This window comes from Cydia amplana, chromosome 5, assembly GCF_948474715.1.
Source record: "Cydia amplana chromosome 5, ilCydAmpl1.1, whole genome shotgun sequence".
Classification (NCBI taxonomy): Eukaryota; Metazoa; Arthropoda; class Insecta; order Lepidoptera; family Tortricidae; genus Cydia; species Cydia amplana.
In genome coordinates this window covers 7,743,739-8,191,073 of record NC_086073.1, presented here as the reverse complement: position 1 = coordinate 8,191,073, position 447,335 = coordinate 7,743,739, and the positions used below count along the sequence as shown (strand labels likewise).

The following is a 447,335-nucleotide window of genomic DNA, read 5'->3' as shown; positions in this document are numbered from 1 at the left end:
TCCACAACCTCCTTATTTACACGCGAGTCGGGTAACTGTGAAGTTATGCGATCTACTATCAGCGGGCGGATCGAATATTTATAAGAATCATCTAATAAAGATGAAAAGGTGAGCGCGGTATTGCCCTTTGTCTTGAGAGTTATTTCTCCCAAGCCAGAGGCTTCAGTAATATGTAGCGGTTTATTCATAGCAAGCGAAATACGTTTGCAACAAGCGACAGTAATATAGTCCGACATTGATCCCGGATCAATTAACGCGCGAAGGATATGCGTGCGGTTTAAGGAATCAATAACCTTAATTTTAGCGGTTGCGAGTAAAGCGGTGGTTAGGCATGGACCACTATTGTCCTTACATGCCATAGTGCGGATGGATGCGGAATTTACCTCATGAGGAGGCGGCAAGCTATTTTCGACCTTAACTGCGGCAATCGCAGAGTCTACATTAGCTTGAGCGGGGTTATCGGCCCGTACACCTGAACAGGCGGGGGTCGAGTCATAAGCGGTAGCGGGTGCGGGAGTGACAACATTATTTGTTGTCGCGGGAAAACAATTATTAGAAGCGGGTGCGGATACCACTGCACTAACGTTGCAGTGCGATTTCTCTTTCGTATTGAAATGTAACATCGAATGATGTCTCAACGAACAATGAGAACAATGGCGCTTGGAAGTGCAAGCATTCGTCTTATGTTTCACACTTAAGCAGTTGTTACAATAAGCGTTTGATTTTATAAAATTAAACCTGTCGTGCGGTGTCATTTTATTAAAAGATTGACATGAATATAAATGCTCATGTTGTTTATTTTTACACAGTGAACATTTATCGCTAGCGCTTGTGCCGTTGGCCGCATCTGTGTTTACAAACGATTTAGTTTTTTGCAACAAGCGTTGTTTAGCGGAATTATCAACCGGTTTACTAATTGTCGCATTTGGCGAACGGGATAAAACTTTGTTTTGTTCTTTGATAAACTCAATTAAATTTTGATAAGAAGGAATCTTCTCTTTGCGGTATGTAATTTCGAACAATTTAATTGTATCGGAATCCAACTTTTGCAGCGCTAAATGTAACAACATGAAGTCGGTTAAGTCACTCAGATTCAACTGCTTAAGGGCTTCGACAGACGAGTTAAATTTATTTATGAATGAATCCAAGCTGGCGGCGTTGGTTGCGGTTAATTGTTTAAATGTTAGCAGCTGATTAAAATACGCTGACGCTAACGAACGTGGATCATCGTATTTTTGTATTAATGCGTTCCAAATAATTGGATAATTTTCAGCGGTCGTGGGCAAGCCGGAGCAAACATTTGCTGCGTTGCCAATTAATTTGCCAACCAAATAGTACACCTTTTCGCTGTCAGTCAGCGATGCGTTTTCGTGAATAATACTTTTAAACTGTTGGTAAAACAAAGGCCAGTTTTTGACATCTCCGTCAAAAGAAACTAACTCCAATTTAGGCAGGCGGCATTTTGGTTTCGGAGAATTTGCCGGTTCAGAGGGAATCTTGGATTCGTTATCTATCAGAACTTGCTTAATATAACAAAACATTTCTTCAAAGGTCGTCCATGACTCGTAATCTATTTCAGAGTCAGGGTGCAGTTGCAATTGCAATAAATTATATGACTCTAAGACGGCTTGGTAGTCTTCACGCATCTTGTCTAAATTTAATGCACTCGTGTGAAATGCCCTATATTGTGTAGGATCGGTTTCCGCCTTGTAAGCAAGTTCCAAGATGTTTTCTACGCGCTTGTATATAACGTCGCGCCGAACTGTATAGAGGGCTAGCTGATTTTTGTTTGTATTGTAATCATCGCTAGAAAAGCCTTCGCTGCCTTTTCTATTCTTTGAATTCTTTGTCATTTTTATTGAGTAGGTATGAATAAGTTTTGCAATAAAACTAAAATTAAACCGTCGTAAATAAATAATGTACCTACGAGTTATTTGTATGAAGGTGTAGTGTACTATTTAGTTTAGCAATTCGACTAAACGTATTTATAGTATTTATATGGATGGAATAAAATATATGCGATTTAAATAAATGAGTTCCTGTTGAAAATAGGTATACCTAACGAATACTTAGCTGCGGTCAACGCCGTTATATAGCGAACGGAATATTTTTCTACCCGAAATATTTGAGCGAGCGGTGTGGCGTTATACTGTGCCGTGCAATCGTATAGAAGCGAAACGAGCGGAATGAATGAACGTAGCCGAACAAATCCGAACTATCACGAATGACTTGAAATAAGTATTTGCCTATTTCCAAGATGGCTAACAATTATGAAATGTGAACAAAGGAAAAGTGGAACACGTGTATAAGTATGTTTGTCATAAAAATAAAATAAAATAGGTAATAACCTACGATCTATCGTACTTCGCAACGCGGAGCGGAAACAAAATGAAATAACTGCCGATGCGGGAGATAAAATAGGATAATTTGACAGAATATTTCAGTTACAAAGCACAATGACCATATAGCTAGCGGGATATTTATGACAAATGGTTAAAAATCCGGTACGAATGGACCAAAAATTTATGGTAGTGCCTTTAAACCAATATTTATGCGGAAATAAAAATACGCGGGGAAATATGTATGGGAGCCCTCAAGACACCAGAAGGGATTTTAAGTGGACTGTATGTTAGGAAATTAAAATAAGAAAGTACTTGTTTGACGCCCAGATTTAAGGATTAGGAGAAATGCCTGCGCACATACCTGGTGATCTCGTTGTAGGATTCTTCAGCTGGCCAGCACTTTATAAAACCTTTCCCAAACTTCAGCGTCAGTACACCTGTGCCACTTTCACTCCGTTTGTAACAGTTTTTGCTAATTTCACATTACATTTTGATTTATTTCAATTAGAAGATGCGTTTAGGTCCGCATCGATTCAGGAACTGATTCGACAAGATGGCGTCTCATAGGACTGCCGTGAAGCGAGACGGTAATACGGCTTTGTGCGCGTTGGCAAAGGATAGGTAGCTTGGAAGGGTATAGAACGTTTCACAAGTACCTACATTTAAAATAATAGGAAAAAACTACCTTAAATAAAAATATCAAATTTGAAACTCAACAACTATGTTAATTACTAAAAATAATAGAACGAAATAAAAATATGTATAATATAAAAATAAAAACTTATGACTAAGAACTAAAAGCTACGTATTTGGCAGATGTGTGGCCATTGCGAGACGAGGAGCGCAGGTTGCCATGCTCTATTTAGCTCTCCCAATTGCCACCTCCACCCAAAACTTTGTAACCGGGCAGTCGAGGCGCTCGGCCAACACCCTGAGAAGACTGTTGCTGCTGCCGCGCACCCGTCTCAGCATGGAGGCGATTCTTTTCCGCCTAATGGCGAAAAAATAAATACCTATATATACCTATTCCCCAATTATATGAACTTGGCTGACAATATTGTACTTTTTACAATCTTTTAATCAGGATTTACCAGTCTTACGGTAAAATTTTCAACAGATTAGTTTTATAGTCAAAGTATAAACTTATCCCTCTGTCCCCAGTTATCCCACTTGATGGTATGTACCTACTTCAGATTGCCCTGATCCCGAAGATGGACACAAAAATGGACATTAGAATTCACCGACATTCTGAACCGAATACACATTAAGCCCGTCACAGACGGAGCTATAATATATATTAGGTAGGTATATCTTATAGTATACCTACCTCATACACACACGACAACGATACCAAAATATATTTTTTTTTCGTCATAACATAAACCTCGTCGTTGCCTGTCTAGCACCTACATTGTGAGAGAGACGAAATATACCAAAATATATCGTAGACCACTCATTGCGAATTTCCTACTTTCCGCACTTGTATCGTTAATAATTATTTTCCTTTTGGGAAGAACAAGGCCTAAAATTAGCTCAAAATGTATATAAGGTTCATTTATAGCGATTGTCGCCGTGCCAAGGCTAGAACTAGTCAAGTAGCTTGGAATTGGTATTTTAGTACATAACTATGTATTTATATGTATATTGAACTAGCTTACAATTTTTATAATAGATAATTATGTAATGTGTAATGTTTATGGAACTGTGATAAAAAGTGAAATTATTAGAAATACACTGACAAAAAATTATTATTTATTGAAGATGTGTTAAATATTTGTAAATTGGTAAATTATAAATATGCATGTTTGTTTCTGTTAATAATTAAGTTTGTGCAAAATTGAATTAAGCCACGAAAAAATAGCATTTCTAAAAGTATGTACTTATGTTATAATATAATTTTAATTCTGATCATAGTTTTTCTTCTGTGACCTATAAGTTTTCTTATCATATTTACTACGGTACCGCGTAGTAAATTGTGTTGTAGGACTTGTAGGTTATGTAGGTATATACTATCTAAAGAACTCGTAACAGTCTAGTCGTTTTGTGTTTTATTCACAAAGTGCAGCTCTAATGCATTTAGCGCGAGCGCGAAAATGACAAATCTGTGATTTATACAGAGTGGCTTTAAGTCGCTTAATGAACAAACAACTATATATAGGTAAATATGAGGCGATTATTGTGTGAGTCGCTCATATCAATTGCCCCACGCTTCTATAAACAAAATTCTTAACAAGCAGTCAATGAAACGTGAAGGTCTTGGCTCATTGCCGCAACATTATTGTGATACATACGGTGTGTAGGTAGACTGTGTAGTACTAAACCTATAATTACGAACGTAGGAAGTAATGGAGTGTATCCGAAACGCTTATTTAACGCATGCACTGCCAACGTTTTCGTAGCGCTACGCTCGTAGCCGATCCCAGCGTTTCTCGCTTTGTAGAGGAAAGCGACTACGAACAGAGAACCCACCGAGCGGATTACCGGCATTCAATGAGTTTAATTAACACATTCACTGCCAGGAACCCGCCTAGTGGGCGCTCGTAACTTTTGCTCAGATGCCAGACAACCCGCTAGACGGGTTGTTGCTATAGGTACCTACATATAACAACGGGCTACGCCAGTGCTAACCTAGCGGGCGCACATCGCCACGGCTAGCAGGGTTGAAAGTAGTGTTAATTATTATATTATTAAGAGGAGTAGGTAGCTACTGTACTGTTTAGGTAATTATTCGTCTGGCAGTAAATAACATATGTTACCTAGTAACTCGTTGCGTTTAACTTAGGTATTGAGGATTTTAAAGTTACCAAGAGCGCATTTTCTAAATGACGTCTATATAATTTTCTAAGATGGTGACCGTGTATTACTTATTTTTCAGATTCAGATTTTTATTGGTACAAAAAAATACAGATATTTTGTGTATGTTGTCATTCTATGTACCTAATTCGTTTCGGAGGGGGCTTACTAACATTTATCTACTTTGGGTTTCCAAAAGTAAAGTTTTAGAACTTAGTTTGACCATAGAGAAATATAGTAAGAAGAGTGCTCACTCCATACATTAGTTCAGACTATTAATTTTAGTGTCTACATCCAGCATCGAGTAGCGGAACTATCAGTACTGCTACTTGACAATAGATGTAGCACCGACCGGAAAGTCTTATCTCAACAGCATAAGACTTTCCGGTCGGTGCTACATCTATTGCTAAGTAGCAGTACTGATAGTTCCGCTACTCGATGCTAGATCCAGGGGTCGGACAAAAAGTGCGGATGACGTCAAACCACTTATAGGATGATTTCAAATAGTATTTTTGATTTTCATAAACAATTATCACTTATCATTTATCAACCTCTTTATTAAACGATATCGCCACTTGAAATGAGTAAGTACGTTTTTGACTGACACATTGTCAATCAGATGAACAATAAATTGACTTCGTTATTGTTTAGCTATTGTATCTTCACGATTATATTTAGCTAAAATTTAGCTAATTAAAAGTATAATAACATCAAATTATCTTTTTTTATTTTTACTAATCTTACCTACTGTTCCCACTTTTGACTATTAAACCTATTTATCTGAGGATCCCACAGACTTGTTCTAAGTGTTCTAACTAATTTCAAATAATTATACCTTATGGTAACAAGTTTCGTGAAATTTATTTTTCACCTCAGAGGCTCGAACAAGGGTACTTTGCTACTTGTGAACACAGATACACACAGCAAAAACAGTGAGCAAAATCGCATTTTGCTCACTAAGTGAGACAAAATGAGCAAAATGCGATTTTGCTCACTCAGTGAGCAAAATTCGATTTTGCTCACTGTTTTTAAGTAGCAAAGTACCCTTGTTCGAGATGCTGAGGTGAAAATTTAATTGTTGGCATATCTTAAGAAAACATGAGTGAATAGAGGTAAGTGATGAAGAAGGAATACATTTTTCGGGTTCTCTAATATGTTCTCACTGCTGAGGTGAAAAGTTTTGTGAACTACACGAGATCAAAGTTATTTACATCTCGTGCGCTTTTGAGTCCCTTACTACGCTCAAGATTCTAAATTAGATTTGACTCGCTACGCTCGTGAATCTATTATAGAATCTTTCGCTTGCACGGGACTCAAAATAAGCACTCGAAGAAATATCAAACTTTGATCTCTTGTTGTACAAATAACTATTATTCACTACATCACCCTACCACCTGTATTATTAATTCCATGGATTTATTTACGATTATTTTGTTACTTCATTAATACTACTTTGTTACTACATGTCACACGGAAGTTTAAATACGAACTCAAACATCATCCTGTGTGCAAGATTACGTCATTTTTACGTCATCCGCACTTTTTGTCCGACCCCTAGTAGATACTAATAGTCTTTTTGGTACTAAAACTGATGTGTGGAGTGAGCGCTTTATGTATTTTTAACCGACTTCCAAATCTAAAAGGAGGAGGTTATCAATTCTGTTGTATGTTTTTTTTTTTTTTTTTTTTATGTTTGTTACTCCATATCTCCGTCATTACTGGACCGATTTTGAAAATTATTTTTTTGATTGTATGTATATGCATACAGATTGGTCCCGTTTTTGTCAAAACCCAGTTCTGATGATGGGATCCATGAGGAATCGAGGGAACTCCTCAAATCTTAAAGGCACACATATAGTGATTTTTGTATTTTCATCAACAAATCAAGCATATACATAAAAAAAAGTGACATTTGATGAAGTGGAACTGCTGATGATGATCAGAACAGAACTCTTCAACGACGCATAGTTCACGTTTGGCGATTTGTCCTCTTCGTTATGTTTGTTAAGCAAGTTAAGTTTTTAAGCCACAATTTTGTCAAGCTCGAGTTCTGATGATGGGATCCACGAGGAATCGAGGGAACTCCTCCAATCTTAAAGGCATGCGTATAGAGATTTTTGTATTTTCATCAGAAAATCGAGCATTTTCATTAAAAACTGTCGCATTTGATGAAGTGGAACTGCTGATGATGATCATAACGGAACTCTTCAACGACGCATAGCTCGCATTTGGCGATTTGTCCTTTTCGTTATGTTTGTTAAGCAAGTTAGGTTTTTAGGCACATTTATGTCAATCTCAAGTCCTGAACATGGTATCCATGAGGAATCGAGGGAACTTCTCAAATCTTAAAGGCATCCGTATAGAATTTTATATATTTTCATCAGAAAATCAAGCATTTACATTAAAAACTGTGGCATTTGATGAAGTGGAACTGCTGATGATGATCAGAACAGAACTCTTCAACGACGCATAGTACACGTTTTGTGATTTTCAATTTCGATTTTGACTTGGATTGGGCCCCGGACTCCGGACTCGGACCCGTACTCGGACTCGGACCCAGACCCGGACCTTGACCCGGAAAACCACTATGATACCTAAACTAAATCAACCACTATGATTACCATAAAATGTATATTACCAAATAAAGTATAAGCACCGTTAAGTGGGTTAGGCTAGTAGTTAGAGAAGTCGGTTTTTTTCTATTAAAGATTATTTTTCTTAAAAATTATTTTCTCTATGGTTTGACTGCGTTATATTTTAGACCTTTTACATTAAAGCAGAGTGGAAGTGTAATAGATAACGCGATAATAAGTGAAAATTGGTAGATGTACGTATTCTGAACCTGATTTATGGTGAACGCTAATAGGTGCTTACTTACATACTAGTTCGTGCGTGTAATCATCATGAAATCGATGCATTAATTTCGAAAGAAAATTATAACAAGCCATCAATCAATTGTATAACGTAAGCTTTAATCCACCTCGTTAAAACTGCACACAAAGTAATAAATAGTGATTTACATATATAGGTCGCTGTAATCATGACTGTCGCGTTGCTTCACTGACAAATTCACTAGTTGCATTTATCGTATATAATTATACCAATGCATGTTAGGTATTGAAACATCCGTTCCAGATTATGCAAGGTAATAAAAGTGAAGAAAATTCAATTTTCAGCTCATTCACGCGTTATAATAGACGAGTTAAGTTGTCTTAGTAGCTGACCGATATAGGATGTGTTTAAAGGTATATACCTAAGCAAAGCGAACGAAAATTGCACTGTGAAAATGGAACAAGTTTTAATTTTTCTACATACATCCATATAGATAGGTAGGGTATTTTATTTATTATTTTTTTGATAGTTTAAGACAATTTGGTCTATTTTCACAGATTGCATTTATTTATGTATGATGTAATGTTATGTTTTAATGCGGCAATATATTATTTTATATATTGCACAGTCAGCATTATACAGATAGTGATGCAAATCAATAACTTACGACTTAATGATGGCTAAAGCGGCCAAATATCCCGGACACATCTTTATTCCTATAGTAACAAACGTGCCACTGTATTGTGCACTTTGGCCGTTACTAACTATATGTAATGCTGACTGTACTAAGTAATTAAGGAACCCTTTTTACATGTGACTGACGAAGAATCGAGAATATTAGATAAAAAAAAGCAAAGCTCTTCTGGCATATGTACAGTTTACAAAACGCATTAGTACCTATAATAAATTAGATATGTACTTGAGTTTGACAGCTATTTGCCTAGGTATGCTTAATCTTTATGATATTGAATGACCAGGATTATCACTCATGTAAATAAATAATAAACTCGGCAAACATTACGTAAAGTAGCTAATATTACAAAATATCAAATACCTATGGAATGTGTATCCGAACTACTACATACATGAGTGGTATTAGTTAACTTTATTAGTATTTTATAACTATAACGTCTATAACGTCGTTGTCATCGGCGCCTTAAGTAGGTATATATTTCATTCACCAAAAACTCTTTAATTTTCTTCTATTAAATCGTCCTGTGGCTTTGATACAAAATGAATTATCCACGATTGCTGCACTGTTGATCAGAGTGCTGCTGGAATATACAGTATCGCTTAACAAAATGTTGTTGACTCCAAGAAAGAACTAGATCAAGCATATTGTCTTACCACCAACACGTAATACTACCTCTGAATAACTGAATCGTGCTTTTGGCGGTGAGGAATAACAACATCCTTTCTAGGACGTAGAAAAATACACAATATTTTATGTCATACTTATTATAAGCCTGTACAATACCATTTTTTTTTCATCTGAAAATAAATATTTCCCTCTGCAGCAAAAGGTTGGGGTCATTCCAGGTGATTTCAACAAATCGAGTGTGCCGTATGATTTTTGATTTGAATAAAAAAAATTGAGGATATTCTTCATGGTGGCAGAAGTGCTGAACCACCACCAGATTTTTTTTTTATCTTTTAATTTCCAAGGTTTGCCCATTCGAAGTTAACAGTGGGGTTAAATTCCTGCTTGTACAAAATTAGACCTAACTTTTTTTCTATAAAAGGTAACGAAATAATTATTACTTTTTTTGATTAGGTAAGAAATGTGGATATTATACTGTATGACAAAATTTATCTGAATTAACTACAAAAAAAATGGTGACCACCCGAAGTGTATACCTAATTGGTCAATTATTACAATTTTAAATTGGTTCTTGTGCCAACCCTGGTGCATATCAAATATTACTTTTTTCTGAAATATAAAGTACTTGCCGTGTTCATCTTGTAAAATAAATATAATTGTGTTAGATCAATTACATCTAATAGAAAAATATAAGTGAAAATTGAGAAATTCGAAAAATGCTCATATTTGACTCTAAAAAAATCCATGTGGAAGATTCTTAATTTAGCCGTGTAGTGAATAACCGACGCCTCAACCACGCCGTGGTACTGACAAATGGTGTTTATAATTGTAATACCTGTACGTTTAATAAGAAGACTTCTGTCGGTTTCACTTATTTCATTTATTGTTTTGAGTCATGATGACCTCGAAAAAGTCGTTTGATGACAATCTTCCCCTCCAAATATTCCAATTGAACAAGGCTCCATTGTCGAAGTAATTGAATTGTCAAATAAATACTTCTTCTTGTCAGTGATATATAACGAACAGTCAACTATTAATAACACAAGCACTTACTACAAAGAGTTTGCACCACTTCATTATCTCCTAGATAAATACGATTTCCTATAGAACTTCGATAAGGATTATTGGGCCGTTTACTTATGTTCGTAATTTAGCCATGTAACATGCAAATAAAGCTTGTTAACAAGTCAGGAGGCGTCGGTTATTCACTACACGGCTAAATTAAGAAACATTCGCAAGTGATTCACAATCCTTGTCAGGTAACAGTGGATTGTCGAATTTCTACCCTCATTAAATTTACAAATGAAATTATTGCCATGTCAAAAAAAATATTTGAACATAAAAAACGTAAATAATATCCGTATGACCAATTACCGTCCCATTTTTATTAATTTATAACATAAAACATTTTGTATCGATAGTTGTAAAAAGTAGTATGTTAAAAAAATCATATTTCAAAAAATAGGCAAAATAACAAAACTTTTTTTTCTAAATCTAATTAACGAAGATATCTGCTATATTTGCTGACTAAAATCAAATTTTTATTTTATCTTCCACATGGATTTTTTTAGAGTCAAACATGAGCATTTTTCGAATTTCTCAATTTTCACTTATATTTTTCTATTAGAAGTAATTGATCTAACACAATTATGTTTATTTTACAAGATGAACACGGCAAGTACTTTATATTTCAGAAAAAAGTAATATTTGATATGCACCAGGGTTGGCACAAGAACCAATTTAAAATTGCAATAATTGACCAATTAGGTATACACTTCGGGTGGTCACCATTTTTTTTGTAGTTAATTCAGATAAATTTTGTCATACAGTATAATATCCACATTTCTTACCTAATCAAAAAAAGTAATAATTATTTCGTTACCTTTTATAGAAAAAAAGTTAGGTCTGATTTTGTACAAGCAAGAATTTGACCCCACTGCTAACTTCGAATGGGCAAAACTTGAAAATTAAAAGATAAAAAAAAACTGGTGGTGGTTCAGCACTTCTGCCACCATGAAATATATCCTCAATTTTTTTTATGCAAATCAAAAATCATGCGGCGCACTTTTTAATTCAAATTTGTTGAAATCACATGGAATGACCCGAAATTTTAAAGAACGTTTGCGCTTGTGTATGAAAGCCAAATAATTTTTTTTGAACATAATTACTATAATTACCTAGTTTAATTTTAATTAATTTAATGATTGTAGCCTTAGTTTCTCCAAAATGTCTTAGATGCAGTGGGTCACTTTTAACCGTTGTTTAACAATCTACTACCTCAGTAGGTATACATTTCCGTTTCCTCGAAGGAAATTCGGATTACATATAAACTACGATTTGTTAAAAATCGTAGTTGTAAATACGATAGGCTAAGAATAAAAAATCACTAGAAAATTTGCTTTGCGAAATCCGTAGGTATCTAAGTACATACTATACCTACCATACCCATCCAGCGGGGCAAAGCGGCCAGCCTTCTGGGCACCCTACCGAGCGACTACGACTTAGGCCAATTTTTTTATTTTAAAGTTGTAATTTGTTTTACAAAAATAAATATACCTAATAGAATATATTTTTACTGATTAGGTACTGGTGTTATATTGCTCACTCGGCCTAATATTAAATTGTTCTTGGGGAGTTGAAGAATCTACGCCAAAGAAGGGAGCACATCTCGAAGCAGTTATTGAGCCGTCCGATAATTCCTCCGAAGTTGACTTGAACGAAGACTCCTCCATCTGGCAGTTCTGGCGGCCTTGGAAATTATGGAACTGGGGTAATGTTCTGTAAACTGTATGTCACTTGTTATTTTTAGGGTTCCGTACCCAAAGGGTAAAAACGGGACCCTATTACATTACTAAGACTCCGCTGTCCGTCCGCCCGTCCGTCCGTCCGTCCGTCTGTCACCAGGCTGTATCTCACGAACCGTGATAGCTAGACAGTTGAAATTTTCACAGATGATGTATTTCTGTGGCCGCTATAACAACAAATACTAAAAACAGAATAAAATAAAGATTTAAGTGGGGCTCCCATACAACAAACGTGATTTTTGACCGAAGTTAAGCAAAGTCGGGCGGGGTCAGTACTTGGATGGGTGACCGTTTTTTTTTGCTTGTTTTTTGTTCCTTGTTTTGCTCTATTTTTTGTTGATGGTGAGGAACCCTCCGTGCGCGAGTTCGACTCGCACTTGGCCGGTTTTTGTATCTTAACTTAATTTGGACAAAACGTTGCGTAAGACGTGTAAAGTCCAAGACAATATGTGCTATTATCTACGAAAAGGGACCTTATTGCCGATGGCGCTTACGACACTGACATCGATAAGCAAAAAACGTAGTAGTTTAAAATTGGGGATTCTGGCACATGTTTAGTTGTTTTGATTCCCAATTTAGCAATTAAGTTTCTTTGAATGCTGGAACAGTCAATATTGCTGTCTATCCAATGCGGAGGTCAATTTATGTTATGTGACGCTGATGAACTGATCAGTCATGTTGTGTTAGAAAACTTAAATCGGATTTAAAGGTCCCTTTGTAGTTTTTTTATAAATAACTCTTAAACGGTGACCTGTAGCAAAAATGTTCTGATACATAAGTAATCTTCATAAAATTGTCTACATTAAATATTCTATACGCATTTTCGCTAGGATCAATATTAAAAAAAATATTTAAGGGAGAAAGTTAATTATAATCAATTGTTAATATTTTTTGTAAATAACTCGTAAATGGTGGCCTGTAGCAAAAAATGGTCTAATACATAAGTAATCTACATAAAATTTTGTACATTAAATATTCTGTACACTTTTTCGCTGGGATCAATATTAAAAAAAAATTTAAGGGAGAAAGTTAATTATAATCAATTGTTAATATTTTTTGTTAATAACTCGTAAACGGTGGCCTGTAGCAAAAAATGTTCTGAAACATAAGTAATCTACATCCAATTTTCTACATTAAATGTTCTATAAAAAAATTGGGTAGGTTCAATATTTAAAAAATATTTAAGGGAGAAAGTTAATTAATGGGAAGTTAGTGCACTGAGTTGTCCCTTTTGTCCCAGGCGATGCCGCTTGACACAATTGTTCCTTGGATCATACTTAATTGATCTGAAGTCTTAACCTGGATATTAATTTTTGACTTCCCCCCCAAAAAGGGAGAGGAGAAAAGTGGTTCCGGCGGTACACTGCGCTCTGTTTGATATAAAGCCGCAATCCCATGATTGATTGACATACTTGTTCTCCCAGAAGGAGGTTCGTGGGGTATTAGTCTTTGGTACGGTCGTATAGAGGGCGGCTGGGTGACCTCCAGAAAATTCCGACTTTTGGTCTACCGCTTCCGGTCAGAAAAATGTTTGACGGCCCGGCCAAACGGTCGGACCTAGGTGGGGGGTGCTCAACCAAATGTCATAGAGGGACCCTGGCAGTTTTTGACGTCGCCATTTTTTTTTCAAAATGGCCGACTTTTCTATTTTAATTTTTTCAAGTTTGTCCTAGCGCGCTGAAATTTTGGTCACGGAAACTCGGGGTCCCCTAGATTCCTATGAAAAATTCTTTTTTTGAAAAATGTTTTAATTGCGGAAAAACTGGGCACTTTTATTTTGTACGGCAACTTTTAAACGGTGCGTGATAGGTGGGGGGTGCTCGACCAAATGTCATAGAGGGCCTCTAGGGAAATAAAACTGCATTGAAAAAAATCAAAATGGCAGACTTTTTTTTTTAATTTTTTGAAGTTGGTCTGAGCGCGCCGAGATTTGGCATGGCAAGAGATAGAGGCCTCTAGATTCCTATAAAAAAAAATATTTTTGGAAAAAACCCAAGATGGCGGAAAAAATGGCAATTTTAATTTTGTATGGCAGCTTTTAAACGGTGCGAGATGGGTGGGGTTGCTCGACCAAATGTCATAGAGGGCCTCGAGAGTAATGGAATAGGGATGATGACACATGTTGAATTTTATAACAAAATCTAGTAAAATAACGAGCAATTTATGACAATAATGTGGATATTAAAATAAAATATTGAAAAATTACAAAAATACAGGACCTGAAAGTTTCAAAATTTAAGTTTTTTTTTAACTTCCAAAAACGATAAAAGTAAGGGTACCATTCGATTCCTTACATTTTATCCAAAAAAATATTGTATGGCAACTATATACATAAACGCAATATTTCACCGACAAAAACGCAATTTTCTTGTTTTGTCCATACTACTCCATACTACAAGATGGGCTCCCAGAGACCTTGACGTCACGGTCCCTTGCCGTTTTGTATAGGGCGTTTCGCGAGTGAAGTGCGACTGTCGGCCTTTGACTACAATTTCTGACTTTTGTGTTACTTTAATGCAATGGGTCCCATATAGACATTTGATCCTAAAAACAAACCCGATCGATTGATACCATAAATGAAAATTAGTCATGTAGCCTATTGCATTCAAAAATTTTCAAAATGGCCGACTTTTTTTCGGCGCTTCGCCGACGCTCGCTTATCAAGACAGTTGACTTGGTAGAACGCTTGGAAGCGCTGCATTCACGCAGCTCGGCCTTCGGCCTCGCTTTAAATTACTGGGGGTTGCACGCTTGGGAGTCGGTGTGAAGGCTCCGGGCCTTTGGCCCTCCGTCGGGGTCGGCCTTCGGATTCCCAGCCTGGAGCTCGCCCTTCGGGCTCGCTTAACACAGTTTTTGTATAGGATTTTGCTTGGTTCGTCAGTCAGCCGCATGCCAAATCTCAGCGCACTCGGACCAACTTGAAAAAAAAAGTCGGCCATTTTGAAAATTTTTATATGCAATTCCATTTCTCTCGAGGCCTTCTATGACATTTGGTCGAGCAACCCCACCCATCTCGCACCCTTTAAAAGCTGCCATACAAAATAAAAATTGCCATTTTTTCCGCCATCTTGGGTTTTTCCAAAAATAATTTTCTTCGTAGGAATTTAGAGGTCTCTATCTCCTGCTATGCCAAATCTCGGCGCGCTCAGACCAACTTCAAAAAATTAAAAAAAAAAAGTCGGCCATTTTGATTTTTTTCAATGCAGTTTTATTTCCCTAGAGGCCCTCTATGACATTTGGTCGAGCACCCCCCACCTATCACGCACCGTTTAAAAGTTGCCATACAAAATAAAAGTGCCCAGTTTTTCCGCAATTAAAACATTTTTCAAAAAAAGATTTTTTCATAGGAATCTAGGGGACCCCGAGTTTCCGTGACCAAAATTTCAGCGCGCTAGGACAAACTTGAAAAAATTAAAATAAAAAAGTCGGCCATTTTGAAAAAAAAAATGGCGGCCTCAAAAACTGCCAGGGTCCCTCTATGACATTTGCTCGAGCACCCCCCACCTAGGTCCGACCGTTTGGCCGGGCCGTCAAACATTTTTCTGACCGGAAGCGGTAGACCAAAAGTCGGAATTTTCTGGAGGTCACCCAGCCGCCCTCTATACGACCGTACCAAAGACAAATACCCCACGAACCTCCTTCTGGGAGAACAATTATGTCAATCAATCATCGGATTGCGGCTTTATATCAAACAGAGCGCAGTGTACCGCCGGAACCACTTTTCTCCTCTCCCTTTTTGGGGGGAAAGCAAAAGTTAATATCCAGGTTAAGACTTCAGATTAATTAAGTATGATCCAAGGAACAATTGTGTCAAGCGGCATCGCCTGGGACAAAAGGGACAACTCAGTGCACTAACTTCCCCATTAATTAACTTTCTCCCTTAAATATTTTTTTAAACATTGAACCTACCCAATTTTTTATAGAACATTTAATGTAGAAAATTGCATGTAGATTACTTATGCTTCAGAACATTTTTTTCTACAGGCCACAGTTTACGAGTTATTAACAAAAAATATTAACAATTGATTATAATTAACTTTCTCCCTTAAATATTTTTTTAAATATTGATCCCAGCGAAAAAGTGTACAGAATATTTAATGTAGAAAATTTAATGTAGATTACTTATGTATCAGAACATTTTTTGCTACAGGCCACCATTTACGAGTTATTTACAAAAAATATTAAGAATTGATTATAATTAACTTTCTCCCTTAAATATTTTTTTAAATATTGATCCTAGCGAAAAAGCGTATAGAATATTTAATGTAGACAATTTTATGAAGATTACTTATGTATCAGAACATTTTTGCTACAGGTCACCGTTTAAGAGTTATTTATAAAAAAACTACAAAGGGACTTTTAAATCCGATTTAAGTTTTTTAACACAACATGACTGATCAGTTCATCAGCGTCACATAACATAAATTGATCTGAACATTGACTGTTCCAGTATTCAAAGAAACTTAATTGCTAAATTGGGAATCAAAACAACTAAACATGTGCCAGAATCCCCAATTTTAAACTACTACGTTTTTTGCTTATCGATGTCAATGTCGTAAGCGCCATCGGCAATAAGGTCCCTTTTCGTAGATAATAGCACATATTGTGCTTTAAGTTTGACAGCTAAACGAGATGGCGCTGTACGACTCCGTACATTATGCATGCATTATGCGATAACTATTCCATTCTTAGATTTTGACTATTAAAGCTAAAGGTGAATATTTCGATTCGAACCTTAATCTCATAAATCTCTCAAACCACACGGTTGATTTCTCAAAGCGTGCCAGCTGTGCTAATTGAAAGAAAACAAAGCTCGTTCAAAAGCGTTTATTCTAGGGTAAGAGCACCAGTGGCCAGCCAGGTACCAGTGGTCAGCCTTTTGAGTCGTTTATTAACCGACTTCCAAATCTAAAAGGAGGAGGTTATCAATTCGGTTGTGTTTTTTTTTATGTTTGTTACTCCATATCTTCGTCATTACTGGACCGATTTTGAAAATTTTTTTTTGATTGTATGTATATGCATACAGATTGGTCCCATTTTTGTCAAAACCCAGTTCTGATGATGGGATCCATGAGGAATCGAGGGAACTCCTCAAATCTTAAAGGCATACATAGAGTGATTTTTGTGTTTTTATCAACAAATCAAGTATATACATTCAAAAAGTGACATTTGATGAAGTGGAACTGCTGATGATGATCAGAACGGAACTCTTCAACGACGCATAGTACACGTTTGACGATTTGTCATCTTCGTTATGTTTGTTAAGCAAGTTAAGTTTTTAATCCACATTTTTGTCAAGATAGAGTTCTGATGATGGGATCCATGAGGAATCGAGGGAACTCCTCAAATCTTAAAGGCATGCGTATAGAGATTTTTGTATTTTCATCAAAAAATTAAGCATTTTCATTAAAAACTGTCGCATTTGATGCAGTGGAACTGCTGATGATGATCAGAACAGAACTCTTCAACGACGCATAGTTCACGTTAGGCGACTTGTCCTCTTCGTTATGTTTGTTTTGCAAGTTAAGTTTTTAAGCCACATTTTTGTCAAGCTCGAGTTCTGATGATGGGATCCACGAGGAATCGAGGGAACTCCTCCAATCTTAAAGGCATGCGTATTGAGATTTTTGTATTTTCTTCAGAAAATCGAGCATTTTCATTAAAAACTGTCGCATTTGATGGAGTGGAACTGCTGATGATGATCATAACGGAACTCTTCAACGACGCATAGTACACGTTTGACGATTTGTCCTCTTCGTTATGTTTGTTAAGCAAGTTAAGTTTTTAGGCACATTTATGTCAATCTCAAGACCTGAACATGGGATCCATGAGGAATCGAGGGAACTCCTCAAATCTTAAAGGCATACGTATAGAATTTTATATATTTTCATCAGAAAATCAAGCATTTACATTAAAAACTGTGGCATTTGATGAAGTTGAACTGCTGATGATGATCAGAACAGAACTCTTCAACGACGCATAGTACACGTTTTGTGATTTTGAATTTCGATTTTGACTTGGACTGGGCCCCGGACTCCGGACTCGGACCCGTACTCGGACTCGGACCCGGACTCGGATCCGGACCCGGACCCGGACCTTGACCCGGAAAACCACTATGATACCTAAACTAAAAAAAACCGGCCAAGTGGAGGGTTCCGCACCATCAACAACAAACAAGCAAAAAAACGGTCACCCATCCAAGTACTGACCCCGCCTGACGTTGCTTAACTTCGGTCAAAAATCACGTTTGTTGTATGGGAGCCCCACTTAAATCTTTATTTTATTCTGTTTTTAGTATTTGTTGTTATAGCGGCAACAGAAAGACATCATCTGTGAAAATTTCAACTGTCTAGCTATCACGGTTCGTGAGATACAGCCTGGTGACAGACGGACGGACGGACAGACGGACGGACGGACAGCGGAGTCTTAGTAATAGGGCCCCGTTTTTACCCTTTGGGTACGAAACCCTAAAAACCACTATGATTACCATAAAATGTATACATATTACCAAATAAAGTATAAGCTCCGTTAAGTCGGGTTAGGCTAGTAGTTAGAGAAGTCGGTTTTTTTCTATTAAAGATTATTGGTCATAAATATCTGGTATATTTGTTTAAACAAATCGCGAGTAGTCAAATAGGAGCTTTGATTCCTTATTGGTTAATACGTCACACGACAGGTGCGGTGAGGGAACGGGGGGAAGAAATATACTCGTTCATACAGGTGCTGTTTGTCGACGAGTGCAATAGTGTCATGTCCGCCATATTTTTTAATGCAAGTGGTGTTCTCTTAACAGGCAAGAAAAACTATGTTTTAATGTTAAAAGTTATTATTTTTGTTAATGATTGGTTTATTTATTAGTTTATCTATTAAATTGCATTATATTTGAATGAAAATATCAATATTTCACTTATAAATTGAGGGGGCTGGCCACTGGATAACACTTTTTTTCAAAGAATCCAGTGCCCAGCCCCCCACGGCTGACATTTAGGTTATTCGTTTATTTTATTATTTTCGAGCCAATGCGACCGTTAGGACCGTTAAATTTACATTTTCAAATTTAGTTAGGCATGCCCTAGTCAATTTAAAGTAAAACCCAGTAGTCAGCCGTATTTGAAATAACGTTTTAATGCGGCTGAGCACTGGGTTTCGCGGATCCAGTACTCAGCCATTGACCTTGCTTGGTACGTCGCTGCCAAAAATATGTCCACATTTTTAAACCCTATCTCATTGAAATAAGGTTCAAAAGTGTATACATATTTTTGTCGTTAACTATACATAACTATCTTTTTGCTTTTTTCTGGTCGGTATATGACTTTGTTTATTAATGATAATTAGATCTGCATAGACTCGATTAATTATTTTTTACCGAATACCTACTAGGAACATAATTATATATTACCTGATTTACCTCGTTAATTTTTGACGGATTAATTATTACACAATAAATATTGCGATTCTTAGTTTGCAAAAATAGTGTTAGATAATTAAGTACCTATGGCCAACAACTTTCGTGTCATAATAATAATGACTCCACGGCCGATTCGGCCACGGCGACTGCTTCAACTCCGTTGCTGTCTCTGGTGTGAAAACTACAACTAACTACAATAACAATAACTAAAATTATAAATATAAAATAGATATTATAACATCGTTGATTTTGATATATGCAAAAAAAATTAAACTAAAATTAAAAGCTACAACTAACTACAATAACGATAACAAAAATTATAAAGAAAAAATAAATATTATAATATCGTTGATTTTGATATAAATATTAGTGATTTTGATCTAATTATTATGAATTGTTTATATAGGCTGAGTACTGGGTACACATAGGCTGCTTACTGGATTTTGGAGGCTGACTACTGGAGAAAAGTGCCACTTTTTGTTTAAACTTAATTAGAGATATTATAAAGAGGATTGTTGTTTTTTTAAATATTTTGTTTTAAAACTATGATAAACAATTGATCTAACCATGTCATTTGTTTAATTATCCGACTAATCCTGTAGAAATGCCGAACGTTCAAACTTAAAAAAGTCGTTATAAGGCTGACTACTGGTGCCTTTACCCTATCTTTATAGATTAAAAAATCATTTTAGTGTGTTACATGACCCAATTTATAAATCATAAATTGGGCAATGTAACACACTAAAATGGCTTTTTAAACGAGCTTGTTTCTTCTCACTCAAAACGGACACCGTCCTCGCGATGCTCAGCAGTGGGCGATAAATGGCCGATAATGATGACGATTGTAAAAAAAAACAATGCCTTTGTTTAACAAATGATGAGTGAAAACTGTTTACTCCCTTTCCTCATCGTCTTCGGAAAAACATCTGGATAAATACCCGCATTTATTTGTGATTGTGTAGTGTTTATTTCACCACTTTTAACTAGTGAATAGGTACCTACTTATTTACCTACTTCTTTTACCATTTTACTAATAAGTCTAATGACCCATTTTTTCTGCCATAGGTCGCAATTTGATGAACGAAGAATATCATGAAAATGCGAAGAGCAGTTATGGATACGGCAGACACGGGATGTTCCATCGAGACCAAAAAAGATCTAAGATTAAAAACAAAATAAAATTCCTTGTTAAAATACACCAATTTCAAACTTAACGACATTATCTCTTGTCATTAGACTAATGACTATCTAGATTAATTTCCAGATTGTTGTTAAGCCTACTTTTCCTGTAGGAAGTTCTAATAAAATACAGACACGCTAAGGTATGTACAAGTAAAGCGATTGCTGTCTCTACATCTACATTTTTGCTGAACACTTTCTGCAAAGAAGGGTGAAGGAAAGATGACATTATTAGTCAAATTCTTTTCGATTTTTACATGTGGATAAATCGTTTAACTCGTAAATTGCCATACCCTATTTACGTTCAGTCACCTGAGTCACTCTTATGGTTTTAGTATTTAAAATAACCAAACATACATTTTATGACAGTTAAAAGCCCTTTGAATGATGTACGGCGCGCGGTGCGCCGCCCTTTTGAAAAAAATCCAAGTACTTACCTACCTACTGAATCGATAAAAAAACTATTTAATCATTGAACCTTCTCACATAATTTCACGTGAGAATCAGTTGAGAGTTGCGACCAGTTTAATTAGCCTAAGGACCTGTAGAGGAGAACATTCGGACATAGGTACGAAAGCATTTTTGCACAAGCTGAAACGAAGGTCTCGTTGACGCTCAGTCAAAATTTTCTTAGGTAACTATGTTACCATTGTCGCTTGGCTGACGAGACCAAATAACAAAAAAGTTGGTTCACCCTTGTACTTACTACCAAGTGGTAGTAGTGGAAAAATGGTGCCATACCTACATAAAGTTGTTGTTGTCCAGCGGGCCTAAGATGGTCAAGGTGTTATCGTCTGCCATCGTGGCTTATTATTCTCTAATCCCTAAATAATATTATATACTTATTCTAAAGTAACTCTGTTCTCTCTTCACGCTTAAACCGCTGAATCGCTTAAGATGAAATGTGGTATGGAGATAATTCGTGGCCCGGGAGAGGACATACTTGGGCGTTTTTTTGTTGTTGTCCCCTACACTATTTTTTCAAATTGGGATTTTTTATGTTATTTCTACTCAGAATCACGAGCTCTTTCTAGATATCCTAATATTAGAAAAAAAGTGTCCTAAGGTTTTTATTTCCATTACGTCACCATTTTTCATAGACTTTGTATGGCGGTCGCGGAATGGAAAGATCGAAAAATGTATGGAAATTTTGGGACACTTTTTTTCTCCTATTAGGATAGAAAGAGCTCGTGATTCTGAGTAGAAATAACATAAAAAATCCCAAATTTGAAAAAAAAGTGTAAGGGACAACAAAAAAAAACGCCCACGTAGGATAGCTCAATGTAGTCTGTGCGGAAAGAGAAGAGTCGTGGAATGTATGGAGCTCAATACATTCCACGACTCTTCTCTTTCCAAACAGACTCTAGGTAGGTACTATTAATACAATAACCTTCGTGGAGCTTGACTGTCTCACGTCATCAAAGAATAATAATTACGTCACTTGTACGCACATCAAATTGACATCTTGTCATTAACGTTTGCAAATATTAAAGGAGCACTCTATGCTTAATGAGTACCTATTCGTTTTCTATAGTTAATATTTAGTAATAGGATGTTTTACGTGGATACTCAAAGGACTACCACGCGGCGGGACAGCTCCCTCATAACTACCGCTAGAACCTCTTCAGACCGAGACTCTCTATTGACCGTCCGTGGACAATCCAGCGCACATTTAGGCAGCGAGAACGGCAATGTCGCCACAACCGTTCGTCCGAAGGGCTCCGTACAAAAGGAACTAGTAACTTTACTCTTTGAGTCGATGCTTAAACACATTGTGGTGTCTTGGGAGGTTATTAAACCGGAAAAACCTAACTTGGAAATAGAAAAGACGATTAGTGAAGTCACTATTTTCTCTGCTAAAAAGAAAGGAAAAGAACAACCATTTTGTAAGCAATAATGCTTTAGTTTATAATATGTATTATAGTATAGTTTAGGAATAGAATCAAGTCCTCATAATTAGTTAACCTTTTGGACGGCAATGACCGATATATCCGCACCGTAGGTTCAACGCCAAAGACCGATTAATCGGTCACAGACCACAGGGCAACATAGACCTACGTGCATATGCATTAAAGTTCAATTTCAGTTTTGACACTTCGGTGACGTACGTGCCGTCAGCGTGACAGCTTTTGTGTTTGACACGGCGTCGAAAAGGTTAAGGTAAAGTGAGGTGCCTCTAATTAATTGTTCATAATTATGATATTACCAATTGTAAACATCGGTTGATCAAACAATCTCTCCCGCAGTGGAGTGGAATTAACTCTTTGCCGAGGTTTTCCCAAGACCACGGTTCTCTTAACCTTTTCGACGCCGTGTCAAACACAAAAGCAGTCACGCTGACGCCACGTCACCGAAGTGTCAAAACTGAAATTGAACTTTATGCATATGCACGTAGGTCTATGTTGCTCTGTGGTCTGTGACCGATTAATCGGTCTTTGGCGTTGAATCTACGGTGCGGATATATCGGTCATTGGCGTCCAAAAGGTTAATGTACCTAGGTACCCCAATAGCCATTGGGCTACTTCAAAAAATGAGTGTAGTTAAAGATTTTTGAAGGCCAGGCCCCAATTTCACCACGGTGACAGGTGCGACAATTGTAAAACATCACTGTTGCTGACGTCACTGGCATCCATGGGCTACGGTTACCGCTTACCATCGGGTGGGCCGTATTCCTGTTTGCCACCATCAGTGTATTATTAAAAAAAAAATATCGGAAAAAAACAGATATTTCTCTTACCAAGTTTCTGACAATTGTCACAAGAAACACGACAATTGTCACATAATTCCGACACAGAACTCATTTCCTGTCAAGAATTGCCGACAATTCTTTTAAATCTTGTGACAATTGTCAGAAACTTGGTAAGAGGAATGTCTTTTTTTTTCCCATATAATAAAGTTTTTTTTTTAATAATACACTGATGGTGGCAAACAGGAATACGGCCCGCCCGATGGTATAGTTTGTAGCTTTCTATAGACCCGAAGGCTAATCCTATTGTCTATTGTTAAGAAAAACCGCTCGTGCCACGTGCCACAACCATCTGCATAAAAAATCGGTACTTCGGTTACTGAGTGCCGGCGAGTCGAACGCTACAGAACCAGTCTAAAATGTGTCATCGAGATGCGTAACAAAGGCGCGTTACTCGTATCGGAGAGCGCACCTACACTGGTTTTTTGAGCGTTGGACTAGCCCGCGCTCAGGTGCCAAATAGAATAATTAGGACCCTTTTTTGCAGGTAAGTAGCATGTGCGGTTTTACTGAACAATAGACAATAGGATAAGCCTTCGGGGTCTACTAGAAAGCTACAAACTATAAGCGGTAACCGTAGCCCATGGATGCCTGCAACAGTGATGTTTTACGGTATCAGCGTAATTCGTCCCATTCGTTTTTCGTTCATTTCTTATGTCCGTCTCATTCTGTGTTCGTCACTCATTCTTTATTCGTCTCGATCGCTATATGTCCCTATCGTCTTAAGTACAATTATGTAACCTGTCTCTTTCTTAACAAGTCTTTTTCGTTTTTCGTCACGGTCTTCCTAGGACTATGTCTTTGTTTGTGTCTCTCTTTTTTGGTATCATTCGCACTTTATCTTTAGTCACTTTCGTTATTCGTCTCATTCTTTTTTTGTCTTTAATGGTAACTCGTTCCGTTCTTTTTTGGGCACGTTCGCTAATCGTCCCGTACTAGTAGGTCTTAGTTGCTATTCATATGTCCTCCGGATCGGAATTCATAAACAAATTGAAGTTTATATGTCCCGTACATATACAGAACGGAAAAAAATGAGGGCCCTGAAGGGTCTGGGACTTAAGATACTTAAGATAGTTAATTTTTCTCAAGATAAACATTATTTCATATGAAAAAATAAGAATAACTGCATTCATAGTTACAAATAGTGACCGAGACGCAAAACGAATGTAACGAACTTAGAATTAGACTGAAAATCAATGAGACTAATCACGAATGTGACTAATAACGAATGCATGAAAAAAAATGAGACGAATAAGTGAATGAGACAAAAATCGAAAGGGAATAAGAAAGAATGAGTCCTAGGAAGACCGTGACGAAAAACGAAAAAGACTTGTTAAGAAAGAGACAGGTTACATAATTGTACTTAAGACGATAGGGACATATAGCGATCGAGACGAATAAAGAATGAGTGACGAACACAGAATGAGACGGACATAAGAAATGAACGAAAAACGAATGGGACGAATTACGCTGATACCTGTTTTACAATTGTCGCACCTGTCACCGTGGTGAAATTGGGGCCAGGTAACGAGTATGTGACACCTCGCGTCCGATAACGGACTACGAAACCGCTTGTCATCAGGCGATTCGTATACCTACTCGTTGCTTGGTATAAAAAATAATTTTAAATATAGGTACGTATATATCAATAAACTTACATCAAATCAACAAAATACATATACAAGTCATCATCTTCTTCGCGTTATCCCGGCATTTTGCCACGGCTCATGGGAGCCTGCATGGTGTCCGCTTGACAACTAATCCCAAGAATTGACGTAGGCGCTAGTTTTTACGAAAGCGACTGCCATCTGACCTTCCAACCCAGAGGGAGACTAGGCCTTATTAGGATTAGTCCGGTTTTCTCGCGATGTTTTGATAGCCAGGGAAGCTCGCGGACCGCAAGTGACAGGTTCACGGGCCGCAGGTTGCCGACCGCTGTCTTAGCTAGATAATGTAGATACACTATTCAAAGGTATAGGTATTTTAATTACATACTTATCATTCTCTTTTTTTCCAGCAAAAATTACCAAATCTAAAATCAACAGATCGAAGTCGGGTTTGGTTCCGGTACGGTATTTATAAATAAAGCTGTTAATTTAATTTAAATTAACAGGTTGTAGATTAATAGGTAGGTATGCACCTACCTATAACTTTGGGTCAAATCATAGAAGCTAAGTTAGAACCATTTCCTGACACTCGATAGGGTTTAAATTTGGTGTTCAATGGTGACATCCAAATGATCTGAAAAGGAAGACTAGATGTAGCTATGAACTATATCTATGATAAAGCAACGCAACCTCATTTATTATTATTTATTTCGGTTTGTAACCTCATTTAGTTTGGCCACTCAAAACTCAAATATCAGTTGAGTGTCTATTGGCAATGTGCGAAGTCGGTGGAGGGGGAAGTGGCGCTAATCGTCAGAAACACAGGTAATCTTATGAAATGTCCGATATTAGTACCTACTAGCGGCAGCCGCTTGAACTAATTTTACTCCATAAGATTTAACGTAGAAAGTCCGACAAAATGAGGGCAGCACCAGTCGTGCACGTAGCGAATATGTCAGTCAGCATCAAAAGAAGCGGATCAGACTATGCTTCAAAAGTCTCTACCATTCTGTAGTGTAGTGTAATAACAATAACTTAACAAGAGATACATTATAGCTAGATGAACAATTATACTGTGACAGGTAAGTGTGAGTACCTCAAAAGTTTGAATGCGAACTGTAGAGATATACTCGTATATGTTATTGGAAGAGTAAGGGATTATACTTTTGGCACGTTGTTTCATCCGCTATTACTATTGATACTGACTGTACCTACGGCACTCGTCATTGAGTAAGTTGCTTAGGTCAGCATCGTTGGGTTTCTTAGAATCGTCCCAATCTCCCAATGAATAAGTAGATAGTAGAAGACTAGTAAGAAAAGTTTATTTACTTGGTATTAAAGTATTAGACCGGGAGCCACACTGACTTAATATAAAAGAAATAGACACACAAAGCAGAACAAAAACGTCAAGAAATGTGGATCCCAATGATGTTTCGCACCATTTGCATTGATGATAAAAACGCTTACGTAAATTTTGAGTCAAGATAAATGTTTCGTACAGAAAAGAGCTTAATGTCGTAAGCATTAAGTGTCAAATTTGCAAACATAAGTACCAACACTGTTAAAAAATTTAGTCCGATGGCACTAAACGTAACGTATTTACGTCAAACAACGTCAAACGAGAATAATGAACGAATGGAGTCACTTTGGTACACTTTAATATGTATTACTGTACAGGAAAATATTAAAATTGAAGTAATAAATAAAACAAATTTAATTTAATCGGGAGCTCAAATAAAATTAATTCGTGGTTCAAATTCAAACAAATTAAATTTTTAATTCGTAAGTATATACGTCTTTAAATACTAATTTCCTTGAAATAAATTCTACTTATTAAATAACTGTGTATTTCAGATCTACATTTACTCATAGCACGGGTGCACGGGGACATTTAGATATTGATTGGATTTTTTTTATAAAGTCTACCTATACTTTATAAAAAAAAATCCTGTAGTTGTCACTGTGTTCCGACAGGTTTAGCATTTACAGTTAGTTGATATAAGCCCTTATTGGTGGTGTATATGTCGGAAACAGGGAAATGGGCCAAACACACAAGTGCCGTTTTGCCTTGTTTAAAACTGCATCACCCCTATCTCTTGCTATAATTAAATAGCAGTCCACTTTGCACGTCGCATAGGTTTTCTTGGAAATCTTCAATTTAAACATAATATTATTTCTTATGAATTCCATATAAAAATATAAAAAAATATTGACCTCACATCGACTCAATAGAATTTTGTTCCTTGACAAGTGTTGAGTCGCTCACTCGTGAGGCACCTCATTTGTACCACTCATTTTGTTAATTTGTCGCAGTACTTCGTACCGCAAAAATGTCTTACTTCACTCCTCTATTCATTTTACTTAATTCTAAAATTATCTTTCTCCTAAAAGTTCTATTCTTAACCTCCAGAATTGCACTCCAATTAAATGTTACTATTTATTTATTTATAAAGGAAGTGATGAATACATCAATATGTATATACATTAAATATTTTTGTCGCCGTTGGAATTAATGGAATAGTCGACGCTGAAAATATGCTAGTACCTCACCTCATTTGAAGTAAGACATTGTAACACCTCATTTTAGAAAATGAGGTACTCATACAAACTCATTTTAAATTGATGTCCTACCCATCACTACTTGACATCCCTTCTTTGGTACTAACAAATTAATTTATTCAAAACCATAAAATTACCACCAGATTACATAAATTATGCAATGCTATCCAAAGAACTAACCGAAAGAAATACATTCCATCCTTTTTCCTTGTTTTATCATTGTTATTTTTACATATTTTAACGGCACTTTTCGTAATTGTTGACAACTTCACATTTGAGCGTTTCAAACAAGACTAAACGAAAAAGTAATGCATGATCTGTTTTGACATCACTTTTGTGGGGCCATTTTTGGCGGCTGATTGGGTATCCAGTTCTTTATACTATATCAATGGGGAGCCAGGAACAAATTTCCATGACCAATCGCCTCCCGGGCTATAACTCGTATTAATAGTTGTTAACGGCTAAATATGTATGATGAATGAAAAATGGGTTTGTAGTGTTCAATTCGAGCTCTTTCAAATGATATCCCACTCGACCTAGTAACTAGAGTTTGAAATGTTTAAATACATATATATTAAAAGAATGTTTAAATACACATATACCTAAACAGAAAATAAAATTACAATCAAGCCTTAGACATACAACCACGTGGTTAACTAAAGGTCTGAAAAAATCATGCAAAAATAAACGACTACTTAAAATATTCGTAAATAAATCTAAAAACGACATAATCAATAATTACTATAAAAAATACGAAAAACTTCTAAAAAAATGTATATACCAATCGAAAAAGAATGCATACGTTAAGTATATGGGAAAATCAAAAAACAAAATAAAGTCAATGTGGACTATCATAAAGCGCGTAACAAACAGAAACGCAAAAGAACCAAATAAAAACATAACTTTAAAACTCGGGAGTAACATTTTAGAATCGCCCCAGAAAATAGCAGATACATTCAATGAGCACTTCGCAGCGGTGGGTGAGTCATCGTCGCGACCGGCGGCGCAGACTGCACCGGCCATGCCGACCGAGCGCGCGCGCCCCGACCCGCTGCCCGAGCGCTCACGCTCGGCTCTTACCTCCGCGTTAAATTCCATATTTATACATCATACTACTACTCGCGAAATATACAATATTATAAAAAACATGAAAAATAAAAAAAGCTACGGCACAGATGAAATCCCGCCGACATTAATTAAACTCTGCGCCTCAGAACTAAGCACTCCGATAGCTTGGCTAGTAAACCAATCTTATGATGAAGGAACATTTCCGGACGCTCTCAAAGTATCTATAATAAACCCAGTCTTGAAACCAAGTGGCGATAAGTATGATGTAAGTCAATACAGACCTATATCTTTGCTTCCCGCCCTATCGAAAATATATGAAAAAACAATGTCAAATCGTATTTATTCTTTCTTTGAAAAATATGATTTATTAGACACCAATCAATACGGATTCAGAAAGAAACGTTCTACGGTTTTGGCAGTGTACACATTTATACAATCAGCTTTAAATCTAATAGACAAAAAACAATACGCAGTAGGGCTACTATTGGATATGTCCAAGGCATACGATAGGGTGTCCCACTCCATCCTACTAAATAAATTATACGCTATGGGAATCAGGGGTTTAGCATACCAGTGGATAAAATCGTACTTGCAAAACCGGTACCAGCAAGTGCAGATCGAACACTACCATAGAGAATCGAACGAAATTAGAATAGTAAAATCGGAAATGCGCCAAGCTACCTGTTCTGTCCCTCAAGGGTCAGTAATCTCTTGTCTGCTATTTATCGCATATATCAATGACCTACCAAAAACAATAGATACAACATGTATTATGTTCGCTGATGATGTGTCACTACTTTTAAAGACTACAGATAGCACGGAATGTACCGACCGCCTACGGAAAACTCTTGGAGACGTCACTGATTGGCTAACAGACCACAATTTACAGATAAATCTCAAAAAAACTAAAATTATTCAATTTAAACCAATTCAGAAGCAACCCTTGGATATCAAACTAGAAATTAACGGACAGACTATTGAAGAAGTTAGTGAATTTAAATTATTAGGGATAACTGTAGATAGTAGCGTTAACTGGAAAAGCCATATTCAAAATGTAAAAACTAAACTATCACGATTTGTCTATGCGCTAAGTATTTTAAAAAGAAACACAAATTTTGAAACTGCGCTTACAGCATATTTTGCATATGCGTATGCGTGGCTCCGATATGGTGTGGTCTTGTGGTACCCAAGCACTGACGCCAATGATTTGTTTATAATGCAAAAGAAGTGCGTCCGTATTATGACAAACACACGTATACCAAACAGCAGTCGTCCGCATTTCGTAAAACATAGATTACTTACGTTACCGTGTATATATATACTTGAGTCTGCACTTTTTGTTAGAAACCACTCGGAATTGTTTAAAACCAAAGGAGAAGTATGTAAAACTAATAGTAGGTCTAAAAATCAGCTAGCCATACCAAATACCAAATTAACTATGTGCAGAAAGGGGCCCTTGTACCAATGTATTATAATTACAAATAAACTCCCCAACAGTATAAAACAGGAACCGTGCGACAAAAAGTTTAAAAATACGCTTAAAAAGCTTCTTCTAGAAAAATCATACTATACAATAGACGAATTTTTAAATGACCAAACATTGTAATAATGCTATGCTATGTACTTACCCATATTAAACTAATTAAGTTCTATTAAAATATTATTGTAAACATTTATCGACATTTATGCACTCTAAAAACGACATAATAACTAATTAATGTGACCATATTGCTTATTGTTTGAATTTATTTATATATTAACCTGGACATCTATATTTAATATTAATTAGCATGATAATTCATAATTTCTTACTATTCTCATAAAAGGAGTGACATTGAATACTACATAAAGGTCGATAAAGTACAAAATTATGAATAGATTTTATTGCTATTGATATAAGATGCATGCATATACTTACCTAGACTTAAGAAATATTGAGTGCCCTTACAGGGTGTCATGTACCTACCATTCTCAAATCGTAACACCTAATGTAACATGAACATGACTGCAATATAATAAAGAATAAAGAAATAAAGAAATGTTGCCCCCTCTTTATATTGGGCATTTTAATATATAATTAATAAAAAATAAAATAAAAAAACAATTCCAATGTGTTTGGGTTAGCGTTGTTACTGTTCATAACTACATATTCCAAATTTTAAATCTATAGCTTCAGTAGTTCTCGAGATATTTAGCAATGTGACAGACAGACGGACGGACGGGCGGACGGACGGACAGAGTCGCACCATAAGGGTTCCTTTTGTATTACCCTTTTAATACGGAACCCTAATAAGCGCTGGGCCGGGAGGCGATGACTGACGATATATGCTCCTGGCCCGCGGTCTATATTCATCAACTCCAAATTCAAAATTAAATTTTATCTTATCTTATACCTTTAAACGAGCAATTCTTGTATATTTATTCAATATATATATGTCGCAGGGAAATGATCAAAACAGAGATTTGAACAAATCTCTAAGGGATATGATCAAATCACGCAGGATGTTAAAATGGCGAATCCATATCATCATTTCCCTAGAAAAAATCAGTCATTTGACCAAATCACTGACTCTGTTTAGTGAAAAGACAAAATCGGCCAATAAACGCGAAACGCTTTTTCATTTCACTAGATTTGTTTAGGAATTTGACAAAATCCCTAACCACGACAGTAAGTTGACGAAACGAACTCGAAAAGCCAACTAGTTTTATCATTTCGCTAAACAGGTTTAGTAGAGGATATATCATTTCGCTAAACAGGAGTAGGAAGATGGTAGAGGTATATGGTGATTTGATTAAATCTCTGAACGGTTTAGTGAAATGACTAAAAAAAACGCCAAAAAAAAAAAAAAAAAAAGCGCTGGTGGCCTAGCGGTAACAGCGTGCGACTTGCAATCCGGAGGTCGCAGGTTCGAACCCTGGCTCGTACCAATTGATGAGTTTTTCGGAACTTATGTACGAAATATCATTTGATATTTACCAGTCGCTTTTCGGTGAAGGAAAACATCGTGAGGAAACCGGACTAATCCCAATACGGGCCTAGTTTACCCTCTTGGTTGGAAGGTCAGATGGCAGTCGCTTTCGTAAAAACTAGTGCCCACGCCAATTACTGGGATTAGTTGCCAAGCGGACCCCAGGCTCCCATGAGCCGTGGCAAAATGCCGGGACAACGCGAGGAAGATGATATATATATATATATATATATATACCTATATATTTCGGAGATCTCGGAAACGGCTCTAACGATTTCGATGAAATTTAGGTACTAAGTATATGGGGGTTTTCGGGGGCGAAAAAGCGATCTAGCTAGGTCTTACCTCTGGGAAAACGCGCATTTTTGAGTTTTTATATGTTTTTCGAGCAAAGCTCGGTCTCCCAGATATTGATATTTTTAATCAACATATTGTACGTGAACGATTTGTGAACACACGCTTCAGATAGAACCATCAGTGGCGTTCGTTCCGTGGTGGTCAGGGCCGGACGAGCGTGCTGTCATACGCTTCAAAAACGGAAATCTCTACGAAGGGAACATTTCTATGAAGTGCATGCATGGAGAGGGGCGGTTCCAGTGGGCCGATGGGACAGTGTACTTGGTAAGTTAAGAAGGTAGGTATAATGGCACGGGTCACCAATTAGTTTCTTTAGGGGTCGGGTTTTTAAAATAAAATGTAATCGCGGTCCGTTTCTACTTCAGTTTTAATTGGAAATGTAATGTACAGCAAAAACAGGTCGGCCGTCCGGATTCGGACCGCATCGACCGCGGTCCGCCATTTGATGACCCCTGGTATGGTATGCAAATCAAACGGAGATTTACGGCAGTTTATTTAATAAGATCGTGCCGCCCAAAAGTACCAATTTGACTTTATTGAATAGGTAAAGTATTTTTTTAAACGTAGTTCCTTATCGGACGGTTGGCGGGTAGGAGCAAGGCATAATAAAAATTAAGATTTTGCCGTCACAGACCATATTATATATTGCGAAATATGTACAGGTAGGTAACTGTCAGATTTTTTCACAGGATTAAAATTTTAAGAACCCCATTTGAATGATATGTGTTAAAATTGTTAAATATCAAAAGGTGTCGCCATCTACACGAGTATATGCCAAAGGTATGGCGCCATCGCTCGAAAAGATTACAGAATCTTACGCTTACGAAAGATGGCAGTACCTAAATTTACTGTGTATTTTTAGTGACTAATCACTTATTCAGAGGTATAACAGTAACTGTACAAATACTAAACTAAATTAATAACTAGCTGAAATCTAAAATAAACCCTCGAGGCAATGTACTTACCAAGGATGCTGGCGGCATTAGCCCGTATCGCAATGCTGATCGAGGAAGGCAATTTACGTAGCATGCTACGGCATAGCGCTACGAAATGATTCGCACAATAAAATCTGTGCCTCCAGTGTAAAAGGGTTAAACTCAAAAAATTTAATTTTTCAGTAAGGCCAAGAAACGTTTCAAACCGTGTTTTCTCTGCATTCTTTCTAAAATAATAGGTTTTTGTTTTTAGTTTAGATAGTTGAAGAAATTAATTATATTTTTCACCTCGGCAGCTCGAACAAGGGTACTTTGCTACTTAAAAACAGTGAGCAAAATCGCATTTTGCTCACCGAGTGAGACAAAATGAACAAAATGCGATTTTGCTCATTCAGTGAGCAAAATGCGATTTTGATCACTGTTTTTAAGTAGCAAAGTACCCTTGTTCGAGCTGCTGAAGTGAAAACTTAATTGTTGGTATATCTTAAGAAAACATGAGTGAATAGAGGTAAGTGATGAAGAAGGAATACATTTTTCGGGTTCTCTTATATGTTCTCACTGCTGAGGTGAAAAGTTTTGTGAACTACACGAGATCAAAGTTATTTACATCTCGTGCGCTTTTGAGTCCCTTATTACTACGCTCAAGATTCTAAATTAGATTCACTCGCTACGCTCGTGAATCTAGTATAGAATCTTTCGCTTGCACGGGACTCAAAATAAGCACTCGAAGAAATATCAAACTTTGATCTCTTGTTGTACAAATAACTATTGTCATTTAAATTAACCTGACTTATGCGAAAAGTAACAGAAATATCGACTTTGAAAATAAACTTATATCCCTTTTCACAAAAATAATGAATGTGTGAAAGGGTTAAACTGTTAAACTGCACTTTCTCTAGTGTTGCTAAAATCTTTTTGAACTTTTGTATTGTGTAAAGAAACCATTTTGGGAACCGTATATTGCATTTTTTTTTAAATTTATGGTTAAAAAACAAACCAAAATAATAATATCAATGTAGGTAATTACAGAGATACAGAGTGACTTAATTTCTTTAATTCTCTGCTGAAATTGCTAATGGTTCAGTACAACAGGGCAGGTCCCGTAGACAACATGCCAATCGCTAACGCTCCGTAGCGAACGATACGCAACGCTGTCACTGTCGCACTAATAAGGAAGAGTGATAGAGAGACAAAAAACATTTCGCTGTCGAAGCCATAGAAATTGACACCTTGGCTAGGCTAGCTGTTGCACTTGTTGGTTTTTGTCATAGACTAGGAATCCTCTAGACGGAGTTTAGAGCAATTATTTCATGAAACCGATGCTGCCAAAAATACGGGGGTGCGGGGGGACGAGGTGAGCGAATCCCGTGCCGTGATTGGTCCGTTCAAAGACACGGACCAATCACGGCACGGGCTTGACTCGAAGATGGAGTAAAACTACCGTATAAGTGGCAGAGGGGGTAGCGTTACTATGCTCAGTCTAGAGGATGTCTTGTCTGTGGTTTTTGTTCCCCATCTTTGTTTTTTTTTTCTTTTTTTTTCTCCAATTATTTCATAATCAATCTTCCAGATGTCATTTCTTCTACAGGACTTTCTTTTTGATATTTGAATTCGCTCACCTTGATAAACAACAACTTTTCTTTTTTTTTTGTATACGTTTCTCGCAGTATACTTTATTTCACATTGACCAACAAATAAAATTTATATGGAAAGGAATCTAAGTGAACATTAACCATAATCATTAACCTAATTTAGCGAAACTAGATGGTGAAAAACGGTCAAAGTATATTATTTTATACCCCTTTACACATCATGACATCGTTTAAATTGTTTGTGAATAATGAAGAAACATAAGTTTTACTGTTATTCACGAACTAAACCCGGTAGTCGAAATACCTAGATCTAAGTGAATTTTGATTTCTTTACACTGAATGTTTCTTGAAATGTAGTTTATTTACTAAGATTAAACTTTACTTTAACCATTTCGCAACACGATTCTTAAAATTCAATTTTTTAAACGAGATAATATAAAAATAAATCGTTTTGAACATAATGGTTCAGATTTTTGACAAACTTTAACCCTTTTGCACAATCGATATCTCAGAAACTAGAAGTGGTAGGGCAGTGGGTGGGGTGTCAGCACAAAAGATGTAGTTTCGTGAAATAAACCTTTTAGTAGCAAAATTTGTAATTTGGATAAACTCGAGTTAAACCCTTTTACACTGGAGGCACAGAAATAGAAAATCTATAAATAGTTCAATAGTTTAGAGTTTGTTTAGAATAAGCACATACTGAAACTTGTAAACACAAGAACCCGAATTGCATGTTTCGGGCAGCACGCTGGAGTGTGTGAGACTTCAGACTGTAAATTGTATTTCAATTTTTATACTAAGTATAGGTTCCTAGTTAAATCAACGAGTCCATTCTTTTTAGGGGCAATTCAAAAACAACGAAATGGTCGGCAAAGGGATGATCCAATGGAAGAACGACACGTGGTACGAGGGAGAGTTCGCGTGTAACCTGCGTCACGGGCGCGGACTGTACGTGGACTCCCGCGCGCAGGGGTCCTACGTCGGCGGCTGGCACCTCGGCGCCAAGCACGGGGTCGGCACCTTACACTACCCGGGCCGCGGGACTAACTTGTACGACGGCCAGTGGGATCATGTTAGTATACTTGGTCAACCAGATCTTGACAGTAGAAAAAGGTGGCAAATTTGAAAAATGTAGGCGCGAAGGGATATCGTACCATAGAAAATTTGAATTTCGCGCCTTTTTTTACTGACAAGATTTGATTGACCAGCCTATGTAGCCGATTCTGATTTAACGATTTGTTACGATTTTGATACTACCTTGGCGATCGCTCAAGCTGATTGGTGCTTGTGAAATGAAATGAAAGCCGTATCATACATTTGTGTGCGTGAAATGCCTAATGACGATTGTCAAGGTCATTTTATAGCCGTAACCAATAGTCAAATCAGAATCAGCTTCATACATGGCTTCCTACATTATTATTAAGGCTAATAATAATATGTTTATGGCCGCTAGATTATTAAAAAATGTGTTTTTCCAACCAGAATATAAGACATGGAGTTGGATCACGCGAATACTGCCATAATAGTGGCTATAAAGGAGATTGGGACGCTTACATGAGAGAGGGGAAAGGTTTGATGTTATGGCCTAACCATGATGTAAGTTTATCGCAGAGTACATATCTGATATCACATCATAAATAGGTATCTGGGAGACCGAGCTTTAATCGGAAAACATATAAAAACTCATTAAACTCAAGAATGCGCATTTTCCCAGAGATCAGACCTAAATAGCTAGATCGATTTATCGCCCCCGAAAACCCCCCATATAGCAAATTTCATCGAAATCGTTAGAGCCGTTTCCGAGAGCCCCGAAATATATATATAAATAAATAAACAAGAATTGCTCGTTTAAAGGTATTCTAGATAAATATTATTGATTTCGTGGTAGAGGTACCTTGACTTATTTCTGTAACGATTATTTATTAACTCAAACTCAAAACTCAAACTGATGCTATTTTACAGTTCTATAGCGGCGATTGGAGAAACAACGTTATGAGTGGTTTCGGTATTTACATCTGGGACATGTACTGCAACAACTCGATGGCGACGCCGTCGATTAATATCTATCGTGGCGAATGGCACAAGGGCAAACGCCATGGCTACGGGGTCCTGAACTTCGGCTATGGTTTGGGTTCGCATTACAAAGGCGAGTTTAAAGATAACTTGAAGCATGGATCCGGTCAATTAGTCACCAATGATGGTCAGATCATTCGACACAAAGCGTTGTTCCTTGATGATAACCTCGGGCCCCATGAGTCAGATAATGAATGCGAAAAGTACTACTGCGCCCAAACACCTCGAAGTACTACACGTCCTAAACTACCTCAAGTCCAGAAAACAATTGAATTCAACATAAGTGACTCCAGCAGCGTGAGTCTGATTTATCACGTCCATCAGGCTCTAAAGAATATTGATCGAGAAGCCGAAATAAGAGCGGCTATCGTCACTAACTTCATAGAGAACAACAAATATTACCTTGAATTAAACGGCAATACAACTGTTAAACGCAAAGATGAAACGCCAGAAGAAGCAAACTTGAATATCGAAGATTTGATCACTTTTGAGGAAACATCTCTTCGCAAGGCTTTAAGATGTTATGAAACAGAACTAAGGAAAATCTACTTTCAGTATGCAAAGATATGTAATACAGAAGAGATTAGTTTCACTCCTAATCTTATCCGTTTGTATCTTTGGCAGCTGTATTTTGATTGCAGGATTCATGAAAAAGGTTTGACGCTAGTCCAAATAGATAATATATTCTTCAATAACCCTAAATGGATGGCTCGATTTCCTCACAACCCTTTCGAAAAAATACAATTTTGGCAATTTCAGCATAGCCTTATTACTGTAGCGAGCAAGTTGTACGCTAAAACAACATTTCCAGGACCAAAACCAGATACGATTTTAGCCAGTGCGTTTAGAACATTCATGGATAAAGATGTTTTGCCAGGTTCAGCTTGCCATAAAGGTATGTATTTTATAACAAAGCCCTAAGAGCACAATAGTTTGAAATGAAACTTGTATCTGTTTGTAAATATAGTTGGTCAAACCAATTTGTCAGTATTTACCTGATTTATTTGTCTGAGTTTTTTTGTTCCTATTGTAAAATAACAACACCCTTGAAGATATTTATCCATTTATTTTCTTGTCTTGTTCCAATTCACAATAATCTCGTCTTATAACAACCGTTTGCTAGCACGGCTCAACAACCAAAGAGACCCGTCCGCCAAGTGTAGTTTCTTTTTATACCCAACCCATAATAGTCTTCAATTTCAGACTACCCTTAACTGTATAAACGAATTAAGTAGGTATGCTAAGTCTTCAATTTCAAACTACCCTTAACTTTAAGAACGAGTAGGTATGCTAAATACCAAAAACCCTACACTCGTCCATCCTGACTCCGTGTATGTCCTCATACACGTGCCAGGTGGAAACCCTACACTTGGCCGACAAGACTACATATACTACTTAACAGTGGATACACTAATCGCAAACCGATAAATTTCTTGCGATCAGAGTCAATGTATAGGATACGAACCAGTTCTATTCTCGCACCTACTACTTAATTGTGTCAGCACACGAACATTTTCTCGTGGCTTTAACAGTTTCAATCTATAGGATACGAACCAGTTCTATTCTCGCACCTACTACTTAATTGTGTCAGCACACGAACATTTTCTCGTGGCTTTAACAGTTTCAATCGTTTCAATCAGGCATCAGCATGTCAAAATCTCAAAAACATCGTGTAAATAACCTTTCAATAACTTTAACCCTGACAATTAATAAAATATTACTATGGAATCGCACATTTCGTAACTTAAATATGGTATCATTTAACTACTGGAATGAAACTACTTGCGTTAACTGAGATCTACATACTCGAGCTTTGCCTTTTTGTAAACACAATGGAAATTACAATTTCAAGTTCAACAATAAAAATATAAAAGTGAATTAATTACCGCAGTAAGTGTCTTTTAATAATCTCGTACCTTCGCAACGGATAGCGTACAAAGTTATACAAGAAAATAATTATATTCTAATCTATTTTACTCAAGTCTAATTTCAACATAATAATATAATCAATAAGAGACCATCAATCCTCCTCGATCTCTGTTTAATTGTGGTGTTCTGTTCTAGTCAGGCTTATGCTTCAATAACAATAACTCAAATCAATCTCAAATCAATAAATCAAATCTCAAATCAATAAATCAAATCTCAAAACAATAAATCAAATCTCAAAACAATAAATCAAATCTCAAAACGATAAATCAAATCTCAAAACGATAAATCAAATCTCAAAACGATAAATCAAATCTCAAATCAATAAATCAAATCTCAAATCAATAAATCAAATCTCAAATCAATAAATCAAATCTCAAATCAATAAATCAAATCTCGAATCAATAAATCAAATATCGAATCAATAAATCAAATCTCGAATCAATAAATCAAATCTCAAATCAATAAATCAAATCTCAAATCAATAAATCAAATCTCAAATCAATAAATCAAATCTCAAATCAATAAATCAAATCTCAAATCAATAAATCAAATCTCAAATCAATAAATCAAATCTCGAACTAATTAAATCAAATCTCAAAACAATAAATCAAATCTCGAACTAATTAAATCAAATGTCGAATCACATGAATCAAATGACGAATCAAATAAATCAAATGACGAATCAATTAAATCAAATGTCGAATCAATTAAATCAAATGTCGAATCAATTAAATCAAATGTCGAATCAAATAAATCAAATGTCGAATCAAATAAATCAAATGTCGAATCAATTAAATCAAATCTTAAATCAATAAATCGAATCTCAAATCAATAAATCAAATCTCGAATCAATAAATCAAATCTCGAATCAATAAATCAAATCTCGAATCAATAAATCAAATCTCGAATCAATAAATCAAATCTCGAATCAATAAATCAAATCTCGAATCAATAAATCAAATCTCGAATCAATAAATCAAATCTCGAATCAATAAATCAAATCTCGAATCAATAAATCAAATCTCGAATCAATAAATCAAATCTCAAATCAATAAATCAAATCTCAAATCAATAAATCAAATCTCAAATCAATAAATCAAATCTCAAATCAATAAATCAAATCTCGAACTAATTAAATCAAATCTCAAAACAATAAATCAAATCTCGAACTAATTAAATCAAATGTCGAATCACATGAATCAAATGACGAATCAAATAAATCAAATGACGAATCAATTAAATCAAATGTCGAATCAATTAAATCAAATGTCGAATCAATTAAATCAAATGTCGAATCAAATAAATCAAATGTCGAATCAAATAAATCAAATGTCGAATCAATTAAATCAAATCTTAAATCAATAAATCGAATCTCAAATCAATAAATCAAATCTCGAATCAATAAATCAAATCTCGAATCAATAAATCAAATCTCGAATCAATAAATCAAATCTCGAATCAATAAATCAAATCTCGAATCAATAAATCAAATCTCGAATCAATAAATCAAATCTCGAATCAATAAATCAAATCTCGAATCAATAAATCAAATCTCAAATCAATAAATCAAATCTCAAATCAATAAATCAAATCTCAAATCAATAAATCAAATCTCAAATCAATAAATCAAACCTCAAATCAATAAATCAAATCTCAAAACAATAAATCAAATCTCAAAACAATAAATCAAATCTCAAAACAATAAATCAAATCTCAATACAATAAATCAAATCTCAAAACAATAAATCAAATCTCAAAACAATAAATCAAATCTCAATACAATAAATCAAATCTCAAAACAATAAATCAAATCTCAAAACAATAAATCAAATCTCAAAACAATAAATCAAATCTCAAAACAATAAATCAAATCTCAAAACAATAAATCAAATCTCAAAACAATAAATCAAATCTCAAAACAATAAATCAAATCTCAATACAATAAATCATATCTCAAAACAATAAATCAAATCTCAAAACATTAAATCAAATCTCAAAACAATAAATCAAATCTCAATACAATAAATCAAATCTCAAAACAATAAATCAAATCTCAAAACAATAAATCAAATCTTTCTCCTCGTGCAAAGGCTACATACTCGAGCTTTGCCTTTTTGTAAACACAATGGAAATTACAATTTCAAGTTCAACAATAAAAATATAAAAGTGAATTAATTACCGCAGTAAGTGTCTTTTAATAATCTCGTACCTTCGCAACGGATAGCGTACAAAGTTATACAAGAAAATAATTATATTCTAATCTATTTTACTCAAGTCTAATTTCAACATAATAATATAATCAATAAGAGATATCAATCCTCCTCGATCTCTGTTTAATTGTGGTGTTCTGTTCTAGTCAGGCTTATGCTTCAATAACAATAACTCAAATCAATCTCAAATCAATAAATCAAATCTCAAATCAATAAATCAAAACAATAAATCAAATCTCAAAACAATAAATCAAATCTCAAAACGATAAATCAAATCTCAAAACGATAAATCAAATCTCAAAACGATAAATCAAATCTCAAATCAATAAATCAAATCTCAAATCAATAAATCAAATCTCAAATCAATAAATCAAATCTCAAATCAATAAATCAAATCTCGAATCAATAAATCAAATATCGAATCAATAAATCAAATCTCGAATCAATAAATCAAATCTCAAATCAATAAATCAAATCTCAAATCAATAAATCAAATCTCAAATCAATAAATCAAATCTCAAATCAATAAATCAAATCTCAAATCAATAAATCAAATCTCAAATCAATAAATCAAATCTCGAACTAATTAAATCAAATCTCAAAACAATAAATCAAATCTCGAACTAATTAAATCAAATGTCGAATCACATGAATCAAATGACGAATCAAATAAATCAAATGACGAATCAATTAAATCAAATGTCGAATCAATTAAATCAAATGTCGAATCAATTAAATCAAATGTCGAATCAAATAAATCAAATGTCGAATCAAATAAATCAAATGTCGAATCAATTAAATCAAATCTTAAATCAATAAATCGAATCTCAAATCAATAAATCAAATCTCGAATCAATAAATCAAATCTCGAATCAATAAATCAAATCTCGAATCAATAAATCAAATCTCGAATCAATAAATCAAATCTCGAATCAATAAATCAAATCTCGAATCAATAAATCAAATCTCGAATCAATAAATCAAATCTCGAATCAATAAATCAAATCTCGAATCAATAAATCAAATCTCGAATCAATAAATCAAATCTCAAATCAATAAATCAAATCTCAAATCAATAAATCAAATCTCAAATCAATAAATCAAATCTCAAATCAATAAATCAAATCTCGAACTAATTAAATCAAATCTCAAAACAATAAATCAAATCTCGAACTAATTAAATCAAATGTCGAATCACATGAATCAAATGACGAATCAAATAAATCAAATGACGAATCAATTAAATCAAATGTCGAATCAATTAAATCAAATGTCGAATCAATTAAATCAAATGTCGAATCAAATAAATCAAATGTCGAATCAAATAAATCAAATGTCGAATCAATTAAATCAAATCTAAAATCAATAAATCGAATCTCAAATCAATAAATCAAATCTCGAATCAATAAATCAAATCTCGAATCAATAAATCAAATCTCGAATCAATAAATCAAATCTCGAATCAATAAATCAAATCTCGAATCAATAAATCAAATCTCGAATCAATAAATCAAATCTCGAATCAATAAATCAAATCTCGAATCAATAAATCAAATCTCAAATCAATAAATCAAATCTCAAATCAATAAATCAAATCTCAAATCAATAAATCAAATCTCAAATCAATAAATCAAACCTCAAATCAATAAATCAAATCTCAAAACAATAAATCAAATCTCAAAACAATAAATCAAATCTCAAAACAATAAATCAAATCTCAATACAATAAATCAAATCTCAAAACAATAAATCAAATCTCAAAACAATAAATCAAATCTCAATACAATAAATCAAATCTCAAAACAATAAATCAAATCTCAAAACAATAAATCAAATCTCAAAACAATAAATCAAATCTCAAAACAATAAATCAAATCTCAAAACAATAAATCAAATCTCAAAACAATAAATCAAATCTCAAAACAATAAATCAAATCTCAATACAATAAATCATATCTCAAAACAATAAATCAAATCTCAAAACATTAAATCAAATCTCAAAACAATAAATCAAATCTCAATACAATAAATCAAATCTCAAAACAATAAATCAAATCTCAAAACAATAAATCAAATCTTTCTCCTCGTGCAAAGGCTGTCCCTGGTGATCCAGCGTGGCAATGCTGCGAGCATCATGGGCACCTTTGCGCCGGGAACGACTTGAAGCGTTGTCTTTTTTTTTAATTTATAATTTTAATTTGTAATTTTAGATATAAATATTAAATATCTATAAATATTTATTTATAGTTTATTTTTAAGCTTAGTTTTTAATTTTAATTTGTAGTTTTTATTTCAAGGCGTTTTATTATAAATCAAATCTCAATACAATAAATCAAATCTCAAATCAATAAATCAAACCTCAAATCGATAAATCAAATCTCAAATCGATAAATCAAATCTCAAATCGATAATTCAAATCTCAAATCGATAAATCAAATCTCAAATCGAAAAATCAAATCTCAAATCCATAAATCAAATCTCAAATCAATAAATCAAATCTCAAATCAATAAATCAAATCTCAAATCAATAAATCAAATCTCAAATCAATATATCGAAACTCAATAAATCAAAACTCTCAATAAATCAAAACTCTCAATAAATCAAAACTCTCAATAAATCAAAACTCTCGATAAATCAAAACTCTCGATAAATCAAAACTCGAGAAATCAAAACTCTTAATAAATCAAATCTCTCAATAAATCAAAACTCTCAATAAATCAATCAATAAATCAATAAATCAAAACTCAATAAATCAAAAATTGTTTATACGACAACGGTTTCACTCACATGAATTTTTAGTCGCTATTGGCGACATGCTTCGGAAACCAAAACTCTCAATAAACCAAAACTCAACAATACTAACTGATTAATCCAATAACTCATTAATCCAATAACTCATTAATCCAATAACTCATTAATCCAATAACTCATTAATCCAATAACTCATTAATCCAATAACTCATTAATCCAATAACCCATTAATCCAATAACCCATTAATCCAATAACCCATTAATCCAATAACCCATTAATCCAATAACTCATTAATCCAATAACTCATTAATCCATTAACTCATTAATCCAATAACTCATTAATCCATTAACTCATTAATCCAATAACTACTAATCTAATACTAGATACTCGATACTAGATACTCGATACTAGATACTCGATACTAGATACTCGATACTAGATACTCGATACTAGATACTCGATACTAGATACTCGATACTAGATACTCGATACTAGATACTCGATACTAGATACTCGATACTAGATACTCGATACTAGATACTCGATACTAGATACTCGATACTAGATACTCGATACTAGATACTCGATACTAGATACTCGATACTAGATACTAGACACTAGATACTAGATACTCGATACTAGATACTAGATACTCGATACTAGATACTCGATACTAGATACTCGATACTAGATACTCGATACTAGATACTCGATACTAGATACTCGATACTAGATACTCGATACTAGATACTCGATACTAGATACTCGATACTAGATACTCGATACTAGATACTCGATACTAGATACTCGATAAATCAATATTTCATCAATAAATAAATCAACAATATCAATCCAACACATTACCATATCAAATCTTTCATAATATAAATAGTAAAAGTAGGTGTACATGACCTGATGTCCACTGGCGCGTACCCCTCGCTAAGGCTGTCGAAGCCGAAGCGGGGTTACTCCTGACTTTCACAACAGGACTCTGCTTCACTCTGGATTCCTTTTTCACTGCCGTTGTAATTCCAGCTACATTCTGGTGTTCGCAAGCGCCGTTGATCATCATGAGTCATCGTCAGCCATATTCTCCAACAACTCGGTATGAAATGTAAAAGTATCCGGTGTTATATAATACCTATATACTATATCATAATACCTTATACACTTTGAAGGAATTATATATACATAAAATTATGTTTAATGGTAGTTCAAATTATAACCATTCATTTATCTCTAAAACGGTGCATCATAGCGAAACAAATGAATTAAAATTCAAGCCCCCTTTAATGCCCCGTTTGCATAGTAGCCATCTATTTATATTCCACAAATTTTAATATTAAGGATCAAAATCAAAACTCAAATCATCAATTCATTTGCGAGACCTGGTTTTAAATCATAATTATCAATTTATCTCGGAAACTATGCGCCGTGGTGAAAAATAATGAAAATTAAGGCACCCTTTAACACTCCATAACCAACACAAATATCAAGACCCACGTGTTGACATATTCTGCCTAACTTCCACATGTGTGGATAGGTAAGTAGCAAAAGAAGTAACTACCGTCAAGTATCTATTTATTAGGAAGAACACGTGTACTTGATCATCATAATATATTAATAAATTATGTAGGTACTTATTTAAATTAAATAAAAATGTTACCAGTACCATATTTTATACGTAATCCATTAGAATTTTGTATATTTAATTATCTCAAATCTCAGAATAAGGGTCATGTTGTTATCAGTTATCTCACTAAATCGATAATTAATAGTAGTAGGCGTGTACTTACGTTCATCACACTTCTGAAGTGTAAAATAACAACACCCTTGAAGATATTTATCCATTTATTTTCTTGTCTTGTTCCAATTCACAATAATCTCGTCTTATAACAACCGTCTGCTAGCACGGCTCAACAACCAAAGAGACCCGTCCGCCAAGTGTAGTTTCTTTTTATACCCAACCCATAATAGTCTTCAATTTCAGACTACCCTTAACTGTATAAACGAATTAAGTAGGTATGCTAAGTCTTCAATTTCAAACTACCCTTAACTTTAAGAACGAGTAGGTATGCTAAATACCAAAAACCCTACACTATTTAGGAACAAAAAAACTATACTCATCCTTTTCTTTTGGGTGCTAGTACTAGTGTAAGGCAAAGATAGTATGTTTCTCTCTATTTTTGAAATGAGACAGTCATGACACACTGTACCTACCTATTACCTAACCAAAAGTTATTAGGTACTTGTTCCAATTCAATCGCCCTTTAAAGTACTCTGACGGGACATCGGCTTTGACATGATTACTGAGACAGTATAGGTAGTAGGTATAAAGTTATTCTATGATAATTAATAACTTTGTGTTATTATTATCTTACAGGTCACCTTGTGAACGGTTCCGGCGTATACGTGCCCCTGAAAGCCCTGTACGCTCTGTACCGCAGTCTGGGCGAGCCCCACACTGTCCGCACGTTTCTGTGTGCGGTGCTGCGCCCTCACCATGACCTGGAGCACCCGCAGCCGCCTATCGTCGAAGCGCCCGATGAATGCCTTCCGATTGGACGCAACGGCTACGTTTTTGAAGATGATATGATATTCAGCCTTGGTATGTCATTGTATCTAATCGAATAGCTTTGTCAACGTTTGCGAATACAGAAAGAAGCGCATTGAAGCCCAGTCGAGACGGGACATTTTTTTTTCCAATCTGATTAAATTGTACGATCAAATCAGGCCGCACATTAAACTTAAATTTTGTTTGCAGAAGGAGATAATATAAAAAAATGTCCGGATGAAGACTCATATGGCGAGACACAGCTAAAGCTTTTTAATTTTGGTAACCTGTCCTGCAAAATGATTATAAAAATATTTGGTACAATATTTCCTAATGTTTTTGGGAATAATCGCGTTTTGAATTTGGACGTCCAAATAACGTTTTACGAGTTCTTTGAAGCCTTCATCTGTTGTGCTAAGAAGAGTATTCAGCTACAAGAAGAACAGTTTAAAGACGCAACCGCACAAACTATTTTCATGCCGTTCGGACAGATGTAACTTAAAAGTTTAATTTATGTAGACAATCTTCGTGATGAGAGCCTAATAACAAGTGATGGGTTAATACAATATTGAACAGGTCAAGTGTTTTTATTGCACTAAACATGCGTAGGGGAACCTGGGGCATAATAGACACCCGGGGTAATATGGACACCTATTCGCCTGTCCCCACTAGCCCGCACACGCCATAGGCAGTAGCCTGGACGGACATCTATCGGCCCTGTGACCGTGCGGCAAGAGGCAATGGTGGCGTTAGCGCACATATCCGGGAGCCAGAAACAATTTTACGAAAGGACGAAATTGTATAGATCTACCTATATTTTGGTGTGATCAGTAGGTATCTTCTACGTATGTATGTTAAAATTTTATTAGCTATACTTGGTCAACCAGATCTTGTCAGTAGAAAATGGCGGCAAATTGGAAAAATGTAGGCGCGAAGGGATATCGTCTCATAGAAAATTTGAATTTCGCGCCTTTTTCTACTGACAAGATTTGGTTGACCATAAATTTGGTTTGGGTTTGGTTTGGCAAGGTTTGGTTGGCTTTATAAATGTCTTAAATTTTTATTAAACGCCCATCAACGTGCACACTAGCGCCACTGCTAAATAATTGTGATTATTTAAATTTAACGAAAGATATTTTTAAAAAAGGGGGCCGCTACGTACTGTATCTTGTATTAAGTACCTTTTGAATACATCAAACTAGTTTCTATGTTGCTGGATTCGTCAATCTATGAACTCAAAACAAAAACGGCCGTTTTAACTTTGGAGATAAGTTTTGGAGATAAGCGCCAAATTATTGTATGTAAATTACTTATGAATCCAGTATTAAACTGGATTGGGCATGAGTGGTGGGGATAACTGACAGAACGGGATAGTCTTATGTATCTTTCAGTAGGGGTAGCAGCGAAAGCGCTATTATTGTTTGTCTTTGTCACAGTCTCACTTTTTTTATTCCCCACCTTAAATTAGTATGGATGATTGGTCGAATTGATTTGTTGCCGACCATAACAAATAAATTCGACCAATCATAGCGTCGCATTACGTATGTTTTGTCCCTCACGGAGGCACGCGTAGACCACTTCTATAGGATGCTACCTTCTATGAAATTACTGCTGTTATTATAGGCAACCTATTTGCAATGTGTCAAATTGTCAATATAGTTGGTCAAACCAAATTGGTCAGTAAATAAGAACAAAAAAAAACAACGGGTTGCACTCCGGGAGTGCCGACCGAAGTGAAAACTCAATGACATCTTACGTCTTACGGTGTCACGCTGTCTCGAGTTTAACATTTTTTCCCCACCTCAAAAAGTGCACAGCGCCGCTAAAGAAGTTTTCACTTCAAAAATGTGTGGTTTTAGGAAACCATGACGCAAGTGAAACTTTTTTCAGATTGTAGGCATTTATAGAATAACTGTTTTTTTGGGAAATAATAGTAGTTTATGCAACAGTGATATAATAAGGGTTCTTAAAATCCAAGGGTCGAAGTTACAAAACGAGACGTAGTCGAGTTTTGTAAAAAAAGACCCGAGAATTTTAAGAACCAATTATGAGCTGTTGCATACATTACTTTTTCTATGACAGCTGCAGAAAAAAAAAAAAAAAAAAGAGTTATTATTAAAAAAAAAGAGTTATTATTAAAAAAAAAGAGTTATTATTTAAAAAAAATTGAGTTATTATTTAAAAAAAAAAGACTTATTATTAAAAAAAAAGAGTTATTATTAAAAAAAAAAGAGTTATTATTTAAAAAAAATTGAGTTATTATTTAAAAAAAAAAGAGTTATTATTGTAAATGAAAACATACCTCTTTCAATCAAGATGATCGGAACTTGTATCTTTAAAAAAAATAAAGCAGTTGTATTATACTCATAAGATGACTGCTAGCAGTCATCTTATGAGCCTATAGACAAATCATTCAAATGACATTGCTTTAGATATCACTGTCAGTCATTTAATTGACACATTTAAGTGCTGGAGTAGAAAAAATATATTTTAGTGAATATTATATAGAAAAGTTACAAGAGTGATACCGAGAGTACAGAGGGCCTACCGCGAACCACGTTCGACGTGTTGCCTCCCTGTCACACTTACGTACGAATTTACAAGTGCGATAGAGAGGCAACACGTCGAACGTGGTTCGCGGTAGGCCCACTGATACATCCACACTCGGCCGCGGATCGCGGCGCGAAGCCGCGATTCATGGAAAGAAAAGGATGAGTACCTATAGTTTTTTTTGTTCTTATTTACTGACAAATTAGTTTGACATAATACATTGTACAACTGACCTCCTTTAACATATTATTGTACCACATTGACGTTTACATAGTGATTATATTATGGATTATATTGCTCTTTGGTTTAGATTAGATACCTACCTACCCATTACCTACCTGTCTTTGACATTTCCACGGAATTCATTTTAAGCCCAAATAATAACTTGATTTTGTTTATTTTTCCAATAATTTGTGACAATGATCAAGTGCAAGTGGAGTAAACATGCTACTGAAAAGAAGCCCGAGCAGATTTTGTTCTCTAAGAATACGTATCGGCCGCCTAAAGTCAAAGCAGCACACTGGGAGTTTGCCCTGGATGCCGAGAAGAAGGATAACTACGTGTATCGGGATCAACTGAGCAACCATTTGAGTACATACAACCGATGGGGTACACAGGATGTTGGTACAGGAGCGACGGAAACAAGACACATGCTCGCCCAAGTTTTTACTAAAGAAGATCCCGTGTATCCATTTAAACCGCTGGTTAATTTTACGTCTTACCCTTGCACAGAGTATGTTAATAATAATTCAAACTGTAGGTAGAAGTTTGATCTTAATTCTTATAGTAGGAGATCCCGCATATATGGTCGAACTTCACCGATATGTCTGACGGATGAAACTTACATATTATGAAAGAAAATATGTTCCTGAACATAAATAAATAAGGTTGCCTAAAGAAATATGGTCAAGACTATTTTTAATTAATTTTTGAAAAAAAAATTTTTTTCTTCAAATTTCACCGATCTGTCTGACAAACGAAATATACTTGGTCAACCAGATCTTGACAGTAGAAAAAGGCGGCAAATTTGAAAAATATAGGCACGAAGGGATATCGTCCCATAGAAAATTTGAATTTCGCGCCTTTTTTTACTGACAAGATTTGGTTGACCAGCTATAAGTTCTATGGAAAGTATACAACTTGTACAACATAAATCAACTAGGTTGCCTATCTTTTTTCCGTCACTATTATGTGGTTGCCGTGTTTAAACAGGTGAGTTTTTATCGATAATTGCACTCATCTGTCTGACGCTTGAATTATCAAAATGATGGTAATTTTATTGCGAATACAGTGGCATAGGGTTGCCTGCGAAAATCCGGTCACAAATAAGGGTTGCCAGGCTTTTAAATAAAATAAGAAGGGAAGATTTATAGCGATAACTCAAAAACGGCTTAACTGATCACGATTGTTTTAACTTTTATTAAATGTGTTTACTAAGCACTATTTTTGTGATTTTCTTTATATTTTTTGGACCGATGGTTCAAAAGTTAGGAGGGAAAACACATTTTTTTACTTTCGAAGCGTTTATTTCCGAAATAATTCACTTTATCAAAAAATGTTTATTTAAGACTCCTATTCATTTTAACTTACCAATGGAACTTATTTCGTTCGTCAGACAAGTCGGTGAAATTTGAAGAAAAAGATATTTTTTCAAAAAATAATTAAAATTAGCCTTGACCATATTTCTTTAGGCAACCATATTTATTTATGGCCTGGAACATATTTTATTTCATAAAATATAAGTTTCATCCGTCAGACAGGTCGGTGAAGGTCGACCATATATGCGGGATCTTAGACTAATAGGCTTATAGCGATATTTAGATCCAGAAAACAACATGCACCGAACCGAATTTGAAAAATTGCTGATTATAAAGTTATTATTGAATTCCAGTACTCCAAGCAGGAACAGACTGATGAAGAAAGCTAACCTGGCCCAGCTCCCGCCAGATTTCGGGGTGATGGACTACATGACGACACATCAAGACGATTACAGGAACCCCTTCCCGTCCGTACTCAGACCGGTTAGTCACTAAGTATTTACAGTCATTTAGGTAATTATATAGTTTATTTTATTTTATAAGGCACACCAACAGTCCATAAACAAAGCAAGTAAAGTAACGTTAAGACATATTAGTGGAAACGTATAATATTTATGCACCAATAAACAGACGTGCAACAACTTTAAAATAGTTCGATTATACCGATTATGGCGATTAGGTATAACCTGGGTATAACTATCAAAAGGAAAGGGGACGGTTAGGATGAGCCTTACGGGTAATAAGAATGGGACCCTGAGGGGCTACCGCAAAACCGGAATTTCGCAAATTGCGGACATAGGTACATATCTACACTAAAGCTCAAAAATGCTTCTTTTCATCCCAGCAGCACTTGCAAACAGTGATCAATATTCCATCTTGCTGAATTAGGGGTCATCCACTAATTACTTCACACGAATTTCTAGGTTTTTTATACTACTTCGGGAACCTATGGTTTTCGCCGAAGTCACCCTCGCAATGTCGTATTCTACCAGATTCTACCGCGTGACTGCCATTTATTTATATTTGCGGCTCGTGGCTCGGCTCGCGGCGCGTCTCGTGGCTCGCCTCGACCATAGAGAAATATAGTAAGACAAGAGTGCTCACTCCATACATCAGTTAGACTATTAATTTCAGTGTCTACATCTAGCACCGAGTAGCGGAACTATCAGTACTGCTACATCTATTGTCAAGTAGCAGTACTGATAGTTCCGCTACTCGATGCTAGATGCTAATAGTCTTTTTGGTACTAAAACTGATGTATGGAGTGAGCAATCTATGTATTTTTTTCTCTATGCCTCGACACACTCGCGTTCGGCTTGTCATTCGGTTATAAACCTTATGCCGTGCCGTTAGTGTTTATGTGTGTGTATATTAGCTCGAAGAGCTTACGAGCCACGAGGCGACTCACGAGCGCACCGCTTACGCTACGTCTTACGTAGGCGAACAACGCGCGAACGCCGCGCCGCTTCGCGTCTAAATCGCTCACGTACGAGTAGGACATGACATACCTATACGTATCAACGGTTTGTTTCATCCTCGCTGCGCCGCGCCGCGTTCGCGCGTTGTCCGCCTACGTAAGCCGTAGCGTTACACTCGCGTCTCGTGGCTCGCACGACAATGTTAGCCGATTTACATGCTGCTGAACGCGAGTGTGTCGAAGCGAACCACAAGCCGCGAATGTAAACGGCTGTGACACTTCAGCAGTCAGAGCATAATTAACAAAAATAGTGGTACCCTGCAGTACCGCGGCATTAGATGGTACTAGAATTCTAGATTCATGAGTACCGGCCTGATTCGAACAATACTTATAAGAAGTCACAGCGATACGATACCGATCTGTCAGTGTCAAAAGTGCATTTCTTCAACCAAAAAAAGCCATTTTTGACACTGACAGATCGGTATCGTATCGCCTTTACCTTTAGAAGCATTGTTCGAATCGGGCCGTACGTCAGAATGTTTTCCAAAGGTTACTTGACGCTGTGCAAGTACTTTAAATACATAAACTTTTTAGCGCTGTAGACACTACAACTCGCGACGATGTCAAGTCAAGGCGCCTGGGCTATAACCGCTAAAATCGAAGTTCGTCAATTGCGGCATTTTTCTCTGTCACTCTAATTACGCATTACGTCATAATGAGAGTAAAAGAGAAAGATCCCCGCAATTTGCGAAAATCGGTTTTCGCGGTAGCCCCCCTGGGTCCAAGGGTTTTGTGGTTTTGCCCTTCGAGCAACACCGGCTTGCGACTCGAAGGTTTTGTTTGCCCCTTATTATCGTTTTGTGGTGCTGAAAGCATCAAAACTGTTCATTGAATAAGTGATTGTCTGAATAAGGCTAAGAAGTTACTATTTAGCTATATAAAATAATAATGTTCGAATGGCCCAAATAAATGTTGTTTTCAGCTGACAATGCCCACACCTCCATGGCTGCTGAACCGCGTGATCCGTTCGGACATGACGCAGAACTATGGCACCGCGCCGCCGCGCGGGAACTACCAGTGTCTCGACACCCACACTCCCATCGGCCACATCCGCCAACTAAGACTGTTCCGATTCCAGTCATTTGATCCCGCCACTGGTCTCCAAGACTTCCCAACTCTTAAAACAAGCTTAGATAAAAATGACAACACAAATGTTTAATTCAAACCACTTTATGTCAAGAAAGAAATAAAAGAACATGCATAATGAAATTAATAAAACACAACAAAAAAGATAAAACTTAAATCCAACAAAGTATTAACTTAACATAATGTAAGTATGTATTTGTTTGTAATACATTTTAACAGTGTTATTTTATCAACAATCCTTTGCTATGATTAAAAATCTACATATTTCAATGTATTTGTTTTTATTGTATTGAGTAGCAACATCATATTAACTATTTAAACCACTAAAAGCTTTATTATTGACAAATTAATATATGTAGAAAGCAATTAATGCATTCAAAATTAAATAATTTGTTTTATTTTAACATAATAAGGCCACTGCAAGTATTTTCATGTAAATCATGTGAAGGTCTTATCATTTTACCCTGTTATATTATTTGAACTCAATGTAATAAGATTTGTGGTACTGCAGAACTTACTTTTTAGCAAAGTATCGTAAATTACTAGAAAGTCCTGTTTTTCGAATCTGTCATTATATAGTCTAGTTCGAAACAATCAGCCCTTAAACTATAATATGTAAAAATGTAAGAATATAAAACGGAATAAGTTAAACTTAAAAAATCATAGGAAATATCTTTAGTGAGTACGCTTTCTCTTAAAACTTTTTCCTTTCTTGGACTTAAATTTACGTTTAGTTGAGGTGCGATTACTACTAGTCCCTGTGATTTCTTCTGCCAACATGCCAACTGTTGTCAACTTTTTCCTGCGATTTTTCTCAGCTTTAGAGACGGGAAGTCTGGTGAGGTAATCTTCTTCATATTCAATCCGTTCCTGTTCTTGTTTGGATATTGAGTGCTTGACATGATTCCCTGTAGTGACTTCCAGTGGTGCTTCTGAATACTCTTCTCGCAATTCACTCATAACTCTGGAATTAAGGAACTGTTTCTTTGACCTCTCTTTATTTTTCTTGTCATTATCAGCCCTGGATGTGCTCTCTTCAAAATGTACAGCTGCCAGTTTGGGAGGGACATATATATTAGTCCTACTAGAATCCTTCTTAACTTCATCATCTTCTAAGGCATCACTAGAATCATCCTCCTCATCATCAATCTTACTAACTAAATTAGCAGGATTAGCTCTAAATGACTGTGGGTCTTCTTCAGTGGTGGAACCTACTGCTGCAGTTTTGACAAGCTTATCAATTTGGTATTTTAATTTAGAATCTACAGGACGAATCTTTTCAAGCACAGTTCGAATCTCAATGAGCCTATCAATAGATGGATCTGAGTCAATCTTTTCACCAGAGCATTTCCTTAATACAATATATGCCAAGTTTATCAGGTAACTGAGAAGCATTTGGTACTTCATTTCTAAGAAACTCAATCCTTTGTCAGTAGTCATTTCTCCAGTCTTGACACGAAGCAGCATATTATCCACAAGTTGTGAGACTTGTTGTACATTCATGTTCATTTCTTTTAATAAATTGACAGCCTGTGGCAAATCAGGCTGCTCAGTTTCTTCTGCTGCCTGAAAAAATATTGTGTACATTGTTAATCACATTTATACTAATCAAGTGGCGCTACGCTAATCATGGGTTAACACAAAGAGACTGCTTTGCGTCCATTTTGCGTCTGATATCTATATCTATTGGTCAAACTTAAGTTATTGTGCACCATAAATAAAGTTTAAAAAAAAAACTAGGTAAAGTGATCTCTTCTAGACAACCTGAGTAGCAGGGTAGCAGGAAAGTATTTACAACTTTAAAAGGGTAGTGCCGATATACATAATTATACACGTTACACGTATTTTTAACTAAATTGCAGTTTTACATGCAGATTTGTGCATAGGGTGTGCACCCTACCTGTACTGAATACTCAGATTCTAAAAAATCAAATGTTTAATAAGCTATGGTTATGTTTTATTGTTTCAAAAACCATGAATTCGTAAGTAATAACTATAACAAATTGCATTTATATTATAGATATTCGTGAAAACGACAACTGCTGATGTAAGGCTGATGTCTTACGGAAATATTTTCTATTTAATGTAAAGGATACAATAAGTATCGGCCAATTTAAAATCGATACTCCTATAATTCATTAAAAAGATGTGTTATTTTCTCACCTGAACCATGTTGCTGCGGGATTGAATAACCTCTCCTTTCCAAAATTCAACTAAAGAAAATGTTTAAATACTTATTTCACCTGCTGCACACATTCATTCAGGTACTAAATGTGATTTAATATACAAAATAATTATTTTTAATTATTAATAATATAACAAAAGCAAATGTGAAACCGACGCGCACCTTCGTGATTTTTTTTTTCTTTTTACAATTATGGTTTGGATGCGAGTCCGAGTCCTTTAATAGCCGTTTAGACTCTCGCACGAGCCACGAGACGAGCCGCGAGCCAAAGAGTAGTAAAATATATATACTTGGTCAACCAGATCTTGACAGTAGAAAAAGGCGGCAAATTTGAAAAATGTAGGCGCGAAGGGATATCGTCCCATAGAAAATTTGAATTTCGCGCCTTTTTTTACTGACAAGATTTGGTTGACCAGCTATATATGCTCGTGGCTCGCCTCGAGCGCGTAAGCGCGTCGAGCTACTGATTACACTCTCGCCTCGTGGCTCGGCTTGTGGCTCGTTCCGTGGCTCGTAAGCTCGTCGAGTTAATATATTTTAAACATTAACAGCACGGCATAAGGTTTATAACCGAATGACAAGCCGAACACGAATGTGAACGCAAGCGCGCGTCCCGCGCGAGCCTTTTGGCTCGTGCCTAAAAAACCGCTCCTCCACGCGAGCCGAGCCGCGAGACGAGCCACGAGTCCAGCGCTTACACTCTCGTCTCGTGGCACGGCTCGCGAGAGAGTCTTATAGCCAATTTAGACTCTCGCGCGAGCCACGAGACGAGCCGCGAGCCGCGCCACGAGACGCGAGTCCACCGCTTACACTCGCGTTCGGCTTGTCATTCGGTTATAAACCTTATGCCGTACCGTTAGTGTTTAAATTATATTAGCTCGACGAGCTTGCGAGCGACGAGACGAGCCGCGAGCCCACCGCTTACACTCTCGTCTCGTGGCGCGGCTCGCGGCTCGTCTCGTGGCTCGCGCGAGAGTCTAATCTGCCTAAAAAGCGATTTAGACTCTCGCGCGAGCCACGAGACGCGAGTGTAAGCGGTTGGCTCGCGGCTCGTCTCGTGGCTCGCAAGCTCGTCGAGCTAATATAATTTAAACACTAACGGCACGGCATAAGGTTTATAACCGAATGACAAGCTGAACGCGAGTGAAAGCGGTGGACTCGCGTCTCGTGGCGCGGCTCGCGGCTCGTCTCGTGGCTCGCGCGAAAGTCTAAACCGAGTGTAAACCGCTTTTAAAGGCTTCGTCACACAGGCGCGTTTTCCGGGCGGGGCGTGAGCGGAGCGCGCCACTTTTACATATAAAACGCTCATGCCGCGCTCACGCCTCGCCTTGAAAAGCGCCTGTGTGACGAAGCCTTGAACCGGCAGCAAAGTGATAACAAACTATCGCACCGCACCTCGCCCTTGGGCCTTGGTGTGTCGCACCCATAACCCATAAGTGAGAGCTAGAAACAGATGTCTCTTTCTGATGTAAAACTGCAATTTATAGTGTGTCAAAGGACTGTCTCATTTCAAACATAGACAGAGAGAATCATACTATCTTTGTCTTACACTAGTACTAGCACCCAAAAGAAAAGGATGAGTATACTTATTTTTATCCTATTTACTGACAAATTGGTTTGACCAACTATAGTTAAAAATACGTGTAGCGAGAAAGAGACATCTGTTTCTCGCTCTCACTTATGGGAGCGACGAACCAAGGTCATGGTGCGGTGCGATAGTGTATAAAGGACCTTATAAATGCAAAATGTCACCTATTTTTTTATTTTAGTCTGCGTTTAGTTTTTCATTTTCTCAATATTTCTGTCTGTGGTAGTTGTGGTACTTTAAGTACTTTAACTAAATAACTACTTTAGTTTGACTGCTCACTGCGGTATGTATGCGGAATGTCATTGTCATTCCATGTATTTTATCAATAAATATTTAGGAAAATGGATAAAATCTTTATAGTAAGTACTTGTTCTAATTAGTAGCCTAAATATTTACTTTACAGTTGACGTTCTTATTGGTATGGTTTTATTTTTAGGTACATTCCCTCGCGATAATAATCAGCCTCATTCCCTTTAGCAATGGATTTTACGTTCCGGGAGTAGCGCCAGTAGAATTTAAAAAAGGCCAAAGAATTGAAATAAAAGCTGTTAAAATGACCAGCATTCACACCCAGTTACCCTATGAATATTATTCGCTGCCATTGTGTTTGCCAAAGAATGGCACCTTCGTATATAAATCTGAAAACTTGGGCGAGGTATTAAGAGGTGACCGTATAGTAAACACACCATATGAAGTCCATATGGCAGAAACTATCAAGTGCCGACTTTTGTGCCATCAGAAGAATAATCCTATAAATTGGAGTGTAGAGGAATCAGAAAAGGTTGCAAGCAGAATTGAACATGAATATTTCGTTCATTTGTAAGACTTTTCTTTTACTCTATTCTATACCAATGATGTTTAAGGAAACTATTAACTTATATTTTATAATATTTTTCAAGGTTAGTTGATAATTTACCAGTGGCTACTAAGGTACTGAACAGGGATACATCAGGGAGGAATATTGAACAGGGCTATAGACTTGGTTTCATGTACAAAGGAAAAGCATATATTAACAATCACTTGAAGTTGCTCTTAAAATATCACAAACACAGTCAGTAAGTAATATAATTATTATATTTGTGAAATCTTTGTAATACTTATTCAATTGATAGATTAGTTATTTATAATTGTGCTTTTTATTTTCAGGGATTCTTATAGAGTTGTGGGTTTTGAAGTAGAAACAGTATCTGTTGACAAAGATGAACATACTTTTTTGGATGATTCTTGCCAATTTCCTGCGGACCCAAAGCCCCAGCTGGTAAATGAGGACACTGGTACCAAGCTATACTTCACATACTCTGTGGAATGGGGGGAATCTGACATAAGCTGGGCGTCAAGATGGGACATATATTTGGGAATGAAGGATGTACAAATACATTGGTTTTCAATTGTTAACTCTATTGTTGTCTTGTTCTTCTTATCAGGTACTTAGGCATTTAGGCTTGTTTTTATGGTAGTCATAAGTTGCACTAAGTATGTAGAGATTTTGAATGACATGCATTACAAACCAGAATCAAGATGTTGTATGCTCAACACTGGCTGATTGAGACAATCTTTGTGTAACTAAATTACAGAATAACTAATAGTACTACCGTACAGAAAATTCACTCCTTCACAAAAGTCAGATTTAGGTATAAAATTATACCTATATTCGCCGCCTGCAAGCAAAATTATAACCGCACGAACTGTGAATCTTCTTTGCGCACCGCAGTTTTATGACCGAGCTGTGAGTGTCGGCACGGGGTTGTCACTTGACAAGTTTTTGTACCTATACCTACTGATTTATTATTTTTAAGATAAATATGTATGTAATTACAAATGTTGATTCTGTAAACATAATTTTTTTATCCCAAGATAGTATGTCTGATTCTCACGGAAGTAGGTTTCGAAGCCATTGTGAATTTTCAATTTGCGCGAGCGCCACGTGACACGGCTATCGTGCGAGCCGAGCGGCAGCCCACTGCCATAAGCCTGCCCGGGAGGCGCGCCGGCCAAATGTACCTAAATTGCGGACTGACCCCCCTGACTGATCATTTCTATTTCATACACTATTTTTTATATCATTATTATCATTTAAAAGTTAATTATTCCGTGAATGGTCTTATAGTAGTGTTACATTTCAGGCATATTAACAATGATTATGGTAAGGACACTAAGAAGAGATATTGCCCGCTATAATTCCGATGAAAGCATTGATGACATGATGGAGGAGACCGGCTGGAAGTTAGTGCATGGTGATGTCTTCCGGCCTCCGCCCAAGAGGATGTTGTTTGCAGCTGTTATTGGCAGTGGCATTCAAGTATTTTTAATGGCACTCATTACTATCTGTAAGTTAACTATCAAAATTAATCATATTTTTTATTGGTTCAATGGTCAGTAACATAAAATAATAGTTTAAGGGCCACCCCACACTAACTTCTTTTAAGCGTCGGCGTCTAGTCAGCGCTGTGGAAAATGACGTCGCTGCGCAGTTGCGCCAACGTTACGTCGAGCAGCAATCACAAAGTTGACTAGATGCCGACGCTCGGGAAAAGGATACTGTGGGGTGGGTATAAAAGATTATTTTGTAAAAATTTGTTTGTGCATATGGTATAGGTACATACAATTTTTTTGACATAAAATTACTCTTTAATTCACTTTGATTAGTTGAATATTCAACATAAAGATATTAACATGCTGGTTCTGCATGTATACTCTTACAAATCTAGTAAAAACCCCACCTGTGTCAATGTCAGGAAGACCAACATAGTAGAGATTGTGTTGCAAAATTTCATTAATATTTTCTCCACCTTATTAAAAATAACATGTCTTCTCTTAAATTAAGTCTATTATTCATATTAAAAGGACATTTTTGTAATTTTCCAGTTGTGGCCATGCTGGGTATGCTTTCACCTGCCAGCAGAGGTGCACTGATGACCGCTGCTATATTCCTGTATGTGTTCATGGGCCTGATAGCTGGATACTACTCTGCCCGCCTCTACAGCACAATGAAAGGCAAACAATGGAAACAAGCTGCTTTTCTGACAGCCACACTGTACCCTGCCATTGTCTTCGGCACCTGTTTCTTTTTAAACTTCTTTATAATGGGCAAACACTCCAGTGGTGCTGTACCATTTTCTACAATGATGGCATTGTTGTGTCTCTGGTTCTGTATATCACTTCCATTGGTCTATTTAGGGTATTATTTTGGATGTCATCAGAATCAAGCATTTCAACATCCTGTAAGGACCAATTTCATTCCAAGAAAGGTGCCAGAACAAGTCTGGTATATGAATGTTTTTGTGTGGTAAGTTGTTGAACATATTGATTATTTTTAATATTTTTATGACAAGATTTTATACAACAAGAACACTTAAAACAGTATATGGAACAAATAATTGACTATGCTGCCTATGAAGCAGGAAGTCCCGGGTTCGAATCCCAGCACTCAGGGCATTTATTTGTGTGTTAATCAGGAATATTTGTTCCTGTGTTATGTATTTTATTTATCTATACAAGTATGTACCTATAGCGTCGCCTAGTCTAGTACCTACAGTACAAGCTTTGCTTAGTTTGGGGCTAGGTCGATCTTTGTAAGATTGTCCCTAAAATCCCTAAATTTTATTTTCTCAACATCTTTATTAAAAGCCGAAATTAATTTCGCATCTTTCTATTTTCAGTATACTGATGGCTGGCATACTTCCATTTGGGGCTGTGTTTATAGAATTGTTCTTCATCTTCAATGCATTATGGGAGAATCAATTTTATTACCTGTTTGGATTTTTGTTCCTAGTTTTTTGCATATTGGTGGTGTCCGTTTCACAAATCTCAATTGTTATGGTGTACTTCCAGTTATGCGGCGAGGTAAATATACCTAGTGCTTAAATTTTACTACCTATTTATTTAAAAAATGGGGTTATTTACAAGTACCATTTCCATGGAGTAACTCACTGCTACTCCCATTTTCAATAACAAAATTGTATCTAACGTGACCTAACAGCTGACCCTGCTTATGAATATGTCCTGGGTTCTAATCCGGTAAGGGCATTTATTTGTGTGATGAGTGAGACGTGAGACTGATGAGTTTGGATAGTTATTGTTCTATGTTTTATATGTGTCTATGCACAACTAAAGCCTTCTTACTGCGAGACTAACTCAAGTTGTGTAGGATTGCACCATAATACATATTTAAATAGTTATTTACAAAAAATGACTTATTATGATTAAAATCCAATAAATCCTATGCATATAGTCTGCTCCTATTAAAAAGTGTCTCTAATTATTATGTTTCAGGATTATCACTGGTGGTGGAAAAGTTTTATTGTATCTGGGGGCTCTGCAGTCTACATCTTGATTTATTCAATATTTTACTTCTTCACTAAATTGGAGATCACCGAGTTTATACCTACACTGCTTTATATTGGCTACACAGGTAAAAATAACACTAGATATACTTAATAAGTTTTACAGAACATATGGTCCTATTTTCCCGCAGTAGTGCGTAAAATAAATAGCACTTTTCGAAGGGCCATATGTGCTGGAATACGTTGTCCGATACACGTGCGAATAGGTAATTCGCAACTCGTGTCGATTTAAAACACTCCCTTCGGTCGTGTTTTAATTTATCGCCACTCGTTTCGAATTTCCTCTTTTCCGCACTTGTATCGTAAATAACTATTTTATCTGTACTTTTTTCTAATCTAATTGGGTTGGCGGGTCGAAGTGTTAAGCAGATGGCGCCATCATAGCTTGCCCTGTCAATCCCAGCATTGTGTCAAATTTTTGTTTTTTAATGCCCTGGATGCCAGTTCTTTAAGCCGAATCTCATAGAAAAAGGGACAAGCTATGATGGCGCCATCTATGCAAACGTTGCCAACCCCATTATTACGCTATGCGCGCACGAGCATTTTTGTCGCCGCGACTTTGTGTTTTGTCTCTGTGGCACTCAAGTGTCGAAGTCAAGTGCGACAGAAGACAGAGACAAAACACAAAGTCGCGGCGACAAAGTTGCTTGTGCGCGCATAGGGTTACTGCAGCTGTATTTACTGTTTTTAAGTAGAGTCCAGACGAGTTGGGCAAATCGACCGATTTGATCAGGAAAATAATTGGCGCCAATCTCATCTAGCGTCCACACGTACACAAAAATCAGCAATTTAAGTCCTTTATCCATTTTACTGACATTTATCTTTTACTGGCAAATACAATGTTATTTTTTTATTTACAGGTCTAATGGTATTGACTTTTTGGCTTTTGACGGGCACTATTGGATTTTTCGCCGCTTATACATTTATTAGGAAAATTTACGCGGCAGTAAAGATTGACTAGATATAAGAATTTTAATTTATTATTTTGTGGTAATTAATTTTATGTACAATTTTTATTTGTATTGTAATTTATAAATTAATTTAATCGTTGTGTTGATCTGATTGACAAAGAACAAGTGTTTTGAATGAGTTAAGTTCTGTAAATATATGTAGGTCCTCTTACGTGCATTTAGACTATTTAGAGATTATTTTTTGTAATAAAATTTATTTTACAGTCTGTGTCTTAATTTTTGTTTTTTTTATTCACCTGCTATTAATACTGAACTTAAGAGACGTCCGAAGTTACTTGTACTATCCCGCGTTTTTTCATTCGTTGTTTTTATGCTGGATGGCCAGAGGGCCTACGGTGAAAACCGAAATTTGCAAATTGCGGCGATCTTTCTCTTTTACTCCAATGAGGACATAATTAAAGTGACAGAGCAAGATTCCATAAAAATCACCTTAGAAAATTTCAACAGTCTGTTCGGAAAAAGAAGAGTCGGGTAATGTATGGGGCCCCATACATTCCACCACTCTTCTTTTTCCGCACAGACTACCATACGACCGGCTATACAAGTTCAATGTGGCTGTACAAGTGTATACAAGAACAAAGAGTTAACTAGGTAAAAATTGTGGGCTTTTTAGGGTTCCGTAGCCAAATGGCAAAAAACGGAACCCTTATGGATTCGTCATGTCTGTCTGTCCATCTGTCTGTCCGTCCGTATGTCACAGCCACTTTTTTCCGAAACTATAAGACCTATACTGTTGAAACTTGGTAAGTAGATGTATTCTGTGAACCGCATTAAGATTTTCACACAAAAATAGTAAAAAACAATAAATTTTGGGGGTTCCCCATACATAGAACTGAAACTCAAAAAAAAAAAAATCTTCAAACCCATACGTGTGGGGTATGGATAGGTCTTCAAAAATGATATTGAGGATTCTAATATCATTTTTTTCTAAACTGAATAGTTTGCGCGAGAGACACTTCCAAAGTGGTAAAATGTGTCCCCCCCCTGTAACTTGAACGAGATCTAGTAAGTAGTTTTTTTTAATACGTCATAAATCCCCTAAATACGGAACCCTTCATGGGCGAGTCCGATTCGCACTTGGCCGCTTTTTTATATTGTGGCCTGATTTTTTTTTGGTTTTTGAACGTCTTTCGTATAGGCGCTGTAACTTTTACGTCAATGTCAAAATAAATAAGAATGACCGGGGCAGTAGGACGGAATGTCATTTTGGTGATAAATATTATTTTATAACGTAGTAAATTAAGATTCCAAAATTGTATGTACAAAATGGAAACCAAAGTAGCGATCGTCACCGGTGGAAATAGAGGCATCGGGTTCGAGATCGTCAAGGGGTTATGTGCAAAGTTCGACGGTGCTGTGTACCTTACAGCTAGAAACGAAGAAAGGGGAAGACAAGCCGTTAAAAAGCTCGAAGAACTTGGCCTGAATGTGTTATTCCATGTCTTGGACGTTACTAGTGAAGCGAGTGTTCAAGAGTTCGCCACATACGTTTCCACACATCACGCAGGCATAGATGTTCTTGTAAACAATGCTGGTGTTCTTGATTTTGATAAATCTGTTTCATCCTATGAAGACGCAAAGAAACTTATGGATACGAACTTTTTTAGTTTATTAACTATATCAAGAATATTATATCCCTATTTAAAGAACAATGCTCGGATCATTAACATCAGCAGCGACTGGGGCTTGCTTTCCAATATTCGAAAACAGGTTTGGTTAGACACTTTAGTCAAGGATGACCTCACAGTTGAAGAGATTTTACAATTTGTTAATGATTTCTTACAAGCTGCAAAGAATGGTAAAAGTTCATTTGTTGCATTTGCGGGTCATTATGGTGATTACAAAGTTTCTAAAGTCGCTATGTCAGCTTTAACCTTTGTCCAGCAAAGGCTATTTGACGAGCAAGGCAAGGACATAGCCATAAACTGTGTGCACCCTGGGTTTGTCAAGACTGATATGACAAAAGGAATGGGGGACTTCACCCCGGAGAGAGGAGCCCGCGCACCGCTGCACCTGGCACTGGAGGCTCCCCACACACAAAAAGGCACCTTTGTGTGGCACGATTGCCACCAAGTCAACTGGGATGATTAAGGATCAAATGGTTAAAGATTGTTAGAGTTACAACCATGAAAATCCTGTGATAATAGTGTCACATACACTTTAAACAAGTACCTACTATAAATATAAAGAGTTTCCTTTTTAATGTTATGTTTTTATTTATACCTTGAACAAAAGTTTTTACAGTTTGGATGTTATGCTGAATTGTAATTTTATTCAAGTAATAAATGGAAGGTAAAATTGAAATAGCAGTTTAAGATTATTTAGAATTTACATGAAACAGATTATTGGAATGAAATGTAGCTGATAAAAAGGTCAATGCCTGCTTATCTGTTACACAAAGTCTGATAAATTGTGTACTTCTTGATGGTGAGCTATAAATTGTGCCATGTCATAAATTATTTAGGTATAATATTTCATATTCAAATCTAGCAAGCTATCCATGTAATAACATTTTTATCCATATAAATGGTAACAAAATAAATCATAAATCTAACCCTAAATTAGCCTGAGGCGTTGTAATAAAAATTAGAGATGCCACGAATATTCGGCAACTATTCGGTATTCGGCCTATTCGTCCACTTTGCCGAATATTCGGTATTCGGCCGTATGTTGCCTACTACTCGGCCGAATACCGAATATCTGTTGCACCTACTTAAAAAGAAAAATTGCACTATAAAAATAACCAAAACCTATGTAGATATATATTTAGAATGTGTTCTTGGAAAGTTGTTAAATACGAAGACCGTTTTTTGAGCATTGGTTGATTAAAAAACATTTTATTTTTATCATGACTCTAATTAGTTTGACTCTATTCTTTAATTCTGTTCAACAAAAATATATCTTAGCTAACGTCATCTAACGTTGAGCTTTGTTGGCGATCAGTTTTCATCATAATTGTGACTCAAAATGTTCGCATGTCATGCCGAATATTCGGTATTCGGCCGAGAGAGGGGCCGAATATTCGGTATTCGGCCAAAACCACTATTCGGGGCATCTCTAATAAAAATTGCTAATTGATGGCTTCCAAGTTTAAACTTTTAGTATACCATCTACAACCAGTGGTTCCTAACCTTTTCAGTCCGGTCACCCCTATGACTAACTAGGGAACCTGATTTTACCCCTCCTCCGAATGGTAATAAAAAAAACGTTTACGTTTGTTGTATTGTTATGTAGGTTAGCTTATTACCCCCGTAAAATACCAGTTTTACCCCCACGGGGGTAATTACCCGCAGGTTAGGAACCACTGATCTACATGAATAAAAGCAGAATATTAGCTTAGTCTTTTAAAACAATATTGCTAATATTATACATTATTTGCAGGTAGGTTTAATTAGGGTTCCGTACCCAAAGGGTAAAAAACGGGACCCTATTACTAAGACTTCGCTGTCCGTCCGTCCGTCCGTCTGTCACCAGGCTGTACTTATCTCATGAACCGCGATAGCTAGACAGTTGAAATTTTCACAAATGATGTATCTCTTTTGCCGCTATAACAACAAATAAGTACTAAAAATAAAATAAATATTTAAGGGGGGCTCCCATACAACAAGAAACACGATTTTTTTGCTCTATTTTTTGTTGATGGTGCGGAACCCTCCGTGCGCCAGTCCGACTCGCACTTGGCCGGTTTTTTTTTCTACCAACCTGTAAATATTTCAATAGGAACAAGACTGTCAGGCCCTCAGTACACGGCGTCGTAACGTAAGAGACGCGTAAGCGTATCGTAATACGCGCGAGCGCTGCGAGCGGGATGCCGCTATAATACGCGCATATCGTTGTCTCGCTCAAACATAATGGAGCGATCTGCGAATCGCATCCAGCGTGATAACCGCCTATAGAACTTGATTGCCACGGGATTGCCTAATTTATTACGTCAACGAACAAAGTCCTATAATTATAATCCTTTAAGAAAGAGCAAGCCAAAATGACTGCCAAAATACTCATTAAGTAGGACTACTTAATGAGTATATAGGTAGGTATCTCGGTATATTATGTAGGCCTCGTGCATGAACTATATAGGCGGCAGCACAGGAGCTGTCGAGGCGTAAATGTGTCGTTTATGCTTCCGATGTAGCCCACAAGATGGTAGAACCTAATATGCAAAAGGAAACATACCGACGAGAACGGTAGATGGTAGCACTTGCTTTAGCAATGTATATGTGCACATTGTGCACAATTAGGATACCTAGCCTGTAACGATGGTTGTGTGTATGTAAATAAATAAATGTTTCCGATTCAGGTCACAAGGTGGAAGACCCTCCAACGCGCACGGTCCCTATAGGGAAGTGTGTGGCACGAATTGTAAATGACAAGTTTATGCTTCCAATAGTTCCAATGTAGCCCACAAGATGGCAGAATCTACAATCACAAGAAAACGTGCATGAACGGTAGAGGGCAACACTGTTGCCAACACTTGCCTTGGCGTGAATGTATAGTTTATGTTTCCGATTCGGGCCACATGATGGCAGACCCGCCAACTCGCAGACGGAGCGTGCATGAACATGAACTGTGGGGGCAGCACAAGAGCTTGTTCATTGGCACAAAGTGTAAATGTCAAGTTTAAGTTTCCGATGTAGGCCACAAGATGGCAGACCCTCCAACGTGCACGGTCCCATTACATATATAAAGGGCCAATTTCATGTCAATTCATAACTAAAAAAATATTATGTCATGTAGGTAGGTACTCCAACTAAAAGGCCTTACAAAGGTGCAAAATCGATCAAGGGCTATAACCGCAAAAATCGATGTTTGCAAATTGCGGGCATTTTTCTCTGTCAATATAATTACACCTTCATTGGTGTTAAAGAGAACGATCCCCGCAATTTGCGATTTTCGCGGTAGCCGAGGGGCTACCGCGAAAACCTAAGGCTAGCTAAGGAGCTAGAAAAGCTGAGGAGCTAGCTAAGATTCATTTTCATTGCGATAAACCGTTTTAATCGGGGTGTGCAACTATATTTGTTTTATATGGGGGCAAAGTTATTGTTTAACTCTGCGTGCTAAATTTGATACTCAATTAAGCCAGCGAAATGTTACGAAATAGAACCTCAAGCGTAGCGAGTGGTTGAAAAATGAAATGTTGAGCGTTGCGAAGGTTTCAAGGCACGATAGGGTTAAACAAAGAACCGTGTCCCGATTTGGGCCATGGTGCGTCCATTAATGAATCGCATACTAACGGATAGGGGTTTACGAGTACATTCACGGAAAAATAGTTTCATTGTTATTTGAAGTGGGCATATGATTATAGGCAACCCAACACTGGTGGCTTAATTGCGGTTTATATATCTGAAGATTCTTCATGGATACTGTCAAATCTTATAAAATATGTCTCCCATTTCTTTTCATGGACGTTTTATTGGTTGTGTTAGATGCCTTGCATACCCTTATTACCAAATAATGTGCTGATTTGGCCCGGTAGCAACGAGATCGTACCGTGTACCAAAAAGAAGGGGAGAGTTCTCCCCAGGTCCAATCTATGCTATATTTCTTTATGCTCTTAGCAACTAGGGCAAGTTATATATCATTTTTGTATAATTTAGAGACGAGGAATTCATTTTTGAAATAATCGTTATACCTTTTCATACAAATAAACTGATTTTTGCACAGAAAATGAAAATTATAATGTATCTTTTTAGGACAATTTTGGCCTATACATATATATATATCACAGTGAGGCGATTTGTACTAAATAAAAAATAGGACAATTTAGCTCATTTATTCCTTATTCTAAAAAGTATCACTTTATAATAGGCACTCATATATTTTTTTGTGAATAATAATTTGTAGCGCGTAGCGGTGACGATTTCCATTTAAATTGAATCATGGCCAAAGTCAAACATTGTAAAATGTAAAAAAAAACTGAATCTGGCATTTGAAAAGTATGAATACAATGTTTTAATATTTTACAGATAAATGACAGGCGTAATTTTTACAAATGAAATCGGTTTCTGCCACCCTATTATAATGCACTAGACTTGTTTGCTAACAAGGTATGCCCACCAAATACGCTCATAAGAACGATATATTCTATCAATATAGACTATCTACTATCTAATGATATATAAGTTACTTCGGGACGCGACATGGCCCAGAACCCATACTATCCGGGACACGGTTCTTTTGCTACCGAGCGAAACACAAACATTTTTCATCACGCCAAAGCGAGGAAAAGACTATTAACTATAAAACATTACAAATCAAATCCAAATGAACGTTATTAAATCATCACAACTCATCAAAGTTATCACTGAAATGTCAATTCCATCAGCCAACATGAGGAAACAACTTACAATTTTACAATAAATTACTTTGCCACTCTCTTGGATAAAATGATACTTTATCATCCGCTTTGGGGGAATAAAAAGAGCCTTTACTTTACTTTAGTGTGGTGAAAAGAGTACCTATTGTTTTGTTATCTAATCTAATACCTTTAAACGAGCAATTCTTGATATATATATATTTCGGGGATCTTGGAAACGGCTCTAACGATTTCGATGAAATTTGCTATATGGGGGTTTTCGGGGGCGAAAAATCGATCTAGCTAGGTCTTATCTCTGGGAAAACGCGCATTTTCGAGTTTTTATATGTTTTCCGAGCGAAGCTCGGTCACCCAGATATTGTTTCATTATTGGAGAATAGTCTAAATCTTGCTAGAACATTACAGCAAAACGGGTCGGCAAACGTGCAAGTGCTTCGAGTTACATAGTCCGAACGCTACGATGTTCACTTGATTTACTTATGGCAGTTCGTTCATTAGCCTCCATCGCCTTGGTGTTATTTTGATCTACCCTGTGGATTTATCTAATAAATTGACATGTATGACTTCCGAGTCCGGACAATTTCCTAAACTACAATAAGTTTTGCCAGTCTGTATCATAATAACAACTATTTTAAATTCTCAAATTGACCGAGCCCAATTCAGATTTCACAATTTATTATGGTTTCGATACTACCTTGACGATCATCTTGGTGATTCGTGCGCATCTCACAAACGACTTTCACTTCATTTCGCATGCACCATAAATTTGCACAAATCAGCACGAGCGATCATCAAGGTCGTATGTCGTATCAAAACCAGTTCAAACCCATAACGAATTGTTAAATCTCATTCGGGCTCTTGATCTGTACCGGAAAGGGATGCAGTACCTACCTACATGCGGATATCGCTTATAATATAAATCGTCAGGTGACAAGCAAAACTCTCTAATTACTAAAACAAAAATCAACCTTTTTTTTCAAAGTAAAATAATCATTTATTAAACGGCTAATTTGAAAAATGTAGGCACGAAAGGATTTCGTCCCATAGAAAATTTGAATTTCGCACCTTTTTTTACTGACAAGATTGGCTTGACCAGCTATATCTCAGTCTATGTTTGAAATGACACAGTCCTTTGACAAACTATACATATTGGGCTTCAAGCGGGTTCTTAATTTTTGGAACTGGAAGAAGACGCCTATTGATTTTTTAGTCCATTTAGGTGTGACTTATGATCTTTACTACAACAACAACAATACAAAACAGATGTGTACTATTATAACATTATCTACATAATACACACATATATTTGCTTAGGTATTAGACGTAGATACGCCCCTAGTGTCGCGGACTTCCGCGATGCATATATTACACGTAGCAACACATCTAACAAAACTTTACTTGTCTATGGTAAGCAAAGCACACTTCCATTTTTCGCTCGCATGAAGTTTCAATTTTGTTTGTGAACTTATTTGCTATAGAAAGTGTTTGATAATAAAGTGGTTCTAACGAATGCTGGATGCCAACTTCGCACAGCCAGAGCATCGTCGTTTCAAAGCTAAGTATATGTATTTAAAAGAGGACGTGTAGTCCCATGCCCATGTTTCCATATATTTATTAATTTATCAGTGTTCAGTATATGTCGAGATTTTGCATAATATAATTATGGGCGGAGGTGTGCTTGAATGTGTCAGGTCAAGTCGGAGATGCGTCTGCCGACTTGAGCCTTGCCTTCTTATATAAATCGTGGTACGCCCAGCGTCCAATAATCCATTTGCGAATGGTAATGATGGTATACTTACACATAGGCTTGAGGTGCTTAGTTGCGACTAGAGCACGTACCCTTCATGAGGGATAATGGACATAACAAGCACACTCCTAACTTAATGCCAATATATAGATGTATCTGGTTGCGATCAGGTTACATATACTTATGACTGTGGATCAGGTTATGGTTAGCGGCTAGTTTTGGACTGAGCCCTGAACACCCCTCATCTGGTGTGCCAACTGATCAATATATAGATGTATCTGGTTGCGATCAGGTTACATATACTTTATGACTGTGGATCTGATTATGGTTAGCGGCTAGTTTTAGACTGAGCCCTGAACACCCCTCATCTGGTGTGCCAACTGATCAAGATATAGATGTGACTGGTTGCGATCAGGTCACCGCACCCCTCATCTGGTGCAAGGCTTATTTTCTGTGATATAGATGTGACTGGTTGCGATCAGGTCACCGCACCCCTTATCTGGTGCAAAAAGGTTTACTTTCTAAGACAGAGAATTGTGACTATAATGACAGACAGACATGCATACTTATATATGTATATTTGAGTCCTGTGGGACAATGTGGAATCTTACTATGAATATAAATGTCTTGTTGTCTATCCCTATATAATATGATACAAGTTAGGGATAATTTAGTGACCGATGGTCATAAATCTATTTTTTACACAGGTGGTGGCATATGATCAAGTTAGAGCTGGCAGCTACACTTTGAGCTCATGAACAGAGAGAAACACCGCAATCACATCACTATAATAAGGTATGAACTGCATTATCCATAGAACAACCGACCTCTCTCCTAATAATATAAGCGAAGCAGATCAGAGTACTTTAAGATACAAGTATACATGTCAAGTTGATAGTAAACTCATGTTTCATTTAATAAGGTCTTAGAATCTTTAAGTAACTTGAATTCAGGCAATCAATTTATCTTAGCATTTTGTATTAACGTCGATACACCTAGTGTAACCTAGTAAGTCGGTACATACGAGTAGCAAATCTCATTATGGATTTTCCAATGCGTGTGCAGCAGTTTATAAGGTTTCAGTTCTCGTTTGCTGTCCTGCTTCCAATCTACATAATTGCATTACAAAATCGCGATGGCAGGGTAGTAAAGGGTACACAGAAGCCAGACTATTGCTGTGTGGACATACAATGGAGGGAGGCTCATGTCCCTATACAATATATGTATGTAAACTTAGTAATTTACCTCCCTATATACTACCTTCGGTCATGTTTTAATTTATCACCACTAGTTGCGAATTTCCTACTTTCCGCAGTTGTATCGTAAATAACTATTGGTGTACGTCATATCTAGTATTTCTACCCACCTATCCAACGGCCGCATGTATTCGTTTTGTAAGCAATCTACCAATTTGTTTTGTTATCAGTCCATATGATATTAAAAAAATATTTTAGTGCTCCATCCTCACATTAAATCGATGTGTAACACGCGAGGGCCGGCGTATTTTGATTTCGTTACTACATTACTCGACAAAATGAAATGAAAACGACACAAGACAACAAACACTATTAATTCGGAATGATCGTCGGAACGCGGTTAGGTGACGTCACAGAATAAGTACCAGTACCTAATAGTATTAATCATAGATACTATTTAGAGTGTGCCTAACCTTTGATAGTGATTTCACGAAATTATATTGATGACTTTTTTATCTACATACTAGCTTTTGCCCGCGACTTCGTCTGCGTGGAATTAGTAATTAAGGTAGCTATTTATTTTATCTAATCTGCTTTTTGTTGATTCCCCATACAAACTTCCCCCCCATTTCACCCCCTTAAAGGGTGATTGCTGGAATAAAAACTACCCTTTACCCGGGACTCAAAGTATCACTATACCAAATTTCAACTAAATCGTGCACCAGAGCCGGCGCGCGGGCGGTGCTGGACAGTTCCTATCGACAAAGTTTGTTATGCAGTTGTTGTTAATTCCCCATTCAAAATTCCACCCCCTTAAGGGATGATTTCTGGGATAAAAATTATCCTATGTCCTTCCTCGGGACAAACAATCTCTACACCAAATTTCATCTAAACCGGTTCAGCGGTTTAAGCGTGAAGAGGTAACAGACAGACGGACAGACTTTCTTTTATAATATTATTAAGTAAAATTAAGTAATTAAAGTATTGAATACTCAATAAGTATTAAATAGTAAGTATTAAGTATAGTATCTGGGGGCACGGCAGTGCCCCCGCCAAGTAGAGCAAAACAAAGAGGCACGGCCGTACCATCCTTTTCTCGAAGCGATTCAGGCCATTTTCGACGTTCTGTAATTTTGTGCTGGCTGAAGCTAGGACCCTGAATTTTCAGTAATATATAGGGCTTAACATGCTTAAGATATATTCTCAAAAACATCCAATTTGAACTTGTAGTTTAAGAATCTCAAAACTTTTTTGTAGTAGAAGCGTTGCGAGACTTGCACCTTTTTACATGTAATGTTTTTGATGGGTAGATTTAATAGAAGCCTTTATCAATGAGACATATCGGCTAGTTTGGGCCTCTACATTACAAAGTTTCAATAAGTGTTACTAGATATCAAAAAAACTGTTCATGAATTTCGCAGAAACATATACACTACGAAATTAATTAATTCAGCAGTAGTAGAGGTATTTAGGTAGGTTTCCGATGAGACTGAAAAGGGTATAGCCGGGTAAGCATGGCCAAACTGCCCTTAGCGAAAAAAACAATTTCCTTTTACTGGATTATTAACCTATATATAAGTAGTGCTTTCACCAAACATTAAGCCTCAAATGCTTCAGATTTAAAAAAAAATGCAGAAAAAGAAAAATAATTTTTATTTTATTACAGCCAAAGGACTAATCCGATTTCTTTGTAATTTGTGTATGTTGTATATATAATTAAGGTCGCTTTCGGAAAAAAATTATATTGAATTATCTCTTAAAATAATGGTAAAAAATTGAGATGAAAATTTTCAGAAAAATAAAAAAATACGTGCGAGATAGCGACAGTTATCAAATTTACATATTTTATGTAGAATTTAATAATGTTTAACATATATTTTTTTCAAAAATTAAAATTGGGATTAACAGTGTGAAAAACTCGAATTTGTAACATCCCATAATACTCTCTCTTCATACAAGCAAAGCTAAGTAGCCATAAACGAATGAAGTATATTGTGAACGCAGTCTTTACGAATTTCAATTTAGAATGTGACGTATTTTATTCATCAAAGGAACAGACATTTTTCAATCATTAACGCTCTGTATAAAATTCGTGCCTATTTTCCTGTTCCCGCGCTTTTTTTTTTAATCTCTGAATGCCGTTCGCCCTAGCCGCATACAGCCACGGAGTTTAAGGTCCGCGCTCAGCAAAATAAGTTGCGTTCTAAATTCAAATTGCGTTGGGAATATAACTTTCTAGTATAACGTACAAGTTATTTTGTATGAAGAGAAGGTATTATGGGATGTTACAAATTCGAGTTTTTAACACTGTTAATCCCGATTTTAATTTTTGAAAAAAATATATGTTAAACATTATTAAATTCTACATGAAATATGTAAATTTGATAACTGTCGCTTTGCTACAAGTAGCTAAAATTAAGTACATCCGATCGGCCCCAATTTTGGGGAAAGCCATAAGCCGCGCGTGGCGCCGTCGCCACCTAGCGGCCATATCTGTGCTGATCGTAACAGACGCGTTTTGTTAGAGAGTCTTCTGTACTTAGTACTATTATTTATTCTGTGACCTTAGCTAGTCTTGGAATAAATAATGTTCCCCGGACCTTTTAATGGTAGGGCTGATTTTCTTATTAGATTTCCTTCAAAGCTGTTTCGCCTTTACGAATTTTAGTAAATCTTTGAAAAAGTAACAGATACACATTGTTCCTCGCTTCAGGCGTATCAAAGAAAATAGATAGTTTCATAAGAGATTAAATTTATAATATAAGTAGGTACCTAGATACAGATGACCTTGGACAAATTGTGATGTCAAAATGAGATGAATTTTACATCAATGTTTAATAAAATTTTAAACCCACCTTACCTACGTCCGAATCGTACTCCTTGAGTTTTTTAACCGACTTCCAAATCTAAAAGGAGGAGGTTATCAATTCGGTTGTATGTTTTTTTTTTGCTTTTTTTTTTTTTTTATGTTTGTTACTCCATATCTCCGTCATTACTGGACCGATTTTGAAAATTATTTTTTTGATTGTATGTATATGCATACAGATTGGTCCCGTTTTTGTCAAAACCCAGTTCTGATGATGGAATCCATGAGGAATCGAAGGAACTCCTCAAATCTTAAAGGCACACATATAGTGATTTTTGTATTTTTATCAACAAATCAAGCATATACATTCAAAAAAGTGACATTTGATGAAGTAGAACTGCTCATGATGATCAGAACGGAACTCTTCAACGATGCATAGCACACGTCTGACCATTTGTCCTCTTCGTTATGTTTGTTAAGCAAGTTAAGTTTTTAAGCTACATTTTTGTCAAGCTCGAGTGCTGATGATGGGATCCATGAGGAATCGAGGGAACTCCTCAAATCTTAAAGGCATGCGTATAGAGATTTTTGTATTTTCATCAACAAATCAAGCATATACATAAAAAAAGTGACATTTGATGAAGTGGAACTGCTGATGATGATCAGAACAGAACTCTTCAACGACGCATAGTTCACGTTTGGCGATTTGTCCTCTTCGTTATGTTTGTTAAGCAAGTTAAGTTTTTAAGCCACAATTTTGTCAAGCTCGAGTTCTGATGATGGGATCCACGAGGAATCGAGGGAACTCCTCCAATCTTAAAGGCATGCGTATAGAGATTTTTGTATTTTCATCAGAAAATCAAGCATTTACATTAAAAACTGTGGCATTTGATGAAGTGGAACTGCTGATGATGATCAGAACAGAACTCCTCAACGACGCATAGTACACGTTTTGTGATTTTCAATTTCGATTTTGACTTGGATTGGGCCCCGGACTCCGGACTCGGACCCGTACTCGGACTCGGACCCAGACCCGGACCTTGACCCGGAAAACCACTATGATACCTAAACTAAATTAACCACTATGATTACCATAAAATGTATACATATTACCAAATAAAGTATAAGCACCGTTAAGTGGGTTAGGCTAGTAGTTAGAGAAGTCGGTTTTTTTCTATTAAAGATTATTTATTCGGTAGACTAAAATGACATTTCATAGTATGAAATGACATTTTATGTTCATACTATGAAATGTCATTTCAGTCTACCTAATGAAAAAATAGACTTTACCTAAATTGTCATTCAATAGAACTTGCTAACTATGTAAACAAACCGCCATACTAAAATTGACACTGAATGTCAATTTACTAGTAACTTTTGTTTACATAGTTAGCAAGTTCTATTGAATGACATTTTACTTACTCAAAATTTATATGACATTGATCTTTACTTTGACATATTTATCATTTGATTAATATGATGTCAAATTAGTCTGAGTGCATTTGGCTCGGAATGTATTGCGGAGAAACGCTAGTGTCGCTACGGCCAGCAGATGTAAGTTTGCACCTAACTACGTTAACTACCTTATTCAGAGACAACTGATAATTTAGTAGTTAGGTCAGATACCTATAGTATATTGAAATCAAATTGATATCGTATCATATAATTTTGTAGTTATTCTTGTTGGTTAGTTTGTGTCTGCAATTTGTAGGTATTGATGCCTTTTCCGGGTGTATTCCGGGTACTGTAATATGTATTATTACAATTGCCGGAATAAGGATGACTCACGTTAGACCGGGTCGTGTCCGGGCCGGAGCTTCCGTCGCTTCGTTTTCTATGGAAAGCATCACGTGATCACCTGTCATCTGTCATAGAAAAGTAAGCGCCAGAAGTTCCGGCCCGGACACGGCCCGGTCTAACGTGAGTCATCCTATATTGTCATATTATGATTAGGTATTTAGGATAAAAATTACAGTTCATTTAATTTTTCGATATTCGTGCGTAAATCTGGATTGCATGTGACGCGTAGGAATTTCCATGAAATCAAATACAATCACTGGTAAATATTCATATATTAAACTGGCCTAAATAAATTACAAGTCCTTTGAAAAGATACACAAAAACCAAATTGCGTGTAAGTAGCAAGTAAATAGGTAGGTACCTATTCGTAACAACTGTATAAGTATCGCCTCAACGCAATATTACCTCGTATATAGGTAGGTACACAAATGACTATTATTTTCATAGCACTCAAGATTGGTCAAAGGGTTGTTTGCGTTGAATCCTCGAGCAATGCCAAGCAAGCGTAGTAAATATCATAATTGAATTCGGGAACAAAGACAAAGACTTTTTACAAATCAGAACTTACATTTCAGGTTCATAAGGTTTTAATTCGTCATATAATAGGTAGTTAATTGCATTGTACCTACACAAATGTACAGATAAATATTGACACTGGTATGAGTTTTCGTAGCTGGTACTCTTTGGTGTTCTAGCCGTTATCTTCACCAATGTGCAGATTCAACGTGACGCCACACTTGCAATGAGAACACTCATTTATTATAAAATTATACTTGCTAGTTAAATTAACTTAAGCTTAAATTAACTATAACAAAGAAGCGTATATTTAAACCATTGCATCAGGTGCTCGTTATTGCTAGCATAACGTATATTATAATTTATGATATTAAATATTTATCATCACTTTTCGAATTATACCTACCAATATAATTTGCACTATAAACGGACACAGGCTCTAAAATAATATTACAGACGATAGTTATACCTATAGGTACACTTTTAACAACTGCGCTGCCGTTTTCATTTCTTTTGTAGGGTCGTATCAATAAATCAGCAGTGGCCAGTGACTAAAGATAAATCGTGCTTGTGCAAACGACCACTTTACAATTACAATACGTACCCAGTTATTCACATTAATAAGGTTCAGCAGTCTTAAATATTGAAATTTAAATCACCTAGCACCTACCTACTTAAGTAAGATGTGATGTACCGAGTTTTTGTAACTAACTTAAATTGCTAAACAAAGAACATATTGTTATTGGTAAACGCACGAATGGTTCTAAAATCGTTCTGGTAGATAAATTATCACTATGCTTACCTTATGGTATGATATGATTTATATTGTTTTAAGGTCAAATAAATTAAGTTTCAGTTTTTTAAGTTTTAAAAAATCGAAATCTATGCTGGTCAAGTCGGTATGTCATGTAGGTAGTGCAAGTGCAAAATGGCCTGGCCTCGAATGTCCAATTCCTGGAAATTCCATATGCCTCGAATGTCCAATTCCTGGAATGTCCATATACACTTTTTAACCAAGTCGTATTGGTAACGAAGTAAAATTAAAACGGTAACAATACATAGCATTTCTGAATGATCCGTACAAATTTTATTCGTAGTGGTAGGTAAGGAACATAATACCTATACATACGTTTAGTTACCATAGGAAATGAACGGCAGGATATTATGTAGTATTGAACTTTGAACTGGTTACTTAGTATACGACACTTTTGGTATAATTTAGGTAGTTAAATTAGTACTTAATAATGGCCAGAAATATAAAAACCGTTCGCCATAACAATATTCATTCAAAAAATACAATCACATGAATTAGGTACACATGGTATACCTACATTCGAACAATACTTGTTGTATAAAACTTTAGTAATTTAGACTGTAAGTTATACTACATAATAATATATTTAAATGCATAAAGTCATGATTGACTTTGACTATCGAATGATAACAATAGGTAATCCTTACGTACTTAAATTCTTAAATGTATGTCAAACATTACAATATTAATAATATTGTAATGTTTGATAATATTATATTATTAACACAAGTGTAAAGTAATAAGGCATAGATACAATATTTACTGACATCTTATTCTAAATAAATAAAGCGTTTCACACTGACCTAAACCTAAGACACTTTACTTTGGTTTTTAATAGACTATTCTTATATTAATGGTCTGCCTGTTTCTGGCAGGTTTCTGGTATGCACCCTTAAAATTAACTAACTTGTATGTACATATACTTTTATCACGTTGACAAAGGACGGATTAATTGATTTCGGACAATTCGTTTGTACAGCCTCTATTACTACAATGATCTGTGATTTGCTCATCTATTACAAAATACCTGATTGGTTAAGTACAGTTGTTAAATAAATGCCTTTATTATTAACGTATTCCAAGACGTGCAATAAACACGCCAGTTATCATCAGCAATAATTTACTAACTCATTTAGGCGTTATACCTAGGGTAACAACAATTGATAAATATAAGCAGCCTCGGATTCACAGAATCACATATCTAACTAGGGACACAAAGTTAAACAACGATCGTAATGTAAGTACACATTTTGTATTGTGACAGTGCATGAATTACATAAAATTTGCATTATTCGTCAATTAAAGATTCAAATTATTAATATGAGAAGTTCAATGCCGTGTTTATCTTTGGTCACTATAAAAACAATGGAAATAGGTACCTAGTTGACAATGAAATATTCTACCGACTCGTTGTAGTTGTGGTAACAATAATTATAAAGCAGCTGCCCACCGCCGACGACTAGTGAGAAACGAGTAGCGTTGGTAAGTTCTACCTATCTTCACTGGTGAGTGCTTTCTTTTACGAAAATGTAACTATACCCGCCAACAGAGTGCACGACCAGTGATCAACAATTAATATTTGCAATTCTTCTATATGCGTTTTTAGCACGATATAATAGTCGATCGCTAGTCGCGTTCTCGTCCACATTCGGACATTAGTGCTTAAGATAATAAAAATGAGCCACCTCGGCGATTGACTTAGAAATCATAGAAAATTACGATAACACATTAAAAATGTTCAAAGTTTAGTTGGTGACAATAGGCGCGAGAGGTGTAGGCGACTCGTCGCCGTAGTAGCGGTAGCGAAGCGGCGCAGGCGGCGCGTCGGCGTCGGCGTGCTGCGAGTCGCGGTGCCGGCGCAGGTCCACCTTGCGCTGGAACGCTTTATCGCACAATCCGCACGAGAAGGGCTTGTAGCCGGTGTGCTTGCGCATGTGCGTGATCAAATTAGAGCTCTGGCTAAACGCCTTCGAGCACACCACGCACTTGTGGGGTTTCTCGCCTGCAACAAATGTTCTCTATAAATATTTAATCGTATTTAAGTTAGTTATGCGCAAGTGTACATTGCATCGGCCGCTATGTATTCGAAACTCGGTCGAAGATATTTTTCCAATAGCTTCCACTGCTTAGACATCATATCATAGTATGGGAAAACTAAACGGAGCTTGATTTTTAATTATACTTAACTAAGAGTATTTATCTATATTAATATAGAAATTAATGAATACTTCTCATGTCCTGTAGAAGCTTTAGGTAGGTAGTAAGTAGTAAGTAGGTATAAGGTATTAGGTATACCTACGAAACTATTCAGGAGCAAAGTGGTTAACTGAAATTGTTATTATGTATGTATTTAAATTTGAATTTGTGTAAAATTTTGCATGCTAGTACATATATATACATATAGCAGAATATTATTTTATTTTTATTTATAGGAAAATCAGCAACAAATTGACACCTGTGGAAACATATGTACCTACATATTCTATGCAAATAAAGCTATTCTTTTCTATATATTCTACTCTATTTCTGTTGCCGCTATAACAACAAATACTAAAAACAGAATAAAATAAATATTTAATTTGGCAAACGTGTTTTTCTTTCCGTTTTCTGCGTAATGGTACGGAACCCTTCGTGCGCGAGTCCGACACGCACTTGCCGGTTTTTTTTTAATATTCCGCCTCTTTCTATTGATTGACGGAAATGGCTTGCTTGGCTTGCCAAACTATATAAAATAATGCCAAAAACACTACAATTTCTCCATCGGAGTTAGTATTCACAGTAAGGTAATCCCAATGACATAGGTAAGAAAGAGGCACCTGCTTAAACAGTAGGTCGTTGGTTTTTGTGTTCACATAAACTAGAAAGTGCCTAATAAAGGCATTTATAGTAAAATCACTATCTTAATAAAACAATAATTAAATCTAAGTGTCCCATTTTCATATTGGAGACAATAAATCAGAAACAGGTGCGTAACACTTACGCGTTTCAAAATGATTTCGACTTGTATTTAATTATAGCATACGTGGAGCCTACTGACGATGGCGTGCCGTCACCTCGTAATTAGGCTTCTATAAGCAAACCACTACTTGTCATAATCTATCCTCCTTTATTATTTATAGTGAAGTCCTCAAACTGATTTAATATGCAGAATCGTTAAAGGTACACTGACATTTATTAGTATTCGTTCGGAAAGTCAGCTGGAAATAATATTAAAGAATCGATGTTTGTTTGGGATATACCTAGGTAGTCTAAATCAATCTTTTAAAATAAGTGCCCATCAACTGATTGGTAACCATTTGGATTAAATTGTATTCTATAGTTAAATGAAGCTAGCTGGTCAGTTTTAATCAGCAGTATAATAGCGATATGTTATATGCTCACCACAACATGTTAACAAAATGAATAAAATGTATTGTAAAGATAGAACAGGATTTAAGGTAGGTTTTTGCCGGTGGCTGGGCAGTTCGGAGCGCCACGTGAAGGCCTGTGAAGGCTGCGCGGCTAATTGCAGGCCGAGCCGCATTTTGGAATATTGATGATGAGGCATTTATCGGGAGGACGAGAGCCATGTAGGGCCGTTGTAAATCATTGGGAACAGAGCAGCGACGTGACGAGACGTCTCCGGCCAAGACAAATATGTCCGTCACATTTTTTAGGTAATTCGTCTTGTTGAGTTTACTGGAAGTTGTCAGTCCGTTATAAAAAACGTTCCTCTTTGATCGCTGCAGCTTCGATTGCGGTCGCGCACGTAGATAGCGCTAAGTGCCGGCTATAAATAAACCGCCAGAACCAGTATAAGATTTATATAGGTTCAGCTAGTAGTTTTTGTAGGGAGTAGGTACCAATTCCTAGCTAATTAATGTAGAATTGTATTTTTACAGTAGCCCATATTTGGAACATAAAATGAGTCGAGTAAAGAACTTTCAAAAATGAACAACATGAATGATCGTTTAACGACTAACCTAGCCATTGTACATACCTATACATATTGTCCCTACCTACATACCTATACTTATTTAACAAGAACCAGTTTTTTAATATCGATCCTGACATGAAACTAATGTATGATTGGGTATTATTTAAAAACCTAGTGTTAATAGTGTACCACCTCTGGACATGTGTTTGTATTCCGCATTCTCTTTGGGGCCGATTCGGATTTTGAAATAGACATCTGTTAGATATATTTTAGACATCGCCAAGATACGATAACGATATGTTTAAGATCTAACCTGTGAAATTTGACATTTGCGCGATTCTGGAGATACTCTTGAACGCGCGATTTACACAAGATATTGCTTAAAGATCCAATTCACATCTAATAGATATCTAACTCTATTTAAAGTAAAGGTGACATTAGTTGCTCGAATTGCGCTGCAAAAGAGAACTAGTTGAAATCTAAACTATAACGTATCTAGAATGGATCTAGTACGTGTCGTCTCTTGTGAATATCTTGAAGTTCGAATACGGCAGTTTGTTCCAATTATTCTGGTCTTGAGGACCGGCAAAAGAAATGTTAAGAAAATGTTATATTATAAATAGGTATTAACTAATTGTACTAAGTATGATTGAATCAATCATTGGAAATATGACTACGATTTAAACACGGGTTTATACCGGTAATAAATCATTCAATAAAACCAAAATGCTTGCTCATGTCAGTAGGCAGGAACTGACATTTGTTTTGTGGCCCCAGTGAGATAGTCTGCATGAATGAAGAAGGCTTAACGGCGGATCGCGAAGCGATACACCTTCAATTTAATGAACTCGTCTCGGAAGAGGTGCACTTCGGTAATTATCTCGTTCCCAAGCGGCTCGTTAAAACCGATGAAAACGGTTGAATTGTTGAATAATGGTCGTCTTGCGATTGTCGTTTTACTTATAAATTATGCATGATTAAATAATTAACAATTTATATTCTTGTAATAATCTTTACGCTGGTTACTAAATAGCACTTATCCTTATGTGTTATAAGTCTTTCAAAAGATTTATTCAATCGTTTATTCAAATCATCGGAAGACATAAGTAACTATTAGAAAAGTTTGAGTTGGAAATAACAGGGGAGGCTAAGTTGTAGTGACAGTCGAGGTAAAGCGGGCTGTTATGCCTGTTATCGAATGTCACAGCCAGGCGGTGTATCTAATTGGTTAGCATGTAATACCATATTCGACAGATTTTATACAGCATAATTATATCTAATTTCATAATAGTAACATTAAGTAGGTTTATTTAATTACGTATGACAATTAGTCTTCTATTGTTTACGCAAATGAGGTCGTAAGCTCGCAGCTAGGTACCTAAATAAGTATAACTCAACTGAAATCGGACGACTGCTTCTCCATACAAATGTACATAGTCCCCATTTTCCTCCCTGGATATTAACATTATAGAAAATATATTTATGCAATTTAATGTATATTAACGATAGCTATGCCCTTTTGTTTGATTTGTTTATTTTTATAAAAGTTAGGAGCTAAATACTGATTCCATTCCAGTCTTTAAATGCTCCTAACTCATATATTAATTAAAAAATATAGGAGCAAGGGGAATATAATTATGATATACAATAATGTTAATATTCAGAGGGGAAAATGGGAACTACGTTTGTGTAGAAAGGTGATTTCCGGGCGGTCGTCCACTGTCGTCTTAAGTGGCTGAATTCCTTCAATACGGGGATTACCAGTTTCTGATTCAAGTTAAAGTGAATTGTTCCTATTTTCTACTTAAACATTCAATAAGTTATAGCTTTCATACTTTGATTAAGTTGAAATTGAACAAAAGTGGAGGTGTCATAATTTGAATAGTTGGCCAAGTTGTTTCAAACTACGTAATTGCTCTGTATTTTTGCTATTATTGAATATGTAAGTAAGTAACTATCTATGGAAAGGATCACTATCTTTAAATTCATTGATGTGTATAACCACCAGTACAACAAAAAAAAAAGGGAATAGGCGAGTTATATTTATAATTCTAGTCTTCTATAGTGAACATTACAACATACATTCCAAGTGAAATTACTAGGTTATGATTAGGGCTTGCAATTCGAATATTCGAATTGGTCGAATATTCGACCTGTTTTGATATTCGAATATTCGGCCGCTCAGGTTTCGAATATTCGAATATTTTTTATTACTATAATAAAAACTATGTCATCCTCTGTAGTTACAGTTTCTGTGTGTTTTCCGGGTATTTACAGTGAATGAGGAACGGTAGGTACCCAAATAGGTACGTAGGAAATAATATTTTTACTGTATTCCTCTCGATAGACTTCGTGAATACAGTGAAACCTAACTCAATTTAAAAGAAAACGAAATCAAAAAGTATGTTATTTTTACGGTGCGTAAGTTTTAAGTTAAAGGGTCATTCTGTTTATTCAGTACAAGCGTACGTTAAGCGAATTTTTGAAGTCTAAACCTTGCCACTTATCGCAATTCTCAAATTTAATCATACCAAACCTGCTCAACTTGGTAATCTAACCATGCACCTTTAGTTAACGAATAATCCACCCAATAGTCAACTAACTTTTTCCCTTAAATATTCCAATATTATATAATTAGCCGACCATTAGGAATAAAAACTTGCCAAAACAAATAAAGTCAATGAAGATTCAAAATACAATGGAATTAAAGGCCTTAATCTTACATACCTAGGTGTTTGGATGGTTAAAGTTATATTATTTTACGCAACGACGCATTTATTATAAGTTTTATCTAAAAATATTAAATACGTCAAATTTTGGCGTTTTACTTGTTTTTATAAATGTGGGCATCTCATAGTAGGATGATAAAATCTAGTCAATTAAGTGGATTTCGGCCAAATATCATTAGTTTTAGCAATATGTGAAAAAAGCTTTTGAATAAAACGATAATAAACCGATTTCTCGTTCCTTTTCTTATTATTTATAATATTCGAATACGTCGTCAGCAAAAGTCGAATATTCGAATATCTGAAAGTTTCGAATATTTGCAATCCCTAGTTATGATGAGCTGCTGGAAATATCCGATGATTGCCGCGGACGCACCTCTGTACTAGTATAATGTTTCTACTGACCTGTATGTATGTATGTGTGTTTTTTCATGTCGGACTTCTGGTGGAAGCGTTTACCGCAGTACTGACAGGGATAGGGCCGCGTGTCCGAGTGGATGAGGAGGTGCGTCGACAAAGTGCTCGACCGCTTGAAGCATTTTCCGCACTGCTTGCACTGCGACAAAAATACAAGCTATTTAGTAAAGATTTTAATTTTATTGTTTCTCGTAAGCGATCCTTGAAGCTTTTCATAGGTACCTACTTATATCTGTTTGGTGCAAGAGAGATGTATTGGATTCTCGCACGCTAAACGTAATTGCTTTAACACCTTGCTTGACACAAAAGGCTCAAAAGCTTGTAGTTTCAAAGAGTTTTCAGACGATATTTCCGTCCAGCGGGAAATAAACAATTGTACATTCTGTCTCCGACACAGTATAGTTACATACACAAAGGTTGGTAGGTAGATAACTAATATGTTATCTGAGCGTAACATCAAGCGACCGAAGTTGATGAGCGATCCAATAGAGTTTAATTATCTTGATTGATTACAATATTATTGGAAATATATAAATATGTAATAACACTAATAACAATTTTGCAAAACAAAGAAAATATGTGTTCTGATACAAATGATGCGTTAATTATTAATTAGACGAGCAGCCTCGCGGCCGACGGTGTCCATCGCCTTCAGCGGTGACAGCCCGTAATAAACTAATTACAGGCCTTACCCCGGCTTTCTTTGATTTCCTTCCACCCGTGATAGCTAAAAAACATTTTTTCCGTGCCCAGTAATTAGTTTCTATCAACGGGTTATTACACGCAGTAAGTAAAACTCGACGTTGAATTTAAAATACAGCTATGGGTTTTAACTGAGGTTCCTTCGCGATCATTAATTCAGTACGACTGGAGTACCTACTAGCTTTTACTATCAAATTTTACCTAGAGCTTTACCTAAGGAGCGATCAGGTGGTAGCGATTAGATAGTTTAGATCGATTAGTTTATCACAATATAGTAACATCTACGCGGTTCTTAAGTAGGTAGGTAAGTACTTATACCTATATAATTTTTCAATACACTTTGGTTACGTATTTGGAATGATTAATAATTAAGAATTAGTATGTAGTAACTTAAATGACTTTAGTTTGTTATTTTATATTATAGTATGTTATATCGTAAGTAGATAGATACAAAAATATTACCAAGAACCTATTGCGCCATCTTTCAATTCGAGTTGGACTCGAATAGAATATGAATTCTCGGCAAACAAATACTTGCTACTGGATTGTTGGTTCTGGATTAGACAATAGCTTTTCTTTAGATTTATTTAAACAGATGTTTCTGGTATGCCACTGAATAGTTTCGTCACCTGACTGTTGTGTATTCAAACTTCGTTTTTGTGAAGTAAATCCGGGCCACGTAATGTTTCAGTTTTTTTAGTAAATGTAAGTGTACGTATTTCGTGAGTTCCAAATGAATATTTTATCCTTGGGTCTTTTTCCTTAGCCATGCCTGTACCTTTTTACTTATTCATGCAACCTATGAACCTTAAAATATTAATCAGCGCTCTCACGTTTACAATATTTCCGATTCTTCGTAATCTTACAATCTCGACGTTATACCCGTATTAACCGCGCGAAACTTTTACTCGAAAGAATCTGATGAAGCCACAAAAATTAATCGTATTTAGCCTCATTGCAGGAACGATTAAAGGTGTAATGAGGATCGAGTAGCGGCCATAATCAGGCGGTTAGCCGTTAAGTAGGTACGCCCGCGCAATCCGCGCCGTTCGGTGACAGTTGGCCGGGCAGCTGCCTGCACTCGCGCGCACAAAAACTGATACTTTTTTGGCCGCCTTTTTATACAGTCGATGCACTCTCTTATAAACAACACAGGTGCTAGGGGATGACTGTCCACATATGGTTATAAAGGCAATAGGATTCTTCGTAAGCTTGATAGGTAGAATAAGCGAAATAATTAGCTATTTTTTTTATTCAATGTTTATTTATTTATTTATTTAAACTTTATTGCACGATAAAATTTGTACAAATGGAGGACTTAATGTTCAATTTTGTTTAGTAATCTTAACAATTTTTTTCCCTATACTATTAGAACAAATTAAATTATTTTCAGAAAATATTTTAATTTGTTTTTCTTTTAAGTAGAAACACTATATCTTATGTTTTTCTTAGTATATGATATGACATTTACTTCAGATTTTTTTCCTGTCGTATAAAGTATAAATCTAGAAGAAGTACCTGAACTATTAAAAATATCCAACGTTCATCAAATTGAACATAAAAATTAAAAAACCACAAAGTTACTCTAATGATTTTCGAGAGTAAAACGAACTAAGTAAATAGTAATGAATGTATCAGATCGTAATAAACGGCTCGTATTTGATTAAGCACTTAGCTAGATCGTAATGAGAGGCACGCGAGCGCCACGCGCCTCGCGCCGGCGCGGACGCGCCGCGCCGTCCGCCGCGCGCAGCGCGCGAGCCTATGCGGTCCAATGCTAATGGAAACTACGGTGACTGTAATTAGTTATTAGTCAAACAATTTAAAGTTAAAGTGTGAACTTTTGGAGATAAGTAACTTCCATTATAATTAAATTAAGGATTGTTAAAACTTTAATTAAAGTGACACTATTTACCAAGCAAGCTGTTTGGAAGCGTTTAGTACCGCTATATCCGCTTGAACACCGCATACCATAAGTACCCACTGTCGCTTCAATGCTACCACTTAATTTAATGATAAAGTGTGGAAAACATTGAGTGGGGCTGCAACATTTTTATCGCCGTATGACACAAGGTAATTATTTCTCCAATTATAAACAGAGCCGCGCTGTGATATTAAAAGTTGGAATTTTGATTAAAACCGATGCGGATTTTTATAATGGCGGTGTAGAAAAAACGAAAGGTACAAAAATGGCGAGAAGACGAGCAAGGGGCCGCGCCGCGCGACTCGTTTCGAAGCGCGACTACTTATTAAGACAAGGGCAGTTTTTGCTATTTGATTTGTTAAAGAGACTCAAACGGGCTACTGGTTTGCTATTTAAAAACATTTCGAACGGAAACTGGACAGTTATTCTACTGGTTATTCTGGACCCACAGGATGTCGCTTCGCTGATTTCAAAGCTGAAGATTATTTTCGTCCTTTTTCGTACCTACGCTAGACTAAGTATATAGGTATGCAATCTTGAACACACACAAGGCAAAAATATACCTATAGGTACCTAAAAGGATTCTTATTTCGTTTTTCTACTCCAGCACTTAAATGTGTCAATTAAATGACTGACAGTGATATCTAAAGCAATGTCATTTGAATGCTTTGTCTATAGGCTCATAAGATGACTGCTAGCAGTCATCTTATGAGTATAATACAACTGCTTTATTTTTTTTAAAGATACAAGTTCCGATCATCTTGATTGAAAGAGGTATGTTTTCATTTATAATAATAACTCTTTTTTTTTTAAATAATAACTCAATTTTTTTTAAATAATAACTCTTTTTTTTAATAATAACTCTTTTTTTTTAATAATAACTCTTTTTTTTTTTTTTTTTTTGCTGCAGCTGTCATAGAAAAAGTAATGTATGCAACAGCTCATAATTGGTTCTTAAAATTCTCGGGTCTTTTTTTACAAAACTCGACTACGTCTCGTTTTGTAACTTCGACCCTTGAATTTTAAGAACCCTTATTATATCACTGTTGCATAAACTACTATTAGTCCACAATAAAATCACAAGTAATTAATTAAAATCGCAAATAATGGGCCGACTTACTTGAAATGACTTTTCGCTTCTGTTTTCGCTCTTGATGAGTGAGAAATTGAGATCAGCCGCGGGCGTTTGAAGGGCAGCGTAAGGTTGGTGTTGTGGGGTGGAGGGACACCGGCAGGGGTCGGGGGTGGGGGGGCGGTCGGCGTCGGGGCTGGTGCGGCCGCGCTTCACCAGCTCCAGGGGCGCCTCGTCGCGCGGCTCCCAGCGCGGGGACTCGGGCCCGCGCTCGCGCTCGCACGCGCTGCCCGGCGACCAGATCTGACGATTCTTCGTGGACAGGTTCAGCGGCAGCTCCTCGTCGTCTGCAAACAAACTTATCAGTCACTCAACCGTTCTTCACGCTTTAGGCGCAGGTCACAGAGAACGTCTGAAAGACTTCTAAAATCTCTACAGCTGTTCAACGTTTACAGAGAACTACGTCAATGTAAATTAAGTTCATTACAAAATAACTCATTTCGAGAAAAAATAACAGAACTTACAAATATAACTTTTTTAAACTGTGTCTGAGTGCAGGGCTATAACCGCGAAAATCAAAGTTCGCAAATTGTGGGCATTTTTCTCTGTCACTCTAATTACGTCTTCATTGGAGTAAAAGAGAATAATCCCCGTAATTTGCGAAATTCGGTTTATGTGGTAGCTCAGTATGCGGAAACGTCAATAAATGACTAAGGAATACTGGCATTTTGAGCGCTCTTTTACAGAAAGTACAAAAATCAAATTGGTTTAAAATTAGCATACCTATACTTGGTCAACCAGATCTTGACAGTAGAAAAAGGCGGCAAATTTGAAAAATGTAGGCGCGAAGTGATATGGTCCCATAGAAAATTTGAATTTCGCGCCTTTTTTTACTGACAAGATTTGGTTGACCAGCTATATTTATTATTTCCATAATATCGTTTTCAAACATCTCTATTTTCATAAAAAATCGTAACTAGTAGGTCCTAGGTATTATCATCATATCAGATACCTATCTATTTTTTAAAACATATTTAAAAGGCAAAGAAAAAATATTTATTGACATCTAGGTATTAACAATCATGGTGAAATTGGTGAATGATACCTCTAGAGGTGAAATAAAAGTTGCTTAAATATTAATTTTGTCTGAAAACATGACGCACCTGAGCAAGCAAATATTTTAGAGGTTATACTTTACATCTGATTTTTTGTTATTAATTATCGAACCAGACTGGTGATCCAATAAGTTAAAATTTACTTAAATGTGTTTCAGAAATATTCGCGATTCATAATTAATCTTGATAGATAAATGTCTTGTATCAATGGTAGTGTATCACTACGATAAAGTAGGTGTCTACATACATTCTAACCTTTTTGAAGTAGTAGGTAGTAGTAAATTCACTGCGCATGTTAAATAGCTAACACTCATAGTTAGCATTGTAGGTTTTCACTATCTTTACTGCTGAATCTTAACTGGCAGCGACAGGTAGGTACTCAAACGCGACAATTAGAATAAGTAATCAGACCTCGGTCTGGAAAACTCGGTTTTCGCCGAGGAGGTAAACGACTTTTAAACAACGTCGTATCGTACGAGTTATTAATCAGCACCTTACTTACGCCGATAGCTATTCTAATGAGGCGTGTACCGAAAGAGGAAGCCTTGTAAGGAGGCCGAAGTTACATGCGGATGTCGCTACAGGTTTTCGACTGCTTTTAAAGGATTTAGGTTACGTAGCAGATTCGTGGATTTTTTTTTAGTGCGTCAAAGGTCTGTTTGATTTCAAACATAGACAGAGAGAATCTTTGTCTTACACTAGTACTAGCACCCAAAAGAAAAGGATGAGTATAGTTTTTTTTGTTCCTATTTACTGACAAGATATACCTCTGTATGTGCGTTTCTTTACATGCATCAATCATTACAATCAGTTAAAAATACAGCAGAACACCTATTGGATGGCTCCAAAAATATAAGTTACCTATATGGTATACAGATTTTTTAGTAATGGTGAAAATAACTCATTTATTGCATAATAAGTGTTATAAAATGAATATAAAACTAAAATTAAGTATAACTAATACTAAAGCTAAAAAATTAAAAATACCTATCAAAATTTTGCGCCTTTGGTAAGGTGCCCATCACGCAGGCAGCGTTCCCGCGCTGGATTGCTATGGCCAATTAAGTAATTATTAAGTCGAACGTACCAAATGGGAAAGGATATTTACATATTTTTCCGCCTAACGCAATTTAATATATACCTTCTCTAGGTGGCGTGTGTCTGGCAAGCTCGAGAGGAGTTCGGGCGTACTGCGGAGACTGGTGAGGTAGCAGCAGTGGCCAGACACCTCCCCCTGCTCCGTATAGGGCTCCGAGGCCACTACAGTACATCAATGCTCCTAGTTCTGTGTACAATAGTAAACAACGGTTTATTAGTCCATTTAATTTCTAATAAAATATGTGGTAGGTACCTCAGTGAAGTTAAGCGCCATTTCTCATTGTTCGGCCCGTAATAGTGTATAGCAGATGACTCCAATATGTCGGTGACCAGGTTCTATATTAATAGCTACCAGCAACCAATGATTTATAACTCAAGATAGGTTATAGACGTTCCAAAATTGAAGCGCTTAACTTGTGACAAATTGGACAAGTTTCCTTTAGACGCGGCTGGAGAAGCGAGAAATGTGCACGTGCTAACGAGCTCCCGCACACCGAAAGAGAAAGAGACGACCTCATGTTTAACAACGAGTGTGACAAAAATGGATGTAATGAGAAAACTAGTCAAAAATAACAGATTTCTTCGTAGGCACAGAAATAAATATGGAAGTATTTTTTGTGCTCCTCAAGTATGAGTATAACCTATCTATGGTTATATAATATCATTGCCAGCAACAGCCGAACCTATCACGGGTCGGGTCTACATAATATTTTATGATCGGGCAAAACGGCACTTACCCGTGGCTCTAGCATACTGCTTCAGAGCTCTGCCTGCTATCTCGATGTCACCAAGCTGCAGCAAGTGATGGGGCAGAGTCGGCGAGTGTGGCGGCGACTGCGGGGAGGAGGGCGACTGGGGCGACACACTTCGCTCAGGGGAGGGGAAGCGGGGAGCGGGCGGCGGGGACGACAGCTGGAACTGCTCCGCCAGCCGGGAAAGGAGTACGTGCCTGGACATCCTGGAACAAAATAACTACAATGAAGATAGCAACGCCCAATTTAAAGTTCATCAAACTGCGTGAGGAAAATCATTCTTACAGAAACATAAAACATGAAAAAACACATCATTTGGACAAAGGCGAACTTATCTCTTTCAGGGATCTCTTTTCTTCAGTTAGTATTTTCCTTGTGTTTGGGCGTTTTTTTTTGTTGTCCCCTACACTTTTTTTTCAAATTTGGGATTTTTTATGTTATTTCTACTCGGAATTACGAGCTCTTTCTATCCTAATAGGAGAAAAAAAGTGTCCTAAGGTTTTTATTTCCATTACGTCACCATTTTTCATAGACTTTGATGGCGGCCGCGGAATGGAAAGATCGAAAAATGTATGGAAATTTTGGGACACTTTTTTTCTCCTATTAGGATAGAAAGAGCTCGTGATTCTGAGTAGAAATAACATAAAAAAATCCCAAATTTGAAAAAAAAGTGTAGGGGACAACAAAAAAAAAAACGCCCGTTTGTGAAAAATGTGTTTCACTCGGAAGCAAAATTTGTTTTTGTTTTAACCCTCGTGCCTTGAAACCCTCGCAACCACCTTCGTTTGCTCAGGTATCAATATTAGCACGAGGTTAAACAACAACTTTGCCCCCTAGTAAAATAAATAAGTATTATACCCAATTAAGTAGGTAATTGACTAAAAAGTAAAAGTTATGCTTAGATTGATGAATGTACTTAATTGGTGTATTCTCTTTTGTTGACAGCATAACGTGCATAGCAGCAAAACACATTTATCAAGATTTCACAGGCATTAGTGAACGATTCTAAAGTGGCGATATCATCGTAGTTTTCACGTGACCGGCGTCATTACGCCGGCCATCTATTTGTCGACACCGCTCGCCCTGATTAATCCATTCGCTTGTGTTGACAGCGAATCACATTAAAAGCTCAATCAAGTAAATGTAGAATCACAATAATGGAGCGACGCGGCGCCCTCTGCGTACGCGCATTAATAATGCACACTTCAGCAAAAACAATCTTCATTAAACTAACGCACCTCCACCACCCATTTGACCGATGAAAGTGTCTTACGTAAACATCAATTTACGGCTACTATAGCTATTCCCATTACAAATTAACAAAAATATATCATACGTTCACATCAAAATGTCAAAGCAAATCAAAAGTAATGAGTTTTAGGAATGATTTGCCGAAATTATCTAATTACTGTAATGGCGGTACAAATGCAAAGCTGTATGAGTATGTTAGATTAGTTATTCGACCCTATGTTAATCGTTCCAGCGAATGTGCACCTTATAGTTAAGCTCCCGATAACGATCTTATTTATGAAGCGAATTGTGTAATTTCATTTCTTGTCCTACAAATAGGGCAATTGATTCGAGCTATTACAGCTAATTGAGTAACGAGTGAACTTATGGGGGGTTGTGTGTCGCAATTTCTTGTGTCTATAAAGAGTGGTAATTATTTGCAGCCGACTGCTGTCATATTTTTTACTGCCGAGTACCCAGTGGGAACTCGCGCAAGTGTTAAGAAAATCAATCAGCGCTATATAGCATTCGAGAACACCACAAATGCAAAAACAAGATAGGTACCTACTTATAAAAACACGTTGCGAGTTCTGTTAAGAAAGACCATGAATAAGCTGAAATAAAATTTTCAACACGATTGAATTGTACCTATCTGTATAATTAGCCAGTAAAATCGATATGCAAAAACAATACAATCCAGCAGCAATACAGTGAGATAAGTATATCGAATCGAGCTAGGTTTTCACAAATATCTGGACACGACTTTATTGTGACAGCGTTAGGTACTTAATGAAATACATAATTTGATGTATTCATGCGCTCTGTACGTATGAAGAGCGCTCTTAGTTATAGCCTATCCTAGCATTGTTATAATTAGTTGTAGATTCTTATCTAACGTATAATTGCTGTATTATCGATTTCAACACGTTCTAAAGATTGCTATGCTTTGAAATGTCAGCTGGTTGGAAAGCGCTAGAATTACCCACTTCAGTGTAATTTGCAGCGTATAACTTACTACTGGCGGAATGTAGGCTTGAATAAATAATACGCTGAAATTGCCTTCGCTATCACTTATGACTTTTCAATCAACATTTAAGCAGCTTGTACCAGCTTATTATTTCATGATACTTTTGCATATATCTAACTTCCTGCATATGTGAGATGAGATATGACCAAACTAACTGGCCGAATTTCACTCTTAACTTTTTGTTCGTATGAGTAAGAGACGTACGGGCGAACGATAACAAATGACATCATTTTGACAAGGCAGTGATCATATCAAGTGTAAAGGAGAAATCACGTGCCAAATATTAGATGCCGTAGGGATGCAGTTCGGTTTACTAACGAATGGGCCAAAAACGTTTCCCAAAGTATCACATCCCAAACTATGTTTCCCAAATATACTATTTTGACGTGTTCTATACGTTACAATCATTTAAAATATATGTCATAATGACACCACTTTGTCAAAAAAAAATCTAAGTCCCAGCCCCCCCTTTGCTACAGTCCAACCAAAACGTTTGCTAAATAAGTTTTTGTCCTAATAACACAAATGATAATTTGACCAAATAAATTATATGCGAAGTGTAACTTTGCTAAAGGTTCCTTTGAGAAATGAAACTATTGCGATAAGTTTGTTGGGAAGTGAAATTTGGCGAAATGTATTTGGCCCAAACGAAAGTACACCATGCAGTTCTTGCATTATGCGTGGCTCTATATTACAATACAGAGTGATTTTGTTGTTTCGGAGAATAGGTACATAACAAAAACATAATATACCTATGTAGGTCACACTGAATAAGTTTTACTATGGGATTTACCCCGAAAAGTGAAATAGTTATTTGTACAACAAGAGATCAAAGTTTGATATTTCTTCGAGTGCTTATTTTGAGTCCCGTGCAAGCGAAAGATTCTATACTAGATTCACGAGCGTAGCGAGACACATTCAGATGCTTGAGCAGGGCAAGGAGGATATCATGGTCAACGGTATTAAATGTATTCCTTCTTCGTCACTTACCTCTATTCACTCATGTTTTCTTAAGATATACCAACAATTAAGTTTTCACCTCAGCAGCTCGAACAAGGGTACTTTGCTACTTAAAAACAGTGAGTAAAATCGCATTTTGCTCATTTTGTCTCACTCAGTGAGCAAAATGCGATTTTGCTCACTGTTTTTAAGTAGCAAAGTACCCTTGTTCGAGCCGCTGAGGTGAAAAAGTATTAGCGGATTCGCCAAAATGTATAAAACAGCAATTGTTTTCACGTTTTCGGACTGGGTGAAAATGTTCAGTATGTGAACAAAATCGCCTGTAGGTACTGTAGGCAGGGTTGGGCAAAATACTGGCTTCCACGTATTTGAAATACAAATTACAAAATACATTTTTAAAAGTATTTGAAATACAAAATACAAACTACTTTGGTGACGGGTATTTGAAATACAAAATACAAATTACAGTGTTTAAAATAATGTATTTCAATTACAAAATATACCTTTATTTATTTTTTTGTTTAGAATTTAGTTTTAACGTTAACGAATATCCTTTCATATAAACTTATAGGGTCATTGCGCTAGTTTTCGTCTAGCTCTAGTTTACGTCCACTTGACGAAATTTGAATATATACCTACATTCCTGCACAAATTTGGACTGATTTCAATCCTTATGTCTAAGGCGTCTAAGCAATATATCTGTCTACATATAACAATGATATTTCGCAAAAAGGAAGCGCTGGTGGCCTAGCGGTAAGAGCGTGCGACTTGCAATCCGGAGGTCGCGAGTTCGAACCCCGGCTCGAACCAATGAGTTTTTCGGAACTATGTACGAAATATCATTTGATATTTACCAGTCGCTTTTCGGTGAAGGAAAACATCGTGAGGAAACCGGACTAATTCCAATTACGGCCCTAGTTTACCCTCTGGGTTGGAAGGTCAGATGGCAGTCGCTATCGTAAAAACTAGTGCCAACGCCAATTACTGGGATTAGTTTCCAAGCGGACCCCAGGCTCCCATGAGCCGTGGCAAAATGCCGGGACAACGCGAGGAAGATGAAGATTTCGCAAAAAGTAGTAAATTAAAAATGAAATATATATTTGATAATCCGTCAAGTCGTCGAAAACTAGTGCATGGACGGAAACTACTGCAATGACCCTATCCCCTAGATTTAAACGAAAAGTTCCACGCAGAAGTTGACCTAATATAGATCCAGTATCCAGCCAATGAAAATTGTATCTCGGCTGGATCGGAGGTTCGCGGTCGACTCACAGCTTGTGCGAGAGATTAGACATTTTAGGATTATAGAATTTAATAAAATGTATTTATAGAAATGTATTTTGAAGCTTGAAGTATTTGAAATACAAAATACTAAATACATGTGAGTGCAGTATTTGAAATACCAAATACAAAATACTTTTGAGGTAGTATTTGAAATACAAATACAAAATACTAATTTGTATTTCAAATACGTATTTCAAATACATGTAATTGAAATACTGCCCAACCCTGACTGTAGGTATAAGATATAGTGTAACAATAAACCGTTTATAGCTGTTGCGAATTCCTTGAATTAATAATAAATAAGTAAGACATTTTAAATCCAAACTTTCATATAGGTAAATCCTATAAATAAGTACCTACCTAATCTTGCAAGTCGCGGTCTTAAGCCCAATGATATTATATAACCATAGATAGGTTATACTCATACTTGAGGAGCATAAAAAATACTTCCATATTTATTTCTGTGCCTACGAAGAAATCTGTTATTTTTGATTAATTTTCTCATTCCGTCCATCTTTGTCTCACTCGTTGTTAAACATAAGGTCGTCTCTTTCTCTTTTGGTGTGCTCCCTCGTTAGCACGTGCACATTTTTCGCATGTCCAGCCGCGTCTAAAGGGAACTTGTCCAATTTGTCACAAGTTAAGCGCTTCAATTTTGGAACGCCTATAACCTATCTTGAGTTATAAATCATTGCTTAAGCCAGGATATACCACCAGCTCTGTTGCCATAGTATAAGTACTTACATAGATTACCTACGTCTGACTTTGCAGACGGTAGGTATGTTATAGGTCGCGAGTGTTTTCCGCTCGGCACCGAATCAATTGTTTTACTTGTCTAAAACTTGTGTAAACTTTGGTTGCAATGTTTATTTATTGAGGCACGTCAATAAAACCCGCCATCTCGTGAAAATATCGTATACAGAAACGGGTTTTGAATTTTAAAAATCTCATCTGATACGATATTGATTTGACATTATAATTAGAAGTGTATCTCGTTTGCAATAAGTATATAAGTACATATTATATACCCTGTTTTATTTTTCAGATTAAAATTTTTCTAACCTCATAAGTTGTGGTTAATTAACTTTTTCTTCCTAAATGTTAGGATTCCTATAATATCTAATATTGCGGTTCAATAATATGTAAACGAAACTATAATGCAGTACATAGTTACTAAGATTTAATTTTGGAGGATAAAGTTACCTCTACTTTTGAGGTTATAAATATTTAACCTTGGAAAAAAGCAGGCTACTTATAGCGTGACGTCTGGTGTTCTTGAGTTATATGTCAACTCAATATGAAATCAAAATCAGATTTGAATGCTACTCCGGGTCTTCGATACGAAATAAATATTTATTCTGTCTTAATTTATTAAGATCAAAAATATTTTTTATTTTAAATAAACTTATTTTATATTTCAAGATACCATAAAATACACAAAGTAGGTATACAATTACTAAAATAATACTAAAACTATACAATTACTACAATAATACTTAATAATATGAAAATTAAAAAACCATAAAAATAAATAAAATTAACCTTAAAATTTAAATCTGAAACTGTAAATAGATAAAAGTAATCATAAAATAAATACATAAATACAAATTGTTAATTTGTTATTAATTTTATATTTATCGTAGTATTCGTAGTTTCGTAGTCGGTAGTATTATAATCAGGGTTGGGCAAAATACTGGCTTCCACGTATTTGAAATACAAATTACAAAATACATTTTTAAAAGTATTTGAAATACAAAATACAAACTACTTTGGTGACGGGTATTTGAAATACAAAATACAAATTAGTGTTTAAAATAATGTATTTCAATTACAAAATATACCTTTATTTATTTTTTTGTTTAGCATTTAGTTTTAACGTTAACGAATATCCTTTCATATAAACTTATAGGGTCATTGCGCTAGTTTTCGTCCAGCTCTAGTTTACGTCCACTTGACGAAATTTGAATATATACCTACATTCCTGCACAAATTTGGACTAATTTCAATCCTTATGTCTAAGGCGTCTAAGCAATATATCTGTCTACATATAACAATGATATTTCGCAAAAAGGAAAAAGCGCTGGTGGCCTAGCGGTAACAGCGTGCGACTTGCAATCCGGAGGTCGCAGGTTCGAACCCTGGATCGTACCAATGAGTTTTTCGGAACTTATGTACGAAATATCATTTGATATTTACCAGTCGCTTTTCGGTGAAGGAAAACATCGTGAGGAAACCGGACTAATCCCAATGCGGGCCTAGTTTACCCTCTTGGTTGGAAGGTCAGATGGCAGTCGCTTTCGTAAAAACTAGTGCCCACGCCAATTACTGGGATTAGTTGCCAAGCGGACCCCAGGCTCCCATGAGCCGTGGCAAAATGCCGGGACAACGCGAGGAAGATGATGATTTCGCAAAAAGGAAGCGCTGGTGGCCTAGCGGTAAGAGCGTGCGACTTGCAATCCGGAGGTCGCGAGTTCGAACCCCGGCTCGAACCAATGAGTTTTTCGGAACTATGTACGAAATATCATTTGATATTTACCAGTCGCTTTTCGGTGAAGGAAAACATCGTGAGGAAACCGGACTAATTCCAATTACGGCCCTAGTTTACCCTCTGGGTTGGAAGGTCAGATGGCAGTCGCTATCGTAAAAACTAGTGCCAACGCCAATTACTGGGATTAGTTTCCAAGCGGACCCCAGGCTCCCATGAGCCGTGGCAAAATGCCGGGACAACGCGAGGAAGATGAAGATTTCGCAAAAAGTAGTAAATTAAAAATGAAATATATATTTGATAATCCGTCAAGTCGTCGAAAACTAGTGCATGGACGGAAACTACTGCAATGACCCTATCCCCTAGATTTAAACGAAAAGTTCCACGCAGAAGTTGACCTAATATAGATCCAGTATCCAGCCAATGAAAATTGTATCTCGGCTGGATCGGAGGTTCGCGGTCGGCTCACAGCTTGTGCGAGAGATTAGACATTTTAGGATTATAGAATTTAATAAAATGTATTTATAGAAATGTATTTTGAAGCTTGAAGTATTTGAAATACAAAATACTAAATACATGTGAGTGCAGTATTTGAAATACCAAATACAAAATACTTTTGAGGTAGTATTTGAAATACAAATACAAAATACTAATTTGTATTTCAAATACGTATTTCAAATACATGTAATTGAAATACTGCCCAACCCTGATTATAATTCTGTATGAGACGATAACCCTTCGCGTCTACATTTTTTAAATTTGTCGCATTTTTCCAACTGACGGAAATTGCTTCACAGAGTATTTAGTATACTGTATGATATTTGCTATTAAGATCAGCAATTAATCCTTTTATTCCTTTTTTTGTTATAGGTTTAATTTTATTTATATTAAATAGTACCTAGAGTTTTCTTTTCTTCATGATGATGAAATTAGGCAAGCCGATAATAGATTTCCATGGACACCCCAACTGAAAACCACCCTGTCGATCTATCGTAATCTTTTATTTTACTATATGCAATTTTAGTCCTTAACATATTAATATTATTTGTTTCTTTATTATTATTAACTATTGTCAAGGTACGATATTAAAAATATCTATAGGTAGGGGAAACTGGGGAGGGTTGATCACCCCTTTTGTTTTTAGCATACATTTTCTTAACTATTTGTAGTATTGAAAAACTTTATAGACCATACGACTCAGAATTTATCTCTTCATTAGTAGTTTGAATTAGAACAGATTTGTGCAATAAATTAGATCATTATTTAATGAAAACTCATACTGTTGACTTTTACCATGTGTCCCCTATGTAAGGGAGACTTGTTTACCCCTGGTCGGGAGCCTTGATCCTAGGGGGATCAAGTGACCCTGGTTCTTGGGACACATGGTAAACATATTTTTACCATGTCTCCCCATACCAGATTCTCATTGATTATATAACTCGGATCGCTATTAGCAATGCATCCATAATTTGTAAAATACACAGCAAACATATATATATTGCATCTTCCATGCTTTGAAGTTGTATTTCCGGTAATCAGATGTCTAAGCCGAAGGGATCAAGTCTTCCAGATTTGGGGACACTTGGTAAAAAGATTTTAAGTGGCAATGTCATATTTCGAGGGTAGTATCTACATTAATTTATTCACTTTATCTACAGAAAATTAATATATGAAGATATCAAACACAAATTGATCCATAATCTTATACTTTTAAAAAACAATGTAATCGTATTATCCATAAAACAACATAAAATAGGGAATCAATATTTGTACCAAAAAAAAGTAAAAAAAAATCAAAAATCTAAGTTATTAACATAACATTTCTTGTAACAAGCTAATTTTTTTAAAGTTCTTATGAATACCTACAGCAATTTTAAATTTTTTACCCATCACGGTCGTTATTGTTTACTATAATAAATAAGTTTAGAAATTTACTGCTCACGTTTCGAGGACGGTGTTTGAGCTGTATAATCCTAAAATCCTTTCTATGGACCGTCGGTTCTATAGTACATAATGTCGGAAAGCCATTGAAATAGCATTTCATCCATAAAAACAAATATCGCCGGTTGAAAACCAAATATCGTTATAAGTGTTTTTTGTCGACCGAATAACATCCCCTGTGTGTAAAACGTTTAACTTGATAAACAAGACCAAGTACGGGTAGTTCGTAAAATGTTGATGTTAACTTTAGTCAGTCTTTTCAAAGGCCACGGGGATAATTCCGTTTTCGGAGTCGGTTGTATAATTAAAAACTGAATTATACGCCATTAAATTCCGTTTTAATAAACTAAAATGAGTCAAAAACCTTGAAAGTTTAAATCAGTGTTTCTCTGGTCGTACTTTCGCGGCATGATTTACTAAAGAAAAGAAAATATTTATGATAGCTCTATGAATCATTTTGTAAGTAAATTTATTACAATGTATACTTGATCGCTTTGGGGGTGACATGATCCCGGAATCATATCTCCCCTGAAGAAAAAGACAAAGTCTCCCCATACATAGTAAGATTATAAAACGTGCCGTACTCGAAACATGTGTTCGCGTATATCAATGTAATCCAAGTTAATCATCATTTCAATAAACAACAAATAAAATAAGCACACTCACTAACATCATTTCCATCTCATATTATAAAATAAATCCAGTTAAAGCTTACCGAAAATTGAATATAGTACGCAGAAAATCTTTCACCGTCCGCCATTTTTGAACCACTGACTTTTCCGATACAGTGCCATGACAGAACGTGAAGTTAGGAACGAATGAATGAGTGTTACCAGCGCAAAAAATTGTATCTCGTTTGGTTTGATTAAAAATGAAGTTTACCAAGTGTCCCCTAGGGATCGACCCTCCCCACCCTCACCTACCTACTAAAAGAAGGATCAGCTAAGATGATTCAGTAGGTCAGGTAATTTTATTTGATTTAATTTCACAACCTATTACTCGTATACGACACTCGTATTATCACAAACACGAGGACAATTGGAAGGCCTGCCTACTCTCTACATCAGTTATCGATTCACATTTTAATGTCTTTGTTATTAAAACGTCTGTACTTAATTACTCATAAGACAATGTTTTAGCGGCTGACTAAACACAATGAGCGGTATATGAACTTTTGGGTGTTTGTCTGTGCCCTCTGAACTATCTGTGTCGTCGTAGCTCCTGAACGAAAGTTTCAGTCTTCGCAAAGCTTCAATAATGCCCCAGGTAAAACACTGTACATATTTCACATACATATTTTAGGTTATTTATAAAACTGTAATAAACACCGAATAATTGTTTAAAACAGTGATTTGTTCGTGTAAAAATCAAATTATCTTGAGAAGATTAACTTAAGAAGGGCGGGCGGACTTACCTCGTTTGGGCGGGAATCTGCAATTGATTTTCCTATCACATTCACTGCTGCTTCCACTGTAACGTTGACGTCAATGTGCTTAGAATTGATTTCAAATCCACCAATTAATTCTAGATTAAATCATAACTAGAGGTTGTGTTATGTTGGGAGATCGCGAGCGCGCAGGCTGCGACGCTGGCGTACGCTAGAGGTGCGGTGCGTTCGGCGCTCGGCACCTGACTGAGCGGAGGCTCTCGCGCCCCGACCTACCCGACTACAGTACCACTATAACGTTCTTTTTTCAAAACTCTGCTAACAAAAAACGAGCAGGTCGGGGAGGCTGCGCATTAAAGAAATGATTTGATGAAACGGCCACTTGACAGGTGGCTCGCGTCGCGCTCGCCTCGAGTACCAGATAATTGTCGGTTGCACATAGATAGTACGCCGACGGCAAAGAGAAGCCCTGAAAAATTGCTTTTATACATTAATGCCCTCAAATAAGCGGTTGCTGCTTCTGTGACATTAAAGTTCCCCTATTTTGAAGTGCTGCTTTTATCTAGAAGCTGGTTTTTAAATTGCAGTTCAGCTGAACGGCATGTTGCGCTTGCACCTTTGTAACTCTTGATTTTCTTAATAATTTTAAAAGTCAAAACACTTACAAATTATTAGCTAAATATTTTCAAACACGTTAATCGCCGGTTCTTAATACTATGTGTATATGTCGTTATATACGTATGTAATCAGTGGCTAATCCATAAATCCGAATACTGTAATCGTATATGTTGAGATTAGAGGATTTTAGGCGCGCGGGAAGCTCCGTTAGTTCGGACGCGCCCCGCCCACCGCGCCGTATTGGCTGCCGTCTAGCGCTGGGCGTGGCGACGCTTAGATTTGACTTAGGAAAATAACGTGAAAATTTGCTGTGATTTGTTAAGTTTGAGACACTTTGTTGCTTCATTACTACCTATACATATGTACTATGTAATTAGTTAAGAGAGTAGAAAAGACAAAGCAAATCAAATACCATTTTGGATTTAACTTGCATAGTTTTACAACAGTCAATTTTTCAACGCTGAAAAGTATGTAAAAACGGGCCGAGCCGACGCCACGGGAGCAGCTGACCGAGCCTTATTTATTCGCGGCCGTTGTAAGGCGACGTGTACAAAGAAACGAAACATATATCTACTATACCTACTAGAAAAACAGATAGGAATGTTTTAATGATTTTACGTCTGTTTTTGTTCGGTTTACAAAACGAGCTTTAGACCAATAAAACGATATATAAGTAGGTAGGCTTATAAATTACACTTTTGACCTTCTATTTTACTTTATAATTTATTTAAGTAGTGTGTCTACTTACAAAAAAAAAATATCCAAAAATTATTTCATAAAATAATTTGATTTGTTCCCTAGTTAGTTTTGACCTTTTTATTTTCTTAAATAAATATTTCATATCGGGTCTACCGGTGTTGCAGATGAGGCAAGGTTCATTCATTGCCCTACCAAATTTTCTAATCAGGTTCACCAAAATAGTATTTTTTACAGTTAAAATCTTTGTGGCGATACCTAAATACTTACATTGAAATATTTATATTGGCTCGTGTATTTTTTAAGTGTGTGTAAGAGTTGTAAAAATCAGTGCGAAACAAAAAAAAAACACCACCCGACTACGAGTAAAAAAATGAAGTAGTTCTTAGCGTTAATTAATACCTACTAAAGTAATTATATAGTCGATTAACTCTTTGTAATAGCAATCTGGGGAATTCAATTAGGCGTCTAATCTGCTTTGGTTGCATCGTGTTGCGTTACAGGAGCAGGGAGCTTATAGGGCTTCAGGGGAGGTGCTTCAGGCGCGGCGCGTGCAGCTCACAGACTAACGATCACAGAGGTTACATTCTGGTTGCATTGGGTTACCATTTATGTATCACGTGTGACGTTAATATATCAAAGAAGTGACAGAAATCTTACCTATATGGATTGAAACGTACAACTTAGGTATAGGTAATACCTAGAATGATGGTCCCTATAACAGTATTAACAGGTCAGCTCCTGATGACGCTTCTGGGTACAGAGTGAAACATGTCGAGCGTTTTCGACTTAAAATACGTGAGTGACCCGTTTTTAATATATTTAATATGTCTGTGTCTCAAGGAAGTTTTGTTAATAAAATGTAAGGAATAATGGTCTCCTTATTCCTTACTTATTTCCTTTTTGCAAGTTAAAAAAGCTTTGATTTTCAGGTCCTGTAAATATTTTTGTATTACTTCCATATAATATTTTAATATCCACATTATTGTGATAAATTGCTCATTTGCTAGATTTTTTTACTTACATGTGTCATCATCCCTATTCTTTAGGCTCCAAACCAGTCGGTTAAAATTGTATGGAACTTTTAGGTAAAAACATAAACTTAAACTGAGTTGAGATTCTGAATTTTTCAGAAGTCATAAGATTATAGTGACAAGACCATGGAATCACTGTTCGCTAACTACGATGTGTCATAACGGCGAGCGAGTCGCGTGGATGCGCAGGCGTCGCGGAGGGGCGCGCAGGCAGCGGGGGAGGGGCGTCACGGCCCGTTAGCGCGGATCCTCGGCGCGTGCACATGTCGCCCCGGCACGCGCCCAACTTTTTATCATCCTTTTTCTGTTTTTGTTTTCTCCCTTTGTTCGAATTTTGAATTAAATCGGTTTTTTCGATTCGGCATTAATGAAGCTTTGGGTCGGTTGCGATTGCTTTTGTGATTCAGAGATAAAAACGTGGACACACGTTTTTAAACTGAATCGGAATAAGGATCGGAGGGCCTACCGCGAACCACGTTCGACGTGTTGCCTCTCTGTCGCACTTTTAATTTTGTACATAAGTGTGACAGGGAGACAGCACGTCGAACGTGGTTCGCGGTAGGCCCTCTGGATCTTGCATACGATTAATGCGTGCTTAATATTTACTTTCCAGGGCTATAACCGCGAAAATCGAAGTTCGCAATTAGCGGACATCTTTCTCTGTCAATCTAATTACGCCTTCAGTGAAAGAGAAAAATCCCCGCAATATGCGTATTTCGGTTTTCGCAGTATGCCCTCTGTATTCAGTATTCTAAGCGAAAAATGAATGGTTTTATTTGTTCAGACTTTTAATCTGACAGCGCTTAGATTGCATCGCAGTACACATTACAGCTTTTAAAAGTGAAGTCACTAGATAAGTAAATCAAAATAAAACGCCGGGAGGGTATGTTTCAGCTGCGGGCGTACCGGTTTGCGCAGCGCAGGCCGCTGTCGCCGCTCGCCATTCCTCGCAGTCAACTTTTATTAATTGGGCAGATGAGAGCCACGGCTACCATGATGAATACTTCTACCTTATAAGGCCATCAGTTTGCGAAACCTTTTATAGATTCTCAATTAAAAGTGTCTATTATAGTTAATAGGACGCTCGGACATAGTAGTTTATAGAAAAAGGAATATTTGCTTTAAGTACGGGATAAAAAACAGGTAATATAACGGAAAGGACGATTAAGTGGAATAAAATATAGCGTGGGGGTGCGGGTAGCAGGTGGCTGCGGCCTAGTGCGGAGCTCGCGCTGCGCTGGCCTGCCAACGTGCCAACGCCGCTGTGCCCAACTTACTAAACGTCTTTAAGATTTTATTTACTTTTTAACAAGCTTTTTTTATATTTAGAATCGAATATGCTTTATTTTCCGTAAAGTGTACAAATCAAAACTAAAACAGAAGGATACAATTATCTCTTTCATAGTTTTGACCAGAGACAAGAAGAAGACAGACAAATCAATGATAATTTAATCTACGAACCTAATAGGTACCTACCTAAATGTACCTATTCTGCACATAAGCGCATAGTATTTTCGAAATATACAGGAACCTAATTATAATGTAGAGTGCAAGTTTGTGTTCTTCTAATAAGAACCTAATCAGTAAATAAATAAAGCAGCGTAATTAAGATACAATTCTTGAGTAATGTTTTGCAGATTGTTTGTCAAATATTAAAATAATTGTTTAATATAAAACCGGCGCAGTTGTTTTGTTTTTGAATTTGGAACCTTTTGTTAATTTATGAAAGTTCAAAATAGATTGTCACAAGAGGATAGATACCTCTCGCGTCGAATCATGGTCCCTGTGATTTCAAGTCCTCGTTGGGATGAATAAAAAAAATTATTTAACAAATATGTTTTACCGTGTTTTTACTTTATTACTGAGGTAAATGTTACATTTCTAAATAAATTAATGTGCTAAACTTCCGGATTTTACGTGAGAGCTACTGCATACCTACCTACATATAAAACTAAAATGTCATAGATGTAGATCTATGTCATAGAGAGCATCATTCGACGTGAGAGATTAGATGTATCGCCAACATTTGTGTGCGCCGGTCACATCACTACGCACCCTCCTCGGTAGACAAGGCACGGCCAAGACTCCCGACTAGCGGCATGTGCACCCTTAACGGATTTAAGTAAACGCGCGGGTCGCGTGCCGCACAGATGCCTCAGATACCGACCCTGATTTAAATAACCGACTTACCTGTGGACTAAAGCTGTCGTTTCTACTGATGTGCCTAAAGAGGAATCCATTTTAAACGAACTTACAATCCTCCATCGACGTCACAAACCCTTGATACACAACAACTCACCTCCTTGATCATTCTGCTGTGCTTATGTTTAATTAAGTTTTAATAACGAAACCTATGGCCACATCATTATATACCTACCATAGGTAGAATTCCTGCAAAGCGGAGGCTAATTCGAACTTAAATTCCGATATCAAAATGATTTCAATTTGTTATTACCAGGGGTCGGACAAAAAGTGCCGATGACGTAAAAATGACGTAATCTTGCACACAGGATGATGTTTGAGTTTGTATTTAAACTTCCGTGTGACATGTAGTAACAAAGTAGTATTAATGAAGTAACAAAATAATCGTAAATAAATCCATGGAATTAATAATACAGGTGGTAGGGTGATGTAGTGAATAAAATAAATTTCACGAAACTTGCCACAATATTCGAGTAAAGATGACATTTTAGAGCGTTTTCTTATACATTAATAAATATAAATTTTAGCTAAATATAATCGTGAAGATACAATAGCTAAACAATAACGAAGTCAATTTATTGTTCATCTGATTGACAATGTGTCAGTCAAAAACGTACTTACTCATTTCAAGTGGCGATATCGTTTAATAAAAAGGTTGATAAATGATAAGTGATAATTGTTTATGAAAATCAAAAATACTATTTGAAATCAACCTATAAGTGGTTTGACGTCATCCGCACTTTTTGTCCGACCCCTGGTTATTACATATTAGCCCGTGCGTCTCCTGCGTATATTTTAAATGAATTGGCCTCGCTGGCATGTGCAGCCTTAAAGGCCGCTTGCATACGTCCGTTGTTTTTACCGAACAATTGTTCGTGGTATTAGGCGACGATGTCTGGTTTTCTGGGGTGTAGCTGTTGGTAGCCACATATATACCGTATGTACAAAACGACGTAGTCGCGTGGCACGGTCCGTTGGCCGGTGAAAATAACGGCCGTATACAAGCGGCCTAAGGCTGTCTTCAGATTGGGTGCTATAGGTATAGGTACGTGCATATAGTGCTGTCTCCGGAGCGGCGCACGGTGGGCTGGATGGCTCGAATCGCACTTTTTTCAGAAAATCATTTTTTGAAAAATGCTATCCGATAGAGAATTATATAAGGAACAATACATTTTTTCGAAATAAGGCATATTGACAGCAGAAAAAAATTAAGTCGAAAAATAATGTGGAATCCCAAAAAAGACAAACGAAAAAATCAAAAATGTGTGGACTTATTACTGGACTAAAAAAAAACCAGCACCTGTATAAAAAATCTGCGTGTTTTAACCGTGGTACCACGGCTTTTGTACCACAGGGGACCACGGGTAATTTCTTTTCCCCGTAGACTCACTGCACCAAAATGGGACTACGGGTAATTGAAAAGAACTGTCTTTTACCCGTGGACCACCGTTGTCATATTTGGAAGGTTATATAGGTAGGATTAATTATTACATTCTCTTACATTTAATTATTACAAACGGCGTCGTCATTTTACAAACGTGAAACGTTATGTAAATTGCCGAAAGCAAATTGCAAATTTAGTGTTTCTTCTCCAAAAACATTTGCTTCACAACGTAATTAGACGCGGGGCTCCTATTTCTGGGCGGTTTGCCCTTCGGGCATCTGAAGCTACCTAACGAACCTAACCTATCTACTTATACCTACCTACCTACGCTTAAATTGAAGTGGGTCTATGGGGAAATAAATTATCTGAGGAATGACCACGGAAAGTTTCGTATTCAAAAAGATAACTTAAAACTGGAGCAGTGGGTCTACGGGGAAAAAAATTACCCGTGGTCCCCCTGTGGTACAAAAGCTGTGGTACCACGGTTAAAACACCAAAATCCGCTTATCGTTTCCTACTCTATAAAAGTAGAAAAACAAAGTCTTGAAAGGTAGAAGACAGGACCTCTAATAGTTTCTGAGAAACAAGATACCTATTTTTGGGTCCCATACAAAAAAACAGACTTTATTTTTTTCTGCTGTCAATATGCCTTAACTCGAAAAAATGTAATACCACATTTATTGTTCCTTATATAATTCTCTATCGGATAGCGTTTTTCAAAACAATATTTTCTGAAAAAAGTGCGAATGTCCTCTTTTCGAAGCATCCAGCCCACCGTGCGGCGTGCGGATTCTCGCCAGTGTGATTGTGATAGCCGCGTAACGGATTCATGTAAACGTACGCCTCTGACACTGGCCGAGTCTACTGAAGAAATTCACTATCCACAGGGCGCGTAGCCAACTTGTCAATCGTGAACGATCCGTAGCGTATCGTAGTCATCTCTCTTTATCACTCTTCCCCACTAGTCTGACAGTGACAGTTTTATACTTACTTTACTCTTTGGTTATAGGTAGGTACCTAATCGAGTGAAATGTAGGAAGTGTTAAAATAAAATAAATATAATTATAACTAAAAAAGCCCACAATTTTTACCTAGTTAACTCTGCCACTTTAACTCACAAAGTCACAAAGGTTAGTTAGTTAGTTGTTAGTTTCATGTATTAGGCAGGGTAAATTTAGTTAACTATAAAATATTTACTAAATATTAATATAGAAATAATATATAAACCAGTCCCACGCGGTCAAGCCTTTAATAAATTGGTATTAAGTTTAATATTTTCCTATTACCCGCCTCAGTCTAGTGGTATATCGATGATATTTTTAAATCTCAGAATAGCACATAAGTAAATATAAAAAACATGTTTGCTGTGCTAATTGAATTATGTAATCTTTTTTAAATTATATTGATGAATGTTTCTTTTGAAAATTTGATAAAAATTTATTGAGATTAAAAGACAGTATTTTGTACAGATTTAATCAAATCGATAAGTTTAATAACGAGTGCAACTTTGCCCATAAGTACTCTTAATACTTATACGTTTTGTTTTAATATCAAATGCTATCATGGCTTTATACTCGTCTGCAATCATTGCCTTGTAGTGGAACGAGATTATGTATAATGTCAAGCCTGCGTAGCCGCCGCTGTAATCCAGTCATAACCGCTAAAAGGTCTAAGCATATTATATATATATATGGACCTTATCCACATGTAATAGGGTCCTAACTCCATCGCAGACACAAGCCCTGTTTTGTGTTTGAAGACTCGCTAATAAACCAGTAAACACTCATGATTTATACGATCGAATCTCGCAGAAGAGCCATTGGCTTTTATTGCATTATTATAAAATTTATTCTTATTAAAGCTGCCTGGTATTACAGTACTGGGTGAAATATAGCTCATCGATTTATTTTAAATGGCTTGAGAAATTATTTTTAATAAATTTATTTCTGTTTGCAAGTGTTTGTTATATTCATCTCATGAATTCGGTATCTAATCTATTAGGTAAGTATAATTTCAGCTTTTATGATTATTCTCTGCTCTAAAACGGCTCTGGTTAACTTTAAGCTTTGTAAGGAAATTTCTTTGGGTTTACATTGCTCTAAAAGTCTAGACTGGTATTAATTAATCATACCCGTAGTTACTAGAAATATACCTAAGACTTAATTTCTATACGATACGACAGAATAATGTAATGAATGATGATGATACGGTGTCAGTTTTGACTTTGCGCCGTCTAAGAACTATAGGTAGGTACTATATTTAATCGTCTATTATAACTTAGGTGAAAAGACAGACAGGAAGAAGACAGGAAAAGTAATTTCAGCGTTTTGTAAAATTCATCCACTTAGGTGTATTTAATATTATTAGTATAGTATAATAAATTAGTTAAGTTTATATTTTTGTACTTTTTTGTGGCAATAAAGCATTTTCATTTCATTTCATTTATAGGCACCAGATTCTAAACCCGCATAGGTAGCAAACTTTAATAAGGCCGTAATAACTAAGATTACTCGTACAATAGGAACGTCATTAGGTAGTTAAAAGAAGCATTGTACATACTATAGGTAAATGGTTGGCAACTCACGTCCAGTGGAAGTTACATTTACCTACAAAAAATTTTGAATACGATACCTACGCAGCTTTTTTAAAAATGTATACGCAATATTAACATGTAATTTATAAGCGTAAATATTATTTTTCGGACATGAAAGGTTTCTCTATCTTGGAAAGATAGGTTTCCATGTCCGTTCAAATCAGGCACATCGAAACTAAAAATCTGAAAGAATTTCGGTAGGTAAAAAGTACCGTTTTTGGGTGAACGCACAGCCAAAGGTAAAATTTGGGTAAAAAATGCCCACATATCTATAATTACGAAATCGTGATATGGGATTGAAGGTCCCAGGGCAACAGTTAGCCGGAGTCATATGGCGGGCGGCGCGCGTACAGAAACCGTAAAAGATTGTCGAGGGTACGCAATCGCGCTTCGAGCGGTAAGTACTGAGTACAAAGCTGCATTGTGTCGTGCGCAGGCGGCGCACGTTGCACAAGGCCATGGACTCCCATCGGCTTACAAGAGCAGGCGCGGCAAACGAGCAAACCAGTGTAAATATATCCTGAGGATCCGTAACAACTATACGTAACTGGAGAACGGGATTATAGTGGATATTCTGAACGTTTAAGTTTTAAGTGATAGGAACAACGCCCAAGGTACAACTCTTCTGCACTAATTGCGGTCATTCTTGCGCGCTCCCATATTGACTGAGCACATGTTGCCGACTCCGAGGCCGCAGACTGCTGCTATGTTGTGGTTTTCGATTACTGCACGCGTAATTACTACGCACGCTCCCGACAATAACCCTTTTACGCTATTATAATATTTTATAACTTTTATTAATCAATATTAACTTGCCATTAAAAATAAATCAACAGCAGTTACGAGTTGCGGTAGCCGGAACGGCGGGCGTGTGTGCGAATAATCACAAAAGTACAGCTTCGAGGGAGGGTATAAATACTTTCTTGACTTTTGATTATTTCATGCTATCAGGAGCGTACACGGGTCTTTGACAATTTAATAGCATATGCGCGCGCACCTGCCATTGCAAAAAGTAGGCGCACGCTTCAGGCAGTGCGAGGCGCGGAATTCGTCGCCGTGACCATGCCCCTAGCCTATCTTTATACGCTATTTATTGGTAATTGATTGGTAAGGTGTATAGGTACTTTATATCCAGTTTTTATTGCTACGTATACAAAGACGTTTCGCCATTTTAATGTTTGATCTCCCTACATTAATTTCTTTATCCGTAAATGCCGATTTCATAAAAACACACACCTATAAGTTTGTAGCTTTCTAATAGACCCCGAAGGCTAATCCTATTGTCTATTGTTAAGAAAAACCGCTCGTGCCACGTGCCACAACCACCTGCATAAAAAATCGGTACTTCGGTTACTAAGTGCCGGCGAGTCGAACGCTACAGAACCAGTCTAAAATGTGTCATCGAGATGCGTAACAAAGGCGCGTTATCGGAGAGCGCACCTACACTGGTTTTTTGAGCGTTGGACTAGCCCGCGCTCAGGTGCCAAATAGAATAATTAGGACCCTTTTTTGCAGGTAAGTAGCACGTGCGGTTTTACTGAACTATAGACAATAGGATTAGCCTTCGGGGTCTATTAGAAAGCTACAAACTATACTTAAAACAGCCAGTCGTTATATATTATTATAACGTCGATACTGTAGAATTTATTTATAAAACCATGATTTAATAAATCCTATGACATGTGTTTAACGGACGTAGCGGTAAAACTCCTTCGGCAAATACCAAAAGGGGGGATATATATTCAGATTTCAAAAATGCAATACCTATATCATACCAATCTATAGTTAGGGCTGTCATCGCCTATGTCGATGAAGCTGGACAAAATGCGCATATTATTATTTCCCATAAGTACCAGGAAAAGCTGGGGAGACCGGGCGGATGACAATTATATACCTATTTTAACACATTCCTCTTGCACAAAATATACAAGTACGAGTGATACACACCGAGATTGGAAAGTATCGTACTTTTAAATTTTGAATATGTCTGTAGCTTCAGCACGGGCGCAGTGCAGCGCAGTGAAGATGTCTGCGCGAGTTAACGCGCGCCCCGCGGCGGTGCTGCGGTCGCCGCGCCGCTCATGTCCGCTTAATGAGTATTTTAACTACTGCCGCTAAATCATACCCCACGTCCTTCAAGCTCACTGTGCTCTAGCCTTACATGCTACCAGTAATGACGGGTTTCAAGCGATGGAATAGATTTAACATGAAGCCTGGAGCTTGCCTAAGTGCCGCTTGAGATGAAAATAAAAGTGGGGAATGCAGATCGTAAACAGCGACCGTAATCAAGGCTGGGATACATGCTTCGGGTATAAGTGGATATGTAATAAAATTAATATTCAAATCTTTGTCGCTTGAACGAACAAGACCGACTTAATTGTTCGACTTCGTTTGATAGCTCATTTTATGTTCCTTGTACATTTGTATTTTATTTACCTATTCATCTTATTAGTTTATTAACAGATTGCGAGCGTTTTATGGAATTAGCAAAGTTAGCAAACGTACAGAAATTAAAAAATTTCACCACAGATAGTGTCAACGACACAAATGACTAAATGAGGTAATTGTACTAAACTAAATTTTTTGAGGTATACATTATTTGGATGTGATGTGTATTTGAGGAATTCTGGTAGTTTGAAAATGGTATACGTAGAGCATTTTCGTGTTAGAATTTTACATGACTTTCAATGTGTCCTCAGTTCGAGTATTAGGTAGGTATTTTATAATAATAATAATAATCGCTACGTGGTTGGATCAAGGGCCAGATGCAAAAAGGATGAAGCTGAAAGGATGAAGGGAGGGATGAAGGGGCAGATGGGTGGTGATCTTGGACACGGCGCGGATAATCCGCCGGTTCCTCTCTCTGCAGCCCTGACCACCGGCAGCTTGGGCCTTGCCCCGCTGCCGGCGGCATCGGCACTAGGGTTGCCAGATCGAAAGGCGCTATTATCGGGAAAAAATACAAATTTTTCGGGATTTTGGGCCTTAAGTCGGGAAAATGAACCATTCAAATTAAATTAATTGTATTAAAAACAACGATATTATACATTATTGGCACTACGTCAGCTGCTCTGCCCAATCTCGCCACGCGCGGCCCGCGTGCGCGCTGACGGGATCGACGCGGGTCGCTGGTTCGCTCGACGACAGTTCAGAACTTGAAATTATTGTTTTATAACGTGATGCTGTTTTTCGGGACAATTTTCACTTTGTCGGGAATCGGGACACATGCTAAAAATCGGGAGAATCCCGCCGAATCCCGACCATCTGGCAACCCTAGGCGGCACCCTAGGTTAGGGTTTTTATAATGTGTTTATATGTATTTTTTATTGTTTTGTAAGTGTATATATTTTACTTTTATATTCATATTATAAAAACCCTAACTTAAGACGGAAAATAAATAAAGAGATAATAATAATAATATATTTTTATTCAAGCAACATGACTCATAAGCAGGCCTCGGAGTATTTTTAGCACGGTAAGACTAAGGAGAGCTATGGAGTCTTTGTTAACATTAAAATTAAATTCATACTCATACTCATCCTCATTAATTAAGTTCGTCCGAATCGTTTTATAAATACTTAGACTACTTATATGTAATTAATTCTGTTTACATATATTTAATTAAATGTTATATTATAAAAAAGTAATAATATGTATATGTGAATGTTAATATTATTATATTACCCATATTGCAGTGTCATCGCTCCAATATTTTATTTAAGTACTTAACGTACCTACATACTATAATTACTGTTAAGATAAGGAACTATACGTTGTCACTGGCCGCTTTAGATAATGCACTTAATGACATCATATGTCATGTATCAACATATTAAGACGTATGATTTGTTACTTCAATATATTCATTTAAGGCAAATTTCGGAATAAATTGCTGATTTCATTATGACGGATCCACAAATATCTGAAATTTTGCACTGGATTGAACCGTACAAAGATCTTATATACGATCACGAAAAATGTGTAGTAATGTGTGTGTCTTGTGACGTACATCTCACGCAATTAAGACACACTTTTATATTAAAGCATGTCAACAGCATTCTACACAATACAAATTCTCGCCAACGTTCTTCGTTTATACAGCGCTGGATAGAACCCTATGAAGAGTTAGAGTATAATACCGATCAAGCAGTTATATACTGCACTGTGTGTAAAAGTTCTAAATATGTGTATGAGTAAATCAGATGTCACATTATGTCATGAATATATAGTTACGTATTTCGTTATTGTGATGATCGCTGATATTTATTAGGTCTAGAGCTGTACATAATTTACTTGTACTTAATTAATGAGGATGAGTATGAGTATGAACTTAATTTTAATGTTAACAAAGACTCCATAGCTCTCCTTAGTCTTACCGTGCTAAAAAAACTCCGAGGCCTGCTCATAAGGCTGTGAAACATAAAAAGTTAAAATTACAATTAATATTAAAATACAAAATTGTTTAATTTAAGGTATTACCTACTAAAATATAATTGATTTGAGGGAAACATGTCAAAAAATAAAATATTATAAATAATAACAATTAAAATATAATTAAACAATGATTTAAATAATAATATGTCAAAAGAATATTAACATGCCTCCCGACAAATCAACCAATACTTATTTCTCCCATTTTTTGAGACACTGGTGCATGCAATATAATAATAAATTCACTATAACTATAAATGTACATTTGTTTATTTATTACTGCGTGCGTGTATCAGGCAGCAGTTATTCAAATACAGGCAATCAATCCTGTTTGCTAACATTCTCAGAATGCTGTTGGAGCTGGCCCTCACTCCGCGCACAAGGGATGAAGCTAGGATAATGAAGCCCACTTCATGGGTGACTGTGTATTTAGTTAATTGGATTCAGACAACCTTAGGTATCCAAATGAGTCAAGTAAATAATCTTTAATAGAAAAAAACCGACTTCTCTAACTACTAGCCTAACCCACTTAACGGTGCTTATACTTTATTTGGTAATATGTATACATTTTATGGTAATCATAGTGGTTGATTTAGTTTAGGTATCATAGTGGTTTTCCGGGTCAAGGTCCGGGTCTGGGTCCGAGTCCGAGTACGGGTCCGAGTCCGGAGTCCGGGTCCCAATCCAAGTCAAAATCGAAATTGAAAATCACAAAACGTGTACTATGCGTCGTTGAGGAGTTCTGTTCTGATCATCATCAGCAGTTCCACTTCATCAAATGCCACAGTTTTTAATGTAAATGCTTGATTTTCTGATGAAAATATATAAAATTCTATACGGATGCCTTTAAGATTTGAGAAGTTCCCTCGATTCCTCATGGATACCATGTTCAGGACTTGAGATTGACATAAATGTGCCTAAAAACCTAACTTGCTTAACAAACATAACGAAAAGGACAAATCGCCAAATGCGAGCTATGCGTCGTTGAAGAGTTCCGTTATGATCATCATCAGCAGTTCCACTTCATCAAATGCGACAGTTTTTAATGAAAATGCTCGATTTTCTGATGAAAATACAAAAATCTCTATACGCATGCCTTTAAGATTGGAGGAGTTCCCTCGATTCCTCGTGGATCCCATCATCATTACTCGAGCTTGACAAAATTGTGGCTTAAAAACTTAACTTGCTTAACAAACATAACGAAGAGGACAAATCGCCAAACGTGAACTATGCGTCGTTGAAGAGTTCTGTTCTGATCATCATCAGCAGTTCCACTTCATCAAATGTCACTTTTTTTATGTATATGCTTGATTTGTTGATGAAAATACAAAAATCTCTATACGCATGCCTTTAAGATTTGAGGAGTTCCCTCGATTCCTCATGGATCCCATCATCAGCACTCGAGCTTGACAAAAATGTAGCTTAAAAACTTAACTTCCTTAACAAACATAACGAAGAGTACAAATCGTCAGACGTGTGCTATGCATCGTTGAAGAGTTCCGTTCTGATCATCATCAGCAGTTCCACTTCATCAAATGTCACTTTTTTGAATGTATGTGCTTGATTTGTTGATAAAAATACAAAAATCACTATATGTGTGCCTTTAAGATTTGAGGAGTTCCCTCCATTCCTCATGGATCCCATCATCAGAACTGGGTTTTGACAAAAACGGGACCAATCTGTATGCATATACATACAATCAAAAAAATAATTTTCAAAATCGGTCCAGTAATGACGGAGATATGGAGTAACAAACAAAAAAAAATAAAAAAAATAAAAAAATAATAAAAAAATAATAAAAAAAATATAAAAAAAACATACAACCGAATTGATAACCTCCTCCTTTTAGATTTGGAAGTCGGTTAAAAAATCCTAAATGTACACATACCTACATAAATACATATACGTCAGAAAACATGACACCACCACAACCGCAATACAAAACAACCGCGAGCCCAAATTTTCATACTTAAGTATCTACAAAAAGTGCCGGAGTGTAAAAAAGTGTAAATTGCAGGTCCGTAAACAAAATGTGTGCCTACCTAGGCATTGTCAAAAAGAACTAAATAAAGAGGTAAAGATAAAACAAAAAGTCCCAAAAAACTGTAGGCAGGCAGTCATGTCAAAGAAAATAATATTGAAGTAGTCAGGGTAACAAAAGTTTTGGTCTAAATCTATGAACATATTTATGGGACTACTAATTAGGTACCTGATGTAACATGTATTCTCGATCATTGAAAATGTTTTCATTGTAATTCAGCGCGTAAAGCAGAAATTGAATACCGTTTCTCCCGCAAAAGCGTTGTTACAAAGTAGCTGAATGAAATCTGGCCAAATACTCTCTCTCATATACGTAATATGAAAAACGTGTCTTATGCAGGCGCTTGCGGGTACCTACTGGGCCTCCGTGCGTCCTCAGGCTAAGTTTCGTATAACTGATAGCACTAATTTGTCCTCGACAAGACGTATTCGTTCATTTAGTCATTAATAACATTTAAATAAATCGGTTGGAAGAACGGTGCCGATGGAGCGGCGAGCAGGTGCCGCGAAGGCCGGGCTGGGAGCGCCCGGGCGCCTCGCCTCCAGTTAATTGATTCCAATCAAGGCAAGACCCTCGATAATTTTCCCTGGACACAGTCCAGTCTGGTGTGCTTCATAGTTATTAACAGCTGACCGTAACGTTGGTAAGTAACACTTTGCTGGGACCGCAAGTACACATTACAAAAATAAATAAAGGTAGATAGTAAAAATAAAATACATTTGTAGTTTGTAGGTACGTATTAAAGCGCGATGGATCCAAACGATTGCTTTGAGAGAGTAAAGTAAACACTTATTGCTTTTAATTATACATACAATTTAAGTAAATACAGCACATGAAATGGTTAATTACATTTAATTTTTGCCTGTTTAGCGTACTGGGATTTGGAGTCGTAAGTTGGTTCTTTCTTAATAAGTATTTAGTCAACTTTTTTTCAGCATGTAAGTAAATATGTAACGAAAGAATTTTAGCCATTTGGAAGCTTTTTAGCCCAATATTTTAGTAATATACTATCATTAGATTTGGAATTATGGATTAAACAAAAGCGTCAGTAAGTGTTATTGGGTTAGTCCAGGGGGCCGATTTTTGAATTTCGATCGCTCGATTTCGTCACTCGAAAATCGGTGGAAAACGGCGAAATGCTAATTTTTGAAATACGAGCGATCGAAATTTGGAATCTATTGCTATTGACCACTCGATTTCAATTCTATTAGTAGAATTTAAATGCCTAGTAGTGGAGATATTAATTAACGAAATACACGAAATCGAGTGGTCGAAATTCAAAAATCGGCCCCCTGCATGTACTTTATATTTTTATAGTGTATGTACTTAATAGTATGTATATCTACCTACATATATGAAAAGACGGAATAAGTATAATACTTGAAATATCGTAAAATGGTTCCAATTTTAATAATGGAATATAAGTTTCTCAGTATAGCGTTGTTATTTAAAACGCTACGCGAAGTAAATGGTATTATTAGTTCTTTAACTTAAAAGATTCATTAAGTTAATCATTAAGGAGGCTAGCGGAGAGCATTTAAAGACACTCTACGTTACGCTTGTTGTCGAATGCTTCTTAATCAGGGAGCCGAAGTGCTTTTTGCACAAATAACTCGTTAAGATAAGCGCAAGTTATTTCGTTTGCTGGATTCCGTAGATATATAGGTTCAATTTTTTATTCGTTGTACAAACTCGTATAATATTATGCGCTGTTAAACATAATATTCCACTGAAAAGATTCCGATTGGAATAAAATTTACGAATTGATGTCAATTTGATCTCATTTTGATATAACTCGCACATTGGTGCGACTAGGGCTACCATATAAAAAAAATTGTACTACCTTGACGGTAATTTCATTAAACTTTTAGCTAGCTTCATCCAAACTTTTCAGACCAAAAATCCTTACGACAACTTAGGTGTGATTGGAATGCGCTGCGAGCTATAAATATCAAAATCATGATCACATTTCTACAGTTAGAATGTCGCTCTTAAATTTGCAATGGCTACGAATGTGTCGGTAAGCTATTACGCACGCTACGCCGTAGCTGACAATTACCATGCTAATAATAGAATAATAGTAGTAGTAGGTATACTTCTATATTTCCATTAGGTACATTATGACTGCTATGTCATTATTAAATTGTAATGTGGAGTAATTGTTCATGTCATGAGGTGTAACAAGATTTAAAAATATGACCACAATATGATTTAATTCCTTTGCATTCCTTTTCCACATATCCAAGTGTGAAGGTTAAAAAAAACAATTTTACCGACCAATAAAGTAATTTATTTTTGTTCTTTTATCCCATTTTATTTAGGTATCTTTGATTGTATTGAAGACACCAAAAGAAAACGTTACACATACGTTTGTATTGAGTATATTGCAAGGATCAAATTAACAAACTAAAATATAATCATAATCATGAATAAACATTCTGACACAATGCACTTTTTTTGTGAATATTAGGTATCCATCGGGGCGCAAAAGCTAAAGCTAAAGTTATCGTTCGACCGAGGTCAGTGCTACAACTCAAGCTAAGATCTACACGTGTGTTGTCGTGCGGGTCCCTAAGAACAAGCTCCCGACCGCGGCGGGCGCCGCCGTCGAAGCTCCGATTTAATTGCAACCATTAATCCGCGATCACAGATCACTTACCAAACAAACGTACCATTCAGGTAAGACAACACAATATTGCGGATCCCGTACTCATAGCATATTTTACAAATGCTAATTTCAGTTACGACTGTGGGGGTGTCAATCGTTGACTGATGAGTCGGTCAAATGAAAAGTTACGTTTTCATTTTTAGGGTTCCGTAGCCAAATGGCAAAAAACGGAACCCTTATAGATTCGTCATGTCTGTCTATCTGTCTGTCCGTCTGTCCGTCTGTCTGTCCGTCCGTATGTCACAGCCACTTTTCTCCGAAACTATAAGAACTATACTGTTGAAACTTGGTAAGTAGATGTATTCTGTGAACCGCATTAAGATTTTCACACAAAAATAGAAAAAAAACAATAAATTTTTGGGGTTCCCCATACTTCGAACTGAAACTCAAAAATTTTTTTTTCATCAAACCCATACGTGTGGGGTATCTATGGATAGGTCTTCAAAAATGATATTGAGGTTTCTAATATCATTTTTTTCTAAACTGAATAGTTTGCGCGAGAGACACTTCCAAAGTGGTAAAATGTGTGTCCCCCCCCCCCCTGTAACTTCTAAAATAAGAGAATGATAAAACTAAAAAAAATATATGATGTACATTACCATGTAAACTTCCATCGAAAATTGGTTTGAACGAGATCTAGTAAGTAGTTTTTTTTATACGTCTTAAATCGCCTAAATACGGAACCCTTCATGGGCGAGTCCGACTCGCACTTGGCCGCTTTTTACTTTTCGATTGGCCTTATGTGTATCAATAAAAATTGAGTTCTAAAGGAACATAAAATTGTATAAAATTCAACAAAGTGTGTTTCGCGTTGCACTATTTTACATATCAAAGAGCACCTACTTGCTACTTATATATGCTGACCCTAGGCAGCATACATAAGAAGAAGGCAGCTAGGCTTCATAAACGCCGAACCGCGGAGTCTTTGTGAGGTGGTCTATGTCCGCGATCAACCGCTTCCTCTGCGTACGCGCATCCTTTTTATAGACGATTTTACAGTAAGCATTATTATAATAACTAAAAATTACTACAGGACGTGCACATTCGGCCCTTGAGTTTCTGAGCGGTTTCAATTAAACAACTTACTCATAATTATATTAAACAAAAAACCTATTTTAGCGAATTTCAGATACATTCTTATTGTCAAGACAAGTATAATCCCGACCTACTAATGTTATAAATGAGAAAGGAACTCCTGTCTGTATGCTTGTTACAGACTGCTATGAAATTTGTCATGGACATAGTTTAAATCCTAGGAAAGAACATTAGACATCTATTAATCGTTCTTAAGGTGGCAAAAAGGAACGCGGGTCGACGCAGATTAAAGTTTAATAACTAATAAAAATTATGTAAATATGTAATAGGTATATTTACTATGGCAAATTGTTAGGTAAATATCAGGGATGTTGCGAACATCCGCATCCGCAACCGCGGAACTTCCGCATTATTTTCAACATCCGCATCTGCATCCGCATCCGCATAAAATCGATGCGGAGCTTATGCGGATGCGGATGTCGAATAAGTCGGTACAGGAACGTCTTAGCGGCGGCGTAAGTGCTAGGTAATTTCGTCATTACCTATAACGAAATCGTCTAGAATAGTCTAGATCCAGAAAACGCACCTATATTCTTGCTCAAATACTAAACGTTTCGTTTTTTTTTTAAATACAAAAAATGTAATATTTGACGTTTTCTAAGTACCTAATCTTGACATCCGCATCCGCGGATGTGAGCTTTTAAATATCCGCATCCGCATCCGCATCCGCGGATGTCAAAAAATCTGCATCCGCAACATCCCTGGTAGATATTATTACATTAATACAATACATACTTATAAACACCTAATTAAAGAACAAGTATAAATTGCTCTATTTCAAGATCACACCGGGCTCGGTGCGGGTTGACAGTTTAAACACAGTTAATTAGCTAGAACGATTAAAATCGAGAAAAAATGTTAATCAAAGGGCGAGTGTGCTGCAAAGTAGAACTTTCCATACAAGACATATTTAATTATTATAAGGCATACCTAATAAACAAGTAGGTATTCTACTTCTTTGTGCTGTCTAGTGGGTAACCTAATCACATGTATACTAGCTTACATTAATCATTTGAATTACTGTTAGTGTGTGCCTAAGTTTTTATGTAAAGTAGGTACAATTATAGATTTTACATATGAAATGTCTTGAGACTGCACCTATTGTATACTTATGTAAAGAAGGCAGTAGAATTTATATTTAGATGCGTGTAAAGACTTTTGTAAAAGTTTTATTTAATTATTAAGTAATACGTTGTTCAAAATGAATTAGAGTACCTACTTATAGGTTATGCGATGCGTGTGCCGGCGTGCGCACGCGCTAATAATTACAGGCAAAAGGTCGCGCGCGCACATTGCGCCGCGCCGCCTGCGCCGCTTGCGGCATCAATGACATTTGATTATGCGCGCCGCGGAGGTACCGTTAATCTGAAAATTATTATTTAGAGAGCATGATATATGAAACACGAGAAAGACAAACAATGTATGAGTTGAAGAAAGGGATGACCGTGACGAAAAACGAAAAGACCATATTAAGTTACAGACTAACCACAGAAGCTAGACAAAACGCTAATAAGGCGAATAAAGAACGAGTGATGAATTCAGAATAATACGAAATAAGAAAAAACTAAAAACTAATAAGACGAGCGATGATGGTTATTTCGTGATTGCGAAGGACCATCAAATTAAATCATGTGATTTAATTTTATTGCTCGTTTTAACAAAAAATATATACTTACATTATTTTACAATGCTTTTCCATAAAAGGGCATAATCACACTATCGGGCCATTACTTCATCAGTATTCACCGAAGCTTCTATATTTACATAACATATGCATATATATTTTGAATGCATAGGTATCTACTATTTTCATGCATTGCCAGCAATCGCCTACAAAAAACACCCGTCGACTTTTGTAATTACCATATCAAGAATGCGCAAGTATTTGTAGAATCTTTGAGGAGCAATTACTTACACCGCTGCGACTCTATGTGAGTTGAAACAGGACTCCTGCCACTGGCGAGTGTGTAATCGCCTTATCTTATTGCCCTAACAGACTTGTATGAACATTCTTACAATGTATCGTCGCAGTTGTACAAGAAGAGTATTTACTGTTTACCTGTTCTACTTATTAAGTTTTTAATTTGTTTATTAACTTTGGTATTTATGCTTCATTACCTGTAAACAATGTCAACAAACTGATTTTCATAAATTACTTAAAATAAAGCCTCGGAAAAACGTTAAGTGGACTCGTGAAACAACTAAATATATAAATAATTTGGAACATAAAAAGAAATAAAATAATACACACATGCATAGCGAAAAAAAAATTACTGATTTTTAAAAAGTTGTTTTACATATACATTATCTAATAAGTATATGTAATGTTCAAATAGAATGTTTTGGTCAACAGAGGGAATCGCCCTAAAATGTAGGGGATAATTAGAAAATTACATTTTATCCGCAAGTCGCGTAGAATTGACTTTTAAGAAATGATTTCAATGATAAACTCGTGCCACTCGCTACGCTCTTGGTTCGAGTCTTGTTTGCTGGGGTATCAATAATTAACACGAGGAGCTGAACAGCACTGTGCCCTAGCTCTTGTAAAACAAATAAGTATTTACCTACTCAATGTTTCAGATTATGTTGTAAATGTTGCTTATATGTACCTACTTTATACCTAGATAATATTCTGTGCAGTGTTTATTCGTACTTATTACTTGTTGTCGGTCGAAGGATTCCAAGTCACGCAATGCAGTATTTAATTAAAATGCATCAAAAGATAGTTATTTTTTTAAACGTATTCATTTACCAGCCCCGGGTATGGAACCAAAGTAACTAAGTTAATCGCCTCAAAGTATTCATAAATTTATACAGAATGTCTGCATGATCGTTTAAACCAGTAGCAAAATGCTCGTACTTACTTACCACTCAGCGAATCTTTAAAGCTACTTTTTATTTCTGTTTTTTTAGGCCTGGTGATATACAATCAATGAAGAATGTTAAAAAAAGTGAGGAAAATACCTAACGGATTTTTATAGCATGTCGTTGTTTTTTCCTGTTCTGATCCTTAATCCCAAAGGGAGGCAGTGGCATGTAAGCATTAATAGTCGCATAAAGTGCGTTTATTGGCCACCTAAAGCAGATGTGGCGTCCGCAGCGGGTCGGGCGGATTGTCACAATCATAACCAGATGAAATTCACGGTCAGTGGGCTCGTAATTGTGGTGCTGCTGCCCTACCGCTGGCAGGGCTGCGCAACGCCTCTGCGCCTGCTATGTTTCATATACGAGTACGTAGCCTACGTAGGTACGCCATTATTTCCTCCACCCTTTAAAGCAAAAATTTGTGCATACACGCAGTATCTTTTTGGCACTTTTACGATATCTCGTGTAATCAACACTTAAAAAATATTGTATGAAATACATTGTTGCCAACCTAATTTTAATTGTCATATCTGACAGATGAGTGAACCATAGACGTATTTTTTTTTCATTTATTCTTTTCCCGCCCGTACCCTCCATTCTTTGCTACTTCTTGAATGAAAAATATTTGTTAAGTATACAGTTTTTGCTGAACTCCTTACAATTTATGCTGAACTCCTTAAGTAACGCTAGTAAAACAATTGGTTTAGCAATTAACTTGCAAAAAACAAAAATCATGACAAATGTTAAAGATGAACATATTTATTTAGGCAATGAAAAAATCGAAAAACTCGATTCATTCGTTTATCTCGGCAAACAGCTTTCATTCAATCAAAATAATAATTTGGACGAAATAGAGCGAAGAGTCAAAAAGACTTGAAACAAGTTTTGGAGTATGAAAGAAACCTTAAAAAGTGATATGCCACTAAAACTAAAGAAAAGAGTAATCGATTCGTGTTTACTCCCTACACTCACATACGGCAGTCAGACTTGGAAGTTTACATACAAGGCTAAAGAAAAAATTGTTAAATGTCAGAGAGCCATAGAAAGAAATATATTAAACATAAAATTAATCGAGAAAATTAGACACGACCATATACGACAAAAAACAAAATGCATTGATGCTCTAGAATACGCATTAAGATCAAAATGGAAGTGGGCCGGTCACGTGGCAAGAATGCACGAAGAGAAATGGACTAAGATCGTCACGCTGTGGACTAGGCCAAAAGGAACGAGAAGACAGGGCAAACCTAACGCTCGTTGGGCAGACGACTTAAAACGAAAAGTTTATAACTGGCAGGAAGTAGCTCAAGACAGAGCTAAATGGCACGATTTGGAGGAGGCCTTTACCCGAGAGGGGTCCAAACCTACTTAGTTTTAAAGTTATGTAGATAAAATTATTATTTTTTTATGTTAGCTAATTAGTTTTATTTTTTCGTGTACCTATACTTTAGTTGGTTATGGAATAAATGGGCTTTTTATTTTTATTTTATTTATACAATTTTATTTCAAACTACTTGGTCGTAGAAAAAGTATTGTAGGCAACGTTGTTTAACTGAGTCAAAAAATACTCGTGGCGTCTTTATTAACAATTTTCGGCTTCGCCTCAAATTGTTACTCACGCCACTCGCTTTTTTTGACCTCTCTTAAACAACGGTTGCATAAAATACCATTAAAACCTCATGTTTACCAATAACCATTTGCTAATTTAAATGCATTATAGTTTAAAATAATTAGCTTAGTCTCAATGTTCCGAGGACCTGTACTGGAGGTACTACCCGCAGCACAAGCCCGGCGGCAAATTTATTGACCGAGTATTATAGAAATTAACCATTTTAATGGTTAAATTATACGTATATTGATAAATAGCGACCGCAATTTAGGTTTCAAAGTTTTATTTCATCGCCGATAGTATAGGTAGGTACATTCAATTTCATCTCTATTTACCTCGGTTGTGGAAAATAAGCTCCAGAGGTATCGAGGCGGGCAGCCCTGGCGAGCGAGGCGACACGTAATTGCAATCGACCGTCAGTAATCAACCGGCTCCGGCGTTTATCGGAAACATCTTTATTAAATTTATCGAGTCTCCGTCGTCATTGCCACTCAAACTAGGCAAAGAATGTCTCCTAAAAAAATCTTGCGATATCCTTACAAGGAGCTTATTAAAAAAAACCGGCCAAGTGCGAGTCGGACTCGTGCACGGAGGGTTCCGCACCATCAACAAAAAATAGAGCAAAACAAGCAAAAAAACGGTCACCCATCCAAGTACTGACCCCGCCCGACGTTGCTTAACTTCGGTCAAAAATCACGTTTGTTGTATGGGAGCCCCACTGAAATCTTTATTTTATTCTGTTTTTAGTATTTGTTGTTATAGCGGCAACAGAAATACGTCATCTGTGAAAATTTCAACTGTCTAGCTATCACGGTTCGTGAGATACAGCCTGGTGACAGACGGACGGACGGACGGACGGACGGACAGCGGAGTCTTAGTAATAGGGTCCCGTTTTTACCCTTTGGGTACGGAACCCTAAAAACGTTTCTTCAAAATAAATCACATAAAGCTGCTTAATACGGATATTGTTGTGAATATACATAGGTAGAGCTGGTCCAAGGTAAACTCTGCATGGCATATGCAATGACAAAGTGTAGTCATGTCATCATTAATGTAAAATTTATATGAAATATGACGTTTATAATGGCACTCCCTCACTTTGTTTTGTTCAAGTCACTGCAAACTTAACTTAGACGGACTCTAACATATCTAGTTAGATTTAAGAACCATTTAATGTACCTATGTACAGCGAGCTGCAAATGCTGCAATATTGCATTGAATCATTATGAAAGAAATTCACTCATAAAGTGACTATTATGCACTTTTGCAGCTGTATTTGACATTTATTTCAGGATTAGTAAGTGCCATACATACCTATACCCCAAAATTTAGGTACAACTTAAAAATTAACCATTAGGAATTGAAGTCACGTCCAAACACCCGCAATTCGACAGCTGACTGCAACAGCAATTTATTTGCGCCTAAGCCATAAATTCGTCCAAGTCGGATCCAAACTAAGCACATTTTTCACAAAATTACAAGCTTCATGCAGTGTAATCGCCGTGATGCATTCGCGGCTATAAATAAAACGTTTGCGGCGCAAGCGCGTTGAATCGAATCCGACGATGGCTGGAACTCGTCCGAGGAGCACCTGCGACAATTTTTATAGTATAAATTTGCATTAATTCATTTAGGCCTGTTTTCATCGCGACGGCGTATAAATGGGTTAGCCGGTAAGTGGTGGATCTAGCCGGTGGGGACGCGACGGGGCGACGGTGGTGCGAGGGGGAGGGTATAATTGACGGAGTGTGCGCGGGCGTCGCGTCGCAAGAGCCTGTTTTTAATCGTAAAGCGGATTCTGATTATGACTTGATTAGATATGGGTTAGCGGTACTTTATAAAATAAATATAAAGCCAATAATGTGTTCTCTTTTTATTTAATCAAAGAAAGTCTTATGTTTGTACGTCGGTCATTTGTCCATAATCAAGACGTGTTGTTAAATTCAGCAAATCCAAAAAATTTAAACATTGAGGATAATATTAGAACAAATTAAATTATTTTCAGAAAATATTTTAATTTGTTTTTATTTCAAGTAGACACACTACTATATAAATTATATAGAGATGACCCAGTTAGAAAGTTCGAACCATACTGTTCTACCTTAGAGGTGGGCAGGGGGCGCCACAAGCCTTCAGTAAGAAGTGCATATACTTGGAAAAATTCGACCTATGCCGCTGTGGCCCAGTGGCCGAATGGCACAGGTACCTGCCGCGATAGCAGAGGACGCTGGTTCGATTCCAGTCTGGGGCACTGGAGGCCTTGGTCACTTTTTCTTAGTATATGACATTTATTTAAAGTTTATCGAGGTTATACTTTTAAAACATAGGCGTGCAATGACATATAAATATATACCTAAGAACCTAAGACATAATAATGGAAAAAAAATAAAAAAATCTGTGACTTACCAGTACCTGCGCTACTAAATCTTGATAAATCTGTAAGAAAATACTCTCTTATTTGAAATTAAAATATTTACAGTAACAGATGATAAAATTATTAAAAAAAAAACTATATTTTAGTAGGGAACAGGAGAAATCGCTCTTGTCTTAGCCCTAGCCTCACCTGCCACTGCGCGTAGGCCGCCGCGTGTGCAAGTTACAACTGCACCATCGAACATATCAAATCTAACATCTCGCAGCCCTCTGAGTTATGTCAAACTGACATTTGTTTGCCACTTGTCCAGCCCATAAACAAGACAAGGAGAGTAATTAACATTTATAAGTGTGTACGATTGTACGTTTGAGCCTCAATATAAATATGTGATATGTGTATTCAACGCCTTATTATATTGGTCTTAAAGACCTGCAACTGCAAGTGCAAAAGTGCAGACATATTTATGACGTCGAACTCTGTCTTAAGTTGAAATAAATTCTGGTTTTGAAACGGCCGGGTGTAGGTATTAATTATTGTATCGCAAACTGTAGGTACCTATGCGTTACCTTCAAATACCTAAATCTTACGAGTGACCTTATTCCCATTAATAAATAAGAAGTAAGTAATGAATAGAATATACATATATGTATACATATTTATTGATATAGCGGCGAATTGGTTTTTTTATTTGAATTTATTAAGCAGTATTATTATTACAAAGATTTTTGCTTAAGGGGTCCACTGATTGACAGTCCGCCGGACGATATCGGCCTGTCAGTTAGAACAAAAAGTTGACAGTTCCGAACAACTGACAGGCCGATATCGTCCGGCGGATTGTTAATCAGTGGGCCCCTTTAGTAAATAACATGTCAACATTATTAAAAAACATTTATTCACTATGTAGCTGTATCACAAATTTCAGTCAATTAAACTGCCGTGTATACTGCCTCTCAATACATATGTATTATGACGTTATAAAACTAAAATTACTTGTAATTGTGTTTGTGCTCACGAATAAAATTATTTCTATTCTATTCTATTTCTAATAACGTCATAAGCATTAACGTTTTGACGACCGGTCTGGCCTAGTGGGTAGTGACCCTGCCTGCTAAGCCGATGGTCCTGGGTTCGAATCCCGGTAAGGGCATTTATTTGTGTAATGAACACTAATATTTGTTCCGGAGTCATGGATGTTTTCTATGTATATAAGTATATATTTATCTATATACGTAGGTATGTATATCTTCGCCTAGCACCCATAGTACAAGCTTTGCTTAGTTTGGGGCTAGGTTGATCTGTGTAAGATGTCCCCCAATATTATTATTATTTTATTTATTAAGCTAATATGTTTGAAGGCACGTGTTTCGCCGTGGACATGGAAATGCACTTGAAGTCGGTTCCGGGCTCTTCCAAGGCTGCGTCGCCGGATCCGGGCCAACCGTCTCAACGGGCTTCCTGGGTTCGGTTAGAAACGGTGTATCAACATACAATTAATTTTCCTCACGCGTAGTCCCCCTTTTACTCCCTTTTTTTCCATTTTTCCCATATTTACAGTATTTTTTTATTTATTTATTTTATTTATTTATACAAGGAATTCCAACAGCTATGAATGATACATTAGACTTTTTAGATAGCATTCCAGAGCCAATAGGAACTCACAAATAGAAACTGATTATATCGTACGTTACACAGTACACGCTATAATAACAAAGCACAGTATGTGATACAAGATATTAAAGTATGGAATATATCAAGGTTACAATATATATATAAACAAAAAAAATGCAATGAGCAGCAAATGCCGAAGTGAAACATCTTATATTCACAGTATGAAAATCAGCATCATATTTTACAGTATGAAAAATATGTTAACATATTTAAATGCATATCTATATCCATCAACTTTTTGATTATTATGAGAAATAGGAGCGAAAAGCAAATCGTATGGAAATGTAAAACTTCTAACTCTCATAATAAACAAAAAAAATGGCGCAAAAATATTTTCTATTATGTTAATACACAAAAGGTGCTTTCATAAATATGGTGGCAATTCCAATACTAGACAATAAAAGCGTAATGTAGGTAGGTAAGTAAATTTAAATATGTACATTAAATCAAACCATATACGTACTCACTTACTATACGTAATCTATAAAGGAAATTACTTTTTCCCACATCGCATAACAACCAGTCGTGTCTCTTTTATATCTCGAATAGCTTTATTAAGCCGGCAAATAACTAGATTATGAAGAGTACATTTATCTTCAAGAGCACAATAGCTAAGTATATAGCACACTGGAATCCCTCCACGCCTATCGATTCACGGTAATAAAATCATTCATTTTCCTCCCGTTGTCCTGGCATTTTGCCACGGCTCATGGGAGCCTGGGGTCCGCTTGGCAACTAATCCCAGTAATTGGCGTGGGCACTAGTTTTTACGAAAGCGACTGCCATCTGACCTTCCAACCACGGGGGTAAACTAGGCCCGTATTGGGATTAGTCCGGTTTCCTCACGATGTTTTCCTTCACCGAAAAGCGACTGGTAAATATCAAATGACATTTCGTACATAAGTTCCGAAAAACTCATTGGTACGAGCCGGGTTCGAACCCGCGACCTCCGGATTGCAAGTCACACGCTCTTACCGCTAGGCCACCAGCTCTTGTACGGTAATAAAATCATTATTCATAGGATATTAATACGGGCCATACAAAAGACATCAACGGCATGGCGCGCGTTCCGCCGCCTGAGCTTCCAATTTCTCCCCACTGAAAACCGTATGTAAAATAAAACCACATCGCTTTTTGTGATACACCTTATGATATTCTAAAAAATCCAGGTTTTTCTTCAACGTAAAAAGTTGTGGGGTGAAGTTAAGAAGCCGTTAGCTTAAAGTGAAGTGGACGTGTGTCGTATCTGGAAATGACTCAGTTACCCGTTTAATGGTATCGAATAAAATATTTAATTTCAAAAGTTTACGACCAATAAAGTTTGAAATACAAAGAAATTACGAATAAATATTAATATGATGGATATTACATGCAAAATAAGTAATTATTAATGTTGGTTGATTGAATCGTAATCGAACTAGTCATTGTAACAAACGTTTCAAGTTATTACGTTAAAAATGTCTTACTTCATCTGTGAAGATTGATTTGCACTACTTTCTTCTAATGTAAAACGAGTTAAGCTGATGCCGATTAGTATCTAAATGAACGTATAACGAATGAACTTTACACTTAGGTAAAAGACTTTGTTAAAGCATCTGTTCTATGTAGTTAACTAGTAGTAACAACGACATTTCATATTTGAAATTAGTGGTTGAGCGTAAAATATGCACTCATTAATTCCTTGGATAAAAAGCTTGAATTCATATATGCCATTCTACATGTACACTACATCCAAGAGGAGCTTTATGTAAGTTGTTTAACTGTAATATTTTAATCATTTGTCATTGGCACGAGTGCGTAACATAAACTAGTAAATAGGTGTATTTTAAGTATACTCATTCGACCACCAGACCAAAATTTAACAGTGATTTTAAACCACAGCTCGTTCCAAAAGTCTCAAATACAAGACCGTTCCAGACATTTTATATCTACAACGAGGATCCACAGCGACTAGCCGCGACTCGCCATATGGCAGCGCACATGCCTTGCGCCCAAATTGCAGGTTATTTCTATCGCTTTCATTCACTAAAACGGTTTGGGGTACGACACGATTAAAACAACAATCAGACTTAGGTGGCCTATTACCATAAAAGACGTGGATAGTTAAATCATTACTAAGAATGATTGCAATATTATATGCATGTAAATAAGTACAGATAAAAGCATTGATATTTAAACTGAGACACGACAATTTGCATTAACAATAAGTTAGTTACAAATACAAAAAATACAAAAATGTATTTCGTGAAGTACCAAGCATAGATGAAAATATCTGGGTGACCGAGCTTCGCTCGGAAAACATATAATGACTCGGAAATGCGCGATTTCCCAGAGATAAGACCTAGCTAGATCGATTGCCCCCGAAAACCACTATATACCAAATTACATCGAAATCGTTAGAGCCGTTTCCGAGATCCCCGAAATATATATATATATATATATATATATATATATATATATATATATATAAATAAATAAATAAACAAGAATTGCTCGTTTAAAGGTATTAGATAGATAGATATAGTATAAAACAAATCAGTTTCACTTACAAATATTACAATTTGGTTAGCAGTAGCCCTCACACTAGGTCAAGCCTGTGTCATGAGGACAGATATTGGGCAGACAGAGGAGAGTTATTGTCAGATGTTTCATTTTTGACGCAAGCTTCAGTTATAGGTTAAACTTATCTTTGACATGAGGTTACAGTCACCTACAGGTGAGCAATTTACTGAAAGTTTCCGAAAAAATACAAAAGTTTACTCAAATATAGGACGTCATTAAATATTATTAGTCATTAGGAGTACCTAGATTTGTGAGAACTTTTCCAATTTTTTGGAAGATTTTCGTGCATATTTGGGGACTAGCCAAGATAACAACCATACATCGAGACTGCTTATCATAGGTTTTTACTGGAGGTCAAATTCAGCTGTATAAAAAACAAAAAAACGCACAAAATTGTATAAAATATTCATTGCTTTATTTATCTTCATTAAATAGGTGGGTACATATAAAATAGTTTAGTTTATAATAGTGAACACATTAATCTTATAGCCCATAACTAAATAGATGAGCTTGCAGACAGCAAGGCAAGCATAGTTAGCAACATTAGACAGCGGGCCCTTCTCTGAACGCCCCTCAAACATTTGTAATCCCATCCCGTCTATCGTGATGGGATGACCACATCCCATCAGTAACAACGCAACTAGAAAATCTAAGATTTAATTGATAATACATTATTGACCTCACATTTGATTGCCATGTCCATTTTGATAGTACATATAACAAACAAAGTCACTATATTATCAGTAGTAGAATACATGATGTAGTAGCTGAACATGATTCCGTCATGGTCATCGGATGGTTAAAATTCAGCGTCAAAAAATGCTAAAATAAATTTGCGCTAAAATGAACACATGTACCTAATTAAAAAATGTTTAAACTACTGGTCATTGGAGGGTCGTAAACTCATTGGCAAAGAATACGAATAAAATAACTCCAATAAAGGATGTTAATGATGTGCACATTAATTACTAGATGAGCTTACGAAATGCATGACAAATATAGTTAGCAACGCTTCAGCTAGACCATTTGCTAAAAACTCCCCTCAGAAATGTATGATCCCGTTGATACCCGCATCAAATCAGCGGTAACATTGCATCGCCCCGAGAGTGAACCTTTAATTGTTACACATTGTTTTAGATCGCAATATGTCGGCGAGCCGTTATCTGATGAAATATGTCCGTTATGATTGGCAAACAAACAGTATGGCGCCGCCATATGTCGCGGCACGTGCGCGTGCGCTTCGCTGCTCGCTCAGGGATGAAACTCCGCTGTAGACTTTACAACGTTTTAAGTTTAGAATTTGTTAAAAATACCGCAGCAGAGAATTAAGTTAAAGTTTTTATTTCAGTTTTTTACTTGAGTGAGGTATTTTTCAGTTTGCAGAGAGCAATTTATTTTTTTAATTAATTATCATCATCTTCGTAGCGTTGTAGTTTGCCACCGCTGACTTAGGGGAACTGGGGCCCGCTCGGCAACCTAATCCTGAAAATTGGCACTTGCACAAATTTTTAGGCCACTGTCATGTGACCTGCTAACCCAGACCAACTAGTTCGGTGTCCTCGCGACGTTTTTACCGAAAAGCAATTTGTAAATATCAAATTATATTTATTTAGTAGGTACATAAGTTCCAAGAAACTCACTGCATACTGCCTATTTTTCACTTCGTAGAAGGAAAGCTCAAATCTTTCAATAGGTGTCTCACCTGACCTCTGAGCCTCTGACGATTGTACTAGTAATTACCTACATAACTCTATGGTGCAGGGAAGCCAGGGTGCGGCGTCATCCGTCACTGTAATCGCTTGTTAATCATTTTTCGGTTGATGGGGCTCATCGCGCCGCCCTTTGCGGATTATAATATTCACAGCCAATTTTAAGGGTACTAGTGTTATGGAAAAAAATAACTCCAACAGCATGTAAGTTATTGTTGTATTTACCAATAATAACTTCCTACTCTTGACATGAGTAATTATACCTACTACTTAGGTACGCATTGATATTGGCATTGTACGAAAAAGGTTTAGATTAGATTTAGATGTTCATAATATACCCAATTATGTTGCTTAAATTAAAAGAGGGTTGTTAATCCATATTTCTTCGCATCATATTTATGTGATCTATTAATTGTACACTGTAAATAGGTAGGTACCTACTAAATAAAATTCCTGTCATATTCCTATCCAGCAATAAACAACGAGCTTCAAATCGTGTTAACCGCAAAGTTACTTCTTTAAAAACAAAACCAATCAAACAAACAGTGGAGTAATAAAGTCGTGTCGAAGTGCGAATAAGTAGCGCCCGTATCGGCCGCGGCCCTACCATTGACATTGAACTCGCGCGTTCACTCAGAGGAGGTTGGGCAGCTCGGCAGGCAGTAACACTACCTACTGGCCAATGTAGACAGAATATTATAATAACAATAAAATGTGGGTAAGACAAAAAGTATAAGACGAAATACTTAGGTATTTAACCCCTAATTCGACGAAATACTGGACCATAACCTTAACCCATCATATTTTTTGTATTTTTTTCTTAACCAGAATCATCAGTAGGTACTAGGTAGGTAGTATTGTCAGCGTCAAATACTTTGTAGCAGTCAAAGTGGCCAAATAATTCGGTACACCATACTAAATATATGGTGTACCGAACTATTTGGCTACTTTGGTTGCTACAAAGTATTTGACGCTGATTGTACCTACTTAACTATTGAGCGTCGAGGAGGTATAAAATTACAATTCGTTTGCTTAAAACCGACAGAAAACAATGCCGTGTTTTCTGTCGGTTTTAAGCAAACGAATTATAAGCATTTGGGTTTATTAAAATGTATATCGCCTCACATCACCTTCTTCCTATCTTCTCTCGAAAAACTGAAAAGTAGCGACAGTAGTTTCATAAATAACATTCTAACATGCAACATTGATTGTCAGATGACTAAATTGAAACAATTTATTATCTACATTCTACACTAACGTAGGGTAATTATTTTATTATACTGTAATAAAAAATAGCCTCATGATTTCAATAGCCCGCGCCTCCCCTAGCACCCGCATACCACATGCCCGCGGTGATTTGCATGCCTCTCTATACTATTACATGTATGGTACCTACATATAAACTGAACAGATAGCCGGCATGATAACGTACCCACGACGTTCCGAAAATGAAGGGATTCGATGACGCAATTACAGCAGACGTCAGCGCTTATCTTTCACATGATTGCCCGTAATAAAACGACGCTGGGGGTACAATAATATATGGCCTGTAATCAGGCAGCTATGCTAAGTATTGAATTTCAAATGTTTCAGTGGGAATATATCTATTATTTTTCCTTATAAGCTTTTGTTATGTCACTCCAGTAACTTTGACGAGTTTGAAGAGTCTTTGATATCCGCGTCCAGCGACATACTTTTTAGGCTGCAGGGCGTGCCAACTGCCAAGAAAAATATTCAAATATCTACATTGGAAAATCTTATTTTCTATTCTTCAGTCGTGTAAAATTGCAGCTTTTGGTACCTAAATAGCTGTAGCTTCAAGCTTATTACATTGTCGCTGGACGCGGATATCAAAGACTCTTCAAACTCGTCAAAGTTACTGGAGCTACTAGCTTGGCTGTAGTTACCTAACATTATTAACTAGGCAATAGATTTCCACTGTAAAATATCAAACTGAGCTGATATAGGTATGAGCTTTTGTAAATATGTCCTAAACGTCATATGAAATCTGCTGTTTTAATATTGTTCAATTAATTTAATACCTCCTGTAAATGTGTACCTATGCGTGTGTTATGGTGTGTGTATGTGTGTGTTAAATTAACTTATAACTCGTATTACCTAGAAATAAGAGCAATAACAATAAATTAACCGTTAATCGAATAGTCCCTTATTTCCCACAGGGAGTCAATTAACCCTGAGCACTACGCTATAAAACAAAGATAAGATTGCAAATGTGTATATTCACACGGTTAATTTTGCCCTCCACTCTCTTTAATTTCAGTTTAGATTAAATATGGCGTAATAAATTTAACGTTTTTAATCAAGTATGTCGCGAAAGGAAATTGTCTATGGCCCCCAATTCTTAGTTGAAGTGCGATAAGGGCTATAAAACAAATAAACATCGAGGTGGAACTATTAGTGAGGTTGTTAATGTACGCACCTGGGTGCGCAGGTGACCCGCGCACGGGTGTTATTGTCATTAAACAACTAACCAGTATAAATGTCGCGGCGGACACCACAGGACTCTGCGTAATTGGGGATACATTTATATACTGGTACATATTGACAAACGTATCATTGCGCTTGGTAGGAAGATTATGGGAATAACGGTGTTGGATGCGCCTGTGGGAATTAACGTGTTTCTATTGTTTTAGGACACTTTGGTTTTGTCGATTAATTTGGGGTTTATTGGTTACTGTCATGCGAATATTTGGGTTATGACTAGTCATTCGACGACATCTGATATCATAAAACTGATAATTATGAAAAATAAACCGACCAAGGGCATGTCAGGCACTCAGTGTAGGGTTCCGTATTTACCCGTCCGTCACAACAGACACAATTTTTTTTATCCTTTCGGAGCGATTATTCCTCAATATATTCATAATATCAAAAAATGGTTGTTTACCCTTATTCGTTTTAAAAGGCCTATTCAAGGAAACCTCACACCAGAGGGTTGAAGAAAGAAAAAAATCATCCCCACTTTACGTGTAAGGGAGCTAGCTTAAAATTGGTTTGTCCACTTTGTCGACATGATATACTTATATATTCATGCCCAATTGCAGCTTTCTAGCACTAACGACCACGGACGGACAGACAGACGGACATGGCGAAACTATAAGGGTTCCTAGTTGACTACGGAAACCTAGAAAAATGATTAGGCACTGCGACCAGTGGCTGATATAAGTAAGTATATAGAGCGTAGTAGGTTTTGTCTTCATTAATATAAATATGTATTCTGGTCCGAGTTAATTGATTTTGCATATTGATATAAATACCTACAGACTACAGAGGGTAAACATTTTACACTACCTTGCCTACCTTAAGAGCAAACCATAACATCAATTTCAAGTTATATTTATTTTCAAGTAAAAAGGTTCAATAGGGCGCAGGAGTAAAATAAAAAGCATCTGATTAACACTTTCCCCTTTATTTAGAATAATTCAATAGTATTATCACATGTCTGATCGAACTTGTGTAGGTATGTGGGTAAGCACGTTAAATATTCTCTTTATGGAGAACACTTCACCATTTCACACTTATAACCGTTGTTAGGGCTCGGCGCGGCTACTATTATTTCATATATAGTCAAGCAAAAATTAAATTATGAGGAACCACAGCTTAGATAGGCAAGATATCAGCTCAAACCGCATACATTATTTCCCATAGATTTCGCATACAAACACATAATTTGGTATAACACAATACATATATGTAGCTTTACAAGCATGTAAATTGTTACATGACCAGGATGCCTAGCCAAGATGACAATCACTTGCGCTACGACAACGAAACGCTTTGTTAGTACTCTTCCAGTGCGACAGTGACCATTGCGTTTCGTTCGCTACGGAGCGTAAACAATTGGCAAGTTGGGTACGCACCATGACATTTGTAAAGCTACCAATGATTGATTACATGTGTGGTGGTTAATAAGTACGGCGCTTTTATAATAAACCTGTAAAATACTACGCTACGTAGGTACACAGACATCATAACAGTTCATATTTATTTATCAATGGAATTAAATTATTTTCGTTGATATTTTTAATTTTATCACGAACTTATACGTGACTGAAATAAGCGTCCGATCGTGTATTTATACTAAATTAGTATCGATTGTGTAGTCAAAGTACTCGTAAGCGCTATCTATTGGATAATTCACGTGTGCCGAGCGTTTATACCGCAGCCGCGCGAGCCCTAGCCAACATTAACATACACACATGTTATGCAAAAAACTTGACAAATGCCAACGCAGCAGCGTTCGTCCCGACAAATGTCATGCAACCAGTTATCGTGGCACCATAGACACCGATATGTCATAACCGCGCACTGTGTTTATGTCTAGCGGGCCACCTTAGGCTTGAGGTGCGGAGACTATGCAGCTGCGTCGCAAACAAGATACAGCTAAGTATAGACAGTTTGAGATATGGACATGAATTAAATGTGCAATGTGGACGTTGAAAGTTATTTAGTTTTTTGCTATCTGAACAAGTCAATCCACATAGAATAATTGGAATACAGACCGACTCACCAATGCTGGCCTGAATTACGACTTTGAATTTCAAAAAAAGAAAATTCTACTTTGTAATTGATTAAAGTGTCAATGGAATTTTTCTTATTTAAAAGGGTCCAGTAATGAATGTAGTTCACGCCAGCTTTGGTGAATTGGATCTATACCTACATATAATACGCGTCGTACTTAATAGACAATATGCGTTGTAGGGGGCGGGCTAATATTAAAGGGGATTAGTGGATATAATACAAGGGCTAACACGTTTCGTGGCCACTATATGTATTATGAAATAAAATCATATTTTGCTCCCTGCTTCAAAAAAGCTCCACGTAGCTTTTAAGAGAATTACCTACATTAAAACTTCAAAAATAGCTCTAGTAAATCAGATGCCACAGCTCCATATAAAACTAACGCTACACAATTTAAAAATATTTATACCTCAGCGTAAACATGGAAATATACATCATAATGAATAAAAGTGACATCCACACATAAGTTAAAATTAATACTAATGCTAAGACAACTTCAAATTCTAAATTTGCCCTTTAAAAAATAAAAAGAGGGAGCAAAAACTTCTTAAGCCTAAATGGTAACTACTTAAGTTTAAAAATAAAGAAGTATAATAAAAATAAAGAAGTGTAGTAAAAATAAAAAGGTACAAGGAACATGAGAATAATATCATGAAATAGACCATACGCTACCCTGCGTGGGTAAAGAAAATTGAGATCACTCTGTTTGCTGTCGGAGTATCGAGCGCGAAAAAAGGTCTAAAAGGTTTTGATGTCATTAAATGGATGCGTGTCGGATTTTAATAGCAGCCCCCGGTGAAATTCATTAAGATGGTGTTTTAACTGAGCTCCCGAGTCCAGCGGGCTCAGCACGGTTCCATTTTTATCGACTATCACTATGCCCGTCACTTTCGCACTTACATACTTGTTAGAACGTGACAGACATGGTGATAAACGATAAAAATGCTACCGTGCTACTAGGGCAGGCCACTTTGCATGACGACTGGTTACACGGCCTGTGTACACGATACACGACCTATAGGTTTATTCAGCCCGGTGACTATCTCCAATAGAATCGGCAAAGTTCAGCATACTTATACCAAAAACTGTGTTCACCACGCAAGTGGTCACATACTTGCTAGCTGCACCATTCAGTTACATCCCACCTCATTGTATATTAAATCAACATGAACCTTATCTTCGGAACCCAAATTTTGGTTATGTTATTAACGAACAGGCGCATTGGTACCCGTTTCACGAAAGCTTGAAGCTTGTAAAATAAGCGGAAGTTAAAAGAGACTTTCTCTATTACATTACAAAAGTCATAATCATAAGCTTTAGTGAAATATGGTCGTCAACGTCGACACAACTAAAATAAAGGTTGCGCAAAACTAAATTATATGCGAAAGCCAATGCGTGATGAGCGCGTGTCGTCATATAAACACCATCTAGTGTATAGATAAGTGATCTGTTGAACCGTCTTGCGGTAGACGAGTGTTATAAAGGCTATAGAATGACATTCAGCAGCTGTCGTTCCCATAATAGCATTAAATTAGTAATAGCTGGCGTAATATGTTGTAATGACTACCGTAGCAAAATGTTACTTGAATTAATCCAATTATGAAACGAATAGCGAAATAAATGTAGTCAAACCTCAAAGCTAGGACACTTCTAAGTTTGCATGACTATAGTATTAAAAATTTGGCAATATAATTCTTGAAGTGAGAAACTTCGACAAATCCCCAAGTGGATCAAATAAGGGCGTCAGGGTCTATAGGTTTATTAACTTTAGGTACGTACCGAGGTATGGTCGTTAATTTCCTTGTGTAATTTAAAGCGAAATAAGCTATAAGTATATAAGTACCTACCTACGGGATTTTGCACATTAAACATATCATTTGGTCATGGGTTTTTTGGGATTTGAAGGTCCACGCTTTTCCATCCTAGAATTCACCATCCGTACCGAACATCCGAATATACGCCTATTAAACTCGATACCACTTCTGACTATGATACAATAAATGACAACGTTAGTTATAAATGTAATGATTAGGATTATTAAGAGCTGCGAAAGTTAAGACTCATGATTTATATAGTAAATACGGACATAACGAAAGGTTATTACTTTAAGTCAGGGAAAAATGAAGAATATCCCTCAATGCTACAGAGACACTTCATTCCATTGTTTTCGCAAGTATATTCACATATAAGGAACTGGAATAAAAATACATAGGAAGCTTATTGAATGTGACTATTAGTAGGTGAACATTTCAAATGTTTCCTGATAGTTTTGTATGCTACGCTATGCGACGATCGACATTTCTACTGTCATATAAAACTTTAAGTTAGGTTAGGTTAGGTTTAAGGCTTGCTCGAAATAATAAATCATACAGTCTCGTATCTTGTAAGCATGTTGTGTGTAGCATGTTTCACAGAAAAGTTAGGTAGCACCAACTATCACACACCAATAGCAAGTATAGCCTGACCAGTAATATATGATAATTGTCAAGAGGGCGCTGTTATTCTCATGTATAGGGTGACAATTCAGTGTAGTATGAAAAAATTAGTTCCAGTGAAATTCCGCAACATGGCGCACCCTCAATAGACCCTGGTTCACCTATAGAAGTCTGGCATTTTTTAACAAGCTTTTATTAGGTCGACCTGTTCGGTATGTAACTATGTAATGGAATCTTGCAAGTTAAATTTGATCCACTTCCCGGTTTCCGATTGAGCTGAAATTTGGCATACACATGTAAGTCGGGTGACAATTCAATATGATGGTACCGTCGAGCTGATCTGATGATGGAGACAGGAGGTGGCCATAGGAACTCTGTGATGAAACAACGCAACCTAATTGTGTTAGGGGTTTTTAGAATTGTCTCGATGAGTATTAGTTGTCTGTCGTAAGAAAAGTACAGTCAGCGATAAAAGCTTGACCCAAAAATGAAATTTTTGCCAAAAACTTATTTTACGTACACAAAGACTACATTTCTCTCTTATAGAAGATACCTATGAAAACAATGGAATTACTTTCGTTTGATACTAGTACAATTATATTTTCAGTACCGAACAGTCGTCACGCGCATACCGGGCTGTAGGTAATACCATAGACAAAATTTTTAATACTAGACTAGAAGCTCGGAGTAGACAAACTAGACAATGAAGGTACGAAATCAACTACCAAATCTACAAACCGTAGTAAATTGTACCAAATTGTACGGCGCTTTACAACGCCATCTACAAAGATATTCAAAAATAGAAATAGTACATTACATACCTAGGGAGGTGAATTCGTGAATGCTCCAGATCGCAGGTGTTTGTGGCCCGAACCGAAGGTGAGGGCCATAAATATGTGATCTGGGGCTTTACGAATTACCGCCCGTGGTTTGTCTAAAGTTTTACGTCTTGCCTTGGCCAGGAAGTGAGATTTTCTCCTCGCGTAGCGGGGAAAAAATCCCACTTACGGGTCTAGAGTGACGTAAAAGTAATTTAACGTTTGAGGGTGTGTTAGTGTGTGTATAAATCAGATTAAGACGTTATGGTAAAGAAAGCACTTTATGAGTTGAAGTTACCTAACTTCAACTCATAAAGTGCATTATGTACCTACATACACACATACCAGATGCCTAAATGTTGTTAAAAATAAATTACTAAATTGTCAATAAAAATTTCAGAATGTTTTCTAATTCTGAATATCACTGTAGCTGCCACACTGACCCTCCGAGCATCCAGGGTATATTTGATTTTATCCATGGTATGGTACCCACGGGGTATGTGCGAGATGGAATATTTGTTAATTTACCTATAGCATATATGTTTGCTCTACCTACGTCCTTAAAGAATAAGCCTCTGAATATCACTCAAACCACCGCTGGTGCATCACTATATGCCTCTATTATTGTAATGTGAATACATAATATAATAACATTATTCTAACAATGAGCACTATAATGAAAAAATATCTCTTTCTAATTTGCGAATAATCACATATTGTTAAATATGTCTAGGTGGGCTAAAAATATCTATGTAATACAAAGCGGACATGTATGTGAATATACAATTCCAATAATAGTTTACACATATATTTGCATAGAGAGTAAAATGCGACGGAGTTACAAATATCAATGACAAACGTTATATACAACTATCGATAGACATACACGTGAGAATATTCCAGAACCAATGTATATGCATGTATAATTAATTATACTTCATAAGAAATTACAGTTTATAATCAACATTATTATCTATAAAGGGCGACTTTAAATATGTAACACCAAATAATGGACACTGGGTTAAGTAACAATCAAAACTTAATATCTACATTTTTAACAAGCTTTTATTAGGTCGACCTGTATGTAACTATGTAATAGAATCTTGCAAGTTAAATTTGATCCACTTCCCGGTTTTCGATTGAGCTGAAATTTTGCATACACATGTTTGTAAGTCGGGTGACAATGATGGAGACAGGAGGTGGCCATAGGAACTCTGTGATGAAACAACGCAACCTAATTGTGTTAGGGGTTTTTAGAATTGTCTCGATGAGTATTAGTTGTCTGTCGTAAGAAAAGTACAGTCAGCGATAAAAGCTTGTACCAAAAATGAAATTTTTGACAAAAACTTATTATAAGATCTTTCTCCGATCTCGTTGAAATGAGCCGTCATTGTACATACGTGCTAATACAACAAAGTGACATATTGTTCAATTGTTAATATTGGGCCAGAGTCACTTGTTTTGCGCTACGAATTTAAAGCCACCAAAATTATAAGTAAACAACAGTCTCACTTACTTGCGTTTTCAGAAATAGGTACACATAATGTTTGAATCAGACAAACGTTATAAGGTAAATAATAGGTTCAATGTAAATGAATTAAATGATATATTTGGCTACTCAAGGCGTAGTGTTGGATTCTAAACCGCCACCTCGATATTTATTTATTGCAGCATTTCACTATTTATATGAATGTAACCCTTAAGACTATTTCACAAATGACCATATAGCAACCGTATTGATAATATAGTGTAACAATATAGTCAATAATATGTCATCTGGCGAGTTTCCACTGGAATACAAAAGGCGGTAAACAAAACACTAAGTCCATTCTCGTCCCCATTAGGGTAACATTCCATTTCTGACCGCAGCTGCACTACGAGTACTGAACGCGTCGCTGTTACTGTCAATTTCCATAATAAAATGAACAGTAGTGCAGCTGCGGTTGGAAATGGACTGTCACCTTTACATTCATTACTTAAATTTGATATTTAAATACTTTCCATTTGGTAACCAGATAATACCATCGCGTCTTAATCTTTTCGATTCTAAAAACATGAAATACCCCTGAAGTACCATGCGAATCCAGAGTAGGGTATCCAAATTCTGAATTCTACGCATGGTCGCAACCATTGTAATAAAAAAAAACTTAATCTCTAGTTGTAACCTGCCAGTCCAAGTGGAAATACCAGACAACTGAATAAACCGATAGTGCAGGGGTCACCAAATGGCGGACCGCGGTCCGGATGCGGATAGCTGTTTTATTTTTTTGCTTATTTAAGTAGAAACTGACCGCGATAGTCAATTTAAATAATTGAAAAACGGGGCCCTTGAAGAAACTAATTGGTGACCCGTGCGCTAGTGTATGTGTGATGCAGGAGGTAACGTACGATTAGTTGTAGCGTTTACTTGTGCACGAGCGAGGCGAGCCGCCGCACGCCCGACTTGCCCGAGCCCTTGGTCCTCTTAGTCTGTTCCTTCACACCCCTGGAAGGAAGAACATGGTAATTAGTGATACAGATATCTAATACCTTTAAACGAGTTCTTGTATATTTATTTATATATATATTACGGGGATCTCGGGAACGGCTCTAACGATTTCGATGAAATTTGCTATATGGGGGTTTTCGGGGGCGAAAAATCGATCTAAGTCTTATCTCTGGGAAAACGCGCATTTTCGTGTTTTTATATGTTTTCCGATCAAAGCTCGGTCACCCAGATATTGATATTGAACAGAGCTTTGACATACACGGTTCACGTGGTTACTAATAAACGTAAATACATACGTAGATTTAGAAGTCAGTAAATTCAATTCAAACCCTCGTAACATTTGATAGTATATCCGACATCAGATACATCGAAGTGGCCAAGGTGTCCTTAAATATCTGAACACTACCTCTATTGTTAAGAAGTTAAAATGCATGTGTAGATATTTTACACCACCATGGCCGCTCCGATATATCTGATGGCACAGAATAAATAATAGTACTAGGTAGGTTGGTAAGTAGGTGGTGATGGTTTCTGTAGTTCAATAACAACACGGAGCCAAATCTTAAAATAAAGCCGCACACAAGGACAGAACCTGCCCGGCTGTATGTTAAGACTTTGTATGTTACTGTGAATGGACTACCTACTGGACTATTGGATGATAACCTTAATGTCAGCTCAAATAAAACAGTACTTTTTAATTTTAAAACTTTCAAGGTCTATTCTGTAGGCCTAGCATATGATTGGCGCGACAGTATCTCGCCGCGAGATAGACTATCCGTCTTTTTCTAACTGTATTAATTAAAGAGGGACGGGTAGTCTATCTCACGGCGAGATACTGTCGCGCCAATCACGTGCTAGCCCGGCAGATTTAATACCTTTACATATGAGTAATCCAAGAGGCCAGCCTAAATATGTAGGTATACTCGTATACCTTGCGGAGTAATCTAGTAAGGCTAGGGGTTGCAAAAGACGTTTTGTTTTGCTGCTGACAGACAACAGGACAATGAATATTATGATTAGGTAGAGGAACTGACAGGTAGCGGGTGAGGTCCTCGATGTCGACTAGCATGGAGTCCTGCCCCATGTGCAGCTCGTCGCGCGCCATCAGCAGCTGCACGAGCGACTCGTTCAGCGACTCGATCTGCGAGTGCAGCTCGTTCACCACAACCTGCAACCAGATTTATTGATTTAGAACATACCGCCCGGGCTTCGCACGGGTTAACAAATTATACATAAACCTTCCTCTTGAATCACTCTATCTATTAAAAACCGCATCCAAATCTGTTGCGTAGTTTTAAAGATCTAAGTATACATAGGGACAGATAGACAGCGGGAAGCGACTTTGTTCTATACTATGTAGTGATATCAAAAGATTTTTATCGAATTTTAAATGTCGTGTCATGGTAAGATTAAACTAATTTCACGTTTTAACTCGTGTGATTTTAGTTACTTTTTAGGGTTCCGTACCCAAAGGGTAAAAACGGGACCCTATTACTAAGACTCCGCTGTCCGTCCGTCCGTCCGTCTGTCACCAGGCTGTATCTCATGAACCGTGATAGCTAGACAGTTGAAATTTTCACAGATGATGTATTTCTGTTGCCGCTATAACAACAAATATGTACTAAAAACAGAATAAAATAAAGATTTAAGTGGGGCTCCCATACAACAAACGTGATTTTTGACCGAAGTTAAGCAACGTCGGGCGGGGTCAGTACTTGGATGGGTGACCGTTTTTTTGCTTGTTTTGCTCAATTTTTTGTTGATGGTGCGGAACCCTCCGTGCGCGAGTCCGACTCGCACTTGGCCGGTTTTTAGGGTTCCGTAGCCAAATGGCAAAAAACGGAACCCTTATAGATTCGTCATGTCTGTCTGTCTGTCCGTCTGTCCGTCTGTCCGTCTGTCCGTCTGTCTGTCCGTCCGTATGTCACAGCCACTTTTCTCCGAAACTATAAGAACTATACTGTTGAAACTTGGTAAGTAGATGTATTCTGTGAACCGCATTAAGATTTTCACACAAAAATAGAAAAAAAACAATAAATTTTTGGGGTTCCCCATACTTCGAACTGAAACTCAAAATTTTTTTTTCATCAAACCCATACGTGTGGGGTATCTATGGATAGGTCTTCAAAAATGATATTGAGGTTTCTAATATCATTTTTTTCTAAACTGAATAGTTTCCGCGAGAGACACTTCCAAAGTGGTAAAATGTGTGTCCCCCCCCCCCCCCGTAACTTCTAAAATAACAGAATGATAAAACTAAAAAAAATATATGATGTACATTACCATGTAAACTTCCACCGAAAATTGGTTTGAACGAGATCTAGTAAGTAGTTTTTTTTTTATACGTCATAAATCGCCTAAATACGGAACCCTTCATGGGCGAGTCCGACTCGCACTTGGCCGCTTTTTTAGTTTTAGTTTCGTTTAGTTTTACCTAGTTTCGTTTAGCCTATATAATCATATTTCATTGACGTCGAGTTACTGATGGCAACGGGATAAAGAAAAAAGTTGATTGATTCTAAAATTTCTAAAATTAAGTAGGTACTGGGTAGGTATGTATCATAATGTGGCTGCAGTATTCGAAATATATTTGAAATCGACTGTAAGTACAGGGGAAATATAATTTTAGTAATGGTAATCTTAACTTCTAAGAATAATATATTGGTAGATAGGTAAGTATGCAATGTTTCTGCCTAGGACCTAGGTTTTAAACATAATCTAGTCATACAATATTTTTTTATACAAAAACAATACCGGTCTCCAATTACCTTTATTTTAGTTTATATACCTAAGTACTGCTACGGTAATCAGGCAACTTAATTACTAAAATAACTCATATTTCACAAAAAAATAAAACAACGTCTGCTGATAAATAGTTACTTAACAAAACAGAAGTCTACGTGACACCATTATAAAGTTAGGAAACACGCAACAAAAACAGCTATTGTTTTGTTTTACGTGCCGCCGCACGCCAAGAACAAAATCAAGGTCAATAACGTACAAAAGACTAGTCGTAACATAACTGTAGCCGCGAGTACTATTCAACTATGCGGGTAAACTAGCCACTTCCGGATTATTCGGTACCTAATGGTCATTGAATCACTCTTTCGACACTGCCTTTAAACAAATGAGCGCACTTTCTCGCGTGTAATATGTTTAGGGCCACTTGCAACATTCACTAACCCGGGGTTAACCGGATCAGCACAATTTGACACTGGTTTTTTTTTTTTTAATACCACATAGGTGGCAAACAAGCATACGGGCCGCCTGATGGTAAGCAGTCACCGTAGCCTATGGACGCCTGCAACTCCAGAGGTGTTACATGCGCGTTGCCGACCTTTTTTTAAAAACCGGTTTAACGGTTTAATCGCTTAACCCCGGATTGGTGGGATGGTGCCTTAGGTAATTTATTGGCCGTTTGGTTCAAAACAAGCTTCTAGCTTGAGGGACTTTGTCGTACATGTTGCTGCCTTGTCTATGTACATCACTTCACTTTTGTGTGAGCCTAATGTTTAAACAAATTGTATCTGTGTGGAACGTCTTATTACGATTAATAACGAAAAAATATAACGGAAGCTTGTGCCTTGTACATAAGTACATATAGGCAAATGAAATAACATCTAATCTGAAAAGTACAGGCAACATAATATGATGACTACGTTGTACTTTGATTTTATATTATACAATCGAATGATTTTTTATTTTCTTATGAATAAAAATACTAGACATAAATCCATTAAAAGGTACCCAGTACCCAGTGTGGCAAAATCCAGTAAGGAAGTTCTAAAGAAACAGACTAGATATATTTTATATATATTAGAAACAATAAGCATAAGCATAGGTTCCTAACAGTACCTACAGTTAATAAAGTTGTTACCTAATTATTTACTTTATGGATGTGTCAATGAGTAAATACTATCAGATTGTCAGCGTATAATCAAAGAGTTACGACCGTGACGCTGCCTACACCCTACACACTTTCTGCACCTCATTACACACTTGGCAGAACTCGCTGTATCTACATCTAGACGAGGTAATCTAGGCGCAGATATAAAGATGCCTATAGGTACACATTTCCTGTTACTTAACCCTCTTCCAGGCATAGTACGATTCATCGACCACATGCGTGATAATTAAATTTCAACCTTAGCAATCCGATTTAAGGTTCAAGTTAGATTGATATTTCGGGAAACATTAATAAGTTTCTCTGAGTTTTCCCGGTAACCCGGGTATTCTATAGTAAATCAATGTTGTCAGCACGCGCTAAATGTTTTACTACACAATCTACACATGAAACCATCATGAAACAGGTGTTTTTGATAGCATACGCACAACAGTCGTTCATGGCCGGTTCACGCCATAGGTGGTATCACACTGGATGCAATTCTGTCGCTGCGATGTTTGAGCCAGACAACGCTATGCGCGTATTATTCCGACAGCTAAAAACCCGAAGTACCCACTTTTTCTTGTCACTTGTTAGCATGGTTACGATCCCTCAGTCTTTAAACCCTGGTGTTATGCTATTTAACTAAACCAAAAAACATGTTTTTAATAGGTAACAGCCCTTTCCATATTGGGTCATCTATTGAGCTTGCAAGGGACGCAGCCATGCGCTAGAATGAGATAGCAATATCACTTGCTCCCTCTAACGCATAAATGCGTCCCTTGGAGTGGCCGGCGATGGCCCATTGTGTACTGGGACCTTTAGAAGAACATGGTTCAGTTCCTCCAATCTGTTCCCTGGCTGATGTTACAGAATAACAAAAACAAAAGTATATCGACGCACCTGCAGCTGCGCGATGTTCATGTCAGTGAGCAGCTGGCGCGACACGCGGCGGCGGTCGGCCGCGAGCGGCGCGTTGGCCTTGCGCATGGAGTTGCGCAGCATCTCCGTCACCGGCGACGCGCCGCGGCTGCGACGCTCGCGCTGAAAGTACACACGCTCGTGAGAAAATATGACAGATCAGCTCACTTGGTTACGGTTTCATGAATTTATGTTTTTTTACTAGCAAGGCCAAAAAAGTTAGTTGACAGGACATAGATAACAATACTGAAGCAAATGCGATTTCATACAACATTAATGTAACTTTATCATTAGGGACCGGAAATTCAGTAGCAGAGTTTAGTAGTAGTAGATCTTGAGATAGAACATAGGATTGTTACATACAGTCGCCATCAGACACATCAGAGCGTCTAGGGTGCTGACATTTTTTTAAACATGCACTCTTTATCGACTCATTAATAGAGGCTTTGTTCAAATATCTTGGTCTCTCCAATATTGATTAAGTGGTGATTGTCCTTAAGTTGTTTCTCATTTAAATATTTTACACATAATGCATCAAGTAGACATTACTCAAAGTAATTTAGTTTGCAGTATGTTATCTAATTATATTATCACACTATGTGGTGTCATGTACCTCCATCTGGATTCGGGCTAACTCTTTAGCCTGGGCGAGCGCAATCCTTGCCTCGGTTTGAAGCGTCGCCTGAAGTGCGTAGAAATCAGACTCTTTTAGCTCTATGTGACCGAGGGACTGTGAAGATCGAGACTTGGATGTCTTCAGTGAAAGAGTTGTGGGACGTAACTTAGCACCTGAAAGGAGAAGATTATACGTTAAAAAACCGTTTCTGAATGCATGCATGTATGTATATCGTCGCCTAGCACCCATAGTCGAAGCTTTGCTTAGTTTGGGGCTAGGTTGATGTGTGTAAGAAAGTAACTCTCTACTATTCAGCATGCAACTTAGTAGTTAGTAAGGTCCTTCTCCTTGTCAAATTAAATCTCCCTGATGTCTGCTTAAAATACTATTGTCAGCGGCCACATAGTAGTGCATAGTTATACAGAAAAACACAGATTGCCAATATTGAAACTGCCATGAAACATTAAAAGTCACAGTCACAGACAATTTCAGTTAGTTCTACCCATTGTAACGTAAAAAAACAATTTAACACTTAGCTAAAACAATACACCGTGTACTTACCAGATGGGACAATGCCAATTTTGTCATGTTTTGTAATGCTGACAGACAGTGGCCTTGTCTGGTATGGATGGTTATTGAGACTGTAATTTGACTTGCTGAAAATGCTTGACCGGGACAGGCTTTTGGTGCCATAATTGATATTTCTGTCCAACTCTGAAGTTGATTCATTGTCTGATGCAGTTTCATTCATGAAACATATTTGGAGATTCTTCCCTGCATAGCCACACCACAACATAACACACTTTAATGACACAACACAAAATAGCCCATTATTTAGATCAGGGGTCTCCAAACCCCGGCCCGCGGGCCAAATCCAGTCCGCGACGCGTTCAAAAGCATTCATTGAGAGTGGAACTGTTCCTAACAGCAGCAACCAGACACCCTCCCTTCCCTTGGCGCAAAAACCGACGGTGGCCCGCGTGAAAATATCTGAGGCACAATATGGCCCTCAGCCCTCAGGTAAAAAAGTTTGGAGACCCCTGATTTAGATGGTTAGGTAATTATGAAATATGTTAAACTCATGATAGGAATGAACTAAAGGAATAGTAACAATGTGCCTCAAAATGAAACATCCTATAGCCGCCCAGATACCTATTTTTTTTAAATTATTTTCTCAGATAAATCTATTATTGCATTAGCTGATTGGTTTTATTTTATGAGCAGCTAGAGAGTATTATAGTTTACCTCTTTGCATGTTTAAATGTTGAGCATCAAGAGTCAAAATGATAAGCTTAACACTTTCAGTGCCGATCGCTGCATTTACCAATACAAAATGAACACACCTAGCGGGTTTTTGGCAATGAATGTGCTAACCAGAAAGTAGTATTTTTCCCACTCTGCAAGTAGAGCAATACAATGAGGAAATAGAAAATGAACTGTTGAGCTTTTAGATGCCCCTAAAATAGCAGGTAGGTCAGACACAAACGTAAGGTACAAGTAAAGGGCAAGAGATTGCATACTGCTACCATTTTTTATTATCAAAGTGAAACTAAAAATACCACTACAACACATAAATTATGATTGTCTGAAACTGGCACATAATGATTGTCTGAAACTGGCATGTACCATGAAAACTCAAATAACTATATTGGGATAGATACATATTTTGTAAAATGTTTAAGTACTATTAATCTGTCAGCTCCCAGCGGCTCATATTTGAGCCAGAACGCTTATGGGTGATGTCATATCGTGGGAAATGACAGGTTAATAACAACTCAAAACATAAACTTTATTTTTTTATTTGTTATGAACGAATGTCACATTTATGTTTCATTCTTGCCAAATTATGACTTAGTCTATCATTGAAATACATTTATTTATCTATTGGAATTTTATCTGCGGCCCCTATTAAATTGTGGTATAAAACTTCTTGCTAACTTTACTAATGTGATAAGCTACCATTACAAGCAGCACGCAAGACATTCTAGAGACGTTCATAATACTATTGTAATTTAAATACATAAAATAAATGCAATTAGCAATGTAATATGAAATCACTTTTACTCTGTTTTGATGGAGCAGCAAGATAAAACATCAATTAGAATGTTTTTTCTAGACAACACAAACAATTACCTGAGATGAGATGTTTCATAATCTATGTTTAATAACCCACTCATAACCCTCTACCAAAGCACAATCAAAATTATTTGATTAACCAAATAATAAAACAATGTATGTGTACAAACTTACCATTCTGCAGTCTCGAGTGTAGACTTGGTTTCTTTCCTGGCCTATCAGTGTGTCCCATACTATAATATTCCTCACTGTCAGCCCCCATGGCCAAACGTTTTCTGATCTCTTCCCTATCATTGCGTTTCTGAAAATTAAGTTTAAAAAAAATTCATCAGAAGGCCATGAGCCAACTAGAATGTCACAAACACCAAATTCATAAAAATACTACATTTAAATTTCTTGAAGGTTCTTCTGTTATGGTAACTATTCTTGTAAATTTATCTAAAATATCATTGTCCGTGAGAATCGGCCACTCGAACTCTGTTTCAGCACATTCAGCGGTGTCGATGGTGCCAATGGCTCTTGGACTTAAAGCTGTATTATCACAATTATATTCATTGGTGGGTTGAACATTTTTTTTTACGAATTTCGTCTTGAGCAAATGCAGGCTTCGCTTCAATCCTGATATTTCTAAATGATCTCCATTGTCAGGTGTTTCCAATGACGTTTTGCTAAATCTTCTTTTAATGTTAGTAAATAGACCCTCAAACATCTTATATTAAAGAACAGTCTTCTGTTTTTTTGGCAAAAATATGGCACAGCCTATTAGTAAAAACAAACTACGTTATTAGACTACAATAAGTAGGTACAATAAAATAGCAAAAAATAACATTATCCTCATAGCTGTCACTTCGTTGTCGTTTGACATTTAGGGCTGTGATATAGGGCAAGGACAAGAGACGTTCCATTTTTCATCGATTCCCAGTATCCTTTTTCCTTAATATCGATAAAAAATGTAAAATGACTTACAAGGCAACACACATTATCCACTGATTCATGATTATCATATGTAATAGTGTATAAATCTAAAAGAAACCTTGTATCTTTTTTATAATGTCTTTGTTCGGAATTAAAATATGGCATCGATGCCATCACTCAAATTTATGCTAGAGCTATTTGCACAATAAAATTAGCCGTAGTTTACTCAAACACTGCCCGCACACCTTGATTTATGTTGGTGGCTTGGTAGAGACTGGCCGCCTATATGCCCGCGTAGTTGAATCACCGGTAGAAAGTTGAACTTACTATACTTACCTATTGATAATTATTAAATTGTTACACATGGTTGCGGTAGACGTGGTTCAGACGTATACTTTTTACCGTTACCGTAGTACGCGGCGCGCTAATATAAATATGTATACCAATGAGTACCTATTATACAAAGACTGAAAATATTTTTTATAGGTAGGTATAGCATTGTACATCATCAAAAAACTCGTACCCGTCTCTCTGCTTCTTTAGCTGCCTTCAAATGATTTTCAATCGCATCTAAATCTAACTTGGGCAGAGCAGTTTCTATATTGTAGACGTCGAAACTTCCTGAAAAATTAAATAAAAAAATTCAGACTTGGTTTTAGTTAATAGAATAGGGAGGAACAAGGTTTACTTTTTTACAGAAATGGGTAGAGTCCGTTTAAGCTAACATTTTAATGCTGCTTTGCACCGATTTAAATAGGACAAAGTGAGGCAAGATTATAAATGTCATATTTATTCATAGATGAAATAAAGAAAATAACAGGCAATAACTGGATGACCACGGCAAACAACAGAACTACATGGAGAAAAATGGAGGAGGCCTTCACTCGCTGAGAGGTCCTTGATTTGCATGTAACTTTTATTTATGTAACTTATATTATTAAGGAATTGAAAGGCTAAAATATAAATATATAATATAATATATTCATAGAAATTTAACATTAACGATGACATTTCCACACTCATTGCAAATTCCATTCATATAAATTACCTTGGTCCAATTCTAGGTATATATTCTGTACTTTAAGCTGCAGATGTTCCCACTTTGTTTTAGACTGATTGTTATGGTCAAAGAGTAATAAGTCAGATAGCCTGTCTGATTTGCTAAAGCTTAAGTTCACCATAGTCCTACTCTTCGAAAATCGGACTTATCGGAGGTTAACCTCCTTCTCCGTGTTTATGTAAATGCAGCTGACCATTTCCGTTAAATGTTCTCAGTTCTAAATAGTTTTCTACGTTATATTTTTTATCATAATAGGTAGGTGCCTATTTACAAAATGATACCTCAATATAGACTCTGTAATTTGCTAACCTACTCAAATTCTACTCTTAAGATGAGTGTACTTATACCTATAATACGTGTAGTGGTATTACGGGGCCAATACCAAATACGGTTTGAATTTGAACAACCTACATTAATGGAGAATTACACGCTCTACAAATCATTAACCTACATAGGTACCTAGTTGAAGACGGGAACGGTTGAATTGTGTATGAAATGAAAATGAAAATGAAAAATGATTTATTTGGGCATCAAAAATGCAGCTTATTAGCTTGCAGTATGTTACGATGATTGCCTTATGAGGTATTTGGTGTAGCTTGTATTAAGTAGGAGTAACTAGTTTACAATTGAAAACACTTAAAAACACTAATGAAACTTACCTAAATCACATTTGTCTACATTTTCACCTATTCGGACGGATGAGTTGACTTGAGCTGATCTGGTATACTTCTTAGCCGGTGCCAATTCCTTTGGCTGTTCCTTTGGCGCCGATGATTCACTGGATTGGGACATGATTAACACTTCAGTACAAAACAACCAGCCTATACAAGTACCACACCCAACTAGGAGTGAATTATATTGAAGTAAAGCGCCACAAATGATGTTCCTGCTCAATTTGAGTTGATTAACCGCGCGTCGGTGCACCGAGTCATACTTTTCTCTCGAATTTAAGAGAGTAACTGCTCTGTCGAATCTATTTTAAGCTTCAACGCCTGTTATTGCATGGCGATAAATTAATGTTGTTTCTATTAAAACAGACCGCGGTGCAACGATCGGGCCAACAACATATTGGTTTTCTGTACTCAATGATGAATTGCTATATCTACTCAATATTATTTCCGAGTTTTAGAACTTAATACGTACTTCCGTATTAATTTCAGTAAGTTCTCAGTGTGTCCCGTTCTCATTAATCGTTTCGTTCTAATAAACATAAGTACTAGTGAGCAGATTTTTTTTACCACAACGTCGACGTACCACTCTAAGTTAAACAATAGCAAATCGCAAGAATTACTTACAACTTACCTTAATACTTTGACCGGTTTTCTTGTAAGTACAACAGGACTGCTTCCACTTTTCATGTCTCCGGTATATCGAGACGAACTCGCAACTTCATTGAAATTACCATCTGTAAGGATCACAGATGGTTCTTTTTTATTCCTTATCCATAATCTATCACGTTCTCGCATTTCATCTAACTTGGGAATGATTTTTCTTAACTCGGTGCTAAGTTGTTTTATTGTATTTTCGACGTTGTTGCTCATATTTTTTGGGTCGTATTCGTTATCATAAAAGGTAATTTCATCTTTTCCGTCTGATAAGACTGCATCGGTTATCTTATTCGTGTTATTTTCTATCAATAAAAATGTAGGCCTACTGAGATTCATTTCTTTTATTGCATTTGTTTCATTTTGTTTAATGTCGCTAATTTCATTGTTTATCACTTCTCTACTACTCGTTCCATTTGCTGACTTATCCGGACTGTGCTCGATTTCATCAACATGCGTTTCAACGAGTTTCTTTATAACATGATTCACGACTTCACTTATGTTATTTATGGTATTTTCAATTGGCTTCGCAAAGGTATCTTTGATATCTTTCCTTAATTCTTCTAAATCATCTTGAATATTAATGTTATAATTTAATAATTGTTTTATTTCGTCCTCAATTTCTTTGTTAAAATCCCCTATTATGTCTTTAGTGTGAAAGTTATTTTCTATATCTGTATCAGTGCAAGCTATTTCAAATTCACTACGGTTGATATTATTATTATTTTCTGATATTGTTTTCAATAAATCAGGAATTTCCTTTTGTGATAGACTATCTGACGTTGCTGTTATTTTACTCTCAATAGGTGAACTTAGTATTTTAGAATTGTTTAAGTCTTCCTGGTTATTATTATTGATATTTTTACATACAATGGTGGTTTCATTTAAGTTAAGCTCTGGTTCGTATGTTGATTCAGTTATCTCTAAATCTATATCGTCATCCGTCATATCATTTTCAGAATGATAAAAATTTTCAATGTTTGAAGAATAATCCTGGAAAAGAAAAATATCCTTTTTTAAATATTTACAGTGACATATAATATTTTATACACTATTCTACCTTCTTTACTTACTTACATATGTGATAGATTCGTCAAGATGATTTGAGTTCCCTAATGAAATAATCATAAGTAGGTACCTACTTCAATTGTTTACTAATATACCTACATTTATATCTGCGAGTTTGCGGCAATTGCGACATCTATTGAAACCATGCTTAAATAATTGCTTATGAATCTTATGATAAACATTTCATATGTAGGTATAACTTTTAACAAATAGTAGGTGCGTACTAATGAGGCTTCCTGTTAGCCCCAGATCTGGGTCAGTGCCCGCACTACAAAGGCATCTGTCAGCGAAACTTGACCCACCTGCAACGTATGCGCCAAGTGTTGAAAACCAGGATAATTTGGATTCACGATTCCTCTAGGCACAGGGCGACTGCCATTCTCAGACATCTCATCCGTGTCTGAATGATCGAACGGCCGCTCATCATCAATAGGGGTTGTATTCGAAGACACATTATTACCTGAAATATTGATTTTCATACGTTACGCACACACGTCAAGAGCTATTATATAGATACTACTACTTATAACGTTCATTCACGCGCGCATTTAACCGTCTAAATAATTAAACGCCTAAAGAAAAAATTGCTCCCTCGCCCAAATAAAAATGGACGCGTTACTTTTACACGAAACGTGGATATTAAATTACGCTTGTTCACTTAAATTTTCATCCAAATACACTTACCATTTCATTCAAATGCTTTGTTATAGAAATAAGCTTTTATAAGACTCTTGAATTATAAACCGCTTGAAAGTAATAACAGGCAACAAAATTATCAGGCGCTTTGAACGTAATTTATAGTATGAGTCGCTTATATAGTATTCGTGTAGATACCACGAAATACTGCCGTATTCGAACTTCAAGATAATCACAAGACGACACGTACTAGATCCATTCTAGATATGTTATAGTTTAGATTTCAACTAGTTCTCTTTTGCAGCGCAATTCGGGCAACCAATGTCACTTTTACGATAAATCGTGTTAGATATCTATTAGATGTGAATTAGATCTCTAAGTAATATCTTGTGGAAATCGTTCAAGAGTATCTCCAGAATCGCGGAAATGTCAAATTTGACAGGTTAGATCTTAAACATAGGTATCGTTATCGTATCTTGACGATGTCTAAAAGATATCTAATAGATGTCTATTAAAAAATCCGTAGGCTTTACAAATATGTTTAGCAATGCTATTAACATTAAATGTACTTGCACAATAAATGTTTCGGTAACATTGTAACTAAAGTAGCTTTGTAAAAACAAAAGCAATACTACGCGTGGCGTTACTTTGAGAGAGATTAAATCAAGGCCTGCCAATTAAGTTTTCTTTTAACACGTACCTAGAAAGCTTTCACGGGGAATGAGGAAATTTTCCGTGGCGCCCTCCAGGTTGCTAGCTTCTGTGTTATTCAAATTCAAGGATACTGGGTTATTTTGATTGATCAGCCTATACAGGGTATTGCACACTGGTTCAGCAGTCAAGTTGGAGGTTTCGTTCGTAACATTCTTATTTTGCACACTATTACTTCTGAACAAACCAGTAGTAATAGTCGAATTATTGTAATTAGAATTAAATTGGAAATGTTCCGTCCTGTTAATATTATTATAAAAATATTCAGAGCTGGTGTTATTGGGTAGCCAGCCCCGGCTGTCAGAGTTTATGTGTGACAGTATCTGATGCCCGTTGTCCACGGCCACATTACCGTTATCGGTGATTTGTTTGATTCTCATGATTACCTGAAACAACATAAAGCCAAGTTAATATATTGCTCAAATTGCTATTGTTGTAGTTATATTGCTTTCCTGGGAAAATGCATCTGACGGTAATGCTTGCCAATAAGAAATATCTGATAACTCTAATTTAATTAAACATTTTCATGATGAGATTTGAAATCAATAAACAAAGTGTGAACTGAGATCACGATTCTTGGGGTCAAGTTATGCCGGCCGTGCTCACAGCCAAGACAAACATGATTTGTATATTAGACAGCAAGAAATATCCTGACATTTGATTTGATTAAAATCTTATCAAGCGTGTTAATGGGCCGGGCGGTGAGCCCACAGTAGGTGTCTCCTTGGAAGTTGAACTGACTTGGACCGAAAAGGTCTCCGGGAACGAAGTTTGCGAGTTTCGCGCTGTTGCCAACTAATCACCAAGAGTCGCAGCGTGCTTCGCATCACGTTTTCTAACTCCCTTTCTCAATTATTTGCTGCAGTGTAAGGAATTGCCTATACTAATTAATTTAATTACCCAACTACAAAGTATGTAGGTATAGGTACAGTTTACTCAAGAGACAACAGAACCCCTCCCCTCCCTTTTCTACTCAGGGGTGTCCGTTATATTTGCAGCTTACTGTAACCTAATACAGTGCAAACTTTATAGTTTTTTTGTTATGTCAGATTTCATGTGAAATTTTTTTGAATCCATGCAACGCTCAATACGTATTCCACTTGAACTATGGATGGACAAGGTTTTAAAATATGATTAGGTAACATAAAACAAAATTAGTTGACAGTTCCTAGACTTCCTAGTAAGTGAACGCTACTAATAAGTTCATACCATCATATTATTACTAATTATAGTTAATTCTTTTAAATAAAAAATCCATGTTAAATATATCTATAAATGTATGCCATACTTAAACTTTTATAGGTGTTTAGCCTGAGAAAGTCATTTAAGCTATTCTTATAACTAATAATTTGTTTAATTTCGGGAGTCTAATTCCAAGATGTTATAATTTTAACATCGAGCTTTTATTCCGGGAAAACGTAAGCGTATTCCATTAAAGCTTACGGAAGCAATATTGGCGGCTTACCAGAGGCCACAATACAATAGGTATACATTAACATGTACCTATAGTTCTGTTACATGTATAAAGCTAAGATTTACCTTCCTGAATGACGATTTGACGAGTCTTAAAGGTGCCTATACAACCTTGAGATTAATTCACTTCAACAAATGGATCAACAAAGCTAAATTTACACTCCGCCTAAAATCACGTAAAATGGAATCTTAAGCGTTGCGAGGGTTTCAAAGCACGAGGGTTAAACAAAATTTGCCCCGAGTGAAACACATAATAAAAATTTAAAATAATATTTTATTTAAAGAAAATAATTATATTATATTTTCTATTCCTGTGCTTGGATAAAAATACCAGGCGTAAAATATGTGCAGAAATAAATATTCACCTACATAGATGTAACAAAGTTTGCTTATAGGTATTTAGATACCTATAAGCTAACTTGATACAGGCAATGTATTTCTAACAATACCTACTTGCTAATTGCTAAATGCGTATTTGTACTTGAGTACTTCACACCCAATGTATCCAGAATAACAACGTTTCCTTGAATCCAATTTGACATTTTAGAGCCTCGAGCCCTATTGACAGGTTTCTATTATTCTGCGCTTATGCGAGACAGAACAGATAGAACCTTTACTGGGTTCAACCAACAGAACAAGCCATTATTAAAGTTTTTGTGTTATGTTATTATCATTGGATTTTATGTCCTATATTGCGGATCAGAGCCGGATATTGTAAGCGGCGCGCCCTCGTCCTCGCGACTTGCGACAGGCACGCAGCGCCGACCTCAATCCGTTTATATGTAGGTACCTACCTACAGTCTGATAAGCTCTACCAGCCATGCCATTATTAGAATAAAACACTTCTTTAAAAGCAAAAGTTTCACTTTCCACAGACTGGCATTTTGAGGCCAATGTTCCATGTAGATACCGCTACCGCAGAAGTAAGAATTATGTACGCGTCCCTTCCGACCGCTACTTATTGAATCCAACAGTCTAAATTAAATTCCAGACACGTTAATAGATATCAATAAAGGTGAATCGAGTAGGAAGACGGATATGATTACATTTTTTTTAAAGTACGTGTGTTTCTATTGATGATTAGTTGATCACCCAATGCTCTACTACTCTATTATCTACTTAGTAAGTTAGAAAACATTTGTGAACTGTTTGCGGTCTCTCCTGAAATTATTTGTCATTAAAAAAACAATTAGAATTTCTGCTTCAATAGATGATGAAAACTCGCTTATACTATGCCAAAAAAGTAATTGTTTAGGCATATTTATGCAATAAATGAATAGTTAATGTAGATTGGATTGATCAGATCTACAGTCTGGATTGAGTTTAGTCTGCCCTCTTTAAGTAAAGTAAAGTAAAGTAAGCAACCAACTCCGAGCAGAAAAGTTTCAATTTTATGACTCTAGATAACAAACTCCTGAGATAAGCAGCAGATTTAATTAATTTCAATTCCAGTAGATACGTCGGGATTACGATTCTCACCAATTTCTATTGTATTCCATTCTGTATTCTGTATATAGGTATGCTGTAGACCGGCTGTCTAATCCATGAAATTGCCTTTAACTTGATTCCAGAGTCAAGTCAAATATTGCAAGATTGAAACTCAGATAGCTTTAAGCACATTTCGTTGACTCAGTATTAAGATATATTGACACGATTTAGAGTCTAGACGGTCTTTAATCCCCTTTCACCGAAATCCGTGGCATTTCACCTTTCAGTCCTTCACTAATTCAAATTCAGTGAGGTGTAGTATTTATTTTTAACTTTATTAAAAAAAGGGTTTTATCATAAGTGTAGTATGTATCAGGTACGTAGTAGTGTATTTTCACAAAAAAATATGGATTTTAGGAAGTAAATACCTACTAAGTTAGAACTTACACCTTACCTATTATGAAAGGTTTAGCCGGAGTATGTCACTTTCTTAGGAGGTCACATTCTGAGTACGTCACTTTCTGAGGACGCCACTTTCTGAGGACGTCACATTCTGAGTACGTCACTTTTCTGAGAACGCCACTTTCTGAGGACGTCACATTCGGAGTACGTCACTTTCTGAGTACGTCACTTTTTTAGCATGCACGTGCAACGTGCGCCTGCACGAACAATGGAAACTAGCAATAATATTAGGTGTACGGCATACGGCCGCTTTTATGTATGACATACAGGTTGTTTGAAAGTGACGTACTCAGAATGTGACGTCCTCAGAAAGTGGCGTTCTCAGAAAGTGACGTACTCAGAATGTGACCTCCTAAGAAAGTGACATACCTACTCCGCCTAAACCGGCGTTAGGAGATAGATTCGCGAATACGAAGAAATGTGTTTAGTATAAAAATACCAAATGTGAATAAGGCATACGGATTGTGCAGCAACTCGACAGGAAGAAAAGGATGGATGTATAACAATACAATTAAAAATATATATGGTGGTGTTAACCAGTGAGAACTGACATTAATAATTTTATTATCTTAGTTTCAAAAACCAAAAAAATTACAAAATCAAATAATTTTAAGGTATCAACAATTTTATGAGACATCGTCAATTAATCGTTATTTACATACTCTAATTAATCATTTCAGCTGATTCATTTAACTCAAATAGGCACTCTAGAAGCGCTGGGGCCTTATTCGACATGCCACTTTTGACGTCGCATGTTGAAGTTCATTTGAATCTGAACAATCATGGGTTGTCGAATAGGTAAAGTGTGTCACCTGTCAGTGAATCTCATGTAAACAAATCATTTCATCGCTAGACTTGGTTGTCTATTGGTATGGCCGCCATGTTTGGATTTATGACATTTAAAAGGGGATTCTATGGCATAGAGTAAACTGCATTTCTATTTTCTATAGTTTTTTGATTCCCCTACTCGACGCAAGATGGAGTTAACAGTCAAATTTCGATCTTGGCGTTATAAAAATAAACCGCAAGAACATGACATGCAGTTGCGTTGGTGTAGATCTATCATGAAAACGAATATATGACAATTGTCCAGAATTAAAAAAAACTTGACAATAAACATACAGCAATACATATACCACTAAATGTCAAAAAGAAAACAGATTTAGTATAATTACTAGGTAACAAATTATATATAAAGTTTAAATTTTAAACCAATCGTCGTGGGTCCTAACCCCGGCTCTTAGCAATGAACTTCTTGTAACTTGTGTGAAAAATATCATTTGATATTACACCAATTACTTTATGGTGAAGTAAAATATCATGAGTCATGAGGAAGACGGAGTAGCCAGTAGCCACAATAAGCTATATTTTTGTCCTCTGGGTTAGATGGCAGTGAAATAGGGAGAGATAGTGAAGAATGCGGCAAAATAAGCATTTATTGTGTTGTTAGTAGTTAGTAGACTAGTTTTTTCTTCTAAAAATGAAAATTGACGCAACAGCAAGCTCATAGCCCCCTATGAGCCAGTCTGTTAGGTGCAGGCTTAAGGGCTAATCCCGGGGGAAGCGGAGCGTCGGCGACTAGCTGGTGCATCTGCTTATTAACCTCTTCTCACTTTTACCTCAGGTCCTTTGATTAATAAATTAAGGTAAAATTCGTAAGAACTAGTGCCTGTGTCATATTCTAAATTGGACGCTATGCCTAATTAGTTGTTATAAATTAAATACAATAATTATTTATTTAATTAAATTTATAACAACGCAACGTGGGGTTATTCATGATGAATTTTAATGGCTTATATAAGACAGCGGTCGTACGAGGGGCGTTCAAAATATTCTCGGTATTGATATCTTACAACCTCTTCTAAAATTTCTTTCGTTACTGGCCGCTAAGGTTTATTCATTGACATTAAAAAAAAGTATAATTCGAACCGAGATGTTCTTTTGTTTTTCTGCAATTGCTGAACAAACATGAACATCATGTGGGAATTGACAATGTTAACTAAATTAGAACATCGATGCGTGATATAATTCTTGACAAAACAGGGTAAAAATCAAAAAACCATAAAAGAGGAAATGGATTGTGTTTACCGTGAGTCTGCTCCTTCTTTATCTACCATTCAAAAGTGGTCAAGCGAGTTTAAACGTGGAAGGGAGAGTGTTGAAGACGACCCTAGACCTGGCCGGCCTGTAGTAGCTACTTCACAAGAAAATATTGATAAAGTGGAAAAACTTATATTGGAAGATGGTCGAGTGAAGGTAAAATCTATAGCACAAGTAACCAATCTCTCTATTGGTACCGTACATGATATTATCCATGACCATCTTAATATGTCAAAAGTAAGTGCAAGATGGGTTCCGCGAATGCTGACTCGGCTTCAAAAAGACATGCGTGTAGCTTGTTGTTCCGATTTTATTGACCTGTGCGGTGAAAATCCTGATGAGGTGCTGCAAAGAATAGTTACTGGAGATGAAACCTGGGTTCATCATTATGACCCAGAGAGTAAACAAGAGTCCATGCAGTGGCACATTAAGGGTTCAGCTCATCCCAAGAAGTTCAAGGTCATCCCTTCAGCTGGCAAGGTCATGGCCACGATATTTTGGGATTGTGAAGGAGTATTACTGATCGATTATAAAGAAAAAGGTGTAAATATCACAGGACAGTACTACGCTAACATTCTACGTCAATTAAAGGATGCAATCAAAGAAAAGAGGCGAGGAAAGTTAACCAAAGGTGTTATGCTTCTGCATGACAACGCCCCCGTCCATACTGCTCATATTGCCAAGGCAGCTATTGTTGAATGTGGGTTTGAAACTGTTACTCACCCACCGTATAGTCCGGACTTAGCCCCCAGCGACTTCTTTTTGTTCCCCAATCTTAAAAAGGATCTGCGTGGAAATAAATTTTCCGATGATGAAGCATTGAAAGCGGCAGTGGAGGAGCATTTTTACACCAAAGATAAAAAATATTTTTATGCAGGATTAAAAAAAATAATTGATCGATCTTTTAAGTGTATGAACATAGGGGGGGAGTATATTGAAAAATAAAAATATCAAACTTTTCGTACTTGTTTGTTTTCATTCTCATACCGAGAATATTTTGAACACCCCTCGTATATTGCCTCAGAAATTTGGATTTTGTCAGTTTGAATGAACAGCAAACTGGAGACATTGAGATTAATTTTAAACTTATTATTTTAGGTGTTCGTAAGAAATAAGGTATTGACAGACATTGACGGAAAATCGCGAAAACCCGGCCAGGTGCGTCGGACCACGCAAAACGGAGGAGGATTCCATACTTACTTCTTCTACCATGTATCCATATGCCAAAATAGCAACAAAAAAGCCGAACAAAAATACCGTTTCTTCGCAGCACTAGATTTCAGTCCTTTTTTTAGAAAAGTAATATGTTTAGGTACATAATATATATATGTAAGTAATTTTGTTATGTGAAACTTATATGTTGTGTTACGAGACTTACGAGTAGGTAACTTTAAACTTTAACAGCCTAACAGATCCCAATAAGGCCTAGTTTACCCTCTGGGTTGGAAGGTCAGATGGCAGTTGCTTTCGGAAAAACTAGTGCCTACGCCAATCCTTGGGATTAATTGTCAAGCTAACAATAGGTTCTCATGATCCGTGGCAAAATCGAGATAACGCGAGGAAGAATAACTTTGTCACAAGAATATTTGGCCAAATATAAATCCTTACTCTCGTGTATTTGACCTACCTACTCGTATTGAGTCGTATTTTGCCACCTAGTAGCCTCGAATTGGTTGTTATATGTGGCTTTCCATAAATTAAGGGTCCTTATGCTTCAATAAGGACGTTTTCATGGGGTCCCGTTGTTTCCCATAAAGTTTTAAGTCATAATGTATTGTTTGTCATATTATCATTACTCATAAAACTGAAACCGTTAACATTTCAAGATTTTAGTTAGGTTATCCTATAGATAGGTTAGGTTAGATTTGTTTTATGGCAATCCTGAAAAGTGACGCGTTTCTGAACTAAATGAATTATGACTAACGAAAATTCGAGCAAACAATACATTATGGCTTAAAACTATTTGGGAAACAATAGAGACCCCGTTTTCATCTGAAGTTGCAATAGAAATTGAAAAAGCCACATTTTTTCAAGCTTTTACTTAGTTTTATCTGTCCCGTTGGTTGTCTGTCTGTTCCAATGTGGTTCCAATCAAATCATGCAAATTAAATCCCAACAAAAACATAAATGTGAAATGAGAGCCAAGTTCAATATTGAGAATACGTGTCGTTGTTGACTCGCCGACAAAAGAATTGAGATCTATATGGGTGCCAAGTTCTGTGCTGTGTAGAAAATCCTGAAATTATAAAGGATTTGTCTTGGCTAGTTTTTAACAACAAACCAAGTTTTTGAAAAACTAACAGAAAAATATATATTACCTATATGCCTATACGTAAAAACTAGCCAAGACAAATCCTTTATAATTTCAGGATTTTCTACACAGCACAGAACTTGGCACCCATATAGATCTCAATTCTTTTGTCGGCGAGTCAACAACGACACATATTCTCAATATTGAACTTGGCTCTCATTTCACATTTATATTTTTGTTGGGATATCATTACTTTTTGTACAGAAATTACTATAGTATTCATCATGAAAGCAGTTTGCCTAAGCTGAAAAGGAGACCCTCGCTAACGCGCGGTTAATTGTCAAAAAGTGTATACGCCTTATAGTCTACTTTCATTCCAAATATCAAGTTTCTAAGTAATCTAGAAGTGGGTTAGGTTTTTGGTCTATAAGTATGTTTTTTCCATCGATATATCAATAATTTCCAGTTTTCAGATTTTTCCCTCTATATGCACCTAATATTCTACCTTGATGCCAAATATCAAGTTTCTAAGTCATCTAGAAGTGGGTTAGGTTTTTGGTCTATAAGTATTAATTATTTTTTTTCCATCGAAATATCAATAATTTCCAGTTTTCACATTTTTCCTTCTATATGCACCTAATAGTCTACCTTGCCAAATATCAAGTTTCTAAGTAATCTAGAAGTGGGTTAGGTTTTTGGTCTATAAGTATTAATTATTTTTTTCCATCAAAATATCAATCATTTCCAATTTTCACATTTTTCCTTCTATATACACCTAATAGTCTACCTTGATGCCAAATTTCAAGTTTCTAGGTCACCTGGAAGTGGGTTAGGTTTTTGATCTATATGTCAGTCAGTCACAAAAATGCCGGTTTTTAAACGTTAATTTATCAATAACTGTTTGAGCTATGTTTATGAAATAGTGTATTTTGAACAAGCTAAGGGACTTGAATACATGTGCCAAATTTCATGTGTGTAGGTTAAGTAGGTTTCAAGTTGTGAAGGGGTCAAAAGTAGCTCGAAATGGTTCGTGTAATATTACACACGGTTGCTGCGTCGCCAGTTCCTTTTTCTTTGAACTTGGCTGGACACGCTACCGCGTGTCTAGATTTGACCCACTTCTCGGGTGTTCAATGAAGCTGAAAATTTACATAAGTACATAATATGTAATATGGGTGACAATACAATATTTTTATGGTTACCATCGAGTTGATCTGATGGTGATGATACAGACAGTGGTCTTTTAAGTCTTTTTAACTTTGTGATAAAACAACGCAACTTAATTATATTTGAAAATATTTAAAGAAAAATACAGTCAGAAATTAGAAATATTGTTATCTAACCTCTCTATCACTCTTGCATATTCGAGCGATAAAGAGGCAAATAGCTGAGTTTCGATTTTCGCACTTCCCGATAGGCCCCTTTGTAAACAAACCGCCTTGATGCGTCTATGTCAAATTATTAATTGTCTGTGAAAACTTGTTAAAAAAAGTTTAAAGCAAAGGCGTAGGCAAAGAGTAGTATAATATGTATATAGCTGGTCAACCAAATCTTGTCAGTAAAAAAAGGCACGAAATTCAAATCTTCCATGGGACGATATCCCTTCGCGCCTACATTTTTCAAAATTGCCGACTTTTTCTACTGTCATGATCTGGTTGACCAAGTATACCTATATAGCGCTGGCGGTACACCGAGAAATTCAGTAAAATGATGCAAATGATGTTAAAGGTATGAAAATCGGTACGATTGATCTTTAGAACATTTGAAACAATTTGACCCGAAGCACCAACAAATAAAAAAAAAAGAGAGGAGTTATGACGTCATCTTTTTTTGTAAGGAATAAAAAAATATTGTTTAAAAACCTATCGTGTTTGGTATTAAACGAAAGGGCTTTCTGAGCCGATTCCAAACATATATCACATCATTACATTTCAGTATTTTTTTTAAATTATAATATAAATAATTTTCAAAACATACCAATTAAGTTTGGGATTCTCCAGATACAATACGGTAATTTTTTTTTTGTAAAATATACCTCTAATCTTATACCTAATATCCTCATATCTAACCCTAATAAAGCAATTTTGAAATTATATACATTTAGGTTTTTTTTATTTTTCAATTTTACATAGTGTGATCTATGAATCTCTCAATTAAATATTTAAAAAGAAAGCATAAAATTAATATATAACGGTTTTTTTCAGAAAGTCGCTTATATCTCGGAATCTATAAGTCGTAGTAAAAATTGTCTATGTAATAATTAAGAAAGAATTAACCGAAAAAACTCACCTTTAACGTCCCCCCTTTCCCGAGTTCTCCACCCCCCACTCATCAGAACTTTTTCTTACTTAAAGCTTAGATATTACCAAAGGAACATGTAATAGTATTTTATGCAACTGTTGTTTAAGAGAGGTCAAAAAAGGCGAGTGGCGTGAGTAACAATAACAACAAACAACAACCGAAAATTGTTAATAAAGACGCCACTAGTATTTTTTGACTCGGTTAAACAACGTTGCATACAATACTTTTTCTACGACCAAGCTCTTACTTTGAAATGCAATGAAATAATAATAAAAATGGATGATGATGATTGTTTCATGTCCTAATGTGATAGGTTGTTCAGTGCGTGGGTTTCTTAAGGGGAACGAAAATTTTATTATTTTTGCGCTACGACGCACGGTTTAGGAGATACAGCCCTATAAATATTTTTCTTCCTCTTTTTCTTTTTTTTTCTTTTTTTTTCTTTTTTTTTTCTTTTTTTGTGTTTTTTAAATCTTACTTAGGGGTTTCTTAAAGGGGAACGAAAATTTGATTATTTTTGCGCTACGACGCACGGTTTAGGAGATACAGCATTATAAAGTTTTTTGTTTTTTTTAAATCTCTTTTTTGTTTTTTTTTTTTAATATTAATTAGGGTTTCTTACAGAGGAATGAAAATTTTAATATTTTTGCGCTACGACGCACGGTTTAAGAGATACAACCCTATAAAAAAAATTCTTATTTGTTTTTCGTGTTTTCTAAATATTACTTAGGGGTTTCAAAGGGGAACGAAAATTTGATTATTTTTGTGCTACGACGCACGGTTTAGGAGATACAGCCCTATAAAGATGAAAATAATCTTACCATTAACCAAAACATGTCTATGGTTTACTCATCTGTCAGAAATGACAATTAAAATTAGGTTGGAAACAATGTATTCCATACAATATTTTTTAAATGGTGATTACACGAAGTATCGTAAAAGTGCCAAAAAGATACTGCGTGTATGCACAAATATTTTTTTGGGGAATAGACTCAAGACTTGTGTTGATAACTATAAGTTAGGGGTTTAAAGGTGTGTGCACGACCCTTTAAATGACAAATAAAAGTACGGGAGTAGAAAAAGCAAGTTTCAATACTCTTATTTTACCCGAATGACATTATTACTCGTATTGAGTAATTCGGCAGGGCTATTATTACACTTTGTAAAATTGAAAAATTAAAAAAAAAACCTAAATGTAAATAATTTCAAAATTGCTTTATCAGGGTTAGATATGAGGATATTAGGGATAATTTGAGGTATATTTTACAAAAAAAAAATTATGGTATTGTATCTGGAGAAGCCCAAACTTGGTATGTTTTGAAAACTATTTTTATTATAATTTAAACAAAATGACTGAAATGTAACTATGTGATATATTTTTAGCATTGGCTCAGAAAGCCCTTTCGTTTAATACCATACACGATAGGTTTCTAAACATTTTTTTTTTATTTCATACAAAAAAACATGACGTCATAACTCCTCTCGTTTTTTTTTATTTGTTGGCGCTTCGGGTCAAATTGTTTCAAATGTCCTAAAGATCAATCGTACCGATTTTCAGACCTTTAACACCATTTGCAGCATTTTACTGATTTTCGCGGTGTACCGTCAGCGCTAGAAGTGGGCAGCAAAGAGTAGTATAATATATATATATATATATATATATACTCTCCCGGCCGATTTCGACCACGGCGACTGTTTCAACTCCGCTGCTGAAGACAGGACAGTCGGCAGTCAACGTTTGTTCCTAATAAATATAACATTGATGAATCAAGGCGGTTTGTTTAAAGAGGGCCTGCCGCGAAACCAATTTCGTTATCTGCCACCATTAAATTTCGCTCGTATATGCAAGAGTGATAGAGAGGCAGATAACGAAATTTCCCCCACCCCCCTTTGGATGGTTCTTGTTTGAGTTATAATGTCACTGTATTGAGGACTCAACCTTTCCATTTTTAAAGTGTTTTTATATCGACATGACACTGGCTACTGTAGTACGTAAATGCCAAAAAAGAAAAAAAAACGCTGTCATAGTAACGAAAATAATAAACACGTCAATCGAAATAAACAACGTAATATCCAAGAAAAATTTGCAAAATAGTATATGATAAATATGTAAAACATCATTAATTATCGAATTAAGATTACATACAACTTTGTGTAAAAAAAATTGAGGCAATTATACAGCCCGATTATACGGGTTACATTTTGAAAAAGATGATTATCTTGGAAAGAAGAGTAAATATACATAGGTGAACATAATGGTGAACAAAGGTATAGTAAAATAGGTAGGGACATAATTCAGGGTTTGCTTGTCTGGTCCACGCATGCTGTACCTATCACGACCACGGCACGGCCGTCTCCTGCTAACTTTTCGCTATAATAGTAAAATCATAGGTCTAATACCTATGATTTTAATATTATAGCGAACAATATTTCATGTTCATGATCTCGAATTTAAGACTTTAGCTTAGATTTATGGCGTGCGGCCTAGCGCGCGTTGCCTCTATGAGGAGCTGTCAAAGCGCTTTATATCTGTATGCTTTTGATGATGCGGATCAGCATTCTTATCCAGCGGGGCAAGCGGCCAGCCTGCAGAAGGGCACCCTACCGCACTTGGTAGGTCACTACACTCACTACCAGGATTTAGGGCTAATAATTTATTTATAAGTTTTTAATACCTTTAAACGAGCAATTCTTGTATATTTATTTATTTATTTATATGTATAATATATTTCGGGGATCTCGGGAACGGCTCTAAACGGATTTAGATGAAATTTGCTATATGGAGGTTTACGGGGGCGCAAAATCGATCTAGCTAGGTTTTATCTCTGGGAAAACGCGCATTTTTGGGTTATTATATGTTTCCAGAGCAAAACTCGGTCTCCCAGACATTAAGTTTTTAATTTAAGTGTTTTTATCATGTTTCATATTTAAACTTACAGATGTGAATCACCAGCAGAGTTTTTGGAGAGGTGTGGTTTTCTTATTTCCTGTTACCAACCTGAAACACCATACCTACCTAAATATCAGAAAATAATAAAGTGAAGAAAATTAAATAAAGTTGAATGCTTAAAAACTTTAATGTTTTATTAAAATTAAACGAAAAAAAATGTGTAAACTGAAATAGATCAATTTTTTTTATTTGTAGTTGAATAACATATATGTATTTAATCTCCTTTAATTAAAAATCATCTCTGAGTAGATACATATTAAACAATAGGTACTATTAGGTCTTGGTAGTAATGTTAGGTCTTATGACCTACTGTATTTGACTATATTACTTACCAAGACCGGAGCCTGACCTGTCAGTCGCCAACTATTTTGATGCTCTTTGTAGGTAGCATCAAAATAGTTGGTGACTGACAAAGTTACCAAGTTACTAAGGTAGTAGGTACCTATATAGTAGCTACCTACTATATAGGTACCTACTACCTTAGTAACTTGGTAACTTTAGGGTCAGTAGCGCAATATTTAGTCAAAATATTTTGACTAATTTATACAAGCTATTCATGTTCCACTTAGTAATAAAATACGGACTTTTCTGAATATGTGGTTTACGAAATGTGTTAAGGTACAACTTGTGGTTTATTAACGTGGTTTAGAAATAGGCAGCTTGAGTTGAGAGAGGTGATGAGTAAATTGTTTCATTTTTTTACAATTTTGAGCGTTTATAGGAGAATGTGTGGAGCAAGCATTATTTGACGTGTAGGTGTGGGTTCAACAAAAAGATCGCTTGTCAATAAGGCATTCTTGCTGTTAAAATTCAATTATTAATAGCCTTTATCGACCATCAGCAATGTAGTCCCTTTTTGATTGATGGAAATTGTCACGTAAGTTCCACTACTCGCCGCCGCATCGCCTACAGCGCATTCGTTGGTCTATCGCTCACAAGATGTCATTAATTCATGTAAACTTACGTACTGAAAAAAAAAAGTTTTACTCTTTGCTATAAATTACCCTTTCGCACGTCAAAAACTCCAAGATGGTGCTGAAGGTCATAGAGAACCAAGTCTACCTTTGGAATCATTACTTGTCAAAATTTGACATTAGCAATCCACAGTTAGGTGACAACCAAACCAAACCATTATAAACCTTAAAGTAATAATAAAACAAAGTTGTTTTTTGTTAAATTATTGTTTGTACCAAATGAACTTCAGCACTTGATGAACTTCAAATGAACTTCAACAGTTGAATTTCAAATGACGCGAAATTTGACAGTTGCACATGTCGAATAGGGGCCCTGGTGGCCTAGCGGTAAGAGCGTGCGACTTGCAATCCGGAGGTCGCGGGTTCGAACCCCGGCTCGTAGCAATGAGTTTTTCGGAACTTATGTAAGAAATATCATTTGATATTTACCAGTCGCTTTTCGGTGTAGGAAAACATCGTGAGGAAACCTGACTAATCGCAATACGGGCCTAGCTCTCTGGGTTGGAAGGTCAGATGGCAGTCGCTTTCGTAAAAACTAGTGTCCACGCCAATTACTGGGATTAGTTGCCAAGCGGACCCCAGGCTCCCATGAGCCGTGGCAAAATACCGGGCCAACGCGAGGAAGATGATGATGAGGGACTCTAGATCTAGGTGAGTAGGTAGGATAGTTAATGAAGCGATAACTACTCAAGAGTAGGTAGATAGATTATTTTCCATAAACAGAGCTAGGTATAACAATAAAAAGGATTGCTTAGATGCAATGAAATTGGAAAGAACAATAAGAAAACACGGCGCACATCCGTTGTTGGGGTAGCGTAGGAGCGCATGGCTGCTTGCCAACAAATTGATTTTTTGCTAACACCCGGAAACTAATCCTTTTAGATGGCAAGCGTACCTTGTATTTCTAACCACGTCGATCGCAAATCCCTTCATTAATAACAAATAAGGTACGAAGGGACTAAGCAACACTTTGGCTAGTAAAGATACATCACTACGCAAAACTGTAAATAAAGCAATTCTGGTTTGAAATTGTTAATTTCAGAGCCTTACCTAATGATATTTGTTTAGTCAATTGATGCGAGCAAACAGTACCGCGCCGTGCTCGCATCTCCATAAAGCCAAAATTAGAAAACGGCTAAAAATCCACGAGCGTTTAAATGGGGTAAGGTTGGGAGGTTAGGTACTTACTTTTGCCCAAATTTTCCATATTACAATATTTATTTGACATTAACAGGCAGAATGTACCAACCAGTTTATTGATTATCATTATCAATACTTACCTAAAGTATTATATTTACTTATTAGAATTTTATACAATGTAGCGTACCTACGTAGTGCGCCGATAAAGGGGCACCTTTTCTCTTAAAGCGATACAGCAAGACCTAAGTAGGTATTTTAGAATTTTAATAACGCCACATTTCTTTAAGTTCTAATTTATTTAATTAGCTATTAAGAAAGTTACTGAAGCTGATTATGAGAAAATAAATGAAGGTGTACCGAACCACTAAAAGTACAAGTAAACGAAAAGTAGTTGTTTATGCAATCTTCACGCAACCTTCATGGTTAACGGCACGAGCCACGAGTAACATTAAGGGCCAGTTGCACCAACCACATTTGACAGACTGATCAACGTCAGCCGGCGCGCCGGGGCGCCTTACTATGAAAATTCCCATATATAACAATTTTGCGAGTCTCTTTAACAATACGAACAGTTTGGTGCAACCTACTCTAAGAAAAGCGTAGCAATCTAACAACTCGGTTTATAACGATAACTTGGTTTGTGCTTCGAGGCAATAATGACGTATGTAAATTGATTGGGGAACGTATATACCTACTATAGGTGATAATAATCTGACGAGCCATAATAATATGACTGGATTCAAAATAAACACTTATTATATTTTCTTGCTTTATGAACGTTCTTTCGTTTGATTTCATAACACAGACTACACACTTACACAGACACCGGATTGTAAAGCGTTTACAAAAGAGCACGAGATCACCACACATAGGTAGGTAGGTACTTGTAGGTGCAATTCTACTTGAAAAATGCTACGATTCGAGCGGCACACCTATTCTGTTTTTGTAAATGAAATCTCTTAAATAAGAAGTTGTGTGAAAAAGATTTCGCTTCATTACGGATTAAGAAAAAAAAGGCATCGTAATACCCAATTTCTTTTTGACCAAAATTAGATACATAGACTATTTATTATAGCATTATCGTTAATCTTAAGATTTTAGTGTTAATAAAACAGGTGTAAGAACATATTAATAACATACACGACCAAGTCCTTCGGGAGTAATACGGCCATTTATCATCGACGGCGCGGCGGCGAGGATAACTCGAGACGCAAAGGCCCGCTATGTAAATGATAATATTTTAAACAAGATTATGCTACAAGATACTAGAATATCTTGTGGCAAGTGAAACGATAAATAGCAAGAAAAAATAAAGTGTAGCGAAATATGATATGCAAAAATACTGCCCGGTTTTTGCTATTTTTAGTACTTAATTTTTGATTTAAAAGTTACAACGCATAGTTAAAACAACTGAGAAGTGTCAATGAACGGAACACTTAGAGCTCATTTAGAGGATGCGAGAACTCGCATGCGAGTTTCATAACATTGCGGGTTTTGATCGGCCGGTTAAATTGGACGTAACCAACAGTCCGCAATGTAACTAAAATCGCATGCGAGTTCGCGCGCCGTCTAAATCAGCCCTTAAAATGTTAAAATGGAGCTTAGATGGAGCGATGCCTACTGTTTAAAAGCGTAAAAATTTAATGTGAAAATTTTGGGAGGTAAACTATTTTTTTATCGGGTAAACCTAGAATAAACAAAATACTTATATGTTTATAACAATTAACAAAATAAATACGGAACATACAATGAAAAGTAAGATACATAAAAGTCTTATATCTAATAAAAGTCTCTTTAATACAATATTTACATTTATTTCAATTGCCTGCATTGCGTATTAGTTTGTTACCACAGGGCGATTCTATTTCATCAATAGGTAAGTATGTATGTATAATACCATTGAAGTGGGCGCTGCCAACCGTAATGACCCACACAATACGTGCAGCAAAGTTGTTACCGATATAACTTCTAAATAGGCTGTCTTACCAATCCCTTTGCGATACGTACCCACTTAGGTACATGTACCTACATGGTGTGATATAGGTACTAGCGGTGGGTAAATAAAACGTGGCGTTCAGACCGAAACGGGCCTCCGGGAATAGAAATACCTCGTGGATATTACTCGTGTTATATTAGAATGTGTGGGACAGGATAGTGGTAGCGATGGTGCTGCTATTGATTCCCGCAACTATCTCCACCAGCGGTCTGACTTCCGTTTCCGTATTAAATATTTATAATAGAGACATTCTTACGCCAGCGGACGCGGCCCTTTAGTATATCTATCTACCCTGTATCATTATTATATGTGTGTACGTAAAAGTTGATCTGAAACGGGTAGACGGGATATTTTGGGCGAGGTATAAATATACGTTTGATGTGAAGGTGAAAAAGATCGCATGGTTCCCGGAACTTAAAAAGTCCGTTCTATAAAACTAGAACACGTGATATTGTTCCATCAATCAGTGATAAACTCACAAATCTGCAATTATGGTAAAGTCGCAATTTTAACGTCCACTTGTTTAAGTTTTGTAATCATTCAAAAGAATTAGCGGTGCGACGTCCATATGTATTTTAATGGATTCATCTGCTTTTACTCCATATAAAAAAAAGCAAAATATTCCACATTAAGTGAAACAAAGATTGTATAAGAAAACTAATGAGATTGTATTTTATATATATGAAAGGGATACGAAATAAGTAGGTCGATAAGCTCAAATCTAGATTTAGGAATTAGTCTATCTATAATGTGCATATACAATTATAAATTCATGCTTAATCAATTGAACATCTGATATCGGCGTATAATTCTTAGTTTATTTAATATGTTTTCTTTATATATCTATTCTGCACAATATAAACTCCAAACTACTAGTAATTCCTAATCCAATTGAAAATGAACTGTTGAAGAATGACTGAAAAACTCAAGCAGTCAGAGAATTAAGAGTATGAGAGTATACAACTTGTATAACAATTACTTTTATTTGAATAATATTCTTGTAACTCTTGTAAGCCCAAGACAAAGTAAATGGTTACTTTGCTACCATTAACCAGCAACCTAGGGAAAAGGGTCAGTGGTCATGAAAACGTAACTATTACTTAGAAAGCTTTTAAGATTTCGTGAAAATACAAACACATCTAAAGGCTCCTGTGACCGTCGTCTGGCCGGAGCATTAACCCCCCACTTTCATTTTTCAGAGTCAGATAAAATCTCCATCCAAGTGAAAGAGTTACAGTGATTGATAATTTATTACGTTTCTTGCTGGCTTTATCAGAGGGTTATGTCGCCGGGGAATAATTCCATCTTCAAATAATACCGTGATTTAAGTAAAATGATTACACTCGGGTTTCGGAAAGCGATCGGGCAAAAGTAAAAAATGTCACATTATGTAAAGGCACCTATTACAAGGAATAATTCCATGTTCAAATAATACCGTGATTTAAGTAAAATTATTACACTCGGGTTTCGGAAAGCGATCGGGCAAAAGTAAAAAATGTCACATTATGTAAAGGTACCTATTACAGGGAATAATTCCATCTTCAAATAATACCGTGATTTAAGTAAAATTTTACTGATTTTGTTTGGAAGACTGGTAAATATAATTTAAGTAGGTATGGCTCATAATTTCAAATTTCTTTTTCTTTCTGCGGTTATTATGTATGTTAACATTATGTACTCATTAATGAACCCCCAGGTCTGTTTCTTAAGTATGTTAAGTACACTACATTGTACTAAAAATCCATTTGCATTATGTGACTGTTTGTGTTGTAAATAAATTAAAAAAATATATACATATTGATTACTCTCGGGTTTCGGAAAGTGATCGAGCAAAAGTAAAAAATGTCACTTTATTACAAACACCTATTACAAACACCTAATGTTTGTGTCAATAAGTGATTTACAAATACAAGGTGTGATTTCACCAACCTATAAACCTAAAAATGATGCAGCAAATAAATATTTATGGCCAATAGGTACAATGTTCTGTGAGATAGTCAAATGAAAACCGTTAAACTAGACAAATTCAAATTTTCAACTCCCTCCAACTTTGATACAAAAAAAGATGTAGTATAATTACTTATTATATAATAATGATGTTTCCATTTTAAATGCCCCTTCTCAGAGTCATTCTTCTGTTGCAAATGCAAAAGGCTGCATTGGCGATGCCGTGGTTGAGCATTGTGGGCACTTTTGCACCGGATAAGAAGCGGGTATTACGAAGTACCTTTTTGTAATCTTTTTGTAATAATGTGGTGGTTAGGTATCATTTAAAGCTGGTATTTTGAAGGAAGCCGAATTAAGTATTCTTTAATACCACCGAAAAAGCGTAGCTAATTGAAGAAAAGCCTAATATAGAAAACAAAGTGGTGCAGAAAAGAAACAGACCTAAATTGGTGCTTTAGACCAACCAAGTGAATTAATTTCAGAACCCCAGCTTTTAAAGCCATGTTGGGCGTAGAGCCAATACCCGTACCTATAACTCGTATTACTGTGCTATACAGTTGGGTTATGCACTACGCCTTATAATTTGGGGAAAGGACGGAACCCGCGACGTGCGTGACCCGCGGAGCCTTCGCTCGCGTTAATGGCCCAAAATGATGGATCGCCTACACCTACTCGCAAACAGGCAGCAACGTAAGCCAATGCTGTAAATATTAATTACCTTGTAAAAATTACACACGACACAGCGGCGAGCGTTTTGACATGAAAATATTGGAAATCATTCATTCCCAACTTACCACCATTTTATATCTTTTAGATTTTTTCTTCTAATACTACAAAAAATGTCTAAAATCGGCTACATTCGAGTACCTATTGCTTTGACTGAATGTATTTATTCCTATAGTACTCAATGTGTGTGTGTAATCATTCACCTAAATTTTCCTGCCGGCACCTATTGATATAGGTACCTATGTTGAAATTGCTTTCGACATCAATGCAGTGTTGTCGATGTTGTAGCTGTAGATAAGTGGGTATATGTATATTGGGAAACAGCAAATTGAATTATGTTTCTGGTTCACTGATTTCGCTACGTCAATGTATGAAATAAATTGTAGGTTTTGCTGTAAAGTAAGTTTGATACGAGTAGATGAATGAATTGTACATTTTCTCGAGAACTCTAGGAATGCGAAATATTAAATAAAAGTTAGGTAGTTATATTATTTTGATAAGACATTATTAACACGTTCATTGCCAGCGCGAGCTACGCGCTACGAGCAGCTGATAACACGGGGAAACCCGTATGATGAAAGCTTCGAATAGACAACCCACCTAGCGGGTCGCTGGCAGTGAATGTGCTAAATGCTAATCCAAAATTCATGTGACACTTTAGGCTTTTAGAAAATAAATTACCGTTATGGTCAGCTTTATCTATTGTAGGTACATGTACGGGCGTCAGTTTTAAATGTCAAACGATTAAACTAATCTCGAAATGGACAAGATGCCTACACTTCACCCATAGCGCTGGCGGTACCTACACCGAGAAATTCAGTAAAATGCTACAAATGATGTTAAAGGTATGAAAATCGGTACGATTGATCTTTAGGACATTTGAAACAATTTGACCCGAAGCACCAACAAGTAAAAAAACGAGATGAGTTATGACGTCATCCTTTTTTGGATAGAATTTAAAAAAAATGTTTAGAAACCTATCGTGTGTGGTATTAATCGAAAGGGCTTTCTGAGCCGATTCCAAAAATATATCATATCATTACATTTAAGTAATTTTTTTCTTAAATTATAATAAAAATAATTTTCAAAACATACCAAGTTTGGGCTTCTCCAGATACAATACCGTTCAATATTTTTTTGTAAAATATACCTCAAATTATACCTAATATCCTCATATCTTACCCTGATAAAGCAATTTTGAAAATATTTACATTAAGTATATATTTTTTTAATTTTTCAATTTTTCCAAGTGTGATCTATAAATGTATTAGAACAAATTAAATTATTTTCAGAAAATATTTTAATTTGTTTTTATTTCAAGTAGACACACTACTATAAATTATAAACTTTGAATAAATGTCATATACTAAGAAAAAGTGACCAAGGCCTCCAGCCTGGGGCACTGGAGGCCTTGGTCACTTTTTCTTAGTATATGACATTTATTCAAAGTGATCTATAAACTCTGAATTAAATATTTAAATAGAAAGCATAAAATTAATTTATAACGGTTTTTCCAGAAAGTCGCTTATATCTCGGAGTTTATAAGTCGTGGTAGAAATTATCTATGAAAGAATTAACTGAATAAACTCAGATAACAAAAGCTGATTGGGAGTTGGGACTTTTATCGAACAAGCGCTCGCATAGTTTTGGACAGTGGGTAGGTATTTAGACTTTGAACATTGTGTTATCAATATTTTAAACTTTCTTACGTCCTAAATGTGTTCTCCGTGACGAATAGTCAACAAAGCTTAGTTTATACCGAAATTTCTCCTATACCTAATACCTATAAAATATTGATTTAGTATTTTTGTATGCAGATTTTAAAAACTTCTCACAGAAGCTAAATTACTCTTTTTATTTCACCCTGCAGCTAATGATGCCACAGTATTTGGAGAAGATTAAGTAAAGTTCATGTTAGCAATAAAGTGACCGACGGCAAATGAACCGTTCGCGCCGTAAATAGCGCTTACGAGCACCCGGTGGCCCTTTCCACACTACCGACACTGGTCAATAGCTTGTTTTGCCATCCTAATGCGGATATTCTTACCTACGACCCAATACGGTGTCCCATGTATTGGGTAGTATAAAATTAAATTACATATTCAAATAGAAACAAGCCTAGTTTTTTTACTGGAATAATATGGAGATCAAATAGTATCAAAATAATAAGGACTTATCTGAGAATAAGTTTTAAACAATATTTTTGATTGGTTGAATATATACATACATTTGTGTCGATAAGACTAATCGAGAATATATTATTTGTAAGATTACCATTTATATCTTATTTTCATGTATTTTATTTTAAATATTGGATTCAATTATATGAGAATTTTAACTTAAAGTTGTGTTGTGAATACTACGCAAACGTATCAAAGAGTTTTATTTTCTTAGCCCTCATTTAGGTCTTATTGAACGTTGTGAAAGTAACAAGTCACGCAAGCTGTTATTCAGCGGCCGCGGTAAATGTAAAGAAATGTTCGTTTAAGAAGGGCGCCTTTGTATCAGCCCGTAAAACATTATTCATCATTAAGTCAGTCTATCAAGCTTTTAACTATTGGTGTATATAGTGAAGTAATGTGAACCAACACATATGCTACCTTATGTGTGCGTTCGTCTAGACTATAATATATGCTATGTCTGGAATAGCTATCAAGTTCCGTAGCGGGGTTTGTGTGCTACTATATCAAAGCTTAATATATTTTATTTTTTTAAGAATCATACCTGTAAAGGGCGCCATCCTGGCTGTAGCTTAGCGCAGTCACTGAATAATAAATGCAGCGAGCAAGGTTATCTTTTATGTTCCAACAATCCTGGGTTGGAGTGCAGCGGCCGGCTGTTTCCGATTCTCACGCGCTCACTACACACAGCTACGTATAAGAATGTACGTCACTTGGACTAACGAGGTTATAGTATAGAAACAGGAGCGAGGCGCAGGCGGACAACGCAGTGTGGAGGCTCTAGACGTGCGCCCCCGCCCGCCGTGCTCTGCGAAATGATCGCGTGGCGCCGCCGCCCGCCCGCGCGCCCGGTGCAAGCCTTATATTTCCTTCGCTTTTAGAGAGTCGACGAGAGGAGGACCAGTATAACTAAGACCTGGAGATCTACAACAACTATAATTCATCAATATCAGACTTAAACCGGTTCGTCTGAGACGAACGCTCGCCTGTGGATGGCCAACGGATGAGACTAACAGCACAGGCTCGGCCGGCACTCGGCACAACCCACATCTACGTACAGTAAATATTAAAACAACAGATGAATCTCCATACCGCTACATTATTCAAAACAGAGTTACTAATGCAAACAGTAATGCCTTTGTTACCATTTTTGTTATAATTACAAATGTAAGCTTTGTTGCTCCGATGCTATTAGGTTAAATACCAAAGAAAGCTATAGGTACAGGCCGTACTTGATGTTATGTGTGCCCTTTTCTTGAGGCAGAATCTAAGCTAGGTCGATATTATGGTAATATTGCTGCGTCTTTATATTACGATTATGCCTCTACACTACATGTAGCTACGATAGATGCTTATGAATGTATATCTACAGCTCGTTATCTTTAAACATATACGTTAGATAAGATTGGAATTAAAATATATTTCAGTGCCTCTGAAAATATGTCTCTTTCCGAACATACTCTTTTCATAGAGTCTGTTCGGAAAGAGAAGAGTCGTGGAATGTATGGGGCCCAATAAACATCCGCACAGACTACAATCTACATATTGACTGAGTCGCGGCAATTAGACTGCAGACATATTTTTCGAGAATGATCGGCCTGCAATACAACATAGAACTTGATGATAATCCTATGGAGGCCGATTTTATTTATCCATTTGTTAGTATTTTATGCAACCGTTGTTTAAGAGAGGTCAAAAAAGGCGAGTGGCGTGAGTAACAATTTGAGGCGAAGCCGAAAATTGTTAATAAAGACGCCACGAGTATTTTTTGACTCAGTTAAACAACGTTGCATACAATACTTTTTCTACGACCAAGCACTTACTTTAAAATAAAATTGTAAATTTAACAAATATTTTTCATATTTAATTACACAAACGGGTCTACCGTGATATAATTTCATTATTTTTACCTTTAATTCCGACGTTTCAGCTGAGTTGCACCAGCTGTGGTCACGGAAAGACTGACGTCCCAACAAATGTCAACGGAGATATTAATAAAACACCACTACCCGAAATTAGTTCATAAAAATGTTCGGGGTAGACAAAGAAATTGCAGCTACCCGTCAAAGTTTAATGTTTATTGTCCGCGTTGTATGTTTGTGTCGCGGTAGACCCGTTTGTGTAATTAAATATGTGTACAAAACGCGAGAGTTTAAAGTGTTAAATATTTTTCATTCAAGAAGTAGCAAAGAAAGAGTACGGGCGGAAAAATAATGAATGAAATAAAAAAACATGTCTATGGTTCACTCATCTGTCAGAGATGACAATTAAAATTAGGTTGGCGACAATGTATTACATACAATATTTTTTTAGTTGTGATTACACGAAGTATTGTAAGAGTGCCAAAAAGATACTGCGTGTATGCACAAATACTTTTTTGGGGAATAGACTAGACTTGTCTTGACAACTATAAGATAGGGGTTTAAAGGTGTGTGCACGACCCTATCTTGATACGACCTTGACAATCGTTCATGCTGATTGGTGTGATAGAGCGCGTGAGCATGGTTCGTTTGCTACGTACAAACGACACATGCTACGACGTAGCACCACGTTGTAGCAGTCTTGTCCACCAATTTTTATGCCACGTCTCGTTTTCATAACAAATTACTGGTTTTTTTTCAAACCATGATAAAGTCCGTATTCTAAACTTAATTTTAGATTTTAAAATGGTAAATATTGATCTCAGTAGGTAATAAAATTCTATCAATCGTAATAAAATTCGACCCGACAAGACAGATCAAACCAAATCACTAACGAGGATACCCATTTTAATACGATTGCATAACCGAAATCAGTGATTCATAAAGGTATAATCGGAACAATTTGATACCTACTCGTACTCATAACTGGACAAAGCAGCGGCACAAATTGCACTGCATCTAGGTAAGCATCCGGTGGGCACTTTTATATTTTATCGTAGGCGTCTACGGTAACGACACGATTTTGTCGTCGTGATAAAGCAGGGAACGTAATTTAAGAGATTGTATCCAGTCGTTTATTACTTTCCACTAGTTACCACCACGTTGTTTCCAATGGTAATAACTGGAATTTTTGTTCCCACCTATACCCAGTTGTAACAACTCAGAAAAAAAATCTCAGTAGTTACCATCAGTTTGCTGGTAACTCGTGGGAATTTTCATTCCCAGTTATTATCACCAAAATATTGTAATGTTCAATACCGACAAAAAAACCCAGAGTAACATGGAGTGGGAAGTTTTACATCAACAGATGACTGTCTTAGTAAATCGTATGCTTCGACACGGATCCGTGCGTCGGAATTTAAATGTACAATACATTTAAATTCCAAGTTTCAAGTTTTCAAGGTCACTTTTTCAATGATCAACTTTGTCAGGAGGCATACGAGGGGTTAATAGTTTTGCTGTTCGTGGCTTTATTGTTAAACTGATTTGTGTAGAATTAGTTCATTTTTATACCGATAAACCAGGCCAAAATGTTTGTTCAGTTTTAGAGCATTAACTGAATCGGCTGTCGATAGAAAAAATAATAACCCACTCTAATAAAATTTATGTAGGTATTTTTGTCAGTATTGAACATTAAGATATTTTATTAGTAGTAACAACTTGAAATAAAAAAATCCCACCACTAGTTACCAACAAAGTAAGTTGTTACTCGGATTTTTTCTCCTCAGTTGTTAGTACTGGGTACTGATGGGAATAAAATCGCAGTTGTTACCACTTGTAACAACTTCGTGGTAACAAGTGGGAATAACACTCATTTTTGTACTACACCGTAGACGATAGTACAACAGCGATTGTAGGTAGGTATACAATCTCATTAGACTTTGGTACTCTAGTTTCTCGTATAAATCGTGTCGTTACCGTGGACGACCACGATAAAGTATTAAAGCGGGTACCTGGCTCGGAAATTCGTTGATTCAGTCGAATTGCTGAGCTTTCAGGAACTGCACCATTATGACACTACATGACCTACATACTAAGTCCTTTCACAATCGAACTTTAATATTTCACTAGGTACCTAGTTAATATGAAGAAAAGGTTGAATAGTCACAATACTAGGCACAAATTTAATGTTCTTTCACGTCACAACGTCAAACTTCTATATGAAATTATGACGTATAAATAACACTTGCATGCCCTTACCGGAATTTGAACCCAGGACCATCGGCTTCAGACGCAGGGTCACTACCAACTAGGCCAGACCGGTCGTCGTATATTAGATTGACATACTTAGGTACCTATACATAATTGGTGAACAAGACTTCAAATAGGTATATATAACATATCAATATAATAATTCATGTTAAAACTTTGAATGCCGCTCCTGGCCGTTTGGAGGTTTCCAAATACTACCCCTAATAGGATATTGGTTGGTATCATTATTAAAGCTTTTATTCTAAACAACACAAAACACTCATTCAACTTTATACCGTATTCTCGCGCAATAAATCCAAAATTCAAACTGGTTTTCCGATGGTTGTTACGGCTGTCTTGCTGCGTGGGGCAGTACTCTATTTTAAGCGCGCTTATTGGTTTTCGTTCATTCAGGATAATTTCCTGCAACAAGCGCTCTCTACAGGCAAACTTGAAAATACCTCGGAGGAATAATCCAATATGGAGTGGTGACACGCACTAATTTCTATGTGAAAAATTCTGCCGTTTTCGGCGCGGGGGGCGAGGAACGCACACAAATAATGTAAACACTAATGCATTTTTTGCATGCGTCGCTACACACGCACACGACAAAATTATCAAACACTAGCATAAACTATATTCACACAAATACAAGAACAAACACAGACAACCCTGTCCGTGAACGAGATGATGTCAGTTTTAAGTAAACGTAAAAGTGCGAGGGACTTGTCGATAATATTGTCGATATTTTATTGACTGAATTTTAACTGTCTGCTTTAGTCAATTATAACCATCAAAAACATTACATGTGAAAACCGGCCAAGTGCGAGTCGGACTCGCGCACGGAGGGTTCCGCACCATCAACAAAAAATAGAGCAAAACAAGCAAAAAAACGGTCACCTATCCAAGTACTGACCCCGCCCGACGTTGCTTAACTTCGGTCAAAAATCACGTTTGTTGTATGGGAGCCCCACTTAAATCTTTATATTATTCTGCTTTTAGCTTTAGATTTCAACTGTCTAGCTATCACGGTTCGTGAGATACAGCCTGGTGACAGACGGACGGACGGACAGCGGAGTCTTAGTAATAGGGTCCCGTTTTTACCCTTTTGGTACGGAACCCTAAAAAGGTGCAAGTCTCGCAACGCTTCTACTACAAAAAAGTTTTGAGATGTAATGCTAATGTGAAACCAAGTCGGTTATCATCGTAGTGTACCTTTACTTTACCTACTATTTATAGGAACTGCAACAGTAACTTTGTAATAGCATATATTTATATGGAATTACAAACTTACTTATGCAGTTCTTAGAACTTTAAAACGTGACTGATATTGCAATATTTTTAGGTTTTCGATGGCTTGGTAAGCTGAAAACTACTTATGTTTAAAATTTATTGCATATTTTGGAAATCTATAAAAAATAAATCAAAATAACAATATATTTATAATGTTCATATAGATTTTATCGATATTGGTTTTTATGGTGTCCCATCGCTAACTATGGTAGAGTGATACCAGAGTAATAAATTAAAAGTGCCTATTTATGGAAAATGACGGCAGTAAATACCTTAAAATAAATAAAATACAATACAAATATTGGACATGTAAAATAAAAAATATACGATAGAAACTAAGAGAAAAATGAATTTTCAAACAGTAGTAGGGTAGATGCGTTAGTTTTCGTCCACTTGAAGAAATTGAATATAAATCTACATTGCTGCAAAAATTTGGACTTAAAGCAATCCTTAATGTCGAGACAATATACGAGTATTTATCTACATAAAAAATGTATTTGGCAAGTAGCAAATTAAATATCAAATATGTTATTTGCTGATTAGCAAATAACATATTTGATATTTAATTTGCTATTTTTTATTTGTCATGTGGACGAAAACTAGAGACTAGAGCATGGACGAAAACTAGCACAATGACCAGATCGGTAATATCACGTTACTTATATGATTTATACTATTTATTTCTTTGAATGGATTATGTTGATATAAAAATAAGGTGTTATAGAAAAATAATGTGTTATATAAATTATATAATAATAAGCAACGCAAATTAGAAGTTAGGTATACCTAATGAATATTTAGAAAGTCTTCTTTAAATATTACCCTAAATTAGATCTAGTACCATGAAGTGGTATCACTTTCAGATTGACAATGTTTTTTAGTTTTTTGCTAAATTAGTGCACTATTTGATAATATTTACATGTAATAGTACTTACATATGAAAAGAAACGTGTTCTTTAAGTACGCTAGATGTGTCCGATAGGTTTTTACAGGAGAAAACGCTACAATTCGGCATTTTCTGCTCCTAACATTCCACTTAGACTGACGTTTGCTGAATGGCGTATAACGTATGGCAACTAGTTTTATATAACCTCCTTGACCGGCGGCCGCCGACTTTTGGCAGAGGGGAACGCCTGTTAATAGCGGTTCCTGTTGGTTTATTATTCCGAGGAAAATACGCTACGGCGGTAGACTTTACGTACAAGAGAAGCAACTAGAAAACTAGATGTCGCTTTTGTTTGCTTTAACAGACATTTCCTACGCGGACAAAATTCTACGTCCAAGTGTTTTACCAACCCCTCAATAGATGGCGCGTGGCGTTGTGAATATATTTTCACTTTGTTAAGGAACAGGACGGACGCGTTTCAAATCTTGTAACTGAAATATGAACCACTTCCTGGTATCGGATTCAGTTGAAATTTGGAGTAGTTCCATAATTCAGTATATGCTAACATGTAGCTGGGGGCCTAGCTAAGATGACCAGTCGTTCATCGACAAACGCCGATCGAATAGAAAAAATGTATCGACATGAGCATGACAGATGCAACAAAAAGTCACATGATCATTTCTATACTATTATTTCACTTTCTATTGGCATCAGTTCTAGACGCTCACACACGCGTTTCCCAAATCACCCTATATAAAAAGAGGCAAGTTTAATAAAGATTCCTTATAAGTCTTATGACGGTACCGCTTATCGCCAATCGACCCGACGTGAAGTATTTGTCCTCTAACCGTTGTCCTTATTGAGAGACGAAAGCAACGCAATACTGGAGTCGACTGACTTTAAATGAAATGGAATTTTTACTAACTCTATAAAAGCATCACATGCTTTAATTCAATATATCTTATATATCCGCGTTCCGCGAAAGGTGCGCTCTGATTCCGACAGGTTTTTGGTAATTTGTTGCATTTATGTACTTACTTAATATTATAGTGGGAGACCTATTACATAATATGTGTTTCTACCCCAATCAGTTTTTTCTAAGTTGAGATAATTGCACATGGGTTGTATGTGGAAAAAGGGACTTTGAAATATATATTAATTATATTTCTGCTGGAATATGGTATTTTTTTAAATAACTTTTTTTCTATGGTTCAGTATCGCCTCAGTGAAAACGCATTTTCACTAATTAAAACTTGTTTTCTGTAAGAACTCGGAGAAAACCAATTTTAACTGGATTTTCGCAGTCAAAACTAGTTTTTGCAAAGTACTTTTGTTTATGAAAAGTACAGAAAAGTAGTTTTCAACAAAGGAAAACTAGTTTTGAATAATTGTTCAAAAATGTCATCATCTCCTTCCTCGCGCTGTCCCGGCATTTTTGCCACGGCTCGTGGGAGCCTGGGGTCCGCTTGGCAACTAATCCCAGAAATTGGCGTGGGCACCAGTTTTTACGAAAGCGACTGCCATCTGACCTTCCAACCCAGAGGGTAAACTAGGCCCTTATTGGGATTAGTCCGGTTTCCTCACGATGTTTTCCTTCACCCAAAAGCGACTGGTATAAATATCCAATGATATTTCGTACATAAGTTCCGAAAAACTCATTGGTACGAGCCGGGGTTTGAACCCGCGACCTCCGGATTGCAAGTCTTACCGCTAGGCCACCATTCTCAATTGTTCAAAAATGTATTTCAGTGAAAACTAGTTTTGGCTACATGATACACATAACACAAAAGAAGCTTTTTTTCTACATTAACATTACCTATACAAATAATTATAATTATAAATATTATAATACATAAAGTCGGTATTGATTTGGTCACGGTCAACCTAACACGCTCCTCATCGCTTCGCTCGTCGTCGCACCTATTTATTGGCTTTGACCCACGTTTCCCCTCATTGAATTTGTTTTCACTGAAATTAATTTTGAATAATTAAATTGTGGAAACCAGTTTTCACCAAGGCGTTTCGGAAAACTAGTTTTAACTAGTGAAAACGCCTTTTCGTCAAGATTAAATTTTCACATTATTAAATCACACTTCCGCTTTAATACAAGCGAAAACCTCATAAGCTATAATATTATGAAATCGGAATAAAAGCAATTGAGGGCGAAAGTTTCAGCCAAGTTAACTTAGGCCATTAGCAAATACAATGCCAATTATATCCTACATTATGCCTATAACTGGAACAGCGAGTACGGTTGCTTTTTTTCATTCCAATTTTGTAAGTCCGGTTTCAAATTAAGTAAGTAAGCGACATCATTTACCCTTATTAAACTAGAAATCAACGGTTTAAACGTTGAAAGATGCACTCTTAAGCATTATTAAATATACGACCGTATTCGAACAATGCTTATAAGATGTCACAGCGATACGATACCGATCTGTCAGTGTCAAAAGTGAAATTTCTTCAACCAAAAACGTCACTTTTGACACTGACGGTATTATATCACTGTGGAGGCTTGTCGACCGCGATCTTGCGGGCTCAGCACGGTTCCATTTTTATCGACTATCACTATGCCCGTCACTTTCGCACTTACATACTTGTTAGAACGTGACAGGCATGTTGATAAACGATAAAAATGCGACCGTGCTACTAGGGTTGGTGACATCGGGTCGTGATTAATTTCTTTGTTTTTGCCCATTAATATTGTTTAATGTGTAATACTGATAGCTTAATCCAGTCATCATAATACAGTAATCTTGATACGAGTTTAATCACCACTCTGAGCGCCTACCGCGAACCACGTTCGACGTGTTGCCTCTCTGTCGCACTTGTAAATTCTTACGTAAGTGTGACAGGGAGGTAACACCTCGAACATGGTTCGCGGTAGGCCCTCTGGTGTCAACGCCAGGTAGCCCCACGTGGCCCTTGTAAAGTTAAGCTATCGGCTTACAAGAGCTCATAATACAACCGAACAACGTTCGTGCTCTACGAGCATTTGGTATTTCTACCTCTAACCGTGGCTGGCTAGAGCCCTAGAGGCCATAATTTCATAGTTTTATATACCGTACACTGGCTGAAGTTTATTTACGTTATAAATAATATTAATTCGATCCCACGTGGGATCCACTTTGATGTTGGCGAAATCATCGACAGTAACAGTATCGATGGAGCCATATTACCCAAATAAAAGATTGATATGCTTATAAGATGTCAGAGTGGTGACATCTTATAAGCATTTTTCGAATACGGCCGATAAGTATTTACTGAAACAAGAAGGCGAGGCGTAGATTTAATGCTCATAATACATGTTTGTAGATTTAATTTAATTACATACAAATATGAATTATGGACATCAGCATCGTACCGTCGCGCGTAACCTTGCAGAACTTCCCCAGGGAAACTTCTAACGTGATTGGTACTGATTCGTGACATTCAATCAAAGTGTTTCTCTTTGTTCTTAATACTTTTGCTTAAACGGATTTCGCTTTCTTCTGAAGGAGCGGAGCAGATAAATCTGTCCTCTTTTTACCTTTTACTAAGTTAACTCTCCGCCCCGCAATTACGTTCGCGGTTTTTGGCGGATATTTCCCTCGGGAACCAAATAGAGTTTCCAAACATCAGCAATGGTAGATAAACTTGTAACGAGATAAATAATAATTCGAATATTAAGTAGGTAAGTACTTACCTATATTTTTCACTTTTTTCAGTGACATAAGGTTTGTTTTAGCTTCGAATGTTGTACAGATAATGTTTGGCCAACGTACTGTATTGAATTGGCTATTTCAACTGAAATGGCTTAGTAATTAAATTCCGTGACCGTAATCCGAGTACCTGAATTTATTTCCTCTTATGATAATTTCTTCGAGTAATTAGGAAAAAATATAAAAATAGATTAATCTTATAATTGCCAAATTCACGATAAGTATGTAAAATAACAACACCCTTGAACATATTTATCCATTTATTTTCTTGTCTTATTCCAATTCACAATAATCTCGTCTTATGACAACCGTTCGCTAGCACGACACAACAACCAAAAAGAGCCGTCCGCCAAGTGTCGTTTCTTTTTATACCCAACCAATAACAGTCTTCAATTTCAAACTACCCTTAACTTTAAAAACGTATTAAGTATGTATGCTAAGTCTTCAATTTCAAACTACCCGTAACTTTAAAAACGAATTAAGTAGGTATGCTAAATACCAAAAACCCTACAAGTATATTTTTTAAATTCGTTATTTTTTTAAGATAAGATAAGATATCATTTATTTGCGTGAATTATGGTAGTTAACAGATGTCACATAGTTTTTATAGGTCACGACATAATTCAGCCGAACAACGGCACCACGACCACGACGATAGGCAGACTTTAAATATTTTCACACAATCCTACATCAAATGGGATTATAATTAAAATTTATCTAACTCCACACAATGACTTTCCCTCGCCATAAGTATCCGATGTTCGCGTAAAATATGTCCAGACACAAAGTTACGATCATTTTAACGAGCACATTACGGCAGGTTCCTATGAAAACTCGGATCATTTATGATCAATACGTGCATTGTCAAAGTTAAAAATTATTTAAGGCACGGGGTACGGAAACGGATTGGCAGTTAAGTACCCACTAAGTGAGTTTTAATACGATTTTAGAGCATTCGATCTGCGCGTGAGATAAGATTAAAGTCATTTTAAATCTAACTTATAAAATAATAAGGTAAACGTAGGTACTGGTGCTCGACGCGGTCCCAAGTCATCTTGAAATTAAGTCATTGTCAATAGAGGTGACAGGGTGTCATCTATTGGGCATTAGCATGTCGAGCACTAGTGCGTTTACCTTACCTGGTATAAGATTTTCTAATTGTTAACCTTATCTCTGTGATTTCGTACATTGATTTCAATTTACAATCATGTACCTATATACACGTATTTGGGAATGATTTGTGTACTCAAAGAAGAAACTAAAAGAAACATAAAAGTACCTACACTCTAAATAGCATTATAAATTCACGTCACTTACGTCCCTGAACATACGATACGGCCCTTATTTGGCAACGCCAGCTAAATACGAATTAAAGCTCAAACTTAACTGCTGGCTGTAGCCATTATTCTGAAGCAGCAGCACATTACGTAGCGTAGCTAGGGAAAACGACATGAATATAAAAATACACGCTTGGCTCCTTCTCACAGAGAATAGAGAACACTCGTGTTTTGTCCGGTGGCGTTACCGCCCATTCAAAGTTTCTAGGTTCCCACTCGGCAGAGAACAGTGTCTCGAGCTCTCTAATTAGGTCGCTGTTATGAAGGTACCTATTGTTCGTATCGCACACTGATACCTACATACTTTAACTTTGTGAAATAGTAATTTATATGTAGGTACGTATGTAGATACATATTATACAGGTTAGCTTCAAAGAAGCTTTTTCTCAAATACCAAATAAGAAGCTAGTTAATTATTCGACTAATAAGTAATACTTAATTTATTTATTTTTTACTTTCAATCTTTTTAAACTTGATTTAGCTCCAATACTAACTAAACCATTTCTACTATAAAACTTGTTTGAGAGCGTGTTTGGTCGTTACCGTAAATTGGATTCCTAAAGTGCTAGTCTAGGTCACCGTATAGAAATCGAAGATAGAGACCGCACTCGCATAAAAAATCCGGATCCGCACATAATAATGGAAAAAAGACAATGCCTATCGTGGCGCTGGCATGTTCACTAAAAGCAATCACAGTAGAGACGTTTTCATAACAAAGAATGGCCTCTTTGCGCGGCTGCCCTGCAACCCTGAGTGGATTGCTCTCTGTGGAATAAACTTTGAACACACGAAATTTTGCATGCACCCAACACCGCTAACTTATTACGTGATAAGTGGAATTTCAAATCAGGGTTAGGTGTTTTTACATTGATGTAGGTACATACTTACACTATGTATACAAATCAAATATGATGAAGTAGTAGGTAAGATGATTTCGCGCATTTATTATATACCCATTCGACCTTAGCGTGAATATTAAGAAGTCACAGTAATAAGAAATCCTTGGCGTTATTCATAAACGGCTTCTAACTTAATTAGTTGATGATCGTCGTTCGTCCCTATGTCGTTATGCCATAGAGAGGGACAAACGACGAGCATCAGCTGATTAACTTTTATGAATAATAACAGCAGACGTTTATGAATAATCATTAAAACTGCAGAGATTTGGGGGTAAAACAAAAATATTCATATTCATATAACCTGACATGGAAAGTGTAAGTAGGTACCCAATATCAATTATTTTATAAAACAAAACGGCGGGCATTTAAGGAAAGAACGCCGTTCAAATTGGCTGACGTCGGGATTTCGGCCGATCGATGCAAAACCCATTCATCGCGCGACCCTGAATCACCATTCATAGACCAGTTTGCGTTAGCCTGCAAATTTCCCTCAAAACATCCTTCAAATTGAGTGTTTCCAACTTTTCCGCGACCTCACGTTTAAACGACGACATTCAAAATGATTAAGAGTTTGTAATCGACCCTTCAGCTGTTTGTTTTATGATTTTTTCGGGCCATAACGACTGTTATCGCATATTTTAAAATGAGTAGGGCTTTTTCGTGACTAAATGACATTATTGCAACGACGGGAGTGGCGCGAGGGGTCGCGGACGCCTTACAGGTGCGTTACTCGGAATATACTAAACAAATAATTCTAAGAAGCTTGTTTATTTAGGAACTTGAAACACATTATTATAAAGTTACATGTACACGTCGTAGGTATTACCTATATTCTCCTACATTTTAGGGTTTTCAAATTGGAAGTTTAGCAGTGTGCTTAATTAAGCTCACGAGGTACCTCGAATCAAAAACAGCTACAATGGATGTCAATTTGATTTAATTTAGACATTATTCGCCGCGTCCGTCTCATAGATCTCGTCAATTTAGTGCGAGCCACCCACGTACCTATAAATAATAGTATTGAATTAAGAATACCTTATCTTTATCATTTATAAACTACATAAATTAAAGTTCAATAAAGACGTTTCAGCCTGTATAGGTCGAGATAATATTAAATTAGTCCATTTATTGATTATTGATCCGCTTCAAAATGAAACGCCAAGGGGTGTATGTAGATGTGTCATTCTTAGTAGATTAAGGGCCACTTGCACCATTCACTAACCCAGGGTTAACCGTTTAAACCTGGAGTTACCATGGTTACCAGTATAATTTGACACTGGGTTAACGGTTTAACCGGTTAACCCCGGGTTAGTGGGATGGTGCAAGTGGCGCTAAGATAGTGTACATGTGCAGTGTGTAGATATATTCAATTCATATGTCTATCTATACTTATGATTAAGTAAATGTCAAGTTTAAGAAGATTTTTGTATTGACTTTGATTGAATAAACGTACCTAGTTTAAGAAAATAGAACAATAATGTTAATAATAAATACGTATCTTTGTGTGCGTGAGACAGTGTATGAGACTTAAAAATTTGAATCCACCAGCCTCCTGTGCTGAACGGAACCTATAACATGGTATTAAACGGCAGCCTGTAAAAATACTAAATGGCAGGCTTGGGCAGGTACACGACTCGGCGGTACCGGGACGAGCTCGCAGTTTGCGAGTCCGAACTACGAAGAGCAACCATTGTGAATACAAATGCGGCCTTATCAGCGCGCATGCACGAGCGACCACTGAACAGGTACCTAAATTGGGATACAATTCCAACCAGACAGATGTAATTCAACATGCCACATTTGATGTAGGTACTGCTGTTCTACACAAACTATTTATTACACAAGTAATTTGATACGTAGGTGCTAATATTTTATATGCTGAAAACTACACCGATGTTATGTATCGGTATACCTACAGTATTTTTTTTAAAGTAAAGGCAATCACCATTGAAGCGTGTTAAGTTAGTTCCAAATTATTTCAGTGTTCGTATTCGTGTGTATAAAGCACCTTTTTCTACTCCTGCACTCTTATTTGTTGATTAAATGACTGTCAGAGTGTGTGAGATCGAAATCAACTTCATAAGAAGTGCGGCGCGCAGTGTTCTTAGGATCCTAACAGCAGGAATATTCATATGCAACTGTTGTTTTGTTTTGAAGTGAAAACTTCTTTAGCGGCGCCGGGCACTTTTTGAGGTGGGGAAAAATGATAAACTCGAGACAGCGTAAGGCGATCACGTGACCGTAAGGGGCGTAAGGTTTAGATGGCCACTCATAATTTAAATGGCAGTTACGTATAAGTGACGAATATCACTATGTTTATTAGAACTTAGCTTTTATATAAAGCCTTTAGTTCAAAAAGGCCCACAAAATTATGGTTGATTGAAAAATTATGAGCGGTTCTTTTTTATTTTTGTTAAATATTTATGTTACCAGTGCTGTAACAAATGAAGGTTTAATTTTATGTTAATTCTTACTATTTTAGAGGAAAATCGTTGATTTCTTATATAATTATATAATAAGGCCCAAAGGCAAATAAAAAGACAAATTATAAATATCCTCATGTTATGAAGGTACCAAATATTGTTTCATGTGTAAGTGTGACGTTAAAAAGTTTAAAAACCTGTTATTTACGTTATGATCAATTCTTTGGCGGGCTTTACTACCTACATAGTGTTTAATAAGGCCCAAAACAGTAGTTTTAAAAAACTTACACTAACCTCAAATACACTAATATTTTCACTGTTATTTTGATTTATGCAGAAATTTAAATAAACGTGTCGTCTATATCGAATGAGTTTTACTTGTTATCCTGATTATATCGACAGATATTTCGTTTTAAATAATGGTGGGCCTTATATACCTAATCTACCTTATTGGCAGTATTAGTTTGACGACCGGTCTGGCCTAGTGGGTAGTGACCCTGCCTGTGAAGCCGCGGTCCAGAATACCTCCGCTAAACGTATGTATCGTGTTACCGGGGGTCGTCGGTAACATAGTGAGATGAGTTTTCACTTCTATCGGCACTCCCGGAGTGCAACCGTTGTTGCTTGTTTTTAATTCTGACTTCTAGGTAAAGATCTACAAATAATTATTTACTTTGATTTTATTTATAATATAATACATACCTATATATTATGTCAATGAATTGAATAAGAGCTATAAAAGCAACGTGTAAGTTTTGGCGTCAGCCAGCAGACATGGTAGACATGTCTGTACTGTACCCAACAATCAACTGAATACAAAATAACTATGAATTGAATTGCTTATCGGAGAACTGTGTCGTATTAAGGCCGTGCATCGAAAAATAACAGGATCTTAGAAAGGTGGCAGTGGCTAGCCCCGCAAACAAACAGTAGTGATTTTCGGATATATGTTTCTTGACTATATGATAAGAGATTTCGTAGTAGTCGAAACACGAATGCTTAAAATTTTCTCGATAGAAAATAAATCCAAACTTACGTGTTCATTTTTCGGTTTTAGCTTCGTGCAACTAGAAAACACAGGGGAGGGAAGAACTAGCGGGCGTGGTTTACGAAGCGCCAGACGCGGCTGCAGTAGGCCCTTAAAATCGTTATCGCTCTAACCCGTGCAATTATTATTTCATTTGTAATAATTGCAGTAGGCGTTGGGTTAGTGAGATGTCTCTTTCATTAAAATAGACTCGATTGTTATAGGTAGGTACAGAAAATCTTCAAGAGCTTATTTATAATATTTCCTAAGTTTGTATGTCGTTCGTATATATGTGGACAACTACCTACTTATTAGATTTCTAAGAAACTAAAAAAAATACAATTATAGCCCCATATTATTTAAACTACTTATTTATTAGCATCTACGCATATTAGGGGATTTAGTTACCTACTCACTGATTCTAGTACGAGTATGCTTCTTATGTTTGTGCTAACTTGACTTAAGTTCTCTGTTGGTTTTTATAGCACACACAAGCCGTTTCGAGTGGTCGTCAAGTCGAGTCAAGCACTCGCGTCGTAAACATGGCCCGGTCTATATGGCGAAAATATCAATTTATTTTCATTAAGAGAGGCGTTTGCTTGACAAATGATAAGTATCATCATAACCCTAGTTTGATGGTATGGCCTTGATCCTTGAATAATAAAAATCGATGCGATACGTTCTAGGTTTCAAAAATGGCAGCTATGATTTTTTGACATAGGATTCGTTTAAATAACAATTCACTCATATCTTAGTTTGCAGGTTGGCCTCGGTCTTCGTCATAAGTGGTTGCAATAGTGCATTTCAAGTTTCCAGGAATGCAGATGTATAAATGAAATTTGTAAAAAAAAGCTTTCAGGATTCAATTCATACCTAATGTGCTCAATATTTTGGACTCTAGGATGGAGACCATTTTTCGTAAAAGTCTTAGAAGTCGTTTTTCAGGGTTTCAGGATTCAATGACCATAGGTAGGTACGTACGTGGTATGTACATAAATTCACTTCGCGTGGCCATCGAGTTACGCATTCATAAAACATGGCTCGGTCAACTTGACATAAATAGTCTTGTTTTATTAAGATACTTTTGCCACATAACCCTGTTTTGCTGGTTTGCTTTCGGCTAGAGGACGGAAACTCATCAGTAGAGGCCGGTTCATTATGAGAGCAAAATGAGCTTTTGTTCTGCTAATGACAATATTATGAGGTCAAATTCTATCAAATTATAGATAGTTTTTATTCCCTGCTAAGCGACGCACATAGCGCTACATAGCAGGGTTTTCCCCGTATGAAAACAAAATAGGTACTTTGCATAACGGACTATGTGACGTGATTATGCCGAATAGGTTAATAAATAATAATAAATCACCCTATGGTTCTAGGTAAATTTAACTGATTATGAGCATCTCAGCTTGATTTATTATTGATGCGATTGTTAACGCATTGTTATGCGCGAGTCCTTAAACTCATGGATATCAAAAACATATCGGCCCTATACTGCGAAAAATTGAATTGAAATTTCATTACCTATATGCCTCTCTATTGCACGAATATGGAAGAGCTTCAAATTTTGTGACTTACGGCGCAGTTCGGGAAATGATTTAGAGATTCACTAGATATGAAATAGTAAAGATATGTGACGTTCCACTGCAAAAGGTACCTTATGGCGGCTGGCGCTTACGCTATTATTAACGCCGCTTCAATATTCAGCCGGGGCAATGGTACCTTTTGCAGTGGAACGTCACATATCTTTACTATTTCATATCTAGTGAATCTCTAAATCATTTCCCGAATCACGCCGTTAAATTAGAACCGCTTCCCGCTGTCAGATTCAGTCAATACTTGAAGTACCGTAATTCCTATGACAATGCAATAATATAGTAAAATGGAGCTGATCTGATGATGCAGTCGTAAGTAGATAACATACACATCGTTTTGGCTCATTACAAAGGTCTCGTAGTACTTGATATATATGCACATGAGAAGAAGTACAATTTACAATAAAATTGTCCCAAACATAACTGATATAGGTATAGCTTGTTCATGAGTATCACTATGGTATCACGAACAAAAACGAAGTGTCACAATATTCACACTACTAATTATACAGTAAACCGTATTGGAATTTTAATTACTTAATAACATAACTACCATAAGTCGAGTTTATACAAACATTTGAATCCAAGCAGTGGAGTGTCTAATGTCTCCCGCAATGCCGGGATAACGATTGGCGTCATTTGAGACCCTAATGTACCCGAGTTTCTCTAAATTCGGACAACGAAATATGACAGCTCAGCGTAGTCATTATACAATTTATAAAACGAAATAGCCATTTATCATTAAATACTATCTATTATTACCGTAACCTAATTATTAACTAGAATTAAGTTTCCAGCCCTGGCTATTATTATTATGAAACTAAATCCGTATTACAACAAAACCTTCACAATTTTGAAGACTAACTTGAAACGATAATGCTGATTGTTTTAATTATCTCGTCTGGCTACGAGCCCGCTACCAGGTGCTACGAGGCTACGAGTCCATAAATATATCTCACGTAATAACGTTCTTTCCCAACAGCCCGCACTCTTCTAAAATACATATCACTTTTTTAGGGTTCCGTACCCAAAGGGTAAAAACGGGACCCTATTACTAAGACTCCGCTGTCCGTCCGTCCGTCCGTCCGTCCGTCCGTCCGTCCGTCCGAACGAACCGTTTTTTTTTTCACAGATGATGTATTTCTGTTGCCGCTATAACAACAAATACTAAAAACAGAATAAAATAAAGATTTAAAAAGTGGGGCTCCCATACAACAAACGTGATTTTTGACCGAAGTTAAGCAACGTCGGGCAGGGTCAGTATACTTGGATGGGTGACCGTTTTTTTGCTTGTTTTTTTGCTTGTTTTGCTCTATTTTTTGTTGATGGTGCGGAACCCTCCGTGCGCGAGTCCGACTCGCACTTCGCCGGTTTTTTTATTAGTTCCTTTGTCAAGCCTTTATTTTTTTTTATTTATTCCAAAGCTGGGTCGTAATTTATTGAGTCCATGAATTATATGTTGATAAATAATCATGAACAATACTGACAATAAAGTGCGACAATAAACGAAGCCGTATTACAAACATAGCTAGGTACCTACTTATGATTTTATTTATAACACTACACGCTCAAGAAAAGGGGTTGAAAAGTAGCGTAGTATTTTAATCCCATTATTTTATTAAGAAGCGCAACCATGACTTGAATTTCTTGAAGCTATTGTAAAAAATGTTTTACTTAACTTTTATTCAACGCTCGCCAGTTAATGAGCCCTTGGAAATACGATATTACGTTTGAAAAGGCTGAACGGGGGGAACCAGGCCTTTTTTACGCTTAAGGCTGCGATTTATTTTACTGTTTCACGGTCCGCGCCGACTCCCCCTTTCCTCGTTATTCATTTTCAGTTATCACATCACATTTATTCAAACCATAGTCTGGTACTGTCACTAAATTCATTAAATTAAATTCTAAAATGTAAATCCGAATATTATGCAACGTTAATCAAAATATGGGCAAATTGCTTTACATTAATATTATGGATATTGAAGTCTTATCTAATTAAATAGTAGCGCTAAGGAAACATTATCCTGGCTTAATATATTCGTTAAATTATAGATGGTAATCTTCAATCAAGATAATTATGTACATTAGCTATTTTCTAAACTTAAGCTACTTTTTAAATATTCTCCATTATTATAAAATGTAATGTATTAAATAATAGTAACTTACCAGGTTTCCACAACTCTGGCTCAAATATCTACAATCCTTTAGTCGCGCACTGTGTTCGTGAAGGTTGGCATCGCGAGTTATACATATACAGAATGTCCTGGCGAGCGCGTCGCGTAGGCAACGGGCCGCTACTGCCGTGCCGCCGAGCCTCCGAGCCACCCCGCCCGCTTCCTGCCAATGCTGTTGTTCCCAACACTTACTTAACGCATCGCTTTAGGGAAACCAGCATAAAATGTGACCACGAGATCCATAATGGCTACGCGTGGTTGGAGATCATAATTATAACGGAAAGCGGAAATTGAAATGCTTACTAATAGACTGGAATAAAGGCTCAGCCGTGACGCAAAGCTAGGAGAACTGTGCCGACCTAGGGGAATCTCCTAGCTAGCTGCATATTTACAACCCACTCTGTTTCACCCTGACACGACGTCCGTGAGTCACTGCGCAAAAGAAAAAAAAACATCTGAAAATTAGTGCTGTTTCGCACCAACTTGGTTACAGCTACTACGCAGGAATTACCAGGCGTGATTTGCTGCGCATTGTACATTCACTACCTTATTATTTATGTCGTGTCCAAGTTTTCAATGCAAAATAGGATCAAATGGCAGCAAAATCTTTTTTTAATATTCTAAATTTGTTAAAGAAACAAATAAGCCACATATCGAAGAAAACTTATTGCATGTATAATTTCCACCCATCGAGTGGCCATAATTTGATTTTCTCCAATATGCTCGGAAATGTTCACCTTATTGTAGCAAAAATAGTACGGGAAGTTCTACGTTATTGTCAAACTCTAATTTAAAAAAATCAAACTATCGCTGTCCTGTTCTAGCGGACGGGAATGAAAAAAACACTACAGTAATAACTTATTACTGTAGTGTTTTTTACTTTTTTAAAATAAAAAACGCAAACAGCCAATTATTATAGCCGCGAGCCGCGTCTACACGACCCGATCAGCTATCATTTCAAGCTATAGGATAGAGTGAGATAGTAAGATAAACGACCTTACTTGTCTCGTTCTTACAAGACCGTTGTGCTCGTGTATGATCGTGAGAATACTGCTTAATAAAATCAAAGATTATTTTTATATTTTTTTAAGGATCTCATCCGTGTATATAAAGTTTATATAGTTTGTCAAAGGACTTTCTCATTTCAAACATAGACAGAGAGAATCATACTATCTTTGTCTTACACTAGTACTAGCACCCAAAAGAAAAGGATGGGTATAGTTTTTCTGGTTCTTACTGACTGACAAATTGGTTTGACCAACTATATTGCACAATTATATTGAATGAACGAATATTGAATGGTACTGAATGGCAGAATAAGTTTGTGCCCTAAACTTTTAAAAATTAATTTTAGAGGGAAATTGTTTTTGACATTTTTGATGTGAAGGTTCGATTTGAGTGATGCTTGATGCTTACATAATTATTATTTTACCTTATTTCCTCGCATGTTTGGAGAAAAGCACTATATATGCCTCGGCAGGAATAGCAATTCGTGGATTCGTCTTCTTTGTCGGACTCCGCTTCGCGTCGTCCGACAAAATCGAAACTCATCCACGAATTGCCCTTTCCCGGCCTCTGCAATAATGTACTATTTCCTACCTAACAAAAAAATAACACACGCAAGAAACTCACCTACATTTTTGTCAGCAGCAGTTTGAGGCCCTGGTAGATGGACTGTCGGCTTGATCTTTTGGATAGGTACTTAGTTACTTCTGTAGAATTATATTGCAGTATGGGAACACTTATCAAGTTCTGAAACCTAGAACACCACCAAAAGTACCTTAGGTACATACATGTTCTGTATTCATATATTTTAGTTCACATGAAAACTGAACAATTTATGCACCCTAATACAAGATTTAAATCAGCCGTTTTCCACTTCTCGTAAAGTATTATGGCATCTGTGGGCTAAATCGGCCGATAATGTCTATTCGTCTGTAAACTGGAATAGGGGATGTTATTCTTATTGCTAACCGATTCTTATTGCAACGGGAACGTTCATGTTAACCGGTATACTTAAGTGCACCTTCCGCCTACGCATAGTGTTTATGTGTGTATTTGAGCTACACTGGTCTCCCGGGTTCGCTGAATAATGCGAACATACCTAATATAACCTCATGCGGGATTACCGCCTTTGAGGACAACTCGGGCCCGCGCCCCGCTGAAGCCATTTAAACCGGCTAAATAATCACCCTCTTGGTTGTAGGGGTTGTAGGCATTTCAATTTCAAGGGGTACTAATCAGAATATCAAGACTGATGTGTCGTCGGAAAGTTTACGTAATTTTCCACGTTTGAAACTTCTCATATTTTTAACGAAGAACGGAATTTTAAAATATAACCTTCCTTTATTTCATGTATTTTTAGATGATCAAACGAACTTACCTGAAGTGAAGTTCGATCTTAATTATCTTGTCTTCGCCGAGGAGATTTATCCTTTACATGGTAGTTGTCTAGCTATGCAGCAACCTAACGCACAAGTATTTAGAGTAGAAAGAGAAAACAAGATTGTTGTCTCTTTCTCCCATTGAATGCTCCCACTCGCCACACCCGGGAGCAGCTTCATTGTTTTCAGAGACGAAACTATAGGAACAGCAACATTGAACTTAAGGGGGAAAAAATAAATATTCAAACCAAATGAAATTAAGAGGAGGGAGGGCCCTTAAATCTCCTCGGCGAAGACAAGATAATTAAGATCGAACTTCACTTCAGGTAAGTTCGTTTGATCATCTAATTATCTTGTCTTCGCCTCCGAGATTTATCCTTTACATGGTAGATGTTCAGATTTTCAATGTTGCGTCGTGTAATATAGTTATAGGTAATAAAATAGGACACAAAAGGTATTTAAATAATGTATTAATTTTTACACAATCTAAATATCACATTAATACATAACATATTATTCTGGTAACAAATTTGTGTTTGAATCAACAATTGGTCTGTCATAGAAATTTGCAAACACGGCTGATTGCCCAGACCAACCAGCAGATCGTCTTATGACGTCGACACTTACACCATTACGCGCAGCGGCAGAAGTTGAAGCGTGCCGCGTGCTATGAGCTCCGAATATGGAAGTGTCGACACCACTAGCCTGAAGAGTCTGCTTGATCCAACGACCTATAGTCTCGGATGAAGCAGCTCTGTGCGGTTTTTTATGTGTTAAGAATAAACGATCTTCATTATCAAGTCTAAGAGATGATGTAAATGACAAGTATTTATTTAGCACCGTCGGTGGACAGATGTTTAAATTTTGATTGAAAAAGGGCAAATTAAAAACAGGTTGAGCACGGCCGATACCAGAAGTTTTAATCAAATCTGAAACTGTGATTATTATTCGATCATTGTACGATTTGATATTTGTTATTCGAATTAATGAAAGTGTCTGGGTCCTTTGTCCAGACGCTAGCGCAAGTAACATGACTAACTTTTTTGTTAATTGTTCTAAATCATTAGTATCATTATCAATGGTTTGTAAGTATTCTAACACTACACATGGGTTCCAAGTAACGTTATAACGCGGGAACACGGGTTTCAATTTAAATATTCCTTTAAAGAACCTTTTAACCTTTTCATCCTGACCAACACTATGAGGAGAAATCAATGAAATCGCTGACCTATGATTATTAAGAGTTCCATAAGAGGCTCCAGACTTAAAACATTCTGTTAAAAAATGCAATAGAAAAGACACATTTATATCATAGGGAAAGTGATTATGAGTTTCGCAGTAAGACCACCATTGCCGTAAACTAGAAGAATATTGAGACTTTGTATTTTTCGCCAAGGAAGCGAGCATAATATCTGCAGATTCTAATGATATTCCTTGCCTGATGAAGGCTTCCCGGATAACACACTCACAGCCAGGGAAAGCTGACGATGAAGCGGGTGTGTTAGTCTGAAAGACGAACAAAGAAGATTTTTATTAGGAGGCAATATCAATATATCACATATAGATAAGGCCTTAAATAAGGGATACCAAGGTTGGGACGGCCACTGCGGTACAATCACGATGCCCGTCGCTTGATCAGTTACAATTTTATTTAGAACCTTCAATATTAAGGAAAATGGCGGAAAGGCATAAAAGAAATATGAACTCCACTCTATCGTAAAAGCATCAATATTGTAAGCAAATGGATCTCTTTTCCAAGACACATATAAATGACACTTTGCATTTATCCTTGACGCAAAAAGATCAATCTCCGGCTGACCAAAGGTTTCTACAACCTTTGCAAAAGCATACGCTCCTAATTCCCACTCCGTATCGACGTTAAGTTTCCGGGATTCACTATCAGCCTCCACATTTAATGATGACTTTATATATGACGCGAATATATGTATATTTCTTTTTTCACACCATTTCCAAATCATGTTCGATACCGAATTTAAATGAGGATATTGGATACCCCCCATGCGATTGACGTATGATATAGCTGTGTTATTATCCACGCGTAAAAGAATTTCACAACAACTTAAGTCTGCAGCAAAAGATTTTAATCCAAAAAATACTGCTAAGAGTTCTAAGTAATTAATGTGCTTACAACTCTCTGATGAGGTCCAAAGACCTCCTGTCTTTTCACCATTACATGCAGCCCCCCAGCCAGTGGTTGAGGCGTCCGTGAAAATTTCCAATTTGTACTTGTAGTGCTTTATAGGATTTACCGACGATAATATATTTCTCTTCCACCAATTTAAATCATCTATCAAAGTTTCTGGGATAGACATAAATGAGTCGTAATTGTCATTATTCTTTAATAGTGCCAAGTACTTAACCCGTTCAAAAGACTTGGTGTATAACCAGCCGTAAGCCATAGCGGGACACGCGGCGGTAAGCGAACCAAGGAAACGCGCAAAATCTCTGATTCGTATACTTTTTGTAAGCACCATATTATTTAAGCGTTTCAACAGACTCTGACGTTTACAATTAGGTAATTCCAAGGTCATTGACTCTGAATTAAGGACAAAACCTAGAAACTTACATGACGTGGAAGGTGTAAGCTTACTTTTTTTATAATTAATTACAAATCCAAGACGAGTTAAACACTCAATTGTATGATTGACGTTTTCCATACACATCTCTTCCGTATCTCCAAATAAACACAGATCATCTAGGTATCGTACAGACTTATAACCACGAGCCCTTAAGTAACCTATCACTGGCTGCAATATTTTGGTAAAAATGTATGGAGCCACAGACAAACCGAAAGGCATAGCATTAAACTCGAATTGTGAACCCTCGACAAAAAAACGTAGATATTTTTGGTGAGAATCATGAATTGGTACTAATAAATACGCTTCCTTCAGATCAATTGTAGCCATAAAACATCCCTTTGAAATTAGTCTAGTTGCAGTTCGAATGTCTTCCATCTTAAAGTGATCTGTATTTACGAATCTGTTTAACTTTTTGAGATTTAGTATAAAGCGCATACTGCCATCACTTTTCAGTACTAGGAAGACATCCGAAACAAATTGGCCAGTAGAAGGAAAACATTTTTTAATTGCCCCAATCTCAATAAAATGTGCTAACTCCTGTTTAATTGCAATTAGCTCATTTTTGGAAAAAAAGTATTTTTGGATAATCGCTTAGAGCTTGTTTTGGTTCAGTGATAAATGGGATCTTATATCCTGAAACAGCACGTAAAATAAAATTATCATTCGTAAGCAAACGCCATTCCGGTAAATAATGTCGCAAACGACCTGCGTGTACCTGAGACTGTAAGTCTAATTGCGGTCCCGATCCCGATAGGTTGAGTTGAACGATGCGTCTGCGGCGGGTGACGTCGAGCGCGCGGTGGCGGCGGCGGCGGAGGCGGCGGGGGGTAACGTCGACCGGGCGCTCGCGTCGGTAGTTCGCGCCGCCGATTCACGAGCTGGTGCGGAGGGTAGGTCGTCGGCGGCCCACCGACACGACGCGGGTAGTATTGCCTGGCTCGTTGTTGCCGCGGTCGATAAGGCGGTGGGCCTGTCGAGTTTAACCCTGCGTTTGCAGATGTCGATGCTTGTATAAATTGACTTGTCTTCTTTATGCCCTTTGAGGTGTTTACTAAGTCGCCCAATTTGTCACCGAACAAAAAACTATCTCTTTTCCTGTCCTTAAAGGATTCAATGAGAGATTTATCAACCAGAGGTATAATGACTGATCGACGGGTGTCGGTTTCCGCATAATGAGAATCGGCGATTAGTTTGCCGGCATCATTCAAAGTAGATATCACCTCGGCAATGTCAGGGTTCTTCTTTAATAAATATGTCAGTTTTACTTATTAAACGTAGGTAGGTTTATTTCACTTGTGCAGTCGGTGCGCACGCACAGACAAGAATGAAGCTGCTCCCGGGTGTGGCGAGTGGGAGCATTCAATGGGAGAAAGAGACAACAATCTTGTTTTCTCTTTCTACTCTAAATACTTGTGCGTTAGGTTGCTGCATAGCTAGACAACTACCATGTAAAGGATAAATCTCGGAGGCGAAGACAAGATAATTTCCGGTAATTTCTGAGAACATTTCCAAATTGTTGGAAATTTTTCGCAACTTCCACATCTATACATACAGATGTTGCTAAAATGTATCTCAAAGTACGACAACGACTCCACGATTAACAACTAAAAGATCTAATATATAATTATTAAGTACAAGGGTAAGTACTTACTCGAAACATAAAAAAGAAATACCTACACGCATACAAATTGAGAAGCTTTTCCTTTTTAAATCATTTTATAATCAACAAATTAAACTACTCCCTCACTATAAAAAATAAGGTGACCTTTTTTTAGTTATAGTCCGTTTTTTTTTCGATTATAAATTTTATAACCTCAAAAGTAGTGGTACTTAGAGTACCTACTTAACTTTTTTCCTCCAAAATTAAATCTGATTATCTATGCACTGCATTATAGTGTCGTTTACGTACTAGTAAGTATTGTACCGTAATATTAAATATCATAGGAACCCTAGCATTTCGGATTTCGGAAGAAAAAGTTAATTACCACAATTTTTGACGTTAGACAGGTTTTAATCTTAAAAAAACGTTTGTATCAGTTGTATATACTTTTCGAGAAAAGGACTGTGTTTGTGTGAAGTATTCGTTCTTACTAAGAAGCGCGCTCAGTGCCTCATACGTCGTAACGAGACGAGGCACGTACGATATAAAACTTCCCGATGTCACTTGGGAGACTTTATTGAATTTGAAATAAAAAAAGCTGGCACGCGATAACAAGGATTTCTCCTCTAAGTGGATTTCTTCAACTTTTTCAATATGCCAGGACCAAATATTTAGAAATAACAATTGCTTTTTATTATGTTCAGAGAGCGAAACTTTGGTGCCGATGACAGACGTATCGTATGACGTCAAGCTAAATACAGAGTGTTGTTATTAGAAATGCCACGAATATTCGGCAACTATTCGGTATTCGGCCTATTCGGCCACTTTGCCGAATATTCGGTATTCGGCCGAATATTGCCTACTATTCGGCCGAATACCGAATATCGGTTGCACCTACTTAAAAAGAAAAATTGCACTATAAAAATAACCAAAAACTATGAAGGTACCTATATTTAGAATGTGTTCTTGGAAAGTTGTTAAATACGAAGACCTTTTTTTGAGCATTTGTTGATTAAAAAACATTTTACTTTTATCATGAGTCTGTTTTGTTTGACTCTATTCATTAATGCTGTTCAACAAAAATATATCTTAGCTAACGTCATCTAACGTTGAGCTTTGTTAGCGATCAGTTTTCATAATAATTGTGACTCAAAATGTTCGCATGTCATGCCGAATATTCGGTCGCCGAATATTCGGTATTCGGCCGAGAGAGGGGCCGAATATTCGGTATTGGGCCAAAACCACTATTGGGGTGTTACATTACAATGTTGTTTTAAAAAACATCCTATATGCGACTTAACGTCATAATGACGTCACCAGCAGTTTCCCTCTCTGATTATGTTCTTAAGATGTTAACAAAATATCCGTATCGTTCTTTATTATTACTTCGACAGCATACTAAACAAAATTTGCTATTTTACAATGAAGGTCTAGATTTTTTCAATTAATTTTATTTAATCTCATCCCCTTAAATATATTTTTAATAAGTGATAAGATTTAAATATACTTTTAATAATATTGCACCGTTTTAAGTTAATTTCGTTTCCACAACCAAACATGATTTATGATAAATTATTATCTAGGTCAAACTGTGTTATAGTCATGCTTGTTATGAAAAAAAAGCTGCACTTTTGGAGGAAAGCAAGCCGCTTTGCACGATGATAGTGGAGGCCCATTAAAACATTTTTTTTCGAGGAACCCGTAATTTCGTCCCTTAGAGGCCGAGGTGAAGCGAGGTCTGTTAAAAACAGAAAAAAAATCCTACAAGTTTCACGGATCATCCAATTTCGTTAAGTTTGGTGCCAATTGAAAGAAAATTACATTCTTAATTATAAAAAAAATAAAAAAAAATATTATTAAAGAAAAATAGTGTGAAAAGATTGAAAACCTATTTTTTCCTTTTACGGTTTATTTGTGCAAACAGTGTCTTCCACATTGAATAATGTTTAGAAAAAAGTACTGTACCATAAAATTAAACACATTTTTCATCATACACTGAAAACCGCATCAAAATCGGTTAAGCAGTTTATGAGATCCATGTTTCAGAAGTTGGCTTAGTTTTATTTATTTATTTTATAGACCAAGAAGCATGTAAATCATAGTAAATTTTAAGTATTAAATACCCTTACTTTATCTATTTTTAAAATATGTGTATATATTCACAAAAAACTGGACAAGTGCGAGTCGGACTCGCGCACGATAGGTTCCGTACCACTACGCAAAAAACGGCAAAAAATGTACGTTTGTTGTATGGGAGCCCCACTTAAATATTTATTTTATTCTATTTTTAGTAGTTGTTGTTATAGCGGCAACAGAAATACATCATCTGTGAAAATTTCAACTGCCTAGCTATCACGGTTCATGAGATACAGTCGGATGTTTACCAGTTATGTTCCGTTTGGACAGACGGACGGACAGACGGACAGCGGAGTCTTAGTAATAGGGTCCCGTTTTTACCCTTTGAGTACGGAATCCTGAAAAGGTCTATTCGCCTTCATTCGTACTTAGCTCACATGGTATGCTGCACGCAACGTATGTTTGTGAAGTGCAGCTTGAGTTGAGGGAAGGTTAGTTACAAGTTTGTTCTTTAAGTACTGTAAAAAACCGTTCTGTGCTCTGCATGTGCATAATACAATTTAATAAAATGGTTTCTAGGGAACCAAATAAGCTTACTTAGGTATAAAGGCAGGAGGTACTTCAGAATGCTACTGGACGCTGGACGTGTTGGAGTCTCAGGGCCTAAATAGGGCTGACGGAAAAAGGCCAGATTGTTTGACACTGCTGAAAACGCAGCCCCGTTTGGGATGCGACGTGTGTAAGCACACTTGCCCCTTCACACCTACCACAGGGCGCGTCGGAGCAGCCGCCGAAAATACAGCAAAACTTAAACGAGCGAAATATTCTAATAATTCTAATTTGGAGCCTGCCTACGAATTTGTACATAGGTACCAGTAGCCGTAGAGACAAGCGGCTCTTAGTGTGCGGAAAAAAAAACTATCAATAAGTTAGGACAATGATGCCTACGTGAAAAAGGGGCGACCCCAGGTCCGGCGCATATTTAGTGTAAGACACGTCGTTAGCCACACAGCGAAGCAACGCGAGCAGCGTTATAGGCACAAGCTCATTGGAACCATCTACCGCAAAAGTACTGCAAGTTCCCGGCCCTAATTCTGCATCCAAAAAGGAGTCGAACAGGATGATCGACCCGCTATCTCCAAAGCTGTTTACCTCTTGCCTACAGGAAATCGTCCAGAAGCTGGTGGCTAAATGGGAAACAATGGGCATTGACGTCGGCGAAATAAGGTTGAAAAACCTGCGTTCTTCCGACGGCATAGTCTTGTTTTCCCACACTGCACCTCATTTAGAGAAAATGTTAGACCTTAGACCAGCAAGTCTTGAAGTCGGATTCGAAATGAACAGGACAAAAACCCAGTTAATGGTCAATGGAGTGAAAGGTAGGGTCACGGTAGATGGGCAGGATATACAATTTTGTTGACGAATACACCTGCATGGGCCAGATAGAATCATTCGATAATATGCAGTCCAAGGAAATCGATCGACGCATCGAAAACGCCTGGAAGACCTTCTGGTCCACGAAGGGCCATCTTCCACTGGCATCAAAACACAAACACTTCCACATGTGTATCCTTGCTTATCCTAACAACCTACAGCGCATAAACTTGGTCATTAACAGAAGCCCAATAATAGTCCCAACTCAAGAATATGACAGTACTAAAAATCGCCATGTAAATAAAACTTAGCCAAATTTTAAAACTTGAATCTCATAAACGGCTTAACCGATTTTGATGCGGTTTTCAATATACGATAAGAAATATGTTTGATTTTATTATTTAGTGCTTTTTGTAGACTTTTTTCTATACGAAACACACTATTTGCAAAAATAAAGTGTAAGAGGAAAAAATAAGTTTTCAATTTTTTATACATTATTTTTGTATTGACATATTTTGTTTTAATTTTTTTTACGATAAAGAAAGTCATTTTCTTACAAATTTAACGAAATCGGATGATCTGTAAAATTTGTAGGATTTTTTTTCTGTTTATAAGAGACCTCGCTTCACCTCGGCTCCTAAGGGACGAAATTACCGGTTCTTCGAAAAAAATCGTTTTATTGAGCCTCCACTATCATCGTGCAAAGCGGCTTGCTTTCCTCTCAAAATGCAGCTTTCGGGCAAAAAAGCTTCATAACCAGTAAGACTATTAAGGAATAGATATTTTAAAAGTAGGTTCATAAAACCCATCGGGCCCGATGGTACTTATTTGAGACAAATGAATTTCAGTCACTTCCAACACACCGAAATCGAAATTGCCGAACTTATCAAGTATGTCCGCACCGTCAAATGTGATCCTTTTATTCTTTTTAACTCGGATGTCCTGAGAATCCTGGGATGATTTGCTCCTATACTTAATGTTCACGAGCGTTACATGCAATTTGACGCTGTCCCGGCCAAATTCGTTTTTATTCATTAAACCTGCAAATTATTTAATGTTAGAGAAGGAAATTAACATTTCTGATAGTTGAAAATGATATTTATCTTATAACGCTTTAACCTTTCCGGCACACTTTCAGGTAAAAAGGACCGTAAATGCAATTAGACATTCATGGACAATACGTAAATTACCAATTTAATGGACACATTATTACCTTTCCTGCTGTAAAAATCTACAATGTTATCAGCTAACTGCTGAAGGATACCCGGCGTTGACTCATGCTCCTCAACTTTAGCATAAAGAACTTTCATGTTTCCGGAATCGTTACCCATGTTGGACAAGCCCCTAATTCTAATTTTTAGAGGCAAATGATCTTGAAGCAGTGGCCTGAAATTATATGATAATTCTTATAAAATTTAGATAAAATGCTGGCAATCTTCGGACCAGGGTGTGTAGCCAACGTGTAATCGTTAACGCTCCGTAGCGTACCGTAATCATCTCTCTCTCTCTCTCTCTCTCTCTCTCACACACTCTTCCCCACTAGTGCGACAGTGACAATTATTGCGTTTCGTTCGCTACGGAGCGTTAACGATTGCACGTTGGCTACGCACCCAGTGATGCCTTTTCGTTCGCATCTGTCCTCATGATACATTTTATGCTCGGCGGGGTAGCATTGCCGGATATTACACACATCATTAAATACAATATAAATGAAACGGTTAGAAAAACTAACATAATAACTTTCTCCTTGGCCTCTGTAAGCAAGTTGGAAGCCAAAATCCTTTCCTGATTATCCGTTAAACACGTAACTCCTACGGTTAGATGGATTTTGCTTGGCTTAATAAAAATAGATTCGTGTAACCCACGGTTTTGACAATCACGAAGGACAGCTTCCTGAAACAGATCATTGAAAAGCACATGATGAACATAACTGACGATTATACCATACCCCGTAGGTACATTATTAGTAGCGGATGAAACTACGCGTCAAAAGTATGAACCATTATCATGTAAAACAATTCAAGTGTGGCAAATACTATAATGTCTATACATAACTATAGAGTCTATATGTATATATGTACATTTATCTGTCCTATTAGAGGTTGGCAGGCTTTTGGCGCGATTTTTTTTATCTGTTTCGCTGCAAATGATGCTGATTGTCCATAATCGTTTTTAAAATGTATGAGTTGTTGTTTCAATGTAACTTTCCCTTTTTAACCGACTTCCAAATCTCAAAGAAGGAGGTTATCAATTCGGTTGTGTTTTTTTTTTATTTTTTTTTTATTTATTTTTTTTATGTTTGTTACTCCATATCTCCGTCATTACTGGACCGATTTTGAAAATTCTTTTTTTGATTGTATGTATATGCATACAGATTGGTCCCGTTTTGGTCAAAACCCAGTTCTGATGATGGGATCCATGAGGAATCGAGGGAACTCCTCAAATCTTAAAGGCATACATATAGTGATTTTTGTGTTTTTATCAACAAATCAAGCATATACATTCAGAAACGTGACATTTGATGAAGTGGAACTGCTGATGATGATCAGAACAGAACTCTTCAACGACGCATAGTTCACGTTTGGCGATTTGTCCTCTTCGTTATGTTTGTTAAGCAAGTTAAGTTTTTAAGCCACATTTTTGTCAAGCTCGAGTTCTGATGATGGGATCCATGAGGAATCGAGGGAACTCCTCAAATCTTAAAGGCGTGCGTATAGAGATTTTTGTATTTTCATCAGAAAATCAAGCATTTTTATTAAAAACTGTCGCATTTGATGAAATGGAACTGCTGATGATGATCAGAACAGAACTCTTCAACGACCCATAGCTCGCGTTTGGCGATTTTTCCTTTTCGTTATGTTTGTTAAGCAAGTTAGGTTTTTAAGCCATATTTATGTCAAGCTCAAGTTCTGAACATGGGATCCATGAGAAATCGAGGGAACTCCTCAAATCTTAAAGGCACACGTATAGAATTTTCTGTATTTTCATCATAAAATAAAGCATTAACATTAAAAACTGTCGCATTTGATGAACTGGAACTGCTGATGATGATCAGAACAGAACTCTTCAACGACGCATAGTACATGTTTGGTGATTTCGAATTTCGACTTTGACTTGGACTGGGACCCGGACTCGGATCCAGATCCGGCCTCGTACCCGGATCCGGTTCGGACCCGGACCCGGACCTGGACTCGGACTCGGACCTGGACTAGACCCGGACTCGGACCCGGACTCGGACACAGACCTTGACCCGGAAAACCACTATGATACCTAAACTAAACAAACTACTATGATTACCTACCATAAAATGTAGGTATAAAGTATGATGAGGCCAAACCCCTCCCGCTCAAACCCCCGTACACCGCACCGCATGCGCCGTTAAGTGGGTTAGGTTAGGTTTGAACTGCTATAGCAGGGGTTATAGGGGTTATAGCCACAAGAGCGATACGAGCGTACAGGACGGTCTCCTTTGAGGCGGCGACGTTGCTGGCCGGCAGCCCACCATGGGACCTGGAGGCTGGGGTCCTGGCGGCGGTGTATTGGCAAGTTGCGGAAGAGCGGGCGGCGGGAAATCGTCCACTTCCGGAGGAGATCAAGCTTTGGAGGGAGGAGGCCAAGGATGACCTTCTCCGGAGGTGGGATGAAAGGCTAGAAGCCCCGAGCGCAAGCCGCGAGGTGGTGGGCGCAGTACGCCCAGTCCTTAGGGACTGGTTGAAGCGCGACTTCGGGCCAATGACGTACCACTTGACACAGGTACTTACTGGGCACGGTTGCTTTGGTAGGTACCTGTGGCGAGTGGCACGACGAGAGGACACAGCGGTGTGCAAGCACTGTGACAGAGGTGAGGAGGACACGGCGCATCACACCCGCGCCGTATGCCCTGCGTGGGATGAACCGAGATCGGAGATGGCTGCGGTTCTTGGAGCGGACCTATCGCTGCCGGCAATAGCCAGTGCGATGGTCCGCAACAGAGGCACCTGGGAGGCGGTCGTCGCGTTCTGCGACGCTGTCATGTCCCTAAAGGAGGCGGCGGAGAGAGAGCGAGAGGACGATCCCCTCTCGCTCCCTATCCGCCGGAAAAGGACCGGGCGGAGGCGGGCCGCGTAAGTGCACACATGGGAGGGACAGTGGCAAAAGCCGCAATAGCCGAGCCCGCAAGGGCGACACGCACATGGCAGGGCCGAGGTAAGCGCCAAGCGTTCCCTTAGCCCTACCTCAGGCGGAGCGAGGGTACACCGAGGGGTTTTAGTGGGTAGGCCTCCCCCTAAGGGAGGAGAGTCCCACATAACTCCCGAACCCCCCCCCGGGGGCGGGAGTATGCGAAACGCATTTCCCCTCGTAAAAAAAAAAAAAAAAAAAAAAAAAAAAAGGTTTGAACTGCTATCCTCACAGAACCGAACAAAAGTGGGTTAGGTTAGGTTAGAACTGCGAGCCTTACAGAAACGAAATGCTACTAGAAAAGTGGGTGGTTTTACCTCCTTTTCTACATAGCGCACCATCTACAATAATCTTTCACCGGGCCGCATAGAAGTCGGTTTTTTTTTCTTAAAAATTATTCGTTTACAAAGTACATACCAATAACCTACCTGAAATCGTGTAAAATTGTCCATGATGTCCGGCGTATTCATAGGTATTGAGATAAAATGTGTAGGCCTCTGTTTCATTCGCGACGACACAACTATCATGTTGATTTGCCGTCTTGCGGCTTTCACATTCTAAAAAAGAATACAGTTGGATAAGATATTATATATAAAACTAACGACCCGCCCCGGCTTCGCACGAGTTAACAAATTATACAAAAACCTTCCTCTTGAATCACTCTATCTATTAAAAAAACTGCATCAAAATCCGTTGACAGACAGAAAGACAGACAGCGGGAAGCGACTTTGTTTTATATTATGTAGTGAAATGAATAATGATAGGATTTACTAAAATTAATAGCGAGTTGAATTTAATTGAAACTCAGCAACACACTGGCTTCATAGACAGTTCACTACTAACTAAGTTAAGCGGCCGTTAAATGTTTTCACAGTAGTTTATCTTAAGCCCTATTCAGTTTTGACCATTTGTTATGATTTTGAACTGGTTTTAATACGACCTTGACGATCGTCTTTGTGATTTGCGCGCATCTCATGCTTTTTCACTTCATTTCGCATGCACCAGTCAGCGAGAGCGATCTTCAAGGTCGTATCAAAACCAGTTCGACTCAATAACAAATTGTTTTTTTCTGAATCGGGTTTCTACATTAATTTTGTACTTATGCTAGGTCCATTATCAGTAAAATCTTACTGAGGCAGTAGGTCCCACTACAGTGATATTTCCGTCTTGACCATGTCCAGGTATCATCAGTTCCGTCTTGGTGTCTTGCTCGATTCTGTCTTTCGTCTGTTGTCGAGTTCCTATTATTAATCCAAAATATTTCCTAGAACCAGTTTTAAATTCAGGTTGGAACAATAAAAATTTAGTATTAGAAATAGTAGTTAAAGCGTAGGTATAGGTATACTATGTGTCCGTCGCCCGTATAAAAATAAATTCAAATAAAAAAGTACCTATCTTTGATATTTTAGGTTTTTTCATACCTACCTAGGTAATTTACCTTTTGCAAATAAGATAAAGGATTGAAGAACCAGTCATGGTCTGTAAGTAGGTTCCATAATTGTATCTAATTTTGAATAATAAAAATCGACGAACAGGGCGTGAAGGTGAAGAAAAGCCTCATAACTACAGTAATTAACTGCTGTTTATTAATGTAATCATTGGCATTGTATTACTTATTTAGTGTGGACATTTGAAAGGAGATAAAAATAATTAATTGTTTACTTGGAAACATGAAAACTTGTGCTGTATCGAGAATCATCAAGTTCCGTTATTTCTATATTTTCATCGAAATCGCTGTTCTCGTAGTCGCCGTCCATTTCTGAAACGATTTAAAGGATATATTATTTAAGTAAATACCTAACAGACATCTTAATTTAAATATATGTCTTTATATCATCATCAAATCATAAAATAAATCACAGTCACAGACAGAATACATACCTCCTTCTTAATACATACTTATTATTTTAATAAGCGAGACCTGAGCAAGTGTAATATTTCAAAAGTAAATCACGAGCGTAGCGACTGGTTCAAAAAGTGGAATCTTATTCGTCGCATGGGTTTCCAGTCACAACAGGTGAACAAACCTAGCTACCAATACCAAGTGAGTTACCAATACCATTTATAAGGATTGGTTACATTAACGACTTTACAAAATCGTCCAAACGGTGCTAGCTTCCGACGGACGGAGGTCAGCCTTAGCAAAGAACAATTAATTTTAACCTTTTGAAGTCTTTGAACGCCACACGCCTATCATGGGCTACGTGTCGTCGCGAACCTTTTCGGCATTAAACGAAGGTTGATATGAGGCTGTAGCCCCACTCGTCAGTTGACGTCTTTGGCGGACAAAAGGGTTACTCTTGTTCATCTATTAAATATTTTAACATTCGATGCTTTAAGATCAGTTTATTAAAAAGCGGCCAAGTGCGAGTCGGACTCGCCCATGAAGGGTTCCGTATTTAGGCGATTTATGACGTATTAAAAAAAACTACTTACTAGATCTCGTTCAAACCAATTTTCGGTGGAAGTTTACATGGTAATGTACATCATATATTTTTTTTAGTTTTATCATTCTGTTATTTTAGAAGTTACAGGGGGGGGGGGACACATTTTACCACTTTGGAAGTGTCTCTCGCGCAAACTATTCAGTTTAGAAAAAAATGATATTAGAAACCTCAATATAATTTTTGAAGACCTATCCATAGATACCCCACACGTATGGGTTTGATGAAAAGAAAATTTTTGAGTTTCAGTTCTAAGTATGAGGAACCCCAAAAATTTATAGTTTTTTTTTCTATTTTTGTGTGATAATCTTAATGCGGTTCACAGAATACATCTACTTACCAAGTTTCAAGAGTATGGTTCTTATAGTTTCGGAGAAAAGTGACTGTGACATACGGACGGACAGACGGACAGACAGACAGACAGACATGACGAATCTATAAGGGTTCCGTTTTTTGCCATTTGGCTACGGAACCCTAATAAAAATCCTGAATCGAACTAAAGATTTTTCTTCGGATAATAACTAGGATATTGCAAATCGCTCTCTGACCGGGCGAGCCACTACCTTCATTATTCAAATAAAAAACATTACCCTCCTTCTGACGCAGTCGGGAAAAAATGGGTAAAAAGGAAAGCTACCTACGTACCTACTTACCTATTTACATTATAATAAACCAGTCTTACCTTCTCCTCTCAATGATGGAATAAAAGTTGGTTGTATAACTTGCATCGTTGAGAAATCGCCAATTTGAAATAAGTTTTTTGAAACAATCAATATAACCAGTAATAACATCACCTACCCGATTAAAGTACAGTGCATTAACTAAGAAAAGGCAAAACAACTTATCTTATCACACGTATTCGATATTAATTTCACGAATAGGAAAAGGAGGTCAGTATTTGATGATGCAAACAACTTGCTGCTACTATACTGAGAATGCTACTTAGGTTTTATTACAGTAATAAAAGTTTACTCTCAATGAGTGTTTTGCCGAAATTAATCTTTTTCCGGTTATTTTGTTTACACAACCACAATTTCAACGCATGCGCAATGCGGTGTCGGATCTACTTTTAAGACGCAGAAAACAGATAACCTACAACCTACAATCTAATGTCAAATAACGTTAAATGCATAGAAAACATAGTCGGGGTACAGGTACAATTATTGTTTGAATTAGAATAATTTTATACGCGTACCTACCTGCGGGTCCTACGGCAACAGAAATACCGCGGTACCTACTCTCATTATTGTATTATATAATATAACACATTGACTTTTATCACTTTTATGTTACGAAGATGTTACGTATATTTTTTTTATTTTTCGGGTAAAAACTGCCAGCCCAGTGCGGTGTTGCCAGTGTAAAATGGTAATTATTATAGCGATTTATAGATTCTTGCTATTTTCCCTAAGGTCAAGTGAGGTAAATGCAACTATGGGGTTATTGCGTCTCTCCGTTCTTTCTCGAATACGATTGGTCGAAGCGCCCTCCCGTCATCTAGTAATAAAGCCTGAGCTACTTGGAAACAGAGTTGGGCAAAAATTAACTTGAATAAGAATAAGAACAAAAACAGAAATTTTATTCTTATTCAAAACGATTTGAATTAAAATAATTCTTGCACTATTTATTTTAGAATAAAATTAAGGTGAATAAATCTGTGACTTTTATTTTAAATGCGGAATAAAAAACAGAATAATTATTCTAGAAGTGGGACTATTCTAAATAAGGTTTTATTCAATTAAAATGTTATTTAGAATTAAGTTAATTTTTGTAGTACAATCGGTTATATTTTGTAAGTTGATTTTCACCCTTCTATTTAAAAGTCGGATTGATTTGATTTTAGTTTAGGTACAGTACCCATTAAAGAATTCCGCTATACACTGTCTATCTAGTTCTATCATCGGATCAGGGTGCTTAGCCAATATGCCAAATGTTAACGCTCCTCCGTAGAGTTGCGTAGTCTCTCTCTATCACTCTTATATATTAGTGCGATAGAGGGACAGAGATAGCGTTTCGTTGTAGTAGCGCAAACGATTGGCATGTTGGCTACGCACCCAAGGTGCCTAGCCAAGATGACCATTTTTGTTTTTAATTTAATAACCAAATCATTAGGTACAATGTAGCTGTTCTGGGAGCCTAGCCAACATGTCAATCGTTTGCGCTACTACAACGAAACGATATCTGTCTCTCTATCGCACTAATATGTAAGAGTGATAGAGACAGAAAGCGCTTTGTCGTCGGAGAGCAAACGCTTGGCTAAGCCCCCTGAACAGCTAAATTGTAGCCAAAGATTTGGTTATTAAATTCAAAACAAAAATTGACATCTTGGGTAGGCACCTTGGGTGCGTAGCCAATATGCCAATCGTTTGAGCTACGAAACGAAACGCTATCTCTGTCTCTCTATCGCACTAATACGTAAGAGTGATAGAGACAGAAAGCGCTTCGTTGTCGGAGCGCAAGCGATTGGCATCTTGGCTAGGCCCCTAGAATAGCAAAATTTACCTTATGATTTGGTTATTAAATTAAAAAACAAAAATTGGCATCTTGGCTAGGCACCTTGGGTGCGTAGCCAACATGCCAATCGTTTGGGCTACGACAACGAAATGTTATCTCTCTGTCACTCTATCGCACTAATATGTAAGGGTGATAGAGACAGAAAGCGTTCGTTGTTGGAGCGCAAGCGATTGGCATGTTGGCTAGGCCCCCAGAACAGTTATATTTACCTAATGATTTAGCTATTAAATTAAAAACAAAAATTGGCATATTGGCTAGGCACCTTGAGTGCGTAGCCAACATGCCAATGGTTTGCGCTACGACAACGAAACGCTACCTGTCTCTCTATCGCACTAATATGTAAGAGTGATAGAGACAGAAAGCGCTTGGTTGTCGGAGCGCAAGCGATTGGCATCTTGGCTAGGCCCCTAGACCAGCTAAATTGAACCTAATGATTTGGTTATTAAATTAGAAATAATACGGTTACTGAAACTATGGGACAGTCAGTTATTCCATAAAATAGGTACCTATAAATTAGACAAGAGACTAACTATAGTAGTTATTACATCTACCTAACTATACGTAATTAGTACCTATACGTTACCCAGACTTTATTTTTATTCGTGGAATATTATTTCGAATAAAAATCATGATTATATTTATTTGATTAAAAATAAGTTATTCTCATTCAATTTTTTCTCATACGAATTATTCCCGATCAAAATTATTTGAATATTTTTAACGGGAATAAAATCGAGATGATTTTATTCCGACGAATTCTTATTCAAATAATGATTTTATTCTTGAATGCCCAACACTGCTTGGAAATGAAACGTTGCATAGTAGAGGGCGTTTCGACCAATCGTATTCGAGAAAGAACGGAGAGACGCAATAACCCCATAGTTGCATTTACCTCATTTGACCTTATTTCAATTTAGGGATTTTAGAGGGATTAACAGTATGAGGTTCTTCAAAAAAGAAGCGCACTTACCTACAGGGTTTTAAAGGGTCGCCAAAATGCAGGTGACACCCCTGGAGTTACACGTGTTCATAGGCGACAGTAACCGCTTAACTTCAGACGGACTGTTTGCCGCCGACATGGTATAAAAAAAACTTTATATTTCTACATTATTTTTATATTTACTGCTTTTACTTGCGACCTTTATTCTTTTTGGTATTTTAGACCTGTAAAGATAACATTGTTTTACGACTGGCTATAGGTACACCGAACACTCAAATTTGTTCTTTAAGTATTGCCTATTCCACACAATCAGTTAATATAATTAATTAAACTCAGTAAGGGTCTAAAAGGTGCTATTCAGGTGCTATTGGAAACACCTAATTCCAATACATTCAGGCATTTAGTCGATCGATTGAATCCGTTGCTCCTACTTGGCCAGCAACCTATCTAAAATCGCCGTCGCATCACCGCAGCCATAGGTACTTTTGAAAACTACAAATAGGTGTACGACTTCGTCTAAAAGGCGCATTATATTATTGGATCTCGTTAACAAGAAAATAAATAGAATTATTTACAAACTCGTTTATTATACATAAAACTATGGAATAGATATAACAAAAGTGGGCTGATAATACCCATCAGGTCCTAGAGCATGTCGTTGAGATAAATGAATCTCACTCAACTCCATTACACCAAATTCATAATCACCGAATTTTCTAAGTATCTCCGACCCATCGAAGGATTCTCTTTTCCTTGAAGAACCGAGGTCTTGAGAGGATTTATTTCTGTACTTCGAATTGAGCAATGTTACGTGTAGTTTTACATTAACTGGGTCCCAGTCTTCTTTCTTCATTAAACCTAGAAAAGAATAATCGTATTTGTGAAATTGAAAGCAACGTTTTTTTTTGCTGTCAATACCTATCAAACGCGCAAGCTAAAGAATGTAACAATAGGACCACGAGCACAGTGAGTAATTCCAATTTAGAATCTTGAGCGTAGCGAGGTCTCGTGGGCGTACAACTTTTCACATTAGCAAAAAATACAATATTTAAACGTAATCACCGTTATATGTGTATTTATTCACACGATTACGGTAGAGATTTTTTATCGTTGTTGGATTTTCGACTTCGAGCGATGGCCGTCAAATCGAATTTAACATACAAAACTTCTAACGTCAGGATTTAACGCAGTTTTTAAAATCGTGCGTATGCGGCCTAAGGGAACCAATACATTTTATGACTCATCTCTTTCCGCACGAGTCTCAAAAGTTGCACCACTTATTAGTTATTAATTTTATGATAAGTCAAGAAACTATTTTTTCCGCACATCAAACTACACTTAATTGCGGTCGGTGTCGAGATGAAAATTAATTAGGTATTGTATGTAAGATTTTGATTTTGAATATATGTATATTGGTCAAGCGCGTGTCAATCGCCAGCACCTTAGGTACACCTATAAAATTATAACGCCTGCCGCCTTTTTATTTACCTTCTCGACTGAAGTAAGCTACCACCTCATTAGCTATCTGTTGGAGGACACCAGACGTAGACTCGAATTCTTCAACATTAGCGTAGATAACATTTATATCTTTAGGGTCATCGTTCATATAGGACAAACCTTTTACTCTAATTTTTAAAGGCAAGTGTCCTTGGAGAAGAGGCCTGAAAGACAAGTGTAGGTATAGGTAGGTATTATTCATTTAGGTTGTAACCCATTCATAAATCGAGACGAGAAATCATCAATCATTCATAAATCCATATTATTATATAAAACAGCATAGTATAAAACCAAGTCGCTTCTTGCTGTCAGTCTGACCCTATGTATGCTTAGATCTTTAAAGCTACGCAACGGATTTTGATGCGGTTTTTAATAGATAGTGATTCAACAGGAAGGTTTATGTATAATTTGTTAACCCGTGCGAAGCCAAGGCGGGTAGCTAGTTATTATTATAAATACGATAGTTACTCTCTTTGTCAGTTATCATTTTATCAACCCGTTTTGATGACATTCAGATACCTACATTACATAACATAACATGATACAACATAAAGCATAGGCGAGTTTTGTAATTAAATTAAATTAAAAACTTTATTTCAGGCAACTAGTGGCCCAAGGATAAGCATACCTACATATTACCCCGCAGTGACAGGCTAATAAATAAGTTAAATAACAGATCCGAGAATTTTATGGCCTAGTTTATAACAATATGTATATGAAGTAATGTGCGCAACATTTGGATAAGTACTTATTACTAAATGTATGTAGAAAGCCTAAAATGAAACTAACATAATAACTTTCTCCTTGGCTTCTGTAAGAAGTTTGGAAGCAAAAGTCCTCTCCTCGCTATCCATCAAGCACATAACTCCCATTGTTAAATGAACTTTGTTCGGCTGCATGAAGATGGACTCTTCTACCCCGCGACTATGGCACTCGCGGAGAACAAGTTCCTGAAACATAATAGTGATGTTTAATAAAAATACAACCCTTTATTTAACCCTTTGACCATTAAAGACGTCACGTCGTCAACTGACGCGCACGGTAACAGCCCAATATATACAAGGTTCACGATGAGTACGATGACGCATCGCACAAGCATCGCACACGATAGGCGCGGCGTTCGAACGGTTAATATGTAGTTTCTGCTGACCTTTTTGTCTGCAACTGCAACCATGTTATAAAATTTATGTTTTCCCTATGGTTGACTAATATGAGTAATAAATTAAACTGACCCTATGAAGCTGCAGAGAGCCGCAGCAGTTAAGTTCACTGTCTTTACAGAACCACTTAACTTAAGACATTTGTACTTTATGTATGTTATTATGTTTTAATTGGGTTACATATCAGAATACCGAAAATCGATTTACCTAATGTTGAATCACCTATGCTCGTTTCACCTATTTTTTTAAATACCTAATGATCAATTAACCTAAGCTCATAACACCTAATGAACGAATTACCTATTGCACGTTTCACCTGCAATTGGTTTGCCTAAGCTCAGAATACCTATGGTCGATTTACCTAAACTTGAAACACCTAATGCTCGAAACACCTAAAACCGATTTACCTATTACACGAAATACCTAAAGCTAATATACCTAATACACGAAACACCTAATGTTGATATACCTAATGCACGAAATACTTAAAGTCGGTATACCTAATGATCGAATTACCTTATATTAACATACCTACTGCACGAATTACCTAAAGTCGGTATACCTAATGCATGAAATACCTGAAGTCGATGCACTTAATAAACGATATACCTAAAATCAAAATCAAAAATATAATTATTGTTTAGTAGAATATTATTAGGACATTTGGTATAAATTTTTTAGCCAAATCATTCAATTGGCTTACTATTTTTTATTATAATCTAAGGTCTAGTCATTTGACAGAGTCGAGATAGGTGCGACGACGAGCAAAGCGAGGAGGAGCGTGTTAGGTTAACTGCGACCAAACAGTGCCAAAACCAACTTTAGTTTCATCGTCATGATGTTAACTTACAAAAATAAAGTATTTGTGTTTTGTAATAGACTTACGAAATCATTCTACTACCTAAAACATAGCGTTTCTAAAAGTGTATTTTTAAGTTGTTATCCAAACAAACAGTTTCTACTTGTTGGGTTGGGAGGTTGGGAAATCATACGACTTATTTGGTGGACTTGATCATCGGCAATCATTCGGCAAAATGATATGAATTTTGTGCTAGGTATTTAGACTTTAGGTATTCCGTTAAGTAATTCGTTCAGGAGGTATATCAACTTTAGGTATTTAGTTCGATAGGTTTAACAGTTTTAGGTATTTCGTCCATTAGGTAAATCAAGTTTAGGTACATCGTTCATTAGGTATATCAGCTTTAGGTGATTCGTGCATTAGGTATAATAGCTTTAGGTGAAACGTGCATTTGGTATATCGGCTTTAGGTCAAACGTGTAGTAGGTAAAACGTGCATTAGGTATATCGTGCATTAGGTGTTTCGTCCATTAGGTTATTTGAGCTTAGGTATTATAAACTTAGGTCAGTCAGTTTAGGTAAAATTATCGATAGGTAATTTAAAAATAGGTGAATCAAGCATAGGTGATTCAACATTAGGTAAATCAGTTTTCGGTATTCTGATATGTAACCTTTAATTGTCACACAAATAATTTAATTACATAACAAGTTACAATCACATATGCAAGTTTTGTAATAACAGACCCGGGAATTTTAGGTATTTGATGGTACTATGATACAAGTTATTTTAATTATAACAAATAAATGGTGGCCAAGGATACTATGTGGCACCTACATGACCTACATGCATTGACGGATATCTAAGGACGGGCTAATGGGGCACTAAAAATCGTACTAGTTCAGCGGTGTTACTCACGAATTCCAGCCAATCGTGCAGTCTAACGCAACTAGTTGCAACCAATAGCGCGCGTAATGCGAACTCACAGACAATCGCGTTGTAGCGATTTCACACCGCTGTACTGGCCCCTGTCACGCCTCATTTTTATTGCCCGTAAAGCCAGTCCCTAGATATCTATGTCAATGCCTACATGCCACACTTATAAATTTAAAAAAAACTATGAAGCCAATTTTTGGGTCATTCCTGAAAAATCTCATTCCCCTGGCCATACCTATTCGCAAATTCCCAAGAGATTCCGCTACGCAGTTTTGGTTGTAGATTAAACTTGGCACAGGTTACACAATTACCATATAAATTAGATGCTAATAAAGCAGAACCTCCTGGGAATTTGCGAAATTACCCTTTAAAATTGTTTTCATGCTGATAACACACGTAAAAAACGAGGACTAACTAAAGATACCTATTTAAAACTGGTGAATTAGCAGAATTACCTTAAATTGTATGAATCTGTTCACAATATCTGGCTTATTCATAGGTATTGAAATGAAATGAGTAGGCTTCTGTTTCATTCGGGATGACAACACTATCATATTAATTCGCCGTCTGGCAGTCTTCACACTCTGAAACAAATATTATCTTCTAAAAGTAAACTACAAAAAATTACAAAAAGTATATAATTGTTTGTCTGTAACTTTTAGGTTTTAGATTAGGTCTAGGTACCTACTTGTGAATCTTGTGATGTAAATTCTATTATTACCTACATCACATAATTTATAGTGAGTATTAAATTAGGATTGTGTATGTATGTAGTATGTATAGGTATAGACAAATTAGGATATGTATATAATTATAGTCAAATAAAAAAAACTCTTAACATAGCACTGTCCAGATGCAATTTGACAGAAAAGAGGGAAGTAGTATTAACATTTGACGTATAATATCTAAGGACGGGCTAATGGGGCACTAAATATCGTACTAGTTCAGCGGTGCTACCAACGAATTCCAGCCAATCGTGCAGTCTAACGCGACTAGTTGCGACCAATAGCGCGCGTAATGCGAACTCGTCAACCAATCGCGCGCGTGATGCGTACTCATCAACCAATCGCCTTGTAGCGATTTCACACCGCTGTACTGGCTCCTGTCATGCCTCATTATTATTGCCCGTAAAGCCAGTCCCTAGATATCTATGTCAATGAGTATTAATTTAATTTACGAAATTGTGAGATCAAACATGTAAAACAATATATTTATGTAAATAAGTAAAATATATGCCCCTTTTTTCATGTTTTCAACTTATTTCGTTTTAAATCCTTACAGTAGCACTAGGTCCAAGAATAGTGATATCTCCATCTTTGCCTTGCCTTGGTATTTTGATTTCTGTTTTAGTCTCATGTTCAATCCTGCTTTTTGTATATCCTTTCCTCCCAATTATTGAACCAAGGTAATGTCTGTGAATAAGATGCAATGAAAAATTAAAAAAAAACTAGGTAGATATATTTAAAAAAGATTAACATTTCATTTCTAATGAATTATGAAGAATATTTTGCTACAATAAATGTCTTAATTTATCACTCTTAAATTTGAGATTTTTTTTATTTATAAAAAATGTATTAATAAAGTCTGAATATACCCATTGGTTAAATTAGTAACAATTTCATTAGTGAGTTTAAAATTTAAATTTCTACTGCAGTTGGCTATTTTGTGTTAAAAGTTTTCCGACCCCGTTCTAGGCCTAATCACATTGACAGTTTTAGTTTATCAATGAGATTAGATCGGCCTAGATAATAACACTTATTAGACGATCCTAATACTTACTTAGAAACATGGAAACTTGTACTATATCTAGAATCATCCAGCTCTACTACTTCCATGTTGTCATCATCATTCTCATCATTGTCCTTATAAATAGTATCTGAAAAAGAGGCAATTGACCGTAGTTCTGTAGAAAGCGACCAATTTTTTATTTTTGTCAAAGTGACTTACACCCTAACTCAGTGGCTTTGGTCGCTTTCTGCATTGATAAAAAAATTGAGTTGGTTCTTTCTGCATAACTACGGTCAATTATTTATCAACTTATAGTTTATTTCATGTGTGTAACTGATTTTTATACTACTTGTAGGCTTAACAATGCTTTACTCTATTACTGTCAGCTAAAGAGTTAGAAACAAAAAGTAAAAACATTGGTAGCCCAGCAAAGGTGTGCATCCTTCCAACTAGAAGTCATGGGTTTGAACCTCGCTCATACCAATGAGTATCTTCAAACCCACATCTGAAATATCATTTGATACACACCAGCTGCATTTTGGTGAAGGCAAACTTCACAAGAAAGAAGAACTAATTAAAAATTCATGTAGCAGCTACTTTTGTAAAATCTAGTGTCTAAACAAATTCTTGGGATTAGATTGCCACGCGAATCTCAAGCTGCCATAGTGAGCCAGTAGTGGGCCATAGTGACTCTGTAAATGCCATACAAATAAATAAATAGTGAGCTGTGACAAAACAGCAGGGCCAGTACTAGGAAGATTTTAATACTAATAATAATAAAAAATATAGGCCACAGACTTTCCTAAAATAATAAAAATAAATGCATCACAAACAAGCAAAACAAAATTTAAAGAAACCGAAACTAAATTTGGAGCTACAATATTATACCACATCATCTACCTATTTACGCGTAGGTTTGAGAAGGTAACTTTGTTCCTTGCTTAGAAATGGTTTATTTATAGTATTTCTACCGTAAGTTTTCTTACCGTTTTCATATAAATCATGTTCTTGAAAGGTACTTATATCAACAAATGTATCAGTGTTCCTGTAACACCTTCCGTCTATCCACACCAGCTCCGGTTTTAGAACATTGTAAGACATTATATTTATTTCGTGAATAGTTGTGTTTTACTTTTTTGTGGGCAGAAATAAATACTTTCTTAAAGTATAAAATATATAGCTTAAAGTATATTTTATCTTATTTATAATAGTAACCAAAACACAGTCTGACTTTATTTTTCAATTTTATTTTATTTATAATTAATCGACTAATCGTTCGTAGTAATTCAATTCTGTCAAATTGACATAGTGTTTGCGTTCAGAAATTAGAATTTAAAGTGAATTATACATATTATACAAAAGTTATAGCACACGGTACTTATAGCTTGCTAGAGAACTAAAATTATTGCACATAGAACACGGATTATGTATAGTTGGTCAAACCAAATTGTCAGTAAATAAAAACAAAAAAAACTATACTCATTCTTTTTATTTGGGTGCTAGTAATCGTGTAAGACAAAGATAGTATGATTCTCTCTGTCTGTGTTTGAACTGAGAGAGTCCTTTGACAAACTATAGGTTAACAACATGTTAAGCCCCCTCCGGCCCCTCCACACTCGTGCGCGAATTTCAGCTTCGCACCGCAGCCCCGAACGCGTGTAGCGTCAATTTCGCAGATCTTGACCGATGAGTCGTGGCATCAATCGTGACCGATATGTTTATATACCTAATAAAAGTAGCCAGAATAGCCAGATTTCTTTTAAAAGCAGAAATTTAATGAATAATAATGATATATGTAAACATTATCATTATCACAGCGGACCGGCTCGGCGACGTAACAAATCTAGTTCTGGCGAGTTTTACTGCGCTACTAATGTACTTATATTTATTATTTAACAAGTCTCAAGTCAGTATGATAAGATAAACCGATTTGTAACCAGCGTATCTTGTTGGATATGAGTTATAACTGTTTAATAGCTACTCTTAAACGTACTTACCAATTTATATTTTTATGTTAATATGATATTTAATTATCACTACATTGATTAAGATTAAGTCGTGACGGTGTAATTAAATGGTCAAAAATGTACCATAACTATGAATATCAATACGCTGCGATACAAAATAGGGAAAATGGTAAGTCTATTAATACCTATCACAGGTTTATTCATAATTTTTGTTATACATAAAAAGTGGCATGTTAGTAATATAAGTAAATAGTTCACTGTTAGGTTTTAAATGTAAATATAGTGACGGGTAGGTCATTTACATATAGGTACATACATTTTAAAAATAAATGGCCAAGTGCGATTCGGACTCGCGTTCCAAGTGTTCTGTAAATTAAGTCCGACTCACGGTTTACTGCAAATTTCTAGAGACAAACCAAAGAAAGTCTGCAGCGCTAGATTAAAAGTAGTTTTTAAAAATCAGTATGCGACAACACCACAGAAAATGGATTAAATAGTCTTGATACTTGTGAAATTTCTACCATATTTACCGTCTATGAAAAAATTAAGCTGTATGCACAGCTTAATTTTTATGGTAAAATAAATTTCATTCCAACAATAGATGTCACTATTAAAATGTAGACATATACTAATATATTGATAAATAATATTGGAGAATGTGACATTTGGCTTCATCAAAATTAATAAGCTTTTGTAATATCCGCGACGGCGGTAAATAGGTACAGAGGGCCTACCGCGAACACCGAAGTTCTCAATATGCGAGCATCTTTCTCTTTTACTCCCATTAAAGCGTAATTAGATTGACAGAGAAATTGCCCGCAATTTGCGAACTAAAGTTTTCGGAAAAACGAAATAAACCATTAAAACAATAAACATATATTAAAAATTAATTTTAGCTTTAACTAGTAGGTACCCATGCCGTGAGCATAAGCATGGAGGTTGTGGGTTCGAGCTCAAAACCCGGCTAGTACCAATGAGTTTCCAGAGATGTGACTTATTTGAAATACTTGTATTTAAAATGCAAATACAAAATGCAAAATACCTATTTTGTATTTTGTATTTAAATACCTTTTGAAGAAAACTATTTTGTATTTTATTTGAAATAGTTTTGGGACCTATTTTCTATTTTCAAAATACAAAATACTTTATAGTAGGTAGGTAATGTAGGTAGGAGTTACAATCTCTTCTGATGTTACAATCCTGGCAACTCTCTCATTCTTTTAACATGGAACTGTTGAATCTGTTTAGTAACGTCGCACATAAAGTGTAATCTTGAGTGTTGGGAGGGTTTCAAGGCACGAGAGGAGAACAAACTTTTCTGCCCTGGTGAAACACAATCGAGACGTTTTCATCACACTAACGAGAGGCATTATACTAGCTGTGAAACATTACAAAGTAATGCTTTTAAAAGTTGGCCGATATTTGATATTTGATATTTGATATTTGATATTTATTGAAAACAAATTTTACAGCATTATAAAACATCATTCATACCTACATCCTACCGGTTAATATGAGCAACTAGAAATTTGCACTTTAGATATGGGATTGACTTCAAAGAATAAAGAGAGTCTTTTCAACTCGGAAATTCCGAGTAATACTTCTTAATTCAGACTAGGTATTCACTACTCAGAATACCTTTTATTGAAAAGTATTTGTATTTTAAAAAAGTATTTTGAAAATACCTATTTCGTATTTTGTATTTAAATACAAATTCAAAAACTATTTTGTATTTTGCATTTGAAATAGTATTATCAAGGAAGTATTTGTATTTTGTATTTAAATACTTTTTATAAAGTATTTTTCGCATCTCTGTGAGTTTCTCGAAATGTTAGAGGAAGTTCATAACTATGCCTATAGGTACCTATTAGGTGTGTTCAATTTGCTGTGAAACCTTAGTCTAAACCAATATTATATTATCTAAGTAGGTACATATGGTGAAGTATTAAGATGTAACTCCCGCACGCCGGTTTTGTAAGGTTTCACCATGTTTATTCCGTTCATCACAAAACACAATGAATATTTAAACGATTTTGACAAACACATACCATAGTGCATGACGTTTACTGACTGCTTAAAAAACATTGCCATATGCAGTTTTTTAATTCGATGTCAAATTATTGCGCTGCAGACTTTCTTTGGTTTGTCTCTACTATAATTAATAGATTTTGCTTAAGATTGTGATAAATTTATTCGTGGTAAAAGTAACTGCGGTAGTTGAGTAAAAAAAATCCGTACAAAATCATATCCGTGTAACTCGGCTTTATTTAATATTTAGCTGTCAATGTCAACATAATAGTCTTTGCTGTCAACTTGTCAATGTCAAGTCGAGAAGTGTCATAAACTCAAAACTTCAACATAAAACTGCATAAACTGCATTTTGCCATTCATACAAAAAAAAAAAACTGCATTTTGCGATATCAATGCGAGTTGTACAAAATAAGAAGTTGATAACGATTCCAAATTAATAAACACTAGTCAACGGTAAACAACAAGTAATGCTAGTTCTATTATATAAAGTATTCGTTACAAAATGTTTAGGTTTTATTACTGTAATCAGTCAAAAGTTAACGGAAGACGATGATCAATCTCATTACTTCATTATTTAAGATAAGATGATCAACTAGGATAGGTACTGTCCTGGCAAAAATATTCTAGCATTGGATTAGCGGAGAGTAAGTAAATTTATGTTTAACATAATCACTTATATTTATTGTTACTTTTTGCTATGTTATGTGTACCTAAATATTGGGCGATATCCCATTAAATAAATATAAATACCATTGATCGTAGTCCAAACAGCCTCAATTTTTAACTCCTCTCACAAATGTTTGCTATTATCATTCATAACATATCTAGGCTAGGGACACTACTAAATAGGGCTTTTATTTTATTTATTATTCCTGTTTGAGAACTGTCATCAAAATAAGGCCAGATTCCATAAGCTAAATTTTATTTCAACATCTAGTGTGATGCCCTGATAACAGTGCTGACATTTTAGCAATATGGTTCTACTAATACCTGTGTAATGCTAAACATAACTAATATTATAATATAAATAAAATAAATACTTATTTGTTGTTTACAGGTGGCAGTAAAATGCATGGATCCTGCAGAGTTGTTACATTTTGTCTTCTGACTACAATTTTGCCTACAATCCTTATAATCATTCCACTTTATTTAAGAAATATGAGATATGCTGATGTTATGTATAAGATATCAGATTCGGATGTCATCCAGATTCACAAAGGACAATCATCAGTGTTTTGTAAAACACATTCCTTAAAAATGAACACCACATTTAATGCATTCCAAATGACTGGGAAACCTGCCCTGTCCTTAGAAAACATGAAACACATAAGACTTAAGAAATCGTTGACTCTTCCTGATGACACTCTGGAGTACTGGGGCTTTTACCTCTTCAAAGGAGCTTCCGTTCAACTTGAAGCATGCTCCAGGTACGAGGGATCTAAAATATTAGTTGTGAAAGGTGATAATATACTAAATACATGCGGTATTTTAGAAGGCAACAAATACAAGAAAGATGCTCCTCACATTGACAATCAGGAGCATGTGATAGTCACCCTAGCAAATCCTGGTGAAAAAAAGGATCTCCCAAAAGATTCTGTGTCAGTAAAAAATAACTTGAAGCAAAGCAACCAGGAGAAAGAAAACAAAGCAATAAAAAATATAAATAAGACTGATAGTGTTCAAGGTAATCTGGAACATGATAACGTGACAATGTTAAATAGTTTACGATTGAAAAGGAATACAAATCCAGTTCATCAGCCCAAAACTGTCCTTGATGCTGGAATCCATCATGGTGGAAATGCATTCAACAGCACAGATGGCCAGCAAGATAAGTCGGTTTCTAGCTTTGAAATTAGTTTACACGAGTGTTATGATAATAACATTATTATCAACCGTGAACTGCCATACCAAGCTGTTTGTAACAGTACAAAATACTTTGGAAAAGCTACTACTTTAAAAGTTACCCATGATATATTATTAGATGGATATTATTATTATATATTCTATAGTGACAATGACTTTGTCAAAAATAATATTCATGTAATTTTTGATATTTATAAACCCACTTTTCTGTACACTAACATGTCAGAATCAAAGGTATGTATTAATAAAACAGAGTGTATATTTGACATAGGATTTTTTAGTGATGAACTAGTAATTGTAGAAGTACCTACAAAAGATGGATTATCTTATGATGATGATTCATCTATTTTGACTTCAGTTTGTCACCCAAGAATGTCTGTATATATTTTTTTCCCAGTGACTGTCCTTATGTTGATAATTTTATTTGCATTTTTATGATACATATTTTTAGTTATAGCATACTATCTCGTAGTGAAAACGAACATTTCCAAAAATGTGATATTATTGTATTAGTTGTTAACTTTACTTATACTAAGTTTAGTTGTGATGTGCTTGCACTCATAGTAATTTGATCTGTGCCCTTTCTTGATAGGTATCACACTAGTTTGATGTCATTTACATAGGTAGTAAAATATCTCATAATTTATCAACGAAACCATAGAGAAATATAATAAGACAAGAGTGCTCACTCCATACATCAGTTAGACTATTAATTTCAGTGTCTACATCTAGCATCGAGTAGCGGAACTATCAGTACTGCTACATCTATTGTCAAGTAGCAGTACTGATAGTTCCGCTACTCGATGCTAGATGCTAATAGTCTTTTTGGTACTAAAACTGATGTATGGAGTGAGCACCCTATGTATTTTTTTTTCTCTATGATGAAACTAAATAATACCATAGAGAAAAAAATACATAGATTGCTCACTCCATACATCAGTTTTAGTACCAAAAAGACTATTAGCATCTAGCAATTCTAGCATCAAGTAGCGGAACTATCAGTACTGCTACATCTATTGTCAAGTAGCAGTACTGATAGTTCCGCTACTCGATGCTAGATGTAGACACTGAAATTAATAGTCTTAACTGATGTATGGAGTGAGCACTCTTGTCTTATTATATTTCTCTATGATAATACCAAACTAATTGTAACTTGAATGACTAATGACTATGAGTGTGCAGTTACAGGCTGCTATAAATCGTCAGGTGACAAGCAAAACTCACTAAGTACCACCACAAGTTCATTAGCCACAGTGAACCATATTATTACGAAGAGAAGGTTGATTTTTGTTTAAATATTTTATAGTAATTAGTGACTTTTGCTTGTCACCTGACGAAATGATCTATGTATTATAGATGTAAATTATACTTGTTATTTAAAAATATTACTTGTTGCGTCAAAAATAGGTATTTTTATTCCTTACTATACCTATCAATTATGCAGCTACGACTTAACAATGTAGGTACCTAGGTAAAATTCCAGCGTATCAAATTCACTTGAATTGACTTCAGAGCCTCGTCAGAAGAATGGAAGTCGTACCTACCTATAATAGAACAATTGAATTCCCCTGACCCAGTTCAATATTAAACTCACTATACCAGGCGTGTCTCACTCCGCGATTTCGTGGCTTTGCTATAGGTAGCTAAAAGTACATCCGTTCGGCCCCAATTTTGGGGAAAGCCATAAGCCGCGCGTGACGCTGTCGCCAGTGTCGCCACCTAGCGGCCATATCTGTGCTGATCGTAACAGACGCGTTTTGTTAGAGAGTGAGTCTTCTGTACTTAGTACTATTATTTATTCTACTAGGAGTAGAAGGTACGAAAAGCATTGATATGTATACAATTATTAATCTTATTCAGTGGTATCTAATGGTGAAAAAGTATATAAACAGACTAAACAGTTTCGGGGATCTCGGAAACGGCTCTAACGATTTCGATGAAATTTGCTATACGGGGGTTTTCGGGGGCGAAAAATCGATCTAGCTAGGTCTTATCTCTGGGAAAACGCGCATGCTATATCCGCGAAAATCTAGTGTGTCAAAGGTCTGTTTGATTTCAAACATAGACAGAGAAAATCATACATCTTTGTCTTACCTAGTGTAAGCACACCAAAGAAAAGGATAAGTATAGTTTTTTTTGTTCCTATTCACTGACAAGATTTGGTTGAAAATAATAAAGGAGGCTATGATTATGACAAGTAGTGGTTTGCTTATAGAAGCCTAATTACGAGGTGATGGCATGCCATCGTCAGTAGGCTCCACGTATCCTATAATTAAATACAAGTCGAAATCATTTCGAAACGCGTAAGTGTTACGCACCTGTTTCTGATTTACTGTCTCCAATATGAAAATGGGACACTTAGATTTAATTATTGTTTTATTAAGATAGTGATTTTACTATAAATGCCTTTATTAGGCACTTCCTAGTTTATGTGAACACAAAAACCAACCACCTACTGTTTAAGCAGGTGCCTCTTTCTTACCTATGTCATTGGGATTACCTTACTGTGAATACTAACTCCGATGGAGAAATTGTAGTGTTTTTGGCATTATTTTATATAGTTTGGCAAGCCAAGCAAGTCATTTCCGTCAATCAATAGAAAAAGGCGGAATATTAAAAAAAACCGGCAAGTGCGTGTCGGACTCGCGCACAAAGGGTTCCGTACCATTACGCAGAAAACGGCAAAAAAAAATCACGTTTGACGTTTGCCAAATATAATATTTTATTTTGTTTTTAGTATTTGTTGTTATAGCGGCAACAGAAATAGAGTAGAATATATAGGAAAGAATAGCTTTATTTGCATATAATATGTAGGTACATATGTTTCCACAGGTGTCAATTTGTTGCTGATTTTGCTATAAATAAAAAATAAAAATAAAATAATATTCTGCTATATGTATATACTAGCTGTTGCCCGCGACTTCGTACGCGTGGATTTGTATATTGGTGGTTATATATTCTACATTAGCTTAGAACATTATGCAGCAAGAGATTGCGGTAGGATGGTTAATCATTTGTTAATTATTAATATTATACAACGCATGAGACTTTGTCTTTCACAACCTACGAAGTTTCAAGTCCCTAACTGAATAAAATTGTCCTCGATATAATCCCTCTAAACCCCCTTAGAAGATTTTCATGTCCTCTATTTAATAAAACCTACTACCTAACTACCTATTTACGAAGTTTGAAGTTCCTAGCTTTAAATAAAATTGGAACCCTATACAAACTTTCAACCCCTTTTTAACCATTTTAGGGGATGATTTTTTTAAAAGCTGAAATTATTTTTCTTGTATTCTAATAATATGCCTTTATACAACCATTCAAGTCCCGCACTCAAAAAAATGTTTGGCCTCCATACAAATTTTCAACCCCTTTTTCACCACCTCGGGGGATGAATTATCAAAATCTCTGAAATTAGTTTTCTTCTCTTTTGATAAAATACATTTTTACAAAGTTTCAAGTTTGTAGCTTTAAATAAAATTTGAACCCTATACAAACTTTCAACCCCCTTTTTAACCCTGTTAGGGGATGAATTTTACAAAACGCTAAAATAACTTTTCCTGTCTTCTAATAATATCCCCAAATAGAAAGATTCACGTCGCGCGTTCGAAAAAATGTTTGATATCCATACAAACTTCCAACCCCTTTTTCACCACCTTAGGGGATGATAATTCAAAAACGCTGAAATTAGTTTTCTTGTATTTTAATAACATATATTTTTACGAAGTTTCAAGTTCCTAACTTAAAATAAAATTTGAACTCCATACAAATTTTCAACCCCCTTTTAACCCTGTTAGGGGATGAATTTTACAAAACGCTGAAATAACTTTTCCTGTCTTCTAATAATATCCCTAAATACAAAGATTCAAGTCCCGCACTCTCAAAAATATTAGATCTCCGTACAAACTTTCAACCCCTTTTTTACCACCTCGGGGGATGAAGTTTTAAAAACGCTGAAATTAGTTTTCTTGTTTTTTAATTTAATACCTTTTTACGAAGTTTCAAGGTCCTAGCTTAAAATAAAATTTGCACCCCAGGACAAACTTTCATCCCCTTTTTTACCCCCTTAGGGGTTGAATTACCTAAAACGTCGCAATTCCTGTTTTTTGTCATCGGCTATTATGTCTTTCTAAGAAGTTTCAAAGCATTTGTAATGGATTCAAACTTTCAACCCCTTTTTAACCCTGTTAGGGGATGAATTTTCAAAAACGCTGAAATTACTTTTCCCGTCTTATAATAATATCCCCATATACAAAGTTTCAAGTCCAACACTTACAAAAATATTTGATCTCCATACAAACTTTCAACCCCGTTTTCACCACCTTGGGGGATGAATTTTTCATCTGATATGTAACACGATATATGTAGTTTGAAAACACTTTATTTTTTAATTTTCTCATTTACCTCCCAAAAATGGCCTCCATATTTAAAATTCATTTGTTTACGTTACACGTCCATCTTTGGGTCATAAACTTACATATGTGTGCAAATTTCAACTTAATTGGTCCAGTAGTTTCGGAGAAAATAGGCTGTGATAGACGGACGGACAGACAGATAGACAGACGCACGAGTGATCCTATTAGGGTTCCGTTTTTTCCTTTTGAGGTACGGAACCCTAAAAACGGTAATTTACAAACAAACAAACAAATTTACAAACTTATAACTAGGTAAATATAAAAATTAAGGGTAGGTATATAATTATATGCTATTAGGCCATAGGTACCCGGCTAAATGTACCTAGTACGCTGCTGGCGTTTCCTCTTTGCACCGCTAGCGAAATACGCTGGATAATACGTTTAAAATAACACATTTGAAAAAGTTGTCGATAAAGCAACCAAACACCGACAGATTATTAATATGTTGTAACATGACATCACTATTTTTGATCTCACATAGACAATTTACGCACACACTTGCATTTCATTTTTGGTCGCACTTTTGAAGATTGACAGTTGTTCTTGTCTATTCTAATTCTATGCTTAAGCCCCCTCCAGACTATGCGCGTGAATCACGGGCGAAGCCGCGAACGCGAGTGTGGAGTCGATAACCTTGGAGGATATAATCAAACGGAGACGCCATGTCTGTAATTTTCTGTACAAAACCGTCTGCCGATTTTTGCGGGGGAGGGGAACGTCAAATGTATGCGTAACGTAAAAATAGCCATGTCAGATAAACGTCAGTCCATACATTGTGTATGACCGTTGGCCGCCTATTTTCGACAGAGGGGAAAGCCTGTTAATGGCTACTCCGTTTAGTTGTATCCTCCAAGTCGATAACGCTGTCTGCGAATATTGACTCCACACTCGCGTTCGCGGTTTCGCGCACGAGTGTGGAGGGGGCTTTACCTCATTGGCGACGCGGCGCACCATGCGAGCGAGATAGCCTATGCATGACGTTATACTTGGTCAACCAGATCTTGACAGTAGAAAAAGGCGGCAAATTTGAAAAATGTAGGCGCGAAGGGATATTATCCCATAGAAAATTTGAATTTCGCGCATTTTTTTACTGACAAAATTTGGTTGACCAGCTATATATAGTGTGTCAAAGGACTGTTCCATTTCAAACATAGACAGAGAGATTCATACTATCTTTGTCTTACACTAGTACTAGCACCCAAAAGAAAAGGATGAGTACAGTTTTTTTGGTTCCTATTTACTGACAAGATTTGGTTGACCAGCTATATTGGTCGCTCGCACACCTTCGCCGTATCGTGTATTCGAATCCCAATATTTTTCAGAGCTTGGGTACGGTGACAGCTGTCATCTTCATAAAATTATAGCACGGCTCGCCCGCCGATCGTCTAATAGACGGAGAGCTAGCCCCGGAAATGGTTTACTTTTTTGTGAGCAACGAAACTATACCTCCAGTTAGCTACTGCTACACTATCCTTATTACTGGATCCAGGCGTCTGGCAGCTGTTCATCGGTGAAGGTTAGATAATGCAGGCCAGGAGTCAAGTTTTAGAGTTCTGGCATTGGACTAGTAGGTATTAACCTTTTGGACGCCAATGACCGATATATCTGCACCGTAGGTTCAACGCCAAAGACAGATATATCTGCACCGTAGGTTCAACGCCAAAGACCGATTAATCGGTCACAGACCACAGAGCAACATCGACCTACGTGCAAATACATAAAGTTCAACTTCAGTTTTGACACTTCAATGATGTGGCGTCTGAGTGACAGCTTTTGTTTGACACGGCGTGGAAAAGGTTAATTAAAGGTAATTACGTAATTAATTCGAATATAGCTTGCTAGACGTTACTGTTAAGGGAAACAAATGCCAGGTCACATCTAACGTTATTTAAACATAGCCTACGGTTTTACTTTCCGCTATAATGCATAACATTGTTGAATATGGTCTCATCTCTAAAATGCCTAATATACATTTTCGGTACTGTGGCATTCCCTTTTTTAACCGACTTCCAAATCTAAAAGGAGGAGGTTATCAATTCGGTTGTATGTTTTTTCTTTTTTCAACAGAAGTTCTGTCATTCCTATTTGTCTATGTCAGTGGTTCCTAACCTGGGGGTAATTACCCCCGTGGGGGTAAAACTGGTATTTCACGGGGGTAATAAGTTAACCTAATATAACTATGTTGTTTTGTAAGCTCATTAAGAGCAAGTTCCTATATTATGTTGGTTGCTATAGTATCGGATATGTTGTATTTATTTCACCTGAATTAAATCAAGTAGGTATGTTAATTACTAATGTCTTCTCATTAAGACATTAATCAAAGTAAAAAGGAACCTTAATCGCCATCGCGATAAAAGACTTGTTCAGAAACAAAATTTATTCCAAAAATATAAATAAAATCGAAATGAATGTAAAAACCATGTAAAAAACATAGTAGAAATGCAATAGCAATAGGGAATTTAGGATACAATAAGGACCCGTTAATAGAAAGTAATGAACTTATAGAGGAAATTTTGATTTATTATTTCCACATAGATGTGTCCAAAGTGCGTTTCATAACAGGTTCAGTAGGCAGATCTTCTGGAAAACAAAATTAATTCGTGTTTGAGTACAATATATAGAAATTAAGGTTCCGATCGGGAATGGAGCGCTACATTTTCAAGTACATCAATAACAACAATTACGATATTTCATATATTTATTATCGTATTACAAAAACAGTTACCATATTATGTACAACTGGAAAAAAAAAAGTTACAATACATTGTTTCTTTCTTCTAGTACTTTTGTGATTGAAATAGCCTCTCCAGTACCCGATGAGACCTCTCCGCAGGCTGCGGGGAGGCCTGCGCGGAACGGGGGCCATCCGGCCTGGCCGGGCTTATTCTATATATATTAAACTTATATTGATACGTCTATTATACTATTATACGTTCATTAAATTAACTAAAACGCAAGTGACGGTCCAAATAAAATGAGTTCCAATAAAAAAATCGGCACAGCAGTAGTTAGGAGGCTCCTCCTAATACTCACACCTTATATATATCGCAATAGAACGCAGGACACAAAGTATGAACCGGGGATTAGTGGCACCTCAGATGAGGTTGGCCACGTCGCTGGGCATTTCCGTAATAGTCGTGTGGTAGAAGTCCTCGATGTCCTTCAGCGCCCTCTTGTCTGATTCAGTAACAAAGTTGATGGCAATGCCTTTACGGCCGAAACGTCCACCTCGACCAATTCTGAAATTAAAAATTATGCAATCATCAAGTTCCATTAACGCAAATCGTATTAACAGCAACAGTAAATTGACTATTGGCAGGTTTGTGACATATATTTAGTCATTTAGTTGCTACAGACATCAAACATTGTTTAGAAATCGTAACTTGTTAAAACAGACTTTTTTGCCTATTCTCCAGTGATATTTGTTCAAACAATTCTAACAATTAGTCATCGCGTGTGAAATATTAATTAGTTAGTCACAGTGGTACATACCGATGGATGTAGTTTTCGCGGTTGGTGGGAAGATCATAATTGATGACGCAGGAGACCTGCTGCACGTCGATGCCGCGCGCCAATAGGTCGGTGGTGATGAGCACGCGGGAGGAGCCCGTGCGGAACTGCCGCATGATCACCTCGCGCTCGCGCTGGTCCATGTCGCCGTGCATGGCCGACACCGTGAAATCACGCTCATGCATGGACTCGGTCAGCCAGTCTACCTGCAAAAATTCATCATATATTGGGTTAAATATAGCAAATAGACAGTAAAGGCAGTCATGTTTGTACTTTTTGTCCTTTGTCATTGTAATGAGACGAAAATGTCGTTTAGCCTTAATTTTCACTCAGTTTATTGAATTGAATATACATATTTATTTCAGAACCATGTCCATAATATTTATTAGTGTCATTGTAATTACAATCTGAACTTTACAAAATGTAACACACATTAACATATTTGTTCCAATCTGAATTGTTAAGCTTACGGTTTTGTAATAGAGGCTTGCTGTAGAGCATACAGGGCATGGACAAGCATTCCACAAAATTGTGTACCATTGTTCTGTTTTTACACACACGAATTATCTGAAGATTTGCATGAGTTTTTTTTGTGTCAATGGCAATTAATAGATGTGAAAAATGCTCGGTAAAATAATGATGGACTTACAATTGTTAAATATGAATATTTTATTTAGAAATATCTTAATTATTAAAACTTTTCTGTTGTAAATGATTTCTTATGGAAAATGCTATCAGTAGCCAAGAATAGATGAAAATGCAACTGCATTGAGCAACATAAATTATTGGTTTATAATATTTCACTGCTCTTATATGAACTGAAATCACATTAATATACAGATTAGGGGGTTTAAATATAAATACTTAAATAACATGTACCTTGCGACGGGTATTGCAGAAAATAACAGCCTGAGCGATGGAGAGAGTATCGTACAGATCGCACAGGGTCTCCAATTTCCACTCTTCCATTTCAATGGAGATAAAGAACTGCTTAATACCTTCTAGGGTAAGCTGAAAACAAAATGGATAGATTAGGTAAGCTGATCTTTGTAGCAGCCTCCAGTTTACCAAGGTCTCTTCTAGGCCTTTGTAGTTTTTCCTGTTATGAGTTGTATTGGCAACATGTTATAATTTATTGGCAGTTTACTTATAAATAAATAAATTTTGATTTGATTTTTGAAATAACTGAAACTTTATCTAATACCTTTAAACAAGCAATTCTTGTTTATTTATATATTTATTTATTTATATATATATATATTTCGGGGATCTCGGAAACGGCTCTAACGATTTCGATGAAATTTGCTATATGGGGGTTTTCGGGGGCGAAAAATCGATCTAGCTAGGTCTTATCTCTGGGAAAACGCGAATTTTCGAGTTTTTATATGTTTTCCGAGCGAAGCTCGGTCACCCAGATATTGTTCTGCTTTGTATAAGGTCAAAATAGGCTGACAGATTATTGACTGTATAGCTTATCTAAAATTATGTTTATATACCAGAACAAAGAAGAAGTCTATCAATGTTCTTTTATGTGCAATCTTAACACTATAGGTTTAAACAGCAAAATGATCATGCTTATGACGCTATGACCTACAAAAATAACACTTGATTGATAGTAAACAAATTTCAGAATCTACATTTATAACTGATCATATTAGGTATCAAAAGAGCTGCCACTGTTTTAGATTAGCAACCATTTCTCATAGAAGTGAAGTGTCATTTCTTTTTCGGTTAATTATTAAATCTTGAATCATACTACCACTATTTCACTACTATGGTGAAGCTCAGTAACCTTTTCTTGGTTGTTCACTTTATTATTACTACCTGTTTTGCCTATCCTCAAATTAAGAAAATTATAAAGCCAAGGTTACAGTTAAAAATTAAGAAAATGCAACATACCTCCTCTTTCTGCACAAGAATACGAACTGGCTCTCTCATGAAGCATCGAGATACTTCCAACACATCATCGGGCATGGTAGCTGACAGTAGGATAACCTGGACATCAGCTGACAACATCTTGAATACATCATGGATCTGGTCTTTGAAACTGAAAATTAAAAACAAAATAATAAGCCTGTGGAATGTAAGGCTGTGTACTATGTTTAGAGAATCTAAACACAATTTCTAAAAAGTATTTGATGCTAAAGCACTTTACACACACCATTATTCAATGACAGGTATGCAGCTATACAACGTCACTCCTATGTATTGCTGCGTCCCTGTCATCAGCTACCGAATTAGGTAAGGCGTGTACTTTATTTGCAAGCTCAAAAGAATTACGCTAATGCAAGCAAGTCTCATGATCACAAATCTAGGTCAATGAGCGCAAATATGTATGACTCACCCTCGAGACAACATTTCATCAGCTTCATCAAGCACAAACAGCTTAATGGTGTTAGCACGGAGGGCACGGCGGGTAATCATGTCGTAGACGCGCCCAGGGGTACCCACCACCACGTGAACACCACTTTCCAGCTGACGAATATCCTCGCGGACATTGGTGCCTCCAATGCAAGCATGGCATTTAGCGTTCAAGTGATCACCAAGAGCTATTACCACCTAGAATTATTTTAACTTGTTAATAATATAAAATCACAAACGATATTAACCACAACACGCAATGTCACTCAAAAATTACAAAGAAACTTTTTAAAGTAGATTTACTAACCTTTTGGATCTGCTGAGCCAGCTCTCTGGTCGGTGCCAGAATTAGAGCTTGGCATTCACGAATACTAGTATCAATATGTTGCAAAATTGAAATGGAGAATGTTGCAGTTTTCCCAGTTCCAGACTGGGCCTGAGCTATAACGTCGCGTCCTTGAATGCAAGGCATAATAGCGCGTTGCTGGATTGCAGATGGCTTTTCAAAACCATAAGCGTAAATTCCTCGTAATAACTCTTCCTTCAAATTCATGTCATCAAAGCTTTCCACGACTTGATGCCAATTTGTGTCCAACGCTCCTTCGGGCTCCATGCCCGGAGGCCCATCGTAACTGACTGGTTCCTTAGATGGCCCATTCTTTGAATCCTCCGGCCAATCTTCTGATCTGTGAAGTATATGAGTGTTAATGTTTTAGGCGTGGTAGGAACATTATAGAGGAATCAATGTCAATCTACGTAACTGAAATAGGGACTATGAATAAGTAAAAATCATTAAAATTTCGCATCAGTTGTGCTTCTGTCAAAATGGCATTTTGTCGTTGGTTCGAGCCCAAGATGGGTATAAAATATAAAAATAGCTGCAAAATTACAATTAATTTATATATCTTAGTTATGTCTAAAACAGTGGAACAAATTACATTACACACGTGCACTATGCTTAATTTATAATACATGTTCTGCCAGCGCCATGTTGGCAATCGGCGACCACGAAGGGGCGAAATATTGAATAATTGTGCAAAAACTATGCATGTACTAATACATGATACAATTAGACATTGAAAACCACATATTATTACTTTGATAATTAAACAAATAAAGGCCAAATTAACTCAGAAAGTACTCTTACCTTCTTTCAGGTGAATAAGACATGTTCCAATCGCGGTAGCTGAACGGAAAAGAACTAGCAAGGTCAAGTTGAGTTTGATGATCAGAAGCTTTTTTTGAAATATTGAAATTTCAGACTTTAGATAGTCACTAGTGTTAAATATATTTTTATAATATTTTTAAAGGATTTATTACGGGCTTTAAATTTTGAAAACGTGCTGTATCACGAGAAGATGAGTAATACTATTATATTGGGAAATAAAACAACGGAAGTACGTCTGCGACAAGAAATTTCAATTTGACTTAAAGCGAGAAAGCGTTATACAAACTACCGCTGGTTAGGAAGAGACAGGTAGCTAAGATTTCCAGAAATCTATATTATACTCTACTCTATGGTTTGTTAATCGAAACTTGATCGAAACTCATGGAAGGTAGATTTAATAAATCATTAAGTTTATTTATCTTATTTTCATGTTAAATCATCAAAATATATAACTTTTGTGAAATTCCAACTGTTAAATAAAAATAAAATAAAAAATTTACGTATTGGAAAATCAACACATGTTTTATCGCTTTATCGCATCAACTGCAAGTGTAGCGGTTTCAACTATGCGATAACTACCTTTAAACAAATATTACTTATTCAAAAAATATCGAATATCTAATTTACACCATAAAATCAATTCTATGATTCCATATAAATAATTCAAAATCATGTTTATATCGTGAATAAATTCAATCGCTTTCTTACCGCTGGCTTTAAAATTTCAGACTCGAATGTCATGAAAAACAATATGCAATTTTACTTGTCTATGTCATATGTTAAAATTTTCTTCGATATGTTGGCAGCACTAAGATTACTTCCTGTTGTGTCTATGCTCACGCTGCCATTTTGAAACGGTAGTGCTTAGTGCTTTTTGTTCGTGTGGAGCGCTTGCTCGTTGCGAAGAGTTAATTGTGTAGTAGTCAAGTGCTGTAGGTTTAAATAATCGAACATTCAAAATGAGCTGGCAAGATTACGTCGATAAACAGTTAATGGCATCCAGATGTGTGACAAAAGCAGCAATTGCCGGTCACGATGGGAATCTGTGGGCAAAGTCGGATGGCTTCGAAGTAAGTTTCTGGCAAAGTTACTACGTGTCAGTGATTTGCAGTTAAACCTTTTGTTTTGTGATAATGTGGTTAGAAGTGCATAGAAAGTGATGAAAGTGCATCAAATGATATAGATAAGCAAATGGATAACGAATTTTGTCCGGCTGGTATGACAAGATGGCGACATGTGGTAGCCTATGGGAAATCCAAATGTGAATTTAGTTATTGTAGGAAATATGTTAATTTCTCTATGTATATAATTAGCATAACGTCGCGTGACAAAATGCGATAAATAATTCGGTCTTAAATTACGCCATAAGCACACAATTTCGAGCTTACAAGTTGCCGGCCGGCGCATCAACAGTTTCATTTTAGGCAACTTTGGTAGCTATAGAAAATTAGTCATACATTCTGAAATTGTTACTAATTTCAATGTCGAGATTACCTTATGATCATGTTCGATAAACAAACAGCAGTTCTTCATATTATATTTCATCTCTAAATTATGAATAATATTGTTCATGTTCTTAGTAGGTATAAACGCACATATTAAATTGGTACATACCTGCGAAAATGTTTCTAATAAGACATTTTATGGTTTCAAATTTGCAAATGTGTAGGGTAGGTGTTAAAAAAAACAAGCGATTTATTTTTATTTAAATAATTATTAGTCAGGTTCCATTTGTACAGAAGTATCTAAGATCCATGTTAAATGTCTCATAAATGTACAGTCAGCTGCAGAGAGAGGTGACGCCCCCTGCATACAATCAGTCTACGCAGGGGGGTCTACTCTGTACTGTACTCTTGCTGAACACTGTAATTTTTATTAAGAACAGTTGACTTGTACTTGTAACTGTAACAAAGGTAAAAATAAGTAGATAATATACCTGTTAAAGGCTTTGAACAACATATAGGTATCTCAATGAAAGTTCATAAAATGAAATAGGTAGATCAAGTGAAAATAATGTAATTTGTGACCTGAACATTAAGATTGTTAAATAATTTAATCAATATAAATAGATACACTGTCATATCATCTGTAGCTATAGTTCGTTTTTTTAGCATTAGCTTTCTAATGCTTGAACTTGAAAGAAGGTAAGCGATTTTGACATGTCTTTTAATTGAAAAACACTTTTTAAAAACCAATAACTATTATGAAAACAGAAGACTATAAAAGATCGTATTAGATTCATAATTGTTACATATTTACCGTAACTTATTTTTAAAATGTGTTTTTCAATTAAAAGACACATCAAGATTGTTTACCTTATTTCTAATGCTAAAAAAAACGAACTATATCTATCATATTGTCAAAATTACAATGTAGAATCTTTATACATGTCTTTTTTATTTTTTTATTTGCACGCCATGTGAGACTTGACCGGCCGTGAACTCGTAATTTCGACGTCCCGCCCTGCTCGCCATGTGCTCGCAACTCGCAAGTCTCGCTCCCCCCAGGGGTGGAAAAAAATGGGCGACGTCGGCAAGCCATCTTTCATACACGTACAGTCGACGTCAAAGATATGTTTACATTTTTCGCCTTATTACAAAAGTGTAAGGTGCAAAAGTGTAAACATATTTTTGACGTCGACTGTACCCATGTAGGAATAATCTGGACCAATAGAATCATTAATGAATAGTGTAAAACTAAACCATTGACCATCAATACTTACTCCGTAATTTCACACTTTTTATGAACAAACTTGATTCAATTATTATTGTAAACATTTAAACCATGTAGGTAAACACTTAATAATTAAAATAAAATGTATGATAATTATTCATTGTACAATAAATATACACCATCAAGTTTAATAGATACTGACAGGCAGTAGATAGACTAAACCGTTTAAAGTAGGACCGAGAAATTGAAAACACAATATTCTTCTCATATTTGCAAGATCAAATAAGAAAGATATTTTGAAATAACCCTACCCTACCCTACCCTAAGGTGGATGAAAATTGGGTTGAAACTTGAATGACTTACATTGACGAAGTCGTATGCACCGAATAGGTTAGGTCAAAAGCTAGGCAATTGTCTTTGTTGCAAACATTTTTTTTTAATTAATATTATTCTTACAATGAAACTCCTAGTATAAAAGTGAAGCTTCCAAACAGTATGTCGTTGGTCAAACTCAGATTTGTAGTATTTGGTAGTTACCAGATTTCAGTTAAGGAAAACATTGTAAATAAACTGGACTAATTCCATAAGGCCGAGTTTCACATATTATTTGGAAGGTCAGTTGCAGATAGGTGGCAGTTTTGTAAAAACCAGTGCCTGAGCCAATTCCATGGATTCTGTTGCCAATAATCTACTGAGATATATAAAATAAATGTTAGGAGACATCTTACAGAGATCAACCTAGTCCCAAACTAAGCAAAGCTTGTACTATGGGTGCTATGCGACGATATACATGCTTATTTATATAGTAAACCACCATGACTAAGGAACAAATATTTGAGTTCATCACACAAATAAATGCCGTTACTGGAATTCGAACCCAGGACCATCGGTTTCCCAGGCAGGTTCACTACCCACAAGGGCAGACCGGTCGTCATATAGTGCCTGATGAACAGAGATTGGAATTGGTAGAGCCATTTCGGGTGAATGACCTTAAATATTGTACTTAACATGAATAAGACTCTGGATTCCGGGTTCTTCATTCACAGAAATTTTTCATAATATTATGTGAGAAAATTAAGATTTTGTCATTGGAAATACATCGTTTATTTAAATTAGGTACTTTCGTTTAACAGTTACAAGTAACAGCAGTACAATCAACAAAGTCAGAAATCATATTTCTTGTGATGCGATCTGTGTACAGGTCCTACAACGTGTCACTTCACTCTATATTTAATTCATATTTTGTACAATGTGTATATTGAATGTGTTGTCGATTCGTACATTAAATCGGGATAGGATACAATCCAACTTAGGGTACTGAAAATTTGAACGCTATTAGCTTAAGTTACATATTTGTTGGAGAACTGCATGCTGGTGATAAAATAGCGTTCTAATAAAGTAGGCTCATATACATAAGCAATATGAAGTGTATAATTTTTCACAATCCAGCCGCGCATTTTCGTCTAACGACTATCCCAAATTAAACAAATAGTTGAGAAAGTCGCGATCTAAATTTTAAACTTTTTTTTACGGTACGTTTTATGTTATTACGTTTTGATCAGTATAAAACAAGCTTATAAATCATGTCTTCCTTTTTTTATTGAAGGCTTTGTATTACGTTTTATCAGTCAAAACCTTTGTGACAGAACTTATCACCTGACTAAGTACTTTGGGATCGCTATACGGTAACTGAAGAATTGTTAAACGTCTCAGAAACAGTCAAAAGAGTCTTCTGTTTATTATTTGCTCCAAGTATAGTAGAGCAGGTCAAGTAGGTGGGTAACCTTGGTATATCTAACTAACATTGCAATTATGGTCCTGTCTGTGGCCTTCTGCAATAGGTACTATCTTCAAGTATCTTGCTCAAGTATTCATCCTTGATATTTCTATCATTACTAGTAATGCAAACCACCTAACTAAGCAACCAAAATTATAAACGTTAATTAAATTATAAACTTGATACATTACCAAACCAAAGTTGAACACGTTATTTCTTTAAAAAATTAAATTATAAATATAGGTAACTGGTGTAATAAACACCTAACACAACATATGTATATAAATCACTTCACTTCACTAGCCCGAGCTGTGGTCAGGCAGATATTGGAGGCCCGCGAGTGCAGAAACCAAGTCGCAGTTCTATGCTGTGACTTGTCAAAAGCTTTCGACGTTGCTGATCACCAAGTCCTGATCAACAAACTGCGTCACTACGGGTTTGACGGTCCAGTGCTTACATTAATGTGCAACCTGTTGCGAGAAAGGACTCAAGTTGTGATCGCTGACGGCGGTTGTGTTCGGTCTGACACCGTTACCACATGTATGGGCGTAGCACAGGGCTCGTCTGTGTCGAACATACTGTTCTCCCTACTGTTAAATGATTTGCCAGAGGCTGTCACCAGTGGAGAGACACTCATGTATGCCGACGACGTGGCCGTAGTTGTGCACGCCCCTACATATGATGAACTTGAATACAAGCTGAACATGACCGCCACATCGGTGTCAAATTGGTTTCGAAGTAACGGCCTTATTTTAAATACAACCAAAACACACTTCATCAGTTTTGACCTCTCCGGACGGCAGATGAGGCAGCTGTCAGTACTAGCAAATGAGAGTCCTATCAACCAAGTTACGAACTCTACATTCCTTGGTTTTGAGTTAGACAGCGGCCTAACCTGGGGAGGTCATATAGATAAAACGTGTGAAAAACTGGCAACTGCATGTTTTGCCTTAAAAAGACTGGCACGAATACTCCCAAGTGAGATGGTCCGGGCCTGTTACTTCGCTTCAGTGCACTCACGCCTACAATATGGGATCGAGCTGTGGGCAGCGGCCGCCGACTGGGAGAGGGTTTTCCGCCTCCAGAAACGAGCTGTGCGTGCGATAGCGCGCGTTCCGCAAACCAGCTCTGCGAAACCACTCTTCAAGTCGCTAGGCATATTAACACTGCCCTCACTCTTAATACTGCAAATGGCAACTAGCGTGCGTGATGAAGTGGACACGAACCCCATCATCGAACCCCCGCGAAGATACGAGACTCGTAATGCACGCGCGGGACTCCTGCGAATCGAGCCGCATAGACTAGCCAAGTCCAAAAAACTCGCCCACGTCATGGGCCGTAAGGTGTACAATCATCTACCGCGGGAAATTATAACAGCACAAAGTGCGTCACTTTTTAAATCAAAACTTAAAAAATGGCTTCTCGAGCAGACGTTCTACGACCACAAGGAGCTATTTAATTAATTAATTATTTAAGGTACTTAAACATAATACTGTAGTTACACACTGTAACCTATGTATTTATTTGACATGTAATTTTATATTATCAAAAAAAAAAAAAAAAAATTGATTGCACTAAAATGTGTGTCAAATGTTACACTATCATTTTACAACGACTAACTAGATTGCTCTGAAACGTTGTACTTACAATATGATAAGCTGTATCTAGTTCTGTAATTAGTTATGTAGCTTCAGATATCAGTAGTTAAAAAAATACAGCGAGTTTTAAGTTTTTCATACAAAACTTGTTTGGGCAGAAATTATATAATATTTTGTTTGTTTCATAAACTGGAGCTATATAAACGAATTACAGGACTAGATATACCTCATGGCATTGTACGTGCAAAATTGCACTACAATCCAACACGTAGTTTTAAAATGATAACGAAACTCCGTTTGTATGCGAAGGTGAGATTCGGCCGAGCTTGCTGGGGACAGTGGGGATTCTTAAAAGGTACATCGAGATTTTTCTATCTGGGGACTAAGTCAATCTGTGTCAAATTGTCCCCAAAAGCCTGTTTAAATCTTGCAGGATATAGTCAAACGGAGACGCCTTGTCTGTAATTTTCTGTAAATAACAGTCTGCCGGAGTTTTGCGGGGGAGGGTCACGTCAAATGTAAAAACGTAACGTAAAAAGAGCCATGTCAGATAAATGAGATAAACGTCAGTCCATACATTGTGTGTGACCATTGGCCGCCTAGTTTTGACAGGAGAACGCCTGTTAATGGCTACTCAGTTTGGTTGTATACTCTAAGGCTTAAATGATATTTAATCTAATATTGAATGTTTTTCCGAATTTGGACGGTGTCGTCATCGCTCGTCTCATTCGTGTTTAGTTTATTTATTATTTGGTATCATTCTGCATTTGTCACTCTACTTTGGTCAAAGTCTGTAACTTTTTACTATGTCATAATCGTTTTTCGACTTTTTCGTCACGGCCTTATTCGTTGTTTGCCTTCCTCGTGTCCCGTATCTTTCATAGGTTATCTTTATAGTGCAATTATTCTTATTTGCGTTTTTTGACACATTATGACATTTATGACTGACGTATATAGAGATGCAACTAACCCAAATCGATTGTCACAGCAAGCAATTACGATTGGATGGCACCTAGACTGAGGTATCGAATTGTGACGTTTAATGAATTTTTATTTGAGATTTAAATAAAGCTAGAATTATAAACTTTAAATAAATTTCATATATATACTAAGAAAAACTCGCTAACTCGGTATCACCTGAGATGATTCAGTTAGGAGGTCGAACCATACTGTTCTACGTTAGAGGTGGCCAGGGGGGCGCCATAAGCCTTCAGTAAGAAGTGCATATACTTGGAATAATTCGAACTATGCCGCTGTGGCCCAGTGGCCGAATGGCACAGGCACCTGCCGCGATAGCAGAGGACGCTGGTTCGATTCCAGCCTGGGGCACTGGAGGCCTTGGTCACTTTTTCTTGGTATATGACATTTATTTAAAGTTTATAATTTATATAGTAGTGTGTCTACTTGAAATAAAAACAAATTAAAATATTTTCTGAAAATAATTTAATTTGTTCTAATACAAAGCTAGAATTATATGGGTAATAAATAATAATAAGAAGATATAATAAATTTAATAATGCTTTGTTATAAATATCTAATAACTATTGTAATATGAATGATTTATAACAATATTTACCTAAAATTAATGTTTAAAAATTTTACGTGTAAAATGTATATTTTATGAATAAAACATTGAATTGAATTGTTGCGACCTAAAATGAAAAATTTATATCGGTTTACTTAGACGACTACCGATTTATAACGGTGGTGTCCGGCCAACCCTAAATTAAAAAAAAAGACGTAGAACGTAAATGTTCGCAGTGCAATTGTCTTCCTTTGTAATTTCGATTTTCGATGTGCAAGATATTTTACGTTCTATTTTGTCAGTGTCATGTGTCAAATGTGATCATTGTCTTCGTTTTAGACGTTTCAAGGAATTTGATGTTTAAGGTAAATAAATTGTTAAATAGGTATGTATTGAAAACGATAAAATTACAATGATAAGCTTTATATGAAACAATAGTCAAAAATAGTGATTGAGACGATTAACGGTACCAGAAGTTACTACTGGTAACAACTTGGTGGTAACTAGTGGGAATAACCCCGAATAACTAACTTACGAACTCGGAACGCCACCAATAATGAAAGGACATACGACGATTTTTTTTTAAGAATATTTTTTTTCTATGAATATTTTTTTTCTATGATTAGATCGGTTCGGCTCATTTACCTACCGGTAAGACGCTTTTTACCCCCAACAGGACAGAGACGGTAGTTATACACGGTGTATAAAGTAAAACCCGCTTTCGTTTAAATTTTACTTTGGTGACGGTCCCCTGCAACTGTATGTATTGTATTTAGGGTTAGGTTAGAGGCGAGGCTGTTTGTGCGTGTTTTTGTGCACATGCGGTTTTGTCCAGGGTTTTAACTGACTGACGTATCTATACCCGCGAAACACTTTGTCTTGTTGCATCTGTCTTTACTCCTCGAATATTGGAAATTTATTGGGACATAAAAATACAAACTAAACAATAAAGTCTATATGCAAAAGTGACGTAGAGCAAATATACGAATTTTTGATTTATGTTTGTGGTAGCCGGTAGCCTCCCCAGAAGAGCTGCTCTTCAGCTCACGTATCTTCTATGACATTGTTTTTGTCGGCATAGACATTATAGACAAGTTTTGCGGTCCAGCCAGGCAGACTAGACTGTATTAAGGATGACTGCAAAAACTAGGAAATGTCGGCAATGTCATTTTGAGGATTTACAATATACCTATGTGAATTAAGAAAGATTATAATCATGAGAATTACATAAATAGTAGTATACAATATATTATTTTACCTGCAGTACTACAATGCCACATGATAATTTGAAGGTTATTAACGCTACAACGTATTGACTTCATATGGTAGAGTTAAAGCAACGTACTATAACTTGTTACACCACGGACAAATTGCATCGCCTTCATTCCTTATAAGCTCCGCAAGCTGTCATTTAATGTCATTCTATTTGTTGTCGTAGATATCAAAAGATGAAGTCGCAAAGATAGTGGCCGGTTTTGAAAACGAATCGCTCCTAACAAGTGGCGGCGTGACGATAGCGGGCACGCGGTACATCTACCTCAGTGGCTCAGACCGCATCATACGCGCAAAGCTCGGCAAAGTCGGCGTCCACTGCATGAAGACACAGCAAGGTGAGTAAACATTTCCTAATACATAGTTTACACTGGAACTAACAACATTTTCTACTTCACCAACATTACCAACCAAATAATACGTATTTCAGAATCAGAATGAACTGCCGTTATCAAATAATTTAAATATGCCTGTATAAAAAACTACTATTCATGAATTCAATTTAATCTTTCTAGTTCTGGATAGGAGTTTGATATTGACCTTATCACCGTAGAATCCTAGTAGTGCATGACCGTCGGATCACCTGCGCAGTAAGCTTGTCTATAGAACCACTAATTTCTTTGGGATCTCACCAAATAAGGTTACGAGCACAGCGAGTCAACTTTCGGGTCTATAATAGTCGTAGTCGCGTTTATGGCGCGGTAATAGTAGTTTATGTGACTGCAGACTGCTACATGATGAAAGTCTCACTCACTCGTTCGTTCCATAAACCCACACTCCTAATATCCTCTCGGTGTCGTTCCATCGACCAACAGTTTATGGCCTTAGTGATCTGTCGCACAATCGCACCTGTGCAAGTGTGCAGTTCATCGCACGTTTGTAATTTGAAGTTCAAAGACGCACTCAGGATATGAGGATAGGTACTCATTATTTTATTGTAATCTCGTAATTAAAGTATTTTTTCCTTTTTTTATAAAGTATAAAAATTATGCAATACTTGTAATCAAAGAGACGCCTGCTACAGAAAGGTTAGCTGGAAGAGATCCCTTTCAGGGATAAGTTCGCCTTTGTACAGAACTTTTTTAATTTTGTTTTGTCCGTTTTATGTAAACCTATGTGCAATAATGTGACATACATACATACAAGGATCCGTACAATATGTACGGCCTGTTAGCCGAGTCGGCGACATTGAATACACATAGATTGTAAACCAAAATGTCGTGGTTTGACCTGCACGGGCGTATTTTGCAGCTGTCTGCAGCTACGCGGCGCGGCGGTCACACTTTCTGACCTCAAACGTTTGTTTCAGCCGTCGTCATCTCTCTGTACGAAGAACCCATTCAACCCCAACAAGCCGCGTCTGTAGTGGAGAAGTTAGGAGACTATTTAATTACCTGTGGTTATTAGAGGTGAGTTTACTTGTTACTACCACAATCATTGCGTTTAGTTAGATAGTTTTTGACATAGATTGTTTAATTCTCATATTTATATTTTACGTCTACCAGAGAATGTTATAACAAAGGCACAATACCATTTTGGTATGGCTACAATCATACCATACCTATTATAGTACATACATACCTAGGGAGGTGAATTCGTGAATGCTCCAGATCGCAGGTGTTTGTGGCCCGAACCGAAGGTGAGGGCCATAAATATGCGATCTGGGGCTTTACGAATTACCGTCCGTGGTTTGTCTAAAGTTTTACGTCTTGCCTTGGCCAGGAAGTGAGATTTTCTCCTTGCGTAGCGGGGAGATAATCCCACTTACGGTGACGTAAAATATATGAAATTGAATCTTCAACCGCACACAGTTTTATAGGTTTAGGCATATCAATTATCCTGTGCAGGTTCATCACAGACTTCTTTTTTCCTCTTTCAGATCGAAGCGCGCCCGTGATCTAAGAATACTATAAGATTAATATTTTTTCCACAGGGAAATAAGTAACTGCATTTTGTATATTCTATAAAGTGATAAGGACCGTTCATTTGTTTTGATATTTGATAAATTATGGCGCCATCGTGTCGGATGCGAGTAGTAACTGTGTACAGAGACAATTACTTTGCGGGTTCTGGATCATTTTTTACACGCTCACCGCTTCCACAATGTAATTGTCACTGTAAAATGGTTTAAATTTTGTATTTTAAAAATGTTTGCTTTTGACGACCATTGTAGCGAGGCGTGTTTTCGCTTTAGCAATCAGGTCCCAAGGCATGATGTATAGAGATTTTTTTAGGGGTTTTTTTCTCTTCAAGCATCTCAGTCAGTTCATGTTATCAATCGTAGTAAGTAGTTGTCGAACCGATGTAACCATGCTTATCACTCGTCGATATAGCAGGACTAGTGCAGATCGATGCTTGATGAGAAATCCCGAGTTTAATACCACGTAATGAAATTACTGTAACAATATACAAAATATATATATAATTACAAATATGCATTCGTGTAAGGGCTTGTTACAAATTGAAAGACACTGTAACCCAAGTAAAGTATTACGATTATAATTGAAAATCTCTAGTCCCACTGGAACCATCGTGAGAGTATTCGGTTAGTGAGGCGGAGGAGCGGCCCCGTGCGCCGCGGCCCGCGGGCGCGCCTGCTCCGGGAGACAGGGCCACGGGGCCGAAGCGCCCGCGATTGCTAAATTTATGCTATGCTTCCTTTTTTAATTATGCCGCATTTATAACTTACTGTGTAAAGAATAAACTTTGCAAATATTTGTTTTACATACTCTTAGCTGCAGAAACTAGAAGCGCTCAATTACCCTGTATCCTCCGACAAGGCTTGCAGTAAACGAAGGGTGCATATTGTTTAATATTTGATATTACTACTATAGCTTTGTACATTGTTTCTGATAAGCGATGGGAACTGTGTCTATCTAATAATAAATGATTTGTATTATACTATATGTTTCTTTGACCACATCGAATCGAATCCTGTAGGGAAGAAAGAAATTAAACAACAGACTGAAATGCTAATGAACATAATTTATTTTTCTTTTGACAAAATCTACAATATTAAGAATTAAGTACATGAATACAAGGATTGGTATAAAATGTAAACTTGTATCAATAGCTTAATAACTGATCTTGGTTCTTTACACGCACGAGAATCATTCATAAGTTCTATACCTACAAAATAGCCAAATTAACTATCATTATCAATAACAATTTTCACGATTCCTTTTTATCGACAAGTTCTAATAGTTCTATGGTAATTAGAACATTTGGATAACTCATCCAATTTTTTTCATCGTAATGAAAATCTGGTTTGTTATGTATGTACTTAATCATTCTATATGATATATCTACATTTCTACAATCCTATATACCAATTGCTGTTTGTAAAAATAAGGATACAATACATATTCTATTAACTTAGAAATAAATTATGAGTTATTTTACAATATGTAGGTATTAATTGTTTAATAACGAGCGCTATACACGTGGCTTGGTTTATAATTGTTATAAACGTCGCAAACAAGACTTCAGTAGGCATACACTCTGAAAATGTTACCTCGGAAGTTCCCTGAATTCCTCAGTCAGGCTTTGTAAATTTTATTAAGTCATCTATTTGTTTCTATTACAAACTAAGCTTAGCAAATACTTCACTAAAACTTATTGAATTGATTGAACAGGTTTATAGCTTGTGCAGGGGTTTAATAAGTAGGTATTATTTATTTAATATTAACATTTATCATAATAGTTTTCTCGTTTCTTTTCTGTATAAGTGAAACTAACAGTTTAACGTTGCCCACGTGTATTCTTTATTAAGTTATCGTCGCGGGTTGATTGATTCACGGATGCTCTAAAGAATAGTGACGAGATTTCTTCCAAAAGCTTCTGAAGAATCCTTTGCGTTGCTTCTGGCCTGGATGGTCATCACCTGGTAACAAAAGGTGGTTGATTAGGCACGAGTTTAAATGCAATTATTTATTATTAGGAGCCTATAATGTCCCACTGCTGGGCAAAGGCCTCCCCCCACTTGTTCCAGTCTTCCCGATCCTGCGCAGTCTGGCCTTAAATGAAATGAAATTTAGTACGATCCGAATCAATAATGATAATTGTTTCCGACAAAATCTCGCCCACGCGCGAGATAGCACATCCTCGTAACGTAAACTGTGGTAGATAAAGAGATCCGAGGCTCTCATGTGTCATGAATTTTCATAAAACCTAACTAGCAAATGAAACTAATCATTTCGTCGTCACTGAAAGAAGTTCATATCTTGAACTTTGTGATCATGAACTGTGTTCGGGGCAAGGAATTGCGAATGTCAAGTGTACTAGGGGCTGCCGCATCGTGCGGGTCGATACAACCACGGAGCAGCGACCGCCGCGGCGCGAGTATGGCGGACTGGCGATCCTATACAGACAAGACCCGCCCCATCCTTTAACACTTTTAAATGTGGAACTTAACACGTGGCACTACTTTCGTAAAGCCAGATTTGTACACTTAACGGTAGGTATTTTATGAGATCTGGGTTATACTTTGAGGAGATATTAGCGGTTAGTGTTCGTTCTTTGCTCGCAAGCGTTTTTAACGTGTTAGGCTAGGATACAGTTAGGTACGTTGCTAAGTCATGCCATGCAACGTTATCTACTCGAAGACGTTAACTTCTTATGTATAGTACTTCTGCGAGTCCGCTTGGTTAAACTTAATTAGCAGATTTTTTTTTACTTATTCGTTCTAGCTAGATACTGAATTAGAGAATAAATAAAAAGCTCATGGGACCGTGAATAATTTATATAATCATTAATGTTAGTTGGTAAATATATTAGCTTACGAGAGACACTTAAAAATGGTAACTGTAAATTACTAACATGTAAACATTTGTTATTCATTAATGAGGTCTACGTAAATATTCGTCGATGAAACAAGAGTAGGGACGACGTTAGTAGGCCATCCAAGAATAGATCAGTAAAGTAGGTAGGTATTTTCCAGCGATCGTTCCACATGCCACGCACGCTGCCAAAAATAGTCGTCGAGGTTTGCCGCTCGACATTTGACTCCGGTGCTGTAGGGCTGGCTGCACAACTGACCACGCGACTAATTTATGTTAGGTACGTATCGTTTGGATTTTACGAGGATGGTGCCTAGTTAATTGCGCATTACATCTACGAGAATGACAAATTAAATTACTTGGAAGCGTATTTTTTTTTCAACACGGGTTAAATAAGGCACCAAGGTTAATTATGTATTTATGTGCATGATAATAATTAACCGAAGCAATTTAGTTCGTCGGCATATAAATCATTATAAAATAAACGTACATCAAAGCGTGACTTTACAAGTACTTCTCCCGTCTATTTTAGCACGCGCAGCGGAGGTCGGCAGATTCAAGTTCAACAGCTAGACTCCCCACTAAGATGGGCAAGGTGTTAAGTTTATTTTTGGTTTTATGACTAGGGGAATACTATAATATGTACATAGTAATGATAATTGAGGAACCGTAACTCTATTTATCTGTTTATTTGTCTGTCTGTAATTTTAATATTCATGATATTATACAAAGATGTACGGTACGGTAGATAGGTAAACTATCATCTTAAATTTACTCGTAATTTAAAAACCGTAGCTATTAAAATATATTTGGTTGGTTGGTCGTTTCCGCAGAGAAGCAACGGATCTTGCGCTATCTGAATATTAAGTAGACAGGAATCGATATATATGGTGTATCAAAAGCTTTTGTCACTTGGTGTCCGGTTTTAGGTACCTATCTACCGCCCATGCTAATACATGGAAGCCATGACATCAAATGCAGTTATATTGTGATTATCTAGAAATTATTTCGCGTACATGAATCATGACTGAAGAAAATACCTACTTCCTCAGTCACCGCTTCCGTAAATATGATTCATCGGGTGAATCACGCACCTTTGCCTTTGTTTCCATTCTTCATGACAATGTTAAGATATCGTCACGATGTGCCAACCAACTACATGAACCCCTAAATTTTCTATAATATAGATAGGTACCTAAATAGTGTAATATTTTATAACGCTTGGAGATAGTGGTATTGCTCCTACCGGCGCCGATGGGCTCTTACTCATGTTTAGATTTTTTTGCATAGCGATTGAGAACACTAATTTGTCTCGTGATAAGAATTTAATGATTTATGTATTGCCAACGACGGGTAATAATTGGGTCAGGATGACCGTTGAGGAAACAGCAGTATAGGGTTGTTGAGAACCGGCAGGGAGGGGGAGCGGGTGCAGGTCGTCGACTCTGCGGTGAAGGGCACCGCGGGGTCGGTGCGTTCGCTTTCGACGGCGCGGCGGCGGCGGCGGCGCGCCGTATTGATCGCGGTGGATCGCAGCCTCCGCTCTCCGCGCCCGACGCTACATCTACGGTCCTACGAATGTTTGTGTCACTTCGAATTAACACCGGTTGGCTTTAACATGAATTGTAATTATAAAAAGAATAAGTACAAACACATAAATAAGTATTCAAGTTGTGTTTGATGTTTGATCTCTGACACTGGAGACTGCGGATTTAGTACACACACGAATCACAGGATATGTAGATTAAATTATTACATAGGTACGTAAAATATCTGATTTCACTGAAATTTTCGGTCAATATTTTTCGAACTGAAAACTAAGTAGGTACCTTCTTATGTTAAAAAAATATGACTACTAGAGTCAGACCAAGCTAAGTTGGCAGCGATTTTGATAGCGCGGACTGTGAAATTATTATAATAATTAAAATAATCTTTAATAGAAAAAAAAACGACTTCTCTAATAACTACTAGCCTAACCCACTTAACGGCGCTTATACTTTATTTGGTAATATGTATACATTTTATGGTAATCATAGTGGTTTATTTAGTTTAGGTATCATAGTGGTTTTCCGGGTCAAGGTCCGGGTCCGGATCCCAGTCCGGGTCAAGTCCGGAGTCCGGGGCCCAGTCCAAGTCAAAATCACAAAACGTGTACTATATGTGTCGTTGAAGAGTTCTGTTCTGATCATCATCAGCAGTTCCACTTCATCAAATGCCACAGTTTTTAATGTAAATGCTTGATTTTCTGATGAAAATACAAATATCTTTATACGCATGCCTTTAAGACTGGAGGAGTTCCCTGGATTCTTCGTGGATCCCATCATCAGAACTCGATCGATCTTGACAAAAATGTGGCTTAAAAACTTAACTTGCTTAACAAACATAACGAAAAGGACAAATCGCCAAATGCAAGCTATGCGTCGTTGAAGAGTTCCGTTATGATCATCATCAGCAGTTCCACTTCATCAAATGTCACTTTTTTGAATGTATATGCTTGATTTGTTGATAAAAACACAAAAATCACCATATGTATGCCTTTAAGATTTGAGGAGTTCCCTCGATTCCTCATGGATCCCATCATCAGAACTGGGTTTTGACAAAAACGGGACCAATCTGTATGCATATACATACAATAAAAAAAATTCACGACGGAGATATGGAGTAACAAACATAAAAATAAAAAAAAAAACATACAACCGAATTGATAACCTCCTCCTTTTAGATTTGGAAGTCGGTTAATCTGTCAGCTCCCAGCGGCTCATATTTGAGCCAGAACGCTTATGGGTGACACAGTCTGTGTTATCAAAATCGCTGCCAACTTAGCTTGGTCTGACTCTAGCTTATTGATTCAGACTAGAATGATCATTCATCAAATCATCATCAAATCATATATAGGCAACCCTATTTATTTATGTTCTGGAACATATTTTCTTTCATAAAATACAAGTTTCAACCGTCAGACGTATCGGTGAAGGTCGACCATATATGCGGGATCTCCTACTATTAGTGATACCGAGTCCTCGGATGGCTCAAAATCGTGTAAGGTAAGAGATCAAAGCACTGGATGTTCGGTTTGTAACTAACGGTACGGTAGGTAACTTGACACACTGTTCACGGCGACCGCGGCGCCGGCGCTGCAAATGCCTTGTCTTGCCACATGCATACCTTAGTCATCCTAGCCTAGCATGTAGATCTACTTGACGCAAAGCTATAAGTAGTACCTACTTGTACAGGAAACACATTAAAATCCGAGTCAATATTGGGCAACAAGTGGCGCGACTGGTGCGAGCAGAGCATAATGACGGAATCACACGAAAAACACGGGACTGGGAATGAGAATTTGTGCAACGACAACGACCCACTCCAGGCTGTCTCTTTGGTGTTACAAAAGATTTGACTCAACTCAATAAAGTAACTACCTACTTACTTAAAAATTAAACACTGAAAGGAGAGCTGAATATTGTTAAATAAAATGAGACGCTGGCGGTGAAAGTGTAATACTTTACATGCCGATTATTAATTCTGGCGCGGGCGAAAGCAGTCTTATTTGGAAGCTTGTTTGATATTAATATTTTTTCGACAATTCTAAAGCTTCCAGCGTTCCCGCGAAAAGTGGTCACTTTTCCATCTCGCTAACCCCTTCTTATTGATTTCGAACCCATGGAGATGAGAAAACGAATTCCGCTTATTAGCCGCCAAAGCTTTTATCGTCGACGATTAAAGGGTAGGTAACCATCATATCCTTTATTTGTTATACGTACCTATTAAGTACCAGCAAGCAGAGCAATGACCAGGCATCGCCATTATCATTATCAAATATCGACTTGTTTACTGTATTAACGCCCGGGAATTGTAGGTATATTATGTTATGTTATGATATAAGTATAGTTGTGTTAAATTACAGCGCTGAATTATCTTTAGCCGTCATCTCATGTATGATATTTGCGTTGGGCTGTTGCCACGATGTGCATCAAAACGAATTTGCCAGTAGGTAGTGCGCCCCCTTTGGATGCTCATGTAGGACAGATAAATGAATTAGATCGCGCGTTAAACTAGGCTACCTAGATTGTCACGGCATATGTATTTTATGGGATACCCAGTAGTCATCATTGGTTTTCAAACAACCGGCTGGCACGGCCAGCGCGGGGACTCGAAGGCAGTAGGACATTCGAGACTACTTTCTTGGAGTAACGGGTCGGCCTGACGGCCCGCAGTCCGCCCGCGGTCCGAGTGTGCAGTGTGTGGCACACTTTTGCGTTCTCAATTTTTTATGAAAACTCTGAAATTTGTGGAGACACGTAAATCGCTATGTAAAATTTACTGCATAGCATAATAGACATAAAAATAGGAATGGCAGTAGAAAACTGCTAGTAGTAGGTAGTATTAAAGTAAGTAAGTCTTCGTTTTCTTGGAAATCGAGCTGCAAAGTTACCTACTTAATCTAAATGCGAACGAAAGACAGACAGACAACCGATATTTATAAAATATTACTACACGTTAGTAAAACAGAAAAATAAACAAACCCCAAAATGTGAAAAAGTGAAACTGAACACACTCGAAAAATGGTAATTAGAACCCGTACCATGAGTCACTGACAGTGTCAAAACTGACATTTACGCTATCGAGAACGTAATTTACTTTCTATACATCTCGTTCGCACTAATATGTGAGTACGAGCGAGATGTATAGAAAGTAAATTAGGTACGTTCTCGACGGCGTTTATGTCAGTGACAAACTGATGGTAGCCGTATAGGAATCATATACAATTTCATAATCATAACGCAACTCGAGAAGTTACACGAGTAGATAATATTTATATTGTATGTTTGTAACATATACATTTCCGGCACATAATCTTAGGTCAAGATAACGCTCACTGTTCAGGTAATACTTTATCTCTGCGATCGTAAAGTGTTCCTCGGCTTGTAAAGGGTGGGTCTTCGTTCGATACGGTAAAGTAATGCTGCTTCGCTGAGCTAGATGCAAGATAATCCCGCGACAGGCTTCAAGGGCTGACTTAGCTTATCCGATCTCTAGAACACTTCACGTTTTAAGTAGCCTACCTGCGTAACTAAGTATTACATAATTATTACGCGCCCGTCAGTTTACCTACATACTTAATTACAGCTTAAATTGACATGCTACGATGACTATTAATATACATAGCAGCAGTAGCAACATAGATATAATAAATTTGAGTTTTCCAACTCCAGCCAGAAGAAGCATGGAAAGCTTGTGCCTCTTTCGCTTTGGATCTTTGTTTAACCCTTTGACCGCCGTTGGCATGTATACAAGACAACGATAGAACGATACACTGGCGCCGCTGTCTTGTATACAAGACAAAAATTCAACCGCTCGGTAAATGTGGAAAAAATATCAATTATATTTTTTTTTACACTCAAGTTAATGTTTTAGGTCCTTGTTTAAAAAAAAATTGCATTTATTGCAGCTATAGAAATCCATTCTTTTATAATAAGGCTCTCAAAAAAATTGCTCCAGATTTCAACCTTTTTCTTGTTCCTCGTCGCCGTTGTCCTGTATACAAGACAGCTAGGGATGGGAATGTTAACTCGATATGAGAATATTCAAAATAAATATCAAATCGCAAATCTGGTTTTATTTAAGCATTTGAACACTTGTTAAATGCCAATTGGTGGTAACTAGTAACTAGAATACGTAAAACGAGACGAGAGAGACAGGCATTAACTATAGCTGAAGTTCAGGGAGCTTCTTCAGCTGTTGATAGTAGAGTCTGACAAGTAAATCTGTCCTTGTGGTTTATTTGCAGAACAAAAGATTCATTTTAAGATGATAGTGTAGTGGGGAGTGATACCCTGCAGTGACCGCTTCGCACAAGAATGGTACAGGCGGACGCTAGGACTATATAGTCAGTGTCGCCTAACTATGAGAATGTTATATATTTGAAATTGACGAAAAATTGTCATGGTAGGGAGGATGTAATACGGGAACTGAGAAGCTCATCTAAGGAACATGTCGAATGTGAAACATGCATGCCCGAATATTTCCGATCCCCACCCTTTTCCAATATTATTGTTCTTCACTCATTGACAATTCAATTAACCCACGTGCAATTTTCCCCAATGCAGTTCCGGTACTTACATTTATATTATCGACACACGATGCGCGGCTCTAACGTTACGCTTATAAAGTTTACGTACCGACAAGCGCTTACGCCGTTGACCTAGAGACTATTATTACTTAATCCGCGCGGAAACAGTCCTTGTCGGTCTGCACTGCGGACAGTCCATGCGCGCCGTTGTCTTGTATAAACGACTTCTTGTACAGCCTAGTGCGGTGATATTACGTCATGAATCGATATTGTTTAGTGGTTGTTTTTAATGATAAAGACCTTTATTTTTAACATTGTCGTGTGTAAAAAATATGTTAATTTTTGGCATTTTTGAAATAAATTAAAGTTGGATAAGAACAAAGCCAAATTGAGAAGATTTTTACCATAAATTGTAAATATCGATATCACTATTAGCAATCCCTAAACTTTTTATTAGTTGTTTACTTAAAATTTGCTCTGGCGTGTGAGTGAGCGTCTTTGCGGACTAGGTCCGGCGGCCAAAAGGTTAAATAAATCCAGGAAAAACTAGGAGCAAAACCCGATGGAAATGTATGATAGCAGTCAGCGACTGGTTAACCACAGCAGGCCCACAGCTAACTAACGATCGGTTGCTGGGCAAACATTTTTCTTCACTTATTGAGCTCAGGCGACGGTAACCTTTGACCGGACCAGTATAAAAATCATCTCTGATTACGCGAAACTGTTGCGAATGGCGAGGTCTCACTTAAAATGGAGGTATTGGTTAGAAATAACAGCCAAGTCGCGAGTCACTTTCGTCTGCTAATGAGTGTTAATAAGGGCGCTGACGCGGAACCGACCCCGCCGGCGCGACCTTCGGCTGCACCTGGTCTAGTACGTATAGGTGCAGGGCATATAGACATGAGATTAACCTACAAGTCGTTAGACTGCCTACGCGTTGGCCGAGTGAACACTTGCGAGCGACTGCGCACTTGATAGATGGATTACTGTTCATCTATCATGTGCTTCTATTTTTATAAAATTACTACTGAATAGGAAAATGTTAGGTAATTCGTAAGTAGTGTGTACTTGTGTAGATTATAGCTCTAACAAATATTTCGTAAAATATGATTAGACTAGCTGTTGCCCGCGACTTCGTACGCGTGGATTTGTATATTGGTGGTTATAAATTCTACATTAGCTTAGAACATTATGCAGCAAAAGATAGCAGTAGGGACGGTTAATCATTTGTTAATTATTTTACAACGCATGAGATTTGTCTTTCACAACCTGGCTACGTAGTTTCAAGCCCCTAACTGAATAAAATTGTTCTCGATAATCTCGATATAATCTCTCTCAACCCCCAGAAGATTTTCAAGTCCACTATTTAATAAAACCTACTACCTAACTACCTATTTACGAAGTTTGAAGTTCCTAGCTTTAAATAAAATTTGAACCCTCTACCAACTCTCAACCCCTGTTTAAACTTTTAGGGGATGAATTTTTAAAAACGCTGAAATTACTTTTCTTGTATTGTAATAATATGCCTTTATACAACGATTCAAGTCCCGCACTCCGATAAATATTTGGGTTCCATAAAAATTTTCGACCCCCTTCACCACCTTGGGGGATGAATTATCAAAAACGCTGAAATTAGTTTTCTTGTTTTTTAATTTAATACCTTTTTGCAAAGTTTTAAGGTCCTAGCTTAAAATAAAATTTGCACCCCAAGACAAAGTTTCATCGCCTTTTTTACCCCCTTAGGGGTTGAATTTCCTAAAACGTCGCAATTACTTTTTTTTGTAATCGGCTATTATGCCTTTCAAAGAAGTTTCAAAGCATTTGTAATGGATTCAAACTTTCAACCCCTTTTTAACCCTGTTAGGGGATGAATTTTCAAAAACGCTGAAATTACTTTTCCTGTCTTATAATAATATACCCATATACAAAGTTTAAAGTCACACACTCACAAAAATATTTGATCTCCATACAAACTTTCAACCCCTTTTTCACCACCTTGGGGGATGAATTTTCGAAAACGCTGAAATTAGTTTTCTTATTTTTTAATATAATACATTTTTACAAAGTTTCAAATTCCTAGCTTAAAATAAATCTTGAACCCCATACAACCTTTCATCCCCTTTTTAACCCTTTTAAGGGATGAATTTTTAAAAACGCTGAAATTACTTTTCTTGAGTTTTAATAATATGGCTATATACTAAGACTCAAGTCCCGCACTCTCAATAATATTTGATCTCCGTACAAACTTTCAACCCCTTTTTCACCACCTCGGGGGATGAATTTTTAAAAACGCTGAAATTAGTTTTCTTGTTTTTTAATTTAATACCTTTTTGCAAAGTTTTAAGGTCCTAGCTTAAAATAAAATTTGCACCCCAAGACAAAGTTTCATCCCCTTTTTTACCCCCTTAGGGGTTGAATTTCCTAAAACGTCGCAATTACTTTTTTTTGTAATCGGCTATTATGCCTTTCAAAGAAGTTTCAAAGCATTTGTAATGGATTCAAACTTTCAACCCCTTTTTAACCCTGTTAGGGGATGAATTTTCAAAAACGCTGAAATTACTTTTCCTGTCTTATAATAATATACCCATATACAAAGTTTAAAGTCACACACTCACAAAAATATTTGATCTCCATACAAACTTTCAACCCCTTTTTCACCACCTTGGGGGATGAATTTTCGAAAACGCTGAAATTAGTTTTCTTGTTTTTTAATATGATACATTTTTACAAAGTTTCAAATTTCTAGCTTAAATTAAAACTTGAACCCCATACAACCTTTCATCCCCTTTTTAACCCCCTTAGGGGTTGAATTTTTCAAAATCGCTTCTTATCTCTTGTACACTTTACAAATGCAACCTAGTGTGCAAATTTCAACTTTCTAGCTTTTGTAGTTTCGGCTCTGCGTTGATGAATCAGTCAGTCAGTCAGTCAGTCAGGACACTTGCATTTATATATATAGATTTGTCAACTATTTTAATCCCGCTAACTAAATGGTTGAGTTCATTAATCATCATTAGATTGGATGATTTATAACTTTGTAATATTTATATCTATTGAGTTGTTACAGTCTTTATACTGTATAAGTAGTCGAACTATTTACTACCTAAGAACATATAAATTAAACTAATTTAAATTAAGTAGTATTATGTTGATGTGTTTTTTTTTGCGTGTATGTAAATTCCATGTTGACGTGTAAAAGTGCCCTTCTGGCCTATTTGCTGAATAAATGTTGATGTTGGATGTTTGAAGCAGGGATGTTGCGAACATCCGCATCCGCAACCGCGGAACTTCCGCATTATTTTCAACATCCGCATCCGCATCCGCATAAAATCGATGCGGAGCTTATGCGGATGCGGATGTCGAACAAGTCGGTACAGGAACGTCTTAGCGGCGGCGTAAGTGCTAGGTAATTTCGTCATTACCTATAACGAAATCGTCTAGCTAGATCCAGAAAAGTCGGCGAAGTTGCTGTTTATCTATCTATCTAATACCTTTAAACGAGCAATTCTTGTTTATTTATATATATATTTCGGGGATCTCGGAAACGGCTCTAACGATTTCGATGAAATTTGCTATATGGGGGTTTTCGGGGCGAAAAATCGATCTAGCTAGGTCTTATCTCTGGGAAAACGCGCATTTTCGAGTTTTTATATGTTTTCCGAGCGAAGCTCGGTCACCCAGATATTTAAATATAACGCACCTGAGCGTTTTCCAAGCTTTTTTTCATGTATGAGGCGTGAATGTACAAATGATTCTGAGTAAAATGAGCCCAAGAAGTCAATATTTTGAAGACATGAATGACATGTACACTTTTTTTTGAAAACGCTCACCTATATTCTTGCTCAAATACTATTAAACGTTTCGGTTTTTTTAATTAAAAAATACTAAAAATGTAATATTTGACGTTTTCTAAGTACCAAATCTTGACATCCGCATCCGCGGATGTGAGCCTTTAAATATCCGCATCCGCATCCGCATCCGCGGATGTCAAAAAATCTGCATCCGCAACATCCCTGGTTTGAAGTACTAAATGGCAATTATAGCTGGTCAACCAAATCTTGTCAGTAAAAAAAGGCGCGAAATTCAAATTTTTTATGGGACGATATCCCTTCGCGCCTACATTTTTCAAATTTGCCGCCTTTTTCTACTGTCAAGATCTGGTTGACCAAGTATAGGAAAGAAATTGAAGTACCTACCTAAGTATAATAACAGTAGCGAGAATACCGAGGTACGTTATCATGCACATGCGTGTAAAAAGCGCAAGCCTCTCGCCAAATCTGTCTACGGTCCGCCGCCATTACTAAATGAATTATTAATCATAGACAAACGTACCTAGTTCACTGAACCCCTTCAGCTCTAAATTAGTGGCATAACACTGACGCACTTCAGCGGGCCATCATTAAAACTGTGGTCTAAAATATAATTACTTAGGCCAGAAAATAATTTGGCACCGCTAAGTGTAATTAAAATGGAAGTTTGCGTGTGACGAGAAATTTGGATTAATTGTGGTATCTTAATTCAGCAGGCTAGACTTAGACTACTAAAGAAATAAAATAAAATATTTCTAACGTAGTTATTAACGAAAACTATAGCGCCGTTGACGAAAAGTTAAATCTTTACGTATAATTTGTTTGACAACATTGTTTCTAACAAATAGTTATACTTAAATTTGTGATAGATAGTGTAACAATCTTGTTGCTTTGTGTAATTGTAAATTGCTATTGTTTCCACACAAATGAAGGCCTTCCATTAATTGTTAGTTAATCGAGGAAATGCAGTATTTATTAAGAGTAGGTTAGGGCCATAAAATAAAGACTGAAATACAGGCGTCAATTACGATTCGGGCTTGGTAATATTCGACCGGATAAAATCCTACCTCTGTATGTTTGATGGTTATGTACGTACTAAACTAGCCTTAGCTTTAACACATGACACTGGACATGAGATTATATACTGGAACGTTTCCAATTGATGCCCGTTCGTATAAACACGACGACGCTCGAGTTTCGTAGCCAAATCTACGAATAAATGTGAAATTAGAACGGAAACAAAGGCACAAACACGCATTTATCTCTTTTTTTTTGTCAAATTAATCAAATACAAAATTAAACTAGAACTAACATCTTAAAAAGCTTTTTTTTTGCGAACTATTATTTAGAAAGCAAACATCGATGTGGTTTGAATGTAGGTATGTAGATAATAGATGGGCAGCGTTTATTGATCGAGTAATTAACACACCTATGTAGAAGACCAAACTAAACATTGCTTTTTATATGTAGCTATGTGTGATGTTGATGACACGCGTACGGCCGAACTGCAGGCCCAAAAACAAACGCCGACGGAAGCGTACTCGCGCCATTTTATTTAAAGTTGTCCCCTACACTTTTTTTTTCAAATTTGGGATTTATCTGGGGGCACGGTAGTGCCCCCGCCAAGACGAGCAAAGCGAAGCGCAAGGGCACTACCTACCTTTTCTCGGAGCGCTTCGTCGTTTTTTTGAACCCTCTTAACTTGGGTTTGGATTATACCAGATAAACAAAACTCTCGGGATATGATGTCAATAGTGGACTTATTAAGCATACAAAATTTCAATTGCATAGCTCTTATACTTAAGATTTTATTAATGTCTAAAAAACCCCGATTTTGTCACTGACTCACTCACTCACTGTTGATCATCAAAACCTCTAGGGTACTTCCTGAAGTCCTAGGAAGCTGAAATTTGGTATGTGAGATAATATTAGTCCACAAACAACAAAAAAAATTAAAAACTTTAAATTATTAGCCTTTAAGGGGGTGAAAAGGGGGGTGGAATTTTGTATGGGAAATCAATAACCGCGGAACCGATTTAGTTGAAATTTGGTATGTAGATAGTTATTGTTATGGAGAAGGATATAAAACAGTTTCAACCCCAAAATCACCCCGTAAGGGTGAAAAGGGGTGGAAAAAAGCAGATTGTATATAAAATATGCCCCCAGGTACGTATTTCAGGATTTTTAATAGTAAATCACCCGCAACCCGCAACCCTTTAAATCAGAAGATTGTCATAAGCAACTTACAAAAAGAAGTGAAATCCCACCAAAAACATTTTCATGTAAAATGTTGCCAAGACGAAACCATAAGGCTCGCACTGACAAAAAGTTATCAGATCTCTTGTAGAGCCAAGCTTCTAACTCTACAGGCCCTACCTTCACAGACTCTACACCTTAGTCGAAATATGTGGCTTGGCCGTTTCATTATTACAAGAACTATTTTATAATAAAAAATAATGAATAATGAATACATTTTTCACCTAACGCCCATGTGACGAAACGGTCAAGCCACATATTTGGACTAAGGTGCAGAGTCTGTGAAGGTAGGGCCTGTAGAGTTAGAAGCTTGGCTCTACAAGAGATCTGATAACTTTTTGTCAGTGCGAGCCTTATGGTTTCGTCTTGGCAACATTTTACATGAAAATGTTTTTGGTGGGATATGTTATTTCTATTTAGAATCGTAGCTCTTTTGATCCTAATAGGAGAAAAAAAGTGTCCCAAGATTTCCATACATTTCTTCTTTTTCATTCCGTGATCCATGACCGCCATACAAAGTCAATGAAAAATGGTAACGGAATGGAAATAAAAACCTTGGGACACTTTTTTCCTATTAGGATAGAAAGAGCTCGTGATTCTGAGTAGAAATAACATAGAAATTCACAAATTAAAAAAAAAAGTGTAGTGGACAACTTTAAATAAAATGGACCTTCCCGACCAGCGACCACGTTAACCTCACTTTGGAAAGCGTGGAACGCTGTTTTGGCCTATCGAATGCATTTTGCTTTTATGTAATGTTTAAATTAGAAATTAGCCTGCTTCGGTTCGTCTCCATTAATAAACTGGAATTGTAAAATTAATTAGAAATGGTTACCTTTCTCTTTAAAAAGCTAGAAAATTCAACAAGCCTATTTTCGGTACTTATCAGAAATGAAAATGATCGACTATCTATCTGGTTTGTTGTTTATCGCAGCTTGCATGGTAAACGGGGTAAACAGAAAAAGTAGTTGCTAAGTAACTAGGTACTTAGCTAGTTACATTGTTGCTCGGCCACCAGTTACTGATAAAATAAAAGCTCGCCAGAACATCAATTAACGAATGCCACCACACTTGGCTCATCCTCGGCGCATTCCCGATAAGCGTTAGTAATGGACTGGACAAGACACAAACCAATTAACAAGTTGTTTCCACCAAGTGGCGAGTGTCTTGCCCGGAGGGACTGGTGATGACGTCACTGCGATAGCTAAACGCCAGCGTCGGCATCGTTAAAAATAAATTTAGGTGGGGTAGGTATCTACGTTATATATCGGTTAAACATAATGCTAACTATGGGCCCGATTCGGATTTTGAACTATATGTCTATTAGACATCTATTAGACATCACCAAGATACGACAACGATATTTTTAAGATCTAGCCTGTCACGTTTGACAGTTCCGCGATTCTGGAGATACTCTTGAACGATTTCCACAATGTCTAAAACTGAGTCTGTCTCGTTAAGTATTTTTCTAAAAATCGTCGTTTCGTTTTGAGATCTATCTCAAAACGATTTTGAAACGATTTTAATACGATCATTTAACGTAAAAGTGACATTGGTTGCCCGAATTGAGATTCAAAAGATATCTAGTTGAAATCTAAACTACCAGGTATCTAGTACATATCGTATCGTTCTCTTCTCTAGAACGGATCTTGTTTTCCGAATACCGCGGTGTGCCCAAGTTTAATGGTTTAAAAAGGATGTGTAATTACCTCAAAAATTGCGCCTGACGTTATTAACCAACCTGTCTTAGGTATACAGCATAGGTACACGGGAAGACGAAGGGTTGAAGGGCCTATATTAAATACCTATTTGATTTTTGCGTGGCGTGAATTTCATTTAACAACATTATTAAAAGACGAAAATTTCAATTAGCAAATTTTACTCGATGTACTTATTATTATATTATACAGAGCCCACTGTGTCCCACTGCTGGGCAAAGGCCTTCCTCCTCTCCTTCCAGTCGTCCCTGTTCAGTGCTACATCTGGCCAGCCTCTCAAGAAGGAGTCCAGGCCATCCCGCCATCGCCGACGAGGCCTGCCGGCTCCCGTTAGACTCGTGGGGCTCCCACTCTGTGGTTAACTTGGCCCACAAGTCGTCCCGCAATCGGCAGACATGACCAGCCCAGTCCCATTTTACTCGTAACTTAGCCGCTTTCCGAGCTACGTCTATTATTCGAGTCTTAGAGCGCAGCGTGGTGTTTCGGACTCGATCCCTTAATTTTACACCTAATATGCTGGCTCTCTGGCTCGATGTACTTAATTAAACTAAATTGAATAGCGATGTATCATGTCCCATGAGTCATGACATAACCATTTTACATTTAATAGGTTGCTCGCAGTGTCGCTAATAGATATGAAACAAATGTCGCTATTTATCTTCACGTCCTATTGATATGTCACATAGTGCCATGTTGACAATGTAAGGACTTTCTATTATCAGCTAGGATTAGGATGCTTTGTGGGTACGAATATCTAATAATAATTATTATTGTTATGTGTAGAGCACGACGCGGTTATGTGAGTCGTTATGTAAACTATCGTTATGCGAGTTCATTGTTTAGAGTTAGGTAGCGTGTCGTTATGGACGTTATTATAACCATAACTAAGTAGTGCATTTAAACACGGTCTTGGCCAATAAAAACCAGGAGAAAACAAGCATTGCCCCAAAACCAGTGCTGCCGTATGGGTCATACACATCTTATTGTGGTTAACTCGTTCGCGTCATTCCTGTAGACATCGCAAAGTTAAGAGAATCTCATTAGCTTTCACACTGCACCCTTATAGGCGTGACATCTTTTTTGAGTATCTAAGACTCAAATACGAAAACGCTGACATATATGTTTCCGAGTCGTTAACTTTTGTTGTATTGTCCACAGAAGAGACCTTTTTCTAACATAGGTATGTTTGACCCGTATACTGAACCTAGAAATTGGTAAAGCTGCAAATCTGTGTTAAAGCAAAATAACGCAAATATTGTAAGAAATGTAGCATCTCATTTTCTGATTGACGATATTGACTAACGGCGCGATTCGGGAAATGAATTAGAGATTGACTAGAATACAAATGAAATAGTAAAGATATGTGACGTTCCACGCAAAAGGTACCTTATGGCGGCTGGCGCTTACGCTATTATTAACGCCGCTCCAATATTCAGCCGGGGCAATGGTACCTTTTGCCGTGGAACGTCACATATCTTTACTATTTCATATCTAGTGAATCTCTAAATCATTTCCCGAATCGCGCCGTAGGTCTACTACAAGTTTTTATTCGACACGATGATAGCGACAAAACAAAGTAATAGGTACCTATGTGTAGTAATAATTAGTAATTGATGGCCATTGATTATTGATTATCATACAGATTACAGATATAAGGCATCACAGGCCGTAAATCTGTATTTTAAGTGTTTAGGAATAAGTGTGAATAGTAACACTTCCGTTTGCTTCGTTCGAGCGGCTGCTTTGTGGTCCTGGCGAGAAGATGGCGTCAATCAATAGCCTCCCCTGTGCTAGGATTCGCCGGGTCCGGGCCAGGCAGGGGAGCAAATGTGGATAAATGTTATTAATTACGTTACGACTTAGCGAATATTTACTGCAACCGTTTTTCTCAGTTTCCATTATTTTGATATTTTATCAGCATTTTACCCTCCGCGCACATATTGGGCATTCTTTTTAGCTTCTATGGTGAGTGTAACTTGAGTTATGTTGAATTACAGTAAGTCAATATTGTAATGAAACGTTTAACATTTTCCGCTAGGATTGTGGCGGTCGGTCGCTATAACCTCCAATAAAATAGTATATAATAATAATAATAAAAAATATATGACACGCTCTTATGGCTCTACAAAGAAGATTGTGCGAAATATTTTTGGACCTTCGTTGAGTAACATATTAATCATATTATTGCAGGAGACTGCATCTATAGTTATACGTACATATTATTGAGTTATGGTTACTTTACTGAGTAAAATGAATAGGTGTTTACAAAAATAATGACGTATTGTTACTAAGTACCAGTACCTATATGATGATAATAAAAGCGTACACAAATTATAATAATGATCAAAAGTCGTTAGGGGAAATAAACCGTATCAGTAGTATCAGTATCTTTTACAACTTTAATGTTTCGATATTGGAGGAACTGTGCCTAACGAACGCTATATACTTAATGAATTAGGTAAGCACTTAAATATTAGAATATAGATAATTATTGGTGCAATACTGTGACAAAGTAATGATAATAGAAATTATCGAGGAAATTAATCTTATCAGCGTTTTTATGACTCTTAATGCGTCAATACTAGGAACGCGTTATGGTACGATGAATAGGTATTATTAGGAACGAAAGATCTTCAGGGATCCAATTTCCGCAAAAATGTGCGAGGGATGGGGAGTGCGAGTCGTTGTCGCCCCTGCAGAGAGGGGTTCGGCGCGGGGGTAGAGGGGGCGAGTCGGGAGCGAGGGTGGCGGCTGCGGCTGCGCGGGCCCGGAGCCCTAGGGACGCGGCGCGTGGAACCCCTGCTCCCCGCACCCCGCCTAAGGCCCTCGAAAGCACGATTAATAAGCACTCATTCAAGCTCCAACACGCGATTGTTGTCATGGCAACGTTGCAGCTCGATGGTCAATGAGAGCCCAAGTTTTTTCCAAATTATGTTTTTTTGCTCATGACATCGGATATCAAGACGAAATATACTTAGTTTACCAAATATTCATAAAAGCATTTAGAATAACTTACAAAAAAATCCATTTGTTGATGACAACAGCACTTTTCACCCAAGTGATCAGAAGGATCATATCGCTAGTTGTTTCTAGTTGTTACCTGACACCTAGTGTTAGGTAAATGAATAAAGCTGGAAACAAATTATCGGACGCGGCTGACGCGCGCGACATAAAAGTGTGCAGTCAGGAACATCCAGCGCGCCAGATTTCTGTCGGATGTCCGAAGGCTCATGGTTACGTCCACGGCTTACCTCCGATAGTTTGCACAGTTCAGTGTATATTCATTATCTAAGATACCTATAAGTCGCGACTGTGAGCCGCGTCCGTCAGCCGCGTCCGATAATTTGTTTCCAGCTTAAAACTTGCCCTCAGAACTTACCATTAGCGGAGCGGGCCGCCGGTGACGTGGCCTCCTTGCTTCGGGCGTTTTCTTTCTCCTTTCCATTGTTCCCTGCAAAAAATAACACTGATAGTATTTCTAGACTGGATTCCAAATCAATATTAAACGACTAATGTAAACAAGTCCCTAGGATCATAACAAGTAAGTAAGATATTTAATATTTATATAATCTAACACCAAACCTATTTAGACATAACGGACTAAAACATGAAAAATTAACCGTTAATGCATGGTTATGAATCAATTAGATATAAAACAGCTTGAATAGATATGTCATTTGAACCGATTGAGTAGTATCAATAATTATACATATATGCATAGGTTATTAATATTCAATTAGTTTGCTGTCAGATAGATATTTTTATTTTATTTTATAACGTCTTCTTCTGTATTATAAATATTATAATTATTAGGTATTATAAATTGCGCTTAGAAATTACTGTCTTGAAAGCTTTAAAATAAACACTTCGTTGGAATCAATCAATCAACACAATGAAAGAGTCGGTAAACTCATCAAGTCGTTATTAATTACTCCGTTGGTCGAGCCGATGTACAAACAAACAGAGCTAAGTAAATTAATATCGTATCATGTAAGAGTCCCCCCATCTTCCCGTATGCCATTAAATTATGTTACGCCAATTCGTAATAGAGCCTCCTTAGAAATTATAACATTTAGAGATACTGCATGCACTATGATCAGTGAACAGTGAAAACTCATTATTGTATGCTTAATATTAGACATATACATTTTTATATGTCTAATATTATACAGATTTTTAACATTGAATACCCACCCATGACCCACGTAAATCTTGGTTTTTGTAATAGATATTACGTTTCGGCCAAGAAAATTAATGTATGCAATTAGGTATAGGTAATTAGTAGGTAGCTAAAAGTAAAGTATTTACGTGGGGCAAACTGAAGGTTTTAAAATAGGGAAAACTGTAGACATTAGGCCGTCATTCTTTATTTTAATACGTACTTCAACTGGATATTGGAATAACACTCGACATATAATTTTCTAATTGCCAGCAATTCTGAAATACAATTGACAACCGAATGACACCTCAAAAAATGTATACAGAGTTATATTTTGTATATATTGCGGTTATATGCTGAAATTAGAATTATTTAATCATTTTACTCTCGTAAAGGGACACGTACCTAATGTTTCATGGAATTGATAAGTAACAAATATATTTAATCATTTTATCAAACAAATTCGTCATGCATTTGAACCCAAAACCACACTTTTATCGGAATAAAACGATGTTTTTTCCTCCCATATCGTCGCCAGGCCCAACATAATACAACATAATTGTATTATCAGTGATTTCCTGCCTTCCTGTTTTAATACATCGGCCGGCAGTATAACCGAGTTTGGCTTTAAATGACATCTAAAGTAGAGCCGGAAATATCTGGTCGCCGATAGAGCGGGAATAGCGTTGGAGATAGGCATGTTCCCGGGAGGATCCTTTTTGCCGCGGCGCGGTGCCGTCCGACCGGTTCTGAGCGAGCGTTCACCCGACGGTGCCGCCCGACGAGCTGAGGCCGGTCCATTCGCAGTTTCTGTTTCTACCCGTGCCTGCTCCACTTCTTCCCAACAAGGCCCTGCTCTCAAGGGTCTATCATATAAATATCATCTATCATACAAAAATAATATGCAACTGAATGTTTAAGAGCCAACAGGAGTGGTCATTTCTCCATACAAATGTACTCGACTGTTTCCTCCGTGGGTTTTGAAGCTAGAGCAATGATTTTTTCAACACAGATTAATATTGTCAACATCTGTGTCGGACCGTTTTGCTTTTTTTGATATTTTTGTTTTGTAAGGCGCTAGAGCCCTTCAAAAATGGCCAAAATGGCCTAATTGACTATGCCGCAATGACAGGCGTGGTATTCAAATCTGATATCAATTAGCCAAAAAAACAAAACGGTCCGACACAGATAATTTCATAATCATTTAGATTTCCAAATTTGGTTACGATTGGTTAAGTTTTGGAGGAGTAAACAGTCGAGTACGAAACCTCGATTTTTGAGATTTTTACGCAGGATTTTTCGCCTTGTCCTTATCGCACTAGTTTTAGGAGCCGCTTCCGTTAGCGAGACGGGTATATTTACCTAAAATATTTAAATCTCAGCTCCTGTTTCCTGTTAAGGCCTTTCCTACATTTGCGTTGTCAACCTAGATTTTCATAACTAATAAATGTAATAGCTTATAGCTATCTCAATTTCGTGTCGTTATCTGCATGTACCCAAAGCAATCAAGTCCCTATCTCGGCAGCCATGTTGCCCCGCGTTATCGAGTGGCAATAGTTGTCGTACAGGTTAAACCGATTGCATCGAACCTAATCTTGCGAATTGTTTGAGGTTGACGTGGAGGCGGACGCGCCGACCTTGGCAGTGGCGTTGACTCGGGCGGCCTCAAATCCCGATACCAACCGTCGCGCCATAAGTACATTAACATATGAGCCACACTGCTAAGCGTACCCATCATACCTTGTACCTATTTAAAGTTAAAAAAATGTTGTCCGTTAACATCCACCATTGAAGGCTCAGCCTAGTTTGGTTGGTACGTACTCATCGGATACGCGGTAATTTTAATAACTATCTTTTATGACACATATCATTTGGTTTTATAACTTGCAAGTTTTTTTTTAAACAAATCTCGTTATTTATAAAGGTTATAAAGCAAATGGTTGCTACGGCAACAACAACATATAAAGAGCCAGAATGAGGATAGGCAATATTCATAATCATGGTGCCAAAGTCGTTACGTCGTTAGGTATCCTTAACATTTCTTGGTCTATAATCTTACTAAATTTTCTCGAAAAATGCTTAATTATATAACTTTTTAATAAGCAAGAAAATAAATATCTTAGTTAGAAATAATTGCAGCTTCCCCAGTTCATTGAACGTTACACGGACAGGCGGGATGCAAATAATACATCATAAAGTTATTGTTAACTCAAACAACGATAATAAATGTAGTTATAAAATAATTGTATTTAAATCGTAAATGTTACATGGCTATAATTAGAAATGATGCAATTTGAAAGTGTAACTTTTTGTAAAGGCGTAATATGGTTTTGGGGTAGTTACATATTATTATGTTAAATTTATTTATTTGGTCCTAAAAATGTTATGTTACAACCATATGTTGAAGGACTAGCAACAGACACTGCAGATTAAGGGGCCCACTGATTAACAGTGCGCCGGACGATATCGGCCTGTCAGTTAGAACAAAAAGTTGACAGTTCCGAACAACTGACAGGCCGATATCGTCCGGCGGACTGGTAATCAGTGGGTCCCTTTAGACAAAATTTTACCACCGTGGCCACCGTCACTCGAACAATGCAAAAGAGAGAAATTTAGATTTTCCCAGTAGTTGTCCGTTCATGATAAATAAAATATTCCTAAGAATATGTTGTCTATAATATATGTGGGACAAGGTAACGTTATATTTTCCTGTTTACTGGTCTCTGTTGGGATATTTAAACAAGGACACTGCTAATTACTTTATTAAATGAATACAAACAAAATAGGTACCTATCAATCGACCTTTATTATTGGTGCGTTTTAACAAACTAACCTCGTGATATTCCGATAATATGTATACCTACATAAACAAAGCGATTATTGGCCAGCAACAGATTTAGTAAATTAGCGTTAGGTACCTAATCATTATTAAATGGATTTCGCGTGATTTATCACGGGGTACGTACTTTAGTACGTACTGGCAATACTTTAGTCCTGCTTCACCACACGTAACAGCCGTAACGCCGTAACATTGATATGCTGGCTTCAGTTTGAATTTGAAATTCATAACCCAAAAATACGGCAAACAAATGAACGAGTCCAGCGGGCTCAGCACGGTTCCATTTTTATCGACTATCACTATGCCCGTCACTTTCGCACTACTACTAGGGCTGATGATTATAAACCAATGGCTATTGCTAACGTGTTCGTTTTTAATGTGTGGTGAGGCAGAATTATACATATGCGTTTAGTGACATTGGGATCTGTTTGCTCAGAATGCGAACATGATACATCTTGTAGGTAACAAGTTAGCCAAAGAGCCAATCAGACCGGAGTGCAGCACAGACCATATTGGATTACTACGAGGCCGTACTCACGCGTGTGGTACCAAAGGATACCATGGCTAGGCACTGTATCGTCGCGTGCAACTTCGCTGTTATGTAGATGTTCTAATTAATAATTTCCATAACGTGGTTAAATTAACAAAAGCTGGAAAATTTTTGTACCAATCATAGAGATTCGGTATCAGCTCGTATCAATTGATTGATAGTTAGAAATGTTAACAAATGTTGGTGTCACTAACGTCACTATTAATGGACGCACCAACATGCTCTAAATGTATCACAAAAAGACGTTAAAACTCAAAATGCATGGAGGACTAGCGGAGATCAAGATAACGGAGCAGGTGTTCAATACGTCTGTTTGAAGTCACGCCACTAAAGTCACGTTATAGGTAAGGTAAATAGCTGTGCTGTACTATAAGTATAGTAAGTATTTACGTATTAACAACTACGTTAATTAAAACCACACATATTATAGGTACATTCTGTACAAACAGGCATTTCCAGGCAAAGTTAACATCGACTGTATCTGCTGTTCATATACCTAATCAACCTATAATTAAGTACCTAGGTACCGAAAATATTAGAATAAGGTGACAGGTGAGGTGAGATACATAATTATTTTTGAATTTATAAATGGATACTCGTAGATAAATATAATATTGATATATGGAGTATAGGTACGGTGAGCTTGTTTGCGTTTAAATAAAACTGTTGTACACAAGTGTATTTCGTGCTGCCATATGGTACGGACCGCGGATGGTTATGTCGACGCATTCATACTATAAAAGGAATCTTATGTTTTTTAAGGTCATTCGTCTCGAAGATTAACGCGGCGCAAAACGAAATTTAATATCATCGTAATATGTCGCAAATTACATTGACAAGAAAAATATATAGCAAGCGCATACGAGTATACTCGTACGTTTGCGTGATTAAACACAACTTTTCAATTCAACTTTATCAAGTAATATATAAATGTTAACAAGTACGTAGATTATATCTACCTACTTCATTAAAACTTTGCATTGGAATATGACGTCTATCCATACTAACCTGACTACAAGCAGTTTTCTCCGTTTAAAAATTTATCACAATTATAGTTAGTTGGTACGTACCTATTGGTATTTGGTATAGGTATTCTACAAGTCTACACACGTAATGACTAATACATATTTAAAATAAATACAGTTTTCCAAAGATAAATAAGTAAGTAAAAACAATAAAATTGTAGTGTTGGAAGTATGCGAGTGTTGATGTCATCCAAACCGGATGTAGGTTGGTTCATAGATTCGGGCGAAGACGGATGTATCGCCATTTGCATGCAAGCCGTGGGCTCGATTACAATGAACAGAGGCGAATGACAATAGTACAAGGGACAATATAAAAATATCAGTCTCCAAGCAGCTACCTATATTCCCACAACATTCTTTGGCGTCTCTTAAGTCGTCCCTAGTATGTATTGACTTCGAGATTAGTAGTGATTATGCGTAATATGGGTTCACACTTATACTGGTCTCCTGAGGCGAGGCACTCAATAGCCGAAGTAAAATTAATCATCTGCCGACATCTTACTCGCTGAGTCAGCATTGAATTTCGCTGCGTATTAGTGTGGCATGCTACACCGTTACTTAAATGTGCACAAAATATCGGCGGTAGTATCATTGAAGATACGGAATACAGAGGATATTATATAACAGCAAATAGATCCACTATTGGTTTTTAATTACGCTATTTATTTTAGCTTTAATACTTTGGTATGAGTTATGAGTATGAATACTATGAATAGGTAACACAAAACATCACCGCAGAAAATTGTTGTGTATTCCTGGGCTAGTAAACAGGTGAAGGACGCAGAATATAGCGACGCTTGTTTGCGCCTGACTTGGTTAAATTATGTTTTATCCCTTTCTTAAAAATACATAAGTCAAAATGACAGATAAAGACAAACGATTCATATAATAGCTAATTCGGGCCAGTAATGTGTTTATGAATAGCGCCATTAGAATGGATTGTACCTATAAACCCAAAATGTACACAGCTCCTTTATTCGGCAAGAAATGTACCTAACCAGTCAAGATAACAATGATTAAGATAAAGTTTTCGATTACACCCTGTTATCTATACCGATACGATGATAGCAGATTACGTTATCATCAACTTTTCGATAGCCATGCTGTAACTCGTCCGCAATGTCTTTGAAATATCAGACTGGAATACTGGATTAAGCGTAAGCGTCACCAATTGCCCTTGGTATAAGAGAGTAAGCAACTAGCACCATCGTAAGCAACTAGTGGCCAATTGAAAATAACCAGCGATGAGTTACAAATTTCGAAATCCTTAGGAAAAACACTTTCTAAAAATAGATCTTTAACTGGCAACGTTCCGAAGAATTTTCGTTGCAGCCGAAAATATGAGAGTTCAATTTGAGGCGACGAAAAATGTTGTAAACTCTTTTATTTTATTTTAATGCGTTTCAATTTGTTGCTGTCAAGTGTCAGTTAGGCAGGTGGTTTTGATATGGTTTTGAATTTTGATTGAGACTGAAACTATTTATGGTAAACTTGAAAACTTGGTGACTTGCTTGCCGAAGCATAAGTTTGTCTATGTGATTGTGGCAATGTCTAAATAGTCGGTTGTTTCGCGTACCTACATATAAATATAGTAGAAAGAGTGTATATCTACAGCTACACTAAATAAATGGTATAAATGCAGAGTTTTAAATTTCCAGTGCATAAACACGACACGATACGAACTACGAAGTAGTCAGGCCGTATGTAGGGCGTAGCACTGACGGGTGGCGACTCGCTCTTGGCCCCGTGGCCTGACCGGTTGCCGTCTTTGGCAGCGACCGGTTCTACGGGCTCGTTATTTACTGGAACTCGAGATAGATACTTTCTAACGTTCCAATATTTGCGTTCAATTCGAGCTCCGGCTTATCGCGAATCCGGTCGACGGTTAGAATGACGCACAAAGGTCGCGTTGGAACGGAGATAAAGCGTTACACGTTGTTATGGCTATAAGTACCTATATGTTATTTAGTAATCATGAAGTTAGTGAAGATTAGCATGCCCCCATCCACCCTCATGTGAGTCACGCCTGGACTTTTGTTCTGATTGCTTTTCCGAGTGTTCGACTCTGTCAATCTAAGTGAGATCCCTGATTGCGCATATAGTTGTTACATATCTCATGGTCACAGTTAACACTGGTTATACTTAACCAAACGCTTGGCAAGTGGTATATATATGTTATAGACCAAGTGATTAATGAGGGCATTATGTATAATGCCCGGGCATTATGAATAATGACAAGCTATATATCTCATATTGGTCATCATGGCACTATGAAAAATGCCCGATTTATCACTTGGTCCATAACATATATAATACAGGTTCTTCGCAAGCAACGGCTGTGTGTGATTGACACTGCACCGCGCCATGCCATACGATTATGCACATAATAATTGATGTCGCAGGTAATAGAATCGCTATTGTATGCTATTCGCTATTGTGCTGCTGAACTTTTTAGGCCCTCGCGATTGTTAGCGCCTTATTGTTGTACGGTTTGGATGAGTCGATCTATTTCAATTGGAATAATCTCAGAAGTAAGAAGCGCGACGTGGATGGACCGGGTAGATAGAAGTGTTGTAAACTTTAAATCACAGGTAAGGTAATGATTAATCCAACATGTAGGTATCTAACGACTAATTAATAATAGGTAGGTACGGTACATGCAACCAAACTTAATATGGACTATGGACCTGCTGTTTTCCTGTTAGACTTGCATTTGGTCGACACTCGACTCAAACGTACGTACTCGTAGGTATAGATTACAATAATTATAAATAAATTGAATGCGTTTGTAACGGTAATGTTTAAAATAAAACTCTACAAAAGGTATCTCAAAACATCTTAATACTTTAATCGCGTCTGCTTTGACTATAAGTATGTAGATACATATTATGCACCTGTTTTATCACATAATAGCGCTAGGTAAAATTTTACACTATTCATGTGTTGCTATACCAAGGTATGGATATGGATAGTAACGTACTTTGTTGATGACTTCATTGATCACATTGTGACTAAACAGCGGCGTGACATACCGGTGGCGCCATCTAGTATGCGCACTAGGAACTAGTTTTTGTTGAAGACGTTGATGATGTCCGTCATGTCCGTTTAAAATACGATTGGTACTCGTATTATTTAATAAAATTTAGAAGGTCCCACTTTGTAGATTCTAGTTTACGAGTTAAAATAGCTTACTTAGTAAATATTTTCAATGAAAACTATAGCGAACATTATCGGCCCAGCCGTTTATGAGTTATTGGAAAAAAAAATCTTCTTAGTAAAAAGACGTAGGTACACCTACAATTCGTAAAGAGTGCGAAGGTACTCTCTTAATAGTATCTTTTATTATGCTTGTAATGTACATGATACTTACTAATAGCTCCCGTTTGGCCTGTTCTGACAGAATGGTAACACTGGTAACTACGAAACCCTACACTGAGCATGGCCCGAGATGCTCTTGGTCGATTTTTTTACTTAGGTAAAATATTAAAAATATGTTCACTGTCCAGTAAGCTGCAGTCGCATGTTTATTTATGAGCCATAGCACCGTTATCGGTTAATTACTTTACTAATTAAAATGTTTTTATGACTAAGCTTTCAGCTTGATGAGAGTTTTTTAGCAGACGTATTTAACTGACACTTAATTTGGCTAATTTTTAAATGCGATCTAGATTTAACATAAGTGTGTTCGAAACTTGAATTTAACGGAAATACTACAGAAAAATTGGTAACTATAGTGCTAACTTGTGGTTTTCCTCATAATTTATAACATGAAATAACTCGATAATTAAAATGTTGCCTGTCAAGTCACATCCATTTCCATCAATTGCTTCTTCCTTATGGTTTATATAGGAAAACTATTTCTACGATAATTACCAGGAAACATACAAGATTAAATTCAAACTTCGCGTTAATACTAATGTTAGTAATGCATTTTGTAGGTATTTTGTAATGTACAAACAAGTTGAATATTTGTCGAGCCACATCCAATTCCATTGTTTCTCCCTTATAAGGCATTAGGAAAAACAATTTCAAATTCCGGCCACATGACAACAACGACAAGGATAAATATGCGATTAGGTTCGGTTCGAACATATCTACGCATGTGGTCTAACGGCTACCAGAACAGTCATGTCATTAACTCATTACTCATCGGAACACATTCGGATGGTTATAATTAGCCTAACAGATAATTTCGACATATTCGTTCGTTTAACGCATACCCCAGTATGCCATTCTAAAATAAGATAAGATAAGATAATATTTTATTGTCAAAATTGTGTAAAAAGTACCTATAACATGTTATAAATTATAAAGGTATCAACAATTTTGTCCATTTCGAGCGTACAATAAATCTTATATAGGGTAATTGTGTCAGATACCGTCCAATTATAGGAGATGTCTACTTTGAAATGCTAAAAAAAAATATTTAAGTAGTCTTACTTAAATGTGCTATATTTGTTTGTATTGCTCATATTGTCTATTTTAGGTTAATATTACGTGACCTTAAATAATATTTACGGTTTATTTCATAAAAAATATATTATGAAAAAGTAGGGTTATTTCAGTTTCCGTCCGCCTGTGAGCTACTTTTCGTCCACGTATGAGTCAGTTTTCGTCCACTGTATGAAAAAGTACTGTAGGGTGCATTATTGCATTGAAAATCAATTATACCTATCTTTATTTTTTGTTTTTATGTTATATAGATAATTCTTAGTTAGTTACTAGCTTCTGCCCGTGACTTCGACCGCGTAGAATGGTTATTTTCGTGATAAATATTTATATATATTTCCTTCCTCAGGACTCAGACCGACAAACAGTGTTACATTCGCATTTATAATATATAATATCAATATAATAAGGAATCATTTATTTTTAAGCTATGTACGTTACTAGTACCGACTTAGTTTTGTTGTATATAGGGTCGTTGCGTTAGTTTTCATCAACTTATCGGAGCTGCCAGAGTAGCTGGACAGTAAAATTTATCATGAAATACCCACTTAAATATATGATAGTTATTTGTTTTCTTGTGTTAATTTATGTATAGGAAAAACGAATGCAGATGCATTATTAAGATAAACACCAGTTATAATTATAATACCTACCCACTTTTAATTTATTAATTACAGATATTTAACTCGTTTTTCTTAAATTACTAACAATCTAATACAATCTATTTATCAACTTTAGATAATATTATTATTTGAGAAATTCAGAGTCTCAATATACATGGTCATTCAATAATTTATTTTTTTGTAGGAAAAGATCTCTATGTATGGTCATAGTCGTCAGGGAGTTCATTCTGAATTAATTAAGTGACCATAGAGATTTAGGCACTGAAATTCTTTAGAAAAACAGCTCGTGTCGTGTATGTGCCTTATAAAGAATTTATGATAAATAATATGTAAAATATTAATGTTAATAACAGCATAAAACAAATTAAAATTTCTAACACTAAAGGCGTTATACATTTTAACAAGCCATTGAATTAAAAACTATATTAAAAGAATACAGCTATTTTCTGCGATAAATTACAGCGCGATTCTAAAATCGTCTCGCAAAAATTAAAATCGTGGTGCGCGCTTGGCCTTACAGACGCCCGGACCGTGACTTTGCGGTCCGGCGCACGTTCGATCGTGTGTAAGGTGATCCGCCGTATGTACGTCCATTAAAGCCGTGTAACAGACAACCGCACCCATGAGTGAGAGCGAGAAAGAGATGGCTTTTAAGGACGCAGTTTTATAAAGCCCCACTGTGACAATGTGCAGTTTCCAACTACCCTCCCCGTCCCAAAATCATAACTCACGGCGATCTTTCGGGAACGCTCGGCAGAATGCGATCTGGCTCCGAGCTTGACACACATCGCGCGTGTGCGTCCCGGACTCTTCAAAAATAATTCGAAAGGGTGAAGTTCTGCACCCTCAGTGTCGCGTGTGCCTTCCGAAACCAAAGGGCCCCGAAACGCGAGTGAAAGGAGTGAACAGTGCACTGTAATTTGGACAATTCAAAGGACTAGCTGTGAGTACCATCCCTTACCTATCTCTCACCCCTACACATTGTCACAATTGGTGGAGGTTGCGAAACCCCGAATTAGGTCTAATATTTTCTTGTTTGGCATTAATTAGTACGTATCGGTAACAAAATGTCCGACACAGAAGAAAAAACCGTTACTCGAGTGTCGGACATGTTTAAATATTTTAAGTCGTTAAATTTGGAAAATTTGAATCCGGCTATTAGACAATTACAGGAAAAGATTGAGTCGCAAAATAATCAAATATCAGAGTTAAAGAAACGAATTAATACGATTGAAACAGAAAAAATGTCGCATACTCCATCGACGTGCCTTAACGGTCAAAAGGTCGAGTCACCCGCGAACGCGGTAGGTGAACATAATCGAGTCGATAAAAATAAGTTAAAAGTGTTGCAAAAAATGCTCGCGGAGTTACCAACTTGTGATGGCAAGGTGGCTAAACAACTTATTAAATTTATTATCAGCGTCGATAAAATTACTCAACTCCAGCTAGTTCCCCAGTCAGAGTATGTGACCTGGATAATGACCAGGACAACTGGGTTTCTGGCGGATTGGTGGTTCCGTCGGGCAGCCGCGTTACATAATTGGCAAGATATTAAAATACTGATTTTAAGCGAGGTTTTATCTCCGATACATATTGAAACGTTAAAAAATGAAATGTGCTTGCGTTATCAATATGAGTCCGAAACATTATTAGAGTTTGCGCATTCTGTAGTTGCGGTGGCGAAGGCGCTCAATCTGGGCTGGTCAGAGGAAATGTTAATGCAAACTATATTAAGTAGAATTTCTCCAAGGATATATTATTACATTAAATGCAACCCTATGGACATAAAGGACATGTCGCAATTAGCGCAAATAAGTAGTGAGGTCGAGGGCGCTCTTTTACGAGACAAATTGCATTCACAAAACTCGCATAACTTTTATCACCGGAACCAGTTAAATGTTGGTAGTAATACGTATCGGCAATATGGTCAACCGGCACGGGAGTCGAGTGCATCGTTTTCGCGCGGGAACCGGTTAGCGCATGGGGGCGAGCGAGAGGTCACCGCCGGCGGGTCGGGCTTGCCTAACGCAAATACATCGGTTGCTAATCAGGTTCAAACAACGCAGCGCGGCCCACGTTGTTATGAATGCAATTCTTATGGTCATTTCGGGCGTGATTGTGAACAGCGTCGTAGACGTTTACAGACACAGTCAAATTACGCGGGAAACGCGAACAGGGAGTAAGCAACGATATCCACCGTCAGCTTCCTCTCGCAGTAGTCCAAGAAGGTGGCAAAATAATTAGTTATAGGGAAACCAATAAACCATGCTTACAAGTAGTTATTTGTAATAATATTCTTACCGCGTTAGTGGACTCGGGCGCGTTTCGGTCATTTATTACTCAGGACTTAGCAGATAAACTCAAAGGTCGTCGTAAGGTGGTTACGTCGCGGTGCAATATTCAATGTACTACCGCTAGGCGACAAGTTTTTACAGCTACCGAAGTTATAACCGTATTGATTTCAATTGATAAGTTTACTTGGAAATTTGAATTTACAGTAGCACCGAGTTTAATTGCACCTGTTATATTAGGATGCGATTTTATTAACAAAACAAAACTAGTCCCATATCCATTTTATGGATACGTGATATTTGACTTTATGCCGCATTATAAAATACCATTGTTGAAAAATGAAGAGCAGCAAGATATAGTACAGTTTAACAGCATTCAAAACGATGAGGAAATTGGAGGTAAAATAGAAAATTTATTAGGAAAACACAAAGAAGTCGTAACGGAAAAATTAGGTAAAACTAACATCCTGAACTATGAGATAAAACTCATTGATAATGTTCCGGTTCGCTCACGATTTTATCCGCTGTCGCCGCCGAAAGCCACGGAAATGGAGGCACATATTAAACAACTTCTTGATAAAGGTATCATTGAAAAATCGAGTTCACCATATGCGTCACCAGCATTTTTAATCGACAAAGCCAGTGGTGGCAAGCGACTTTGCTGCGATTACAGGGCGGTAAATAAGAAGATTGTATACGACAGTTATCCAATGCCGTCGATTGAATCAGTTTTCCAGTATTTAGGCGGGGCTAGGTATTTTTCAATAATTGATCTTAACAGCTCATTTCATCAGATACCGTTAAGCGACGAATCTAAGCCGGTTACAGCGTTTATATGCCCCTTTGGGTTATTTCAGTACAAATATGTTCCTTTCGGGCTCTGTGTAAGTCCGCAGTCATTAAACAGGGTGGTCGATATGATATTTGGTGATATAAAATACAAGTATATAATCCCATTTGTGGACGACATTTGTGTTTTTTCCAAAGACAAGGAATCGCACGTGCAACACCTAGACGAGGTGTTGAGTAGACTTGGTAAAGCAGGGTTAACAGTCAACCCAAAAAAAATTAAAACTATGTAAAGAGTCGGTACAGTTTTTAGGGTATAATATTAGTTATTCCGGTTTAGCCGTCGACCCCGATAAAATAAGTGTCGTTGTAAACTATCCGGAACCGAAAAATTTAAAACAGCTAAAAACATTTTTGGGGATGACTAGCTTCTATGCAAAATTTATTCCTCGATATTCGGAACTTGCCGAACCGTTAAATTTGTTAAAAAAAAAAGATGCCAAGTACATCTGGGGGCCTAAACAGGTTGACGCATTCGCACGATTAAAACAGCAATTGGTTTCACCTAACGTTTTGAGGTTTCCTGACTTCTCAAAAAAATTTATTTTACAAAGTGATGCATCTGGAACAGCTCTTGGAGCTGTGCTTCAGCAGGAAGTGGACGGGGCCCTGGCGCCGGTGTGTTACGCGAGCCGCACGCTGTCGAGCGCCGAACGTCGCCAGACGGTCTACGAACTAGAGTGTGCCGCCGCCGTATTCGGAGTCACTAAATTTAAACAATATTTAGAAGTCGCGCCGTTTGAACTTCAAACCGATAATGCTGCATTATCTTGGCTTTTTGAACATCCTAAACAGATTGGAAAGTTAGGGAGATGGATACTTCTTCTGTCCAGATTTAAATTTGATATTAAACATATTAAGGGCAGTAGTAATAACGTAGCCGATTGTTTGAGCCGTATGTACGAAGGAACGGATGAAGTCAATTGTTCCGCGCTTCAGGAATACCCCGTTACTAATGATTCGCTTATAAGACACCAGGTAAATGACAAATTTTGCAATGATTTAATTATTCAAATTAATGGTGGGACTAGGGTTCCAAAATATAAAATTAAAAACGAGTTATTGTGCCGGCAATTAGGGAAAACAAACAAATGGCGAATAGTATTACCTATTCATTTAAAAAATGTAATTTTAAATTATTATCATGATCAAGATATAGCTGGTCATCTAGGGATAACAAAAACCTTAAATAGAATAGCCAGTATTTTTTGGTGGAAGAACTTGTATACGGATATTAAAGAGTACGTAAGGTCGTGTTTGCTTTGTCAAACGACAAAACCATTAAATAAGAAACCGGTTGGTTTGATGTCATCAACTGTACCTACCGAAACTTGGGAAAGAGTTTATATAGATTACAAAGGACCATTTCCGATATCAAAGAACGGAAACAAATATATTTTGGTTATTTTGGACGGCTACTCAAAGTGGGTTCAGTTGATTGCAGTACGGGCGGCGACCGCTGCTAACACCGTGCGCGCGCTGTCGAGGCTCGTGTGGGCGAATTACGGACCGCCGCGAACTATCGTATCTGATAACGCAACACATTTCACAGCCGACGTATTTAAACAAATGTGCCATGTTTGGGGAATTAATGATGTTAAAATATCTCCGTATTACCCACAGGCAAATGCAGTGGAACGCGTAAATCGAAATTTGAGTATAATGTTAAATATTTATTGTAGGAAAACGAAATCTATATGGGACGAGTCGCTACCTAATTTCCAGCTTGCTCTCAACACCGCAGTCCATGAGAGTTCAAATCGTACACCATCATCTATTTTTCTCGGGCGGGAAATTAGAAGTCCTTTAGAAAATAGGTGGGAATTAGATAAAATAATTTCTGAAGGTAACTCGACCCATAACCACGAACAAACTACAGTAGTTCGGAAGTTAAACGCTGCACATGAGAGACAAGAGCATTATTATAATAATCGTAGGAGAGCCAATATTTTTAATGTAGGGCAACAAGTACTCGCGAAATGTTTTCCGCTTACAAACGCCGATCGAGGAGTATGCGCCGCGTTTTGTCCGCGGTGGTCAGGGCCATATACAATTAAAAATATTACAAACGGTCAAGCCGCGCTAATTAAGCCGAATTCAAATAATGTTGTAAAAAGAGTAAATATATCCCAATTGAAGCCATACTGTTCGAGATTAAGTGGGGGGGGATGTGACAATGTGCAGTTTCCAACTACCCTCCCCGTCCCAAAATCATAACTCACGGCGATCTTTCGGGAACGCTCGGCAGAATGCGATCTGGCTCCGAGCTTGACACACATCGCGCGTGTGCGTCCCGGACTCTTCAAAAATAATTCGAAAGGGTGAAGTTCTGCACCCTCAGTGTCGCGTGTGCCTTCCGAAACCAAAGGGCCCCGAAACGCGAGTGAAAGGAGTGAACAGTGCACTGTAATTTGGACAATTCAAAGGACTAGCTGTGAGTACCATCCCTTACCTATCTCTCACCCCTACACATTGTCACACCACATTCACACTCCTACCGTGTAGGCCGCCTCGTAGTCCGCCTCGTTGGGTAGGATTGTGTATGGGGGTTGTGGACTACGAGCCGTCCTACAAACGGCTAAACGGTAGGACGGCTCGTAGTCTACAACCCCCATACACAATCCTACCCAACGAGGCGGACTACGAGGCGGCCTACAAGGTAGGAGTGTGAATGCGGGGCTTAAGTGAGAGCGAAAAACAGATACTTATTAAACCAGCATCCACACGGCCTGGTACAGCTATCAGTTCATGCTGTAGGATATAGAGCGAGATAGGGAGACAATTATATGTCTCATTCTTGCAGGACTATTTTGTAACATCGTGTAAATACTGCTTAATAATCATAGACATTTCAATTATTTTAAAGCCCGCTCCACACTCGTGCGCGAGATATTAAGGAGGGAAAATCGTAAGATTTGACATTTTTTATATTAAGATTCGAGTAATGCTTGATGCTTAAATAATTTATTGCCTATTTTAACTTATTTGGGGCAAACCACTATGCTCCGGTGGGAATAGCAATTCGTGGAATCGTCTCATTGTCGGACTCAGTTCAATTCTTTCATTTCGTCGAACAAAATCGAAACTCATCCACGAATTGCTATTTTCGCCCTCAGTAATCATGTAATAATAAATCTCGTCTACACCACTCATAGTACATGGACGGAAACTGAAACAATATTTAAAGCTATTTTTAGTTTTCGACCACGTATTTTAAACATGATTTTAATCAAGCAACACTGACAAAATCGTGGACGAAAACTAAAATGTATAATCTTATAAGCAAGAAACATCATTTTAAGAGAAAATATATAGTAGTTTATAAGTCTTTTGAAGTAAAACGATCATAACAAATACTCACCTAGCTGTTCCAGTTACCGTCCGTGTGGTCGGAAACTAAATATTTTTCAAAATTAGTATGTCAGTACTCGTCCACTAAATTTATCAAAGATTATTATGAAAAACCTATAAAAAACACTTAAAATTGCGTTTACTATACTTTTAAGTTGCAGTATGTGCCAATAACGTAGCTTAAACTAGTTAAATTAATTAATAAACTTACCGTGAACATTTGCCGCCAACACTTTTTTTTTCTTGCAAAATGACGTTTTCAAGCTCTGGATGCAATGCCGCCACTTACATAATTTTTTTTAAAGCCGCTATTTGTCAAATAACACTTTTATTTTGGTAAAAATATTGCTTAGACATTATGGATTGCAACAAATCCAAACATGTGTGAGAAGGCTTGTTTATATTCAAATTTTCCGCAATTCTTTGTAGCAACTCCGCCAAGTGGACGGAAACAGGCACTGGACGGCAAACAGACACAATTACCCTAACTAGATTCAATATCTAAGAAATACTATAGGTAGGTACCTACTGTCTATATTATTGATAGGTGTTGACGATGCGCCTAAGATTTTCTTAGTTCTTAGAAGGCTTTGGTGGCATTTTCGTGTAATAGGGGATCCTTTACTTCGCCGAAAACGTTTAAATAATCTTTTTTTCGCGAAATGTTTTGTTTTCTGAAGCGCTGGTGGCCTAGCGGTAAGAGCGTGCGACTTGCAATCCGGAGGTCGCGGGTTCGAACCCCGGCTCGTACCGATGAGTTTTTCGGAACTTATGTACGAAATATCATTTGATATTTACCAGTCGCTTTTCGGTGAAGGAAAACATCGTGAGGAAACCGGACTAATCCCAATACGGGCCTAGTTTACCCTCTGGGTTGGAAGGTCAGATGGCAGTCGCTTTCGTAAAAACTAGTGCCCACGCCAATTACTGGGATTATTTGCCAAGCGGACCCCAGGCTCCCATGAGCCGTGGCAAAAATGCCGGGACAACGCGAGGAAGAAGAAGAAATGTTTTGTTTGCTCTACATTATTTAGTTTTATTCCTCGAAACAATACCTTAGCTGCTGTAAATATGTATCTAGAAATTCTTATGAGCGCTACATGATGTGTAATAGTTATGTTTTGATGAATTACCTCATACGCGACCAGCTAGCTTGACATTTCACTCATCTCGTGGTCTCGGTGCAAGAGTGGCTAGATATCACTAGAGGTGTCATTCGGTCAGCATGCATTGCAATATTGGCAATGATCGGTTTTCCAACCAGCGATATTATGGCGATATTAGTAGACGCTTTTCTTCCTTAATTTTCAGTTTAATTTTAAAAACTTATCATAGAATTGTTTAATAATATTCTATAACAATCCCAGGATCCAATCCAATGAAGGAAAACAAGGCAAAACAAGATAACCACTGCTTTAGCTTTTATGCACTATATTTGAGCAATTAGGTACATATGCAGTATGGCGTAGTATCCTGACTGAGTCGCCTATACAAAGGTACTGGCCCCGTAGACAACATGCCAATCGCTAATGCTACGTAGCGAACGAAACGCAACTGTCACTGTCACACTAATATGGATAGAGAGACACAAAGCGATTTGATAGCTATTCAACTACAAGATTGTACAGTGAAATCTCGGTCCTAACCGTCAGACAACTATTTATTAAGCAATTGATCCTTACACAGCACAAAGCTCCTCATGACTTCCATGAATCAAGACGAAGAAACGATATTGTATACTCCATTCCAAAGCATAGTACAAAGTTTGCAAAACGATTTACTATTGTTCTGGGTCCAGTAGTCTATAACAAAATTAGTAAAACTACAACCCTAAGAACACTTACATCATATACCTGTAAGCTGAAATTAGAAGAATACTTAAAACTTTTAAACTACGACAGCACTGAACGTTTAATAAAATGAGTAATTGGCATACACACTTATACACACTTATACACACACTAATACTTACACACAACCCACACCTATAGATACGCACCCACATACACTTAACAACACTAACACACACACATATATAGAATTAAGTAAATATCATAGCTGAATATGAACTACTTAACATACTGAGGAAGTTATTAGTGTTATTACATACGTCTCATACATGTGTCAGTTTTCGAATACATACCTATATAATTAAGTAAATAATAAAGCTGAATATGTACATTCTAAAATTACTAAATATAGTTATTACTTATATAAGATAAGTGTCTTATTGACTTCAATCTTAGGTACTTGGTATAAAACCTAATTAACGTGTATACATATATATATATATATATATATATATATATATATATATACCTATATCTACAGGTATATATATATATATATATATACCTGTAGATATAGATAACTGAAATAAATACTAACAAATAACTATGTCTTTAAAAATTAAAACGATTCTATAAAGAATCCTTACATATACTTAAGTAATTTAAGAACAATGTGTTTCATTTGCATATACTACATGTTTACACTTTCTGCAACTAACATCGGAATGCGGTTTTTTGTCAAGCTACCCATGTGTACGGGTAACATTTAACTTAACTAATAAATATAAATGATGTTGTTTAATGATTGTTTACATATTGAAAACAGAGGATGGCGAATCCTGTTTCCACCGTGATACAGTTTAATACTAGTACGGGGAACAGACGTAGCTTACTTCATTCATAAAACGTTATAAGTAAATATAATATTATTTTTATAGTAATATTACCTAAACAGTGCAGTTAACCGACCAATTTACACCTTATTCTAACGACTTAGGGACTGGGATTGGTCACTTAACTGTGCCGTGCCTACATGGTAACTATGACATTATTTCTTGTACTTAGTGACTAAGGTTACTAATCCAAACTATAATTATAGTTCTGAATATAAATGTAAGCAACTATGTGTCCTTTATTATTGAATAAAGATAGCGAAGTGCAAGCGATCCTCGATTCCTCGCCTTGGCTAGGCCGCATGGTTGCCCTGGTTGACATATATTGAGCTTGTTTTGCCTTGTTGAAGCGAGGACCGGCTATTATTGAAATACTTAAGTCACACGAACCTAGCCGCCGCCATACAATCGAAGTTAAGTACCCTCTAATTTTAAAATAACATTTTGAAATAACATGAAATTTTACATGAACATTCAAGTAGGTTACCTACCTAGCTATATCTATGACCGGTGGATACTTACGTACTCGTAAGTAGAAAACTAAAATTGTTTTATAGATAAAATAAAACGTCTACTCGCCCTATTTTCTTTGTATAGCATTTTTATGTTCTTTTTATTCCTCGACGACGTGGTTTCATGTAATTTAAGCAAATCGTTTTAATATTAAAATTATTACATTTACTCACCCCCCAAATCTACGGGTTTTCTCAACATGACCTACAGGAAACGCACGTTCTGAGCGTGCATACACGACGCTTACGCCGACCGCCATACATTTGTTTTAACCAAACTGTTCAAATTTTGGCATTTGATCCACGCGGAGGTTAATCGAGTCGGGTGCTATCTAGAGAAAAATATAAATTGACAGTTTTATAAGCGTCTTACCTTTTCGTATTAATAAGCTGGTGACCCTACGCAGTGCCTCTCTGGGGGACTTGTGGAAGAACTTGGGCGTCAGGTTGGGGGGCAGCGTGAGCGGCTTGCGGGCGCCGGCGCCTTCCCAGGGCGCCTGCTCGGCCTTCGACGACGCGGTTAGTCGGTCCAGGTGCTCGATGGAAGCCGGCCTGCCGACGCAGACTCGGGTTAGGTTGCGAAAGTTATGGTAATATTACGTACATTCAAGTTAGGCTTATTAAAGTGCCGGGACCGCCGGGTGAGAAAATTAACATTTAGCTCTTTTAAGCTTAAGTAAAGTCTATTTTTTTATTCCGTAGACTGAAATGACATTTCATAGTATGAACCTCATGTGTCATCTCATACTATGAAATGTCATTTTAGTCTACCGAATAAAAAAATAGATTTTAGAGTAGTAATTAATATTCAGTTTTGTCCAAATAGGTATCAAGGTATCAAATCGACATAAGTTCGATAGAACACTAACACTATATACTTACCAGTAAATGGTCTTCGTGGTTACGTTTAGAATGTTTCGAAGAACTGGGTCATCTAGGTTTCATGCCTTAAATAGACTGCGCTCCCAAGTTGGTCGCAGCAAAGAGAATTTGGTAAGATGGGGCGGCCTAAGCGGCTCGGATACTCTATGCGTATGTGGCACGGCTGCACGAACAATGATACACATGCTGTCCTGCCCAGCGATCCCGTAGATACCTACTCATGTTCCGAGCAAGATCTACGGGACGTGCTGACGCCCGTGGAGCCCTTTAGCCGCGGGTGCTGACTGCACGGTGTAGTATACTGACCGGTGCCGTTGCCGCGGGTACCAGCCGCGCGGGGGCCCGCCGAGGCGCAGCAGGTCGGCGCCCGTGCTGACGCCGGCGGGGTCCACGTGGAGCCCTTTAGCAGCGGGTGCTGACGGTACGGTGTAGTATACTGACCGGTGCCGCTGCCGCGGGTACCAGCCGCGCGGGGGCCCGCCGAGGCGCAGCAGGTCGGCGCCCGTGCTTACGCCGGCGGGGCCCACGTGGAGCCCTATAGCCGCGGGTGCTGACTGCACGGTGTAGTATACTGACCGGTGCCGTTGCCGCGGGTACCAGCCGCGCGGGGGCCCGCCGAGGCGCAGCAGGTCGGCGCCCGTGCTGACGCCGGCGGGGCCCACGTGGAGCCCTATAGCCGCGGGTGCTGACTGCACGGTGTAGTATACTGACCGGTGCCGTTGCCGCGGGTACCAGCCGCGCGGGGGCCCGCCGAGGCGCAGCAGGTCGGCGCCCGTGCTGACGCCGGCGGGGCCCACGTGGAGCCCTTTAGCAGCGGGTGCTGACGGTACGGTGTAGTATACTGACCGGTGCCGCTGCCGCGGGTACCAGCCGCGCGGGGGCCCGCCGAGGCGCAGCAGGTCGGCGCCCGTGCTGACGCCGGCGGGGCCCACGTGGAGCCCTATAGCCGCGGGTGCTGACTGCACGGTGTAGTATACTGACCGGTGCCGTTGCCGCGGGTACCAGCCGCGCGGGGGCCCGCCGAGGCGCAGCTGGTCGGCGCCCGTGCTGACGCCGGCGGGGCCCACGTGGAGCCCTATAGCCGCGGGTGCTGACTGCACGGTGTAGTATACTGACCGGTGCCGTTGCCGCGGGTACCAGCCGCGCGGGGGCCCGCCGAGGCGCAGCAGGTCGGCGCCCGTGCTGACGCCGGCGGGGCCCACGTGGAGCCCTTTAGCAGCGGGTGCTGACGGTACGGTGTAGTATACTGACCGGTGCCGCTGCCGCGGGTACCAGCCGCGCGGGGGCCCGCCGAGGCGCAGCAGGTCGGCGCCCGTGCTGACGCCGGCGGGGCCCACGTGGAGCCCTTTAGCCGCGGGTGCTGACGGTACGGTGTAGTATACTGACCGGTGCCGCTGCCGCGGGTACCAGCCGCGCGGGGGCCCGCCGAGGCGCAGCAGGTCGGCGCCCGTGCTGACGCCGGCGGGGCCCACGTGGAGCCCTTTAGCAGCGGGTGCTGACGGTACGGTGTAGTATACTGACCGGTGCCGCTGCCGCGGGTACCAGCCGCGCGGGGGCCCGCCGAGGCGCAGCAGGTCGGCGCCCGTGCTGACGCCGGCGGGGCCCACGATGGAGCCGCGTCCATAACCGCCCAGGGTTACACTGCTCCCTGTGGAACAATTCAGAAACAAATATTATTCTTTCGTCCCTCATACTCTTAGCACAGAATAAGTAATAGTATTATCATACAGAACGGACACGCACCGCTCCGCCCCGATTCGGATTACCTCGCCCGCGACAGGCAACGACATGAATGTGTGCGTAAGTCTCTCTACTGAGAGCATGTCAGGATTCCGTCAGAAACTCAATGACGCGTGTACAGACGTGCCGCGCACACATATAAACGCAAATCATTTTTGATGTATGGCGTGTCCGCCCTGTGCTCTTAGCCAGGGGGCAGGGTTGCCGTGTGTTGACTTGTTAATATTAGTCAACTAATAGTGAGCATAGTTCCATTCCCATTTTTCGCCGCCTGAGTTTCAAATTGTATATTTGTCAAATTATTCTCGCTTCAAGTTCATGAATTGAATTGAATTGAATAATGAGATCGAAGGTTTATTAGGTTCGGCGCCATGCGGCCTTTCTAATAATCAACATTAGTTATTTGAAATTAGCTCTTTTTCCTAAAAGCTTCTCCTGCTTTATGAGAGCGCATGTGCAAGCGCAGGTATACCTAGTACATTACATCGCACTTCTACTTATTGCTGCGTCCCTGTCGTTAGTTACGAAGCGCAGCGCGCAAGGGAAACCCAATTTTATTAATTCCATAACAGGAATACGGAAAGTGGTAACATTGGTAATTTTATTTATCCTCCATAATTGAGTCGGGGATAACGAAATGCTGGATGGCAAGAAAAACCCACAAAATGTTCACAAATTTTCTTAGAGCCAGTCCAAACTATTAACTCAGCACCGATTTGGCAAGTGACAGAGTGTGGCAACGTGTGATCAATGACCATAAACGTGAAATTTGATGTTGAACATACCATACCTATTTATAGTGACGCCGCCACACTTTATCGAAACAAATCGATACAGACTTGAGAGAGAGAGAGAAATGTTAGCAAAATAAATAATCTTCAGTGTTGTATAACAAGAAAATAGTCGTTTTAAGGCAACTCCCGACTCAAAACAACGGTAACATAACTCATGATTATTAATTTATGAATGAAACGATCGGCTTGAGGTACAATGAGGACGGCTCCTCAATATGGTACCATCACGTTTTCCTAATACCCGGCTCGCTGTTCGGCTAACAAACATACACCATTGAAGTAGTCATACAAAGATCAGTTTGTTGCCACAGGCGCGGGGGTTGTTAACATAGGCGCCACGGCAGGAGTTCTACCTATCGATGGTTTCAGCGTGATACTGTTAGCGCAAAAGACAGTGTACCTTAGATACTGGATGGAGTTCAAAGTAATGTTCCTGGGAGGGCCAGTTGATTGCACGGTGCGCAGCACATCGGATCCTCGCGCGAACACGGGCGTCTATGGCAGGCTGGCGGTTGCCTACAACTAGATTAGTTTACAGCACTGACTATCCAACCTCTAGACTGAGCTTAGGCCAATTCTTTCATGAAACCGATGCTGCCAAAAATACGGGGGTGCGGGGGGACGAGGTAAGCGAATCCCGTGCCGTGATTGGTCCGTTCAAAGACACGGACCAATCACGGCACGGGATTGACTCGAAGATGGAGTAACGCTACCGTATGTGTGGCAGAGGGGGTAGCGCGACTATGCTATGTCTAGAGGTTGGATTGTCTGTGGTTAACAGTTAGGCGTGTGTACCTATAGAGTGAATGGAGGTCATAGTGTTGTTCCTCGGCGGGCCGGTGCCGGTGGAGTTCCTGGGCGGCGTGCGGGGCACGTCGCAGCCGCGCGCGAACACGGGCGTCTCGGGCAGGCTGGCGGACGTCTGCAGCGGCCCGCGCGCCTCGCGGTGCTGGCGCTGCAGCGTGCGCCGCCTGGCGCCGCTCGCTCCCATGTCTGAAGGAAGTGATTACAGGTTAACCTGTCGAATCCCACGATATGACGTCACCATAAGCGTTCTGGCTCATATATGAGCCGTGGGAGCTGACAGATTAAAGGTAAGCGTCCATAGGCCCGCATCGCACGCAACGGATTTTAGTATAAGGATACTAAGGTGTATGGAAAGTCACACAAGTGATTTTTATTTGTCTTGTGTACGATAAGTGTTTATGTACCTACAGTCACGCTCCGTGATTGTTACGCCACTTAGTGTTCTAGCTTAGCTTATTAGACATTCCATAGCGTATGTACGGAACAAAATATTAATATTAATGAAAACCCCAATTCGTTTTGAAAGAATTATCCACCTGAAAACCCCACATATCATAAGGTTGAGGCAAAAAATAATATCCGTTTAAGTGTATATATTTAAGAATGTGTAAGTTTAAATTTCTAGCTTCGAGTTTACTACTTTGTCGTAATGATTTATTTATATATCCATGCCATCTTTCTATTTCTAGAACTATCGGTCACGGAGCAAAGCCGCGGACGGACAGACAGACAGACAGACGGAATTGACGAAACTAAATAAGCGTTCCTAGTACCATGTATAATTATTTATAGCATTTGTACCTCAATATTAGTTATGATGCAAATTACCATATATTAGCTTGAAATCGTATACCTAGATAAATTGTAAACTAGACTAAATAGACTTCCTTGGAATTTAACAGGATACTGTTACGAACGATGTGATGTGTGTGTCGAACGATGTTTAACTTCCCTTTAGCATTACTACACAGACAAAAGGTGAATACACTCTGAATAGGTACAATGTCCGACCGATAACATTAGAATTGATTAGCATACGTGACGTCGCGCAGGCTTGAAAGTGCACTTTTTGCGACGTTACTACGACGAATTCCAAGTACTCAACTCTTCCTGTCATTTATAATTTGGACTCTAATTGTTCTGCAATAAGGTTGACATTTCGATAACGAAACTGTTTAACTCAGCAATTTGGTTAGATACAACAATAGATAATTAATAAAAAGCGGTAACGACTTTGTTATCGTGGCAAGAAAACTAAAATAGTTGTAAACTTTCTTTGTCAATATACCTAAGACTATACACATTTATACACTACTGTCATTTTTTAAGAAAACATTTATATAAAATTTGTTAAGAAAATAATTGCACTTTTGCATTTTTATTCTATTGCTGTAGAACGCAGCACAGGCACAGGACAGATACAGCTCACTAGATGGCAGAACTTCCAACCCACGCAGTCCCTATTGCACAGAATTTTTAACTGATTACGGGAAGAGTTATGATTTCAGCAGCTTAAGTTTGTATGCGAGTAGTTATGAATTTATGTCGGTTCGTATCGTGTGCTTCAACCTTGCGTGGAAACTACGGAGCCGTCAGATAAACGTCAGCGAAGCATATATTCTGTCGGCAGCGTCCTTCTTTCCGAATAGCCGCAGACGCCGCTATTGAAGTTGCTGCCGTTCTGGTTGGACCTCCATGGAGTACGTCTTCAGGCTGATGATGCAGCTCTAACGGCCTGTGTACAGCCGTCTCAAGGGCACAATCACACGAACATGCGCATCCTATCAGACTGGATCCTACATTGGGTATGCGGCCTCACACTAATCAGATCAGTGACAGCGAGGCATGAATCCTTTCGCATTAGGGCCACCCCACATCTGGCGTCTTTCGGGCGTCGGCGTCGGTCAGCGCTATGGAAAATGACGTCGCTGCGCAGTTGCGTCGACGTTGCGTCGAGCAGGGCCATAGACTTGTAGACGCCGACGAGACGCCGACGCTCGAAAGACGCTAGATGTGGGGTGGCCCTTACCTGTCGGCAGCGTTCTTCTGTCCGTGGAGCCGCTCTTGAAGTTGCTGCTGCGACGGTTCTTGTTGTAGCCGGCTTCCATGGAGCGCGTCTTCAGGCTGTTGGTGGTGTCGCGGTGCGGCGGGACTGCGGGCGGCTCCGACGGCCTGGAATTCAAAAGACAACCATTAAATTAACTGACAGTTCGTAAATTTTATTGCAAAAACATAGTCCACCAATCGTCAGTTAAGGGTTTTACTGTTAAACGTATATGTAGTGTGTTCTTCCTGATGAGAAAGTTCGCAAGGATGCACTGTGATGACATTTGTCCCTTAAGCTTTGGATTCCTCCGAAAATGGTGCCGTCATATTACGGCCGCTATATAGCGTTGACTGACGTCACTAGAACGTTGTCTATGTAAACAAGATGGTGCGGTTTCCTAGACGGCGTTACGTTACGTTGATTGTCAACGTAACGTAAGATGACGGTCGTCATGACCTTGTCGATAGTTTCGTGAACGTTTTATTAAATAGCGGTGACGCCATTTTGAATAAATGACACGAGATTTGAATAAATGATTCCGTACTACGATTATTTTCCTCTTCTGATGATATTTCATCCTCCAAGTAAATTATAGATGATCAAGCAAATCTTGTCAGTAGGAAAAGGCGCGAAATTCAAATTTTCTATGGGCCGTTATCCCATCGCGCCTACATTTTTCAAATTTGCCGCTTTGAGCTTGGTGGATGACGGTGTGTTATGACGCCGTGGTACTTTCCACATGTCGCCACCGTAAAGACGGCCGTCTTTTGCTGCCGCTATATGACGGCCGTCATATGACGGCACCGTTTTCGGAGGAATCCAAAGCTTTAGTCTGTGAATCCTTATACATAATTGGCGTTATTCATAAACGGCTGCTAACTTAATCAGTTGATGATCGTCGTTTGTCACCATCTGTCGTTATGCCTTAGAGAGGGACAAACGATGATCATCAGCTGATTAACTTAGAAGACGTTTATGAATAAGGGGGAATATGTATAACGGACGCGCTAGTGACACCTGCACGTCTTGTACATCCTGTCAAGCGCTTGACATGCAGTAGGGTTGTAATCGTCTATAAGTCTAAAATGGCCATCGTACGGCCATGGTACGGTTTTTTGCCTCCGTCGTGATAAATAGAAAATAAAAAATATTTTTTCTTTTCTACCTACAGGTAGTTAATATAATAGTTATACAAACAGCAACACTCTTAACTGTCCATCGGTGAACCTTATGCCTTTTGTAATAAGGTTTACGAACTGCCAGTTAACACTTAACAGTGTGTGCGATGGTAAATACTTATAAAGATTACGAATACATTATTTACAACAGACATAATTATAAGTGATTACGCATATTAGTTATCAGATACCTATGAAATTAACATCTATAAACTAAATGAGCGCAAAATATAATTTAAATCAGTACTATATACTCATTTACTATATACTCATTAACTAGACATTACTTAATAATTAAATCGTTGCCTATTTGTATTGAATAGACATATTGACAATTAACTGATTCAATTCGACTTTATTCTAAAAAAAATTTACTTATATATATTTACTTTTATATTATACAGTACATAGATTTAAGATTAGATCCTGAGCATGTAATTTTGCTATGCCCTCCCAGGGTCCATGTGGAACTACCCAAACATTGTAATATCTATAAAAATACCATGGTTGCAATAAATAAATATGAATATAATTTAAATTATACATAATCAATAAGTACGTACCTTCTTCTGGAGTCCATTGTGGGTGTGGGCAGGGTATCGGCCTTGTTGACGTGCCGCTTGTCCGCCGGCTGCACGATCTCCGTGTACTCGTCGTCCACCTCCTGCACCGGCGACGGCGGCAGCGGCGGGAACTTGGGCGACTCCGGCGTCTGCGGCAGCGGGCCCAGCTCGCGCGCCGGCGACGGCGGCGGCGGGTAGTGCCGGCACGCGTGCTCCACGATCTGCACGTTGAGCGGGAAGTCGCCGCTCGACACGGCCGAGTCGGAGGCCTGCCGCCCCAGCCCCGCCGGCACGTCCTTGGCGCTCGTCGACTTGTGCATGCCGCTCGACCGCCCCGACGACCGGTCGCGCCGGTCTATCGATCGCTGATTCTGAATCTCGTTGTGGCTCGACGATTTCTGTATGTCGTGTCGCTTCTGTCTCTCTCTAGAACTATAACGGAAATTGTTTTCTAATATATCTTTAGATACTTCATCACAGTATTCATCCTTATGGATATTCCAGTCTTTAGGTATATAGGGTGTAAAATGTTTTTGGTCCCGTCCTTGACTTAGTATAGCGCTAATGTTGTTCTCGATCTTTCTGAGGGGCGAGGTGTCGCCGCTGGAGCCGTGTTCGCCGCTCTCCTGGTCGCGTTCCTCCTCCTCCTCTACAGTGGTGATCAGGGCCTGGCGGCTCGCGCTCACTTCACCGTCGCCCAGAGTCGGCAACGAAACGACTCGTACCATGTTAGGAGGTACCGTCGACAGCTCGTTCACTGTCTCGTTACATTCTGTCGGCGGGGTTTCTTCCACTTTGCCTTCCTTAATTAGTGACTGAATGTTATCGAACGTCGAAGAATACTTTTTGAAATCGGTGAACCTGTTCTGCGGCGATAGTTTGTTTTGGACGATGTTGCCCTTCGACGAGTGCGTATTTCTCTCGCTCGGCACTTTTCTACTTTTGGGGCTGTGGCCGTAATATTCCTGGTTGTTATATCTGTCCTGGCCGTTGTTGAGATCTAAGCTGAGTCTCGATTTCGGGGAAGTCATCTCCTTGCTCAGCCTCGAATTCGGGTAGCAGAGGTCTATGCTGTATCTCGAATTGGGAGTGTTCAGTTCGCGACTCAATCTCGAATTCAAGTCGACGCTATATCGAGATTGCGGGAGGCTCAAATCTGAGCTCGGCCTAGAGTTGTACGATCCGACGGATCCCGACCCGCTGATGGATATACTCGAACCGTCCATGGATTTGTCGGCGTCTAGACTTCTATTGAGACTACGGTTTTGAAGGAGGCTGCTCGTGTTGGCGAGTTTGCCGTTCGTATTTTTGTTAAAACTAGGGAGCTGCTTTCGGTTTTTGCCTTTTCGGATGATGTATGTGCCGGAGGCGAGGTCCTGGGCGCGGCGGCTGTCGGTGTCGGCGTCGGAGGCGGGCGAGGCGGAGGCGCGGGAGGCGGGGGAGGCGGGGAAGGCGGAGGAAGGCGAGGCGGGGGTGGCGCGCGGCTCGCACGGCGGCGGCGGCGGCGGCCAGTACTCCTCGCCCCACTCGTCATCCACTCGCTGTGGTATCGAACTCGTGCTCGAGTGTGATTGGTCACCTGACTTTCTTCTTCGTCTTCCTATTACCTGCGAACATAATTTATAAAACTTTAGAATGCATTTTAATATGATAAGTAAATATGAAACAAAAAGAAATCTGTTTTTTTGCCCCTGGATATATTTACTACTTCCTACTTTTCGATTTCGATTCATGTACTTCTTAATAATCCTGATTGAAAGTAACGACAGGGATTAAAGTTGGTTCTTATTTTATTCTATTCATGAGAGACCCAGATCGTAGTTGCTAAGAAATGCAAAAGGCGGGAGCGTATCTACTCTTTAGCAAGAAGATACACCCAAGAACAGAACAAATTGTTAAATTGCTTCTTCTAATTAGAAATAAAAAGATCACTGAGATTTTCATATATGTATTTGAATATTTAGGTTTAGAAATTACTTTTCATAATACGATTTTCGTACCTTCGTGCTCCCTGGAGTGAGTAGAGGATCATCACCATCGAGAGACACTTCCCAAGCTATGGAATTGCGTTTCGAAGGCGTGGTGGCGGCGGGCGGCGGGGGCGGGAACGACTCCTCCAGCGAGTCATCCGAAAAGTGCTCCTCATCGTTGCTGCGGTTCGAACCTCTCATCTTACATATCTCCATTATCTCCTCCGAGGATCCTCTACACACTTCTCTATGTCTCTCCATAGAACCGGCGAGAGTCCGCGGAGGCACTCTGCTCCTCGGCGACAACATCTCCCCGTCGGATCGGGTGTCGCGTTTGTTTCTTTCCAGATTTTTGGTATTCGAGGGCGATATCTTCTGAACATTGCTGGGGGAGTGGGACTGGCGGTTGTACTGTATGTTGGGGCCGGGGTAGATGGTGACGGGGTGCTCGTTGTAGGGTTTGTCGCTGAACTCGGCGGAGAAGCCCATGAAGGGGAAGACCGACGGGCTCTCGACGCCGGGAGACCTGGTGCTGGGGGAGGCGAGCGGGCCGCGCGGCGGCAGCCAGGCCGCGTCGGCGGCGGCGGGCGGCCGCGCGCCGTGCTGCAGCGACGCGAACCGGTGCGCCGGCACCGGCGCCAGCTGCAGGTGGAAGCCGTTGCTTTCGTTGTCTTTCTCCCAGCCGTAAGGTCGCTGATGTCTTGTTTTCGGCTGAAAACGGAACATTCATATGATAATTACAACTATCTGAACTATCAAACCGAAACGTAGGTTACCTAATTGTTTTACATTTAGAAACACTCAGAAGAATTAATGTGCAATAGTTATATCGAAACATTATTATTTATAGTTATATCGAAAGGGCGCTATCGGAAAGCCTCCCCCGGCATACGCTGCTCCACTGACGTCGTCAGCTTGCCTAAATCGCTGGATGCACTCATTAAAAGATGTTCTGCTATTTAGAAAGGTTGTCTACGTGGCAATCAGGATCTCGTTGATGCTGATGATTGAGTCGAAGGTCTCCTCCGGCACACGCCGCTCCACTGACGCAAATCGCCAGAGGCACTCAATGAAGGGTGCACTGTTACTTACAAAAGTTGTCTGCGTGGCGGTCGTGATCCCGTTCACACTGATGATTGAGTCGAAGGTCTCCTCCGGCACACCTTGCTCCACTGACGCAGTCCGCTAGTTGAGATCGCCAGAGGCACTCAATGAAAGGTGCACTGTTACTTACAAAGGTTGTCTGCGTGGCGGTCGTGATCCCGTTTACACTGATGATGGAGTCGAAGGTATCCCCGCGCTGTTCAACTGACGGCGTTCGCTTTGCTGAGTTTGCCGGTGATACTCTGGAAAAAAAATTACAACATACGTTACTTAATTACCTACGTTGTAATAAGTCAGATGATGGTGTTTCGGGGCAGGATGGGAGAGGAAAAAATATCCTAGAGTTAATAAACGAACATCAAAAAGCTAAAATATATTGATTTGTTTTTGTTTTGTCATGTATATTACCTATTATAAAGCTTTATATACGTAGGTAAGTATAATAATGTTAACTAACTGAATTTTACATTTTAGATAGTTACGTAGAATTAGAAGCACTAAAGTTCATCACTTAATACTTAGTTTTAGGTAAAACCACGCGGAACATTGCACCTAAACTATTAGCAGTTGTATGCTTGCCGTAGAAGCACTCCGGCGTCCGCGAATAACCCTGTCAAACTTCCCCAACTCGTGCAAAGTTTTGACTGGACTTAACGAAGCTGCTTTGAAGTTCTGAGATGTAATTTAAGATAATGGGTTCATTTAAGAATGGCAAAGTCGGTTTACTTGGGCAGGAGGGTCGAGATGATCCGCTGCGCCTCCTCGGGCGGCGGCGGCGAGCGCGGCGACGGCGGGTCGGGCGGCGACGGCTCCTCGCGCTCCTCTGTCGGACGGAACCCGAGGGCAAATTTCGCTCTGAAATGGTAAAACACTTCATTTATTACTGAAGATCAAGGAATTATTTGATAAACAATGGACTATTCAGTGTCAATAAATCCCTTATTGGCAGTAGTTTGATTCGCATAATGAGTTTGTTCGAACATGTCATTTAAAATACATATTTCAGAAAACACAAAATCGCTCATGCAAGTTTTATGAATGAAACACAATGTATTATTCCCGATTAACTAGTCCCACAGGATTACCAGGTATCTTATCTGAATTATTTGCACGTGATTCCCCGCTATTGCCGGTCGCACTGTGCAGCGCGGGCGTTACATATGGCTAAATGGAACGCACTTTAATTTTAAATTCCCAAAAGGGCGGGCACGCACGCATACCGTTACCGGCTTTGAACGACGTAAAAGCTGGCTAATTACCTCGCCATTGAGTTTTTGTGAGGATAATTGCTGTTGGCCCTGTACTGGCCTTTGCAGTGAAAGAGGGCGCTTAGGGACTGGGAGTTCCAGCTATGAAAGGGGGACGCAACAGGGCTAAGGGCACTTCATACTCCGGCTTAGGGCGTCGGTGCCACCTAGGGCTGAGTTACCTTCTAATCAGAACAACTCTAGTCAAGTTAGCTACTCCTTACAACAAATTTTACAAGAAAACTGTCTATTTTGTACATAAATATTTTTACTTCATTTTAGATAAACTAAAGGTGTAAAGGACGTTCATTGCTAGACTCCCAGATTACTTAATGCCCGAAATAATATTGACCCTTTTCCGTTCATGTTCTGTCGCAAGTTTATGTGGACTAAAGTGCTGAAAAGACAGATGACAATCACCTTTTCTCACGCTAGGTGAACTCTAGTTGAGGATGTTCATTATTGGAGGCCTGTCCGACAGTCTGCGAGTCGTCTTGAGTGGCGAACGAAAAAAGAAGATAACCATTTTCTCCCGTTCATTTTGTTTAGTTCTTTGGAGGCGTATCCGGAGAACAACGAATCGTTGTCAGTAGACACAGCTGACTAGGGTAAACGTACTAGTGCTCGACATGCTAATGCCTAATAGATGACACCCTGCTGTCGCCTCTATTGACAATGACTTAAGTTTCAAGATGACATGTAAGTACTGGTACCGCGTCGAGCACCAGTACGTTTACCTTACATGAACAACATACGAGTATAATCACCTTCTCCCGTTCATGCTCATGTATCCATCGTCCTCCGAGGTGTGTCCCGCGAGCGGCGAGTCGTCGTCGGTGGCGGGCGTGGCAGGCGTCGCCGGCGTGGCGGGCGCCGCCGTGGCCGAGGCGCGCGCCTCCAGCGACCGCGGCTCGCCCTCGTCGTACTCGCTCAGCACCTGGTCCAGCAGCTCCAGCGAACGCTGCACGTCATCGCACCCTCTGGAAATAAAAAAAGTATATATTTAGAAAATGTTAACTACGAAGTTCTTTGGCAATATGTTGGCAATTTGTAGGTATTACGTGTTAACTTTTTGAGTGCGTCTGACATCATGACATGAGATGGCGGCAAAACTCCAAAGAGGAGCGGTTTTATTTATCTTTACGAATATAGGTACTCGTGTATGTACCTATATGTTTTGCTATCTGTTATACCATGACATGTCGATTTAAATTTTCAATACGTTTAGGAATGTTAACAAAGAGCGAGTGTAGAATGAACGAAGAAATCCCGCATAGGTATATTTTTCTACTCGTCGACTGCAATGCTTGAATTAAAACTTCGTATACCAAAGTGAAATCGCATACTTTTTCACTATGGGACCCCAACTCAACTATAATATTTATTTCGATACAGTTTAGTCAACTATAATACTCATTTCGATACCGTTTAGTCAACTATATACATTTCGATACAGTTTAGTCAACTATAATGAAATTGACCAATCGAAAGCGCGGAGCAAGTACCAGGGCCTCATGAGTTACGAGAAGGTGTCGTTGATCAACCGGCCGGGGGCGCGGGGCGCGGGGGCCGGGTCGTGTACGAGTATGAAGGTATCGCGGCTGCTCGCGCATCTTAGCTGTATACTTTTGGGTTTTTACCTACATATATGATTCTTGTTGTATACAATAGTGGTATAATCAAGCTTTTCAATCTCGTACCTTTACTTAGGCAACTCAGCAAGCTTCATTGCCTAAAAACGGTACTCGACTGAAAAGCTCTCCATTATATCACGTTTGTATAAAATACTATTTTGTTTTCACTCCTTTTGTGTTTGAGCCGAGAACTGAAAGAGTTAAGTCAACAGTCAATACGACTATATATATACGACTCGTATATTTACGACTTTATCCCATCGTTAGGGATTTTATATCGTCACCCAATATCATTATTAACTACTTCAATATTCCTTTTGAGTACAGTACAGACAACACACAAGTCACATGCCATAGTAATGTTAAATCTGAAGTTAAATTAATGTTAAATCTGAAATATACTTGTACCTACATAAAATGCATGTAATTCATCGTTTTAAAACGAGACGAGACAGTTTAAAAAGAGAGGTACAAATGCTATTTATAAATTTTGACTGAAAATGTGAATGAGTTTCAGTTTATGAAGAGTTTTATTTCAAGTTTTTACTTTTACCCACTGTTTGTTCACGGATTACACGTGGATGAAAATTACAACCTTATAAAGGAATAATATGTGTAGTATTTTATTATTATTACTTATAAGTACCTAAGTATTGTAAGCGCATAGGACAATAATGACGTAACCAACTAAAGGTCAACGACGAATCATTTGAACTTTAAATCTGCCCTTTATTCTGTGAAATGATACTACGAAGAAATTTAGGAATAAACTGTTATATTTTTCAAATTCAACCTCGAGCCCCTACGAATAAAGCTTGGCATACATAAGTTAGAAGACAATTTGAGGTGCTATGAAAACTACGAACGAAGAACGTAGTAAAAGTCATTTGAACAGTATAATGGAATAATCAGGCAATAAAATATCTACATTGTATCTCCGAAAAAGAAATACGATCAATTTTCTAGTTGGCGTGGCGAGTCATTCATAAATGGAAAAGCTAAATCAAGCAACCAAATATAATTAAACTTCAGTCTGTTTTTCGTCAATTGCGCTAGCGCGTATTTGGTTTCATCTGAACCAATATGATTCCAACTTAATACCAATACGTAAAATGTTCATGGTAAGAGGACTCCTTGGCGGCCGCATCAGGATACGTCCCGAGATAATGGTAAATTGAACTCATTTCCTTCACGAGGGAGCTCTAGCTGGAGCACACTTCCTTAACTGCACCATTAGAACCGAATTAGAGGATAACGATATAGTCACATCATTCCCAGTCAAGTGGCTCTTCCATTCGCTTCTGTTTCTATTCTACTAGTTATATCATACCTATATTACATATTTAAAAGTTAAATTTATATGATTACCTAGATGTTTGTTAGTCAATCAAGCCAAAACTGAATGGTTGAGAAGGTCACAATTAAGTACCTAAAACATTTTATCCAACATGTGAGCTACCTACCTAACTTATGAGCAAAGTTTCCGAATTAATCCATTAATTTCTCACTTATACTGACATTTTGACTCTGACAATCTGGAACTTCGCCGAAAATAGGAACATTTTCAAAGGTTAACGCGTGGGTTTGAAAGGAAGCCTTGAGGAAGCGTTAAAATGGAATAACTGATAACATTTACTTATGAAGTAAGAATAACGATGCTCTGAAAGCCATTTTTTGTTAACAATTTCGATCTCGGAAAGTAAAAAGGTTCAGGGATAGATTGTAAAAATAAGACACATTTATAAGACGTCAAATTAAAAATAAATCTTGAAACAAATTGTAATTCTACGGTCGATATCATGAGAGTTCACAAAATATTCATATATTTATCTCAAGAAAAATTCTAAAAAGGCTAGCAGTGTATGTTACTGCTAGGGTAGCTCGTATCTAAGAGAATTCATTATTTTTGAAGGCATCTATGTCCTCGCTACAAAGTGGTTGTATTGGACGGCACAAAGCGACCCTGTTGAGAGGAGAGGCGCATGCTCTCACTCCTCGACAAGCTCTCGCGGGGCCGCGCTCGGCTGCTCGATAAACCGACAAACTGATCATTTTACGGTGTTAACGACACTGCGGAAATGATAATAGTTCGCAGACGATGTGACGTGTCGGACGTAAAACGGGTTTTATTACGTCGTATTTAACTAAGTACAGCCATCATAATTTATGTTCAGTTTTTTTTTGGAAGACAATGAGAGGGTTGTGGATAAATGGTTGATAGTGAAAATTCTCGACTTGAAAAATCATTAACTTAATATGAAGTTAAAAGTGACTACAAGTTTTGTTACCAACCATGAGTATGTCTTATTTCAGTCCATCCTCGTCCATAAAACACGAACATAAAAACTCTCATCACGGTGTGTTTAGTACTCGTATTTATGTATGTACTATGTATGTATATATTTATGGTTCCTCTAAACATCTTTATTTCTTTTCAAAAATTTCATGCTCCGTATAACCAAGACTGATTTACGACAGTAATGATTTGGCGGTGAGGAAAGCCAATAATTCGAGTGTCCGGGCACCGCTTGTCTCCCGCAGCGATCTCGGTGCTCGACCGTGTTCATTAGCGCACCTCCTAATGATCCCCTCATGCACGAGGACCACAGATCCGATGATAAGGAACCATTCAATCATTATTTTCCTTTTAGATAACAGATCAGACTACTTTTGAAGGATGGTACAATGGCGTTTCCTGGGGTAGTATAAAGAACAGATATTCTTTACGTTAATTGCATTTGTGCTCAATTTCTACATGATTTAGATAGCCTTAGTGTATGTCGCAAAATGTATTGAAAATTTAACACAAATGTATCACGAATTGGCTACATTGCGACGAAATAATTCGCCGATTTAACATCTGTCTTTTAAAAAAAACGAATTTTCCTTCGGATGATACAATAAGAGAAACGGTCGATTCGTCATGCATACAGTGTCTTTATGTGCTAATAAGCCTTAAGCCTCTTAAGGAACGTTACTAATAAGAATCTGAGAAAGTGATAGTGACAAAGACATAAAAGGCGCTAGAGTCGGAGCGAGTTTTTGCTTGATTGAGTGACAGACGCGCGTACGCGGACGCACGCTCTACGCGTAGCTGTACTTACGTACGTAGTACGTACGTATTGTCCCGCCAGCCCGCCACAAAGCAGAGCACTCAGCAAGAGTGCCGTGGCGCGGCTGGCGCGTGCTTTTGTTTTATTTCACCCACACTCCTCCGCTTTCAAACTTTTATGGAGTCTTCAAATTGCGTTGCTACTCTTAAATGGTTGGGTTTCATTGATTAGTTTCCTGAACTTTAGTCTGCTAGTTTAACTGTTGGTGAAGTTTTTAAATGTGTTTGAAGCAGATTACACACACCGCTCATTTCAGGTTAGTTTTTTTTTTGAAGAGGAATGTTTAGTTTAGTAGGTATTCTCAAGAAGCGATTGTAACAAAATCTTCTGGCATTCAACTCACAATAACGTTTTGATTCTATTCGTATTCGTTTCACATTTACATAGCTAATCAGAGCAAACTACATGTACATAAGACCATATCTACAGACAGACATAAGTACATATCTACTGGATAAGTTTAATTTATGAAGTTCTATATTTTTTTGGGTTAGTCATATTGTCACATTTTTTAATGCCTCAACTTCGCAATTTGAAAAACAAAAGTATAGTTTGTTCGCCCCGTGTTCGCGATTATTCGTAACAGGCCTACATCTCCGGCTGCTGTTTATGCGGAAACGAGAGCAGCGAGTCGGAAGTGCAGCGCCCGCGGCCGTTCACCCCGCGCACGCACTACCTTACGAACCTTACACTCGAGCGAAAATACCACATACAGTATCTTGACTTCAACGTCCGTTCAATTCAAGGGATGTTTACTAAAATAACATAACTGACTACACTGGTTGACACCTGAAACGATTAACAATGTTCTTAAAAAAGTGTCAACCGCTCTAAGCAGTTATGTTGGTTTTGTAAACATCCCTTCAATTTATTGAATTTTGTACATATGTAATGCGATTAAACAACCTACTGAAACTGTCCGGTGTATGTAGTACTGGATCTTTACAAGTACATCATCTTTACATATAGAGACGTGGAAATAAGCATTGAGATTAATAAATATATGAAAATTAGATTTTTATACCTACCTCAAAACTCGTTCCTAATAGTAACTTCAAAATAATTATTAGGTATAATCTTTGGTTATAATAATTCTTATTACGTAATAGCGCTACGCCGTAGCATGTAGCAGGTTCAAATAGGCAGGTTTATATGCTGGTAATATCACGACCTATATGTATATGTCGCAGGGAATTAATCAAAACAGAGATTTGAACAAATCTCTACGGGATATGATCAAATCACGCAGGATGTTAAAATGGCGAATCCTTATCATCATTTCCCTAGAAAAATTCAGTCATTTGACCAAATCACTGACTCTGTTTAGTGAAAAGACAAAATCGGCCAATAAACGCGAAACGCTTTTTCATTTCACTAGATTTGTTTAGGAATTTGACAAAATCCCTAACCACGACAGTAAGTTGACGAAGGGTCATTATTTGATTTGGTGTAAATTGGCATGTCCACGGTAAAAATTTGAAAAATCTTTAATTTAGGTATTTGTTTGCCCTTAATCAAATGTTTAGGATGCAAGGATTTTGAAAAACGTTATGGTCCCTTTCTGTGAAACTTATCTCTGAAGATATGGACCTCGAAATTTTAAAGTGCCATGGTGATGACATTTTATGTGATTAGTATGACATTTATACATGGTAATGACAAATTATTATTTTGGCCTTATAAATAATAATACATATTTTCTCACTTTAAGTAAAATATTATAGTATATGAATAAAATACAAGCAAATAAAAATTACTCTCCTTCGGCAGATTCTCTTAAAAGAGAAGATAAACAATAAAAAAGCGTTCCATGCCCTTACCGTGGAGAAATAGTAATTACCGTGGTCGAAATATCCACGGTATTCCATGGTAATGACTACCACGGTGATGACAAAAGCTAACATTTTGTCTCATAACCCTAAACATAGTTAATACTCCAGAACATTCTTCCAATTACGTCATAACAGTTCGAATAAGTCATCGTATCAAATAGGATTCGTATTAAAATAATTTCCACTTACCGAGAAATAAGACACACAGAACCTGACAACTTATTTGAACAGCTCCACGGTAATCGACTTATTATTTGAAAATAAAATATATGCGGGCACAAATGTTGAAGTGTGTTCCCACTGTCGATTACTAGGCGACGAAGAGCGCGCGGGGGCAGCGGCAGGATCTCAACACTGCTTTCTATTGGACAGCTATATGATGTGCAAGTAGCATCCACGGAATGACGGTACCGCGAGGGCCGCTAATGTTCGATGTTGCCATTTAGTTCTGGACGACACAATTTAATTTGTGCAAGCAATAATGAATGTACTAACTAATATAGTTTTAGGCACTTAGTAAATACTAGCCATAAATTGACATTTAAGTTGACTTTTAGCTCATGTTTTGATGAAATCTGATCAGGCGACACGCGTTGGTAGTGACATTTTGACCCTTTGGAGCCTTAAAAAACATAGATCTTCTAAAGATAGCGGGAAATGGAACACGGCATGTATAAATATTTTTTTATTTACTACTTATAAGTATAAGACACGGTAAAGATCCAACTTCGTTTTGTGCCGAAAAACGCCGCCGACATGCGATTTACACCAAATCAAATAATGACCCCGAAACGAACTCAAAAAGGCAACCAGTTTTATCATTTCGCTAAACAGGTTTAGTGAAATGATAAAGTCTCAACTGGAAGATGGTATATGGTGATTTGATCAAATCTCTGACTAGATTAAGTGAAATGGTAAAATAAAATGTCAATAGTAGGATCAAAGTTGTTTATTAAACCAGCTATTTTAATCGAATACAAGAATAGGTGGTTGTAAACTGAAACATAATTATTAATGTTGTAGTAAGAAAGTATGGTATAATTAAAAAGATAATCCCTTTAATAATTAATAACTATGTTTCAGTTTACAACCATCTATTGTTGTATTCGATTAAAATACCTGGTTTAATAAACAACTTTGATACCTACTATTGACATTTTATTTTACCATTTCACTTAATCTAGTCAGAGATTTGATCAAATCGCTTAACTGTAGAGTAAACTGTTGTATTCTGTACTTGCTTTCGTCATTTCACTAAACCAATTCAGAGATTTAATAAAATCACCATATACCATCTTCCAGTTGAGATTTTATCATTTCACTAAACCTGTTTAGCGAAATTATAAAACTGGTTGACTTTTTGAGTTCGTTTCATCAACTTACTGTCGTGGTTAGGGATTTTGTCAAATTCCTAATCAAATCTAGTGAAATGAAAAAGCGTTTCGCGTTTATTGGCCGATTTTGTCTTTTCACTAAACAGAGTCAGTGATTTGGTCAAATAACTGAATTTTTCTATGGAAATGATGATATGGATTCGCCATTTTAACATCCTGCGTGATTTGTTCATATCCCTTAGAGATTTGTTCAAATCTCTGTTTTGATCAATTCCCTGCGACATATACAATATAATGCTTTGTGTATATATATGTGTTTGTGTTGTGAGGGTTTAATCTCTTTCCTCATGTTCAATCTTACCTAAATTTTTACGGTGAAACTCAATAATGAAATACTTTTCGGACATATTATAGACAAATTGTTTTTAGTTTAGTTTATGACTGTTAAGTATGTAATTTTATTCGATGTCTTATTACTATTAATGCATGCTCTCTATTACCTATTTGGTATCTTCTTGCTTTCTAGTACTTGCGTGTCAATAGACATAATGAAATATACATATAGCTTTCAACCTATGTCAAATAAATTAATTTCGTTTTTTATGTCCAATAGTAGTTTTTTAATCTAAAGCTTTTAACCCTACCAACATTTATTTTTCGTGTTTTGCATGTTTTCCAAGGGCGTGTTAAAATACTGCAGTGATACATTAACTGTGCACACGTCCTTCCACCTAGCGTGCTTATAACACGAGCTACTCATTAAAATACGCTACGAGTTTACGCTTTTTTTCAAAACTCGGTCAAATGCGTAGCCCACGCGTTTCATGCAGTGACTGAAATGAGTTTTCACACAACATTTAATAAACGGAACTTTCGAATACTATGAAATTTGGCATTGACTGTTGAGGCAAGTTTTATTTCTCACTCCTTTAACAACGTCATGACTGGGGTTTTTGCTTGTTAGTGCTAGTAAAACTTTGACAAACGCACGAGTAGGTACATTTAAGGCCTGTGCACACCGGCTGCGTGTGCGTGACGTGCACTCTTGGATGTTGGAGCCGCACACGCACACGTCACGCAAGCGGTGTGCCGTCTCTCATAAGGATCTGTATACTACAACGCCGCACGCGCACGTGCACGTCACGCACACGCAGCCGGTGTGCACTGGCCTTTAACCACAAAACTGACGTACTTCACCGGTACATACTGTATTTCAAGCGATTTCAACAAAATTGGAAAATTACAGATCAGATTCAACTAATTATTAGACACCTTTATAGTAGCAGATGTAGCAAAGCCGGACCAGGTGTTCACAATAACCTGCACGCAATCTTATTATAGTAACAATTAAGTTGTGTACGATTAAGAACATTTTGAACACCTTGCTCTTATGAACTTATACTGCTGAGTGCTGACAGCGCTGATTATACAGTACACAGATACATGACACGCGTACCTACCTACATTAGGTAAGTAAGTACATTTGTTGTATATAAAATGGGCAGTTGGGCACTTTAACTATTTTAAAATTTTATTTACAGATTAGTGTTAATTGGGTAAAACTACAATGGAAGAAAGTTGTGACCAGTTGAAAGAACCTGAGCGACCGGTGTTCGGTCGGTTTTAGTGTACAAACTTGTCCAATTAGTTCGAGCCCGCAGTTGCCATTAATCTAGCTACTTACTAGACTTTAACGAATACGTATCTTATACAATTATTACTAGATACTGTTACGACAATATCTTTATATCACAATACCTAATTGTTACGTTACGTTACCTATATTACGGAATTTGAGATAAGTTTTCTACTTATTTACCTACCTATTGATACAAATGTATGTATACAGTAACTGCCTTAAGTATATTCCTAAATCAACCTTATGACTGAAAAAGCACGGATAATCCTTGAAGAAATGAAAGTCTAAGCGGACTCTCTCTCTGGCACTGGGTTGTTAACCCAGCAAGTATACACAACCCCAATTAAATTCAATTGATAAAAAAATAACACGATGATGTTATAGGATGATTACATATTTATTATTGGATTCATTGTATAAATACCTAATTATAGACTGTCCCTAGCCTAATATAATAATAATGAACAAAATGAATACATAAATAAAACGTACTACGACGATTGATTTGTAACAAACTTTGGATCTTGTTCCGAAAGCACGTTACATTTCCCAAATGTCTTTTTTCGAAGTCAGACTTTCACTTGTCCTAACCTCGAAAGAACCTCGAAGAAAACAATAAACAATAACACGGCAAACATATTAAGACCGCCAGAAACTTCGACCATCATCCCACATGTGATACGGAATTCCGTAATGGATTCTTACGACCGCTCCAGATGACACGATCAAACGATGGCCATTGTGACACTGGACACTGGTCATGGACCGACAGGGGTACGTGACGGCAATGTAATCGAGCGGCTTAGCCGCAATCCAGGGAAAGTTTGCTCTGCTTTTGATGGTAGGTACATTTGTACCAGGGATGTTGCGGATGCAGATTTTTTGACATCCGCGGATGCGGATGCGGATTTTTAAAGGCTCACATCCGCGGACGCGGATGCGGATGCGGATGCGGATGTCAAGATTAGGTACTTAGAAAACGTCAAATATTACATTTTTAGTATTTTTTTATTAAAAAAACCAAACGTTTAGTATTTGAGCAATAATATAGGTGCGTTATATTTAATAAACAGTAACTTCGCCGACTTTTCTGGATCTAGACGATTTCGTTATAGGTAATGACGAAATTACCTAGCACTTACGCCGCCGCTAAGACGTTCCTGTACCGACTTGTTCGACATCCGCATCCGCATAAGCTCCGCATCGATTTTATGCGGATGCGGATGCGGATGTTCCGCGGTTGCGGATGCGGATGCGGATGTTCGCAACATCCCTGATTTGTACGTCTTTCTTTGTGACCAATTGACCATACTACCTATTTATTTTTATGGCGAGCGAAATATACATTGTATACATTAGGGAATCCTCCCGGTACTGAGTTTGTATAGCGAGAACCGGGAATTCCCGGTTCCGGTACTGTATTTGTATAGAAAACCTGTACCGGGAGCACTCCCTAGTATACATATATAGGTAAGTAGCTGGTATTTCGTATGCAATGCAAGTAGCTGTTATTTCGTATGTATTTTACACACACACATATCGACCTAGCCCTCATCATTATGTCTTCTATTGTGTAAATGGAGAATAATCCACGAGAATTTGATGAGAGCTAAAGTTAAAGTAAAATTATATTATAATATTAAAAAGCGGCCAAGTGCGAGTCGGACTCGCCCATGAAGGGTTCCGTATTTAGGCGATTTATGACGTATTAAAAAAAAAAACTACTTACTAGATCTCGTTCAAACCAATTTTCGGTGGAAGTTTACATGGTAATGTACATCATATATTTTTTTTAGTTTTATCATTCTCTTATTTTAGAAGTTACAGGGGGGGGGACACACATTTTACCACTTTGGAAGTGTCTCTCGCGCAAACTATTCAGTTTAGAAAAAAATGATATTAGAAACCTCAATATCATTTTTGAAGACCTATCCATAGACACCCCACACGTATGGGTTTGATGAAAAAAAATTTTTTGAGTTTCAGTTCGAAGTATGGGGAACCCCAAAAATTTATTGTTTTTTTTTTCTATTTTTGTGTGAAAATCTTAATGCGGTTCACAGAATACATCTACTTACCAAGTTTCAACAGTATAGTTCTTATAGTTTCGGAGAAAAGTGGCTGTGACATACGGACGGACAGACAGACGGACAGACGGACAGACAGACAGACATGACGAATCTATAAGGGTTCCGTTTTTTGCCATTTGGCTACGGAACCCTAAAAAGACTTAGCGGTACCATTCGATTAAATTTCATATTTTTCCTAAGTACTAACCCTAAACGCTCTCATTGCAGATTAGTCTACAGTGTAATAGCGTAACTGAGAACTAAAGCTGTCAAAGAAGAAAATCACCTTTGTGCCTTTCACATTACATTGTTGATTTATCCAAGAAATTTGCATGCTATAGGCACGGTAACCTTTCATAACAATCCGTTCATAATCTATCCCAAGACAATTGTTGTCGCAATACGATTTCTGTCACGGATCAAAATCTATAATGTTATTATTAGATGGTCGACTTTTATCGGAAAAATCATTCGTCTTCCTTCGGTCGCGGAAGGAAGCTTTGAGGACAAGCCAATAAGGGCAGCCGGCTGTAACAACACCTCGCCCGGCGGCTGGCAAGGCTAATTCCACTCTTCAACGACAAGCCCTAAGGTTGACATTCCAAAATGAGCTTTAGCTATTATCGGCTGCAGCGCGGCTTAAAGCAATTTTGCGAGTCAATATTGAAGTTTTCAACTCTTGGGGACGATGTGTTCCGTTGGAGTAGGACCGAGCAAAGCCGTGCCATGCGTACTTCAGAGTGATTTACAACTTCGGAGCTTTAGCCGAGTAATTACTTCAGCGGGCCAAAAAGTTTTTACTTTGGATTCAACTTTACTAAGCAGCACAAAACGATTTTGAGTATTTAAGTTTAAACATTGTTACATTTTGTGCCCAGTTTCAAAGTCACATTCGTCTTTATACTTTACAATAAGTACACTTATTGCAAGTAAATCTAATTTCGCAATTTTCCGTATCAAGATAGGTAGGTTAATCGAAAAAAACCCATAACAACATTATTTCTCCCTGAAGAGGTGCTTGGAGGCTGTAGATGACCGGATTTAACGAAATTATAAGGGTTTCTCGCGGTTTAATTACGGTACCCCAAAAACGTGGCGTTTTGCGATAATGGGAACGGGAAGCCATGGAAGGTTTAATTTGAGCTCTAAATCATTTGGGGACAGTCATCTGAGTTGCGTGTGCGAGCCGCCAGGGGGCGCAGAGGGAGCGAAAACGTGTAACATTTCACTCGCTTGTATCATACTGTGCATACAAATTCAATTACTCTACATCCTTTCGATAGCTGCTTCACATTACAATTTATGGCCAAACGAGAGTACGTAGGTACCAATCCTATCCTATAGGTCACATTTTCACCAAACAATGTTTGGAATGGTTTTTTCCATCCAATAAAAATTAATACATATCTTTTCAGCCAATTTGAGTAGCACCAGTAATCATTTTTTACAGAGGTGTCTAAAATAACAGTCACAGCCGCAATTCCATTTGAATGCTAGTTGCCGCCGCCGCGCCGTCCACGTTTTGGACACAACTTTGCATTTAAAGTTCGCTTCTGTTAGTTGCAGAGGTATCGACCGCCGGCGGGCAGACGGCGCGCCGATGAAAAACTATGCTTTTTGTCCAACTTCAGCTTCATCTTGTACTTAGTCGTGAATCTCGACTAACTTTACGTTAGTTGTGAGTTGTGAGACAGGTGACGGGGTGCATCGGGGTGCGAACTGAAGCGCATTTTATAGACTGGAGGGATTCACGGCATAAGAATTGCGAGACTGAATATGTACCTACTTCAGTAGGTTTTAATTGTTAAACTGCTAAGCTAATAGTTTTGCTGATTGTATATATGTAAAGTTCAATTGCATCAAATGCATGACAATTGATGACCGGGAAGTTTCCGTGATTAATGTAAAATTCTTAGTCATTATTATTTCAATTACTATTTATAGAGAGAATTTGTTATTCGAGTTTAAATTCGGTCTCGGACAAAAAAATATTTAGATATATTTTTTACCGGCGAAGATTTAAATTTATTTAAATATAATAAATTAATAAATATTTTAAATTTATTTATATTTAATAAGTAATAGAATAGTTTTAGATAGTTGTATACTTAGTTGTTTAGAATTGGCTTTGTAATTTTTGTATAATGATTAATTATCCTCTCCTTAGTATTATGTTAGTGTAAACATGTATTTCTCAGGAAGTGATTATTCTTGTAATCTTGTGAGAAATAAACATCTTAAACCTAAATAATATACTTATGACAGTAGGGCACACTCTTGGTAGGTTGCGTTCCGTGTGGCGAGCGTACAGTGTTATTTGTGAAAACCGTACCTACCAACAAAACTTCCCACAGTTGGTGGCAACTGATAAAAATAAAAACAGTAGCGAGATTTTAATTAGCCTTCGGGTCAACTTCGTATTCCTGTTTTCCAGTCCCAGGTAAATTTTGTTAAACTCTACAGAAAAGGTTAGCGTAGGCTTAAATAATTTAGTATTAATAGAAAGGTCAAAAGAATTAAAAAACATTAAATATCAAACTTGTTTTATGACGAGACAAAGTGAAAGAGACATTTCCTTCAATCAAGAAAATAAGTAAGCAGTAGCAAAATAAGTTATAATATTTTATGTAAGTAGGTACCTAGTACCTACTTACCGACGTAATGTTAGTTACATTTGAATACCCTTATTAGTTAGTCTTATTACAGTTATTATCTACCTACACATAAAACTTATGGTTAGTAACATTAGATAAGTCAATTCTGTGCCTTATATTGTAGTATATGTATGTCAATATACATATATGTATATGTATATAAAGGTATAATTTATTAGTTTGTTGCGGCGGGGCTCCGCGGAGCAGGCTAACAAACGATTTTGGTGTCCCTTGGCGTTAGCGGCTATTCGCTAGGTGCACGACTGGTGCTGCCCTCATTTTGGCGGACTTTCTACGTTAAATCTTATGAAGTAAAATTAGTTCAAGCGGCTGCCGCTAGTACTAATGGCGGACATTCCATAAGATTACCTGTGTTTGTGACGATCAGCGCCACTTCCCCCTCCACCGACTTCGCACCTTGCCAATACTCCCCTATTTTTAAAATTACTTTATATTTCCCTATCTCCGGATACGACGATTAAGGGATGGTGACAGCAGAGTTATTCAGTTTCCCAATTTTTATCTCGTATTCCTGTATAATTTTTATAATCTAAATAAAATTCGCTCCGTAATTACTAAAACGAAGCACAATAAACATTCGAGGATATTATTTTCACGCAAAAGGCAGTATTTTCCTTATTTCAATTCAATATCAAATTAAACCTCTCCCCGAAACAAATCTCATCTGGATGTCTATACAATTACAACTGTAGAATTTTAGCAAACAATTGACTAAAGGAATAAAATAATTGTCGAGCCGTTAGCCGGTGAGATAGTCTGTGTAATTATGCACACGTGGACACCGTAGTGCATCGAGTGTTTGCGGACATATCCCATTCAGTGCCCACTGCCCGGCCGGAGAACGTCCCGTGCAGGAGCCCATCATTACCGGGTAATCATGGGATTGTTTCCGGCCCGCTTGCTACAAGATATGTAGTTGCCATATGATATCTTAATGCCGATGGACTTGCTGGTAAAAATCAAGTTGTTTTACCTAATTAAGAACATTGATTTACATAAAAGATATATACAGTGGTACTTAAGTAAAAATTAATTAAAAAGATTTTAAAATTTGAGATGATTACTATGGCATTACGGTCCCTTACAGATATTAACCATTTACCCCTTATAAACTTTTATTTGAGTTTTAAAATTTGTCTCATTCCAATAAGTAGGTACGGCTGCTTATTGAAAAGGATATTGGCTCCCCTCGGTATTTAAATACCTATGTTTTAAACTGATTAAAGTTTAAAAGTCAAACAAAAATGTAATTAATAGTACATTTTTAATTTTAAACAAGCAGAAACGTCTGCGATCGATGCTATTAAGCTTTGAATAAATTTAAAAGTGGAAAAATTACTGTCTTGGGTGAGACTTGAACTCACGGCCTCTGGATCGATACTCCAGCGCTCTGCCATCTGAGCCACCAAGACCTCATCCATAGCCAGCAAATCTTTCCACCATATGGGTCTAGGGGACCCGAGCGACATCTACCGTAAGAGCGTTACACTTCTTGAACGGCTACCCAACCCAACCCAAGACAGTAATTTTTCCACTTTTAAATTTATTCTAAGCTTAATAGCATCGATCGCAGACGTTTCTGCTTGTTTAAAATTAAAAATAGTATGGGTAGCGCATCGTAACTGGTGAATTTCCAATATGACTTGGAACTCCGGTAGCCGTTCAAGAAGTGTAACGCTCTTACGGTAGATGTCGCTCGGGTCTCCTAGACCCATATGGTGGAAAGATTTCCTGGCTATGGATGAGGTCTTGGTGGCTCAGATGGCAGAGCGCTGGAGTATCGATCTAGAGGCCGTGAGTTCAAATCTCACCCAAAACAGTAATTTTACCACTTTTAAATTTAATAGTACATTATTGTCGAGGTTCGGAAGTAGCTAAACGGACGACCTTGGGAGTCCGTTTAATTGAATCCGAAGCCAGCAAGTAGCCTTCCAGCCGAGTCATATATAGTGATTTTCAAAATTGGTGCAAGAAATAGAAATATTTTACAGAAGCAACGTTCTAATTTTCACAGAAAAAAGTTAAACCATTAAAAAGATTTGCTTTGCCGCCTTAAAAAAAATATAAGTGTATTTTTCTGCTGAAAATACGCCAACCTATTAGAGACACTTAATTGACGCGGTACCAACATTATAATAATAAGTACCTACTGATGATCTGTTTGGCTGTTTAATGGACCTATGCCTTCATTTGATATGGCCATTTCAACATTTAAAAAGTTTGGAACTCGACAAATAATGGAATTTGTATGCAACATTGCAGTCCCGAAATCGAGACTGCAATGTTTTTAACTTTTTAATTTTTTGACTGACCATAAACTACGCACTTCGCGACTTATTTTTTAACCGGCAACGTCGACTTTGCCGTCCATTTTTGAGAAAATTTAATTTATACTTGGTCAACCAGATCTTGACAGTAGAAAAGGGCGGCAAATTTGAATAATGTAGGCGCGAAGGGTTATCGTCCCATAGAAAATTTGAATTTCGCGCCTTTTTTACTGACAAGATTTGGTTGACCAGCTTTAAAATAGTCATCTCAGAGCGCTGAAAATAATAATTATATCGCCGTTTGAAAAGTTCTGATGTATTTAAGGACGAATGCGGGCTGGGTGTATATTGGCATCTCCGTCTGGGAGTACACCGCAGAACCCCCCACCACGTGAGACCGCCTACAAGCAAAACGTCGCCAAATGGCCAACTTTACAACTCGCTGATCGCTAATCTACTAATATTTATGTATTTCAATAATATTAATCGATGTACGGTAAAACAGATTTATTTAGGAAGTTTGATTTATCTTAATAAGAAAAAGCCTATAGCCACTATTTTTCTTGATATGTCAAAAGCTTTTGACTTAGTAAACCACAAGATACTTTTGCATAAGATGGACAGATACGGCATAAGGGGAAAAGCGTACGAGTGGTTCGAAAGCTATCTCCAAAATCGCAAGCAGTGTGTGGAAATATCTAATATTGATCGAAACCAAAATCATCCGATAAAAAAGACCTACACATCTTCTTACAGACTAAATAAAAACGGCGTCCCACAGGGAAGCATTCTTGGCCCGCTCCTTTTCCTATTGTATATCAACGATTTACCCAATGTTTCCAATGATAAGTACATATTGTTTGCTGATGATACGACAATAATCATTGAGGCCGAAGACATGGTATCTTTAAGAAATAAAATTGAAATGTCATTAACGGATATACATCAATGGTTGTCAAATAATTGTCTTAAGATAAACGTAATCAAGACTAAAATTTTACAATTTAGAACGTACAAAACTAATTCAACTCCACTAAATGTTATCTTTGAAAATAATAAAATCGAGGAAGCTGATACAATCACATTTTTAGGTATAAGAATGGATATTTATTTAAATTGGAAATCTCACATTAGTTATGTATGCGATAAGATAGATCGTTTCGTATTTGCCCTAAGACGATTGAGACAAGTTATTTCCCAAAAAGCAGCTATTACTGCCTATTATGGATACATTCAATCCATTCTCAGCTATGGACTAATTATATGGGGCAATTCAGTTGACATTTATGATATTTTTAAGGCACAGAAAAAATGCATTAGAGCAATTTGCGGGGTACCCTACCGGGAAACCTGCAAACCACTATTCTACTCGCTAAAGATATTACCACTAGCATGTATGTATATAAAAGAGATTTGTTTGTTTGTAAGACATAATCCACTACTGTTTAGATTGCAGACAGAGATCTCACAACGGCCCACCAGATACAAATACAAACTTTTCTCCCCATTATTTCGCTTAGATTGTTGTAAGAGAAATGTGTTTTACATGTGTATAGTAATATATAATAAGTTGCCGACTCGGTTTAAGGAAATGCCTTTGTCAAAATTTAAAAGAAAATTAACCGATTGGCTCCTGGAGAAATGTTTTTATAAAGTACATGAATTTTTAGATTGTAATGAAGTCTGACATTCATTAATTTGGAATTTTGCGTAGAAATTTTGCATTTTATTGTTGACACGTCTTATTGAATAATGTACATTTTGTTATTGCTTGTTAGTGTTATGGTAATGGTATACAAAGTATTTGTAGTTAATGTATTGCATCACCTATTTATTTATATATTTCTACGCCAGTGATGGCAGAATATGCTGTTCTACACCAAAAAACAACGACACCAAAATTGTACATACCATATTCTATGAAATAAATTTAAGATTTATGAATTTTATGATTTATGATTTAAGACTGATTCGATCATGCAATTCAACGTCGAGGCTGTATTGAAGTACATATACGAGGGGTGTTCAAAATATTCTCGGTATGAGAATGAAAACAAACAAGTACGAAAAGTTTGATATTTTTATTTTTCAATATACTCCCCCCCTATGTTCATACACTTAAAAGATCGATCAATTTTTTTTTTTAATCCTTCATAAAAATATTTTTTATCTTTGGTGTAAAAATGCTCCTCCACTGCCGCCTTCAATGCTTCATCATCGGAAAATTTATTTCCACGCAGATCCTTTTTAAGATTGGGGAACAAAAAGAAGTCGCTGGGGGCTAAGTCCGGACTATACGGTGGGTGAGTAACAGTTTCAAACCCACATTCAACAATAGCTGCCTTGGCAATATGAGCAGTATGGACGGGGGCGTTGTCATGCAGAAGCATAACACCTTTGGTTAACTTTCCTCGCCTCTTTTCTTTGATTGCATCCTTTAATTGACGTAGAATGTTAGCGTAGTACTGTCCTGTGATATTTACACCTTTTTCTTTATAATCGATCAGTAATACTCCTTCACAATCCCAAAATATCGTGGCCATGACCTTGCCAGCTGAAGGGATGACCTTGAACTTCTTGGGATGAGCTGAACCCTTAATGTGCCACTGCATGGACTCTTGTTTACTCTCTGGGTCATAATGATGAACCCAGGTTTCATCTCCAGTAACTATTCTTTGCAGCACCTCATCAGGATTTTCACCGCACAAGTCAATAAAATCGGAACAACAAGCTACACGCATGTCTTTTTGAAGCCGAGTCAGCATTCGCGGAACCCATCTTGCACTTACTTTTGACATATTAAGATGGTCATGGATAATATCATGTACGGTACCAATAGAGAGATTGGTTACTTGTGCTATAGATTTTACCTTCACTCGACCATCTTCCAATATAAGTTTTTCCACTTTATCAATATTTTCTTGTGAAGTAGCTACTACAGGCCGGCCAGGTCTAGGGTCGTCTTCAACACTCTCCCTTCCACGTTTAAACTCGCTTGACCACTTTTGAATGGTAGATAAAGAAGGAGCAGACTCACGGTAAACACAATCCATTTCCTCTTTTATGGTTTTTTGATTTTTACCCTGTTTTGTCAAGAATTTTATCACGCATCGATGTTCTAATTTAGTTAACATTGTCAATTCCCACATGATGTTCATGTTTGTTCAGCAATTGCAGAAAAACAAAAGAACATCTCGGTTCGAATTATACTTTTTTTTAATGTCAATGAATAAACCTTAGCGGCCAGTAACGAAAGAAATTTTAGAAGAGGTTGTAAGATATCAATACCGAGAATATTTTGAACGCCCCTCGTATACTTACTTATTCCTTAATAGAATTGCATCTTGGTTGAGAGGAAAACCAACTGAAATCTATTTACGTTGGTCTACTTATATTATGTGAAAAACATGCTAAAATTTGATTATAAAGTGTAATGAATGTTTGCTTGTGTTTCAGTGTAGTAGCATAGTTCCAATGTTTGAGTTTGGTATCGTAATCGATCTGCGATGGTCCCGGTGGCGGTGTGCTGGGAGGCTGGCGGAGACGCGCCGGATGCGGCAGCATTAGCGCGTGATTTATACGTCTGGCGGCGGGCGCGCGCGGCCGCAGGGCGCGCTAGTCTCGCGTTAATTCCGCAAACAAAGCACCAAGCCCCAGACACCACAGCTCCGGTCCTTTTCATTCGATACAACTTATTATAATAGCCTAATGGCATAAATATGTAAATCAAGCGCCATAGGGTAACATATCAAAGGAGATTATACTGATGGGATCGTTTGAATGCGAGGAGGTCCCGAACGTAGTCGCTTAGTGTCGGGATATCTTTATTGAAGTTCACCTATCCCTGGCTACGCAATTCTATTTGCATAGGAAGTGGTGCTCTTTGATATATCAGTACAAAATATTAGGCTTTACTAATCAACACGAAGGCTCACTCGTAAATCAAAAAGGGGGTCGACGAAAGAGATGTTCATGGAATCAATATAATCACGGTCGTTTACCTAGCCACCCTACAAATCGTCCCAACCCTATCCGTGTAGCGGCGCACTCCAAACGCCCTAACAACTCGTCGCTCTTTAAATTACTGCTGTGGATAAAATTTGAACTCGTGTCCCCACGCAACGCAATGTGTACCTATCTGCAGTTAATTATCTGCGTGTAGAGGGTAAGAAAGGGGAAAGACGGGTGCCAATATTCTCCCCTAGTCAGCGCCGACCCAAAACTCGAGCGGGACCATCGGACCGCTTAGCCTCTGTAATTAGTTTTAATTAAAACCAACGTAAAACGAAAGTGAATCGATATCGTGAACCCGTGATATTTTTAGATGCGTTCTAATGAAATTATTAAAAATAAAATACATAAATCCTTAAGCTAAAACAAGGCTTTTGACGTCATTAAAACCGTAAACACAGATTCGATGAGTTTTAAATGTCTCAGAACAGCATTAAACGCAATTCTCTAGGAAAGGCAAAGCACTAAACGTGGAAATTAATGTGTTGTAAATTATTAAGGCGAGTGACGACGACAGCCTTCGGGGGTTACAGGACATTAAGCAGCAGAAAGAATAGCTCCCCCCACATCTCGGCGGTGTAATTACCAGCTTCAAACGGATAAATTAGATTAATCACACTTGCTTTGACGGCCAGGTGCTAATAAAAACTGGCGCTACGATCTTTCTATTCTAGTTATTACTGAATCGCGATTAGAAAGGGATTGAGATAGCTGTCAATCCATATTGATTTTGACGTAAGTGTATGGAAATCTGTTATTTCTAATCCCTTTCTGATCGCGGCATGATAATACAGCTTGTCATAAAATATAATTATTAAGTCAAACGCTGTATGTCACATTTCACTTACTTACCTTTCCAACATTTTCTTAAAATCGGTAGTCATTTTTTTGCGTTCGGAACCCTGTTTTTTGTATTATGCCCATAATAGAAGAGCAGGTAAGTGGAAAGTATAAATGTGTGCATGTCATCGTATGTAGTGACTTTTCCATCAAGTTGGCATGTGTGGTGGAGTGCGAGCGCCCATTGAGGAGCACGTCGCTCCGTCGCGCCCCCTAGTAATTAGCCAGCAGCGACAGACGGCACTGTTTACTCACCTCACTACCCCCGCGAGGACCTTGCCCGGTATAAACGCTCTTTAAATATCTCTATCAGACGGACAACACAGCCTTCCCCGCTGGTACCATTAAAATCACGCCAGACATATTCATGTTTATGACATTAATAATGTGCCCATTTTCAGCTTAATCTTGTGATTTATTTCAATTTAGGAGGATAGTGGATAAACATCAAAGTAACAACATCGCAGGATTCCGAGACAACAAAGCGTTGTAGGGGAGCGCGAGAATTTAAGCTCGCATGAATCGTAATGTCGCATGCATCTAAACAATGCTCTAGGAATGGCAGGACTCGGGAAATCAGCTCGTTTCCAGCAGCACTAGAGGCTCGCGAGTGCCGGCTCGTTAGTGCGAGAGCTCAAATTACGCCGCCGCCCGTGGGTGCACTTACGTGCGTAAGTTACTTAAAACAAGCCACGTACTAAAAATATTTCATTTAAGTATGAGTGAACTTGGTGTTTACTCAACTCTAAAATTAATCCCGAGGGAAATTATTTTTTCCCCTGTCGATTTACGTATAGTCACGTAGTTCAATGTTTGTTATCAACAACAGGAAAAAGGAAAGTCTTGCAGAAACTGTTTGTTATTTTTGTCCGGGCACAGCTAAACATTATCTTTGGCTCGTCAACTGTCTGCAAAAGTTTAGGTGGCCGTATCAACACTGTGGCGATATCAGCAATACCACTATTTTATGATACTTTGGGATAGTTTTATTACTTGGTACCTATTATCATTATGTTACTATAACTTACAGTAGGTTTCAATATTTGCAAAGAATATTAAATACAAAATCATACCTATATGAAAAAAAACAATTTTTTTGCGAACGCGATTTACTTTCCTTTGAAAATAATAGTAATAATGATTATTTAATACACGCTTCATGCCACCACGGGGAATAGGTACCTCGATGTACATTAAGACAATAACCGAACATTTAAAACACCCGCTGAAAAAACCTCCCTGTTACACATCAAACCTATAATATTAATATCGCGGTAGGAGAACTTTCCCTGCCGTCTGCGGTCGCGGGGGGGGGGGGGGGGGGGGAGGCGTGGGCGGCACCTTCACTTTCGAGCGCCCGCACTGTATGCACGCCGCCTCGCCGCTCTACTGATCAGTCTGTTTAGTGTTTAGAGTTTTAGACACTTCATTACTAGATCATTGAATTATGATAATTCTTGACATGTATGTAATGTAAGTGTACAAGTGTGTGTGTCAAGAATTGTCATAATCCTCGAACTTCATTTATGACATACATATTATAATTAAAACTAACTACTATTCCTGAAAAAAAAAGCGGCCAAATGCGAGTCGAACTCGCCCATGAAGGGTTCCGTATTTAGGGGATTTATGACGTATTAAAAAAAAACTACTTACTAGATCTCCTTCAAACCAATTTTCGGTGGAAGTTTGCATGGTAATGTACATCATATATTTTTTTAGATTTATCATTCTCTTATTTTAGAAGTTACAGGGGGGGGGGGACACATTTTACCACTTTGAAAGTGTCTCTCGCGCAAACTATTCAGTTTAGAAAAAAATGATATTAGAAACCTCAATATCATTTTTGAAGACCTATCTATAGATACCCCACGGCCCACCCCACACGTATGGGTTTGATGAAAAAAAATTTTTTGAGTTTCAATTCTAAGTATGGAGAACCCCCAAAATTTATTGTTTTTTTTTTCTATTTTTGTGTGAAAATCTTAATGCGGTTCACAGAATACATCTACTTACCAAGTTCCAATAGTATAGTTCTTATAGTTTCGGAAAAAAGTGGCTGTGACATACGGACGGACAGACAGATGGACAGACGGACAGACAGACAGACAGACATGACGAATCCATAAGGGTTCCGTTTTTTGCCATTTGGCTACGGAACCCTAAAAAATGGCAGCTAAGTAACTAGTAAATCGCAAAATTATCATACAAAATTTACCTTACGCATGAGAAACCTTTTCAAATATGACACCGTAACGTAATTAATAAACAAACAGATCCTTTGATTTTCCAATGTCAACTTAAACCAAATAATCGCATTAATAATGCCTACTTGATTGGTATTTGGTAAATTAATTAAACATTCGGCCACCGACTGAATTAAATAATTTATTAGTCATACGAGTTACGGCAAATCGATCATGTACTTAATTTAGATTCCAACGCAACGTTTTAAAACTCATTTGCAATATGGAAATATCTTTTCAATTTATCACAATAGCCGTTTGGCGTTTACCAAATCATTTTATCCCGCGTCAGCTTACAATGGGTTTTATTATATTATTTATAGCTATTATGGATAGCTTTATCCATCTTTATCCACGTGATAAAATAACTGTCACTGTTTAACACCGTGGGAAAGAAAGTGACGGACACCGTTTTATCACGCTGTCACGTAGACAAGAACGACCATCATATCCGTACTGGTCAGCGAAAAGCCGTCGGCGCTCCATTATGGAAATTGGCAGGCCGGGGGAAGGGGCGCCTAGACCAGCCAGCCTATTATGGATAGCTTTATCCATCTTTATCCACGTGATAAAATAACTGTCACTGTTTAACACCGTGGGAAAGAAAGTGACGGACACCGTTTTATCACGCTGTCACGTAGACAAGAACGACCATCATATCCGTACAGACTACAGTTTGAGGACCTGCCGTATGCGTGAATTTTATCGACAGCGATAAACGCTTTACTGCAATAACTAGGCTGCGGATCTTTTTTTATTTTATGACAGCTCTTGACATCGCATAACAACGCCGTCATAGGAACATTTTGGACATAATGTCTCGCCACATACCAAATAGATATAATGCTTTGATTTTTGGTACGCTCCTTTGTGATTTATTCTGCGTTTATATAAACTTAATATAGGACAGATTTGGGAAACTCGACAGTTCGTCGATAATATCACTTTTTAAGAAGAGGCCACATTCTCTCAACAAAACGTAGTCACCAAAAAGAAAATCAAGTCATCAGCCAAGTTTAAAAATAATCACCTTACAGTTTCATGGAACAAATGGAGAATGAGTACCTAAAGTTTCCCTGGATTCGAAACGGAATTAAATAGCTTAAAAACAAAGCATACTTGCCATGGGCCTCTTATTTAGAACATAAAATGGGATAATCGGTAACGCGCCAATCGCTACTTCGGCGCAGGTCGTTCACTAAAACTAATTTAAACGAGTAAGAGGTTTTACGACTGATTGGGAGTACCAGTAATGAAAAACGTGCAGTCATTTGGTTTACCTAACTCAGTTTGGATTTAAGATTATTTTCACAATATAATTATTTTCAATAGATTTAGCCATAAATTTTCTTATTCGTTACTTTCATGACAAGTTATCATTGTTAGATTTTTAATTAAATTGTTGATCATCACCATCAGCTCTTAATGTCGGGGAGAGAACTCTCGGTAATTTGTAAATATACATTATAAACGAATAAAATATTGTGGCGTATATCAAGCTCGTTTCCTACATTCACTGTAGCCACTGTTCTAATGCATGGTATATCCCGAGTTCCGTGGAAAGCTTTTAGGTCGAGATTCACCTTATCTATATGCATTACAACACTTTTTGTGATTAAGGAAGTGGCCGCAAATCAAAGCACGCCCTAAAATATGCCGGGCGTGGTCTCAAGTTATTACGCGGATTAGCCGAACACTTTAGGGTAAAATTTTATTGAGACATGGTGATATACATAATATACGGCTGTTTTATGGTTTTATGGCTGTAATGTAATCTTTTAACATAGTAATTTGTATTTTTTTACGGAACTAATTTTTAGGTACTAGTTCATTTGTTTCTTTTCTTTCGATGCAGTTTTACATGACTATTGAAAAGAGCACCATAAACGTTATAATAAAGGATACCTAGATTTTTTTAATGAGGCACAAGGCAGCTACCAGATTCCTTGCTGCTACTGCTGCTACGCCAAAATGGTCTTACAGTTAAAAAATCATCCCTGTATAGTTTTCAGAAATGTGGGCTTTTATGCATAAAATAAAGTTATTTGTTAGTTGTGAACTAAAGCACCGCTTTTGTTACACAAAGTAAGTACAAATGTATTTTCCTCTTCTATTTACTTGCTGTAATATAAATATCGAACCCATTGAAAAGTCTTCAAAGAATAAGGAACAGCCGGTCTTGAAGAGAGGCGCCCATCTTAGATCCTAAGCAAACCAACGGAACCCATCAGAATGAGAATACTTACGTTTTTATTGCCCTTTTCCGTGACATGCAAATAAAATTTTCGTTCGCGTTCCCGTCGTTTCGACCGTCATATTCTTTTCAGACAGGTATAATATACATATATATATATTAATCTTCTCTTTACATATAATTTATTAATGTGTTCGAAACCAATTTAAACGCTGAACTTCCGAGTTTCAAGCAATGCCGAATAAAATAAAATAAAAATTGTTTATTTGTGTTATATTTATTTTAGTAGTAAGTTTTAAATTTATCATACCTACTAATAGGTATGTGTTCAGAAAAAAATCTAGTTAGTGATTTCTGTGTTAGTGCCTGTTTCCTCAGTAGTGTGGCGGTCAGGGCGCAATATTGAATCCTAAGCAAATTGTTGGAGCGGGCCCGAGGCACACATTATTTTCTTTTATTGCAGAATTGCTTCGGTACATTTTGTCGGGTTGCTTTTATTTCTCGGGAAGCGACAATTTGTGATGTGTCCTCCTTTCCCAAGGGACTAAGAATGTTGGATTTTTGCACAAAAACTTATAAAGAATACCTCATATTCATAAGAATTATTGGACTTTCTGTAACTCCTTTTATGCTAAATTTTTAAAGGCAACATAACAATAGAAGCATGCCTATTATATACTTACCTACATGTTAAAATGTATATCATATTTTAGTTAAATGGATAGAGGATGGTCAAGAAAAGTTGTCAAAAGAAAACATGTTCATTCAGTAAACGATTGCTATAATGTGTTGTTTCGATTCAACTGATGCTATTATAAATAAATAGCTTCGGCATTAATCAATTATTAACATCAAAATTAAAACGCAACATGACCAGTGTGTTGCGGTTTAATCAAGTCCATCAACTCTCCATCCAGTATTAGCCGCGGGTATTGATAACGAATCCAATACAGTGTTAGTGTTTGTATAACGAATGAATACTGTATTGTATAGGTATTGTTGTCAGGCCATTCCGAGTACGATTGCATAACGGTGCATGGCCCAATTTCCTTGTTTGACTAGCTCAATCCATATATGCCTGTGGATACACATTGGCACAACCAGAGATGACAATTGGTTTCTGTTCCATCGCTATGTTTTATTTTTTATTTCCAGTTCAATAAATGCCAATCAGTGCGGTACGGTTGTCGGTGTTTCCTCGGCGAGCCCCGCTCCTACATGGGCCGCAGAAATGGAAATATGCACACATTGGTGCTAACCTCGTGTATAAAAGAAAAGCGATGGCGCTTTTACATCGATCTCGAGTGCTGCAATGGCGAATGGCGTGAAAGCTGCGCGATGCTTACAGACTCAAGTGGGCACGGTATGACGGTACCGACGATGAGATAAGTACAATCCCTGTAAGAAAATAAGTTTCATTTTATCCTATTACGACGAAACCTTGTGAAACGAAGGTTAATTTTGCATTAAATACATGTTTATTTGTTTATTTATTAGGATCACCAACAGAAGATACAATTTACATACGAGTATAAGTTACAAACTAAGAGGGCACATTTATTATTGATCCCCCACTTAAAGGCAATCACAGCATGTTAATGTATTAGGCTATCAAATATGAAAATACAAACTGGCTGTAGGTATCAACCTTATATTAATTATAGCTATGTATAAGGAATTCGGAAACTCCGTAACTAAAGTAGAATTTATGCAAGGCAGTGGTTCCGTAAGGACGATTAAGGGAACATTTCCGGAAATGATGTCTGATGGAATTTATAGATTCACACGACTGAGATTTAATATGTGTAGGATCTGGAAATTGCTTTGCATCTGTATATGCAAATGTCATCAACTCATCATCTATGTAGCAAACCTGTACAGAGTTAAACTTGGACGTGAAAAGATAATCGGTAAAATTTCAACGACCAGTAAAAAACAAATTGGGACATAGGTACCATAATTCATCCACATCTGTTAGGTTACTTAGTTAGTTTAGCTAGGCATTTTCCGCAAATCGACGAAACGAGGTAGCACTACATCTGTTAGGTCACTGTACTACATAAATAATTCAACCCAATTCATTACGAAATTCATTAAGTCTATTAAGTTTTACTGAAACCACCTGGTATTTACTACAAAATATTTAAAATAAATAGTTAATTGTTGCGCTTGATTAAAATAATGAAAAACTGACTGAAACTGGAAACGCTGATGTTAATAGGGAGCAAACACTGCGATAATTATGTAGAGGCGCGGCTTGCAACTCTCCACGCTCGCACAGCGTATATACATCATCGTCGTAAGAGCAGATATGTACCTACCTACTCTCTTCAATTTGCTTATAAGAACCATGAGTGTTAAATAAATTGCCACAGTAAGTGTATGGTAACCTAACGATATATATAAGCAAATACCTACTCGAGGAACGCTGGTACCTCGGTAACAAACAGGTATTCGTTGCTAATTACTAAATTCAATATTATCATCATGCATGGCCTTTTCTGGGCACAGTGCACATTGCAAGAGGCTTTGTGCACTCAGCACGTTTACTACTGATTAGTCACTTCTCTAAATTAAACACAGAAATGTCGAAATAGCAGCTACACTAAAATTAGCGTTCCACATGTAGAATTGTACAAAGATAGACACCTGCCAGACTGCAAGGGTAATTTTAGACCTAGCTAGGGCCCGACCCACTCTCAGCCCTCCAGTCGATCAGCGGTGTCATTTCATTCATGGGAGTACCTGCTCCCACTCGAAACCTGCCACCCACCAACGTACACTTTTAAAGGCGTTCGAGGGTGGTGTTCCTATGGACGCCTGCCTACATCAACTTAGTGCGTCGAAACATTGTTACTATCGTCTAGTCTAGCAGAAACGTAAATGTAAAGACTAGACGTAAAACTAAACTAATAAAACTCGTACGTAACACAAAGTTGAACGCGTTGAAGTCATGTAGAGGCGTACTAAGTAAAAGTACTACTACTTACACTTAATTATGCACTGAATACCCATTATATATTAATTACCTAAATTAAACCTAAGATATTCATTGGTATTCGTTTAGATATGGATTTGATTTAAGTTCAATTATAACAAACAAACACGTCAATCTCCTCCCTGACGATATCACATCATAAACTGCAATATATACCTACCTATAGGTCAATTGAAAAGAGCACGATCACTGAATTTTAAATGAAAAAACATTCACATGATGTTATCGGTAGAAAATCTATTAGTCTCAAAACTAATTGAATTGGCTGATATTCGCATAATACATACGTATAGCGAGATTCGCGATTATCATCTATTTATAGTTAGAACAAGTAAGCAAAGTGTACAAAAGACCGCCTAAAATGCAAGCGCCTATAGGCTTTCGGTCGCCATCAGGCGGCTCACAACAGTCACAACTCACATGTTCGTTTGTGGCGGCCCATCGTGGTATAAAAAATAGATACCTAATATGGAGTGGTAAACGCACCGCAAAACACATTTAGGCATTGCATAAAATATTAGTGAATAAAAACAAACGCATGATTTTCAGAGAAACATCGCATGTAGGGTCCTCTGGTGAAGAGCGGCGCTTTGATCGCCCGCGGTAATGGGACTGGCGGACCACACTCGCGGAAACTTTTACGGGACACTGACCCACTTCTAAACAACCGACAAAAGTTGCCTCAGCTGGGTTTTCTTTAAGATAAATATGACAGACCTACTTTTAATTGATGGCTTATAAGTAGATACTTAAGCTGCTCAACGTGGTGATGCGGCGCATCGCTTCAGTAAATACGTAGTTAATAACATATTATAGGTTCGACATTTCTTACATTGCCTATAACTGAACCTGTAACTACACTCTACTACATTTTATTTTGTTTTATGAGCACTGGCCTATCTTTAACAGATAAACATAAAATAAAGTGCCTTGTAAATATACATTGTGTTTACTAACTTCCCTGCTAAATAAAATTTTGTTTCAAAACGTATGTAGTGCATCCCTACTTACTTATAAAATAACCTTAGGAGAGCGGCTTAAATGGAGCTAAATTATTCTTTCGTAGAATAATGGTTAGCAATTCATTAGTGAATTAGCATAAAGGATGTTTTGTTTTAACAATAAAAGAACCCTTTATCGATATTCTTTATTGTGTTTGCACTGCTTTCAAATGTTCTTTGTTAGGTTTGTTTTGTGTGCATAATACTCGACGACGTGTGGTGGCAAAGGTGATCCTATACGAAGAGGCTAATCAAAGTTATGAGCTATTTCCTTACCGCGTAAAAGCAAGATACAGATTTATGACGGCCGCGGCCGATCGTAAATAATGGCCTTACAATGCCCGCCGCTCGATTGGTACTTGGAGCTCTTTGTATATAATACATGGCCAGTGCTAACATAACACACCTTTACTCATTGTGTTGTATGTATCGACCTTTCTTCGATGTATCCTGCGAAGTTGCATACTTTAAAGCTGCATAGTGAGTCGCCACATATACTATTTTAAACGTTGCAAATGTTTGATGACGTTCGGTTCAGGTTTGGTATAGAATGTCCAGGCATTGTGGGGAACAATGACGAACAAAAGCGATAAAATGTATCAAGAATAATACAGCGAGGAAAAATTGACGCTACATGGACAATAACTATCAAAAGTATTCAAAATTGAAAAAAATGCACATGGAAAATTTATTTTACTGTCTTCTTCCGTTTTTTATATACATAGCTTAATAATATTGTGTTTCTATTATTTGTCTAACTAATCTGGAATAGCAGGTTAATTATGCGAAGCAAGAATTTCCTTATCCGAATATATGAAATTGCAGCCTTTATGTAATAGGTACAGGTACCTACTTATTTCCTTAAAGTAAAATATTGTATTGCCTACTACATACCTCAATTAACAATTATTATAAAATGTTAAAAGCATTCTAAATCATCACTCAACTTCAAATAATCACATAGTATAACCAATCTCATTTCTGTGCAACATTGACTGATCGATATTTCATTGATAACTTAATCAGGTGAAATTCAAACCCTTCGCTTGCATATCCTGTTGCATAAACAAGGAATTAAGTAAGTTATGTTAGAAAATTAGATCAGAGGAAGGCCTTGTGACTATCACGCGCTGACAAAATCAAATATCGCGCTCCCCGAGGAACATTACACGTCCCCCACTCTTGTCTATTGCAAGACGTCACAACAATAGCGCAGGGCACAGATTATTTCACAAAGACTGGATTTCCTGGTCACTGGTCACTGATGTATCTAGTTCTAGATTCTAAGTACGTTAGATTCGAATTGTAATGTTTGGCGCGTCCTAATTATTTTTGTTTACTTGTAGTATTATGATTATATATTATGATTTATATAGTATTATATATTATAAGCCAATAATACGTGTGAAGGCAGATCGGCTGCAGGAATCTGCCGCTTATTTCAGGTTGGACCCTACTCGCGAAGGGTAATGCAGGTGCTGGGCATCCCTGCGTTTCCTTAATTCCGTCCCAGGCGGTGTTAAGTCTGGAGAGGTCATTGTCTCTCCGATTTGCACCATAAATCGTCTGCAATAGACGCAAAAGGCCAATGGAGTATTATGATGACATTTTTACTTTTGACTCTACAGCAAGTACCTACATAATTGATCAAAGATGACTGTTTATTCATATTATATAATAATACAGGTAACAGTGTACAGTCAAATTTTTATAATAAAATTGTATTTATTTGAAAATAAATGTTATTCGAACCCTCTCATGGCGGCGTAAACTACGAACGCTTTATGCAGTTTGTATTGGCCTGAATGTCTCATTTGCGTAAGTTGATTTAAATACTTACTTATGCTACGTACGAGCGTGAATGCGTAATCTTTAGCATTAAATCTCTTTAAGCTTACCTACTGCTTACCTACTGTGTAATGTGGGACGGCCTCGAAGCGTGGCGCCTTCATTCCGTATTAAAATATTTCTCCATCATTCCCCAGACGATTGACACTACGATTCTCGGCGTAAGTATATCCTTTATTTAGCCTTTCAATGAGTCTTTTACTCATAAGTAAGCGCTCTCAACTCGAGCAACAGTAGTGGATTTTTCCTTACGAACAAGAATATAAAGGTGTGTTCAGGAAGGTATAATCTGGGTACACGAATTTGAGAAGGGCAAATTTCATCCCATTAAAAATATGCCTTCTCTCAGGCTCAGGTAATTTAGAGTGGTGATATCAATCAAACACTGAAATAAATAAAAAAATTACAAAAGCAAGCTTATAATATTTATATATGCCGTTCACGGTGCCAGCTCGCCCAACAAAACTGTGCAAAACAAAGCAAACTGGCCTTAGGTTGGTGCCAAGAATAATAAAGGAGCTCTTAAGTGGCTTTTCCAGAAAACTGTCATCAGAAGTTGAAAATAGTAAGAAACAAATAAAGTTTAGTGGAGTGGGAAGCAAAGCTACGACTTACAATTTAAAGTTGGTCCGGCGCAGGTGAGAGCTGGGCGGGCGGGGGTTAGGCCAGTGACGGGAGATAATGGGGCATCAGAGATTACCTCTAATTAGATACCTCATTATGAAGTACATAGAACTACTCTTATTATGCCACTCATCTGCTCTCGTACAGCCAGCATCAATAGTAGCGGTTAAAGAATGCTCTGAAGTATCTGCCATCTTGGAATTATTTATTATTTTCTATAAATAGAGGTATATTGCTATACAGTTTGCGTTCTAAAATATCTGTTATGGCCTACTTGTTGTACATACATGAACATATATCTTTTTGCTGAGTCATGATAAGAAAATATTTCTGACGCTATCGTTATTTTTAAAGCTGACTGTAGTACCTACTATAACGTACGAAATAGGTATGCAATTAATAGTATGTAATATGTAACCCGAGTCACCGATCAATTCCGTCTAGGTTAAGGGACGGCCTTGAGCCCCTTTTCGGATTTGTAAGGTAAGATACTAATATTAAATTTATACAATAAAATAGTAGAGTTATTAACTCTGCCTACTTTATTATATGTAGGTTAATAAATAAGTTTTCAATATCAATGCGATCCGGTGCATTACAGTGACGTTCTGGCGTTAAAATAAGATTGACATTTTAGTTTGTACCGTAAAATGGGGTGAGTAGGGTCAAAACTGAAATTCAAACCTCGATAACATTTTATTTTTACATATGAAAACTGAATGGTGTATATGTCACCGTAAAATTGTAAACACTCGTCATATTATAATCTCGCTAGTTACATTATAAACTGACGGTAGGGACATTATAATCTAACCTAACCTAACCTACGTTAGATTATAAACTAACGGGTTCACAATCTTACGGTGTCATATATAATAAGTGTTCTGGACAGTGTGTGGACTGGATAAGTGTGTGTTTAGTTTTTATTTTATTTTGGGTAGTTCCATTTCATAACTTTGACGATAAAGAGGAAAACCCACCTCACCCCGTAGTGCCTCGTATTTGGGGTGAGAGGGGTTTTCATACAAAGGTGATTTTGGAAGATTGTTGGATCGATTTTTTTTTATGCGTATTACTATAGCTCCATTTTAAATTGGAATACATTATTTTTGTAGCAGTAGCCTTAAAATCCCTTCTCACCCCCCTCTCAAACCTTCTCTCCCCATTCATAACCCACCTCTCCCCGCGAAACCTACTCACCTCGTTTTACGGTACCTACTATAAAATGCACGCGACTTTTAAAAAAATAACAATATATTTAAAATTCGGAATTGAGATCTATGGATAAACATGGGTTACTGCTACTGTAGTGAGATCAATTGATTACCGATGCGATGATAGTGGTTAGCGCTAGTCGTCTTACATGCTCTGTCTACGAGTTTAGTAGTCCGTGAATGATGCTGAGAGGTGAACTTGCAGCATTGATATACATCAACTCGCCAAACTAACTTAGCAGACCGTGGTCTGATGGAGAGGTTTCCATAATGTACTTCATGCAGCCTAAAATATATCATTTAAATATACAATTTAGCAAGTTCTCTAAACTTTCTAAATTGTATATTTAAATGTCCAGTCATTTCGATTGTTTTCCTTAATAAATCCTTATTTATAAAACATAAAAGCTGCCACTTAAGTAAGTTTATGATCATAACTAGCTTTATATACGTTTAATAATCCTTTAGTTTAGTAAATTAAAGGTTACATTGTCCCAACAAACTCAGTTACATGGTCATAATAGTCACTATTGTATTTGTTTATTTATATGTATACATATTTAAGTAACAGGCTTTGTGCCTTTAGTTTAGCATCTCGGCTTATCTGCTACAAATTGCAGAGAAAATAATTCTTATTATGGATGAAGCAATTTAAAAAGTATTTGTAGAAAACATTTTATTATATTGAAGCCCCAAATAATTTAGAGAAAAATCACAATCAATTTGAATTATAAAATGCCGCAATAAGATATTCCAGATACGAATCCTCGTCGGTTCATTACGACCAAAATGATCCTGAAATAAATCGTGGAGGGAATCTCAAATACAGCGATGGAGATTGGAGAAGACTGCGTTACGTTTATAGTTAAGATCTTGATTTGTTCTGGCTGAATAGGGTACCCAGTTGCGGGAATACAGTTGCTTCAAAGGACTCACGTGAATAAGAATAATTATTTATTGGGCGAGAATTAACTAAATGAACGGAGTAAGAGAAACTGTCTGGTAATATTGGAAACCTTCCTTAGTTTGATAAACGTATATTCTGGTAATTTACAGTAAAATTTTAATTACGTCGTTGACTTGTACTATCAAACTATATAACTGGAGAGTAAACGGATTTTTAAAGCATACATAGTTCCGTGATGTTTTAACTTTTAGATAGGTAAAGTTTGCAGACGTAATAAAAGATCATGAATATATCGCCAAGTTTAACACTTTTAGTACCAAGTTAGACTTGGAACATTCAAGCAACTGTCCTTTACTTGGATTGGACTGTGTAACCATTCTGTCTTGTTACTGTCCACTTGAAACTTTCTCTAGGATGTTTAAATTTCGCGAATAGGTAGGTATTATTCCCAAAAGTTGCACATACCTATGTGAGGTTTAAAAGGTTGTTGTACGCGTTTAAATATATTTTGGGACTGGGAATAATAATGGAATTTGTATCACGGGGCGAGAAGATTCCGTGGAGACCGGCATTAAAAATATTAAAATAAGTAATTGCTCCATCAGGCCTGCACCTGAGGCCCGGGCGGGGGGGAGCCCTACGAGCGCCGCACTTTGTGATAATGGCAATTGTGTGATCGCTCCGAGAATTTTCATTCTTTTCTCACGTTTATGATCTTCTTTACGCGTCGATGAGGTTGTTAGAGCTGCATACTTGATTGCGCCGGTCTTTGAAGGCAAAAAATATCAGTAGGTACCTACTCTTTTCTCGGTCTATTGAACTAGCTCACTAATTTATAACGGATATTATGCAAACTTTGTTTAGGATACTGGTTATAATGCATACTTTAATTGAATGAAATAATTCAGCAGAATTTTTTCCAAATATACAAAAAATCCTGTACGAGCATAGTTAACCCAATTCCAGAGTGTCTTTTTTCCCCACTGCCTTCATAATGTTACATGCCGCAGGAGTCCACAAAAATGTAATCATAAAAGGCGTTAACCAAGAGTTGTATTTGTGCGGCAATTACGTTGAGTGCTAACTCATGTAGGCTGTGGCTCGTCCGCGCTAACAATTTGTGAAACACTTTTTGTATGTCACATCACTCACATCGTCCTCGACGTTTGAATCAGCGCCTACTTACGTATTTGTATAAATCAAGAAAGGTCGAAGCAGCCGTACATAGGAAAGCGGAGGATTAGTAATATTCCAGAAGTATCGAAATAACAAAACAAAAAAGTTTTCAGCAACACCTAAGTATGCAATTAAATGTTATATTTTGTCAAAATCTGTCATTAGGAATCTATGTGATGAATTCACAGCCAGGGAATAGAGACCAGCCAGAATTGAAAAAAGCAGTTAAGCAACAAGTGGTCGTGACTTGCCGCGCCGTATTGCTGCCGGCTGCATTTCCAGAAATGGAAAAGTCATTTATCAAGCACATTGAGTTTGAAATTTCCGGCGGAAATGCATCAATTTAACCTTAAAACAGCAGCATAGATCACGATATGTAGCAGTTGCGTAATGTAACAACCGAAGAGAAGGGCAGGTCCCGTTCACGTTTATATAAGTAAGTAAGATCAGGCATATCGTGAAACGTGAAAATCTTTGACCCGTTCCCTGAGTCGACGGAGCCCCGCTACGCCGGGCTCCTATTTCTGGGCAGTTTTCCCTTCGGGCATCTAAAGCAACCTAACGAACCTATCCTACCTATATATTGGTTTAAATGTCACTATAGTCAAAACATTACACAGGAACATTACGATCTGCCTGATCTTACGATCGGCCGCCGACATATAAAATGCAAGGCACATCGATTCGCTGGCTGCGTCAGTTTGGATTGGTAGATACTCACTCGGCTCCATTTTTTCCTCCCCTGTGCAGCATGCCCGCGCGTGCCATCTCACGCCCGCGCCCTGTGCAAAAACTACCATTAGCTAGAGGATTAACAATAAAATAAAATGGTACAGCGGATGCGATCCTATTCTAAAAGGCAAATACAATACCGTTTTCACATTCATTAGGTACGTGATATTTATATAGAGGCCAATTCGAACATAATGAAGTTCGCATTGGAGGCCAATTCGAAAGTAAACTTTGACATGGTAATTACATCAAAATGATGTCATTTAGTTATGTCACGAGACGCACGGGCGAATAACAACAATAATTCAGATATCATGTTGATGTCAGAATGTAAGTTTGCATTGTTTTCTTGGCCTCATACGAGGGGCGGCTGAAATATTCGCGGCCTAAGCTAGAAAAAAAAGAAAAATTTAAAAAAAACTATGCTACTTTTTCCCCCGCCTCTTTGGCAGTTTAAATATTGCCGCCATTTAAAAAAAAATATTCATTTTTCGTTCTGTGCGCGGATATACTTAACAATGTCTGTCGAATGCAGAAATTTTGACAAATTTGAACACCGCGCGGTTATTAAGTATCTTGTAAAAAAAAGAAAATCGCCTAAAGAGATTTTTGATGATATGACGGATACTCTCCATCATTTAAGCCCTTCGTACACTATGATAAAAAAATGGGCTCGTTTATTTCAACAAGGACAAGAGAGCTGTGAAGATGACCCCCGCCATGGGCGGCCTGTCACGGTGGTCACTGACGAAAATGTTGAAAAAGTGGAGAAATGTGTTCTGGCTAATAGAAGAATTAAAATCTGGTAGATAGTGGAGGAACTACAAATTAGTAAAGAAAGGGTAGGACACATTTTACATGAACGTTTACACATGAAAAAAATTACTGCGCGCTGGGTACCAAAAATGCTGACACCACTTGACAAAGAACGGCGACGAAAAAGTTGCAAAGAATTTTTGGATCTAGCTGAAGGGAATCTGGACGAAATTTGCAACCGAATCGTAACCGTAGATGAAACGTGGGTTCGCCAATACGATCCAGAATCAAAACAAGAGTCTATGCAATGGTTAAAAAAGGGCGAGAGGGCACCAAAGAAATTTAAAGTGGAAAAGTCAGCTTCGAAGCTTATGGCGACCGTGTTTTGGGACAGTGAAGGAGTTTTATTAGTTGATTATTTGCCAAAAGGGACCACAATGAACGGTCATTATTATGCAAATTTATTGATTCAAGCACGTGACGCAGTCGTCCAGATTGTCCAGAAGCGACGTGGGAAACTTAGCCATGGAGTGTTGTTTTTACAGGACAACGCACCAGTTCACACTTCCCGTGTTGCTAGGCAGGCACTAAAAGACACTGGTTTTGGAGAAATCAATCATCCACCCTACAGTTCAGACCTGGCTCCGAGCGACTATTTCCTTTCTTCAAATTTGAAAAAAGACTTACGTGGTCGCCGGTTTGCCGATGACAATCAGATCAAGGCTGCGGTAGAGAGCCATTTTGAAGCGAAGGAAAAAGATTATTTTTTCGGCGGTATTAAAGCATTGTTTGCTCGAAGCGAAAAGTGCTTATCACTCCATGGGGACTATATTGAAAAATAAAAACATTTATTTTAATACTCTCTTTCATTTTTTTTCTAAGGCCGCGAACTTTTCAGCCGCCCCTCGTAGTCTCAAGACGCTGAACATCAAACACATGGAAATTAAATGCCCTATGCAACGCTACACGGCACGAGTTGTTCTTGTTCTACAAAAACTTCTATCATCATAACACTAATTACACTAAAAGACAGAATTTTTATATAAGGTCAACCGAGGTAAATGCGTCGCTTGTGCTAAATGCGTCATTTGAAGATATTATTAGAACTATTAAGCAACTTATTATAACTATTATAGCCGTCTGCATTATAAGTTCAGTGACCACACTTCAAACAGAGAGGGTTGCAATAGTTCTAAAATAAAAGAAATCTTTAAAAGACGTATTTACCTCAAGTGACGCATTTACCTCGGTTGACCTTACGGCATAAGTAATGCTACGCACTTTACGGCGTAGCAGGTGAGGTGGTAAGAGTTTGTAACAAAAATTGTAAACGGTCGCTCATAGAGCCCTCTGTTTCATTTCATTGTGCGCTATGTCCATGAGCAAGCAGACTCATCCTTGGGCCTTTCCAAGTCTTTACCCGCTAAACACAAGGCTTTCCGGACCACGGCTTACTTGCGTCCCTTGAGTGGAGGATAAAGTTTATTTAATTACTTACGCAATTAATGGTGTATTTTGTTTATTGCTCGGTTAGATACAGTTCAGAGGATTAGCCAGAGGAGAATTCTGAACGGTAATCATCTGCCAGTAGTTAATTACTATCAAGTAATAAAACAGAGCGAAATAACAACAGAGTTTACGCCACGCTGTTTTCATGCCGTGCTACGTCAAGTGTAGTCAAACGAGCTTGATATGTATGCATTTTTACTGCAAAGTTAGCGTGATCACCGTCTACTTTATTACATCATATTGATATGGGCTGGCGCCTCGATGGCCTATATACTCTTAACGATGTATTCTAATTACATTGGAGAATTTTTTATTTGTTTTACAGGAGGGCAAAGCGAGCAAAGAGGAAGGGAACCTTAACCAGCTGGGGTGGTAAAAAATCTTTTCCTGAATTCGGGACAATAACTTAGGTCCGTCCCGAACAAACCCAAATTCAACGAGGTTGCTAGTCTTATAACCTATTAGTTCCTATGGCAAAAAGCTACAGAACGCGATTCTTGTTATTTGGTACGCATTGCAACGACATCGACAGTGCATTGTTTCTACTTTACTTTAAATACTGATTTAATTTGGTTCTAGATTTATATCGACCATGTGATCAAATCGTGCAAATCAATCTTTGTTTGTTACAAAATCATGATGGCAAATGAAGATGGAGCCAAATACTCACCGGTGCAGTTATTTCAATTTATCAGTTGTCACTTAAGTTACATGCGCTAAGGCAATGAATGACGCTTTTGTCAAATATGTATGAACTAGGTTGCCTTTGAAGCTAGCATAAAACGCAAGTCGTTTCAGCTACATGGAATACTGTTGTCACAAAACTAATGAGTTCAAGCAGTCACCCAGTCTTCTGCGACGCGCACTTCCTCAAGGAACTGCATGTTGCGTATATTTGTAGCCCGCTAATTAACGCAGCTCTTTCCGAAGCGCCACATGCATTCACAGTTGAAACTGATGTTTACTATTAAATGTTAAGAACGAAGGTAAGTAAGTACTACTTTAGGCGTAAGTCTGCTTACGTGGATTTCTTGTAAAATGGTAAAATGATTCTCTTGATTTCAGACGTAATTTTGGCATTAAAATGGGTTTAGGTTTTATAGGGCTACTATTAAGGCTATATATAACTATTAATTAAGAGTATTTAGATCAAATCGGATCTTCAAAAAACGGATATCAGCATCTTACTAAATTTTAATTTTGTGATCGTAGTTATGTCGTAGTATTAACGACATATGTACTCTATTCCTCTACTCTTACAATATTAATGTTAATTGTCGCAGCATGTTACTAGCGAACTAGAAAATGAACGTCATATTACTCATAATAAACCTAAACATTTTCTACATCAAAATACAAATGGCAGTACCAAACTTAGTTCAACAAACACAATATGTTCATTAGTTACATCCTCTATCTCATTTACGTTATCATCTCAAAACGTTACTGAAGTATGTCATAAGAAAGTCCACCTTATGTTAGTGAGAACAAAGTTCACAATTCAAAGTGATGAATAATGGAGTTAAGAGATGTGGTAAGTAAATATAATACCGCACACTAGAAACGAGCTCGCCTGGGCTCGCCTAACGAGAACGAAATAATGAATTACAGGATCGCTGCCATCAGATAGTACGAACAGCGTGACTGGATAACAATCCCATTATTAGGCTAAGTAGGCTTTTGTTTCAACCTAAGTACCATAATTGACACGATAAGTTTTCTACTCTGGAATAAGATAAAGTTAATTAAAATTTGGGTGAATCAGCTGCTTCTTGTCACGCATTGTCATGGATACGATCCCCTGGGTTACCTTTAAAACTCTGGTTTTATGGTACTTCACTAAATAGTATAAAACTAAGTCGCTTTCCGCTGTCTGTCTGGCTGTGTAGATAGACTGATTCAAGAGGAAGGTTTATGTATAATTTATTAACCCGTGCGAACGTGCGTCGCTAGTATATAATAACCAAACATACATTTCTATGGCACAGTTATAAGGGCTCATTTAGACGATGCGAGAACTCTCATGCGAGTTTCATTACATTGCGGGTTTTGATCGGTTGGTTGAATTGGACGTAACCAACAGTCCGCAATGTAACTAAAATCGCATGCGAGTTCGCGCGCCTTTAAATCAGCCTTAAGTCCTTTCCAATTTCCATAATGGGTCATATTCAAATTCCACATAGCATATGCAACAACAAACAAATTTGATTTGATTCACCCAATTAAAATTAACTTTTGTTTTAAGGTCAGGTGAGGGGAGGTAAGAGAAACATACCTACTTTATTTTGCTCGGGGCAAGATAAACCGTATGAGAAAAAAAGTCTTTTTACTTTTTTTATTTTATTTATGCATTATGTTTAAGTAGCTTTAACTGTTTATTTTCCCTACAAGTGTTTCTCATAGTTTATCTTAACCCCTAACATTACCGCTTAAACACTAGCAATCGCCCGCAGCTTGGTCCGCGAAAAACTCTCATACTAACTTCCAACCCCATTTCACCGTAGGGGATATGTTCCCTGAGAGGTAAGATAAATCCCGCATTTATTTACATGTTATCCAGGTTCCAAATTATCTGTATGGCAAAGTTTTGTTTAATTTACAACGTAAGCAGTTAGTAATATGACTTTGTTCTAATTATTTAGACTAAAAAATTGAACTCAAACCGTTGATTCTTATAGTTCCTAAACATACTTACCTAAAGGCATCAATCAGATCTTAAAAACATTTAAGATCTGATCGATGTTGGAGGTCATGGACTCATGAAATTAATTACAACTAAGATGAAGTTTAGACTAATAAAACTTAAAAGCCTTGACCTTGAAAAGAAAAATAATGTCGAAAACCCGCTAGGCTTGATATTATCGAAGTCAACACAAATGACCGATATTATTCACCCTATTTTAGAATATTCCCAAACACAGAAAACTTCGATCCCTAGTAATCGCTATTTCAACAGTTTCAATACGTTCAATGCGTTCAAATAACGTTTTCGGATTTTCTCAAGAGGGAAAGGACTTGCAGTCGCTAATGCAAACACATCAATATAACCGACTTACAGGTTGGCTTACAGACTTTACGGTAAGCCGTGTTTGAAGGGGACATCATGCTTATTGGCTCTTTTAAATATAGCCAGAACATATATTTGGCTAAGGTTTCTTATAGCACTCATTTGGTTTAATGGATGGGATACCTAGTAATGTATGTATGTATGAAGACAAATTGAATAAATTGTAATCAGTTTTGGAGCCTGAAACCTTGATGTCCTTGAGGGTAACAGTACAATTACGGGTAGGTACTCGTACGAGTAAGTAAAAGTAATAATTAAAACCCTAAATAAATTAAATACGACTAGTGTTATATGTTATATGTATTATATGGGTTATTTGATGCTCGTTTGCCATTATAAATACTAGTAGGTTTTTGTCATAAGTATAAGAAGTTATGTAATCAAACTTTTTTCAATGACAAAATTATGTAATACTTATGAACGTGACATGATATTTTGTAATTTTTATATTTTGCAAACAAACCCACTCACAGCGTGACTTTTGTCTGTAAAATCTAACGTAGCTATTATTCCGAAACGTGCCGCACTAAGTACCACTTAGGCATATATTAGTCATGGAGTGTGTAATTGGTTCATAATAGAGCAATCCCTCTTGGTGGTACCGGCGTAAAGGGGCGGTAAGAAGCCAAATGGGCTTGCAATCGACAGCATTAATTTGTTTCCAGTGCTTAAATACGCCATTTGCTATTTATTCGATACCTATATGCTGCTTCTGACGAAATTATATTCAGAATTAGGTTAACTTGAAAGCATCTTCAGAGAAAGAGTATGAACAATCACAATAAAAGTTGTTTGAGTTGATAAAAATAATTGTTTCTACTACAAGTACTACAACGCGGTAAATTTATGAGATACACGCCCACAAGCATCAGATTGCTTTAGCTAACATACCTACCACATTAAATGACAATTTTTACAAAAAATCAAATTTAGTTACGTCTTAGCTGTTTATAATACTAAAAGATATGGAGGAAAAGGTTAAAAACCAATTATGAAAGTAAAAAAAAGAAACATGTATATACGAGTTTTATTTTTACAGCGGTATTTATTTTGGCAGCATAGAAAAATTATGTTATGAATAATTGCGGCATGTAAAATACCTACGTAAAGTGATTGAAAAATACTATTTTATTAACCATAAAACTTTTCATGTTTCACGCCTTATTACTTATTGTTTGTGTATTAAAAAGTTAGAAACGGTGCCGTTACTTAAGATAATGTGTCGTCATTAAAGCCTGATATAAGTAGCCGCTTTCATCGCTCATTCTGTTACATTTAATATGATGTAGTTGCAGACCAAGTAGTAAAGTGTTAATTCGTTCGGACACGCCATCCTAACATTATCCCGCGCGCCCCCGCTCCACTTGTAGCGTTCCGGGTGTCACATGATGACTAATAATGGACCTTTTGATTTCAATATTTGCTAATTGTCTGACGTCGTTAATGTCCCTAATTAACTTTGGTTTTACTAACGCCGCCGTAGCCGTAGTCTATGTATCGTAGCAAAACTTATGTAAAGAAAAATTACTCTACACTTGACGGGGTGTCGAGATATGAACTCCGGAGCAATCAAGTAAAAAAAATAATTGGTACATTTCCATACAAAGAGCCTGGTTTGTATTGCTAAAAGTTGCTAATATTGCCAGTCTATATTTCCATACCGTCTACTCGAGGGGGTCTTCAAGAGCCATTATAATTACGTGTGCCTATAGAATATCCTGATCTTTTTATTTGAGTTTTTGGTAAGAGCTTCCCCTAAGGGCATTTTCCGGTTTCCAGGCAACATACGCGCCCCTCCAGGAAAAAGGGTCACGAATTCTTTTTTCGTATTAAAACCTAATCAGACGATTTAAATTGGGTTTTTATCACGTGTGTTTGGAAAGCATGCCTATACAGGTAGTTAATGTACTTATTCTGTAAGGAAATAAACTATATCATTACCTGGACATTCGATCGGGTGGACGGTAATGCAGTTTCCTGTTTTGGACCATTCCAGATACCTGAAACAATAACATTGGATTGTAAGACCAAAATACTTTTTAATTTTACATATTTACTGTAAATACACTTCAATATAATTACGAATAACACGAATATAGATGTCACATTTAGTGAATTTTATGTTGTGTAAATATCATGATCTGAATAACTTCATATTTTGCGACTAGCGTGTTATTTTACTCATATGATCGTATGAAAATTTTATATCAAATTTTGCGAATAATTTAACGAAAGATATTACAAAACTCCAGGAAATTTGTAGGTATATCTCAAATGAAATGTTTCAACGAAACCTATCGAGACTAGGTATTAGGGACACTGACATATTAAATCAGCTTATACATTTTAGTTGCAGTTTCGTTTGAAGCTTCTACTCGTACTATATACTTAACTGAATGAAATTGGTAAAGGAGAGTTTCAAAGTATTAATCGTATTGGTTATTCGTCTACAGAAGATACTAAAATGTTTGGAATTGAAGCGCAGTAAGTGGACTGAGTTATTGAACACTGGCAGATCAAACCTCTTGACCCTGTGGCGTCCTTTCAGGCGAACTTAATGGTAAATACATACTTAAGACCTTAAGACATTGAATAGGTAGCTGACTATTTGAATCAAACTTTTTTTCTTAGTTTTTTTTTATATGAGCTGAGACGAGAGTGTCCTACTGCTGGGCAAATAGATTTTCATAACTATAAAAATTATAAATTGTGTTCAAATGAAGTAACTTTTAAAGCAATGTAATCTGTCATCCTTATATTTATTTTGAACAATTCATTTTCATTGATTAACAACTAAAATGCAAAACTTTCTGCCTGTCTGTCTTCCATTTAATTATAGTACAGATAATTAAATCAAATATAAAATAATAAGAAAGTACCCACTACACAACTGTTATTAACTGTACTGGTATTTATAATTGTAATAATATGTAATAAAACCGATGAGTGAGCCAGACAGGGAATTAATTAAACATTCGAGCCCCGTGCAAGCATTTTATCACTCGGAACTTCAGTTTTAATGTTTCATTCGCCTCACATCCGAATGCAGCACCCGCCGTTTCATATTTAAAGCGTTCGGTGATAAAATATAATATTTAAAATGTCCGAATAAAATTGCACTGATAAGAACATGTTGAAAAACGTTTCTGCCGTCCCGTCCATTGCAGACAAGTTTAATTGAATATCACTCAGTTATTTTATATCTTTCATCAAATCTATGAATCAACTTTTTTTTTAATGTTAAGGTTTAATAAATCACTCGTAACAGCACCCATTTTCTTGTTAAATTTAAGATCCATTAATATAGGTCAAGAATATAAAACTTGATACTGCTCCGGCAGTAAACCGTAACATGTGACTATTGCATAAAGCTGGGTCGAAACGATTCTAGTGAAACGATATTGAGGACGAGTGCGCTGGTCCGTAGCCCGCAGTTAACGCGAATTCAGGTGACCCATATGACCGTCGGTTAATGGTCCCGACTCGTCCTGTAACTCGGGCCGCTCGCTCTAATGCCCGATTTCGACCAATATTACAACAAATCAGTGCCATTGTACCTAAATACGCCTTGACATAAGTCAATATGTATGTACTTAGTGATTTTTTGTATTTACGAAATTCAAATTTATTTAATATAATTATTATGATCCAACTATGATATTATATGTACAACCGTGCCACAGCGTTAAAAATATAAACAAGCAAATATTTATTGTTATTCAGTGTATCCAATATTTGCGCTCTGCTGCGAGCTGCACATAGTTCACTTTATATAGGAAAGTAGATATTTGTTTTGGTTGTTGTTTTTTTAGAAACCTTCAAATTGACAAAACCTTAACTGCAACTGATGGAACTTTCACTGCAAAGAACCGGTTCTGTGATAAATGATTTCCGTGATTCGTTACCTATACGATCGAACCTGTAGCTAATTTCATATGCAGCATTTTTAGCACGGGCGAATTACTGCCGGGACCGACATTTCGATGATCGCGGTGTTAAAGTGACAGTCGATCGGCAAGTCCTCGAGTCGCCGAGGATACCACATAAATGTTTGTTTATGATCACTCAGAATTGCGGCTTTCCACGCCGCACCTGTGGCTGCAATAAAATGCTTTATAGCTACAAAATGGGTGACACGAAGTTTTAAACGATTCAGCGTTTCGGAGTCGTAAATCTATTTACAGGCTACATTACATATGTTTTTGCAATTTACGTTGACAGTTATTTTTTTAACAACAGCATTATTTTGTACGTATTCATGCGTGTTTCGGATTTCCTATCCGACCATTACACCATACTAATTATTGCTTTGGTACTTACGTGACACGATCATTTGTTTTTATTATTTAATTAAACTAGCTATCAGTTTGTAAGTTATAATTTCTATTTTAACATCTTGTACTCGTCAGAACAACAGATGTAACGTGGCTACCAGACATTGCATGTACTTTGGAGTAAAATAAGGAAAGTGATAACACGGTAACCCACGTCACATCAGTTATTTTGACGATTCAAATAGGCTCCTAACTTGCTACATACTCAAGGTCATTGGCATTGGTTCAATATAACGCGCAAACTGTAACTCTAATATCTTTATCCTCCAGCCCCTGTAATTTCTATTAAAATTTAAGACACGGACCTCGTAAAAGCTCTCATCCCTCTAAATCCCTCAACATAAGCTTACGACGAACTTTATAACCAACGAGCGTAGTAAAACGTAGTACTTTAACAATTATCTGATCAAACGAACGTTTACCAACAAAGAACCCAATTATGTGAGAGTTAACTAAAATCAATTATGTTAACCCTAAGTAATAGGCATGTTATCCTTGGTTCGGCACGTTTGCTGCTGCCTATGATCAATAAATCCTCGACGCGCCGTCCCATCCCCATATCCTGCCCGTTGCTCCAGTTTAATTGGAACAATGAAGATAGTTGCCTGCGTTGATTGTAATTCCTGCAATCGACGTGTGTGAACCAGTTTAATTCCCTTTGTTTGATAAACAAAGTTACACCATTCAGTGAATAAAATGGAGCGCGCGCGGAGAATGGAGCCAATGCCAGGGAGACTCGCACACGGGACTGCTTTTCGATTCCAATAAAGCAAAAATGCTTCGCTTACATTTGTAGGTATATTGCCTTTGGAAACAAAAAATATATTACCATCCTAATAGCGGTAAAACTTTTTACCTTTGTTCCAGAATGTTGGGCACTAAATCAGCTATTGACCAAACCTTGTGCGTTCTAAGACTATCTTATGTTGTTAGATATTAGAAGTCCTGCAATGTAATAAATATTTGTTACGGCTATATAGCGTGAATAGTAGTGAATACTAAGCGCTTCTTTATGAAGAGCAAGATTAAATTCTCCCGAGGTTCATTTAAACATGCAGGTCAATGGATAGGTAGGTACGGATGTAATTCCTGAACGACTAAACATTCGTCCCAGTCTAGTCCTGTTTACTGCCACCTGTAAAACAAATTTCAGTGTTCCAACAATACTCGATATCAGGAACTGTCCACTGAACAGCTTAATAATAAAACCGAATCAACTAAGCGGACCAGGAAGGCTTTCATTTCCAAGAATAAAAGAGGACTTATAGGAGTTTATTTCGACGAGTTGCTGATTATCCTTGGGCAAATCTTATCTGACGCCTATTGTTATATTATTATTATTAGATAGGTATAAATATTAAGCTTTTACACACATGCAGACATGCTACAAGGTGGGTTAAATCTTATTGTTTTATTGTCATTACTCCATTTTTAAATTTCTTTTAATGTTGTGTACTTTCCAAGCTTCACTCGTTTATGGCCTCGAAGGAAAATCAGCGTTGGCCCATCCAGGCTAACACCATGCTGAGTCGGGAGCATTTCGTGGCTAATTTATGTGTTATGTTATGTGTAAGTTAGTTTCTTGTTTCTCTTTTTATCTGATTTTTGCCACTAATAAAGAATTTCTATTTCTAATTTCTATTGTTTTATTTAACTGCAATATAACGAATCTACCAAGATATGTCAAAAACTTTTTTAATATGAATTAAGTAATAGGGAAATTAAAAGGAAACAAAAGATAAGGCGCGCCGTGTGAAACTTGCGACGGGAGATATGGCAATAGAGAGAGTTTTTGCCTATTATCTCAATTATGAAATAGTACACTACGATACAAGTACGAAAAATAGGAACTTCGCAACGAGTGGCGGTAAATTAAGACACGACCGAAGGGAATGTTAAATTGACACGAGGTGCGAATTACCTATTCGCACATGTATGAATAGGTAGTAGATTCTTGTGAGGTGAGTTCATGAATAATAATAACATATAGGGTTCTACAAATTTTTAAATTAAAGGAAAATTTAAAAATGTACACCTCCGGGAAGACTCGAACCTGCGATTATTGGGACACCGGTCCAATTTCGTCTGCCAAGAGCCACTGCAGAGGCCTACCAGATGTGTGCCAGGTTCGAGTCCTATAGTATGAGTGCCGGGGTGTTTTATATTTCATTTTTCCTTTAGTTTAAAAATTTGTAGTAACGCTCGCAGACGTTTCTGCTTGATAAAAAATCGTAACATAGGTTTCTATAAGAACTTATTTGTAATGTACGCTACTCTATAGTAGATATTTTCCCTTTCTGACTACTATATTCAATTATACCTACTGCGGTAAACACTTTGAAGGTTTTTAATTCGAACTAAAAAGTACATTCTTATAATTTAAACGGTAGTTATATTATAAAGCGCTGCTCGGCTCATTATAGCGTCCTGAAGAACATAATGATTACGGGTTTAATAGTCAAGAAAGTTATAATTTATGAAAATTATGAAGCATGAAAATATTTAACGTTTACCAAGGGGAATTTTTCAACGGCAGTACCTAAATGCAAATGTAACGAAGTCCGCAAGTCTTATCAGATGTCCACAAGGCGCTGTGCTGACTCAAAAACTTATTTACTTCGGTGCCCGTCTCTCGCTTCAGTAAGTCGAGTTATTTCGATTTCGACATTGGCAAACTGACGATTCTCTCCGATAATGGGGAAGGAAATTAATTTTCTCCGACTTGATAAAAAAAAACAGATAATAACTTTTGGTAGTCGCCAAAACTTTGTGGGGATCGCGGTCACCATTTTTAAATAATAAAATCTGAACGATTACCTAAAATGTTTAAAAGTGATATAATATAGTTGGCAGCTATTGGTTTCTATAGTAGTTTATGCAACAGTGATATAATAAGGGTTCTTAAAATTCAAGGGTCGAAGTTACAAAACGAGACGTAGTCGAGTTTTGTAAAAAAGACCCGAGAATTTTAAGAACCAATTATGAGCTGTTGCATACATTACTTTTTCTATGACAGCTGCAGCAAAAAAAAAAAAAAAAGTTATTATTTAAAAAAAAGAGTTATTATTAAAAAAAAGAGTTATTATTTAAAAAAAATTGAGTTATTATTAAAAAAAAAAAAGTTATTATTTAAAAAAAAAAGAGGTATTATTTAAAAAAAAAAGAGTTATTATTGTAAATGAAAACATACCTCTTTCAATCAAGATGATCGGAACTTGTATCTTTAAAAAAAATAAAGCAGTTGTATTATACTCATAAGATGACTGCTAGCAGTCATCTTATGAGCCTATAGACAAAGCATTCAAATGACATTGCTTTAGATATCACTGTCAGTCACTTAATTGACACATTTAAGTGCTGGAGTAGAAAAAGAAATTAATAATATTCTTGAAAGGACTACTTACTTGTTGCATATTTTAACAGCAACAGTGAGTCTAAGAAAAAAAAAGTTATTTCGTTTTTTTTTGGTGTTCGGTTATTTTGTTATAGCTGGTCAACCAAATCTTGACAGTAAAAAAAGGCGCGAAATTCAAATTTTCTATAGGACGATATCCCTTCGCGCCTACATTTTTCAAATTTGACGCCTTTGTCTACTGTCAAGATCTGGTTGACCATGACCAAGTATATGTTGTTTTCGTATTGCAGAGAACTTAGTGTCAGATAATCGTCGGAAGTCTTTTTCAAATTGATAACGCAGCAATACACAATACTAATTGAAACATAAAAATCGTTGAATAAAATATAATCCTCTACAGTACAAAAACAACAAACGTGAATAACATTTTTATCTCCCATTTAGAGCTACTCATTGCTACTGACTTTCGGCAGTGGCAGGTAATAAAATAAACACGGATACTGCCACGTGTAAGTTAGGTACTTCTAATTCTAAATGCGTCTGTCAAAAACAAATGTTGCCAGCTGCTACATAAAAGGAAGTGCGCCAGCCCTCCTTCAAAATATTGAGGGTAAATACTTCAAAGTATTCAGATAGCTAGTTCCAATTATACAGGAGAACCCATTTCTTTGTGAGTGTTGGCCGAAATGGGAGGGTTGCTATCGCTACATTTACCTAACAATTGTACATACATGTACGAGTATAGGTGGAGAAAGGACACTTTTAAGGATGCACATCCATTCGGTCATTTTTGTATTTTTATAAGGAAAAGGGTCGTAGGGGAAAGTATAATTTGAAATGCACAAAATAGTTATAATATAACTGATGTTATAAGGGACGCGTATACGTAATATGTTTCATTTCAATATGCTTGTTAAACTTTCTAATGGTCAAATGGTTGTAGCACTGACCTGACAAATATGACCACGATGCACAGGGTTTGTTGCTCAGTTTTGTTAACATGTTTGATACACTACCAAACATTTTTTCCGCTAACCTAGATTACCTAGATTAGAATGCTTTACAAATTCGGATTTGGTATAAAAGGCCGGGATTTATAGATAGTTATAACTCTATTTTAATTTTAATCCGCATGAATCCAAGGTTAAAGGTTATTTGAGATCGAATAACCGTCAGTATTATTAAGCGAAACCATTTCTAAATAATTCAGATCGATTTCCGGGCATTGACTTGATGAATGTTTGTTTGGCTTCAGCTATTTAATGTCAACAGGGAACGGGTTGCGTTCAATGTGCCTAAGGAAAACCTCAAGTTATAATGTACATTAACATGAAATTCGCACGCGTCGGCAATCCCACCTACCCAGCATTACGAAATGAAAGCTCAATGCAATATATTCGAATTAAATACGAGTTACGCGGAGCTGAGAACGTACGCAGCCACGTGTGTAGTTCGTGAGGCGCTTGCGAGAAACTGATGTCATTTGGTGAATGAACTGACTGAAGTACTTGTGAGTCGATGTCACACGTCGAACGAACAGACTGATTGCATGTGATTCTCTAAAATATACATCCAAAGTTTAGGTTTGTAACATACAATTTACCTCGAGCAAGATTAGAACCAGCGTCCCTGGCCAGCGGGCTTGCCAGTAGTAAAAGTAATCTATCAATGTCTTAACTTTAGACAAATTGTTCAACGCATTTGCGTTGTTTACGTAGTTCTTTATATTTGACAAGTTTAACCTGTTAATATGTATATACAATCTTTTATTGAATACTTCGTTTTCATCTCAACAGCTGAACAACTGAAATACTCGGAGAATGGTCCTATTTTGATCTCTACCGACGTCCTTAGTAGTATTTTCTACTACCTACTCCTACAACTCATTAATGTATCTGTGGATTTTTTCAAAATATTGCGTTTCTGTAAGTTTATTTAGCTTACATAATATAATTTATTAATTTAAAAGTATTTAGTTGCCCGAGTTAGAAACCTGTAACAAGCTCCCGGTCTAACCCGGTTCAACATTAAGGACGTGGGTACTCGTACATTAGTGAGAAAATGTTAAATATTGCAAGTGAAAACGCGCATGACGTGTAACAAATTGATGGGATGAGAACGATGTACCTACGTAATATTTATCTTGTTAAATTATTCCTGGATAAATAACGAGAAACGTATCGTTATGAATTATAATTTCGAATAGAATATATGCTGGAAACGCACATTTCGTTTTGCTCTTAAATCTATAAAATAATTCTACAGAAACTATGAAGTGTTCTTTTACATTGTGATGAATATAATATGCTGAATATGCTTGTATTACACAATGATTTATAACTCAAGATAGGTTATAGGCGTTCCAAAATTGAAGCGCTTACCTTGTGACAAATTGGACAAGTCGACTTTAGTCACGGCTGGACAAGCGAGAAATGTGCACGTGCTAACGAGCAGAGATGTACAAAATGGTTTTAAAAAAGCATTTAAATACAAAATGCAAAATACTTTTCAGATTTACTATTTCAAATGCAAAATACCAAATAGTTTTGCGTTATGTATTTCAAATGCTAAATGCAAAATAGGTATTTTCAAAATACTTTTTCAAAATAAAATACCTTTTGACCAAATCTCAGATATTTTTATTTATTTTAGGTATTTGTCATGAGAAATAGAGACACAATGCAGAGCCGAACAAAAACGTCTAATAACATGGCACCTTATGCATGACATTTTGGTCATAAATTCTGTTATTAATAATAATAATACTTCGTCTAATAGCGAAGAGTCTCGACCAACATCTTGAGAGACTCTCGCTAGGATCAAGGGCCAGATGCAGAAGGCGGTGATCTTGGACACGGCGCGGATAGTCCGCCGGTTCCTCTCTCTGTGGCCCTGACCACCGGCAGCTTGGGCCTTGCCCCGCTGCTGGCGGCATCCTAGGTTAGGTTTTTTTATAATATTTTTATATTGATTTTGTAAGTGTTTTTATATTTTAATTTTATATCCATATTGTAATAAAACCTAACTTAAGACGAAAAATGAATAAAGAGAATAATACTCACTTAAAATAATGTAAAAAACTAGACTAACGAAAAGAGAGCCATGGCTCCATTTTGTGACTTGTGTGGCCATTTATTTCGGTTGATTCTATGTAGTTCTTATTTTATTATTATTACACTTTTCTTTTATTAATAACAACTGGACTGGTATTGTTAAAAAGTGAAAAAAAAAAATAAAACATCAATTTTTATTTATTACGCTTTTTAACAATACCTGGCGCTGGCGCCAGGCGCTAGCAGGCGCCTCTATCGGTCAAATTCGGCAATACAAGCGTCATTCGTTCATTTCATTTTGTTTGACTGGTAATGTTGGCTAAACTTAATCACAAAGTATTTTGCATTTTGAAATGAATATAAAAATGCAAAATACATCTCGAAAAGTATTTCAAATAAAATACAAAATGTTTTTTACTAAAAGGCATTTAAATGCAAAATACAAAATAGGTATTTTGCATTTTGTATTTGCATTTTAAATAGAAGTATTTCAAATAAATCGCATCTCTGCTAACGAGCTCCCGCACACCGAAACAGAAAGAGACGACCTTATGTTTAACAACGAGTGTGACAAAGATGGAAGGGATGAGAAAATTAATCAAAAATAACAGATTCTTTCGTAGGTACAGAAATAAATATGGGAGTATTTTTTGTGCTCCTCGAGTATGAGTATAACCTATCTATGGTTATATAATATCATTGGTATTACAAGCTTCGTGAATAATTAATTATAATACTTAACATTATGCTTATTATGATTTTCAATTTCGAGACCTTGAGACTGCGTAATGTGCGTGGCAAAGAATTTTTACTGAGCAAATTAATTACCAAAAATATAGCGATCCTATTCCCAGGACATATTAAGTATGAATGTACAGGAATTATTAGATGGCTTTAAATAAGGGGTGGTGCTGAATAAATGAAAGAGCGTGAAAGCTCCGTTGGGGCAAAAAAATGCAGAACTCGAGTAATTCACTGTGAATAATAAACGAAGAATTTCCGCGATGAGCCCTAACTTGGGGAAGTGGGGCTGACAAGACGAGGGTCCCATTAGACTAACCTGCATATGATATAAATATCAATTAAAGACCGCGTCTGCGCTCGACGTACAGTCGTAAATTGTAACTTATGCATTTTTTTTTTATTTAAAATCAGTAAATCATCGTTCTGAGGTTACCGTGTACCGTGACGTGAATTTATCATAATTTAATGTGACGCGATGACACGCGGTTCGCGTAATATTTTATATTTTTTACTTAATTCTTAATTATTTTAATGTATTATTGTTTACAATCTGACGATCTTTTTGTGAATTCATGTTATTTGGAAACATTGTGACATTGTTAAATACCATGTAATTTTCAATAAGAAATAAATAAATCTATCCATCTATCTATCTTGTTTTGCGATGTTTACGTTCTCTAGAGCGCCGGATGCGCCCACAAGTCCCACAACAAAAGCTCCAGATACAGATACAAATCAAGGTTGTTTTGAAATTGGCCACGCGTAAGAAAGTTCTTTTCCGAGTGAAAGCGGTCCGCAAATAAATCGTGGCTCGGAAACAATGCACGCATTGTTCACTTGTAAATTGGTTCAAATAACTTACTGCATGCTTTGAACTTTGCTACTATTTTTTTATAAATTATTTGCGCCATTTACTTTTACTTTCGTGTACCTAAAGGTTTTGTTTTTCAAATAGTTGCTTAGTTAAGGCACCTTTTTACATGGTACTTTATATTTACTGTGATTTCATAGTATGTACATACTATAGGTTTCATATAGGTATGTAGGGATGTGCTTATCGACAACCATCTCATTTCGAATATACAAACTAAAGACCTCACCTGTAGGCCTAGCACATGATTGGCGCGACAGTATCTCACGCGGCGACATAGACTACCCGTCCTTTTCTAACTTTATAAATAAAAGAGGGATGGGTAGTCTATCTCGCCGCGAGATACTGACGCGCCAATCATGTGCTAGCCCGGCTGGGATATCTATAGTTTTCATAAAGAATTTGTATTAACTCTTTTATGATGCGGATGCAAGATTGCAATGCCGTGAACTTTCCTCAAAATAGGTCGAACGCGCTACCAATTTAGCTGAAAACACCTACGTTTGGTAGCTATGAAGTAATTTACGTAATTTAATCACTTTACCGCTAAATAACTTGCAAAATTATTCAGGTTACTTAAGTACCTAAAATTTACAAGTTCCATAAGAAGTTGAAATACTAAATCTTCAACTTTGGGAAAGAAAAGGTTAAGAGCCCATCAACGTGCACACTAGCGCCACTGTTAAATAATCGTGATTATTTAAATTTAACGAAAGGTATTTAAAAAAAGAGGGCCGCTACGTACTGTATCTTGTATTAAAGTACCTTTTGAATACATCAAACTAGTTTCTATGTTGCTGGATTCGTCAATCTATGAACTCAAAACAAAAACGGCCGTTTTAACTTTGGACGCATAGATTGACGAATCCAGCAACATAGAAACTAGTTTGATGTATTCAAAAGGTACTCTAATACAAGATACAGTACGCAGCGGTCCCCTTTTTAAAATATATTTCGTTAAATTTAAATAATCACGATTATTTAGCAGTGGCGCTAGTGTGCACGTTGATGGGCTCTTAAATCGTAATTGATAAAAGCAATTTATTCTTAAAAATTCATACACCTTTATATTTTTAATGACTATATATATGTATATGTATATATGTATATGTGTTGTAAGGGTAAAAACACCAGAGCACCATTTAAAACAATATTTATTAGGGAATCACAATAATAATCAGAGTTTTGGACTTAGGTAATACGCGACGCCGTCTAGGCGCAAAAACCGATCTCTAGATGACAGACGTCATAGTGTTGCTCTATCCCCGGTTCTCGTAGTGATGTCAAGACCGCTGTTTGACGATGCCGCCTTTTAGCTCGGCCATCGCCTGACCCGACCAGCGCCCCGCAGGTCACTGTCATCAGTGCAGCCACTGAAGTCTGCCACAGCCAACGCAGTCGCAGCAAGCTGGATCTTCACCAGGTGGATGTAGCCTCCACCAGTTCAATATTCTGCGAATTGAACAAGCACCTTTTACGCTCAGCCGATATACAAGCCTTGGTCCTTTTGAGTAATTCGACTCGAGTTCCGTTGAAACGGTCTATTTCGTTATTGTCAACTTACACCAAGATATTTAGTTCTATTTCAGTCGAATTGGAGTAAGGGCTTAAGCCGACTGAACCAAATGTAAGAAAGCATGACCAGGCTAGGTACCAAATAATCCGTGGTATGAGAGGTGTTAGGATATGCAAGTCTGCTCAGCACTTGCTTGAAATACACAAAAGGCTTAATTCACGTGCATATGACACCAAGAGGATATAAATACCAATTAATTAATTATGCAAAATAATAAAATATTGCGATGAGCGTGACATCTAGCGGCAGGTAGATAAACCACCCCCTTTTTTTGTAACACCATCTAACATAAATTATTTTCTTGTGAATAACGTCATATAACTTTGAAGGATTTATTAGATTTTGATAAATTTCTAGCATGTATACCCATGCAGCTAACCCAAAATGACTATTTGTGTCGTTTTAAAAGCAAAGACTTGGAACAAACTCACAATTGGCTTCTCCGTTGTAGGATGTAAGACTCCCTCGCATGCACGCACAAAAATGCGTACAACTCGTGAGAGGCTAACATGGGACACGTCTCATGCATGTGCGGAGCTGCCTAGGCTAGGACACCACTGCCCTTGTAGGCGCAACGACCGTAGAAGTCGGCCCTTCACGATAAGGTTGTTACGGAGCCCGGTGCACGCACTCGCTCCAACTGGGTATTTCGAACAGGCACTCCCTCCAACTCTACTGGATCCGGTACTTCGCCAGCGATCCCTAGAAGGTATAAGTGCAAGCAACCCTTTCAAGGTAACCTTGAGATCATCAGTCTTAAGGTCATTAAAATATCCTTTTGTAAACAAGGTCTCAAGCCAACCTCTCAAGGTCAACAACAAATAGTACGATACGATATAGATAAAACATTTATCGGTAGTAGAAATAATGGTCCTCTTAAGGAATTATCACATGCAATGGTCCGCCTCTTAAAGCCTGCACTGCAGATACCAGGAACAACCATCCTCTTAAGGATAGTCTTATATCACATGCAATGGTCCGCCTTTTAAGGCCTGCACTGCAGCAAATACCAGTAACAACCATCCTCTTAAGGATAGTCTTATATCACATGCAATGGTCCACCTCTTAAGGCCTACACTGCAAATACAAGTAACAACCATCCTCTTAAGGATAGTCTTATATCACATGCAATGGTCCGCCTCTTAAGGCCTACACTGCAAATACAAGTAACAACCATCCTCTTAAGGAAAGTCTTATATCACATGCAATGGTCCACCTCTTAAGGCCTACACTGCAAATACAAGTAACAACCATCCTCTTAAGGATAGCCTTATATCACATGCAATGGTCCACCTCTTAAGGCCTACACTGCAAATACAAGTAACAACCATCCTCTTAAGGAAAGTCTTATATCACATGCAATGGTCCGCCTCTTAAGGCCTACACTGCAAACACCAGTAACAACCATCCTCTTAAAGATAGTCTTATATGACATGCAATGGTCCGCCTCTTAAAGCCTACACTGCAAATACCAGTAAACAACCATCCTCTTAAGGATAGTCTTATATCACATGCAATGGTCCGCCGTTTAAGGCCTGCACTGCAGATATACCAGTAACAAAATTAGCCTATTAAGGATAATCTAAGCTCACATGCAACGGTCCGCCTTTTAAGGCCTGCATTGCAGCAAATACCAGTAACAACCATCCTCTTAAAGATAGTCTTATATGACATGCAATGGTCCGCCTCTTAAAGCCTACACTGCAAATACCTGTAACAACCATCCTCTGAAGGATAGTCTTATATCACATGCAATGGTCCGCCTCTTAAGGCCTACACTGCAAATATCAGCAACAACCACCCTCTCAAGGATAGTGACAAGCAACAGGCCGCTCCTTAAAGCCTCTGTTGCGATTACCGGCGCCAGGAAGTAGCCTATTAAGGATAGCATCCCTTGCCAAGACTAAAGTAACAGCCCTTCTTAAAGAGCACATAATAATTAAAGCTCTATAGCAGACATTGAAGAGAGTAAGTAATATAAATAAAATAATCACTCAGTTCTCAATCCGAGTGTCTAATAAAATTAATCAAGCACAATGTGTTTATTTTAGTCGGCAAACCCGTTAACAAAACACATAAGTATGACAACTGTAACCCAGTTCTAAATCTAGGATAAAACAAAATCACAACTCGATTCCAAACTCGAGAGTAAGTAATATAAATAAAATAATCACTCAGTTCTTAATCCGAGTGTCTAATAAAATTAATCAAGCACAATGTGTTTATTTTAGTCGCCAAACCTGTTAACAAAACACATAAGTATGACAACAGTAACCCAGTTCTAAATCCGGGATAAACAAAATCACAACTCGATTCCAAACTCGAGAGTAAGTAATATAAATAAAATAATCACTCAGTTCTCAATCCGAGTGTCTAATAAAATTAATCAAGCACAATGTGTTTATTTTAGTCGGCAAACCCGTTAACAAAACACATAAGTATGACAAGAGTAACCCAGTTCTAAATCTGGGATAAAACAAAATCACAACTCGATTTCAAACTCGAGAGTAAGTAATATAAATAAAATAATCACTCAGTTCTCAATCCGAGTGTCTAATAAAATTAATTAAGCACAATGTGTTTATTTTAGTCGGCAAACCTGTTAACAAAACACATAAGTATGACAACAGTAACCCAGTTCTAAATCTGGGATAAAACAAAATCAAAACTCGATTCCAAACTCGAGAGTAAGTAATATAAATAAAATAATCACTCAGTTCTCAATCCGAGTGTCTAATAAAATTAATCAAGCACAATGTGTTTATTTTAGTCGGCAAACCTGTTAACAAAACACATAAGTATGACAACAGTAACCCAGTTCTAAATCTGGAATAAAACAAAATCACAACTCGATTCCAAACTCGAGAGTAAGTAATATAAGTAAAATAATCACTCAGTTCACAATCCGAGTGTCTAATAAAATTATATCTCAGTTCCTAATCTGAGAATATACTCGTAGTCAGTTCTTAATCTGAAAACGGTACCTGAAATAACAGCATTTGCCTTTAACATGGAAAATATAAAATAATAAGCAGTTGCTACTATGCAACCAATTGTAAATGATCATGTGCAACTTGGCTTGCCTCTTCCGTGCCCCTAAATAAAGGCAACGCTCTTACTATACCAACATTGAACTACAGTAGTGCCTGAACAGAAGTTCATGTTATCGAGGTTCCTCTCTTACCCAGGTTCGCCTTATCGAGGTTTCACAAATTGTATTTTTCAACCATCATGAAGTGTATATTGATAATGACCAATCAGTCAAATCATGGCACATATGCTTAAACCATAAAGCTTCCAATCCCAAGACACACATGGTTGATTTTCTCCAGCTGTGCATGTGCATTTTATGTGTAGATAACTCAACACATCATCATCCAGGTTAACTTATACCTGCACAAAACTAAATAATTTTGTTAAATGCCATGCAAGCACACATTGTAAGATAAATGAGTTCATAACATAATAAACCACAATTTATGCATTTTTCAAAACAATGAAATACATACTTAGTGAACCCACAAAATTTGTGAAACATATTATTATTTATAACTTCTGATTTATGAAACCCAGAAGTAATAAAAGTGTACTGTTTATTAATGCAAACGGTACCATAACACACTACAAGTTCAGACGAAAACCGTCAATAACTTCAAACAGTAGCTCATGACATGATATTCTTCGGTCAATGTTCATTAGCAGTGAATGGGTTAAAATAGTTATTTGGAAAGCTTTAACCAAGCTATTTACCTTCGTTTAATATTCACCCATAAAACACTTATCGGACTGGAACGTTTAGAGTCCAGTCGCACTTGTATGTAAAAGACATGTATCATGTAGACCGTCAATATCCATATTGACTCCTGAAAGTATTTACCTCGCTTACCATTAGCAACAACCTGCTTTACCAGTGTCATACTCAGCTCAGTAAATATCTTGTTCAATATGTCCATCTCTTTGACAAGATTTTAACCTTGGAAATTCATCAAACTTCATCAGTAATAAAGTTTTGTTATAATGAAATGCATCTGAAACATACTAATTTTCCATGACATCGGAGTATAGCCACTTATCAACATATTTTCTCCATATATGAATTATGAGCACTAGGACATAATATACCTGGCATCCATAACCAATTAACAAATATTACCCATGTCCATTTGGGTTCATTATAGAGGCCTGACCCGATAGTCACTCTAGTGCATTCAACGACGGTATGGTCGTTCAATTCAAGAATCATTGCTGTCAAATTTCTGGAAATTACACAAACCAAAAACACACCAACAAAGCATTATTTCAGTTGCAATAAGCATGTGTAATATCACACACACACACACACACATATGAAACAACAAGTAATTTCTCCTCATTGTTGTTGTAACCAATATTCCAGTGTTTTTGAAAACTTGTAATCTATTTTAATTTGACTGAAAGGATAAAGTATTAAATAGCACTCATTGTTAATCATGAAAGCATAATACCAACATACATATAGTATCAATCAAGGCTAAGTTTACATTACCAAACTTGTTTTGTATGCTTTTTACTTGAATGTAAATTTCACCACGACACAAACTTTAGAAAATGATCATAGCATTTTGTTAATATGTCATGTAGACATACTTAATCACATTATGTTATGTATCTGAAAACACATGAATTACCAAAATAACACAACATATAAGTGAGGCAGTGAATATTTACCACTATAGCCCCGGAGCACTGTTAGGTGTTGGATCAACACAGACTTCTTACCTGAGTTAACTTTTACCTGAGTTACTCTGTAATCCCAAGGATTTATTTCATTCATACCAATATCAAAATTCAAGAGTACCTAATGGTATCTGTCCGCTTGTCTTGTGATCTTCTGCTGTGAATATTGTAATATACATACATGCCAGCAGCCTTATTACACTGTCAATATGTATTATTTTTGACAGTCATGATCATTGATGTACATAAACTGAAATAGGTATTTGAAATCAAACACAAAACACACAAAACACACGGCAAAGGTACGATACGCCAGCCAATAGCCGGCACAGGTTAGTTTTGTAGGCTATTGTTGTAGGTATGATTTTGACACCAATCTTGGACTTTGTATATTTAAGTCCCTAACTGATGAGTGGTGTTGGTGCATTTACTCATTACAATCAGATTAACGATCAGAACAATGAAACAAGGAAGGACTACGCGCGGTAAATTTCGTAATGTCAATTTCGACAAATTATATCGTAGTAGGCGGGAATCCACTATCGCACTTCTGAAGCTGTAAGGGTAAAAACACCAGAGCACCATTTAAAACAATATTTATTAGGGAATCACAATAATAATCAGAGTTTTGGACTTAGGTAATACGCGACGCCGTCTAGGCGCAAAAACCGATCTCTAGATGACAGACGTCATAGTGTTGCTCTATCCCCGGTTCTCGTAGTGATGTCAAGACCGCTGTTTGACGATGCCGCCTTTTAGTGTGTACAAGTAAATACATTTTAGTTATTTTGTTAACTCGTACTTGCCACTAGATTAAAATATATTTTAATGTCCTATCCAGCCTATTATGGATAGCTTTATCCATCTTTATCCACGTGATAAAATAACTGTCACTGTTTAACACCGTGGGAAAGAAAGTGACGGACACCGTTTTATCACGCTGTCACGTAGACAAGAACGACCATCATATCCGTACTGATGATCTTGCATTGTTCCTGATATAAAAAAAAATATAGTGTGTAAAATAAAACTCAAAATTACCTACATAAGTCCATATGGGCTTAAATCGTGAAAGTTTAATTTCAAAATAATGCAAACAAAGAGAAATTCTAACTTTCTGATAAAAGATATAGCTAAATTGATGTTTTACAACCCCGTAAACCACGTACAATACGTACATCTTAAATATTATTGACAAGTTTAGAGCCGTTTTGTAGAACCCGTTTACAAATAAAATATTAAAATAGACCTCGCTCGTTTAACAATAAAGCCTTAACAGAACAAAACAATGTTATTATAACACAAATCTCGAACAAAGGACTCGCTCAACATGTAGCACACGTGCTATTGATTGGACAATGAACAGGGAGTCTGGGCGAGACCTACATTCAGGAATACAGGTGACCTGGCACGAAAGGCTATTAAAACTAGACAGCCCAGGAGCCCGACGATATCCATTAAGCCAAGGCTTATCAATGCATTAATAAATAAAGCTACGTCCTTACCTTTCAGGAAATATTGATGGAGTAGATTAGAATGGATAATGGACACAATAAAGGACCAGGTTATTAAGCGTTAAGTCTTCCAAGATAATGCTTGATGAACGCAATTTGTTACTTGCAACAGCGATGTACAGCGTTCCATATATATCGTCGAATTACAATTATTATATGAAAGTAAGTATGGCAAATTAAATTTTGCGTTACACTTCGGTTATGCATGATATATGTAATGCGTAGGTTGTACGTACCTATATAATATGTATATATTTACCTAGGATTGTCTACATTAAATTGGATTACATACGGCCCATCTGACTGTAAGCGGTTACAGTAGCCTAAAAGGGAATCCTGGTCCTTCACATGCGCGTTGCCCATCCGTTAGAAACTTCTGTACTCTCACTTATGTAAGAACCTCAAACAGTATAGTCCGGTGTGAAAATCTCGGCAGGGAGTTCGTTACACAGCTGCAGATTACGCTATTAATTTAATACTATATCAGAATTATTGATATAGTTTAGTAGCTATTTCGTTATTATACTTATTATGCAAGCCACTATGAACTATCATGCTTTATCATCAGAAAAGCGCGAATTTCACTCAATTCGTAAAATCTAAAACATTTTGAATTGCAAATGTAAATTCTCCTCGACATATTTAATTTATATGCCGACAGATAAATGTGCTCTCAAGCCGTAAATAAAAACGTTGTCCTTATTACCCGGTCCTGCAAATTTGTAAAAAATTACTTATCCCAGAGACAATGTGGGATTATGTTTTTGCTTGTTTTGAGTCGGCAGTATCAGAATATGCCATTAAGTAATAAATCCATTTAAGTTAAGTATAATATATAACTCACGATTGCTAAAAAAATTTAAAAATAAATAAAGACTATTTATCAATTCATTTAAAACTGTATTTTACCTGGAAGTAGCAACTTTTATAATCCCCAATTAAACACGGCCATGATCTGAAACAATAAAAATACATTGTTCAATAAAAAATCCTTCTAATTGCGATTTAAGAGGTAGGTACCTACTGATAAGGTAAAAATAAACCAACCATCTTAATACCTGTAGCAAATGCAAATTACTGAATATGCTGTAATAGGTACATAGTTAATTGTTAATGTTAAGTCTTTAATAATAAATATCTGGGAGACCGAGCTTTGCTCGGAACACATATAAAAACTCAAAAACGCGCGTTTTCCCAAAGATAAGACCTACCTAGATTGATTTTTTGCCCCCGAAAACCCCCATATAGCCGTTTCGAAATCCCCGAAATATATACATAAATTAACAAACAAGAATTGCTCGTTTAAAGGTATTAGACAGATAATAAAGTATGTCCTGCATAAAGAGAAGGTTCTTCCAAACTTTAAAACAATAAATGACTCGAGGATTGATGTCGGCTTGAGCCAGTTGATCTACTAACAAAAGTTTGAATGGGTTACCCTCCCCTACATTATCTTTAATAATTAAGAGTGTAATGTTTGCTAAACGCATATTGAAATGGAGCTTGTAATTAACTTGAGTAAGGGCTATTATTTATCTGGACGCTTAATATGTTATTACACCTGTACTGTATATAAACTTGTAGCGTATTCACCTACAGACAAGCACAAACATTCGAAATTAACTGCCGAAATTCGGGCGGAACAGTAAAAAGGCGGCCAAAGGGTTTCGAGGTTCAACATCGTAGCCTATATTGCTAGGTGTACGGGCAAATTAGCATTTCACAGACGTGTGACAAAATGTCTCTGCTTCGCCGGCTTAATGAACGGGGAACATCGTGATTAAACGCTTTTACTATACGGCGAGTAAGATGTAACGCGGATGTGGAGAGGCGACGTCGCCTAAATTTAGCAATTAGTGGGCGAGCCGATATGAGAGTATATTGATTAAGATAGGATACCGGAACCTAATCTGCCTATATATCTACGAAACGTGATTAAATAACGCACAGCGCTGTAGCACGTCGTAGGGGCGGGGTTACTCGTATACCGATGTTTATGACATAATTCTCTGACTCTCCATCAATTTACACAAAGGGAGTGTTATAAAATTTTCTTGATATTTGACACTTCATGGGTAACTGCCGCACTGGCTTTGATCGTAAAAGTATCGTGTTAGGTCGTGAACTCGTGAGCATGAAGCAAAATACGACCATCGCTAATATCATGTATTTTTTTTAAATCACATGTTAATATTTTTAGTCTCTTAAATCGCTAAATAATTATCTAATTGTACCTAGCACTTGTATATACCTAAGTAAGTTTAAGGACGAAGTTTTCTAGTATAGTATAGTATTATATAGGTATATTATGACAACATTGGCTGTAAGGTCCCGAGTTAAATGTCAAACGCAATCAGGTAAAAAAAAAACAATCAACTTTCTAAGTGCATAACTAAAGTGTCATTCTATGGAACTAGTTAGCAAGTTCCATAGAATGACACTTATGTATGTTTATTTGGATTTTAAGAAGTGTCAACAAAACTTAATATATAATTCAACAAAGACCGCTGTGTAAGTATTAGCTATAGACCCACTTAACTATTTCCAGTGCCATAAAGCTAGTGATATCAAAATGTCCCTGACTCCGCCAGTATTGGCTTCCGCCTGGCGGTGGGCCAACCTACTCCGGCAACTCCTATTCTACACGACAAGTAAAAACTTTATGACCAAAAAATCGTTGCATTTGTTATACGTATAATACAGTGCAAAACTTATGAATATGATTAAAGGTAATGCAGCGAGCATCAGGGGAAAATCCATTAACATTTAAAATTATGAGTTGAATATTTGGCTGTTTGTAACTCGATCATGAAAAGATGGAGAACTAATGTGGACGAAATTATAAGTACTAAAAGGCAGTTATTAAGCTATATAAACATAGGACATTTTTATTCAAGAAATACTTAATTTTGAAACTTATTTAGGTATACGCGATAAGTCCCACGTTCGTAATTAATATTGTGTAAAAATCGTTATTGTATTCAAGTGAAAGAAGGGGAGGAATTCCGTGTGGCAGTGCAAATTATGAAATCTACGGAGAAAAGTCACAGGCGGATGCTTAAAACATACCTATGTAAAATATATGTTGACTCATTGCAACTCTGTATCTACCTCAGTAACATAAAGAAGCCCAAACGAGCCGTAATGAAAGTCGAAATGGTGGGACAGAGTGTAAGCGTGCCCATGCTTACGTGATTAGGCCGCTGTAAAAGAAAATTGGGGAGGAAATCCGACTCTAATAAACAGGCGATTAATAACAGAGTAAATTCGAAGGCGAGGCCGTGCCGCGGTTCTTCCTTATGCCTTGGCAAAGCTGCCACGAAATCGTGAATTTTTCGAACACAAATTACCGAATAATACCTAATTAACCTTGTTCAAGAGAATTTATGCAAATAATTTTAACTTACATTTACTTGTATCTATTATTTAATAGACTATATAAGGTACCTGCACCAAAAATGTGTCGGTTGTTAAGCTTGCAAACAACATTTCATACTTTTATAAATGTGAATGAGTTCAAACTTTGCGTCCATGTACCATAGATAAACTGAAACTTCGTATTAAACCTAACTAATAAAAATAAAAATAACGATGGGCCTTCTTTGGCGCAGGTACCTTACACCAGATGTAAAACAATTATTTCTTAAATATAATTTTAAAATTGTTGACGACAAATAGTTAGCGACAGATAACTAACTTCTACGATGATTAGTTTTTGCATTACCTTTCACCAATACTGATATTATGACAGAATCTAAAACATATTTGGAAATAAGTGTGTATCCTATACCACAGCAAATATTAAGATGTAGTTAAGTGTCGCAAGTCGGTGCAATCGCTCTTCAGCGCGAGACCCTCTCACTCTCACTCACAGCAGTCAGTCACAGCCCGCCGAGAGGTTTCTGTTCCTGCTTATCAGGACCATGGCGGCACGAGTCAATTGGGATAATTAGTCCATCGATTATCCTAAACACAAGTGTAACATATTGTAAACATAACTTATTATAGGTATTTAGTATTTTTTTAATTGATTAATTTTGTACAAAAAAAAATACTGAAAAAGTTTACAAGAGGACTGGATTGGAAAAGTTCTTAAGAGCCAACAGGAGTGGTCATTTCTCCATACAAACGTACTCGACTGTTTCCTCCGTGGGTTTTGAAGCTAGAGCAATGATTTTTTCAACACAGATTAATATTGTCAATATCTGTGTCGGACCGTTTTGCTTCTTTTGATATTTTAGTTTTTTAAGGCGCTAGAGCCCTTCAAAAATGGCCAAAATGGCCTAATTGACTATGCCGCAATGAGAGGCGTGCTATTAAAAACTGACATCAATTAGTCAAAAAAGCAAAACGGTCCGACACAGATAATGTCATAATCATTTAGATTTCCAAATTTGGTTACGATTGGTTAAGTTTTGGAGGAGGAAACAGTCGAGTACGAATCCTCGATTTTTGATATTTTTACGCAGGATTTTTCGCCTTGTCCTTATCGCACTAGTTTTAGGAGCCGCTTCCGTTAGCGAGACGGGTATATTTACCTAAAATATTTAAATCTTAGCTCCTGTTGGCTCTTAAAGAGGACTGGATTGGAAAAAGTTCTTAAAAATTAAATAGTGAACGAAAAAAAAATTATCACGCACGTTACTAAATATATTATTTACTAAGTTACTATGCGCCAAGTATTACATACCCAAGCAAACATTGTAAAATTATATAACTAATTTCAAATTGTACGAACCAAGAATTACCATGCCAAAGGGCTTGCAAGTGCGTTGCCGGCCTGTAATATGGGAGTACGTACGCTCTTTATCAATATGTACTTTACCAATTTAACAAGAACTAAAAAGTCATTAGGTACCTACATATTTGGTTTAAAATTTTGACATTTGTCAAATAAAGTATTTGTATCATCAAGGCGTGCACCACAGTCGCGAACAAAGTCAACAACCTGCCCTAGTAGCACGGTCGCATTTTTATCGTTTATCACCATGCCTGTCACGTTCTGCAAGTATGTAAGTGCGAAAGTGACGGGCATAGTGATAGTCGATAAAAATGGAACCGTGCTGAGCCCCCGGACATCATGACCACTGAAATATCTAGTGAAGTGTACGCAAAGGTGCATTCTTGGCCACTCAATAGGTAATTCCCTGAGAACCGCTCGGCCATCTTGGTCACGCACGGGTCTGCTGCCAGCAAACAACTGATTGATTTATTTGCCTTACTGCTCAAATACTGGACGGACTTTCTCACAAAATCATAAGGCAAACAAAACGATGATAAGCAAGATTTATAAGTACACAATTTAATTTCTAAAACGTTCTTATTAAAAAAAAAACGAATATTTATTTGAGTCTATTTAAAATGTAAGTTCATATTTACATTTCGCTTTTAGATACTTACGCAAAAATATATTATAGGTACTATTTTTAGTTTTAAAATAACGTAATTGGATCTTTCTTATGAATGTATACTACGAGTAACAAGTCTTTTACGTATAAATAGATTTTAAGTTTCTTGTATTGTATTTTTTATACCTTAAAAACTTAACCGACAGGAAGGCAAGCGTAATTGACAAATGTGAGCAAAATACAATTTATTCGCAACCATGTGGGCTGGAAATAGGCCGGACATGTCAGTTTTTATTTGCCTCTGCGCCGATGCATATCAATAAAAACAGGACGAGTAAATACACTAGCGTGGCACCTCGAACTACCCATAGTTACACTCACATAGAAACTATACATTTCGCATTTTATTGTTATTACCGTCCGTTATTATGTAACAATGTTTAATAAAACCTCGAAATAACGTTATAATATATGTATCTGGTGAGCCCATTTCGCCTCCGGTCACCAAAAACCGAGCCAAAAACCACACTAAAATGTAATATGTATAATATTTCAGTCCACTAAGAAATAAAGGAAATGTTATTATGAATTTATATTTATGCATTTCCAGAAACCCGGTGAACTTTAATGTGTAGATACCTACCTGTACCCACATGTGGTGTCATTAGAATCGTCTCAGTTGTAATTTCACATCTATATTATGTCATTAGCAAGTTGTGACTTACCGAACTGGAATTATTTTGTTAACCCTACCTAGCTTACAAATACTTAAGGAATACGACTCCTACCCTAGGCAGTATTTTATATACCTAAAGGAACATTTTGCACTTTATGCTAAATAAATTTAAAGGCGCAGGCTTAGCTCATATGACCGCCCCTAGCTAGCGGATGGCACCGTGTTTATAAAGTTAAATGCTCCCTTGAGTTTATGACAGATTGTTAAGTTACATAGTTGCAAACAAGTCTGCACGTGGCACTACAGACTTGCGCTTAAACTTAGTAATTATTTGTCACTTTACACAATATAATATACTAACACATTAACTAATATGGATTTTATGTCTATGTGCAAAAATTATATGTCATGGGGACCATCATTCGAATGGTATAGTGATAAATTTATATGTGCCCATATTTTTTTGTGCATACATACCTATTAAATCAGCACTAAGTGAAAAGTGAGTAGGTATTGCAAATTAACTTACTGTTACATATATACATATATCGGGAATCTCGGAAACAGCTGTAACGATTTCGATGAAATTTGCTATATGGGGGGTTTCGGGGGCGGAAAATCTATCTTGCTAGGACTTATCTCTGGGGAAACGCTCAAATTTGAATTTTTATATGTTTTCCGAGCAAAACTCGGTCTCCCAGATATTATATTTAATTAAAAAGACATTGTAAACCGCCTATCATTTTAAACATTTGCGTACAAGTCGGCCTGTGGGAAAGTGTACATTTGGTATTAGACCGTTGACACTGTTGACAGTACACAAATGGAGTGCACATAAGCTGTGATGTGACGTCACCGTCCGGACGCAGCTGGGCCCATGACGCAATGACTTGTGGAGGGTTCGATTCAGGATAACCAGTATTTCTATGATCAATACTAACTGTCCGTGATCGGGGGCTCTTGTTTAAAATGGATAGCCTGAGGCGAAAACTCATGTAAGTGATGGAAATAACAGCCCTGTGCCTGGGAAAGCGTCGCCCTCGGCCGCTGTCGTCCCGTGACGGTTATGAACTTGGCTTACTTTTTATTCTATTGGCGGGAAGCGCTTTTAGCAAACACTATTAGAGTTCTAAATAGGAATGATGTAGTGGTATAATACGACTTGTTGCATTTTAACTTTGATTCTATATTAACAAGCGGGTTTGGAATTATCATAGGTAGAGAAGGCAGGTACCAGAATGTCTAAGAAAAGTATAAGTGCATGGCAATTATTATACTTGGATGAATATGATAAACAATAAGTAAGTCAATACTGACCTAAAAAATTGCGCTTCGGTATAATAAATACCAAACTTTTAACTTTGATTCTATATTAACAAGCGGGTTTGGAATTATCATAGGTAGAGAAGGCAGGTACCAGAATGTCTAAGAAAAGTATAAGTGCATGGCAATTATTATACTTGGATGAATATGATAAACAATAAGTAAGTCAATACTGACCTAAAAAATTGCGCTTCGGTATAATAAATACCAAACTAGGTTCGTACCTACTCGTATGACGATGATGACGTTGTTAATTCTATCGATAGTTATAGGAGAAATACACCTGATGTTATAAATCGTTTGTATGTTTTGAGGTTTGTTCCTCCTTTACGTAAAAAAGGTGGAACCGAGATCGATACAATTTTGCACAAATATAGTTAGTTTTACTTGAAGGACATAGGGTATTATTTGTGGTGTAGTGGCGGTGGTGCCGGGTGTGGTGTGTTGTTCGGTTGAATGTACTAAGAACACTATCAATAGTACTCGTATCAAGTTGTACGTGTCACACGATGTCATATAAGTGTGGGAGCACCATCAGCACTATTACGTTAATATGTTCTCATTCTTTTGCCCTCATAAATAATGAAAACGATTATATTTCTGCTCTAACGTCAAGCCGGATATTGATAAATTCCGTGTGAAGGCTTCAGCCAGCGCTGCGGCCGCGGCTGGCGTTAAGCCGCCGTGAGCCCCTCCGCACTGACAAGAGGCTTGCGGGCTCTTGTCGAGAGTGCTGAGGAAATAGAAACGGTTCGATGAGAACACTTGCGATTGCGGCATCCCCAATGCGCACGTTGCCGGCCAAATAGGTTACGGTTTCTGGAACGGATCACATTCCACTCCATTCTGATCGTCAGGTGAGATTTCGTTCTTCGTCAGACGATTATAAAACCCAATGTACTTAATCAATTCACACATGGTAAATAGAAACTGCATATTTACCTTAACGTATACAATCAAAAAAACGAATAGAAAACGAGAAAGTTATAATTTTACATTTATGTTTTTGATGATTAGTCACGGTGATCTTCCGCACAGGCGAAATTTAGCGAAACCAATTTAAAAAAAGCAATGTCACACCGTTATAATCATTTAATACCTACTGAGAGATTTGTCAATCGAAGATGTTCCCATTTTAGACGACGCCGAATGGTTTAAAGGGGAGTCGTGCGAGCAGATGTAAAGTGAGCGTGTGTAAGTAATGGTTCATTGTTTTTGCGGTAAATGGCCGGAGATTACCTCAAATTGACGTCTCTGTGTTAGTAAAGTGAAAGGAAGTATTCAGTTGTAGATAATGGATTGAGTTGTTTTGTTCTGTAACAATGCTTCAATTTCTAATACCATGTTGTCCGATAAAGATGCTACATTCGATCTGAACTATCTTTTCCTCTTTCGACTACCAAATGAAAATTTTACGCAATGTGTTGTCGTTGTCGCTTGCTCTTGATTTTAATACCTATTGAGTTAAATGATTGTCGTGCTCATCCGTGAATAGTTTTTGCGCGTCAGTGAGGGGTCGAGTCAAGGTCAGCCTCGGTAAACAAGGGGACACGGGGACACTAATGAATATATTAGCTAAAGAGTGGCAAGTTGGCAACTGAACATAGGCGGCGAGGCAACGTGTGAACTATACGTACTCTCTATAATACGAGTCTTACACAGAAGAACCCGATTTAAACTGAATTGAAGTGCGATTCCGTCCAATCACCTTCCGACGTTTATACCTGGCAGCTCCCCTCGAAGGATTTCTCAATCGAAAATCGCATCTTGGTTGCTTTAGTATAGTTGTATGGATGGTTCGGCGGATCGGTCGGGCTGCTGGCGCGCCGGGGGCTGGAGCGATCGCCGAACTAGTCTAGCGCGGGTGTCGCGTCTAGACGGCGCGGCGGCGGCGGTGGAGCGCGAGCTGTGGATCCCTATCGGCTGCTGTAAAATTATGTGACGTGGGCGGCGATGTAAACTTGGGATATCCGCCCAAACTACGATCACACTCGCTTATTTTCTATAATGTATTACTATTACCAAATCTGTTCAAAGAGTTGAGTTCAACGTTCAACCTGTCGACTTGCATGAACTATCGTCGAGAAAAGTTTAAAATCGTCCTTTACCCACAGAACAACCTTTTTGATCTGTGAAGTAAGCAACGCATTGTAGTCCGTTTGACTTTGGGTACCTTTTCTGTTTATGAATAGAAATTTTTTTTTTACTTTTATAGCGATGTTGTATAAACTAAATCGATTGCAATTGTCTATATATGTTCGAGATAAAACACATTACGTCCATAACTTATCACTTTTTCTTTCTTTTCATCCCATCACAATAGAGGTCGCCTGAGATAACCTCGTGCTAAGAAACAATTTGCAGAAAGCAACAAAGGAATCTAGATCAAGCGGACAATGCGTACTTTACGAAACAGTATAGTAATTAGATGGGTTTAGCATCTACGGTGAGAGTGTACTAAGTGGCGAAACTGCAGCCGACAATGGAGAAGCTGTTGCTACTGGGCAGCGTAGGCGCTGCCGTGTCTTTCTATTGCGCGAGCAGGGGCGAGGCGTCTATAACAACTATGCGTAACTATGCACAACTGCCTACTACGCTGGAGCGCTCTTAATACTGGTTCACGTCAGCGTTGAACTCGCCGGTGTTCGGCAAGCAACAGAAAAGACACCAGTCGGTTGCCGGGGTCATCGCGCCGCAACCTTTTACCGCTTCACTCTACAACCGACGCGCGAGTGACCCGACCCGTTATAACTTCTCCAGCTGTCATTAAATCAATTATCGCAACATGTTTTGTAAGCGATTGATTGCATGGTAAGTTTTAACTTTCAAATGCTAGTTTCACCTTTGAATAGTACGACTGAACAAAATTCGGTGCATCACTATTGGAGTCGATACAAACGAATTACATCGCGATTAGGATGCGTCGGCAACGGCATATATGCCACATACAGTTCCCTTACACCATAGAGAAAAAAATACATAGAGTGCTCACTCCATACATCAGTTCAGACTATTAATCTCAGTGTCTACATCTAGCATCGAGTAGCGGAACTATCAGTACTGCTACTTGAAAATAGATGTAGCACCGACCGGAAAGTCTTATCTCAACAGCATAAGACTTTCCGGTCGGTGGCTACATCTATTGTCAAGTAGCAGTACTGATAGTTCCGCTACTCGATGCTAGATGCTAATAGTCTTTTTGGTACTAAAACTGATGTATGGAGTGAGCACTCTATGTATTTTTTTCTCTATGCCTTACACACTGCATGCAATGACTATTCCAGTTGCAGCCCGAAACAAGTCATCTAATGCGCTCCGTCTGTTTCCATCTCTACATTCAAATTAAATTAAATTAACGTACGAAAATATATTTACCTGAAAATGTAACCACTTCATAATTTCATTCATCTAAAACGCGGTGCATGTAAATTACCCGCCTTAAATGGGATCGGAAACAAAGGCTTCCCGCTTTATGCCATGTCTAACCCTTAATTGCGTGGCCGACCGAACCGCGAATAAACAGCAGTCATTATAGTGAGTAAGCAGAATCAACGAGTCGTAAATAAAACCAAAATTACTATGCCGTGTTAGTTAAATACGAGTATCTACAAATAAATCCGTGTGAGCTGGCGTAAAATGGCTTGAGTAAATAAAGTATTTCAACAACTTCAAGCCAACTTATATGAGCCACTGCCTCAGCCACTGCGCTGCTACCTATATGGCTAAACGCATCAGCATGTGTTGCCGTGACTGGCGCGGGACCATATGTCAGGCTGCACTTGATATATGAAGTCCCGGAACCTGTGTCAAGATGCTAGACGTGCTACAAATGCAAAATTAAGTTAATCCAAGATAAAAAAATAAGTATATTCACTTAGACGCAGCGCTTTCCAGTCCAGCCAGTCAGCCAGGCCAGTAGATATAAATCTTATAAATAAAAATCTTGGTGGCTCCACTTCTTAAATCCATCCAAGGACGTTTATTCAGGAAACGCCGTAGATCTGCAACTAGGTACTACTAATAAATTGACTAAAGCCTAAGTTAATTTATGGCTCTGACCTGATTATTTAATTTTTTTGTGTGACAATCATATTCACACTCACTTTGATCTAGAATTTTTATTATGATTTCCAGAAAAACACATAAAAATATAATACTGTTGTGTATCAGAAAGTGATCAAATTAGACGTCGATACCTCAAACATATCTTATTTGAGAGTTGCTACTTCATTTAATTAAACGTAGTTTTTTCGTACCGTGCTTTCATCCTACACAAAACTAGGTAGAGTAGGTAGATACTGTAGATAGATAATCTCTCGAGAATTAAGTATGCGTAGTGGAATGAATGTTCATGATTTTTGTGTTCCTGTGTGGTGCCTTTTATAAGGGATAATCCCCCCCTATCTGAGTAAAGGACGTGATAGCGCAGAATAAATAATAGTACTAAGTACAGAAGACTCTAACAAAACGCTTCTGTTACGATCAGCACAGATATGGCCGCTAGGTGGCGACAGCGCCACGCGCGGTTTATGGCTTTCCCCAAAATTGGGGCCGAACGGATGTACTTTTAGCTACCTGTAGCAAAGCGACGAAATCGAGGAGTGAGACACGCCGGTAAACGACTTTGATAAGGTATTTTTTACAAACATTTTACAGTCCGAAATGAAGCAATAAATTTTAGCACATTCCTAAAATCCCGTTGTCTTGAGTGTGCACTGTGCAGGCACCCTAGCCAGCGTTACGCTTGTTTTGTTACAACCTACCGGAGCTCAGTAGGCGCGGAATTAACCAGGATTTGGAAGGCAACTCGGCATTAAGATATCATGTCCAACGGAATGTGCCGACGAAATCATATAAGCCACCTTTAGTGTTTAAATAAAGCTGAATTCTGTCAAAACTGAAATACGGTTTGTTTATATACCTATTTCGGGGATACATGTTTGTAAAACTACTTGTTGCGAACTTCTTTCTAAGACTATACCTTATGCCTTGACGTAGTCTAAGTTACAAAGAATAATAAACATATCAGCAAAAGAAAATAACCTATATTTCACGTGTTACCGATTATCAGCATCGGTAACAAACCAGTGGAATCTATTCTTTAAATACTTATGTCAAAAAATTAGTAGGTTATTTGAAAGCAACAAAGGAAAAAAATCATTCTTGTCAAAATGCATTGAATTTAATATTAAAATAATATACAATAGAATGTTTATTGAAATTCAATTAAATATTGTGCGTACCTAAATGTCTCGAGTAAGTTACTTCAACTGGGCTACTTGAACTGTAAAGGGGGTGATAGACGGGCGGGCGAGTAAGTACGTGGACTTACAACTCGGTGACCTTACTCGCCTGTTTATCATTTTAAGTACCTACCTACGCGTACTTTAAACTTTAAAGTGGTAACACATAAACACACTATGGCACCGCACCGCGACCTTGGCGCGTCGCACCCATAAGTGAGAGCGAGAAACAGATATCTCTTTCTCGCTCTTACTTATGGGTGCGACGCACCAAAGTCGCGGTGCGGTGCGATAGTGTGTTACCACTTTTAAATCCAACGAGCAATTTTGTCAACGATCTAGCTCAGTGGTTCCTAACCTGGGGGTAATTACCCCCGTGGGGGTAAAACTGGTATTTTACGGGGGTAATAAGCTAACCTAATATAACAATACAACAAACGTACACGTTTTATTTTTTATTACCATTGGGAGGAGGGGTAAAATCAGGTTCCCTAGTTAGTCATAGGGGTGACCGGACTGAAAAGGTTAGGATCCACTGATCTAGCTAGATGTTCGAATTTTGCTTGTAGCCCGCCTTGGCTCGTACGTCAGTAACCCCCTTAATGTTAACTACAGAGAGGTTGGTACTAGTTAATGAAATAAATAATAAAATATAAAATTGCCATAAAAGTAATCAAGTTAGATACGGTAATTACATTTCCAACTAACGTTTGTAATAACATTTGTATCCATAGTGCAGTTGGATTAATAAAGTGGCGAAGAATGGGAACACTAACTGTTTATTTAATAAGCATTTGTTTATATATTTCAGTAAGTTAAACGTTTAAAATAAACCTTAAATTCAACTCAATAAAGATTAATACCTGTATATTATAAATATTATAATGAAAGTTTAGAGTAGTTCGATACAAGCATACTTATAAAATTGGGCGTGTTATGAAAGATATTCAGCCCTAGTAGCACGGTCGCATTTTTATCGTTTGTCACCAGAGATGCGATTTATTTGAAATACTTCTATTTAAAATGCAAATACAAAATGCAAAATACCTATTTTGTATTTTGCATTTAAATGCCTTTTAGTAAAAAACATTTTGTATTTTATTTGAAATACTTTTCGAGATGTATTTTGCATTTTTAATATTCATTTCAAAATGCGAAATACTTTGTGATTAAGTTTAGCCAACATTACCAGTCAAACAAAATGAAATGAACGAATGACGCTTGTATTGCCGAATTTGACCGATAGAGGCGCCTGCTAGCGCCTGGCGCCAGCGCCAGGTATTGTTAAAAAGCGTAATAAATAAAAATTGATGTTTATTTTTTTTACTTTTTAACAATACCAGTCCAGTTGTTATTAATAAAATAAAAGTGTAATAATAATAAAATAAGAACTAAAAAATGGAGCCATGGCTCTTTTTTCGTTAGTCTAGTTTTTTATATTATTTTAAGTGAGTATTATTTTCTCTTTATTTATTTATCTTCTCAGTTTAGGTTCTCTATAATATGAATATAAAAGTAAAATATAAAAACACTTACAAAACAATAAAAAATACATATTAACACATTATAAAAAACCTAACCTAGGGTGCCGCCAGCAGTGGGGCAAGGCCCAAGCTACGAGTATTATACTTGGTCAACCAGATCTTGACAGTAGAAAAAGGCGGCAAATTTGAAAAATGTAGGCACGAAGGGATATCGTCCCATAGAAAATTTGAATTTCGCGCCTTTTTTTACTGACAAGATTTGGTTGACCACCTATATTATTATTAATAACATAACAGAATTTATTGATACGCGTACTGATAAATATGACCAAAATGTCATGCATAAGGTGCCATGTTATTAGACGTTTTTGTTCGGCTCGGCATTGTGTCTCTATTTCTCATTACAAATACCTAAAATAAATAAAAATATCTGAGATTTGGTCAAAAGGTATTTTATTTTGAAAACGTATTTTGAAAATACCTATTTTGCATTTAGCATTTGAAATACAAAACGCAAAACTATTTGGTATTTTGCATTTGAAATAGTAAATCTGAAAAGTATTTTGCATTTTGTATTTAAATGCTTTTTTTAAACCATTTTGTACATCTCTGTTTGTCACTATGCCTGTCACGTTCTAACAAGTATGTTAGTGCGAAAGTGACGGGCATAGTGATAGTCGATAAAAATGGAACCGTGCTGAGCCCGCAGAGCAGTTAATTGATATCAAAACAGCTATCGGCTAAACCGACTGTTAATAGAGAAAATATTAACGCACGGAACTGTATGTGAAAAATGGTAGCTACAGTTAAAAAAAAATATATTCGCTAAGTAGAACACGGGAAACTAAACATATACGCAAATAATATGGTAATGTTTTTAGGTCTGTGTGGCCTCAGTTTCAGGTAAGATTCTTACAAATTGTTACAAATCTCGATAGGTGTCACTGTAACATTCACCGCCGCGCGCCGTCTGCCAGCAACCCGTTGCCTAACGGGTGCACCAAGGCCTAGGTTTTCTGTTCGTAGGCACTTTTCGCTACATACGGTTTTCCCCGTGTCATCGACTACGATTAGCGCGTAGATCGCGCGGGCACTGAATGTGTTAAATCATTATTACTATACTAACCACACGAAACATATGCTATACTGTTCCTGTATTAAGTACCCCGTAAGGAAACTATTGTTACATACTAAAGTTTTGGTTTTTATTGTGAATTTCATAATTTAAAAAATATTTAATCTTAATACCATTCCAATTAGCTGACCAAGGGCGGGTTTAAATTCAGCAAGCTGTACCCGCACCTTTTTCATTACTTACACAATTTGTTGCACAATGTTTAGATAAATACTGTACTTACTTCATGTACCTAAGATGGACTAATTACCTACCTAACCCTTATATTATACCTAAGAACTGATGTAAAAAGTAATGAAATAAATGCATTTGTATTTGTATTTGTATTTTGTATTTGTATTAAGGATTTCTGTCTCAAATTGTAACCAGGATCCGAAGCGAGGACTAAATAGGGTTAGAAAATATATACCAAGAAAGTCTACCATAAATTCTTTTTGTACTAATATAATAACTATACATTTGCATTTATATGGACACTTAGTATTCGGAAGCCTTCATATATTATAAAGTTTTGAATTAAATGTTTTTTTTTTCTGTTCCAAATTGCACAAAAAGACAATCCAATCAATAAAAATCACCTAAAAGTAGAAGATACAGAAGATGAAGATAGCGGCGCAGCCGACGAACAGCCGCCTAAAAACACGCGAGTGCTACAATCGGGTGTGTAATGCTTTATATAATTATTAATTAAATAGTAGTTTATGCAACAGTGATATAATAAGGGTTCTTAAAATTCAAGGGTCGAAGTTACAAAACGAGACGTAGTCGAGTTTTGTAAAAAAAGACCCGAGAATTTTAAGAACCAATTATGAGCTGTTGCATACATTACTTTTTCTATGACAGCTGCAGCAACAAAAAAAAAAAAAAAAAAAAAAAAAAAAAAAAAAAAAAAAAAAAGAGATTATTAAAAAAAAAAGAGATTATTAAAAAAAAGAGTTGTTATTTAAAAAAAATTGAGTTATTATTTAAAAAAAAAAGAGTTATTATTTAAAAAAAAAGAGTTCTTATTTAAAAAAAAAAAAGAGTTATTATTGTAAATGAAAACATACCTCTTTCAATCAATATGATCGGAACTTGTATCTTTAAAAAAAATAAAGCAGTTGTATTATACTCATAAGATGACTGCTAGCAGTCATCTTATGAGCCTATAGACAAAGCATTCAAATGACATTGCTTTAGATATCACTGTCAGTCATTTAATTGACACATTTGAGTGCTGGAGTAGAAAAAATATATTATACATTTGCTATAACGCCATTTGATATTATCAAATTATTATATGTTATGACTTTGTGTTCGATAGGTGATGTATTAACTCCGCCAGAACTACTACCGTTAGCCAAAAGACTAATGGCAAAAGGTTTGTATCTTAGAATAAAGTATTTTCTGTATCATACATTTTTATGAGTTTTTAGGAGTCCTACAGGTAACTAAGTTTATATGTGTTTGATGATTTATTGAAAATAAATAAATACAATTCACACTCATTTATTAAATTTAAATGTCCGATGCATTATTCATTACTAATTTAAACATATTATTGACCAATTTTGAAATCAAATGTTCATAACCGCGTGATCCTGGTAGATAATGCAAAATTACAACGCTGGTGTTATTACTTTTTCAGTTGACACTCGTGCACCAGGAGGTAACCAATATACATCTACTACACATAAGGATATATTAACGTAGTGATCATCTTATATGTATCTACATCTTTAATGGACTCGTGTTAAAAAATATAGAATTGTGACTCTGTTCAATTCTTAAGTCCTCCTGCGATATCCAACCCTATTAATATTTAAGGTACTTATTAGATAGACTAGCTGTTGCCCGCGACTTCGTACGCGTGGATTAGTATATTGGTGGTTATATAGTATATTATACATTAGCTTAGAATATTATGCAGCAAAAGATAGTAGTAGGGACGGTTAATCTTATTATACAATGCATGGGATTTATATTTCACAACCTGGCTAAGAAGTTTCAATAAACTGAATGAATAACATTGTTCTCGATATAATCCCTCTCAACCCCCAATATATTTTCAAGTCCACTATTTAGTAAAACCTACTACCTAACTACCTAACTACGAAGTTTGAAGTTCCTAGCTTTAAATAAAATTTGAACTCTCTACCAACTTTCAACCCCTTCTTAAACCTCTTAGGGGATGAATTTTCAAAAACGCTGAAATTACTTTTCTTGTATTCTTATAATATGCCCTTATACAAAGATTCAAGCCCCGCACCCAAAAAAATATTTCATGTACATACAAACTTTCAACCCCTTTTTCACCACCTTGGGGGATGAATTTTCATAAACGCTGAAATTAGTTTTCTTCTCTTTTAATATAATACCTTTTTACAAAGTTTCAAGTTCCTAGCTTAAAATAAAATTTGAACCCTAAGACAAACTTTCATCCCCTTTTTAACCCCCTTAGGGGTTGAATTTCCAAAAACGTCGAAATTAATTTTTTTAGTAATTGGCTATTGTGCCTTTCTAAGAAGTTTCAAAGCATTTGTAATGGATTCAAACTTTCAACCCCTTTTTATCCCTTTTAGGGGATGAATTTTTGAAATCACTGAAATTACTTTTCTTGTATTCTAATAATATGCCCTTATACAAAGATTCAAGTCCCACACTCAGAAAAATATTTGGTCACCATACAAAATTTTAACCCCTTTTTTACCACCTTGGGGGATGAATTTTCACAAACGCTGAAATTAGTTTTCTTGTTTTTTAATATTATACCTTTTTACAAAGTTTCAAATTCCTAGCTTAAAATAAAACTTGTACCCCATACAACCTTTCATCCCCTTTTTAACCCCCTTAGGGGTTGAATTTTTCAAAATCGCTTCTTATCTCTTGTACACTTTATAAATGCAACCTACTGTGCAAATTTCAACTTTATAGCTTTTGTAGTTTCGGCTCTGCGTTGATGAATCAGTCAGTCAGTCAGGACACTTGCATTTATATATATAGATAGATAGATTACATTTTATGATACATATTTCGGAAACATTCTCTACCGGTACAGCCATGACTTCTTTAGCAAATACGAGTAAGTATGATGACAATAATTATGATTGTCGTATTCTAACGCTTCTTTATTCTTTCAATTTATAGAAGGCAAAGGTATCGTAAGCTCGGCGCGAAGTGCGGAAACTTTGGCAGACACATTATTTCATTCTTTTTGTACGTATTGCTTTGTTTCATTATTTCCTAGATGGTTTAATTTGTATAAATACATCCTTATTGTGATTACATATTGATACTATAAATTATGTTCCTTGTAGTTATGACGGTTCGACGCATTGCGAGGGTAACCAGTAAGTACTAAAAGTACCTAATTAATCTTTCTAACAACTTACTTTTCATGACTTTTGGCCATCCAAATAAATAAATAAATGAATTGTTGCTATACTTTTTAGGGATCAGCGCCAGAAAAATGCAACGAATACGAGAAAACTTTGTATCATTTCATTTAACAACATTTTTGATTTTATTCCAGAATTAGATATCGTTGGTCTTGATGCGCTTCAGGCGTTAGCCCTAGACGGAGCAGGTAAAAGCACCTTTTTTGTACATATACCTAAGCTTCGAGTGTTTTGAGATTGGCTGTACCTAACATCATTATTTCTTCTTTCAAGGAATTCACAAGAACCTGAAACTGTTGAGCGTCGATGGCCGCCGATGTTACGTGGATGAGTCTGACAACGATGGTGGTAAATACATTTTTATCGTAAGAGTGACTATAATTGATTGATTTTTATACTATCAATAAATTATAGTCACACCGACCGGTCATAAACGATTTATTTACAAGGGCAAGCAATTCTGCCCTCCCTGCACACTGAGAAACGTATTTAAACAGCCTTTGGGAACTTATTGCATTGTTTATCAAATTCTTACAAAACAAATCGCAAATTTTAAGTGATTTTAATATTCTGTTACGGGTGCAAAGATCTAAGTAACGTACCTACAATAGATGTTTCTCAGATTGAAAATCGAGCCTAAAATATGACTCTATACATGTTAACTATAACTTATTGTTTATTTTTATTTACAGTTGTGCATAACAGCATGTGTTACCTTAGTAAGTGTATTCCATTTCTTACAGTAAATTTTACAAATTATTCAGCAAATAAAAATATTTATGATCGGTATAAGTTTTTGACATGACATAGACACAACTTTTAACAGGGTCTATAGAATATAAGAATATATATTTTCAGATAAACCTGGACACAGAAAGAGCATATTCAACTGTCAGTATCTAAACGTTGTTTGTTTTCATTATGGTCCTCTTAAATTTGTGTGTACTAAGTTTTTTTTAATTTACAGTATTGACTAAACCGATCAAACCAGATTCAATGGAAGAAAACGATCCCATTCATAGAAGACAAAGAGAATCTGGCGTGCCTCAAAGTCGAAGTACCTAACTTATTTAAATACAGGAAGGTCCAAAAATTAGTTGTAACTGTCATTTTTTACTTAAACAATTTTTACAAAATGGCATTAATAATTAACACTTCATTTATGAACCTAAAGAAAAAGGTACATATATCTTCAAAATATTCTCCTTGGCTTTGATACTTGATACACAAATACGCAATCGTTTTTTTTTTAGTTGTCAACAGTAATCGCAGCTTTCTTTCTTCCCTGAGAAAACTTCTAATTTTCAGATGAAAAACTTTTTTGTGTTGAACAGGATTCAATCACCAAAATGACAGAATATATTCTTCTAGTGGCTGCAGTTGTTCGAATTTACTTAGACAGTTACGGTTTGGTTAGGTAGATTTCCACAGGCATATCTCCCCTTCAAAAGATTATTTTTGAAGCTGTTGTTGTTTTTGGTATATCTTAGAGCAGCCATTCTCAAAGTGTGTTCCGCGGAACCCTAGGGTTCCGCGACACCCCTGCAGGGGTTCCGCAAGAATTTAGAATAATTTAGAATAATAAAATAAGCATAATTATTATGCTAATTAATAAAAAAATACACTTCTAAAAACTATTGTTTTATTGTAGGGTTCCATCAAGTATTTCGCTTTCCAAAAGGGTTCCGTCAAAAAAAAAGATTGAGAACCGCTGTCTTAGAGACATGGACCTGTCTGTGTTGCTAAACAAAAGATATAACCTATGAAAGCAACACTTACCAAAGAGTGGGCAAATTTAACGCTGGAAAAGGTGCGGGAAATATTTGATAATTTTAACAAACTTGCAATAATGTATCAAAACCAAATGAGGATATTGTGAAGATGATTGATTTTTTTTTGTAAATTTCATGTAGTAATAATTGGATCCCTCCGTATAATAAATATTATTTCGAGTTACTGTGAATCACTCTCAAAATAATAACATGTGATAAAAATCTATTTGCAGTTAAACTAGTGAGTAAACTTCAGAAAAATAGACAAATTGTTGTGAATGCTGGACGTAAACGTAATCAACACGTGAATAAGGAAGCCGAATCAATGACTACAGGAAAGCCTAAAGGTATGGTTTTTGGCGTCGTAGTAAGACTTAATGACCCTTTTTAGAATAGAATAGAATAGAAATAATTTATTCGTGAGCACAAACACAAAATAGAAAATTATACATAACAGAGAATAAAAGTATAAAGTGCCACGAAATGGTCTCACCTCAGCATGTTGCTGGCGACTTCCAGCGCTGATCTTCCGATGAGACCATCCGGTGAAACAATCACGGCAGGTAACATGAATACAAAACAAAATTAACCCGCTGATGCTTAAGTTAATAATTAATAATCATATTTCGTCCACTTTTTACATTCTCATACTTAGAAAATAATCATTTAAATTTATTTTTTCGGGTACTATATGTTTATCAGATGTGTGAGGAAAACTTATTGAAATTAAACCATCATCTCTTACACGTGATATGTCTAATCTGTCTTGTTCTGATTCTATCTGTTCTGTTTGTGTATTAGTTTTAAGTTTTAGCTTTTATTTTGGGTGCCCCGAAAACCAGCACAGTGTCTTAGAGACACTGCTTATGCTGCGTGGCATCATCCTATTTGGTGTACCTTACTTTATTTAATTTTCTGTTGTACCTAATATATGTTTTTTACGCCAAATAAATATTTTCTCTTTCTATTTTCTATCTTTCGTAGAATATGTCACTATCGTCAGTTTAAATGTTTATCTTATACAATATTATATTAAATTTACAGGCCCTAATATTGAAAAAGATAATGTACAACTTAACGTGGCCACTTCCAGACCCCATCACACACTTGGTAAAAAAGGTAATATTTAGGTGTCACGAAGTTTACCAACTTACATACATGATTACGAAATATCTAATCAAATATGTATTCAACAATCGGGGACTCAAAAATTGACAGATAAATGTAGAGCTAATACACCAAGCATTACTTCATTTATTACACGATGACAAACATTTTTAGCACACTTAAAGGGCTGTCGTTGGAAATTTGAATGTTTAACTGCATGGAACCTTGACACCTGCCGGCTCAAGACATCTTGTCCCGGCAAGGAGGAAGACACACGCAGAAACAAGAAAAACCTTGAACAAGAGAAATTACTACAGCGAGTTCGAAGAATGAGTAAGTCTCATAGAATAATATATATTTCTAGAAAGCCAAAAATGAATAGGTTCGTAATTATTATTTTTTATTGCAGTTGGTATCTCGTCCGTGGATGAAGAGGTGGAAAAAATATGTACGTAATTATTCTTACTTTTTTAAATTACATTTTCACAATTGTTACCTACTGTTTTTGTTCGGACCTTAAGATAGATGAGCTGCTGTTTGAGCCATCTATTTTATAATAAATTGAATTGGAGTATTAGTAGGTAGGGGAAGTTAAGTGCAGTTAGTATGCCCTTTTGTCTCAGGCGATGCCGTTTGGCACGATTACTCCTTGGATGATACTAAACTGATTTATACATATACCCTAGCTATGAGACTACTCTTGGCTACCCCCTGACAGACAGGGTGGGAGAAAAGCGGCTCCGGCGGTCCAGTTACCGCTTCTTTTAACCTACGGAACACTCAGATCAAGTTTGGTATCATTTTCGTATAAGAGACGAGGAATTATTCATTTAGGAAATAATGCATACTTACTGTTCCATATCTTCACCTACCTACTTCTCCCACTACATATATCCCTCAGTGCTAAAAATACCAATTACGTTTATTCGAAGTTATGGTACTCAGATACATATTAACACTACAGTATCTTTTTACAGTGGAAGTCCGAGCGTTACACAACCCTTTCATAATGAATATTGGACCAGGTAAGTAATCACATTCATTTTTATAATAATACAGTGAAACCTGGATAAGTGGGATCTCAAGGGGCAAGCAAATTTGTCTCACTTAAAGAGGGTTTCCACTTACCCAGGGTCAGTTAGTCAGGTGTAAATAAATTTCTGTCTCATTTACAGAGGGTTCCATTAAAAGAGGTGAGAATAGAGGTTATTTCAGTTATAGAGGTGGTTCATCATCGTCGTAACTTAAGAGCTTTGCTCTTGTCGGTCGAGTAATCGCCAATCATTACTTTCTCGTGCCAGTCTTTTAATTTCTTCATACGACGCATTATTTTTTATTTGGCTGAAATAAGTTATTCTAGGTTTCCCTTCTTCTCTTGTTTTTTCAATCCTGCCTTCCAAGATGTTTAGGGAAAAGTTGTCATGCCGATCAGGTGTCCTACTGTCCTACCATCATGCCCCTCCTATATCATATTGTATTTAGTAAGCATCGCTTTTCTCCTATCATACTCAGGACTTCTTCATTCGTCTTCCTTTCAGTCCAGCTGATCCTTTTCATCCTCCGCCGATACCACATTTCGAAAGCTTCCCACCTTTTTCTATCTTTTTGTCTCAGTGTCCATGTCTCACTCGCATAAAACGCAATGCTCCAGATAAACACATTTATTAATCGTTTTTTGGCTTTTTTTGAGATGCGTGCCTTAAGTAGATCTTTTTTGTTATTGAAAAGAAACTATACAGATCACAATCTTGAAAGTAGAGGTTAGCAATCGGCAGTCTTATCTAAAGAGCGATCTCTTCCAGATATCCTCTGGGTAGTGAAAAGAGCGGCAAATTAAAAAAACCGGAGGCGCGAAAGGTTGTCCTCTCATAAAAAATTTGAATTTCGCGCCTACAAAGTTGTTTGACCGGCTATAGTTATCAAATTATGATATTTATATATTTTTCAGGTGGCACCTCCGGCCCTGCAGAAACTTTACCTCAGTATTTGACCAAACTAATTATAATTCAAGGTTTGCTAACTAGCTTTACAATAATATAGATGCTTGTATTATAATATAGTGTGGTGTGGTAGATACAATATCCATTTATAATCTTTTTTATATTAAGGAGCTGTGCTCTTGTCGGTGGAGTAATCTCCAACTCGTCCGGTCCTCTACCAACTCCTTAATCTGGTATGACACGACCCGAACCATTTCTTAGTTTTCTTTTATTTGGTTGAAATAATTTTTCTTCGGTCTTCCTCTACCTCTCTTTCCCTCTATTTTTCCTTCTATGATATTCGTATGAAACAGCTAGGTCGTGTCGTAGCAGATGTCCAATTAGTACAGTCAGCAGAAGTTGCTAAGCGGGCCAGGTGTTCAAAATGATCTTGACGCGACTTTATGGTTAAGAGAATAAGAGCGTGTCAAGGTAATTTTGAACACCACGTCCGCTTAGCAACTTCTGCTGCTGACTGTACTCCTCTTCTATTTTCTATTGCATTTATAATATGATTAATAATACATTTACTAAATACATTTTTACTTACGTAATTCTTAAATTGAGATTAAAATAAAACATTTTTTATTCTGATAGAAGCTGCTAAAAAGAAACAACAAGTCACAGCTAACAACAAAAAAAACATGGCAATCCTGGCATAACCCAAATTCATTACTACACCGGTAAAATGTCATGATAACTTGATAAGGTTTGTAATTTCAATGAAGCATAATTCCAGTTTAATGCAGTTTGCAATCCTTCTTCAATTATGATTGTATATATTTTCAGCTACCCGGCTCAGCCCATCAACGCGCTAAGCATTACCTACCGATTTGGAGAACACAGCATTAGAAAGCAGATAAAAACACTTTAAAAGATTTAAATAATACACTATGAAAATGTTGCGCAATTTTGTTTAGTCGTATTATTTTTATTTATTTATTGTTCAGAACACATACATAAAAATATAGATATAACGTACAAAAATATATAAAAAGAGACCTGGATATTCTTCTTCTGGACTATTCCTGATGGATCTAATATATGTATATACTTTACAGTACATACTTTACCGTACCAGTGCGTTAATTAGTAAATGTGAGATATGAGATGGTCTCATTGGAAGATCAGCGCTGGAAGCCTCCAGCGCCACTATAACGCCTACACTATAACCACGAAAATCTCTTACTCCAATTAAGGCCTAATTAGAGTGATAGAGAAAAATGCCCGCAATTTGCGGACTACGGTGTTCGCGGTAGACCCTCAGGAACGGACGTCGACAGAGCTCTAGCCGGCCGCTGTAAAGGTAAGAGGTCGGGGTCGCACGCGCCGCGCGCACCCTTTCATCGGACCCCTTTGTTAGATGAACTAGGACACGAACGTCGAACAGAGATGTTCGAGGCCGATACTCGTATTTGCAACTATTCACAATGCTTTCTTATCTGCGTTTGGCATTCCGCTCACATTGTTGTGAGATTTTCTCTAGTTGTCAGAGTCGTCAGAGATAAGATAAAGCCTCATTTCCTTACTCGTACATTAATAACTGCGTAAATACTTAAACGGGTGCAGAAAAACTATCAGCTTCGCACCCCTGCATACAAATATGTATCAGGGGTGCCAAGCTAATCGTTTTGCTGGCTGTAGTTATGATTAATGTAAGCTAATCGTTATGATATGTACGTGCCTTAAGACTCTTAAGGCGTAATCATTATGTTTAATTATTGGACAAATTTTATTCTTCTTTACCTTCTGAGTAAGGATCAGCAAGGGCGGGGTGAAGAAGAATATCAATATCAGGAAAGGAACTAACAGCAGTTGATAACATAATTTTTAGGTATTCCAAAGAGAAATTCCACATGGCTGCTAAATTAGACCGATAAAATCCAAAGCTGCCAATGACTCCCTGGCATTGTCTGGTCTCATATCAGTTTTTATATTGCTTTGCTTCGTGTTTGATACCATGGCAATTACTCAATGGTCAAAAATGAAACAAACTCACTGAACAAAATAAAGACGTTTAAAATTTTGTTTTATCCTTTATATTAAGACAGTTCATAAAGAATGAGAGAGCGATGGGTAGGTACCTGCTCTGAATTTCAAATGAATAGACATTATTCATATTTCGGTTGAGGAGACTGTGGCTCGCCGAGACGAGGGATTATGAAGGAAATTCCAATTTCATGAAAAACTGACGGAGACTGTTAGTGTTGAGTAATCGTCTCCATCTAAGTTGCATTTAATTACGGCGGTACAGTAGGTTCGCGTCAGAATCTTAACTAGATTTTCGGCAAGTCCATTAAGAGCACGTTCCGGGCGGGCGTCGTAGCTGATTTCAGGAAATTACTGTCAATCCCAGTTAGATGCATCTCGAGGCAGGTGCCATGAAAAACTAGTTCGTTACGATCGCAGCGCTCTAATGGCTAAGTAAGGATATGCTAAGGGCTAAAAATTACTCACAATATGCTAAGGGCCTTCTAGAAGTAGGTAATATCATGATTCGAAAATTTCGAAATGAGTTCGATTGTTATATAAGTTATATTTAATAAAACTAAAATTCGACACATACGAGTAGGTAACTAGGTATACGTATTATTCAACTGTTTTTCTCATAATAATCTTTTATACCTATCCATAAATATATACTACTAATGCATAGTAGTTAAATAAGTATATATAAATAAAATAATTTTGCACTAAAAACATCCGTTTGCGTGAGTGACGTTTCAATCAGACTTTGTTTCGCTCAGTACAAGTGGCGCAAGGCCCCGACTACGACTTTTGATCCCCGAACCGTGCGGATGACAGTTACAATACTACCTGTAACCAAAAACGGGCAAGAGAACATTGTAGGGACAAAGCAAAAATAATTAAACTTTTCTGAGTGTTTGTACGACCGCTACAAGCATTACCTACATAGGTTTATTCATTTTATGTTTATCTTAGCCACATACGAGCTCATCAGAGGAAAAATCCTTGATTACTGATGAGGTCGCCGTCATCGAAATCGATATAGAGGACTATATCTAAGCTATGGTCGATTTTAAGTTGTATGGTGTTTCATAAGGAATTGAAGACGCGCAGGCAAGTAACCATTTTGTATTATGTATAAATTCTGTCAAATTATAAACGACTTTCGAAGCACTGTAAAACCAATACAAAATAAACGGAAAAAACTATTTCGATGTGATGGAATTATATTTTAACTTTCAAATATGTAGATATTAAAACGGTTTGAAAACAGTGACTGACAGGCAAAGGGAGCAGGGCATTGTAAAATTAGGTCCGCGAACTGCCTGCTCATACTGAGAGCCTCCTTTCTAATTGTAGCATTTATCTTGCTTGAACGACGGAGGTTCATTTAAATTTCGTGTAATTTATTATTCTTATCATTTCTAGCAACAAGAAGATAATTAGTTATAAAATAATTAGGCATCATACTCTTCATTATTATCTGTTTCAAATGTTAACTCAAATCACGGTAATTCCGGTTTTGATTCAAAAATCAAAACGATAGGTACTCGCACATATATGAACCTAATTTAGAAATAGATATAATATTTGTTTTGTAGAATACGCGTAGGTAGATCATATCAATATGTTTTTATTAATACTATCAAGGACTTAGGGACATTACTATTCTATCTTATTAAAATGTTTAGAGTAATATATTATGCATGCTGTGTTCACCTGTAATTGGTGGCGCAATTATAATTTAACAGTACGCAAGTGTGAAGTCTATAAGTTGTTGTTGCCACTGTTGGTGAACCTTAATAAAAAATAAAAATAAAATAAAAATAAATAAAAATAAAATTAACATTTATAATTTAACACAGAAAGAAAAAGCTAGGTTCATCCGATTAATTCTAGATGTGCATCGTTTCATTTATTTTCAACATGCAAATGTTCATCTTATGTCATCTTATCTATCTAACATAATATATCTAATACCTTTAAACGAGCAATTCTTGCATATTTATTTAACGGCTCTAACGATTTCGATGAAATTTGGTATATGGGGGTTTTCGGGGGCGAAAGATCGATCTAGCTAGGTCTTATCTCTGGGAAAACGCATATTTTCGAGTTTTTAAATGTTTTTCTCCCAGATATTAATTACCTACTTAGCCCTATATTTATCATTCGTTTGTTAACATGAAAACTCTACCTACTATTATTTTCTACTATACTCCATATAGTTAACTGGTTAAGCATTGAGCAAACCATATATATGTAAGTACCTTTATTTAACAATATAATCATTTAATCATTGCAATCATGTACAACATTATAAGTATACAAGGTACACATATGTGAACATGAACCCGGACAGGGTATAGCAATTAGTTTTAATCTTATACTAAAGTCTTAATTACAATAAATGCTCGTAGTTTATACAAAAAACATAACAATGTATAGAATTTACATTACATAAACCAACAATTACTCTAATTAGGTCTTAGATATATTTGCAAGATTATGAAAAATATAACATGTAAATTGTGGAAGTATGGACATAAGATTGTTATTCCTCCAAAAATTCGGCTATTGAATAGTAGGCTTTATTTATAAGTAGTTGTTTCAATTTATTAACAAATGTATTATAATTTTCTTCTGATTTAATTTGTCTGGGAATGCTATTATATATGTGAATAGACCTGTAGTATGGACTTTTTTTAAACATCTCTACTTTGGGTTCCGGTAAGGCTAAATCATTATTTCGGCGAGGATTTTTATTGGATTCATAGAGGTTAATATTTTTACGTACAAATTTGGCTGTTTCTAGTATATATAATGAAGGGAAGGTTAATACACGGAGTCGAATGAAATGTGGTTTACAGCTAGAGGGTATTTTGATGTTAACTATGATGCGTATACACTTTTTACATAATACTGGCATATATGGAAAACTAGAATCCCTGTACCATTTTCCTTCTGACTAGTTTCAGGATCGCAAAGCAATACAAAAGCGGTCACTGGATTTATTAAGCAGACTAACTTTTATTTTGTTACGCTACTCTGCTCTCCCAATTTTCTACTTCGTAAATTGAAAACTGTCGGACGACTCTCTGTAGCTTAATCCGCAATTTATTTTAGTAGCTTTCTATTAGAAGAACAATTATCTCGCGGTATTATTTGTCTAAATGGAAACAATTCGGAAAACAAATTAATCCACGGAAGTTCGAATGCGATTCGGTAACGACATACACCTACATATAGGTAGATATATACCACCTACCTACCTATTAATGTTGGTTCTTGAAGATATGCTATAACAATTACTTTTTCATCACACCAACTGGTAAAGTCTCTCTTGAGTGTTCAAAAACTGACAGCAAAGTTGCATTTTATTCACATGTGAGGCAAAGTAATCAAATGCAAATTTTGAGTTGTTTTCGTATGTTTGCTGGTAGAATTTAGATCACTTGAACTTACCTACGTCAAATAATATTTGGTCTGTAGCGCCACCGAAACGAAACCAACCGAGACGTGCCGAAAATGGCCGATCGTCGTAAAATCAAGATTGTTATGAAAATCGCTTTTGCTTATTGTAAATTAAATATGCAGCGAAAGCGATAGTTTTTATGCCCTTGTTTTATTCTCATATTTAGATAATAGATTTGAACAGTTTTTTGTTATCATACGTGCGTCGTATTCGAGAAACGTGCCAAAAACTTTTTTAGAAATTTTTAAGGCGCCATCTCGCTTATTCCCTCGTTTTTTTTTATCCCGTTCTGGTTTTTCAATTTTATATTTAAAAATAATAGCATATAAAAATAACCCAAAAATTGTCCAATAAGTAGGTATTTAAAAAAAGGTAACACATTACATTACCCTTAAATTTCTGAAAACGTCCAGCCACTAGGCAATTTTTACCTTTGTAGGTTTTAGGTAGTTAGCGAAGTACCTACATAATATATTATTAAGTTATCTATTTGCCAGTAGCACAGTCAGTAGCATGGCTCGGCAGGTTGTCGGTGAAAAGAAAAGAAAAGAAAAGAAAAGAAAAGAAAATATTTATTAGTAACATCGTTACAAGTCGGTTTATAAATTTACATTTAAAGCATTATATAGTTATAACACTTATAACTAACATATCGTTATTAGTGTATAAATAACATCAACATTAATTTAGATATTACATTTTGTACATATATTTCATACATTTATTTATTGTTTAATAATTCATTTACATCATAAAATTGCGCCTGTAGGAGCCATTTTTTAAGTTTGCTTTTAAATACATGTGAGGAAGGTGCATCCCTGATACTGTCCGGTATCTTGCTGTATATTAGAGGGCCGAGGACGTAGACTGACCGTTTGGATTTCGCGAGCTTGTGGGGCACGGGGGCAAGCTGGCCCGCGTTTTTATTGCTACGCAGACTATATTTTGTGTTTGCTGATTTAGTTGCAAACTCTTTGCTATTATTGTACGTAAATATTGCCACATTTTGGATTAGTAAAGATGGAAGTGTTAGTATGCTAAACTGTCGAAAGTACTCGCGAGCAGAGACATCGCCAGGGACACCTGCTATCGCCCGAACAGCTCGCTTTTGGAGTACAAATACCCTATGCCAGTCTGCTGCTGTAGCCCAAAGTTCGGTACCATACTGTGGCAAAGTAGCAGCTCCTGACAACATCTCTGGTCGCAGTACTAGCGAGGCGCTTCAGCGCGTAGCACGCGCTCCCCAGCTTGGCGCACAGCTGGTCGATGTGCGCGTCCCACCGTAGCCCGCTGTCTATAGTGAGGATCCCAATTATTGCAGGGTTCGATCAGACCAGAGATGGGCATCATTCGAATAAACTTTTATCGGAATAATCAGTCGAATAAACAATAATTCAAGATTTTTTTATTCGCGGATGATTTATTCGCGAATGATTTATTCGCGGATGATTTATTCGCGAATAATTTATCCGCGGATAAATCATCCGAGCACTTTTCAAATGACGAATGATTTATTCGTTATTTCATTCGAATAAATCCACGAAAAATATTTAAGTTTATTGGCTTATTCCATTCAAATAAACAACATGAATAATCACGTTTAATATGACTTGTTTTTACTATAAATTGTTTCTGACAAGTTGAAGATTGTTAAGGGTTAAAGGATAAGCCCAGGTAGTATAATAAGCAAAGGATTAGTGTGAACAATAAATTACTCACACACAAAATTATATTAGTAACTTTCTAGCCAGACCCAGAAAGAGATAGCTATATACTAAAAGAGTGAGAAAACCAAATTTTCTTAGCAGTTGTTTGCTTCAGAGCGAATCTCACAACGCGTAATTTATATTTACAGTACCTATTTAGGTAGTTATAGGACTTGCAGGTAGATTGTATTGCACATCACAGTTGCCAAATCTTTCGAAACCGTGAAAAGTTTATAAGGTATTCCAATGAACAAATTATTCGTGGCAATTCATTCGACGAATAAATTATTCGCGGATGAATTATTCGACGAATAATTTATTCAAATAAGAATAATCATCCGACATTTTTATTCGTCATTCGCGATAAATTTTGTTATTTTCATTCGTCATTCGAATAAATTTTGCACATCTCTGGATCAGACGCGCCGGCGGCCGCGGCGCGTGCGGTCGCCCTAACTGGATTAGTATACTCCCATATAGGGTTGTACCGATGACAATACCGGTCAAGTGAGACTACGATTATGAGGATTTTTTAACCTTTAGTCCCGTTTATACGCCCCAATGAAATAAATAAAATGTATTTATTTACGTCACATCAGTTAAATTAAAGACTCTTCGTAATACCGCACAAACCAATACTGGGCAAAGCATGGAACTGGTCTCTGGCCTAGTGTAAGCTCTCTCTCTCTCTCTATATATCTAGTATTCCTATAGTTTTTTTTAAAGATATGACATGACACAAGAATTTATATAGGTACTTAATACAATTGGACCCCAGTTAGTCCATAATAATATGGTATGTAGTTTAGAATATACATATAATGCATGTGGTAAATCAATTTTCCATTTAAAATAAGTGGTAACCCTAACATTTTGCATTTTGAAAGGAGCAGCAATTCAGTGTGGTGGGTTTGGAATGTTACATACAACCAATTGCTACTTTTAAATACATAATTTACGTACAGAATTAGAAGGGGAATTTTCTCCTTTAGGTAAGTACAGTAGAGTCCGATTAGTACGACTTCGCATATAACACCAACCGCTTATAGCGACGTAAGTAGAGATGCAACGGATAGTTGTTTGGCCGGATACCGAATATCCACCTGGACACTGGCCGAATATCCGGTATCCGGCCGCCGGATATTCGGCCGGCGAAACTATACCTATATTTTGAGTTTTGCTGGTGCGCGTCGTGGAGGTTTCGACCTGTTTCGTAGTGAACGTTCGCGCGGACACATTTCTAGGATCGTAACGAGTTTTATCATGTCATTATGTAGTAAGTTCGTTTATAGTTACAAGTGCGCACGCGTATTTTTGTGTAAACAAATAAGTGTATTGTGTGACATTGGTTACGTATTCATTTCTATCTACTGTGTCGTTAGCATTATGACCGTGACTGTTTTTTAGATTCCATTTTTTACCCCAAAATGTGTTAATTTTATTATCCGGTATCCGGCCGGATAGTAGGTCACTATCCGGTATCCGGCCGGATACTAAAATATCGGCCGGATAGGCCGGATACCGGATAGTAACCGGATATCCGGTGCATCTCTAGACGTAAGTATAGGCACTTGTTTGGTTTTAAATAGTATGAGCTACTATGAAAGTACAACCGTTTATTACGACTCCGCTTATAACGACCGATCGCTTTTAACGACGGAAATTGACTCAAAATCCGTCCGTCAAGTCCGGTTACAACGACGAGCGACGTAGTTTTTACAAATAAATAGTTGGTAAGAAGCTTTCTCCGTCCCGCGCACCTAACTCCCCTCCCCCTTTTGCCTATCCGCAGCAAGATGAAATAGTCATGTGACTTTTCGTAATCTTGCAAACTAAATAAAACCCAATTCCCATTATTCAGTTGAGCTTAAACTTCACATACATAATTATGTAACATAAGTTAGGTACAATGCAATATTTTGGTAGGTACCTTCGAGCTGATCTATGGACACAGGAGATGGCCATAGGAACTGTGTGATAAAACAACGTCAGCTGGAGTAGATCCCCAAGAATTACGACTTTTTATTTTACGGGATTTGCGGGGTAATTTGCGGATGACGAGTGAGTTGACTACGCGTACCTTGAAAAGTGGCTTCTTCTAAACACACAAGTCTCTCCATTTAAGACAAAGTGTAATACTAACGTAAATAAATATTCATTTTAAAGGAAATGTTTTTTTTTTCTTTGATTGTCGCATAAGTATTAATAAATACAAAATGACGTAATTATTTTGATTAAAACAATATATTAAAATTGGCAGTTCGTTTTGTACGACGTCCGGTTAGTACGACGTAATATCAGCGGTCCCTTGGGCGTCGTTATAACCGGACTCTACTGTACTCCTAAATCAGCTTCCCTACGATAATATCAGTAAAACATCAGTTTTGAACCCAAGATGGTATCCATGAATTTTTACGTGAAAGTCGTCATGGCTATCGTTTTCTAAGTGGTGGGGTATGGATTTAGAAAATGATGACATTGATAGGCTACATGACTAATTTTCATTGATGGTATCAAGCGATCGGGTTTGTTTTTAGGATCAAATGTCTATATGGGACCCATTGCATTAAAGTAACACAAAAGTCAGAAATTGTAGTCAAAGGCTGACAGTCGCACTTCACTCGCGAAACGCCCTAAACAAAACGATAAGGGAACGTGACGTCAAGGAGCCCATCTTGTAGTATGGACAAAACAAGAAAATTGCGTTTTTGTCGGTGAAATATTGCGTTTGTGTATATAATCGTAGTTGCTATACAATATTTTTTTGGATGAAATGTAAGGAATCGAATGGTACCCTTACTTTTATCGTTTTTGGAAGTTAAAAAAAAAACTTAAATTTTGAAACTTTCAGGTCCTGTATTTTTGTAATTTCTCAATATTTTATTTTAATATCCACATTGACCACATTATTGTGATAAAGTGATCGTTTGCTATATCCATTTTACTAGATTTTGTTATAAAATTCAACATGTGTCATCATCCCTATTGACTGGTGGTACGAATCTCGCCGGGACCCGAGGCTGGGGCTTAAATAACTAGATTTAATACGAAACGAAAGAAATTTTTACATTTACGTCACACAAACTGACATGTCGTTGCTTTTCACTTTTTATCAAAATCATCGCAATAAAACATCGTACCAGAAAAACAAGTTAAGTAAACAAAACAAAGCGAACAGCGAATAGTGCACGATGTCAGCAATCTGCGCCAACCAGGAGCGCCGTAAAGAAAATAAGCAGAAAAACCTTGTTGCGGATGTCGCCGGTTCACATAAAACCGACCAATTCACGCGGAAGCCGATACGGATACCGCTGGGGCTGAAATGCAGTGAATTACGGCACTAGTTTGGTGTACAAAACTGAATCATCTGATGATCATAAAAAAATGAAATACACGTATAATGTCACACGAATTTCTAGGTTTTTTTACCCCTCCCCCCCTCCTTGTCACACTTGGTCACATTTTGCAAACCCCTCCCCCCCTGGTGTGACGTCACATTTTAGGCAATTATGTTTTCAACGAAATCGACAATATTAACTCGGCATTATTTTATTAATAAAAAAATATTTTTGATATATAAATATTAGTAATTTTATAACACAACGAAAGTTACATCCAAAATCTCATTATTTAACTGTACAGCGAATAAAAAAATATAAATTAATTTTCGGTTACTGATGAAGTTAGTGACATCACAATGTTTGTGCCTCCCCCCTCCCCATGTCACAACATGTCACATTTTCTTGACCCCCTCCCTCCCCCTAAACGTGTGACGTAATTAATGGATGACCCCTAACTTATTTTTAAGAATTTTGACACAGCAAGGACAGAAATGGAGTGAATCCGTCACTAGTTTGGTTGGGTACCGTAAAAGAATTATCTGTTGACGAGAAAAAAATACATTTAGCATAGGTACTTTTTAAATAGGTAGGTTGCGAGTCTGGAGTCAACAATATTATGTATCGTCAAGGGTTCATTTCATTATAAGTAGGTATACTTAACTTACCTATGATCCTTTTAAATTGAATTATGCGCTAGACAGTGTGTGTTACATATTATGTAATAAAGCACATATTTTAACCAATGGGCATGTTACTGCTTAATTTAATTTGATAGGGTCAACTTTCATTAGCAATAGGTACTATAGCAACGTAATACTGTTTATTAATGCCGCACCACACGTAGCTTCACCAAATTAATAGGTACACACGTTCCAACTTGTAGTTAACGGTAACATTGTGGACGAAATAATCACAGATGTATGTATAGTCACAACACAACACATAGAATTATTTAAATACACGCAATCGAGAATAGATTTATATATACAGGGTGGCGCATTCAGATCGGTCAGTATGGGAAAATCTGAAACTATAAGACATACGACGATCTCTTCTTAGGAACCATGTCATCGATTTTAGTAACAAGAAAAACTGCATTCATACATTTAAAAAAAATGTGTACTCAGCTCGGGAATCGAACCCGGACGTTTTGAAAAAAAAAAATCTAAAATTATTTCTATTTAGATATCGATTGTGTAGGTCTTAAGCAGTAAATGTTACTATGAAACATGATGTCTGAAATGAATAAAATGCATTGTTTTCATATCCTTTAATTTATTTTAGTATGTTTTCGAAATGGCCACCATTTTTTTCAATACATTTTACATAAAAAAAATTTAAATGTATGAATGCAGTTTTTCTTGTTACTAAAATCGATGACATGGTTCCTAAGAAGAGATCGTCGTATGTCTTATAGTTTCAGATTTTCCCATACTGACCGATCTAAATGCGCCACCACGCCAGTTCATTTGAAGCTTCAAAGGATTTCAATGACCTAAATACCGAATACCGAATGTATATCGAATCGAAACCGTCAAACTCAATATTGTTCGTTAAAAGCGTGTCTATTTATAATATTTCAATGTTGTTGTTATCGATCAGTATCCGCGTTTACTCGCCCCATATAGTGCGAAAACGAATTGGCCAGCAATAACACATTTTGTTATTCTAGCAAAATTAATAAACATATCCCCTAAAACGAACATTTACTTATTTTGAATTGATAGAATATATTGACATAAAATTTGCGGAAACAGTTCAAATTTTGAAACAATAGCCGAAGAATTTTTTTTTTCGATATTATGTACCCGATTGACACCTGCTTGTAATAAAAAAAAACTGTTGTAATGCTTTGGCTTAACATGCAAATGGACATGGTGGCATTATCCCAATAATATTTTAAGTGTATCACTAGCAACAAATCGAATGATGTCTTCTCTACCGCTTAATAATGCTAATCAACTCATCTCGACAGTATATTAGCGTAAACAAAGCACCACCGCCGTGAAACCAAACAGTTTTTGTGCCGCCTATAAAGACGCAATAACTGCGTTTATAGGTATAATAATGAGCCGTATCATGAAAATAGCTCCCACTAATAACTAACATGAAAAAGCATGGATCGAGGTTAATTAAAAACTGAATCAGATATAAAGTGCAAACTCTATTCGTTCGGACGTGGAAATTCCATTCGTCCATTATGAAACACGATCTGGTTATTTACTTAACCTGTTTCAGTGGGAGACAAAGCCGCTCATTCGACGATGATGGCTACTGGCGCACACGACAAAGCGAATACCTAAATGAATAGCCACAAAGCGAGATAGAAAAGTCCCTACAATGAACAATTTCCGCTCTATTTTTTTCACTTGTATTATCTAATGTTCAAGTAGATTGCCTTCTGAGTTGGTAGGTTGGTTAATACTGATTTTAATTATCGGAATTCTCTTGGAAAGAGTTTATTTGCTCAAGTGCACGCCCTGCTTCTAGGTATGGGCATGGGAAAAGCCTGCATCTTTATGAACATTGTAACGATTTATTGTCACGTCAGCTTCTTCGTCTGGTACCTATTATTTAAATGTTCGTTTTCAATATAGTAGACTATGAATGAAGTCGTAAGAACTATTATATAATCTGTGATTAAGTTAAGTTAGGTATTAATTTCTTAATAATTTTAGCTATTGAGGAAGAATAATCTAGACTATTCTAGACATTGGGCATTAACAAGTTTAATAACACAAACTAACACCACACTTGGTAGTGTGTGGTGTTAGTTAACTTAAACACGAAAAACAATGTAAGTATATAGATGTGGATCTAACTTTATGGCGCGATTTCTGACGGTATCGAATATTGATGGGGTGTTTTGAAGAAGGTGAAATAACTATTTCAAACGGATATCGAAAAGCCGCATGGTGCTTTTATTACTTGCATTTTATAAAAAAACCATCCTTATTTCAAGCCGTTTGTAGGTGTTATGTTAATACTGCGTTGCCATCGTGTTATAGTGATTTTATTATCTTATTATGGCAGACAGTATGTGACACAATTGTTCGAAAGTCGTATAAAGGGACGAGGCTTAGTGAAGTTGCGTTCCTTTTGAAATATTCAAATCTCAGGGGTGACTCCCCGCGCTCCCGTAAAATGCAAAACAAGCCAAGTTTCCCCCTAAATCAGCGGTTCCGCCCCGCGCGACACCGCCCGGACAACAAACAAACTTTCATTTAGCTCCAGAGGTGGTCTCGCTTAACTTCATTCTAAAAATATGCTTTGGTAACAACAATACACTTTTGAACGACTAATTACGAACTAAGTGGATGAACATACATATCTATGTAAATAAAAGCTTTTTACATTAAGCTTGCATTAAAAGCCTGTGGCCTCGAGAATCTGATAAATAAACGAGGCTTTCTGCTTGATCCGACGTTGCATTGTAAGCTATTTATTCAACACTAACCGGGATAAAAGGCTAAACGCTCTACCTATATTAACACCGAGGCTTTTTCAATGTGATAACCTAGCTAGAAACAGCAGGCGGGAGGATGCAAACAACAATGGACGGGAACAAACGCGACGTCAGCTATTATCTCCCTCTAACCTAGTTCTGTACAGTATGGCGCTCACCACACTGGAAAAGCGAAACGGAGCTAAATTGCCAACGAGTTGTAAATAAACAACTGAACTTGTGGAAAAAAAATATACGAGGCCAGTCACGTCGAAAGTGAGATAGCGCACTCACCAGCTGCTCGCGACAATAGTGGCAGGACAGTGCCGTGGCTCGCGTAAATGATCACCGTTTTATCGGCAATCACTTACGAGTACATATGATCTGATAAAAGTGATAAATATGTGCATAATAATATAAATACTTAAAGAGACAACAAAGTTTGGTTAGAATATGAGTACTAATTACAATTAAGAGTGATATGTAATGTAGCTAGGAAGAACGCAATTAACGCATTTGTACCTATGCAAATAGGTTTGTATAGAATGTCTTAGATAGGTAGGTTATTTATCATATTTTCTAGAGATGCCACGAATATTCGGCAACTATTCGGTATTCGGCCACTTTGCCGAATATTCGGTATTCGGCCGAATGTTGCCTACTATTCGGCCGAATACCGAATATCTGTGGCTCCTACCTAAAAAGAAAAAATACACAAAAAAATACCAAAAATTAGGTATAAGCACTGACTTAATATAAAAGAAATAGACACACAAAGCAGAACAAAAACGTCAAGAAATGTGGATCCCAATGACGTTTCGCACCATTTGCATTGATGATAAAAACGCTTAGGCCGTGGTTTTTCTGGCCCGTCACACGCGACCGACGGCGTCTGGACGTGCGTCGCACGCTGTGCCACACGCCGTCGGTCGCGGGTGCGTGGGTTTTCTGGCCCGCGGCCACCCGTCGTCGGGGAAGGAGCTCAGTCGCATTGTGCCCGCTTTGAGAATTGGTGTGCTGTGCTTTAAATGAAATGAATAGAAAAATACTAACATTTTTATTGTTAGAAGAAGAAGAAGACGATGAAATATTAATATTATCAAAAAATAAAAGAGAGCCAACCGATATGTTCCGATGTTACGATGTTTTCCGAGTGTTTCATACACCTATATTACTCAAAAACACAGACACAGTAGACTACTTAATTCTCGCAAGTTGCTGTCTTCATAACATGCTAATGGAAAATAAAAGCAATGAAAACCCCACAAACTCTAATACCAGCAACAATAACACGAATCAAAGCAATTTGACGGCACTTCGACGGACTGGTGGTGTAGGTGGAGTCGCAGGAATAAATTTAAGAAATGAGTTGAAAGACTATATATGTTCACCTCAAGGGTCAGTGACATGGCAATTAAATATGGTGTAATTATAGGTACTAAGAATGTAAAATTGTAAATAAACACTCACCTGGAATTTTCATTGTTTCACTAATATTTTCCCATTTTCTGTGCTTTAAATTGTTATTTTTATAATCTTTGTCAGACGCGTCGAACAATATAGGATTACAACGTATTAGATTTATTAATAATTCATCGTTGTCTTTATTGAAATGAGACATTTTCAATATCAAGACGCCACCCGCCGTCCGTCGCTATTCTACAAAAATGATAGCGACCGACGCGTGCAGCGTGTGACCTTCGCCCGTCGACCTACCCGCCGCCGGCGGCGTTTCAGAGAAACCACCCTCAAACATTCCCGAACAAAACATCCGAACGTCGTCGGCGGCGGACACGCGTCGGTCGCCGGCCGCCGGCGACGGGTGGTCAGAAAACCCAGGGCCTTACGTAAATTTTGAGTCAAGATAAATGTTTCGTACAGAAAAGAGCTTAATGTCGTAAGCATTAAGTGTCAAATTTGCATACATAAGTACCAACACTGTTAAAAAATTTAGTCCGATGGCACTAAAAGTAACGTATTTACGTCAAGCAACGTCAAACGAGAATAATGAACGAATGGAGTCACTTTGGTACACTTGAATAGGTATTACTGTACAGAAAAACCAATTGAAGTAATAAATAAAACAAATTTAATTTAATCGGGAGTTTAAATAAAATTAATTCGTGGTTCAAATTCAAACAAATTAAATTTTTAATAAGTAAGTAGGTATACGTCTTTAAATACTAATTTCCTTGAAATAAATTCAACTTATTAAATAAAATAACTGTGTATTTTAGATCTACATTTACTCATCGCACGGGTGCACGGGGACATTTAGGTACTGATTGGATTTTTTTTTATAAAATCCATACTTTATAAAAAAAATCGGGTTGTTCCCACTAGTTACCACCAACTTGATATCAGTGGTAACTACTAGGATTTTTTTTTCCCACCTTTTACCACTGGAAACTACTGGGAAAAATAATTCCCACTAGTTACCACCAAAGCGAGTTGGTGGAAATAACCCAAAAAAATCCTGTGGTTGTCACTGTGTTCAGACAGGTTTAGCATTTACAGTTAGTCGATATAAGCCCTTATTGGTTGTTGGAAACAGGGAAATGGGCCGATCACACAAGTGCCGTTTTGCTTTGTTTAAAACTGCATCACCCCTATCTCTTGCTATAATTAAATAGCAGTCCACTTTGCACGTCGCATAGGTTTTCTTGGAAATCTTGAATTTAAACATAATATTATTCCTTACGAATTCCATATAAAAATAAAAATAAATATTGACCTCACATCGACTCATTAGATTTTTGTTCCTTGACATCCCTTCTTTGGTACTAACAAATTAATTTATTCAAAACCATAAAATTACCACCAGATTACATAAATTATGTAATGCTATCCAAAGAACTAACCGAAAGAAATACATTCCATCCTTTTCCTTGTTTTATCATTGTTATTTTTACATATTTTAACGGCACATTTCGTAATTGTTGACAACTTCACATTTGAGCGTTTCAAACAAGACTAAACGAAAAAGTAACGCGTGATCTGTTTCAACGTTACTTTTGTGGGGCCATTTTTTGCGGCTGATTGGGTATCCAGTTCTTTATTCTATATCAATGGGTATAAGTATTTAAAATGTATTATCGGAAAGTTGTTAAATAGGAAGACCCTTTTTTAAGCATTTGTTGATTATGAAATATTTTATTTTTATCATGGGTCCGATTTGATTGACTCGAAACATTCATTAGTTCTGTAAATTCTGTGTACAAAAAATATATCTTAGCAAACGTTGTGCTTTGTTGGCGAACAGTTTTCATAATAATTGTTCGCATCTCATGCCGAATATTCGGTCGCCGAATTCGGCATTTCTATTCGGGCTATTCGGGGCATCTTTAATATTTTCATTATTCTTTTGATTTTGTAAAGCTGTACCGGGGACAATTCTGAGGCGATCTTCACAATGTATGTTGAGTGAATACAGTTTAAGTAAATACCTATTTTTAAATACTGTCCGTGGAAGTGGGAGAATAAGAATATCAATAGTAGGTACTCACCTTAGTCGCGGTTTATCGAGTAAACTAAAAACCTGAAACAATAAAAAACATTATATTAATGAAGGTTAACAAAAATGTCTGATACTTACAATGTTTGGGCCCGATTCGGATTTTGTAATAGACATCTATTAGATATCTTTTAGACATCGCCAAGATACGATAACGATATGTTTAAGATCTAACCTGTCAAATTTGACATTTTCGCGATTCTGGAGATACTCTTGAACGATTTCCACAAGATTTACTTAGAGATCTAATTCACATCTAATAGATATTTAACACGATCTATCGTAAAAGTGACATTGGCTGCCCGAATGGCGCTGCAAAAGAGAACTAGTTAAAATCTAAACTATAACGTATCTAGAATGGATCTAGTACGTGTCGTCTCTTGTCAATATCTTGAATTTCGAATACGGCAGTTTATTTTAAAAATAATTAGGTATTTCTACTGTACTTAGGTACAAATTTAACAAATGTCTTTAAAAGTAGGATCGAGATTCGAGCATTACCTATATTATGTAAGATAGGGACGTTCAAACAATGAATTGGATAGGTAAATACCTACTATGATTGTATTTGTATGTAAATAGTACTATGTTATTTGTCATTATTAGACAATTGGTCTCGAGGGTGAATAGAAGCTTGTATATCACATATCATCGTGCCTTTAGATAAAGACTCTTCACCAATTCCTCCCCTCAACAATATCCTGCATAGATCCATTGTATGTCTGGTGCTCAAGAGTTTAACCGCTTCAGATTAGGTACCTATTACGTTAATTGTGTCATTGTTACGGGCCTCTTCCAGATTATTTCGTGTTCGCAACTCGGAGGGCCGACATTTTCGCTGACATCGAGAGACCTTCGAGGAAACGAGATAACTTGAAAGTTAAAATAATGTTATGTACTTAAGGGTGCGTTAAATTCTGCCGTCATGGCGACAGCGTTGACAATTTCATCCTTGTAGGTATTAAGAACCTATTAAGGGGACGGTATATGACGTTTTCGATTTAGACCTCACTTTGTGCAATCAATTTGTTCAATGAATGATTAATAACTGCATTAAATTATACGTAAATCTGTTCACGAAGAAGCCGTGTACCGGCTCTTCACGCCATATTTTTTTTTATTTCCTGTAATTCTCTACAAATCGACACTAAAAGTGTCCAAAAATCAAAATATGGAGTTCCGTTTGAGCAAGACGCATTACAGTTTTGTCTTTGACAGTAATTGAGTTGTTGTGGGATTTTGAAGGCTAGATAACTAAACTACCAGATTATTATCTACTTATATTTTTACTCACAAATACAACACAGAAGTTCAATCCCAAATGTAAACTTTCGTATAATTTCCATACATTGACGACATCACTCAAAATTCTTCTTCGAGTCAGATGGCCGTTGGCCTTGCATCGAAGCAGACGTGTACGTCGTCATAGCTCGTTTTTGACATTAATAAAGACATTTCATCATATACGCATACGAAAATGTATACCAGTAGATAAATTGTATTTCATAAAATAGGGTAAATAAATATAATCACGTCGAGCTCCAGTCAAATTTTAAATGTGAGTTGTTGTTATTTACGGGTCGTAACGGTCGAAAACAGCAATAAATTATCCTAAAACAATACGATTACAATCGAATTTAAGTAACTTGTTCCTTCAAAACCCGCTTAAAATGAAAAAAGTTTAAAGACTCGTTTTACTGATTGGGATTGATTTTCATTATGCTGGTATCAATTTTGCGTCATTATAAAAATGTATATGACTTCTGTACGTCAATGACTTTTGATGTCAATTAATTGTAATCTTGTATTTATGTTAGAGAATATTATATGTTCATTTAAATATTACTCATCTATTAATACGAAGCGTAATTCGTTTAATACCTAAAGACTTGCAGTGTCTACACCTACTTTGTTGACGTTCGTTCCGTCTATGTATGCGATTACGTAACGTGCTGTTCTGATAATCTTCAAGAATCAAGATAATTAATAACGGCAAGACCAGCATTTAGTACCAGCGAGTTTTGCGGATTTGGAGACCGAGATGAAGCTTACAGGCCAATATCGCTGCGGCCTGGCCTGCTTATTGTTATGTGTATAAATCGAATGTTATATTAATTTACTATAAAAACAATGTTTTATTTCAATGACATTCTGTGCGTAGAGGTATGTATGTTTCGGTGATTATAAGAATTATGTCCACACAATAATCGTGCAAAGCAGAGACTGCATTATTTCTTTACGGTATAAGCGGTAAGGAAAAACTCATTGGTATCCTGGCTCGTACCAATGAGTTTTTCGGAACTTATGTACGAAATATCATTTGATATTTACCACTAGCTTTTCGGTGAAGGAGGAAACATCGTGAGGAAACCTGCATACTCGTAGTGCATACATTTGCGAAGAAATTCAAAGCTGTGTGTGAAGTCCCCAATCCGCATTGGACTAGCGTTGAGATTATTGTCTATACAGGGTGGTCCAAACCGTGACGTCCAAAAATCGTGGGCTATCATAATGTACCCCATATGTATGTTAGCCGATTTTTCGTACTTTTCAAGTTATGATTTTTTAAGCTTTTAACTTTTCCTATGTAGGTAATATTCTCCGACCGTCCTTAGTCTGGGACCGGTCTGAAAACCAGCGTCGGGCACCTAGGCCCGGCACACGCTGAGACTGGAACCCTTTGCCTAATACAAAGATCTTCTCACTTTTGTTTTGTATATGATAACAACTGTTTTATTTTATTATGTAAGTAATTCTAACTCTATTTTATGTTCATGTATGTGGCAATAAACAATTCTTATTCTTATTCTATTCTTATTCTTATTCCTATGAAATTCCGGGGTTCCCATACAGAGTGGCTGAAAAATAACTGCATTCCGTTGCCAGGGAGGTGTTGGGATTATACTGAGCAACTTTTATTATGGGACCAACCCCGAAATCGCGAAAAAAAAATTGGCTTTTTATACATTTTGGCTAGTCCATTTTCTATGGAAGGGTAATTTTTTTTCGCGGTTTCGGGGTTGGCCCCATTGTAAAAGTTGCTCAGTATAATCCCAAAACCTCCCTGGCAACGGAAATGCAGTTATTTTTTAGCCACTCTGTATGGGAACCCCGGAATTTCATATGAAAAGTTAAAAGTAAAAAAAAATCATAACTCGATAACTACGAAAAATCGGCTAACATACATGGGGTATATTCTGATAGCCCACGATGTGAGGAATCTAAAAAAAAATTTTTGGACGTCAAGGTTTGGACCACCCTGTATATAGGCTGAATTATTATTATTATTTATAGGCGGTACGGTACCGTTATTATTTATCAATACCGCTTCGTTTTGAAGGTACTATACCTGTTGAAATATAAAGTACGGTACCGGTATAAAATTGCAGCAGGTACAACAATTTTTTATAGGTGTACAGTCAGCTGCAGAGAAAAGGTACCACCCCTGCATACAATCTTCTATGCAGGGGTGACCTGCAGCTGACTGTACCTAAACCATCACTGACCGAGCGTAGGCGAAGGTCTCCGTTTCAGCTTGGGCAAAAATACTTTCGTTTGTTCGAATGTTCTCCTTTGCATATCACATTTCTCAAATATCTCGAGAAAATTTGTAAGCAGGTTCGGTAGTTGGATATAATTACTCGGTATCTTTTTTTTTATAAGTTCTAATAGGCAGAGATTGTCATAAAGGACTTAAGCGACAGTAGGGTCTGTGGTACTTAAGACCATTGTGATTATTCGTAGTGTCCGACCGAAGATTCGGTTTCGGTTTCGGCCAGTTTCGGCCATAAAATCATGTTTCGGCCGTAGTTTCGGTTTCAGTAAAAAACGGCCGAATCTTTCGGCCAGGCCGAAACATACGAAATAGTACTTCGTATTATGAAATTAAACTATGTGACAAAGACCAAAAGTTGGGGAGCAAGTAGGACAACAATATTTATATATACAGAAATTTGTGTTTCGGTCGGACACTAATTATTAGGTACTTACTGATTACGCTGCGCCGCGTGGAACGTGAGGTGCGTTGGGGTAAGTACATACAAATCATTCAAGAAAAAAATCCCTTTTAAGATCACTGGTGTGTCTGCCCCTAATAGACTAATTCAATTGAAATTTGGTACACATTTTTCACATATGACAAAGAGTCGGTGATCCAAAGATGGACTAGTAACGTAAATAAATAAACTTTTAACTTTGCGGCCATTTTTTTTGTATCGTGTGATATATCAGATATTAAATTGTAAGATATTTACTAATAATAAGCATTGGTCACGTAAATTATTTTTAGTCTTTTTTTGCAAGTATGAATGATATAGAACATTATTTCAATTATTTTTAAAATTAAGCCTATCCAAAGGCGACTTGGAAGATGTGTCATGGGGATCTATATTCGTTGGGTGAAAAACAAGTTTTTTTGTCTAATTATCGTTTAAAACACAATCGATCGGCAATAACGCGGGCACATAAAACAAAAAACTTCTTTTTTCACTCATAAAACTCCTTAAACCTAATAAGAGCTAAACAAAAACAAGTGCGAGTCGGACTCGCATTCTAAGGGTTCCGTATATTAAGTCCGTCTCACGCTTGACTGCACATTTCTTATAGATTTTCCTGACATATATAGGTAAAGAACTACTTTGTGTATTTTTTTCAAAATTTTAGATCCAGTTGTTTCGGAGAAAGTGGGCGGAGAATGATCATTTTTTGCCTATTTTCATGAATAACTGCTGAACTATTAATCCTAAAATTATAAAAAAAATATATCTTTGAGATTCTTACAATGAGCTCTTTTATTTGAAATGTAACACTATATAGTTTAAAAAACATATTTTTTAATTTTTTCATTTACCCCCCTCCCCCCCAAAAATGGCTACCGTATTTCAAATTCTCTAAAATACATTTTATTTACGTTACACGTCCATCTTTGGGTCACAAATTTACATTTGTGTGCCAAATTTACATATGTGTGCCAAATTTCAACTGAATTGGTCCAGTAGTTTCGGAGAAAATAGACTGTGACAGACGGACGGACAGACAGACAGACGCACGAAGAATTATATGTATATGCACTTATCCCAACGCACCTCTCGTTCTACGCTGCGCGGGGTTCATTGCCGCTCCTACCGCCGAAAGTGTAAGTACAACTACATCATCAAGGCTACGATCGAAGATAATCAGTTCAGCACTGAAATAATAGCGGTGGAATGCCAGTATAATATTTAATTATTTATTTTAAATTTATAAATTTAATAGCAAAATAAATAGCGAATATACGATACTCGTACAAGTAAATCTGTAAAGATCTTAGGGGTACATCAGCCGACATATATTATTAAATTTTATTTTGTCGGCCTTAATTAAATTTCCACCCTGCCGAAACTTTATTTATTTAAATTTTTAATTGAATTGATTTTTCGCCTTATGAATAACCGTATAGAGTAGTAAATAACATTTTACATCTGACTTAATGACGTCAGGGTTTATTCGGTTTAACTTTACAAAACGCGTATCTCGACAAAGCCATAATATGCAGAAAATAGTTAACAATCAAATGAATTAAATTAGAATTTAAATACGTCACGTGTGACATGAACAGACAAGGAGAGCAAGATTTAATGTATTGTTTCTCTTTCTTCTTTCAATGGAACGTTTTTACAGTTTCTGTTCCTCAAAAGAGGTCAGTGGTTAACACTAAACTCAAAACGCTATCTTAAAAAAACTTGATGGGTCAATGACCTGTCCCAGTAAAGTGAGGTAGTGTGCGTGAAGTGCGCTTGTGTGTGAAATGGGGTAAATTGACAGAATCTGAAATTTTACCCACCTCTACCGTCACCTTAACAAAGAAGATAGTTTTTTACGTGATTGTATAAGAGGAAGGCCTTTGCCCAACTGTGGGACAATATCTCATAATAAAATAAACAAAAATAAAACATTGTATACAGGAAGATCAATGACCTTAGAGCTTTTAATACGGTGATCGATACAAGTTATTGATCGACTTGATCGATATAATTCCTTGTTATGTGCCATTTTTAGGTGTTCTTTTTGGAGGAGGCGGTTATAAATAAACGCAAGCGAATTCGGAAGTAACTAAGTTCAAATCAGTTAAGAAGAAAGAAAGTTACCAAATACGCCTATTAATTCCGATCATATTATCGTCGGCTCGTCTTTATGAGGCTGTCACATAAATAAAACTCCCAGCCCATTAGCCCGGCGTGGTGCGTATGAGCCTTACAAATATTGGACGGGAACTACGGGAAGGGAGGCTGCGGCAAGCTGGACCTCATCAATATCTGTCATCAGTCACCGACTAGCCAAATGTCAAATTATTATGAATGACGCGGAAATTCCATGTCCACTCTATGACCTAATAATTCGTTTACTTGCGTCATAATGTAACTTTTATTGTCCTTTTTAGGGTTCCGTAGCCAAAGGGCAAAAAACGGAACCCTTATAGATTCGTCATGTCTGTCTGTCTGTCTGTCCGTCTGTCCGTCTGTCCGTCCGTATGTCACAGCCACTTTTCTCCGAAACTATAAGAACTATACTGTTGAAACTTGGTAAGTAGATGTATTCTGTAAACCGCATTAAGATTTTCACACAAAAATAGAAAAAAAAAACAATAAATTTTTGGGGTTCCCCATACTTCGAACTGAAACTCAAAAATTTTTTTTTCATCAAACCCATGTGGGGTATCTATGGATAGGTCTTCAAAAATGATATTGAGGTTTCTAATATCATTTTTTTCTAAACTGAATAGTTTGCGCGAGAGACACTTCCAAAGTGGTAAAATGTGTGTCCCCCCCCCCCCCCTGTAACTTCTAAAATAAGAGAATGATAAAACTAAAAAAAATATATGATGTACATTACCATGTAAACTTCCACCGAAAATTGATTTGAACGAGATCTAGTAAGTAGTTTTTTTTTTATACGTCATAAATCGCCTAAATACAGAACCCTTCATGGGCGAGTCCGACTCGCACTTGGCCGCTTTTTTACTTAGTAGTAAAACTAGTAAAAGCTGTCTTTTAATGGAATAAAAATTGGTAGGTGTATGTTTCTTAATTCCAAAATTTATTAATAAATATATTATCTTTATGTTATGACTCAAAAGTATCAGAACAAGATAATATTATATTTATCTATATATATAAACGTGAAAGACCTGACTGACTGACTTAAATCAAGCACAGCCCAAACCGCTGGGACTAGAAAGTCCAAATTTGGCAAGTACGTTCCTTATAAGGTCTAGGGGTTCACTAAGAAAGGATTTTTCAAAATTCATCCCCTAAAGGGGTGAAATGGGGGTCCAAAATTTAAAAAACTCTCCTGCGCGTGCGAAGCCGCGGGCAAAAGCTAGTTATTGTATAAAAAAAAAAAAAACGTTCTCGATCTAATCTTATTACGATTATACGATATCAGAGAAACTTGCTACTCTAAATCAATGCTTTGTCTGTGAAACTACCTAGAAGCCTAACCCAACTTTGAAAAATAAAAACTATTTTCGGAGACTAACCTAAATATGCGATGAGCCGCTAATAACATCGAGGTTTATTTGTAAGACATTTTTAGTGTTTACGCCACCCTGTATTTATATTTGATACCCTGTGTGCGGTGGGATCCCGGCGCCTGGAGTTTACAACTGTGTCAAGGATGATAAGCGGAAAATTTCCTTTGAGAACGCAGAATACGCCGCGTTAAACGCGCCCGGGTAAACGGACGCAACTAGCTCGACGAGCGCGCCGCGCAAGAAATTCTCGTTTAATGGTTCATAGTTTACACAAACCGTTTAAATGTAAGTTAAACCTTTAATTTACTCAGTCTTTAGTCGAGAGTAAAAAGAGTGTTTTTCATTCTGAAAAGTATTTCAAGCTTATTAGGCTAGTTAAACTGGTTCAATCAAATCGAATGATTTTTAGTGCTAAGTTTACCGATTGTAAAGTAAATAACTCACAATATCATTTACAAACATTTTAAATCGAATCGATTCGGATAATTTCAACTTTTATCCCAGCACATAAAACACGCCAAGTATCATGCCAAAACTTTAATATGCTGAGCAATTACTCCCCGACTGTCTTAGTAGCGATTGTTTCATTACTTGATGGCATGAGGCCAGTGGAATAAAAATGGGGGCTACTGGATAGCTGCACGCTGCAGCACGGCACGTGGCCGCTTTAATATAACGGGATTTATTAACATGACCGTCATCAAATTAAGAAAATATTCTGTAATTTCACCAGTGGCCGAGTTGAGTTGGCATGTCCGCAAATAGGGCGTAGAGATTATTTGTTTTTGTTGTGACAATTTACGTAATTATGGCGGTGCTAGGATCGGTTAATGAGAATTTTAACTACTCGGATGACAACATAAAGATCATTAACCTCATCCAGTAGACAGTACTTTTGTATCTACTGTATATTTTCATAAGTAGTAGGTAATTCTTAGTGGTCTTTCATTATACATCATTAATAATCTATATAACGTAAAGTACCTCATTATAGGAAAATAAAATAGGACACGGATAAATTGAATTACAATAATGCGTATACTTTACTACTCGTGCCTAAAGTCGAATTAAGGTGGAATTTATAAAAGTTCAATTGTCCTCATGATTAAATAAATTAGATTGCGTCATGGGAGAGACAAATTGAAGTTGGTCACATTGTTTTCTTCAATTAAACAATTGAAATAAAACAAAATGATGTTAAGAGCCGGGAAAATATTAATAAAAGGACGCGTGAAAGCTATTTAATGAATGCAGGAAATTGTTGGTGCTTGTGACAGCTTTATCGATGCGCGCACATTAACCCATTTATTTGGTTCTCTCGGCTGAGCCGGCGCATGGCGCATGGTTGAGCAATGATTTTACTGATCAAATAGTTGGATGTTGCAGTAAACATGTAGGTTATGAGGCAGCCAATATACCTACTCGTAAGTAGTTCATTCTACTTGAGCGTACATGTACATACCAACATAGCAAATAGTATTAGGTATGCACTTTTATATCTAGTTTAAAACAACAGTCAAGATATTGTTTTCATTTAAATAAGAACTCCACGCACAACAATATATACTTGGTCAAGCAGGTCTTGACAGTAGAAAAAGGCGGCAAATTTGAAAAATGTAGGCGCGAAGGGATACCGTCCGTCCTATAGAAGATTTGAATTTCGCCCCTTTTTTTACTGACAAGATTTGCTTGACCAGCTATAGTTCTAATTTCAAAAACCCATTAGCTCGACTTATCAGGTTTGACCGCTCATCCCTCGATTAGTCGAAAAGCCTAATTAAACTTCAATTTTAGACTCAGGTCAATTTAATTCGTATTAATTTAATTTAATATAATAATACAGATACGCTTACTTAGCTCATCACTTCATATTGCTTCCGAGAGAGGCAGAGCACTTACGTGAACCAAAAGAACTGTAACCTCGAGATCCATACATAACAAGTATCACGAAATAGGAATATGCGATTTGTATTCGACTACGCGTGTCACTCCTGTATGTGCATTCCAATAAACAAAAGATTGCTACAATATACGGTATATAAGTGAAAGCGAATTGCTATCAACTCAAGATTATATATACTTGGTCAACCAGATCTTGACAGTAGAAAAAGGCGGCAAATTTGAAAAATGAAGGCGCGAAGGGATATCGTCCCATAGAAAATTTGAATTTCGCGCCTTTTTTTACTGACAAGATTTGGTTGACCAGCTATATTTAAAAAAATGGAATGTGATGTATCCGGTGCTTGGTAAGCCGTTGAACACTGGGTTTCATTTTTACGAGCCCCCCGCCCCTATAATTTGTTTGGCAAAGCGATAATACGCAAACAATAGTGCTAAGAGTGTAAGCTACTAGAAATTATGATTTATAAAATAATCCAAATAAACGAAAACGCTGTAACGAAATGGGACATCTCAATCAAAGGGAGCTTCCTGTTATTCGTGTGAGATGAAAAACTCCTAATAAAAGTTTTGAATAGGTGCCATTATTGCCTACGTATTGTGAAGGAAACGGTTTTGCCGCACTTCCTGAGACAAATTTGTAACATTTTGATGGGAAACTGTACCCTCAAATGTGAACGTGACTGATGTGAATATATATTACTCTTATTGTTTTGGTCGAGTTAAACTAACTTTTACGTATTACATACATGTACTTATATATAAATACCATTTTTAAACATTATTTACCTCAGTAAATAAACCTCAGACCTCAGAGTAAACCTCAGTTTTATCTATATCCACGAATGTAGATGGGCATATAAATACAAAACAAACAAAGAACCACAATTTATCACACATAAGTAGAATCTTATTTTACCGTACAAATACACGATACTATCAAAGTATATTTTCACGATGGTGTCACATGAAAAGCTTCTTAGGCAATATATTCAAAGACATATATGTATATTATTATGTCGTACCGGCCCACTTTAATAGTATTCAATAAATTCCAGTCAGCCTGAATGTAGTGTTTGCTAACCTTGTTAGAACCTCTAAGCAGCTTACATGTATTCTCCACCCGCCAAACAGTCGAGCTCCTGTGCTATTAAAATTGCTTATAGAATGCAGACTATTCGAACGATCATAGCGAACCAGTAAATGCGCTTTCTCTGACTACATATAGTAGTAGCTACTGACTTAGGTTACAGTTACGATGGTCAGAGGAGCCTTCGACTTGCCTACACCTACGAAGTAATGAGAAACCGTTCGAACGGGACGCATTCAGGGACTTGATTGTCTTCATCATAAAAACTCGTCACGTCCCGCGCCCTCTGCCCAAACTGACGGAGCTCGGAGGCCTCCCCGATATCTTGCCGTATATTCCCATCGCCTTTCAACGAACCATTTTAAAATCTATTCCTATATCCTTAACAACTATACCTTAATAACTGTAACAAGTGATTACGCTTACACTGGATTCCTTGAGGCGAATGCTCGCCTGAGCTTTTAAGGAATGGGTGTAACAACCCTATACACGGGAATCGCCTCATTCTAAGGTGAGAATTTCGCCGTTAAATCTTTTGGAAGATGTCTAGGGCACTTAGTTCCAGACTTATTTATTGCAATCGTTTGCAGGTGTTCTAGCGCCAATTCTTTGAAGTCACGCTTGAAACCCGTCGTGAAGTGTTTCGATTTACTCGTACAATAGCATTTAATAATTTGAATTACATTTTTGGCCTGGATGGAGAAAAGTTAAAAAAATTAAAAAACACGTTTTAAGTATATTACAAATATCCCAATATTTATAACATAAAACGTTCCTAACTAAGTGACCTGTTTTATCACTCTAGAGTGTAGGTATTTCAATTTATACAAGATAATGCTTTTATAGTCCATTATGGAACCCCAAAGAACCATTGGATGTAAAGAATGGAATAGAATATGGAATGGAAGGTATCAACAACTGTGACATTGGACCCACGTCCGGCCGGTGCGCCCTTCGCGATATATAGCCTCCGAGTTGCCGAAACAGCGGGACAGATCACACACGATTTATGTATGTTTTGCTTTCTCTGTAAACCTTGCATAAAGTGAGCAAAGTCCGATTTGAATAAATGATAAAGCTATAGCTGGCCGTAGGTATAGGTGAGTAGGCTGCTGGTGATTCATCTTGAAACAAGTTTTGGGTTAGTCATGCTCCTATTCCTAAAAGGTTTGCATAATCTATAAAAATACTTTTTGATACTTATTATATAGTACCTAATACCTAAATGCTTAAAAAACCTAATATAAAAACTAGATCCTAACTTCGTTTAGTTTATAAATTGCAGGTTGTTTTAATTGTTGACAAATTGCACTCGATTTCCATTGTGCTTGTAGGCCATCCGGTCGGATTAGGCCATACGAACGGAATACCTTTAGTGCACTCGGCTGATTATTATTGCCCATTTTGGCCGTTACTATATTGAATAAAAAAAAAACGATATTTGTGATGTGCACGATATACTCGTAAGTACGGAAAAAGACTGAAAGCATGAAAGTGCTGGTGTTGTTAAAGCTGGCACAATTTTATTAAGATAGACTTAACGTATATCATCTATCATATAACCTATCGTATCAACGCAGTCTTGCCATATGAAACTGTAGGTATATAAAACAATATACTTAAGTATAAATTTACGCATAGATGCGTCCATTTAGTAATTCGATGCATTTTGCGCTAGCTTTTGTGAGGCAACCTGGATGTAATTACTTCGCGAGAGGCTTTCTACCGAAATCCTCGTTTGTGTCTCTACGTTGCAGTTACCCGGTAGGTAGTAACTAAGTTGGAAGTGGCTTTTAAATTTAGGAAGCGCCTGGGCCGAGCATTAATGACCTGAGCCGCCATTTTGAAGGGCTGCTTTGAGGAAAACTTCTCACTCGCCCTCCGAGGGGAAGTAATGCATTTTCCTTTATCACCGCGCGGACAGTTCGCGCACTTCTTGACAAGGGGACTTTTACGATTATTGCGTTCGCGATGTAACATGCCGATGTGCAATGAAAAAACTATGCCTTCGATCGTTCGCCGCAAATGGGCGAGGGACGGTGCCCGGTGCCGCCACCAATCTTTATCGTATATACAGTCAGCTTAATCTTTTTATGGACTACTTGACGCCATTAAAAACAGACGCATCTGGAATTAATAAGCATGTCGATTGTTAGTTACCCAGCAAACTTGTTGATAAACATCACATGGCATTACCTATAATCACTTAATAAATTAATTACGTATTAAACAATAAGCATATTTTACTTACAAAAGGTGACAAATATTACGTAGAGTATTTAAAAACGCTTTATTTATAAAGCTAAGTGCCATTTTTTTTTTTAAATCCCTCGAGACCAATTGAAACTACAGGAATCAAACATAAATCGTAATCGTTGCAATAAATGTTTTATACTGCATAAAACCGCAGGGATTGTTAATAGTTGCACGCGTGACGGGATTTAAAATTTCATAACACTTGTTCGACTTTTTTCAGGTCGCTGTAAGCTAACAGCTTTCTATAAAAGGATTAGGTTAGAGTTACAATATAAGCAACATTACGACACGCGCAACGAGCGCGGCATTTCAAAGCAGTGACGCAAAATGCGGCGCAGCACGGCTAAAAATGTCAAAATCGTGTATTTCTCCTTAGCAACAACCCGACGGGTTAACCGCTGCACCGGAAAGATATCGGTCACTCAGAGCGTGAAATAATGCGCCATATGTTGTACAACAGTAATTAGTTATCGGGCGAAAGCGCAAGTGTTCTCTTGAGCTTCTCGCTTGCGAATAGGTCGCAAAAACCTTACTTAATAAATGTGTAGTTAGTTAACTATGTGGTGGAGCAGTGTAAGAGTAACGAGCGAACGAATAACACATAATTACACATGGCATAGCCAGGGAGGATGCACCCCGGCCCCCGCTTGTGCATGACTGCATGTCAAATGAATACTCTGCATGTGCAAGCTACAAGTGTATACTCCGTTCGAACCGAGACTTGACGATAGTTCAATGCAACGATTCATTCACTACAGGACGATTCACCATCTCGCAACAGAATAGGGTACTCGTATTAGACACAATGTAAATAGGTAATAATTAGATATGCGCGTGCAACGAATTGAACACAGGTAAATATGACGACTCGTCACTCGCACAATGACAGGTCTACTTTTTCTCATATAATACTGTAGTAGATAAGTATGGTGGCCACGTCACGACCTGGTATTATGAAGTCAAATGCCCCCTGTAGCCGTTAATGCAACTATGAATTTGTTCCCACCTAACAGGTCAACGGCCTCTGGATCTGGTTATCTTTGAAGATAAAACTGTCCCCGGAGGCGTCAGCCGAATCCAATAACAAATACTACGTTACACGTTTCATTCGTCCGAGTTTAGAACGAGCCGCCTCGATAAAACACGTGTCCTGTTTCCTGAAAATAATGTGTAACTTATTATTTCCTTTATATGTAGACGTTTCCTTTGTTTCAGAGTTTCTATAGATATCCAAAGTATATATATTGTATTTTAACTTGTTGCTTCGGGCAATCATCAGTCATCGGTAATACGAATGAATGCATATCATTCGTTTCTAATTGTGATGAAAGTTTGATTTGTCTTTCGTACGTAAGTGCTAAATAGGGCAAGCGTGCAGGAGAAAGTGCGAGCAGTCGTGACCGAGACTGGGACGCACAGCAAGTGGGCCGCTTATCGACACCCTGGCCAAAGACTGACGCTGAGTGCATTGGGCAGATCAACTGCAAACTGCAACACCACCTTTTACTGACTATGTGATCAGTTGTTAAAGTTACACGACAAGTTGACCGTTCTCAATGCTATGATAGCCGGCGTGTCAATCAAACTTTTGCAAATCAAAGTCTGCGACTTACATAGGTAGGTACCAATTAGGGAATGCAATCTCGCACCAAGATTGTCGATTCGAGATCTCGCACGAAAAATCTGAATCGAGATAGGGCGTTTCGAGATCTCGACCGTCAGACTTTCGAGATCGAGATTAATCTCGACGAGATCGAGATTATATTTTTTAAACACTACTTATTTAAGGTACACCATGTTATGTATTGAAAATAAAAACAACAAATTTAATCAACATTTAACAAAAAAACCACTTTTATTAAAACAAGATAATTCTTATTTTGCTCTAAGTAGCACGTAACGTAACCATGTTAGTAAGAAAAAGTGGTAATTATTATTTTTAGTTATACATAATTGTAACGTGTTTGACTTAAAAAATCAGCATTTTAATTCACTATGCATTTTGAAAATGATTTCGTAAAAAACACAGGGTGCTCAAGTTATTGTCGGCCAAGCGTATGTTGCAAAAAGGCCAACAGCAGAAAACGCTCGCTCATTATTCCGCATATATTCCGCACAGAGTGCGCCACATTACTATTATCGTCAGCTAAAGCTGGACACACAATAGTACTGCCTGAACAACATGAATCTAAGGTAAAAAGATTACTCAAAACAAAGTAATTCACAGAGATCAATCTTTCAATCTCGTTCGAGAATTCGAAAATTTTAATCGAGATCTCGACCAAGATTACATAAATCGAGATTCCCTATCAACGACATTGAATCTCGCAAATTCGTGCGAGATCTCGCGAGATCTCGAAATTGCGAGGTCGAGATTGCATTCCCTAGTACCAATTGGTTTGCAAAGTTTTATTCGAGGTAACATAACCTAACCATGAAAAAAAATGGCTAGAAGATGATCTTGAATAACCTTCAGGTGCACTCCGAGGCACTTTCCCAGCTATAAAGATATTTTGCAATGTTCCAAGTGTCAGATTACATAGTTGACAACCTGAACCGACGTGGATGAGGTCGCGGACGTGGCAGTCCAGAAGGGTTTCTCTAGAAAGTGTAACCAGACGCCGTATTAGCCTCTTGACGTTGTAAATCTCGGTGTGGAGAAAAGACTTTCCAATAGGCAGATATTCCTGTCTATTTGAAAATATCTTCATAAAATACCCATTTGAGTTAGTGTGTCACGTAGCATTAGCATGTGAATAAAAGCTATTCATGATATTGATAATCATGATAGGCAATACGAGTGAAAAGTGCATGTGTATGTCAAAGAAACCGATATGAAAGGACAACCGAAAAATTACAAAATAAAATGTTCATAACATTCTACACTTTTTTAGCAAGAAGCAAATATGTATTTTATTTTAGAATTAAGTTCACATAGGTACGCATTGGTTCAAGTAGAAATAACTAAATAAAGGACAAAAACAGATTTAACTGTGTCTAATATTATTCTGGATTATAAGAGGAATGATCCCGTTAAAAATGCGCTCTCAAGATTTCCTAAAATAGTTACGATTACGGAGCTTAATGATAACCATCAGCATCTTAAAAGGAAACAAGAATACAAAGTGAGCGGAATGGAAACATCCGGCGGGGAAGGCAATAAACAATCGAACCCATCGTTGCACCAAGATAATTACTGGGCACTTCTTGTTCTTTTTGTACCTCTTCTAACGATCACAGACGAAGATGGAGTGCCGCCTCGGCAAAAACAACACGCCAACAATGGAGGTGCCAACGCGAACCGACAGCTGCCTCCTAACTTTTATAACCACTCACCTAAGTGGAGTAAACCGGTTAACTATTTGAAATCGTGCTTCAAATTACAATGTTCTGCATACATATATGTATTGTTGTTAACCATATGCAGGTGCAGCACCCGATTAACCTCAGCCAGTGCATTACAAAATACTTTCTCCTTCAATATTCATGATATGCCGTAATTAGCAATTTAATTCGAATTAAATTTTGTGGTAAGCCGGCGACTTTCATTCGAAACGGGAAGCGGCGCCTGTTTTAGTGTAGGATTGCATATGCTCGATAAATCGCGTCTAAAATGGGTTTAAATTCTTATTACATCGTATCATCGTTACGAGTTGTGCATGCAGTGTTTTGGAGCGTCGAACTGTTGCGCGGGCGTCGCTGGACGTGACCTCCGCTTGCGCACAACGGGATCCTTCATTATTCAGCCCGCGAACGACTGCCCTTATGTGCTCGCAATTTCATTCCATTTCATATCTCGCATCAACTTGGCCGACGTCTCATGGGAGCCGGTGTACTAGTGCGTTGTTCAGGGTTGTTATTCCCATAGTATCAACCGCAGGCGAAAGTGTGCCCATGGCAAACCACTCTAGGTATATCGAACTTTGCAGCTATGAAGGAACTGGAGCTCACAGTTATAATGGTTTGACTGAGCTTATTTTTTATACAAGCAATGGAAAATATAGCCTGTTGGGACAGCAAATGAAACGCCTGTTGAGTTCTACTTATATTATATCGGATTACGGATGTAAAAGTTCTTCTCTATAATTATTAATATAATATTATTTTACTTTCTTCTTCGAGAAAATGGAAACTGTTGTTTCTGCCCTACTCTCTACCACAGCAGATTAAGTTTGGGAATTTTTAATTTCAATACATTGGAGTTTAATTTCTAATTGTATAAAGGGCAATTAAAACGGGTCACTTTGTATGCAATTTTTTATACAAAGTCACGCATTGGCATGCTTTCGACTGTACGTGTAATGTTTTTATGTAGCATATTCGGTAGCTAAACATAAACAACTGTCGAAAGAGTACTCATCAAGTCAACAACTGTTATTTATGCCAATTACAGCGTGAAATTTACTCATTACTAACTCACGCTAGATACGTCGACAAAGCTAGATAAAACACTGAAACGCTTAATACTTACGCTCGTATAGTCGAAATAAATCGTTTATCATTTTTGTCAGGTAAAATATCGCTTTTTCCACTGCTCATCGTAAAACTGCAACTTTTATTTTCTCGTGACAGTTTTTCCGCACGAGCGCTTGCGATTCTTTATAGAGTGAAGTGCTATTAAAATTATTAGCACACGACAAATCAATTCATTCGTATACCTTTTACTACTTCTGAGAATAACATAAACGTGGAAGCGCTGGTGGCCTAGCGGTAAGAGCGTGCGACTTGCAATCCGGAGGTCGCGGGTTCGAACCCCGGCTCGTACCAATGAGTTTTTCGGAACTTATGTACGAAATATCATTTGATATTTACCAGTCTCTTTTCGGTGAAGGAAAACATCGTGAGGAAACCGGACTAATCCCAATACGGGCCTAGTTTACCCTCTGGGTTGAAAGGTCAGATGGCAGTCGCTTTCGTAAAAACTAGTGCCCACGCCAATGACTGGGATTAGTTGCCAAGCGGACCCCAGGCTCCCACGAGCCGTGGCAAAATGCCGGGACAACGCGAGGAAGATGATGATGAGAATAACGTAAACTGAGAAATTTATATGCAGACTGCTTTAACATTATAAAAATAATGTTACAAAAAAGGAAGGGTACTTATATACCTACATACACCAATTCTATGTTTCTAATGCACACATGTTACTTATATCATTGTTATTAAAAGATACACATGCAAAATTGTACTTCGTTAATTATATTTCATAATAATGTACATAGGTATTTATCATGTTCATACGAATGCTAGGAATGCTCTGTTTTTCACGAAATCATTTTTTACCCAGCGTGAATTATCAAGTGTGAAAGAGTTTCAACTACATATTTCATTGCTTTACGTAATACATTTAATGTTTCAACGCACGAAATTCACGCAACCTAACTAATAAAGCACTATAAGCTACATGTAATGTTTTATTAATTTGATTAAATATGCGAGTAAAAAACAATTAAACTGGATATTAGGAATACAGTCGGAAAGTTCTCACGCTCCCCTTTGTTACACAAGCATCGGAGCACGACCACAATGCGTTATTGCGACCAATTCTTTAGAATGCACATGGCATTTTTAAACGTGCTAATTAATTACTCACGGTATACGCCAAAACGCAATACAACTGTTGGTTAATAAAATCTGTTTCAATTTACGCGCTACAAACGGGTATAAAAACTGAAGGGTTATTCCCTCTAGTTACCACCAAGTTGTTACCAGTGGTAACTACTGGGAATTTTTTCCCACCTTTTACCACTAGTAACTACTCATGCCCTTCACGGCCTTTGCCCATATTAATACAGCTCAGTTTTTTTTACTATAACTAGACGCTAGTTATTTCTTAATAATAAGCGTCTTTTAAGAACAATGAAAGAATTGGTGTCTGAACGGACGAGGTGCCTATAATATTAAAATTTACACGTTTCAATTGAGTAAATTTACTAAATAGATAGTTCGTAATGTAATGCAATCCGGTTCTTTTAATTACATACCTACCAACATGTTCCACTGATACTTTTGCTACGCATGCTGATCGTGAAGGTCAGGCTTTGCTATTGTTCCTTCAAGGTAACCGAATGAGTCCTGAGCCGTGTTAGTTACATTATGTTTAGTGTAATAGCCTGCCACGCGATATAATTCCGTTCTGTGACCCTACTAAGAGCTATTCGGCCAGTTACACATGAGAAATGTAAAAAGGTGTCTCAGGTTCGGCAGGTCGGGGGTTAATCATTGTTGGCGGCGTGACGGCTACTCGCCGGGTTCGACGGCAATTTGTCAATCACGCCGTGAATGGCGGCCGTGCGCTTTCAATGAACGCTTTACTCCAAGCCAATGTAATAACAAAAACCATTAATATTGGACACAACGCGGCCCGGGTATCGGTAACCTTTACACCCATTACCATGCTAATGACGGGGCAGAAACATGCAATTAAATCTTGATAATGATGTCAAACAAAAAAAGATAGAGTTGGTTGTTTATGTGAAACAGCTGTTGCTATCATAAAGCGTGGTCCGACTATAGAAACAACTTTACGAGATATTACGAACGGTTGTATGAATAAGTAAATCTTTATCATTTTTATTTAATAACATTTTTATAGAGCTTTTGTTCCGCATACAGTGTCATAAAAGCAAATCCCTTCTGCTTTATCTATACAAATCGATCGATTTTATGTTTCGTCGTAAAATAAGAATCGTTTACCTGTTTTGTAATATTTTCTCGTAAATATTTATTTGCAATGTTTTTTCGGATTCACCGTATCGTAACTACTATGAAGATGTTTTGCAACTCAACGGTTATATATTAGTTTGATATAGTTGGATTCAAAACAATGTACTTACTTACGAGTTTAAAACTCTTGCTTAATTTCACAATTTAAATTCACCACAGGCAATACTGAAAAGTTAGTCATACCATGGTCATACTTAAACAGGTAAATCCAAGTAAGTACATTAATACTACTAAACAACATACGTATTGCACGGATAATATAATTATCTCTAAATTAGCTTCATTACCCTACGAAGCCGGTGCCAGTAAATCACACGTCACTCGCCACATTCACAATGCGCGGTTGATTGGGTTACTAGGTTCTTCACAACGCTTAAAAAACATATTATCTCATGAAAACCAGTATGAGTGTGTATCTGATTATTCATACTTCTTAGGGATGACGAGGCCAAGTTTTACAGACGAGTTCACAATCGTGACGTGTTTTGCGAGTTAGGTAGCTGCATGATATCATTGGGCAGAATCGACCTTGCCGCGCCTTCTTTGACTTGTTGACTAAAATCGAAGTTTGCACATTTTAAGATAGGTAACTACTAACTACATAGTAAATACTGCCGCTATGGTCATCGAGGAAACAGGTTGAAATAATACGCGTGATGTCATGGAGTATTGACGTTTTACACGAGTTACTTCTTATGGTTACGATTACGACTGTTCCTATTAAATACGTCTCTATGTTCAAAACCGAAGAGTAAATAAACTCTTGTTGGTGTAACTCTCTAATGTCCATTTTCTTCTGTATAGACTTCTAGAGCAGCCACAGCCACCTTAACTTCAATAAATGGCTTGACTGTTATTCTGTATGTGAACCTACTCGTATTTTCTGGTCTTCCTCTCCCGCAGTTGCCTTCAACTATTTCCTAGCCATAAAATCAAAGAGGTGATGTTAATGAAATGTTCGTAGTGTCCAACCGTAGCCAATTGTAATGGCATGAAAATGAAAACAACATTAGAATGAATTAGTAAAATCTTAATGCCAAATATTACGAAGACAGCAAGAATAATCAGCCCGATGGAGATATCGCACGTCGCCGATCGATTTTAATTAAAATCGCCCAAACAATGCTGGTATTATTCGCCGTTCGGGCAAAGCCACCGCAAGACCGATCGCGGTTGCTATTTTTATTTCTCAACCTTATCATTGTCTTCAGGCTACCTGGAGTTTTAAGATGTACGGTTTAAGGTTGATTTTGTAATTGCGTTATTATATTAGATAAGAGTTATATGAAGTAACCTGCAGATTATTCAGCCACGCGCCCTACGCCGCGGTCTCACGTATCTTATTTGCTACGCTTCTTATCGACATTCCTCTAGCCCTTTATTTTCATAAACCATGCAATTAACTTTTTGTATTCATGCCGCCGATTCCAATACTCATTACGAAATAAATATTATTATACTGCATGCTGTCAGTAGGTATAATAACATATGCAGCTGGAATGTAACAAGTCTAATCTAATACGAGATATTATTTTAAACGTTGCGTGATGCCCCAAATAGATTGCACTGTAATTACCTAACATTGTTTGCTAAGTGTTATGTTATGTTTTAAGTAAATTGTTTTAATACTTATTTGTAAAGTGTTAAAATTATTGTAGGTCTGTCTATATTTGGCCGCGTAGCCAACATGCCAATCGCTTACGCTCCTTAGCGATCGAAACGCAACAGTTACTGTCGCACTAATATGGAAGAGGGATAGAGAGAGTGAGACAGAAAGCGTTTCGTTATCAAAGCCATAGCGATTCACCTTGGCTAGGCCGGCTGATTTTTTAATCAGCTCGTTCATATGATATCCCGCTTGACCTAGTAACTAGACTTTGAATTGATGTTCCCCCCATAAGGGTTTTTTTTTACTTTTCTGTTACGGAGCCCCAAATTACGAACGCCGATCTATTTCAGAATGTATAATAAATAGGTAATAGTTAGCTAATCGAATTTTTACGGTTCCTAACAGTAGTACAGAAATTATAATATAGGTCGGCAAACCGTGGTATTTCTAGGTAGACAATGTCAATGCGGTGGCACATGAAAATTTTTGATACTGGTGATTTCTATTGCAGTTTTCTTGTTTGTCACGAGTTTGTTGACCACTGAACAAAAAATAGAATGTTCTTTTAAACTCCAACAATCTTTGCGTGAATGTTGCTCTAAAGGGGAGGTTATAATCGCATTATTAATTCAACGAACAAATCACGATAGGCCAAAAGCATCATTTACAGGCATGCAAGGGGAAAGTATTTTCTGGATTATTTAATCACATCATTTCGTTATAAATGACGGCCTGTTGAAATGCATTGGCATTACAGGCTATATATTTTCAGGTTGCGTGAGCGCTGGTGACTTCAGTTGTTGGGTGCACCAGTGTAACAAGACTAAAATCTATAACATCTATTCGTTTATCGCTGCTGTTATAAAGGCTTGTGTGTAACTGTGTGTTTCCTGCCGTGGCCGTATTGCCGCGCCGCATTGCTGCCCTCGATAAATTGGCATTTTCTGCGGTAATGGAGGCGTAATTGGACTTTAAATTTAATAGCAATATACAATTTAAATTATTTATACAATATTTAAAAAAATATGGCTCTATCTGTCCTAAAAATAATACTTTCAAAGTACTTTGAGATACATCTAAACTGGTTAAGGAAATGGTGAAGTTATATTAAATATTTAACAGACAATTGCTGTGTATACTATCCTTGTATATACCAAATTTCTCAAATAGAGCAAAATTCATTCTTGTTCAAGAAATCCAAAAAGAAAGTTGAAGGAGTAAAGATTTAAAAGAATCTCTAATCTCTCTCGTGTAGCCGGACGAAATAGGTAATCTTCCATAGATTCGCCTGAGCCTTCGACTCGCTCAAGCTTATCGAGCAATGGCAATGACACCCCAGCTATTAAGTGTATCATTGCAGGCCGGTCACGATAATCCAGCACGACACGTGGAACGTGGAACGCACTCCCGTTAGTTCAACGGCCTAAATAACAATCGTTATTACATACGTGAAACTTTTACTAGCTAATTGATTCTTATAACCGATCAACGTGTGAATGCGGGTAAAAACTACGTTCGTAATCGATAATGTTACGGAGTCCATACTTATTGTTACTTGAACGACAGTAATGGCGTAAAGCAATTTCCTGCAAATATTTCTCACGGTCGATATAGCATGTAACTTACCTACATATTACGTGTAACGCGCATTTATGGGCAATGTGGTTGGTTCCTTGACTCATGACTAAGTAATCCGATTCATGTAGGTGCGGAAATAAATTTCTTAGATTATTTTAGAGGTTACACTCAATCCGCTTTTATGTTATTTCTTTTTTTAACAAAAAGCTGTGTTTGCTGCTCGAATAGCATGATTCGATCTGTGGGTATGTTTCATCTCCCTCCCCAATGAATAGGTTTCCAAAAATAAAATAACCAAAATATTTTCATTCGAAGATTCCGAAGATTCCGAAGGCTCAACTGAAGCTTAAAATCTGCAAAATCTCATCAAAATACCTAAGTTTATTAACTAAGGCAAGCCATGAAGTGTATCAGACGGATGTGGCAGAAAGACAAAAAAATATTTCGTATTTATAATGTAAGTTTACAACTTATACGAGTAATTAAGCATATGGAACTATGGCTTTCGGCACAGGCTTTCGGGTAAGACTAATACGACGCTAAATAAACATTTATTCAGCGTAGACAATCATTGTCGTCAATCGAGATGTTACCAATATTTCTTCCGGATTAATTAATAGGTACTTGATTAAAATGTTGTTATGATAATAGTAACACCCACTCAGTGTGAGTCAAGCACATCTGGCGATTATGCAAGCGGCATAAACTGCCACCGACCCGACCGCCCGCCACCGCCACCGGGCTGGAGCGAGACCCGCTTGCTTATCATCGATGCTATCCGATTATATCGATTAGCCCTTCGAAGCAAAAGCCGGGAAATCCGAACTGAATACCGAAGTTATCACAAATACCTATGCACAACGACGAACAAAATGTATATTTTTAGGCATCGAACTATGTTCATAAATAGATTTACCTAGCGGTTTAAGCGTGGCAGGATAAGAAACAGATAGAATGCCTAATAGGTATAACATGAATATGGATGTCGTCAACTAACCTTCAACTAATTTATAATATTTGCTCATTAAACATGACGAATTGATAACACTTGCGAAAAAGGAATAGGAAACATTAAATAACTACAAGGATTATATCTAAGGTTCTTTTGTTAGAGTAGACAGTAACCTAATTACGAAGAAAGTGATGTAATACATAGGTATATTCAAACCCGCAAGGGTAGGTATCATTGTGATGACAACGAACATTTTATATCTACCCAAAGTTCCAAATAATATCAGCACAGCATTATAGAGCTCACTATGGCCCTACTACACCGTTATGGGTGAGATTGTTCCCTCATATTGATTTACTACCATAACATAACCTATCAAATACACGTCCTAATTGTATCGAATGTTATGATCCGTAAACGAGATCGGCCACGTAGCAGAACGAGTAAGCGAGCGTGTTGCGATTGTCGACAAGCGTGAAATGTGGGACGGCGCAGCTGAGGCGCTCGCCAGATCGATACCTAATACGCACCGTACTGAACATCGCTGTTCCAATTCAGCCATTTATCCATGACAACAAAGCAACAGTGCCTTTTATAACAGATTCTTGGCAAAACTGAACCGGCGGTTATATTTATTCATTTTGTTGAGCATAAATGCTACGTAGTACTACAAAGACCGAGTAATAAGGTAATGTGATAACATCAAGCATCAAACAAACAAATAGACAAATCAAAAAAATAAATAACATATTAAACGACATGCTAAGCCAGCTTGCACCTTGCTGGATTGGTTTCGGTACTTTCGCTAACGGTCTATTGTCACACTAAACTAAAGACAATATAGTTCGACCAAAGTTTAAGAAAGGAAAAAAAATATCGACTATAAAATACTATAAATTACTGCAATGCATCTCTAAAAATAGGGTCTTGTCGAGTTGGTCACAAAATAACTTATTTAGTTACTTGTTAAGCTGATAGCTGATTTTACAATTAGATGTAGCAGGTGGGAGGTATAGGTGACGGCAAGTAGAATCCGATCAGCTTACTTTTAAGTATGACTAAACTTTATAATCGTCAAGAAAATGTGTAATACGTAATGTACCTATGAAACTGGAATAGGTACGCGCCACATAATAAAAAGCCATACCACTTTTTATGTTCAAGCCGGGGTTAAAAGCATTTTAGTTTCAGAGAATAATAATATGTAGGTACGATAATTCAAAAGACGGTTATTAATCCACACACGGATAATGAGATTAAAACGATTGTTTTTATGACAATTAGGTATAATATGAATTATGTCATTTTATCTACATAAAGATGATGACAACAAAAACAAACGCTAGCTGTAAATAAATCATGTCATCATTGTCGCTCAATGACGCAAATATGACGCCGACGATCAACTGTTAAAACGTATTCAAGTATCGATTCGCAGGAAGAACGTGCTCTAGCTTTTAACATTATGTCCCAACTATTAATTATTTCTAGTGTAATTTGACCTTTGAAACCGCAAGACGTATTGTGTGATCACAGATCACGGTTATAATGGTTACCTAGTCGGGTGTGATGCGCTCGCGATACGCACGCCCCGAATTTGATGCACCTTTCACTTTCTAAACGCCTTCAGTCTTTTCACACCATATTCGGAAAATGTCGCTCTCAACAATTTGATTATCGCACGTTCTGATTGTGGGACTCATTCAGGAAGTTGTCAATTTTAAGCAATTCTAAATTGCACAATTTTCACCAGTGAACCGAGGGTTCATTGGATGCTTTTTGGAAGGTGTATACGCAAGAACAATAAAAGAGGTTTCAAACTGGTTTGTTTTTACAAGTTCTCGGAGAAATCTCGCTGCAATAGACCGTTGTCACGCAACTACTCATCCTGTACTGGATTATATTGAGGTAGTTATCATTCCACATTTATGTTTTTTGATAGCTTAACATCGTAATGTTTGTGGCATAGCCACCACATCACAAAATTTGGCAGAAGACTTACATATGTAAATACCTACTCGTATATCACAATAAGCAAATATGGACAGACATTCTTCGGTGACATCACCGGATCGCTTTTTACACAAATGCGACCATATATAATGATCGTAGTATCTCGACTGTTACATACAGCGGGCTCAGCACGGTTCCATCTTTATCGACTATCACACCATGCCCGTCACAGTCGCACTTACATACTTGTTAGAACGTGACAGGCATGGTGATAAACGATAAAAATGCGACCGTGCTACTATACCAGTACGGATATGATGGTCGTTCTTGTCTACGTGACAGCGTGATAAAACGGTGTCCGTCACTTTCTTTCCCACGGTGTCAAACAGTGACAGTTATTTTATCACGTGGATAAAGATGGATAAAGCTATCCATAATAGGCTGGCTGGTTTACGTACTTGTGACGATAAACAATGCAACTATTGACAATAATGGCTGATTTCATAAGGTTTTAGATTTAGATTAGGTCCAAATACTTATGTCAATCTGATTTAAGTGAAGTGCCTGAGTACACAACATACAATCGTGATAACGACTTGTAAGCGCAAGCAAACATAAATAACAGCTATTCTCTCCAGTAATTCCACGTCGTTGCCCGTTACTGCGTCACGCTACATTGATTGAATCTAGTTATCCATGGATCAGATGCATTTCTGTGAAAAAAGATAAAGGTTAGGGACCGCATTATAAAAGCAATTTATCTACATATAGTTTGGTCCTACTGTACATATTCCCATAAAAATATCAAACATCAAACATCAACATTTATTCAGCAAATAGGCCACAATGGCACTTTTACACGTCAACATGGAATTTACATACAGCAAAAAAAAACACATCTACAATTATAAAATACAACTTTCTAAGCCGCAAATATAAAATCAAACTAAAGTATTACATAGAGATGTATAAAGTCTCTAAATGTCGAATTACAAAAAAAAGCGGCCAAGTGCGAGTCGGACTCGCCCATGAAGGGTTCCGTATTTAGGCGATTTATGACGTATAAAAAAAAAAACTACTTACTAGATCTCGTTCAAACCAATTTTCGGTGGAAGTTTACATGGTAATGTACATCATATATTTTTTTTAGTTTTATCATTCTCTTATTTTAGAAGTTACAGGGGGGGGACACACATTTTACCACTTTGGAAGTGTCTCTCGCGCAAACTATTCAGTTTAGAAAAAAATGATATTAGAAACCTCAATATCATTTTTGAAGACCTATCTATCGATATCCCACTCGTATGGGTTTGATGAAAAAAAATTTTTGAGTTTCAGTTCGAAGTATGGGGAACCCCAAAAATTTATTGTTTTTTTTCTATTTTTGTGTGGAAATCTTAATGCGGTTTACAGAATACATCTACTTACCAAGTTTCAACAGTATAGTTCTTATAGTTTCGGAGAAAAGTGGCTGTGACATACGGACGGACAGACAGACGGACAGACAGACAGACATGACGAATCTATAAGGGTTCCGTTTTTTTCCATTTGGCTACGGAACCCTAAAAACGCTACCTATAACAATAGTATTGAAAAAAGAACACAAAGATACAAAACTATAATCTAAAATTATTTAGAGATGTAAATGTCTCTAAGTGTCATCATAACTAAAAGATTACAATATATAGTAGTTAATCAAATTATCCTTAGAGATGTATAGGGTCTCCAAGAGTCAAAATCCTGTATACCTAATTAAAACATTTATTAAGTAAGAAAATGACAATAAAAATAAAATAGCATACGGGAACCGAATGAGGTGTGTCTGTGTCCATGTAATTATCCTCAAATGTATGTGTAACCAGCCGAAATGTATGAAATATATACATATATTTTATATCATGATGTTTAAAAACGTTGATACGTATTAGGTACGAAGTCAGAATAAGAGACCAAAAAAATTTACTGAAAATTATAAATCATGAATCGTAATTGCGAAATTGCGATCTGTTTGGATGGCATAACTACGAAATAAATACGCTTGTATCAAATGAAACATTCATAGTCAATCAGGTCACCTAGCAATTATAGGTAGATTATTAATTATACAAACATGACATGCATGCACCAAATACAGATTTAGAGCTCTCAAAGGTTAGGTTAATTTGGTGAACATTGAAATGGAAAATATTAACTGAACATTAGCATCGATGCCATCGATTAGCCAGTGTCTGTAAGAATGCTAAGTTCGTTATTCTACCGATTTGTGGAGTAAAGTAAATACATCCTGTTAATCTATTTATTCTCTTTGTTATTCAAGTTTAAATGAGTTGCTACTTATGCTTGTCTAATCTATACACACTTACGTTTATGAATCATTATTTAGCGTGCACGACCTTGAGCCGCGCGCTCGGCTGCGCTTCGCGGTTCCGGTATGTCTCGGTGTAGGTTAGTCCATGGTCTCGGTCCAAATAATCCTATCTGAAGATGTTCTAATTTGAATTGCTTATATTATTTATTTATATTAAATAGTGAAACTGTATAATAAAAAAATAAATAAATAAATAAAACGTTTATTCAGAGATCTTTCTTATAACTAATTACATATATTCTTCTGCCAAACCACAGAGTGGTTTGTTGGCAGACGAGGCTCCTAATCATTTATTACTTCATCAATTATGACATTTATGACGATCTGCGGTTCTATGGGAACAAGTGAACAACATGTATTACATGTATTTAACGAGAAATAAGTCTTCGTTGGTTGGTTTAGTGTCTGATGTCTACAAGTAGAGTAGGCAGAGATATTATAGTCTGGCAAACATAGTCAGTAAGAACCAGGAAAACTATAGTCACCCCTTTCATTTGGGTGCTAGCTAGTACAAACTGCCGTATTCGAACTTCAAGATATTCACAAGAGACGACACGTACTAGATCCATTCTAGATACGTTATAGTTTAGATTTCAACTAGTTCTCTTTTGCAACGCAATTCGGGCAACCAATGTCACGTTTACGATAGATCGTGTTAGATATCTATTAGATGTGAATTAGATCTCTAAGTAATATCTTGTGGAAATCGTTCAAAAGTATCTCCAGAATCGCGGAAATGTCAAATTTGACAAGTTAGATCTTAAACATATCGTTATCGTATCCTGGCGATGTCTAATAGATATCTATTACAAAATCCGAATCGGGCCCAAAGACAGTACTTATGATTCTCTCTATGTTTGAAATGAGACAGTCCTGGGCTAAACTGCATTATATTTATTACCTCTTAGTATAACTTTTCAAAAGTTCGTTGTAACTAAAAAAACTGAAACCACTAAAATATTAGGAGGTGGGCGACATATTAAACAGTAAGTCCATCGTCCAGTCCAGTGGTTGGGAGTGGGTCTAATATTTAACGGTTTTAATCGCATCGCCATTCTGTCACCTTTCTTAATAATAACTGGAACAAGGACTCGATCTAAGGTTAAACTTTAAAATTCTGAATCTTGAACCTAAATCTACTGAATGGTCGAATAGGACAGGATCGTTACGTCTACGCAGTTAATGAATGTTTGCGCGAGCGGTTAATGTATCTTATTATTAAAGCAATTATTTCAACCTCGATCCTAGTGCTCGATATAACCTGGCTAGTCCTGACCTTAGTCAATTAAATATAATTGACCTTCTGAACTTAAACTGACGCAAGAGCCTAGATCTGCCAAATTAGCGGCATTTTAAGGATTAGCGCACAGTTAATTGCCATTTTGTACTAAATTTATTAATAAGAAGTTTTAATTGAACGTAGTACTTACAGAGAAAAGAATGCGGCTGCATAAAAATACCGTTGAAATAAAATTTTACTAACCCAATGAAGGTGAGGTAGGTAGTAGTACTTAAATAAGTTATTCCATTTGCAGTGTTCTGTAGCAAACTTGGATCACTTGGATGACTGCCATTTTGCCAAGGACTCTCTTTAATAAATAGGATCAGATGTAATATCAGATAATTAGTCGCTACTTAATAGATACTGCTACTACACATCAGGAATCAGTTTAAAGGTTGGGCTAAGACTATCAAGCGACTTTATAGGCATAGATGTATTTTTTTTAATTGCATGTTTTATCTGGTACCTACTATAATGTTAGCTAACTCATTAGCGATCACTCTGACGCGTCTGTGTACCTATCTTAATGGGGCTTTCTTTACGCATATAATTTTATTTCTAAACTTTATTATGTATGTGTTTTTAAAGTATTCATTACTACTTAATTAATTAAGTACCTACATTATAGTTTAATATTATATTTACTGAGAAAAAGCTCCCTCCAGAATTTTCTATTTTCCAGAATAGATCTTTCCACAATCTTAAAAACTGCGAGGTACAAAATACCTGGCAGGGTGAAAGGTAGATAGTGGAAGGAAGATCCTTTGAGCCATAAATAACGAGATTTGGCAAGCGGCAGTCATCGTTTTATCTCGTAACTTACGGACCTTATAGTGATGAATTTGATCGTTCAGTTGTTTAATCACATTTGGAAAAGAAACAAAAGTAGCAACGTAAAAATGGTACAAAAGAGTAAAGGTTCCGTCATACAGGCGCGTTTTCCGAGCGGGGTGTGAGCGTTTTATAAGTAAAAGCGGCGCACCCCGCTCACGCTCCGCCCCGAAAACGCGCCTGTGTGACGAAGCCTTAAAGTTTGCATCACTAAGTGTTAATCCAATCAAACACAACTACTTCCAAACAATATACTTTAATCCAAAATTAGTCCATTCTAGTTAAGTTTGTCGTTATCTTAACTTTTAATGAAATCGGGCCTTTTTTCTACATTATGTTCTAGCTGTAAGGGTTATAAACGTAATTTTAAATGGGGAATACCTATATAACAACAGGGACCGAGCCCGGAGTCCGGACGTAGGAATTGCCGGTTGTGCCACTTACCTATGTCATAACTATTCATGAAACAACTAACATCAACAACATGAATCATCTAAATTAACTGTGTACATAACAGTAACACTTTCTACCTCTAATATGAACTACACTATTTCATTTCAATAGGTTGTAAAATTTTCATTTTTATGGTAAAGATAACCTACTTTTATCATATTAAATATATTAAAAACGGGTCACTCACGTATTTTAAGTCGAAAACGCTCGACATGTTTCACTCCGTACCGAGTAGCATCATCAGGAGCTTGCGTTAACGGTGACGGACCGGCGTAGACGCGCAAATAGTTTCTTCGTCTTAATCTTGGGGTAGTATAAAAAAGTTAAATCAAGTTTGCTTCGTTAAATCAAAGTTCAGACTAAACTTTGAAGTGTTTTCTTTTTTAGTAAATTAGTTTCTTTTATGTTTAAATCAATAAACTTTGGTGAGAGAATGTTCACTAATCGAGAAAATATCACCACAGTTGAGCAAAATCTGGTATATTTGTGTTAATCTAATTTCGACCCCTCTACCCCATTAAACCGCACATAGTGGGGTGGACACCCCAATACTATTGATTTCGTTTATTATTGTCAGACGACTTTTGTATAACAAATCACTTAATCCTTTTGTGGACGTTGCCGATTGTGAACATGATGCACAAGCTTAAGTTATTTATCGTTTTATTTACTGCATTAATAAAGTTTGGTTAATATATATATTAGGGTAACTTCATCACCTTCACGTTAATATTGATAAATTTCGGTATTTCGTTATATGAAGTTTGAAAATGGAATAATGGTTTCGTTTAATTTGATGAAATGTGGTTGGTGCATTCAAGCATCACAATATATGACAATACAACCCCAGCCTACTCGTATATAATTGCGATAAATCTTCATTCTCGAAATTCCAACATGGGATGGGATCAAGATAAGATGAACTTCAAACTTCAACATTTATTCAGCAAATAGGCCACAAGGGCACTTTACACGTCAACATTGAATTTACATACCTACAAGCAAAAAAATAATAATAATACATCAACAATTATAAAATACAACTGCAACTACCAAATCAAACTAACGTAATACAATTACTTAAAGATGTATAAAGTCTCTTAATGTCGAATTACATAAAAAAAACTATAATAATAATATTAAAATAAAAACAAAACAGATACATGGACACTGATTTAAACTTTCACGATTTTTACACATTATTAAATTATACAACGGGACTTAATCACGTATCTAAGTTTTAAGATTTACCTCCGACGTTTCGAGGACGGCGTTGTCCCCGTGGTCTCGGAGAAGACTGGCTTAAGTTGACATCAGCATCGTCTAACCGCGCGAGTTTTTCGAACTACCCGCACTTGGTCTTGTTTATCCGCTTGAACGTTTTGCGCACTAGGGATGTCACTCTGTCGACACACAACACTAACGATATTCGATTTATCGACTGTCGATATTCGTTTACGCTTACATTTACTAATGACTGGATTCCATGTGGATGAGATCTTGAAACCCTCGTCCCGATTGAAATTACTATGTTGTACATGGAAATAAAATCTAAACTTATTTAGAGGTGTAAATGTCTCAGAACTAAAAGATAACATAGTTTATCAAATTATCCTTAGAGATGTATAGGGTCTTTAAGAGTCAGATATGATATTCCCGAAGGGACATTAATGTGAATTAATTTAGTGACAAAATACCAACCAATAGACCTTGATTTGTCCTAGAATTTAAACATGTACTTATAATAAATAAACCACGCCGCATTTTATTGCATGGCCTTTGTAAGAGGTCCCTCGGTTAATCTAACTTCGTCATATATAGCTGGAAGTATACCGCCGTGCGCTGGCTCTTGGGGGCGGTAATGTGGGACGTTAGTAGTCTTTGCATTCGGTGCACATTAGCAAGGGCTCGGCAACACTTGCCGACGACACAGGGCGACCAGTGGAAGACAGATCTTCGATGCATAGACAAGATAACAAAAAAATCTAAATAAATAAATTGTATGCTACTGACGTGGCACGGACTTGAAATTCAATTCAGTTATAACATCAAACATTCCATTTCGTTGTTAAATTTTATCTTTGTAATTATTATCAGCATGTAAGTTTATTCTTTAGCCTATTCTAATCCGCTTCTGGATAATTAATTAATTATAGGTGTCTCTCATTTTGTGCCATTGAACTTCGCTAGTAGGTGTCATCCAGCGTTTGCCACCTTGCGTTGATCATCAGATCATCACACTCACACTTACAAGTATAGTACGAATACAATAGTAATACTGTATATATTAGGATATTCTAGACGATGCCATCACTCTAGGTAGAGCCACGGTAGGTAGTATGTACGGTACAAGTCTGACTCAACGCAGCAAGTACTCAAATCTCATAACGTCAGCAGCCGGCAGCAATTGTTTACAAATAAGAACGCAGTACTTCTATTTAAAGCAGAGTTAGTATGATTTGCAATCTCACTTCAAAATTCCACATTCTGATATTTCTACTTAAGTAGGTTCATTATTTACATGCATTGGTAAAAACAGACATAAAAGATTGACGTGCATACGTAATCCGTTTTAATTTCCCTCGGGTATAATGATGCTCTCGAGAGCTATTTCGGTTTCGCTCGTAGTATCTATCTTGAGATGAAAAGCACTTAACCCGGCGTATTTTAACTGCCCAAAATAAACTATGCCTGTAAAAATCATGAACGATTATGGTAATAAAACCGGTAGTAAGTAGGTATAGCTACTTATGTTCAAGACCTTTGCCCATATCCAACGAATGTATCTTATTGGGCTGGGTAAAGCTAGGGATAACATCACATTATAATGGGAACCCGTGTGGAAACCGCAACGCCACTATAGCGGGCAACCGACCGTTAAAGCGCGACTTGCCAAAATACGAGCCGTCTGTTAGCTTTAATCTATTATAGAAGCCTTTAAGGGGACGGTATATGACGTTTTCGATTTAGACCTCACTTTGTGCAATCAATTTGTTCAATGAATGATTAATAACTGCATTAAATTATACGCAAATCTGTTCACGAAGAAGCCGTGTACCGGCTCTTCACGCCATATTTTTTTTTATTTCCTGTAATTCTCTACAAATCGACACTAAAAGTGTCCAAAAATCAAAATATGGAGTTCCGTTTGAGCAAGACGCATTACAGTTTTGTCTTTGACAGTAATTGAGTTGTTGTGGGATTTTGAAGGCTAGATAACTAAACTACCAGATTATTATCTACTAATATTTTTACTCACAAATACAACACAGAAATTCAATCCCAAATGTAAACTTTCGTATAATTTCCATACATTGACGACATCACTCAAAACTCTTCTTCGAGTCAGATGGCCGTTGGCCTTGCATCGAAGCAGACGTGTACATCGTCATAGCTCGTTTTTGACATTAATAAAGACATTTCATCATATACGCATACGAAAATGTATACCAGTAGATAAATTGTATTTCATAAAATAGGGTAAATAAATATAATCACGTCGAGCTCCAGTCAAATTTTAAATGTGAGTTGTTGTTATTTACGGGTCGTAACGGTCGAAAACAGCAGTAAATTATCCTAAAACAATACGATTACAATCGAATTTAAGTAACTTGTTCCTTCAAAACCCGCTTAAAATGAAAAAAGTTTAAAGACTCGTTTTACTGATTGGGATTGATTTTCATTATGCTGGTATCAATTTTGCGTCATTATAAAAATGTATATGACTTCTGTACGTCAATGACTTTTGATGTCAATTAATTGTAATCTTGTATTTATGTTAGAGAATATTATATGTTCATTTAAATATTACTCATCTATTAATACGAAGCGTAATTCGTTTAATACCTAAAGACTTGCAGTGTCTACACCTACTTTGTTGACGTTCGTTCCGTCTATGTATGCGATTACGTAACGTGCTGTTCTGATAATCTTCAAGAATCAAGATAATTAATAACGGCAAGACCAGCATTTAGTACCAGCGAGTTTTGCGGATTTGGAGACCGAGATGAAGCTTACAGGCCAATATCGCTGCGGCCTGGCCTGCTTATTGTTATGTGTATAAATCGAATGTTATATTAATTTACTATAAAAAACAATGTTTTATTTCAATGACATTCTGTGCGTAGAGGTATGTATGTTTCGGTGATTATAAGAATTATGTCCACACAATAATCGTGCAAAGCAGAGACTGCATTATTTCTTTACGGTATAAGCGGTAAGGAAAAACTCATTGGTATCCTGGCTCGTACCAATGAGTTTTTCGGAACTTATGTACGAAATATCATTTGATATTTACCACTAGCTTTTCGGTGAAGGAGGAAACATCGTGAGGAAACCTGCATACTCGTAGTGCATACATTTGCGAAGAAATTCAAAGCTGTGTGTGAAGTCCCCAATCCGCATTGGGCTAGCGTTGAGATTATTGTCTATACAGGGTGGTCCAAACCGTGACGTCCAAAAATCGTGGGCTATCAATGTACCCCATATGTATGTTAGCCGATTTTTCGTAGTTTTCAAGTTATGATTTTTTAAGCTTTTAACTTTTCCTATGTAGGTAATATTCTCCGACCGTCCTTAGTCTGGGACCGGTCTGAAAACCAGCGCCGGGCACCTAGGCCCGGCACACGCTGAGACTGGAACCCTTTGCCTAATACAAAGATCTTCTCACTTTTGTTTTGTATATGATAACAACTGTTTTATTTTATTATGTAAGTAATTCTAACTCTATTTTATGTTCATGTATGTGGCAATAAACAATTCTTATTCTTATTCTTATTCCTATGAAATTCCGGGGTTCCCATACAGAGTGGCTGAAAAATAACTGCATTCCGTTGCCAGGGAGGTGTTGGGATTATACTGAGCAACTTTTATTATGGGACCAACCCCGAAATCGCGAAAAAAAAATTGGCTTTTTATACATTTTGGCTAGTCCATTTTCTATGGAAGGGTAATTTTTTTTCGCGGTTTCGGGGTTGGCCCCATTGTAAAAGTTGCTCAGTATAATCCCAAAACCTCCCTGGCAACGGAAATGCAGTTATTTTTAGCCACTCTGTATGGGAACCCCGGAATTTCATATGAAAAGTTAAAAGTAAAAAAAAATCATAACTCGATAACTACGAAAAATCGGCTAACATACATGGGGTATATTCTGATAGCCCACGACGTGAGGAATCTAAAAAAAAATTTTTGGACGTCAAGGTTTGGACCACCCTGTATATAGGCTGAATTATTATTATTATTTATAGGCGGTACGGTACCGTTATTATTTATCAATACCGCTTCGTTTTGAAGGTACTATACCTGTTGAAATATAAAGTACGGTACCGGTATAAAATTGCAGCAGGTACAACAATTTTTTATAGGTGTACAGTCAGCTGCAGAGAAAAGGTACCACCCCTGCATACAATCTTCTATGCAGGGGTGACCTGCAGCTGACTGTACCTAAACCATCACTGACCGAGCGTAGGCGAAGGTCTCCGTTTCAGCTTGGGCAAAAATACTTTCGTTTGTTCGAATGTTCTCCTTTGCATATCACATTTCTCAAATATCTCGAGAAAATTTGTAAGCAGGTTCGGTAGTTGGATATAATTACTCGGTTTCTTTTTTTTTTATAAGTTCTAATAGGCAGAGATTGTCATAAAGGACTTAAGCGACAGTAGGGTCTGTGGTACTTAAGACCATTGTGATTATTCGTAGTGTCCGACCGAAGATTCGGTTTCGGTTTCGGTTTCGGCCATAAAATCATGTTTCGGCCGTAGTTTCGGTTTCGGCCAAAAAACGGCCGAATCTTTCGGCCTGGCCGAAACATACGAAATAGTACTTCGTATTATGAAACTAAACTATGTGACAAAGACCAAAAGTTGGCGAGCAAGTAGGACAACAATATTTATATATACAGAAATTTGTGTTTCGGTCGGACACTAATTATTAGGTACTTACTGATTACGATACAAAAAAATGGCCGCAAAGTTAAAAGTTTATTTATTTACGTTACTAGTCCATCTTTGGATCACCGACTCTTTGTCATATGTGAAAAATGTGTACCAAATTTCAATTGAATTAGTCTATTAGGGGCAGACACACGAGTGATCTTAAAAGGGATTTTTTTCTTGAATGATTTGTATGTACTTACCCCAACGCACCTCTCGTTCTACGCTGCGCGGGGTTCATTGCCGCTCCTACCGCCGTAAGTGTAAGTACAACTACATCATCAAGGCTACGATCGAAGATAATCAGTTCAGCACTGAAATAATAGCGGTGGAATGCCAGTATAATATTTAATTATTTATTTTAATTTTATAAATTTAATAGCAAAATAAATAGCGAATATAGGATACTCGTACAAGTAAATCTGTAAAGATCTTAGGGGTACATCAGCCGACATATATTATTAAATTTTATTTTGTCGGCCTTAATTAAATTTCCACCCTGCCGAAACTTTATTTATTTAAATTTTTAATTGAATTGATTTTTCGCCTTATGAATAACCGTATAGAGTAGTAAATAACATTTTACATCTGACTTAATGACATCTGGGTTTATTCGGTTTAACTTTACAAAACGCGTATCTCGACAAAGCCATAATATGCAGAAAATAGTTAACAATCAAATGAATTAAATTAGAATTTAAATACGTCACGTGTGACATGAACAGACAAGGAGAGCAAGATTTAATGTATTGTTTCTCTTTCTTCTTTCAATGGAACGTTTTTACAGTTTCTGTTCCTCAAAAGAGGTCAGTGGTTAACACTAAACTCAAAACGCAATCTTAAAAAAACTTGATGGGTCAATGACCTGTCCCAGTAAAGTGAGGTAGTGTGCGTGAAGTGCGCTTGTGTGTGAAATGGGGTAAATTGACAGAATCTGAAAATTTACCCACCTCTACCGTCACCTTAAAGGAATTAATCTTTATACCGATACGAAACCTTTTGGCTTTGGTTGGTCTAACCTAACCTGAGGTAGGATAGCACAAGTTCTAAGATGAAGCATTATCCAAAATATATTCATGTAAAGATATCAAGCTTGTATGAACCCATATATCCTGTAAAAATCAGGAAGACTGTTCAAAACGAATGCTATGCAAAGTATACAAACTTTAATGCTAAAGTTACTCAATTGGAATCTATAAATTCCTATAAACTATCTATTGATATGTAAACCTATTGTTTCCAAACATTTCAAACTGCTAACCAAAGACCTCTTTCCCTTTTGTCTATTGTCACCATCGATTATTGTCGCGTCTTCAATTGAGTAATGGTGCTGCCAATAGGTGTAGCTATAAGTTACGTATTCAGTTGCCCACTACAGGCAATTTTGGACTCAGTTCGCCTCTTCCTATTTAAGGAACCCATATCCGTAAAACATTTTGTTTATCGATCGATTATCATAAGATCTTCTCTCCTTGTCAAGAAGACGGCAGAGGACCGACCGCATGGAAATCGCTCCACCGACAAGAGTCTAACTATCCTCTTATGATCATCATCATCATCATCTATAACTATATGATGATGATCATAACATCAAAGTGTTGAATTACTTAGTTCTCCATCGGGTCATAATAAATGATATTAGACTCACTACTGGAGTCATATCCTTGGTAGAACCATGAATTTATGAAACGAAGTATGTATCAGCAGCTCATACATAGGGCTTATAAAAAGCTGACGGACTACGCCCGTCCGTCGACCTCATCGCGACGCCATTGTAACTCGGCTGCTGCTCATGAAATATGGACTGACTGTCTGAAAGAAAAAGCCGCTTCCGTACTTTACAAGTCAGCTACTAGCTTTGTGCATTTCTTATCAACAAATCTTTGGACATGGACTTTGTAGCTTCTATCGATATAAATTCGAAGGACGTGTACCCAATAAGTATCCTCTTTTGGATACGAATATAAATCGAGAAAAAGTGATCTGTTCTGAATCGAAAGCATATAGTTCTCACGTTCCTTTCAAACCGGTTTTGCTTTATAAAATCTGCCCATTGGCAAGCGGTCTGCTCACACAAATTAGGTGCACGCTACACGCATTTGAATGCAAAACCTGTAACATCCCTCTTGTATTTTAGTAAACTTGTTTCTATTATTTGAGAATTTTAATAAGATCTTTCGTGTTTCGGCTTCTTCTTCTTGGTAATAACGGCGTGTAACAAAGGAAATTGTATTGGAAATGTTTGTTATATCCCCTTTCTATATGGCATATTTTCTGTAAACCTAATCACAGCTGTACTTAAGATCACTTTGATTTCCAGTCGCATTAGCATATCAAAGCTCTCCGAACTCATTTATTCAGCATAGTGTGAATCTCTGCGTTGTGACAAAGGCCTGCGTGAACTCCTGCTAGTTGTAGTGAATCCTTTAATATTCAGCATTTTACATACTTAATGCATAGTTTCCTTTAGAATCAGTTTTCTATCGCCTTTGGGGCTATTCATAAATTACGTCTTTTCAAATTGGAGGGGGGGGGGGCTGGACATCAGATGATGATAGCATCATGATGAAACGGGGCCATTCGAAGCATGATTTTTGGATGATTTTAGGGTTGGGGGGAGGGGGGGGGGTCAAAAATAGATGACGTAATTTATGAACAGCCCCTTTGATTGAATCTCCTTTTCTTATTTTACTAGCACGATCATATTTCCTTAAGGTTCTGTGATTGTCACCACAGACGCTGTTCTTCTGAAGACGCATTTCGCAAGATTCCTTAATTGAAAGGCTCCCGTCATATTATTAGCAGACATGATAGGTACTCTCATGTTCCTGCCCACGCCGAGGGATCGTTTCCCGTTCACCTGTGGGCAGCAATAGACATCTTTTATATGCACATGTTCTATGCATCTTTTATATGCACATGTATCTGATTACCTACAGGAAATAGAGGTTTTATACTTTTATTTTATACATATATAAATCAAATATTGGAGTAAGTACATATATACCAGCAGCGGTTATTTCGTCAAGTCTACTATATTACGCACTAAACACTACGTAGATACTTACATTAGCATTTTGCCTCCATCTACCTACATATTAAACAATTGCTATAAATATTCATGGCGTTCTTCGAGAGCTTTCAAAGATATTTATAATGTTCAGTCCATTTACAGCAAGGTGTTTTGAATTTGAAGCAGCAAATCTAGTGTTTCGTAAAAATTATACCAAGCCAAAAGAAAAAGAAGCTTACCCGTTATTTTACGCTGAACGACGAAAGTCCGCAGCGGGCACGCACGGCACAAGGAATAGGTGGACACCTAGTCTAGTCAGCCCAGTGCATATTCCCAAGGTAAACAAAGATTACATAAACTCAATCCCACGCACGCACGTCACCCCAATCGATTTTCAAACTTTCGAATACGCCCACTTATATTTTACAAGTAGGCACACGGAGGCTAAACTGTCTCGAACGGCTTTGCAGCACTGGTTCCAAAAAACCGATTAATCAGAGACTTCTTTACCCTTGAATTCATACAGGTTATGTTATCGATAGGAAAAGCACAACACGCGCACTGTCAGTTCAAACAATCACAAATCGGGTTCGAAGCCGGTCTCGGCAGAGTTCACTGAACAAGGCGGTGATTGTTTTTTATTTTTGTTTTAAAAAATGTATCTCTTGATGTATCACGTAAGATGCGATGTATCGGGAAGGTTAGCGAACCCGTGGCTCACGAGTGCCGGCCGGAGCGACGCTGGTCCCCCGCGATCAGGCGCTGACTGAGCGGCGCGAGGGCGCCAAGTGCAGAGTGGCAAGGATGAGACCCCGCGCCGCGCGCCTCTCCCGCAGCCGCCGGCCGCCGGCAGTGCGCGCGCCTCATACACCTTACACTTACAACACTTAGCGCAAAATATGAAAGGCGTTAAAAAAACACCACCAAAATTTTCGGGCACCAACTTAAGTAGCTTTTGTTATTCACGACACTTCCAGGAAGTCGTAAAAGCTTTATTGAACAGCTGAAGTTTCAGCCATCAAAAGAAATTCTTGGGACAAGCTTACATAATCCCCCATATACTCGT

At 37.1% G+C, this 447,335-nt stretch overlaps 14 protein-coding genes and 2 long non-coding RNA genes across 24 annotated transcripts; 9 read left to right on the top strand and 7 right to left on the bottom strand.

Moving 5' to 3' along the window:
* Positions 1–7,954: 7,954 nt before the first annotated feature.
* LOC134648458 (uncharacterized) lies at positions 7,955–20,714 on the top strand. 2 transcript variants are annotated; one of them, XR_010096891.1, is made up of 3 exons: positions 7,955–8,380; positions 11,872–12,058; positions 20,566–20,714. It is a non-coding gene; the product is annotated as an uncharacterized LOC134648458 (long non-coding RNA). The 2 variants fall into 2 exon arrangements; XR_010096890.1 differs by having other exon boundaries at positions 7,955–8,464.
* Positions 20,715–22,203: 1,489 nt separating this feature from the next.
* On the top strand, positions 22,204–46,529 carry LOC134648241 (radial spoke head 10 homolog B-like). Its single transcript, XM_063502727.1, has 8 exons — positions 22,204–22,560; positions 23,021–23,070; positions 32,098–32,249; positions 35,354–35,584; positions 35,995–36,108; positions 36,475–37,480; positions 45,862–46,086; positions 46,243–46,529. Exons 1-8 carry the CDS (start codon positions 22,232–22,234, stop codon positions 46,527–46,529), a joined length of 2,394 nt encoding a protein of 797 aa, XP_063358797.1. The 5' UTR covers positions 22,204–22,231.
* A 2,472-nt stretch (positions 46,530–49,001) lies between these two features.
* On the top strand, positions 49,002–52,886 carry LOC134648239 (uncharacterized). Its single transcript, XM_063502726.1, has 3 exons — positions 49,002–49,315; positions 50,474–50,603; positions 52,520–52,886. The coding sequence occupies exons 1-3, from the start codon at positions 49,002–49,004 to the stop codon at positions 52,754–52,756; spliced, it is 681 nt and encodes a 226-aa protein (XP_063358796.1). The 3' UTR covers positions 52,757–52,886.
* A 97-nt stretch (positions 52,887–52,983) lies between these two features.
* Positions 52,984–55,037, bottom strand: LOC134647995 (neuroguidin). Its single transcript, XM_063502425.1, has 2 exons — positions 54,847–55,037; positions 52,984–54,249 (listed from the first exon to the last, which is right to left on the bottom strand). The coding sequence occupies exons 1-2, from the start codon at positions 54,853–54,855 to the stop codon at positions 53,359–53,361; spliced, it is 900 nt and encodes a 299-aa protein (XP_063358495.1). The 5' UTR covers positions 54,856–55,037; the 3' UTR covers positions 52,984–53,358.
* A 1,696-nt stretch (positions 55,038–56,733) lies between these two features.
* LOC134647916 (transmembrane 9 superfamily member 4) lies at positions 56,734–61,900 on the top strand. Its single transcript, XM_063502291.1, has 9 exons — positions 56,734–56,815; positions 56,893–57,275; positions 57,356–57,511; positions 57,603–57,880; positions 58,580–58,783; positions 59,322–59,742; positions 60,116–60,299; positions 60,729–60,867; positions 61,660–61,900. The coding sequence occupies exons 1-9, from the start codon at positions 56,798–56,800 to the stop codon at positions 61,758–61,760; spliced, it is 1,884 nt and encodes a 627-aa protein (XP_063358361.1). The 5' UTR covers positions 56,734–56,797; the 3' UTR covers positions 61,761–61,900.
* Positions 61,901–62,913: 1,013 nt separating this feature from the next.
* LOC134647915 (carbonyl reductase [NADPH] 1-like) lies at positions 62,914–63,971 on the top strand. Its single transcript, XM_063502290.1, has one exon. It carries the CDS (start codon positions 63,028–63,030, stop codon positions 63,859–63,861), a length of 834 nt encoding a protein of 277 aa, XP_063358360.1. The 5' UTR covers positions 62,914–63,027; the 3' UTR covers positions 63,862–63,971.
* A 14,659-nt stretch (positions 63,972–78,630) lies between these two features.
* Positions 78,631–101,501, bottom strand: LOC134647992 (zinc finger protein 79-like). The gene is made up of 6 exons (XM_063502419.1): positions 101,026–101,501; positions 90,670–90,890; positions 89,976–90,119; positions 87,768–88,066; positions 84,010–84,160; positions 78,631–78,964 (listed from the first exon to the last, which is right to left on the bottom strand). Exons 2-6 carry the CDS (start codon positions 90,887–90,889, stop codon positions 78,708–78,710), a joined length of 1,071 nt encoding a protein of 356 aa, XP_063358489.1. The 5' UTR covers position 90,890; positions 101,026–101,501; the 3' UTR covers positions 78,631–78,707.
* A 41,196-nt stretch (positions 101,502–142,697) lies between these two features.
* On the bottom strand, positions 142,698–197,585 carry LOC134647968 (probable serine/threonine-protein kinase DDB_G0283337). 4 transcript variants are annotated; one of them, XM_063502384.1, is made up of 12 exons: positions 197,409–197,585; positions 156,031–156,427; positions 154,997–155,154; positions 153,604–154,619; positions 152,961–153,079; positions 151,765–151,862; positions 150,501–150,627; positions 148,812–149,024; positions 148,248–148,423; positions 147,617–147,757; positions 143,865–143,998; positions 142,698–142,827 (listed from the first exon to the last, which is right to left on the bottom strand). In XM_063502384.1, the coding sequence occupies exons 2-12, from the start codon at positions 156,419–156,421 to the stop codon at positions 142,746–142,748; spliced, it is 2,655 nt and encodes an 884-aa protein (XP_063358454.1). In that variant the 5' UTR covers positions 156,422–156,427; positions 197,409–197,585; the 3' UTR covers positions 142,698–142,745. The 4 variants fall into 4 exon arrangements, with proteins under 4 accessions (XP_063358454.1, XP_063358453.1, XP_063358455.1 ...); XM_063502383.1 differs by lacking the exon at positions 197,409–197,585 and adding an exon at positions 178,514–179,077; XM_063502385.1 differs by lacking the exons at positions 148,812–149,024; positions 197,409–197,585 and adding an exon at positions 178,514–179,087.
* Positions 197,586–208,210: 10,625 nt separating this feature from the next.
* LOC134647990 (activating signal cointegrator 1 complex subunit 1-like) lies at positions 208,211–214,795 on the bottom strand. The gene is made up of 7 exons (XM_063502418.1): positions 214,735–214,795; positions 213,271–213,367; positions 212,740–212,872; positions 212,037–212,165; positions 209,183–209,343; positions 208,664–208,836; positions 208,211–208,490 (listed from the first exon to the last, which is right to left on the bottom strand). The coding sequence occupies exons 1-7, from the start codon at positions 214,778–214,780 to the stop codon at positions 208,219–208,221; spliced, it is 1,011 nt and encodes a 336-aa protein (XP_063358488.1). The 5' UTR covers positions 214,781–214,795; the 3' UTR covers positions 208,211–208,218.
* Positions 214,796–218,101: 3,306 nt separating this feature from the next.
* Positions 218,102–224,771, bottom strand: LOC134648457 (activating signal cointegrator 1 complex subunit 1-like). Its single transcript, XM_063502978.1, has 7 exons — positions 224,610–224,771; positions 223,675–223,771; positions 223,175–223,307; positions 222,351–222,479; positions 219,793–219,953; positions 218,995–219,167; positions 218,102–218,364 (listed from the first exon to the last, which is right to left on the bottom strand). The coding sequence occupies exons 1-7, from the start codon at positions 224,722–224,724 to the stop codon at positions 218,105–218,107; spliced, it is 1,068 nt and encodes a 355-aa protein (XP_063359048.1). The 5' UTR covers positions 224,725–224,771; the 3' UTR covers positions 218,102–218,104.
* Positions 224,772–225,503: 732 nt separating this feature from the next.
* LOC134647914 (uncharacterized) lies at positions 225,504–230,061 on the top strand. 2 transcript variants are annotated; one of them, XM_063502288.1, is made up of 2 exons: positions 225,504–225,759; positions 228,679–230,061. In XM_063502288.1, the coding sequence occupies exons 1-2, from the start codon at positions 225,708–225,710 to the stop codon at positions 229,920–229,922; spliced, it is 1,296 nt and encodes a 431-aa protein (XP_063358358.1). In that variant the 5' UTR covers positions 225,504–225,707; the 3' UTR covers positions 229,923–230,061. The 2 variants fall into 2 exon arrangements, with proteins under 2 accessions (XP_063358358.1, XP_063358359.1); XM_063502289.1 differs by lacking the exon at positions 225,504–225,759 and adding an exon at positions 228,066–228,269.
* Positions 230,062–236,401: 6,340 nt separating this feature from the next.
* LOC134647913 (eukaryotic initiation factor 4A) lies at positions 236,402–241,078 on the bottom strand. 4 transcript variants are annotated; one of them, XR_010096867.1, is made up of 8 exons: positions 240,921–241,078; positions 240,081–240,459; positions 239,757–239,971; positions 239,312–239,459; positions 238,292–238,423; positions 237,395–237,618; positions 236,932–237,141; positions 236,402–236,479 (listed from the first exon to the last, which is right to left on the bottom strand). XR_010096867.1 is itself a non-coding variant. In XM_063502287.1 (7 exons), exons 1-7 carry the CDS (start codon positions 240,941–240,943, stop codon positions 236,997–236,999), a joined length of 1,266 nt encoding a protein of 421 aa, XP_063358357.1. In that variant the 5' UTR covers positions 240,944–241,078; the 3' UTR covers positions 236,583–236,996. The 4 variants fall into 4 exon arrangements, 1 of the variants encoding a protein (XP_063358357.1); XR_010096868.1 differs by having other exon boundaries at positions 236,402–236,482; positions 236,936–237,141; XR_010096869.1 differs by having other exon boundaries at positions 236,936–237,141.
* A 707-nt stretch (positions 241,079–241,785) lies between these two features.
* Positions 241,786–252,687, top strand: LOC134648006 (profilin). Its single transcript, XM_063502439.1, has 4 exons — positions 241,786–242,011; positions 249,953–250,124; positions 251,096–251,195; positions 251,666–252,687. The coding sequence occupies exons 1-3, from the start codon at positions 241,901–241,903 to the stop codon at positions 251,191–251,193; spliced, it is 381 nt and encodes a 126-aa protein (XP_063358509.1). The 5' UTR covers positions 241,786–241,900; the 3' UTR covers positions 251,194–251,195; positions 251,666–252,687.
* A 64-nt stretch (positions 252,688–252,751) lies between these two features.
* LOC134647961 (uncharacterized) lies at positions 252,752–447,127 on the bottom strand. Its single transcript, XM_063502366.1, has 16 exons — positions 446,509–447,127; positions 406,812–406,843; positions 366,839–366,884; positions 347,708–347,766; positions 340,424–340,484; positions 304,848–305,060; positions 303,560–303,688; positions 302,964–303,075; positions 301,760–302,440; positions 299,760–301,366; positions 298,001–298,143; positions 295,960–296,157; positions 294,152–294,278; positions 292,122–292,300; positions 271,797–271,868; positions 252,752–253,669 (listed from the first exon to the last, which is right to left on the bottom strand). The coding sequence occupies exons 5-16, from the start codon at positions 340,468–340,470 to the stop codon at positions 253,581–253,583; spliced, it is 3,597 nt and encodes a 1,198-aa protein (XP_063358436.1). The 5' UTR covers positions 340,471–340,484; positions 347,708–347,766; positions 366,839–366,884; positions 406,812–406,843; positions 446,509–447,127; the 3' UTR covers positions 252,752–253,580.
* On the top strand, positions 381,706–384,474 carry LOC134648456 (uncharacterized). The gene is made up of 4 exons (XR_010096889.1): positions 381,706–381,798; positions 382,442–382,498; positions 382,766–382,786; positions 384,265–384,474. It is a non-coding gene; the product is annotated as an uncharacterized LOC134648456 (long non-coding RNA).
* On the top strand, positions 384,656–390,191 carry LOC134648177 (uncharacterized). The gene is made up of 12 exons (XM_063502658.1): positions 384,656–384,703; positions 384,789–384,863; positions 385,208–385,234; positions 385,374–385,406; positions 385,483–385,572; positions 386,521–386,634; positions 387,332–387,406; positions 387,569–387,727; positions 387,804–387,842; positions 388,372–388,419; positions 389,343–389,405; positions 390,163–390,191. Exons 3-12 carry the CDS (start codon positions 385,222–385,224, stop codon positions 390,189–390,191), a joined length of 663 nt encoding a protein of 220 aa, XP_063358728.1. The 5' UTR covers positions 384,656–384,703; positions 384,789–384,863; positions 385,208–385,221.
* Positions 447,128–447,335: the final 208 nt, after the last annotated feature.

Coding starts and splice junctions, on each gene's coding strand:
- LOC134647990 (XM_063502418.1), bottom strand. CDS start 214,780: ATGCAAGTTATACAACCAACTTTTATTCCATCATTGAGAGGAGAAG. Junction 212,873..213,270: donor ACAAGTTTTCATGTTTCCAA/GTAAACAATTAA, acceptor AACTGGTTCTAG/GAAATATTTTGGATTAATAA. Junction 212,166..212,739: donor TAGTGGGACCTACTGCCTCA/GTAAGATTTTAC, acceptor ATTCTTTTTTAG/AATGTGAAAGCCGCAAGACG.
- LOC134647961 (XM_063502366.1), bottom strand. CDS start 340,470: ATGGCACGCGCGGGCATGCTGCACAGGGGAGGAAAAAATGGAGCCGA. Junction 303,076..303,559: donor ATCTCGACCCTCCTGCCCAA/GTAAACCGACTT, acceptor TTTTTTTTCCAG/AGTATCACCGGCAAACTCAG. Junction 302,441..302,963: donor CCGCCACGCAGACAACCTTT/GTAAGTAACAGT, acceptor TTCCGTTTTCAG/CCGAAAACAAGACATCAGCG.
- LOC134648241 (XM_063502727.1), top strand. CDS start 22,232: ATGTTTTACGTGGATACTCAAAGGACTACCACGCGGCGGGACAGCTCC. Junction 22,561..23,020: donor AAGAAAGGAAAAGAACAACC/ATTTTGTAAGCA, acceptor AGTCACGCTGAC/GCCACGTCACCGAAGTGTCA. Junction 23,071..32,097: donor TGAACTTTATGCATATGCAC/GTAGGTCTATGT, acceptor CGCTTCAGATAG/AACCATCAGTGGCGTTCGTT.
- LOC134648177 (XM_063502658.1), top strand. Junction 387,407..387,568: donor TCACACACTTGGTAAAAAAG/GTAATATTTAGG, acceptor AAACATTTTTAG/CACACTTAAAGGGCTGTCGT. Junction 387,843..388,371: donor TGAAGAGGTGGAAAAAATAT/GTACGTAATTAT, acceptor ATCTTTTTACAG/TGGAAGTCCGAGCGTTACAC.
- LOC134648239 (XM_063502726.1), top strand. CDS start 49,002: ATGATCAAGTGCAAGTGGAGTAAACATGCTACTGAAAAGAAGCCCGAG. Junction 49,316..50,473: donor ACGTCTTACCCTTGCACAGA/GTATGTTAATAA, acceptor ATTGAATTCCAG/TACTCCAAGCAGGAACAGAC. Junction 50,604..52,519: donor TCCCGTCCGTACTCAGACCG/GTTAGTCACTAA, acceptor TGTTGTTTTCAG/CTGACAATGCCCACACCTCC.
- LOC134647992 (XM_063502419.1), bottom strand. CDS start 90,889: ATGTCCAGGCACGTACTCCTTTCCCGGCTGGCGGAGCAGTTCCAGCTG. Junction 88,067..89,975: donor ACACACGCCACCTAGAGAAG/GTATATATTAAA, acceptor GTTTGTTTGCAG/ACGACGAGGAGCTGCCGCTG. Junction 78,965..84,009: donor ACACACATACATACATACAG/GTCAGTAGAAAC, acceptor CATTTGTTGCAG/GCGAGAAACCCCACAAGTGC.
- LOC134647914 (XM_063502288.1), top strand. CDS start 225,708: ATGTACCATAACTATGAATATCAATACGCTGCGATACAAAATAGGGAA. Junction 225,760..228,678: donor GATACAAAATAGGGAAAATG/GTAAGTCTATTA, acceptor TGTTGTTTACAG/GTGGCAGTAAAATGCATGGA.
- LOC134647916 (XM_063502291.1), top strand. Junction 57,276..57,355: donor CATGAATATTTCGTTCATTT/GTAAGACTTTTC, acceptor ATATTTTTCAAG/GTTAGTTGATAATTTACCAG. Junction 58,784..59,321: donor AATGGCACTCATTACTATCT/GTAAGTTAACTA, acceptor GTAATTTTCCAG/TTGTGGCCATGCTGGGTATG.
- LOC134648457 (XM_063502978.1), bottom strand. CDS start 224,724: ATGTCTTACAATGTTCTAAAACCGGAGCTGGTGTGGATAGACGGAAGG. Junction 223,772..224,609: donor ACATGATTTATATGAAAACG/GTAAGAAAACTT, acceptor CCTCTTTTTCAG/ATACTATTTATAAGGACAAT. Junction 219,954..222,350: donor ACAGATTCATACAATTTAAG/GTAATTCTGCTA, acceptor ATTATGTTTCAG/GAACTTGTTCTCCGCGAGTG.
- LOC134647915 (XM_063502290.1), top strand. CDS start 63,028: ATGTACAAAATGGAAACCAAAGTAGCGATCGTCACCGGTGGAAATAGA.
- LOC134647913 (XM_063502287.1), bottom strand. CDS start 240,943: ATGTCTTATTCACCTGAAAGAAG. Junction 238,424..239,311: donor TTCTTGTGCAGAAAGAGGAG/GTATGTTGCATT, acceptor TTTTGTTTTCAG/CTTACCCTAGAAGGTATTAA. Junction 237,619..238,291: donor TCTGCAATACCCGTCGCAAG/GTACATGTTATT, acceptor GAATTTTTGCAG/GTAGACTGGCTGACCGAGTC.
- LOC134648006 (XM_063502439.1), top strand. CDS start 241,901: ATGAGCTGGCAAGATTACGTCGATAAACAGTTAATGGCATCCAGATGT. Junction 242,012..249,952: donor CAAAGTCGGATGGCTTCGAA/GTAAGTTTCTGG, acceptor TTGTTGTCGTAG/ATATCAAAAGATGAAGTCGC. Junction 250,125..251,095: donor CTGCATGAAGACACAGCAAG/GTGAGTAAACAT, acceptor CGTTTGTTTCAG/CCGTCGTCATCTCTCTGTAC.
- LOC134647968 (XM_063502384.1), bottom strand. CDS start 156,421: ATGAGAATCAAACAAATCACCGATAACGGTAATGTGGCCGTGGACAAC. Junction 151,863..152,960: donor TGTAGACAAATGTGATTTAG/GTAAGTTTCATT, acceptor TTAATTTTTCAG/GAAGTTTCGACGTCTACAAT. Junction 143,999..147,616: donor TGAACATCGCGCAGCTGCAG/GTGCGTCGATAT, acceptor ATCTGGTTGCAG/GTTGTGGTGAACGAGCTGCA.